Source organism: Trachypithecus francoisi, unplaced genomic scaffold (assembly GCF_009764315.1).
Source record: "Trachypithecus francoisi isolate TF-2019V2 unplaced genomic scaffold, Tfra_2.0 Lachesis_group16, whole genome shotgun sequence".
In the NCBI taxonomy this organism is placed as follows: Eukaryota; Metazoa; Chordata; class Mammalia; order Primates; family Cercopithecidae; genus Trachypithecus; species Trachypithecus francoisi.
Genome location: NW_022681461.1, coordinates 90,211,362 through 90,788,077, shown reverse-complemented (window position 1 = coordinate 90,788,077; position 576,716 = coordinate 90,211,362). Strand labels below are relative to the sequence as shown.

Genomic DNA, 576,716 nt, shown 5'->3' with positions numbered 1-576,716 from the left:
TACTGAGGAGTTGAGTAAGCCCATCTTGTAGCAATAAAACTCGAGAACGATATCATACCCCATTGGAGAGGTGATGGGTCAGAACAACTCACTCAGGACAACTGTACTATTTGCTCCCAAGGGCAGGGGGGCTTGTTTCAGTCATTTCTGCAGCCTGGATTAGAGAACATCCTTTGTGGTTATTAAAATTTTTCAATTCTTGACCCAGCTTGGATTGGGGCCCTAGGTTTCTGGCTCATGTTATAGCCATGGGTAGAGTCCAGAACTCCTATAAACTGCACCTGCTGATGGTTAAATTCATGTTTACTGACCACTTACTGTGACTATATGTGAGGAACAATGAAGGATATAAAGATCACTGATAGTCCCTGACCTCAGCAAGCTGCCATTTAGTATGGGGCTGAGGGAGCCTTTCATTTACTCATTCATATACCTATTCAGTCATCGACTCTACTAACAGTGATTCCACTAATTTTGACCGGTGTTTCAGGTGCCATTCTAGCTACAGAACAAAGTCTCGGGCTTCAGGGAGCATATGTTATAATAGGAAGATACAGGCATTAATAAAAACTTTTAATAGTAATGAATATTTTACCATAAAATGCAATAAGCACTGTTGAAAAAGAGTTTAGAGTGCTGTGAACACAAGAAATCAAGGGGAAGAGACTTTTTCAGTGGGAGGCAGCCAAGAAAATCTTCTCTGGGCAAGTAACCTTTGAGTTGAGACCCAAAAGATAAAATTAAGAATTGCCCAGTCTGGAAATGGGATGGAGGTAGAGAGAGCAAGTCAGGCAAAAGAAACAATACATTTAATACAAGACAGACTATATGATAAGTCACAAAGAGGGGCAGATAACATGCCTGTCCTAGGAGGCCCAGAACAAATTGTCTTATTGTGAGGGGAGTGAGGAAGGTTGCTTATAAGAGGTAGGGCTTGGGACAGGCCTAGAAGCACAGGAGGGACTCTCATAGGTGGGTGTTCCAGAGGAAGGAGGAGGAACAGCACAAGCAAAGACCCAGAGGTAGGAAAGAGAGGATGAGGAATCCAGGGCAGACTGTGAAGAGTCTAGACTGCCAGGCTAAGGAGTCTGGACTTTTCCCCATGGGTAGTAGGGAGTAATTGGAGACTTTTAAACAGGAGAGTGATGTGATCAGAGCACTTGAATGAAAGAGACTCCTTCATCCCTCCTGGAAACAGTCTTGTGCATAAACCAAAAACATCTCAGAGCCTCTGGCCACCCTTGAGTCCAAAGAGGACTTCCAGTGGTCTAGAAATTTCCTCTGCCACAGGAAGAAACACTAAGACCTTGAGAAGACAGTACAGGAGAGGCAGGAAGGGACACAGGAGCCTGTTACTGGGGACTTCTTCCCCAGTGATGAAAGAATGTGTGTGTGAGCTCTGTACCCAAAGTGGCTCAGAGGAGTGGCTCAGAGGAGGGGGCTCAGAGGAGGGGCCAACTATTGTGTAAAATAGGCGAACAGAAGGAAAGGCCTTGTATTCATTTTGGAGCTCTTTCATGTTCAAGGGGGAAAAAAAAATCCCAAATCAATCTAAAAAATAGAATAAAGAGAATTAATTCACCTATGGCCCTGGGTACCTCCAGGGGATGGCACTGGCTTCAGACATGGCTGAATCCAGGGCCTAAACCAAGTGATCAGGTTTCTCTTTCTCTCTCCGTTTCTTGGGTTTGCTTCCATTTGTATATTGACCTCATTATTTGTCATTGCTATTGAGCTTCCTCAATGCAGGTAAAGGAAAGAGCCATTGAAAGCGCTAGGCTGGCATTGCAACAGAAAGAGGGAGTTCCTGTGTATATAAGTCCCAGGGAAGCACTCTGATTGGTCTTGATGGGTCACATGCCCATCTCTTGGACCAATCACTGTTGCCAGAGGGAAGAGGTACTATGAGTGGCCAGGCTTGTCCTGACACTGACTGGCAGTGCTAGTCAAATCACAGACAGTGAAGGAGAGCAGAGCGCCAGTGAAAGCAAATCATTGCTAACAAAAATAACCCAAGAGCCTTATGGTCCTTTTCTCAGGCTGTCCACTGTACAGAAAATGATCCATGGGAGAGTGTTTATAAATCAGAGTGTTCATCCCAGAAATCTGGAAGCCTAGGTCATTTCAAGAAATAATAATAATAAACATATAAAAATATATTTTAATGAGCTTTTGAAAACACTCATGGTCACTTATCTCAATATGACAAGATTAACTAAAGCTGAGGAATTCTGTTTTCAATGGAAATCTAATTGCTGCTCCATAGGGTTTTGACATCAGGGGGACAGTGGTTCTGCTAAGTTGTGGGAAGAGCCCTGGTGGGAAGTCGTGTGACCTGGGCTCTGGCTCAGGGCCTGCCTCTGGCTCACTCTATGATCTTGGGCAAATCCTTTCCTCTCTCTGAACCTCAGCTGACCTTTATTGTGAGAAGGGTGATGTCTGCAGGTAGACCTCATGGACTTTGACCCACTCCTATAGTACTGGCTCTCTCTTAGTTAAGTCTCTTTGTAGGAGATATTCATTGTCCCCACAAGCCCTGGATGCCCCTACAGGGAACAGGTGAGTTCTGCCCCCACCAGCTTTCTTCTGAGGACTGCTGGAGCACATGATATGGGCTAAGGTTAGGAATAAACTAAAATTCAGTGTTCCTGGAAGCTCCCAGCCCTGGCCCCACTGACAGGAGCCCATAAAAAGGGTGATTAGCAGCTATGATTTCTAAGAAGCAGATACATAGAGTCAGAGACCTGCGCTGGAAGGTCCTGAGTGGTTCCTGAGCCAAGACTCCCATCTTGTGCTAGAGGCTCCTCCCTAACTCCAGGAGAGTGCTTCTCTAGTTGCTGTTGTAAGCTGCCGCCCATGACACTGGGCTCACTTCCATCCTTGGACTCCTTGACAGTCCAATTTACCTTTACAACCTTTACATTTCCCTACAGGTCCCAGTGCAGAGAAGGGGATCCCAGGCAGAGGGGATACTGTATGCCAAGGCCCCAGTGTTAGGGGTGAAGGAGAGGAGAGAGAGATAGAGAGAGGTCAGAGGGAGCTAAAAGCTCAGTAGAAGAAGCAGGAAAAAAATAGGAAAGATCTCAAAGGCTGAAAAGGAGCCTGAATTCTGTGCCTCTGAAGGGAGTCAGGGGAGAAGCTTTGCCCCTTGGAAGGTCGCCCAGGTGAGGTATGGAGGAGAACTGTAAGCCTGAGGGAGATGAGAGATGTCTGTACTGGGGAGTTGATGGGGGATGGACAGGTGGGAAGGCTGAAAGGTGGCTGTGCTGCATTTAGTGACACATTAGATACAGGATATGCTCAAGTTGGAGGGTGGGGCTGCCGGTGCTGCTGGCTGGGATGGGGAGCCCAGGGAGGCTCTGGGAAGGAGCTATGTTCACTTGGGCACCTGGGACCATGGGACGTGCAGGGAGCCTCCTGGAGGTTTCAGGTAGTAGAGGTGGGAGGTTCAGACCAACCTTCCAGATTCATGCCAGCCCCAGCAGAGGCCTCAGCAATGTCTTACCGCCCTGGGCCTCTGAAAGAAAGAGTTTGCCCCACTCTAGTTGGTGTCACCATTTCTGAGCAGGCATCCTGTTTAAAACAGGGATTTCATGAGCATTTTGGGAGGCTGAGGCAGGTGGGTCACTTGAGCCCAAGAGTTTAAAGACCAGCCTGGGCAACATGGTGAAACCTCAACTCTATTAAAAAAAAAAAATTGGCCAGTTGTGGTGGCGTGTGCCGCCTACTCAGCTAGTCAGGGGTGGGGAGGCTGAGGCTGGAGGATTGCTTGAGCCCAGCAAGTCAAGGCTGCAGTGAGCCAAAATCGTGCCCCTGCACTCCAGCTTTGGTGGAGACAGAGCAAAATCTTATCAAAAAAGAAAGAAAGACAGAAAAGAAAAGAAAAAGAGAAAGAAAGAGAGAAAGAAAGAAAGAGAAAAAGAGAGAAAGAAAAGAAAGAAGAAAGAGAAAGAGAGAAAGGAAGGAAAGAAAGAAAGACAAATAAAAAGAAAGAAAGAGAAAGAAAATAAAGAAGAAAGAATAAAAGAAAGAAAGAAGAAGAAAGAAGAAGAAGAAGGAGGAGGAGGAGGAAGGGAGAAAGAAAGAGAAAGAAAGAAAGAGAAAGAAAATAAAGAAGAAAGAATAAAAGAAAGAAAGAAAAAGAGAAAGAAGAGAGAAAGAAAGAAGAAGAAAGAAGAAGAAGAAGGAGGAGGAGGAGGAAGGGAGAAAGAAAGAGAAGGAGAGAGGGAGGGAAGAAGGAACAAAAACCAACAAAAAACAAGGATTTCACTTCCATTCTGGATCTTCCTCTGGGAAGAGTCTGGATCATGGGGTCCTGGGAGGCAGTAAGGCCTGAGGAGTGTTGCCAACTGGGGACCTAGGCAGCCCAGAGTCGTCCCTGACTCCCTGGGGACAGAGAGATATGCTGTCAGTTCCCTTCCTCTGAGGCAGCTCCAGGCCAGCTTGGAGGGTGGGGGTTGGAGGCTGGAAAGGGAGGGTGGCTGAGGCGCTAGCTTCCCTTGTGCAGGCTGCCCAATGGGCAGGGCTGGCCAGCAGCACGGTCTGTGAGCGTCCATTCCTAGTTGACTAAACATTCCTGGTGGAACATTTCTCATGGGCAAAGGGCCACCTGAGAGAATATTAGCACTTACCTCTGCTTGGAAACAGAGACAAGCTCCTTGGGTCTGAATGAAAGGAAATCAGAGTTAAGGCCTTTTAAAGGGCTGCCAAGAGGGGGAAAAGAACAGATCTGAAGGCTGTAAAAGTGAGTTTACACTAAAAGAAAAAGGTATAAAATTTTCAGGCAAGCAAAACATTATTTTATTTGTGAATGAGAAAGTGTAATGTGGACCAGGTACGCTCACGCCTGTAATCCCAGCAGTTCGGGAGGCTGAGGCAGGAGGATTGCATGAGTCTGGGGAGTTCAAAGTCAGCCCGGGCAACACAAGATCTCCCTATCTCTACGAAGGGAGAAAAGGAGAGCAGGTAGGTCAGCATCCCACTTACCTTTAGGCTTGGGGCAGGGGAGGGACTGGGTTCCCCACCCTAGTCTAGGAGGCCCAGCCCAGGAGGCCCCGGGGGAGGGAGGCTGACCCACAGCTGGCAGGCCTGAGGCTCTCTGACCTTGGCCTTAGGCCGCCTCCTCCGGAAAATGGGACGAGAGGAGGCACCAGCAGGAATGGGGTAATGGGGGTGTTGCTGGCAGAGGGAGTAGGGGGGCCGGGCTGGTGACGGCATGGAGCAGGGATGAGGGAGCTGCTGGAAGTTGGTAATTAATAAATGAAATGCCCTGGGACTGCCGCCGAGCCGCCTCAGATGACATATCTGTCGCGGGCTCGGCAAACCATTAAATGACCATTTTCTGACAGAACGACTTCCCTGCCGCTGCGAGCTGCCAGGACTTGCCGGGACACATTTTCTCTGCTCGCCCTCTTTTCTCGTCCATTCCCCGCCTCGCCTCTGGCCCCTCCTGGACCGCCCCCTCCGGAGGCAACGACTCTGCCCCCGCTCCTGGGCCGCCTGTCCTGCGCGCCCCTCTCCGCCTCTCTCTCCTCACTCCGCCTCTGTGTGTGCTTCTGCCTCTCTGTCTCTGTGCGTCTCTGACTGTCTCTCCCCACTCCCTGTGTCTGCATATCTGGGCGTCTCTTCCTTCTGCCCTCCCAGTCTCTCGGTCTCTCTGTCTCAGTCTATCTCTGTGTGTCTCTGTCTCTCTCCTCCCGCTCCCACCCTGGTGCCTCTTCTCTCTTTCCTGGGCCTCTGACCCTCTCTTCTCCCAGGCTGCTCTCTCTCTCCCATCTCCTAGGCCCGAGCTCGCTCGCTCTCTCTCTCTCTCTTCCTGCTCTCCCCTCCCCCCTACCAGCCTCTCTGTGTCTGGCTCAGCCTCCCCCTCCCCGCGTCCCCCCTCCCCGGCTGCCTGACGGCTCCAGTTCATTTCTGCCTGTTTAATTGGGCCCCGGATGAGTTTGGTCGACAGGGCCATTCATCATGTGGCCGCGGCTGGCGGCGGAGCCCGGGGGAGCGGGGCTGACAGCTCCGCCAGGCTGGGATGCGGCCTGCGCCGGGAAGTTCACATATTTGGGCATTAGTGCAGCTATTAGTTTAACAAGCTTCGTTTATCCTTGTCACTACCACTTCAGCTTCCCATGTAATCATTTGAAATGTAGATTACAGCCAGACAAATGGGACAGCGCAGGACGCGCAGGGTGGAGGGAGTGACACGCAGCAGCTCGTTAGGGCCGCCTTCCCAGTCCCATCCCTTCCCAAGCAAGGCTTTGATTAGCTTAATATCCGCATGATTTCAGTGGGAAGCTCCTGTCACCTATACCGGTGGAGGTGCCTGGGGTGCGTCCAGGTGAGGGTTCAGGTCCTGCCAGGGTGGGGTCCAGTGGATCCAAAGGCCCCCCCAGCCCTGCAAGGAAACAGGTGGGTGCTCAGGGCCTGCCCCCAGAATCCCTTCTGAAGGGGTCTTCCTTCCAGGGCGAGGTGGCTCCAGCCCCTGGCTGTTTCCTTTCTCCTCTCCCTTATCCCAGTACGCTGCCTCTCTGTGTGACCTGAGCAAGATCTGGCCCTCTCTGGGTCTTGTGTCCCTGTCCAGAAAATGCGGGTTCAGATTCGCTGGTATAGGTTCACTTCCCCCATTCCACTAGCAAGCTCACCATACCTTAGTTCCTCTGAAGGAGTCACCTGCCTCCTACCGGATTTCTATTCCCCATGACCAGGGCTCTGTTACAAATATCAATCTGGCTGTGTCCAAAGGCGCTCTGGCCCTGAAGATAAAGACAGAACCCCTTAGTGGGGCTTGGGGTGGGGCAGGGAGGGCTGCGATCCCCCAGTGCCCCCTTCACAGCTTTCTCTCCCCGACCCCTCCTCTGTGAATGCACTTCAGCTCCCTGGTCCCTGGGGAAGGGGGGACAGCTATCAAACGCCCCCGCCCCCTACTCCTGATCTCGCTCACCTCTAGGGGTTTGTACATGCTGTTTCCTCTGCCAGAAACACCGCCGTCCCTGCGTCGCTCCCCAAACTCCTTTTCTCGGACATCTCTTTCCTGTCCTCTAGATTCTCAGTTTGGTTGTTTCTTCCTCTTGGCCCCTCCACCCAGCGCCTCTCCTCCTCTGCTGCTCAGAGCCCTGTGCCTCCCACAAGAGCATCTAACCCCTGACTGAAAACTCCGTGAGGGCAGGGCCTGCCTAGCATGGAAACCGGCCCCTGGAAGCTGGCCAACCAAGGCTTCTTAAAGGAATAGAGGAGGCACGCGCAACATCGTGCTGCAGAAGCCTCGGCTGCAGGGGCAGCCATGCATCAACATTTCTCACGGAGCATTTGCACGATGCCCCAGCTCCTGCTTCCATCCACGATAGGCACACAGCTCTGGGAGGATCAGGCTCCTCTGAGTCAGTGCCTCCCAGGAGAAAATGGTCGGCCCACTCAAAGAGTTTAAGGGAGGAGAGTTTAATGATGAGACAGCCTACAGTGGTGCAAGCTGGCAGGGCCCAGGAACCCACCGTGGGAGGGTGCAGCCCCAGTGGGGAGCCACAAACCACCCTGAGGCCTGAAGGACAAGGGGACGGAATGCTGTCACCAGAACCTGGAGGAAGACCGGGAGCCGTGGAAGAGGGGCTGCAAGAGGATGTAACTCCTGAAGGCAGCCACTGTCTGAACTGGGGTGAGGCAAGGAGGGAGTGGGGATAAATCCTCCGACCTCTCACTCTCCTCTCTCCAGTCTTCTGCTGTCTCCCATTGGCTGGATCCATCCCACCAGAAGCTAGAGGGCCAGGGAGTCGGGGTGAGGTGGTCCGCAGAGATCAGCCTCCTGAGATGCAGAGCAGGGCTGAGGAAAGTCCTGGAGCTGGTGGGGTTGGGGGCAGATGGAAAATACCTAGCACACCAGCCCCTCAGAGGGAGGCCATGACCTCTTCAGAAGAACCATGGAAAACATATCTCAGGACTAAGCGGAGATGTGTCTACAGAGGCCTCTGATGGTGTGGATGTGATCACCACTGCCTTTTGTATTCATCCCCTCACTGTCACATCTCCCTGCCCAACCCAGCTGGGCAAGAGCAGTCCTGCACTCCGAGCTGCTTTTTTCACCTCTCTCCCTGCTGAGGAGCTTGTCTCCATTTCCTTCCTGACACCTTCTGAATAATGACACCAAACCTTGAAACCAACGAGTCGTGAATCAAAGTGGCTTCTTGCTATCATAAAAGAGATGTTCTAAACCCCAAACATAAAGATCGTTTTATCTTTATTAATAGTTTAATGCATCTGAGAAAGCTATTTGACATTTTTTACACCTCCAACTCTTTCCTTCATGCATTGCTGGTCAGATTACACCAGGGTTCAGCCACTTAAATCCACTTAATAACTGACTAAATTCTACACTGAATTTACATTGAGCTACAAGCTGATTCTAGGATACAGATGAATTTTCTAGTGGAGAAAAAAAAAAAAAAACCACCCAACACTCTGACTCCAAAGTTGTAAATCTCTTCTAATAATGAAAAAGGAATTAGTCAATCTATTGGGATTGATGTCGTGTTTAACGGCACTTGGTGAGGAGGACTCTGCCGCACAGAGTGAAGGGATGGGCCTCAATGAATAATTGGGAGCGAGACATTTTCTTCACCTACATAAATAAAGCAGCACACATGGAAACACACATATGAAATTAATTGAAAACACATGGAATTTGGGGCATGGAGAACAAGTTGACCCTTCCCAACCGCTGGCAGGTCCTGCACACATGCGTGCATGACATTGTGAGGAGAAAGACTCGGTCATTGATGACATCTGAATTAGAATAACATCTAATTGGCTGATTTTTCTATTGTAGACACACACACATACACACACACACAAACACCCCCACCATCACATTACAGACATGTATCCAATACATAGCACTATATTTAACACGTCCATGTCTGCACACTGTAGCCCAGTGCCCCCTACACAAACATGTAATCCCACAGCCTGCACACACACATGCATGTATTCTTTCAACAAGAGAGGCACATACGTGGGCCCATATGATGCTCACACATACTTTCAAGCAAGACTTAGTGGGAAAAAGGGAAAAACATGTTCTCTGCCTCTCCCCAACTTCCCAGAAAGAAAAAAAAATCATAACTGTCAGAAATGTGATAGGACTGTCAAAGACATATGGAAGAAACCCAAACAAACCATGGAAGTTGTGAAACATAAATCCCAGTTCTATTTGTTCTACGACAGTGTATAAACCACACATTTTTCATCAAGATAGAAAATTAAAACCCTCGCCAGGCTCAGCATTGCTGGGGAAGTTGGATAGAAACCCTAGTGTCCTGGCAGAAGGAGAAGCAGCTGCTGGCTGGCCTGGGACGGAAAGATGCTTCTGAACCATGGACCAGACCGCAGAGTTTAGCTGCCTCCCTGTCTCTACATTTTAGTACTACTGTGACTGCGTCCACACACCTACGGCTGTGATTAGCCAAACATCCCATAGGCATATCCCCTATTTTGAAAGTCCCTTGATAAAGCATAGGTTCAGCTTCTGGGGAGCTCCTGAGCAACCTTAATGTCCACGTGGCTCCTGAACTGTGTCTTCTACTCCTCCAAGCCCATAGCCTGAAGTTCTTTTTTCCCCACGGAAACTCACCTGATTCACTTCAGACCTCCAAGTAGCCTGGCAGCTCCTCCAGAGCCTTACTGAATTCTGACGGGCCTAACTGCTTTCTCACAAGAAATTCTCCCTAATAACTACCAAATATTAATTAAAACCCGTTAATTCTAGTCCCTAGAGAATTAGATAATGCTTCTGTCTTCTATTCAGAGAACAGTCTATTTTCCCCTACTTTTGGCTTTTCTTTCCCTAAGCCAGTGTGTTAATCATGAGGAAATGTCCCAAGACTTCTTGAAAAATGCTGTTTTTAGTGGATTTCCTGGGGACTATCTCCAAAGCCATTTGAAGATTAAAGAATAACATCTTTTGGCTTATTCTCATTCAGACATCATTCTTCCTCAAAGAAGCCTCACGGGTCAGGCAGGCAGGCTTCTCTTTGCAGAAGCCACACTCCTTCCTCCAGAGTTTGGAACTTATGAACCTGCAAGTTACCATTTTTAATAGTTCCCCTTTGGAAACTTCTGTTGACAGGTGGTCTGCTGTATTTTACTTTCTGTCTAGCCTTTGGGTGGATGCTTATGTTCACTGAGACCTAACTCTTTGTCTCAGCAGAATAACGTGTCTGGGGGCTTCCAATGGCTTTTTGAGGGATGACAGTCACCACAGGGAAGGCCAGCTCCAAGGGGCCCTTGGTGTCTTTGATCTCTCGCCCGTGACTTTCAGGCTTCCTAATGATTGCTTGGTCCCTTGACTACCATTCATTTAGAAGCACACACTCATTGAGATTTTGAGATGGAAGGACTGGAAATCATGTGGTTCAAACTCATGTCTCCGGCTCCATTGCTCAGATGTAAAGACCGAGTCCTGGGTGAGGGCCTTCTTATATAGGTATGAGAGTAAACAGGCAATGTGATAACAGTTCTCTCTGGGGCTCGAGGCTGGTGGTCTTAGCTGGTCCCTTATGAATTTTTGAAGCACATCTGGGTCCTCTGTTATCTCCACACAAGTTCCTCCTTCTGCCATCTCCCTTTAATTCAACATTTATTCGATAACAATTGGTTGAATAAATGAAGGAATGTGTCTTTACTCTGACCAACTGGGCAATGGAGATAGAACAGAAACCGGTAATCACAATCCAATGTCCAGTCTCTCCTTTTCCTGGAATAGTAAAACTTGTAGCTGGACAAACAGGGCCACTCAGAATAGAGATCACCTTCCCCAGCCTTCCTTGCTGACAGATGTGACCTCGGGATTCGCTTCTGGTCCATGGCATACATGCAGAAGTGCCAGGTGCCAGCCTCCTGGAACCTTACTCGAGAGACAGCAGGTTCTCTTTCCTTTGTCCCCTCTGTCCTGCTGTCTGGAATCCTGATGCTGCCATCTTGGGCCTTGGGGCTGAGAGGCATAGCCACAGGAGGGCCACAGATGACTGAGCCTGGTCCCTATGGGCCTCCTCAGCCGAGTTGCTGTATCAGCCATGGATTGCTGGCCTCCAGACTCCGAATGTGAGACAAGATAATCTGTCTTGTCTTAGCCATTGCTGTTATGGATTTTTCAGTCGTTCATAGCTGATTTAATTCTGACTACTAGAGGCAGTAAAATAAATATTTAACATGGGTTTGAAAAAAAATACTATTCTTTCGAGCTTTGCCAAGAAAAAATTGGACTTCCTCAAAATGAAATTTGACAAAGAAACGAGACTCTGAGAATTTTAAATAAAGAGATATGTGTATATACACACATACCCACAATATATCTCTCTACATATATGCATATATAACATATGCATAAATTATCTCTGGAAGAATACACAGAGACTGGAGTCACGGGAAAGAGACCTGGGAGCCTCAGGGTTGGAGTGGAAGTGAGACCCACTGTCTACTTTTTTTGTTCTGTTTGAATTTTTTTTTTCTTTTTTTTTTGAGACACAGTCTCACACCGTCACCCAGGCTGGAGTGCAATGGTATGATCTTGGCTCACTGCAACCTCCACCTCCTGGGTTCAAGTGATTCTCCTGCATCAGCCTCCCGAGTAGCTGGGATTATAGGCGCCCACCACCACACCCAGCTATTTTTTTTTTTATTTTTAGTAGAGATGGGGTTTCACTACGTTGGCCAGGCTGGTCTCGAACTCCTGACTTTGTGATCTACCCGCCCTGGCCTCCCAAAGTGCTGGGATTACAGGCATGAGCCACCACACCCAGCCCATGTTTGAATTTTTTAACTGTGTGATCTTTTTTAAAAAACACCAAAACGAAAACCCACTGTACACATAGAGGCCCCCAGTCCAGTCTCTATCAAAAGAGACTTTCTGGTGTTGCCAAGTGGACATCCAGCTCTGGCTTGGGCTTCTCAGTGACGGAGTGCTCACCTCCTTCCCAGACAGCTTGATCTGAACCCATTTCCTCATCTGGGGAACATACAGATGCTCCTTGCAGGACTGTGGTGAGAGCACATCCACCTGCTCTGGAAAGGTGCTGGTTACCGGCGACACGCCCCTGTTCCTGTGTGGTCCATTAGAGTCTGTCATTCCCGCCAGACCCACAGTGTCTACCTCCTAAGATACTGCTCATAGACTCACAGATCTGCTGTACGGCTATGGATTTGCTCCCCCACCCCACCACATGGGGCACTCCCTGAGGGCAGGGACCATGCCTGTTCCTCTTTGTCCCTGGGGTCCCTGTGCCTAGCCGAGACCCTGGCACAGAGCAGAGATCCAGGAGTGTTTACTGGCCGAAAGAAGGAGAAGACAGCCGGCAATTCATTCTAAAATGCAGATGCTGACAGCAGTTCCAAGTCATTCCAGTTGATCCGTGATTTTTACTGGAATTTTAGTTTCTCCTGGATTTGACTTCCAGCCGCATCAGAGCTGCCGAGGTGAGACGCGGTAGAAGGGCCCTGGAGACTCTGCCTGGAGGTGACACCATCCAGTGCCTTTCTTGTGAAGGGTAAGAAAATGCCCTCCCATCTCCACCGAGCCTTCACTACTTGCTGCAGGGCCCGGTGCTGGGAGTTCGTGGGCTGAATGGGCAGCAGTGATTCTTGGGGGCCCCCCACCTAGGGCACACACGGCCTGGCTTCAAGTCTTGGCCACGGCTTACCAGCTGTGTGACCTGGGGTGAGATAGCTGGGCTTTTCAGCCTGAGTCTCTCCATCCATAAAAGTGAGGATCGTAATAATTGTCAGTACCTCATAGTGTTATTGTAAGGAGTAAGTGAGATCCTGCGTATGAAATCCATTTATAAAGGGGTCATAATTCTTTGGAGTGTATATGACATGAGTTAATTTCCACCCCCCTCCCCAGCTGTGCTACATGGCACTATCCTCCTTCTCGCGTTTCTGGTAGGGTGATGGCACCTTTATTGACTTCTTGGTCAGATTCCAGAACATTTGAATAACTTTCAGTTATTAGAACAGTTTCGTTTTGGTATTTAACATTCTGTCCTGTTCTTTTTGAAATTTCATCTCAAACATAATCCGAAGTCAGAGTTCTCTGCCATCACCCAGGGCCGACCGGCCCTTGCTGTGGCTCTGACAGCCTGTGGAGAAACTGCATTGGTTTTCTGCTGCTCCATAACAAGTTACTAGAAACCCAGTGGCTTAAGACAACATGCATTGATTATTTCAGTTTCTGTGGGGTAAGAGTTGGGATATGACTTATATGGGTCCTCTCCCTGGGATCTTGCAGGGCTGTCATCTTACTTGAGGCTGGGGTCCTCTTCCGCCTTCCCTGGGTGTTGACAGAACTTGGGTCCTTGCTGTTAGACAGCCAAAGCCCTCAACTCCTAGGGGCTGCCCGCCAATCCCTGCCATGGGGTCCTCTCCACAGCCGGACCCTCTGCTTCTTCAAGGCCAAAGGGAGGGCATCTGTGTCTCTGACTGCTGGACCTTCTTTTAAAGAGATCGCCTGATGAGGTCAGGCCCACTCAGGACTGTTTCCCTCTTGATTAGCTTAAACTCAGCTGACTGGGGGCTTCCATGGCATCTGCAGGATGTGTTGTCTTTATTCTCATTTGGTAATCCCATGTGCCTCCCTCTTTGGCCCCTGCAGGCAGGTCCTGGATGGTAGGAGATTTGGCTCTGTTCCTTCTCCCAACCCTCATCAAAGACCATCCACTGCGCAGCTTCCAGATGTTCCCGGTCCAGGAAGAGGCTTTTGGGGTGGGGTTCCTGCTAGGCAGGGGGAGGGTGGCTCTTATCAATGGCATCCTACAGCTCACAAGGCGCATGCATATCTTTACCCATTCTCCTTTCCCCTGTTTCAGGAAATGTAAGGGCAGGTCACTAAATTTGTTGGCCAAGCAGAGGAAGATGGTCAGCTTGCATCTTCCTCAAGCTAACCGTCTCTTCCTCTCTCAGTCTTTACGTGTGTGGTGATGGTGGTGGTGGGGTGAGTAGAAGGTGTTATTGAGTGGTCAAGTTCATTCTCTGAATTGTCAGCTCCCCACACTGCAGGAGGTGACTGGACCCAACTATTAGAGGCTCCACGAAATTTCAGTTTTTAGCTTTGGTCTTGGCTGTGCAATTCCGGGACAATGGGAAAAATTTCACTAAGCATCATTGCCCAGTAGATTGTTATAGTTGGTGCTCAGTAAATGCTCATTGGCATTCTTGCTCGCAACTCAACCCAAATAGTCCTATGTTTAGAAGCAAGGCAGAAGATCAGAGTAGACCAAGAACAGGACTGCTGATGGCAAGCCCCGGGACTCCCTTCAGTTCTTCCAGGCCAGGAATGTGCTTGTTCTCCAAGCCTGGGGTCAGCGTGAGTTCACGCAAGAGCAGGACAAAGGTGAGGAGCAGGGGGCTGAGCTGGGCCAGGCACATGCATGCCATTCTTTTCATCAGCTTATTTTGCCTTCCACTGCCCCAGAGTTGGTAGAAAGGAACTGAGCAAAGCTGGGGCTGAAATTCTTGAATTCATGAGCGTCATGAAAATACTGCTTGGCTAGCTGTCCCACAGACCCATGTCCTCTTCTTCCTCAGCACAGAACTAGACTGCATTTCTCAGCCTCCTTGCAGTTGGGTAGGGCCACAGGACTGGGTTCTGGACACTAGAATGTGAATGGAAATGATGTCTACCACTTCATCCCTGCCCATGAACACTACCCAGTGGCTGATCTCCATGCTCTCCTTTTTTGTAGGCCTGATGCAGACAAACAAGGTAAACGTGGAAGCCATAAGGTTGAAGACAGCAGAGTTAAAACAAGAAAGGAGGCTGGATCCCTGAGTCACTTTGTGGAAGGCTGCCTGCCTACCAGAAATGCTACATTTAACATGGGGTATGATTTATGTGGGTCCTCTCCCTGGGGTCTCACAAGGCTGACATGTGAGTGAGAAATGGATTTTTATTGTGTTAAGACATTGAAGTTATGGGATATGTTTCTTACATCAGTTGATATTGCCTTAACCAATACACAAGTTTGCACTGTGAATGAGAAAATGAGTCTGCATCCACATTGTCCATGCTTTAAGAGCTTCTAGGAGTTTTAGGAGTTTATTTGCCATGCTCTATAAAGTCTGCACAATGTTTTAATTCCACTTCACAGAAAGGTTTTCTTTCCAAACCCTCTTCAGGAGCCTTCCCTATTAAAAAAGCCCATTTATAGAAACTACTACTTAGCATTTTTGAAACTTGTTATCCTATTCAGCAGAGTCTAAGTCAGGAGGCTTTGAACTCGGACAATTACTGCTCTTGATTAACAACAAGAACTGATGAGTTGGCCTTTCCAGTGTGCTAAGCAAACTCAGCCAAGCAGAAAATATCACTGAAGGGGAAACAACGGGAAGTGATTTTCTTGGTTGCATTATGCGCCGTCGCGATATTTACACATGTTTGTGGATAATGTGGGAACCTCTGCTGCTTGCATGCCCTTCCAGATGACACCCCCGGGCTTGAAACGCCATGTTTCCTACCTGACCTGGGCTGTAAATGTCATCCTGTGACTGCAGGCAGCCAGCCCCAGGGAAAAACCACAGCACTGGGGGTGGTCAGGCCCCCTGTAGGATCCCCACTCCAACCCTTTCAAGTCCCAGCACCTCCAGGTACCCTGGGGCCAGCACCTAGGCCTAGAGATTTGTTTGTTTGTTTTAGAGATAGGGTCTTGCTATGTTGCCCTGGCTGATCTGAAACTCCTGGCCTCAAGCAATCCACTCACCTTAGCGTCCTGGATAGCTGGGATCACAGGCATGAGCCACCCTATCCAGCAGGGGTTAGACAGTAACAGCAGCCTTGGCCGCATATTGTAAGAGCTCAGTGGCCGGATAGAGGGGTATTCACTTCTTCTCACTCTTGCCAGCATTAGGTATTTTTAAAAAATATTTTTGTGAAGTCGAATTGTGTTTTCACTGTTGGATTGAACATTGTGTTCATTTACGAGTGTCCTGTGGATACCTTTACCCATGTCTCTATTGAGGGTGGTAGGATTTTTTACAAAATTGCACGCACATTTGTCATGTATTATTAAATGCATTATACCTTTTCATATTTCTTAGGTTTGTTTTTCCAGCTTCATCTTTGTATTTTGTTAAATGTTTTTGGATACATAAAACCAAAAAAAGCAAATGACAAGATTAAATATTTTAATCTTGTCCTTTGAGACTTTTCCATCTTTTTAAGCTTATAAAGTCATATTTCATATAGAAGTTTGAAATATATTCATCTATAACCCCAGTCATTTTATTTAAAACTTTTTAAAGAAACTTTGGCTCCACTAGGAATTTCTCTGGATGGAAGGTATGAGGTAAGGATCTTCCTGGGGGCCGCATTTGGGAGTTCAGATCTGCGAGGCAGAAGCCTCTGGCTTTGGACAAACAGGGGCAGATGTCTGTGGGTAGAGGTGACATAGCATGGGCAGAGGTAGGATTGATGGGTGAAGAGCAGATCCCAACTGGGATCGCTTTCGGGATCTGGGGGTCTCTTACTTCTCAGATGGCGTTATGGACTAAATTGTGTCACCCCCACATTTATATGTTGAAATCCTAACTCTCAGTATCTTAGAATGTGACTGTCTTTGGAGACTGGGTCTTTGAGAGGTAATGAAGTTAAAATGAGGTCTTTAGGGTGGGCCCTAATCCAGGGCGACTGATGCCTGTGTAAGAAGAGATTAGGCACAGGAACATCCAGAAGGAAGAGGGTGTGAGGACACAGAGGGAAGGCTGAGAAGTAACCACCCCTGCCTGACACCTTCATCTTGAACTTCTAGCCCCAGAATTTCGAGAAAATAAATTGTTGTTTCGGCCACCCAGTGTGTGTTCCTGTGCTATGCACCCTAACAGACTCACACAGGCGGGTTCTTTGCTAAATGTCCTCAGAGCTGGTCTGTAGTGGAGTTTGCAGAGGCCCCCATCACTATCTGCTGGGAAGACCGAGCAAGGAGAGCAACGCCAGCTTTTAAAAGTGATCTTCAAATTGTGTGTAATGCATGTGCACTAAAGAAAAATCAGGACATGTAGATAAATCAAATAAATCACTAAGATCACTTGGGGTGCTAATGGCCCCAGTGGTCTAAAGTCATAGCATCTGTGTCTGCTGCAGAGCGGGCCTCCCAGTGATAGCCTCCTCTTGCGGGGCTTTGCAGGCCAGGCGTCCCTCCCAGAGACAGCTATTGAGGCAGTGTGCTGAGGAGGCCACAGCAGTGCTCAGTCCACCAGAAGGGTCCCCTTCCCCATAGCACCACACAGCTGGCCAAGAGGCTCCGCAGCTATGGGATCTGCGGGGCTGGGAATCCATCTGCCCCCACCCCCATCTGAAACACACCCCCCTTGGCTGCCTCCTAAGGAAGACGGCAGCCTCTGCTCGCATTTGCCACCTCCTCTCCTTGAGCAACCCATCTGCTAGGAAATGACATGAGCCCAGGCTAGCCCTCACCTTTGATCCTGAACCCAGGCTACCCCTTACCTTTGATCTGGTGTCATCCACAGAAGGTAGGCTTGGGAAAAAGGCCACAGTGCCTGGTTAACTCAGAGGTAAATGGTTCAGTATCTCCTCCCAGCACACTCATTTTCCCACCTGTGGGGCTTTGTTCACACAGTTACCTGTGCCTGGAATGCCTTCCCTTCCTGCCCTCTCTAAAATTTCCTGTTGAAATTCTGCCCACCCTTCACAGCTCAGCTCAAAAGCCATCTCTTCCAGGAAGCCTTCTCTGACTACCCCTCCCACAACTGAATGGCACCCCTCCTGAGACCACACCTCCCCGCCTGCTCCAGCTGTAGGTGATACTGGCCATGTGATGCCTAGAATTAAAATACACACATCACCTGCCCCCAGACAGCAGGCTCCTGTTTGGTTCATTTCTGTATTCTACCCTCCTCCTGCACCCAGCACAGAGGAGGTTCTGACTAGAGTTTGACTTGGGGAAAATTTTGACTTCCTTACAGTGGAGAAGACATCCTGGCAAAACTCCCACTTGTCAATTGGAAAAACTTTCACACAATGCATAACACTTGTTTCTCATAACACCCTTGAGGTAAACGTTATCAGGTTTTTACCCATTACACAGATGAAGAAATCAAGGCTTCTAGAAGTTAAGAGACTGCTTACATCAGCAAACTGACCATCAAAACCTGGAGCTGAGACTCCCAGGCATGGCTTGTGGGAGGTTTGATCTTTCTGCCCTGCAGCAGTCTCACTCCCCCAGGGGTTTCTTCTGTCCCCAGCACCCAGAATGGGGCCTGGCTCCCGGGGGAGTTTGAGGACCACCTCCCAGGGCAGATCCCAGTCTTCTCTCTTGCTCCTCTTTCACTGTCCCTGAGTGCGGAAGGGCTGCCTGCGGCTGTCAGGGTTGGTACTTCCACCTCCATACCCGAAGGCCTGGCCCGCTGCCTCCATTCTGCTGTCATGTGGGGGCTGCACATGCCCTGCTTACTGCAGAGACTGGTGCCCTGTTTCTCGGGAGGGCAGGCCTGAGACTTCTGTCCCCAGAAAACCAGGGACAAGAGCCACAGTGTCAGGAAACCAAGCGCCTGCCCTGCCTCACCAGTTCATAGGTTTGGGGTCTGATTTCAGTTAAAAAACACGCCTACTTCTCTTTGAAGTTTGTGCTGTAAGTCAGGAGCATTGAGAAGGGAGGAGCCAGGCCAGCACTCTGCCATGGCTCACTCTCTCTCCCTCAGGAATCACCTTCGCCACCATCCATTGCAGAAATGAATGGAGGCCGTGCAGCTGCTTTATTAAATATGAATGAGCTGCTGTCCACGGCCCCCACGCGGTCACTCGCCCACTCCATCTCTGGCAATTACGGAGTTGCACACACTGTGCCAGCGGGCGCAGCGGTCCCTGCCTGCCCTTGCACACTGACATCGCCCGGCAGGGGCAGGGCTCAAGTCTGCAGCTGCCCTACCCCATGATGAAAAGCCACCTCTGGGCTCCTTTGCACCTGAAATGCTCAGTTCCAAAGGCTTAAGGACAGCACAGAAGGATTGTGGACTCTTGCTCTCTGAGGTCTGACTGGATATGGCCTGTGGCTTTGGATCCCAAAGGCGAGGTCTCCTGGTGTGAATGGCTTCTAAGTTCTGTCTGGATCCAGGCATTTTGGGTTCCAGGAGGCTCGACAGGATCAAAGTGAAAAGCACGTATGGGATGGGGGCGGTGGCTCATGCCTGTAATTCCAGCACTTTGTAGGTGCTGATGCAGGACGAAGGCTTAAGGTCAGGAGTTTGAAATCAGCCTGGGCAACATAGTGAGACCCTGTTTCTACAAAAAGTTTTTAAAAATTAGCTGATAATAGTGTTAGTTTGTAAGTAGGGAGAAAATTATTTAAAAAACTAGCTGGGCTTGCTGGTGAACGCCTGTAGTCCTAGCTACTTGAGAGGCTGAAGCAAGAGGGTGGCTTGAACCTGTGAGTTCAAGGTTGCAGTGAGCTATGATTGTGCCACTGGTAGCAGAGTCCTTGTTGGCCCTGTTCACCTCTGTGTCCCCAGTGCTGAGGACAGAACAGATGCTCAATCACTATGTGCTGAATGAATGAACGAGGTAGGAATTACTGACCATTTGGGAACTGAGGTTGACATTAAATAACAGTTAGGAGTCAAATCCAGAGTGGAGGCTCACCCATGACTCCACCTGCCAAACCTGGGGACATTCAAGGGTGGATTCAGTGCCTGCTGCCCCTGCCCAGAGCACAGCCCAATTCTGCAACACATCATTCTTCATGCATGGATTTGTTTTGACCCCGACTGAATCAGGACAGCCATCAAATGCCCCACAACCCCTTAGGGGACAGTCAAAGTTGTCAAAGATCATCCTCAAACTAGTAAAAACAAACAAGATCAAATTCTTTCTCTGAACTTAAAAAATTACTTTTATTTTAGGAACCAATAAAATTATGGCAAATATTTACAAATAATTATCTCACATAAAGGTTACATAAAATCAATTCTTCACAAGTAACAGCCACTCATGAAAAGACACACAGATATTGAAACTACGCCAATCTTATTGCATGTTTCTCCAACTAATCTAAAATAAAGGTGTTGCAGTCAACCATTTAACTTAAAAGGAAGCCACAAATCTCAGGTTTGACGAGAAAAAAAAGTAAAAAAACATGAAACCAAAGCCCCACCCCTGTTTTCTCCCAAGTCCCACCCCTAGCCCTGCCCTCCTCCCCAAAAAAGAAAAATATGTCCAACATCTTTGGCAAATTGGCACTGCTGTAATTACATTCAAATATCATTACACACAAAGCAACACACATCACTAAGAAAAAAACCACCAATATTTCAAGTCAGTTATTTTCTACTAGAAAAAAAGAATACAAAACATACACATTTTTTAAGAAGCATTTTTTTTTTCAATCCGTTGGAGACAGATCATCTCCCACTTTCAAAGGCAATTCAATTGTGGTTCTTGTTGGTTTTTTTTTTGTATTTTTTTTGTATTTTTTTTTTTTTTTTTTACAAGTAAGCGTCTATGCAGGCATCACAAACTTTGGCGGAGACAGTAGATATGTATTTCTTTGATGCTGAAAGGTCAGTCCCTAGGACAAAGTCAAATGTTTCAAAGAATAAAAAGCAAAATCCATGTGTTTTCCTGGCAAAGGTTTCCATTTGCAATGTAATCTGCATTTCTACAAATATGCAATGTCCAAGGCCACTAGAGGGTGAAAAACCAGGGCAGCGTCTTCCAGCAGGAGTCAGGGCAAACCCAGGGCCAAAACTCCATCCTCACCCCAACCTTGGAGTCCCAGTAGCTGGGGCTGAGAAGTGGGGCCCAGATAACACTAGGCCCTCACTGCCTGCCACCCTCTGCTGTGCTGGGGGCTTGGGGCCAGGGGATGGGCCTGCCTCTTCCTGAGCCCCAGGACAGGCTGCTGCCGGGTCTGCTCACCTTCTCTGACCAAAGTCGAGGAGAGCAGGCAAGAATTGGCACGGGGAGACTCAGTGCTGTTTGAGTTTTGAGTATGTCTGAGGTGTAGGGGAGTGTGTGTGTGTGTGTGTGTGTGTGTGTGTATTTACGTGCTCGTGCACATTATAGGGGGGAAGGCCAGATTCTGAGGCTCTAAACTTTTTGCAGTGTTTAAATGTTTAAAATAGACTCAAGATTTATTTATTTTCTTTTTAGCTTTATAGCAATTAATTGGCTATTGATTGGTTGGAATGTTCAACTCTCCATTTCCTCAAATACAATAAAATCGTTTCATTAAAATGTATTCATGCTTGAAAAGAAGGGCGCCATTAAATGGTTTCCTCTCTGTTCCACTCCAAGGGAAATGCACCATTTGTAAATCAAAAATCCATCATCCAAAATCACTTGTTCTTAATGATGTTTTTGGAGAAGATGAGGGACGTGGCCACAGGCATGGTGATTTTGGGGACACGAGCAACCAGCAGCCATAGCCACAGGATCGCGGGGCAGGGGGTGGGAGTCAAGGCAGGTGAGGCTGGTGTGGCCTCCTCCTGGCGTGACTTCCTCCTGCCAGGCCTCAGAGTTGGGGAGGGGTGCATGACTGCCAAGTCACCCCCACCCTGCTGTTTTACCTGCTTCCCTCCCTGGGCCCCGATCAGCCACCTGAAGCTGATGGGTGGATGGGTTTGTGCCTCTGTCTCTCCTGCCACAGGCCAAGTACCCTACCTGAGACGACTCCTTTGAGGCTTCTCTGATTGTCCATCAGTAGATATTAATAGGTAAGCAGATGCATTTTCTCCTTGTGTTGCTCAGGGGTCTAAGATGTGGGAAGAAGAATTTCTGGGCTTTCTGAATGGTGGCTGCATTTACCCGTCTTGGAGATGAGCTAAAGGGGACCCCTTGGATAGAAACTCTAGAATGGCAGTGACATGATTCTGAGGTCCCCTTCAATCCTGGGGTGCCCAAGAATGGAGCCTCAGTGCTGAGGAATTACCAGAAAAGGAAAGACAGACCGGTGCCTGCCTGCTCCTGGGCGGCAGCTCATTTCAGGGAAGCTGTTGCCTCATCAGGGGAGCAGGCAGGCAAAGGGCTCACGGCCTGGCCTCTGCGAGGCCCGTCGGGACCTGGCGCCACACGAGGTGCAGCAGAGCTGACAGTGGGGAAGTACACATCAGCACTGTGGTTCCCCCATGAATATGCAAGAGGGAACCCTGAGGTTTGGGGCAACAGGGGACAACAGGGGCAAGGGACTGAAGGGGCTGCTGGGAGGTGGGGCACGCTGTGGGCTAAGAGTCGTGGCCTAACTGTCCAACTTTCCAATAATGCATTTTATTACCTTTTAAGAAATGTACTTGCCTCGGATCTCTCCGAGGCCAAAAGAACGAAAGAAATAGCTTCCCCAGGAGAGCTGGTGTGTGGCTGGGAACCATCAGAGCAGCCTCTCAATGGGTGACAAGGCCAAGCCTGCAGAACTGGCCTCGTAGTGGGGCCACCGTGGAGCTGGTCTAGCTCGGCGCCCTGTGCTCCAACCACGCCTGCCTGGGCCTGGCTGGCCTGGCCAGGGGCAGAAGTTGGTTTCACCCTCCCAGGAAGCTGTATCTCAGACTCATTGTGTTCCTAGGGCTGTGTCAGGGTGCTTGGTTGGTTTTTAAGATTTGCTTCCCTGTCTTGGAGCTCAATCCTGGCTGAATGTCATGAGGAGGGGGTGGCTGGAGCCACTGGCTGCCAAGGCTGGACAGTCGTTCTGGGGTGTGACTTCTGGTGAATGGATTTCACCCCTCTGTGCCCTGTGGCCACATCTGAGTCTCTTCCCTGAACATGTGAAAGGCGCCCAAGCAGCACTGACCTCCCCTGAAAACTCAGCAGCTCCCCAATCCCGTCCCCAGTGCTTCTGACCTTCTACCTAATTCCACCTTCAAAGCGCAAGGTTTGCAAGAGCCCAAGATAAGGCCTGGGAGAGTGGCAGGCTCTGGGCGTGCCCGTTTCTGCCCCTGCCTTGCTGGACACCCTGAAGCGCATCTCTCACCTCTCTGGGCTCCCATTTCCTCCAAATCTGCAACAAAGGACAGGAGGTGAATAAGAAAGGGGGCAATTGACAGGCATTGGGGCTCACAGGCTGGTGGCCAGTGGGTCAAATTTGGCCCATTGACATTTTTCTTTAGGCCGACAGAACATTTTACAAGTTTTCATACTTGAATGCCACTCAGGGGGGCAGGCACTCTTCTGGGCATCTCAGGCACCACTGCACCATACTGTCTGGTGCCCTGCCCGAGTGGCAAGTTTACACCACCCAATTCACCCAGGAAGCAGTTCATTCAGGGGACTTGAGATTGTGATCTGTGTTTCCAGCGGCTGTGGACATTCTGGTGGCCCTGGCTTGGGCACTCCTGCATACTGTCACAGCCAGGCCTGGAGCCTGTTCCAAAGTGGGAAGGCAAAGAAAGGGAAGTGGGGGACAGCACATGACCCTGGCACCTGGACCCCTGCAGTCAGGGCTGGACCCATGTCAGGCCTGGTCAGGGATTATGGTGTGGCCTTGAATTGGCTCTGATACCTTCTGAGCCTCAGGGCCCTCTGGGGAACAGTCTGGATGAAACCTCAGAAGCGCTGTTGTGGATTTGGTCAAAGACTCCGCAGGTTTCAATGTTCATAGGAAACAAAGCCACCAACCTCCAGGCCCCTAGGTCAGGCCAGCCTCTGGGTCCCTGTTCTTTCTTGCCTTATTGGGAGTCTGGGGGATTTCTAGGGAATGGGGGTGGGGGAGTGTCTTTAAGCCATACACTCCTGTGACGGGAGCACAACTAGGTGGAGAGAGAATGGGGCCTGGAGATCTGAGAATTCACATTGCCTCTATCTTGCCATGTGAGCCCCAAATGTCAATTTCCCTGTCTATAAAGTGGGCATCATGCTCATTGCCCCACAGTGTGGTCAAGGATTGCAAAGCACCGTACCATGTCAGTTATGGAAGGGCTAGCCTCAACTAAGGTGCCTTGGGAGAGGGATGTTGGGTTTGATATACCATCAAATTTTTCTAGGTTGGAGCTAGACTAATGATATGAAAATTTTCATAAAACCCACAATGTCCTTTTCCAAAAGTCAGAGCGGGAACACAGGGCAGAAGGCCCATGGAGAAATGCCCCAGGCCTTCTGCCACGATGCTGGTGAGGCCCCGGACTTGTGTTTTTCCATTCAGAATTCTCTGGCATTTCCTCAACGGCTTGTGTCCTTTGGAGCCATCCTCACCAAGCTCCCGGGCAGCTCCGCCGGACTGCGAGGGCGTTGTGAAGTGGTGAGAGCGGGCGTGTGTGTGTGTGAGAACATCCGTGTGCATCCGTATGCGCTTGTGCTTCTGCCTGGCAGCCCAGGAATCCAGTGGTTGTCTCACAAATACAAAACCAATCTGAGGACCAGCAAAGCCTCAGGTGAGAGAGAAAACATATGGGGGGAGCACATTACAGGGCAAGAAGAGGAACAGGATGGGGAGAGGGGACCGCTGTGGGCCAGGTGGGCTTTGCCGAGGAAGGATGCTGCATGCCTCAGGCAGCTGGTTCAGGGGAGGCTGACCTCCTCCCAACAGCCTGGAACCACAAGGATGGCAGGATCCAAAGATGTGGGTACACATCATTCCAAGAGAAGGGTGACAGGGGGCAGAGGCTCAAGAAGCCTATACTGAAGACCCCTGACCCCACCACTTCCTGCTAAATGGAGGGAGGCAGGGAGAGAGGTGCCAGATAACATACCTTCTCCTACCTTACCTGACAGGTGGAGGCTGCAGCCAGCCCACCCTGGCTCCTGGAGGCGGGCTTTGGCCCCAGCTACCTCCCTTCTCTGCCCCGCAGGTTCTGGGTGAGGGCGGGGGTGGGTGTGCCTGCTGTGAGCTCGCTGGGCTCCATCCCTGGCCTAGGTGACCAGGCTTCCTTGGCAGTTCTTACAGATTGAGTGTCTAGGGCCTGGGGCCCAGAACCATCTCTCACTGCTCTTACTGACAAATCTCCTCAGGAATAGGAGATGTGGATAGACCAGGGTGACGGGGAACACCATGGATTGGGGGTCAGGAGCCCGAGTCCCAGCCTCACCCCTGCTAGTCACTGCTTGAGGACTCCACCTTGCTAAGCCTTAGTTTTCTCTTCTGTTCCACCACCCCGTGGGAGATTTAGGGAACAAAATACTTAGTGGAGGCCAGAGGAAGTCTGCTTTGTCTCCCTGCGTGGTCCTGGCCTTCCCCAAGCTGGGCCTCAGTTTCCCACAAGGGAAGTTAGGCTAGGTCTTTCTCCAGGCTCTTCTGATTCCCGCCCTCCAGGTGTTCTGGTTTCCCACTTGGTCCAAATATTAGTGGGCCTCAGGGGCCCACCCCCATCTGCTTGCTTGGAAGTGGAGGGCCTGCCCCAGATGAACCTGTCACAGCCCAGCTCCCTGGAGACAGGAGGGGAAGGAAAGAGCTGTAGGGTGGCCCTACAGGTGACCCTGCTGCACCGAGGCAGCCAACGCTCAAAGAGGTGCAGGGTTTTGTCTGGGGTTCCACAGCCAAGACACGTGGCCAGGACCAGGACAAGACCTGCCTGGCCTGCTGATCCCAAGTCCAGCCTCTCTGTGCTCAGGCTCTCTGCCATCCTGGTGACATGCAGATATGGGGGACACTGTCACCTAAGAAGACCAATCCCCCTCTTATCACTGTCATTCAGCCCAGGTTTGGACAAGGGCTCTACCTGGCTATTCTGAGTTGACAAGAGAGACTATGCAAGGAATTAAGGCCCCAGGTAAAGAGATGGTGGCACCTGGCATCCCCATGTCAAAAATCACTCCCAGGTCACACAGCAACTCCTCAGTGTTTTCCTGCCCCTCCTCCAGGAAGCCTTCCTCTGTCCCCCAGATCTTCCCGGCTGGCTTCCTCTGACCACAGCACAGTGAGTTCTCCAAGCTCCCTCTCCAAGTTCCTGTGGCCCTTGGCCATGGCCCTGACCATCGTGGCCCCTAAGATCAACAGGTGGGCATGCATTGTGCGAAATTAGCCATCTGCCCCAGCCCCAGCACCTCCATGCCCAGCTGCCTGCTAAGCTCCACGAAGGCGGGGAGGGTCTGCCCCGAAAGCATGCTCAGAAGTTCTGGCTGTAGGCTGTTTGTGATCTGGGTGTGGGGGAAAGTCCTCTGTGTTAATTATTGTCTACATCACCGAAACAGGCTTGCCCAGAATCTACTTGCTGGGGTCCTGGAGGGTGGGTGAAGTATCCGTGACAGGTGTCCAAAGTGACCTGAACCTGGGCATGCCTCAGAAAACACAGTTCCAGGGGCTGAGGGAGTAGGGAGAGCCTCAGGCCCCTCCTTGGCTGGGATCAGATGATCTCCTGCATCCCATCCAGCCCCCACATTCAAAGTCCACAATGTAATCAATACCTCGGATGACATTCTGCTTCAGAACAGTAGCTGAGGAATCTCCCAGACAGTTTTCTTTGAGTTCTTTGATCTGGAAAAGAGCTGCTCGTACTGTATCAGTCCCAGAGAAATGGAGGCAGGAAGCCAGGACATCTCCCCAAAGTGTGCTCCTCTTGGAGAGAGGCCTCGGGGGAGCCTGCAGCACAACCAGCCCAGTGAGACTCCTCGTGAAGATACTAAAGAAGGAGGGATGAGCAGGAGGCTGGGACCCAAGGGCGGCATCCTCAGTCTCGAGGACAGCTCTGAGCCTACCTGCCAGGGTCACCCGGGGCAGAGAGGATGCTCTGCCACAGGTCTAAGATGTCCGGCGACGCACCAAGAGTGCAAGATGCATCGTGGGTGGAGCAGTCTTCTCAGTCGGACCTTCTGGCCCACAGAAAAGCAAGAAGGTATTTACATGGGTGCTGCTGAAGCAACGAAAGCAAGCTCTTCTTCCCAGGCTGGGGTGGTTACGATGGATGGATAGAGAGCTGGGGGACTGGCAGGCTAGGCTGGGGCTGCGGTTATTTGCAGAACAATCTGTTTGTTTGCAGAGACCCAATGGCCATTGGGAGAAGCTCATAGATTGGCTTTTAGAAATGGACAAGCATCCAGAAGTCCAACAGCCCCACCATAGGGCCCCAGAGTCCCTGGAGGAAGAGGGGAGGAGGGGAACTTCAGGCAAGCGGGGGATGCTGGGGGACGGTCTCATGGGCTCATCTGGCTATCTTCAGGAGGGCTGGGCAGCTGTCACCCTCAATGATATGTGCCATCAGTGTTTGGTGCCCGCCCGGCTCCAAGGGTCAGTGACGGTCATAGGCAGTGGCGGCTGCAGGGGGGGCGGCTCCTCGGGCGGCAGCGCTATAATAGTAGGGGGACCCTGGAAGAGATGAGAGAGAGCACTGAGGTCAGATCTGGGGTCCCCTTTCCACCAGTCTCCTCCACTTCTGTCCTGTCTTCCCCTCACCCAGCCCAGGCCACCATCCTCTCTCACCAAGATCTCTGTCCCAGTCTGTTCCCCAAATGGCAAGTCCCACCTGGGCCACAATCTGCTCACAAGATTTCGAGGCTCCTCACCATCTAGTGCTGGGGTGGGGAGCCTGGGCCTGTGGGTCCAATCCTCCCAGCTGCCCATTTTAGTGAATAACATTTTACTGGAACACAGTCTGGCCTATGCATTTAGGCATTGCCCATTACTGCTTTACTGCTATTATGACAGAGTTGGGTAGTTGCAACAGAGACACTATGGCCTGCAAAGCCTAAGATATTTACTCTCTGGCTCTTTACAGAAATCATTTGCCAACCCCTGACCTAGAAGATAAAAACATGAAAAGCATTCCTTTTGTTTGGCCTGCAGGTACTCTATGATCTATCCCCAGCCAGCATCTCTGAACTCATTTCCCTCAGGGAAGGCCCCTCCTGCCCACACTCATATATCATGCTTAAGCTGGACGAAACTCCTTGCAGCTGTCTCGAATATACATAATGCGAACAGATGAGCACATCCTCTGTGCCTGGCCCTGCTAGGGCCTGTGCAGGTATTATCTCATTTAAACCTATGGGGTAGGCACAGTTTAGCTCATGCTAGCATACTCTCCCGCCTCTGGGCCTTTCTCCACAATGTACTTCCTGCCTGGAACTCTTGGCCTGCACCCTCACCCCCTTTTGCCGCCTGTTAAACTTCTATGCCTCTTTCAAATCTCAGAGCCCTGTCTCCTCCTCTGGGAAGCCTCCTGCCATGAGCTCACAATCCCCTGTAGTCTGTCCCTATGCTATGATTACTTCTTTCTGCACTTCCCCCATCCCTGGATGGAGGGCCCCCAAAAGGCAGAAGCTGGGTTCTGCTCTTCTTGGGAGTCTGTCCCCAGCTCCAGCCTGGAGCTGTATGTGGCACCTGCTTGGCTGGATTGGATGTGTAAACGAACCAACTTCACTGAGTGAGCAAACAATAGTGAAGACACCCCTTGCCCATTCATTCATTCACTCATTCATTCACCACTCACTTCCTGACCCTGCGGGGGGCAGGGCTGGGCAATAATGGGGCAAACACCAGCCTGACACAGGTTAATATTCAGAGTGGGAAGGGGATCCAGGGTCAGAAAGAAGCTCTGGAGAGTGCAAGATGGTTCTAGCAAGTTGGCTTTCTGGAGGAGGTGGGGCTTGGAGGACATGGAGACTCTGGGGAGCATGTGTGAGACAGGGTGGGGTGCAGGCCCCTTTTGTGACCTCAGGAAAGCAGAGTGAGGGCACTCGGGCAGACGCTGGGCTCCTCCCATTGCCTCCAGCTGCTTTCTTTGACTGCACCCTTTGGCCAAGGCCTCCAGAAGCCCTGCTCTGCTAAAGTTCCCTCTCAGGGATGAGGGGGACTGGGAGGGCCCAGGGCGACCAGCAGATTCTCAGAACCACAGAAGTTGAGCCTCTAGGCCAATGTCCTCCTTTTACAGGTGGGAGAACTAAGGTTCAACAAACCCGGGTCACATGCCAGAAGCCACAGACTCTCAGCACAGGGCCTGGCTGGGGGTTTGGGTTGTTAGCTCCAGTTTGAGGCTCTTTCCACTACAATATAATTCAAGGTCTACACATCTATACAGAAACAGGTTTATGCAAGTGGGCAGCGGCTAGGGACCCATCAGCCTGCCACAGACTGCACGCCTGCTGGGACATGACTGGCAAGCTTCTTCACTCGCCACGTGAGGTGGCTCATATTTATTCTGCACTCTCACCCAATTCCAAACCAAATCCTGGCACTTCTCCCAGAGGCAGGCTGTGCATCCCACATCCAAACGTCTGAAATCTGAAAGGTTCCAAAATCGGAAACTTTCTGAGCATTGACATGATGCTCAAGGGAAATGCTTGTTGGAGCATTTTGGATTTCAGATTTTTTTGATTTGGGAGCTCAGCTGGTACAATGCAAATATTTCAAAATCTGGAAAAATCTGACATGCTTCCGGTTCCAAGCATTTTGGATTAGGGAGAGTCAACCTGTACCGTAACTGGGGGCTGAGTCCTGGAGTCTGCCAGTCACATTCCACCACTTCTTGGCTAGCAGACCTTGAACAAGTGACTTCACCCCCGGGCCTCAGTTTTTTCATCTGTAAGAGGGGGCGACAAGGGGATAACTGCAAGGGCACCATGAGGTAAGGTTGTGAAGGAGCCGTGAGGATGGTTACTTTTCTACACAGCTTATATCCATTAACTCTTAGTTTCCCATCAGGTAGGAATGATTATTGTTCCCATTTTACCATTGAGGAGACTGAGGCACAGAGAGGTTTAGTGACTTGCCCAAGGTCATACAGCTAATATGTAATCAAGAGGGTGGGATTAGGGGTGACACTTTGGCATGCACCACTTCTCCTCCCCATTCAGCCCTAATGAGCCGATGTACTGCTCCCTGCCCATCCCCGCAGGGAGGCAGTATGGCAGTGGAGGAGCTAGTACCTTGCTGTGCTGTTCCAGATGGCAAAAACACCAGCCCCATGCCTAAGTATTCCCTGAGATGGGTTTTCTTCTGCCGCCTCTTCTGTCACCTCCCTGGCTGCAGTCCTGACTCAGAGACCCCTGTCAGCCTTCCTTTGTTCTCTCTTCTGTGGGATGGGGACAGCCACCCATGGAGTGTCTGCAGTGCCTGCCCTTCGTCCTGCCTGCAGGTGATTCCAGAGGAAGGCGGGCGTGAGTGCATGAGAGGGTATGCGTGCACGAGAGGGGCATGGCACAAAGGCAGGGCAATCACAGGGCTGCCCTACACACGGGCCCCAAAGGACAGGAAACGGAAGTAGAGTATTCTCCTTGGAGGATCCCTGGCTTGACCCTCCAAGTGCTCGACCCCGGCCACCTCTCACCCGGGAGTCTGACCCACTGCCTCCCAAAGCCAGGCTAGACCTCCAGCGGGCCTCCGCGTGAGCGCTTGCATTTACCGTGAAAAATGAAAACATCACCTCACAAAGCACTCTGTCTTCCTGGCGCCCATTAGACCTCCATCTAGAATAAACTTGTCCTTTCTTCTGTCATTTTTCCTCTCTAATTCACATTATCATCAATTTACTGCTTGACACAGTCATTCTCGGCTCTGCTTTCTCTCTAATCCCTTTATAGCGGCCACAGGCGCTCCTATTCTAATCCTACTTGACCTCGTCTGGCCTTTCTTCCTACCGGGACCAGGACCGCAGCCCCCTTGCCAGCCTGGGGCCCCAGTGGGATGCTGAGTCACAGCTGCCCTGGCTGAGGGACATTCTCCCGAGAAGTCAAAGCACCCCAGTCCTTCTGCTTCATCCCCTGGCATCGCTGATCCTCACCTTGGCCGTTCCTGGGAAGGCGGCTTCAGCCAGGCTGGCCGAGGTGTCGGCAGCACGTGCAAGGGTGTGTGCCAGTGGGAGTGGGGATGTGAGCGTATGTGTGTGCGTGTGTGTGTGCATGTGTGTGTATGAGTGTGTGAGCGTGTGTGTGCTTGTGTGTGTGCTTGTGCATGTGCGTGTGTGCGTGTGTGTGTGAGTGTATGTGGGTGTGCACATGTGAGTGCGTGCATGTGTGAGTGTATGAGTGTATGAGCCTGTCTGTGTGTGTGCGAGTGCAGTGTGAGTGTGTCTGTGTGTGCGTGTGTGTGCATGCATTAGTGTATGAGTGTGTGTGAGCGTGTGTCTGTGTGTGCATGGATGTGTGAGCATGTCTGTGTGTGTGTGTATGTGTGTGTCTGAGTGTGTATGTGTATGAGTGCGTCTGTGTGTGCATGTGTGCGCATATATGTGTGTGTGCATGAGCGTGTGCATGTGTCTGTGTATGAATGTGTGAGCATGTCGGTGCACGTGTGTGTGAGTGTATGAGTGTGTTTCTGAGTGTGTCTGTGGGTGTCTGTGTGCGTGTGTGTGCATATATGTGTGTGCATGAGTGTGTGTGTCTGTGTGTGTCACGTGGGTGTGTGTGCATGTGTGTGCATGTATGTGTGTGTGTGCATGAGTGTGTGTATGTGTGTGTCTGTGCATTGTGTGTGTGTGTGTGAGCATGTCTGTGTTGCGTGTGAATGTGTGTGTGAGTGTATGAGTGTGTGAGCATGTCTGTGTGTGTGCGTGTGTGTGTATGAGTGTGTGTGAGCATGTGTCTGAGTGTATGAATGTGTGAGCGTGGGTCTGTGTGCGTGTGTGTGTGTGCATGTGTATGAGTGTGTCAGCGTGTGTCTGTGTGCATATGTGTGTGAGCGTGTGCGTGCGTGTGTGTCTGTGTGTGTGTGCGTGTGTTTAGAGTCTCACCTGTTCCACAGCCCACCAATGTAGCAGGAGCACCAAGGGACTTCTGGACAGGTTTCCATGCCCTGGTGCCCTCCCCAGATGTCACGAATAATCCCTGTAGGTCTCCCTGCCCTGGGGCATTCTCTCACGCCATGCCAAAGACACTATGGGGCAGGGCAGCCAGGAGAGGTGAATGGGCCTGGAGCTATTTGCAAAGCTGTGGGTTGGGGAGCCAGCAATCTCACCCATCTTCAGGAAGCTGGGATCACTGCTTCCTCTGCCCTGCACATCTCAAGAAAGCATGTGTGCAGCTCCTGTTGGAATGAGGCTGCAGGGATGACTATCCTCAATTTACATCCGAGGCAACTGAGGCCCAGACCTGCCTAGGCTCATCCAGGTTATATAGAGTTGGGCAGCGCAGGGACCATTTCTCATGTTTGTTGCTGCCCAATATCCTGTGTGCTCTTCCCGTGTTTGTAGAGATTCTGCAGTAGGAGGCCTGCTTCTTTGAGCCAGAAGTCAGAACCCATCCTCCCAGCTTCCCTTGCTGCTAGGGCACAGGAGTGTTACATGGGCTCTGCCAATTAGACTTTCTTGTATATGACCTTGATTGAGAAGGGAGTCACTTGAAGCAGTGGGCTGGGGGACTCCATCTGTTGGGAGTGGCTGGCAAAGGCATCCAGCTTTGGCTGGGGGCAGGACAGAGCTTCTGGTGCCTAGTCCCGAGCACCTTGGGTAAATTTACAGCAGAGTGGAGCTGCAGGGTGGTGCCAGCTGGCAGCAGGGCTGCTGATGCTAGTGCAACACTGGTTGTGTGGTTGGTGGTGTCCCATGCCTACCTCTTTTTGGTCCTCCTGGAGATTCTAGAAGTCCCAAATATCCCTTAACTAATTCGTTTTCTACTTAAGCCAGTCAGAGTGGATTCTGTTGTTTGCAACTGAAAGTCTGACAGATACAGACAGTAACCTGCTTTCAAAGCTGGACCAGAGCCAGTCTCATCACTCACACACAGGTCTGAGTATTCAGGACTCAGGACTCCCAAGGCCTGTTTCTACAGAGGGGTGAGGACTCTTTTCCTGGCTTTGGTGTTGTTCAAACTGCGAATCAGCCAGGGAGAGTAGAGTACAACATCACACACTGGTTCCAGAAATAGGCTCTGGTGTCAGGGTGACCTGAATTTAAATCCTCCTCTGCCACCCGAACGCTGTGTGACCTCAGGTGAATTAGTTCACCTTTCTGAGCCTCATTGTCCTCTTCCGTATAATAGAGATAATCATATGTGCTCTGTAGGGTTGCTGAGGGGACGAAATCAGATAGCCCACGTGGAAAGAGTTTTGGGTGCCTGGTACAATTAGCAAGTACTTATGTAGATGAATGGAGTTTTGCTTCCTCTTCCTCCTCTCCACACTATCTCTGGGCCCCTTAAAGGTACCGAGCACTTCCCAGCACAGACACCCCTGCCTGAGGCTCCCACCCACAGCCTGTGAGCTCCCTGGGACAGAGTGTGCATCTTTTCCACAACAGGCACACAGCCCAAGCCTAACAATTGGAGCTGTGAACTAGATTTCACTCCAGCTTGAGTAGCAAAAGCCTCGGATGTGGTCTAGTCCCACCCTCCCCTCCCTATCCTCTCAGACTTACACAGTCAGGTCCAAACTCCCCAGCCTGGCCTTCACTCCACAGATTGCCCTACCTCCTACACCAAGCCTTTGCCACACGTGCCTGAGCTGTTTCTGCTAATTTATGTTTCCTGAATTCCCAGGCAAATAAATGACAGGCACTATCAACCTCTAGGACTCCTTGTATAAATGAGAAAAAGGTGTCCCTTTTGAGCAGGTACAGCCCCGTGCCAGGGCTCAGGGTTTTGTGCCATGCATGGGCTGGGGTTCAGCTCCCACTTGTCCCCTTGGGTAGTGCACAGTCATGAGTGGCAGCCCTGGGTCACCATGGCCTCCTTGGGGTCACCTCTCCATCAGAACGAACCCCTCCCACAGGCCAGTGTTCAGGTCTCCTGTGTGCCGTATCCCCTGAGGTCTCCCGGAGGACTGGGATCAGGGCTCTGCCTGAGGCAGATTTCCTGGGAAGGACTCCCACGTTTGGGCCTCAAGACTCATCTCCGTACCCCCACCCCTGCTTGAAGACACTGGTTCTGGGAGCTCACAGCCAGCTCATGCCTCCCGTTTCCTGAGACTGACGTCTGGGTCAACTCAAATAGTCCACTTAAGAAAAAAAATATTAGGTAAGTGGATATCTTGGTTCGATACTTAGAAATGATTTTGACCAAAACCAAAAAAGGAGTCTGAGAAGAGATCAATCTGCAGATTCTGCCCCTCTTGGAGACCACAGATAATAAGAAGCTAGGAGTCTTCTGCAAGGCTTGAAATCTCCTTCCCCAGGGACCTGCAGCACTAATGGGGATTGTTTCTTATTGAATCCCCAAGTCATCCATGACACATCAAAATCCTTTAGACAGCCAAAGGCCCCAAGTGCATGGAATGGTAGTAGCAAGAGAGAAGTGCTTTCCATACTGTGTGTCTGTCCTAATCATCAAATCACGTGTGGGAAGAAGTCAAGGCTGAGATTACATGGCCTTTTTCACAGACCTATGGCTTGGCAACTTGAGTTTGAAGACACCAGGTTATGGCTTTTCTGATGAAGCCCGTTTCTCAGTCCTAAAATAATTAAGGATCCAGGGAATTAAAAGGTTCTTCCTTAAGGACGCCTTGTTAAGTTGGACAGATAAACTTGGGTGGTCTCAGAGGGCCCTTCCATGTCTGACCTTTCACTGCTGTAAGTGGAAAATTCTTAGCTGACTGCTGGGGGAGGGTTCCATGTTGCTGCCTGCAGGCTGATTGGCCAGCTCCACCTCCCAGATGGTGAGTGACATCTTTGAGCCCATGCCTCTACTTCATGTCCCAGAACCTTTAGCTCCAACTGGCACTTATTAGCTGGTTTCATGTAAGCTCATTCCAACAAAACAGAAGGCTCCTCTTGGCCTTCTGAAGGCCAAGTTAGACTTGCATGGTCTTTGCAGTGGCCCAAATCTTGATGACGTTCACAGATAAGACTGCCACCAGTCACGGACAATCTGCCAATCCAAGGCTTGGGCAGAGGGTGGGCACCAGCTGAGCTCTAAATGGCATGCTTTGTCAGACCTCCAGCCACGGGCAACCAGGTTCCAACGGAGCCAGCTCTGGTGATGTCCATGCAGATATCACTAATCAGTCACTGGGCATCAGGGCCTTTATCAAGATAGTCTCCAGGCAACCACCACCAATCAATTCAAAGTTGGTATCTTTACTGACACTTATTTAGAGAGTTCTCACCTGAATATGTCATGATTCTTAAGAAATACAAGTTACTCACAGGTAGGCACTACTTTTCCTACCTTCTTCTTTCTCCTTCAATGCCCCTTTTTTCCTCTGTTTCCCTTCTGTGCCATTTTTCCTAACCCACCAAAACATCTGGGGGAGGGAGGTGGGCATGGGCAGGGCTACAGCAGTGTTTACTACCCTAAGGCCCCCACTATACTCCATGTGTCTGGGCAAGCTACCCACCCACCTCAGTGACCAGACCTCAGGATGTCGAGGGACCCAGGCCAATGAGGAGGCCTGGATGGGGTAGCCGATGGCCCAGGGGCCCCGCAGGGCCTCCGCCAGTACTCACCAAGCAGCCCCGGGTTGGGGAACCTCCAGGAGTCGTTGTACGAGGAATACTGAGGGTGGCTATAGGGACTCCCGGAAAACTCACTCCCTGTGTATGGTAAGTGGAGAGAGAAACAGGAAGCAAACGTCAAATCCAGTTCAGAAAAGGCTCTGGGTCCCAGCCAGCCCGGATACCAATGCCATTTGCCTCTTCTATGAACTTCAGGAACTTTTGTAACTAACAAAAGCAAGTTGGGTCCACATCCTTATGGAGTGGGCAGCTGTCACTGGCATTATCTGTATTTCCCCTTCCTTATCAGTGGGAGTGAACAGCAGACTCTCACATGTGTACCATGGAACTCCCATGTTGTTCCATGGCCCCATTGGCCAGATGTTCCTTGGGGCCATTGGCCCATTTTACATATGAGAAGGCTGATGCTCAGGTCGTCTCACAAAATGGTCTTGATATGCCTTGCTAACTTCAAGGCTGCAGACTGCTTGGTTCTCATTCCCGAGTGAAGCCAATCCAGGACCTCAGGATGGGCTCAGTTCTACCCCCCACCTGCTCCTGAGTGGCTCTGGACAGAGAACCCAAAGGTAACCTCAACCCTAGCCTGGCCCTCTGTGCTGTGAAGGCAGGGGTGCCTGTCCCTGGGGCCTCAGTCTTGTCAGGAAGATGAGACTTGGGTAGAGGGTGGGCACCAGCTGAGCCCTAACTGGCATGCTTTGTCAGACCTCCAGCCACGGGCAACCAGGTTCCAGAGGGCCTCCAGGCCCTCTGCCTGGAGGAGGCAGACAGAACTGTACTGAAACGACTGTGGTGAAATGAAACGACAAGCCAAAGGGCTAGGGGAGCACAGAAGAGGGAGTGGTTGGGGCCTTTTGGGCACTGGGGAGGGGCAGCTGTTGGCAGCTGTGGGCGTGCTTGGGCAGGAGCTGTGAGGTGTGCCAGGGTGTGAAGAGCATTGTGGGGCAGGTGGCACTTGAGCATGGTTCACTCTGGCCAGGTGCTCAGGGAGCAGTGAGGCCTGCCTCTGGCACTTCTCTGGACTCTGGGTGCCGGTTCCAGGAGAGCCTCTTTACTACTGGCTAGGTCACTAGGAGGAGAGCTCACAATTCTGTCCCTTACCACCTTGCTGCCTTGGTCTTATAGCCGGTAGGGCCTGTCTGTCCTTCCCCCATGGCTAGGGGCTCCCAGAGAGTAGACTTCAGCCTGAACTCATTACCAGGTGCCCAGTACCCGGCAGAGTGTATTCAGTAGAGGCCCTGGAACAGGGCATGGAAAGCTGGCTACTGCTGGGTACAGAGCATGGCAGCCCTTCCCTGCTGGATGTGACAGGACTTACATAGCCCCATAAGCCCACCTGCAGCCCAAGCCTGCCTCCACCATCCCCTACAAGGATGCTTGCAAAGGGCCGAAGGGTGAGAGATTCCGGAAGGGGCCAGCCAGAACCCGGGACCAAGAGCCAAGAACCTGCTCTCTCCCCTGCAACCCAAGCCTAGAGATGGGCCCCTGGGGCTCTGCCAGGTGGGGCAGGAATAATGAAGCAGGAATGAGGGTCCAGCCGTTCCCACTCCCTAGGTCTAGCTGGCTTCCCCTGCACCTCACAACCACAGGCAGAGTGTGTCCACACACACACGCTCGTGCTCCTCCTTGGGCCTCTCTGGGGGCCACTCCCAGCCTGACAGGTTGAGCCTTCCAATTCTCTGTTTTTTATGCCTCAGTGGTCAGGGTGTCAGGTTCCGGCATGCAGAGGGAAAGCCCGGTGACAGTGGGCCGCAGCCGCCTGGTCCCGGCATATCCATCAGCGCCACGCAGCCTCCTCCTCCTCAGGGGCCGGTGGGGGAGTAGAGAGACAGCGTAGCCTGGAGGACAGGGACAGCACCCTCCCCTTGGGGCTCTGGGCACCCGTGGAGCTGCCCTATCAGAGGCACTTCTTGACAGTGCCGAGCCCAGGGCATTGGGCTACTGTGGCAAAGGCCACCTCTGCATCTTTGTTTAGCGTCGCCTCTGCTGCCTGGCCCAGCTCCAAGGCCACTTCTTCCAGGAAGCCTCCCAGATCTCCAGCCCCACAAAGTGCAAGTCTCAGGTCCATCTGGCTGGAGTTAGTTCACTGTGGACATGTTATCCATCCCTAGATTGGCTTTGGCTCCTGCAAAGGGCCACAAACAGCTCCCAATTCCTTCACAGAATGTACCTAAGTCAGTGTCACCCATGATCCTTGACCGTGTCTCCACCTTCCTGGCCTTACAGTGGTGAGTGTAGAGGTCCTTGGATACCTCTTCCTCTGGGAAGCCCCTCTCCCACCCCTCCTCAGCCGGCCCCAGTCTCCCGTGTGGTTCTGCAGCACTGGCTTTGCCCTGATCTACAGAGGAGTCCGTTGTGCGTGGGCGTGCTTGGCCCTGCAGGTCCGTTGGATTCCTCTCTGCACCTGTGTGCCACCCTCACCCCAGCTTGATGCCCAGTCCACAGCAGACAATGGGTGTCTGAACAATCCCTGGTTGCTCACCAGCTTTCTGCAGCACGGGGAAGCCTTCCCTGATCACTGTTTTTAAAAGGGAAGCTCCTTCCACCCATCTCTCTTTCCTGCTTTTTTTTCCTCCATAGAGCTGATCACAATCCAGCCTGTCTTGTTTATCCTTCATCTTATTCTAATCTGCCTCTTCCACTAGGATGTAAGCTCCATGGGGGCAGGGAGTTTTGTCTGTTCACGTCTTGATCCCAACCTCTAGCATAGTGCCTGGCCTCTAGTAGGCAGGAATAATTATTTATTGAATGAATGAATGAATGAATGAAGACTTCTAGGTCAATCAGGCACATGCTTCCAGAGCAGACTCTCTAACTCAGGCGATGGCTCTCACTACTTCCGTTATTAGTACCCGTAGCCAGGGGTGTGTTGGATACCTGCTATGTGCCAGGATCCAAATAAATTTCTCCTATTCCATTGCCCACCACATCATACTGCCGCTTGGTGGGAGAAATGAGCCCACCAGGGACTGGCTTGCCTGGTGTGCTAAGAGTGGTAGTGTGGTGGGCATCCCCAACATGGGGCCCCTGCCCTGTGAGAGCAATACACTCTGGGTAAGGGGTGTTTGACCATGTACAGGTCATGAGACTGACCTAGAGGCTGGTTCAGCCACCTGCTAGGGACTCTGGGATGGTGTCTGATTATCTGAAGTGCCACATAGGAAGCTGTCTGAGTGTAGGGAGCCCTCACCCCATGAGATACGGAGAAGCCAGGTCCTCAGTCACCAGTCCAGAGAAGGCCTGGGAACACTTTCTGGGAGTAGAAGGGACCATGTGAACCGGGCCTTGAAGGGTGGGTAGGACTTTGATGGCAGAGAGAAGCAGGCATTCCAGGCACAAGCAAAGGTCTGGCAGTGGGGCTGGGCAGAACGTGGCCCCTGAATGGCCAGGTCTCCCGTGAGACCCCAGCAGAGGCAGCTGCAGGGCAGAGCAGGTGTGGGGCAGGAGTGTAATGCTTTTCTCCCATTAGGGCTGGGATCAGCCAAGGCTTCAGACTGGTGAGTGCCGGAATCTGGAGGACAGACTGGAGGAGGACACGCTGCAGTCAGGGGGCCCCTCCAGGTGGCTGCGGCCACGGTCTAAGCAAGCGGGACTGGACCTGAAAGATGACACAGCAGTGGCATCCTTAGGCACAAAATGATGTTCCTCATGTGCAGGAAGGACGTTCTCGGGGAAGGAAATGAGAGCCTCCAGAGGTGCAGCCAGCAGGCCCAGGACAAAGATCCCACAATGAACCCCTTTCAGATGACTGTGCCCAGCACAAGGGACACCATGGGCCCTTCACCTCCTCCTAACTGACCCACGCTTTTGGTGTCTCTCAAAAATACTAAAGTGGCTGAAGAATGTCCCGAGAAGCCTGAGCCTGAGATGATGGTGGGAAAGTGAGTCTCCACCTGGAAATGGGGCAGAAATCTTAAGGAGAACATAGGATTTTCCCACTAGGTGGCAAATGAGGGTTTGAATCAATTTTGTCCTGATTTCAAGGTGCCAGGTGATGCCGGCCAGCTGTTGGGATTATTGGAATCAGAGAAAGGCGTCGTGGGGCCAGAGGAGGCAACTGCATGAGCAAAGGCAGGGAGGAGGGGCGGGCAGATGGCCCACGATGGGATTCCAGGGCACCCGGGCTGATCCCCTTCTCCAGATGCTGCTGACAGAACTGAGAACAGAGGGCTGGTCCCCTTCTAGGCCATGCTCCAGGCCACACCCAAGGTGTGCTCTGCTCTTGCCCAGAGCTGCCCATGCTGGAGGAGAAGACAGAAAATGGCCCTTGAAGTCACACAGACCCAAGATCCAGTCCGGGCTCTTCCTCTGCCAAGCTGTGTGGCTCTGGGCACATGCATTCACCTGTTGAGTTTGTTTCTTCATCTATAAAACGGAGGGAAGGAAGATCCCTACTTCTTAGGGCTTATGGAGAAGATCAACTGACTTCAGGTTTGCAGATGCTCTTTGCAAACCCCTGTGTGGTGGGAACTAGGTACCTTCTCTCATTGATCGGAGAGAAAACAAACGTAGAAATTCTGCCCCCACCCAAGCCCTCTGATCCCAGCTCCTCCCCCTACCCCTTCACCCTTTGATCCTGAGCGGGTGAGAAGAGGAAACCCAGTGACAGAAAGAAATACAGAGCTGTGGAAGTGTCAGAACAGGAAAGGATTGGCGAGATCGACACACTCAACACACCCTTGTGTTGCAGATTGGGAAACTGAGTCTCAGAAAGGAGAAGGGACTTGGCAGAGGCCCAGCACATGCAGTCCCTCAGAGGATGGGAAGACAGGAGGGGTGGGCTGCGTGGGAACTGTCTGATGGTGGCCTTCGGAGAAAAAAAATGAAGGCGAGACTAGAAACAGAACGCTGGCAGTCAAGGAGCAGTTCCAAGGCCATGGCGCCTCATCCTCACAGTAATCCCGATGAGGAGGACACGGAGCAGAGGAGCCCAGGCTGGGGCAGAAGGAATGTGGCTTCCCACTGGGCAACTCAAGGCTGACAGTCACTCCCTGCATTCGCCTAACCCCGAGCAATGCACTTCTTCCTCCTTTCATGCAACAAATTCATCTTATGTTGAACCTCACCAACCTGTGCCATCACTTGTAGTCACAGACGATCAGGCCTGGGATGAACTTTAGAGATACGTTCCCTCAACCTTTCTATCCCCAGGGTCTTTTAGCCAGTCAGGAACAGAGCAGGGCCTGGGACCCTGGCTTGTATTCCCAGACCCCAGGGATCCCACCATCCCAAGGGACACCTTGTTGAGCTGGGCCAGCAGGAGAAAGGGAAATCTTCTCATCACACCCTTCTTCACCGCTGATGTATTTGAAATTTTCCAAACATACAGCAAAGTTGAAAGAATGTTATAGTGAATACCTATGTAGCCACCACCTAACTCTACCACCAATATTTTCTTATGCTTGCTTGTCATATAGATCCCCAACCCTCTAGCCTTTCCTTCATCTTAATGTGTATTTCATTTCCCAGTAAATGCAAACATCAGTACACTGTCCCCTAAGTACTTCAGCATGCATATAATTAACTGAAGTTCATTATTTGTTTACAAGTTTTTTCTTTGGATATAAAATTTACACATAATGAAACACACAAATCTTAAACGTGCTATTGCTGTGTTTTGACAAATGCATAGACCTGTGTGACCCAAACCCTTACCAAGATATATTAATAGAACGTTGTCATCAGCACAGAGAGAAAATTCTGTCAATACTGAAGAAGGGGGCCTATTGACCAACCGAACACCCAGCTCTCTAGGGATGTAACTGAGTCATCCCCCCATGAACACAGAGCTCTGAGGTCAGCACTGACAGCCCCAAACCCCGATGAGTGAAAGGGCCCCCAACCTGCAAATTCAAAGTTCCTCCAAAGCCATTACACAGAACAAAGCTAGAACGTCTTTCCTTAAAGATGCAGAGAGAAAGCAGAGCCTTAAGAAATTTCAGATAAATGGTGGGTTTCCCCAGAACAGTATTGTCTTCCAAATATAGAAGATGTGACTGTAAAAACCAATGCACTAACTAGAGAACACTGATTAAAATAAAAAGCTTAAAAAGGGGTTATGATAAGATGCACTTAACGCAGCTGTCCTGGAGATTCCAGAGGCAGAAGCACCACCAGATTCAGAGGTGTTTCCAGCTTCCCCTTCGCTCAGAGCTCAGAGATGGCAAGGAAGTCAAAGTTTCCTAAAATTCTCAGAAGTGACAGGTAAACGGGCTCAGTATAGCTCTTAATTAACCCAAAACGACACCTGCCAGATGATGGGGATTTGCAGAGCGCACTGGGGGCCGACCCCGTCTGCAGATGGTGGGCTCCCACCTCTGCTCCAGACCTTGGCCGGCTCCAATTAGCATACGGAAAGTCTTTCAAAGTGACTTCGCAGCCAAGTTCTGTTTCTGAAGGATTCAAACTGGGCTTTGAGAGAAAATCTTTGCAGAGGAGAAGGAAGAAGAAACAATTGAAAAGGACCATGAAGTTTCTTCAGCTCCTCTCCACGGCTTTGCAGAACTGCATGAAGTGCATGGTGGCTCAGGGATCAGCGGGTACCTGGGATGTTGCGAGACCAAACTGTTGACGACCAGAGTGAGCGTAGGCATCACAAGCAGCCTCAGCCAGGCTTTCATGATACACATGGATGGATACTCCCGATATACACGTACACATGCTTATAATGTATATGTGTATGTATACATAATAATATATGTAATATGTATAATATACAGATGTATGTATGTTGGATGTGTACACACACACTGGATTCTGCAGCTGTGTCAAAGCCTCTCAGAGTGACCTTGAACAAGTCATTTTTCACCAAGTCTCAGTTTTCTCATCTGTAAAAGTGGTGTGTTTGGAAGAAATTGAAATAAGTGACCTCCAAGGGCTTTCAGCTCTCAGAAGCTGTCTTCACTGCACCCACGCCGAGCCTCATCCCCTCGCAGGCCAAGGCTTCTCACCGTCCCTCTCTCCACAGCAAGACCTTCCTGGGCTCCCAACAGGGAGATGAAAACCCGAGCTCAGTAAAGGTCAGCCCTGTCAGCCCCGACAACCGCGCATCGATCCATCGCTGGGAAAAACCTCTCTCCCACCAGCTCAGGTCAGCCTCGAAGGCCTTCAGAAAAACAGAGGTAAGAGAAAAACCAAGAGAGAGGGTGCGCATGAGGGGCAGAATGCGCAATGTGTCTCACTTCTGGTTCTCTCGAGAGCCGCAGACCCCACAGCTGGACAGCCGGCTGGGTGAGCCCCAGGGAGCCTGGCGCGGAGGCCAGGGCTCTGCTACCTGCCAGCTGTGCAGTGGCCAAGTGGCCTTTCTGGGCCTCAGTGTGGTCCTCTGTAAAGAAGAGGCTGTGGTGTCCCCTTCCTGTTGTCTACAACTACAAAAACCCAAATCCAAGGATCCTTTAGGGAATTCAGTGGACACAAACTCCACTGCTGTGTTGTGGTGCCTCTGCCACAGGGCACATGTCCAACTCCACCAGCTGGCCATGTGTCACAGGCAAGAGCTGGGGGCCTCGGGACACATGGGGCCAGGAGGAAACAATTGATGGGCTCCTGGTGTTTGAAGGGGGCAAGTGTCAGTAGCCACAGGTCTTCCATCTACCTAGATCTGTTGTCTTTGCCTCCAAGGCTGACCTTTCTTTCTGCAACCTGCCTGGCCCCTGCAGGCATTTCCATTTGAGATTCCTGGCTATGCTATGGCACATTTTGAACAACTCTGGTCCAAGTTTAATCCACTCTGCTGCTGTGGTCTTATTCCAAAATTCTGTCCTGTCCTGCCCTCATCTAAGCAAACAGTGGGCGCATACAAATGACCCCCTGAAGCCTCACTAGGGTGCAAGACAACACCTGATTTGTGTGCACGCATGAGGGGGAGGGGGTACTGCAGTGCCCTGTCCTGGGAGTGCCCACGGGTAGCACTTTGTGAAGATCAACACCCAAGACGCCTCCTGGTGGCAGTCAAGGCCCTCCCACTGCCTGCATCCCCCACGCCACCCCCGCCCGCCACAAGCCATATTCCAGGCCAACTGCACCACCAGTTGTTCTGCACACTTACTCCACGGGGCCATCTCCATCTCTCACGCTATTTCCTTCATCTGAAACACCACCTTGCTTCCCTTCCCCATGTCCAATTCTCCTATTTGTCAAGACCCAGTTCAAATACCACCACCTCCAGGAAGCCTTTCTGGATTAATCATCCCAGCTGAGAGCATTCCCCCACTGGTCCCTGAGTCCCCAGCCCTGGGTCTATCACTGCCATGTCCCAGGGCACACAGATTCAGGGCTGTTTGTGAACCTATCTTGCTTCCCCTGCTGTTGGGTCTGGATCCTCCTCAACGGCAGGAACCAAGGCTGACCATCTGTGACTGACAGGTCCCTGCGGCCCCACCCCCAGCACAGGGCCTTGCCCACAACACCAATGCAGACCGAGTGAGCACTAAGTGTGCCCAGCAGATGTTCCCTGAGCCAGGCCCTTTCAGAGAACAGAAAAGGTCATGGAATCTTTGAAAGATTCTCTAGAATCTCTAGAAAGAATTAGTGAAACACCAGTCCTGATCTTTGCTAGAAACATGGGGACAGAGAGACAGAGAAAGGGAATAAGACACATAGAAAAGAGAAGTGGGCCGTGTTTGCTGCAGGAACCACTGTGCAGGTCCCATGTGTGAAAACGGACACCGGTGCTCTCCTGAGTGGCTTAGCACTCACCCGCAGGCCTCAGTAGACCTCCCCTGCCACATAATGACAGCACTCAGTTCGGCTCACTTCAAAAGAGCACAAAAGTACCAGCTAAAATAAAAAGACACAACTTTTTTAAAGGGAGAAGCAAAAAAAAGAGCAGGACCAGACTGAAGCTGGGTTGCAAAGATAGGAAGGCTCTAGGTTTTTTCCTTGGCACCTTTTCTCTGCATCCATCTGGCCACTGGCAGATGCTTGATCTGGAAACCTGAAGAGTTTCTTAGAATGTCCAGAATGTTGCCAGAAGTCCCCATCCCAGGGCCTAAGCACCCAGCCCCAGGTTCTGCAGAGTTGAGTGGGAATAACGTTGAATTGCATTCCCAGGAAAATCCAACTCACGTATTCGTGATAAGTGTCAAATAAACTCACTAGGTTCTTGTGTGTCCAGCCTCAACTGGGTTTGTACAGGCAGTCATACACACTTTCCATGGTTCTACTTGGAGCAACTTCAGAGTTGGAATGAATGATTTAAAAGGTAGGGCATAGTAGAAAGTAACATTTCTCCCCAAGTTTCTAAAGTTCTTCACTGTCCTCTTATGCTAAATCTGGGGAAAACTTACCTTATACTTTGATTTGGGGACTATGTTTTACTTTTAGACCCATATGCTGGTGATGCTCTGTATTTTGGTAAATCCATTTAATTCAGCATCCACTGTGGTCCTACTCCATTCAGAGCTCAGAGCTAGGCCCCCAGTAGGGAATACTCAGTAAAATGCGCCTAGGCTTCAGTCCTCAGGGAACTCTCTGCATTAAAGGGGATTCTTAGATCCAAAACTAGACATTCGGGTGCCAGCAAAAGGCAAGGTGGATTCAGAAGCAGAGTAGAAATGGAAATTCATTCTAGATAGGGTATCCAGGAAGGCTTCCTGTAAGAAGTGGCTGCAATAAGGGCTTCAGAGGACATTCAAATGTTGTCATTTAGTGGCATTCAGTACTAAAATCTGTCCCATCACCTGCCAGCTCAGGCTGCATTGCTGAGTCAAAGTGTACTGCCTCTGTCCCCAGGGAAGGGAGCTCACTTTCTTCCAAGCAAGAGGCCAGTAAGCAGGACACACGCGGTGCTGACATGGAATGGGCCACAAAGACACGACTGTCCTTGCTTTCAACTCCCCAACAAGGCAGCTGAGAATGTAGGACACTGGCCGATAAACCCAAGACTCCTGACAACTCTGAACCACGTCACAGTTTTTGTAAATAATTGTAGAAAAGGGGGTGCTGATTTTCTGCACAAGCATTGAGGGCAGCAGTGGCTGCCACTCTGTGCTGGTGCTGGGAGGTGGTGGAAAGCCCCTGGGTGTGCAGCCAGTCAGTCCCGGCCAAAGCCCAGCAGCCACTTAGCTGGGCAGCTTCCAAGTAGTCTCCTGAATCTCTGAGCCTGAGTTCCTAATTTGCATTATGGTAATTACAACACTCACAGGACTAAATATTGATGCATTTCAAAGTCCTTTGTGAATTAACAAGTATTATACAAATGTGAGGGGCTGTTTGATACTCAGCTCAATCCTTGGCACATAGCACATGCTTTGTGTGTCTGTTGCAAAAACGGATACATTGGTACTTTCTTTTTTTTTTTTTTTTTAGCAAAAATTATATTTTAGTATGTTTTTCTGATATTTCAACAAATGCCTAAAATTCTTGATTGTAAGGAAAGCCTCAAACTAAGAGTCTGAGTCCCTGATCTTCTGTCTCTACCTGTCCCTTCCGGGTTCACTTAGCCTCAGTTTCCCCAAATGGACAACGGCAGGGTGGGAAACAGACAAGATTGGTTTCCAGTCTTTCTGCCTCTAAGGAATAGTTTTCCTCCCCCCAGTTTCTGCCCAAATGACTCTTTGCCTGCTTAAATTATGAATCCAACCCCATACCTTTTAAAAATGTTCTGTGAGGCGTTTTGTGTGTGTGGGCAAATAGATAATTTCCACAAGGCTGACTGGAAAGCTAAAATCAGTCCCCAGCCTCTATTACAGGCTCCCAGCCTCCAAAAATGGCCCAGCCCCCTCCAGCTTGGAGACCCTCGAACCTCCTGGCATATTCCCAAGGCCTTCAGGAACTCCTTTGCTCAGCCCAAAGCTGACTTACTTTCCTGTGACCGAGACCTTGGCCTGTCCCTCAGAGCAGCCAGGGGTCTTCACCTCCCCTGGCTTGGCTGGGCTCAGCGCTGAGGCCTGAATGTCCCGCCGCTGACTAATGAGACGGAGGGTGAAGGTGTCATACCTTGCTGGGAAGTCGCAGTGCTAGTCCCGACCTGCGCTGCCTGCCATCAAATTTTAATGCTTCTGCTGACATATTTATGGAATACTTCACCAAGTGTTTGCAAGGAGACCAGACAAGATTTACCTCCACAATTACCACCACAACACTCGGGCTTCGCTGTGTGCTGAGAACTCAGCAGCACACAGGCCCCGATTTCCCCCGCACCCCGAGGAACTCGCTCCATTCTGCACATTTTTCCTGCCCCCAGCAAGCCAGACCTGGGGCTAGAGGAGGCGGAGATGAATCAGACACGGTCCCTGCCCACGGAGAGCCCACAGTCTGCGGGAGGGGCAGGCGCGCACATAAATTACTTGCAACCCTGGGAGGCTGGGGCCAGTGCGCTGGTACAAGTACGAGAGGCAGGCCGGGCTGAAGTAGGGAAGGGAGAGTTATTTCTTCTAACAGAGTCAGGGTCAAGGAAGAAGCCAAAGACCCGGGCTGGGCCTCCCAGCTGCTTCGGCTCTCCTGGTCACTCCTCCGGCTGGAAAAGCTCCCAGGGCCTCTCCCTTCCTCCCCCTGCCAGCCTCAGGGTCTCAGTGACCCCTCTCCTTCCGTGTCTACACCCTACATTCATTCCTTTGGGGTTCTCTCTCTCGAGGCCGACTGAGAGTGGGATGTGCCCCCAACCCCTTCCCCGGCTCCTCACCCTTCCTCACTGTGTCCACAAATTCCTTTAAGTTTTACTGCTCTCCCACAGCAAAGCTGCCCTGAGGGGAGGTGGAGGCGGGCAGGAATAATGCAGTGACCCGGGCCAGTGGCTGTCAAGCCTTGCTACACATTAAGAATCATCTGGGGGCCAGGCACGGTGGCTCACACCCATAATCCCAGCACTTTGGGAGGCCGAGGCAGGCGGATCACGAGGTCAGGAGATCAAGACCATCCTGGTTAACACGGTGAAACCCCGCCTCTACTAAAAATACAAAAAAAAAAAAAAAAAAAAAAGCCAGGCGTGGTGGCGGGCACCTGTAGGCCTAGCTACTCGGGAGGCTGAGGCAGGAGAATGGTGTGAACCCGGGAGGCGCAGTTTGCAATGAGCTGAGATTGCACCAGTGCACTCCAGCCTGGGTGACAGAGTGAGACTCCGTCTCAAAAAAAAAAAAAAAAAAAAAAAGAATCATCTGGGGGCCCAGTGTATTGGCTCACACCTGTAATCCCAGCACTCTGGGAGGCTGAGGCGGGTGGATCACGAGGTCAGGAGTTCAAGACCAGCCTGACCAACATGATGAAACCGTATCTCTACTAAAAATACAAAAATTAGTCAGGCGTGGTGGCATGCGCCTGTAATTCCAGCTACTCAGGAAGTTGAGGGAGAAGAATCACTTGAACCTGGGAGGCAGAAGTTGCAGTGAGCTGAGATCGCACCACTGCACTCCAGCCTGGGTGACAGAGCAAGACTCTGTCTCAAAAAAGAAAAAAAAAAGAATCATCTGGGAAGCTTTAAAAATCCAGATGACCAGGCCACATCCCATACTAGTTCATAAAGAGCTTGGAATGAGGAGGGCAGATGGTAATATTTGTTGAAACTTCCAAGATGACGCCAATGTACAGCAAGTTTGAGAGGCAGGGGGCAGGCACTCGGTACTCAGTGTGCGACATGTTAGAAGACCAGCCTCCTGCATCCAACCTTAACTCTATAACCAGAATCTGCTCTGCGAGATGATCCCTGGTGATTTGGGTGCAATAAAGTTTGAGAAGCACTGATCCATATTAAAGAGTTTCCCTAGCATCCTCAGAGGCATGCTGGTGTCTAGTCCCCACGGCCTCTGAAATGGGGCCCCTAAGGAGACTGACTTCTAAGCAGGCAGCCACCATAAGCTAACCACTAAGAAGGGCTGCCTTCTGTGGGGGACTCCAGGCAGGCCACAGGGCAGCCACCACCATGACTCAGTGAGCCTGACAGGGCCATTCCAAGGAGGGAGCTGAATTAGGACGACCCTCACAGCTCCCAAGGCTGGACCAGGAGGCAGGAGCCCCATGCAGTCCTGTGCTGAGAAAGATCCATTTTTTTCTAGGAGATTTACGCTTTCATGTGTATCCCCTGTGACCAGCCTACACAGCTCTGCAGGGAGGAAGTCAGCAGGAGGGAAGGGGAGGGAAGAGGAGAGGAGGGGAGGGAAGAGGAGGGGAGAAAAAATATCTTGGCAGGCCAAGGAAAGAAAAGTGAAGAAACCACCTAAGAGGGCAAATGCAGGGCTCAGTGGGAGGGGTCCAGAGATGTCCTGAGGAGCCCCGGTGGCATCTGCCTTGATACCAGGCCCACTGCAGACAGTCGCAATTTCATCCATCCATTCATCTATCAGATATTGACTGAGGGCCCACTAGGTACCAGGCACTGAGGGTACAGCCCTGAACAAAGTAGACATCAGTCCCTGCCCTCATGGAGCTTATATTCCAGCGGTACAAACAAAACAGTAAACCAGACAAGTGAAAACAAAGCATCTGGCATGCTAGATAATGATGGATGCTAAAGAGAAAACATGAAGCAGGAGACAGAATAAGAAATGTTGGGAGGAGGTGGAATTTTAGATGGAATGACCGGAGATGACTCCACTGAAAAGGTGACTTTTGAAGAAAGAATGAAGGAAGCAAGAGTTCGCCATGTGAATATCTGTGGGAAGGGCCCTCCAAGCAGTAGGAACAGCAAGTGCAAAGGCTCTGAGGTAGGAGTGTGGGAGGTGTGTGGGTGGGACAGGCAGGAGGCCTGTGTGGCTGGAGAGAAACCAGGGTGGGGAGTGGGGAGAGGACACCAGGGAGGGAAGTGGGGAGGGGGAGACAGGTCAGGACTTTGGCCTCTACTCTGAGTGTGCACAGGAGGGACATGTCCTGACTCCGATTTTCACAGGCTTGCTGCAGCCGCGTTGTTGAGAAAAAAGGGTCATGGCCGGCAATGGGGAGACCAGGAAACAGGCTGTTGCAAGGATTTACTGTAAGACTGACCTTCCCACTGAGTGGACACCTCTGGCCCTTTCGGTCCTAATGCCACAAGACTGGGAAGGGTCAGACCATGTGGCTATGCAAGCAGAGGGTCAGCTGGCCAAAGCCAAGGGCAGATGTGTGGCGCCAGGTATGTGGGGGCAGCTGGTGGAGGGAAGGCACACTGGATTCTAGTCCTGGCTCTGCATGACCTTGGGCCAGCCCCTTCCTCTCGCTAAGCCTGTTACAAAAGCCATAAAAATGGGTTCCTAAGGGGTTGTGGTGAGGATTCTATGAGAGGATGTGAGTGGAAACTCTGGGTAAACTGAGGAGGGGTGTGGGTGCAGAGTCCTCTCTGGCCACACACCAGGAATGCAGGAGGACGATGCATCCCGATTCTCCACTAGGGGGAGCCTGGGCAATTCTCCCTCCCTCAGCAATGAACTTCCAAGACAGCAGTTCGACCTCCCTCATTTCAGAAGTCCCCAGCCCCGCGTTCTGGGGTGGGAATAGATGTGCCCCTGAGCAGTCTTCATGCTGCCTGAGATCCTGTGGTTGGCAGGACATGTTCTCTCCAAAAGATGTTCCACACAGCCCAACAGCAGCGATTTGAGAGGCTGGCACGTGGATCCATCATGCCATGACCCCCAATAAACAAACCAAAAAGAAGATGTAAAGGAAAAGCAACACAGGAAAGAGAAGCCACCCCTGGCTGGAGGCGTTTGGTCTGAAGCAGGCAGGTGGGCGGCTTTGGGTTCAGCCCTGCCCAGGTTTGTATGCCTGTTTCCTGTCTTGGCCCACAAGTTCTTTAAGGTGGCTCCTCACATGTTCACTAGGCATCTGCCCTGTGCCAGTCTGTATGCTGGCAGTGGGTAGTCCTGTGATGCAGCAGAAACTCAGGCTCATGAGCTTCCACCTACTCTTACGGTCTCTTTCACCTCTCCATTTATCTGAAGGTTAAAAAGGCCCAATAAGTGCCCTTAAAACAGACCAAGGGGGCAGGCAGGGCAGGCATGCAGGGAAGGGAGGGTTGTTCATTGCACCAGAGTCACCAGCTGACTGGACAAGTGTGGACTGAGGTCCAGCCTGCTCTACAGTCACCAAACCCTAAGTCCTGGTGTGGGGCTTCATCTGCTCAAGAGAAGGAAGGGAAAAGGTGCTGAGAAACAGCCTGGGGACAGCCCAGGGGAAACTTTACCACAAACCCTATTACATGACTTCTCCCTCCTGCGGTAGCTGCTTCACGCTGCTGTCATTGATCAGGAGAAGACCGTAAGGATAAGTACAATGGATCTTCAAAGACAGGCCCACCTGGGCCTACCTGGGTTCTTTTCTTTCAATCTGCATTTATTTTATTCTTTTATTTTTTAGAGACAGGGTCTCATTCTGTTGCCCAGGCTGGAGTGCAGTGGCACCAGCATAGCTCACTGCAGCCTCAAACTCCTGGTCTCACACGAGCCTCCCGCCTCGGCCTCCCCAAGCACTGGGATTACAGGTGTGAGCCACTGTGTCTGGCCTCAACCTACATTTATTTGGTGTCAGTGATGTGCCAGGTACTCTAAGAGGCACAAATCATCTGTCAGGTGATATCATCATGCCTTTCACCGATGCAGAAGCCGAGGCCCAGCACAGTTCAGGAACGTGCTCTAGGGCACATTGCCAGGCAGAGGCAGGCTCCAGCTCTCAGGCCCCTGCGTTTTCTCTTGTTAAAAGGGCTCTAGAACCAGTGAGTCTACTAGGCTCTATCCTGGTACTATCACTTGGGCAAGTTACTCTGTCCAAGCTGATGCTTCTGCTTCCTACTCTGTGAAATGGGATAACATCAATAGCAGCCTGGTGGGAGCATTGCAAAAAACAGGCAGGTCGGGGAATGAAAGGCAGTTAGTGCAGGACTGGCATATAGAAGTGCTCAGTAGGAGCTGGGTGCAGTGGCTCACGCCTCCAATCTTAGCACTTTGGGAGGCCAAGGTGGGCGGATCAGGAGGCCAGCAGTTCGAGACCAGCCTGGCCAACATGGTGAAACCCCGTCTCTACTAAAAATACAAAAATTAGCCGGGCATGGTGGCATGCACCTGTAGTCCCAGTTACTGGGGAGAGTGAGGCAGAAGCATCGCTTGAACCCACAAAGCAGAAGTTGCAGTGAGCTGAGATTGCACCACTATATTCCAGCCTGGGTATCAGAGTGAGACTCCGTCCACCTGCCTCCCCCCAGAAAATAAATAACAGTGCTCAGTAGGTGTCAGCTACTGCTACACAGGAGCCCTGGGAAAAAGACCATACAAATGCAGGCTGAGGTCCATAGAAAGGTGACTTCCCTCTAAGGCTGGTAAACCGGGCCGGGCGCGGTGGCTCAAGCCTGTAATCCCAGCACTTTGGGAGGCCGAGACGGGCGGATCACGAGGTCAGGAGATCGAGACCATCCTGGCTAACACGGTGAAACCCCGTCTCTACTAAAAATACAAAAACTAGCCGGGCGAGGTGGCGGGCGCCTGTAGTCCCAGCTACTCGGGAGGCTGAGGCAGGAGAATGGCGTGAACCTGGGAGACGGAGCTTGCAGTGAGCTGAGATCCGGCCACCGCACTCCAGTCCAGGCGACAGAGCAAGACTCCGCCTCAAAAAAAAAAAAAAAAAAAAAAAAAAAAAAAAAAAAAAAAAAGGCTGGTAAACCTATAGGCAGGACTACGGCCAGGGGTGCTGAGTTCTGGTTCATGCAGCTTCTCAACTTCCCTAATTCTCCACTAGAGCCAGAGGAGTTCCAGGAGTGGACCTGGACAGAGATGGTCCAGGTATGGGGCAGGGCGAGGAGGGATGTGTTATCAGGACTGGAAGACAAAGAGTGAGGAGCAGGGCAGGACTTGAACTTGATCCTTGTGGATGTGCAGGTGGGAGGATCCCTGTGCCCCAGCCGGACCCTGAGTCAGGGGACCCCAACTCCACCCTCACCTGCCCCCATCGGCCCAGGCCAGCTAAGGCTGATGGGCCTGAGCGTGGGCCAGCCTCCCCCACCAGCCCACCTGCCTGCCCGCCTCCTCCGGCCCGGCCGGCATGGTGGCAGGCCCTGCCTGTTCCCCTGGGAGCCTGCCGCCAGGCCTGATGGCGCTGACGGAGGGAGGGAGGCCGCCAAGCTGTCAGTCTGGAGGTGCCCCTCAGAGCCCCTCCTGGCTGGAGCTAGGAGGGTGGGCCGGCGCCGGAGCCGGGCTGTCAGGGCCTTCACAGAGACGAGGCCGGAGAGGCGCTGCCTGACAGCTCGCCCACCGAATTAGGACCATTTGCATGCTAATTTCCAGCGCTCTAACGGGCTGGCAGGCGGGCTGGGGTGTGGAGAGTGTACAGAGAGAGGCACCACGGCCTCCCCGCCCGCGATGGAACAATGCTTGACTGATCTAGCTGCGTTAACGAGCAAATTATGGTAATTTTGTTATTACAAATGCATAGAAATTTCCAAAGCAGGCAGTCATTCAGGGCAGCTCCCTGCTCCTCCCCACTCCTAAATACGGAGCCCCCTATTTGCACACACGGGCCAGGCACCCACTTCAGAGACCAAGATTTCCAGGTGCTTCCCTCAGTTCTCCCAGGGAGGCCCAGGGTGAGCCCTGCCAGAGCACCCATCAGGTCAGCAACCCTCAGCTCCTGAGTTCCCCACACTTGCCCTCTTGTCCCCCAGTAGTCTCTGCCTAGCCCCTGGGCTTAGCAACCCTGCAGAACCTCCACATGCAAGCTGGGTTCTTTCCATCTGAGCAGGTAGCATGGGCGATTCTCCTAGGTCCTGAGAAATTCATTCAGTCATTTCTGTGCCCATTCTTTGGACTAGGCCCAGCACCCAGGAGGGACTCAGGGATTGTCTGATGAATGAATAAGTGAATGAAGGAAGGGGGCGGGAAGGGAAGAGAGGAGGGAAGGTAGGGGGAGAGGCTGGGGAGAGAGAGAGAGAAGGAAGAAATGGAGGAAGACCAGAAAAGACCTGCAAATGAAGATAATCAAGACCCCACACAGCCAGCCCACTGGTGGTATAATTAATCCAGGACTTCAACAGAGGAGTTTATTTGCCAACTAGTAACCCCTCCCAGTATTTATAATTGTCCACTGTCAAAATCACAATTGGTCCCAGTTTTGCTGGTAGTCTTCTTTTGATTAAAAGTATGTTTTTGGAAGCCTGCTCTGGAAGGCATCCAGACAGGAGCTGTTTCCAAAAAAGTGAGCTCCCAGCTCCCAGCAGTGAAGCGTGGGTCGCTCCAGGAGCAGAGCTGGGCACAAAGGACGGCTCAGGGGTGCCACGCTGTGAAAAGCAAGTATGCTCATTCTCAGGCAGGTGGGGTGGGCCTGCGTCCACTCCTGCCCCACCGGGCACCACTGGCAGTCCTCCTGTTTTATGGCAGGGATTTCAGGTTGGGGCTGATGTTACTGAAAGGTCACGAAGCTGCCTCAAATGCATTTTGGAAGTCAGTGGGGAATAAATAATCAATTATGGAGGAAACCAGCAGCCAGGAAGGTCTGCTCCTGGTGGCTGAGGAAGCACGAGCGGGCTGGGCCTCACCAGGGAGCATTCGAGGGAAAGGCCTAAATAGAAGCCAAGACTTCAGAACCTCAGCTGGGGTCGTGGTCAGATTTTTCTATTTGTCTGATTTTCTAACTGGGTCACAACTTCCAGAGGGAAACTGAACCCAGGAACAGAAAGCAATCACTTCTTTGTGTCTGGCTACCTGACTCTGGGTGGGGGAGCTGCGGCCCCGGTGTGCCTGCATGTCTCAGACCAACCTCGGCCAGGCCTGGGGAGCCCACCATTGCCTGGATCCACTCAGGCACAGAAGCCTGAGACCCTGAGAGAAGATGTTTTTATAGCTGGCCAGGTCCCAGGACCTGGGAGAGGATCTGGGTTCAGGAAGAGCACAGTAAAAGTTGGGGTAAAGTGGGGGTATTGATTTGGGTTGCTGTAGAAGCCAAGGCATCCAGGAACTATCCTTTTTATATCAGTTCTGCACAAGGATAGGAGACAAAATTGCTTCTTTTTTATTGCTTCGGTGAGGAACTGAGGGGGGGTGGGGACAATAGGGCAGAAAGAGAGCCACCCGGCTCTCCCTCTGACTTGCCATGTGACTTTGAACAAGTCCTTTCCTCGCCCTCATCTGCACAGCCCTGGGTTGATTTCTAAGGTTGAGTCCAGCCCTGTCCATCAGTGATGGATGAAAAAGCAGCTATGGAACACACAACGGCCTCTCCAGTCCTCTCTGAGGTGGGGTTAGAACACATTCCACGCAGGCACAGCCCAATCTATGCGGGGCTAACAGCCTTCAAAGCTTCTCCTGCAGAGAAGATTTCTCCAAAGCCAAAGGCAAGGCCCTCAGCTAGGACCTCTGTTGAATCAGTGTCTTTGCTGCTGCCCGCAATGTCCAGCTCTACAGCCCACAAAAGGTCCTGAATGGGGTGGTGGGTGGGACATGGCTGGTCTCCTGCTTCCCAAGACTAGATTCCAATTTCTTTGCATTTATTTTTCCAAATGTGTCTGGCTCGTTCCTGGGGAGTTCTTCTCTTCCCAGGAACCCCATACCCACAGTGCCCATGGAAGAGCTTTCATTCACAAAACTCCCGTGCAGAGTTCTAAGGGCTATGTGAAACTGCTTCAACCCGACTCCTCGGTACACACCTGGTGTCCCCGCGTAGACCGGCTCGTGACACACCCTTCTTTTGCGTCACACCATGAAAGCAATTTCTGGGCTGTAACACAGTGTTTCTAAGAGTCACACTCCAAATTGGCAAAGTCCTTCCCTTGTCATTTAGACTGAACCACTTGCTAGCAAACCACTTAAGCCTCAGTTTTCACCTCTGTAAAAGGGGCTACCGTGAGGCTCCGCTGCAATTACACGCGAAAGGGGCTCGTGAATAGCAAAGCTCTGTCCAGATGGGGGTTCGTCTTCTTAACATCATTGTCAACAAGACCTCACGATGGCCACAGCGGTCAGAAACTCTGCCCTGGCAGGACAATGCCCAAGTCATTTTTGGCCTGGCCTTGCTCTTCAGGCGAAGGGTATTATGGTAACACAGTTGTCATTTCACATTTTTCTTTCCTCCCTCTTTTATCTCTCATTCTCTTTTCCACTCCTTCCCTCTTCCTTTCTCTCTTTCTTTCAACCCTGGATTTAAGTCTTCCTGTTTCGGGCCCTTTATTTGTGCCCGTTGCACATAGACTCCTTATAAAGAAAATTCATTTGTTCAGGGTCACCGCATGGTTTTTCATTAAAAACAAATTACCCGCATTCAGGGAGGACATCTGGGCTTCACGGGTCCCATTAATGACTATATTTCCAGCCTCCCCAGCCCGGTTGGGCTCCCCTCGCCTGTCACCCCGCGTTCCTGGCCCCGGGAGGACAATGAGAGTGACAGTCAAGTGAAAGGGAAAACATGAGGGATGAGGGCGAGAGGCGAGTCCCCCGAGAGGGGAAGGAGGGAAAAGTGAAAAAAATAAATAACTCAAACAGAGGGTAACAAGGGCTATTGTCTCAGCATCTTCCTGTGAGAAGCCAGAGCAAATATTGGAAGAAGGACTGGGGGCGTTTCAGTGGCGCTCAAGCCCTGTTTAATTACACAGTCGGACCCTAACTTGCCCTGGACTCTGGACCGGGCGAGACAGGGAGGGGCATGTGCTGTATTCAGATAAATGCCACCCACAGCTACTGAGCACCTACTGTAGGCAGCACCTACTGCAGTCAGGGCCAGGGTCTGAGAGGAATTTCAGGCAGCCCTGACCTCAGAAGCAGCCAGGAGATGGGCGCACGGGGTCTCTACGGCAGTGCCCTGGGGGTGCACACAGTGGGGAGATGAGGGACTGCGGTGGGGGGCTTCCTGTAAGAGACAGCCTTTAATTTGGGTCTAGGAGCATATGTCAAGCACAGACAGGTGAGAATGGGGAGGGGGAAAGGGATATACCAGAATTCCAAGGGTGAGCTCCCTAACGTTAATCCCAGCGGGAAGAGCTCTTCCTGGGCCATAAAAGAACTCGAGTGAGGAAGGCCACCCATGTCAGTGAGGGAGCACCTTCCCCGGCCCCAGAGCCCATAGATAGTCTCCATTTCCTCAGTCTCCATGGACACCAGGGGCTCAGAGACCCTAAGTTCCAGGCTCCAAGCCCAGCTGCTCCCTGACTGGCCGTATATCCCTGGCAATGTAACACCACCTCCCTGAACCGAGTCAGCTTGCCTCCAAGATGGATATGCATACTCCAACCTCACAACATGCTTTCAAATGGCAACTGGGGCTAACAGCTGTGTGTCCCTTGACAACTCTAAAGCACCATGCAGATTGGGGGTGGGGAAGCATGGGGCTTGTTGGTAGAATGAGCTTATGGGCATGGATGGTTTGGCCTCATTTGAGAACGCTCTCCTTTTGGAAGGTAGGAGCCAAGCTCCACTGGCTCTCACTACCCCGAGGGCTTCGGACACTGCCAGATGTTCTCTGGATAGGAGTATCCCAGGTAGAGTGACCCTGAGGGTTAGAGGCAGCGGTTGGTCCAGATGAAGACTGACAGCTGTCAGGGCCTTGGAGACAGGGGCTGCAGATCTCAGCAAGTCAAAGGGAGTCAAACTCTGACAGCCCCAGTAGATTAAAGCTGGGTTTCGGAAAGAGTGCAGTTAAGTACAGGAGCAAAGCACATCTCAGAACCTTTGTCTTCATCGTCCCTGCCCCGCCTGAAACACTCATCTTCTCCCTCCTCACTCCACCTCCCACTGGCTAACATATGTTTCTCTCTCAACAATAAACCTGAAAATTGTCTCTTCCTAGATTCCTCCCCTGCACTAAGGGCAGCACCGCGGGTGACTTGGAAAGCTTTAGCTGTGCCCCTATTCTTTGATGTGCTTTCTCAAGCTCAGCAAAACTCTCTGCAAAAGCACCTTCAGACATGCCTCCCACCCAGCCCTACTATACACAGATTCCAAGCCCCTCTATGTCTAACATCCCCAGTCTAGGCTTGATCCCCCTTTTCTGTGTTCCCAGAGTCCCTGGGCTTGCCTGTTACCACAACTGGCCCCCATAGTCCCTCACAAATTTGCCTGACAAGGGTCATGGCTTTTGATCTTGTATCCTTAGGCTAATGCCCGGCACATGTAGATGCTCAATACATGTTGGAAGGGAGAAGGAAAGGAAGGAAGTAATAGTGGATGGAAGGATGGATAAATAGATGGATGGATGGATAAGTAGATGGATGGATGGATGGATAAACGGATGGATGGATGGATGGATGGATAAACAGATGGATGGATGGATGGATAAACGGATGGATGGATGGATGGATGGATGGATGGATGGATGGACGGATGGATAAATGGATGGATGGATGGATGAATGAACAGATGGATGGATGGATAAATGGATGGATGGATGAACAGATGGATGGATGGATGGATGGATAAATGGATGGATGGATGGATAAATGGGTGGATGGATGGATAAATGGATGGATGGATGGATGGATAAATGGATGGATGGATGGATGGACGGATGGATAGATGAATGGATGGATAAATGGATGGATGGATGGATGGATGGATGGCCATTGCAACTTGATCAGCTCAAGGCCCCACAATTATTTATTATGTTCAATACATTTCAATAGGCTCTCTCCCAAGCCCTTTCTTCTAGGACACGGAGGCCCCTCTCCATTCTTCCCCATAGCACATCATGCATTAAATGCACTATAATAATGATACTTTTCACTCTAAAAACACAAAAAGCTTATTTTTATAATTTTACTTTTAAAATTATTTGGCCACAAGTAATCTAATTGATGATTAGCTACAAATTCTCAGCAATTGAGGCATAAACTTAGAAATTCTTTTAAAGCAACAAAATCTAATCTAAAAATGGTTTTTAAATGTAATGAAATTTTTGTAAGCCCTAAATTTAATAGTTAATGAAGTTAACAATAATGTTACAATTTGTAAACATTTAATATAACATTTATTAATGTCAGTTTTCTAGTTTCCTATTTTAATTTTAGAGGTAAAAGGAGCTTTGTTTGGGCCTCAGATTGTTGTAGATTCCTAAAAAGCTCCTGGGACTTTAGCCCAGGGCCTCTCCAGGGCCCTGCACTTTCATTTAGGATCCTGTGGTAAGTCTTGGCTGGGACACCAACCTCCTCTTCCAGGAGCTCAAGTCTGGTCGAGGTGGAGACGCACTCGTAAATAATGTGATAAAAAGTAAAAGAAAAGGGAAGGAGTGCGTTGGGACCCAAGCCTCAAAGGGGCAGATTGCTGCTGTCCAGTGGATGAAGGGGTTGGTCTGAGCCCTGGACACTCCTGCATAGGGTGCCCTCATGGCAGGGGCTACCTGGTCCAGGCTCCTCCTAGGACTTCAGCCTCTCCTTCCCATCCCACCTCCAGGTAAGCCAGGCCCAAGGTACTTTCTCCCTGTTTGCCCCCAACCAAGACTCAACCACAAAACAGAGGGAATTGCCACCTGCCCTTTTGGCAGGCCTTTTGGCAAGCAGTACTACTGGGAGGTGCCTGCAGCAGCGTGGCTTAAACCCCAGGCCCAGCGTCAGGTTGCTCTGCCACCTGCTGAGTGGCAGAGGCTGAGGATGGCTCTTGCTGCCACTCTGTGGGCCCTGTGCTGTCACTCTGTGGGCCCTGTGCGTTCCTGGGCTGCAGTCCTTGTCCAGTCCTTGGAGTTTATCTCCTGAATTTGTGTCCACTCTGTCTCTGGTCAGAATCTGACTTGGTCATCAGGAATTAGGATAAGAAGGCCTAAGGTTCAGCAAGGTCACTGTCCTCAGGATGCCCTCACTTTGGGCTGTGCACCTCCAGGTTCCTCTCTGCGTTAATGGGGGACCCCCAACCTCTCAGGGCTGGGAGAACCTTTAAGCCCTCCAGGCCGACCCTGACCCTGCCTCAGCCATCCAATGCTTAGCCCTTCCACAAATGCTTCAGTTTCTTCTAAAACAAATTCTGATAGCATTCCCCTTCATCTCCTAAAAAGCCATCACAGTCCAGTCATTTTGTTTGTTGTTCGTTTTTAAGAAACACCATTAGTAGAAAGACATCAGGAAGAAATTGTAAGTCAGGATCCCAAACACATGTTCTCACACACTCATGACCAGGTGGGTGCAGTTGGATCCGGGTCCTGCCAACTACCATCAGAAGGAGCTGGAAACAGGGGAAATCTAACAAGTAGATTCAGCCCAGAGCAGCACCAAAGCTGTCCTCGGCCGCTGGCTCTGAGCTCCCCCAGCACTGCACAGTTCCCAGGCGGGCCAGTGAGCACCCACTTTGGACAGAGCACTCTCCCAGCTGAGACTCTGCTTCTCAGCTGTCCTTGCAGTGGGTTCGTAGGAAATAAGAACGTTTCCCAGCACCTGTGAGCCTAGGATATTCTCTCTCCCCATCTCCATGCTCCCAAAAGGGACACTTTGCTTTCAAAGTTGGAACAAATTATGGTGATCTTTACTACCTCTCTCTCACCCTAAGATTGCACATTCCAGTCTGAGAGCCCTCCTTCCAGGTGCACAGGCCCCGAAAACCAGCCCTGCCCGGCCCCAGCAGTTTCTGGGCCTTCCCAATCGAGACATGGGAGCAGTGTGTAAGGTCAGCAAGTCCTCAGGCTCTTCTCCTTCAGTCCAGCCCTTGGAAGTGATTACCAGATTACACATGACAGCCCAGGGCCACTGCCTTATTATTCATAGCCCCAGATCCGAAGAGAACTTGGAAGCATTTGCTGCTCACTTAGAGCAGAGGTGGCAGGGCTCAGGGAGCCCTCCAGTTCGGTCAGGAGCTGACATTAGCAGGGATAAACATCACTGACTTAGAAACCTTGAATGGCAGGAGCAGAAAGACCCCTGGGGTGCATTCAGCCCAGCCTCCCCAGGCCCTGCCTCCTGCTTTAAGAGAGAGCAGGGAGTCCCAAGGTCATGTCCCAAGGTCATGCTGTGAGTATCTCGCAGCTAGAATCAGAATCTAAGTCTCCTAAATTCAAGTAGGACTTTCATGTCCCCAGAATCCTTTCCATCTCTGAGGCTTTTGTAATTCTTTTCTTCCCAAATGCAGGCAAGAGCTGAGAAAACCTACATGCAGGTATCAGTTTCTCCTCACTCCCAGCATCACTTCCGTGCAGGGTTCCTGGAGCTTTAGTCACAAAGACTGTCCAGATCACATCACTCTAGACCCCTCACCCCCCACTCTATGAGGGCACAGGCAGCCCTGGCTTTCAGACTCGCATCCACATCTGCCTGGGCAGAGCCTACCCTCTGCAAGGCTACCGGATGCTCAGCCTCATGCCCAGAGGTTTCTAGGCCTGAGGTGTGGGTGTGACTGGGACCCTTCTTCCCTTCCAGCTTATCTCCCACCAGCCCCACAAGGCTTTGGTCACTCCCAGCTCCCTCCCTGATGCCCATGCTCTCTGGTTCCCCGGGGCTTCTCACGTACTGGTCTCTTACCCAACAATATCCCTCCAGCTTCACAGATTGGCAAACTCACTCTTCAAGGTCCAGCTCAAATGACCTCCTCTGATAAGTCTTCCCTGATTTGTCCCACTCTACCTCATTGCCTCAGCAGACTCAGTAGCCCCCTCACCTGCATTTCCCGAACGCTTTATAGATTCCTAGGTCTTAGCTCTTAACATTAGCACATCGGAATTTTTTTATATCCATCTCTCCAACTAGACTGTGAGCTCCCTGAGGGCAGGGGCTGTGTCGGCAACTCCACCCCAGCCCAGAATTGGCACCCAGGGTCTCTTAAGAAATATTTGGAGAAAGAATGAATGAACAAGTGAATGGCCTCCTGCATTTCATCCTAGCTGTGTCTGGGATTCCCCAGGGTCAAGTCTATATTCCTGGTGTGGCAGAGTGACTGGAGGCCGCTAGAGGGCAGCAAAGAGTCAGGAATGAGCAACAGGTGTGCACCCCAGAGCCCAGGGTCAGGTTGGCAAAGGGGCGGCGTGCCCAGGCCAGAGAGCTACCAGGAGCCCCAGCAAGGAGCTTAGAAAGAAAGTCAGGGGTCGAGGGAAGTTAGTGTTAAGAACAAAGGCTGTTCGTTCCCTGAGCAAATGCTCCCTGAGCCTGATGCTTAGGTCACGGAGGTGCCTAGAGAGCACTGGTCCTCTCTCCATCTGATGCTCAAGTCCCCACTGCCAAGTTCTCACCAGTGTCCGCTGGACCCTCCCAAGTCTGTCTATTCCAATGTCTTCAGTACTAATCATAGGAAAGGTTCTTGATATAAGGCTGAAAAAGGTAGCCCTCTGAATCCTGTTCACCGGTCCTGGCCATGCCAAGGAACTGGGCAGTATATATTTTCCCCGCTTCACATGCTTAACCAGACCCAGAGAGTGGAAATGACATGTCAGATGACACAGTGTCCCTGGCTGAGCTGGGCCAGAATCTTGTCTGGTACTGCGTCCCCCACCCCTAAGACTGCACGCTTGGCACAGAGCAGGCCTGTAGGGCAGGCAAGACGCAGAATCAGGGGTGGTCTTGCCAGACCACAAAAGAAACCTTCTCCTCCCCACTCCAGAACGTCAATACCCTTCCTACCTCACACAGGTGGTGTCTCCGTAACTGCACAACCATCATTTCAAACAGCAGCAAGGCAGGCTCCGAGAGGTCACAGAGTCCTTCTGTGGTCACACTGCTAATAATGGTGAAGCCATATTCTTGCCAAAGCACCCTTAGCTTCTCTTGGGGCATCTGCACATCTCTGTCTGGAATGGCCCTCGCCCCATGCTCCCGGGGCTCATGTACCTGTCTGCAGAAGGCCTCACCTGCATGTCTGCTTGGCTTCCAAAAGTTGCCAAGCTCAGATCCTAACCTTGCTGGCCATCAGCCTCCACTCAGTGGGCTCCCCTCCCTGCCAATCCCACTTGTCTGGCCTGGGCTGGACTCTCACCCCTGGGAACCCATGCCAGCCACTAGGCTTAGCCTTCTGCCCTACCCCAAAGCCCCCACCCTCCTCTCCAGATAGCCAAGCACACACGGTTCCCAGTCCAGCTCCAGGGCCGCCTTTGCCAGAATGCCTTTCTCAGTTGCACCAACCACAGCTCCCTCTCTGTTTTCTCCAGACCCACTGCATTTAGAGACTGCCTGACTCCTACTTGGCAGTGCTCTCGTTTCTGACTGGATTCTTCTATGATTGACTCTCCCATTGATCCACGGGCTCCAGGGGGTATGAGCTCTGCTGGAGAGCTCTTGATTTGAGCTTTAGCATGCTGGCTAGGTGTCTTTGTTCACCGTCGTATCCAGCCCAGGCCTCCGTGTAAATAATAGTAGCAATAATAATGAACACTTATGTGCCACTCCATATGTGTCAGTCAGAATTCTAAGAGTTTTCATGTATATTACATCACTTAATGCTCATATTTATTATCGTTATCCCCATTTTATACACGAGGAGGAAACCAGGGCCCTGAGGAGTTACATAACTTGCCCCAAGTCACACAGCTAGTGAGAAGCAGGACTGTGACTCAGAACCAGACAGTCTGGCTCAGGTACGTGCTCTTAACCACCCAGCCTCCCACTGCTTCCCCATGTGGTGGCCGTTCTAACAGCACTACCACTCCCAGCCCTGGGTCAGCCCCAGCCTCCTTGGTTGCATCACCCCAGCCCCAGACTCAGGGCCACAGCAAACCTGGCAAAGCTCTCCTTGGCAGCTCCGCCAAAAGTTCTCCTTTTTAATTTCAGCTACTGTGTCCTGAGTGCAACTAGGTGCTAGGAACTGTGCCGGGAACTAAAGACGCAACTGTGAACAAAACAGACATAGCCTTGATTATTGTACAGATCTGATGTACCATAGAGACCTGAAGAGAAGCCAGAGAGGAACGAGTAAACCACACACTAAATGACGTCAGCTGGGTTTAGTGCCGCACGTGAAAAGAGCAGGAAGCTCTGGCAGAGGAATGATGTGGGGGGGTCCTCGTTCAGAGGGCGTATGGCAGGCAGAATTGTGGCCCCCCTGACTAAAAATATCCACATCGTAAGCCCCAGAATCCATGACTATGTCGGGTTACACGGCAGAGGGGAATTAGGTTGCAGATGAAATGAAATGCACTAATTAGCTGGCCTACACATGGGCAGATTATCCCAGATATCCAGATGGGTCCAAGGGAAGCACAGAGCTCTCTAAGCGAATGAGGAGAAAGGAGGGGCAGCCGAATAAAGACTCAGCCCAACGTCACCAGTTTTGACAAGGAAGGCAGGGGCCAAAAGCCAAGAAATGCAGGCAGCAACAACACGCTAGGACAAGAAAGCAAATCGTTCCCTCCTAGCACCTCCAGAAGAAACAAGCCCTGCAGACACCTTGACTTCAGCCCAGTGTGACCTACTTCCAGAATCAGAGAGTGAAAAGAGTCTGTTGTTTTAAGTCACTCATTTGTGGTCATTTGGCACAGCAGCAACAGGAAACTCAAATATATTTGGTCACTGGGGAAGGCCTCTCTATGGAGGGGAAGCCCAGATAGGTGAGAGGGGACCAGGCAAGCTGGGCAAAGAGCAGAGAGGGCCCCTTAAGCAGAGGAACTTGCAGATGCTGAGGCGGGAAGGAGCAGGTCCCTCTCACATCTCCTGTGGCGTCCAGTGGACCCTATGCCTTCCTGGCCCACATGGCTGGGTCCACCTCTCCTCTGGCCTCAGGCCCCCACTCCACACTGCACCCTCATCTACTTCTTTAAGAAAATAAAAGCCATCAGTTTAGTGAGTGCCTCAATTGAAAGGCATCTAGAAATGATGTCCACCAATCCATGGCAAGTGGAGTGCCCAGGACCACAGGGACTCCTAGTGCCTTTGTGCACATTGTTCTGGCAGGCCATGTGGGATGGGGCACCCATCGGTTCCTCAAAGATAGCAACCTTTTTTCTCAGACTCACTAAAGCCAAAGGGCAGTGAACTCCCTTTCCTTTTTCCTCTAGCCCAGAATTTGTAAAAATTTTAAATGCCATGTCAATACCTGTTGGGTTGCAAAATATCTTCAGGCAGGAATCAGCTGGTTACACCAATCAAGACACTATGAAATATTTGGTGCAAAACTTTCGGCATTTTCTGGGACATGGTGGAAATAAAATTTGAAAACTGTTTCCTTTCTAAGCTGATATAAGATGCGATATTTGCTTTCTTCAACGTAACTGCTCTGCAAATGGCAATGCAGAGTTTACAGAGCTGCAGTTTACTGAATCTGCAAACCCTAGAGAAGACCAAGAAACTATGTTTTGCAGACATGGGGATGCCCTGGAACCAGAAGGGGCAGACAACTCTGATGACAGAATTGGAAATCAAGCTGAACACGAGTTCAAGCTAACAAGCTGACATTTAGTAAGGAAAAATGTGACGTCCACTTTTTCAGGCTCTGAAGTGTGGCTGTGGAAGCATAGCCGGAGGCAAGCATGCCTTCCTCTGTGTGTCCTCCAAGCACATTTACAATAAAAGTCTTCACTTAGAAATGAAGTGGTGGCCAGGTGCAGTGGCTCATGCCTGTAATCCCAACACTTTGGGAAGCTGAGGCAGCAGGATCGTTTGAGCTCCGGAGCTGGAGACCAGCCTGCGCAATATGGTGAAACCTGTCTTTACAAAAAATACAAAAATTAGAGGGCGGGGTGGCAGGCGCCAGCAGTCCCAGCTACTCGGGAGGCTGAGGTGAGAGGATCACCTGAGCCCAAGAAGTCAAGTGAGCCAAGAAGTCACCTGAGCCCAAGAAGTACAGTGAGCCAAGATCATGCAACTGTGCTCCAGCTTGGGCGACGGCCGGATGGAGACTCTGCCTCGATTAAAAAAAAAAAATAAAAAAGAAAAGAAAAGAAAAGAAAAAGAAGTGAAAGTAGTGGCAGCTAAATGTTTTCTAAAGCCTACAGTGGGAAAAACACCCCAAAGATTTCAGGTTTCCCTCCATATTGCACCACCAGCCCACCAGAGGCCAGCAGGGAGTGAAACAGACCTTGTAGCGAAACAGATCATGGCAGCGTAGCAGCCTCAGAGAGACAAAAGCAAGAGAGACAGATGTCCCAGAGCCTTGTCCCACTTGTTTCTCCAAACATGCCAACAGGCCCTCGGGGTCAATGAAATGGCATCATCGCCTTTAGCACCATCACAATTCAATGAATGCCTTCAGGATTCAGAAGCCCAAGAGGTCATGAATCAGAATCTGAACAAACACTAAGCTGAAGTTCTCAAGCGGGTTGTGGTATATCCACATCCTATATATCCACGTCCTACTCCCTGGAGCCTGATAAAGGGAGGCTCCTTATATGTAACCTGTGAATGTGACTCCTGGTGAAAGGGAAAAAGGGGTCTTTGCAGATGTGATTGATTAAGGATCTTGCAATGGGGAGATCATCCCAGATCCTCCAGGTAGGACCAAAATGCATACGTATCCTTATAAGAGAGAAGAGGCAGATTCGACACACAGAGTAGAAACAACGTGAAGACGAAGCAGGGAAATACTGAAAGCACCTGCCATAGATCAATGCAGCTGCAGCCAGAGAATGCCAGGAACCACAAAGTCTGGAGGAGGAAGGAATCAGATCTTTCCCCAGGGCCTCCAGGGGGAGCACAGCCCTGCCAACACCTTTGGCCCAGTGATACTGACTTCAGACTCCTGTGCTCCAGAACTGTAAGAGAACACAGTTCCGTGGTTTGAAGCCACCAGGTTTGGAGGAGATTTGTTATAGTAGCCACAGGAAACTAACACACAGGTCCATATCATTTCCCCGGCCTCCCTTCCTTAGCCAACATTCACAAAGATAACGTGATATGTGTTAGGGGCCATGAAGGGTGCAGAGATTAATCAGGTCCCAGTGAGAGTGGCAGACATGGCGTAGGGGACCGTGCCTTGAACACGCTGGGTCATGTGATGAGGCAGAGCCAGGCACAGGCATCTTCCCCTAGAGGGGGCCATCTGGGAAAGCTTTTCCGAGCAGGGGAGGTCTGTACTCAGCCCTGAAGGGTGAAGCTGGATTCTGACAGGTCAAGGTGGGAAGCTGTCCAAGAATGATGAAGGAACTAATGGGTGACAGTCCAAGGTGTGCTGGGCACCAGAGAGTGGTCAGGGTCGGGGAGGCTGGGAGAGGAGGCCAGAAAGGCAAGTTGAGGCCAACCACGGTGAGGCCTGACAGGCAGCCCAGGGCCCCTACTTTGCCAAAAGGTGGACCCTCTTTGTTCTGTGAGACAGTGCTGGGGGTAGTGTCTGCAAAAATAATGTCCACAGGCCACCCAAGAAACAGATTTGGAGATTTTGTTGGAAACAAGAGTCCCAAAGACCTGACCCTGTTTGGCCGTGGAGAAACAGGAACTAAGGGCTGTGTGGCTGAGCTTGCAATCCCAGCCCTGATGCCAGGCCTGGCACTGAATCAATGCTGGGGGATGCATGAAAAGAGATAGCAAGAGGAGAAAGGCCAGGGCAAGAGGAGAAAGAGGAAAAGACGGGGGAAGAGGAGACAGAGAGATGCAGAAGGGAAGAATGGAGGGAGAGAGAGAAGGAAGAAGTCATGAGCTCCCAGGCAGCAGGCTCCTCTGCCAAAATGCTTGTTTTCCTCCCTCCACACTCGTGCACCTCCCTCTGTGCCCAAGGACAGAGTCCCATGGGGACCTGAGGCCACCCCTGTCCAGCTGCTGCCAGGCTTGGTGAAGCTGTGCCCCTGCTCGGGCCTGTGATTCCTGCTGCCCTGTTAGTGGGCAAGGAGTTGCCATCCATTCCCACTGGAGGCTCTGCCAGGCCTGCAGCCATTTGTGTCTTGAGCCTGGTAATTAGGGCTGGAGGAGTCCTGGGGGCCAGAGGGCAGGCTGTGTTTGGATACACTTGGCAAAGTTCAGCTGCTTCTCTGAACTCAGCCTCTTTGGGGTTTCCAGCGGGGAGCTGAGAGGACCGGCTGGGTGGCCTCAGCTTCACCACTGACATGCTTTCAGAACAGGTTCCAGGGCTGTCCCTGCCCCTCTGTCATCACAGAGAAGCTGGAGTTGACTGATTCAGAGAGCACATCCATGCAGCCCAGGGCAGAGGAAGAAGTGCCTCCCCAGGTGTGGGGAGTGCTGGGAGGGAGGTAGAAGGGGCCGAAGACTGGGATTCGAGTCCTCCGCCTGCAAGCTGCACAGCACCTGGAAATTCCCTGGCTTCTCTGGGGCTTCTCTAGCCCTTTTGGAAAACAGGATTACTCTCCTAACCCTGACCCCCTTGCAGGACTGTTGTGTCACAGCACTCAGGGGAAGTCCGTGTTATGAGGCACTACAGAAGCACAAAGGGCCATTCATGGACACAGCTTGGGATCCATCTCCCAAGGCTGCCTGGACTTGCTAAAGGTTGGAAAATGAGGAGCCGGTGGGGCGGGGCAAGGGGAAGGGTGGTGTGTGTCCCGCCACCTCTGTGACCTGCCACGGGTCCATCCTTGCAGCAGACCAAAGTTTTGCAGGCGGGAACCTGGCAGGCCTCCCTGCCAGGCAAGGCCCAGGACAAGAGTACACACGGAGGCCGTTTCCCATGTGTCTCATATTTAAAAGTCATCAATCAAGCTAGCAAACCGTTAAATGAAATATGCTCCATCCTCCTACCTTGTTAAATATATCTTTGAAACAACCTGGAAGGCCAGGATCGAATGTAGAATTCTGGACCTCCTTGGCGTTCTGTGCCAGGACATGGCTGTAGGGGGAGCCGGCCTGGCTAAGATCCATCCTACTGAGCTCCCCACCCCGGGATCCTCATCACCACGTGGGGCCTTGCACACGCATGAGTGGACACCCAGCCCTCACATCCAAGCTCCGTCCACACTCTCAACAGAGAGCCAGGTCTTGGACCCAGGGATGCACACATCAGTAACATGGGCTGGCTTTAGGAGGATGGCCCAGGGGAAGAGGCTTGGGCCTATTTGGGCAAGACTCCAGCGTGAGCTAGGAAGAGGGGTGTGGGCATGTCCATTTGGTCCTGCAGGCTCTCCCCAGTGCATGGGAGAGGGGGCACGGCTTCAGCAGGGTTAGAGTGGGGCCCTCTAAGGGGTGGCTCCCTTATTTATTTATTTATTTATTACATTATTATTTGATTTGATTTGATTTTTTTTTTGAGACAGGGTATCGCTCTGTCACCCAGGCTGGAGTGCAGTGACGTGATCTCAGCTCACTGTAACTTCTGCTTCCTGGGATCAAGCAATTCTCTTGCCTTAGCCTCCCGAGTAGCTGGGATTACAGGCACATGCCATCAAACCTGGCTAATTTTTGTATTTTGTTTATTTAGTAGAGACAGGGCTTTGCCATGTTGGCCAGGCCGGTCTCGAACTCCTGGCCTCAAGTGATCTGCCCGCCTCCGCCTCCTGTGATGCTGGGATTACAGGCGTGAGCCACTGTGCCTGGCCTATTCTGGCTTTTTTAAGTGCCCAGAGACAGTCAAGAGTGTGTGTTAGGAGGAGATAAGGCCCTTAGAGCCCCAGGCACTGAAACAAGCTGTGTGGTCCCCTGTAAATGACTCTACCTAAGAGACAGCATGGTGACCATAGTCAATAATAATGCATTGCATATTTCCAACCCCTAAAAGAGGTTTTTAATGGTTCTCACTACAAAGAAATGATAAATATTTGAGATGACAGGTATGTTAATTAGCTTGATTTGATCATTCCACAATGTATACACTGTCAAAACACCACACTGTACCCCATAGATACACTGAACTATTTGTCTATTAAAAATTAAATAAATAAAAATTTTTAGAAATAATTTTTAAAAGGAGACAATGCTAATTCATAGAAGATGTGTAACAACATCCAATGGAGGCCTGATTTTCCCCCTGATTTTTAAAAACATCTTTCAAGAAAGAATACTTTGGGTATTTCTGCTATGCTAATGCCCTTAACACCCAGACAGCCAGCACCACTTGTCCCCATACCACCCCACAATGTAAGGAGACATGGCAGCCTCCTCTCCAAATGTCTTAAAATGGACACATCACCAGCCTGGGGGGATCAGGTTCCAATGGCCACAGGGTGTTCAGCTTAGAATCAAGTGATAAACCCACCATCCAACATCCTGTCTGTACTGAACACATTATCCTCAACCCCAAGGAGTAAGGCCACTGCGAGCACTGCAGAGCCTTCTGCTTGTTCATGCCATGCCACATGATTGTGTGGGAGAGAGAGGGTGGGGGCCGGGAGGGAGGGAAGCTTGGGGAGAAGGCTCGCTCTGCACTGGCTGGGTGACCTGCAGCCAGCCCCTGCACCCTCTGTGTTCAGACTCTGTTTGTGGCCAAGGAGGGGCTGTTTGAGTGACAGTCAAATACCCTCCCCCCACCCCCGATGTCCTCCCTGGTGCTGCTGCTGGCTGGTCCAGGGCCCACTGCAGGCCCAGCTGCGGAGAGCGCAGACCTCTGCCTGATTTATTCAGGTCTGCTTCTCAGAAGCGTAGAGGTCACCCAGGGTGTTTGGGGGGATGCCCCCCCACCGAAACCCCGTCCGCTGCCTGCTGTGGAGACGCCGACAGTGCAAACTCACCAGGCACCATCCCTGTCAGCGTTGGCGCTGAGTAGCTGCCCTGTCCAGCGGGGGGAACGTGTGGAGGGTACCCGGGGAGGGTCGTGCTCGCCAAGTCACGGCCTGAGGAATCAAAGCAACAAATCACAGGGTGAGCATCTCCGCAGCCAGCCGCTCATGTCCACAGCTCCCTGGACACTTCTGCGCATTTGTCACGTTTGGACACTGAATGGCAATGTGCCCCCAGTTCCCCCGTCGCTCACACGCGCTCTCACACACACACACACACACGCATGCACACACATCTCCAGCCACCCTCGCTCCACTCAGCAACAACGGAGTCAGGGCTGTGGCCTGTTCCTGGGAAATTGGAACCCCCAGCTTGGGAAGGCTAGGCAACGCAGGTGACAGCACGCCCTGATGGAGTCAGGGCCCAGCCAGCTCTCCCTACTCTCTATTCCCCAAGAATGCCTGGGACCTCTCCATCTCCACACTGTTGCTTCTGCTATGTCCTCTGCACAAAGTCCCCCTTCCTCCAACTGCACACAGCCTGCCACCACGTGCTTTCAAAGACCAGCTCAAATGCCGCCCTCCTCCTCTCCTCAATAGCCCCCCTCAGTGAACAAGGGGTACATCTGCCTCAAACCCTATAGTCCCATATTTGGCCTAGTACTGAATTTTTCCTCCTTCGGCCTAGAGCTGTTTCTTCATTCAGTGAAGATGCAGGAAGCATCTCCTAGTGCCAAACACTGTTCTAGCGCTGGGACATGGAGGTTAAGGCCTCAGCCCTCAAGGTGTACACACTCCCATGGGTGAGTGTCCAGCTCTTTCAGGCTGCTGTGCTTCTGACTGTGAGTCCAGAGTGTCCACGTGTCTCTCAGCTGGGACACTGTCACCATTGCTGATTGGCTCCATCATGCAGAGGAAAATTCAATTGCATAGTTTTGATAGGTGTGCATGTTGGAGTAGAGGCCAGGACCACATAAGGGGGTGCTGCCAAATCTGTCTCCTGCAAGATGGGGGACATTATCTCAGAAGGAGGCTGCCTGGGGCAAGTGCTCACATCCTTCCTGGCTGCCTGGGATGGATAAGAGGATCCTGAGAGGGCAGGTGACTTGCCCAAGGATACTCGGCTGACCTAAGGCAAGGCTGGGACTGAGAGTCAGGCCCCCTGCCCCTGGGAGTGGATCCTTTCTTCAACGGTGGGTTGTTCTCAGGGTCATTTCTGAACCCCAACAGTTTCTGCTGCGTTACACATGCTTTAAAACCTTGATCCCTAGAGCAAAGGTTCAGAAGATCAGTGCCTCACCAAAGCACTCAAGAAGCCAGATAAAAATTAATAAAATGAACCCAGGGAAAGAAGAAGGAAGGAATCAACAAAATAAAAACAGAAAAGAATTAATTAGGGGCGGGCCGTGGCTCACACCTGTAATCTCAGCACTTTGAAAGGCTGAGGTCAGGAGTTCAAGACCAGCCTTGCTAATATATATATTTATAAATTAGACGTGATGGCACACGCCTGTAATCTCAGCTACTTGGGAGGCTGAGGCAGGAGAATCGCTTGAACCTAAGTGGTGGAGGTTGCAGTGAGCTGAGATGGCGCCACTGCACGTCATCCTGGGAGACAGAGCGAGACTCCATTCAAAAAAAGAAAAGAAAAGAATGAAATAGGAAACAGAAAAGCAGATGACAATACATCAGCCAATAATTGCTATTTGAAAGGAACAATAACATAGACAAGTCTACCAAGATTCAAAAAAAAGCACAGATAATCAAGATAAGGAATGAGGAGACATTACAACCAGAGATGATATTTAAAAACATAAAGAAACATGCTCCACATGAATGAATGTAGAAATCTCAACAAAAGGTACAATTTTCTAGGAAAATATGAATTGCTAAAAGTGATTCAAGAAGAGTCAGAGAATACCAACATCCCAATAATCTTAGAAGAAATAGAAAACGTTTAAAAAAAAAAAGTGCCTCATCCATTTAGCTTCTTGGGAAAGTTTCTGTTTGTTATTCTTTTTGGCAAGTTCTTTAAACCTTCAAGAGACACATACCTCTGTTATTAAACTGTTCTAGGATATAAAAAACTAAGGAAATCTTCCCAATTCATTTTTCCAAGCTAGCATAATCCTGATCTAAAAACTTAACAAAGTCAGCACAAAAAAAAATTAAAGACTAGTGTCACGATTTGTTAATATACATGTAAAAAGTCTACTATCATACTGATTGGGCGATATTACAGAAATAATAATATACCATGACCAAAAAAGGTTCATTCTATGTATTCAAGGATGGTTCAATATGAAAGCATTGTTCAGGACATCATATTAATGTATTAAAGGAGGAAAATCATATGATTATATAAAAGATGTGGAAAAGGCATTGGCTATAATTCAATATTAATTCCTTATGATACCTCTTAGTAAATAAGAATTGAAGTATACTTCCTTGTTCTTATATTGATACTAAATCTGAAGTTAATATCTTAAAAAATACTTAATTGGTGAGATACTTAGAGAATGTCAAGGAAACCTATTATCAATGTTATCACTGAAAATTGTTCTGAAAGTTTTAGCCAGTACAATACGATAAGACAGAGACATAAGAGGAATAAGCACTGGGGGTTAGGGGAAAACCCGAGATTATAATTAGCTGGGTAAATCTTAGGCTTGGGAAATCATAAGAAAATTGGTTCATCTCCTAGAACCAATGGAAGAATTTGGTGAAATAGCCAGGTAATGGACTGTGTCGACTCCAGCCTTGTGCAGGACTTGAGCAGCCATCATGCTGGGGGCTCATTCCATTCTCAGGTCCCCCTCTCCCAGCCCACCAGGATGGCAGTATGCGCTCAGAGGAGCTGGCACATGGCCACATACACTCTACACATCACTCTGCCTCTGAGTTCCCGTTACAGGGGAGCTCTTTTGCCTTGTCCATGGCTTCAGTTTTATGCAGGCAAAGTCGCTAGAACCAGAGGCTTCGCCTGTGGCTGCACTTACTCTCCTTGGACTAGTCATGAAAGCAAAGGGCCTGGGTTGTCGCTTGCAAGGAAGGCAGAGAAGCTGACAGCTTTCTGTGTCCTCTCAACCTCCTGAATTGCTCCAGTGTGCCAGGCACTGGTGTGGGCTGTTGAGCAGCATTATTCCACTGCAGCCTCATAGCTTACACAATTCCCAGCGTAAAGCTTATGACACTGTGTGGGGAGGAGTCAGGGAGGGTGCAGCTCACCACAGAAAGGAAGACAGCAGAGCACAGTGACAAAGCATGTCAAGTCTGCCCAGGCTCACATCCTTGATTTGCCATTTATTAGTTGTGTGACCTTGAGAGAGTCCCTTAATCATTCTGAGCCTCGGTTTCCTTATCTATAAAATGGGGAGGATAACAGCCAACACTTACAGAGAGTGAACTGTGAGTTAAGCACACACATCCTCACTTATTCCTCACAACAGCCCTGTCAGAGAGCTACTATATTCCCTGTTTTACTGAGGGGGAAACTGGGGCACAGAGAGTTTAAGTGACTTGCTCACAGTCACACAGCTAGAAGATTAAAAAGCAAGGTTTCAAACCCAGCCAGTCTGGCTTGCAAGCCTGCCCTCTCCACCCCTGCCCTGTGCCATCTCTGCAACCACACAGAAGCATGCCTTCTTCCTGAGGCTGTGGTAAGGAGGCAGAGGGAAGATGTGTGAGAAGCACACGGCACAGTGTGGAAGGTAATCCTTCACTCCACCCTCACCACCATCACCTTGAAAAAGAAATAGTAATTTAACACCAAAAAGTAGGAAGGACATATATTAAACTGGTTTTAAAACCAAATATATTCAGTTTTATGAAAACCGAAAGGAACCCTTTGCAGCTCTTCCTGCTAGAGCACAGTAGCCTCCTCTGACCCGTATGTTTAGGTTCAGCTGTGTGCCTTGCTCCGGCCAATGGGATGGGAGCACTTGGCAAGCAGAAGCTTGATGTGTGCTTGTGTGGCTGGGTGCCCTGCTCCCTTACTCTGAGAATATGTCCTGGCTAACCTGTAGGTCCAAGGAGGAGGGGACACATGTGGAGCAGAGATGGACCCAAACTGTGACTGGAACCCAGCCCAGCCTGGTGCAGCCAATCCCCAGCCAACCCCAAGTGCACCAGCAAGAATAAATGATTACTGTGTTAAGACCTGAGTTTGGGGAGCATTTGCTAAGCAGCAATGTGGTGGCAATTACCGATTGACACAAGATTGAGTAAGTGTCATCACTGTTCTCTACTTAAAAGCTCACTGCCTAGAACCTCTAAGAATACCTATCCAAATCGAGCCAGAGGCTGGTCTCCACGCCCGGTTGGGAAACCCACTCTTATGAATTCAAGCCTCAAATCTGCTCTGAGGCCCATCAGAACTCTCCTGGCACCAAGCTGAAGAGTCTGTGACCTTGGAGGGCACAGGCAGTTTCACCTTCTCAGTCCCTTCCCTAACATGTCTCAGGCATGTCGCCAGGGTTGGGGTTTACAACCTGTCAACACAAGGCAGCTAAGGAGACGCTACTGCCCCTTCTTAGCTCTAGTTCAAGCCTCTGGACTGGGATGGGAAACCAGATTTAATGCTTCTAAACATGCTATGATCTCAAAGCACACATTCCTTTCATTTTTTTTTCAACCAAGGAAGAAATTATTTGTATCGTTTGCAATGGCACTGAATGCTATTGATGGCCTATAATAAGTTTGCAAATAACTAACTAAAATGAATTGATTTGTGTTCCTAATATAATTCCTCCTATTAATGGCACGTAAGTACATCTTGTCTAACTCATGTGCAGCCTTCTCTTACCAGGAAGAATAACCAAGACTTGGCTTTGCTTATTATCAGCAAGGAGTCCAGGAAGAACTGCAAAACTCAAGACAAAGCCCACTCCTCCAGAAGAGACACATTTGGTTTGAAATAACTCACTCTTTGCAATCCTGAGAGGAAGGGGAAGAACAGGGACCTGCCCCTGTTGTACACACGAGGAAACTGAGGCTCAGGGATGAGGTTTGACTGACCCAAAGTCACAAAGTAAGCGGTAGAACAGGGACTTCAACTCAGATCTCATGATTTCTACTTAAATGCTATTCTTGCAGGATTATTAAAAATGTTTCCCCTCGTCGGGCTCGGTGGCTCAAGCCTGTAATCCCAGCACTTTGGGAGGCCGAGACGGGCGGATCACGAGGTCAGGAGATCGAGACCATCCTGGCTCACCCGGTGAAACCCCGTCTCTACTAAAAAATACAAAAAACCAGCCGGGCGAGGTGACGGAAGCCTGTAGTCCCAGCTACTCGGGAGGCTGAGGCAGGAGAATGGCGTAAACCCGGGAGGCGGAGCTTGCAGTGAGCCGAGATCCGGCCACTGCACTCCAGCCTGGGCGACAGAGTGAGACTCCGCCTCAAAAAAAAAAAAAGTTTCCCCTCGAGGGGACTAGCCCTCCCAGATGCTAAAACATTCTACAAAGTCTTTATAATTAATATTGTGATACCAGCACCTGAAGAAAAAACCAATGGAATAGAATGAAAATTAAAAAAAAAATAGGCTCAAAAGATCCAATCCATATTGGATTATGGACCCAATAATTCAATGCATAGATTATATGGAAATCTAGCATACGATGAAGGTAGAATCTCAAATCACTGGGGCAAATATGGACTTTTTATAAATGGTGTTAGGACAATTGGAGAGCCATCTGGGAAAAAAAGATCAAATAGATCAATTCTTCCCACCATATATAAGAATAAACTACAAATAGAACTGAGAAATAAATGTAAAAAAATAAAACTATACAAGTACTAGAAGAAAACACAGGTGAACTCCTCTCTAATGCAGGTGCAGAAAGACTTTCTAATTATGACTCGAAACCAGATGCACATACCACTACAAAAATTAACTCAAAAATAATCAAAGCCAGGCGCGGTGGCTCACGCCTGTAATCCTAGCACTTTGGGAGGCCAAGGCGGGCGGATCACGAGGTCAGGAGATCGAGACCATCCTGGCTAAAACGGTGAAACCCCATCTCTACTAAAAAATACAAAAAATTAGCCAGGCGTGGTGGCGGGCACCTGTAGTCCCAGCTGCTGGGGAGGCTGAGCCAGGAGAATGGCGTAAACCCAGGAGGCGGAGCTTGCAGTGAGCCGAGATCATGCCACTGCACTCCAGCCTGGGCGACAGAATGAGACTCCATCTCAAAAAAAAAAAAGGAAAAGAAAAAGAAAAAAAAATGAATCAAAGACCTAAATGTAGGAATTAAAAATACAAAATTCTTAGAAGGAAATATGGGCATAAATCTTCATGACCTTGGATTTGGCAATGGCTTATTGGATATGACACAAACAAAAAAATAGACACACTGGACTTCATCAAAATGAAAAGCTTTTGTGCTTCAAAAGATACTACCAAGAAAGTGAAAAGATGACCCATAGAATGGGAGAAAATATTTGCAAATCGTATGTCTGATAAAGGACTTGTATTTAGAATATATAAAGAACTCTTGCAGCTCAATAATAAAAAGACAAATAACCCAATTTTAAAATGAGCAAAGCATCTGAATAGTCATTTGTCTAAAGAAGAATAAAGGAAATGGCTAACAAGCACATGAAAAGATGTTCAACATCATTAGCTCTCAGGGAAATGCAAATCAAAGCCACAACGAAACACTACTTCATACCCACTGGGAAGGTTACAGTCAAAAAGACATATTGTCACAATCATTGGCAAAGATGGGGAAAATTGGAACCCTCAGACACTGCTGGTAGGAATGTGAAACAGTACAGCCGCTTTGGAAACGTCTGGCAGTTCTTAGACATAGAGTTACCATGTGACCCAGCAATTCCCACTCCTAGGTGTATACCCCAGAGAAATAAGAACATATGTCCACGTGAAAACTTGTACACAAATGCTCATGGCAGCATTATTCATGATAGCCAAAGAGTGGAAACAGCTCAACTATCCATCAATTGATGAATGCATAAAGAAAATGTAGTATGTCCATACAATGGAATATTTGGCAATAAAACAGAGTGAAATACCAATACATACTACAGTAGTAACATTCATAATGAACTTGAAATGACTATGCTACGTGAAAGAAGCCAGCCACAAAAGACTATGTATTGTATGAATATATCCATACAAATGTCCAAGATAGGCAAATCTACCAACAAAAAGTAGATTAGTGATTGCCTAGGGCTGGGGCTGGGAAATGCTCAATAGGCAAAGAAATAAAGGGAAGGTATAAAGTCTCAGGCTGCATCTGGGGAGAGGGCGGGCTGGGCAGAGGCAAGCTATGGCTGACACTAGTGGCGGACCTGGCCTCCAGAGGGCAGACCTGACCCCAGGGAGGAGACCTCCAGCCAGTTCTGCAGGCGGCAGGCTTAGGGGGCATGAAGCCACCCACATCTGCTCTCCCTTTCACACAGGCTCCCCTGTTGCCTCCAGAGCCAAATCTAGGCCCCTGAGCCTGGCAGGGAGAGGTGAAGTTTGAGTCACACAGTCCTGTCTTCAAATCTCAGCTCCACCACTTACAGGCTATGTGACCTCTGGCAGGTAATACAATGATCTGAGCCTTGGGCTTTCTTTGATAATTGGAAAAAGAGGGTATTTATTGGGAATGTAACAATGGTACTCTCTGTAATAGGATGAAAATATGTCTGCAAATTCTTTGTTACCCTTCTCAGGGAGAGGTGGGGTCTATGACCCTTTAAACTGAACCTGGGCCACCTTGGTGACTGGTCAACCCACAGACCTCCAGCCTCCTTGGAGGTTCCCACAAGCCAGGCCCTGGCCAGGCACTTCCATGTCTTACCTCATTCAATACAACAACCCCATAAGGTTGTGGTTATAACCCCCATTTTACAAATGGGGAAATGAAGGCTCCCAAGTAGTTGATGTGCCCAAGGTTGCACAGCTGATAATAACAATCATAACGGCTAATATTTTTGTAGAATTTACTGTACGCCAGACAAGGCTCTACACCAGGCAGTGTCCTAAACACTATTCACTGTGCTTCATAGATATTGATTCATTCCATCCTCAAAAACTCTGTAAGGTGAGCCCTATTGTTATCCCCATTTTACAGATGTGGAAACTAAAACACAGCGAGATTAAGCACCTGCCCAAGTTCCCACGGCTAGTCAGAAATGGATCCTTATCCAAACGGAGACGTTCTGGCACCAGATGCCTTCACATTCCCCCAGCATTGGCACCCATCCTTCTGCTTCTAGACTGCAAGTCCCCGGAGATCAAGAACTGCTCTCATCTCTCTTTCCCTTGCACTGGCCTGGCACACAGTAGGTGCTCAGAAAATGTTTGCCAAGATTAAATTAATCATGAGACATTGGTTCTGCTCTTCTGAAGGAACTATGCTTCCCGTCGCATCAGCATCTCAGAAGTCCTTCATTACAAACTCCACAAAATAACCAGGCCTGACTTATCAGTTTTTGCTTAGATGCAACTTTTTCTTTTACATAGAGCCCATTTCTAGGTAGGCTTTCTCTATGTACACTAATGGGGGGGAATGTGAATCCAATTAACTTCAAATTTAGCTCATAATGAACTTATCTCATTTTGCTACCAGCTCAGTTCTCATCATGTGGCAGTAATTAACCACTGGGGGTTGTCACTCCCAGACACATGACACAGAAATCCTCCCAGTCCTTCGCTTCAAATCCTTGCAGAATTCATTACCCTGACAGTGTGAAAACCCTTCACTTTGAATACCATAGGGCACCAACCAAACTCCCCCTCCATCTACCTGACTGTGTGTGAGAGTGAGAGAAAGAAGGAAGCAAGCCATTGAGCAGCCATTAATTATTGTGAACAAGATGGGAGGTGGGGGCAGGATCCTGGCGATGGCTTGATGGCCCGAGAGGGTCTGCCAGCCTTGACAGCCCTGGGGCAAGAGGTCCTGCCCAGAGGAGGGAGATCTTAGCACACAAGGCCCAAACTAGAAAAGAACACGGTGGAACTGGCTGCGAAAGGCAGAGCCCTTTGCTAACTGGCAACTCTATCTTCTGGGCACTTTTAAGGTCCAGGAAGCCTGCACACTCCAGGCAACATGGATTGCTGTGTGACCTCAGGTAAACTTCACTCCCTCTCTGAGCCTTGGTTTCTGGGCCTTAGTTATCTGAATACTCAAGCAGTGGGAACAGATGGCCTCTGAGGGTTTTTTCCACGGCAACATTCCATAAGTCGGTGGTATCATTTCACCTCCATGTTGATGGAAAAGAAGGTGGGTGTCAATTCCTACAGAGAAGGATATGGCAGCGCCTGCTCGTCGTGGCCTCCACACTCTTGCCCACAGCATCGGACTCCCTGGAGCCCCTGAATTAAACCCGAGTGAAAGGAGGCTAAGCATAAGGAACTTACAGAAGGAGATGAGCGTGGTCAGTTGGCAAATAAAACAAAATCTTCATTTTAGGCCAGGTGCAATGGCTTACACTTCTAATCCCAGAACTTTGGGAGGCCAAGGCAGGAGGATCACCCGAGGTCAGGAGTTTGAGACCAGCCTGTCCAACATGGCGAAACCCCGTCTCTACTAAAAATACAAAAATTAGCTGGGCATGATGGTGCATGCCTGTAGTCCCAGCTAGTCAGGAGGCTGAGGCAGGAGAATTGCTTGAACCCGGCAGGTGGAGGTTGTAGTGAGCCGAGATCACACCACAGAACTCCAGCCTGGGCGACAGAGCGAGACTTCATATCCAAAAAACAAAAAAACTTCATTTTATATATTTTTCACTTTATATTTGTACAAGAGTTATGCTTTTAACTTTTTCTAAAGTATATTTTGACACCTGTTGTAGGAAAAGGTGAACAATGCCAGAGACAATGACATGAGCTGAAGATTTTCAACAAACTCCAAAGCAGATGACAGTGAACAAGTGCCACCTTAGGGAGAGGGGGAGAAACAGCTCAATACCCAGGACTTGGGGCGGGGATTCATCCTGCTACACACACGCCGGTGCGTGTGTACATGTAGTGCATACGCCGCCAGGCCCGTTCATTTGAAATGTGTGACAGTTTGAACAGGGCTGCTCTGGAGTCTCCCTTTGTCCAGACCTGCCACGAGTGGAGGGTGTGCTGCTGACGGTAGATGCAGAGGGGGAATATTTCACCCGGAGGGGAGGGGCACGGGGAATGGTGATGTAACAGCCTACCTCTGCCTACAGACAATGGATGTGCTAATTGCAGATGAGCTGCATCCAGTCATTAAGCGGATCTGGCAGGCTCCTAACGACAGGTTTGTTAGCCATTAGTTTGGGTGGTGTTATTGACTTAGAAATAATAACCCTAAATTTCTTTTCCCAAAATTACCTAATCCCCACTTTTAACTAATTCTGACTGACCTCCCTCTAACTGCCCTGGCTAAAGATCTAATCTGGATTTATAGAGCCAGGAAGACAATCTGAGAATCCACTAACCAGGGAACTGTTTACTTTGCTAACCCTCCTCATTCCTTCCTCTGAACTGACCTCGTCCATCTCCCTGGAATCTCTGGAACTATCAGTCTCCAATACTGTGTTTCAATTTTGGAAGTGTGTTTGAGTTTCATCTGCCTGACATTTCAGAGCAGACACTGGGACTCAGTCTATATTTCCATGCACATGTATGACACGAGCCCCCTGGAACCAGCAACTGTTGATCCAACTTAATGAAATGACAAAGTCAGGGTTCTAATTAGGAAAGCAGCAAAGCAGCTCTACCACACGGATAGCTCTGGGCCTCCCTGCCAGGATGGGAACTGCTCCAGAGACGGCAGGAAGGCAGTATTTATGGTGCGAGAATTCCCAGGGCAAAGTGGGCTAGCTCATGACTTTATTCATTCATTCACTCATTCATGCATTATCTGACACTGAGTTCTAGACAGCATCCTGAGTGCTCTAGAGGATGCAAAGATGATAAGAGTAACAAAAACAACCACAACAATAGCAACTATCCTTTATACAGCTCTTAGCGCCAAGCACTGTTCTAAGTACTTTGTATATATTATCTCATTTAAGTACCACAGCCACTCCAGGAGATATCATCAAGCTTTACAATCCCGGCTCCGCTCCGCTCGGCTTATAAGAGGTGAGCTGGATGCAGGCTGAGGCTGACTTCAGAGCCAGTCACTCCTGCTTCACACACACGATTATTTCAATAGGTGAATCACAAAATACAAAATGCACCCTGTCCTGTGACCAGTCAGCTTCTAGGACTTCACCTATGGAAACACACAGAAAAATACACCAAGATATTTCATGGGAAGGAAGGAAGGCAGCAATCCTTATTGCTGGGATAAATAATTATGATACTTGCCTGTGGTGGAATATTTATTACACAGTTTTGAGAAACAGTGAGGTAGATTTGATTGTGGAAATTGTGGAGCGATCTCCAAGGTACACTACTAAGTGAATAGGCGAGTGCGGAAGAACACTGTACAGCATAATTCCATCTGTGCTAGTAAAAAGAGGATAAAATCTGGAGGTGGATCGAGGAATTAAACTGTTACTGAAAATATACAGAAGACACTGTTAACTTTGGGGAGAGGGGATTACAGATGGGAAGGCTTAGGTTGGGGGTGGGAGATTTATTTTTCATTTTCTATTTTTCTGTATGACTTGAATGTTTAACCACATGCGTGTATTACTTTTTATTCCAAATTAACTTTTCGATTTAAAATTAACGTTTTCTTAAAACTAGACACAGTCTGTGCACAAGGGGCTCACTCACACTCTAGCACTCTGGAAGAAGAGATAACAATGAACCAAGATGTGTGAAGCACGGTTGCCCCTGCCCCCACTGCAGCCGCTCTCGGGCCAGGGTGTCATGGCAGGAAATTCTTGCTTTCAAGGACAGCATCATGATGCCAGCAGCACCTTTTCCAAGTCACATATTCAGAGCTCATGGTCCCACCAGGCCTCTCCCAGGCTGGCATCCAGCCCTCCGTGGTGGCCGCCCTACCCATCTGAAATGCACCATCAACAACCCCAGCCCCTGCAATCCATCTATGAGTAGCCAAAAGTGGGCACAAAGCCTGACCCTAAGTCCTTCCTGGCACTAACTCTGGGAGGCTGGGAGGGACTTAGGGACAGGCTTTTTGCCCACTTTCATTTGCACATAGTTCCAACGAGCTCAGTGGCTTCGCTTCCCAGTCCCCAGCAAAATTAGGAGAGAGACTTCTAGGACCAGGAAACTGACATTAGGAAAGGTGACAGGTGGCACGTGGGCAGCAAGGACAGAGACAGGACAACAATATAATCAGACATAAGAAGCCCAAGCCACGATAGTCTGGGGTACTTGGCAGAAGGATGAGCCACCCGCTTACAGACGTGCAGGGCCTTTGCTATTGTATCAGACGAGGTTCAGTAATGCTGGTTCCCAAAGATGAACCTTTGTCATCAGAGGAAGGTGACAGTATGTCACTTCAACATGATAGTATGCACCTCTTATCCAAGAAACTGATAGGACAAACCAGTGTTTGACAAACCTATGTAATCATAATTAGCATGTGGAGAAAGCCCAACTGTCCATCTGTGTGCAGAGTGGCTCCCTGGAGAGCCCTTGCGCAGTGCACAGCAACAGAAAGACCTCCAGGAGGTTAGTTGCTGATCGAGACCCGCCATGCCCCTACTCCTGGATTTGGTACATGCCTATATCAAGCCATCTCCAAACTGGCTGGTGAACAGGGAAGACAAATCCAAAGATGCCTCATGCTTCAGAATCAGAGTCCCGGGGCTGGTCCGAAACTTGGCGGTCACCCCATGTTCTCCTGCCCGGAGCTGGCAGTATTCCCATCACATGTTCGCCCAGCACCTCTTGCCCACCCTGGGTAGGAGCTGCTAATTCAGAACATACCTGTCAAATCTAATGGTTGGGAAAATCTCCCTTCCTGGGAGATAGATTTTATGTAAACAAGATGATTGCTAAATGAAAAAATAGAATAAATACATGAATGCACAGAAAGGATAGAGTTCCCCAGAATGGCCTTCTGGATTTGGGGATGTTAAATCTTTGTAAAGGGGGCCGTGTGTGATGGTAGGCAGTGCGTGATGGGACAAGTCACAGGGCTGGTGGTCTCCACTCAGATCCTGGCTCCACACTCACTGGCCATGGGATCTCCAGCAAGTCATTTCGCCTCTCTGTGTGTCAGGTTTGCATTTATCAAATGAGGACAATCCTATCTTCCTCACAGTGCTGTCACCTGGATTAAATTAACAAATATAGGGAAGGCCCCTAGCACAGGGCCCGGCACAGGGTGAACACTCAATAAGGCCACCATTGTTAACCGTGCCTCCTTTGCTCCACAGCCACCCTCGGTCCATCCCCAGAGCAAAGCCAGATTGGGCTTTGAAAGTGCAGCTCTGTTCACATCGAGCTGCTGTCAGATATCATCGATGGCTCCCCACTGCTTACACACGCAGGTAAGAGCATGGGCTCTGAGGGCTCAAATCCCAGCTCTGCCACTTACCAGCTGTATAACCTTGGGCAGGTGACCCCGCCTTCCTTTCCTCATCTGTCTAAGGGAGGAGGAAGGAGAACCCCAACAGCCCTTCTCTGATGGAGTGGTGGCAAGGGCCAAGTGAGTGAGACAGCTCTGGGAACACACAGAGGCTGGTGCAAGAATGGTGGCCAGCACTGGGCTCTTTCTATGTGCCAGAAACTCTTCTAAATGCCTTACTTGCATCACCTCATTTAGTCAGCAGAACAATCCTATGAGGTAGAAATGATCACTATTATTATTGTCGTTGTTAAGAGGCTCAGCCTAGCAATGAAGGGCAAAAAGTCTGGAGCAGATTCTTTGGATTAAAATTACTAGTTGTTCTATAACCTTGGGCAAGATTACACCTCAGTGTTCTCATTTATAAAATGGAGATAATAATACCTCCTTAGACTGTTTAAAAGGATTCAAGACTCAATGCATGTAAAGCACTTAGGAAGCCGCCAGGCCCATGTAAGTGCTCCCAAATGTCAGTTATTACCTCCGATGCCTGTTACTGCCACCAATGTACAGAGGAGGCAACATAGGCTGAGAGAAGTGAAGTAACTTGTCCATGGTTGCACCAGCAGAAAATGAGACAGGTTGGGGGTTTCTAGGATTAGAAACCCTAGCAGTCTGTGCTCTTAGCCACCAAGTTCCACTGGGCAAATAGTCCTTCCTGGAGCTTGAATCTAGGATGTGTTTGCAATGAAGTCAGGCATGGTGGGAGGGACTACTGGACTTTTGAAGCTAAGGGGTAAGATCAGGGCTGGGTGACCAAGTGCAAAGCCCATGGAGGCATAGCCAGCCCTGGACTAGGAATCAGAAAGCCCCACACTTCCTCACTGTGCCCTCAGGCAGGCCCCCTCTCCTCTCTAAATGTCCTCACCTGTACCCCTGATGCCCAACCCCAGGCCACCCACCAGGGGAGATCAGCTCATGCTGCAGAGACAGGAGGAATCCACAGTTACTGGCTTCTCTGCCCTTTGTCCAGGTCTGGCTGACAGCTCATATTATTTTAAGAAAAAGTCAATAGGTAAGTATCCAAGCCTCTGATAGGCTTCTGATTTCTTGTAAAGGGACTGAGGCCCATCATGAATCCTCAACCATTGCTGTGGCTGGTCCAGGGGGCAACGGGATAGTCAATGTCACAGTGCCAGGCTTGGAACCAAGAAAGTCTAACCAGACAACGCTGATATTTTGCAACACCAGCTCCTACACCTCCAATTGTTTCCTCAAACCAAGCAGCAAGGAGGCCCATATGAGGCAGGCAGGCTGAGAAGGTGCACTGCTTGCCAAGGAAAACTAAGCCCATCCCACAGAGGCACCTCCCAGGGTGCACAGCAAATTAATGTGCTGCTGAGAACATGCATTAAATTGCGCTGCTGGGCTGGCGCTGCAGGCTACCGAAGTGCCAGCCCATCCCTCGCCAGCCCTCCCTTCCCTGAGAAGCAGATCAGGTGCCAGGGCTGGCTCAGGCTCTTGCTTGCAAGCCACTGCTGGTTCTGGGTCTCGGTTTCCCCTTTGTAAAACATGATTGATCGCCCCTGCCCTGACTTCCTCATGGGCAATCAGAGCCCAGAATGGATCACGGAAGTGAAAGAGCTTTGTACCGTGCAGGGGTAGGGATGCCACTAAATAGGGAACTCCACGTGGGGACAGGTACAAGAGCCAATCAGGCCTGGGCTCAATTTGTCCATAGACGGGGAAGCTCAGGCTCCAAGAGGTGAAGGGTCCTGCTCAAGCTCTCACATGTAGCAAAGAGCAGATCTGAGATTCGGTTCCCGCAGTCAGACTGCAGACCTTCTGGAGGAGGAGGCACTGAAACAGGGCCTCAGTGTGTAGGGTTCCTTCAGGAGGACCTAGAAGGAGATTCGGGTTGAGTTGGGGCAGGGTAGGCAGTGCAATGGGCCTCTGACTGCTGCCTCCTGTGAGCCTCGAGGGGCAGATGTCTGGACTCAGTCTAAGCTTCCTCGGGCCCAGGCAGCAGCTGTGGGTAAGGTGTGAGGGCTGTGGGCCCAGAGGTAGGAACCGAGAGCTGGACTGAGCAGAGGACATGCAACTATGAGCTGCCTTCACGCTGGCTCGAAAACTGCTGTGGACTCAGGGAGCACCAGAGCTTGAAGGATGCTAAAGGTCAACCAGTTTGGGGGAGGGGTAGATCTGTTCCCCTGAGCCTCCAGGAGAACCTCAGGGACCTCTGGAGCTCCCACTCTTTCAACCAGTGAACCTCACCTCTAGCTAGTTTACATCAAGCTTCCCAGGAAGATTCATCTGAATAAAGGTTTCTACACACACACACACACACACACACACAAGCAAGAAAAACACAAAACCTTAATAGTTGTTAAAAAAAAAAAATCACTAATTGCCTATTTGGCAGGTGAGAAGAAACTCCCGCAAGGGTAGGGTCTTGCCCAGAGGGCTGTGCACAGCCAGATCTGGGTCCTGGACCCAGCGTGGATCCCGATCCAGGTTTCCTTTCCCAGGTTTTCTCTGTTGCTTTCCTGCCCTTCCCTGTGTCTTCACAGAACACCTCTCAAGCTCAAGAAACTGATTCTCAATTTTCTTCCAGTAGTCCAGGGTGCTCACGTCCCTGATGAAGAGAATTACACTTTCTTTTGTGAGTAGATCTAAGAATGCCAGCATCTTCTTGGGCTCTGCAGACTTGGCCAGAGCCAGCCGTGTCTCTGGAGCCCAGGAGATGGAGCTGAGCTGTCCTTGAGCCTGCCGGTTAGGGGGAACACACACAGAAATCCAACTTCACAGAATTTGACACTAACTTTCTCCTTCTGTGCTACCAGCAAATGCCTGTGCCTCAATGAGTCTCACTTTACAAACCTGAAAATAGGAACAATGCCCGTTGCTCTGCCTCCCATGGTTTGTTCCTGGGTTTGGAAATGGAGGACGGAGAGAGGAAAGGAAAGAGAATGAGAAAGAGGAATAAGGCAGTCTTCTCTGGTTAAAACAAAAGAAAAGAAAGAAAATAGAAACATTCAAACATGCAATCCAACTTAGTATGAGCTTTAGTTTTAAAGTTCCACAGGCCAGTGCTTGCCAGCCCAGCCAATTGCATATTATTTATGCGGCCTCAGGCAGGTTAATTTCTGCTCCTCAGTTTTCTTGTCTACAAATTGGGGCTAGTGGCGCTATCTTCACAGGGTTGTCTGAGGTCTGAGCCACATCACCTGGAGAAGGAGGCGTGTGGGGTCTGCATTCACATGTGTAAAGGGTCTCTCTTCTTCTCTCTGGCCTCTGGGCCCCAGGACCCCAGCAACCCCTCCCATCACAGGCTCCTTCTGCCCCAGCCACCCCCACCAAATTGAAGCTCACTGGGCAGGAGGACTAGGAGAATTAAAACATGCAATCAAACAGCTTCTTGACGGGAAATGCTTTGGAAATTTTCGGCTCCATTTACTTCTCAATCTAATTTTGTCCTCGGATGCACATTATGCGCAAGATGGGATCTCATGTGGTTTGCCTGCTCTCCGCACACCAGCAGGAGGCACCCGGCATCTTGATTGCAGCTCCCGGCTCTCCTCGCCACATGAGGGGCATAATGAGGGCAACCAGCAGGCTGTGGGGGCGCCCCTGGGCAAGAAGGCCTGACCCGGACATCCTGGCACCTACTGGCCCAGCCTCTCCCACTAACACCCCTGGGGCAGGGTCTGGGGGTGTCATCCACAGCCAACTCCAGCCACACTGCAGACACCCATCGCCACTGCAGCCCAACTGAACCGCTGCCTGGCTCCAGCCACCTCTGATCCGTGGGACCCTGCACTCCTCGGCTCCCCATCACCTCTGGATCAAGTTCAGACCCCTCATGCCCTCTCCTCCTGCCTTTTCCCAAGCATCTCTGCTAGGGTGGTATAGGTTCCAGCATCCCCACCAGTACCACAGCCCTCAATGGCTTGCTCTCCCCCAACTCGCCTCCATGCCTTAGCAAATGTTGCCACAGTCTCCTGGCGGGCGCTGGGCAAACGCTACCAATGTCATCTCCTGTGAAAGATCCCCCAAATGTCCTGGTCCTGTCCCCCACAGTCCCATGTTCCCTCTTCAGTGCTTTCAGAGCCATGCTGCACACAGCTCCACAGCCCAGCATGTGTCAGACTGCTGGGACAGCTATCTAGTAGAAGACACTAGACCTAACCCTTCTGGTGCAGGGACTATGTCCTGCTCACCTCTGTTTCCCTGTGGTGCCCATCACCATGTTTGGCATAGAGCTGAAGCTAAACAAATGCCTAGGCTCATTCTTTCTTTCACTCAGAAAACATCTACCAGGCTACTCCTCTGAGTCCATCCTGCGCTCAGTGCTAGGGATTTTGTGCCCATAAGGACAGGAGGCTTTTTCTTTGAGCCCAATCGGTGTTAGTTTCCATCCTTTCCACTGAGAAAAGCCACCAGCCAAAGACCAGAAGCTACCCAAGGGCTAGCCAAAGGGAAATGCCTGCCAGCCAACCCCCAGGACTATAGGGTTGGGGCCAGGCCAGCAGGTCCTTGCTTCATTCTTCTCCCTTACTGTTTCCCCAGTCCAGGCATCCACTGCAACTCACTGAAGTCCTGAAGGACAGCCCCCACCCCATGGCCTCCTGGTCCAGCTCATTAGGTCCAGCTCCTCCTCTCCTCATCAGGGCTTTCTTGGAGCTTCAGGGCTCAACAGCCGCAAGCCCCATCCCAAATTCAGTGCAACCATCTCCTCCTTTCTTCAGGTGGTTTCTGGCCCATGTGCAGATGCCCTTGGGCTTTCATTTAATGCTGCCTCAAATCCTGTGGAAACGACAGGCTATGGGAGATAACCAGCTGGAAGAACGAGGCCCTCCTAACTACCAAAGCCAATGGATTCTTTCCAGCCTTATTACCTTGGATCTCTCTGCTCACTCTCTAAATCTTCAAACATTTTTGGCTTCCTGACATCACCGAACATCCTTCTTTTGTTTGGGGCATTTTCCACTTTAAGAGTTCCGGCTTCTTGAGGCCGAAGTCAGAGACGTGATTTCCCAGCCTCCCTTGTGGCGAGGGCGCAGGCATATTTCTGGGTCCCCCGAGTAGACATGTGTGTGAGTCTTTAATTCAGAAGCTGGCGACACAAAGAAGCAGGCACCACATGGAGTCCATCTGCTGAGGCCGAGGTCCTAGTGGTGACATCTGGTATCCAGCGAAGGTTGTGTGAGCCAAAGGGTCTGCGTCCACAGGCCACTGCATGGCCGCTCCACGGTGTAGTCCTGTAGCATGGGCCAGGCTTTATGCCCGGCAAGCCTCTAAGCCTGGTTCTGTGGCCCTCTTGGAGACCCTGAGCGTCCTAACATCCTTAGAAAATCCCTTTTCCGCTTAACCAGCCAGAGAGAATTCTGTTGTTTACAATGAAGTCCTGTGACTGCTACAGCCTCCAAGATGGAGCACATCTGTGGTAGGCGTGTCAATCACCATTCACTCCCCTACTCTGGGTTTCTCCATGGCATCCTCCTCCATGGCGTCCTCCTCCTCAGCCACCCTGGTTTCCCAGAGTCCCTCTCCAGCTCTGCTCCTCCCAATCGTCCTTGTCTAAAGCTCTCTAATGAGTGATCGCATCCTTCCACCACCTGTGTCCATGCCTCCAGCCCTGACCCCGCCTCCACTGCCCTCCGGACATTCCACCTGAGCGTCCCTGGGGTACCCCAAGGTCAAATATTCAAACCAGCTCTTCCAATGGTCTTCATCTCACCCACTGGCTCCATTATCTCCCAGGTCCCCCAAACTCCAACAAGTGGAGCCATCGTTGACGGCCTTCCACCTGTTCCCCAGAAGTGACTATTACCAGTTCCGCCCCTCAAAACGTTTCCTCCATCCCCCTTTCCATAGCCTGGGTCCAGGTCCTCAACCATTCTCTCCTGGGCTTTTATAGCCACCTGGAGCAGGTCATGTCTTCCAGCGAGTCTCATCCTCCTTACGTCCACCCTCTGTCAAGACCCCACAGAGATTCCCTTGGGGATTCGAGTCCCCTCACAGCCCTGCAGGGTCTGCCCCCATGTCTTTGGCAGCCTCAGGGACCTGGCCACTCCCTCATCTCCAGCTGCTTTCCTCACTTACCCTTTATCATGCTGTTCCTTCTGCCTGGAATGCTCTTCCTGGCCTGTTTCCCCAGGCTGGCTAATTCCTGCTCACTTCCGTGTGCTCAGGTGTCACCTCCCTCAGGAAGCCCTCCCACCCAGCCTTGGGAAGTGGCCCCCGTTGTGCACCTGTGACATCTGTCACATGCCTCTCCTTATTGTTTCACCTTTTAAAAACATTTACTGAGCACCTTTGATGAGCCAAGAACCTAGCTAAACCCATGTGGATGATTTCATTTGACCCTCAGAACAACCCAATGAGGAGAGTGTTAGTCTCACTTCCAGGTGAGAAAATGGAGTATTAGAAAATGTAAGTGGCCTTCCCAGGGTCAGCTGCTAAATGGTAGGGGGATCTGAGATTGGAGCCCAGGGCTGTCTGACCCCACGCCCTGAACGCCTAATGGTGATGCTCCGTTGCTTCACCCCAGGGAGCTCCTCTCATCAGCCCAGGTGGCATAACCCTGGCTAAGGCACATCACCTTGCTGAGCCTCAGTTTCCTCTTTTGTAAAACGAGGGTCAAGTCTTTCCCTGCTGCCCTCCCAAGATGGCAGGAGGATCTGAAAAATAACTGATATAAAATCACTTGGTAAACTGTAGAGAGCGGTGCACATGCAGGAAGGCATTAGCATACTTTGAGGGGTTTCTCTTACCAAACAATTTCCTTGCTCACATTGGAATCAAAGGCCTTCTATCTGCTCCTTCTTTCAGAGTAAGGGTAAGGGAGGGCTCCCCTCTCCTCCCGAGACCAGTGTCCCTGCGATTTTTAAATTCACTATCTAGCTGTCCCCATCCCCCCTCCCAAAACACAATTGTGATAGTCAAGCAAAGAAAGGCCAGAGAAAGGAGAAAATCCATAAAGGCTCGGCAAAGCGGTGGCCAGTGGAATTCTCCAGCTCCTGACCACCAGTTAGTGACGTCAGGATTTATAACTGTATTAAATGGTGTGACAGGCAGCCTTGATATATCAGTTCCCCCTTCTTCCCAAATCACAGACAATAAAAGCTTTGGCAGTGAAAGTCATTCATCATCATAAAGACCTGAGACATCCCAGTCATCAATTTCACTCACATCCTTAATACACTGGAGAGAGTGCAAGAGTTGAGCACCTCAAAAAGGGAGGAGGAAGAAAACACGAAGGAAGATTGAACAGGAATAATTACAAAGGTCAAAGAAGGGATTCATCCGGGAGGGTGCCGTGGGCAGAGCCTGTCCCTGCTGGAAGTGTGCTCAGGCCACAGAGAAACGAGGCCATTGATGGGCCCAGCCCTTAGAGAGGTCCTGTGGGCCCAGGTGGAGAGGAGCCAAAATGGGGCTGCAGGACCCAGGTAGAGAGTATTGGGGGGATGGGGAGCCACACCCTGGCTCCATGGCCTTAGGCTGGGTTCCACTAGGGCCTTTTACTCCATTGGCCTCATTAGCACAAGAGGGATTTTAAAATAATGAAGCCACAGGTATCTGTTAGAAATCTACCCCCACCCACGCTGGCACAGATGGCTATTTGTGCCAGCCATAGTTTTCTTTCGGGCAACACCTTCTGAGCAACGACAACATCCAGGGCTGATATTACTGGTTGTGAAAGACCCCATAAGGCTGCCAGTCCAGCTAGAAAAGAGTCACTGCCCAGAGCCCTAAGTGCAGCCTCTGGCCCCGCCCCTCCCCTTCCCCCAAATCCAGCCACCTGGATCATACCTGGATCACACCTGCTGGCCTGCCCCGGGGCCTGGGCTGAGGTTCCCCACCCCTCACCACTGGGACTTGGCATCTTTCCTCCTCTCAGGCAGGCCAGGCAACGGAGGATAAGAAAGCAGGAACCCCGTGGGGTGCGGGTGTGAAGAACTGAGGACTTCACGACTTGTTCCTGAAGAGAACCAGACCTAAATGGCGTGACCCTTACCCTGGCACGTGGCCTTCTCTCTCCAGACCAGGGAAGGAGGAAGAAAGTCTATTTAAGAAAAGCAGCTGGCTGGGCAGGGTGGCTCACATCTGTGGTCCTGGCTACCCAGGAGGCTGAGGTGGGAGCATCACTTGAGCCCAGGAATTTGAGACCAGCCTGGGCAACATAGTGAGACCCCATCTCTAAAATATTTGTTTTTAAGTAGTGACAATTATCTTTCTTATGCTTTTATTTTTTGCTGGAAAGCAAAAGAACAGAAGAAAGCTTTGGTCTAGGTGGGGAGTTCCTTGAAGCACAGGGCTCCCCACAATGGACAACACACAGCCTGGAGGCTGGGAGGCTGCACTGCAGGAGCTGAGAGCCCTGAGGCTGCTCAGACGTGTCCAGGTGGCCTGGCCCAGGCAGGAACATGTGAGAATACACAGCATGTTTCCCAAGAAAGAAGGAACAATCATACCTGCTGTGTCTGCCCATTCACTCACCAAACCTTCACCCAGGGCCTGCTGAGGCCTGCAGGCTGCATGAGGTCTGTCTGAGCAGGAGGCTAACCCAAGGGGATGCCAACTTTTCAGGGTTGAGTCAACCCACTGCCCTTCAACCAGATATCACCCAAGAAGCCCCATCAGTCCCAGCCCCCATACATGGCCTAAGATCTACCTATCAGTTCTGTTCTTCAGATAGGGGTCTGTCCAACTCAGACTTTCTCTGGCACCCTTCTAGGCTGTCATGACTCACCAGGCTTTAAGAGAACAGTGTGGCTCAGGGGTCAAGTGCGTGGTCTCTGGAGTCTGACTGCCTGCATTTGAAACCTGGCTACACCACTTACAAGCTGTGTGACCTTGAGCAAGTTTCTATGCGTCTCTGTACCTCAGTTATTACACCAGTAAAATGAAGATGAGAAGAGTGACTCCCACAAAGGGTTGTTATGCAGATTAGACAAGCTATTAATAAGTCAAGTGCTTAGAACAATGCATGGTGCAAAGGGAGTGGATGGGAGCATCAGCTATGACTCCTGCTGGTGACTCTTGGCTCATGGGAGTCTAGCTTGGGCCTGCCTCTCTGGCTGTTCAGGATTGAAACCAGCTCTGGGGGAAGAGCCCCCTAAACCCCTATCCTACATACCAACCCCCTAAATAGGCTGCTTGGCCACACTATCCTTAAGATGGGCATGTGACCCCATCCTGAATCTGGGTTCACAGAGGCATACAAAAGGAACCAATGGGTCTGAAAAGGCAAACACTTTTCTGGACAGGTTCATCCAGACAGGCAGCAGGTGCCCCTAAGCATTCATGCCAGAAACAGCCTTACCAAACATTTATAGATGATCTCAGGGTGGGAGTAGAAGTTCTATGGCCTCACAGATAATGAAAATAAAAGCTAATAGAGATACATTAGAGAGAGATTTTTTTTCCTGAGCTGTGAACATGGCCAAGAAAAAAAAAAAAAGAAAAAGGCAGCAGACCGGTAGAAGCTAATGCAGTTGGGAAGAAATAATAATTATGATAATATCTTGAATTCGAATGTGCCTTTATGCTAATCAAAGATGTGTATGTGAGTGTCTGAATCATGTCAATAACCTTGACAATGACCTAGAAGGGTGGAGTGCAGGGCAATTAGTAATGACCAATCATAATAGACAGTGCACTGGTTTATTAATTCATCCATCATCCATTCATCCATTCATTCATTCAATAAATACTTCCTGAGTACCTACTATATTCCAAGTTCCACACTAGGCTGTGCTGGAGAAGGCAGAGGCAATTCAGAATCTTGTAGACTAAGGAGAAATTTAGGCTGGACACAAAGAATTATAAATCAAGGCACAATGAGCTAACAGGCGTAATGGTGGGCTGATCAAGGGCAATATGACTTCTGACTGTAGGGTAATTGTGGAGGGCTTCCTGGAGGAGGCAGCACTTGGGGACTGCTCCAAGGAGACATGCACTGAAGGCACATGGGCAGGGACTGTCAGGCCTCCTGATTCTTACATCCCTCAGCAGTGTTGTGAGATCCTTTTACAGGCAAAGCCCTGGACCAGCTCATCTTTACCTTCCTGCCGGGCAGGCAGGACCCCTGGCACAGTCAAGGTGGCCAGCTCTCCATGAGCTCACAAGAGAGGACCCAGCCCCTTACAGCTTCTGGGCCATTACCACACATTTTCTTTCATGTGCGCTTCACTGTAGTCCTGCAAGGTAAGAATGAGCCAGGATTTATAATTCCCACTGGGCAGATGGGAAAACTGAGGTTCACAGAGGGGAAGGGAATTCTCAAAGTTACCAGGAGTTATGGGAGAGCTGGGATGAAGATCTGTGATCCTGACTCCAAGTCAGGCCCCCCTCTCCCTTTCACAGCAGACTGCCACCACCCCTGGGCAAATGACAGAAGCATCCGAAGTACAGGAACCAGCAAGACCAAAGGCTTGGAGTCAGGGAGTCGGCATGGCTGAGTTGAAAGAAGGCAAAAAGACGGGCCTGGATAAAGGGTTCCACTGGGCAGCTTCATAGATAGGCAGATAGAGGGCAGTGGATCAACCAGGCTGAGAAAGGAGAATAGGAGAGGAAAAAAAAAAAGTCCCATTCTGCAAGGACAAAGGCTGAGTTCCACATGGAGGAGAGAGCACTAGAATAGGAGTCAAGGGGTATGGGTTCCAGAGGTGTCTGACTTTGGGAGAACTTGAGTTCTCAGTGCTAAGCATCCCCATCTGTTCGATGACGGAGTTGTGTTTGGTGATCTCTAGGGTTTATCCCGCACCAATATTCCAGTCTCTCGACTCTGGGCACCTGGGGAGGGCACAGCTTGTCTCGGCATTGGGGCAGATGGAGAAGACAGAGTGAGAATCAGCCAGTGCTCACGGAGAGAGTGGAGAAAGAACAGGCAGAAATGGAACAAAAGAGCTGCCCAGTCTCTCACAGATGACGGGTCATCCGGGGGAACGATGGGATGCAGGGTGCTCAAGACGGCTTTTATATTTGGCCCTGGAGACGTGGTAGACAGAAGAATATCCTCCCCCCTGCCCAGGATGTCTACATCCTAATTCCCAGAACCTGTGACTATGTGACCTCACATGGCAAAAGGGATTTTGCAGATGTGATTAAATTAAGGTCTGTGCACTGTGGAAAGCATCTGGATCATCCATGTGGGCCCAATGTAACCACAAGGGTCCTTAGAAATGGGGGCAAGGGGGTCAGAGGCACAGAGAGAAGATGTGGCTGCAGAAGCAGAGGCCAAGGAGGAGAGAAGATGCTACTCTGCCAGCTTTGAAGATGGAGGAAGGGGCCATGAGCCAAGGAATTCATGTGTCCTCTAGAAGCTAGAAAAGGCAAGGAAATGAATTTTACTCCAGGGCGTCCAGAAGGAATGCAGCCCACCACTCTTTGATTTTAGGACTTCTGACCTCCAGAATTTTACAATAATACATTTGCATTGTTTTAGCCCCTGGGATTGGGGTAGTTTGTTACAGCAGCAACTGGAAACTGCAGGAGGTCAATAGAACATCCAAGACAGGCAGCCGTCAGGCCTACTCCACGCTGGACAGATACTCCCACAAGCTCTCCCACCATCCCCTCTGCAGGGGACCCCTAAGTCTGACTCTCTGACTCAGGTTGTTTTCCCCAGCTCCAGATTTTCAAAGCCACATGTAACAAGCCCAGGCAGGGCTTTTAGCGCTTTGCAAGTTATCCACTCACTTCATCTACATAGCGAGTTCTATCCCCATTTTATAGATGAGGAGACTGAGGTGTGCGCACATACACACACACACATGTTGAAAAACCGAGGTCACCAATTCATAAGTGGCAGAGCTGGGATTCAAAGCCAGGCAGTCTGATCCAGCATCTGTACCTAGGACTGCACGTTTGATCAGCTTCCCATTCCCTGGTGGACACTAGCCTCTCTGTGCTACCAGTGAGCGGGAAAGAGCTCTGCTTGAGGGGCTTGCTACGAAGGGAGGCAGGACCATAGAGGAGTTAGGAGAAAACCATACCGCCACTTACTAGCTGTGTGAACTCACGAGGTTTCTTTAACTGTTACTTGGACCAAAATAGTGCCTGTGTTTTAAAGAGTAAAAGATTAAATGAACCAAAATACGTAACAAATGCTTATTCTTAAACATTAGCTATCATTGTTATTATCTCCTGAGGCAGCCTATTCAGCTTTCAGAGAGTTCAAACTGCTCAGAAGTGCTTCTTCTCACTAAACTCAAGCTTTCTCCCCATGGCTTCCCCTTGTCCTCCTGGCAGCCCCCGTCCTCGCATAGCATGGGGGAGGCCACAGCCAGGCTCCAAGTCAGCTGTCTGTATGCCGACAACCCTGGGTCTCCTGTGGATGTCAGGGTGCCCTGCCCTCTGCCCTTCTTGGGCCTGTTCACCTCTGAAGCCCCGCGTATCAAATACTGAGAGAGATTCGCCCCCTGACCCTGAGGATTGGGGCTGGTCAGCCACACGGCTAGAGAAAAGTCCATGCTGGTTCATCCAGTTCACTAGACAGGGTAGAAGCTCTTTACCTACAGACAGCTAGAGTGTCCTTAAAACATGAATAACCTTAAAAAAATTAAACAACAATGCAGAGAGTTTGAACCCATTTATAGGAAATAAACTGTATGTGTACATACTGACATGTTTCTTTATGCACAGCAAAGGTTCTTGAAGAATACATACCAAATCGTCAACTCTGATGACATCTACAGAATGGATTAGTAATAGACTGAAGAGACGTGGGGACACATTGCTGTACATACTTCCGTGCCATTTGAATTTATTTTACAGTGAACATGTATTACTTTGCAATTAAAAAGGAATTATTCACTTTGTGAGGTCAAGGTGGGAGGATTGCTCGAACCCAGGAGTTTGAGACCAGCCTGGGCAACATGGCGAAATGCTGTTTCTACAAAAAAATACAAAAATTAGGCTGGGCGCGGTGGCTCAAGCCTGTAATCCCAGCACTTTGGGAGGCCAAGACGGGCGGATCACGAGGTCAGGAGATCGAGACCATCCTGGCTAACACGGTGAAACCCCGTCTCTACTAAAAAATACAAAAACAAAAAAAAAACTAGCCAGGCGAGGTGGCGGGCACCTGTTGTCCCAGCTACTCGGGAGGCTGAGGCAGGAGAATGGTGTAAACCCGGGAGTCGGAGCTTGCAGTGAGCTGAGATTGCGTCACTGCACTCCAGCCTGGGCAACAGAGCGAGACTCCGTCTCAAAAAAAAAAAAAAAAAAAACAACAAAAATTAGCCAGCATAGTGGTGTGCGCCTGTAGTCCCCACTACTTGAAAGACTGAGGTGGGAGGATCCCTTGAGGTTGGGAGGACGAGGGTGCAGTGAGCTGAGATCACACCGCTGCATTCCAGCCTGGGCCACAGGGTAAACCCTGTTTCCAAAAAAAAAAAGATTTGTTTTTTTTTAAGAGAATGGTGAGAGATTAAACCAAACCTCAGAGCAGAGAAGCCAAGGGTGGATGGTTTCCCTGGAGCAGCTTAGATGTTGCTTCCTCCATAAAACCTTCCCCAAACCCCACAAAGAGAAGCGACTGTTCCCTCCTTCACGCTGTCAAAAGCACTTGGCTTCTCCCACAGTATTTCCCTTTCTTCTTCATTTTTGTTTTGTTTTGCTTTGCTGTGTATCCCCATCAGACTGTGGGTTGGTTGAGGGCAGGAACTCTAAAACCCTCAGGACCTAGACTAGGCTGAGGTCTGATGTGAAGGAGGAGTTCAGTTTTAATGGAGAGATGAGTGAATGGGTGATGAATGGCAGAAACTCTGCAAATTGCCCAGGCGCTGTCCTTTGCACCTTTTCTCCTCCAGACAATGACAAGGCAGTGGGGATCTCTGACCACAAGAACAAGCTATGAAATCGCTATTTTAGGAAGACGGATCACAGCAGGGTGGGCTGGACGCTGGAGGCCCAGAGACCTGCTTGAAGGCTCTTTGGAAGGGTCGGCTCCCAAGCCACTCACAAGTATAAAAATCTATGAAAGCATTACCAGAATGGCTGTCCAGCTTCATGTTATTTTTTATTCTATAAAATATAAGGTCAGAAACAACTGGAGTACTTTCCTCTGAAATTATTTGTTTAATTGATGCTGCACTTTACACAAATATTAATTCATTTTATTCAACAAATATTTCTTGGGAACACTGAGCTAACCTAAAAGCAAATCATATTTTTCTTCTACATGCATTTTAATTACGAAGATGCTTGAGTTTCATTTCAGCTTTAAAATGATCAGACCTCTGGCATCTCTGAACCTCTGAGTAGCCTTCCAAAAACTAAGATTCCAAAATTCTAGGCTTCTAGGGATCCAAGAATCTATAATTGTGAGTCTATTTACCAGAGAAAAAACAAATACTTTAAATTTCAATAAAATTCACCCCCGAATCGTTCTGGAATGCAAATAGCCCTGTATCTCTGGAGAGAGTCCAATTTGGATATGGAATTTTCATGCTGCAGCCCCTGCTACTGCAAAGGGCCCACAACATGGAGTCTGGAGAGAGCGTGATGTCACTACACCGGGATGAAACGCTGGGTTGCCGCAAATTCTTGAGAACTTTGCACTCGCTGCTCCAGGCCCTTCCCAGTGGATGGTTTGCACACTGAGCTGATACTGGGGAAAGCCATCCCAAGCAGGCAGAATAGCCTGAGCAGAGGCCTGAGGTCAGGGACAGGGAAGGCTAGCTGGAGAGCCTGTGGGTTGCCCTTCCTGGCTTGAGAGAGGAGTTTCTATTGGGCAGGAATGAGGGTAAGAGGACACAGGAAGGATGGGGTGACGGGTTAGAACAGGGTTGAAAACCCAGTGCCCACAGGGGCCAGGAGGTAAGGTAAGTGGATTAAGCTGCCGGGTGGGGTCTAGGGTAAACAGGAGCCTGCTGCTTCAGCTCCAGGGGCAACCACTTCTCAAGTCTCCCCAAGTGTGGCTACATGGGAATGTCGACCCAAGGTGGCCAAGTCTTCCGCTTTTCCAAAAGAAGCTAGACATTTCAATTCTTGCTTTTTTACATATAGGGTCTCGATCCTTCACCCAGGTTGGAGTGCAGTGGCACGATCGTGGCTCACTGCAGCCTTGACCTCCTGGACTCAGGTGATCCTCCTGGCTCAGCCTCCCAAGTAGCTGGGACTATAGGTGCACACCACCACATCCGGCTAATGTTTGCAGCTTTTTGTAGAGAGGGGGTTTCACCATGTTACTCAGGCTGGTCTTGAACTCCTCAGCTCAAGCAGTCCACCCTCTTTATGTTAAATCTCCTGATTTTTAAGGCACTTTTAAATTTAACTTTTTGATAGCTGATATGTTAAGGTTCAAAAAATTAAAATGTAAATAGCACTCAGTAAAAAGTGCTCTCCCCATACCCTCTGCTTAAACATGGTTAAGTCCTGAGTACCTTTCCAGAGTTTCTTTAACTCTCACAAACACAAATATGCATTCCCATTGTCTCTTTTTTACGCAAAGGCAGGATGCTGTGTACACTATTCTTTACCTTGCTTTTTCATTTTTCATAAATAATGTATCTCCAAGACACATTATTTACATCCCCTGTGAAGATACAAAGAGCCTCCTCGTTCTTTCGCACTCCATTGTGTGGACGAGCTATTCTGTCTGTAACAAGACCCCCATGGATGGACATTGGGGTGTATTTCCTCTGGTTGTTAAAATGTTAGGTCTAATTTTTTTTAAGTTTAAAAAAACTCTATGCAAATCAAAGCATCTTTGGGCTGGACCTCGGGGGCACACACCAGGCTGAGGGACATGTTGGGCAGTGCCTGGTCTATGAGTTCAAAGCATAGATGTCCGCCTGGACTTTACAGATACCTCCGTTTCTGGCCTGACAGTGGGAAAGGAAATCACTTCAACTGAGAACAGCTCCGGGTAAGTACTGCTGGGAGAGACTTCGCCTTTGTGGCAGGGAAATCCTCAACACCAGAGGTGACCAAGTCCTGATGTGGAACTGACCCCGGGCTGTGTGAAGAATCAGGCTGCCTAACCTCTATGCTTTTCTCTAACTCCAAGAGCCCTTGAGGCCTGATTTATGGGCTGAGCCTAGCTGTCAGCACAGAAAGAACTGAGAAATCTGCCCCATCCTTTAGGGTATGCATGTCATTCATTCATTCATTCACTTGTACATGTAAAAGGCTGAAGCTGTGATTTCTGCCAGAATGCCTTTCCCCCAGCTCCCCACAAAGCTTCTCAACATTTAGATCTCAGATCAAACACCACCATTTTACAGAGACCCACCCCGCTGGGCACCACTCCCTGAGGCTCTCTATTCTCTCCCACTTATTTTCTTCAGAGCACACGCCATGGTAAAATTACATTGCAAATTTATTCCGTGTTTACTATAAATTGCCTGGCTCTGCCCCACAGGTCAGCCCAGTGAGGGCAGGGACTGTCCACCAGGGGCACATGGTACTCCCAGCCTGGCACAGAGCAAGAGTCCAGTGAGCTCTAAGTGTTGATATTATCTCCTTTCCTATGCACAAAACAGTTTTTTATTTTTTGAGATGGGGGGGTCTCCCTATGTTGCCCAGGCTAGTCTTGAACTCCTGGGCTCAAGTGATCCTCCCGCCTTGACCTATCAAAGTGCTGGGATTACAGGCATGAGCCACACGCCTGGCCCACAGAACAACTCTGAGAGCCAGCCTAGCATCTTCCATGGAATTCCGAGGACGGCTCCGTGGCCGACACTCAGTTGCAGGGTATCAAGCTGCACTGTAGCTCTTGTTGTAATTTTTCACAGCACCTTTTGGCAGCCTCGATACACAAGGCGTTTCTTGTATTTTTGCTTTATTATTCATAAAAAATGGGTCAAAGGAGGCACGCCCCATGGAAATATGGACAAATGGCTGTTCAGAGCTGCCTGGCACTCCGCCAGAGGGGAGTGTGACAGGGGAGGCAGAACATATTTCCTGAGGAGGAAAACCCCAAAGTCACTCAGCCCAGCGGAGGGTCTCCACCATGCAGCAGAAACCAGCCTGGGCTCCCCAGCCCCTGAGACGCCCCAGGTCTGGAGTCCGTGGGTTCACAGGCTGAAAGCAGCGCCATGCAGCGTTTACTGTTTCCCCAAAATCCCCAAACCCACAGTGGAGGTCCCTGCTTCTGATGATAGATGCCGGGACTCTAAACAAGTGGAAAAACTTCAGAGCTCTGCATCCCTGCCCCTCAATCAGACGTCCTGATGGCATCTCCAAGACTCCACCACCTTCTGTGAATTTCTGCGGGATCAGGACCCTTCTGAGAGCATCCCCATGTAGAGAGCTGTCACTGGGCATACGTCTCTTTGTCTTACGCCCCCAGGGCAGAGATAAGGGACTCTGGACAAGAGCCCATACACATAGTAATAACTACCATTTATGGGGTGTTTACCATGTGCCAAGCACTGTGCTAAGCGCTACGCAAGGACCACTCATATAATCCTTGCCAGAAGCTGTGAGAAAACTCTAGTGCTGTCCCATTTTACAGATGGGGAACTTGGGCCCAGAAGTTAGTAACTTGCCTGAGATTACCCAGCTAGAATGCAGTGAAGTGGGCCTCCAGCTCCGGCAATCTGGCTTCCCTGCTGACATTCTCAACTGCACACTAAAAGAGATGCCTCCAGGAAATTTGAACTGGGATTTTTTTAGTCCATTTAATCATATAATGTCAGCAGGCTATGGAAGCGAGGGCCCTCAGGGAGCTGTAACTGGGGCTCCAGCTCTCACTCACTGAATGTGGCCTTGAGCAGGTCACTTCCCTCTCTTGTCCTCAGTCTCCCCAGCTGTGAAGTGAGGAGTGGGACCACAGTATCCTCCCAGCCTGCCCGGGCATGGTCAGAACATCTGCTCTGAGGAAGGTTGGGACTCACCAACGCTGGATCCTGAACCCCTCCAAGCCTCCTTCTCCACAACTGCCCACATACACTCAGATGCCCCTTCGGTGGCTCTTCATCCCCCTCCTCCCACTGGCTCATTTTATCCTTGAAACAGTCAAGGGAGGCAAGGGCAGAATTACCACCTCTATTTCATAGATAGGAAAACGAGCTTGGAGAGAAGAGGATGATCAATGTGTCCAAAGATAGAACCAGTTAGGTGCAAAGTCCAGACAGAAACCTGTTCCTCTGACTCCTGTTCAGTGCTCTTTCCCTCAGCCCCTGGCTGTTGCTCAGATTAAAAGCCAGAAGAGGGTGGACTTTCTTGGGCTGCCAAGTTTTGGGTATTGAGGCTCCAAACATTGAACCTGAGGTATGCCGCAAATCAGAGCAGGTGGACTCAGGGACTTGGCAGCCATTCCGTCTGTCTTTGTGGGTATTTCCACTACTAAAAAGGGGCAGTGTCCAGTGGGAGCCTCAGTCCCCAGGGCCCAGATCACCTACCAGGCTAGTGTTTCCCAAACTTGTTGGCCCACAAGAGGCCTCTCTCTGTCTCCTCCTGACATGCCAGCTTACTGATGCAAAGAGATGGTCCGCAGGGAAAGAGGCCAGTGAGATACAGTCTGGCCCCATTCCTTTGTTCTCTCAGGCAACAGGTCAGGTGGACCCAGCTGGGGGCAAGTCTGCCAGGTCCTTCACCAGTAGAGAGGTGAGCAGAAGTGGGGAGCCTGGTGCCCTACCCGCCGTCCTCTCCGGCAGGTAAGCACAGTGGCTCCCCCATCAGCAGGCCTGTGGCCCAATGACACACCGGCAGATAATTAGTCCCAATCAGGACAGGCTCAAACTGCTGACAGTGCAGTAACAGGCTGGCCATGTCACCAGTTTGCAAATGGTGAGCAGTTTCAGAACTGTGGCCCTAGCTGGTAGAGCGGGTGTTTAACTTAATATTTAATGTGGCATATATATCCTTCTTGAATGAGATCTTCCCTGAGCAGCCCAGAGTGTGAGGGCTGAGATAGAGCAGCACAGAAGCCATCTGTCCCCCAGACCCCGGGTAGAGCCCTGGGGTGGGTTCACCATCCAGCTGGGCACCTACAGTGCTCTGGGCTTTGTGGGGAGGGGAAAAGGAGAGGTGGGGCCGGAAGGCTCTGACCGTCCCTTGAAGAGCTCTGCACTGCGTCAGCAATCCATTAACACAGGTGGAATTAGATAAATGCCACGTGGTGAAACAGAGCCCCCTGCCCCCCAGCAGCTCCTGGGGACATTCCTTCAAGGTGTTTAACAGTTCTCGATGGGGTCGGTAACTGCACCTACAAAGAGTGTTTTGAAAATCTGTGGGGGCGTCTCCCTGCCTGAGGGGTGTTACTGCCTTGCAGTGCAACAATCCCACACAGCAAAGAATTTTTCTTCATCCTTCACAACTCTCCTGTCCTGCCAAACATTCAGGTAGGTGAGAAATCTGTTTATAAGTATTTGAATCTGGAACTGAACTTCATTTACATATAAATGTGAACTTCCAATTTCCATGGTCTTAATATACCCTGAATTTTCTAGGAATGCAACTACCGTGTAAATGGAGCAAAGCCTGTGCTTTGTTTTACTTGGAACTTTGCCAAGGGTTCCTCACCTATTTGTAAAATCACACTGGCAGGATAAATCAGTATTAGTCCCTAGTCTATACCTGTGCGTAAGGCTATGTCTGGGGCTGTTGCATTCACTGTGATTCTGTGCACGGGGAAAGCCCTGGACACCTTCATTATGTCTTGCAGTTTAAACATACAGAGTATTTACATATCAAAGTACATATTATTTAATTATACATAACTTTGCTTTTATCTCATTTACCTCCTAGGGCATTGTTTTGATTTTATTTGAAATTAGATGTGAAGACAGACCTACATTCTTAGTGGACATAATTTCAGGAGAGTAAAGGGGCACTGTGAATATTTGCTATCCCAAGGGGATGCTGGGTGGATCTGGGTGGAGATCTCAACTGCAGTGCATCCCTACCACAGCACCATAATGCCCCCAAAAGCAGAGGAAAGGGCTCAAAGCTCTGCCACTGGATCTTCATATACAAGCATCTGATGTGTGTGTGCGCGCACACGTGCACGTGCATCTGTGTGTCCATCCTTTATATTTTCTCATACAAATGAAAAACTTTCATTGTTCATATAAATGAAATACTTAAATACTTAATATTTCTTGAAAGTATATCTTAGACACTTATTTACATCAGTACAGATAGGTCTATTTAATTCTTTTTAGTGGCTGCATAGTATTTTATTGTGTGAAAGAGCCATCATTTATTTAGCCAGCTCCTATTGATGGATGTTTCATTGTTTGCATTTATTTACCTTTATAAATAATTCTGTAAGGATTATACATAAATAGATATCATTGTGCATCTATGTGAATATACCTGTGACATAAATTCCTAAAAGTGCATATACAAGTTCTGAGTCAAGCAAGCTAACATGTGCATTTAAAACTTTGATAGATCCCATTCCAGTTCGTGTAGCTCTAAAAAAAAAAAAAGTGATTGATATTGCCAAGTTTCCCTCCGAAAGAGATTGCATCAATGTATGCTCTTATAATAGTGTTTCAAAATATATGTTTCTCATGCCATCTTCAACACTGAACTTTAATCTTTGTTAAGATGTTTTTAAGTGTCTCATGATTGTTTTAATTTTCAGTTTTAAAGTTATGAGTCAGGTGAACATGTTTTCATATACTGTTGGGCATCTGCATTTTTTCCCAATGAAAAGATGTTCAGGTTGAACAAAACTTTAAGAAAAAAAAAAATCAGTAGAAAAAAATGGGCAAAGGATTTTTTTCTTATTCATTTTTAAAGCTCTTTATATATTGAGGACATTAGCTTTTTGTCATCTGTGTTCTACACCTTTTTTTTTTTTTTCATTTTGTTCTTTGCCTTTTGGATGTTCTTCCATATGCACACAAAAGATTTAAATGTTTAATACTTAAATTTATTTGTCTTGTCTTTTGTATTTGGAATTTAGTTTAAAAAAGACTTTTCCCACTCTAAAATTATAAAAAATTTTCCAGGCCAGGCACAGTTGCTCACTTCTGTAATCCCAGAACTTTGGGAGGCCGAGGTGGGAGGATTGCTTGAGCCTAGGAGTTTGAGAACAGACTGGGAAACATAGAAAAACCCTGTCCCTACAAAAAAATTAAAAATTAGCCGGGCACAGTGGTGCACGCCTATAGTCCCTGCTACTCAGGAGGCTGAGGTAGGAGAATTGCTTGGGTCCAGGAGGTCAAGACCAGTGAGCCATGATTGCACCACTGCACTCCAACCTGGGTGACAGAGTGAGACCCTGTCTCAAAAAAAAAAGAAGATGATCAAACCAGTCACAACATTCCCTTTAACAAAAGCCTAATCCAGAGTAAGGCATTAACTCTCTTTAATTCTAGGAAGGCTGGGAGAGGTAAGGAAGCTGTGGAAGGAAAGTTAGAAGCTAGCAGAGATTGGTTCATGAGTTTTATGGAAAGAAGCCATCTCCATAACATGAAAGTGCAAGGTGAAGCAGCAAGTGCTGATGTAGAGGCTAAGATCGAACTAAGATCATTGATGGAGGTGACTACACTAAGCAACAGATTTTCAATATAAACCAAACAGTCTTATACTGAAAAAAATGCCATCTAGGACTTTCATAACTAGAGAGGAGAAGTCAATGCCTGGCTTCAAGAGCTTCAAAGAACAGTCTGACTCTCTTGTTAGTGGCTAATAGAGCTGGCGACTTTAAGTTAAAGCTGGTGCTCCTTTACCATTCCAAAAATTCTTGAGTCCTTGAGAATTATGCTAAATCTACTCTCCCTGTGATCTATAAATGGAAAAATAAAGCCTGGATAACAGCACTTCTGTTTATAGCGTGGTTTACTGAATATTTTAAGCCTACCATTGAGACCTACTGCTCAGAAAAAAACATTCCTTTCAAAATATTACTGCTCGTTGACACTGCTCCTGGTCACCCAAGAGTTCTGCTGGTGATGTACAAGGAGATGGATGTTGTTTTCACACCTGCTAACACAACATCCATTCCATGGCCCATGGATCAAGGAGTAATTTCAACTTTCAAGTTCTCTTATTTAAGAAAGACATTTTGTGAGGCTATATCTGCCATAGAGAGTGATTCTTCTGATGGATCTGGGCAAAGAACATTAAAAACATTCTGGAAAGATTCACTATTCTAGATGCCATTAAGAACATTTGTGATTCAGCTGGGCACGGTGGCTCACGCCTGTAATCCCAGCACTTTGGGAGGCTGAGGCAGGTGGATCACGAGGTCAGGAGTTCAAGATCAGCCTGGTCAAGATGGTGAAACCTTGTCTCTAACAAAAATACAAAAATTAGCCGGGTGTGGTGGTGGGTGCCTGTAATCCCAGCTACTTGGGAGGCTGAGGCAGAGAATTGCTTGAACCTGGGAGGCGGAGGTTGCAGTGAGCCCAGTTCATGCCACTGCACTCAAGCCTGGGTGACACAGCGAGACTCTGTCTAAAAAAAAAAAAAAGAATATTCATGATGCAAGGGAAAAGGTAAAAATATCCACATTATGGGAGTTGGGAAGAGGTTGATTTCAGCCCTCATGGATGACTTTGAGGGCTGAAAATGACTCACTTCAGTGGAGGAAGTAACTGCAGATATGGTGGAAACAGCGAGAGAACAAGAATTAGAAGTGGAGCCTGAAGATATACTGAATTGCTGCCATCTCATGATGAAACTTTAGTGAATAAGGAATTGCTTCTTATGGATAAGCAAAGAAAGTGGTTTCTTAAGATGAAATCTACTCCTGGTAAAGATACTGTGAACATTGTTGAAATGCCAACAAAGGATTTACAATATTCCATAAACTTAGTTGGTAGGGCAGTGGCAGGGTTTGAGAGAGCTGATTCCAGTTTTGAAAGAAATTCTATGGTGGATAAAATGCTATCAAACAGCATCCCCTGCTGCAGAAAAGTCTTTCACGAAAAGAAGAGTCAACTGATGTAGCAAACTTCATCGTTGTCTATTTTAAGAAATTGCCACAGCCACCCCAATCTTCAGCAACCACCATCCTGATCAGTCATCAGCCACCAACATCGAGGCAAGACCCTCCACCAGCAAAAAGACGACTCACTGAAGGCTTAGATGATTATGAGCAATTTTTAGCAATAACTATTTTTAAATTAAGGTATGTGTCTTTTAAAAAGACATAATGCACACTTACTAGACTACAGTACTGATTGAGTATCCCTTATCCAAAATGCGTGGGACCAGAACTGTTTCAGATTTTGGATCGTTTTGGATTTTGGAATATTTGCTTTATATTTACCAGTTCTACTCCTAATCTGAACATCCAAAATTTGAAATGCCTCAGTGAGCATTTCCTGTGAGCATCATGTCATACTCAAAAAGTTTCAGATATTGGAGCATTTCAGATGCTCAACCTGTATAGCATAGACATATCTTTTTTTTTTTTTTTTGAGATGGAGTTTGGCTCTTATTGCCCAGGCTGGAGTGCTATGGCACAATCTTGGCTCACTGCAACTTCCACATCCCAGGTTCAAGCAATTCTCCTGCCTCAGCCTCCCAAGTAGCTGGGATTACAGGCATGCACCACCACGCCCAACTAATTTTGTATTTTTAGTAGCAACGGGGTTTCACCATGTTGGCCAGACTGGTCTCGAACTCCTGACCTCAGGTGATCTGCCCACCTCGGCCCCCCAAAGTGCTGGGATTACAGACGTGAGCCACTGTGCCCAGCCGGACATAGCTTTTATATGCACTAGGAAACCAAAAAATGTGTGTGACTCACTTTACTGAGATATTTGCTTTATTGCAGTGTTCTGGAACCAAACCCACAATGTCTCCAAGGTAACCCTATAACATCTTCTTGTGATCTGCCTGCCCAATCTTCTATAAACTTGGATCCCAGTAACAAACCCTCCTTTCTGCAGAACAGTCTCCTCTTGGATCTCATTTGATCCTTACCTGGACACTGAGAGACCAGGACCCTTTTACAGGTGGAGAAACGGAGGCTCAGAGATGTGTCCAGAGTTAGACAGCAAGGCAGTGACCGTGCTGGATGAGCCCCAGCTGATCTGTGTGGCAGCGTGGCCAGCAGCTCGGGCCCTGGCATTTAACTGCAACTCCACTGCTCACCAGCTGTGATCTCAACAAGCCACTCAACTGCCCCAAGCCTCAGTTTGTCTATTTGTGAAATGGACCTGATCATAATGGTCCCACCTCCCAGGGTTCCTCTGAAGGTAAAGTGAGTTCACTTAGCACAATGCCTGCTTCTCAGTAAGTGCTCAGTGAAGTGCCAGTTGCTATTATTGTTCACTAATCCAGGCTTCTTTGCACTCTGCCATGCCCACCTCTATAATTACTTGTAGTTCCTTGAAAAAAAGGAAACAGGGCCCAGGATTTGGGAGCCAGAGGGCTAGCTCTAACTCCCCCTTGCCCCTTATGTTGGGCAAGCCACTGCCCCTCCCTGAGACTTGGTTTCTGCATCTGTGAAAGGGGAGTGCCTTCAGAGGTCTTGTCATGGATTCTTGTGACACCAGGAGAGGGGACCTCCACGGACACCTGTGGGGTCAGCAAAGGCTCACTCCAGCTGGGGCTCCCCAGCTCCCTGCCCCTCACTAACATCTCCCACCTCAGGCCTGGGTGCATTCCAAGCTCTTGGCCCACCTCCGGTGGATGGGGGACAAAGTCGCTCTTGCCACCTGACTGGCCCTCACGTGGTGCTCAGAGCTGCAAATAGGGCCCCGCTCTTCTGCCTGAGCCTCAGTGCTGACCCGTCAGCCCAGGTCTCGGAGCTGGGCCCTCCTTGTCTTGCTGCTTTGGCCTAAGTGACACCCTCCACTGTTCTAACCCGAGTCTAACCCAGCTTCCCTGATGCACCCACAGTTCACCTGCATGTCTACGAGTCCCATGTCACTGTCACTATTCACTGTGCCCTGCCTATCAGCCCACATGGGCATCCTGCTACCTCAAACTGGACCCACGGCTCTGGCCCAAGTGTGGCCCGCCAGCCCCTTGTCTATTTGTGCAGTATCTGAGAGGGCCTCCTGCCTGTCCGGTTAGACAACCAAGAGCTGGCAGCTGAGTCTGTCCATATGGAGTCGGCTCCACATTATCCCAGCACAGCTGGGCCAGGGGTCTGCCCCTCCTGGCCCACGCATCCAGCCCTTCTGCAGCAGCAAGCCAGCAAGCCCCATGGTGACCTGCCACAGGGAGAGGGTTCTGAGAAGAATCCTAACAGCTGCATGTGTTGGATGCTTACCGTGTACCAGATGAGAGTCCAAGCACCTTCCACATACAAACCCATTAACCCTCACAACAGCCCCCTGGGACAGGTGCTAGCACTAGTCCCGCTGTGCAGCTTAAAGTCATGGCTCACCCAAGACTGCACAGTTAGTAAATGGCACGATCAAACACCACAGTGCACCTCCAGGACCCACACTCCCAATCTCTACAAAGACAGCTAAACAGTCTGGTCCTGGGACTTCCAGAGGATGGCTGCTTTGCATCCACCAAGCACCTTCTAACCTACGCTGCCTGCCCTTCTTGACTCAGTTTCTGCCTGCCAACAGCAATCTGCAAAGAATCCCGTTCCTCCTTGAGGCTGGTGCCCACCAGGGTGGCCTTTCTCATGAAAGCGATAAACCTTAGGCCTCTGAACACTCAGCCCCACCCATGGGGGCCCCTCTGGCAGGAGGTGTCCTGCCTCCCACCCCAAGTCCCCTCCAGCCCACAGTCCATTTGGCATTTGTTCTCCCTGGCTTTGTTGGAACCATATCCAGCCATGTCTCATCACAGCTGCAACCCTGGCCCTAGCATCTGACCTGTTCCCAGACCTTATAACCTCGTTAAAACAAAATTGGCCAATCACATCCAAACACACCAAGAAGCCACTCTTCCCACCATACACTCCTCTCTCTCTCTTCCTCCCTCACTCATCCCCCACGCCCCAGGTGCCCTCACCTGTCACAATGGGGTAGGACTGCGGGCCTGGCACACTGCTCCCGATGTCAGCAGGCGTGGGGCTGGCCAGATTGGCCTTCATGTCGTCCAGCCCACCAGCCAGCGAGGCCATGGCTGAATACTCTGTGGTCTGAAAGAAGAAACAGAGATGTCTCAGCACCAAGACTCCACAGTATCTTAGTCAAATGCCAACTCCACGTTCTGAGCTCAGCCACCAAGCCAGATTAGTCCATGCCTGTGCCAAGGCCCACAGGGGCTCATGTACACCTCCAATGTTGAAAAGGCAGAGTCAGCTTGGTGGAACAAGACAGTTGTCCAGAATCAACAATCTTCCCAGGAGAGGAGGTGGGCAGGACTCAGTGCAACTTCACAAGAATCCAAACTTTGCTCCCTCTGGCCTTCATATTGCCCTCTCCCAGCTCCAGTCGGCCAGAGACCCCACACTCCTTAGTGCAGGGATAGAGGGTCCATAACCAAAAGCAAGGCAGAAATAACTGTCTTCTTGCCAAGAGAATGGAAAGAATGGTTTCTGATTTCTGTGCTCTTAAACCACAAAGGTAGAATCACAGAAACAAGAGTTAAGAGGAATCTGGGAGATCATCCAGTCCAAATCCTCATTTCACAGATGAATAAACTGAGGCTCAAGGTGAGGAGGGCTTCACCCACCATCAACAGGGAAGAATACCAGTTGGGGTGGGTCACCATGAATTCCCACCCTAATCCAATATGTCAAACCAACTGAGCCACCATTTGGCAAGTGTTTTTGAATTCTGGAAGCAGGTAAACACCTGTATGCTGAAAACTACGGGGTGCACATATCTAATTTAGCAAGCCACAGCAACCATGTGTATTTAGCCCATGAATCATGCTCCTTTCTTTAAGCCATTTCACGAAATCAGAGTTTGCAATGAGTCATTTCCTTGTCATCCAAGCCATTGTCAGAATGGTCTCCAGAGAAGGCAGCAAAGGCACCAACCTGGATCTTTCAACTGAAGGATAGACTAAATTATAAGCACGAGTGACAAGTCTCTTCCTCCCACCCCACCCCAGGGCCTATTTTCAGGTAAAGAAAATATATGTGACTGGGTGCAGTGGCTCATGCATGTAATCCCAACATTTTGGGAGGCCAAAGCAGGTGGATTGTTTGAGCCCAGGAGTTCAAGACCACCATGGGAAACATGGCGAAACCCTGTCTCCACAAAAAATACAAAAATTAGCCAGGTGTAGTGGCTTTCACCTATAGTCCCAGCTACTCGGGAAGCTGAGTCAGGAAGACTGACTGAACCCAGGAGATCAAGGCTGCAGTGAGCCCTGATCATGCCACTGTACTCCAGCTTGGGTGACGGAGCAAGACTCTGTCAAAAAAAGAAAGAAAGAGAAGGAAGGAAGGAAGGAGGGAAGGAAGGAAGGACGGAAGAAAGGAAAGAAGGAAGGAAGGAAGGAAGGAAGGAAGGAAGGAAGGAAGGAAGGGAATTTGCAAACATTTAAGCCAACAAATTTTTTGTCCATGTGAAGATTTGATGTGGGGAGTTTTCCTCCAGGACTCTGGCATTGCTGATGAAGGACACATCCATGTTGGTCCAGGGTTATGTCCTTGTCAGGCAGGGACACGGAAGCAAGCAGTCTTCTGGAAGGAGCTGCAGGCACCCTGAGCAAAATGACGAGGACTGAGCCACTGGGAGGGAAACCAAAGGAGCCACCGGGCACGCGGCAGGCAGAAGGGGCTCAGACCCAGGCACATTCCTGGTGTCTTTCCCTTCAAATCAGAGATTACTTCCTGGGCAGCTAAAGTTTCATCTAGGGGTGATGGCAGCAGGGAGTTGAGGAGGTGCCTCAGGCCCAGGCTCTAGATGATTCGTGCTGAGGACAGCATGTCCAGAGTTCCCCAGGGCTCTTCGATCCTCATCCATCAAAGGCTGGTTCTGAAACATGTAGAGAAGAGCACAGGCCCAAAGCAAGCCCAGGTCCTTCTAAGGGAGAACAAGGCAGGGGGACAGGCTTACCAGGCATCAGGAATCACTATAGAGCTACAGTAATTAAGACAGGGTGGTATTGGCACGGGGTAGATAAATAGACCAATGAAACAGAATCCAGTCCAGACCCTGATCCGTGCACATATGGAACCGTGATATATGAAGGAGATGGTGTACAAATCAGCAGGAAAGGATGGACTTTTTAATAAACAGAGCAGGGGTAACTGGTTATCCATTCAGAAACGGGGGGAAAAAAGAAATTGGATCTTTACACCAGACACAAAAATCAATTCCAGGTGGATTAGAGACCTAAATGTGGAAGGCAAAGGCATCTAACGTGGTCAGCTCTAGGTCCAGCCAAAAATCCTTGGGAAGAAGTCTGCCCTTCGTGGAAGGAGGAGTGCCTTTTCTGGCCTGGGATGCTCACACAGGGTTCCTGCTCACTGTGGGGATAGTGGTGGGACCCAGTCATCCTGCTGCCCTGTCTCAGTGCCTCCTCCTCCAAGAAGTCTTTCCTGACCACCATTCCGCAGGAGTGTGAGTCCCACCCTCATTCTGCTTGCCCCGCCAAGTGGTGCCAGAACAGTAACAACTGCAATTGCATCAAAATCTCACACTCATTGAGTGTTCACTCTGTACCAGGAGCTTTAGCTGTACTATCCCATTTAATCCTCACAGTCACCCCTTGAAGCAGGCTCTATGACATCCCCATTTTACAGATGAAGAAACTGAGGATTTTATGATACAGCAGGAATGACTTGCCTAAGTTCATACAGCTTCTAGGTGCCCAAACCAGGATTCAAACCTGGGTCCCTCTGACTCCAAAACCTTGACAATGACCATAATGATTTTTATACTGTGAGTACCTGATCCATTAAAACACAGTGAAATCAACTTGCTGGTCCCAACATTTTTATAAATGAAATTGAAAAAAAAAATCAAAGAGTCTCCCACATAGAAAGGATAAGTCCTGTTTTGTGAATCTTTGTTTCCCATGTCAGTGGGTATGTGTGTATGAGGTAGAGATTAAGATGTATTTCTTGCTATAGGTCACAGCCAGCAAAGTTTGGAAAATACGGCCTTCATTCCGTGCAGCATGAGCTATTGGAAAAACGTTGCTGTCTAGACTTCTTCTTCTGTAGAATGAGACTTGGTCACGGCATTAGCCTCCTAATTTTCTGAGAATGAAGTGGGCATGAATTTAGAATTCCACTCACCAGAATCAACTCCTTCAGCTCATTGCTGTGTGCAAAGACGGCAGGTCAAAATGTCTCTGACAAGGGTCTTTTCCTAGATGGCATCTTCTAGAGTTTCTGGGTCCCCAGGGATAGGTCCCAGTTCCTCCCTCCTCTCTGTGTTCCCGAATACCCTAGTGAAGGCCTGAGCATAGTGGGCATGCATTCATTCAACCTTTACTGAGCTCTGTTTTGTGCAATATGATGTGTGAAGACCAGACACACTCTTTAACCCTCACCCACAAACCCCAAGAAATTCCATCCAAGAGGGACAAAAGCACAGAGTCATTAATGTATATGGGGTGTGAAGTGGTCAGGAAGGGTTTCTTGATGCAGGCTGTATTTAACCTGGGGCTGAACAATCCCTAACTCTCAAGACTGAGAACAGCCGAAGGCAGGCTCAGAGGTAATAGGACAGGAGTGTCCCAGAAACAGGCACATGCAATGTTAGAGGGTGTGCAAGTGTAAAGGGGAAAGATGGAATGGTAGACTCGCTGGAACTCGATTGTGAAGGGCTTGCACAATGAATGGTGAACCAAGGAAGGAGTGCTCTTCCTAAGGCCAGGCAGCACCCCAGCCAAGAGTTAGCATCCCTGCGCGCCCCCCCCAGCCCACCCTAGGGCTTGGCCCATTCCTAGACCTCAGCCTCTTCTCTTTGACATGGGCTGGGCTGCTGGGTCTGCAAGGGAAAGCCTTTATTTCCCCCAAGAAAGCAGAGCCAACCTGGGTTTAAGAGAACCGCAAAAAGGGTGGTCAACAGGGATATATCCTGCCTCTTAACATACTTAATTTCCAGATGGAAGAGGTTTGTTTTGCTATTTGATTTTTGTTTTAGTCAACAAATTCAGTATCAAACAAAGCTCATCCAGCCACTTCAAATGTTGGGTTTGGATCATCTTTTTAAGACAAGAAATCTTCAACTTATGTTATGCATGCAGTGGGAGGTCCGAAAATCCAGGCGTCCAACCACCATTGGCTACCAGAAAGCAAAGCAAATCTTCCTATAAGCCAGGCCCTGGGGGACGGCGGGACACTCAGAAAGGAGTCCTTAGCTGCACTTCACCATCTGTGCCTTTCCTTTTCTTTTTTTTTTGAGACAAAGTCTTGCTCTGTCACCCAGGCTGGTCTGCAGTGGCACGATCTTGGCTCACTGCAACCTCCGAAGCCTGGGTTCAAGCCATTCTCCTGTCTCAGCCTCCCAAGTCGCTGGGATTACAGGTGCTCACCACCACACCCGGTTAATTTTTTGTATTTTTAGTAGAGACAGGGTTTTGCCATGTTGGCCAGGCTGGTCTTGAACTTCTGGCCTCAAGTAATCCGCCTGCCTCAGCCTCCCAAAGTGCTGGGATTATAGGCATGAGCCACTGCGCCCAGCCATCTGTGCCTTTCACCATCACCACCTTGCAGGGCTTGCCCAGAGCCCAGCCTCTCTTCTTTGACGGACGGGATTCCCTCAGTTCCTACTCTGCTCCCACATGAGCCAGGGGAAGCTGTCATTTAGTTTTGGTGTTTAATTGTTTCCTAAGTCCATCACTTAGGTGATGTGGTGTCTGTGATTTTTAAAGGCAACTGCATTCTCCCCAATCTCTTGGGTTCCCTGGAACATTGCTACACCACAGTTCCTCACCCATTGCAGACACTGTCCTACCTCCACCTGGAGGGCCCATCTCACTTTGTCACTTAGATAACTCTTACATTATCCACAAGACCCAGTTCACATGTCACCTCCTTGGTGAAGCCATTCCTGAGCTCCACACTCCTGCAAAGAAACAGTCTCTCCCTTGTCTATGCTTCCATACTTGGTGGCTTTCTGTACAGACCTCCATTATCACAATGTAGAGTGGCTGTTTGTCTATCTCCTCCAGGTTGCCTTGAGGGTGTGGAACATGGAATATCCCTAGTGCCCCCTAAGTGCTTGTTGAATGAATGAATGAATGAATAAATGAATAATGGTCCAGTAGCATGTTATGAGCTACAACATTCAAAAATTAACTGGGAAGTGTTTGAATAAGAGCACTAAGTGATACGCTAACATCCCCTGCCCTCCTTCCACCTCTACTCCACATCAAGTCAGGTCACCAGAAAGCCACATCCCTGCCCAACATGTTAAAGCTCCTGCGTGGTGCTTTTTCACCAGTCTCTGATGGAATATCAGGCATTCAACACTTTTATGAGGCAAAAAAGAAAACAGCCATAAAAGAAAATTGTTTAAAACCTCTGGAGACACTGCCCACTAGAATATTCAAATTCCTTGTCAATCCCTCCTACAGTTCAGCACCAGTAAAGTTTTCCACTGGTGAGTCATGAATCTGCCTCTGACTAACAACAAGAACATTGGAAACCACTGCATATCTCTTTTTGCTTTGACTGCCAGGAAACTCGGTCAAATTCAGTGTTCAACCACCAAAGCCACTTCATTGCTGGCTCCTGGTACAATGATCTTCCCCTTTTTTCTACGTAATTTCTGAGCTTTTTTTCCCAAACTTAACTTAGATACACATAATGGCTTATTTTGCAGGCCACCTCAAGTTCTTTGTAAAAGTGAAGGCTGGGAAAGCTGAACTGACAGAAAAAGAACGATAGGAAGGAAGGAAGGAAGGAAGGAAGGAAGGAAGGAAGGAAGGAAGGAAGGAAGGAAGGAGAATGAGAGAGAGAAAGATAAAGAAAGAGAAGAGGAAAGGCATTCCTGGTGCCTCTTTGCCTGGTAACAATGGCATTCTACTTCCATTTCTCATAGTTTTTTGGAAGCCAAAGGCTGAGTGGTGGGGTGCAGAGGTATGCACACAGTCACAGATGTGTAAGTGTGTTGGTGCACCTACATACTTGGGTACATTGCCACCCCCCAACCCCAGCCCCTGAGAATCACAGGCAACTGCTGTGTTCTACATTTCCTACTTTTCTGAGCCCTTGGGGTTCTTTCTTAGGATGTCATTTTAGGCTTCTTCTCCCTCTTCATCAGGGCCCCCGGTGCTGTCCTTGACTATGACCCCGGAACAGAAATGAACTGAAGTCAGCAATTCACAGTTTCCTACTGCAATGCAACCAATTGGAATAAAACTTCCTCTGCCTGCTGCCACAGAATCTTTTTCTTTTTGAGACAAAGTCTCGCTCTGTTGCTCAGGCTGGAGTGAAATGGTGCAATCTCTGCTCACTACAACTTCCACCTCCCTGGTTCAAGTGATTCTCCTGTCTCAACCTCCTGAGTAGCTGGGATCACAGGCACCCGCCACCACACCTAGCTAATTTTTGTATTTTGAGTAGAGACGGGGTTTCACCATGTTGGTCAGGTTGGTCTTGAACTTCTGACTTCAGGTGATCCACTCGCCTCAACCTCCCAAAGTGCTGGGATTTACAGGCATGAGACACCACGCCCAGCCACCACAGACTCTTATAAGACCTCAAGGTCAAGACCACCAGCCCAAGGTGTGTGGACCATCCTCACAGACACCATGCTCCAGATGATGGAACAGCTTGTCCTCTCAAACATCAGAACTATAATAGAAGGACAGTCAGGGTCATCTTTCCCAACATAGAAAAACTGAGGTACAGGGATAGGGATGGACATCCTTAGTTGATTTTTTTTTTTTTTTTGAGACAAGGTCTTGCTCTCTCACCCAGGCTGGAGTGCAGTGTCACAATCATGGCTCACTGCTGCCTCAACCTCCCAGGCCCAAGCGATTCTCCCACCTCAGCCTCCCGAGTAAATGGGACGAGAGGCACAGCAGCTAATTATTTAATTTTTTGTAGAGATGGGGTTTCACCATGTTGCTCAGGCTGGTCTTGAACTCCTGAGTTCAAGTGATCCACCCACCTCAACCTCCCAAAGTGCTGGGATTACAGGTATGAGCCACTGCACCTGGCCCTTAGTTCATTTTTAACTGCATCGTTGATAACCTTTGACCCAGTGGTGGAAAAAAGACTGAACTAGGAGTGATAACACAAGGTTCTTGTCCCAGCTCTGCCCCTTTCTCACTTGTGTGGCTGTAGGTGAGCTGGGCCAGTTCTGTGAACCTCACTTTCACCATGAGTAAAATGAAATTTTAATTCTAGTCCCTAGCTGCCTGCCTACCTTGACAATCATGAGAATCTGAGGGATAAGGACAGGGACAGCACTTTGGAAACTAAGCAATATGAGAGGTTCAGGAATTCTAGCAGGGACTCAAGGAGGCACATGCCCCAGGAGAGCGTGCACTGGGCATCACGTGGGTCCCTAGGAAATTACCTGGAAAAGGACTGCCCGGGGCTGCACCAAGTATTGTCTCATCAGCATGGGGCACCACTGCCATAGCATGGAGGAGAAAAGAAACACAGACACGTGAGAAGGAGGGCAGCGCGAAGGGGGGCAGCGCATGGGGCAAGGCTGCAGGGCTGGTCACCTCAGATGGCCACCTGGGGCCAGGAGGCCTCCCCGTCACCTGCTGGGCTCCTGTAGCCTCACTGCCAGGCCACAGGTGTCCCTTGGGAGCTGGGCCAGAGCCAGGCCAACCACTCCCATTCTGAAGGACCAGACACCTGCCCACCTCTACATCTACCCGGAGGGAGGACAGAAGCTGGAGTGGGTGAGACGTGTCTCCGGGGCCTGGCTCCAGGGACTGAAGCCAAGCAGGCAGAGGGGTCTCCAAGCCCCTCCTTTCACTGGCCTCTGCTTCCCCACCTGTCTGAGGACTTTCACTGGAGGATTTCTAAGTCTTCTTCCACTGCTGATGCTCTTTGCCTCTATCACTGGCCACATGACAAAGTCTAGAGTCCCTCTTCAACAAATGAATGGCACATCAAGAACAGAGAGATGATGAACCTATAGGTTAAAGGAGGCTTAGAGACAAATCAATAAGTCACAATGTGGACCCTGATTCAAACAAACTGTAAAATAAATAATTAAAAAAAAAAAAATGGCCAGCCACGGTGGCTCACAACTTTAATTACAGCACTTTGGGAGGCTGAGGCAGGCAGATCACCTGAGGTCAGGAGTTCGAGATCAGCCTGGCCAACACAGTGAAACCCCGTCTCTACTGTAAATTAAAAAATTAGCTGGCCGTAGTGGCGTGTGCCTGTAATCCCAGCTACTCGGGAGGCTGAGGCAGGAGAACTGCTTGAACCCGGGAGGCGAAGGCTGTGCTGAGCCGAGATCGAGCCACTGCATTCTAGCCTGGGCAACAGAGTGAGACTCTGTCTCAAAAAAAAAAATAAATAAAAATCATAACATATAATGAAACAATTGGAAATGTGAGCACCAATTGGGTATTTGATGACATGAAAGGGTGTGCTAACTTTGTGGATGTGAAAATGGTGTGGTTATGCTTTTTAAAAGGTCTTGTCTGGCTAGGTACTGTGATTCACACCAGTAATTCAAGCATTTTGGGAGGCTGAGGCAGGAGGATTGCTTGAGGCCAGGAGTTTGAGACCAGCCTGGGCAACATAACAAGACCCCATCTCCACAAAAAAATTAAAAATTAGCTGAGCATAGTGGCATGCACCTGTAGTCCCAGCTATTTTGGAGAATGAGGCAGGAGGATCACTTGAGCCCAGGAGGTTGAGGCTACAGTGAGCCTTGATCACACCACTGCACTCCAGTCTGGGCGACCTTGTCTCAAATAAATAAATTAATAAAAGATCGTGTCTTTTAAAGATTCTTTCTAGAATATTTACAGGTGAAGTGACATAATGTCTGAAGTTTGTTGAAAAATAAAGTGCATTTAATAAAATGTGGTATATCTACACAATGGAATACTATTCAACAGTGAAAAGGAGTGGAATGCTGATACATGTTACAACATAGATGAACCTCAAAAGCATTATGCCAGGTGAAAAAGTCCAGACATAAAGGATAGTCCATAGAAATGCTAGAAGTGGCAAATCTACAGGTGCAGAGCACAGATCCATGATTGGCTGGAGAAGGGGGTGGGATCAGGGATTAACTTTAGACCAGCATGAGGGATCTTTCTGGAGTGATGAAACTATTCTAAAACCAAACTGTGGCGATAGTGGCATAACTCCTTATATCTACTAAAAACTATTGACTCATGCACTTACAATGAGTGAATTTTATGATATAAAAATTATATTTCAATAAAGCCATTAAAAGACAAGTGGAGTGTGTGGGGTGAAGGATGTCAGTGCAACAACTGTCATGAGTTGAATCTCGGGGAGGGGTGCTTGGAGGCTGATTAAATTATTCCAAGTCTACTTTGAAAGTCTCCATAATTATGGCTTGGCATGGTGGCTCACACCTGTAATTCCAGCACTTTGGGAGGCTGAGGTAGGTGGAGTACCTGAGGTCAGGAGTTCGAGACCAGCCTGACCAATATGGTGAAACCCCACCTCTACTAAAAATACAAAAATTAGTCAGGCTGTGGTAGTGGGCATCTGTAATCCCAGTTACTCAGGAGGCTGAAGTGGGAGAATTGCTTGAACCCCGGAGGCGGAGCTTGCAGTGAGCCAAGATCGCACCACTGCACTCCAGTCTGGGTGACAGAGGGAGACCCCGTCCCAAAAAAAAACAAAGAAAGAAGAAGAAGAAGAAAAAAAAGGAAGTCTCCACAGTTAAAATAAATAAAGTAAAACAACACATATTTGACTCATGGCACCGCCTGTCACCACTCATCAGCCATCTGACAAATACCTGTGGAATAATGAGAGAACACAAGAGGCCAAGGACAGCCAGGAGCTTGCTCTCTCGCCTCCTCTTCCTGGCGCCCTGCCCTGCTCCTTGAAGGCCATCATCCCTGCATCACACCAAAGTTCCAAACACAAGAAGTCTAAGTCCTCTTGACTGCCTAGCACTTTCCAGTTTGCAAAGTCCTTGCAGGTCCGTGGTGCCCCGGGAGTCCTGGGATGTGGACAGATGCAGAACTAGAGCACAGAGAGGGGAGCCCTGCTGCCGACCCCGTTTGCAGCACTGGTCCCCTATCCAGAAGCAGAGTTAGAGTTGGAGGGGCCTTCACTGCCACCCCTGAAGGTACAGCTCAGACACTCCTCCGTGAAGGGCCCTGGCCACACACCCACAATCCTCCCCAGCTGGGGAAAGAGTGCTGAATCTGCAAGGAGGAATTCCCTACATTCTTTAAATCTAGATACACAAAACTCCACCTGGTGAAGTGTATGTTAAGCAGTAGTTCTGCCTTGATTACAATAGATCTGATGGGCTGGCAGGGGACCTGGAGACCTGGCTCTGCCCTGGACTCCCATGCAACCGGGACCAGACCCTCCCCTTGCCAGGCCTCAGTGACTTCATCTGTCATGAAGGAGATGGACCAAATCCATTGGGGCCCTTCTGGTTCACTAAAGTCTGTGCCCACCAAGATGGGGTCCTCACTCTGTGGAATGGGGTTCTCCTTGATATGACCCCAGGAAGGGCTTCGGTTCCCTCTGTGGGATGGTGAAGACGTTGCCCGTTTGACCCCAGGGGACAATCCAGAGGCCTGACAGCCACCAGGGGAGGCAGCGTGGCTGAGGAATTCCACCAGGCCTGGGGCCAGGAGGACAGACTTCAAGCCTGACACGGCCAACTCTGTGCTGTGTGAAACTAGGCCGGGCACCTCTCACTCTTGGCACCTTTTCTCATTTGTAAGGGGGATATGTGACCTACCTCACAAGTTGTGAGGAAACCCAGAGGGGAGATGGGAATAAAACCCTGGAGGGCAGGCCTTTTGCGTTTCAGTTTTTGAGTCCCCAGTGCCAGACTCATAAATAAATACTTTGAAAATGTCTACTGAAAAAGCAACAGGATGAATCCTTGCAGTGGTAGAAATAATCTGTATCTTGACTCAATGTCAGTAAGTGTCAATTTATTGTACTATAGTTTTACAAGATGTTATTGTGGAGGGAAACTCAGTAACAGGTGTATAGGAGCCCTCTGTATTATTTCTAACAACTGCATATGAATCTACAATTATCTCAAAATGAAATGTTTAATTGAATGATGCTTGCAAAAGTACTCCACAATCTACAAAGTGCTACCATTAATACTAACTAGGGGGAAGGACTACAAAGGATGTTGAAGGGCCTTCCTCTTCCAGGAAGCCCTCACTGATTTCCCCTTCTCTGTGTTCCTAAAACAGCTGAGTGTGCTTCTTTCTGCCACAGCACTTATTATTCTGCATTATACATTTAACTGTTTAGGGACGTCATCCCCCAGCTAGAGTGTGAGCTTCATAAGGATGAGACTGTGTCTCCCTCATCTTTGTGGCAGCAGCTTCTGGCCCAGTGCCCAGCTCTGAATAGATGTGACATAAATGCCTGTGGAACCAAATGAACTGGGACAGGTACCATGACCTAGCTCTTCCAACAGTGCCAGAGGTGCTTCCCAGGGTCACTGAGAGGATGAGTGATGTCAAGGTGCTTTTATTCATCAGAGGTTGCCACGGACATGGGCCAAACACGCTCTTTAGTCATTTGTTTCTTCAGAACTGTGCTCATGGCCTGGGTCAAAATGGTTTGCAGCAGGCCAGGCACGGTGGCTCACGCCTGTAATCCCAGACCTTTGGGAGGCCGAGGTGGGCAGATCACCTGAGGTTGTGAGTTTGAGACCAGCCTCACTAACATGGAGAAACCCATGTCTACTAAAAATACAAAATTAGCCAGACGTGGTGGCACATGCCTATAATCCCAGCTACTCGGGAGGCTGAGGCAGGAGAATCGCTTGAACCCGGGAGGCGGAGGTTGTGGTGAGCGGAGATTGCGCCATTGCACTCCAGCCTGGGCAACAAGAGCGAAACTCCATCTCCAAAAAAAAGAAAAAGAAAAAAACAAAAAAAAGATTTGCAGCAGAATTGAGGGGCTTCCAAGAAGAGATCTATAAAGTTTAAGTGACTCATCTCCCCCTGTTCTGTTTACAGCCTTCCAGGCACCCCTCAGGCACACACCCAGACAAGTTCCCAAGTGGTGGTGGGTACCAGCAGGGGAAGTCCAGAGAGGCCACCAAAGTCAGACATTGTAACTTCTGTCTGAGAGCAACTTTTCAGCAATGACTAATCAGAAGGCCCTTTTCTTCCCCTGTCCTCTTACAGAATTTTAGTAAGTCCCAAATCTCAGGGCCTAATGGAACTCAGGAGTGCTGTAGGCTTATCTTTACGTGGCACTTGAAATCCACCAAATGGGTATCTCCAGTGATGGGAACTCACTACTTTCCGAGGCAGCCACACAACTCCGGTGTGAGAAAGTGCTAAATGCTGGTCTCCCTACATTAGTCCTAGGTGTGCTCGCTGGAACTCCAGTTCCAACAGAGGTCCTACAGGTGCCAGTGCCCTCCATGCCTGGATCCAGCACGGGGCCCCAGGGCCGCCACTCCTTCACCGGACATGCTGTCAGACTGGGGTGTATGACGCTTGCTTCTGCTTTCCTGGTAGCCTAAAACCTGACTGATTCATACTGTTCTCACAGTCAAGTCAGGGCTCACTCTAAGTTCATTAGAAATGGAAAGTGATTAGGTATTTTCTCCTTCCCTTGCAAATAACCAGTGTGCTATTTGCAAGCTTACAGGTCTTCCCAAATACATGGACAGAAAGGTTATCCTGACAAGGCTTACAGCACAAAGCTTCACTTCTGGAGAATGAGAATGGGACCCAGTGGCCCAGGACCCAGTAGTCAAAGCCTCCTAAACAAGAAGATCCCAGTAGTGCTGACTCCTGTGGGGAAGGGGGATGGGGACTCCCTGTCTGGGGAACCTCTGCACCTGCCACAGCTCTGCCTGGCTGGGTCATGAGCAGCTCCAGAGCCTGATGTGGACAAAGGGAAGGAAAGTTCCAGGGACAAAGCTCCATCTCCAGGTGGCCAAGTTCCACAGGCTTCTTCCAGGCAGTCCATGATGGGGCCCAGCTGCCCTTCCCACTACATGGCTAGCAATGGGAAGGGAGGCCATTACCTCCAAGGGAGTACAGGACTCTTGGCCACAAAGGGGTCTGAATGAGGGGTACAAAGGGAGGATCCCCATCTTCAAGTACCTGGAATGGGAGGAGAGGGAGCACCCCAAGATCCTCATAGTTCACATTCTTTGGCATGACTTCTCAGCTACAAGGAAGACAGAGGTTATGTTGGGGCATAAAGAAATGAAAAGAGAAAACTTCCCTCTGCACAGCCAGATCAATAGGGTGGCAGGGTGGGGACAGGGAGGTGAGCCTGGATGCCCCTCTCCACCACCACCACCTCTGGCCATGTGGGAACCTGCATGCACACACACACATGCACACACGCACACACACATGCACACACACACTCCTCAGTCCAAAGGTCACCTCTCTGCCCCTCCACTCTCTGTCAGAAGGAACTTCCTAACACGTGATGCTCTGCAAAGCCATACCAGCCAGCCTCAGGAGGGAGTGCCCTCTTGGTCACCAAGGATTCCTAAAGCCAAGCAGAAACTGTGCAAAGGAACTACCAGAAAGGGAAGGCTGTGAAGGCCAGGCCTCTCATGGTGAATTCAGACTCCCTGGTTTGCCATTCAGAAGGCTCTACCAGCTCTCCCTAGACCCTCACGCACCTTTACTAAGAGGCTGAATAACTTGCATTGACTGGATGCTTACTGTGTACCAGGTACTGTTCTAGGTGTTATAATGTATTATTAATAATTCATTTAATCCTTGCAACAACCTTACAGGGTAAGTATTACTACCCTCCCTTTACAGATGATGAAAATGAGACACAGGGTGCCAAAATAATGTGTCCAATTCACCCCCCAGCAGTGCGACTCCAAAGTCCAAGCTCTGAAACACCACTCTAAACCCCCTCTGCCACTGTTACTAATCCCGTCAAGTTGCAGATGAGAACACTGAGGTTGAGAGAAGTTGAATAAGTTGTAGAGTGGGGGTTTAAACTCAGTTTCTGTCTGACTCCAAAGCCTGCGTTCTTTACGCTGATTGTAAACTGCTCCAGGATGCACCGGAGCCCTGACGGGGACACCACCTGCTAGGCCAGGCTCATCTTCCTGTGTTTGGTGACCTCTTTAGACAACCCACCTGACTCTGCACATTTGACATGGCCGTGTTTTCCCTGCTGGGCGCCCTCTCCCTTTCTCTCCTCCAGTTCTTGTCTATCTGCCCCTTCAAATCCTGGCTGAAGAATGACCTCCTACGGAAAAGGTTTCCAGATAGGTTTAGCCGCAGATTTCCTTAACTTTATCCTTTATTCTCCTTGTTTAGACAGAAAGCTCCTACACTGTCAACTCAGAGGACAGTGGTGCTCCCGTTTAATGCCAACATTAGCAATTCATCTTAACATTAGTGCAAAACAATAGAGAAATAAACAGTAACATGTGGCACTGTTAGCGCCATTAAGGAAAAACCAAGCATCTGACTGTTTGCTTAGTTTAAGCCCTCTCTGTTCTTTACTGAAGGTGATATTCTGGCTTCTAGAAAGATCAGAAACTAAAGGAAGGAGACACTAGACTTAGGATTTGGCTATGATGCATAAGCCCAAATTTTAGCTAATGTTAACAATCTAGACAAAACTAGCACAGTGACGATGGTGTTTCTGCTTATATGCCTTTTTATCAGGGTTAACGTTACTTAAGAGCCTCTGCTTTTAATTAAGGAAATATATTTGCATTTTGCGGTTATGTGTTAATTCCATGAATCTTGCATTTCATACCTAGAAACAAAGCATATAATTATTTTTTGTGCTAATACTATAATTTACTTAGACAAGCAAGCCATTTGCCTTGAGGCTAGACATGTAAACAAACACATGTCTAAAGGCTTGGTCTGAGTTGGATTTTTTAATAATTTCTTCTTCCTCACACACACACATACATTAATTTAAACTCCTGATTTTATTTCCTTCACCTCTTTCCCACAAAGCAAACCTCAAATAACATAAAACTGCTGGCTAGAAATAGGCTTCACACAAACAAACAAGAGCTTTCAAGCCAAAAGCAACTGAGATGTTCACATCTCCCCATCCAATCGTCTCCACCTCCTCTGCCTGGTCCAACAAAACAGCCTCTCTTTGCCCAATTGCCCTGGAAAACCCTGGAATATCTCATTTTTATTTCCAGGAAAGGAAGAGGTTTTATCCCCAAATAAAAGTTCAGTAATAACAGTAGGCTGGGAAAACCCAGGCAGGATCCTTCCTGCCACCCTCTGTCAAGCTCACAAAGAGAAAAATCGCACCATCCGACATGGTTGGGAGAGTTTAATCCAAAGCAGTGCTAATTAATATCCCCAGCTTTCCAGAAGCCAGTGCCACATACAGCTGCGAGGGCAACAAGGCTGTTCTCCCTTCAATTTTATGGGAAGAACATTTTCATTACAAAGCCTCCTCCCAGACCCTCCTCTCTCTGCCAGATTAGCCTTGAGAAGGAAGCGAATGATCCATATATCAGAACTCCTTCTCTCCCCATTAATTTTATTATTTATATCCCATTTTAAAAGTTTATTGGTGCAACTCCCTATGCACCTGGCCAGGGCCTTTCTGACAAGCAGTGGCCCATTCCTGAGTCCCCTTCTCAGCGGGAGTGTGTACATTCTGTCACCAGAAAGGGCCAACTTTTTAAAATTTGCCCTGGAGAAAAAGCTCCAATGGTAGTTGCCCCAGCACCCTTTCTTTCTTAAAATAAGTATGGAAGGTTCCAAACTGGCCCTTTCGTGAAATATGTGTGGATTTTACTGCTCATTATGTGCTGTGGGTGATCCTCAGAGACCCTTAAAGCCCTGGGGTATGCCCTACGTGTCCCCATCCCCAGTCAAGCATCCTTAGCCATTTGGGCAGGGCTGACCCATTTTTAACCCAAACCACCAGACCCCGGGTAGGCCTGCCGAGACCACGTGTCTTGCCATTTTGTTCTGAAACCCCACGTGCTCAAGGCTGTCTCTTTCCAGCCTCCTAAAGGGACCCCAAATCCAATCTAAATGTCTTGAATTTACCTGTTTGTCTTTTATACATATAAATAGCTGCATTTCCATTCCCTCTTTGTTTCTCATTTTCATTTGGTTCTAATATCTGCATGTAAATGTCGGAAAATAGCATCTGTAATTGGAGATTATGAAGTATGGCCAGCTCCTGACAGGCTGCTAAGGAAGATGGATTATCCTCATTTTTCTGTAAATTTTGTCAATTTTGGAATTCATAAGCTATCAACACTGATCAAAATGGGACTTCACAGCTGTGTCAAAAAAAAAAGAGAGGGAGAGAGAGAAAGAGCAAGAGAGAGAGAGAGAGAGTGAGAGAGCGCTCACGGGCGGGTGCATGCTGGCGTCGTGTGGGCGCAGCAGATTGGATGCCCAGCGTCATCGTGGCCACCCTCCTCCTGTCACCCTCCCCTCCAAGCGAGCCCTCACTGGAACTCGGGCTGGGGCTGCCTAGTCCCCTGGCTAAATCAAATAGCTAAATCACAGGGCTGGAAGGCTGCAAATCTTGCAAGGCACCCACTCCAGCCAGGGCTTAATTTATTGCCCGGCGCTGCCTTCCTTATTTATCCTGAGGAGTGAGGCTCCCCTGCTCAGCCTCGGAGATGTTCTACTCCTTCCAGACCATCACGGCCCACTTGAGGCAATTGCGTTGGTCTCTCTCTCTCAATTTTCCCATTACTGGGAGTAAGTACTGTTGGGACTCTGTAATGGCCCGACTGCAGCCCATATCAATAACAGATGAGGTTTAATCGTCCAACACAAAAATTATTTAGGCGCAGTAAGGACATTCAATGTCATTTGCATAATGGCATTTCTATCGCACGCACCTAACCCGTCTTGCATAAACAAGGCCTTGGGACCATAAATAATAATAAATCATGACGTCTGCACGCCTCTTGCGGTAATAGGAGCCACTCTTTGTGGAAATTATTTCAGCAGGAAATGGGCACTGTAATTTTAAAGACATGTGGCGCGCTGAGGCACGGCAAATCACGTGCCTGTGCACACGACCCCCAGGAGCAGCCCTGGGACCTGCCCTGAGCCCACGACCACATCCCCAGGGCGCCTGGAGGAGGAGGTCAGGTCTCCAGGGGAAAACAGGCCCTCTAGAAGTGGACACCAGGATGTGCTGCTGCCCCAGGAACAGCAAGCAGGAGAAGGCAGGGCTCTCAGCGCACAGCACTGGGGAGAATCAAATTTGGGTCTGGAGAGGGACCCAGGCCTCAGGGTCAGAAACTATCTCTGTCCAGGGGACTAGAAGCTCCACAAGAGCAGTGATTTTCATCTGCTTCGTTCTCTGCTGAATCTCCAGGTACCTAGAGCAGCGCCTGGCACCCAGCAGGTACTCGGAAAATATCCTCAAGAAATGCAATGAGAGGAGAAGATTCTGGGCTCAGGTAGAGAGTGGATAATTACAGCCCTGAAAACAGGTTAAGTGGGATAGACAGAGGCCCAGGCACAAGGGGGAATGAAGGCAGGAACTGGCCCAGAAGTGCTGGAACTGCTGCTGGTGAGCAACAGAGTGAAAATGCCCAGTAAACGCTAAACCATATAGGAAGGCAGCTGTAGGGTAAGAGAAAGCACAGATTAGGGTACAAGGGCGTGACCTGCACAGCGGCTAAACCAGCAGGCTCAGGAAGCAAACACAGCTGGGTTAGAACCCCAGCACCACCCATCACAGACCACCGGCCTCGCCCCTTTGTACCTCAGCTGCCTACCTGTGGAACACACCTCATAATAGTTTTTCCCTTACAGAGTTGCTCCGAGAATTAAATGAGATAATGTGTGCCAAGTGACCAGCACTTGACAGAGCTTTGCTATCTACTCTTTTTACTACCGCTATTATTCCTCAGGAAGCGGCAGAAGTGAGTCCAAATACAAGCTTTGCCTCTTACTAGCTGTGTGATTTGAGAACGTCTGTCTTGAGGGGTACCCTATGCACCCGTGCATCACCCAGTGTGCCTGGTGTGAGTCCCCTGTCCTGGCTCCAGCTCATGCCCTGGAGGCCAAGCATAACCATTTAAAATGAGAGATAGGAAAGAACAGAAAACAGATTGGAGCCACCACCTGTGAGATACTAGGAGCCAGTCGGGTAGGCACTGGGGAGGATCTGGAGACCTCAGACTCCCCTTCTCTGCCTGGGATCCCTCCTTGGCCTGCACCCACATCAAGGCAATGCCCTTGAGGAGGCAAACTTGGTGGACCCACAAGTCAAGGTGATTCTGGCCATGTCACAGAGAATGGGAAGAAAAGAATATGAAGTGGTGGAGGTGGGGATGGGGCTGGGACTGAGATGGAGAAATGGTTACACCTGGCCTCCAGGACATGAGACACGTGCCAGGCTCGCTGGATGATGCAGGAGTGCACAGGGTACCTCCCAAGACAGACCCTTTCCAATCACACAGCTAGTAAGAAAAAGAGCTTGTACTTGAACTCACTTCTGCTTCCTGAAGAATAATAGCCGTAGTAAAAATAATAATAGCAACGCTCCATCAAGTGCTAGTCACTTTGCACATGTTATCTCATTATCTCATTTAATACCCTGGCAGTGTGCCCAGGCAGCTGATGGCTGAAACATGAACTCGTGTGCCCAACTTCGTGTCCCGGAGCCTGACCCTCTCCTCGGCTCAGGGAAAGGACCCAGGCCTCCTAGGTCAGGCCCATAGCTCTAGGTAGCATCTGAGTTGAAAGGGATTTGTGGTATCCCCATTCCCATCCCCTCAATTTTCAGATGGAAGCTGATGGGGAAAGACTTGCTCAGGAGGACACTGTTATAAGACAGGAGGCCTCAAATCAGAGCCCAGGTCTCAGGAAAAGCAACACTTAGAGTTGGGAAGAGCAAAGAAATTATGTTTCCCTGGCTTATACTTGTTTCACAGGCAAAATGGGAATCATAGCATCTGCCTGCCTTCATATCACAGAAGCGTTCATAGCGATCAAACAAGGCTACAGATGTGAAAGTAGTCAGGTAATTTCACAGCACCTTTTACACACAGAGTCCCTCTCCATGTGCTAGATGGGCTTGAGGGGGACCCAGGGGTGGGACGTCTGCAAGTCCCTGCTCTGTTGGAAGAGTCATGCTCAGCTGCTGACATAGCTTTCATATTGGGCTTCGTTCTGCTTCTACCAGAGGGGTGTGGTTCTCATTTTTCTTCCTTTTTGCAGATGCAGAAACTGAGGCACAAAGAGATGAAGTGAGTTTCCAACGATCATGCAATTAATAAAATTTTAACCTAGATTATGCAGCTACAAGTGATGATGTTGGAAGCAAGCTTTTAGCAGAGGAGTTGCTAGAGGTTGTGGAGCCCAGCTTTTTCCTGCAAGAGAGTGAGCCCAGGAGGAGCAGTGATATGAAAGGGCAGGGCTTGGTGGCCGGGCAATGGCCTTCAGCACAGTTGACGCTACCCTACACGGCTGCAAGTGCCTCTGCCTTTAACTATGGAGCGTAACACCCACTGACCCTTGTATTCCAGGTCTCCTTCTCTGCCCCCAGCCCTCAGTTTCCCCACCCAGGGCCTGCTAGGTCCTTGTGCTTACCCTCCTCCAATGCAGGCCCACCCTAGCGCTGCCAAATCCATATATTCTCCATCTCAGTCCCACCACCACCCACCTCCACCGCTTCACATTCTTTTCTTCCCATTCCCTGTGACATGACCAGAATCACCTTGACTTATGTGTTCACCAAGTTTGCCTCCCCAGGCACATTGCCTTGAGGTGGGTGCAGGCCAAGGGGGGAGCCCAGGCAAAGAAGGGGAGTCTGAGGTCCCCAAATCTCATTAGTGCCTACCTGGCTGGCTCTTAACATCCCATAGGTGGTGGCTCCAATCTGTTTCCCATTCTTTCCTATTCCTCTTTTCAAATGGCTACACTTGGCCTCCAGGACATGAGACTGGAGTTTTACATACCCCACGTTACTTTCGAAAATCGGAACTTCACGGTACAATAAAGCTGATCTTACTTGCTAACTTCAGTTCTCCTAAAGATATTGCTGAGGATTTGCAGATTAGTTCAACATACACACACACACACACACACACACACACACACACACAGCGCTACATCTTTGCAAACTGCTTAATACCAGAAAAGAAGGCCTAAGGATCATTGTGTAAGAATTTTGGGTAAATTAATGTTACAAGAGAATTTTCATAATAAAATCAGAAAAGACACATGGAAGACTTTGAGAAGAATAGGCATAGGTTCCAAAGAACCTACACCTATTAGCCGTTGTTATATTCATTAATTGTATTAGTTCACTCATTTTTTCATACCTCACTACTTTCCAGAAAAGATGTAAGCAGCTCACAAGGATGCAAAAAATATATGGAGGGAAGAAAGGACAGAAAAAGGGAGAACATAAAATGGACCCAATAATAAGTGACTAGAGCTGGGCTCAGTGGCTCACACCTGTAATCTCAGGGATTTGGGAGGCTGAGGCAGGAGGATCACTGGAGGCCAGGAGTTCGAGACCAGCCTGGACAACATAGCAAGACCACATCCCTACAAAAATAAAAAAATTAGCCAGGTACACTGGTGCACACCTGTAGTCGCACCTACTGAGAAGGCTGAGGCAGGAGGATTGCTTGTGCTCTGGAGTTCAAGGTTACAATGAACTATGATTGCACCACTGCACTCCAGCCTGGGTGACAAAAAGAGACTCTGTCTCGAAAATATAAAAGTTGATTAAAAAGTAATAATAATTGGACCCAACAACAAACACATAGGACATGCTCATGTCAACATGTGCCACATGACATAGGAACCTTATTGAAACCTCTAACAGCCCTATAAGGCAAGTACTCATTATCTCCATTTTATAGATGAAGAAACTGTGACTTAGCAAGGCCAAGTAATCTGCCCAAACGGTGTAACTGGTAGGTGATGGAGCCGGGACGGCACCCAGACAGCCTGGCCCTAGTGCCTACTCTCAACCACCATGCTCTTCACACCCTCAAAGCCGGGAGATGAGGCTGGAGGCTTTTAAACTCACTCCAGGAAGGACTGCATGTGGCCCTCCTCACTGCCAGCTGGGGAAGGGAAGCTGGTTCACGACCTCACAGAGTCCATGAGATGCAGACCGCCCATTACTCAGAGGGTCTCCGACTAACTCTCAAACCAGGCGGAATTTCTCCCCAAGACCCCTAAAGAGCAAGCTGAGAAAGCGCCCAATGCGCTTCAGATCCCAGGGTGGTTTCCAAACGTGATTTCTTAGGGTGTCCCCAAATGGCTTTAGTATAAGTAACTCTAAGGGGACCATACTGGTGGGTCAGTTACCCAATTGAATGGCTTTATCCGGGAATGATTTTAAAATAAATGAAAGGCACATAAATTAAATGTTCTCCAGGCATTTTTATTTCTAACTGGGGACAGGAGAAATGCTGCTCTGTGCCCATAGTTAAACACAGACCGAGCTGGGAGTGGCACTGACCACCCTCATGTGAAAACTCAGTGACCTGACAGGAACCCAGGCCTGAAGCCACACAGAGTGAGCCTTGCAACTACCCACAGACAGGGACAGGAATCCCCTCCGAAGACTGCTTTAAGAAGAATCACAGATCTCCAGCGCACAGATCTACAGATGACAGAGATGCCAAAGTTCCTCTCTCTATAACACAGTCACAAGGGCTATGAACTGGAAGATATTTGGGACAGGTACAGCCACATTCCTGTCTTTATGGTAAAAAACAGAACTCCCTTTGGACAACTGTCTTTTTAAAAATTTTTTGTTTGTTTGTTTGAGACAGGCTCTCACTTTCTCACCCAGGAGAAGGGCTGGAGTACAGTGGCACAATCATGACTCAGTGCAGCCTCCACTTCCTGGACTCAATCAGTCCTCCTGCCTCAGCCTCCCTAGTAGCCGAGACTACAGGCATGCACCACCATACCCAGCTAATTTTTCAATTTTTTGTAGGGATGAGGTCTTACTATGTTACCCAGGCTGTCTCAAACTCCTGGGTTCAAGTGATCTTTCCACGTTGGCCTCCCAAAGCGCTGGGATAACAGCTGTAAGCCACTGCACCCGTACCTTCCAAGATGAAATCTATGCCAAGATAACCAAATCAAGTAACCTATCAAAGGGCATTGCTATTTATAAATCTGTTTAACACAAGAAGCAGATCCTAAAAATAGTAACTATTATTTTAGAATGCTTGATCCACAGCCATTGTTTCTAGCAAACTGGATCAGCCGGTCCAATTGTTTGGACCACTCTTTGAATGAAATAGAGAAGCTGCTCTTCAAATCCCAGCAGCACAACTTAACAGCTGCAGGCCTTGGAAAAGTTACTCAACTATTGTGTTCTTCAGTTTCCTTTTCTGTAAAATTAAAATAAAGTCTCCACCTCACAGGGATGTTGAGAGAACTTGAGTTAATACAGGCAAAATGCCCAGATCAGTGCCTGGCACATTATTTGCACTGTATTGTTACAAAGCAGCATGGTCAGGGACTAGAAAGTGTTCAGCTTTGAATTCTCTACACCAAGATGCACACATAGACCTCCCCCTAAAGGAATAGCATGCAGGAAACTCTGCAGTGCTCCATCAGGAAGCGACCCCCTGAGGAGTGCTCCATCAGGATGTAGTGCTCCATAGGAAGTGACTCCTGAGGAGTGCTCCATCAGGATGCAGTGCTCCATCAGGAAGTGACTCCCTGAGGCTCGCAGAGGGGCCATGGCCCACCTGCCCCTGAGCTTCACGAACTCTGCAATGCCAAGCAGTGCTGCCTCGAGCATTTCCGTGTGTTTCTCCCAGTGCACAGATGGACAGCTTGAATTTTTAAATCAGAGAACTCTTCATGGGAACCAGCCAGAGATCTAGAGAAACCCAAGCAGTTGACCTCAGTGTGTAGTACTGGAAAATAAGATTCCCCAGAACCAGCCAAAACCTGGGCCACATCCATCAGGTTGAAACATCTGGAGATTTTGACTTCAAATCTGCCTATGAGGGGATCTAATGGCCAATTTCAGTTGTCCTGTAAGATTTTCCTGTAGCTAAGCTTCTCCAAAGCAACGAGAGATTCGTCTCTCAAGGCCGTGTGTGAACATGTCTGAGTTGTTTTGCCCATAGCATAGATGCAGCTTTCTGACTACCAGTAATGGAAGGGAAAACTACATGCTAGAGATAGGTTACAGTCACCGGGCCCCTTTGCAGTTTAAGTCCATTTTGAGTTACTTAAAATCCACAGGTGAGCTAGCTGGGAAGCATCCCCAGGAGACACTGGAGGCAACTTCTTTGCCAACCACCAGCAGGCAGGGCCCAACCAAATTGGAAAGCCCCATGGCCACTTCCTGCTCCTTAGCTCCTAACCCCCAAGCCACAGTGTAAAATGATAACTCAATCATGCCCAGGGCCAAAACAGGAGGGAAGTGGTTACTTTTTCCAAATCCCAAAAACCCATTCTGAACAGGATCAGAAGCCCGGAAAAAGGATAACAGCAAGAGAATGAGTAGTGCTGCCCCCAGGGCACATATATCATAGGATTTCTCCAGATTTATTCCATGTGCTATAATTTGACATCCAGATTCTATTCACGAATGAATTTGTTCAGAGGAACCCATATAAATGAATATGCCTATTCCTAAAATGGTGTCCCATAGGGAAGCAACGTTCCCCTTCCCAGCAACTCCAGAGGCAGCGCCTTCAGGCCCACCACTGATCTTCATCCTCCAACACCCAAAGTGACAAGCCCTGATGTTTAAGAGACACGAAAAATTACACTGTGGCTCCAAACCTACCATAAATGTCCTGTCAGGCTAATGCAATGTAAAAATTTTAAACCTTGCTTTGGATCAAGTGCCATTTCCTCAGTTTCCTCAAATTTTATGTATTCATTTGTTTATTTATTTTTCATTTTTTTAAAGTCAGGGTCTCACTCTGTCACCCAGGTTGGAGTCTAGTGGCACGATCATGGCTCACTACTGCCTTGAACTCCTGGGTTCAAGTGATCCTCCCACCTCATCCTCCCAAGTGGCTATCACACCTGGTTAACTTTTAGTTTTTTTGTAGAGACAGGGTCTCGCTATGTTTCCTAGGCTAGTCTCAAATGACCTCAAGTGAAGGTATTTAAGGATACGCACTGTCCAGATATTACATTACTCTATTACATATTATATCATGTTTCATTATATTATATTTGTGCGTACATGTGTATGTGAACATATACATATATTTTTTAATAGAATTTCCAAAACCATCACCCATATCCCCACCACACCTCACAATTTGGCCACCTGAAACTACTCTCCCTTTCCCAGACTGAACACATATACATATGCCTCCATGCTTTTGTTCTTTCTCTTCTTCCTGTTTCCACTTCCCTACCTGGCACCCTCTTCTTTACCCACTCTCTGTGCACCCCACCCCTATTGCCCCTTGTGAAAGGCAGAGCCTTTCTATATCATTGAGACATTCCCTGAGAATGTAAATGATAATAAATAACATTCTTTGAATGTCTCCCATGTGCCAGGTGCTGTCCAAGACTTTGGAGACACACGGGAGCCTCACACCAGCTCTGTGCCAGCATACTGGCATGGCCACCCTCCTCTTGTGAATGGAGAAACCGAGGCTAAGTGAGGGGAAGCAAACTGTCCCAATCACACAGCCAGCAGTTATGCATGTTGCAGTTATGCATGCCAGGTTCCAGGACTAGGGGTTCCAGAGCCCTGGCTTTTACCGCCTTGTCATGTGGCCGGCACAGGTGCAGCCCGACCATAAGTGGGAGTGGCAAGTGTCCCTGAGAACAAGGTTACCAAGGTTGGCAGTCCATCCCTTCCTTCGAGAAGGACGTGACACATTCTGTTAGGCAGTTTCCTTAGAAGTATCACAGTCTGGGTTAAATACCTCCTCCCTCCTTTTGAGGCAGATTTAGGAGAACAGAGAACTCGTCCTCTGTTGCACCAAAAAGGAAATATTAAATTGTTTGTTTGTAGGGGAAAATCCTTGCAGTACAACCCAGAATTAATAATTTAGTACAAAGATTTCTTAGCTCCTCAGGCAGAAGCTCTAAAAGTGATACAAATTGTTATTTTGATTGCTTTAATGGAATATTTCCCTGGAAGCCTGGGCTTATTTGCCTGTGTAATCTGTAGCCAAGCAAACAGTAAAAACAGAGAAAGCCTGGGGAAGAAAAAGTTCCCAGCAACTCCCCAGCGCAAATGCTGCATCACTGCAGGTCAGATAAGGCCTTCTGGTCTGTGTCTCATCCCTCCCACCAAGACCATTCTTAGCCACTCTGTCTCCCTGCGCAAACTCCCTCCTGCCTCCTCTCCAACTCCTTTCCTGCCCGACCCAGCCCTCCCCACCTGAGCTTTCCTGATCCCTTTCCCACCGTGACCCTGACTCTCTGCCCTGCAGAACCTCTGATGTGGCAGAACGCTCCCTAATAATAATAACAATGATAATAAAGGAACATTTGGAGTACCTACTATGGGCTGAACCCTCTGCCAAACCTCTTTATGTGCATCTCGTTTAATCAGTATAACCATCTACAACACAAGTTGCTGTTGTTGTTGTTTTGAGACGCAGTCTCACTCTGTCGCCTAGGCTGAAGTGCAGTGGCGCAATCTCGGCTCACTGCAAACTACGCCTCCGCCTCCCGGGTTCATGCCATTCTCCTGCCTCAGCCTCCCGAGTAGCTGGGACTACAGGCGCCCGCCACCACGCCTGGCTAATTTTTTGTATTTTCAGTAGCGACGGGGTTTCACCGTGTTAGCCAGGATGGTCTCGATCTCCTGACCTCGTGATCCGCCTGTTCGGCCTCCCAAAGCACTGGGATTACAGGCATGAGCCACCGTGCCCGGCCAACACAAGTATTGTTATTATCCCCATGTTACGTATGAGAAAACTGAGGATAAAGCAGTGGTAAAGCCAAGTAGGTTGGAAATAATAACTTTGTACACAAAGGAAGAAAAGCTCATGTTTGTTTGAGATGTGATGGTAACCAGTGTTCTCAAAGCTAGGAATAAAGGAAAAATCACATAGACTCTAGAGGTAAGCCTACGTTCACTTTTATTACCACAATCTCCCAAGAGATTACGTGAGCTCAAAACTAACATAATAGGTTGCAAAGTCACAAGCAGGTGCTTCTGAAGCTTGTGCTCTTAACCACGACACTCTACTACTTTCAGCAGTCTTCCAGGCATGGGTCCCTGATGCACTCCCCAGTAGAAAGCACACCTCTGTCCTCTGCCCGGGCCTCTCTGGGCCAGGCATGGGGTCTGCACAATTCCATGCCATTGCTCACCACACCATCCTACCACAGCATCTCCTCAGAATTCCACATTATCTGCCCAAGCCAATCCTCTCATACTGTGAGTGAAATGCAGCCATTCCTCCTGGCAGATTCCCCCTTCCTCGGGACCTCCCACCACTATCTTCACCTACCCTCAACATCCATAAGCAACACCTCTTTGACTCCACTGGCCTTAGCCTCCATTCTGCAGCTCCAGCCCCATGGATGGCCATAGATAGGACCTTAACCTGAAATTTAGAACTCGTCTAAGTCCCTAAACTCCTTCTGAAATCTTGTTTGTCATCATATTACTTTCATGCTCTCATCCTGATGAGTCGGCTCTTGCCAGGAACCCTTGAACTACTATAACCAATAGGTAGATAAAGTTATCTGTCCTCCTGGTGAGCCTGAAATGAAAACATCACCAATTCTGTTGCCCTGACCCAAGAATGGTCTGTACCTTCTTAAAAGCATTGACACTGAGCTGTACTATGTGATGGTCTTCAATAAAGTCATCCCATTTGTTTTCATAGCCAAGACATCGGGAAAGAATCAACAAATTCATCTTTTCTCCAAAATAAAAGAGAGGAAATGCAACTACACACATCACAGGATGCCAAAACTCAGAGCTGGAAGGGACCCTAGTGGCTACCTCTTCCAAGGCCCAATCTGACACTTGAAACCCCTCTTCAGTCTTCCTCCCAAGTGGCCTCACTGCCCACAGCAGACATTCTCAGTGACAGAAGATTCACAGCCCAATCCGCATTTAGGCAGCTCGCTGCTTGGAAGGCTTCCTTCAACTGAGACGAGAGCTGCCTCTCTCCAATTTCCACCTAAATCCTGGGTCTGCCCCTTGGAACTACAAAGAAGTCTGCTTCTGTTCCTTCTCCACAGGAGCCCTTTTAGATCAGATCACATTCTTGTGTATCCGCTGAGTTTTCTTTTCTTTTTCTTTTTTTGAGATGGAGTCTTGCCCTATTGTCCAGGCTGGAGTGCAATGCCGTAATCTCGGCTCACTGCAACCTCTGCCTTTCAGGTTCAAGCCATTCTCCTGCCTCAGCCTCCCAAGTAGCGGGATTACAGGCATGTGCCACCATGCCTGGCTGATGTTTTGTATCTTTAGTAGAAATGGGGTTTCACCATGTTGGCCAGGCTGGTCTCGAACTCCTGACCTTGTGATTTGCCCACTTTGGTCTCCCAAAATGCTGGGATTACAGGCGTGAGCCATTGCACCCGGCTATGAGTTTTCTTTTCTATAGGCCAGCCAGTTCCACTTCCTCTACAAGTTCCTTATAAGACATATTTGGGGGTAGGGAAGTAGGGTGGTAGGGTGGTATAAGTAAGGGGCAGGATAAATGGGCATTCATGGAAGTATTCCTTCCATGTGTTCAAAAAGCAAATGTATTCTCTAACTGTTGTCCTTTCATATGTCTATTTTATTAAACTTGTTAATTATGTTGTGCATATCTTCCAAATATCCTTGCCAATGTTTTGTCAGCTTTATTTATTCATTAACAAGAGGGGCATTTTAGTCTCCCCAAAATATCATGGGATTTGTTCATTTGTTCATTGACTTTTTTTGCTTTAAATATTTGAAGACTCTGTTGCTAAGTGCATACAGGTTCAGGAGTGTTATATTTTCCTGTAAATTGTTCTTGTTATCATTAAGCAATAATCCTCTTTGTCTTTGAGCATACTTTGGGCCTTAAAGTCTATATCATCTGATAATGAGATTAATCTATCACATTTTATTTGGTTAGTATTGCCTGGTCCGTATTTTCCTGTCTCAGTCCTTGCAACCTTTCAGTACCATTTTGTTTTAGGTTAATTACTAAAAACACCACATTTCTGGCTCTTGGTTATTTTACATGTCTTCTATTTATCTTGCAAATCCAATCTATTTATCGAGACTACTCAAATATTTTTATTTATTTCTATCCTCTATTGTGTAATTTTATATTTTTAATTTACCTTTTTTCTCCCTTACCTTCTATTGGATCCACTAAGTATTCTAAATATTTCTTTTTGCTTCTTCTGGTTTGCACTTTATGCATTCTATTACCATAATGGTTACCCTTTAATTGTTATCTTTAATTTGCTCACCTGCATCCTTGACCTAACCCAGCCTAAAGTTTATCAACATATCTATCTTCCTCCTATGAAATGCAAAAATCTTAGAATGTTTTAACTTAGATCAGCGTCTTCCCAATCTTAAATATTATTATTGCCTTTTTTTCTACTTTGCTTAAAACCTCCGAAACTATTAATTATTTTTACAGGTGATATTATTTATTGGACAAACCTATTTAGATTATTGTTCATTTATCTATGTATTTGGTTACCATCACTTCTTAAATCCCATTCTCTCCTTTTGTATTTCATATCATTCTTGTAGGCAACATATGGATGAGTCCTTCTGTTTTTCAAATATGCTCTGACAATCTCCCTTTATTTTTTGAGACAGAGTCTTGCTCTGTCAGCCAGGCTGGAGCACAATGGCAAGATCTCAGCTCACTGCAACCTCCGCCTCCCGAATTCAAGTAATTCTCCTGTCTCGGCCTCCCAAGTAGCTGGGATTACAGGTGCACGCCACCACACCTGGCTAATTTTTTGTATTTTAGTAGAGACAGGGTTTCAATCTTTTCAATGGTATAGTTAGACCATTCACATTCAAAGTGATTATTGATATAATTGGATTCATATCTACTATGTTTGTAACTTTTCTACTTGTTGAACTTGTTCTTTGTTTCTTTACCTCCCCTCTTTGTCCTTCTCTGGTTTCAACTGAACGTGTCATACAATTCCATTTTATCTCTTCTGTTAGCATTTCAACTATATTTCTTTATTTTCAGTATTAGTACTTTCCCTAGAGTCTGCAATATACGTTTATATCTAATCTAAGTTCACCTTCAAATGATACTATTCCTCTTCAATCGTGTACCTTCTGATAGAATATTCTCAGTTCCTCAATCCTGTCCCTTAGGACATTGCTGCCATTCATTTCACTTATCTGTATGTAATAAATCACTCCATACATTGTTATTACTTTACACAAACAGTTACCTTTTAGATCAATTAGGAATAGAAAAATCAAAGGTCTAATTTTACCTTCATTAATTCTTTCTCCAACTCCCTTCTTTCCTTTATGTAGATCTGAGTTTCTGAACTACATTATTTTCCTTCCTCTGGAGAACTTCTTTCAACATTTCTTCTAGGCCAGGTCTGCTGGTGATGAATTTTCTCCATTTTTGTTTAACTGAGAAAGTCTTTATTTTGTCCTTTACTTTTGAAGTAGAATTCCCCATGACATAAAATTCTAGGTTGGTGAACTTTTTCTTTCAACACTTGTGATACGTCCCTCCACTCTGTTCTTGTATGCATGGTTTCTGACAAGAAATCCACTATAATTTTTATTCTTGTTTCCTCATAAGTAAGGTGATTTTTACCTCTGGCTTCTTTCAAGATTTTCTCTTTGTCTTTTATATTCTGACATTTGAATATTATATGCCTAATGTAGATATTTTGTTGTTCTCTGAGTTTTCTGCATTTGTGGTTAGCATCTGTTACTAATTTTTAAAAATTCCCAGCAATTGTTATTTCAAATATTTCTTCTTCTTCCTTCTCTCTTCTCCTTCCGGCAATCTAATTATAAATATATTATGCCTCTTAAAATTACCCCATAATTCTTAGATGTTCTGTTCTGGTTTTCTGGTTTGGTTTTGTTTTTTCATTCTTTTTTCTCTTTGCTTTTCAGTGTGAGAAAGTTTCTATTGTTATATCTTCAAGCTCCCTAGTTCTTGGTTTGGCTGTGTCCAGTCTAGTGATGAGCCCATCAAAGAAAGTCCTTATTTCTGTTACTGTGTTTTTTATTTTTCTTTTGATTCTTTCTTAGAGTTTCCATTTCTCTGCTTACATTACTCATCGGTTCAGGTATGTTGTTTACTTTTTCCATTACAGTCCTTAACATATTAATTATAGTCATTTTAAATTCCCTAACTTGGCCGGGCACAGTAGCTCACACCTGTAATCCCAGCACTTTGGGAGGCCAACGCAGGCTGATTACCTGGGCTCAGGAGTTCAAGACCAGCCTGGGCAACATAGTGAAACCTGGTCTCTACAAAAAATACAAAAATTAGCCAGATGTGGTGGTGCTGCCTGCAGTCCCAGCTACTTGGGGGGCTGAGAGGGAAGAATCACTTAAGCCTGAGAGGTTGAAGTTACAGTGAGCTGAGATCGTGCCACTGTACTCCAGCTTAGGTGACAGAGCAAGACCCCGTCTCAAAAAAAAAAAAAAAAAAATTACCTGTCTAATAATTCCAAAGTCTGAGTCTGGTTCTCATGCTTACTTTGTCTCTTCTTACTTTTTTTTTCTTGCCTAATATTTTGTTGAAAGTTGCACATGATACATGAAGTAATTGGACATATTAAGGTTTCATGTTAATCTGGCAGATCTCAGCTGTAACTCTGTACTCTTATGACTTTCCAGATTTGGGAGTAGCTGTTTGCTCTGTGACCTCAGTTCTCAGATAAGCCAAGAAAACGTGTTGATTTTCCTTTTGTTCAGCTTTACTTCTTATTGTAAAGATCAGAGTGATGGTGTCAAAACTTCACTTGTCAGAGCTGAAACTGCAATTCTCTCATATCTTTCTTATTGAAGTATGTGATTTAGCAATTCAGCAAGAGTCTGTGAGTGGTAAACTCTCCCTGCCATTATCTGAAAATGTCTTTATTTGCCTTCACTATTAAATGATCATTTATCTGAGTACGAGGTAATTATTACTATCTCTTAACACTCGAAGATATTTTCTGTTGTCTTCTGACTTTTAACAATGCTAAAAAAAAGTGCCCTGTCAGTCTAAAAGTTATACTGTCTCTCTGGTTGCTTTCATAATTTTCTCTTTGTCTTTGATGTTCTTCAGTTTCATTGAAGTGTTGCTTAGATGTCTGTTTGTTTTTATTTAACTTGCTTGGGATTTAGCATGCTTCCTCAATCTAATGATACATGTCTTGCAACAGTTTTGTTTCATAAAGTCTTAGCTATTATTTCTTCAAATATTGCCTCTTTTCTCTGTTTTTATTTTTCCATACCAACTATTAGGTGTATGTTGGACTTTCACATGATATTTTGGTTTATCTCTTACCTTTTTCTTTCATATTTCCCAACTCTTTAGCTTTCTATGCTGTGTTCCTGAGAATTTCCTCAGCTCTGTCTCCTCCCAAATCACTAATTTTCTATTCAGCTATGTCTTATCTGGTATTTAATCCATCAGTTGAACTTTTAATTAATTCTGACCATCATAGTTTTTATTTCTAGAAAATTTATTTGATTCTCTTTCTAGTCTGTTTCTTCTTTTTTCATGGCATTTTATTCTTTTATAATGGTTTCTAGCCTTTTTCATCTCTTTAATCATTTTCTAATCTCTTTCAAATTGTGTTATCTTGGGTTCTTGGAATACTCATTTTCCTGATTATGTCTCCTAACTTTCCCTCATTTTCTTGGGTGGGTTGACATTTTTAAATTGTGAGCTTATTTAGTAGTTATTATTTATTCTGTAGGCATGTTGTACATACTAAATTGTGGAAGGATCCAGATGAAATTTTTTTATATGCATCTGCGAGGCATCTCAAGGATTTCACTAATACGCTTCCAGTTTTTATGTTATTTCTATTCTTGAATTTTTTAGAAAGTTTTGTTTTTCTCTGAGTCCCATGTAGAATCAAGTTTCCCTACTGCCTTCTTCAGCCTGTAGGTAAAACTTATATCGTGCCCATTTCATGGAAAGTGCAGCCCTTGCCGGTTTCTAGTTTGTTGCAGGAGCTTTGGTTCCCACTCCCATATATCACACAATTCTAGGGCTACATCTTTTGTCTCAACATCAGCATCAAAACCCCAGCCCCTGTTCACTAGAGCCTATATTGAGAACGCATATCCTGGGCCACCAGGACATTAACTCATGCACTTAAAGTTCTGGTTTTAAGCTGCCTTTTAAGTTCCAACCGCTGAGGAGTTCCCTCTTTTTCTTTCCAAAAAAAAAAAAAATATATATATATATATATATATATAAAAATGCTTTATTGTTTTATTTGATCCAATTGTTTGCAATAGGAGAGCCTACAATAGCTCAGACTTTGTTATAAGAACCAGAAATCTATGTTCTTTTTTAAAAAATAATTCACAAAACAATAAATGTTTATTTTTATTGTTTTTTAAGAGTTTTGTAAGTAGCCGACTTCCTTAAGTCAAACTTCCGACACACCCTCAAAACAAACACGGTGTGAGACCAGAATTATCTGTTCTTTTGTCCTTTTTTTTTTTTTTGAATTGCAAATATTGGATAGCCTTGTTTGAGGGGAAATATCTCTACTCAAAAGTCAATTCTCACACAGTACCTTTGGCTGCATCAATTGCTGTTACTTTATGCCACATAACACAGCACAGGTGGTCCATGTCACTGACATGCCATGTCTATAAAAATTTCTTGGATGAATGAATGAATAAATGAATGAAAGAACATCCCAGCAAGGGGCAGGCAGCTCTTTGACAATTCACTTGTAATCTTTAAATCCCACAAACACAGAATTTGCCTGTCATCAAAAAGAGTGGAACAGACAGAAGGAAAAACTGTAAACAAGTCAAAATAAAAATAAGTGATGGATTTCCCATTTGTCTTATTACTCACAGAATGTTAGAGCTGGAATGGATCTCAAGGATGACCCAGGGCAATCTCACACCCCAAATGCAAAAACCATGACCCAGAGTGACTAGCCCAGGAGCCATCACTAAAACCCAGAACCCCACGCTTTTCACTATGGCAGCTTGCCCAGGATTCCCTCAAACATCCCCCACCATTACAAAGCAGGAACGATTTTTATTGGGGAGCCGTCCTTGTGCTTGGTCCACAGGAAGACAGACTACCCAGCTGTTTAGAAAATATTTCACAAGCTACTTAGAAACAAATGGGCATCCCCAGGCAATACTCTTGGCAGCAAAGCAAGTGAAGAAGGCTGAGGTCCCGTAGAGTCCATGTAATTTTCATCCTTGGGTCACTTTGAGATGATGACAATAGAATAAATAGATTAAGGGAGAGTATGGCTGATCTAGAGGTACCCGGCACTTCTAGAGATCTAGGGAGCAACAATTCCAGAATAATCCTTGTGACTATCTCATTCTGAAGGCAAAAGAGCATACAAGTTAAATCTTAAGCAGTTCAGGGTTCAGGAAGGTATTTCTACCTCCTCTCCTCCTGCTGGGAACAACTGGGATGAGAAGCTCTGTCCCCTGCCTCCACCCTCTTATAGCTCCCTGCCATGGGAGGAGTCACTTATCTCAGTGGTCAGAGCCCAGGACATGCAGTGAGCTGTGCTTCCTGGTGGGTGGCATCACTGTGCCTTGTGGCTCAGAAGCCTTTCTCTGGAACTTCAAGCTTCTACATGCTTCAGGCTTCCCATAGGAAGGCCCAGTTAAGTCCCATCTCTTAGTTCCATCTTCCCCACCTGCAACTGGGTGGGTAAGCCAGGGAGGGTCTGCTCTACAGGGCAGTCAGATTGGGAAATAATGTACCAGAAGCTTCACTTAGGTCTCCTCTAAGGGGTGCTTAATTTAAAGCTAAGTGGTGCTGCCCAACTCAGGTTTTCAGAGCCCCTATAAATGGTTGGTAAGGTATGGTGTGAGTATTCAGGTACTTGTTCAGTACTCAAATCAGTATCTTGTCCATTTTCTCTAGGCTGGCAACCCTACAGAGGAAGAGTAAGAAAGAAGATTCAAAGCTCCAACCAAACCCCAACTCTTCCTATCCACAAAAGCAGAGCCTTACAAATAGTGTGCCAAGATATCAAACCCTCTCAGCCTTTGGATGACCAGGGGACATGTGGGGAAGCTAAAGCCTGTAGGCTAGTTGTCTCTGGCCACGAGCATCCTGTTTATCCCAGTGTGTGATGCAAATTCTATGTGTACTATGGTAATTGGGAAGTCCTGAAAAAAAGCACATCCAGCCTACCATCTTCTTCTTTAATCTCTAAAACATATGACTTCTCCCTCCTTCAAGTCCCCAAGTCCCTGCCTACCAAGCCCCCACCAGAGAAGTCAATGCAAACTACGAAATTCTTATTCTCATCAAGAGTTGAGCTGATGCAGTTGATGGTGACCACTGGAGGCACCTTCCTATAGACTGCACCTTTTCCACCTAAGGAGGACATTTTCCCAGGGGTACCCTTTGGGAGGCAGGAGGTCTCAAAGCCCCAAAACGTATCTTCCCCGAGCATCAAGTTGGAAAATCTAAGAAGAGCTACCCGAGAGGGTCTGGGATTTTTCTTAGTTAAGCTGGGCTATCAGAAAGGCTGCTTTCTTGAGCCGCATGGACACAGTAGCCCTGCCCCTGTAGAAATGCACTGATTAGCATGTGGGCGTCATACTTATCCATAAGACAAGCTCTATATAACCTACTGCAGGGCCTCTAAATGTACTACTGAGGACCGTGATCATTGCCTCACTGGTCTACCCACTGAAAGCCCATGTGAAAATTTCCTTCCACTCTAAATGTCAAAAAAAAAACCAAAAAAACCAAAAACAACCATGGCTTCCATTGAGGAATTGGACTCTTCTTCACTGGCGGACAATGAAAAGAACACAACTGATTGCATTTCCCATTTTGCTTTGACCATCAGGAAGCTCAGAATCAAATTCAAGCTAACTCTAGGAACTATGGGGGGCCTGGCTGGAGATTTGGAGGGTTGGTGGAGGGAAGTGGGAGGAGGTGGGGGGTCAGAAGGGAAAGGAGAGAAGTCGTGCATGACGGGGCCACATTTCCTGGGCAATACTACAGACTGGAGAGAAGCCAGCCCCAGGCAACCATCTTCAGGGGTACAGCAATATCACTTATACCCTAACAACAGCCTCCTGGTCCCCCAGCCCTCCAAGTCTCTTCACAGCTGCAAGAATAATCTTCCACTCTGTGTTGGATTGGATCCTGATATTCCCTGATCTAAAATCTCACAGAGGCCTCTCTTTGCTTTCAAGATAATACAATCCAAGGCCCTGGCCCCGGCACACAAGTTCCCTCGCATGTGGGGGGACTTCCACGTCCCCTCCCACCTCACTAACTCACCACATACCACTTTCTGCCACTGTGCTAACCAGCCTACCCCTCCCCCATGGGACCTGGCCCTGAACTCCCGGGCAGAGGAGGCCAGATACCGTCTTGAGGCAGCAAGCCTGACAGCAGCCACCAGTATCCTGGCCCTGGCATCTTCACCAGAACCCCAGCCCTGCTCCAGGCACTAGAGAAGCTGGAATCATCCAATGGCCTCCCAAGACCCTGCAGCCCCCACCCCTTTGCTGCTCAGGGCCATGGCTCCTGTGATGCAGACTGACCCTCTCTGTCCACCCTAGTGAGAATTCCTGGGGGGAACTGCCCTCCAGTGCCCCTCCTGGTGCTTCAGTGTAAAAGATCTTCTCTACCCCTTCCCCTCTTCCCACCAGACCCTTCTCATTCTTCTTATCTTAGAATCATTCTTTCAGGTTGGAAAGGTGTTGGCATTTAGATAATTAAGCCCTTTGGATTCTGAAACTTCTAAAACCACATATGTGAAAATGGATAGATTCTACTTGCATGCCTCCAGCAACGGGAAGCTCACTACTTAACAAGGAGGCCCATTCCACTGTCAGAAAGCTTGGGCTATTACTAAGTTCTTTTAGCCTATCTTCTTCCTTGCTCACAACCTCAAGCCTTCTCTTCATCAGACCAAATGGCTCAAATTTCTCCAGTCATGCTTCCTAGGTAAGAATTTTCAGTTGGCTCTTCTGCACAAACTACTTTGTCTGCAAAGAAGGAGCCTAGCCCTGAGCACAGCCCTGTGAGGAGAGAGGCAGGGTGAGAGGAACAGAACCAGCTCAGAGGAGAATGGGACAGTCACCACCCTAGACTTCTGTTTATGCTTCCTGAGACCACACTGGTTCATGTGGCAGGGCTGGCACCTCCTAACTCATGCTCAGCTCCTTGCATGAGCAAATTGAACCCCCAGGTTGCATCTTCAGGAAACTATCCATCTCTAAGAGTCAGTGGGTAGCCTGTGCTGCAACTGGGGGTATCCCAGTGGCCGGGGCTCTGGAGCCAAGGACCTGGCTTATGATCTTGGCCCCACATTTACTGTGTGCCCTTAGCTAAGTCACCATACTCATCTCACCAAGCCTCAGCTGTTCTATCTACACAATGGGGATGATGGGAGTTGTGACTTGGTAATGAGGTGGGGTAAGTGACGATCTTCTCAGAACAGAGCCACGCACATCGTAAGCAATGAATACACAGTAGCTACAGCAATTACTACAGCAATCAATAAAACCCAGTGCATTTATGAGCTCAGATAAGAGACAAGTTGGTGCAGGCCGAATTGGTGCAGGGTCAGTGAAGGCCTCACAGGGCAGGCAGGACTCCTCCAGGGCCTGGACGGGGTAGGTTTCAGAAACAGGCTGAAAGAAGGTTCCAGGCAGGGAAACAGTGAGCAGCAGCTTAGAGTGTGAGCCACAAAATTAAGAAAGTAATAACTGTAGTACCTGTCACCAAACGTGCTCAGAGCCTCACCTGGGATTCACACGTTCATGCACATACACACGCACACACATGCGCACGCCAGTCCTGGGAGAGCCAGGGCCATGAGCAGCAGCCCCCTTGGACACAGGAGCAGCCTAGCCTGTGTGGGCAGTGAAGGGTCAGGCCTGGCCACAGCCCAAGCGTCTTGTGAGGAAGCAGAGGGACATGGGGATGGTGAAAGGGTGTGATGGGGATGAAGGTCTGGGGTTGGGGTTTCAAGTGGTGGGAAACCATGAGAGACTTTTATGGGAGGTAGGCTTCAAGAAGAAAGAGATCCAATGGTAGTCGTAGAAACAGGACGAGAGGCAAGAGGTCCCAGTGAAGATTGCTTCCAAGGTGAGCAGAATAATCCGGGCCACAGATCCCGGGCTCTGGGACACACTGCCCTCAAAGCAGTCACACCTCACCTCTGCGTTCCAGCCCTCTGCAGTTGGGGTTCCCTCCTGTTCCTCCACCCCACTGTACCTGACTTCCTTTCACTGCCCCCCATTTCAACTATCCAGGCCCCCTTGCAGCTCTCTGCCCACACCTGCATTCCTCCCTTTGCACAGTCCTTTGCCTGTGCTGCTCCTTCGGCCTAGAATGCTTTCTCCAGCCAGCCATCTGCTACCGCCACAGGGCTGCTTTCTGCCCTTCCCTCAAGGCACCTCCTCCAGGAAGCCTTCCCCTTTCTCAGCCTGGCCCACCTGTCTCCCCACCCCCTCCTCACCTTCTCCCCTCCTCATGGTGGGACACAGATCCACAATGAAGGAAAATGAGCTCCCTGAAGAAAAAAAGCACGTCCTCTTTCTCCCCCGGGTACCCAGCCGTTTTTCTGCCTCATGGTCGAGGTTCAGGCCATTCCTGATGACCAAGCTCAATCATGCTCAGAAGCACAAACCAGCCCCTTCCCAGGAACAGGATGCCCACAGGAGAAGGCAATGCTAGAATTCTGTTTGGCCTACCAGCCTGGAGAAGTGCCACCACTGAGAGGGCAAAGCAGCTGATGACAGCAGGAGGCATTTCTGGTGGCTATCTCTGTTAGACAAGGGACAGACCTTCTCCTGGTTTAACCCCCTGTGACCTTTGAACTTCCTGGGAGGTCAGCAGCACGTCCCCTTCCCCAGCTGTCTCTCTGTCTCTGGCCCAATGGGAGGGAGGGCCCTGGCCCGTTCCATTTTGCACCCGTATTGATCTGTTGGCAGCAATGGGCTGGATAATTAGCCAGGAATTAGGGTTTCTATTACAGCCAGGAGGCTGCTCCAGCTGATTTATCACCTGAATAATTTACTGTGATTGAAAGGAAATTAAAATGAACTCCATTTGACAACTGTGAGCTTTTATGGGCTTTAGTGAAGGCTCAAAAGCCAGATTAATAGCCTGGTGTTGGTTAATAGTCTGCCGAGAGTAAATACGGCAGGCTGTGCTCCACGGCCTTCCTGTGGCGGCCAGAGGAGGGACCCGCTGCCACCAGGAGCGCTGCGCTGACGACAACGTCAATGGGAGTTTTACTGAAACAGATTCCACTGCTGGAAACATACACACACACACGCACGCACATACACGCGTGCGCACACACACACTCACCACCAGGAGCTTTATTTTCTTCTCTTCCTCCAACATGATTTTTACTCACTCCACGTGTACGGAAAACAGAATTGCTTTTTCAAAAACCATTTTGAAAAGGAAGTGTTTCACTGCTCCAGGAGTGGTCAACATTAACCCCTTCCACCCACAGCAAAGGGTTTACTACGTTTCTCTATAAAAGCCAGCAGCCTGGGCCCACCCACCCAGGTAGATCCTGGCGGGAAAAGCTGCAAGGTGGGGCAGGCTCCAAGCTAACAGCAGTAACTGTCAGGACTCCTGCCTGGCCCCAATGAGGAATGTTCTTCCCATGGGGGACAGGGTGGGAGGATCTGGGAGGATGTGGCCTCTCCAAACCTATGGCAAATTCTGAGAGTTCTGGAACAACAGGCAGACTCTGACCGCAATAGGCCAGGTCTGGAAATCAACCAGCCAGAAAACTGGCCCCTGGAATCGTCCTGGACCTGGAGGCCCATGGAACCATCTTGCAGGAGATGAAGACAGAAGACCCTGAGATGAGATTAGCTCTGCGGTTCAACAATCTCAGAAACTCCCTGAGTAAACAATCTGAAAAAAAATGTTCCAATCTGTATAATGGGGCTCCCAAATCGTGCCCAGCCTGTTTGGCAGGCATTTGCCTTGGGGGTCCAATGAGAGGATGGATGTGAAGTGAATGCTATGGTGTATAGGTGAGGAGGACCACTGTTGTCATGTTCGGTTTCAGTTGTTGCTGCTGCTCTTCTTGTCGTCATCAAAATCATGATTACTCCTACCATAGATATGGAAACTGAGGTCCAGAAAAATAGTGACTTGCTCAGCAGGGCAGAGCCAGGACTCAAATCAAGCTTCCTGACCCCAAGGTCAATAAGTGCTCTTTCTTCCCCACCAAGCTGCTCAACGAAAGTGACAGCAAGGCCCCCATCCAGGGCACTAGGCCACAGAGACACAAACTGAGACAGCTCGATCTGCTCGAAAATGGAAGAGAAAACCAGCCTCCGCGGCCAGCACCTGAGGCCCCCTTCCTGTCACCACTGCCACGCCACGCTGGGGCTCACAGGCAAGGCCTGTGGAACAGTCACCTCTCAGAGAGCTAGCATGAGGGGCCCAAGGAATCTTTACCCTTGACGCACATCCCTTCCCAGCCTGCGGCCCCTTGCTCAGGCGTCATTTGTCCTAAGTGATTGGGAATCGGGCACAAGGGTATGTCATTCATAGTCCAGTGCCTGTGTGTGTGTGCAGGGCAGCCCCGCCGCCTCACCTTCCATCTCTCCTCATTAAGACACATTACAGGGAGGTGAAGCAGATTAACCAGAAAACACTGGGTCAGTCATTATCCCGCCACACAGTTCGCCTGCAGTCACCGCCTCAGAGCGCACAGTCAGAGACAGGCCTGCAGGCGTGCCCGCTCATTCTGAAGGACACTGAAGATGCTGAGTCCTCACAGAGTTTGTAATCAGGTCTCCTCCCTATCAGACCCCATCTCTCCATGAGCCTATGGGACCTGTCCTTCAAGCCTCCCATCCAACACTGCCCCCTCAGTGCCATTGTCCATAATGCTCCCAACCCAGGTAACATCCCCCCTCTCTGGCTGACACCTCATCAGGACCCTCTGAACAGTTTCTCTTGTCCTGTGGGTTCTGAGTCCACAGCACGCTGCCCTTGTGAGACTGGGCAGAGCTGATGAGCACCTGGCACTGTGCCTGGCTCTCAGCCCACGTTCAGGGAAGAAGTTAGAGGAGAGGCACGTGAGCAGGTGAGTGAGTGAATCCATGGGTGGCTTCCAGACCACTCAGGGATGAGGCCCTGCAGGCTACATGGTCTTCCTGCGCACTGTGAGCTAAAGGAGCTATGGTGCAGATTCTGAGTCTCCATGACAGTCATGTGAAACACAGAGGGAGTCTCGTACCGAGTGTCTGCATTAATTAGGGGTTCTTAGAAACATTTGTGCTGCAGAAGCCAGGTGGAGTGCAGAGGCCTGGATCCCTTCTCTTCCCCACTCACTTGCTGGGTGACCTCAGACATGCCCTGTCCTCTCTCTGGGCCTCTAAAAAAACAAGAGGATTGAAATCTTGCCTCTGTGGTTCCTGTTACCCCTAAAATTACATGATCTCATCAGCCATTAGAAAATAAACTTTCTGGCCGGGCACGGTGGCTCATGCCTGTAATCCCAGCACTTTGGGAGGCCAAAGTGGGTGGATCACCTGAGGTCCGGAGTTCAAGACCAGCCTGGCCAACATGGTGAAACCCCGTCTCTACTAAAAACACAAAAAAATTAGCCGGGCATGGTGTCAGCCACCTGTAACCCCACCTGTAACCCCAGGAGGCTGAGGCAGGAGAATCACTTGAACCCAGGAGGTGGAGGTTGTAATGAACTGGGATGGCACCACTGCACTCCAGCCTGGGCAACAACAGCGAAACTCCATCTCAAAAAAAAAAAAAGAAGAAGATAAACTTTCTTCCACATTCTGGAGGGAAGGACAGGCCTCATCCAGGAAGGTTCCCTGATCGAGTCCCCTCTCACTCTCTTCCCGTGTGGGAGAAAATGTGCCTTCTGCCCTCTCTCAGAAGGGCTCTGAGCAGAGCGGGGAGGGTGCTTGTGATGGAAACAGACTCTCCTCCCTGAAGCCCAGGATCTAGAGTGTGTGGGGGCGGCTATGCCCAGCACCATAACCATGTCCTACCCAGCAGAGGCATCACTCAACTTGTAGGAGAAAGACTAAAATCCTCCCCCCAGTCTACAAGACCAGGCCCACCTCCCCAGCATCACCCCCGCCCGTCCCTGAGCCACAGCCACGCCCGCTCTCTCCGTTCCTCATTCCTGCCACCTCCCTCTCAACTCAGGGCCTTTGCACTTGCTGTCCCCTCTGCCAGACACTTTCCCTCCACCCTCACACCCCTTCTCCTTGCTCCACCCAAACCCTTCAGGCTCAGCATAAATGCCTTTCCCCCAGGAGGCCACTGTGGCTCAGCCTTTCCTTTAGGCTCTCAGAGAACCTCAGACACCTCCTCCTCAGCACCAAGCACACCTGTAACCCATGACCCTTCAGGAAATTATTTTATCGGGATTCTTCTGCAAGTCTGTAAGCTCCCTGAGGGGAGGTCCAAGCCCATCTTGTTCACTGATGTGACCTGGTGCATGGCTCCATGGCTTGTACAAAGTAGACACTCATCATATTTGTTAGGTGAATGCATGTCTTGCAGGACGGCCTTAGGCAAGTTGCTCTGCTTCTCTGGACCTCAGTTTTACCCTCTGAAAACAAAGTGGCTAGAAGATCTGCAAGAGCTCTCACAGAAACTGCTCAGACACAGACAGACTGTCATAGACAGGTGGCCCCAGAGGCCCTGCTCATCCCTCACCACCCATGGTTCTCTCCAGCACCTCGCCTCTCCATGGGAGCTGTGCAGGGAGCCTACACTATTTGGAATGACTTTTTGGAGAAAATTCAGAAGCATCCTCTAATTAGCATTTAGTGGAAGCTCGGTGCCGCCAGTTCTCACCACTAGTACCAGCGAGGAAAGTGCTAGGGAAAGTTATTGTCTGTAGGGTCTCTCTGATTGGCCCACCAGGTGGGAGCTCTTGGCAGTTCAGAGCCATGTCTAGCCTGCAAGGTTACCTGTCAAGCCCCTGGCGCACACTGGGTGTCAGGAAATAGTCTTATGAATTGAATCTGGTACTTCAGGGACGTTAGTTAGGCCTCAGGAGCCTCTCACTGGGCCGAGCCTTGTGATCCCATCTCTATAGTCACAGGTAGTGACTACTCCGCCCAGGGTATAGCAGACAGCTAGTCAGCAGGGCTGGCCCTCCTGTTTTCTCCCTCTCTTGTAAATAACCCAGGTGGGAGTTTGTGCAATGAGACATTTCTTTATCTCCAGACTTTTGGATTCAGTCACTAAAACCATGACAGGGCAACCTGGTGAGAGGGCAGACAGTGGGATACCCGCCTGCCCCGTCATTCCATTGTTCACGGCCAGTGAGTCCCCAGGCCACGTGCTGGTTACATATTTCCACCATCACCCTGACTGACAAGATAATGACCCAAGACCACCTTACGTGTCCTGGAAGATCATCACACCCTTCTGTCCAAAGAGTCCTTAGAAAGGACACGAGAGCAGCCAGAGAAGTCACCCACCCCCCAGCTGGCCAGTGACTGGAGCCCCAGACAAGCCCTCCCGACCTCGTGGGATATAGTGACTGCCCAAGTTTGGCCAAGAACACTGAAGAGACCTCTCTGAGAAGAACCTGGTGTGCCCTCACCCACACCCCCCTGCCAGATGACTCTGCCTTCAGGAAAGTGGCTGGGCCGGTGTGGCAGTGGCAGGTGTGGCGGGCATGCATCACGGGGCGTACCTGTTCAGGCTTGATGGGCTCTGTGGTGGTGAAGATGTCTGAGTAGTGCTGCCTCTCAAACACGCGGTCCAGCACCTCCAGCTGCTGCTGTGTGAACAAGTCTCCCCGCATCTGCTTCCGGAGGAAATCTCTGCCTGGAAGTGAGTGGCCGTTCGGCACCGGAGACTCCTGAATACCTTTGATGAGCAGGAGAGAGGAAGGGTGAATGGAGGTTATACACGTTGCTAAAGAAAGACAGGTCAGACCATAAGACTACCAAGAGGACCTAACCCCAACTCCCTCCCGACCAGAGAAGACACCAGCAGGGGCTCAGGTAAGGCACCACCTTGCCCAAGGTCACCTGCTTGGTAAATGCAGGGCCAGCCTCCTGCAGCCATGTGCCAGGGACTGTGCAAAGTCCTTTTGACATGCATCATCTCATCTAATCCTCATGATGACCCTCAAAGTAGGTTATTCTCCCCACTTTGCAGATGAGAAGATGGAGACCTAGAGAGATTTATTGGTTTGCCTGAGGATTTGAGCTTGGGTTGACTTGCAGGCCTAGTCATCAGGTGCTCCTGCCCCTCCTGTCCTAAAGACACTCCTGGGAGCTACAGTTTTTCCCAGAGTTGGGATCCTTACCCTGGACATTTGCTACCACATCATGTGATCGGTCAGTGAAACACTGTGCTAGGAAGACTATAGGAAAACGGGACTCTCATACAATTCTGGTGGAAGTGGTAACAACACCTGTGCTAGACAAGGCGACAGATCTATCAAAACCATAAATGCACATTCCCTTCAATAGAGCGATTGCACTTCTGGGAATTTATTTTACAGCTCAACTTACACATGTGAGAAGTGATGTATGTACAAGGTTCTTGTAGCAAAAGACTGGAAACAACCCGAGAGTTTATTTGGGGGCGGGGGTTGGTGAACGCAGCCAGGCATACTTGCATAATGGAAAACTGTGCAGCAGCAGAAAGGAATGAGGCTTCCTTCTGTGAATTGATATGAAAAGATCTTCAAGATACATTGTTATGTTAAAAAATAAAAAACAAGGTACAGCACAGCATGTATAATGTACAACCTTTTGTGTAAAAAGGAAAAAAATAAGACTATGTGCAATGTAGATCTCTCCAAAGGATATATGAGAGACATTTACAGTAGTTGCTCATTCAGGGAGGTAGGAAGTGAGTGAATGGAGGTGAGGGGGAGAGACTTTTCACGGCATGTTTTTCTTTGGTTTGGTTTGGTTTCAGAAGTTTAAATGTACTGCCTATTACAAAATGTAAATTAAGTAAGTATAAGATTAAATTCCCTCTGTGTTCTGTATTGTTAGCTATTCACACTGTAACAGTCTCTGGTGATGATGCTTACATGTCAAAAAAAATATTATGAATTATCAATAAAGAAACAAATGCAATGAAATATCTTCTGTTGAGTCTCAAGCTTGAACTGTTCAAAATAAAATCAAGCACAGAGGGCAAATGTTTCCAGCGAGCACATGGCCTCGGGGGTACATCATTCCCCAGGGCTCTCTGGGACCACATTGCTCACACAAGGCTGACCAGAGGCTTTTCGAAACCCAGGCCCAGAGGTGAGGCATCTGGGACATCTTCCTGCAGTCAGGAAGCCCTGGGGAAAACCAGCATGGGTCTGCTCTCATGCTAAAAGGTGCCCTTACTCAAGGCCTTGTCTGACCCCCGCCCCCACCAGCACACTCCTGCCCTAGACTGGACTTCATCCGTCATGGCCAGCTCCCATTCATGTGAGGAATGAGGCCAGACTAAGGAGCATGAAGCAATGGGATGTGGTGTCACCAAGACTCAGCCAAAAGTCAGTGCTTCCTCAACTGTACTTATCTGGAGACAACTGCAATGCAGGGCTGACATTTGAACAAAGATAGCAGCTTTGCGTTTTGGCCTTTCCGATCCCCTGTAGAAGCCAACAGGCTCAGAGGACCCAGCATCCTCTATAGGAAGGGCCTTCAGAGGCAGCTCATGAGCCCTCTGAGAAAATGGATTCCCCACTAATTTTGACCCAAGAGGATACTGTAGGCTGGGCCACAGCCTGAGTCACCAGATGTTCCCACATGTGGGCCAAGGCAGAAGTTGGTCTCTCTGACCAACGTTCCCCAGCCTGAAGCCTAGGCCCCTCCTCTAGCAGCCCGTGACCCTGGCCTTCCACAAGACAGGTGCCTGCTCCTGCCCAGAGGACATCATCCTCAGAGACCCTTCTCCCATCATGGCCCATCCCCACGGGGACCATTCCCACAAGGTCACCAAGACTAGCAGGTATGGGAGCTCATGGCCCAGTCTGTCTGCCCTGCAGTGTTCTTCCATTGGTCAGCACCCACCAAATGATCCTTTTCTCAAAGGTTCTCTGCACACACATGCACACGCACACGCACACCAGGAAAGACGGCTCAGTTTTTCCTACTCAGCTGTGGCTCTGCCCAGTCATCCTGGTCCCAGTCACTCCTGCGAAAGCATGATGTTGGCCTTGGTCCCCAGTGCACCCCTAAGTTCCTCCCTGTCAGAAGGGGCACGTCACTTTCAAAAAGCTTCTCCCTCCACCAGCTTCGGTTATACTTCCCAGCCCGGACCCTGCCAGCCAGGCCCAAAACTCTTAGTGAAGCCTCCTTCCTGTCAGTCATCTCCTAACGACTCCTGCCGAGGCCTGGCTCTATCCCAGCAGGGCAGTGCCCAGCTTCTCCGGCCCACCCAGGCTGCTCCATCAGACCCCCTCAACTCTGCCCCTCTAGGGGGCCTCTCCCAGCCAGCCAGGCCATCCTCCCAGAAACATCCTCAGGCTTGATCCCTCTCCCATGGGACTCATGGGCCAGGCTCTTTCCACAGCTCAGAGCCCAAAGCTCAGAGATCCATTCTGATCCACTGAGGGCCCCTGCGGGCAAGGTCACTGTCTGGTCAACCAGTAGAGCCCAGCACAGAGTAAAGGCTCAGGGCACACAGGCCCTCAAGTGTACACACAGCGGGTGTTAGGAGACCCTCCCCCGAGGACACCACACAGACTCTGAGCACAGGCAGCCTTGCTGGACCCACGCCCCTCTCTGCAGAGTCTCCCCAGAAGCGAACTGGCTGTATCCTGCTCTGTTTCTCTGAGAGTCAGCCACAGCCCCTGTCAACTGAGTCTGTAAGCATATCCAGGCTGCCAGGCACAGTGGCTCATGCCTGTAATTCCAGCACCTGGGAGGCTGAGGCACGTAGACTTTCCTGGAAGGGCTGTGAGCTGGGCAGAGCCCACCTCTCTGGGCATTCACCCTGTCCCATGATTGCCCTCACCACTCTTGCACCACCAGCACCTCGCTTGCTTTCTTTACTAGGGAAATAAAGGCAATAGTGTCTGTCATTTCCTTAACAAGGCTTCGGACACTCCAAAACACATAATCAGTTATTCATTGGTTTAACAAATATTGACAAAATATTTACTCTGTATCAGGTAATATTTTTTAAGTAAATACATTTTAAAAATAAACAAAAACAGGGGATACAGTGATGACCAAGACAAACCTCTCTCTCTACAATCTAGAGAGGGCAGCCTGCTTTAGTCAAGTAATCACACGAATAAACATAGGATTACAAACAACTGTGACTGATGCTAGCGTGAAAAGAGAGCATAAAAATATATCTATGTGACCAGGTGTAATGGGGAGGGGAGTGGCCTCCTGTGGGAGGAGTCAGGGAAGTCTCCAAGAGGAATTGCATGGAACAGTGAGGAGTGACCAGGGAAAGGGGGTGGGGCAGAGAGGGTGCCAGACCAAGGAGACAAAGGGCCCGTACAAAGGCCCTGAGAGAAGGGGGTGAAAGGAACAGAGGGAGAGAGGGAAAAGGCCCCAGGAGAATCTGGAGAGGCTGGGAGGGATCGAGCCAGACAACCCCAGAGGCCAGAGAGAGGATCTGAGCCTTGCTGCAGGAGTCTTGAGGAGCTACGGGAAGTGCTGGGGAAACATGTGCCCTCCACATTTCTCAGTCCCAGGGCCCAAATCGCTCGTTCCTTTAGGTCAGGGCATGCTTTCTAAACTCAGCTCCCAAGCCTCCTCTTTTGGTAGAAACTAGGGGTTGGCGGAAGTAGGAGCTTGCATTTGTGGGTGTTTGAAGGTGATACGCTGATTGGCCTGTTAAGCCGCAGGTGATCCACTGTGCCCGTATGGAATGGAAACTATCTCCCACGGACACAGGCATTGTTTTTCAGACAGACACAGCCAGAAGGCACACATGTCTCCTCCTCCAGGATTCCTTCCTTCATGCTCCAGCCAGTCCTCCAGCTCCTGTTCTTAGGGCTCTGACCACTTTCTCCCTTATCTTAGAAACCACGCCCCCTGGACCCTTCACTCCCACACTGTGCTATGAGCTACCTTCGGGGGAAAGGTGGGAGGTAATTCAACTCTCTCTCCTCCAAAGCGAATATCTGTGGAATAAATGAACGAATTGGTACTACCTGTGACTAGTGTGACATGCACCATCACTCTGCATGTCTGGTCTGAAAATGTCAGGATCCCTCCATCTGACCTCACTCATTCATCATTCTTCCCTCCACCAAGCTTAGTGAGTGCTAATGCCAGGGACACAGTGATGGGCAAAAGCTGACCCAGCCATCGTCCTCATGGAGTTATGTCCAGAGGAGGTGGCAAACAGTAATTTAAAATAATTGGACCAGTAAAGGTGCAAGTATCAACCAAGGTAAGTACTCTGAAGGAAAAAGCGCATGGTCCTAAGAGGTCAGGGACCCTCTGTCCTGCCTCTGGTGTGGCACACAGTGGGTCCTCAGTGAGAATGAACCAACAAACAGATTATACGCTCAGAGACAGCTGCAAAAATGAATACCCCAAATCAGCCCCTGCACAAGGGCAGGTCTGAACCTCCAGGCCTCCGGTGTAAGCTTCCGTAGCATTTCTCATCTGCACCGTGAAGATGCTGTCTGACTTAATTGGAGAATGTGGTCTTGGAGGCAGGCTACAGAAATGCTCAGACCCATTTTATTCCAGGGAGAAAAGTCTGAACTCACAATGTGAATGGTATGCTTAAATATATGGACAGACATGGGCAAAAGTACAAAGGTATACAGGGGGCATGGTATCTTTAAATCTTTTTTTTCTACTCCAAATCAAATAATATGTAATAGACCCAGTGCTGGGTTTAGTCAACCATGGCTCGTAGAATTAACATTCTGGAAGCTAGCTTCAGGGGAGCAAGGGGCAGGAAGCCCCGTCTCTGGGAGCAAAGAAATGCTGGCTTTAAATTTCAGGTTAAACCAATGTTATTCACAACCCAGCTTTGAAGCTAAAAGCTTTACACAATCGGGTCTGGTCACGCAAAAAGGGAGGAAGCAAAATAGCCTCAGATTCCCATCTGTCAAGAGAAAGCTGTCTCTTGTGTGTCTTAAAAGATCATAAACCCATTGCATTTTCTTCAGAGCACAGCAGATTCAGGGGTTTTGCATTTTTCTTGGAGGGTTCTGGTTTGTTTCTTTAAAAATTATCATGCACCTTATGTCCGTAGACACTCACTGGGAGGAAAAATATAAAAACAAACACGAATCTCTGAAATCCCTTCTAGCATCATGGCTTTGGGGATGTAACCCCATCTGGGGGCTGAAGAGCCCCAGGAAAGGAGGCTAGAGCCACCAGGTCAGCCTCCAGCCTTTCTCAGAGTCCAGTTCCTCTGCAGAACCCAGGCCTAGGCCAGAACCCTTATACAGCTTCCTTCATCCTCACAGCTACTCCTTAGCATGGCAGGGCAGTAGCAGGGCCCAGTGGGAAAAGGGTTGGGAGCCAGCAGCCCTGGCTTCTAGTCCCAGCTCTGCCCTTACTTGCTGTGTGGGCCCAGGCAAGTTCCTCTCCCTCTGAGCCTCAGAGGCACCAATAGTAAGCTAAGGTAGCTGAGTTGATCATTTCTAACCCCTTTCTCCACCAAAATCCACCTGGATTTTGTCTGCTAAGTAGTATTAAATGACCATTGACTTATTTTCCCATTTTGGTTGTTGTGCAGTCTTTATAGGGGACTCCCTGGCTGTAATCCATCCCACCCTAAGAGACTGCCTGAGCCAACCGAGAGGATCCCATTCTCTTGAATGAGCACTCATGTGACGAGAGGCCTGTTGGTTGGGGGCAGTGGGAGTGCTGGGGGAAAGTCAGAGACAGGAATAACTCTCCTTTTTCTTCACAGGGATATATTTACTCTTAAACTGTTTGAAACTATGAAAATAGACTGGGCACGGTGGCTCATGCCTGTAATCCCAGCACTCTGGGAGGCCGAGGCAGGCGAATCACTTGAGGTCAGGAGTTCGAGACCAGCCTGGCCAACATGGTGAAACCCCTGCTCTACTAAAAATACAAAAATTAGCCGGGTGTGGTAGTGGGCGCCCCTAATCTCAGCTACTCAGGAGGCTGAGGCATGAGAATCTCTTGAACCCAGGAGACGGAGTTTGCAGGGAGCCAAGATTGCACCATTGCACTCCAGCCTGGGCAATAGAGCAAGATTCAGTCTCAAAAAAAAGGAAAGAAAGAAAGAAAAGAAAAGAAGAAACTGTGAGAATAACTCCCAGATCCCATCCTGTTTTATGCACTACAACACCCCCACCTTACCCCAGGGTCCAGGGCTGTCTCTAGATGAGCCCAGTTTGCTGCTTGTAACCACAGGCCTCTGGCACTGCCTGTACTCCTAGACTTGCCTCCCTTGTGAGGATGCGGGACAGAGCAGGTCCTGACGGGTCATCTGCCACAGTACAGAGCTGGGGTGACTGGCAAGATGAACTGATGTGACTTGGGGCATTTTTCCAGTTGGGGTCAAGTGAGCCCAAAGAGCTTGGAGCTGGCATCTTCAGGTGGCTGCAATGGCTAATTCTCAAAACAACCTATAAAGCAGAGATCCACCAAATTCAGACCATGCTAATTTGTAACTTTAAATAATTATTTCAGGCTGAGAGCAGTGGTTCCTGCCTATAATCCCAGCACTTTGGGAGGCCAAGGTGGGAGGATCATTTGAGGCCAGGAGTTCAAGACCAGCCTTGGCAACATGTTGAGATCCCCATCGCTACAAAAAAATAAAAATAAAAAGTGGCTGGGTGTGGTGGCTCATACCTGTAATCCCAGAACTTTGGGAGGCCAAGGTGGGCAGATCACCTGAGGTCAAGAGTTCAAGACCAGCCTGGCCAACATGGTGAAACCCTGTCTCTACTAAAAATACAAAAATTAGCCATGTGTGGTGGTGCACACCTGCAGCTACTCGGGAGGCTGAAGCAAGAGAATCACTTGAACCCAGGAGGCAGAGGTTTTGGTGAGCCAGGATCATGCCATTGCACTGCAGCCTGGGCAACACAGTAAGACTCTGTCTCAAAAATAACAATAATAATAAAATTAAGAAGTTAGCCAGGGTGTAGTGGTGCAGGCCTGTAGTCCCAGCTACTTGAGAGGCTGAGGCAAGAGGATTGCTAGATCCCAGGAGTTCAAGGCTTCAGTGAGCTATAGTGGCACCACTGCACGTTAGCCTGTGTAACAGAACAAGACTCTGTCTCTTAAAAAAAAAACAAATAATTTTTTAAAAGGGATAGGAAGCCAGGGGATTTGTTCTGGGACTATGTTAGCAAAACTCCTTGTGCAAGATTGGGAGAGCATCGTCTGTCCCTAGCAAAGAACGAAGTGGGGCTGACAGAGATAACAGGGTTGCAAAGCTCCCCACACCCCCTGTTCTCACCCCGGAGAGAGCGCTGTTCAGTGCCAGGCACTGAGCCATGTTATTTGTGCATTCTTCAGTTTCTTTGACCCTCAGAACATCTCTATGAAGTATGTATTCTTATTCCATTTTACAGATGAGAAAACTGAGGCTCAGAGAGCTTGAGTCACTGAGGTCACTCAGCTCAAAGTGGCAATGCTGGGATTTGTACCTAGGTCTCTTATCTGCAGATCCAGCACTCGGGACACCTCCCTTTATTCTTCCTGTCAGCTGCTAAGACGAAAGCCCTCAGTCCCCTCATCTGTAAACTGAAAGTAACAGTATGCAGGACAACTCGTGGGGCTTTTGTGAGGATTAAATGAGATAATCTTCATGACACTTTAACATGGCGCCTGGCACAGAGTTGAGTGTCCAAATAATGCTAGCTGCTGTCACCCTCATTTTCATCAAGAAAACCCTTTCAAGGCTCCCTGGGGACAAAGCCTGAGCCCCTGAGGCCTCGACGACCTGCCCCCTAGTCAGGGTCACCCCCCACTTCACCCCACAAAGCCACCCCAGCAGGCCGTTTGTCAGCCCTCACGTGTCCCTTCACCACTGCTCCCCAGTGCCCCCAGACATTCTGCACCCTCTGCTGGCATCCGTTCCCTCCTGCCCAGCAAGACTCAGTCTAAAAACTGCCTCCTCTCTGAAGCCTGCCTCCAAATCCAAAGGCTGAATTCACCACCCTTTCTTCTGGGTCTCCTCAGCATGTTCCACAGGCCACCACTATGGCCTGGATTTTACTCTTCACAAACCATCCTGTGAATTCAGTCCTCCTGGAATCTCCACTTTACAGTTAAGGAAGCTGGCACAGAGAGATGACGTAATTTGCCCAAGATAACACAGTAGAGCACTCGCACAGCTCCTACATGTGCTAAAGTGAAGTTGAGCACTGTGGCAGACCCGCTACAGAACACTGGGGAAGCCTGGGCACTCCGAACTCATGTGGGCCCAGGTTCAAATCCCAGCACTCTCTCACAAGCCCATGATATTTGAACAACTTCTTTAACTGCTCTAATCCTCAATTTTCTTATCTGTAGAATGGAATAATAATAGTGTCTGGAGTTGATGAGAGAATTTAATGAGAATACATGTAAAATACTTAGCATAACTCAGTAGTATGCGCTCAATAAACATGAGCTGTTTCTAGACTTAGTATTTTTTTCCCTGCTAAAGTATGAGCTGAGGGCAGCGCCCCTGTCTCATTTACCTCAAGCATAGGAGATGCTAATCAATGTTTGTTGACTGAATGATTAAGCTAGAACGGCTTGTATGGCTCAGAAGTCAGCACTATGACAGTCGCTGGTATCGTCGGAGAACTCAGGAGTGACCTCTATTATATCAGTGATCTCAGAGGAGGAAAAAGTGAAACAACTAAGAGTTTATGTCCCACCTACTTCTAAGACAGATTTGAGGCTGTTCATAAAATTTTGAACTAGAGTGGATGATAAACTACTAAAACTCAGTTGAGCTCTAAGCAACCTGGCAGCATATACCAAAAGGAAAATGCAGCAAGTCATATATTGCTCCGAGTCCAACAACAACAACAAAACGCTGTTCACAGACTCAAGCTCAAACTCATTACAGAGCTTCGATTGTCTGCATCGTGCTGCTTGGGGTGCTTAGAGTGACCTGGAGATGACTAACAACAGGGAGGGGGGTCCTGGAGGAGGGACAATAAGAGCCAGGACTGGGAAACAAGGTGCCAAGGTAAGAGATGGGATTCTAGGTACAGGTAATCAGGTTAAGTTGGCAAATGCTTCTAGGACATCTACTATGAGCCAGGCCCCATGCTGGGGATGAGGGTGGCTGGGCTGGAAATGTCCCTTGGTAGCCCGGAACAAAAATCAATGTTCTGAGTCATTTTCTAAATCCTGTCTTAAACTGGGGCTGCAGACTGAGAAAAATCAAAGTGGCATGGAGAAAGATTCCATTGAAACTACCATTATTCAGCCATTAGTTTCACTCAATCTTTCTTCTCGGAGAAGGAAAACGCGAAATTGTAAAATTGCCAAATACGTTCAGGTTTGACCAGAGTGAATCTGATTGCGCCGGGTGTTACCCAATGAGTCATAGGCTGTCAGTGTGAGAAAGGCCCCAAGGGCTGGTGATTCCACATTCGAGGATGGCAAAGGGGAGGCCAGACGGCAAAGGGATCTGTCAGGGGCCAGACAGCAGATTCAAGGTAAGCTTGGACATGAGGCTTCTGACTCCTGCCTCAAGCATCCTGGATCCGTTGATCCCTGAGCAACATACAGGTATCTGGCCCTGGGCTTCCCACCAGAGCTACAGAGAGCTTCAAGTCTTAGCCCCCGTCTCCTAGTGGAGGACGAAGACAAGTGAGTAATTGCAATACAGTACAATAAGTGCTAGGAGCCTAAGAAGCAGACACAGCCCTAGGAGCCTAATGGAAGTGGCCAGACCCTATTCAGAGCTCACTCTGTGAGACACTGTTCTAAGCACCTTCCCTATTGGATCCTCACAAAAACCCTAAGATGTCAAGTCTGTTATTGCTTCCTCCCATTTTATAGATGAGGAAATTGAGGCAGGGGGTTAAACAACTTGCCTAGTCACAGGATCTAAAGATTGGGGGGTAGGGGGAAGGAAGGAAAAAAAAAGAGTAACTTGCCCAAGATCACACAGCTAAGAAGTGGAGAAGCTAGGGTCCAAACTCAAGCAGTCTGGTTCCAGAGTCTGCTCCACACTCACTCACTCCACTTAATCCAGACTAAGGGCAAGTGTAGCCCAAGAACAGCCCCCTGGAAAAGATGTAGCCTGAGTCTTTTTTTGTTTGTTTTTTGGGGTTTTTTTTTTGGGGATGGAGTCTCACCCTGTTGTCCAGTCTGGATGTGCAATGGCACCATCTTGGCTCACTGCAACTCTGCCTCCCAGATTCAAGCAATTCTCCTGCCTCAGCCTCCCAAGTAGCTGGGACTACAAGTATGCACTACCACACCTGACTAATTTTTTGCATTTTAAGTAAAGACCGGGTTTCACCATGATGGTCAGACTTGCCTCCCAAAGTGCTGGGATTACAGGCATGAACCACTGCGTCCAGGCTTACCCTGAGTCTTAAGGACGGAGTTAGCCAAAGAAATGCCCAGGGAAGAGGAACTGCATTCCAACCAGAGGGAACAGCATCTGCGACAGCCTGGAGGCACAGAAAGCATGGTGCAGGGGAACGGCTATAATTCAGCATGATTAGAATTCAGGAGTTGCAGGAGGGGAAAGGGGGCGAAGTGTGAGAGGCTCTTTCCTCTCTGTCGAGCTGTTCAGCATCACTATCCGTTGTCCAGAACCTAATATACACTCTGATATACAAACAGTGCAAATACATTATTGAAGTTTTCATGGTATTGGTATGAAGAGATGGGATTTCTTTGTGCTAAAATGAATCAAGACGACCTCAAACAAGAGGCAGAAAGGAAGTAATACCTGATGCATTGCCACAGGGCAAGTCTGTTCTCTCTAATCCACACTGTCCAAGTCCATTACCTCGTACAGTAGTCCCTAATTACCCCGCCTTACAGAGGGATATGCACACTAATTAGAAAGGATGTTAACCGCCATAGTGAAAATATTCTGAAGGAAATGAAATATTACTGGGAGCAAAAGGGTGATTTGTTTCTGTGAATTGTGCTTTTAAATGAGATCAAAGAATGCAAAAGGCTTCGTTTTAATTATACCTGGAAGGACTGCTGCATACATCCCGTTTATGGCCTTCATGCACACAGCAGTCTGTCTCCCATCCCCCACTGCACAGAAATAAATAAATAAATAAAAGGGCTTAAAAATCATATTTACTCTGATATCTTTGCATTACCCCCATTTGAGCTTTTAAATTACCGTCTGTATTTTTTTTCCCAAGGACGATATAACTAAAAAGAAGGTTCGTATTTGAAGTGTATCTATCTGATCATTGCACAAATGTTTTCAGGAGAAATCACTATATTTCTCCAAGATGGGTATGGGTTTTGTCATAGATCAAAGTGAGAGAGAGGAAAAAAAAAAGATAAATCATCAGAGATCCAAAAATACTTTTCATTTGGAGAAGATATCAGACCATTTCGACGGGGCTGATGGAGTCCCTGTTCTGTCTCCATTACCCGCAGCAGGCAGCCCCAGCCAGGAGCCAACTACCAAGATTATATTCCCCATAAGATGGTCCCCGATATCTCTCTCTATATATATGATCTTCAACCTCTATTGATTGACCAATTTCACAAGCAAAGACTGGTGAAATGAAGCTGAAATGAACATCATGCTTTAACTCATTGAACCTATCAGGCCTGAGTTAATCTCACTGTCCACTGTCTCTGATAGAATTCAATTGATCAATCATGTTTCGGTGATAGTACCATTTCACTGGCTTATTGCTTCTTCATTTCAGAGCTTGACCTGTTAGATGTACTCGGACTGGCTTGACTCCTCTTGGACACACAGAGATCAGCCTCTGTCTGCCAATGTGTGTCATCTCCTGTCCCAGTTGAAAAGAACTCAAGAGGCTTTTGTGTATGTCTGTGGTGTGTTTTTCCACCAAATACACACACAGGAATGGTGGATTTAAGAGGGCGTGGAACTGAACAAGCACAACTTATAAGAAGGGCTCTTCATTATTCAGAGAAGCACCATTATTTCCCTCTCCTGTAGTTAAACTGACTTGTTTGGGCTCTGTACCCTATATGGGCATATTCTTGTATTACACTGGCAAGTGTGCATGCCTAGACATCTGAAAAAGATAACAGCAACAAAATAATAACAATCGCACCCCTCAAATACATATTCCTGTGGAACATGAAACATTCATCAGCTTATCTGATTCTCATGATAATCTCAGGAGATGGGCAGGAGATTACGATTCCATTTTGCAGATGAGAAAATGGGCTCAGAGAGGGAACGTGGCCTGCCCAGGGTCACACAGCAGAGTGATCAGGCCAGGTGAGACTGAGAGCCCTGGTGTCTCAACTCCTCAGTGCCTTGTACCCCAATGAGGCCAATCTCCAGGCAATTTCAGAATTACTGAGCCATTTTGGACAAATCGCTTTGTCCCCAGCTCACTGGATGAAAGAAACATCCCCAAAATTCATATCAGAGAATTCTGGAGCTTGGAGTGGATTCCAAGCCTGTCGGCAGCTCCTTGTGCAACTTGGAAACTGAGGCTCAGAAGGCAATAAACTGTTGCCCCAAATCACCAAGATACTCAGCAGACTAACAGAGACTTGAACTTGGGTCCCAGGTCCTCAGCTCAAGACTTTTTCCACTTTCTCTCAATGCCTCCCTAATTTATGTCAAAACAATGAGCTCCTATCAACAGAGAGGACTTCATTCTCTACTGTCAACATGGCCCAGTGCACTGCTATGGTTCCTTCGTGGCATTTAATTTAATTTTCCCAACTCCAAGCCAAGACTATGCTTAGGGAAATCAGGAAAGCGGCTTGCCCTGGTGGCTGCCTGAGGGAGGTGGCTCTTGGAGGCACAAGGCTGAGCCCAGCATGAGAGTCTCTGGAGGAGGCCAGGGCAATGACAGTTTGCAAATAAGCTTTGCATCTGCTCAGAGCTGGCAGAGTCTGCAAACACACTAATGGACTTTCCTCTGCCTGCGGGGAGTTGGGGAGAAGCCATAAATAAAGCAGGTGCCTCTGGGGGGAGCCATTGCCGAAGCCAGAGACCAGGCTGGGGATTAGGAGCTGGTTGAGGGTTGGGGGAGGGGCTTTGGACCACCCACTGCACTGCACTGCACTGCCTCCCAGACAAAATGACAACCCATCTACCAGCAACCCCAATCCCCACATCCCAGATTCCCCAGTCTCTGTTCCAGTCAGTCCCTTGTCTGATGATATCAATACATTCACAATTCCAGACACAGAAGGGTTAGGGGAGGAGGGTCATACGGTCTAATCTGGCCACAGTGTAGAGACCCTGTTGGAGGGAGATGAGACTGAGGTCCAGGGTCGAGTGGAAGCCCTCAGCCAGGACAGAGCTAACGGTCGGAATGGCTACCCAGAGAAGGGGGTAGGTTTGGGAGGTGATTAGGAGGGAAGGTATGCTGGAGTGAGTGACTCACTGGAGGAAGGGGAAGAAATGTGCCTCTGAAGTTCCATGTTGGAGGTTCTAGGCTGCCGTCTACTCCCACTCTGAGCAAAACCCACAGCCCCTCACAGCTTACCAGGCCTTACTGGTACCAATCTGGGTACCCACCCTGCAATCCCACCTTTCTGACCTCGTTTCCTCCCACTCTTTCCTCGCTTATTCTGCTCCCGCCACACTCGCCTCCTTAGGGTTCCACAGTCATGCCAAGCTCACTTGGCCTTGAGGTCTTTGCACTTGCTGTTTCCTCTCTCTGGAAACTTCCTCCCCTAGATATTTGCCTGGCCCACTCTTCCCTCCATTTAGGCCTCTGCTCAAACGTCAGCTCATCATTAGGACCACCCTCCAAAAACAGCAAAGGCTCCCGCTCAGCCCTGCTTCATTCCCTGTCTCCTCACCTAGCTTTGTTTTCCTCCAGAGCATTGAACAGCATGCTGCTTATTTTCCTTATTTAGTTATTGTCTTTCCTCCTTAGAATGTCACTCACGTGGGCAAACATTTTTGTCTGTCTTGTTCATTGCTGTGTTCCCAGCAACTAGGACAACCCCTAGCACACATAGCAGGAGCACGATAAATACTTATAGAGTGAATTTCACTGAAACTGGCAAAAAAAAAAAAATAAACAGGTACAAAGGAGAAGGGAGACAGCTGCTCCCATGTGACCTCCTGCTGGGAAATAGTGGCCACACCCTCCCAGGGGATATCTGATGCTCCCCTTCCATGCCTGGCCTAAGGGAAAACAAAGGGGACCCTGAGGAAAACCCGTAAGGGAAAACAATGGGGTCTCCCAGGCCTTACCTACCTCTGAGACCACAGTGCCCAATACCACATCAATTTTATTTTTAAAAAAAATTAAAAGTAAAATTAAAAAATAAAAAGAACAAGATGGGTACAGAGAGGGGTACCTGGCTAAGGTGAATCCCTTGGCTCCAGCATACATCGATCTGTTGCTGGTGCTCTAGTCCCAAGCCCTGCCAGGGAACCCAGTCTCAGTCTTGACACAGAGTGGGAGCCCACTCTGTGTCAAGGAGAGAAGGCCTGGAGATGGACTTGCAGTCCAAGCTTGTGAAAGTATCTTCAGAGAGCCCTCAACCGCAGGCATCCAGTAAATGGGTGAAGGACACCCCAGGGAAGAGGCTCTGCCTTGTAAATGTTTAAGTGACAAAAGTGGTGGAGCACAGAGAGTGAACTCTGGCTCTGCCGCTTGCCAGCTGTGTGTTCTTACACTTCTCTCAACACATCTGTGCAATGGGGTCAATAAATTGTGCCAGGCCTACAGCACTGGTCAGAGCAAGTGAGAGTGCTATCTACACAGCGAGCACCTCCTGAGAGTCAGTAAGGACTGAGAGTGAGGACAGGAAAACAGAAGCCATTTGCTAAATTAAAAAGAACAAGGGCTGGGCTCTGTGACTGCCCCCGTAATCCCAGCACTTTGGGAGGCTGAGGCAGACGGATCACCTGAGGTCAGGAGTTTGAGAACAGCCTGCCCAACATGGCAAGACCCCGCCTCTAGTAAAAATACAAAAATTAGCTAGGTGTGGTAGTGTGCACCTGTAGGCCCAGCTAGTGGGTGGCTGAGGCAGGAGACTCGCTTGAACCCAGGAAGCGGAGGTTGCAGTGAGCCAAGATCATGCCACTGCACTCCAGCCTGGGCAACAGACTGAGATTTTGTCTCAAAAAAAAAATTGAAAGTAAAATTAAAAAAATAAAAAGAACAAGATGTGTACAGAGGGGAGTACCTGGCTAAGGTGAATCCCTTGGTTCCAGTATACATTGATCTGTTGCTGGTGCTCTGGCCCCAATCCCTGCCAGGGAACCCAGTCTAAGCCCTCAGGAAGTCCATTCTCTGTCAAGGAGAGAAGGCCTGGAGATGGACTTACAGTCCTAGCCTGTGAAAGTATCCTAAGAGAGCCCTCAACCGCAAGCAATGAGAGTCTAGAGACAGAGAGAACCTGTCCAGTACAGGAGGATGGGGGGGTCAGGGAAGGCTTCCTGGAAGGATAAGGTGGCATCTGAGCCAAGATTCGGATTTGGAGGCACGAAGGAGGAGGCAAGGTGCATCCCAGACAAGGATAAGATGTAGGTGGGGCTATGCTCACTGACTGAGGCCCCTGGGAGCTTGGCACCCATCAAGTGGGGTCACATAGCTTTCACAGCTCCAAATCTAAATCAGGCTATGCTTCTGTGTCTCTGGGTCAGGTCTTGCACACAATGAGTGCACAATACATGCAGATTTTGCTTTTTAACAGACTCCACAGAACTTCCCAAAAGAAAGACACCCTAGAGAGAAACCCATTCATTCAGTGGTTGTCCATAAGCGTGATCAGATCAGAGGAGATTTGGAAAATCTATGAATTATTACTAATATTGTTATGGAGGAGAAGTTATGGCATTAATGGATGGGGCCAGGGATGCTACCCAGCACAGTCCAGCACAGTAAATACTTGGCCTGCATCTCACACATCTATGGAATGATCCCTCACACACTAAAGTTGGTGAAAACGCTTTATAAATATGTGAGTCATGAACGTAACTCTGTGTTACTGATATACACAGAGACTTGGTGTTTTCATTTACACTCACTTTTTCAAGGATACAACCACCATATACATTGAGGGAAGATTATGCTTTGCTTTGGTTGGAATTTTATCAGAACATGTTCATAATTTCAGAAAATCAGTTTGCTGATGGCAACACCGCCAGAGATATTTATGTTGCCAAAAAACACAGCTGTCCACATTTGTAGCTGCTGCATTCATGGAGATTCTACGCCTAAGTGCAAGCAACTAACTACTTTATTATGTCTTCTGGTGTAGTCATGTCTGAGCATTTACATAATGAAAATATATCATTTTATTATGATTTTACTTTTCTTTCCCCTTTCTGTTACAATTGGGGCATTAAATCTATTTTTTAAATTATGTGTATCTGTGGATTTCCTCTAAATTTCATTTTAGGACAGCAAAGGAAGCACTACAAAATATTTGTTTTAAAGAGGAAACATTGGGTTGATATGAATTTTTTCCACCACATTCAGCTAATTTTTTGTATTTTTTGTAGAGATGGGATTTCACCATGTCACCCAGGTTGGTCTTGAACTCCTCAGCTCAAGGGATCCGCCCCTCTCAGCCTCCCAAAGTGCTAGGATTACAGGCATGAACCACCTCGCCCAGCTGGGGTTACACGATTTAAAATCACTATATATGATTCCAAGGTGCCTCCAGTTCCACCCTTCGAGATTATCTCATATTAGGGACTATCTTCCTAATTTGTCTTGCTAAAAAAGGGATATCTCTAGAGAGAAAGAGTTCTCCAGACCCCTTTTGAGGGACAGAAAGACAGATACCAAAAACAACTGTGAAATAAATGTACTTCCTTGATCATGAATAGCAAAACTTGTTCCTAAAAGACAAGACCTGGATTCCCTCTGCCGTTTTTAGAAAACCATTTCCCAAATACAAGATTCCAGCTAGGACTGAGCCAAGAAGAGTCCCAGGTTCCTACAGCAGCTTCTCTTCCCTGCTGGAGCCTTCTCTCAGCTGTCTGTACCTAGGTCAAGAGGGAAAGGCCAGGGAGAGAAAAATCACCTTGAAAAATCAATGCTGCTGCTGCCCTGAAAACATGCAGAATGCGCACTGGAGCTCCAAGAGCAAGGCAGGTGGGACTAAGACTGGGGTGAGGTGTAGGGCAAGGGAGGGGTGTTACGGGGGTTATATGCTGCCTCTGCCAACTAGTAGAGTGGTTATATGCACAGGCTCTGAAAACAGAGTGCCTGAGTTTGAATCCCAGCCTTGTGACTTACTGGCTCTGTGGCCCTGGACTGGTTATTGAACCTCTCTCTCTCTCTCTTTTTTTTTTTTTTTTAATGGAGTTTTGCTCTTGTCACCCAGGTTGGAGTGCCGTGGCACAATCTTGGCTCACTGCAACCTCCGCCTCCCAGGTTCAAGCGACTCTCCTGCCTCAGCCTCCTGAGTAGCTGGGATTATAGGTGCGCACCACCACGCCAGGGTAATCTTTTGTATTTTTAGTAGAGACTAGGTTTTACCATGTTGGCCAGGCTGTTCTCGAACTCCTGACCTCAGGTGATCTGTCCACCTCAGCCTCCCAAAGTGCTGGGATTACAGGCGTGAGCCACTGCACCCGGCCTCATTTTTTCCAACAGCCAAAGGAAAACAGTATTAGTATGTACACACTCACCACACTCGCCTATCAAACAGGGAGTGCTTCGCTCTCACCAATCAGCCTTGTACAGCTGAGGGTGGAGGGCAATTTTTTTCCCAGTGGTCACACTTTAAGGCCAAAGAGAGCTGGGCTGGGAGCAGACACCTGGGTCCCTCTTCCCTGTAGACAACTCACACTCAACTGGTCCTCAGAGGCCATCATCTCCAACTCCCCCATTTTATAGATAAGGATACTGAGATTCAGAAAGGGGAAGAAAATGGACAAAGCTCACACAGCAAACTATGTTAGATTCCCAGCCTAGACCCATTCCACTGTATCATGATGCCTCTCAAACACGCTGGGCATCAGTTTGTCCATCTGCAAATAGGGGGTGGGGTGATGATTGTCACAGGGTGGTACCAGGGATCGCTGAGTGCCATGACAAAGGGAAAAGCCCTCAGCAAGCACTTATTATACATTTGCCAACTCTGAGCACATAGCGGGTGCCTGCCACACACTCATCACACGGGTTACATGATTTCTCCCTGACCAGGGCCTATTTGGATGAAAGGTTGGTTCTCAGTTGTTTGATGAGTGAGTGAGTGAGGGAATGCCAGCATGCCTGAAAACAGAACTGGAAAAGGGAACTCTGGCCTCTGTAACCAGAGGGAAAGCAAGAGATTCTGCAAAGAAGAGAGAAGTCCATTCCCTCACTTACTACTTTCATGTGTGTGCCAGGCCCTATGCTGGGCACTGAGGGCGTCTGGGATGAATAGGAGACGATTTCTGCCCTTGGAACTCAAGGTCGGAAGCGGGAGGCAGGAGAAGGCTGTGGGGCCTCAGAGCCAGCCATCTCCATGTGGCAGCCTTCTGTGTGGGGCAAGAAGAGTTTTCTGAGGCGGGCGCCTGGCCACAGAGCATGGGGATACACACAGGGGACAGAGATGGAAGAAGGCCTTCTCTCCAGGGCGCAAAGCGCACGTGGCAGGGTCAAAATCCAGTCCCGAACTTCCCAAGCCACTGCAGGTCACTGGAAAAAGAGATGCCTTTGTGTTTGTGCCTTTTTCTAATTTTCCACCGGTGCAAGACACAAAAAGTTTATGTCAGGGCATCATCCAGCAAGATCAGAACCCACTCAGGCTCGGGGACAGAGGGAAGAAAGGGTGGCAGTCGCACCCAGGAGGACCGGCCTGTCCAACATCAAGGAATGATCAAGAACTCCAATCCTGGTTCCACGCTGCGCGTCCCCCATTCGAACTGGCCTCGCCCCTCCAGGCCGGGTCCCGACGCCAGCTCCGTCCGGCCCCCGCCCGGCGCCCTCGCCCCGGCGAGCATCATCTGCTCCGCTGCCCAGCTCCCGGCTGCCGCCGCGCCCGCGCCCCCCGGGGCCCCGGAAAGCTGGCATCCGTTGTTACCATAACAAACTCAATTGTTCTCAGCGGGGCCCCGGCAAATAAAGTCATTCATTACGGGCCTCTCCCGGCTGCCGCGGGCCGCGCGGCAATCAGCGGGCCGAGCCACGCGCCAGCGCCGGGACCTGCAGGGCTCGCCGCCGCCTCCACGCTGCGCCCCGGGCCCCGCCGCGGCCGCGCCGGCGGGGGCAGCGCCGGCCGCCGATTAGTTTTATCTCGGAACGTCAATTGACTTAGACTGATTGGCTTCCTGCCGCCAATGTCAATTAAATTGCAAATGCTTGGCGGAGGCCGGCGCGAGCGGGCGGCCTCCTTCCCGGGGGCGCCGCGCGCTGCCTTCTCTTTGCGCCACGTTCTGCAGCAGCTGAATTCATTTCTCTTTCCACGTCGCGCAGGAAATCAGGTGCCATCCTGGAAGGCGTCTGCCCTCCGTCCCCGGCCCTGGGGGCTCCTCCGTCGGAGCCCGAGCCCCGAGGACCCCCGGCCGGTGGGCGGGAGCGAGGCCCACGGGGCTCTCGGACCGCGGGGCCGAGGAGGAAGGGACCGGCCTCCCCGCAGGGACCTCAGCCTCTCTGCCGAGCTGTATTCGCACGGTGGCACCGCGGATCCCTGGATATCCCTCAAAGATCTTGGGATATGACTCGTGCGACCTTGAGCGACTCGCTTCCTGCTCCTCTCATGCCTGGCTTTCTTCACCGGCCACGAATAGGCTCGAAGGAGATAGTGGCTGGGGTCCCATCCAGCCCACGCCCAGTGCCTGGGTGTCCAGAGGGAGGAAGGCCTGGCAGCATCACCAACGTCCACCTGGTGTTGACTCTGTGCTGAGCCACGGATGAGCATGGTCTAATCTTCCCCCGCAACCCTCGGAAGCAGATACTGTTAACTATCCCTCTTCTACAGAGAAGCGAAGTGGGGTGCAGGCCACAGAGTGGCCAGTTGGGTTTCAGACGCCTGGGGCTGCATGGCTATATGCTGTACTCAGGGAAAGGCGCTGTGAAGGAATAAGAAAGGGAAACGGACCTGGACCTGGGCACCTCCTACTGCCAAGAACTGTACCAGGTGTTTTATCTCTGTTACGAAATTCTCACAGTAATTGTATGACCTAAGTATATAGTCCCCATTTTACAGATGGGGAAACTGACCCTTGGAGATGTTCAGCAATGTGTCCCTTGCCACAGAGTGGGTATGTGAGATGAACTACAATGATACTCTCATAGGCAATAGAGCTTTACAGCTTACCAAGCACTTTCTCATGCACTGCTTCTCGCTGAATTTCCACAAGAATTTGAAGAAGGCGTCCTGCTCTCTCTGTTGCCAGTAGGAAAATCGAGGCCCAGCATGGGTGGTTCAAGATCACCAGCAAGGGAGTGCCAAGCCAGGAGGCCTTTGAAGGCCTTGAATGAGATGGCTCAGGCACAGGCTCTGCTCATTCCCTCTCCCCATTCTTTGGGGAGCTAGGAAGGAGTCATACTCTGGAGTCTGCTGGAAGATGCTTGGGGCCAAGGGGAAAAGCAGGAAAGGGGGCTCCCCTGAAAGAAGGCATTTGCTGGAGAGACCATAAATTAGGCCCCCAAACAGTTGTTTTTCACCCATTGTCTCTGCCTCTCTTCCCGCCTGCCTGCCTGCCTCCTTAAGGTGGTCTCCTGAGAGGGAGGTACGCAGCTTCTTAACTGATAAAATGTGCCAGCAGTTAAAAGATACAAACCTGACCAATCGTCCTTTTCAGAAAAGAGATGTTCACGGAACAAAAGTACTATTCAGAAGTGCTGGATGGCGTTTGTGTCTGAGACAGAAAGGAAACGAACAGCGAGAAGATGAAGAAGGAGGGGGGGAGCGGCAGGGAGCGGGGGAGGAGAAAGGATCAGGAGCTGGAAGGGTTGTCCATGCTCAGTGCATCCTATCCTAGGCTCCGGAAGGGCAGGACCCGACTCAGACCACACCGCAAGGCCACGGCTGAGTCAGGATGAGAAACCCCGGCTTCTCCAGTGTTGTGTCAGGCTCACCTTACTTCTGACAGCTGCCCTCAGCTACAACTTGAATTATGTGTGTTTCTGAAACATGGAGCTGAAATTCTGCCAGCATGAATTCCAGTTGGTATTTCTTTCCTTTTCTTCTGACCCTAAACTGAACAATCCTATCATGAAACTTAGCAATATAAATAAAATGACCATTAAAAAAGAAAGAAAGCCTGTAATCCCAGCATTTTGAGAGGCTGAGGCAGGAGGATCGCTTGAGCCCAAGAGTTCAAGATCAGCCTAGGCAACAAAGCTAGATCTTGTCGTGACAAAAAAATTTTTAAAACATAGCCGGGTGTGGTGGTGCATGCCTGCAGTCCCAGCTACACAGGAGGCTGGAGTGCAAGGATCACTTGAGCCCACGAGGCCAAGGCTGCAGTAAGCTGTGTTTACACCACTGCACTCCAGCCTGGGCAACAGAGTGAGAACCTGTCTCAAAAAAAAAAAAAAAAAAAAGAGAGAGAAAACAAAAGATCTGGGAATTTAGAATATTCTCAACAAGATCTTTTTGAGGAATCTAGATTCAGAGTAAAAATACTTTGCTCTGATAATAGAAAAAATGAAATAATCGGTAATATTTTTGAAACTTGTCATGTGTCATTGCTGATCAAAATATTATAGGCAACATTTTCTAATTACCAGAAAAGGCAGGAATAACCATCCCCCTTCGACAGGTGAGGAAATCAAAGCCCAAAGAAGCTAAAGCCCTTTGCTGTCAAAGCTCACACTGCTAGTAAAAGGAAAGGTGGGGCTTAAACCCCAGTCTACCCACTGCGCCACCTGCTGTGGCTTAAAACCCACATGTGACCAGCCAACTGCACTTGAAGGTGACCAACTTGCAGGTGTGACAGGGAAGTGTGCACAACAGTGTTAGGAAAGCTTCGGGAATGGCGTACCCCTGAGTGATGCAACAGACTCTGAGCCAAGGTCCCCCTGAGCTCAGCCAGACAGGTTGATGGGGGGATAGGCAGAATTGCAAAAAAGTAGAATCAGAGCCCCATGTTGGAGACAGCTGAGGACATTCCCCTGGAGGACACAGCCTCGTACTGATGTCATCCTGTCGTGATACCCTCTGTGAGAGGCAGACTGGGATGGCCAGTAAGTACCCAGGTGCTGGTCCCAACACTGCCACTGTTGAGCTTTGTGACCTTGGGAAATTGTCTCTCTCTCTGTATCTCTATAAAATGGGGATAATAAGAGTATCCACCTGGTACAGTGGTTGTGAGTATTACGTGAGTTAATAATTTAAAATCTACATAGTCAGCACTCAGTAAATATTAGCCAATATAATTATCCCATATTGCAGTTCCTCTTTGGGGCTGTGATCTATACACATCTGGAGCACACGCTTAGGTATGGCAGGCAGAAAGAGGACCACAGGCACCAGCATCCGTATGTGTGCATGTGTGTATTTAGATCCTGAGAGAGCTCCCTCCCCATCTAGAATGGCTGTCACAAGATCCTGGAGGATGGAGACTCTGGGGTCAGTCAGGACTTGGGGGATGTTTGATGTGCAAGGCCCTGTGTTCTGCTCAGCAGCCTCCACTCATTCCCCAGATGAGCCCATGGCTTCTGTGACATCCATGGCCCCCATTCAGTACATATTTGCTGTTGTGAACCAGGCCCTGTGCTGGGCACTAAGGTGACATTGGTGACTGCTCCAGACACAGTTCCTGCCTTCATGGAGCTCACAGTCTTGCTCGGAAAACAGGCAAGTGACAAATGTGATATTTTGATGAACAGGCAGGTTCTGTGTGCTGGTGGGGAGTTAGGTTGGAGGGGAGCATCTAAGAAGTCCTCACTTAGGAAGTGACACAAGCTAGATCCTGAAGTTTGGGATATCAGCCAGGTAAATGGTAGGGTGAGAGAGGAAGACAGTTTTTCAAGCAGTGGGAAGAGAATAATAAAAGGCACTCTTTATTGAGCACTTATTATTTGTGGGGTCATCCTGAGCACTTCACATGCATTATCTCATTCAATTCATATAACAGTCCAATCACAAGCACAATTGGGAAACTGAGGCTCAGAGATTAGTCCAAGGTCCCAGGAGTAGTCATTATTGAGTCAGCACTAGAACCCTGGTTGTCTGACTCCTAGGTTGCAAACAGGACACAGCATTGGTGTTTAAGGAATGGAAAGAGGTTTGGTATGACTAGAGCAGTTGTGAAAAGAGGAGAGTGGAGAGGGCCTGGCAGCCTTGTTAAGAAGTTTGCATGGCTTTTAAGAACAATGGGCAGATTTGAAGGTTAAAACCCCTCAGGCAAGTCATTGATCAGAACTTTATTTCAGCTGCTATGTGGAGGGCAGACTATTATTTGGACAAGTCAATGACATTGGAGATGGGGACCAGCCAGCAGGCTACAGCAATAGCCCAAATGACAGAAGAGAGAGAGTGCTTGGAACAAGGCAGTAGCAATGGGGATGGAGAGAAATGAGCAGATTCAATGGATATTTAGCACAGTGATGTAGTGACCTTGAGCAAACACTTACCATAAGGCAGGCCTTTTTCTGTGGTCACATGTAGAGGCACAAACTTTCTAAGCAGTGAAGGTGGTGGAGCCCCTGCTTCTGGCTAATTTAAATTCCAGAGAAGGCTGGGTGCAGTGGCTCACGCCTGTAATCCCAGCACTTTGGGAAGCCAAGACAGGTGGATTGCTTGAGCTCATGGGTTTGAGACCAGCCTGGACAACATGGTGAAACATCATCTCTACAAAAAATACAAAAATTAACCAGGCATGGTGGTTCGTGCCTGTAGTCCCAGCTACTCCGAGGCTGAGCTGGGAGGATGGCTTGAGCCTGGAGGCAGAGGTTGCACGGGCAGCAGAGCCAGACCTTGTCTCAAAAAAAAAAAAAAAAATTCCAGCAAAAATTATAAAATCACAACACTCTCCTTTTCCTAAAGCACCAAAAAGATTTCAAAAGCATTTTTCCATCTTCTATTTTATATAAGTCTATGAGGGATATGTGACTATAATCTCCACAGATGTGAGAAGTGACCTGCCAAAGGTCACGTGGCTGACAGAGAAAGATCTAGAATCTAACTCCAGCTCTAGTGCTCTCTGGTACACCACAGAGTGTCAGAACCCAAAAGACCCTCAAAAATCATCTGCTCCAATTTCCACATTTCAATATGAGGAAAACAAGGCTCAGAGAGAAGTGACTTGGCCAAGATCACACAGCAAATAAAGGCTTAGAGTAGAACCAAGGACTTCACTCCCAGAAAGGTTTATATCAAGACATTTGGACCATGGAGGTGAGAAAGGACCAGATTAATCTCCAGTAGCAATGGTCCAGCCTCCCCCTCCCTGACCGAATGCTGCCAAAGAAGTGACACTTCAGCGAATGGTCAGCCCACCTGGGCACTGCCACCTCCAACCCAGTTACAAGCATACTAAGCTCACGAATGGCCGGCACACACTGCCCTGCTACTCTACCCCTCTTGTCCCTAATCCTGGACAGCAACTAAGCTGTCCTGGGTCGATGTTGCCACCTGGTGGCTGGTGCTGGGAAGTGTCTGACCCCCTCCTCACTTTCATCCTCCACTGTGCAGTCCCTCAAGAGGCTATGCCTTTCTCTCTGCCTATTTCCTCTCATAGATCAGTTAATGTTGCTACAAGCAATTTGTTTCTCACACATACCTTCTCTCACACCTTTTATCCTTCTTCCTCTCTCAATTTTTCTCAAATTACCTTAAGACATTCTCTTGTTCTCCCTCTCACCCATTTTACTCTATCACTGGGATAAAATGCCCCAAGGAAGGACTAATACAAATGTTAATTTGTACTAATAAAAATGAAAACTGGAAATTTCAAAGTGAAATTTAAACACATGCAGGCACACACACACCTCGCCCCCACCCCCCAACCCTCCCCTCCCACACACACACACGAGTCACCCAGAAACATTCGAGAAACACCCAGAAACCCCTGTGGAATCAGAACAAAAATCTCCCCTTGCTCAACCGTCTTTTACACCTGCTCTTCCTCAAATGCCAGGAGTCAAGATAAATACCAAAATCATTTCCTTATTTTATTTTGTTTCATTCCCAATCAATAGCATTGCTAGGTTTTTTCTCCATCAAAAATATGCCCTAGATAGGGTCTCCAGGAGGCTGCAGGCCAGTACAGAGCTAAGCTAGATGGGGAGACAAGGCAGGGTTCTGAAACATCCACTCACCAGGCTCTTGGGTGGCAGAAGCTGGCTGCTGCTGGCACAGAAGGAAGCCTTCTGGAGGGAAATTAGACCTCAAGCCCTATCGACAGTCTGCTGGGAAGGGGAGAAGGCTCGGTAGCTATGTCTTTCTGTGGGAGCTCAACCTGGGATAGAAGCAAGAAGCACTACATATCCCAATTGGCTAGTGGAGGATTTCCAAAGCCCAGTGTGTCTTGTCACTCCCTCCTCAGCTCAAAGACCTGCCATGGCTCCTACTGTCTTCAGGAGCTAAGAATGGGAGAAACGACTGATGACACCTTTCTTTTAACTGAAACCTCTTAACTGTTCTCCTTATCTATATGAGTGATAAGTAGGCAAGTTCAGACTGCAGCAGCCTGAAGTAGAAATTTTCTTTTTTTTTTTTTTTTTTTTTGAGGCAGAGTCTCGCTCTGTCGCCCGGACTGGAGTGCAGTGGCCAGATCTCAGCTCACTGCAAGCTCCGCCTCCCGGGTTTACGCCATTCTCCTGCCTCAGCCTCCCGAGTAGCTGGGACTACAGGCGCCCGCCACCTCGCCCAGCTAGTTTTTTTGTATTTTTAGTAGAGACGGGGTTTCACCGTGTTAGCCAGGATGGTCTCGATCTCCTGACCTCGTGATCCACCCGTCTCAGCCTCCCAAAGTGCTGGGATTATAGGCTTGAGCCACCGCGCCCGGCCCTGAAGTAGAAATTTTCAAAGTGTAGTCCAGGGAGCCCTGCCAGGGTTGGAAGAAGGGGTCTCCAAGATGCTTTCAGGTGATCTGTGAGGGCAAAGTTATTGTAATTTTTAAATTTTATTTTAAATTCTGGGATACATGTGCAGAATGTGCAGGTTTGTTACATAGGTATACATGTGCCATAGTGGTTTGCTGCACCTGTTATTTTCATATTAATGCCAAGGTGTGATTTGCCTTCTTCACTCTCATTCTCTCATGAGTCTACGGTGGAGGTTTTCAGAAGCTGTAAGATGTGTTCCATCACAACAGAGCAAATACAGAAGCAGCTATGAGAGTCCAGCTGTTTTCTATTAAGTCAGACGCTGGCGAGACCTGCAGAACTGTAAGCCAATGCCATTCATACGAAATTTGGGGTTTGGAAGATTTGGTTCTTTCTTATTTCAAAAATATTTTTTATGTTACTTGTTTGTTACTGTTATTTTTAATGAATAAATATTTTAAACTTTCATCCATTTTAATTAACCCTCATAAACTAAAGCTCCTTGAAGTCCTTGATAATTTTTAAGAGTTTAAAGGGACCTAGGACCAAACATTTGAGAACTGCTGCTCTAAAATAATGCCAAGAGGACTTGAGATGGAACCAGGAGAAACTCAGAATTTTGGTGCCAGAAAAAACCTCAGCAATTCCTTGATCTCCATTTTAGATGGAAAAACTGACACTGAGACAGAGAAAGGGACAGGAAGAAGGGACACAGCAGGGTAAGGGGTTTGAAGCCTTGTAAAGTCTCTGAACCACAGACTGTGTGGCCAGGGATTAAACCATATTCCCAAGCCAGAGAGAAAGGACTGTGGGATTCTCTTCCCCATGGGGCAGCAGGGCATGCAGGGTGGAGAAAGCCAAGGCCATTTCACCTCAAGTTTCAGACTGTCTTGGCAGGGGACTGCTCACAGCAGATGAGACTGTATCCTCCTCCTCCATCGGCCCCACCAGTCTTGTACTGGTTGGCCTCAAACTGACTCCCTGAACTGAGATCCCAACATGGCAGCACCCTACCCTCTCCCAAACCCCCAGGACTCTCCTGAACACCCGTACACCGCCCCATGGGAAAAGGAACTGGGGGTGAGAGGAGGGGGAGGGGCTGGGGCAAACCAGGTGTGCAAACAGAGAGGGTGGGGGTTCAGTGGCGTTGGCTCTCACGGGGACTCTCGCTCACTGAATCAAAGTGAAACTTGGGGACCCAGGAGTGAGGAGGAACCGAAACCTGAGCCCCCACCCGTGGGACAGGCCCTGGGCACTAGAGAAAGGCCCCAGGAGCCCCTCCAATTGGCCACCTGGCCTCAGATGCCCTGTGTTACCACAGAGGCCTCCAGCAGTTGTCTATCTGAGTCTCAACTGAGGTGCCCATGGCTATAAGATCAGGACAGAGATCACAGGGGAGAGTGGCCAGCCAGGCAGGGAGATGGAAACCAGGTCCTCACCATCTCTGCCACTAACTGCCCCCTGCATACCCTTGGGCCAAGCCTGCACCCTCTGTGCCTGGACTACCCTACCTACAGGGTATAGAGTACATGACCTGCCAAGGAGTGTGGCTGCTTGGCCCCCGCCCTAAATTCTTGCCTCCGCTACCCTACCCACCTCTGGCCTGTAAGCCTGACTACCCACTTCCCTGACCACACAAATACACACACACGCACTTGGCCCCACCAGCCAGTTCCAGGACCTGCCTCCTGTTAGCTTCAGCTGCCACAGGCAGACTGAGCCAAACTGGTTTCTTCAGAGTTCATGCTAAGACTCCAGAAGCTCAAAGACCTTCCGGCCGAGAAAAATAGAGCACAAGTGCCGAGAGCAAGTAGAGTGGGGAGCGCGTGAGAACTCAGGCCCAGCAGCCCCAGATGACTGTTGCCTTGTGGGCTGTCAGGCTGCCAGCTGCCCCAGTGTTGCCAGATCTGATTTTTCTTCCCAAAAGAAGCCAGGCATCCATCCATACATGAAATTTCCTGATTTTGCAATGTTGGTAACTAATTCAAAATCATCATCCATACAGGGCAAGCCAAGGAAAGCACGGCTGCCAGGCTGCCAATTTCCCCCCTGGGTTCTACGTGATGCCCCCACCATGACCACAGCAGAACCTTGGTACTGACTCCTGCCTGGACAAAAAGAGAACTCAGGAAACAACCCACCCCTCTACATGAGGGGACATCCAGGGGACAGCTCACAGAGGGCCAGGGAGGGGACCTGTCCTTGGAAAGCCCCAGCAGAGGCCAAGACAAAATTGTGGTAACCTCCTTCCCGCCCCCAAAGCCACTCTGGGAAAAGGAGATGGAGAGCCTGCCTGGTCACCCATACTCCACACTGGACCCTAAAGAATCCTTGGGTCTCAGCCAGCTGTGAAGGACCAATGACCCAACACTGGAAATCCCCACAGGGGAGTGGGCTGGTTCCGGAGAGCCAGGCCAGGTCCAGGCTCAAGGACAGCATTCCAGATGGCAGCCCTGAGTGGGCAATGGCCTGGAGACAGGAAGCTGAGCCAACACACAGGGACTGGAGGCACAGAAGGAATGAGCAGGGGGAAAGGGAGGCCCGCGAGGGAAGGGCAGGGATTCTCTCAAGAACTGAGGTCAGTGCGGGGGGACGTGTGGGCAGTACCCCGTGGGGAGAGAAGACTGATGGGGCCGGCTGTCAACAGTGGGGATGGCGGTCCGCCCTGTGAGAAGGGAGGAAAGGAGGGAGAGCATAACTGAATTTGTCACATCGAAAGGCAAGGGATGCCAAGGATTTTCCATAGAGCCATCCTCTCCCTCTAGGTTTTCTGGGTTTTACTATGTGATCTGGGCAGACCGCCTCTCTTCTCTGAGCCTGTTTTCCCATGTGAATGACGGAGTGGGGCGTCTCAGGTGCTCTCCAAGGCCCTTTCAGCTCCCATGGGGGAGTCTCGAGGTCCAGGCTGGTGGCCCCAAAAACCCCTCAGAGGCCTAGCCCTCTCAGGCCCAGAGTGCTGCCCTCTGCCCCCACCCTGGGGGCCTCCACCCCTCTGTGCTCCCTGTGCCTCTCTTCAGGGAAAACTGGGGCCTGACCCTTTTCTTCTGTCATGAAGCAGGCGGGGAGACTCAGCGTCCTGAAGGCAAAGGAGGAAAGTGAGTGTGGCCCTTCGTTCTGTAGCTGACACCTGGGGGCACTGTTGTTCAGCCTGGATGCCCCGGGCTCCTGGCTGCAGGCAATCGGCTTCTTCAGTACTGTGGAATCGCCCCATGGCTCCACAGCTCCAAACAGGAAGGTGGTGGTGGGCGAACCAGCCAGTTCCAGCTGCCAACAGGACCGTGGCTGAAGTCTGCTGTCCTCTGCCATGACGGGCCTCACGTCCTCAAACACAGGCCTCTCAGTGGCCAATGACTATAGCCAGGCCCTGGGGCCACGCCCTTGGCAGCTGTCACTTCACTTCATTTTATTCTCACAGTAACCCACAAGGCTTGCATCAACTCTATTCGCCAGATAACAAAATGGAGGCGCAGAGAGATTAAGTAACTTGCTACAAGAAGTCCTCAAACCATTTCATCCCTGCCCATGAGCCTGTGCCCTTGACTCAACACCTTATTTGGGTCTCTCCAGGGATCAGAGATCTGTGAACTCTCAATCCCACAGGGGCTGCCTATTACTCCTGACTCGGGAATCCTGAGCTTTTCCACACACCTATCCCTTCTGGGAGCTCTGAGAGGGCTCTCCCCACTTCCTGCTTCCATTTTCTGTCCTGATCCCGGGAGCGGCAGACAGCATCTATGCATCCAGGGAAGGTAAAGGGTCCTAGGAGAGAAAAGACCAGGGCCTGCCTGTGTCAGAGGGCCCAGGGGCCCAGCACGGTCTGTGAGCTTCTGAAACCCCTTCCCTCTGGCCATAGCTCCCGTGGAGGTCTGCTAGGCAGGGCTGAGGGGGCATTCAGCCTGAAAGAGATAGGGGAAGAGGGGATTTGGGGAGAGAGAGAGATAGCAAGAGAGAATACAAGAAGACAGAAAGGAAATTGAACGAGTGAATGAGTGTGAGAGAGAAAAGGAGAGGGAGAGAGAGAGTAGGAGAGAGTGTGTGTGTGTGAGAGAGAGAATATGTACGAAAAGGAAAGCTAGTGAGAGCTAGACCAGTAGACAGAAACAGACACAGAGGAAGGTTCAATAAATAGGAAATAAACAAAGCCAAATAATACAGAATGAGATGCACCCCCAAAGACATGGAGAGAGACACAAAAACAGAGAGGAAATAGGCATCCCCAAAAAGGAAGTCATAATGGGAGCACCTGGCTAAATGCCCTCCAACAAACTTCCTATGAGAGTCTCATCAGATTTGGCATCTTCTGGAAAGGACAGGCCATCTCTGGACTCTTGCTGCCCTTCTTGTGCCCTCCTCAGAAGGCTGGAAACTCCCTTGCAATGTACACCTACTGCCCAAAAAGAAAACTCTGGCCCCCACAGTCCACACTGGCTGGACGGGTCAGCTTTCTGAACTGGTGAAAGGGATTTGCACTCCGCTGACCTCAGTGTGTTCAGGGCCTTTCAGACCCAGGGCCCTGTGGGTTATTGTGAGGGGGACAGGGAGGGGACCTAAGCGGGGAGAGCGGCGGAAGGAGGTCTCACCAGAGATCAAAGGCCCAGGAAGGAACCGAGGGTCTGAGGCTGCCCTTTCACCCATGGCCGCTATTCACAATCCTGCCTGCTTTGCCAAGTCTCTCCCTGCCACCACCTCCTCTGGGCCTTCCGGAGAGGGAGGTGCCGACTCAGCCTCCATTCCCCTCACCCAGCAGGATTCCTGAGCCATGTCACAGTTTCCTCCACGAAAGCTCTCAGTTCAGACCAACCAAGAGACAAAGCGACATCTCATAACTGGGCGGCACCCCAGCCTGACCCTCGGAGCCATCCTACAGGCCTCCCGGGCATCCCTGTGAACTGGGGCTATGCCAAGAGGCTGAGCTGGGAATAGAAATGATTTGTGGCCCCTGCCCTGTCAAGTCCACATGAGTGGCAGCCTCAGGGTCAGGCAGCAGAAGGGAAAGACAAGTGGGTAGATGCACTCGCAGACACAGTACTGGCACAGAAGCACTGGCCACCCAGGTTGGAACAGGTCTGCCTCAAAAGTCACAGAAGCTGAACCAGAATGTCCTCCTTGACTCTTCTGCTCCTCATTTGTCCAGCCCCTGCTCACACCTCTGATGATGGAGAGCTCACTATCTTTCTAAGATAAAGCTTCCATTCTTGGCCCAGCCTGGCTGCTTCTGAAAGCTGTATGTTGCATTCAGCCATAATCTGCCTCCTGCAGCTTCCTTTAACCAGCCCCAGCTCTTCCTCCAGAGGCCACAGAGATCTTACCTGTTGCTGCAGAACAGTTCAACTGAGACTTGGACATAGTGGCCGTATCCCCGAGTCTGGTCTTGGAGGCAGACATCCTAGGAAGAACTCTAGAATCTCTATACTGAAAGGGCCTTTGCCAATCCACCAACCTAACAATATTCTAGTTTGTGTGTCTTTTTTGCTCCAGAGCTCTACTCAGAGCTTTCTATGGAAGCTGAAAATGCCAAACAAAAGCATCCTTGACTGAGGAAACTAGCGGTCCCTCCACTTACCCTCTTTGCTAATTGTGAACTCTCTAAAGGAATGTGACATCCACTCTACCAAGGAGCACTTACTGAGCACCTACTATGTGCCAAGCACTTGTATTAGAGCTATGTTGTCCAACACAGCAGCCACTAGTCCTATGTAGCAACTGCGCACTTGAAATGTAGCCAGTACGGCCGGGCGCGGTGGCTCAAGCCTGTAATCCCAGCACTTTGGGAGGCCGAGGCGGGCGGATCACGAGGTCAGGAGATCGAGACCATCCTGGCTAACACGGTGAAACCCCGTCTCTACTAAAAAATACAAAAAACTAGCCGGGCGAGGTGGCGGGCGCCTGTAGTCCCAGCTACTGGGGAGGCTGAGGCAGGAGAATGGCGTGAACCCAGGAGGCGGAGCTTGCAGTGAGCTGAGATCCGGCCACTGCATTCCAGCCTGGGCATCAGAACGAGACTCCGTCTCAAAAAAAAAAAAAAAAAAAAAAAAGAAATGTAGCCAGTACAATCGAGGAACTGAATTTTTTATTTGATTTGATTTTAATTTTAATTTTAAAGTAGAAGCAGTATATTTTTCCCACTAAACACAGCTTTATTGTTTTGGTAGGACTACATCTAACTTTAACTGTCAAACGTTTAGCATCCAAACTGAGATGTACTACATGTGTAAAATACACACCAGATTTCAAAAACTGGGCAGCAAAAATAAGAGAAAATATAGCATCAAATTTTTTATATTGATGACATGTTGAAATGGTATTTGGGGTATACTGGATTAAATAAAATATATTATTAAAATTAACTCCACTTGTTTCTTTTTATTCTTTTTAATGTAGTTACTACATCATTTAAAATTACACATGTGGCTTGCATTCTCCTTCTGTTGGATAGTGCGGGGCTAGTCACTTTCACGCTACTTTTTTATCTGAAACACTCAGCAGAGTAAATGTTTCTTGAGTATCTAAGACGCATAGCTCAAAACTATCTCCCTAAATGCTTCCAGACTAAATGTTTCGAAACCTCTGACCACGTTTAAGCCACCCACCTCTCTCTACCTCTCTCCCTTTCCAAATCCTGCTGTGCTGGTCCTCTCCCTGCACGTGCTCACCAGAGTCCCAGACTTGGCACAATCTCTCTTGCTTTTGATTGGAATGCCCTCTCCTCCCTCTATCCAGCTCTCAAATGCCCCCTCCTATGAGGAGCCCCCCAGATCCTTTTGGTCAAAACTGGCCTTCCCTGCCTTATTCTTTCCCCTGGTGTCACCTCACCCGCTGCCCTACTCATCAGAGGAATTTGAGCTTGTCAGTCATGATCACCAGCTCACCCTCTGTGTTTGGATCCTATCACCCATTCACCTCTGCTGAGATCTGGGCAGGAAGGTGGCCTCAGGAAATGCCTTCAGGGCAAAACTCAAGTCTAAGCTGGGGATGACTGTGAACCAGGCAGCAGAGTAAGCAACTCCACCTTGCAAAGACTCAGTCACCTCATCTGAAAAATGGGCAAGGACCCTCAGCTGTCTTCCTCTTAGCTCACCATTGCCTCTCTTACCCCATGATTCTTCTCTCAGGCTGCTGATGGTACCACTCTGGAGGCCAGTACCCCACAAATCCATGGTTTGCAGCCTCCGTGGGCCAGCCGGCCAGTGTGCTGCTTATGTTCTCTGCTCTCCTCCAACCTCTGGCCTTCAGGTCTCACTTCTGTCTCCGCATCCAACCTGCTAATCCTGCCCTTCTGACTGAAACTCTTTCCTACAGCAGCCCCAGCTCTGCCCAGCCCCAGGCTGCTCCGCCTCCAAAGGGCATCTCTGAAAAGGCTGAGGGGCAACAGGTAGCTGGAAAATACCAGGGAACTGAGGCCTTAGGGGCACTCAAGCTCCTCCCGACTCCCCAGTCCATACCAGCTGTACGGCTGTGTAGCCTCCATCACCTCCCCTAGTAAAATGGAAGTGACAGTCTCTGACTCTTTACCTCCCTCTAGAGCCACTACAGGGATCCAGAAAGATAGAGAGAAAGGATAGGAAAGATCAGAAGGGGGCACTTATGCAATACTCCGACAGACACTTCCCTGGTGTGAGCCCGGCCATTGCTGCCCACCCCTGGGATCAAACGTGCACACACTCAGTGGTGTGGGGCAGGAGTGAGGCGGAGGCTCTGGTTGCTTTGGTTTGTCCCCCACTCTTTCCACTCCTATAAGCTTCCAGGACCATCAGGTCATTCTCCCTTCTACCACAGACCACCGACTGGACTATCCCCAAGTCTTCGTGAGGATCAGGACTCGACCATATATATCAGAACTGGAAAGATTTCAAAGATCATCCAGGCCGGGAACAGTGGCTCATGCCTGTAATCCCAACACTTTGGGAGACCTAGGCAGGCAGATCACTTGCGGTCAGGAGTTCAAGACCAGCCCGGTCAACATAGCAAAACCCCATGTCTATTTATTAAGAAAAAAATTTCAATTAAAAAATAAAAAAGATCATCCAATACCACATCTGATTCTTGATACTCTGTATGGCAGCCTGACAAGTGGCCACTTAGTCTCTGCTTACATATCCCCAGAGACAGGGCACTCATTACCTCCCAAGGCATCTCCTTTTATCCCTAGGCCACTCTCATATGTGCAACTTGGTTCTTTTTAAACTGAGGTGAAATCACCTCTGCATCCTGGATGAAGAGGGATCTGATACAGCATCTGGGAACACCTTGAGGCTCTAGGGATATTTTGGCACTAAGAAAAGCAGAATAAGCAAGACTGGATTGCTGCCTTCAAGTATTTGGAGGCATGGAAAGAGGAAGGAATGAGATCTCATTGCATGGCCTTAAAGTTAAAGTGTGTGGCCGATGCAGAGGTGATTTCACCTCAGTTTAAAAAGAACCAAGTTGCACATATGAGAGTGCCAAAATATTTCTAGAGCCTCAAGGTGTTCCCAGATGTTATATCAGATCCCTCTTCATCCAGGACACAATCCCATTTGTCACTGTCCGTCTTAAAGGTCAATACCCCCAAATGGGCCGCAGTCCTCCTCTGGGAATGATCTGAGTAGTACAGAGTAGTCAAGACCAACACCACCCACATTCTGAAGATGCTATACCTTGTAAAGGAGCTTGAGGGGCAAAACCATGACTGCTGGTCAGACTGCAAGCCAATATAGCACTCCGAAAACAAAGTAAAATAATGCCTCCGGGCCAGAACCTGTCTGTTTGGTGATAAACATCAAACTATATTTTTTCTTTCCCCAAAAATCTCCGCCTGGATCCCTCAGCCTCCGGGGGAGTCTCACACAATCTGTCCCTCCACTGTGAACAAATATATCCAGGCCCCAGCTTAGGCACATCTGCTGTGAGTCCAGGTGACAATGGGAGAAAAGATGACACCATCAACCTCATAAACCAACAGAGATGGCAGGCCCACTGCCTCCTGCAGCAACACAGCACCGCAGCCTACTGAGTTAAAGACTTCTGACATCTGCTCAGGAGCGGCAGGAGCAGAAGAGAGAGGCCAGGCAGGTTCCAAAAGCCGTGAATCATCCCCACACACCCCCACGGTTCCAAACCGAGGCCACCGGCTCTGCTTCTGCACTGCTGGCAACACGCAGGCTACAGGCCAATCCACAGCTGGGCCGACTCAATTTTCTAGTTACAGATCTTAAGTACTTAGGCATGTGCTCACGAGAACACACATCCCTTACACGGAGCTGAGAAAGGGAATTGTGCCGAGGAACAGAATAATTGAATCAAGATTTCTGTCACGCTGCTCTCAGGCCCTAGACCACAGCCCTGGTTTTTTTTTTTTTTTTTTTTTTCCTTTTCCTGACTAAGGTTTTACAGACTCCCAGGGGGTCTTTTCTTCTCTCAAACCCATTAATGTCAGCCAGTACTGGCAGCCCATTCAGGGGAAAGGAGCCCGGTTAACGTGTCCTGCGTCCAGGACGGAGGTGGCTGGCTCTGGGGACCCAGGCACCACATGGCCCAGCCCATGGAGGGCCTGAGAAAAACCAACCAGGAAGATTGTCATCTTTGTAATCCCTCCCAACACCCCCGCACTCCTTCCTTCCAGACCCAAGGGCAAGGATGAGATGATTATTAATTTCCTCAGCACCACCCCGCAATACCATCACCAGGGCTGAAGGCCTTCTCTGCTGAGACGTGTGCAGGGCCTTTCAGAGAACCCACCCCTCCGCCCACCCAACGTGTGCCCCTCTCACGGCTTTGCCCAGCCACCTCTCTCTGGTCCAAAGCTTCTCCCCAAAGTGGACTTGGGTGTGGAGTCCAGCACACCCTGCCCTTCGGGGGGCATATCTGCACGCACACAGGGTCTTCTTAAAGGCCAAAGCTCAGGCCACAAGGGCTCTGCCAGGCCCACTGCTTCTATCCAAGGGGTGACCAGGGGGAAGGCCAGCAAGAATGCCACAGTCACCCTGCTGCCTGTCTGTCCTTGCAGAGGGCTCAGCCCTTTCCCGTGTTCACGAAAAGGACAGAGCGCGGGCAGAGGGACTCACTCCTCTGCAGGTAAGGGGGGTGCTCACGGGCACCTCTGCTGCCACCCGCGACCGAGCATCCGAAACGGACCCCATGGGGCGCATCCCCGACGGAGCTGCGCGGGCCTCTCTTACCTTCGTCTCTCTTGCGCTTGTTGGTGTCGGCGCTGGGGGACGTGATGCCCAGGATGCCGCTGATGGAGTACGAAGAGCCGGCCGAATCCGTGCTCACCGAAGACACCTGCGTCACAGAGCCCGTGGACACTGCGCGGGGAAAGATGGGCTGTCAGGGCCGCAGAGGGCTGAGGGCCGCGGGCAGGCTGTCACCGCACGCGGAGCTGGGGACGGCTGGGAGGGAGCGAGTGCAGAGAGGCAGGAGGCGCGGAGGACACTCGCCCTTCGGAGGCGGCCACACCGGGGCCACCAGCGCGGGCCTCGGATGGGCCATGTGCTCCAGTTCTCAGCGCTGGGGGGAGGAAGGGGAGGGGTGGGCACTGGGGAGGACTGACCCCTGCAGAAAGGAACACCGGGACACGGGGACAGGAAGGGCAGTCGCTCAAATTCCAGCCTTTCCATGGATACAGAAAGCAGGGGATGGAGAGGAGAAAGAGGGGAGCCGGGGCCCACCAACAGCCAGTGCTAAAACAAAACAAAACAAAAACAAAAAACAAACAAAAAACCTGGAATACTCATTAGGCATTTCCCCACCTGCCTGCACACCCAACCTTGTGTGCAAACACAACTACCTGAGCGCAAACTCACGCGCTCAGCTAACAAACTCCAAACCACAGAGTGCCCCTTCTTTCTCCCTGCCTTTTCTCCTTCCAGTTTCCCTGGATTTGATTTTTAATATTAATTATGACAATAAGGATAACGAACATTTTCTGAGAACTTACTCTATGCCAGGCATTGAGGCATTATCTCATTTAATTCTGAGAAAAATAATAGAAGCTAGGAAATGTGATGATCCTATTGGAAAGGTAAAACTCAGAGAAGACAAGTGGCCCAACCAGGATCACACAGCTAACAAGAGGCAGAGTACCTGGTGCCAGGGCTCATGCCTGTAATCCCAGCACTTTGGAAGGCAGACGTGGGAGGATCACTTGAGCTCAGGAGTTCAAGACCAGCCTGGCCAACACAGCAAGACCCACCAAAAAACTTTTTAAAAAATTAGCCAGGTGTGGTGGCACAAACCTATAGTCCCAGCAACTCAGGAGGCTGAGGCAGGAGGATCACTTGAGCCTAGGAAGTCGAGGTTGTAGTGAGCTATGATTGTGCCACTGCACTCCAGCCAGGGCAGCAGAGCAAGATCCTGTCTCAAAAGTAAAAATAAAATATAAAAGACACAGAGTGGCGATTTGAACCCAGAGACTAAAGCCTTAATCCCTATAACTAATCTGCTTCTCACTAATAAATAATGAAGAGCAATAATATACTTCACATGAATGCAGTACTTTTCATTTGATGATTGCAACAGCCCAGAGTGCTATTATTTATCCCCATTTATCAAATGAGGAAACTGAGGCTCCACAGGGAAAGTGATTCAGTTATCTAGCTAATAAACAGCGACACCAGAACTTAGCCTTGGGTTTGCTTACTTAAAGTCTACATCTTGCCTGCCCAGAGACAGGGGCAGTGGTTGGTGACTTACTGTGACTGAGGCTAGGTCTCAAAGTTCCTAAGAATAAGAATTGGATGGGAGGCAGGGGGCAACTTTTGTGCAAGTTTCACATTAACTTCTGGCTCCAGAATCCTAGGGAGAAATCAGTCCATCAGCAGGGGCCTCTCCAGCTGTACAGCTGAATTGCCATTTCTGGGCTGTGGGAATTCTTTCTTGGTTCATTAAAACCTACAGACCAATCTCAAACACACTTCCTTGGGCTATAACCAGCTGGAAGCAGGTGGAGCCACCTTTGACTTTTCAGAGTAGGAAATCACTAGAAATGGCGGTGACTGCCTGAGAAGCCCTTCATGGCTTCCCTTTGGAGCAGATCCAGCTCCTGGCTCCTACAAACCTAAAGGGAGCCATGCCTTTCTTCTCACATTTCAGTTTGATCTTACATCTTCCTTAAGAGACACAGAAGCAGAAATTGTTAACTTCTCTTTTTCTTCACCAGAAGAGCTCCTTAAAATAGATTTATGCAAATCCCACAACCTTTTCTGTATTAACATGTAAAAAACAGAGGAAGAAAGAAGATCCCAAGTCACCTGGTACTTTAAACAACAACCACCATATATAACCGAGGCTCACCCTGTTGCTGGCAGAGTCCATGACATTCGTTTTCGTGTTTTGTGATTGCTCTAGGCTCAAAAGACCCAGATTCCACTTCTGGCTCCGCCACTTACTGGCAACATGACCTAGGGCTAGTTATTTCATCTCTCTAAGTTTCAGTTTCATCACTTCTCAATAAGTTTGTGAACTCTAAGGGGCTATAGGTATGCGAGATGTAGTTTAATTTAAAAATTTCTGGAACAGAACAAAACATGCTGCTGACCTACAGTAGAATTATTCCTCTAAACCAAATGAAAGAATATTAGCAGTTATACCTATCTGATTTTCAGTGCTATGTGACCTGAAATCATTGGTCAGCTACAAGCGAAATCTCAGCCACAAATATTCCCCCAGAAAGCCTTCCTTCACCCTCTTCACACTAGCCCAACAGAGCTGGTGGTTCCTTCCCTTCTGCCCCCACGGCACCCATCCCTTCTTCTTGAGCTTCATCTCTGTTTTGCAAACTTCTCTTCATTATATTTCCCCTTTACCTTGAGAATGGGGATCGTGTCTTCCCTTTCTTATAGGCTTGGCCTCTGATGCCAAGGTCTGCACCGCAGGGACTTAGCAGACACTTTCTGAAGGGATTACTAAATGAGGAATTATTTCATGGCAGGGACGAAATCTGTCTTACCTTTATCCAAAGAGCCAACCATGGAGGATCAGAGGCCTCAGCGAGCACCTGGTTAATGTCCCTCCATCAACAAATGAGGAAACTGAGGCTCAGGGAGGTGAGAGGACTTTTACATTTTACTGGGTGAGTTAATGACAGAGTTGGAACCAGAGGCCAGGCCTCTGCCCATTCCCCATCACCGTGTGAGTTCAAGTTTTCAGTTAAAGAAGGAGTAACAAAAGTGTGAAAATGTTATACAATCTGAGGTGTGATTCTACAGGATTGACTGTGGCAACCAGAAGTGTCAGAGACTTGCTGAATCATTGCCCACTTTCTTATATAGTACAATAACTTTTCCCCCGGCTAACCAGTGGTGTATCTTGTATCCCAAGTGGAGAAACAATACACCTTAAATAGACACGTGTCATTTCACAATCTTTGAAGGGAAGACAAAGGACATTTCTGAACTCTTGAGCACTAAGAAGCATGACTCCTCTGTTGGGTCACGGCCACTCCCACCTGTGAGCACCGGAAACCCCACTGGCAGCCCTTGACAGTTCACAGAGTTCATGAGATCGAAGCAAGAGAGAGAGAAAGTAAGTTTGGGAACTTTTGCCACATCTTCACTCAAGACTGCAAGTGCACAAAGAATTGTAGAAGGGCTGGTTGATAGAAGAAAAAAACACATTCAAAACTACTTACTGACTAATGATGCAGAAAATGTTATGAATAAGTATCCCTTTCTTGATTTATTACTTTAATTATCTGACATTCTATAGACCCCCATTAGTGGATTTTTTTTTTTTTTGGCTTAGATTTCAATTTTCTGTCTCATGGTGAAAGCTATTTATCATAATAATCAGTAAAATTCAAAACCTTTTAGCAGTATTTATAAAATTCATTTACCAGGTTCAGCCCTTGGAGAATGACAAAGAAGGCGCATTAGTACGTGTGCTGAAGTGTTTTATGCAGAATTATCTGTCCATAAGAATGATTAAAAGTTCTTTAGAATATTTGGAGCCCATTAGATTTTTAAATTTTTTTTTTAAAGTTCCTCTTACCTATGCTGTGACTGGAAGCTGGGACTGGTTGATTGGGTGGCTGCTGTACTTTTGTCCGGATGATCCTGTGGGCAGTTGGAAAAAAAATGGCTATTTACCATCAGGAAGGAGAAGAGACCTCAACCAGCTATGCACAGACAACCAGAAAACTCATACCCAAACTGGCCATGGATCGAGCTGAGGCAGAGGGACAGAGGTGGAGGGAGATTTATAAACCCAGGCTGGGAATCAGGAGGGTGGAAGGTTTATGGACTAGTCCCAACATTGCTTCTGTTTTCCTGGGTGTCTTTGTATAATTTGCACCCCATCTCTGGGCTTCAAGTGCCTCTTCTGAGGAAAGAGGACGATGTGTTAACATTACAAGTAAGCATCCCTATCTCGAGTATAGCTCTAGCTCCATAAGAGACTCATTGACTTTAGGGAGTCCTTCTCTTCCCTAGACCTCAGCCTCCCATCTGTGGAATGAAGGAACTGAACTAGGTAACCTCCCTGTCCTCTGGCAGTGCTCATGTGCTGTTTTCTCTGCCCTAGAGAACACATAAGGAGGGATAACGCCCCTTCCCCTAGGAAGTTGCCAAGGGAGGGATGTATGTGTTGTTCTGATACTAGGGAGGGTCAAAGTGCTGCCAGGAGACATCTGATTTGGCTTTCTTAAGAGGAAGCCTACCTTGCACCAGACCTCATGGAAAGGATCCACAGGGCTGGAGCCAGTGATATCCTGGCCTGTCTTTTCAGAGACCTTGCTCACCTTCTAATAGAAACTCCACTGTGACCTTGACCAAGTCCATTCCATTGTGGACCTCGACACAATGACGGAGTTGAAACAGACCACTCTGCTTATTTTAAGTAATCAAATCATTTTCAGAAAAGAAAAAAGATCTTATGGAAAAGCCCCATACATAAAAGAGATAATAGCTGTACTGCCTTCCCTTGGCCACCTGACCGCTCTAACATTCTTCTGCAGAACCTTAGGCTCTGGGGAGTCTGTCGACTTCCAGCAAGGACAACGCATGCGCAAGACCGCAAGCCCGGAGCATCTGAGAGCAGCAGAACAGGGCCACATAAAAATCTCCTTGGGATCTACCAGAAAACTCCTTCCTTGGCATTTGGGAGAAGAGTGGGTCATAATAAAATGTCCAGTTTCTTTGGAAAAGTTCTATTCCAGTCTCAAACTATTACCTTTTGAAAGGACATTTATTAGAGTTTTTCCTCATTATAAAAGTAATATGTGTTCATTGTAGACTCTTTGAACAGCATGGGAAAGTATAAAGGAGACATCTAAAAAACATATTTTGGTATATTTCCTTTACACCAACATTCCTGGGCATATTTAGAAATATCCATTTTTCTCTTAACAAAATCAGAATTTGCCATGTATACAGTTTTTTGTTGTTGTTGTTTGTTTTGAGACAGAGTCTTGCTCTGTTGCCCAGGCTGGGGTGCAGTGGTGCGATCTCAGTTCACTGCAACCTCCACCTCCTGGGTTCGAGTGATTCCCCTGCCTCAGCTTCCCAAGTAGCTGGGATTACAGGCACGCGCCACCATGCCCAGCTATTTTTTTTTTTTTTTTTTTTTTGGAGACAGAGTCTCTCTCTGTTGCCCAGGCTGGAGTGCAGTGGCATAATCTTGGCTCACTGAAACCTCCGCCTCTCAGGTTCAAGTGATTCTCCTGCCTCAGCCTCCAGAGTAGCTGGAACTACAAGCGCGTGCCACCGCCTAATTTTTGTATTTTTAGTATTTTTAGTAGAGAAGGGGTTTCACCATGTTAGCCAGGCTGGTCTTGAACTCCTGACCTCAAATGGTCCGTCCACCTTGGCCTCCCAAAGTGCTGGGATAACAGGCGTGAGCAACCGCGCCCAGCCTCCATGTATACAGTTTTGCATCTTGCTCTTTTCTTTTTTTTTTTTTTGAGACGAGGTCTTGCTCTGTCGCCCGGGCTGGAGTGCAGTGGACGGATCTCAGCTCACTGCAAGCTCCGTCTCCCGGGTTCACACCATTCTCCTGCCTCAGCCTCCCGAGTAGCTGAGACTATAGGCGCCTGCCACCTTGCCTGGCTAGTTTTTTGTATTTGTTAGTAGAGATGGGGTTTCACCGTGTTGGCCAGGATGGTCTCGATCTCCTGACCTCGTGATCCGCCCATCTCGGCCTCCCAAAGTGCTGGGATTACAGGCTTGAGCCACCGCACCCGGCAAACATCTTGCTCTTTTCAGGCAACATTCTATCAGAAGCTTTTCCATATTCCAGACCATTAATATCTGAAAATTTATTCTGAGAATGCACTGGGTCTCCAGCTTGTATAAATGAAGAAGAAGGACAGAAGTAGCAGGTGGGTGCCTGCCCTTAAACTCAATGGGAAGTAGCCTCTGCCCTCTCCGATCTTACAGCTTGGTGCTGGGCACCAAGGGCACTCTGTGTCCTCAGCTGATAGCCCAGGAATGGACTTTTCTGTTCACCCTATAGTCTCACCACACACACAGGCCATCTGGAGCCTGGCTACTTGAGCTTAGCAAGGAGCCTCTTGCCCTTTTCTAATCAGTCAGCTTAAGTGTTCCCTCAAATACATTCAGATTGTTTGTTTGTTTTCCCTAATATTCAAACCACTTATTTTAACTAAGCAAACTCGAAGCATATTGGATAAACTTCTGGGAGTGAGGTTGTCTTTTCAGTCACCTGGAAGTAAACTGGCATCTGATCTAATGTTTATATTTTTGTGTATGTCACTGTCTCTGTGTGTATGTGTCTACAGAGATATTGCTAGATATGTCAATATATGGATATACCAGACAAAAATACAGTTACATATAAATATATGGCAAAAAAAAAAAAAGCCACTGTAATTCAGCTTAAAATCCTTACTTTTCAAATCATTGCCTGGCTATTAAATTTGTATGTAAACAAAGCAAAGAAAATTATGTTTTCTTCATTTTCTTTTAAAATGTTATAAATACGACTGGAAAGCACTATCAATTGTTATAGGTCATTAAGAGGCAGCAGTAGCATAGTTTACAGGCTCTGGAACTAGAGATCACTAGAGTTTGAATTCCAGTCCTCTTGCAATTTACCGGCTATGTGATCTTAGGTAAATTACTCAGCCTCTCTGTACCTCAGTCTCTTCATCTGCAAATGGGACTAAGAATCATTCCTATCTCATAGAGTTACTATTAGGATTAAATCAATTAATTACTTAAAACAGTGGCTGCTACATACTAGGTGCTCCATAAATGTAAGATGTTATTTTCAGTGGTGTCTTTGTAAAGATTAATGACTAGCTGCAGTCCTAAAATGTTCATATTTTTCACATTTGCTTTAAAAAGCACAAGGTGAGGGCAGTGGGGGAGTGAAGATGCTCAATGGGTACAAAAAAAATAGAAAGAATGAATAAGACCTAGTATTTGATAACACAAGAGGAGACTATAGTTAGCAATAATTTAACTGTACATTTAAAAATAACTAAAAGAGTGTAATTGGGTTGTTTGTAACACAAAGAATAAATGTTTGAAGGGATGCATACCCCATTTTTCATGGTGGGATTATTACTCATTGCATACCTGTACCAAAATATCTCATGTACCCATAAATATATGTGTATATATACCTACTATGCACCCATAAAAATTAATAATAATAATAAAAAAGCACAAGTGGTCCCCTTGGAAGCTGGGGAGGGGAAGGTAACCATTCTCACACTTTGTTTTAAGGCTGCAGCCGGGCTGTTCTTTATAAAGGGGGATCTCGGAGTTACAGGGAAGCCTCTGAAGCCGCCCCCAGGGGTGAGAGATTTTGCCCATCTGCCTTTAGCAGTCACCTAGTGAAAACAAAGAGCACCAGTTTCCACTGAGAAGAAACTGTAGTGGGAAGAACAAGACTGTAATTGAATCATAGCAACTCTAAACAAATTTAAAATTTAAAAAATGACAAGCTGTCAAGACTCATCCAATGAGAGCACACTCAGGACCTTTCCTAAGCCAGAGATGGTTGGGCTGAGTTGGCGGTCACACCAAACTGCACATCCTTTACCTGCTGAGCGTGAGCAGGACCATGGCTGCCGTACTGTAGAGCACACTAGACGGTCCAAGAGAGGAGGGAGCTCAGCATCAAACTCTTCCTATGGATGAGGAAACTAAAGGCCAAGATGTTCAAATGACTTGCCCAGAGTTGCACAACAGCGAGTCAGCCCAGACTCCCAGCTCCCATGCCCCAGCATTTTACTTTAAGCCACATTCAAAGGAAGCTCGGTCCCTCTGCTAAATACTTCCTATGTGAGGCATAAAGGTTATTTGGATTTCAAACCCACTTAGAATTTGAAGTTTAAAACTCTGAGGGACTTTGTGGCATTTAAGGATCCCATGGAAACATCACTCTTCCTTCTTTGAAAGGCTAGGCTTCTCACCATCATCCCACGCCCCCCGCCCCACCGCCAGTCCTCACAATATTACAGTGAAAGAGAAAATCATGGTGCCTTGAAAAAGGAAACATGAAAATAAGGCTGAAGAAACACCCACATCTATGGCACTGATCAAATTGCCATCAATGCAGTAAGAAGCTGAGAATCCAAAATCCAGGGGTCCAACTGTTGCAAGCTGTGAGGGGCCCCACAGGTGGCACCCAGGCCTGTGACAGTTGTGGAGAAGAAAGAGGACACAGATAGAAGTCGATGTGAGTGGATCGCTTGAGTCTAGCAGTTCGAGACCACCCCGGACAACATGATGAAACCCCATCTCTACAAAAAATGCAAAAAATTAGCCAGGCATGGTGGTGGCACCTGTAGTTCTAGCTACTTGGGAAGCTGAGGTGGGAAGATCACCCGAGCCTGGGAGATCAAGTCTGCAGTGAGCCATGATTGCGCCTCTGCACTCCAGCCTGGGCAACAGAGTGAGACCCTGTCTCAAAAAAAAAAACAAATAAAGAAAGAGGAAATGGATAAACAACCTCAGAAGGCCTGCCACCAAAATTAGAATTAAGAGCAGAACTAACAAAACATCTTCCCCAGGGCCACCTCCAGCCTGGGACAAGTTTTGCTTACAGTATATTTGTTTTTATTTGAATTAGTTGCTAATATTTTTAAGTCGGGAGATTTTTCATAAATATCTGATTTCTAGCTTCTCTTGAAAAATCAGAACACCCAATAATACTGGCCCCACGTTCTCACATGACCCAACCAGTTGGTACTAAACAGAGCTGCTCCTCTAAACTGGGAGTGCCACTTGTAGTCCCCACCCCTTGGCCATGGTGCTGGCATAGAAGAAGGAAGACCCCATTCCACCCACCATTTGGGTCAGCTTCAGGATGGCCACCTCCAGTGGACACTCAGGCTGGATTCCAGCGATCCCTGCAGGTTGTGCAGCCTCCCAGCACATGTTTGTCCATAAGAAGTCAAATGAACAAGGTGATCTATGTCCCAGAAAATCCCCCACCAGCCTAACAGAACTAGTTCAGTGATGCTCAACCTCTTGTCAATCATGGTTTCCTAGGTTGGTGCCCTGGAAGACAACAGGAAGGCACATACTCCTAGGGGTGAACCATGGAGACGCCCCTGTGGCTATGAGAATAGCCACAAATCCAGCCATCACTTCCTCCGCAGCTGTTTGAAATCAGGAAGAGTGAAAAGTTGCCTCCAAGGGAGGCAGGGGCTTGGAGAGCTGTGGACCCTCTTACACAGGTCATTTGCAAGGCAGGCATTTAGAAGTTGCATTCATCTGAATGCAGTGGGAGCTTTGCCTTCATCTGAAAAATAAAACTGTATGCTGGGATGGCTCTGGCTTTGGGGGGTTGGAGGTAGGGAAGGCAGCCACATGAGATTGTCCTACACTTAGTGAGCTGTCACTGAGGAGAGCAGGAAGGAGCCAGAGAATACTCCCAAAAAGAAGCCCCCAGTGGGGAGCACTGGAGAGGGCTAAGGATGAGAGAGGGCAGGCAGCCAGGCGGCAGAACGGGCAGCCTGCGAGGATCTGAAATGGAGAAGAAAATACTTGTCCTCCCCCTTGTCTCTCGTCTCACAGATCCTCAGTTCTGTCACTCGCAGGGTCCTACAGGACAGTGGTGGAAAGAAACTAGCCCTCCTCTTATCATCAGGAAACCTGGGTTCTACCCCCATGTCTATCTCCAAGTCACTGTTCTCTGCACTTTCCACCTTGGCCTCTGTTGCTACACCTGCCACAGGATAGAATCAAGCCTTAAGGACTATAGGAGACCACAGACGTGAAAGCACCTTAGCAGCACGGCCTGCCTGGCTATGGCTTTGAACAGGACACCCAGGACACCCCTGAGGCTAGCTATGGTCCTGCAGCCAGCAGTTAGGACCTCCCCACAGCACAGGTCCAGGCAGAAAGCATCAGCGGGTCAGTGATCTCTCTTGACCACATATCCCATGCCCCTTTGCAGCTCTATTTGTAACCACTGCTCTATTTGCCTCATACATTTCTTTCACATCACTTCATTTTTGACTTAAAGTTATTGTATAAGGCAATTATAGTTCCCTACTGTAAGTGGGTAGGTGGGAGTGTTGAGGGGGTGTTCACAAAGTTCACAAACTCACTGGTTTGGCATGTTACTTACATTTTTCTAAAATACATTAAAATAAATGTATTACAAAACAATGTGCATCCTTGCATCTTTGCATTATAGAGGATGTAAACCGATGCTCTGTAAATAAGTTATGCTCATCCTTCAAGGCCTCCATTAAAAAAAAATACATAGATTAAGCTAGGTGCAGTGGCTCACACCTGTAATTCCAGCACTTGGGAGGCTGAGGTAGGAGGATTGCTTGAGCCCAGGAGTTTGATACCAGCCTGGGCAACACCATCTCTAAAAAAAAAAAATTAATTTAAATATAAAGATTTCATATACAGAAATATACATACATACATCTACACAAGCCCCAGCTTCTGCCTTCTCTTGAAGAATGCAAAAAATCTGGCAAACACTGGATCCATGTTCCTAGCATCATTTGGCTGGAGCAAAGAAGCAGTGCTCCTTTAATAGAACTTGTGCTGTCTAGCTTGCCAGGGACCCAACCTCTCCCCATCATGTTATGCCTGGCCTGCTTCCCTCATTACCTTATCTGCCTGGCCCCATGTAAGGCATTAGATTTTGTGACCCCCATGGACTACCTAAGGTTATCTTGCAAACCGCCGATTATATGTGTATTCTATGTTGGGAAACCTGTGGGTCCCCAAAGTCTGACCAGGAGTTTGGCTGATGTTCCTCTGCAGAGCAGGCCAGTTGCCTGTCATGTTGTTTTGTGTCGTGGAAATCCCGCAAAGAGCCAGAAGTATGGGGCTCATAAAACACACTGGAGCCTCTTATAATCCAGAAAAAAGAACAGGGGTTATCCCCTCTTCCCCAAAACCTACCATCGTCATTGTTACCTCCTCAGTAAGTTTGTCCAGGTGCATCAGGCTTCTAAGTGCATGTCAGAACCCCACCCTGGACAAAGAGCCCCTCTAGAACAGACCAAGAAACTGTGTGCCTGATTTTCCTCTATTTTCCCTGCACCGTGCATGATGTCAGGGCCTCTGTAAAAGTTTGCCAAGAGAAGAAAAACAGGCTAACCATTTACAAAATAGCAGGACTCAAAATGTGAACACATGCACTCCCACGGCAATCTGTGCATTTGAGTCATCACAGAAGGATCCACTATCAGGACAAGAGGTTCTCATTCTAGTCTGACCGACCACCTCTTTCTGCCAGGAGTGAGGGTCCTCTATGCCCATACAAGTTCTGCACTGATGATGGTAGGGTGTGATTTGGAGAAATGGAAACTATCCAAGTTTCCAGGCTGCTGCCTTCTCTCTTCTCTGCAGAGTTTAGAGAACCATCATTTCTGTTCATCTCTGAACTTCATTCCTAACTCTGTGGGTTTAAATGGAGTTGAGATTGCATCATCCACAACAGAAAACTTTCTTCCATACGTTTATTTTTAAAGCTCTGAGAGCACCCTTCCATGTGTCTTGGATCAGACTGGAAAGGAAAGGGAGCTGTGTGGCTCCCAGGAAGATCTTGTGCATGACACCCAGGGTGTTTCTCTGGTTCTTTCTCTCCATGTGTAAGATTCCGTGTGTGAGTTGGGGACAGGACAACTCCATTGCTCCAGAGCATCTTAGCATCCTGGACAACACCCCTGGAGTTGAAGATGCACATCAGAACCACTGGGGTTCTGGACTCTTGGAGAACAGAAGAGCCTTGTCAAGGTCCCACTTCGAGTCTGTGGCAAAGCTGGAAAAAGGAGCCAAGTCTCCCAACTCCAAGTCAGAGCTATGTTCCCCTCACTCACTGGCTCAAGCTCTGCCCAAACTGGAGGCAGGATTTTCTTCCTGGGAACCTTTGAGATGGGCCAGTGCTAAGACCTTGAGCCTAGGTTTACAGGGACAGCGACATTTGTGAAGGCCTAGTCAGGACAATTCACTGTGAAGTGTTCCACACATATAGATGGGTGGTAAAGGGAAGGATAGAAATAACTCTGGGCTCAGAAGAACCTCGAGCAGCCAGAGTGTTGGCATGCTCCCCTCTCCCTGGGCCTAGGACTCCTACTCACTTTGGAAAGAAGAAGAGAAGGGTAACAGAGACCCAGTGGGCCCCATTAGCATCTCTCCTGTTCAGTAATCCCTAAGGGGCCTTGGTGAAAAGAGAGACCAGATCTTCAGGAAAGGCATATGCAGAGCCTCCAGAACGCCCTGCCATTCCCCCAAATCCCCAGCCCCCACAGGCATGAGCCCCTCACCTGTTGATGGAACTGACGCTAGGCACGGTGTCATTGTCACACACCCGCTCTGCCAGCAGCCGGTCCCTGATCTCCCAGGCAAACATGGTGGGATTTTGGCGTTTATACTCAGCGATTTTTTCCACCACTTTGGGTGTGGCGACCTTTGGTTTGGATCCTCCAATTACCCCAGGCTTGATGCTTCCTGTCTCATAATACCTAGGACCCAAAGAGAGAGACGCTTAGCCATGAGGAACCAGTAAAGTGGATGTTGGCAACAAAATAATGGGCTACTTGGTCCAGGAAATGTCCGGATCTGCACGTTCCAATACAGGAGCCACCAGCCAGATGAGGCTTTTGAACATTTGAAATATGGCTAGTCTGAATCAAGATGTGCTGTAAATATAAAACACATACCGAATTTTTAAAACTTAGTACCAAAAAAAGTAAACTATGTCAATAATTTTCATAGTATGTTGAATGTTTGATATTAAGTTATATGTTGAAATAACCATTTTTATATGCTGAGTTAAATAAAATATATAATTAAAATATAATACCTTTTTTGTTTTTTTTTACTTTTCTTAATGTGCTACTAGAAAATTTTAAATTGCGTATACAGCTCTCATAGTATTTCTTTTTTTTTTTTTTTTTGACATGGAGTTTCGCTCTTGTTGCCCAGGCTGGAGTGCAATGGCATGATCTCAGCTCACTGGCAACCTCCGCCTCCTGGGTTCAAGCGATTCTCCTGCCTCAGCCTCCCAAGTAGCTGGGATTACAGGCATGCGCCACCACGCCCAGCTAATTTTGTATTTTTAGTAGAGATGGGGTTTTGCCATGTTAGTCAGGCTGGTCTCGAACTCCTGACCTCAGGTGATCCGCCTGCCTCGGCCTCCCAAAGTGCTGAGATTACAGGTGTGAGCCTCCGCACCCGGCCAGTCTCTCATTGTATTTCTTTTGGACAGCACTGGCTAAGCATTAACAAAATTCTTTCACATTGATCTACCATTTTATAGTTTACAGAAAACTTTTGAGTCAGTTTTCCCGTTTTATCTCCCACAGTTCTAAAGTACATAAATTGCTTTGAATTAATGAATGAGTGAATGAACAAATAAATGAAAAGGTCCTGACCTACAGGTATAAAGCAGAGATTCATCAAGGTTAAACAGTTTTCCTAGGATCACACAAGACCAAATGGGCAAGCCAGGGCTGTGGCCCAGCCTCTTGAACTAAAATTTCCCCAATAAGGTACCTTACACCTTTGATTTGCCAGCTCTTCCAAGCCCTAGCACAATCTCCAGCATTGTATGAAACTGTTCCCTGAAATGCAACTTATTTTTCTGTAAGAGAAAAATAATAATCTTGGTGTAAAATTAAAAGGAATGTTGAATTGCAGAATTATCTGAAAATACGTGTGGTAAATCAAAACCCAAGCAATCGGAAAAACCAACCACAAGTCACAGCAACTCTTCCAGGGACCTCCCCTGAGGTAAATGGCTGTTTCTAAGGACATTTCCATGCTATCAGCACTTGCTCATTAAGGAAAATAGGATGTCAGGATTTTACAGTAAAACCGAGACCAAGAAGAAGAGTGCCATGAAAGATCATTTCAGGCGGAAAAAAAAAAAAAATGACATGATTCCTTTTCTGAATCTGAGCCATCCCTGGATGTCTCTCTCAATATTTACAGAAGAATTCTTGATTTCCTTTTCCAAGAAAATTAACTTGCAGTTGAATCTTTTTTAAAAAAACATTTTTTAAATGACTAGTAATTTTTAAACCTCACAAGAGTTGATGATAGGCAAGGGAATGAGGTGATTCTGAGATGGGTAGAAAATGTTACCCAGGATGCCTGGTCACATTTATAGAGATGCTGAAATTCTCAGCCTGGGTAAGTTTAGGTAAGGCCAAGTTAGCGAATATCCTAAAAGAGATGAAATAATTTGGAAGCAGTGATGTGATAGTGAAATGTCTATTTTTCATTGAAAAGAGTGAGTCATTCACAAATTTTGACCATAAGGCAAAAACTCAACCTATCTTCCCTCTTTCTAAACAATTGCTTTCAGCAATTTCTCTGTAATTGCCAAAAAGTTATTACTCACAAACAACTTTTTAACAATATCCAAAAAAAGCCAGAAGTCTAGAAAAGCACCCTAAATCAAGGCATACAGCAATCTCTGCAGCTTTCAATTCTCCTATCAATTTTATAATGTAAAGTCAATTTTTACTATAACACAACTAATTATAATTCAGCCACAGCACCCTGTAGTTTACAGAGCTCTTCCTCAAATTATCTTGATCCTCACACTAACCCTGCAAGGCCACAGGGATTTATAGAAGGAAAAATAAATGATCAGAAGACTAAGTGACTTGCCTAACTCCCTTCTATAGTTAGGGACAGCCCCAGCTTTCAAACCTGACTCTAAATTCAGTGCTCTTCCTGCTAGAGCAAGCTGCTGCTTTGCTTATAAAATTTTAAATAATAATAATAATAATGATCCCTTGCAATTGCCGAGAACTTTACTATTTACCAGGCCAGGCATTTTCACATGCATTTTTCATTCATTCACTCACTCAATAGTCACCGAGTATCTGTTAGGACAGGCAGAATCTCAGGGAAGGGGTTACGGACATTTAGACAACCCTGTCCTGGATACTCAAAATATGTTAGTTGAATGGGACTGCAACATTCACATAGCAAATCTGAGAGGGTGGCAGGCTGAAGGCCCCCCAGCCCAGCCCCAACTTACATGGCTGGTGGGCGGCAGCACACAGGGCTACCTGCCCATCCCACCTGAGCAGTGCCAACTGTGGAAGGCTGCGGCCTTGACATGAGAGATCTCCGTCGTCCTTTTGACTGACACATGGGCCAGGCACTTGGAAGGCAACCCTGACACCCCCGAAACCCCACCTCGAAACTGTGTCAAATGAGGATTCAGATTTAATAACTATCCTTTCATCTCAGCAAAACAGCCGTGCAGCCCCTTGGCTTACAGACAAAAGACGAACGGCAGTCACCAACACACAATGTCCTTCGGTGCAAACAGCATTAGTTTAGCAGTCAAGAGGTGTAGGTGGCTCTGACGCTAACTCTCTGTGTGATCTTAGCCAACTCACTTAGCCTCTCTAGGCCTCAATTTTCCCATTTATATAATAGGAGAAGAATGTTTGCCCTGTTTGCTTTGTGAGGCTGTTTTGAAGATAGAAATACAGACGGTTGAGAACAAGCTTTGCAAAACATAAAATAAAGAGCACGTGCGGTGGATTAAAATCCCTAGTGTTTCTTATTACTGTGTAACATACCACCCAATTCCAATGACCTGAACCTCTCAACCAGGCTCCAGTGAAAAAAGACAGCAGCCAGGCCCTGGGTGGATTTAACTTGGCCTCAGATGCCACTGCGCTGCGCCTCTCAAGCCCCTCCGAAGGCTTGAGCTCTGTAGACTGAATGCCCACACTCCTGGCAAACCGCCCACCTTCCTGAGATGACAGGGGTCCCTGTGTGCCCCGGGGACTTTGCCTGCCTTGCCACACACTCTGAAAACCATAGCCACCACACATCGCACTCTTCCTACAATCTGTCACCTCTCGTGTGCCCATCAAATTCATCGGTGACCAAAAAAAAAAAAAAAATCTGTGGATTGAACAGCCCCAGTTCAGAAATTCCCAGTTACACTGTTTTAGAGCTGAACTTGTTTCTTAAAAGGCAGTTCTAATTAGAGTGACATTTTGTCCACTGTGGTTCTTAGTTATGAAAATAATGAGCTATGAAATTCCAATTTATTGTTGACAACTTAAACGGCCAGGCACCGGAGCGGCGCGTAACTTCCGAGTGCCACTCTACCTAGTGACAAATCTATTCCAGCTGTGGGAGGCTGCTGGCTGGGTTTGGAAGGGTCCCTGTCCCCCTTAGTCTCCATGGGAGATTTAGAGGCTCCACAGCACCAGAACATGAGCACCCCGTGTTTGGATGTCCCCTCTGAAAAAGGCTCAGTATCTTGCCCTGAGATTTCAAACAGCGAGCAAAATGTCGGCTCAGCAAAGATGCCTCAGCAAAAACAAAGGAAAGGCCTTCTTTCTCTCTCCCTCTCTCTCTCGGTACAATGAAGAGGCTCCACAAAAAGATATCTAGGAGCCTTTTGGCTCTAGAAGTCTGATGCTGAGATAGTCTAAAATATTGTGCTCTCTCTCTCTTTCTCCTGTCTTGTCATTTATCTATCTCTTTCTATTTCTCTGCCTTTTAAAAATCACTCTCTTTTCTCTTTGTCTTCTTTTTCTCTTTTTCTTTTCTCTATCTCTCTGTCTTCCACTTTTCTTCTCTTGCTCCCATCCGCCTGCCTAAAACAACCATCTAACAAGAAAACCGTGCTAATGTCCTGCAATCGCCCCCTAACTCTGGGATTCATTTGCTTTCTGAGTGCTAAACAGGAGTGAAGCCCACAGCCCCCACAGCTCAGTTAACCTGCACTGGGCTGAAGGATGAGGAATGAACCCTGGGATCAAGGTCCCCAAAGGAGCTGCCAGACCCCTGGTCCTAAAACTTCTTCCCTTGGCCTCAAGCAAGCAGCCTCCCCAAGGTTATTAGAAGCTGTTGCTCCTTCCATCTGAGAGAATTTCTTGAATTCCAGCAGATGAAAGGGAAGGAGCCAGCAGAAAGTCACAATGTCACTGACATACTTCAAAATATTTATTTCCTATTCAGGCGTCTGCGCTCAAACCATAATGCAAGTTACAGGACAAAGGTTGTTTTCTGACACGGGGAAAGAAATAGTGAGAAAGCACTGAACAGCTAAACCCAAGAAAGCTCCTGCCTGCCAGGGCAGATCTAAAACACGATCACATGCCCAGAAACAAACCTGTGGCTTTGTTTCGGGGGTATGGTGAGACCCACATGGTCTAGGGGTCCTTTAGGTGTCATCACAACCCAGGTACTGCCTGACTAGACAAACCTGTGTCAGTCAATTTGCCTCTCTAGGTTTGTTTTCTCATCTTAAAATGTGCTTCATTGGATCATGCAGAGGCCACTGAGAAAATAAACGGGAGTGCTAAAAGGCTGCATGGCCCTATGGGAGAAGCCTCATTGTTACTATTTTGTTTGCAGCAAATCACCGCGTCAAGTGGCAACTTTCAAATGTCACATTTGAAAGTTGGTGTTTGGGTTTTTTTTTTCCTTCTCTCTAATTTAACATATATTTTGGATGCTTGTCACTACAATGGAAATAAAAACATAGAGAAGGAAAATACTGCAGCCCAACATAACAAGGCTGATAATAACCCAAAACTGAAAATAATGGCTGACTTTTAAAAGTGGAATATGCTTTCAAAAACATTAAAATGAAACATTGAACTCTGGTTATGTGATATTAAGGATTTTCCAACCAGTCCTACTCAGGGACCCGGCCTCGCCTAGGATGTATAAGGGAAATTCCCAAGAACGTCTTTCTCTTGAGTTCTTTAGAACAATTCACCAGGCTTTCAGAAAACATGTCATCCCTCCTGACTAAGTCACCCTATTCCACATGTCACTAGAGACAGGGGTTTCCCAGGGCTACTTGGAATTGGGGCTTTGCAAACTCTAAAGCGCTCTGCGTGTGAAACAAAATACCGCCATGATTCTCACTATGATACTGTCATATTGGACAGCTGCTGGGTCCTGTGTCAGGTCTTTATTCGAAAGATCAAGGGAAGCCTTGAGCTCCTGCCTTTACCTGCCAAGAATTTTGCTGACACAACCATGGCTGACCCGAAGCTGCCTGGAGATGTCGCAGGGCCTGACACCTTGATGAGCAAGTTCCACTATCCTCTGGCGGACTACATCCGGGAGTGGCCGTCCATTCACAAAAACCCCCCCAAGCTGATTCACTCCTCCATGTCCTGAAACAGATCAGAAACAAAAGGAAAGGGAAAGGGTGGTTAGAACCAGTCACATAGGAGAAGCACCGCTGTGAGGACCCAGAGCCCCTCTGATCACAAATGGCCGGCAGGCTGGATGTCTTGCGCCTGGAGTCCAATCGTGCAAACGACACGAAGTCCCCAGATTGCATTTTAAAATTAATCTTAGCCTTTGTCCATCTGCAGCCAGTCTGTTGAGCTATTAACAGCAAACATCCCCATACTATTATTAGCATTTTCCCCATAATTTTTCTAAACAATGAAATGTGTGAAGACTTCAATGTAAACGAAATGGGCACAACTTACTATGTGATGCTGAGGTCTAAGGAAGATCCTGGGGAGAAAATATGCTTTAAAATACATCACATTTAAAGAGGAAAAAAATAAAACTCGTTTCCTTTTAACAAATGTCTTTAAAAGTGAAAAGAACAACTCCAATAAACATATATCTCAGGGAAAATTTTTAAATCAGCAATCTAATTAAAGGGCTAAGGAATTTTTAAAAATTTAACAGCATCTGCAGAGTACTGAGGAAAAAATCAACCATTGCCTTGTTTAAAACCCTCCCCTTAAGAAGGTGAGGCTGACATGCAGACTTGACCACTGTGCTTTCTCAAAGCACACAAAAGAAATGGGTCATAGCATCTTCTACACATAGCACATTCCACTCCACGGCATGGGGATTTGTTATAAAGGAGTTTCCCTAGAATTTTTACAATGTTTTGCAGTTGACAAACAGCTTTATTATGGTGCAGGGAAAATAAAGAAACCTACAAAGGCCTCTGAGTCCCAGATTTTACAAGGGCCCTGGCATAGATTTTAAGTAAAAGGAGTCTAAGAAAGTGCCTCCTCCACCCTTCTCTTACATCAAGGTCCAACTGGAAGGACCCAAGGACCCAAGTAAATGAAGAACCAAACCAGTAAACACAGAGTGATCCAATGCAGCAACATCATTGACTTTACAGCTGTTAATTAGTCACTCACTGACGTTGCTGAAGACTGGAGCCCAAAGCCAAGTCAAAGCATTTATTGATGCTCCTGGCAGCTCAGAGGCAAAGGAAGGAGAAACTCCCTGAACCGAGACTGGGCTAGAACTGGACAGTTCAAGGGAAAGACCTCAAAGGTCTCACACACATATATACACTCCAACTCTAAAACATGAAATATCCACCTCATCTCAGTTATTTCTTCCCAGTACTCAACTACTACCCAGGTTCATGAACCACATCTGAAATAAAGGGAGCAAAAACCCCCGTAATATAACGTATTTCCTAAAAACTGTCCAAGCAATCCACTCAAGTTTCCCATGAATATTTCCCAAAAATGTCCAGGCTCAGGCTTATTTCAAGGAAAAACACAATTTTATAGATAACTGAAGTACTTAGTTCCAGTTCTAAGCTGGATTTCTGATTTTCAAAATGATCTTTATTCAGTTTTGATTGTTCTAAAACACTCCAGATATAAGAAAAAGGAAAACCATTCCAAATAGGATTTTGCAGTTAGAAACATAATTGCATAGTTTTTCTAAAACAGAAAGACTGTAGCCACCCTGGTCAAGAGCCTTCAGAAGGCTTTGTTCTGGGGCTGGGAACACCTGTTTACAAAGGTTGTACAGATCTTTCAAGAGCAGGCTGGATTTAAGTAAAAGAAAATGAATTCAAAATTGGTATAAGCTCATTTGGGAAAACAAAGGGCAGGCAAAGGAAGCTTAAACACCCAGCACACTTTTGATATGGCCTGGGAGTCCAGTTATTATGGTCCATCTGCAATAGTCTGTTCTCTATGTCACTGACAATTGAGACTTTCTGCCCAAAACACAGTGGCAACCTTCAGAGGACTTAAATTCCAAAAGCTGTCCTGCAGGACATTTGTAAGCACTGCAGGCTGTTTTGTATCATGGGAAAAACCCTAATGGTCTCCTAGAGCCTGGTCTCTCAAGGTGAAAGCAGGTCCCAAACCCTCTACCCTTGACCACACAGGCTGAGCTAGTAATGCTCTTTCACAATTTCATCTATAGGTCCACAGCTGACACCGGACTTGGTATGACCTGGGAGCCTCTTACCTTCCTCAACTTCCTTGAAAGTTCTCCAAGCCCCTTTGGCCTTCTCCACCATCACAATCCCACCCAATGGAGCTCTTAGAGGGTGGTGGTGAGAAGGTTTACAACTATGGCGTGAGGAAGGCCACTTACTCTGGAACTGGTCAGAAGTGAAGTCCAAAGTCTCAATGAGGCAAGGCAGGATGGGGAACAAAAAGAGGAAAAAAGAGGTGTGTTGAGAGAAGTGCAAAGAGTGGGAACCGAATGAGATAGACAAGCAGGAGAGACAGAGCCTGGAAAGGAAGCAGCAGGTTAGGCAGGCAGAGGAGAGGGAAAAGGAATAGAGAAGCCACAATAGGCCAAGAAAAGAAAGATGAAGGTGGCACACAGCGAGAGGCAACAAGAAGAGAAACTGGAGGAAGCCCAGGAAGGGGCTTCTGGAGGAGAGGGGACTTCTCTAGACAGAGAAGTCTGAAGACTTCTTTGTTTTCTGGTCTTGGACATCCCAAGTCCCAGTCTGTACTTCCTATGGACTCTAATTAAGTAAGGACTCATCCCGTGAAGCGGGGACTGACACAGAGACAGAGGCAAACAAATCAGGTGAAGACCAGGAAACAGACCCACAGATAAAAGAAAAAGACAGGCCACAGGACAGGGCAGACTGGGCAGTGTTTGGAGGGGAGTGAGGAGAGAAAGACTGAATTGCAGAGGCTCCTGAGGCCTTTGTGACTCTGGTCTGGAAAGGGCTGGCCTCCATAGATGCTCCTCAGGCCCTGATAAGGACATGCTACCCACCACAGGCCCTCCCAATATCACCAAAGACCATGGCTGAGCATACGATTTTGGGGAAAGGGTCTTTGCTGACTCAGCCACAGAGTGAGCTCCAGGGCCCCCATAGGATCATTAAAATTTTTCCTAGATGCACCAGAAAGAATGAAGGGGTACACAGACAGGCAAACAGGGGCACAGGGAAAGGGCAGGGAAGAAGTCTCCCTAATGGACTCTCCAATGTACAGATAGGTACTGACACATGTGGAAAGTCAGGCAGTAGACACAGATACGGTTAGACTAGACAGAGAGAGAGCTTTGCATGTGTGTATACCCATTGCCCTCTCTCTGGAATCTGAGTCCCTCCCTCTCCTCTTCTGTGAACCCTCTGAAGCCTCATTTTTATGCCTTTGTCAGATGGTCAGGGAGACCCAAGAACCAGCTCCAGCTTTGCCAATGTGAACTTCCTGAGTCAGTCCTTTTGTCTCTCTGACCTCAATATCATATTCTGTAAAATGGGTGAAGCTGAAGGTTTAGGCCACCCTCAGGTAGGACACTGGCTATAAGTGTTTTATAACTGGTAAAGATACCTAGGGAAACAGCTCAGGAAGAGAGCAGGAGGTTACTGTGCTGATGAAAATGATGAGCCTGGAATAGTGGGTAGGGACTCCTCCAAACTCAGAAGGCCATTTCCTGGAAGCCCCTGCCCCTCTCCAAAGAAGCTATCTGGCTCTGAAGCAGTGGTGGGGGGAAGCAGTGGTGGGGGACGGAGGGAGGGAGAGGTAACAGGAAGAAGAAACTGACAGGGCCAGGAGGAAGGTGAGGAGGTGGGACCTGATCTGATCCTCTACTACCTCAGCCACCTTCCAGGATCTACTGCGCCCCCCACTCCCCATTGCTAGCAAGTTGGGGCCGCAGAGCAGGCCTACATTGTGCAAGAAAACAGCTTTGGGCCTCAGAACCGAGAGTGCTTCCAGAGAAGCCAAGGTCTTGCACCAGCTCTGGAAGCTAGGCTGGCTGGGGCCCAGCCCCCACTGTGCTGCCAGGGAGACTGAAAATGGGAGGGAGCACTTCCCACAGAGGGGGCAGATTGATGGCCAGGACAAGGAGGCACAGACATTAGTGGTTGGCTAACCCGCACCTGAAAGGAGCTGCCTTCTCCACGCTGATGCTTAGCCGAGAGACCACCAGGTCTGATGCTATTTCCCCAAGAGCTAGGGCACAACCTCAGGGCCACGGAGCTCTGGGCAGAAGGACACAGTGAGGGCCTATGGATTTCCACCGGTGAGCAGAGAAGCGCAGGGGCTGGTGCTCCCCATCTGTCCCCATAGTTGCTCCTTGGCTGAGCCAAGGGCTTGCCCACCTCTCAGAGCATTTCCCCAACTGGTTTGTTTTCGGCTTCCATTGCGAGATCAGAGCCTCCCCAGAGCCAGGCTGGAGTTCGAGCCGGAAAAGGCTGTGGAGGGCACTGGGGTCACCACAGACTGGAAACCAGTTGGGCACAGGCCCCAAACCTTGAGGAATCGTTTGGACTGGAACCAGAATGGGCAGTTCCTCTGCACAGAGCTCCCCACCGCTTTGGGGGAGCACTTCAGACTCAGAAAATTGACACAAAGAGAAACTGAGCTGCCCGCAGCCAGCCCTGGCTGCGTAGACAAGCTTTCCCCTGCTTGCCAGACCACTCAGCACTCCGTGGCAGACACGAACATGCTCGCCACGGGAAGCTCGCCTTCTCTCCAGCCGGGTCTCCGCTGCCTTTGTTAAACAGGGGACCTGCGACTAGGAAAGCTGGATCCCAGGCTTTGGCGCGGGAGGTGGGGGGATTGGCGCGGGGTGGGGGGACCAGGCACAGGGAGGGCTTCTAGCCCGGGAGCAACTCCCTGACCTGCAGCCCGCAGAGACCCCGAGCGGCACCCGAGCGGAGGCTGCCAAAGCCTGGCACCTTCCTCCAGCCTGGCTCTGCAGCAAACAGAAAGGAAACGCGATTCGTTCCACCTGGAATTTCCTTGAAATCTCCGAATCTAATCCGGCGTTAACTCACCGTGAGAGGAGCGCTCATCTCACAGGAGGCTGTGCTAATGGGTGAATTGGCAGGATCCCTGCAAGCCAGGAAGCCAGGCCGGCCTTGCCCTCGCCCGAAATGACCCTTCCCGTCTCCTACACACGCTGCATCTTTCAGAGGTGGGGGTGTCTGCGTGGTGAATAATTGGCTTCCTCTTTCTTTCTTTTTGCTTTCTTATCCTCCTTTTTAAAGGGGAGAAGCCATGAGAAAAGACGTCCTGCAGAGAAGGACCTAATGGGGTCTTTAAGGGTCTCTGTATGAACTGGCCAGCTCCTAAGCAGAAGCTGAACTCAGAAACCGCTACTTCGTTGATTTTTCAAAGCCCCCTTCTCAACTCCAGGACACCTTTGGAGCCCTAGCCCCAGTGTCCTCGCTTAGCTCTCAACCTCTTCCTCCACACATACAGACACGGGTCAGGGCCCCACTTTCCCTCCAAGCTCCAGTCTGGATCAGCCCCGTGGCTGAAAAAGGCGCCATCGGAGTAGGGGTGTGGGGCGCTGTCTGAGACTCGGACTGACCTCTCCCTACAACTTACTGCCCTCCAACTGGCCTGGCCCGGAGCCCTCTACGGGTCCAAGCCAGGGTTCTCCGAAAGAGCTGAAATGTCGCCGCCGGAGCCTTGAAAGGCTGCAGCTGGCTGCTCATGCTACGCGTTGCCGGAGGCGGGATTCCCGGACCAGGTGCTCCAGCCCCGGCGGCCAAGCGCGTTGTTTCAGGTCCCCTGCCTGGGATCCCTGCACTTTGCAAAGTTGGCTGCGCGGCTGCAGAGGTCCAAGATCCTCCTGGCCTTAGTACCTGACCCACGGTCCGGCACCCCCAACCCGGTCCCGGCGGGAGAGTGAGAGAAGCGAGCTCGCCGCCTACTTACTATGCATGGATGCAAACGGGTCGTGCTTACAGTGTATTTCCATCGGGGCGCTCCAGACTGCAGGCCGGCCCACGCCGCCGCCTCCCGGCGCCAAGGGGCTGCCCAGGGCGGATAGGTAGCCGCGCCACCAGGCCAGGCACTGTGCGAGCTGGGCTCAGAAAACACTGCTGGAGCTTCGGGGTCTCTCTTAGAGCCTCCCTGCTGGAGACCGCCGGGAGCTGCGCGGAGAGGCGGGAAACGGTGCTAGCGCAGCCCAGCTAGGAGCGGGTGCCCAACTCCGGCTGGCTTCCCTCCCTGGCTGGCTCAAGCGGCGGCTCCGGGCCCAGCCCGGGGTAGCTGCGGCCAAGGCGCCCGCGGCTTCGGGGGCATAGCGTAGGGGCCCGCCTCTGGGACAGCCAGCAGTCCCCGGCTCCGGGTAGGAGTAGCTCTGAGGAGGCCGCCGGAACACTCGGCCCTTGACTTCACTCAGCGGGCAGCGAGACCCGGGGGCTGCCAGGCTGGTTCCGCGGCCTCGATGCCTCTGGGGTCCTTCCTCGACCCCTCGGTCTCCGCCAGATCCTTTCTTTCTCTGCTTCTCCGAGTCTCTGGGGCTGACTTTCCCCTCAGCCTCTCTCCAACTGGCTCTCCGACGTCTCGGACGAAGTTGCAAAGAACTTCCTCTACAGCAGCGCGGGGTTCTTGCGGGTTTGGAGATGCTTCCGCCCCTGACGCTGGGGCCGCGACTCCGGAGTCCCCGGGAGCGTGCAGCCCTCCAACCCTGAAACCCGCTGCCTTCAAAGTTCCCGCGGCCCCCGCTGCTCGCCCATCGCTGGGACCAGGAACGGGGACACCAGCGACGGACTCTTCCGCGCCGGGGTGTCTACCTCGTGCCTACCAACTCTTCGCACCCCGCTGCCCTCCCTCGTGGGTCTGGTTCCACTGTCTTTCCGCTGCCTCTTCCGGGACGGCCGCCGTACCTGCCCCAAGCGTGGAGTGAGGAACAGAGGAGAGAGCAGAGGGTCCCCGCCACCAAGGCCGCCGGGGCTGCCGGGGCTGAGACGGAGCCGCAGCCGGCTCTGACTGCCTGCGTTGCCGCCGCCGCCGCCGCCGGCGCTAGCCCTCCGCCTGCTCGGCGCTCACAGTGCGCCACCGCGCCGCCCCGGAGCCGCTTTCAGGACCCGCTGCGTGTGGACAGCGCCGCCCGGGGCTCAGCTCCCTCCGGGCGGGGGCGGGGCGGGAGCTAATCTGCCAATCACGCTCCACCAAGCCAATCAGAGTGGCGGCAGCCGGCCCTGGCCCGAAACACCGCCCCATTGGCTAAGCAGCCCACGGGCTCCGCCTGATTAGCGGATACCTGGGCAATGGGAGAGAATGGGGGGCGGGGTCCAGGCGGCGGCGCCACGTTCATTGACAAACGCGCTGGACTAAGGCCTAGTGGATCGCGGCTGTGGGGAGGGGGAAGGGGGCCCACGCATTGCATGGAGAGCCATGCTGCGGGTCCCACGCGGGCTCGACCTCCCCACCGCGACGTTGGGATCCTGGGACGCTCTCAGGGCTTAAGAGCAGCTGAGTGAAGGGTGAGAATGGGGGAAGTCTCCAGGAAAAAAAAAAAAAAAAATCTATGTTGGAGGAAGACAAGGAGCGCAGTAGAGATCCAGCACCATCAGGCTCGTGATGGAATCGGAGTGTGTGCATCGGAGTGTGTGCATATCTGCCAGTTCTGACCTCACTTTCCTCATCTGTAAAATGGGCAGAGTGGGGTTAACTAGATTTTAATGAAGGCTCCTTCCACGGAAATATTTCCTAATTTTATTTCCTAATTTTATCAGGTACCTACTAAACCACCACTGGCTCCTCTTCGTCCACCCTCCACCCCCACTCCACCTGCAGGGCCCTCAATGCTGCGTTACCCAAAGGCAGAGACGTTGGGGGAAGGGCGAGAATATCTCACACTCTTTTAAAGTTAGTAACCGGGGCGCACCAGTGCGCATCTGGATGGAGGGGCTAAGGCTTTGGGCCAGGTTGCCCAAGCAGAGTGGCTGGCCCTCTTTCCTGCCTCAGATCAAGAACTGCCAGACGCTTTGGGAGCTGGTGTTGCGCTTCTGTCCACTGGAGTAATTCCCCACCCAGCTCAAAGTTTCTTGAGAACCGAATGAGCCAAGTCGCGTCCAGGGCTAATAAGGGCCCCTGAAGCGGGCGGGTGTGCGGGCGCATTCTATCTGCAAGGGTCAAGCAAAGTGGCCAGGCGCCCTACAGTAGGGCAGCTTCCAGTTGACGGGAAAACCCGACCTTCCCTCTACAGAGGAAGTTCCTGTCCCTATGTAGACAAAATGGATGGATTTGTAGCAGAACTCTCTTGCTACAGAAAGGATCTTTGACTAGAGAGTCCGTTTCTTGGTGGGGTTTAAGGCTCTGAGACAACAGTCAAAGAAACTGGACCTTGAAAAGGAAGCATGTGATAGTCATTCTTCACCCAGGAAGCTATAGTTAGTTCTGTGAGTCATCTGGGCCCTGGCACAAGAAATACGCTGAGGATTCCCTTGCCCCCAGCAACCCACAGGAGTGGTCTGAAGACTCACTTTGTATTTCAGGAGTGATGTTCCGCTAATATTAAACATAAATCCACCAAAACAAGGGCTTTGAGATGCCTGCTCCAGGACTGGGCTTGTAAGGAAGATAGAGTACGGGGTGATCATGGGAGTATTCCTAGGTTATCCTCTTGTTTTATTCTCTGCTTTGGTTTGCCTTCCTCTGCCTTCTCTCTACTCACGCTCTACTTCTCAAACTCCTGCACTGGGTCGACCCTTGGGCCCACCTTCTGTCCCTGTTCCACACCCAGCTGTCCCTGACCAGTAGACAAGTTTCCGGCGCTGACACCCGTCCCCACCCCCCACCAGGGCACAGCTGCGGAAAACGGCCCCAGGCGGGCCTCTGGGGACCCAGGAGGCTGCAGTGCGCGCTGGGGTGGAGTGGCGGCGTTATCTCTTCTTTGTCTGGAACCCTGCCTGTCCGGATCTTCCCCTTTCACCCCAGGCCTTGGAGCAGGAAGGTCGCAACAGCACAGAGGGACAGGGATGGAATAGAGTTCCCGCACTGGCTTCACCCGATGGCGCCCAGTGGGTCGGAAATGACCAGAATTCAGATCCTCGGCTCAGACTCAACATGGCGGCTTGCACACCTACTGGAGAGGCGGGAGTGCGAGACGCCCTGAGGGATGCAGCCAGTGACACCCCCACCCCCAGCCTCTCTTGTTGAGCTCAGGCCTACAAACCCAGGTTCTTTAGAATCTTAGCGCTAAAAGGGTCCCGAGGCTATGCTTTCTCCATTTCACAGGTGCGGAACCCGAGGCCCAGAGGCAGAATACGACTTGTCCAAAGTCACACAGCAAGTCCGGGGTAGAAGAAAGGCTGCGGGCTGGAAACTTTTCTCAAAAGGGCCTCTCCAGAGCCGCTCTCGGGATAGTGAGGGAGGGGCGATGCTGCCAAATCGAAGAACTCGGCTGGAATATGCCCGCACACGCAGGTTTTCCTTCGGATACCCGTGAGACTTGTATAGAAGCCCCAGGGCATTGCCCGAGCAGGAGTAGCGCCGATTCCCTGTTTCACACAGTAGGTGTTCAGCTTCAGGACAGTGTTCTGCTGCGTGGCACACACAGGACCCACCTTACCTGTGCACCCAGAGCAGCCCCCTCCCGCACCTCGCGGCGTTCTTGGGGAAAGGAGTTTCCCCCTGGGTGGGGATGATTCATCACTGCCCAAGCGGGCCGCCTCTGGAAAGTTCCAACCTCAAAAGGCGCGACCAGACCTGATACCGTGATCACCTAGCCCAGCCTTACAGGTCACCAAACGACAGCCCAGAGAGGTTACGTGACTAGCTCGAAGCTGCACAGCAAGTCCACGGTGGAGCCGGGCTACTGCGTCTCAGTCTTGTCTCTGAACGCCCACGAGCCGCAGCCTTGGTCCAGGAGAACACGACTAGCGCGGAGCTGGTCTCACTGCGGCTCTCAACGTAGTCGGGCCTCTCTGTGATCTACAGTGATGCGCTTTCTTTCTCCCAGTAGCAGAGCTTTGGGCCGGGCCCTGTGCTAGGCGCTGGGGACAGGAGACCGCGAAAGGAAACTATCCAGGACGAAACTCATTTATGTAAACCGAATTGCCTTTGAAAGTTTTAGGACTGAAAGACAGCCCATTGAGAATAATGTTTGAGAAGCCAGAGACCTCGCTTCACTGGGGACACACCCCCTCCCGGCTTTCCCTTCCTCGCCTCCCAGCGCACTGCATTACCGCCGCTTCAGGATGTGGGGGCTGCTAACAGTACTCTATTAGCCTGACATCGACTCCCTCAACCCAAGTCCAGCCCATTTCCCTGTTCTTGCTTCTGACAAAGTCAGGCCCAGTAGGGCTCAGACTGGTTGCTCAGTTCTGGAAAGATCAGGGATGCTGCCAGCATGGCTGTCTCAACCCATTGAGTTCTCTCTAAACTTCATTTTTAAAATATAAAAAAATTAAGTATCAGAGGGAACGAAATTGACCTGAAATTATACAGAAAGTCAAGGCACGGCAGATTCCTGCATGATTCCTGCCCCTGGATCAGGAGTCTGCTCTACTTGACTTGGCTCTGTTTTCAGGAGTTCTTGAAGAGGAAGGAGAAAAAATGAGAATTTAACCAGGTTTTTCAAGAGCCATGTAAAACCGCCTTAGTGGGGGTGTGTTATCATTACCAGCATGTTCTGCAGGCCAGGGGCGCTGGGACTAACTCTTTCTCCCAAATACTTGAGACCGGCAGCCCCTTCTAAAGTCTCTGCTTCCCAGTTTATTTAATACAGAGAACAAACCCTGAGATGTGACTTCTTAGGCTCTGTGAGATGAAGCTTCATGGATAGGGGTTTGTTACTATCTATCACTCCATCCCAGGCTCATTCCAGAACTGTGAGACTTGATGCCAATGGCCAGTGGGAAAGTATTCAACCCATCCAGATCTGCCTGGGCCTAAGGACTCAAGGGCTCCCATGGCAAGGAGAGACTACTACTTGCCCGATAGTAGTTTTTCTCCAAGGGAGTCCATGGAGAGAGGGGGGAATCTGTCTCTTCTCCCAGCAGGAACAGGAGGTCTAAGGGCAGAGAGGTCACCTTCCATTCCTATTCCTTCCATTATTCATGCTTTATGATCTCCTATAAGTTCCTGCCCCTCTCTGAACCTCTGTTTTCTTTCCCTACAGCAAGGAAGACATTAGAGGAGAAGGTCCTTAAGTGGCTCCCTGCTTAGTGTTGACCTGACCTTATCATGGGCTTAGAGCCAGAATGACACACTCCCTCCCCATTGGGCAGATAGGGAAACTGAGGTTGGGGTAAGAAATGGAATATGGTTCTGAAGGAAGAAAAAGGAAGTCTATTGGACCATGAAATACCTAGAAGTTGGGAGAAGGAAGAAGCTCTCATAGGAGCCAGACCTGGACACCCCTTTGAGCACCAGCGTGGACAGCTTTTCAGCTTCCCTCTCTTCTCCAGCCCTGACCCAGGCTGGAGTGGACAGGTGGAAGTGCAGTCTCACTTGAACTGTCGCCCTTTTCCAGGCAGGCAGCTCTTCCCCAACCCAACAGTGAGGAGGGGGTGTGGCTCGCTAGATTTTAAGCCCTGGCCAGCCTAGGGCTCCCCTATCTCACCCCACCCCAAGCCCCACCCAGTCCAACTGTGCTGAGGAATGAAATGCTTTATTGATTAAACGATTATTCAGGCGATTGAACTAATCAAAGAGCCCATCGACCGTCATGAATTACATTCTTCTAGACAGCTTGTCGGGAGAGCCAGCCCGAGGACTGCAGAGACCCTCTCCACAACACTCACACATCCCCGGCTCATTCCCAACAAATACACAACGCACGCTTCCAGGCTCAGATCTCTCTGAAAGCCCATCTGCTGAGAAACCCACTGCCAGGAAGAAGGGCCTTCTGAGAATTGAGGATGGAGCAGAGGGGTTTCCAGGGACCTTTTCCTGAGCCCTCATCCTGGAAACACTCTTCTGCCTCAGATCTCTGCCCTTACTTCTCTTCAGCTAGATTTTGGAAACACAGTTATGCCCCAGGAGTTGTCCTGGGCTTGGGGTCTAAGTTTATCCTTTTTACTCTTAGGCTTGTATTTGAGGCTAGAGTAGAGGTGGGGGTTCTCAGAGGGCACAGGGATGGGGGAAGGACTTCTTGCCAGGGCCAGGAGTGTGTTTGTGTGGGAGTTTCACAGTGGTCTAGTGAGTGAAAGAGGGCCCCCAAACCTGACTCAGGCCTAGGGCAGATGGAGGCCTACTGTCTCTGATATCTCCTCTCAGACATAAACACATCCTGCTACTTACTTCTCAGGCCTGTGGGAGGCACATGGGGACCTATGCCAGAGAGGCCTCTGTGCACACAGGCACCAGAGCTGAATGCCCAGACTATGCACATGCACCCACCCACTGTGCTCCACTGGAGCGGCACCCACAGGATAAAACCTGAGGACACAGTGTGTTTATGTGTGTGTGTGTACACAAATACACACGCCAGTGTCAGAGGCTTATCTAGGTGAAAGTGAAGGGAGGCTGGGGGTCCCTAGAAATGTCACAACTAACCCCACAGGTGTCCGCTCTCACCTTCAAGGTTGTGCCTACCACAGGAGACTTGTTTGTAGAAATGGTAGCCTCAACAGTGCCCACTGCACACCAAGAGGCACATGCCCCGAATTCACACCTTCATTCCTGGTTCTGTCTCCCAATAGAATGGAAACTGGGCCTTACTATGCACATGCTAAACACCACGGGTCTCCATAGGCCCCAGACTCACATCTAGGAGTTTGCCTGGAGACACAATGTGAACATTGGCATTTATGCATTGGACAGCTGTTGACATCCAAAAACGGAAAGGTCAGTGTAGCCACCTGTTTCTCACTTCCAAAATCACTTGGGATATAACAGGTGAACGCAGACCATTAAAATAGTGGATGTACACTCAGATATTTCCCAATTACATAAAAAACACTCATAGTAGCCACACATTTTGGATACCTAGAAGAATATACACACAAATACTAACTTATAAACACACACGAATACCTCACAGGTATAAAGATACACACACACACAGGCAAACAAACTTTTGGACACAAACTCATATATCTTTTAAAAATACATATACAGGGACACACAAACTTATTGTCAGTCAGGCACACACTGAGCCCCTTATATAAACACACAGGCCCTAACTTGCAGACCCCCGGAAGGACACCAGCATAAACATTCAGAAACAGAAAAACACAAACAAACTCACAGATACTTGGACTGATGCAGAAGTGTGTGAACAGACAGGTGAAAAAACATAACAAACAGGCCGCAGTTAGACAGACAGTCTCTACGAAAATGCGGGCACCCCCTCCTCCTCCAGGGTCACCCTGCGTGGGGACCAGGGCCTGGCTGTGTCCCGGAGTTTGCACGTCTGGAGCCCGCATCGCGGTCCTACCTGTCCTGTTGGTCCGAGGAGTCGGATAATTTTTCTCTAAATCCATTTTGATTTTTCAGGACTTGATGGAATGGACAGGGAAAAAAGTTTCCACTTTTTTGTGCCTTTTTTTTTCTTTTTTTTTCTTTTTGGTGTCAGGGGCCGCTCACAGGTCGGAATAATTCAAGCCTTCCGCTCCCCCGCGGAGCTGGGGTAGCTGATCACTGAGCTGAAACTAAACGTTTTAGGTGGAAAAAAAGCGTCCGAAGGCACCGTGAAATGATTAAGGAACTAAAGAGCTTCTCGCCATGTGAGATCATGTCCTGTTCTCGCCAACATCACAAGATGTCCCCAGACACGCCGCGCCCCCAGCGCGCCGCCCCGTACAGCCGGCCCGGAGCGAGGAAAGGGTAGGCGCTGCGCTGCCTGGCCTGCTCAGCGCGCCAGACGTGGCGGACCGGGCCGGGCCAGAGTAGAACGGGAAGCCGGGAGAGCAGCAGTGCTGCTGCCGCGCCGCCCTAGACTTTTATAGGGGTTGGGGGGGAGGGAAGGAAGGCTTCAGACTGCGCCGGGCGCTAGCCAGCGCACCTACGGGAAGGGGCAGACCGAAGCCGAGCCCGGGAGCCCGGGTCTCGCAGCCTCACCCTCTATTAAGTTCTTCGCTTGGGAGTCGCGGCCCTCTGCGCTGTGCGCGGGGCCTGTGACATCTCCATGTGCAAATCCCGATGCTTAGACGGGCGCAGGCCGGGTTTTTGTTTTTAAAGAAATTAACTGCTCGGCCACGCAGGTGCTTTTGAAAGGGGTTGCAAAGGCTGGCAGTGTTGCCAGGCACAGAGGGGACGCTCCGGTTTACTCAGATTCACCCCTAGGGCGGCGCCCGACCCCAGGGTTCCCAGCCATCCAACCCCCACCCCAATTTGCTGGGGCCCTGTCTATTGCTGGGCCCCTGACCCTAGGGCAGCGCCAGATCCCTAAAGCCCCCAGGTCCCATCCAGTCTCCTGGTCCCAGAACCCCTCCCCACATCAAGTTCCATTCTGGCCCAGAGCATGGAGGTTAAGCTGTGAAATGTTGGAGATGAAATTCGGGCTTCCGCTTTGGAGCACCCGGGCAGAGCAGAACACCTCAGTAGCTCCTGGAGATTGGCGAGAGTTCCAGACGCCTTACCCCGGCCCATAAATGGAAGCGCATTGCCCCGGAGCCCTGAGAGGTTGTGGAGTCCCAGAGCCCCAGGACTTGATTCCAGAGAGGAAATCAGATCCAGAGAGACCGGGCAGAGGTGTGGCATGGCCAGCCCTCTCTCTTCGGCCCAGGCTCAAGCCTCCCCTCCCTGTGCCCCTCCCCAGTCTCGAGTTAGTTCAGCTGCTGGACCTGGCCACTGGAAGCCTGTGGGGCCCTGCAGCGGGGTGGTCGCAGGGGAAAGGTTCTCCAGGGCGGGGGAACGCTCCGTAGGAGGACTCTTGGCCCGCCGGACAATGGCAGTTTTGGAGAGTGAATCGTCCTCAGCAAGAGTGTTGTTTGTTTTTTGGAGGGGGTGGTCACGAGGCTGGGTCGCAACCTAGGGGGAAGAGCCTAGAGCTCGAGGAAAGGGGGGCCCCCGGCGGCAACTGGACATCACATATCCACTGAGCAGATTTCGCCACAATCGGAAATGTGGCTGTGGATTCCCGGGCGGCCCCCCCACCAAGTGGTCTGCGCAGTCCCCCAGCGCCGCCTCCTCTCTGCAGCCTGCCGGCCCGTGTCCCTACTCCGCAATTTGATTTTTGGCCATCTCCGAGCGCTCGACTCATTCCCTCCGCAGCCTAGCCCCAGCCCACGCCGGGAGGCAGCGCCTGGGAGGTGCGGCCTGTCCGCGCCCGGAGATCAAAAGCCCTCCTGGAATTGACATCTCACCCCGGGCTGGGGGCGGGGGTGTTGGTGTTTTGTTGTTGTTGTTGTTTCCATGTAGAGGGTTTGTTTTGTTTTTGTTTGTTTTCTGTGAGTTTTCATTTATCCATGAGAGATTCTTTTGTTTCGGGTGTTTTGCGTGTTGTTTTTTCGTGGGATTGATTTTAGCGGGTTTTGCTCTGTAAGTCCTGGTCTTTGGGGTGAGTTTTGATTTTGTGTGATTTTGTCCTTTGTCTTTGCAGGCTGTCTTTTTGTGTGTCGTTTGTAAGGCTTTTCCTTCTCCGCGGTGTTTAGATGTGTTTTGATTTGGTGTGAGTGGGTGTCGTTTGTGTGTGTGTTGCCTTAGGGAATTTCGTGTTGTGTGTGTTTTGTTTCCCTCGATTTGGATTTTATTTTTTTGAGCTGTACGTTTTGGTAGGGGCTGGGGTTATGTTTTCATGTGTTGGCTTTAGTTTTTGTGTTTGTGAGATGCTTTGGTGAGAGTTTGCATGTGTATTTTGGCTTTTGTGGGGCTTTGGGATTAGGGAGGGGACATCAGCCACTACTCCGTTCCTGCCCATACCCATGAAGGGCAGAGGATCAGGCCAAGCATCACGAATCGTGGGTTCGCCGCGCTCCGCCGCATCGCGCTCTGGACGCTGGAGACCAGAGGCAAACAAATGTGGTTCCCGAGGGGGCGCCCGCTGGTCGTCAAAACCTCGCGGGCCCGAAGGCGCCGGTGCTGGGTCAGAATCAGAGCCCCCCTCGCGGGGTACCGAGGCCCAGCCGCCGTCCCCTTGCCCACCCCGTCCCCTGTGAATCGGTCTCCCCTTGCGCCTGGACAGCGTGCTTCGGCCCGTCCGGACTCCCGCAGCGTTGGCCCAAGGGGCGGGTCCCCGCAGCGGAGCAGGTGACGAACCACTTCGGAGGACACGGAATGGACGCTGCGGCCCTAGAGATACGGGACAAGGGGCCGTAACGCGGGGAGTCTAGGCTCAGATGGGCGTCGGGATCCCGGGAAAATCCCCCATCTCCCTTGACCGAAGCCCTAGAATCCCAGAAACCCAACTCCGCGCAGCTTTCGGTTCGGAGAGCCGGCCCTGGTTTAAAAGCACAGATACATGTGCCCACACCCGAACACACGCAGACACCGACAGAGAGCCAGACAGCGAGCGGGCGCCTCCGTAGCAGTGGCCTGTGGGGCGGAACCGGCGCTGGCGCCGCCTCAAGGGGAAACCGAACTGTAGTGACCGGAAATGTTCCGAGGACGGAATAAGCCATTCCTTCTGTCCACGTTGCTAGGACTTCTCCAGCTCAGCACACCTTGCTTTGTTTAATGTTACACGAGGGACAAGAGGAGAGGCAAATTTAGAAGCAGAGACACATGCTGGCTCAATCGGCGAGGAAATACAAGCAGAGTCTATACAGAAAGAAATATGGAACTGGGAGACTAGACAGTGGGGAAGGCAGATTGGAGGTCCCGGAAGGGGGCTGGTGCGGAGGCTCCTCCAGGCCCCTGCTCGCTCTGGCATTCTGTGAGAAGGAGAAAGCAGAAACCGAAAACAGAGAGTGACAGGAAAAGAAAAGAGACGCAGAAGGGGTTGGCCTAGGCACGCTGCGAGCTTCCCTCCAGCTAAGACGCTGAGGGCAAGGGAGGGGGAGGCCGATGTTGCCAGGCGAGGGGCCAAGGTCGGGCTCTTTAACTCAGCCAGGAAACATCGTGGGGGGCTCCAGGGCTCGTGGAGCCCGAACTGGAGCTCAGTTCCGGCCCGGTGCCCCTCTTCCCTAAACGCCTAGCCCGGAATCTAGCAAAGGCTGGGCCATCGCCGTCCGCCGCTGGGCCTCCCTCTGTGCGAGTCCTGGGAGAAGCCGCAGGGAACGACTCTGGCACTGGGGCTCGGCTCCGGAGCTCGCGCAGAGCGTGAGTGGGAGCCGACATCCACGCAGGAGGCAAAGAAGAGGCCCCGCCCTAAAGCTAAGGGCCCAGTTCTTCGAGAGCCTGTGGCCGGAGCTGGACTCACAGGATTCGGGGTCCGTACAGCGCGCACGTGGCACCGCATCTTCGGCAGGCGGCGCCCCTAATGCCCAGCCCCGCCCTGCTTCGTTTGCCCGGCCTGAACGGTGTCAGCATTGAGGGTGGACGCCGAGTCGCGGAGAGTTGGTCCCTTGCGGTATAAACTTGGGGCTTGCCTAGGGGCGGTGCCGGGATGGATGGGGGCGCCTCTCCAACTGCAACTTCCTCAGCGCAAAGCGCAAAAAGCGCACATCGCGGGTCAGCAGCCGCCTCGGGGTTTCAGGCGGCGCCCGCGGCGGAAAGGAGCTGAGGATTGGTTTAGGTCAAAACACCCATTTCAGCTGGCAGTGGGGTCCTCTGCGCATACAGGGCTTCGAGCTCCGGGTGCTGGCTCGCTGGGGCACCATGTGCCAGCGACTCGCCACCTGGAAATACTTGTGTTGCGCTAGAATACGCGATGGGTCTGTGTTCGGGTAACCTGGGGCTCATGGTGGGTTGTTGCTGTTGTTGTTTTACTTTACCGCTTTTCTTGCTTTCATTAGAAATGTTACTGAGAGAAGCCTCAAAGAGCGCAGACCTGGGTCGTTTGGATGGGTTCATTTCAACTCAAATCCAGTAATTCAATTCAGTTCCACGACTGGTTTCCAGCGCACAGGTACACATGGCAGACGTCAAGTGTATGCCGTATGCATATGCACAGAGACGTTATTTGAAGGCAACTCTTGGAGAATTTTGAGATAAAATTCACTCTCCTGGAGTTACATTCGCAATATATGAATATGGAAAACAGGCAATCAGTTGTATTTAAAATTTGCCAACACGTCCCAGCAATCCACTCTCACCTAAGAATCCAAAATAGGGCATTGAAAAGATTTACTGGCATTCTGGTTGTTTAACATTGAAAACAAGTGTAAATCAGTTCATTTCTCTTTATATTTCTTTTCAAATTTAACAATACCATAATAAGTGTAAGTAATAAAACCATATTTTGCTAAAGAAAGTTTGCACATAGGATGTTTTATTTCTATCAGTACTTATACGATGTTCTGTTAGCTCTCCTCACCCCCTTTTCTTCTATTTTACCGTGTGATGTGAGCTTTAAATATTCATGCGTCGGCCCAGACTTGCATTTATTTAATGTGTTATAAACTAATAACATTTTAATGTGATATAATTTGATTCCATGAAGTATTGGAACATAAAAGAGCCTACTTCACAAGCGATTTTGAGTGAGGGTGAGCGCACAAGCTAAAGGATTCTTTTAGTTTTGGACGCAGATCAGAGTGTTAAACGGAAGTGAGGCGCGCCTTTAAGTAGGCCCTTTAATATTCTCGCTTACTTCATTCTCCATTTTTCTGTAGTAACTTCAGAGCTGTGGGAGAGGATCACCCCAGGATTGGGGTGCTTTCCCTGGAGCCTGCCATGTGAACCTGCAAATCGCCAAGTGAATACCTCAGCCTCAGGGCAGGTTGTGGGCTGATTTCTATTTTTTCTTTTGGGAGGAAAGTCTTTTGGGAAGGTCAGAGGACTACAGGATATGAAGTCTGGATTTGAGAATGTGCCGGAAATAAAATTGTGCTCTAAAAATCTTTCAGATTTGCTGCTGATTCGCTATCTTTAGCAACCCAGCCCAGAGTAAGATGGAAAAGATGAGCCACGCTTGGGCCAAAGCACCTTTGAGATGAGCCCTGAAGCCAGTCTCAGTGTTTAGCCATCACCAGAGACACTTCCAAAGCCTTAACTTTTCCCTCACTTTGTACTGGGGGTGGGAGCCTTCTGGCACTGAATGCAAATCTACCAAAAAAAAAAAAAATCCTCTACACAAAGAAAAATTAAAAATATCCCCTAATTTATTTTCAGTTGGATGAAAACCATTTGAAATATCTAATATGAGGAGCTTATGAACATAGAATCAGAAAGTCATTTTCCCCCAAATCATGAAAATATTTCTAATGGGAAATCATGACATTGTATCCTCATTATAAACACATGGTGTGGACATATCACATAAGGAAACTCTGGCAATCTTTTACCTAAGAATCCAAAATGAGACATTGAAAACATTTGCAGTCTGAGGACAAAATATTCATACTAAATACATACCAAAATAATCATGCTAAATTATTCATACTGAAATGCTGCTATCCTTTCAACTAAAACAATTTTTAGAACAAGTATTGGTAATTTTCTGGACAGATCTTTATAAATCCTCCCAGCAAAACATTTAAGAAATATGTACTCAGATTTTATTTTTATAGGATATATGTGTGTATATGTATATATATTTTATGTATGTACATATTTACATACATATGCGTGTGTGTGCGTGTGTGTGTGTGTGTAAAGTTCTCTACCATAGGCAGGCTGAGAGTTCCAAGATGGGCTTTTCCTTGTTAGGTACAAATTCTTATAAACAAGGTATGAGATAGAAACAGTTTAGTTAATTTTTTCCTAATTTGGTACAGCAGTTGGTGTCTCATTTCTCATGCAGTTTGCATGTAGACTCATGTACCCCATGAAGTGACAAAAGAGAATCGGGGATGGAAACCTGCCGGTGTCTGCAGGCGGCGCCTCAAAGCGCTCTTTTGGACACACGTTCTTAGTGGTGGGGAGTTTGCTGTCTCTAAACCAGGCCTGACCTTTTGTCTTTTGACCTCTGATGCATGAAATTAGGTAGCAAAAGAAAATGTGAAGAAAAGGATACAAAAACATGGAAAAACAACCCTCCTTGACAATAGTCATTGTATCAGATCATAGCGGAGCTGCCCTACACAGCCCAAAGTGCTTCTTTATAAAGGCTGCGGGTCTTCCTGGCCACTGGGTTCCTGTTCTCCTTTGTGGGCAATCTGCATTTGTTGGGGGAGGGATTAAGCACTCTTTCTAATTAAGCACAGAGCTGGGTTTTGTCTTGGCTCCTTTCACCAAAGCCCGTTTAGTGAGCATTTGGCTCCTCCATTTCCTCTGAGGTCTTCTGTGCAGGCTGGGTGGCTGGGTGTACCACCTGGGGCAGCTTCCAAGACCCAGAGGAAAACTCTGCCCCTTCTGGCCACCCAGGCTGAAGCTGAATCTCAGCTAGCATGGAGGGGAGAGGGTGGCAAGAGGCAGGTCATGCTCCTTGGTCCTGAAGGACCACATACCCCAAGCGAATAACCCTCCACTCTTTCTCCAGACCCAGTCAGAAAGCCTGAGGCGCTGGAGTTCCCTGACTGCTTGGTCTAACAAGTCAGCTCAGTACCCTCCCCTGTCATGAGAGCCAGGGAGGCGGGCAAGAATGTTTGCAGAGATGCCTTCCGCAAGCCTTACACAACATCCTTTGATCCTCGAAGCCACCCTGGGAAGGGGTGCACAGCCCTGGGTTAGGAGCCACAGTACAATGCCACTTGAGCTCCAGGAACTGTCCAGAAGGGAAACAGGCCTCAACTTAGATGGTAAGAGAGTGAGGGTGTGTGTAAGCAAAGAGAGATCTGGGAGAACTGTGCAAGGTACTGAAGCCAGACTCTGGAAAGGGGGAGGCTGGAGGGGACATCTCTAGAGGGTGACCTGAGATGAGCGTTGAAGGGTAAGTAGGACTTTGCTAGATAAATAAGGAACAGATGGCATAATTAAGATCTGCACTTTGCAGAAGAGGCTACTGGATATCAACATACAAGCAAAATGCTAAGAAAAGAGCTGCCCAAGGGTTTGGGAGCAATGTAGGAATGACAAATGCTTCTGAGGGAAGGAATTCACAGAGGTCTGAGGAATGCGACAAAGGAAGGAAGATGGCTAGGGTGGGCAGGCCCCTGCCATACCACATGAAGATTGTCAGAGCAGCAGCTAAAACATATTCTCCCCTTACTATACGGAGTAAATGGACCCACAGGCCAAAGGGAAGAGGTAAGAGAAAGGCCCTAGGACCAAAGGAGAGAAACATAGGGAAGGTTACTCTCCATCAGTTTTTTGGGATTTTTATTTTTAACCTTCTCCCCTGGGAAGTTTACACAAAGTTCCCTCACAAACCTCAGTCTGGAAAAACAAACCAACCACCCTCAGCCTGGAATGCTCCTCATGAACCTTACCAAATCCTCTCAGGCTGTAAAGATCCCCCCAGAGCCACAGCTGGTGGCCACCATTCTCTGCTCAGGCCACATAGCCCTGAGCTCACCCTTCCTATTACCTTATGGGTTGGAGATGAAGTGTCTGTGTCCAGTTCTCACTACTCCTCCTAGTTTCCTGGCTCTCATGGGCAGGACTTATCCTCTGGGCACCAGCTCTTCTGGCAGTAAGTCATTCTGTTACCTTATAACAGTAGCTTCTGCACTTCAGTGTGAGAAGAATCACATGCAGATCCCTGGGCCCCAGCCCCAGAGAGCTTGGTGTAGTGCTATGGGACGGAGCTTGGAACCTGAATGTCTAGTAACTTCCCCAGGTGAGTCGGATGCAGGAAGTACCTGGACCATCCATTGAGAAACAATGGCTTAAAAGCTTTTTCAGAGCAAGAACTAAGCCACTGTGATTCACTGACCCCTGCCCCACTCAGCAGGTCTACACCTGTCTAAACACCCTGAACTAGAACTTGTGAGGCTGGCAACATCCAGATCCCCAAAGTACCAGCAGCCATATAGACAAACTATTCCTGATTTGCCCCAAAAGGACCAAAAAACCATCTGACAAAAAACCATCCATTACCAAAGGGTAATGGATGTGTCCCCTTCCTCTCATTTTAATTCAATTCTATTCAGCAAAGACAGCCTTGTGCTTAGTCCTGGAGGGAGAGGAGAGCCTCCTGCCTCAAGTTGCTAGAAGTCACACTGAAGAAATAAGCCTTTAATCCACGGAAGAACTTGATCTGGCTTTTTTTTTTTTTTTTTTGAGACAGTCTTTTTCTGTCGCCCAGGCTGGAGTGCAGTGGCACAATCTCAGCTCACTGAAACCTCCGACTCCCAGGTTCAAGTGATTCTCATGCATCAGCCTCCCAAGTAACTGGGATTACAGGCGCATGCCACCACACTTGGCTAATTTTTGTATTTTTAGTAGAGACAGGGTTTTGCCATGTTGGCCAAGCTGGTCTCTAACTCCTGGCCTCAAGTAACCTGCCCACCTTGGCCTCCCAAACTGCTGGGATTATAGGTGTGACCCACTGCACCTGGCCCAGGTTTTTACTTATATACAATTAGGAAAACAAAAGTGGAGTCCTCCCTTCCTGCTAAGGAAATCTATGAAGATTTCTTAAAGGAGGCAGCATTTGATCTGGGTCTGGAAGAGTGAGTTGGAAAAGAAGGGGAGAAGGATGCTACAGACCAACAGTTCAATATGATGAGCAATGGCTTGGAGGGAGAAAATGCTTGGCTTATTTAGGAACTGGCAAGGCAGGAGAATACAGGGAATTCCCTGGTGATGAAGCTGAGACCAGTTGAGGAAACAGAGTCCTCAAGGAGCTATACTAAGAACTGCATTAATCTTCTTTTTTTTTTTTTGAGACAAAGTCTCACTCTGTCACCCAGGCTGGAGTGCAGTGGTCCCACCATGGCTTACTGCAGCCTTTATCTCCCATGCTCAAGTAATCACCCGGCCTCAGCTTCCTGAATACCTGGGACTATAGGCATGCACCACCACGCCCAGCTGATGTTTGTATTTTTTTGTAGAGACAGGGTTTCACCAGGTTGTCCAGGCTGGTCTCGAACTCCTGGGCTCAAGCCATCCACCTGCCTTGGCTTCCCAAGGTGCTGGGATTACAAGCATGAGCCACTACGCCCAGATTAGAGCAATCTTAAGTTCTGATCCACTTACAAACCCCAGCGTTTGCTACTCCCAGGTAACACTCATGGGAACATCCAAACTTCCTTTGGAGATTTGCAAGACTGTCTTGCTGGCACCCCCTGGAAGAGCAGGAGTCACTATGCCTGCTTTTGTGTCTACACTGTGCCTAGAGTTATTCCACTAGTGAGCATATCAGACTCCCCCTGGGTGCCACACTTATGCGAATGCCTTTATCACACTGTCATGGCTCCTTGTCCTCTTCCCTCCCTCTCATGAAAGCAGTGAGACAGTGTCTGATCCCACTCTGCAACCCCAAAACAGCACAGGACTTGCACATAAAAATGCTCATTTGAGAGTCTGATGAATGAATAAATGCGGTGAAAGTAAAATCCTCCCTGCACTGGTCCTCTGCGGCCCATGACTCTAGCTCTCACTTCACCACATCCTAGAAGCATGACATCACCTCTGTGTCCCTTGGTTTGCTAACCTATAAAATGGGGAGAATAAGTGCCACCCACTCAACCTATTTCTCATGGCAGTTGTGAGGACCAAATGATATAACAGCTGGGATTTGTTTCACAAAGTATTGTTAGGATGGGTTTGGATTCCCCAGTGCTGCTTACAGAAAATCCGTTTTTTTGTTTGTTTGTTTGTTTGTTTTGAGACGGAGTCTCACTCTGTCACCTAGGCTGGAGTGCAATGGTGTGATCTTGGCTCACTGCAACCTCGGCCTCCCGGGTTCAAGCGATTCTTTTGCCTCAGCCTCCCAAGTAGCTGGGATTACAGGTGCCTGCCAGCATGTCTGGCTAATTTTTGTATTTTTAGTAGAGATGGGGTTTTACCTTGGTGGCCAGGTTGGTCTCGAACCCCTGACCTTGTGATCCACCTCCCCCAGCCTCCCAAAGTGCTGGGATTACAGGCGTGAGCCACCGTGCCCGCAGAAAACCTCTTTTGGTAAGCTAAATGCATTTCTCCTTTGGTAGAGGAGCCAATGGCCCAGCATTTGACAGGCGGTATGAATGCAGGTTTATATAGGAAGAGGCCGACAGTACTCATGGGTTGAAAAATTGTGTTTCTTTTTAAAATATCCTTTTCCAGCACTGAAGGAGAGAAAGCAAAGAACAAAAAATTCAACTCAAGCACATCTGAGAGCCATAAGGTTAACAGCTGTCATGATACTGCTGCTAAAATTCTGAAAAGACAATGTCGGATCTAGACTTGCTGGGATAAAACACAGGTAGGCAGAGCTGAAAGGGGGAAAAAAACCCTCAGACCCTAAAGGAAAAATGAAAAGACAATATTGCAGTCAATAGTGCATTAATGAGGTGAACTCTAGCCTATATATACACACACACATACACACACAGAGACACATACCCTATAAATTGCAGAATTTCACTCTGTAGAAAAGAAGGCTCAGAAAGATGAATCCTAAGTGTTCAGTCTGATTCTCCACCAACCGGCACCCTCAGGAGTCTTCCAGAGGGCACTCTCCTGAGAGAGAAACTAGAATAGGCCAGAGTATTTAAGATGGTGCAACCAGTAGTTTATTATTTAATGTACGGGCAGGGCACAGTGGCTAACTCCTGTAATCCCAGCAGTTGGGAAGCTGAGGTGGGTGGATCACTTGAGTTTGAGATCAGGCTGGGTAACACGGCAAAACCCTGTCTCTAGAAAAAATTACAAAAATTAGCCAGGGGTGGTGATGCATGCCTGTAGCCCCAGCTACTCAGGTGGCTAAGGTGGGAGGATCACTTGGGCCTGCGAGGTTGAGGCTGCAGTGAGCTGGATGGCACCACTGCACTACAGCCTCAGTGACAGAGTGAGACATTGTCTCAAAAAAAAAAAATTAATGTACAAATGTGTCCCAACTTACAATGGGGTTGCATCCTGATAAACCCACCGTAAACTGACGATACCTTAAATCACAAATGTTGTTAATACACCTACTGAACACCATAGCTTAGCCTAGCCTACCTTAAACATACTCAGCATACTTACATTAGCCTACAGTAGGGCAAAATCGTCTGGCCACACAACACACTGCAGAGCATCAATAGTTTAGCCTCATGATCACGGGGCTGACTGAAAGCTGAGGCTCACTGCTGCTGTCCAGCATTGAGAGAGTGTCTCACTGCATATTCTGGTATGATACCCAGGGAAAAGAGCAAAATTCAGAATTTAGCATGATTTCTACTCAATACATACTGCTTTCACACCATTGTAAAGTGGAAAAGTCCTAAGTAAAACCATTGTAAATTTGGGATCATCTATATTGCTAATTAAGTGATAATCAATTGGTAAATAGTTCATTAGTAGCATAGGGACTTGGGGTAGTGGGCCTCATTTAAGTGTATGAACTGTATCCAGGCTGGCCTCTCTACAGCATCCAAGCGAACAGTGGTCCATTCTAAGGTTGAATACCTCCAGGGACAGTGAGCTCACGAACCCTTTGCCTTCTAGGCAGTCCTTTCCCTCACTGAGCACAAATTAGCTTCCATACAGCTTCTTGCCACTGGTCTAAGTTCTGCTCTTTGGGAGTCATCACCCTTAGGAAAGAACAAACAAGGTGGTACAGCAAAGGATCCTGTGAAAAAACCTGCTCTGAAATTCCAGAGAAAGAGATCTGCTCAGACAGATCTTTTCACGGGAACCCTCAATGTGCCACCTTGAGGGGCATTACAACATCTCCTCTATGTCTTTGGAATAATCCCAGCTGGAAGGGTTGGGTGGTTTTGGAATGTTAACTAGAGGAAACACATTCAGGAGTAAAGCAAGGGTAGGATTATGGAGCTGACAGCCTAATCTTACAGAAAATTTCTGCAACCCATTCCCATGGCTATGTCCCATTGAGCTACACATTCGCATATAATCTATTTTTAAAAGGACATTGCCTGCCAGGCACAGTGGCTCATGCCTGTAATCCCAGTACTTTGGGAGGCTGAGATGGGCAGATCATTTGAGGTCAGGAGTTCGAGACCAGCCTGTCCAACATGGTGAAATCCCGTCTCTACTAAAAATACAAAAATTAGCCAGGCATGCTGGCAGGCACCTGTAATCCCAGCTACTTGGGAGGCTGAGGCAGGAGAATAGCTTGAACCCGGGAGGCAGAGGTTGCTGTGAACCGAGATCATACCACTGCACTCCAGCTTGGGTGACAGAGTGAGACTCTGTCTCAAAAATAAATAAATAAATAAATAAATAAATAAAATAAAAGGACATTGCCCTCTCTTCCTCGGTGCTGCCTATGGAGGTGGCAGCCACTTCCTACTCGCATCATGGCCGCCCTTAGACTCCTCATGAAGCCCAAGATTTTCTTTTCTTTTTTTTTTTTATTATTATACTTTAAGTTCTAGGGTACATGTGCATAACGTGCATAACGTGCAGGTTTGTTACATATGTATACTTGTGCCATGTTGGTGTGCTGCACCCATCAACTCGTCAGCACCCATCAACTTGTCCTTTACATCAGGTATAACTCCCAATGCAATGCCTCCCCCCTCCCCCCTCCCGAGTCCAAGTGATCTCATTGTTCAGTTCCCACCTATGAGTGAGAACATGCGGTGTTTGGTTTTCTGTTCTTGAGATAGTTTGCTGAGAATGATGGTTTCCAGCTGCATCCATGTCCCTACAAAGGACACAAACTCATCCTTTTTATGGCTGCATAGTATTCCATGGTCTATATGTGCCACATTTTCTTAATCCAGTCTGTCACTGATGGACATTTGGGTTGATTCCAAGTCTTTGCTATTGTGAATAGTGCCGCAATGAACATATGTGTTCATGTGTCTTTATAGCAGCATAATTTATAATCCTTTGAGTATATACCAAGTAACGGGATGGCTGGGTCATATGGTACTTCTAGTTCTAGATCCTTGAGTAATCGCCATACTGTTTTCCATGATGGTTGAACTAGCTTACAATCCCACCAAGAGTGTAAAAGTGCTCCTATTTCTCCACATCCTCTCCAGCACCTGTCGTTTCCTGACTTTTTAATGATTGCCCTTCTAACTGGTGTGAGATGGTATCTCATTGTGGTTTTGGTTTGCATTTCTCTGATGGACAGTGATGATGAGCATTTTTTCATGTGTCTGTTGGCTGTATGTACGTCTTCTTTTGAGGAATGTCTATTCATATCTCTTGCCCACTTTTTGATGGGGTTGTTTTTTTCTTGTAAATTTGTTTGAGTTCTTTGTAGGTTCTAGATATTAGCCCTTTGTCAGATGAGTAGATTGCAAAAATTTTCTCCCATTCTGTAGGTTGCCCGTTCACTCTGGTGGTAGTTTCTTTTGCTGTGCAGAAGCTCTTTAGTTTAATTAGATACCATTTGTCAATTTTGGCTTTTGTTGCCGTTGTTTTTGGTGTTTTAGACATGAAGTCCTGGCCCATGCCTATGTCCTGAATGGTATTACCTAGGTTTTCTTCTAGGGTTTTTATGGTATTAGGTCTAACATTTAAGTCTCTAATCCATCTTGAATTAATTTTCGTATAAGGAGTAAGGAAAGGATCCAGTTTCAGCTTTCTACTTATGGCTAGCCAATTTTCCCAGCACCACTTATTAAATAGGGAATCCTTTCCCCATTTCTTGTTTTTCTCAGGTTTGTCAAAGATCAGATGAAGCCCAAGATTTTCAAACAGGAACAAGACATTCATCTGGCAGCAGTCAGACTGGTATGTCAAAATTAAGTGTAACTGGTAGACACCTAGAGGTATTGACAACCAGATGTATTGACAACAGGATTCATAGAAGGTTCAAGAGCCAGTTCTTGATGTCCAACATTGGTTATGGGAGCAACAAAAAAATAACGCACATGCTGCCCAGTAGCTTACAGAAGTTCCTGGTCCACAACATCAAGGAGCTGGAAGTGCTGCTGAAGTGCAACAAATCGTACTGTGCTGAGATCGCTTACAATGTTTCCTCCAAGAACCATAAAGTTGGCTGGGTGCGGTGGCTCAAGCCTGTAATCCCAGTACTTTGGGAGGCTGAGACGGGCAGATCACGAGGTCAGGAGATCGAGACCATCCTGGCCAATACGGTGAAACCCCGTCTCTACTAAAAAATACAAAAAACTAGCCGGGCGAGGTGGCGGGCGCCTGTAGTCCCAGCTACTTGGGAGGCTGAGGCAGGAGAATGGCGTAAAACCGGGGGGCGGAGCTTGCAGTGAGCTGAGATCTGGCCACTGCACTCCAGCCTGGGCGACAGAGCGACACTCTGTCTCAAAAAAAAAAAAAAAAAAAAAAAAAAAGAACCATAAAGTCATTGTGGAAAGAGCAGCCCAGCTGGCCATCAGAGTCACCAGTCACAATGTAAGGCTGTGCAGCAAAGAAATAAATAGACTGCCCATATGCCCATTTTATTTCTGTTTAAGTAAAAACTGCAAAAAAAAAAAAAAAAGGAAAACAAAAAGAAAAGGACATTGCTACAAGAACCACCATGAAATCATAGGCCCATATGCTAAAACAGCCCTGGGAGACAGTTGAGTCCACCCCTTCTCCCATTTTGCAGATGGAGACACTAAGGCCCAGAGAAGGAAATAGAATTGCCACAGGTTCTACAGTGAGTTCATGGGAAGGGCAAGACTAATGAGAAAACGGACATCTCTTGGACACTCACTGGGCACTGTGCTTTGCATACATGATCATATTCCATCCTCAAAACAAACCTGTGCAGCCAGTTTTGTTAGTGCTCCAGATTCACAGATGAAACCTCAACTCTGAGACTCAGACACTGGGAGTTGCCCAGGATCACACAGTTAGGAGACGGCAGAGCTGGAATTTGAAAGCCAGTCTGATTTTCCACACAAATCGTTTGACCACTAACACTTTAGGGTTGCCTAAAACCCAGGCCCCATCTCCTCACTCCCCTAAGTTCACTCTATCCCTGTAGTCCTCCATTATGTTACATTGACTCCTAAAGAAAAAAGATCCAAATGGACACCGCTCTGGAGGATTTGCAAAGCACTTCTGTGTCTTCCTGCACATCATCTCAGGAGATCCTGATCCCAGACCCAGGTGGTAGCCTGGGCAGAAATAGCATGCTCATTTCACAAAGCAAGAACTGTTGGATTTCCTTCAATCTAATGATTTCACCACCATCTGTGCGATAGCCGAGCGAAGTCAACAGGTTGAGAAACTCCTGTGGTAGGAAGGGAGACCCATGACCTGCCAATAGGGAAGAACAGACATATGGCACTTGGCCAGGGAAACTTAATCCAGAAGAAAAAAGTGTATTTTCTCTCCTTATATGTTTCAAATAGAATAATGAGATAATCCTGGATTTTAAAAACTCAACTCTGGTGTTTATATTTTAATTTATTCTCAGAAGGGTAGGAGGGTCTAGAGGAAATGCAAAATGTGAGTCTTATTTTATGATTTGCTATGGTAAGCCACATTTAATCCCTTTCTTCAGTGAAAGGATTTATGAAGGATACAACACAGTGTACCTATCTGTTGCCTTATTGTATTTTTTCCCAGATTTTTATTTAGTTTATAATGTTACAACAATAAGGGAAATTAAAAGGAAAGAAAATTATCCATAATCCTACCAGTGTAACAAATGAACTGTTCAGTGTTCTTCTTACTTCAGGCAAAATTTACATAGGTGATTTATGAGTGTAGTTACAGCTTCGTATTCATTCAGCTTTCTCACTTGACAGTTTATCATTATAATGCCACAGGTCTTCATAATTATCATTTTAAAATAAATGTTTTAATAAGTATTTTAATGGCTGTTTAATACTCTTTTGAGTGGATATATCATTCCCTAGTATTATATATTTAGAAGGACTGCAATTTTTCACTATCACAGATAATCCCAAAGTGCATGTCTTCATACATATCACGTTCTCCTATTTTTGTCATTTCTGTAAAATCCCCAGATCTCGATTTGCTGGGTCAAAGGGCCTGAATGCTTGCATGGCTCTTGATATATATGGGCAAATCGCTTTGCCAAAGGTTTTTTATACTTTTACTTTGTCTCTAGTAATGGATGGGTAGGATAGTCTCATACTATGCTCTTGCCACAACCAAGGGAAATCTACCAATAAATGAAATGTAACTTGATAAGCAATGTTTTTACTTCATTTTTACAAATGGCTTGACAAGCCTGTCGCAGGCTCTCGATTCTCGTTTCTGTTGCTGTCACAAATGAAGTGCCTATGCCAAGAATTTGGGAAAGCGCAAAAGCAATTATTATACCCATTTTATAGCTGAGGAAACTGAGTCTCAGGGATTTGCCCAATAGGCTGGACAGTGAGTAAGTGGAAATGCTGAGACTTTGGTAATATCATCAGCTATTGTGAACCAAAGATGATGCATTGGTTTCTTATAACCTCCTGGAATGTCTTCTGGGGTTTGTTTTGTTTTTAATCCCCCAGGTTTTCGGAGAAGCTGGGAAAATGTGTTCACATTGGGTATGTTTGTAACTTCTCTTTAACAAGTATCATCGACCTCTGCCAGCCTCCAATTGCTACTTACAGCATGTGCTTAGTTTGGAGGAGACTTTTGATATATATTTTTTGCCGGAGAATCTGACCTTCAAAGCTGGAAGGAATAGAATCTCATACCACTGGCTTATTTTGGAGATGGAGAAACTGAGGCCCAAAGAAGAGAAAGGACTTGCCCAGGTTCATTCACAGAGCTGGCAGCAGACTTAGGATCTACGCTCTGGTTTAAAAATGTTAGCTAGAGCACATCAGTGGGTCACTTGTGTTTTGTGAGATATTCATAAGTAAATACAGTTTCTTTTTTTCTCACTCCTGTGGCCCAGGCAAGAGTGCAGGTGCACAATCATGTCTCATTGCAGCCTCAACCTCCCAGGCTCAAGTGATTCTCCTGCCTCTTTTTTTTTTTTTTTTTTTTTTAATTTTCTGTAGAAATGGGTTTTCACTGTTATCCAGGCTGGTCTGAAACTCCTAGGCTCAAGCAATCCTCTTGCCTCAGCCTCCCAAAGTGTTGGGATTTCAGGCATGAGCCACTGCACCTGGCCCATAAGTGAATATTTTTTAAAAGCAGTGAGAACTATCTGAGAAACACTAGATACCTTATGTTTCTTTTGGAGCTCCCTGGTGAAATAAGTCTGGGTAACACTAAGCTAATGTGAAACAGATTTATTTATTAAAGGACTTCCCAAAGTGTAATATCCCAAATGACATTTGTTTATTTTTATTTGTTTTATTTTGTTTTGGTGGGGGTTTTTTTGTGTGTGTTTTGGTTGTTGTTGTTTTATGTTGAGCAAATATTTTCTTTTTACTAGATTTTACTTCTAAATTATAATTTGCTCTTTTCTTGGACTAGGGAGTACATACATATAGCTCAAATTTAAAAGGTACAGAGGGAACCTGAGGGAAAGTCTCCTCCTACCTCTGCCCCTCAACCACCCAGTATACCTCCCTGGTAACCTTGTAATTAGTGTCACCGTATTCTTGCAGAGTTATGTGTCCGCTTAACAATATATATTGGTGATTGTTCCACCCTGGTACTTTAAGGGCTTCCTTGTTCTTCTTCATATATTTTTCCTGCAGTGGGGTATTCTGATCAATACGCATGTAAATCTCCAATTGGAATATAGTCTCTACCCTCGGGGAGCATACAGTTTCCTGCAAAAATGAGGTGTGTTCATTATGACTGCTGAAAGAAGGGAGTAGGTGCACTGGGAAGAGATAGAAAGTGTGGTAGGCAAGCAAAGGAAAGAGGTCACTCTCAGTTGAGTTTGGATATTGGATGGGAGCTGGGACCTAAGAAACTGCCTGTTGCAGGTGAGTCTCTGGCTGATGGACAGTGACAAACTGTCCTTTGTTTTAAAACAAAGAAGGCCAGCATGTGTATAGATCTGGCCAACATGAACATTTAGCTGCTGAACACAAACGCTTGATTTTTATTAGCTATATTTGTTGCCCATATATTGGAACAGATCTTAAAGTGGAAGTCAGATGTGTATTATCACATATCATTTGGAGTAATGAGTGTATTTTCCTAATCTTTCCAACACCAACCTAACAACTCATCTCCAAAAGCATGCATACTAATTAATTTGTTTTCCATATAGTAATAAGATTAACAACCTCGCATTTACATGGGGTACTGAGTCATGCTCAAATAAAACAAGTTCTAATGAGAAAAATTGAATGTGGCAGCAAATCATGTCCCACCCGGCAATCCAGGTTTATGTGTGTTTGTCTGTCTTTGCTACACGTATTTTTGTCAGGATCTCACTGTAAACAAGATGATTTCTTTCATGTTGGTTAAGTCTAGGTAAATTTGTTTAATGAACAACAAAGTCATTGTAAACATTGCACAAATCTGAGTGCCTGGCAGCATGGCTGGGAATCTTTTAAGCTGCTTCAAAAAATGAAACATGTTCACCAAAAAAAAATATTGAGAGAAAACACTATTAATATGTCAAGGCTCTTAGACATGCAGCCTGGCTCAATTCCATTCTGAACAATAGAAGAATTCGTGATGGAATGACATGTGATCTTGCACAGTCACTCTACCTCGCTTTACCTGGGCCTCAGTTTCTTCCTCTGTCAACTGGATAGAATCCACCTGCTAATCATCAGTATCAGCTGGAAGTGGAGGGTAGGAAGTGGGAGCTTTAAAATATACACCTGGCCAACCTGGCCTACAAATTCCAGTTCTATCAGACCCCAAAACCCTAATCTCTGGGGGCTGGGATCCCAGGATCTACATTTTTAAAAACAAAATATTTCATGTGATTTGATGATCAGGCAGGTTTGGGACCCTCTGGACTAGACAGATTACCACTAAGATCTTTTCCAGATTTCATGACCATCAAAACTGATGATTCTAAAAACTCATCTTGGAAAATACTGTTGTGTGTCTGGGCAGAAGAAGAACACTGGTAAGGGAAGCAGGAATCTGGATTCGAGTCCTAGAGCTCCCCTCAAGCTATCCAGGGGACACTGGAAAAGCCATGCCAGGCACAGTAGCATTTTGGGAGGCCGAGGCAGGTGGATCACCTGGGGTCAGAAGTTCAAGACCAGCCTGGCCAACATGGTGAAACCTCATCTATACTATAATACAAAAATTAGTCTGACATAATGACAGGTGCCTATAATCCCAGGTACTCGGGAGGCTGAGATGGGAGAATCACTTAAACCCGGGAGACGGTGGTTGCAGTGAGCCGAGATCGCACCACTGCACTCTAGTCTGGGTGGCTGAGCAAGACTCTCGTCTCAAAAACAGAAAAGCCATTTCACTTTGGACCTAGTCTCTTTATCCACAAAATAAAGGCACTGGAGCAGGCAGTGTCAGGGCTCTTCCTCTCACATTCTGCAGCCTAATTCTGATTCCTTTGGGATTCATTGTTTGCACATAAACCACCCCTAGGTGACTGAATACAGATACTGGTCAGGGAGGCTGGCTGGGTTCATCTGCAGTAGCCTACCCATTCTTCCTGAGGCCCAGGGAGTCTCTTCTGCCTTGTACCCTTGGTGGGTCGCATCCCTCCAGCTCTTTCAGAGGCGCTGAGGGTGTGTTCCGGCCCAGAGCCAGGCACCTCTTCAACCCTCACTTCTTTCCTCCATTTAGGACTCAACTCATTCTAGCTTTTCCTGTTCCTCCAAGACAAGATCTATGAAAGATCTGCCTATACCTTATCCCCCAGAGATCCTCTACATAGTGAATTCCCAGCTAGAGATCCCCTACGTAGTAAATCCCCAAAAGTATCTGAGAAATTAGAATGATTGAGTGAATGAATGTCATAGGACAGTCCTTCCAGCTGGGTTTTTTTTTTTTTTTTTTTTGACGGAGTCTCACTCTGCTGTCCAGGCTAGAGTGCAACGGCATGATCTCGGCTCACTGCAACCTCCGCCTCCCGGGTTCAAGTGATTCTCCTGCCTCAACCTCCCGAGTAGCTGGGATTACAGGCACCCACGACAACGCCTGGCTAATTTTTGTATTTTTAGTAGAGATGGGGTTTCACCATGTTGGTCAGGATGGTCTCCAACTCCTGACCTTGTGATCCGCCCGCCTCGGCCTCCCAAAGTGCTGGGATTACAGGCGTGAGCCTGGCTTCTAGCTTTAACATTCAATGCCTCTATCTCTCTCTGTCCTCAGAGGGTTCATCCTCAGTGAGGTGAAAGAGGACAAAGTCTTGTCAGGTCTACATACCACACAGGACCATGCAAAGAGTGGGCCGCTTCAGCCAAACGTCGAGCCTGTCAGTTTTACTAACTTCATATAAATGGGATTATACTGGATGTATTCTCTGTGTCTTGCTTTCTTCACCCAACGTTATATTCTATATCCTTACTAGGATGGGGATTATCAGGGATCACCTTTAATTATTAAACTATATACATATGCTTTATGCATTTTCAGTATCTGCACTATACTTCACAATAAAAGAAGAAGAATTCAGGAAACCCAAGACAATTACCATTTGTTTTCAACAGACAACCCAGAACGAGTGTTCTCTTTTAGTCTTAAAAAAAGTGGCTGGGTGTCATGGCTCACATCTGTAATCCCAGAACCTTGGGAGGCGGAGGCAGGAGGATCACTTGAGACCAAGAATTCAAGACTAGCCTGGGCAACATGGCAAATCCTCATCTCTACAAAAAATAAAAAATTAGCTGGGCAAGGTAATGCCTGTAGTCCCAGTTACTCGGGAGACTGAGGCAGGATGATCGCCTGGCTGCAGTAAACCAAGATCACATCACTGCACTCCAGAGTTAGAGCCTGTCTCAAAAAAAAGAAAAAAGTGACTTGGAACCTGCAAGATCTTTACAAAAGGCAAGAACCTTTGGGAAGTTTTTCACGTGGGAACTTTACCTCAGAGCTTGCCTTTTTTCACTCTTTGGTGAGTATTCAGTCAACAGAAGCATTACCCTCACTATATGGGTCACACATCACATGGGGCTGTGCCTCGCCTACCAAGTGGCCTGACCTGTCTGAACTTGTTTCTTCATATGGATAACAATGGTGTCACTGGCAGCACACTGGGGGGTGTGGAGGATGCCGACATAAATGAAGTACGAGGACACAACTTACCATACCCTATGACTGGGTCTAAATCTGCACATGTGGCAAGGTAACAGTGTGGAAAATGGGGGTTATAGGCTTTGTGTTGATAAACTTGAGAAAGAGTTAGGGGAAATCATTTTCCACTAACAGACCCAGTGCAGCAACACTTCAGTATTTACCTGCCTAGGCTGCCTCATGCATTGCTCTGTGGGGAATCAGGGTTTAATGAAGTAGGATAAACCACACACGCACATTAGTTAGCCTCAGCACAGGCAGGATTAACTTTACACTCCATTTGCAAGAGAAAAGCTCCTCTCCTAGAGTTTGTTATAAAAGGATTTAGAATCACAGAATGATAGAGCTGGAAGAGAGCCCCTAAGACATCATCATAATCCTACCCTGTCATTTTACAAAGGGTCAAACTGAAGTCCAGAGAGCAGAAGAGACCTGCCCAAGGTCACCTACTGAATTAGCACAGAGTTCAGGTTGGACCCCAGTCTCCAGATCCCCAGGCCTGGATCCTCTCCACTTTCTCCTGTACTGCTCAACCACTGCCTTGTAACAAAGGTAGGGTAGCATATTTCTCTTTCTGGCTTTGCTCTGTACCCCTTGATACTCACACCCTCCATATTCAGGTTTCATGGTGTATGAGCAAGGTTTGTGTGTACCCAACTGAGCCGGCCTCCCTCATGTCAGTGTAGCTTTGCACTTGCTGTTTCCTTTATCTTCACTGGTCTTCCCAGACTACTCTTTCCAGGGAGACTCTATTCACTGTTGCCTTCCCCAGGAATTCTCTGAACCATGCCCTCTTCCATCTGTCTAGACTTTGAGCTCCTCTACAGTAGGGACTACATCTTCTTTGTCTTTGTATCTCACTGCCTAGCAGGGGAATAGCATGTGGAAGACACAGAGTAAACATTTGTTGAATGAACAAATGACCAGATGAAATAATAAATAATTAAACATACAAACGAATGAATGAAGTGAAAGGCAGGTAGGAGGCAGCATGGGTCTCAAGCAACCTAGAGCTCTTAACAAATTGCTAGTTTAGCTCAAGTCCTTCCTTGTGGAGCTCTGGCCTGTTGTAGATGTTTTCCATGACTACCATGGTCCATGACCTGCCTCCTTGGGATGGTCTGGACTCTGACCACATATCACTGAGCTGAATCTACCATAGCCCTGGGCTTTCATCTCAGGCCCCAAATAGACTGGCAATGAGCCATCATTTCTGTCCTTGCCACCATCTTCAACCAGTTTTCCCAGGGCTGCCTGCACTGAGGGATACACCTAGGAAATTTCCACATGAGACGTGAAGCCTATCTTTTCAGGTGACAGCGCTCCTCAGGGTGGAGTGCCAACACAGATTCCCCATGCGCATCTCAATTCTAGCAACTTGATTAAGGAAGGCACCTTCAGATGTCCCTTGTTTATATAGACTCCTGAGAGGGAAAGTTAGGAGTGTGTATAAGTACCAATACACATGTATATGACTGGGATAGGCATTGAAGTAGAAGTCAGGAGACTTGGGGTTCAGCCCCAACTTTGTCAGCATGGCAAAATGGTTAAGCATGTGGATTCCGGAATTGTACTGCTGGGTTAGAATCCCAGCTCTAGCACTTACTGGCTGTTCAGCCTTGGGGAGGTTACCTAACCATGGTGTGCTTCATTTCCCCACCTGTAGAATGGAGACAATGATATTCTCTGCCTCATGGAGCTGGTGTGAAGAATACATGACGTAGGCTGGGCTCCATGGCTCACACCTGTAATCCCAGTGCTTTGAGAGGCCAAGACGAGAGGATCGTTTGAACCCAGGAGTTTGAGACTACAGTGAGCTATGATCATGCCACTGCACTCCAGTCTGGGTGACAGAGTGAGACCCAGTCTCTGGAGGAAAAAAAAAAAGAATATGTGAGGTAATACATGTAATGTGTTTAGAATGGCGCCAGGCACATAAGTGTTAAACAAATGTTAGGAATTATTATTTTCTCAGACCCTTAGTTCATGTTATTCCTTCTGCCTGGGATGTTCTAACCTCTGGCTTTCTGCATGCCTAGCTCCTTCTTCAAGTCTCCACTTAATGTCATCTCTTCAGGGAGACCTTCCTTGACCTTGTCTAGAATACATTTTCCCCCTCATCTCTGCATCACTGAATACATGGAGAATGGACCAGGGTGTCTCTAAATCCCTTCTGCTTTTTACCTTGTGTGTTTTCTACAATGTTATTTTTTAGGCATACTGTTCCTCCCATAAGCCTAGGCTATTCATTTATGTCATTAACACAGAGTAACAAACCTGTAAACTGCAGGCATACCTGATTTGGAACAAGCTGAGGAATCTGGCACCATCGAGTAGGCCATTGATTGTATTTCCAGTTTGCATCTGGTCCTTCTTGTTACATCTTTACTTCTGTTCCAGGTGTATCATTGCCAAAAGTGGTCAGAGACTTAAAAGTTTACTTTTTCCTTTTGGCAGCATCAGTAAACTGGATTATTAAAGTTTTGTCTTCCCTCTTTGAAACTCCCAAAAGAAAAGATTTCACAAGAACAAATCTTGGCATAGAAAGAAAATGAGACAAAGAATGTAATCATAATAGTAGTGAATGGTTTTCAGACTGACATCTGTACATTAAGAATATGTAAAAATACCAATTTCATGCTCTGACAACTTATTCTGCATCAGGGGTGGGGTAATGCCTTGGGAATGCCAAATGTCAAAGCATTACATAATGTCAGCTATTCATGTGCTTCTTTGATGAGCTATCATTGGGAATGGGAATTTCTTTTTTTTTTTTTTTTTTTTGAGACGGAGTCTCGCTCTGTAGCCCGGGCTGGAGTACAGTGGCCGGATCTCAGCTCACTGCAAGCTCCGCCTCCCGGGTTTACGCCATTCTCCTGCCTCAGCCTCCTGAGTAGCTGGGACTACAGGCGCCCGCCACCTCGCCGGCTAGTTTTTTGTATTTTTTAGTAGAGGCGGGGTTTCACCGTGTTCGCCAGGATGGTCTCGATCTCCTGACCTCGTGATCTGCCCGCCTTGGCCTCCCAAAGTGCTGGGATTACAGGCTTGAGCTACCGCGCCTGGCCGGGAATGGGAATTTCTTAAGGGAGAGATGTCTTAAAAAGTGGAGGGGAGAGGGAAAGCATAAGAAAAGGAAAGAAAGGAAGGAAAGAAGGGACAAAGGAAGAGAGATGCTGTCAAAATCATAATAGTAATTGTGTAAAGAAAAGTTAATGTGTGTGTGTGTGTGTATATACATATATATTTTTTCGTTGCTGTTGTTGTTGTTGTTGTTGAGACAGAGTCTCCCTCTGTCACCCAGGCTAGTGTGTAGTGGCTCAGTCCCAGCCCACTGCAACCTCCAATTCCTGGGTTCAAGTGATTCTTGGGCCTCAGTCTCTGAGTAGCTGGAATTACAGGCACGTGCCACCAAACCCAGTTAATTTTTGTATTTTAGTAGACACGGTTTCACCATGTTGGCCAGGCTGGTCTTGAACTCCTGACCTCATGTGATCCACCTGCTTTGGCCTCCCAAAGGGAGATTACAGGTGTGAGCCACCATGCCCGGCCTACATATTTTTATTTTATTTATTTTTATTTTTTTTGAGATGGAGTCTCTCTCTGTCGCCCAGGCTGCAGTGCAGTGGCACAATCTTGGCTCACAGCAAGCTCTGCCTCCCGGGTCCACGCCATTCTCCTGCCTCAGCCTCCCGAGTAGCTGGGACTACAGGCACCCACCACTACACCTGGCTAGTTTTTTTTTTTTTTTTTTTTTTTTTGTATTTTTAGTGGAGACGGTGTTTCACCGTGTTATCCAGGATGGTCCCGATCCCCTGACCTCGTGATCCACCCGCCTTGGCCTCCCAAAGTGCTGGGATTACAGGCATGAGCCACCATGCCCAGCCTATATATTTTTAAACAGTACATACAATCCCAAATCTAAGCTACCATATGTAGGGTTTACTTATCTCTGTTTTGATTTTCCACAATTAGAGCATGCATGTTTAATTTCTTTTCTTTCATAGGTGTAACTATGCTATTTTTTTGCCTGAATTTTTGTAACATCCACAGAAATCCAAGTGAAAAATGTTTCCATCATCCTATTGCTCCAAGTAATCAAACTTGCTGATTTTTTTCTGTTCTGTTCTAGTTGTTGTCCAAATACATAATATCCCACAGTGGCTATTATAAGCAAAAATTCACATGCCTTCTAAAATTGTATCATTGGAATTTCCCCACATTATTATATGGATTTGATAATGACCACTTTAATTACTTAAGAATATTCTGAAGTATACTTACTCGTACTACAATTTACTTACCCATTCTCATGTTATTGTACTTTAGGGTACCTCCCCACTTTTTAGTTATAGGTAGTACCTATTGAACGTCTTTTGTGTTCAACATACTTTTAATGCATTCAACAAACTTTTTTTTTTCTTGAGAGGGGTTTGTCTCACTTTGTCACTCAGTCTGGAGTACAGGTGATAAGATCCCAGCTCACTGCAACCTCAGCCTCCCAGGCTGAAGCAATCTTCCCACCTTAGCCTCCTGAGTAGCTGGTACTACACGCATGTGCCACCATGCCTGGTTATATATATATATTTTTTATTAGATATAATAAATATATATAATATATTTTTTATTATATATAATAAATATATATTATATATTTTTTATTAGATATAATAAATATATATATATATATTTTTTATTAGATATAATAAATATATATATTATATATATATATATAATATATATATTTTGTATTTTTGGTAGAGACAGGGTTTCGCCATGTTGCCCAGGCTGGTCTTGAACTCCTGAACTCAGGCAATCCTCCCACCTTGGCATCCCAAAGTGCTGGGGTTACAGGCGTGAACTACCACTCCTGGCCCGCATTGAAGAAACTTCTATATGACATGGACTGTGTTCGACAGTAGCGATTATCTGGAAGGATCCTGCTTCAGGGTCTAGGGATGGAGATGGACAAATGGGCACACAACTGCAATTCAGAGCTCCAGTGCCTTGCTTCCCAAAGTGCGGTTCATCGACAAGAAGCATTAGCATCACCTGGAAGCTTCTTAGAATGGAAACTCTCAGGCCTTGCCCTAGACCTAGACCTACTGAATGAGAATCTGAATTTTAACAAGATCCCCAGATGATTCATGTGTACATGAAAAGCTTGAGAAACCTGCCAATTCCAGGGTTTCTCTACGTCGATGGGGCACTTGATTGATAATCCTCAGTCTCTTCAGCCTCTTCTCTACTTTTCCATAGCCATAAGCATGCTCAGGTCTCTCTTACCTTAAAAAATCCAGTAAAAAATCTACAAACCTCCCTTGACCTGGGTCCCTCTCTAGTATGGGCTTCATAAGAAGACCTTCTGTGTGTTCCTCCATAACCGCATCTCCCACTGTCTCCTCAATCCAGAGCACTCTGGTTTCTGCTCCCCACTTCACTCAGACTGCTCTGCAGATGGGCTCTGGGACCCCCTAGCTCCCCACACATCCAGTGGCCTCTCTAGTTTTCATTTCCCTTTCTTTCCCAGTGTTATCTGACACCACAATCAATCCTGTCTCCCAAACTCTCTTCCCGAGGTCACCTGTCCCTCTCAGTTTTCTCCTATTTCTCTTACCATGCTATAGTGGTATCCGATCCTTCCCCCTCAATCCGTCAACTCCCTGGTCTGCCTCTTAAACCTTGAGGTTCAACCCCAGGGTGCTGTCCTTGGTTCTCTTCTCACTCTACACATTGCCCCTCAATAAGTTCATTCCTGCCTGAGATTGAAATGATCATCTCTCGGCTGAAGACTCCCCAATACACAACACATGTAGATGCAGAGCTCTCTCTTTCTGTGCCTTTCTTCTCTCTCCAGTTGCCCACCAGGCTTTAGCACCTAGATGTCCCAGCACTTCAAAGTCAATGAGTTCAAAAGTGGTCCCCTTAAACATCTACTCTTTCTCTGGTTTCTCTGTCTCAATAAATGGTTACACCAGCCAACCAGTGATTCTCCCCTCCTCCCCTACCCCCAACAAGTCACTATATACTGTTGATTCTCTCTCTGTTTCATCTCTTAGATCTATACCCCACGTCATTCTCCTGGTTTAGTTCTCGTCACCTCTCTCCAGGATGACTGCCACAGTTGCTCAATCAGTCTCCTTGCCTCTGCTCCCACCCTCATCACCCCATCTTTCTCCAATCTAAAGTGATGGTATTATTTATAATATGAAAATATGATCCTTTGCTTTTTTTGAGACAGGGTGTGTCACTCTGTTGCCAAGGCTGGAGTGTAGGTGACACAATCACGGCCCACTGCAGTCTCAATCTCCCTGGACTCAGGCGATCCTCCCATCCCAGCCTCCCAAGTAGCTGGGACTCCAGGCATGCACACCCCCATGCCCAGCTAATTTTTGGGTTTTTTTTGTAGAGACAGGGTTTCAACATTCTGCTAGGCTGGTCTTGAACTCCTGGGCTCAAGCAATCTGCCCACCTTGGCCTCCCAAAGTGCTAGGATTATAGGCATGAGTCATCGTGCCTGGCCTTGAAAATATGATCTTAACATATCCCTGTGACTACTGTTAAACCTTTCCAAGGATGTCCAGACATATTCAATCAAAACCTCAGAGAGGTAGGATGAAGACGGGATTTTTGCTGTTCCATTCTCCCTCAAGTGCAAATTACTGGCCAACAAATAACATCCTTGGGCCAGGTGCAGTGGCTCATGCTTGTAATCCCAGCACTTTGGGAGGCCAAGGCAGGAGGATCAGTTGAGCCCAGGAGTTCAAGACCAGCCTGGGCAACATAGTGAGACTCTGTCTCTATTTTAAATAATAATAATAATAAAGAAAGAAAAAAAAGACAAATAACATCACTGGCCCTGCACTTCAGGCACTATAGAACCAGCAGAGTTCTTGGGAATTAAAAGAATACTCCCTTCCGAGGTGGAGGTTGCAGTGAGCCGAGATCATACCACTGTACTCCAGCCTGGTGACAGAGCTAGATTCTGTCTCAAAAACAAAACAAAAACAAAAACAAAACTCCCTTCCTACTGCAAGGTCTGTGATAGACTTTAGAACAGCACAGCACCCTGCAGACAGAGGCTACTAAAGTAGGGGAGCTCTTAAAAACTAACACATTGTCTCTGCCGGCCCAGATATGGCCAAAAGATTCTACTACTTTCCCTTTCTTGGAGCATGTGTCTCCAGGCCACATACACCCCATGCAGTGGTGTGCTAATAACTGTCTCTCTTGGGGAGAATGTCCAGATGTAAAGCAGCTGCTGATTTTCATAGTATATAAATATCCCCACAATGGTTGGTTTCAAGTTACCACCATGATGGTGTTGAACACTTTGTTGGGAAGAGATGCACAGCAGCACATCATTATATAACATCTCCACCATACAGGTAAAATAGAGGTAACCTACCTTAAGAGCTAAGACAACAGTACAATAATTAGGGCTGGGTGTGCTGGCTCATGCCTGGGATCCTAGCACTTTGGGAGGCTGAGGCAGAAGGATCGCTTGAGCCCAGGCACTTGAGACCAGCATGGCAAACATAGGAAGACCCATCTCTACAAAATGTTAAAAAATAAAGTAGCAAGCATGGTGGTGAACATCTATAGTCCCACTTTCTCAGGAAGTTGAGCCGAGAGGTTCACTTGAGCCCAGGAGTTTGAGTTTACAGAGAGCTATGACTATGCCACTGCACTGTAGCCTTGGCAACAGAGCAAGACTGTGTCAAAAAAAAAAAAAAAACTAGAATTAGGAAGTGATGAATTTTGAATATTTATTATCATTTGAAAAATATAATTTCTTTCTTTTTTTTTTTTTTTTTTTTTGAGACAGGGTCTCACTCTGTTGCCCAGACTGGAGTGCAGTGGTGTGATCTTGGCTTACCACAACCTCTGCCTCCAGGTACAAGCGATTCTCCTGCCTCAGCCTCCTGAGTAGCTGGGATTACAGGCAGGCACCACTACTGCCCAGCTAATTTTTGTATTTTTAGTAGAGACAGGGTTTCACCATGTTGTCCAGGCTGGTCTCGAACTCCTGACCTCAAATGATCCACTCGCCTTGGCCTCCCAAAGTGCTGGGATTACAGGCATGAGCCACTGCACCCAGCCTGAAAAATATAATTTATTGAATTATAAGTTTATATAATGTAATTTATAAGAATGACTGGGCTTAACAACCAGCTTGCAAAATTCCTTAAAATTTGACAATCAGCTGTCATGAGCCAGTCTGCGTTAGCTCAGGAACAATGCTGCCTCTATCCCACCATAACTGTGTTACCCCTCGCCTGGTCTCAGGCAATAGTCTCCTAACTGGCCTCTCACGTCTAGACTCAACTTCCCTAGACTAGCCACTAGAAAAGGTGTAAAAAAACATGTAATTGACCACTTTACTCTTCTTAAAATCTTTCATGGGTCTTGATTGTCCTGAGGATAAAATCCAGTTCCTTATACCTGGACTTTGTGACCAGACCCAAACCTTCCTCTATAGCTTCCCAGTATGTCTATTCTTTCCTGGTGTTTTCCTCTCTCCCTCCATTCCCCAACATGCTGTGTTCCAGTCAGGCCAGCTCACTTGCAGTTTCACAAACACACAAGGCTGAGTCATGCCTCTATGTTGTGGCTCTGGCAGAGCCTCCTGGCTGGTGTGCTTCAGCCTAATTCCAGTTTCCATACAGAGAACACTCATTCTTATGTCAAGATTCAGAGAATCACTTGTGCAAACTTTTCTCATTCTCTTAGTTACATATGAACTCCTACTCTTGTGTTGCCATGAGCTCCACAATACTTTTATCTCTGAAGCTGTGAGTACCTTATTTCACATTTCTTTTTCTTTTTTTGTTAGTAGAGATGGGGTCTTGCCATGTTGCCCAGACTGGTCTTGAACTCATGGCCTCAAGCAATCTTCCTGCCTTGGTCTCCCAAAGTGTTGGGATTACAGGCATGAGTCACTGTGTCTGGTTGCATTTATTTATATATCTGTTTTTTTCTATTGGATTATAAACACTCAGTATAGGACTGGAGGAGATATCTACAGAGCAGGAGCTCAAGTAAGTATCTGTTAAATGACTAAACGAATGAGGGCCAAGGAAGCTCTAAAGTTGATGTCTCAAGGGCCTGGATACAAAGACAGTGTGGTGAAGACCTGGGGGACGGATCAGTCCTGTTCTTGCTCTTGCTTAATCAAAAAAGGCATGTCTTCCTGCTGAGAAAGAGGAACTTAGCATTGGAAGGGAATTTGAAGGTTCTGTAGCTCTCACGAAGAGTCAGTTTCTAATTCTAACACATACTACAACATGGATTAACCTTTTTTATTTTTTTCAGACAGGGTCTTGCAAGTTGGTACCCTAAACTTGGGTCACCACTACACCCGGCTAATTTTTATATTATCAGTAGAGACGGGGTTTCGACATGTTGGTCAGGCTGGTCTCAAACTCCTGACCTCAAGTGATCCACCCGCCTCGGCCTCCCAAAATGCTAGGATTACAGGTGTGAGCCACCATGTCCAGCCTATTTTACCACAATTTTTTAAAAAGGAGAATCACTCTGTCTCAAAAGAAAAAATAAAAAAAGGAGAATCAGTCCCTAGATCTGAGGACCTGAGTTTAGGGGATCAGAGGAGGAGGGTGGGGGTGAAAATAGAGCAGTGATGGGACTTCTCTTACGAATGGCCTCCCTTTTCCCCTCCCTCCCTTTTCCCCTCCAATACTGGCTGGGCCATGTACTATGTTGGGGGCAAATGCATGTCCTTGTGTGCACTCAGAGATGAATAAAACAGAGCACCTGCCCTGGAGGAGTCAGAGCTACAGATAAGTCAGGGAGGAAGTATGCAAGCCAATTTCACAGGTGGAATGATAAGGAAAATTATACATCATGACCCGAAATCTTCCCATTCTCCTCCTTTCCCCTCTGACACCAGTTTATGATTCTGAGTCTCCATAAAAGGAAACCGCACAATATTCCTGGAATCAAGGTTAGATAAGAAGATTTAATAGCATTAGGAGAAACATTAGGAGAAACAATCTGGGAGACCCAGATGTTTAAAGCTCCAATTATGGAGCTTTAAATGGAGGCTTTATATTTCACACTTGGAATTAAGGTTACTAAATCCTCTAGATGTTTTCAAATAAGCCAAACTATCGCACAGATAACAGGAGAGTAATTGTAAATCGACTGAGAGGGACCTTGAGCATAAGCAATCAGGGAGCAGTTTAAATAAGTCCTCATTTTACAGATGAGGAAACTGAAGTGCACAGAGATAAAGTGGCTTGAAAGTTCACACAGGAAAATTATGTCATAACTGGCACAATAATCCTGTCCTTTGACTTTTAGTTGAGGGCCCTTGATTCTTCTGCTCACCTGTTGCTTTGCTTCAATAAAATGTTGTAAAGTTTCCTTTATAAGTAGGATTTTCTCTTCTAATACTGGACTGACTCAGAGAGGGAGAAGCAAGTCCTTGCAAATGATAAATATATACTGCTATGGGTTGAACTGTGTTACCCCAAATGATATGGTGAAGTACTAAACCCTAATATCTCAGAATGTGACCTTATTTGGCCAGGCACAGTGGCTCACACCTGTAATCCCAGCATGTTGGGAGGCCCAGGTAGGTGGATCACCTGAACTCAGGAGTTGGAGACCAGCCTGGGCAACATGGTGAAACTCTGTCTCTACTAAAAACAAAAAAATTTAGCTTTAGCTGCTCTGGAGGATGAGGCACACGAATTACTTGAACCCAGGAGGTGGAGGTTGCAGGGAGCTGAGATTGTACCAGTGCACTCCAGCCTGAGTGACAGAGCAAGACTCTGTCTCAAAAAAAAAAAAAAAGAATGTGACCTCATTTGGAAACCAGCGTCATTGGAGATATCAGTTAAGATATGATGGGTTCTTAATTCAGTATGACTGATGGCCTTACAGGAAGAAGAAGGAGACACACAGGGAGAAGATGTAGCCATGTGATGACAGAGGCAGAGGTTGGAGTGATGCATGTACAAACCAAGGATTGCCAAGAACCTGCAGAAGCCAGGAAGAGGCAAGGAGGAGTTCTTCCCTAAAACCATCAGACAGCATGGACCTGCCAACATCTTGATCTCGGACTTCTAGCCTCCAAAACTGTGAGAAAAGAAATTCCTGCTGTTTTAAGTCACCCCATTTTTTCATAATTTGTTGTGGCAACCCTAGGAAATGAATACAGTACATTAATGTTGTCAGCATGTGAGTTTCCTTGGACCAAAAGAGGTGGGTTCCATTAGGCCTTGGGGTAGAGGCAGTTATGAAGCAAAAGTTGGGCTGGGCTCGGATATTTGGTAGTATTAGCCCCAAAGTTCAAGCAGCCAGCATGTCCTTATCAGGGTTTATCCCAGGATACTGACAATGGATGATGAGCACAATCAGAAGCAAAGGTGGAAGAAACATTTGTCTTCCCATTTGAAGAAGCTGTAGTTCCAGATCTTCAATTCAGCATCTCTGATTTGGATACGAAGTTTTACGTTTTATGCAAGTTGCATCTCTCAGGTACACACTGCTGACATGAAAAGCAGTGAGTTCTCTTCCTTGTTCCCACCAAACTCCTCCTACCCCATACCCAGTCACAGACTTATATATGATCCAAAGCCAGAAAAGATTATAAGGTGGTTGTTAAAACCTCACTCACTTTGGAGTCTTGCTGGACCACTGCAGGCTGACGGCAGTCCAGAGAGATGTGCCCATTTACTCGGTGTTAAGTCTTTGAATTAGAGTCTCTGCAGGAAACAGGTGTACATTCTAAATGAGGAATTGAGTAAAGTTTCATGAAGGGATGGTTTACAGAGGGGTGGGCAGGGCTAGGGAAGACAACAAGGTATGGTACCCTAGGGCTAGCCATTGCAGGGAGCATTCACCTTTTAGTTAGACCTAAAAGGGCAAGGGAGGGAGTGGCTATATGAAGAAAGCCACCTGACAGGAGCTGTGGTCTTTTGTAGAGGAACACAATCAACTCATTGAGATGCAGCAGAGAGGGAACCACCTCACTAACAGCGTGACCTCATTCCCCTCCTGCCCTCCTAAATTTAGCCCATGCTGCCTATTGTCCAACCCCAACCAAAGACCGAAAGACAAGGAAGCTCTTCATATTTAATGCTGATAGACTGAAAGCTTTCCCCCTAAGAGCAGAAACAATATAAGGATGCCTGCTTTCGGCCGGGCGCGGTGGCTCAAGCCTGTAATCCCAGCACTTTGGGAGGCCGAGACGGGCGGATCACGAGGTCAGGAGATCGAGACCATCCTGGCTAACACGGTGAAACCTCGTCTCTACTAAAAGAATACAAAAAAACTAGCCGGGCGAGGTAGCGGGCGCCTGTAGTCCCAGCTACTCGGGAGGCTGAGGCAGGAGAATAGCGTAAACCCGGGAGGCGGAGCTTGCAGTGAGCTGAGATCCGGCCATTGCACTCCAGCCTGGGTGGCAGAGCGAGACTCCGTCTCAAAAAAAAAAAAAAAAAGAAAAAAAAAAAAAAAAGGATGCCTGCTTTCATCACTGCTACTCCACATGGTACTGGGAGTCCTAGCCAGAGCAGTTTGGGAAGAAAAAGTAAAACACTCTCATCATTTGGAATCACAATAGTCATCCAAATTGGAAAGGAAGAAATACTTACAGTTGCAGAAGACAGGATTCTACATATAGAAAATCCCAAGGAATACACAAAAGATCTATCAGATCTAGTAAGTGAATTTAGCAAAGTTACAGGGTACAAGATGAACTCACAAAAACCAGTGGTGTATGTATACATCATCAAAAAGCGATCCTAAAAAAAAAAAATTCCAGAATAATAAAATACAAATCTTAGGAATAAATTTAACCAAGGAGGAAAGACTTGTACACTGAAAGTTATAAAACTGCTGAATAAAATTTAAAAAGACCTAATTTAATGTAATGAAATTCCGTTGTTATACATCAGAAAACTTATGGCAATACTCCTAAAATGATCTATGGATTCAATGCAATCCCTATCAAAACTCCAATGGCCATTTTGCAAAAATGGAAGGATTGATCCTGAAATTTATAGGAAATTGCATGGGGCCCCAAATAGCCAAAACAATGTTGAAAAACAGAAACAAAGTTGGAGAACTCCCACTTTCTGATTTCTCTCTCTCTCTCTCTCTCTTTCTTTCTTTCTCTTCCTTCCTTCCTTCCTTCCTTTCTTTCTTCTTTCTCACTCTCTCTCTTTCTTCCTTCCTTCCTTTTTCTTTTTCTTTCTTTCCTTCCTTCCTTCCTTCCTTCCTCCCTTCTTTCTTTCTCTTTCTCTCTCTCTCTCTTTCCCTTCCTTCCTTCCTTTTCCTTCTTTTTCCTTCTCTCTCTCTCTCCCCCCACCCCCCCATGGAGTCTTGCTCTGTCACCCAGGCTGGAGTGCAGTGGCGTGATCTCAGCTCACTGCAACCTCTGCCTCCTGGGTTCAAGCAATTCTCCTGCCTCAGGCTCCTGAGTAGCTGGGACTACAGGCACACATTGCCACTCCTGGCTAATTTTTTGTATTTTAGTAGAGACAAGGTTTACTACAAAACTACAGTAATCAAAGCAGTGTGATACCATCATAAGGATGGACATATAGACCAACAGAATAAAGTTGAGAGTCCAGAAATTAACCCAAACACCTATGGTCACGTGATTTTCAACAAGCATGCCAAGACCATCCAATGGGGAAAAAGACAGTCTCTTCACAACAGTGCTGGGAGAACTGGAAAACTACATGCAAAAGAATGAAGTTGGACCCCTACCTCACTCCATATACAAAGAGTAACTCGAAATGGATCAGTGACCTAAATATAAGAGCTAAAAGTATAAAACTATTAGAAGGAAACATAGGGGTAAATCTTCACGAGTTTGGATTTGGCAATGGATACTTAAACGACACCAAAGCACAAGCAACAAAAGGAAAAATAGATCAATTAGATTTCACAAAAATTAAAACTTTTGCAAATCAAAGGATATTATCAATAAAGTGAAAAGGCAACCTACAGAATGGGAGGAAATATTTACAAATCATATCTCATAAGGGTTTAGTATCCAGAATATATAAAGAATGCTTACAATTCAAAACAAAAATATAAACAATTTGAAAATGGGTAGTGAGGCCAGGCATGGTGGCTTATGCCTGTAATCCCAGCACTTTGGGATGCCAAGGTGGGTGGATCACCTGAGGCCAGGAGTTCAAGACCAGCCTAGCCAACATGGTGACACCCCATCTCTACTGAAAATACAAAACTTAGCCAGGCATGGTGGCGCATGCTTGTGATCCCAGCTACTGGGGAGGCTGAGGCAGGAGAATCACTTAAACCAGGAAGATGGAGGTTGCAGTGAGCCGAGATCATGCCACTGCACTCTGGCCTGGACGACAGAGTCAGATGCTGTCCCCTGCCACCCTGCCCCCAGAAAAAGAATGAAGTATTGATACATGCTACAACTTGGATGAACCTCAAACATTTTTGTTATGTAAAAGGAACCAGACACAAAAAGTTACATATTGTATGATTCCTTATACATGACATACCTTGAATAGGCAAATCCAAGACAGAAAGCAGATTCGTGGTTGTCAGAAAATGAGGAAGGGGAGATGGGGAGTTATTACTTAAAGCATATGGAGTATTCTTCTGGGGGTGATGAAAAAGTTTTGAATCCAGAGAGAAGTGGTGGTGGTTGTATTAGGTTGTGCAAAAGTAACTGCGATTTTTGTCAAAACTTTTAGTTACTTTTAATGGCAATTACTTTGCGCCAACCTAACACAACATTGTGAATGCACTAAATGCTGCCGAACTGTACACTTTTAAATGATTAATGGGGCAGGGCTTGGTGGTTCCTGCCTGTAATCCCAGCGCTTTGGGAAGCTGAGGCAGGGGAGATCACTTGAGGCCAGAAGTTCAAGACTAGTGTGGGCAACCTAGCAAGACCTAGTCTCTACAGAAAATTTAAAAATTAGTTGGGGGCGGTGGGGTATGCCTGTAGTCCCAGCTACTCGACAGGCTGAGGTAGGAGGACTGCTTGAGCCTAGGAGTTCAGGGTTACAGTGAGCTATGATTTTGCAGCTGCACTCCAGTCTAGGCAATGGACAAGACCCTGTCTCTTTAAAAAAAAAAAAAAAAAAAATAGCCGGGCGCGGTGGCTTATGCCTGTAAGCCCAGCACTTTGGGAGGCTGAGGCAGGCGGATCACAAGGCCAAGAGATCTAGACCATCCTGGCCAAAATGGTGAAATCCATCTCTACTGAAAATACAAAAATTAGCTGGGTGTGGTGGCAGGTGCCTGTAGTACCAATTACTCAGGAGACTGAGGCATGAGAATCACTAGAACCTGGGAGGTGGAGGTTCCAGTGAGCCGAGATTGCACCACTGCACTCCAGCCTGGGCTGGTGACAGAGGGAGACTCCGTCTCAAAAAAAGAAAAAGAAAAAAAGAAAGAAATACAGAACTATATTCTGTCTATGTGACATACACTTTATGTAAAGACAAGTTGAAAGTAAAAGGATAAAAAACAATGTACTATGCAAATAGTTACAAAGACTGCAGATACTATACAATATCAGATAAAGCAGATGTCAAGAAGAAACTATTACAAAGATAAAGAGGGACTTTTCTTAATAAATGATTCATCCATGTAAGTGTATATTTTTAATAACAACTTCAAAATAGCTGAAGCAAAAATGGTCTCAAATAAATTAAGAAACATGTAGGTTTTCCATTATGGTTGTGCCACATGCTATTTAATCTATTCCTGATTGATGGGCATTTAATTTGTTTCTGATTTTTTTTTACTATTGCCACAATGAATATATTTGTGCGTGTGTACATATATCTATATCTATATCTATCTATACTTATGTAGTAGTGTCTACTTAGGAAAGATTCCTAGAATGGATTTGCTGGGTCAAAGGTCATTATGTCATTTTATTAACATTTTATCAAAATCATATTTTAGTTTGATTCAGTACAGCCAAATTCTTCTTCTAAAAGACTTCATCAATTTACCCTCCTACCAACAGTGTATGAGTATACATTTCTTTTGTTGTTGTTCTAACACTGTTTTCCCATTGCTCCTTGGATAGAAATGAAATTTCTTTGCATGCATTCAAAGCCCCAGTCTGGCCCCTCCTTATGTCGCCAGGCCCTCTAGTGCTCCTACTCCCCTCTACTCTCGTCTCCAGCTCCAGTGACATTTCAGTCTCTATTGATTTGCTCCAGGACCTTTGCACCTGCTATTTCCTCTGCCTGAAATACGTTACCCTTCATGCTTCTTTCAGTTTATTCCTACTTATCCTTCAGATCTCATGTCCTGACTTTGTAGAAGCCTTCTCTAACTTTCCTGAATAGGTCCATATCTCCATTATAGTTTCTCACAGAGCCTCTCATATACAGCATTTATCTAAGATACAGTTTTGCATTGGTTTTATTTATTTGTTTAAATAATTTTTGTAGAGACATGGTCCCTATGTTAACGAGGCTAGTCTCAATCTCTTGGCCTCAAGCAATCCTCCTGCCTCAGCCTCCCACAAGTGAGCCACCATGCCTGGCCTGCACTGGTTTTCTTTCCTTCTTTATTTTTGAGATAGGGTCTCACTCTGTTGCCCAGGCTGGAGTGCAGTGGCATGATCATGGCTTACTGCAGCCTGGACTTCCTGGGCTCAGGTGATTCTCCTGCCTCAGCCTCCCAAGTAGATGGAATACAAGTACCCGCGAGCAGGCCCAGCTAATGTTTTGTATTTTTTGGTAAAGATGGGGATTTGCCATATTGCCCAAGCTAGTCTCAAATTTCTGGGCTCAAGGGATCCTCCTGCCTCGGCCTCCCAAATTGCTGGGATTACAGGCATGAGCCACCCTGCCTGCTCGTTCACTAATAGAGCTTTCTTACCAGTCTGGAGCTTTCTTTAGCTAATATTCAGATGGGTAGATTCTCTCTGTGCCAAGAAACCAACATAGATGATAATAAAAACTCTCTCACTATTTCCACACAGCTGATCATAGGCACAGAAAAGAGAAAGTTCCAGGGGGTAAGTTCTGAGAGCAACAGCATAGCACAATGAGAAAAAAGCCATTCTCTGGAGAGAGACTTCAAACATTCTGAAGAAACTGTGTGGAAGTTCCAGGATTTTAACAGATCTGTCCATAACAAGCAAGAACAGGGATTGCTAGAGCCATGCAACTAGAGTTGTTGAAGACTGTACAGGAAACAGGAAGTTTGAGGTATTGGGGATAGGGAGACAGAACCTCCTGCAATTAATAGGTCTGATATAAGAAATACACCACCCACATGCAGACTGGTCAGTCAACCGCAGAAGAATATCAGATCCTGAAGGGAGGCAGAGGAAGAGGACATCACAGAGACAGTCCTTTTAAAGCCCCATATTGCTAATGGTTTCACCATTGAGTAAGAAACAATGGATAATAATGGTTGAAACACAAAGCATCACGTCTATAATTCATCATATATAATTGTGCTTGGAAGTTGACTGCAGTAAACTGTGGCTCACATGACAGAATGATCTTAATTATTTTCAATTAGTTTCTTTTGTGGTTAATCTAAAGTCCTGAGTAAAATAATTCATGGTAGCATTGCCACAAAGACATGTGGAAACTGAGAACTGTAGGCATAATTCTGGGGTCCAGGATGGGCAGCTGAAGAGAGCAGCCCCTCTATAGATGACACCTAAATAAGCCCTCTTTGAGCATGTGTGATCCTTCATGTCTGATAATCTGTGGATCCAGGGCTCATGGACATTTAAAAGAAAGGCATGCCTTTTTAGGCAGCTTCTCAGCATGTTACTGATGACATGCTTCAAGATTTCTTGTACAGAATCTGATGAGTCTTAAATAAATTAGAATCCCAACAGTTTTGTTAGTCAGTATTCATTATATAGTCACTTAGAGCTAAGCCTTGAGGAATAAAATTCCAACTAATAAGAATAATAAAAAACGGGAATGGTGCCCTTGAAATACTAGTTTTTTATCCCTAGGATTTTATTGTAATTAGAATATTATGTATATAATTTATTATATATATTTAAATTTCATAATTTCATAAGGTAAGGCAGTCTCCAAGAAAAATTAAACGCCATCTATATGAATGTCCAAATTTTCAAGAACGATTTCATAGCCTGGTTGAAAATTGCGTGCTCTCCATCACCTTGCAATTTGAAGAACTGCAAAATCATGAATAATACAAAAGGATGTTAAACTTTTCAACAAATCCAGATGGGTACCAATGTCATTGACAATCCCTGAGAATCACCTTGATTGCTGCTTCAGACCTAGGAGCTTGAATTGAATATCACTTACCAGTTGGAATCTATTGGCTTAAGTGATGACAGTTTCTACAATAACATTGGTATTGTTTACTTTTAAAATTGTACAGACACTAAGTTTGTATTTTTATCAAATAAAAAACGTCCAAACTTTAACATTCAGTCATTTCCCTTGCTAGCCTTCTATTTCTTCTCCCTTATCATTTAGACTTTGGTGCAATAGAATGATGGATTGGGAACTAGAGGCCAGTTTCAACACCAACCTTTGCTGGGACCTTGCAAATCTCTTCTTCATTTTGCATCTCAGTTGTCCCTTCTGCAAAATGAGAGAGTTGGACTAGATGTCCCTTTCAGCCATGATTCTAGGGTTTCCATTGTTCCACACAGTCACTGGATGAAGAGACATCACCAATGGAAAGACTGAGCCGCCATGAGAACTCATGTTATGTCTTGCAAGACTTAAGACTGGGTATAATGGAGGCCTAAAGTCTTTACTTCCAATCTTAGGTAGCAGGGAAATATGTCCATTTGTGGGTTATGCTGCTCATCATCCCTCTACTCCCTGTCTACCCACACCATGCTATGTCCTGGATATTCAGAGTCAGGGCTTGTCAACACAGAAGACTCGCACACTTGTGTGATGCTTTTGCTGATCCTGTTTCTTTGACAGAAGATTCCCCCTGCTTCTCTACCTAGCAAACTCTCACTCATTCTTTTCATTTTGTCTTTTAATTTTATATTTTGACATAATTTCACATTTGGAGAAAAAATGCAAAATCACTACAAAGAATTCTCATATACCTTTTACTCAGATCCCCAAAATGTTAACTTTTTACCACACTCCTCTCTCTCTCTCCCTCTAGCTCCCAGAATTTTTTCTTCTGAGCCACTTAAGCATCAGTTTCAGACATGATGCCCCTTTACTCCAGGTACTTCAGTGTGCTCAACCTGAAAAATAAAACCAAGGCGGTCCCCTACATAACCATAATGTAAATATAAAAATCAGGGAAATAACGTTAATGCAGTATTGTCCTCTAACCTAAATCTGGATGTTGCCAATTGTTCCTTTAATGTGGTACAGTTCCTCAGTCTTTCTTTCCTTTTCCTGACACTGACAGTTTTGAAGAGATAAGTACAGCATTTTCAGAGTGTACCTCAATTAGTCTTAGATAGGTCCCTCATTGTTATATTCAAGTTAAGCACTTTTGATGTGAATGCCACAGAAGTAATGTGCTATTTTTCTCAATGAATCACATCTTACTTTTTAAAGTGAAAGTCATTCTTCAATCTCCTCCATTCCTACTCCCCTCCTGAGAGGTAAATAATCACTGTTAATGATTGGTATTCATCTAGTATTTTGTCTATGCACTTATATACACACATATCTATATACAGGCACACTTGTATCCTTTAAAAACATAACAAAAATGAGAACACTATATACATACTGCTCTGGAATTTACCTTTTTTCACTTAAGTGTACGTCTTTGGGAATCTTTCCATGTCAGTGCATGCAGATTTCCTTTATTCTTTTAAAAGTGGCTATGTATACACACACACACACACACACACACACATACACACACACACACACACACACACACATAAATATTTATTTTGGTCCCCCTAGAGACTGCATCTGGCCATGTTGCCCAGGCTTGTCTCAAACTCCTGGGCTCAGGAAATCTGCCCTCCTCAGCCTCCCAAAGTGTTAGGATTATAGGCGTAAGTCACCATGCCCAGCCAAAAGTGGCATAATATTTTTTAATAGTATAAATGTGTTCTTGTTTAGTTTGTTCCCTACTAATGAATATTTGCATTTTTTTCTATCACAATGTTTGTACATAAATTTAAGAACATACCTCATTTATGATTGTGATAGATGCTATCAAATAGCTCTCCTAATACACTTTTCCAGTTTGTATTCTCATCTACTGTGCATGAGATAATTTGCGTTTTTCTGACTGTTGGTGATGTGGAGCACCTATTCATGGCCTTTGGGTTTCCTGTTCTGTGAATTGCCTGTTAGTGGTCTTTGCTGTGAGAATGCTGAATTGTCGGTCTTTTTCTGACTACTTATTTCTCCAGGCCTCACTCAACTCTGTTCCTCTGCAGAGGCTTCTCCATTTCCCCTAATCAGCCACCACCCCCTCCTCTGCTGTCCCACAACACTGTTCACACCGTGCCCAGGCCTTCATTTACCAACCATTCCATACAGAATCTACTTATTCCAAGTGTCCACTGTGAGCCCTCTCTGTGCTTGGCCTTGGCCTAGGTGCTGGGTGGAAAGACATGAGCCAGTCATCATAGACTCCATGCTAAAGTTCAGTTTTGAAATGCAGCTTTGAGCATAGAAAAGAGCATGAGTTTTAGATCTAGACATAACTTGAGTTGAATTCCAGCTTCACCACTTCCCAGCTGTATAATTCAGAGCAAGTCACTTGATCATTCCAAGTCTCCATTTCCATACTAGTGAGGTGGGGCTAATCCCTCCCTTAGAGAGTCACTTGAAGCTGGACAAGAGACAGTATATCTGAAGTGGTTAGCAAGGGCCCATTTACACAGTAGGCTTGCAGTGAATGAATGGTAGTTGAAAGGCAGCTGTTAAGAGGTCAAAATCAGTTAGTTCTCAGAGGTTCTAGGAGCCATTAATAAACTGGAAAATAAAAAGGAAGGAGGTAGCTCCTCTGTTTGCAATGCAAAGGATATGGATGAGTGCCGCTTGCTCAGATCCTGCTACAGAATATCCTTTACCTTTCCTGCTCTCTGCAGCAGATTTCTGCTTTGTCCTGGCCCCTGTCCCAATTCAGCTGTGCACTGTTGATGTACTACTGCCACTGCTGTGGGAAGAACAGGTGCTTCCCTTCTCAAATAAATGTTGGTCTAGGCCGGGCACGGTGGCTCACGCCTGTAATCCCAGCACTTTGGGAGGCTGAGGCAGGCGGATCACGAGGTTAGGAGCTCAAGACCATCCTGGCTAACATGGTGAAACCCTGTCTCTACTAAAAATACAAAAAATAATCCGGGCATTTGTGGCGGCCGCCTGTAGTCCCAGCTACTCGGGAGGCTGAGGCAGGAGAATGGCGTGAACCTGGGAGGCGGAGCTTGCAGTGAGCCGAGATCCTGCCACTGCACTCCAGCCTGGGTGACAGAGCGAGACTTCGTCGCAAAAAAAAAAATCCACAAAGTGTTGTTGAAATTTAAAATATTATAATAGATGTATGGGAGTAATCCTGGCAATATATTTTTAAATTTTTAAAAAGTTGACATTTATTTTACATAATACATATTACCAAAACAAACAATGAGTAATCTGTGATGTGCTTCTATGCCTGTTTACTTTTCTGGAAAGTGGTTCTCCAATTTTACCTTTTTTTTTTTGAGACGGAGTCTCGCTCTGCCGCCCAGGCTGGAGTGCAGTGGCCGGGTCTCAGCTCACTGCAAGCTCCGCCTCCCAGGTTTACGCCATTCTCCTGCCTCAGCCTCCCGAGTAGCTGGGACTACAGGCGCCTGCCACGTCGCCCGGCTAGTTTTTTGTATTTTTTTTTAGTAGAGACAGGGTTTCACCATGTTAGCCAGGATGGTCTCGATCTCCTGACCTCGTGATCCGCCCGTCTCGGCCTCCCAAAGTGCTGGGATTACAGGCTTGAGCCACCGCGCCCGGCCAATTTTACCTTTTCATAGTACCTTGTCCTTCTCCTTCCCAGCACTTACCCTATAATGTTAATGAAATGTTCTAATTCTTTTCTGGCCAAACTCCTAGACTATAACTGTTTTCCTAGCTAGACTCCTATCTCTATGAAATCAGTGACTTAAAAATTTACAACTTTTCTGCACTTTCTAACACCGTCTTTTAACAGATAGATGTTCAGTAAACGTTGGTCAAAACAAAATCACACTTGTCTTGAGGAGAATTGAAATAGGCCAATTAATTGGCAGTGTTTCATTATGAGAGGAGAAAAATATTTCAGAGCAGTCTAAGTTACGTTAAAGGTATGCAAAAATAATTTTTTTTTTTTTTAATTAAAGATATGGGATCTCTCATCCAGGCTGGAGTGCAGTGGTGTGATCACAGCTCACTATGACCTTGAACTTTCAGGCTCAAGCAATCTTCTTACCTTGGCCTCCTTAGTAGCTAGGAATACAGTTGTGTGCCACCACACCTGGCTAATTTTTACTATTTAAAATTTCTTATTTATTTTTATAAAAAGTTCTTTTAAAATTATTTTTATATAATTTTTTAATTAAAAAGGATCTTATTTTAAATATAGATGGGGTCTCCTTATGCTGCCCAGGCTGGTCTCCAACTCCTGAGCTCAAGCGATCCACCTGCTTCAGCCTCCCAAAGTGATGGGATTACAGCCATGAGGCACCGTCCTTGAGCTTTAAACATTTTTGTTCAGACGGTCTCATTCTGGAGTGCAGTAGCGCGATTTCGGCTCACTGCAGCCTCGACCTCCGCAACTCAAACCTCAGCCAGGTACAGCTGGGGCTGCAGGCGTGGGCAACCACGCCCGGTTTTTTTTTTTTTTTTTTTTTGAGACGGAGTTTCTTGCTGCCCAACGTGGAGTGCAATGGCGCATTCAAGGCTCACTGCAACCTCCGCCTCCCGGGTTCAAGCGATTCTCCTGTCTTAACCTCACGACTGGCTAGGATTACAGGCATGCGCCATCATGCCCGGCTAATTTTGTATTTTTACTAGAGACGGGGTTTCTTGCCATGTTGGTCAGGCTGGTCTCGAACTCCTGACCTTAGGTGATCCACCCGCCTCGGCCTCCCAAAGTGCTGGGATTACAGGTGTGAGCCACCGCGCCCAGCCGCCCAGTTAATTTTTTAAATTTTTTGTAGAGACAGCCTCATGCTATATTGCCCCGGCTGGTTTCGAATTCTCTGCCTTTAGCGATCCTTTCACTTTGGGCTCCCAAAAAGGTGACAGCTACCCCATCAGCCAGGCAGGCATTCAAAATTTATCAGACCCAGACAGACCTGAGTATGAGACTTCAGTTAGCACCATCCCATGCAGGTGGTGGTGAGGGGGGATGGGGGTGGGGTGTGTGTGTGTGGCAATTGTTTGAAGGCATTTTTTTCTTTTCTTCCCTGTACCTGCATCACCTTTTATCTTCGTGTTCCTAGAATTTGTGATAGAAAGAACAATGTGTAGCCAATGGATAGCTTATGTTATTTTAGTGTAAATTCTTGGTATACAGTTTAGCAAAAACCTCTTCTTTTTTCCTTTAAAAATTCACCTTTGGCCGGGCGCGATGGCTCATACCTCTAATCCCAGCACTTTGGGAGGTCGAGGCGGGCGCATCACCTGAAGTCAGCAGTTTGAGACCAGCCTGGCCAACATGTTAAAACCCCGTCTCTACTAAAAATACAAAAATTAGCTGGGCGTGGTGGCAGGGGCCTGTAATCCCAGCTACTTAGGAGGCTGGGGCAGGAGAATGGCTTAAATCCGGGAGGTGGAGGTTGCAGTGAGCTGAGACCGTGCCATTGCACTCCAGCCTGGGCAACAACCGCGATACTCCGTCTCAAAAAAAAAAAAGAAAGAAAGAAAACTTCACTCGTAGCCGCTACAAGGAAGTGTAATGGCTCACGCCTGTAATCCCAATGCTTTGGGAGACAGAGGTGGGAGGATCTATACCTTCAAGCCTCGAGCTTCACAAGACAAAGAACTCACTGGAAACTGCTGCTTATCGGATGACATACTGAGGGCAACTTGAATTGATGCTCCCAGGTTGCATTCCTGAGACTTGGCCCAAATAAATTCTCTATATTACCTTTGCCTCAGATTTTCCCTTAGGTTGACAGTTATTTCTAAAGTTGTACAAATGGGTTTACCTTGAGCATTAAAATAAGGTGTGAGAAGGGCAACTGAAACCAGAGGCTCCCATCACAGCCTAGTAGCCTTCGGAGGCTTCCAAAGGATCAGCATTAACTCCAATATTTAGCAGTAGTGCAGGTCTTTAAGATTCATAAAGTGTTAAATCTGCTGCCTGGAATTCCAGAGAGTTGGAGGCGCTGTGTTCAGCCTAAAGGTAAAAGCGATCAGCCTAAGATCAGGAGCGCAAGGGAGAAGTTTGAAGCCATGCGCTCTCAAGTAGGCGTTTCCCCCTGCCCAGGTCTGCGGGCCAAGCAGCCAGCCACGCCGGCCCTCGTCATGCACGCGATAAGCTAGGCTCCCATGCCACGTGGCACTGGGAAGGCGTCCACCGAGCGTCAGGGAGAAGGAGGCGGAGCCCGACCTCAATCTCGCCCGTGTCCTCATGGGAGTTGTAGTTTTCCTCGCGGGGGTAGCGGGCACGAACTCCCCGGCTTTTGTCCGTAAATAGCATCTCCTTCGTAGGAGTCATTCAAATAATAGATGCAGCCTAGGTAGCTTCAAGAGAATATGGGAAGGGGAAGGGGCAAAGCAAGGAAGGCAAGCCTAATAATTATGGGCGGGGCAGAGAAAGCGTTCGCACTCAGTATGCGCACATCAGGCCCGGAGGGTGGGCGGGGACGGAAAGGCGACGACTAGAGCGGTGTTGTCTCCGGAAGTGCCTTCCCTCCGGTCTGCGCGGACGCGGCCTCCTTACCTCATTTGTCCTCGCCCCTCCCCGTCCCTCTACGCGTTTGGTTCCCGGTTGGTGCTTCCTGTTCGCAGCCGCGGCAGTGAGTATGTTTGTGACGGACCCCCCAGCCGCCCGCGGCCCGGGACCCCTACCTATCCTCCGTCTCGCCCGCTGGGCTGTGGAACTAGCGCGTGCCCCCTCGCCGGCCTCGACGTCTCCCGTCCGTCCCTCACTCGTGGCCGGGCGCAGCTCCTGGTCCCTCAGCTGCGCGCCGCCTCACGCGGCCGGGCTGCTGGACTCGGAGGTCCGCGTCTCCCTGGCCCTCCAAGGGCTAAGGCCGTGATTCTGGAGCGGCTGGGCGTCCAGGGCCTCGGTGGGGGTGGCGTGTCTGCCCTTTTTATCTCTCCGCAAGACCCCCAGTCTTGTAGGGAAGCCAGTCAGTGAAGCGCAGAGGTTCCGGCGCGCCGAGAGGGAGTCCAGTCTTTGAGGACCGAGTAGTCCCGGGCCACCTCCCACCTCTGCTGTCAGAAGCAGCAGCTGCAGCCGTGGACTCCAAGATTTCGGGAGCTGTGTCCCTTTCCTCATGTAAAACAAGTAGACTTGGACTGTGTTTACTAAGGCGCCCTTTATCCCTCCCATCCTGTGAGCGGACAGTTGCCTTCAACTTTTGGGAAGAGCTGCCGGTTCGGTGGAAAAGCTGTGGCTGGGAATCAGAAGGCCTGTGTTCTAGCCGTGGCTCCCCCACGAACTCGCTGGCGACTCCAGAAAGCTCTTATTGAGGCTGAATTTAAGATTATTTCAGATTACACTGTTGAATTAGGGGCTCCATTAGGGCCTTTTTCGCTCAGTAAGTTTATCTGAGCCCGTTTCTCTAACTATAAAACGAGAGTCAGTTTGATGACTTTTCAGGTCCCGTCAGAAGCTCTTGACTTTGTGGTTTTCTTTTTCTTTTTAAAATTTTATCTAGGACTGTTAGAGAAGTGACTTCGTGTTTTGAATAGTTAGGCTGTCACATACAAAGACTTTTAAATGGATTGTGTGTGTATTTAGGAAAGCATTATGCTTTGGAGACAGTTTAGCATTGCTGCTTTCAAGGGAATCTGAGGATGGGGAATAAACTCAGGAAGGATCGCAAGTGAGGATTATATTAATATGTTAGATATCAGGGTAAGAGACTGCATGACCGAAGGAAAAGGGCTAAGGGAAAGGTGAAGGAAATGTTTCCGGATAGGATTAATTCTCATAAAAATCATGTCTGTATCCCAAGAAGAGCTGGGACTTATGTGACTCAATTTAGCTTATTTTTTTCCTCCCGAAATACTGTGCTCTGTCTTTTGTGACCTTTGTTTCACACACTTGGATTCTCCACCCCATTCAAATTTGATTCAGAGTGGCCGTCGCATTTGAAAAATGGACATTTTAACCCCTTAGTTGTGTTTCACCTCTCACTGTGAGGACAGCTTATTAAGACTAAGAAAGAAATTTTACGTTGAAAGTATATTCATCACATTCCAATGAAATTTGGACTGAAAATGAGGCTGTGGTTTTGATTTAAATCGGCCCGAGAGGGATGCCTCTGTCATCAAGAAGGAACATCTAGGAAGGCTAAAGGTGCTTTGGAAGTAAGTAAGAGCAAAAGGTCAGAATGACCAGCAGGTAGACTGTGAGAGCAGAAGGATTGATTAAAGATTGTATGAAGTGGGGCCGGGCGCGGTGGTTCACGCCTGTAAATCCCAGCACTTTAGGACCCTGAGGCGGGCGGATCACCTGAGGTCAGGAGTTCCAGACCATCCTGACCAAAATCGAGAAACCCCGTCTCTACTAAAAATACAAAAATTAGCCGGGCATGGTGGCACACGCCTGTAATCCCAGTTACTTGGGAGGCTGAGGCAGGAGAATCGCTTGAACCCGAGAGGCAGAGGTTGCGGTGAGCCGAGATCGCGCCATTGTACTCCAGCCTGGGCAACAAGAGCGAAACTCCGTCCCCCCAAAAAAGTAAATTCTGAAAGCTTAAATAAGCCTTAAGATACCTAGTTTAAAACAATTCGGTCAATGAACACTGCTCCCTCTTTTGAATGGGAAGAGTCTTTGCAGTTATTCTATAACTTTTATATTTGTTAAGCTATTTTAATTCTTAGATAAGTTTCATTTCCATTTCCATTATATTTTAGGATCTTATATAAGAAACATTTTTTCTGGTCATCGGATTGATAAAGTCTTTGAGTACTAACTTGGGAGATTCTTGGATGATAAACTGACAAATGTGTGTTTTCCTTCCAACTAAAATGTCTCATTCATAGTTTTTAAACTCTGCTGGGAGGTAAAATGGATATTTGTGAGGTAAACTTAGGTGTTAGAACCAATGCAAATATTGGAATGAAGGAAGACTTTTTTTTTATTTGAAATTACTTATTTGAAAATTGTATTTAAAAATGTTAGTGAACAGTTGGCTGAGAATCACAGAAATGTGAATCACTTCTAGCTGTGTTCTTAACGGGCTGCATAACCTTGGATAGGCCTCCTATCTCTTTGTACTTTAGTTTCCTGTGGGTAGATTGAGGAGTCTGTATGAGATAATCTGATTTTGTTATCTAGTTAGAATACTTAGGAGTCACGTACAGGGATCAAAAAGTTGAGAAAGCCTTCTGAGTCAAGGGTTTGTGTGTGTGTATGTAAAAAACATATATTGTCCTCTGAGAATACTTTTTTAAACAAGTAAATTAAATTCATTTGAACGTAATTAAAGAGGTAACATAAACCAAAACAGCCTCAGGCAGACCTTAACCCTGGCATACATAAGCTACCTAAATAAGAGAGCACGTTATGCCCAGCACAATTTTCAAGTACAGATGGTACAGAATCCTCTTAAAGGCCATAGGGGCTAAATTGTTAAATTCATTTTTCTACATTTCAGGGAAAGAGATAAATCCTTCGACCCAAGGAATTCAGTTTTTATTATGGTTCTGTAGTTTATTTTTGGCATACATTCACAGGTGTGCCTATGGCTCTATTCTTAATCCCTTTCCTTTGGGATGGCTCCAAGAGTAGTACACATTTGTAACTCTGTAATTTAGCTTTTTAATTTTTTCCGTGCTGCACTGGAATTATGTTTTATCTTAAGTCCACACTGGATCCTCAGGATGGATCCAGTGAGGATTTTGAAAGAAGCATAATTCCTTTGACTTCTTTTAGAATTAATTTACCTATTAAATAAAAAGGAAAGGATTCATCTTTTATTTGAATTCCTCTGAGGCTAACAATTCAATATAAACTGATAAATGCTATGAGCATTATTCAGACAGCCACGTTCAATTTGTGTGATAATAACAGCATAGCCACCTGAAGGACAGTACCACAAGGGCACAGGCATGTGATACCCTGTAGAAGAAAAGCATTACAGGTGGGTTTATTTATTTCTGGAAAACAAACAAAAAACTCCAGCAAGAATGTAGTACCTTTTTGGCCCTTGTCCATTTGGTTTTTGGGATTAAGGTGGTTCTATTACCAGAACTACCATCACAACACCTTGACATTTTGGGCAGAAATTTGAGTGGCTAAGAAGACAACTATTTTTAATTTTATGTGTATAGCTACAAGTGGAAAAAAGAATAAATTGGCATTGTTATTGCTGTCTGAGCTGTCCTTGATTTTTGGACACACACTTATTTTTCAAGAGCTCTCTTTTTAATCAGTAGTCCATCACTACCTAATGGAAACATCTACTGTGTAGATACAAGAATTTCTAAGACTTTGGAATAGTTGAAAGACAGCAGAGAAATTTATCGTATCATAATTTCTGTATTTTAAGCACATACTAGATTTATGAGGGCTGAAGAACAAATGCCTGGTGTTATATTTCATTTATGAATTCAATAGATACTTATAGATGGCCCCCAAAATACCAGTTACTCTGCTTGGCTTTGGTGATTCATTGTTTAGCAGAGTGTATATAGTTCCTGCCCCTCCTGGGGTTTGTGATCTGTGCTTCTGGGAGATTTACATTGAATATATAATTAGAAATGTGATGAGTGTTGTGAAATGTGAAGTGCTATGGAAGCCTATAAAAGGGGCATTTAATTTAATCTGGTGGGAAGTGATTTTGAGCCGAGTTTAAAAGATGAAGGCTGAGAAGGATTTAATATGCTCATAGTACTAAGTAAAGTGTTTCACTTTATGCATTTATTCCCAAAGTTGGGAGTTTTCTCTCAATTTTAGGTCTTTATTACGTTTGTATTTTATACTCATTTTTATAACTAGCACAGGAGTAAACAAGTTTAGCAGTTTGGTTTTTTTTTTTTTTTTTTTTTTTTTTTAAATGGGGCCTTGCTCTGTCACCCAAGCTGGAGTGCAGTGGTGTGAACATAGCTTACTGTCAACTTTGAACACTTAGGTTCAAGCTATCCTCCCTCAGCCTCCCAAGGTGGGAGGTACAGGTGAGTACTCATCCACTTCTGACATTGTCCCTGTGTTCTCATTCAACCAATTCTGTTGATACTGCCTGTTGACTATAAGATTTGCTTACCCAGGAGTTAGACAGCAAGTATGGGGAATGCCTGGCACACAGAATATATGGAATTAGTGTTAGGATTTTAGTAACTTCACAGTTGGAAAGAGAGGAAAATATGAAGAGCTATTCATATAGGGTAGATTATAGGAGAGAATGCAAGTTTTGAAAGCTACATCATCAAGGATTAAAATTTTGCTGCTAGCTTTGTCTTTATGATTATGTGGTCTTGTAGTCTTAATGCTTATTCCTTCAAAAAGTTTATTCTTTTCATTTTCCTCCCTTTGTGCCTAATGCTCAGTCTCTTGCACTAGTTTCTGAAGTGGTCTTCTTTTATATCTGCCCTATATGCTGCTGTTAAAACTGGTATTGAAATGCTCTTTTATTCATGGTACCTTATTGCTCCAAAATTTTTAATGGCATCCTGCTTCCCCAGGAAACAATGGCATTGAATGTAGATCATACTTGAAGCCCCTGGGATTGGCAATTTTTTTTTTAAGAAACCAGATAGAAAATATTTTAAGTTTCTAAGTCATATGATACCTTAACTACTCAACTCTGCCCTTGTGGGAAAGCAGCCTTAGATAGTACCTATAGAAATGGGGGTGGCTGTTCTCAATAAAACCCTACTTACAAAAACAGGTGGCTGGCTCAGACTGTAGTTTGCTAACCCTGAGAACTTGACAGCAAAAATAAGAGATAAATAGTAGTTAGAACATACAGCAGATCAAATAATTTTTTTCCCATATAGGTAAGATCTAATAATGTTTTTAGGTAGAAAGGAAGAAACTTGTGACTAAACCTGTTTGATGTTTTTGGTTGGGGGGCAGGTTAGAGATAGGATCAGGTATACATGTTGTTGAATTATTTCTCAAAGGGAAGAGAGAGAACAGTAATTGGAAAATCATCAAATATTTATAGAGGTAGAGGAGAAAGAATAAATTCAGATGCACTGAGGTAGATGAGAGTACCTATGAGGATTTGTTTGATTTCCTTAGGAAAATGAAAGCAGAAGTAGGAGAGGGCAGAGGATAATTGGAAGCTTAGAATGGGGAAAGGATGTTTAAGTGCTGTGGGGAATACTTCCAGGCAGTGGTTACCAGTATTTTGAAGATGACAACTTGTTTAACCTCGAAACAATTTGTGGACCACCCCATGATTGTAGTTACATTTTTAGTATTCATCAATGGAGAATATGCATATTAGAAAAAAGCTACTACTCAGTTCTCTCTTAGATGACTTTTTATTTTATTAACCACAACATTGACTGCACATTTGAAAAATGTTAATACATGTATGTGAGAGATAGTCTTTATGTAATGCATTGCCCTGGGTACCCACTGAGATAACTAATTTAACAGCTTCCCAGGAGGCTGAAAGCTTGTAAGTTAGAAATCATTGCATTCTAATGAATCAACAATGAGAGAATAAAGGATTGCTTAGAAGTAGTACTCTGTCAAAATTAAAATGAACTTATAATGAACACTTTGAAGGATTCTGTAACTTTTTATCCAGTAGTACTTGGCAGCTTTGAGCAAGATGACAGAAGCAAAATGATCTAGGGTTAGGCATAACATTATATAGAAGGCCAGAATAAACATTTAGCTTATTCTTTCTCTAAATTACCTTTTCCTGAGATCACACCCTGTTTCATTAATCACTTTTCTATGGTGATCAAATTGGCATCTCCTTTTCTTTTCTTTTTTTTTTGAGACGGAGTCTTGCTCTGTCGCCCAGGCTGGAGTACAGTGGCCTGATCTCAGCTCACTGCAAGCTCCGCCTCCCAGGTTTACGCCATTCTCCTGCCTCAGCGTCCCAAGTAGCTGGGACTACAGGCACCCGCCACCTCGCCCGGCTAGTTTTTTGTATTTTTTAGTAGAGACGGGGTTTCACCGTGTTAGCCAGGATAGTCTCGATCTCCTGACCTCGTGATCCACCCGTCTCGGCCTCCCAAAGTGCTGGGATTACAGGCTTGAGCCACTGCGCCCGGCTGGCATCTCCTTTTCTTAACCATTTTGTTGATTTCATGTTCCCCTTTTACACCTTACTGATTATTTCCATTTGGGTATCTTACTGTTTCACATTTAACCTACTGAAAAGAAAGCTTCTTATCTTTCCTTTGAAATGAGCTCTCTGCTGATTTCTGCTTGGAGTAGAGAATCTACAGAGATGCTGAAGTTGATGGGAGAATGTGGATAGATTGGGAAAAACATGAATTAGGTGTGGGATTCATTGAAGAAGTTGAACAGTGTCATGACTGGTAAATGATGGTGATGAGAAAGTAGAGAAAACTTACTGTTTGCTCCTACCATTTGTTTTTTTAATTTTAGCCAAATAAAATCAAATTTCGCATTTTTGAAAATTAACTTGACTTTTGTATACTCTTACAGATATTCAAATATATGTTCTCTATTTTATTTCCTTAATCCAATAATGTTATAATCCTATTTCTTTCTAATTAATAAGCAATATATTCAGTACCGATGCCCATTTAAGTGTGCTGTTACTCTCTAATCATTATTATTCCTTTCACAAATAGATCTGGGCATAGGAACCAATCAGAAACAACCACTTCAGCAACCAAGACCATTGTTCACCATGGAGGAACCCATGGATACGTATCTGCGATACCATTCACTGGGCAGCAGTCTTTTGAGCCAAGGGGCAAATTTGGACAGTATCCATCCGATGCAGATGAACCACATTCAGGCATTGGGGAGGTGGAGGACACAGAACAGCTAAATCAATGTTTGATCCAACACTTCCATCTCATTAAGACAAGTTTGACTTTTCTTTGCTTTTTATTTCATGGAATACATGATTATCTCTTAACTGTTGGAGTTTCCAAGGAGTCATACCTTGTGACTTCATTTGGTGGAAAGAACAAAACTAAAATGCTGTATGGCCAAAGCCACAAAGGGAAGGATCTGCGATTTACATCCTTGCAGCTACTATCTGTACTGTACTGTTGTGATCTACTGATTGGCATTGGCATAGTAGTAGGGGTCAAGTGACAGAATCCGTGCCAACAGTTTCCAGGTTCAGAAGCAATTCAGGATCCTAATGGTAGCTCTCCAGCAACCAACACGTGGTGATTGTGCCAACTTGTTGCTCAGTTATAATGCAGGGCCAGTGATTGATTGGCTTAAGTCAAGACCCTGGTTGAGATCATTTGTCTTTGGTCTAATAGAATTTGAGTCTAGTAGAATTTGAGTCTCCAGGGAAAGAGCTACTTGACCAAATTAAACTAGTAGCAGGTAGAGCGCAAATGACAGCATATTATACCATCAAGATGTTCTTAGAGCAGTGTATGAATGGATCTGTTGTATTGCCATCAGTTGTGACTGATACTGTTGTATTCAAGGAGAAAGAGAAACTTGTTTAGAAAGCACTTTGAAAGTTTTTTGAGTACGGGGGTGCCCTGCGTCACCCCATTATGGTTGAACTTTGTCCTTCAAAATTACCAAACTTGGCAGCAGTGGCAAATTATTGGGCTAAAAGACTTAATCAGACATATTCTGGGTTCAAGGCTCCTAATATAATAACTGGTGCGGACATTATACTTCCACTCATTCAGATGGTTGCATCCCGCCAGGCATCCAGTAGAACAGAGACTGAGAATATGGACACTTGAACATTAAACATTCTGAAGAATTTTGGAATGACAGGTTACAAGTGAACATAATCAGTTCCCCATATTAAAAAAAAAAAAAGATTTGGGGATAGATTGGGCTCACATAATAATCTTTAGAGAGATTTTTTCATTTTTGTGAAAGTACAGAAATTCTCAACTGCTTATGAAATGCTGATTGTTAAACAGCATCCATAGCTATTTTGTGTTGTTTCCCTGACCCCACCCTGAAAAAAAAAAAGTATGGCACATTGAAAACAGCAGTATGATGTAAGAGAAGAGATCACAAACTCCTTGAGGGTGGGTCTTTTCCATACTCATAAACCTACTTATGATATTCGGAGTAATTTGTTGACACTTATATTAATATTCCCTCCTATCCCATTAATTGCCAAATCATCAAACATTTATTGAGCATCTACTCTGTGTAGGGTGTAAGCAGTACTGGGGACTTACAGTGATAAAAGACATAGTTTTAGCCGTAAGTGATACACTGTTTCACTGAAGAGATAGAATATAAGAAGCCAAGTAATTTATGGAATTCCCTTCTTTATTTTTTATTTTTTTCTTTTGGCAGTGGAGTCTTGCTTTTTAAATAGAGCAAAGCTAGTCTGGAACTCCTGGGCTCATGTGGTCCTCCCGCCTTAGCCTTCAGAGTAGCTGGGACTACATGTGTGAACACAGCTTGGAAATCTCTTAACCATGGGAGTCAAGTCTCAAAATTCTGGTGATACAAGTGGTTGAAACTTAAAACTTTATTTAAAAAATAGGATTTGTGAATTTTAGATAGTTCATAAGTCTGCGAAAGAGTGTATAAATACATATTTTACATTTACTATTATTTGTAGTAAATTTTAGTATAGCACTATCTCTTTATCTGTGGAAACTTCAGACTCTCCACGATTACTTTAATTTCAGTGAGACATTAAATATAAGTGGGCTTACACATTTGTTTTGCTTATCTGACAAATAATATACAACTCGGAGGCGTTTTTTTCCTTTCTATTCTTCATCTAAATGTTCAACACTTTTCTGATTTTGTGATCTGAAGTTGTTGGTTAGCTTCCTTAGGCTCCATTGAGACCGTATATACGTGACACTTAACAGTCTAGCCTTCCTTGGTACATATAGATATATAATGGTGGCTTTGCCTGTAGTAAATTCATGCCAAAACATAGACTTTCAGTGCCTATTACATATGACTTTCAGCTCTTTCTACTGAGGGATGTAGGAGTTTATTTCTAAGGTCTGAGCCTCTTTTCCTGTACTTCCTTTACTCTTTCCTCCGCCTTCTTTATAAAAACTATGGATGTTCTATCATTTGTTTTCCTTTTTGATTCCCTTTCTTTTATTATCCCCAGTAGCAGTGACTTGTAATTCTCATATGTTAGAAAGGCAGATCTCCTGATTGAAGAAAAGATCCGCCCAAGGAAGTCAGCATGTTTAATAATTTTTGAGGGGGATCTCAAATTTGGGAAGGATTGTTATATAAGACAACCAAATGATGACATGAGACAATAAATGCTATAGGAATTATGGAGGAAAAATCAGCTATTTATTTTATTGGTTAAGGAAGAGATATTTTTGGTTGTAGAAGTAATTACTAACTCTTCTACATTTTTTATTGTGGAAATCAAAAATATATATACGAAAATAAAATGTTATATAATTGACTTCAGTGTCCCATAAGCCAGCTTCAGCAGTTACCAAATTCTGACCAATCTTTAAACACATGCACACGTGTCCCTCAGTATCTGTGAGGTGTTGGTTCTAGGACCACACTCATGGATACCAGCATCTATGGATGCTCAAGTCCCTGATACAAAATGGTGGAATATTTGCATATAACCTGTGTACATCCCGTATTATTTAAATCATCTCTAGATCACTTATAATATGTAAAACAATGTAAATGCCATGTAAATAACTGTATTATTTAAGGAATAATGACAAGAAAAATGTTCATGTTCAGTACGGCTGCAATTTTTTGTGTGTGTGGAATATTTTCATTTCAAGGTCAGTTAAACCCATTGACATAGAAGGCTGACTGCGTGTGTGTGTATGTGTGTGTATTCACATACACACACACACATCTACATATATTTCTGAAAGGTAAATATTCTTTTTTAAAAAAAATTATATCATTATCACAGCTAAACAAATTACCAATAATTCTTTTATCCTCATATACCCAGTGTTCAGATTTTCTAGATTGGCTCCTACTTTTTTTTACAGATTATTTGAATCTGAATCAATTCATATACTGTAATGTTTGATAACTTAAGTGTCCTTTAATCTATAGGTTCTCTTTTATCTCTTCTTCATTAAATTCCTTGTAATTTATTGTACTAAATAGATTGTCTTCTAGAATTTCCTGTAGTCTGAATTATGTAGTATTGTTTGACATGTTCCAGTGTCCTCTTATTTTCTGTGAGTTGGTAGTTAGGTCTAGAAGCTTGGTTAAATTCAGATTTTCTTTCTGTTAGATCGTCAACTTGATAACAGTTTCATTTGTTTCATTTTGCTTTTGATATGTTGTTTTTTAGAATTACCTCCTAAAATTTTGATTTAATTTTATAATCATGTAAAATGCTTATAAAGTTCCAAATTCAGATTAGCAGAACACAATAAAATCTATTCAGAGAAGGCAAACCTTCTGTCCGGTCTCCATCCTGTTCCTGCCCTTCTCCTTATGGGTAACCATTAAGAGAAAATTGGTGATTGGTCCTTACATTTAAATATATATATATATATATAAGCAAAAAACTATATATCTTTGTACCCTCTTTCCCTCTTTCTTAAATTTATTTATTTATTTGTTTGTTTTAGACAACGTTTCGCTCTTATTGCCCAGGCTGGAGTGCAATGGCACAACCTTGGCTCACCGCAACCTCCGCCTCCCAGGTTCAAGCAGTCCTCCTGCCTCATCCTCCTGAGTAGCTGGGATTACAGGTGCCGGTCACCATGCCTGGCGAATTTTTAGTAGAGACTGGGTTTCACAGTGTTGGCCAGGCTGGTCTCGAACTCCTGACCTCAGGTGATCCACACACCTCGGGCTGGGATTACAGGCTTGAGCCACTGTGCCCGGCCCCCTCTTTCCCTCTTCCTTTTTTTCTTTTTTTTTTCCGAGACAGAGTTTCGCTTTTGTTGCCCGGTCTGGAGTGCAATGGCGTGATCTTGGCTCACTGAAACCTTCACCTCCCAGGTTCAAGCAATTCTTCTGCCTCAGCCTCCTGAGTAGCTGGGATTACAGGCATGCGCCACTATGCCCGGCTAATTTTGTATGTTTAATAGAGATGGGGTTTTCCCATGTTGGTCAGGCTGGTCTCAAACTCCCAACCTCAGGTGATCCACCTGCCTCGGCCTCCCAAAGTGCTGGGATTACAGACGTGAGCCACTGTGCCCAGCTTCCCTCTTTCTTAATAAGTGGTGGAATACTATCTACTCTTTTAAAATGGTTGATGAATAGTACACTTGTGACAACCTTTTTTTTTCTTCTTTTTTTTGAGACAGAATCTCTCTGTGTCACCCAGGCTAGAGTGCCGTGGTGCAATCTCGGCTCACTGCAATCTCTGCCTCCCAAGTTCAGGCAATTCTCCTGCCTCAGCCTTCTGAGTAGTTGGGATTACAGGCATGCGCCACCATGCCCAGCTAATTTTTGTAGTTTTAGTAGAGACAGGGTTTCACCATGTTGGCCAGGCTGGTCTCAAACTCTTCATCTCGTGTTCCGCCCACCTCAGCCTTCCAAAGTGCTGGGATTACAGGCGTGAGCCACCGCGCCTGGCCCACTTGTGATAGTCTTAAAATGTATTTTAAACAAATAAAAAGTCTAATTCCACTTTCAGAAGCATGCTTTCTTCTTGTTCCTGGTCATAATGTTTCTTTCTCATTTAATATTTTTGTAAGATTTAGGTTTAGCAAAAAATTATTAGGCTTAGGATTTTTTTTGAGACGAGGTCTCACTGTCTTGTCCAGGCTGGATTACAGTGGCATGATCTCGGCTCACTGCAACCTCCGTCTCACCGGTTCAAGCGATTCTCCTGCCTTAGCCTCCCAAGTAGCTGGGATTACAGACATGTGCCATCACGCCCGGCTAATTTTTATATTTTTAGTAATTTTTAGTAGAGTCGGGGTTTCACCATGTTGGCCAGGCTGGGCTCGAACTCCTGACCTCAAGTGGTCCTCCTGCCTTGGCCTTCCAAAGTGCTGGGATTACAGGCGTGAGCCACCGTGCCTGGCCAGGCTCAGGATTTTAAAAGAATATTTGTTTTGAAAAAGGAAGGATATGACTTTTTTTTTTTTTTTTTTTTTTTTTGAGACGGAGTCTCGCTCTGTCGCCCAGGCTGGAGTGCAGTGGCCGGATCTCAGCTCACTGCAAGCTCCGCCTCCCGGGTTTACGCCATTCTCCTGCCTCAGCCTCCCGAGTAGCTGGGACTACAGGCGCCCGCCACCTCGCCCGGCTAGTTTTTTGTATTTTTTAGTAGAGACGGGGTTTCACCGGGTTAGCCAGGATGGTCTCGATCTCCTGACCTTGTGATCTGCCCGTCTAGGCCTCCCAAAGTGCTGGGATTACAGGCTTGAGCCACCGCGCCTGGCAGGATATGACATTTTTAAGAGTTGAAGATGCCATATTCCTAGTTTGTGAGTCTTACAGTATGTTAACGTAGAACTCCTTCAATATGTATAATTTGGAACATAGCCCCTTTAGTTTGTCAGCATTTGGCACATAGGGGATACCTAACAGATCATGGGTAAATTTAGTTAGAATTCTGCTTTTTTGTATAGATTAGAGCTCTTTACATAGTATTATTTGAAGTGAAATAATGGTTTGATTAAGGTAAATGGCTTTTGAAATTGAAATAAAATTATGGCTTCAACAACTTAGGGCAGTAACTCTTTTGTTTTATGTCAAATCCCTTTTCTCCCAAAAACATGTACATAAAAGTTTTAGATATAATTTCACAGGATGGAGAACTCATCTAGAGGCAGTTGATGAATTCCTGAAATTTATTAGGCAGTCAACCAGGACTTGATAACTAATTAAAATTTGAGTAGAGTGGGTTACCTATTTGAATTTCAGATTTTCAAATATATGATATTTTATTTGATCTGGGTCTTCACATACGCAGTTTTTTTTTTTTCCCTCCTGTGTGAGTTAATTTCCAACTTGCCTGGCTGACACCTACTCATCCCTCAAATACAGTTTAAAAGGTCACTTCTGAATGAGGTGTAATGGTCATAGGTTCTCAATTAGTGGTTGTTATTGGGTCTGTTAGGACTCTGCAGTAGTTAGCTTTGACTTTGGGTAACTTAATTACTTTATTGGTGAAAAAAATACATTTTTTTCATTAAAGTTATAGAGCTAAAATGAGAGAATGAGTAGATTTAACATAATAGGCAAATATTTTGATAAAAGTCTTCATAACTACATGATAAGTTCATGATCATTGTGGCAAACATGGGCTTATACCTTCCACTCTGTTTTTTTCTGTTTTTTTGTTTGTTTGTTTTCTTTTGAGACAAGGTCTCTCCTCTGTTACCCAGGCTGGAGAGCAATGGTGCAATCGTGGCTCACTGCAGCTTTGACCCCAGGTGCAAGCAGTCCTCCCAGATAGCTGGAACTGTAGACATGTGCCACCATACCCAGTTAATTTTTGTATTTTTTGTAGAGATGGATTTTGCCTTTAGGATATTGCTACAACCACCACTGTGAAACCACAGGCCCATATGCTAAAACAGCCCTGGGAGACAGTTGAGTCCACCCCTTCTCCCATTTTGCAGATGGAGACACTAAGGCCCAGAGAAGGAAAAAGAATTGCCACAGGTTCTACAGTGAGTTCATGGGAAGGGCAAGACTAATGAGAAAACGGACATCTCTTGGACACTCACTGGGCACTGTGCTTTGCATACATGATCATATTCCATCCTCAAAACCTGTGCAGCCAGTTTTGTTAGTGCTCCAGATTCACAGATGAAGCCTCAACTCTGAGACTCAGACACTGGGAGTTGCCCAGGATCACACAGTTAGGAGACGGCAGAGCTGGAATTTGAAAGCCAGTCTGATTTTCCACACAAATCGTTTGACCACTAACACTTTAGGGTTGCCTAAAACCCAGGCCCCATCTCCTCACTCCCCTAAGTCCACTCTATCCCTGTAGTCCTCCATTATGTTACATTGACTCCTAAAGAAAAAAGATCCAAATGGACACCGCTCTGGAGGATTTGCAAAGCACTTCTGTGTCTTCCTGCACATCATCTCAGGAGATCCTGATCCCAGACCCAGGTGGTAGCCTGGGCAGAAATAGCATGCTCATTTCACAAAGCAAGAACTGTTGGATTTCCTTCAATCTAATGATTTCACCACCATCTGTGCGATAGCCGAGCGAAGTCAACAGGTTGAGAAACTCCTGTGGTAGGAAGGGAGACCCATGACCTGCCAATAGGGAAGAACAGACATATGGCACTTGGCCAGGGAAACTTAATCCAGAAGAAAAAAGTGTATTTTCTCTCCTTATATATTTCAAATAGAATAATGAGATAATCCTGGATTTTATTTTTTTTTTTAATTAATTATTTATTTTGAGACGGACTCTAGCTCTATTGCCCAGGCTGGAGTGCAGTGTTGCAGTCTCAGCTCACTGCAACCTCTGCCTCCCGTGGTCAAATGATTTTCCTGCCTCAGTCTCCCAAGTAGCTGGGACTATAGGCGCCCACCAACATGCCTGGCTAAGTTTCGTATTTTCAGTAGAGATGGGGTTTTGCTATGCGGCCAGGCTGAGATAATCCTAATTTTAAAAACTCAGCTCTGGTGTTTATATTTTAATTTACTCTCAGAGAGGTAGGAGGGTGTAGAGGAAATGCAAAATGTGAGTCTTATTTTATGATTTGCTATGGTAAGCCACATTTAATCGCTTTCTTCAGTGAAAGGATTTACGAAGGATACAACACAGTGTACCTATCTGTTGCCTTATTGTATTTTTTCCCAGATTTTTATTTACTTTGTAATGCTACAACAATAAGGGAAATTAAAACGGAAGAAAATTATCCATAATCCTACCAGTGTAACAAATGAACTGTTCGGTGCTCCTCTTACTTCAGGCAAAATTTACGTAGGTGATTTATGAGTGTAGTTACAGCTTCGTATTCATTCAGCTTTCTCACTTGACAGTTTATCATGATAATGCCACAGGTCTTCATAATTATCATTTAAAAATAAATTTTTTTTTTTTTTTTTTTTTTTTTTGAGGCGGAGTCTCGCTCTGTCGCCCAGACTGGAGTGCGGTGGCGCAATCTCGGCTCACTGCAAGCTCCGCCTCCCGGGTTCACGCCATTCTCCTGCCTCAGCCTCCCAAGTAGCTGGGACTACAGGCGCCCGCCACCTCGCCCGGCTAGTTTTTTTTGTATTTTTAGTAGAGACGGGGTTTCACCATGTTAGTCAGGATGGTCTCGATCTCCTGACCTCGTGATCCGCCCGTCTCGGCCTCCCAAAGTGCTGGGATTACAGGCTTGAGCCACCGCGCCCGGCCTAAAAATAAATGTTTTAATAATTATTTTAATGGCTGTTTAATACTCTTTTGAGTGGATATATCATTCCCTAGTATTATATATTTAGAAGGACTGCAATTTTTCACTATCACAGATAATCCCAAAGTGCATGTCTTCATACATATCACGTTCTCCTATTTTTGTCATTTCTGTAAAATCCCCAGATCTAGATTTGCTGGGTCAAAGGGCCTGAATGCTTGCATGGCTCTTGATATATACGGGCAAATCGCTTTGCCAAAGGCTTTTTATACATTTACTTTGCCTGTAGTAATGGATGAGTAGGATAGTCTCATACCATGCTCTTGCCACAACCAAGGGAAATCAGCAACAAATGTAACTTAATAAGCAACATTTTTACTTCATTTTTACAAATGGCTTGACAAGCCTGTGGCAGGCTCTTGATTCTCTTATCTCTGTTGCTGTCATAAATTAAGTGCCTATACCAAGAATCTGGGAAAGAGGCAAAGCAATTATTATACCCATTTTATAGCTGAGGAAACTCAGTTTCAACTCAGGGTTTTGCCCAACAGGCTGGACGGTGAGTAAGTGGAAATGCTGAGACTTTGGTAATATCATCAGCTGTTGTGAACCAAAGATGATGCATTGGTTTCTTATAACCTCCTGGAATGTCTTCTGGGTTTTGAAGCTTGGAAAGCATGTTCACATCAGGTACATTTGTAACTTATTTTCAACAGGCCTCATAGACCTTTCAGCCTCCAATTGCTATTCAAAGCATGTGCTTACTTTGGAGGAGACTTTTGATATATTTTGTTTGCCAGAGAATCTGTGACTTTCAGAGCTGCATGGAACGTCAGAGATAATCTCATTCTACTGGGAGAATGGAGATGGAGAAACAGGCCCAAAGAAGAGCAAGGATTTTCCCGGGTTCATTCATGGAGCTGACAGCAGAGTTAGGATCTACATTCTGGTTTAAAATGGTGCCTAGGCTGGGTGCCATGACTCACACCTGTAATCCCAGCAATTTGGGAGGCCAAAGCAGGTGGATTTGCTTGAGCTCAGGAGCCGAGACAAGCCTGGGCAAAATGGTGAAACCCTGTCTCTATAAAAAAACACAAAAATTAGCATGGTATGATGGTGTGCACCTGTAGTCCCAGTTACTTGGGGGCTGAGTTAGGAGAATAACTGGAGCCCAGGAGGTTGAGGCTGCCATGAACCATGTTTGCAACATTGCACTCCATCCTGGGTGACAGACCCTGTCTTGAAAACAAATAAATAAATAATGAAAAAAAAACTACTTTAAAAATGTTGCCTAGAGTATATAAGTGGGCAACTTGTATATTGTGAGATATTAAAACATGAATATTTTTTCTTTTCTTTTCTTTTTTTTTTTTTTTTGAGATGGGGTCTCACTCTGTCGCCCAGGCTGGAGTGCAGTGGCACCATCTTGGCTTACTGCAACCTCCTCTCCCAGGCTCAAGCGATCCTCCCATCTCAGACTCCTGAGTAGCTGGGACTACAGGAAAACGGCACCAAGTCCAGCTAATGTTTTGCATTTTGGTAGCAATGGGGTTGCACCATGTAGTCCAGGCTGGTCTTGAACTGCTTGCCTAGGCTCTGTTCTCGGCTCCTGAGCTCAAGCAATCCGTTTGCCTTAGCCTCCCAGAGTGCTGGGATTATAGGCATGAGCCACTGTGCCTGACCCTTAAGTGAACAGTTTTTAAAAGAATGAGAACCATTTGAGAAACACTGGATACCTTATGTTTCTTTTGGAGATCCCTGATGAAATAGTCTGGGTAACAATATGTTAATGTGAAACAGATTTTTTTAAATTAAAGGATTTTCTATAGTCTGATACCCCAAATGACAATTTTTTATTATTTAGTTTTAGTGTTTTGTGGGTATTTGGTTGGTTTTGTTTGTTTTTACTTTGAGGAAATATATCCTTTTTATTAGATTTTACTTTTAGTGTGTGTTGTTTATTTATTTACTTATTTTTTACTTGGTAATCAGTGTCACCGTATGCTTGCCGAGGTATGTGTACACTTAACAATATATCTTGGTGATTTTTCCACACTGGTACTTTAAGGGCTTCCTTGTTGTTCTTTGTATATTTTTCCTGCAGCAGGGTATTCTGATCAACATGTATTTGACACTCTAATTGGAATATAGTCTCCACCCTCAGGGAGTTTACAGTCTTCTGGAAAAATGAGGTGTGTTCATTATGACTGCTGAAAGAAGGGAGCAGGTTAACTGGGAAGAGATACAAAGTTTGGCTGGAAACAGAGGCTCATGCCTGTAATTTCAACACTTTGAGAAGCCGAGGTGGGTGCATCACTTGAATTCAGGACCAGCCTGGGCAACATGGTGAATCCTCGTCTCTACAAAAATACAAAAATTAGCCATGCATGGTGGTGCATGCCTTTAATTGCAGCTACTCCAGTGGCTGAAGTATGAGGATCTCCTGAACCTGGGAAGCGGAGGTTGCAGTGAGCCAAGATCACACGACTGCACTCCAATCTGGGGTGACAGAGCAAGACTGTCTCAAAATTAAAAAAAAAAAAGAGAGAGAGAGAAATAAAGTGTAGTAGGCAAGAAGAGAAAAGAAATCATCTCAGCTGGTTTTGGATATTGGATGTGAGCTCAGACCTGAGAACTGAGAAGCTGCCTGTTGCAGGTGAGTCTGGATGATGGACAATGACAAGCAGTTATTCATGTGTGAATCTGGCCAACATGAACATTTAGCTGCTGAACACAAAAGCTTGATTTTTATTAGCTATATTTGTTGCCCATATATTGGAACAGATCTCCAAGTGGAAGTCAGATGTGTTATCAGATATCATTTGGAGTAATGAGTGTATTTTCCCAATCTTTCCAACACCAATCTAACAACTCATCTCCAAAAGCATGCATACTAATTAATTTGTTTTCCATATAGTAATAAGATTAACAACCTTGCATTTACATGGGGTACTGAGTCATGCTCAAATAAAACAAGTTCTAGTGAGAAAAATTGAATGTGCCAGCAAACCATGTCCCACCCGGCAATCCAGGTTTATGTGTGTTTGTCTATCTTTGCTACACATATTTTTGTCAGGGTTTCACTGTAAACAAGATGATTTCTTTCATGTTCCTTAGGTAAATTTGTTTAATGAACCACAAACTCACTGTAAATATTGCACAGATCTGAGTGCCTTGCAGTGTGGCTGGGAATCTTTTAAGCTGCTTCAAAAAATGAAATGTGTTCACCTAAAGAACCATATTGGGAGAAAACACTCTTAACATATCAAGGCTCTTAGATATGCAGGCTGGCTTAATTCTATCCTGGACAATAGAAGAATTTGTGGTAGAATGACATGTGACCTTGTCCAGTCACTCTACCTCGCCTAATCTGGGCCTCAGTTTCTTCCTCTCAACTGGACAGAGTCGGCTAGGTCTGTGACCGTCCTACCTGCTAATCATCAGAATCAGCTGGGGCTGGAGGGTGGCAAGTGAGAGCTTTAAAAAATACACCTGGGGCCCGGGTGCGGTAGCTTACCCCTGTAATCCCAGCACTTTGGGAGGCTGAGGCAGGTGGATCACGAGGTCTGGAGTTTGATACCTGCCTGGCCAGTATAGTGAAACCTCGTCCCTACTAAAAATACAGAAATTAGCTGGGCACGGTAGCACACTGTAATTCCAGTTACTCAGGGGCAAAAGAATTGCTTGAGCCCAGGAGGCAGTGGTTGCAGTGAGCCGAGATCACACCACTGCATTCCTGCCTGGGCGACAGCGAGATTCTGTCTCAAAAAAAAATGCACACAAAATACATGGCCAACCTGTCCTACTAAATTCCATTCCTACTAGACCCCAAAACTCCAATCTCTGAGGGTTGGGGGTCCCAGAGTTCATATTTTTAAAAATAAATTTTTCATGTGATTTGATGATCAGGCAGGTTTGGGACCCTCTGGACTAGACATTACCACTAAGATCTTTTCCAGATTTCATGACCATCAAAACTGATGATTCTAAAAACTCATCTTGGAAAATACTGTTGCATGTCTGGGCGGAAGAAGAACACTGGTAAGGGAAGCAGGAACCTGGATTCGAGTCCTAGGGCTCCCCTCAAGCTATCCAGGGGACACTGGAAAAGGACTTCACTCTGGACCTTAGTGTCTTCATCCACAAAGTAAAGGCACTAGAGCAGGCAGTGTCAGGGCCCTTTCTCTCACATTCTGCAGCCTAATTCTGATTCCTTTGGGATTCATTGTTTGCACATAAAGCACCCTTACGTGACTGAATACAGAGACTGGTCAGGGAGGCTGGCTGGGTTCATCTGCGGTAGCCTATCCATTCTTCCTGAGGCCCAAGGAGTCTCTTCTGCCTTGTACCTTTGGTGGGTCCCACCCCTCCAGCTCTTTCAGAGGGGCTGAGGGTGTGTTCCTGCCCAGAGCCAGGCACCTCCTCAACCCTCACTTCTTTCCTCCATTTAGGACTCAACTCATTCTAGCTTTTCCTGTTCCTCCAAGACAAGATCTATGAAAGATCCCCTGATACCTTATCCCCCACATTCCCAGCCCAGAGATCCCCTACATAGTAAATCCCCAAAAGTATCTGAGAAATGAATGAATGGTTGAGTGAATGATTGTCATATGAGCTTCCTTCCAGCTGTAACAATCAATGCCTCTGTCTCTCTCTGTCCTCAGAGGGTTCATCTTCAGTGAGGTGAAAGAGGACAAAGTCTTGTCAGGTCTACTTACCGCATAGGACCGTGCAAAGAGTGGGCCACTTCTGCAAAACGTTGAGCCTGTTAGTTTTACTAACTTCATATGAATGGCATTATACGGGATGTATTCTCTGTGTCATGCTGCCTTCTTTTTTTCTTTTTTTTTAATTTCCAGACACAGTTTCACTCTGTTCTCTAGGCTAGAGTGCAGTAGTGCGACCTTGGCTCACTAGAACCTCCGCCTCCCGGGTTCAAGCGATTCTCATGCCTCAGCCTCCTGAGTTGCTGGAATTACAGGTGCATGCCACCATGGCCAGCTAATTTTTCTATTTTTAGTACATACCAGGTTTCACCATTTGGCCAGACTGGTCTCGAACTCCTGCCTCAAGTGATCTGCAGACCTTGGCCTCCCAAAGTGCTGGGATTACAGGTGTGAGCCACTGTGCCTGGCCTGTGTCTTGCTTCTTTCAACCAACATTACATTCTATATACTTGCTAGGATGGGGGTTATTAGCATTCACTTTTATTTTATTTTATTTTTTTTTTTGAGGCGGAGTCTCGCTCTGTCGCCCGGACTGGAGTGCAGTGGCCAGATCTCAGCTCACTGCAAGCTCCGCCTCCCGGGTTTATGCCATTCTCCTGCCTCAGCCTCCTGAGTAGCTGGGACTACAGGCGCCCGCCACCTCGCCCGGCTAGTTTTTGTATTTTTAGTAGAGACGGGGTTTCACCGTGTTAGCCAGGATGGTCTCGATCTCCTGACCTCGTGATCCGCCCGTCTCGGCCTCCCAAAGTGCTGGGATTACAGGCTTGAGCCACCACGCCCGGCAGCATTCACTTTTAATTACTCATTAAAGTATATACATATACTTTATGCATTTTCAGTATCTGCACTATACTTCACAATAAAAGAAGAATTGAGGGAGTCCAAGACAATTACTGTTTGTTTTCAAGAGACAACCTGGAATGAGTGTTCTCTTTTAGCCACTTGTAGAAAAAGTGGCTGTGGTGGTGGTTCACGTCTGTAGTCCCAGCACTTTGTGAGGATGAGGCAGGAGAGTCACCGGAGCCCAGGTGTTTCAGACCGGCCTGGCCAACACCATAAAACCCTGTCTCTACAAAAAATATAAAAATTGGCTGGGCATGCTGATGAGCACCTGTAGTTCCAGCTACTTTGGAGGCTGAGGCAGGATGATCACCTTACCCTGGGAGGTTGAGGCTTCAGTAAGTTGAGATTGTACCACTGCACTCCAGCGTAGGCCACATAGTGAGACCATGTCTCAAAAAAAAAAAAAAAAGTGACTTGGAACCTGCAAGATCTTTACAAATGGCAAGAACCTTGGGGAAGTTTTTCACATGAGAACTTTACCTCAGAGCTTGTTTTTTTTTCACTCCTTGGTGAGTATTCAGTCAACAGAAGCATTACCTTCACTATATGGGTCACACATCACATAAGGCTGTGCCTCACATACCAAGTGGCCTGACCTGTCTGAACTTCAGTTTCTTCATATGGATAACAATGATGTTGCTGGCAGCACGGTGGGGGGTGTGGAGGATGCCCACAAAAATAAGGCACGAGGATCCGACTTGCCATACCCTGTGACTGGGTCTAAATCTGCACATGTGGCAAGGTAACAGTGTGGAAAATGGGGGTTATAGGCTTTGTGTTGATAAACTTGAGAAAGAGTTGGGGGAAATCATTTTCCACTAACAGACCCAGTGCAGCAACACTTCAGTATTTACCTGCCTAGGCTGCCTCATGCATTGCTCTGTGGGGAGTCGGGGTTTAATGAAGTAGGATAAACCACACACACACATTAGTTAGCCTCAGCACAGGCAGGATTAACTTTACACTCCATTTGCAAGAGAAAAGCTCCTCTCCTAGAGTTTGTTATAAAAGGATTTAGAATCACAGAATGATAGAGCTGGAAGAGAGCCCCTAAGACATCATCATAATCCTACCCTGTCATTTTACAAAGGGTCAAACTGAAGTCCAGAGAGCAGAAGAGACCTGCCCAAGGTCACCTACTGAATTAGCACAGAGCTCAGGTTGGACCCCAGTCTCCAGATCCCCAGGCCTGGATCCTCTCCACTTTCTCCTGTATTGCTCAACCACTGCCTTGTAACAAAGGTAGAGTAGCATATTTCTCTTTCTGGCTTTGCTCTGTACCCCTTGATACTCACACCCTCCATATTCAGGTTTCATGGGGTATGAGCAAGGTTTGCATGTACCCAACTGAGCCAGCCTCCCTCATGTCAGTGTAGCTTTGCACTTGCTGTTTCCTTTATCTTCACTGGTCTTCCCAGACTACTCTTTCCAGAGACACTCTATTCAGTATTGCCTTCCTCAGGAATTCTTCTCTGAACCATGCCCTCTTCCATCTCTCTAGACTTTGAGCTCCTTTAGAGTAGGGACTACATCTTTGTATCTCACTGCCTAGCAGAGGAATGGCATGTGGCAGACACAGGGTAAACATTTATTGAATGAATAAATGGCCAGATAAAATAATAATTAAATGCGCAAATGAATGAATGAAGTGAAAGGCAGGTAGGAGGCAGCATGGATCTCAAACAACCTGGAGTGCTTAACAACTTGCCAATTTAGCTCAAGTCCTTCCTTGTGGAGCTCTGGCCTGTTGTAGATGTTTTCCATGACTACCATGGTCCATGACCTGCCTCCTTGGGATGACCTGGACTCTGACCACATATCACTGGGCTGAATCTACCATAGCCCTGGGCTTTCATCTCAGGCCCCAAATAGACTGGCAATGAGCCATCATTTCTGTCCTTGCCACCATCTTCAACCAGTTTTCCCAGGGCTGCCTGCACTGAGGGATACACCTAGGAAATTTCCACATGAGACGTGAAGCCTATCTTTTCAGGTGACAGCGCTCCTCAGGGTGGAGTGCCAACACAGATTCCCCATGCGCATCTCAATTCTAGCAACTTGATTAAGGAAGGCACCTTCAGATGTCCCTTGTTTATATAGACTCCTGAGAGGGAAAGTTAGGAGTGTGTATAAGTACCAATACACATGTATATGACTGGGATAGGCATTGAAGTAGAAGTCAGGAGACTTGGGGTTCAGCCCCAACTTTGTCAGCATGGCAAAATGGTTAAGCATGTGGATTCTGGAATTGTACTGCTGGGTTAGAATCCCAGCTCTAGCACTTACTGGCTGTTCAGCCTTGGGGAGGTTACCTAACCGTAGTGTGCTTCATTTCCCCACCTGTAGAATGGAGACAATAATATTCTCTGCCTCACGGAGCTGTTGTGAAGAATACATGAGGTAGGCTGGGCTCCATGGCTCACACCTGTAATCCCAGTGCTTTGAGAGGCCAAGACTAGAGGATCGTTTGAACCCAGGAGTTTGAGACTACAGTGAGCTATGATCATGCCACTGCACTCCAGTCTGGGTGACAGAGTGAGACCCAGTCTCTGGGGGAAAAAAAAAAAGAATATGTGAGGTAATAATGTAATGTGTTTAGAATAGCACCAGGCACATAGTAAGTGTTAAATGTTAGGAATTATTATTTTCTCAGACCCTTAGTTCATGTTATTCCTTCTGCCTGGGATGTTCTAACCTCTGGCTTTCTGCATGCCTAGCTCCTTCTCCTTCAAGTCTCCACTTAATGTCATCTCTTCAGGGAGACCTTCCTTGACCTTGTCTAGAATATATTCTCCCCCTCACCCCTGCATCACTGAATACATGGAGAATGGACCAGGGTGTCTCTAAATCTCTTCTGCTGCTTACCTTGTGTGTTTTCTACAATGTTATTTTTTAGGCATACTGTTCCTCCCATAAGCCTAGACTATTCATTTATGTCATTAACACAGAGTAACAAACCTGTAAACTGCAGGCATACCTGATTTGGAACAAGCTGAGGAATCTGGCACCATCGAGTAGGCCATTGATTGTATTTCCAGTTTGCATCTGGTCCTTCTTGTTACATCTTTACTTCTGTTCCAGGTGTATCATTGCCAAAAGTGGTCAGAGACTTAAAAGTTTACTTTTTCCTTTTGGCAGCATCAGTAAACTGGATTATTAAAGTTTTGTCTTCCCTCTTTGAAACTCCCAAAAGAAAAGAAATTACAAGAAGAAATCTTGGCATAGAAAGAAAATGAGACAAAGAATGTAATCATAATAGTAGTGAATGGTTTTCATACTGACATCTGTACATTAAGATTATGTAAAAAATACCAATTTTATGCTCTGACAACTTATTCTGAATCGGGGTGGGGTAATATCTTGGGAATGCCAAATGTGAAAGCATTACATAATGTCAGCTATTCATGTGCTTCTTTGATGAGATATCACTGGGAATGGGAATCCCTAAAGGGAGAGTGGTCTTAACATTGGGAGGGGAGAGGGAAAACATAAGAAAAGGAAGGAAACGACTGGGTTTGGTGGCTCACGCCTGTAATCCCAGCACTTTGGGAGGCCAAGGTGGGCGGACCATCTGAGGTCAAGAGTTCAAGACCAGCCTGGCCAACATGGTGAAACCCCCGTCTCCACTAAAAAATACAAAAAAAAAATTAGCTGGGCGTGGTGGTGGGTGCCTCTAATCCCCACTACTCAAGAGGCAGAGGCAGGAGAATCGCTTGAACCTGGGTGGCGGAGGCTGCGGTGAGCCAAGAACGCACCATTACTCTCCAGCCTGGGCAACAAGAGCAAAAATTCCATCTCAGAAAAAAAAGAAAGAAAGAAAGAGGGACAAAGGAAGAGAGAAGATGTTAGATCATAATGATGAAAGAGTGGTTGTATAAAGAAAAGTTAATGCATATATTTTTAAACAATACATATAATCCCAAATCTAAGCCAACCATATCTAGGGGTTACTTATCTCTGTTTCGATTTTCCACAATTACCACCATGATGGCGTTGAACATCATGTTGGGAAGATATGCGCAGCAGCACACTATTATATCATGTTTCCTCCATACAGATCAAATGGAGGTAAATTGCCTTAAGAACTAAGACAATAGTATAACAATTAAGAGCTGGGTGTGCTGGTTGATGCTTGTAATCCCAGCACTTTGGGAGGCTGAGGCAGGAGGACTGCTTGAGCCCAGGAGTGCAAGACTGCCTGGGCAACATAGGGAAAGCCATCTCTACAAAAAATTTAAAATAGCAAGCCTGGTGGTGCACACCTGTAGTTCTCCTCGCTCAGGAAGCTGAGGTGGGAAGATACTTCAGCCCCAGAGTTTGAATTTAAAGTGAGCTATGATTGTGCCACTACACTCCAGCCTGGGCAACAGAGCTAAAAAACAAATAAGAAAACAAACAAAAACCCAAAAAACACAATTAGGAAGTGATGAAACAAATATTTCTTTAATTGTGTGATTCTTCAGCCTCAGCCTCCCAAGTAGCTGGGACTACAGGTGCGTGCCACCACGCTTAGCTAATTGTAAGTTCATATAATTTAATTTTTAAGAATGAGTGAGTTTAACAGTCAGCTTGGAGAATTCCTTAAAATTTGACAATCAGCTGTCATGAGCCAGCTGAGGCACAATGCTGCCCCTATCCCACCATAACTGTGTTACTCCTCACCTGGTCTAGGCAATAGTCTCCTAAGTGGCCTCTCACTTCTAGTCTCACCTTCCCCACACTAGCCACTAGAAAGGGTGTATAAAATATGTAATTGACCACATTACTCTTCTTAAAATCTTCCATGGGTCTTGATTGTCCTGAGGATAAAATCCAGTTCCTTATCTACCATACCTGGACTTTGGGACCAGACCCAAACCTTCCTCTGTAGCTTCCCAGTCAGTCTGTTCTTTCACGGTGTTTTCCTCTCTCCCTCCATTCCCCAACATGCTGTGCTCCAGTCAGGCCAGCTCACTTGCAGTTTCACAAACACACAAGGCTGAGTCATGCCTCTATGCCGTGGCTCTGGCAGAGCCTCCTGGCTGGTGTGCTTCAGCCTGAGACTGGTTTCTGCACAGAGAACACTCACTCTTATGTCAAGATTCAGAGTCACTCATGCAAACTTTTCTGATTCTCTTAATTACATTTAAACAACAACCTCCTCCTCCCCCTCCCCCTCCTTGTCCTCTAGGCAGTGTCTCAGTCTGTCACCCATGCTGGAGTGCAGTGGCATGATCTCAGCTCACTGCAATCTCAGCCTCAACCTCCCCGGCTCAAATGATCCTCCCATCTCAGCTTCCCATGTAGTTGGGACTACAGGTGTGAGCCATCACACCAGGCTAATTTTTGTATTTTTTGTAGAGATCAGGTTTTGCCATGTTGGCCAGGGTGGTCTCAAACTGCTGGGCTCAAGCAATCTGCCTGCCTCAGCCTCCCAAAGTGCTGGGATTACAAGCCTGGACCACCGTGCCCGGCTTAAACCTCCACTCTTGTGTTGCTATGAATCCATAATACTTTCAGGTATTACCTGGGTGTAATACCACACCAGGGTGACACACCAGGTATGGTGGTGTGGGCCTGTAGTCCCAACTATTCAGGAGGCTGAGGTGGGAGGATTGCTTGATCCGGGGAAGTGGAGGTTATAGTGAGCTGAGATCGCACCACTGCACTCCAGCCTGTGCAACGAAACCAGACCTCAGCTCAAAAATTAATTAAATAAATAAATAAATAAAAGGGACAAATATTTTGTGATTCCACTTGTATGACATACCTAGAATAGTCATTCTTAGAGACAGAAAGTAGAATGGTGGTGGCCAGGGGCTAGGGAGAGGGGAATGGGAAGTTATTGCTTAATGGGTACAGAGTTTCAATTTGGGAACATGAAAAAAGTTCTGCAGATGGATGGTAGTGATGGTTGCACAACAATGTGAATGTATTCAATGTCACTCAACTATATGCTTAAAAATAATTAAATTGGTGAATTTTTATGTTTACGTATATTTTACCACAATTCTTTTTTTCTTTGAGACGGAGTTTCACTCTTGCTGCTCATGCTGGAGTGCAATGGCATGATTTCGGCTCAACGGAACCTCTGCCTTCTGGGTTCAAGCGATTCTCCTGCCTCAGCCTCCTGAGTAGTTGGGATTATAGGTGCCCACCATCATACCTGGCTAATTTTTTGTATTTTTTAGTAGAGACGGGGTTACACCATGTTGACCAAGCTGGTCTTGAACTCCTGACCTCAGGTGGTCTGCCCACCTCAACCTCCCAGAATGCTGGGATTACAGGTGTGAGCCACTACGCCTGGCCTACCACAGTTTTTTAAAATGGAGCATCAGTTCATGGATCTGAGAATCTTGAGTTTAGGGGATCGGAGGAGGACGGTGGGGTGAAAATAGAGCAGTGATGAAACTTCTCTGGTAAATGACCTCTCTGCCTTCCTCCCTCCCTTTTTGCCTGCCACACAGGCTGAGCCAGGTCCTATTTTGGGGGCAAATGCATGTCCTTGTGTGCACTCAGAGATGAATAAGACAGAGCACCTCTCCTGGAGGAGTCAGTGCTACAGATAAGTCAGGGAGGAAGTATGGGAGCCAATTTCACAGGTGGAATAATAAGGGAGGTCATACATCATGTCTCTAAATCTTCCCATTATTCTCCTTCCCCTCTGACCCCCATGCATGCTTCTGAGTCTCCTTGAGAGGAAAACCCATTTCTGGAGTCAAGACTAGATGAGAAGATTTAATAGCATTAGGAGAAACATCTGGGTCCAATTATGAAGGTTTAAATGGAGCCTTTACATTTCATACTTGGAATTAAGGCTAGTGAATCCTCCAGATGTTTTCAAATAAACCAAACTATCACAGAGACAGCAGAAGAGTAATTGGAAATGGACTGAGAGAGACCTTGAGCATAAGCAGTCTGAGGTAACAGTTTAAGCAAGCTCACAATATCCCTTGCAGAAAATCTATTAGCAATAGATGTGTATGTCAAAGAATCTTAGAATTTGGGAGCTTAACAGGACCTGCCTTCGCAGTTGCTAAGTCCGTTTCCTCATTTTACAGTTGAGGAAACTGAAGTGCACAGAGATTAAGTGGTGTGAAACTTCACACAGGAAAATTATGTTCTACCTGGCACTATAGTCCTGTGCTTTGACTTTTAGTTGAGTGAGGGCTCTTGATTTTCTGCTCACCTATTGCTTTCCTTCAATAAAATGTTCTAACCTTATATTTTATTATTATTATTTTTTTGAGACAGAGTCTCACTCTTATCGCCCAGACTGGGGTGCAGTGGCATGATCTCAGCTCACTGCAACCTCTGCCGCCCAGGTTCAAGCCATTCTCCTGCCTCTGCCTCCTGAGTAGCTGGGATTACAGGTGCCTGCCACCACGCCCTGCTAATTTTTGTAGTTTTAGTATGGACGGGGTTTCACCATCTTGGCCAGGCTGGTCTTGAACTCCTGACCTTGTGATCCACATGCCTCGGCCTCCCAAAGTGCTGGGATGATAGGTGTGAGCCACTGCGCCGGGCCTCTAACCTTGTATTTTATAAATAGGATTTTCTCTTCTAGTAGTGGAATGAGTCAGAGAGGGGGAAGCAAGTCCTTGCAAATGATAAATATATATTGCTATGGGTTGAATTGTGTCCCTCCAAGGGAATGTTGAAGTCCTTATGCTAATATCTCAATATGACCCTATTTGGAAACAGGGTCATTGCAGATATCAGTTAAGATATGATGGGTTCTTTTTTCTATTTGTTTGATACAGAGTCTTGCTCTGTTGCCCAGGCTGGAGTGCAGTGGCTCGATCTTGGCTCACTGCAACCTCTGTCTCCTAGGTTCAAGTGATTCTTCTGCCTCAGCCTCCCAAGTAGCTGGGACCACAGGCGCGTGCCACCACGCTCAGCTAATTTTTGTATTTTTAATAGAGATGGGGTTTCACCATATTGGCCAGGCTGGTCTCAAACTCCTGACCTCAGGTGATCCATATGTCTCTGCCTCCCAAAGTGCTAAGATTACAGGTGTGAGCCACCATGCCCAGCCTGATGGGTTCTGGATTCAATATGACTGGTGGCCTCATGGGAGGAAGAATGAGACACACAGGGAGAAGATGTAGCCATGTGATGACAGAGGCAGAGGTTGGAGTGATGCATCTACAAACCAAGGATTGCCAAGAACCTGCAGAAGCCAGGAAGAGGCAGGGAAGGGTTCTTTCCTAAAGCCATCAGAGAGCATGAACCTGCCAACATCTTGATCTCAGACTTCTAGCCTCCAAAATTGTGAGAAAAGAAATTCTTGCTGTTTCAAGTCATTCCACTTTTTGGTAATTTGTTGTGGCAGCCCTAGGAAATGAATACAGTACATAAATGTTGCCAGCATGTGAGTTTCCTTGGGCCAAAAGAGGTGGGTTCCATCAGGCCTTGGGGTAGAGGCAGTTATGAAGCAAAAGTTGGGCTGGGCTGGAATATTTGGTAGTATTAAGCCCCAAAGTTCAAGCAGCCAGCATGTCCTTATCAGAGTCTAATCTGGGATACTGACAATGGATGATGAACAGAATCAGAAGCAAAGGTGGAGGAAATATTTGTCTTCCCATTTGAAGAAGTTGCAGTTCCAAATCTTCGATTCAGCAATTCTGATTGGGATATAGAATTTTATGGTTTATGCAAGTTGCATCTCTCAGGTACACATCGCTGACATGAAGAGCAGCAAGTTATCTTCGTTGTTCTCACCAAACTCCTCCTACCCCATACGCAGTCACAGACTTATATATGTTCAAAAGCCAGAAAAGACTGTAAGGTGGTTGTTAAAACCTCACTCACTTTGGAATCTTGCTGGACCACTGCAGGCTAACGGCAGTCCAGAGAGATGTGCCCATTTACTCGGTGTTAAGTCTTTGAATTAGAGTCTCTGCAGGAAACAGGTGTACATTCTAAATGAGGAATTGAGAAAGTTTCATGAAGGGACAGTTTACAGAGGGGTGGGCAGGACTCAGGGAAGACAACAAGGTATGTTGCCTAGGGCTAGCCATTGCAGGGAGCATTCACCTTTTAGTTAGACCTAAAAGGGCAAGGAAGGGAGGGAGTGGCTATATGAAGAAGGCCACCTGACAGGAGCTGTGGTCTTTTGTAGAGGAACACAATCAACTCGTGGAGATGCAGCGAGAGGGAACCACCTCACTAACAGCATGACTTCATTCCCCTCCTGTCCTCCTAAATTTAGCCCATGCTGCCTATTGTCCAATCCCAACCAAAGACCGAAAGACAAGGAAGTTCTTCATACTTAATGGTGACAGACTGAAAGCTTTCCCCCTAAGAGCAGAAACAATATAAGGATGCCTGCTTTCATCACTGCTACTCCACATGGTACCAGGAGTCCTAGCCAGAGCAGTTTGGGAAGAAAAAGTAAAACACTCTCATCATTTGGAATCACAATAGTCAATCAACTAAATTGGAAGGGAAGAAATGAATATTTACAGTTGCAGAAGACAGGATTCTACATATAGAAAATCCCAGGGAATACACAAAATATTAGATCTAGTAAATTGATTTAGCAAATTTCTAGGGTACAAGATCAATACACAAAAACCAGTTGTGTTTCTGTACATCACCAAGGAACAATTCCCCCCTCCAAAAAATTCCATTTATAATAGCATCCAGAAGAATCAAATACAATTCTTATGAATTGTGTTCTGATTGGGATATAGAGTTTTATGGTTTATGCAAGTTGCATCTCTCAGGTATGCATTTGATCAGAGCATTCACCAAGGAAGGTGAAGGACTTGCACACTGAAAAGTATAAAACTACTGAATAAAATTTAAAAAGACCCAACTTAATATGAAATTCCATGGTTATGTATCAGAAAACTTAATATTGTTAAGATGGCAGTACTCCCAGAATGACCTACAGATTCAATGCAATCCCTATAAAAATTTTAATGGCCATTTTTGCGTAAATGGAAAGGTTGATCCTCAAATTCACACAGAATTGCATGAGGCCCAAAACAGCCAAAACAATATTGAAAAAGAGAAATAAAGTACTACAAGCCTACAATAATCAAAACAGTGTGGTGCTGTCATAAGGATAGACATGTATATCAACAGAATAGAGTTGAGAGTCCAGAAATAAACCCAAACACCTATGATGAGTTGATTTATCAACAAGGGTGCCAAGAACATTCAATGGGGAAGAAACTGTGTCTTCAGAAAATGGTGCTGGAATTGGAAAATGACATGCAAAAGAATAAAGTTGGTCCCCTACCTCACTCCATATACAAAGATTAACTCAAATGGATCAATTACCTATATATAAGAGCCAAAAGTATAAAACTATTAGAAGAAAGCAGGGGTAAATATTTATGAGCTTGGACTTGGCAATGGATTCTTAGAACTACCTCTAAAGCACAAGCAACAAAAGAAAAATAGATCAATTATATTTCACAAAAATTAAAACCTTTGCAAATCAAAGGATATTATCAATAAAGTGAAAAGCAACCTACAGAATGGGAGAAAATATTTACAAATCATATCTCATAAGGGTTTAGTATTCAGAATATATAAAAAATGCTCAGCCAGGTGCAGTGGCTTACTCCTGTAATCCCAGCACTTTGGGAGGCTGAGGCAGGCTCATCACTTGAGTCCAGGAGTTGGAGATCAGCGTGGGCAACATGGCAAAACCCTGTCTTTACAAAAAATATAAAAATTAGCTGAACATGGTGGTTCACACCTGAAGTCTCACCTACTCAGGAGGCTGAGGTAGGAGGATTGATTGAGCCCCAGAGGCAGAGGTTGCAGGGAGCCGAGATCACACTACTACACTCCAGCTTGGGTGACAGAGCAAGACCCTGTCTCAAAAAAAAAAAAAAATTGTGACTTGACAACAAAAATACAAACAATTCAATTTAAAAATTGATAGTGGATTTGAATAGTTCTCCAGAGAAGATGTATAAATAGCCTACATTCACATAGAAATGTTTGACTTTATTGGTCATTAAAGAAATTTAAGTCAAAATCACAATGAAATGCCGTTTCACACCCAGTAGGATTACTATAACTTAAAAAATTGAAAATGGTAAGTGTTGGTAGGTATGTGAAGAAATAGGAATCCTGGTACATTACAGTTTGGAATGTAAAGTCATGCAGCCACTGTGGAAAACAGCTTGGTGGTTCCTCCAAAAGTAAAACTGGATTACCTTAATGACCCAATAATTCTAGGTATATCAATAGCAATGAAAACATATGTTCACATAGAAACTTGTCTATGAATGTTTGTAGTAGCATTACTCATAACAACCCAAAGGTGGAAACAATCCAAATGCCTGTCAGCAGATGAATGGATAAACAAACAGTGGTATATACATATAATGGAATACTATTCAGCCATTAAAAAGAGTGAAATGGCCGACTGAGGTAGCTCACGCCTGTAATACCACCAGTTTGGGAGTCTGAGGTAGGCAGATCGCTTGAGCCCAAGAATTTGAGACCAGCTTGGGAAGCATGGCAAAAGCCTATCTCTACAAAAAATACGAAAATTAGCTGGACATGGTGGCATGTCTATAATCCTAGGTAGTTGGGAGGCTGAGGTGGGAGGATTAATTGAATCTGGGAATTCAAGGCTGCAGTGAGCCATGATTGGATCACTACACTCCAACCTCAGCAACAGATATTGTCTCAAAAAAAAAAAAAAGAAGAATGAAGTACTGATATGTGCTACAATGGATGAACCTCAAAAATTTTTATGTTATGTGAAAGTAGCCAGACATAGAAGGTTACATACCTATGATTTCTTTTCTTTTCTTTTGGAGATGGAGACTCACTCTGTCGCCCAGGCTGGAGTGCAGTGGCGTGATCTTGGCTCACTGCAACCTCTGCCTCCCAGGTTCAAGCGATTCTCATTATTCCTATCATTATTTTCATTATTTCTTCTCATTATTTCCTATCATACATGATAATAAATAGGAATAAAACCTCTTTTATTGTTCCCCCACAGCTGAGCATAGGCACATAATAGAGAAAGTTCCAGCGGGTGAGTTCTGAGAGCAACAGCATAGCACAATGAGAAAAAAGCCATTCTCTGGAGAGAGACATCAAACATTCTGAAGAAACGGTGGCAGTTGCAGGATTTTAACAGATCTGTCCATAGCAAGCAAGAACAAGGATTGCTGGAACCATGCAACTAGAGTTGTTGAAGACTGTACAGGAAACAGGAAGTTTGAGGTATTGGGGATAGGGAGACAGAACCTCCTGCAATTAATAGGTCTGATATAAGAAATACACCACCCACATGCAGACTGGTCAGTCAACCGCAGAAGAATATCAGATCCTGAAGGGAGGCAGAGGAAGAGGACATCACAGAGACAGTCCTTTTAAAGCCCCATATTGCTAATGGTTTCACCAATTGAGTAAGAAACAATGGATAATAATGGTTGAAACACAAAGCATCACGTCTATAATTCATCATATATAATTGTGCTTGGAAGTTGACTGCAGTAAACTGTGGCTCACATGACAGAATGATCTTAATTATTTTCAATTAGTTTCTTTTGTGGTTAATCTAAAGTCCTGAGTAAAATAATTCATGGTAGCATTGCCACAAAGACATGTGGAAACTGAGAACTGTAGGCATAATTCTGGGGTCCAGGATGGGCAGCTGAAGAGAGCAGCCCCTCTATAGATGACACCTAAATAAGCCCTCTTTGAGCATGTGTGATCCTTCATGTCTGATAATCTGTGGATCCAGGGCTCATGGACATTTAAAAGAAAGGCATGCCTTTTTAGGCAGCTTCTCAGCATGTTACTGATGACATGCTTCAAGATTTCTTGTACAGAATCTGATGAGTCTTAAATAAATTAGAATCCCAACAGTTTTGTTAGTCAGTATTCATTATATAGTCACTTAGAGCTAAGCCTTGAGGAATAAAATTCCAACTAATAAGAATAATAAAAAACGGGAATGGTGCCCTTGAAATACTAGTTTTTTATCCCTAGGATTTTATTGTAATTAGAATATTATGTATATAATTTATTATATATATATTTAAATTTCATTACTTCAAAAGGAAAGGCAGTCTCCAAGAAAAATTAAATGCCATCTATATGAATGTCCAAATTTTCAAGAACGATTTCATAGCCTGGTTGAAAATTGTGTACTCTCTCCATCACCTTGCAATAGGAAGAACTGCAAAATCATGAATAATACAAAAGGATGTTAAACTTTTCAACAAATCCAGATGGGTACCAATGTCATTGACAATTCCTGAGAATTACCTTGATTGCTGCTTCAGACCTAGGAGCCTGAATTGAATATCACTTACCAGTTGGAACCTATTGGCTTAAGTGATGACAGTTTCTACCATTGGTATCTATATTGTTTACTTTTAAAATTGTACAGACATTAAGTTTGTATTTTTGTCAAATAAAAAATGTCCAAACTTTAACATTCAGTCATTTCCCTTGCTAGCCTTCTATTTCTTCTCCCTTATCATGTAGATTTTGGTGCAATAGAATGATGGATTGGGAACTAGAGGCCAGTTTTAACACTAACCTTTGTTGGGACCTTGCAAATCTCTTCCTCATTTTGCATCTTAGTTGTCCCTTCTGCAAAATGAGAGAGTTGGACTAGATGTCCCTTTCAGCCATGATTCTAGGGTTTCCATTGTTTCACACAGTCACTGGATGAAGAGACATCACCAATGGAAAGACTGAGCCGCCATGAGAACTCATGTTATGTCTTGCAAGACTTGAGACTGGGTATAATGGAGGCCTAAAGTCTTTACTTCCAATCTTAGTAGCAGGGAAATATGTCCATTTGTGGGTTATGCTGCTCATCATCCCTCTACTCCCTGTCTACCCACACCATGCTATGTCCTGGATATTCAGAGTCAGGGCTTGTCAACACAGAAGACTCGCACACTTGTGTGATGCTTTTGCTGATCCTGTTCCTTTGACAGAAGATCCCCCTGCTTCTCTACCTAGCAAACTCTCACTCATTCTTTTCATTTTGTCTTTTAATTTTATATTTTGACATAATTTCACATTTGGAGAAAAAATGCAAAATCAGTACAAAGAATCCTCATGTACCTTTTACACAGATCCCCAAAATGTTAACTTTTTATCACACTCCTCTCTCTCTCCCTCTAGCTCCCAGAATTTTTCTTCTGAGCCACTTAAGCATCAGTTTCAGACATGATGCCCCTTTACTCCAGGTACTTCAGTGTGCTCAACCTGAAAAATAAAACCAAGGCGGTCCCCTACATAACCATAATGTAAATATAAAAATCAGGGAAATAACGTTAATGCAGTATTGTCCTCTAACCTAAATCTGGATGTTGGATGTTGCCAGTTGTTCCTTTAATGTGGTACAGTAACTCATTGTTTCTTTGCATTTCCTGACACTGATAGTTTTGAAAAGTCCATTATTTTGTAGAATGTCCCCCAATTTGTTGTTGATAGTTTTCTCATGTTTATATTCAAGTTATGTAGTTTTGATGGGAATACCATAGAAGTTACATGCTGTTTTTCCTCAATGAATCATGTCTCACCTTTTTTTTGTTTAGATGAAAGTCCTTCAATCTCTTACTCCCACTTCCCTCCTAAGATGTGAATAACCACCGTTACCAATTGGCATTCGTGCAGTATTTTGTCTATGTATCTATGTACACAGATATCTACATACAGACACACATGTACCCTTTAAAAACATAAAAATGGGTTGGGTTCAGTGCCCCCTGTTCAGTAGTTTGGGTGGTCGAGGTGGGTGGATCACTTGAGGCCAGGAGTTCAAGACCAGCCTGGCCAACATGGTAAAACCCTGTCTTTACTAAAAATACAAAAATTAGCTGAGCGTGGTGGCAGGTGCTGGTAGTACCTGCTACCTGGGAACCTGAGGCAGGAGAATCACTTGAGTGGGGGAGGTGGAGGTTGCAGTGAGCTGAGATCATGCCATTGCACTCCAGCCTGGGCAGCAGAGCGAGACTGTCACAAAAAAAAATAAAAAAAGATTTCACAATACACCTACTGCTCTGCAATTTACCTTTTTTCATTTACTGTATGTCTTTGTGAATCTTTCTATATCTTTTTGTTGAAGCTGGGTCTACAGGCGTGTGCCACCATGCCCGGCTAATTTTTGTATTTTTAGTAGAGATGGGGATTTTGCCATGTCGGCCAGGCTGGTCTCCACCTACTGGGCTCAAGTGATCCTCCCACCTCAGCCTCCCAAATAGCTGGGACTACTGATGCACGTCACCATTCCCAGCTAATTTTTGTATTTTTGTTCAGATGGGGTTTCGCCATGTTACCCAGGCTGGTCTGGAACTTCTGGGCTCAAGCAGTCTGCCTTCCTTAGCCTACCAAAGTGCTAGTATTATAGGTGTGAGCCACTGTGCCAGGCCAAAAGTGGCATTTTAAAAAAAAATAGTTTAAGTATGTCCTTGTTTAGGTCGTTCCCTACTAATGAATATTTGTTTCCATTTTTTTCTATCACAATGTTTGTACATAAATTTAAGAACATACCTCATTTATGATTGTGATAGATGCTATCAAATAGCTCTCCTAACACACTTTTCCAGTTTGTATTCTCATCTACTGTGCATGAGATAATTTGCGTTTTTCTGACTGTTGGTGATGTGGAGCACCTATTCATGGCCTTTGGGTTTCCTGTTCTGTGAATTGCCTGTTAGTGGTCTTTGCTGTGAGAATGCTGAATTGTCGGTCTTTTTCTGACTACTTATTTCTCCAGGCCTCACTCTGTTCCTCTGCAGAGGCTTCTCCATTTCCCCTAATCAGCCACCACCCCCTCCTCTGCTGTCCCACAACACTGTTCACACCGTGCCCAGGCCTTCATTTACCAACCATTCCATACAGAATCTACTTATTCCAAGTGTCCACTGTGAGCCCTCTCTGTGCTTGGCCTTGGCCTAGGTGCTGGGTGGAAAGACATGAGCCAGTCATCATAGACTCCATGCTAAAGTTCAGTTTTGAAATGCAGCTTTGAGCATAGAAAAGAGCATGAGTTTTAGATCTAGACATAACTTGAGTTGAATTCCAGCTTCACCACTTCCCAGCTGTATAATTCAGAGCAAGTCACTTGATCATTCCAAGTCTCCATTTCCATACTAGTGAGGTGGGGCTAATCCCTCCCTTAGAGAGTCACTTGAAGCTGGACAAGAGACAGTATATCTGAAGTGGTTAGCAAGGGCCCATTTACACAGTAGGCTTGCAGTGAATGAATGGTAGTTGAAAGGCAGCTGTTAAGAGGTCAAAATCAGTTAGTTCTCAGAGGTTCTAGGAGCCATTAATAAACTGGAAAATAAAAAGGAAGGAGGTAGCTCCTCTGTTTGCAATGCAAAGGATATGGATGAGTGCCGCTTGCTCAGATCCTGCTACAGAATATCCTTTACCTTTCCTGCTCTCTGCAGCAGATTTCTGCTTTGTCCTGGCCCCTGTCCCAATTCAGCTGTGCACTGTTGATGTACTACTGCCACTGCTGTGGGAAGAACAGGTGCTTCCCTTCTCAAATAAATGTTGGTCTAGGCCGGGCACGGTGGCTCACGCCTGTAATCCCAGCACTTTGGGAGGCTGAGGCAGGCGGATCACGAGGTTAGGAGCTCAAGACCATCCTGGCTAACATGGTGAAACCCTGTCTCTACTAAAAATACAAAAAATAATCCGGGCATTTGTGGCGGCCGCCTGTAGTCCCAGCTACTCGGGAGGCTGAGGCAGGAGAATGGCGTGAACCTGGGAGGCGGAGCTTGCAGTGAGCCGAGATCCTGCCACTGCACTCCAGCCTGGGTGACAGAGCGAGACTTCGTCGCAAAAAAAAAAATCCACAAAGTGTTGTTGAAATTTAAAATATTATAATAGATGTATGGAGTAATCCTGGCAATATATTTTTAAATTTTTAAAAAGTTGACATTTATTTTACATAATACATATTACCAAAACAAACAATGAGTAATCTGTGATGTGCTTCTATGCCTGTTTACTTTTCTGGAAAGTGGTTCTCCAATTTTACCTTTTTTTTTTTTGAGACGGAGTCTCGCTCTGCCGCCCAGGCTGGAGTGCAGTGGCCGGGTCTCAGCTCACTGCAAGCTCCGCCTCCCAGGTTTACGCCATTCTCCTGCCTCAGCCTCCCGAGTAGCTGGGACTACAGGCGCCTGCCACGTCGCCCGGCTAGTTTTTTGTATTTTTTTTTTAGTAGAGACAGGGTTTCACCATGTTAGCCAGGATGGTCTCGATCTCCTGACCTCGTGATCCGCCCGTCTCGGCCTCCCAAAGTGCTGGGATTACAGGCTTGAGCCACCGCGCCCGGCCAATTTTACCTTTTCATAGTACCTTGTCCTTCTCCTTCCCAGCACTTACCCTATAATGTTAATGAAATGTTCTAATTCTTTTCTGGCCAAACTCCTAGACTATAACTGTTTTCCTAGCTAGACTCCTATCTCTATGAAATCAGTGACTTAAAAATTTACAACTTTTCTGCACTTTCTAACACCGTCTTTTAACAGATAGATGTTCAGTAAACGTTGGTCAAAACAAAATCACACTTGTCTTGAGGAGAATTGAAATAGGCCAATTAATTGGCAGTGTTTCATTATGAGAGGAGAAAAATATTTCAGAGCAGTCTAAGTTACGTTAAAGGTATGCAAAAATAATTTTTTTTTTTTTTAATTAAAGATATGGGATCTCTCATCCAGGCTGGAGTGCAGTGGTGTGATCACAGCTCACTATGACCTTGAACTTTCAGGCTCAAGCAATCTTCTTACCTTGGCCTCCTTAGTAGCTAGGAATACAGTTGTGTGCCACCACACCTGGCTAATTTTTACTATTTAAAATTTCTTATTTATTTTTATAAAAAGTTCTTTTAAAATTATTTTTATATAATTTTTTAATTAAAAAGGATCTTATTTTAAATATAGATGGGGTCTCCTTATGCTGCCCAGGCTGGTCTCCAACTCCTGAGCTCAAGCGATCCACCTGCTTCAGCCTCCCAAAGTGATGGGATTACAGCCATGAGGCACCGTCCTTGAGCTTTAAACATTTTTGTTCAGACGGTCTCATTCTGGAGTGCAGTAGCGCGATTTCGGCTCACTGCAGCCTCGACCTCCGCAACTCAAACCTCAGCCAGGTACAGCTGGGGCTGCAGGCGTGGGCAACCACGCCCGGTTTTTTTTTTTTTTTTTTTTTGAGACGGAGTTTCTTGCTGCCCAACGTGGAGTGCAATGGCGCATTCAAGGCTCACTGCAACCTCCGCCTCCCGGGTTCAAGCGATTCTCCTGTCTTAACCTCACGACTGGCTAGGATTACAGGCATGCGCCATCATGCCCGGCTAATTTTGTATTTTTACTAGAGACGGGGTTTCTTGCCATGTTGGTCAGGCTGGTCTCGAACTCCTGACCTTAGGTGATCCACCCGCCTCGGCCTCCCAAAGTGCTGGGATTACAGGTGTGAGCCACCGCGCCCAGCCGCCCAGTTAATTTTTTAAATTTTTTGTAGAGACAGCCTCATGCTATATTGCCCCGGCTGGTTTCGAATTCTCTGCCTTTAGCGATCCTTTCACTTTGGGCTCCCAAAAAGGTGACAGCTACCCCATCAGCCAGGCAGGCATTCAAAATTTATCAGACCCAGACAGACCTGAGTATGAGACTTCAGTTAGCACCATCCCATGCAGGTGGTGGTGAGGGGGGATGGGGGTGGGGTGTGTGTGTGTGGCAATTGTTTGAAGGCATTTTTTTCTTTTCTTCCCTGTACCTGCATCACCTTTTATCTTCGTGTTCCTAGAATTTGTGATAGAAAGAACAATGTGTAGCCAATGGATAGCTTATGTTATTTTAGTGTAAATTCTTGGTATACAGTTTAGCAAAAACCTCTTCTTTTTTCCTTTAAAAATTCACCTTTGGCCGGGCGCGATGGCTCATACCTCTAATCCCAGCACTTTGGGAGGTCGAGGCGGGCGCATCACCTGAAGTCAGCAGTTTGAGACCAGCCTGGCCAACATGTTAAAACCCCGTCTCTACTAAAAATACAAAAATTAGCTGGGCGTGGTGGCAGGGGCCTGTAATCCCAGCTACTTAGGAGGCTGGGGCAGGAGAATGGCTTAAATCCGGGAGGTGGAGGTTGCAGTGAGCTGAGACCGTGCCATTGCACTCCAGCCTGGGCAACAACCGCGATACTCCGTCTCAAAAAAAAAAAAGAAAGAAAGAAAACTTCACTCGTAGCCGCTACAAGGAAGTGTAATGGCTCACGCCTGTAATCCCAATGCTTTGGGAGACAGAGGTGGGAGGATCTATACCTTCAAGCCTCGAGCTTCACAAGACAAAGAACTCACTGGAAACTGCTGCTTATCGGATGACATACTGAGGGCAACTTGAATTGATGATCCCAGGTTTCACTCATCAAACTTGGCCCAAATAAATTCTCCCCTTATATTAACTTTGCCTCAGTTTTTCCTTTAGGTCGACAGTTACTTCTAAAGTTCTACATATGGATTTATCTTGTATTAAAATAAGGTATGAGAAGGGCAAATGAAGCCAGAGGCTCCCATCACAATTTTGCCACCTTCAGAGACTTCCAAAGGGTCACCATTAACTCCAATATTTAGGAGTGCAGCTCTTCAGGATTCACAAAGTGTTAAATCTGTTGCCTAGAATTCCAGAGAGTTGGAGGCGCTGTGTTCAGCCTAAAGGTAAAAGCGATCAGCCCAAGATCATGAGCGCAAGGGAGAAGTTTGAAGCCATGCGCTCTCAAGTAGGCGTTTCCCCCTGCCCAGGTCTGCGGGCCAAGCAGCCAGCCACGCCGGCCCTCGTCATGCACGCGATAAGCTAGGCTCCCATGCCACGTGGCACTGGGAAGGCGTCCACCTAGCGCCAGGGAGAAGGAGGCGGAGCCCGGCCTCAATCACGCCCGGGTCCTCATGGGACTTGTAGTTTTCCTTGCGGGCATAGACGGGCACGAACTCCTCGGCTTTTGTCCGGTAAATAGCATCTTTTCCGTACTAGTCATTCAAATAATAGACGCAGCCTAGGTAACTTCAAGAGAAGATGGGAAGGGGAAGGGGCAAAGCAAGGAAGGCAAACCTAAAGATTATAGGCGGGGCAGAGAAAGCGTTCGCACTCAGTACGCATGCGCACACCAGGCACGGCAGGTGGGCGGACACAGAAAGGCGACGCCGAGAGCGGCGTTGTCCCGGAAATGCCTTCCCTCCTCCCGGGTCTGCGCGGATGCGGCCTCCTTACCTCATTTGTCCTCGCCCCTCTCCGTCCCTCTACGCGTTTTGGTTCCCAGCTGGTGCTTCCTGTTTGCAACCGCGGCAGTGAGTATGTCTGTGACTGACCCCGAACCACTCGCGGCCTGGGACGCCTGCCTACCCTACGTCTCGCCCGCCGGGCTGTGGAACTAGCGCGTGCCCCTCGCCGGCCTCGACGTCTCCCGTCCGCCCCTCACTTGTGGCCGGGCGCAGCTCCTGGTTCCTCAGCTGCGCGCCCACCCACGCGGCCGGGCTGCGGGTCTGGGGGTCCGCGTTTCCCTGGCCCTCCAAGGGCTAAGGCCGTGATTCTAGAGCGGCTGGGCGTCTGGGGCCTCGGTGGGGGTGGCGTGTGTGCCCTTTTTATCTCTCCGCAAGACCCCCAGTCTTGTAGGGAAGCCAGTCAGTGAAGCGCAGAGGTTCCGGCGCGCCGAGAGGGAGTCCAGTCTTTGAGGACCGAGTAGTCCCGGGCCACCTCCCACCTCTGCTGTCAGAAGCAGCAGCTGCAGCCGTGGACTCCAAGATTTCGGGAGCTGTGTCCCTTTCCTCATGTAAAACAAGTAGACTTGGACTGTGTTTACTAAGGCGCCCTTTATCCCTCCCATCCTGTGAGCGGACAGTTGCCTTCAACTTTTGGGAAGAGCTGCCGGTTCGGTGGAAAAGCTGTGGCTGGGAATCAGAAGGCCTGTGTTCTAGCCGTGGCTCCCCCACGAACTCGCTGGCGACTCCAGAAAGCTCTTATTGAGGCTGAATTTAAGATTATTTCAGATTACACTGTTGAATTAGGGGCTCCATTAGGGCCTTTTTCGCTCAGTAAGTTTATCTGAGCCCGTTTCTCTAACTATAAAACGAGAGTCAGTTTGATGACTTTTCAGGTCCCGTCAGAAGCTCTTGACTTTGTGGTTTTATTTTTTCTTTTTAAAATTTTATCTAGGACTGTTAGAGAAGTGACTTCGTGTTTTGAATAGTTAGGCTGTCACATAGACTTTTAAATGGATTGTGTGTGTATTTAGGAAAGCATTATGCTTTGGAGACAGTTTAGCATTGCTGCTTTCAAGGGAATCTGAGGATGGGGAATAAACTCAGGAAGGATCGCAAGTGAGGATTATATTAATATGTTAGATATCAGGGTAAGAGACTGCATGACCGAAGGAAAAGGGCTAAGGGAAAGGTGAAGGAAATGTTTCCGGATAGGATTAATTCTCATAAAAATCATGTCTATATCCCAAGAAGAGCTGGGACTTATGTGACTCAATTTAGCTTATTTTTTTCCTCCCGAAATACTGTGCTCTGTCTTTTGTGACCTTTGTTTCACACATTTGGATTCTCCACCCCATTCAAATTTGATTCAGAGTGGCCGTCGCATTTAAAAAATGGACAGACATTTTAACCGGTTAGTCAATTGTGTTTCAACTGTCCTGTTGGGGCAGCTCACTAATAGTAAGAAAGGAATTTTACGTTGAAAGTAAAGTGTATTCATCACATTCCAATGAAAATTGGACTGAAAATGAGGCTGTGGATTTGATTTAAATCGACCCGAGATGGATGCCTCTGTCATCAAGAAGGAACTAGATCTAGGGAGCTAAAGGTGCTTTGGAAGTAAATAAGAGCAAAAGATCAGAATGACCAGTAGGTAGACTGTGAGAGCGGAAGGATTGATTAAAGACTGCATTAAGTAAATGCTGAAAGCTTAAATAAGCCTTAAGTTGTCTAGTTTAAAACCAGTCAATGAATACTGCTCCCTCTTTTGAATGGTAATAGCCTTTGCAGTTATTCTATAACTGTTTTATATTTGTTAAGGTATTTTAATTCTTAGGTAGGTTTCATTTCCATGATATTTTAGGATCTTATATAGGAAACATCTTTTCTGGTCATGGGATTGATCGTCTTTGAGTACCAACTTGGGAGATTCTTGAGTGGCAAACTGACAAATGTGTGTTTTCCTTCTACCTAAAATGTCTCGTTTAGTTTTTAAATTCTGCTGGGACTTAAAATGGATAGTTGTGAGGTAAATTTAGGTGTTAGAACCAATGCAGATATTGCAATGAAGGAAGGTTTTTTTTTTTTCCCAAAAAGTCTTAATTTGAAGTTAACTTATTTGAAAATTTTATTTTGGGCCATGTGCGGTGGCTCACGCCTGTAATCCAGGCACTTTGGGAGGCCGGGGTGGGGGAGGGGGGGATCACGAGGTCAGGAGTTCGAGACCTGCCTGGCCAACATGGTGAAACCCGTCTCTGCTAAGAATACAAAAATTACCCAGGCGTAGTGGCGTGTGCCTGTAATCCCAGCTACTTTGGAGGTAGAGGCAGGAGAATTTCTTGAACCCAGGAGGAGGTTGCAGTAAGCCAAGATTGTGCCACTGCCTTCCTGCCTGGGGAACAGAACAGGACTCCGTCTTGAGGGGAAAAAAAAATTATTTAAAAATTGTAGTGAACAATTGACTGAGAATCACAGAAATGTGAATCACTTCTAGCTGTGTTCTTAACCAGCTGCATAACCTTGAATTAGGCCTTCTATCTCTTTGTACTTCGGATTCCTGATGGGAAGATTGAGGAGTCTGTATGAGATAATCTGATTTTGTTATCTAGTTAGTATACTTGGGAGTCACGTACAGGGATCAAAAAGCTGAGAAAGCCTTCTGAGTCAAGGGGGTGTGTGAGTGTATGTAAAAAAACATACATTGTCCTCTGAGACACTTTTTAAAAGGGTAAATTAAATTCATTTGAACGTAATTAAAGCAGTAACATAAACCAAAACAGCCTCAGGCAGACCTTAACCCTGGCATACATAAGCTACCTAAATAAGAGAGCACGTTATGCCCAGCACAATTTTCAAGTACAGATGGTACAGAATCCTCTTAAAGGCCATAGGAGCTAAATTGTTAGACTCATTTTTCTGCATTTCAGGGAAAGAGATAAATCCTTCGACCCAAGGAATTCAGTTTTTATTATGGTTCTGTAGTTTATTTTTGGCATACATTCACAGGTGTGCCTATGGCTCTATTCTTAATCCCTTTCCTTTGGGATGGCTCCAAGAGTAGTACACATTTGTAACTCTGTAATTTAGCTTTTTAATTTTTTCCGTGCTGCACTGGAATTATGTTTTATCTTAAGTCCACACTGGATCCTCAGGATGGATCCAGTGAGGATTTTGAAAGAAGCATAATTCCTTTGACTTCTTTTAGAATTAATTTACCTATTAAATAAAAAGGAAAGGATTCATCTTTTATTTGAATTCCTCTGAGGCTAACAATTCAATATAAACTGATAAATGCTATGAGCATTATTCAGACAGCCACGTTCAATTTGTGTGATAATAACAGCATAGCCACCTGAAGGACAGTACCACAAGGGCACAGGCATGTGATACCCTGTAGAAGAAAAGCATTACAGGTGGGTTTATTTATTTCTGGAAAACAAACAACTCCAGTAGGAATGTAGTGCCTTTTTGGCTCTTGTCCATTTGGTTTTTGGGATTAAGGTGGTTCTATTACCAGAACTACCATCACAACACCCTGGTATTTTGGGGCAGAAATTTGGGACATTAAGAAAACAACTATTTTAAATTGTATGTGTATAGCTGTTAGTGGAAGAAAGAATAAATTGGCATCATTATTGCTCTCTAGGCTGTCCCTGATTTTGGACACACACTTATTTTTCCAGGGCTCTCATTTTAATCAGTAGTCCATCATTACCTAATAGAAACATCTACTGTATAGAGTTTTGGTTGCTGATGCTAGAATTTAAGACTTTGGAGTAGTTGAAAGACAACAGAGAAATTCATCTCATAATTTTTGTATTTTAAGCACATACGAGATTTATCAGGGCTGAAGAACAAATGCCCAATGGTGTAGTTCATTTATTCATATATGAATTCAACAAACGTTTGTAGCTGACCCCGAAAATACCAGTTACCCTGCTTGGCTTTGGTGATTCATTGTTTAGCAGAGTGCATATAGTTCCTGCCCTCCTGGGGTTTGTGATCTGTGTTCCTTGGAAATTTATGTTGAATAAGTAATTAGAAATGTGATGAGTGTTTTGACATGTAAAGTGCTTATGGATGCCCATAAAAGGGGCTCTTAATTTAGCCTGGTTGCAGGTGATTTTGAGCCAAGTTTAAAAGATGAAGTCTGAGGAGAATTTAATATGCTCACAGTAGAAAGTAAAGTGTTTCACTTTACGCATTTATTCCCAAAGTTGGGAGTTTTGTCTCAATATTGGGTCATTATTAAGTTTGTATTTATATGTTATAAATATACATTATAAAAATATACATTTTTGTAACTAGTACAGAGTTTTTAGACAGAGTCTGGCTCTGTTGCCCAGGGTGAAGTGCAGTGGCATGATCTCGACTCACTGCAGCCTGTGCCTCCCAGGTTCAAGCTATTCTTGTGCCTCCGCCTCCTGAGTAGCTGGGATTATAGGCGCACACCACCACACCCAGCTAATTTCTGTATTTTTAGCAGAGATGTGGTTTCACCATGTTGGCTAGGCTGGTCACGAATTCCTGACCTCAAGTCATCCACCTGCCTTGGCCTCCCAAAGTCTTGGGATTACAGGTGTGAGCCACTGCACTGGCCCACTCTTGTTTTATTTTTGAGTTGGGTTCTAGCTTTGTCACCTAGGCTGGAGTACAATGGCGTGACCATAGCTCACTGTAACTTTGAACTCCTGAGCTCGGGCGGTTCTCCCACCTCAACCTCCTGAGTAGCTGGGACTACAGGTTTGCACTGCCACGCCTGGCTAAGTTTTTAGTTTTAATTTTTATGGAGAAGGAGTCTTACTGTGTTGCCTAGGCTGTTCTCAAACTTCTGACCTCAATGTGATCCTCCTTCCTTGGCCTCCCAAAGTGTTGGGATTACAGGCATGAGCCACTGCCAGCTTAGGCATTTTTATTTATTCTTTTGGCCAACAATCAGAAGGCTATGAGATTAATTTGTTAATTAAGAAATATACATTTACACCGAAACAGTAAACAAAATTGTTTCCTGTTAGGGATTTTAGTCATAATCGAAGTAATATTCCTGTGTATGCTTGAAAATATGAGCTGTAGAACCAGCACCAAGGAAAAGATGAAGAATGGATAGGCTAGTGAGAGCTACTTTAAGTTTTGTTTTAACATTTTGGAAAGCAAGGGTTTTGTGTCCGTTTTAACATTTTGGAAAGCAAGGGTTTTGTGTTCTGCAATAGATCTCAACTTGTTTTTCATTTACAATATACCTGTGAAATCTTACATATCATGTGCTGCATGATAGCATTTTGATTAAAGACAGACCGTGTGACTGTAGTCCCATAGGATTTGTATACTGTTTTTGCTGAATCTTTTATATGCTTAGATACACAAATACCATTGTGTTACAGTTATTTATAGTATTTGGTACAGTAACATGCTGTACTGGTTTGTATCCTAGGAGCAATAGACCATACCATATAGCCTAGTTGTGTAGTTGGCTATGCCATCTAGGTTTGTGAAAACCATCCTATGAAGTTTGCACGATGAAATCACCGAACAAAGCATTTCTTAGAGTGTTGACTGTGTTTACATCAATAACTGTAACTCAATTTGTCAGTAGTAATTCTCGTTAGGGAGTGGTGGGACTTAAAGGAGTGGGTCCTAATAGGACTTAGAAATCCTTGGAAAAAAGGTATTTTAATATGTCTGAGAATAGTGATGGCCTTCATATTAACAGTTGTCACTAACAGGTGATATTGTTCCTTAAACTCTCATGATCTGAACTTTTAAAATATATTCTGTGTACAACTTTCTCTTTTGCAGCTTCAAGGTTACTGACTTTTTATGATGTTTGGTGGCTATGAGACTATAGAAGCATACGAAGATGATCTTTATCGAGATGAGTCATCTAGTGAACTGAGTGTTGATAGTGAGGTGGAATTTCAACTCTATAGCCAAATTCATTATGCCCAAGATGTTGATGATGTCATCAGGAAGGAAGAACATGAAAAAAAGAACTCTGGGAATTCGGAATCTTCGAGTAGTAAACCAAATCAGAAGAAACTAATCGTCCTTTCAGATAATGAGGTCATCCAACTGTCAGATGAGTCAGAGGTCATCACTTTGTCTGATGAAGACAGTATTTATAGATGTAAAGGAAGGAATGTTAGAGTTCAAGCACAAGAAAATGCCTTTGGTCCTTCTGCTTCCCTTCAGTCTAATGAGCTGGTTGATAAGAAATGCAAGAGTGATATTGAGAAGCCTAAACATGAAGAGAGATCAGATGTAATCCGTGAGGTCATGATTATAGAGGTCAGTTCAAGTGAAGAGGAAGAAAGCACCATTTCAGAAGGCGATAATGTGGAAAGCTGGATGCTACTGGGATGTGAAGTAGATGATAAAGATGATGATATCCTCCTCAACCTTGTGGGATGTGAAAACTCTGTTACTGAAGGTTAGTATCATATTGGCCATTTTGAAAGTAGTATCATCTTTCATAAGGAGGACCGCTTTTCCTAGAGAAAAGACCGATAGGGTCTGCTCCATTTAATTCCTCACTTTTTGGTCTTGTCTTTTGGCTTGTTTCTCATGTAACTCTCTTACCAGTGGCTACTCTAATGGTGGTCTGTCTGAATATCAGAAAGAGTGTGTCAGAATACCAAAGACACTCTGCTTCTGGTGTAAGCAGATTCATAGCTGCTTCTTCCTGTTTGACTAGAGCCAGTTCTGGACCTGAAATCTTACCTTACCCCCCTCTGCTTGGTACCACAGGTGAGTACTCCATCCACCTCTGACATTAGCCCCATGCACTCATTCAGCCAACTCTGTTGGGACTGTCTCTTCATATGGGATTTGCTTACCCAGGAGTTAGATGGCAAGCATAGGGAATGTCTGGCACACAGAATATATGGAATTAGTGTTAGGATTAGGATTTTAGGTACTCCACAGTCAGAAAGACAGGAAAATATGAAGATCTGAAGTCTAGGGCAGATTATAGGAGAGAATGCAAATTTTGAGAGCTACGTCATCAAGGATTAAAATTTTGGTGTTAGTTTTGTCTCTGTGACTTGAAGTCATCTAGTCTTAATGCTTGTGCCTTCAAGAAGTTCCTTCTTTTCATTTCCCTCCCTTTATGGCTAATGCTCAGTCTCTTGCACTAGTTTCCAAAGTAGTCTTCTTTTATATCTACCCTGTACACTGTTGTTAAAACTGGCATTGAAATTTTACTCATAGTACTTTATTGCTGCCCCCAAATTTTTAATGGCTTCCCCAGAAATGATGACATTGAATGTAAATTGTGCTTGGAGCCCCTGGGATTGGCAAATGTCTTTTTAAGAAGCCAGATAGAAAATATTTTAGGATTCCAAGCCACATGATCATCTTAAGTACTCAACTTGGCCCTTGTGGGAAAGCAGCCTTAAATAATACCTGTAGAAATGGGGGTGGCTGTTCTCAATAATACCCTATATACAAAAACAGATGGCTGGCTCAGACTGTAGTTTGCAAACCCTGAGAACTTGACAGCAAAACGAAAAGAGAGAATAGTAGTTAGGACATAGAACAGAATCACAAAGTTTTTTCCATATAGGTGAGCTCTGATAATGTTTTTAGGTAGAAAGAAAGAAACTTGAGAAGAAGGAGAGACTAAACCTGTTTGATGGATTTGGTTGGGGGCCAGGTTAAAGATAGGATCAGGTGTATGTGTTGTTGAATTATTCCTAAAAAGGAAGAGAGACACTAGTAATTGCTAAATCATCAAATATTTATAAAGGTAGAGGAGAAAGAATAAATTAAGATGGATTGAGGTAGATGAGAGAACATATGAGGATGTGTTTGATTTTCTTGGGAAAATGAAAGCAAAAGTAAGACAGGGTGGGGGATAATTGGAAGCTTAGAATGTGGAAAGGATGTTTAAGTGCTGTGGGGAATACTTTCAGGCAGTGGTTACCAGTATTTTGAAGATGGCAACCTGTTTAACTTCGAAACAATTTGTGGACCACACATGGTTGTAGTTATGATTTTAGTATTCAATTGAGAAAATGCATATTAGAAAGAAGCTACTACTGTTAGATGACTTTGTATTTTATTAACCACAACATTGATATGTGAGAAATAGTGTTTATAATGCATTGCTCTAGGTACCCATTAAGGTAACTAATTCTACAGTTTCCCAGGAGGCTGAAGGCTGTTAAATTGGAAATCATTGCACTCTAGTGAATCAACAATAAGAGAATAAAGGATTGCTTAGAAGTAGTGTTCAGTCAAAATTAAAATATGAACTTGTAATGAACTCACTTTGAGGGATTCCATAACTTTATCCGGTAATACTTGTCAGCTTGGAGCAAGATGACAGAAACAAAATGATCTTGGGTTAGGCGTAACACTATAGAAGGCCAAAATAAGCATTTAGTTTATTCTTTCTCTAAATTATCTTTTTCCTGAGATCATACCTAGTTTCATTAATCACTTCTGTATTTATGGTCATCAAATTGTCGTCTCCTTAACCATTTTGTTGATTTCAGTTTCTCCGTGTACACCTACTGAGTATTTCCGTTTGGGTATCTTACTGTTTCACATTTAACATACTGAGTCGAAAGCTTGATAAGCTGAAAAAAAGTTTATTATCTTTCCTTTGAAACAACGCCCTGCTGCTTTCTATTTGTACTAGAGAATCTACAGACATGCTGCAGTTGATGGCACAATGTGGGTAGGTTGGGAAAAACATGAATTAGGTGCTGGATTTGGAGAAGAAATCAAACTGTGCTATGTTTGGTAAATGATAGTGATGAGAAAGTAGAGAGAACCTCGGATTTGTGTTTTTGTTTTAGCCAAGTAGAATTAAATTCTGCATTTTTGAAAATTAATTTACTTGACTCTTACAAACTGTTACAAATACTGTCATATATATTCTCTATTTTATTTCCTTGATCTACTAATGCTGTAATCCTATTACTTTCCAATTAATAAACAATGTATTTAGTACTGATGCCCATTTAAGAGTGTTGTTACTCTGTAATCACTACCCCTTTCATAAAAGTATCTGGGGATAGATCAGTTCGTATAATCTTTTTTTTTTTTTTTTGGAGGCGGAGTCTCGCTCTGTCGCCCGGACTGGAGTGCAGTGGCCGGATCTCAGCTCACTGCAAGCTCCGCCTCCCGGGTTCACACCATTCTCCTGCCTCAGCCTCCCGAGTAGCTGGGACCACAGGCGCCTGCCACCTCGCCCGGCTAGTTTTTGTATTTTTAGTAGAGACGGGGTTTCACCGTGCCAGCCAGGACGGTCTCGATCTCCTGACCTCGTGATCCGCCCGTCTCGGCCTCCCAAAATGCTGGGATTACAGGTTTGAGCCACCGCGCCCGGCCCGTATAATCTTTAGAGAGAAGATTTTTTTCATTTCTGTTAAAGTGTAGATGGCCGGGCACGGTGGCTCAAGCCTGTAATCCCAGCACTTTGGGAGGCCGAGACGGGCAGATCACGAGGTCAGGAGATCGAGACCGTCCTGGCTGGCACGGTGAAACCCCGTCTCTACTAAAAATACAAAAAATTAGCCAGGCGAGGTGGCGGGCCCCTGTGGTCCCAGCTACTCGGGAGGCTGAGGCAGGAGAATGGTGTGAACCCGGGAGGCAGAGCTTGCAGTGAGCTGAGATCCGGCCACTGCACTCCAGCCTGGGCGACAGAGCGAGACTCGGTCTCAAAAAAAAAAAAAAAGTGTAGAGAAAATCTCAAGTACTTTAGAAATGCCTGTTGTTAAACAGCATCCATAACTATTTTGTGTTCTGTTTCCTTGACCTCACTCTGAAGAAAAAACCAAAGTATCTCCCAGAATTACGGCATAGACAACTGCAGTATGACATAAAAGAAAAGATTACAGGCTCCTTGAGGGTGGGTCTTTTCCATACTCATAAACCTACTTATAATAATATTTAGAGTAATGTCTTGACACATATATTACCTGCTTTCTCATTTATTGCTAAATCATTGAACATTTATTGAACATCTCTATGTAGGGTATAAGTAATGCTGAAGTAGTACTGGTGACTTACAGTGGTAAAAGACTTAAGTTTTAGGCTGAGTGCAGTGGCTCAGGCCTGTAATCCCAACACAGAGGCTGAGGCGGGTGGATCACCTGAGGTCAGGAGTTTGAGACCAGCCTGGCCAACATGGCGAAACCCCATCTCTACTAAAAATAAAAAAAATTAGCTGGGAGCGATGGCAGGCGCCTGTAATCCCAGCTACTTGGGAGGCTAAGGCAGGAGAATTGCTTGAACCTGGGAGGTGGAAGTTGCAGTGAACTGAGATTGCACCATTGCACTCCAGCCTGGGCGATGGAGTGAGACTCTGTCTCAAATAAAAGACATAAGTTTTAGCCTTGAATGACATAGTGTTTAGCTAAAGAGACAGAATATAAGAAGCCAAGTAATTTACGGAATTCTCTTCTTACTTTTTTCTTTTTTAGCAGAGAGGTCTTGTAGTCTGGAACTCCTGGGCTCATGTGGTCCTCCCACCTTAGCCTTCAGAGTAGCTGGGACTACAGGTGTGAACACAGCTTGGAAATCTCTTTTTATTTTTGAGATGGAGTCTCGCTCTGTCGCCCAGGCTGGAATGCAATGGCGCAATCTCTGCTCACTGCAAGCTCTGCCTCCTGGGTTCCCGCCATTCTCCTGCCTCAGCCTCCTGAGTATCTGGGACTACAGGTGCCCGCCACCACTCCCAGCTAATTTTTTGTATTTTTTTAGTAGAGACAGGGTTTCACCGTGTTAGCCAGGATGGTTTCCATCTCCTGACCTCGTGATCAGGAGATGACAGCCTGTCTTGGCCTCCCAAAGTGTTGGGATTTCAAGGGTGAGCTACCGCGCCCGGCCGGAAATCTCTTAACTATGGGAGTTAAGTCTCAAAATTCTAGTGATACAAGTGGTTGAAACTTAAAACTTTGTTTAGAAAATAGGATTAGTGAATTTGAGATAGTTCATAAGTCTGTGAAAGACTATATAAATACATATTTTACATTTACTGTTACTAAATTTGCAGTAAATTTGAGTACAGCACTATCTCTATCTGTGAAAACTTCAGACTCTCCCCTATTACTTTAATTTCAGTGAGACATTATTATATTTAAAAAAATACAGGCCGGGCACGGTGGCTCAAGCCTGTAATCCCAGCCCTTTGGGAGGCTGAGGTGGGTGGATCACTTGAGGTCAGGAGTTCGAGACCAGCCTGGCCAACATGGTGAAACCCTGTCTGTACTAAAAATGCAAAATTAGTCTGGCATTGTAGTGAGTGCCTGTAATCCCAGCTACACGGGAGGCTGAGGAAGGAGAATTGCTTCAACCTGGGAGGCGGAGGTTGCAGTGAGCTGAGATCATGCAACTGCACTCAAGCCTGGGCGACAGAGTGAGACTCTGTCTCAAAAGAAAAGAAAAATAATAATAATGGGCTTACACATTGGTTTTGCTCTACTGATAGATAATACACAACTCAGAGGCATGTATTTTTTTCCTTTCTATTCTTCCTCTAAATCTTCAACACTTTTCTGATTTTGTGATTTGAGGTTGTTGATTAGTTTCCTGAGGCTCCATTGAGACCATATATACGTGACACTTAACAGTCTAGCCTCCCTCAGTACATATAGATACATGATGGTGGTTTTGCCAGTAGTTAATTCATGTCAAAACATAGGCTTTCAGTGCCTATTACATATGACTTTCAGCTCTCTCTACTGAGGGATGTGGGAGTTTATTTCTAAGGTCTGAGCCTCTTTTCCTTTACTCCTTTACTCTTTCCTAAGTCTTCTTTATAAAAACTGCATCTTCTATCGTTTGTTTTCCTTCTTAGTTCCCGCCCTTTACTTTTTTTTTATTATCCCCAGCAAGAGTGACTTGTAATTCTCATATATTAGAAAGACAGATCTCCTGGTGGAAGAAAAGATCCACCCAAGGAAGTCAGCATATTTAGTAATTTGTGAGGGGGATCTCAAGTTTGGAAAGGATTGTTATGTAAGACAACAAAATGATGACATATGACAATAATGACAGAATAGCTACTTATTTTCCTGGTTAGGGAAGGGATATTATTAGTTCTAGGAGTAACTGCTAGCTCTTTCTTGTACATTTTTTATTGTGGAAATATAAAAATATACAAAAATGTTATAATTCAGTGTCCCATAAACTAGCTTCAACAGTTACCAATTTATGACTAATCTTTCCTGTCTATAACTCTGTGCCCCTGTGTTATTTTGAAGCTAATCAGACATCATTTCATTCATATGTGTGTGTGTGTATACATCATGTGTGCACATGTGTGTGCATGTATACACATTTGTTCCTCAGTGTCTGTGGGGGATTGGTTCTAGAACTTCTCATGGATGCCAAAATCTATGGATGCTCAAGTCCCTGATATAAAATTGTGGAATATTTACATATGACCTATGTACATCCTCGCGTATACTTTAAGTCTGGGGTGATCTTTTGGCTTCTGTGGGCCACATTGGAAGAAGAATTGTCTTGGGCCACACATAAAAAACACTAATACTGACAGTAGCTGATGAGCTAAAAAAAAAAAAAAATTACCGGCTGGACACGATGGCTCACACCTGTAATCCCAGCACTTTCGGAGGCCGAGATGGACAGATCACGAGGGTAGGAGTTCGAAACCAGCCTGACCAACATGGTGAAACCCTGTCTCTTCTAAAAATACAAAAATTAGCCCAGTGTGGTGGTGCACGCCTGTAATCCTAGCCTCAGAGGCTGAGGCAGGAGAATGGCGTGAACTTGGGAGGCGGAGGTTGCAGTGAGCTGAGATCATGCCACTGCACTCCAGCCTGGGCGACAGAGCGAGAGAGACTCTGTCTCAAAAAAAAATTAACAAAACAATCTCATATTTTAAGAAAGTTTACGAATTTGTGTTGGGCCACATTCAAAGCCTTCGTGGCTGTGAGTTGGACAAGCTTGCTTTAAGTCATCTCTGGATTACTTAACATACCCAATACAGTGTAAATACCATGTAAATAACTGTTATATTGTATTTAAGGGGTAATAATGAGAAGAAAAATGTACACGTTAAGTAGAGTTGCAATTTTTTTGGTCTGGAATATTTTCTTTTTTGTTTTTTTTTTTTGAGACACAGTCTTGCTCTGTCACCCATGGTGGATTGCAGTGCCACAGTCTTGGCTTACTGCAATCTCTGCCACCTGGGTTCAAGCAATTCTTCCACCTCAGCTTCCTGAATAGCTGCTAATGCAGGTACCTGCTACCACACTTGGCTAATTTTTGTATTTTTATTTTTTATTTTTGAAAACTTGTATAATTTTAAAATCTTTATTTTTTTTATGAGATGGAGTCTCGCTATGTCACCCAGCCTGGAGTGTGGTGGCGTTATCTTGGCTCACTGCAACCTCCGCCTCCCAGGTTCAAGTTATTCTCCCACTTCAGCCTCCCAAGTAGCTGGGATTACAGGCGTGCGCCACCACGCCCAGCTAATTTTTGTATTTTTAGTAGAAACGGGGTTTCACCATGTTGGCCAGGCTGGTCTTGAACTCCTGACCTCAGGTGATCTGCCTGCCTCGACCTCCCAAAGTGCTGGAATTACAGGCATGAGCCATCATGCCTGGCCAGTTTTTGTATTTTTAGTAGAGTTGGGGTTTCACCATGTTGGCTAGACTGGTCTTGAACTCCTGGCCTCAAGTGATCCACCGGCCTTGACCTCCCAAAGTGGTGGGATTACTGGTGTGAGCCGGCATACCCAACTGAAACGTTCTGTCTGTCTGTCTGTCTATCTATTTATCTATCTATCTGTATTTAATCATATTATCATAGCTAAACAAATTCCCGGTAATTCTTTCATCATCACATACCCAGCCAGTGTTTAGATTTCCTACACTGGCTCCTGATTTTTTTTTCTTACAGATTATTTGAATTCAATCCAATCCAGGTACTATAATTGGTTGATAAACTTAAGTGTCCTTTAATGTATAGATTCCCTCTAATCTCTTCCTTTTTTAAATTTCTTGTAATTTGCTGTAATACCTAGATTCTTAGTCTTCTAGAATTTCCAGTGGTCTGAATTTTGTAGTATGGCTTAACATGTTCTACTGTCCTCTGTCTTTCCTGTGAATTGGTAGTTAGATCTAGAAGCTTGATTAAATTCAGATTTTCTCTCTGTTGTGTCATCAGTATGTTATACAGGTTCATTTGTTTCACTTTGCTTTTGACACGTTATTTTTTAGAATTATCTTTTAAAAGTTTAGTTTTCTTTTATAATCATGTAAAATGTTTATAAGTTTCCAGATTCAAATCAGTAAAACATGATAAAATCTATTCAGAGAAGGCAAACCTTCTGTCCAGTCTCCATCCTGTTCCTGCCCTTCCCCTTATGAGTATTTTATTAAGAGAAAATTGTTGGTTTGTCCTTACATGTATATATATTTGTACACTCTTGCCCTCTTTTTTTGTTTGTTTGTTTGTGTTTGTTTGTTTGTTTGTTTTTTGAGATGGAGTTTCGCTCCTGTTGCCCATGCTGGAGTACAATGGTGCAATCTCGGCTCACCACAACTTCCGCCTCCCAGGTTTGAGCGATTCTCCTGCCTCAGCCTCCCAAGTAGCTGGGATTACAGGCATGCGCCACCATGCCTGGCTAATTTTTGTATTTTTAGTAAAGACGGGGGTTTCCCCATGCTAGTCAGGCTGGTCTCAAACTCCCGACCTCAGGTGATCTGCCCACCTCAGCCTCCCAAAGTGCTAGGATTACAGGCATGAGCCACCACGCCCGGCCCTCTTTCTTAATAAATAGTGGCATACTATCTACTCTTTTCTCTAACCTTATTTTTTTCTCTTAGCTATATGTATATCCTGGGGATCAATCCATAGTACTGTGTAAAGATATTTAATATTTCTTATTTCTAGGACTATGGACTATTTTTGTATCTTCCTCACTAATCTGAGCTGGGCACATTAGGCATGTAATAAATACTTTTTGAAATAAAATTAGTTAATGAGTAATGCACTTGTTACAGTCTTATAATATATTTTAAATGAATAATAGTCTAATTCCACTTTCAGAAGCATGCTTTGTTCTTATTCCTGGTTATAATTTTTTTTATCATTTGGTAATTTTGAAATATTTAGGTTTAGCAAAAAACCAATTGTCTCAGGTTTTAAAAAACGAATGCCTTCTGCAAAAGGAAGAATGTGGTATTTTTAAGAGTTGAAGAAGTCATATTAGTTCCTGGTTTATGACTGTTATGGTGTAGAATTTGTGTTAATGCAGAGCTCCTTCAGTATGTATAATTTGGCACACAGCCTCTTTTGTTTGTCAGCATTTGGCACATTGAGGATACCTAAAAATCGTAGGTAAATTTATTTATTTATTTATTTATTTATTTATTTATTTATTTTCCCTTAGGTAAATTTACTTGCATTCTGCCTTTGTGTATAGAGAAGAGCTCTTTACATTAGTATTATTTAAAGTGAAATAATTGCTTGATTAAGGTAAATGGCTTTTGAAATTGAAGTGAAATTATGGCCTCAACACTTATGGCAGAAAGTGTTTTAACTATTTTGTGTTAAATCCCTTTTTCTCCCAAAGCTATACACACAGAAGTTTTAGATATAATTTCAAAGGTTGAAGAACTCATCTAGAGGCCATTGTTGAATTCCTGGCATTTATTAGGCACTCAACCAAGACTGGATATCTAATTAAAATTTGAATAGAGTGGGTTACCTATTTGAATTTTAGGTTTTCTTATATATCATTTCATTTCATCTGGGTCTTTACATATGTGTTTTTTTGTTTGTTTTTGTTTTTCTGGGTGGATTAGTTTCTACCTTGCCTGTCTCATATATCTACTTATCTCTCAGTTCTCAGTTTAAAAGGTCACTTCTGAATGAGGTGTAATGGTCATAGGTTCTCAATTAATGGTTGTTATTGGGTCTGTGACAGCTGTGCAGTTGGGTAGCTTTGACTTTGGGTAACTTAATTTCTTTATTGGTAAAAAATACATTTTATTTTATTAAAGTCATAAAGAAAAATGAGATATTGGGTAGGCTTAATGTCATAGGAAAATATTTTGATAAAAGTCTTCATAGTTACATGATAGGTTCATGATCATTGTGGCAAACATGGGCTTATAGCATCCACGTTTTTGTTGTTGGGTTTTGTTTTGTTTTTTTTTTCCCCAGACAGGGTGTCTCTCTCCCACCCCACCCCTGCCCCACCCGCAATCTCTCTCTCTCTGTCTCGCTCTCATCCAGGCAGGAGTATAGTATTGGAGTCATGGCTCACTGTAGCCTTGACCTCCCAGGCTGAGGTGATCTTCCTACCTCAACCTCCCAGGTAGCTGAGACTACAGATGTGGGCCACCATGCCCTGCTAATTTTTTGTATGGCGTTAGATGGAGTTTCACCATGTTGCCCATGTTCACCATGTTGCTCATGTTGCTGGTCTCGAACTCTGCTCAAGCGAGTTGCCCACCTCAGCCTCCCAAAGTGCTGGGATTTACAGGTGTGAGCCACCGCCCCTGGCCCCACTTGATTTTTTTGTTTTGTGTTGTTTTGTTTTGTAGAGACAGTGTCTCACCATGTTGCCTACACTTGTCTTGAACTCCTGAGCTCAAGCTCCCACCTTGGCCTCCCAAAGTGTTGTGCTTACAGGCATGAGCCACCGAGCCTGGCCCCAAGTTGCTTTTGAACAACATGTGTCTAGTATGGTATTATCCTTAAAGAAATTTAATTTGGTGACATTTTATGATCTGCTAGTTTCTGACATTAAACTTAATTCTGAAATCTTAAAATCTTTCCAAATAGTACTTACTGGGTGCTTACAATGTACAAGCCACTGTACCATTAAGGTATTGGGATTCAAAAATTGCCGTGTACTTTTTGCCTTTAGAAATCCTAAAATGCATGACAGTATGGAAAGTTCACTGTAAAACCAGAGTTAAATGCATTTCTACAAATATGTAAGATGCTCCAGCAGAATACATAATTGTTCCAGGTGAATGTAGTAGATTTTTAAAAAAGATTAAAAAGTAGATAGGCACAGTACAAGACTGAATTGAAAAGGAATTTGAGTTTTGAAAAATGGTTAGGACTTGAAGTTCAGGTTAAATGCAGCTAAAAATAGAAGGTGAAGCCCTTAGTAGAAACAAGACTGACTGTATGTGCCATTCATGTTTATATGTGGCTGGATATGATGAAATGTTTTAATAGTATATCTTTTTAGAAGCCACCTCTGCCTAAACAAGAAAGAATTATTTATGTTCTGTGTATGTTCAGAACACTGTTGGAAGATTTCTTATTCATAATTTTATTTCATTGCTTTCTGCCTGTTTTTTGTGTACATATTTCCTTTTTTTCTTTTAAATATAATTGGACCAGAGGTTAGTCAAAGGACCTGACCAACTGTTTAAAGTGTATTTTGTGCAGGGCTCTTCAAAGTAGAGCAGGTCTTAAGATACAACTTTTGCTCCTCATAGTTATGTTCTTCCTTAGAATCTTTTAACATAGGAAAGGATCATTATTTTGTTAGTTTGGAAACAATACATTAAACTTTGCCTTCAGTAACTTCTCAGATCATTAAGGTGGTGTTTTTTCCCCTTCTTTTGTATTCATTGTCTTAATTTCAATAGTTTCTTGAGACATTTTATACCCTAACAGGTCGTAAGAGTGTATTGCCATGTGACATACCTCTCATTAATGTATAGTTTAATTTCTGCCTTATGATTGAAAAATGGCCACATACTAGAATTCCAGTCACCACGAGCATCAAGGAACTCCCTCTCTGATGTTTTCAGCTTTTGTAAGCCTGTACTGCACAATTCCTAAAGCTGCTTTTGAACTGTGTCTTTAGTTGTAGCATGTTACCTTACGCTTAACTATTGTTAGGGCATTTTAAAATTTAATTTCTAATTAGCATAATGACTTGAGCTGTGTTATTCATTTTTCCATGGTGACGTTGTCATAGGGAGAGAAGAAATAAAAATGTTCAGTTTCAACTTTACTTGTGAATGGAGTGAAGTTTGAAGAAAGCTTTTTATGGCCATTGTTCAGCAGAATGAAAATCTCATTAGAAACCGCAGAAATCCCATGCAGCTTTGGGTTGGATTATAATAACATTTTGGAATATTGATATTGTATGTCACTAATTTCTGTGATTTCACTGTACATCAGCAACATAGGGATGCAGTCTTCCAAAGTTAATTTATGACTTTTAATCTAAATCTAAATCATTTACAGTTTTCAACAATGTTAAGTACCCAGGGAAAGAATTAAATTTGACTTTAAAAAAATACATTTCTGCTTTTTTTTACATGAAAATACATACTGCTTTGATTTTCATGTAAGATATACTAAATTTGCTGGAAACTGCTTAAAAAGAAATACCATGATAGCTATTTATTGAACTAATGACTTAGTTTAGTTGCCATTAAAATGTTACTCACCTTATCTACAGGTTTGTATTTTTTTTTTTTTTTTTTTAGAATGGAGAAGCATAAAATTAGATGGGCAACATTTTCTTCCTTGTCAGAAGAGCTTGAATCCTGATGTCTTTTTAAGTGAAGAGTGTTTATATATAACTTTCTCGTAGCTTTTGTTTGTTATAAAAATAATCTATTGCATATAGTGATCACTTACCTAAGAAGATAAGTATGATTTATATATACAGTATATTTTTATGGTCAGAAAGTAAATTTGATGTGAGCTACATATGATTAGACAGTAAAACTTTTTTCCAAAGAACTATAGAATGGAGAACATTTAATCATTATTTCCCCTTCTTAGAGTAGAGGCTATTCAGATAATTCATATTCTGTAAGTAGGAGATCCTGTATTTAAGACTTTACTAAATTTAATTTCAAAGTAATTTATTAATCTCTTATAAATGCTTCCTTGGTGGTTAAGACTTATTAATGAAGCAAAAGTATTGACTTAATGGAAGTTTTCAGCCTTACATTTTAAATCTCTTTGTTATTATTTATCTTTGTTTTGTTATAAATTAAAGATATTGGCATGGTTAAGCTTTTGGCATTTTGAGTTACGTGCCAGATTTTTGTTGATTCTGCAAATAGTTAAATAAATATTTTAATTGGGCATCCACCATGTATTATGTCACATTTTCTTTTTAAATCATATGCTTAAGAATACCTAAAGGAATAGATTTGACTTGCTTTTTAGTTTGAATCTTGATCTGACAGCATTGGTTCTGGATGGAGATGTAATTCTAGAGATAAAAATTATTTCTGTGGTATAGATCTGGATTCCAAATGTAATGTAATAATTATTTTAAAGTGGATCTTGTCTGCTAAATATATAGCTTTTATTTCTGTAACAAATTCTTAACCAACTTTTGTCAGTTTTGAAAATTAGTTTATTGTGGACTTGAGAGCATCTGTTCTTAATCTCGTGTTTTGCAAACACATTTTAAGGGAAGACAGCATAAATCTGTGAAAATCATTTGTACTTCCCCTCCCTTGCTTTTGCTTAAATATATAATTATAACCGCCTCAGTGTGAAAGAATGGATGTTAAGTAGCTTAAGAGGTATTTATTAAGGGAAAATATTTTTACTGGCAGTTCCCTTAAGTCATATTTGTTTTGTAACTAAATAGTGCTTGCAACAGAAATATCTATGATAGGGAGGGAAAGCTCCAACTCTTGAAAACTTTTCAATACTTTTTCCATATTAGTAGTTAATGAGAATTTCTAAAGATAGGAAATAGACTGGTTATGACTGTTAATATGATATTGCTAATGTAATACAAATTACGCTTTAAAAAGCCAGGTGAGGAATTCAGGATATAGAAGAACATGACATACGTATATGTTTAACTAAAGAAAGGAGATTTTCTTTAAAGAGAAGATGTGCAACCACAATCAGTCCTGTAAGTTAGTCCTTAATCCTGTGCTAGCCAGTTTTTAGTATTAAATGGTCTGATTTAACATAAATGAACTTTCGTCAGTGGTTTTATTTAGAAATAGCATTACTTCCTACTTTTAAGGAGGATTTTAATTGCTAATAAAAATTCATTGTTCTAATAAGAATTTGAAAGACATCCTTACTCCCATATAATTATTTTGCTCTTCATTCAACACCTCAGCCCTTTTGGTTTGCTTAAAAAGTGATATAAATTTTGTGGGAGAATAAATATAACTTAAATATTGCTGTAAATGTGTTGTATAATCATATTTTGGTCTGGTATTACTGGTTCTTATGTGTATGAAATACTTCCTTAAAGGTTCAAAATACTCAATTTAAAAGTTTCTGGATAGGTGAGGGGTAGAGATCCATCAGGTACTTACTTGGTTGTGAAATATTTGTATTCTTTATACCATGACATTTTAAAGTTGTATTAATCCCTTTATTTTTCTGTTTGAGATGATTCCGTTTGGGAAGTTTTCTTTATTATCAGATTTAACAGAAGAAATGTAAGTGGTTGTACCACAGGTCATCTAATTTTCAAACCATGTTGGTTAAACTGACTTTGGTGTATAATTCTTTACCGGATAGTCAGAGAAGTTCAAGTCGATTGTGATTGAACTCTGATTATGCCACCAGTTAGGTTAACATCAGCAGTGAAGGGCCTTCATTTCGTTAAATTTTTAAATTCCATTAAGATTATTTAAACATAGAAGGAGATAGGTTTGTGAAGCAAATTTCTAAAGCAGTATTAAGCAAACATAATCTTCGTCTTCTTTTAGATATATCACATACATGTGTATTTTGATTAAAAGGAAAAAATTTAATCCTTATAGTATAATGCACACTTATTTCTTATTTTTAGAAATTGTTAAAACTAATAAAATTTGTTTGGAAATCTCAAAAGATCTTTAGTAGTATACCTGCAACCTCAGCAGTCCCTTTTTATCCATACAGATTTCTCTGCCTATTGTGGCCGTTTGCTCTAATTTAAATTTCCCATGGCTTTCGGTTGCAGACTTGGTTTTCTGCAAGAGTGCCCATGCTTACATGGTCATATATTCTTGGTGACTTTTCCACTTTTTCCTTTTTGTTATTTTGTTGATTGCTAAAGGAAAAGGGGATTTTTTTTTTAATTTGTTTCTTTGTTTTGATCTTTCTTCCTTAGCCCATCTATTTGTGTGTTGTTTTGTTTTGCAGATTGGAAAGAATTATTGTGTGGTACTTAGATCCATGGGGACTAGCAGGGGAAAACTAATTCTGTTCTTGGTTTTGTTTTCTTAATAACAGAAGCAATTTAATTTTTGAGCCATTGAGAAGCTCAAAAGATATGTTAGTGTTATGCATGAAATTGATGGGAAATTATTAATCCTGAAAATTTCTATTCATGGTCACTTTACTGTTGGAATAAAAATGTTATTTTATAGTGTAGCCAAGTTAATACTAGAAATACTAATTAACAGTAAGTGGTACTGTTATAAATCTTTAATTTAAATATTATTGTATATTAAAAAGTTGTTTACAAGAAATCAGTTGTAATTTGATAATGTGATTTCTCTTACATTCAATTTTGTGGTCCACAATGTGTATATATTCAGATAAGCGTATGAACATGCGTTTGATTGTGGACACATTTTTACTTTGACCAGATTTTAAGAGTTTGCTTTTTCTTGGCAAAACTTGCATATTTTCAAATGTGAGGAATTTTGTTTTATGAAGTAGCTTTGTACTGCTGAATTTAAGTCCTTAAAGTGCTATGGCAATTTAGTTACTGTTAGAAGTCAAAAGTAGAGGTCTGTATTCCCAGCATCTCCCCAAAATATTTTTTTGTTAATAGTCACAGGCTTTAAAATATCAAATTATTGTGATCAAAGTTACTTCTGTTTTACAGTTGGTTTTGTGAGGCTGGTATCATACAGTAACATTTAACTGAATTTTGTATTTGCTAAATTAACATAAAATAATAAAGAGATCCTTTTCACCATTTAAAAAATTCTAATAATTTCCTAATCTATCAGGAAAAATGATGTTATGGTATACTGTTAATAGACTAAAAAAACTTTGTAATGTTGATAAAAAGGGAAAAGAGTAATTTTGATAATTTGTAATTTTAGATTTTTTTCCTTTGATTGATTGTACCTCATGGTTGTGAGGTGTCTAAAATGCTCCTTTTGGAGATCTGTTAAGTACTTTGGGAACTGGGGTAAGGGCAAGCCTTCTTTCTGTGTCTGTTAATTACAGGTTTTTTCTTGTGGATGTAGTGCTTTTAAAATATGAAACCGATGTATAGAATTTATAATTACCAAGAAATAAATAGCATCATTGAATTTTGTTTTATTTTTGCTATTATTTTCTACTGTGCTCACGTTTTGATTTCTATCAAATGACTTCTCAAAAAGCAATTTCTTTTAAATCAGTGAGTTTCAAACTAAGAAAATGTATCCTGATAGTCTAATTAGCTGTTGTTTGTCCATGCCATTTAAAATAATCTTTTGAATTTCTAGTCTTTGATTATAGTATAGAGGCTTCATGAGTTTGTACAACTATTCCCCCTTTTAAAGTGTTTTAAAAGGTGTATTGTAATTTTATAATTGATATTCATATGTAGTTATTGAGAAACATGAATCACCTAAAATATATTTCTAGTATTCAGCACATCAAATCAAGGTATAACCTGTGATATAAAAAGTGGTCCAACACAAGTATACAGCTTTAAAAATAACAAGGAATTAATTCTGTTAGCATGTTTTACTAGCAAATGTTCGTGGAAAATGTTATTAATTCTTAAAGCTCAGTGCCTGGGATTTATTGTGTGTGGCCTTACTAGGAGAACACTGTAGAGCCGAACTTGAAATTTATTAGGGAAAGAACAAACTGGTGAAGTGCTTTTATGCTGTTAAAAAACTTCACAGATAATTGTCAGACAACCTTTTTTTTTTTTTTTTTTAAAGGTCATGATTGCTTGATGCCTTTTCCAGTCTTTATTTGAAACTGTTGTTTTGTAGGATTTCTTTTTTGTTCACCCTCTCTCTTTTTTCTTTTGGCAGTGGGTGGAAGATTCTTTTAAAACTGAATGGCTAAACATGTATGGTAACTATTAATCGAAATACTTTTATTCATGATATTTTTTAGGCCAAAAAATGCTGTGAAGGTAAGCCAATAATGGTAAAATTACATTGTGTTGTGTGGAAACTGTTTTAGCCTTAGCGTTTTCTGTTCAGAAAAGTAGCCTTTGAATTAGAGTTTTAAATTGGGATTTGTTTGTGAAATATTTTGTAATTCTCATATTGCTGATTGCCTTTATGTCTTGGTGTTCTAGTAGATAGTTAGTAGTTCCTGAAAAAGAATATTCTGTGTATGAGAGAAAATAGGAGGTGAGAGCAGAATGAGAATTGGGAAAGAAAAATCCCCTACCCAAAATGCTGCCACCTAACAGGTGGAAATATCTATGCCATTATAGATTTTCAAAACATAGAGTGCTTGAACTCTTTTTTTCTAAAAGATTACTTCAGATTTGACAGATTTCACAACATTTTGTTATGGTAAATATTAAAATTTTAACTCTTATTTTTAATCTTAAATTTAAGCCCTTACAAATTAAGAAAAGAGTGCCCCGAGGCTAATTGCTAATGTTCAATTAAGTTATGTGTTCAGTGAAGTAATTTTTTGATTGATATTTTGATTTTATTAATATGTAAACTAAAAATTATAAAAGGCTTGTGAGTACAGAAATTATGTGAAGTTAATTTTGATATTTTGCAGCAGAGACAGTTTATAATTAAAATATCCTTGGTGTGTAATAATTTTATTTCTTGTAAGATCATCTGTTGGCTTTCAGTATTCAGAAAATTTAGACTTTTTAATTTTAAATGTTGACGTAAATTAACTGGAGCCATACTTTCTTTAAATTGGAAGAACTTAAGGGAAATACATTAAATATGCTATTGATTGGCTTACTTACATTTTCAGTGATTAGACTATGAAATAAGAGTAAGGCCTAGCATTTTATTTTATTTAAGAAAATATACTTAATTTAAAAGTACTGATACAAGAATGAGAGAAATCTGGTCAAATATAGTAAATCTGTATCCATAATTATTTTCAATCACTAGTTAGAGAGGAAAGTGTGAATTGCTAGTGTCTTCTTTGTTGAAAATCATAAGTTGTATTTTGAAAAGGGATGAAAGGGAACAATAACTGCTTTCAGGCAGATTTATATCATCTTGACATATGTTATTTGTGGGTTCATGTCACAAAAGCTTGCAAAACTTCACAAAATAGTTAAACGTATTTTAGTAAGCTTGCTGAAAACTCTTTTTTGATAAATCTAGAAAAATTTGTAGATGATATTTTTCTTTTTTAAAGTTTAGTGATCCATCTTGGTACTTTGTCTCAATTTCAGTCTTGTTGATTTAGATAATATTCTTATTGTTTCACAAATTTCCTTTCAGTAATGTGTCACTGCTTTGATACGTTCTCACCTTTCTAGTTATATATGATCCATGACATTTTATCATCCAGGTGTTACTATTTTATTGTTCTTTCTTCTACTTTTGTTGTAAGGTCCAGACTTCAAGTCTAAAGTAAGAGCTAGTGTATATTACAGTGTATATGACCATTTCTAATTTGACCTGTTACTGTAAAGAAGGCTAACAAGTGTGTATGCCTAGCCCACCCCTTCTGGAGCAGTTGAAAACAGGCCTCAGAAGACTCAAAGGAATTCTTTTAACTCCTAGCAGGGCCACGGGGTCAATGTCAGATTTAGTCATGCTGTTATTTTAGCCCAGTGGTCCAGAGAGATGACTGAAAAGTGAGTCTTTTATTTCTTTTTTTGTGTGGTTATTAACAGGATTAAATGTAAGCCATTGTGTACTTAGTACCAATTAGTTTCTCATCTGAGAGGTTCATTATGATTTTTTGTCAGCCTTCGGCTTGTAATATTTGTTTCTTTGTTTGATTAGCTAAGGGGTTGAATGGGCTAAAGGAAAGTTTTACAGCAGTACTTTTAGATTCATTAAGAATTTTAATAGTCAACTATTCAAATATGTAGACCTTGATTAAAAAAGGGACCACGTTGAAAATTGGCAAAGTTAAGTAAATTGTTTAAAATTATCCTTTTCCTGTTGTATTTTTTTAATCTGAAAAAGACTGTCTTTATTATATCAAATAATACTTTTATGTTTCTAGAAGTCTACTTCAGATTGTTGTACATACCTCTTAAGATTGTATTTAGTTTGCTGTGAATATGTAATTATCATTCAGGAGGGGCATATACTAAAAAGCTCCAAAATTAAAAAACCTTCTCAGTTTCTAGGATAGAAACATAGATTGAGCTATTAAAAGCAGAACATAAGAGTTCTAGGATAAAGATAGTTGTCAGGTGTAAACAAGCCTTAATTGAAAAGGAGGCAGCCTAAAAGTTGATTCTTTATGCTATTATAAATAAGTAAAAATGCAAACTTGTCTGAGTTCAGAAAACAGGAGCATACCCAACTTTTAAAATCACTCATTAGATTGGTAGTTGCTTTAGATCCTTAACTTTAAAAAATTCTTATTAAAATAAGCGTTCAATTGAGTAATATTCCTCATTTAATAGATTGAGATGCCTCAGTTAAATTTTGAACAAAAATTGTTCCTATAAATTGAATTGGAGATGCTGATCTGTTAAAAGCAAGGAATATAACCCAAAATTAAAATAGGAATTATTTTGCTAGTAGATAATTATCTTGGACAGGTCTTATATCTTGTTGTTGAAGTGTGTAGAACACACATTTTCAATGAATATACCTGTAGGCTGATTCAGACTTGGTATTTTATTTACTTTAAACGTTAGAAATGATAAATGCTAATTTAAGCAAGCACGATTACTATTTTAACTTATTTTTCGAGAGTTGCTTCATTTATCTCAAGACTTTTTGGTGTACCTTATTTACCTTATTTAGATTGTATCATTGTATTAAGTCCTTTGCTTACTGCCATAGTTTTTTGGTACCTAGAATAATTTATTATGGAATTGAATATTAAAAATTTGATGATCCCAATAGTTATGAAACTTACAGATTTTGTATATAGGCTTTTTTCCTCCTTTGGTTTCAGGCATAATGAATGGATGGCCCTTGCTTTCTGGTAATATTTGTGTATCTAATTTTCTGAGGAAACACTTTTCTACAAAGTCTGCATGTTTGATTGTTTTACATTTTTCTTTCATTATAATTTGGAATTAGATCCTCCAAATGAAAACGGCTGTCTTGACCATATGGTAAATTAGACCTGCTTTTTATTGTCTAATAAGTAAGCCTCCCTTTACTTATCCCACCCCCTTTTTACAAGCTAAAAACGTGTGGTAGTTGTTTAGTTAGAACATTTTCAAGTAACAGGAAGTAATTCAGTGGTAACTTCCTCATGTGGTTTGCTGTTTATCAAAAAGAAAAATAGTTTCTTTTGAGAGAAGAATGCAGTTTTTGCTACACAAAATTTTCTCAAGCTCTTTGGAAAATAAGAGAGAAGTCTTTAATGTGCTTGTCACATGATGACAGATTTAAAAATTTTGTTTCTCTTTTCATTACTTGTTACTTGACTTCAGTGGAAGCTGAAAGAAGTAAATGTTAAGTTGAAAATCTGCCTCAGTGTCAGATGCTCATATAATTTAAATAATTTAAAATTTGTGGGTACTTATATTGATTGACCTTATATTTTAAAAACAGGGAATAACATCAACTATTTGTATCTTCTCTGCTAACTTAATGTTGAATTAGTTAACTTTAGATATCTAATAAGAGTAGGTCCAGAAATTAACATTTGAGTAACAGTAGGAAATATAGGTGAAGACCAGGCTATCCCAAAGATAATTCATTAAGACTTCTGTTTTTATAGCATCTTTCATGTGATAGTAACTGTTGTAAACAATTGAATTATATATATCAATTTGATAAATAATTGCAATATTAAAAAGTTAGCCCTGATAATTGCTACCCAAACACCTCCAAATTATGCTACTTCAAAACCAGCTGAAGGGAAGTTTGGGAATATAAAGTAATACAGTTTCATTTTAAGACCAGTAGAGTAATAGACATTGTAATGTAATGGAAAAACGTTTTGTCCCATAAAAACTACTTTTATTTAATGCTTTGTTTTTTTGTCTAACCAGGTAGGACCTAGCAAATACAGAAAGAAAGAGAGAGAGAAAGAAAGCAAGCAAGCTGTTTTGAAAGTGTCTAATATTGGCTGATGTAGAGCTATAGGTGGTAGTATCTTATTTATTCCATAAAATTGAAAATAAGAGTGGGGGGAAAAAAACAAATCCCAAGAAGATAAATGGAAGTTAAGTGAAGAGTGAATAGAATAAAAATAGAGATCTAATATTTCGGTCAGTCTGTTAGTTAAATTTTATATTCAAAGTTTTAACATTTTGGGCTTTTAAATTTTCTGCAGTGCGCATGACTTTCTTTCATAAAAGACATGTCAATCATATTAGGAATAAAAGTAATAGCTCATATAGTGCTTTTTATTAGCATCTAAGAAAACACTGGTATTTGAGTAAATTGTAACTTAGAATTGATTTTTTAATAAGTTTTTAATACAGACCAAACATTTGTGGCTTTTGAATGAAAAAATACTTATCAGCTAATTTTTATTAGCATTGCACTTTTTAAAAATCTACATTATAACATATTGGAGGTTGATTAAATGGGAGTTTTTGCCTCCGTTTTATAAAGATGCTCTGTAAGAGCACTGAAGATAATGATGTTTATTCCTGTATTTTTTTGCTGACTTTTACCTGGTATCCTGTCAGTAATTCTTTTTTCATATTGAGGAAGAGAAAAGAAGCTATACTTGCCTCTGTCAGTATATTGGTTGTTTTAAGTTTATAGGTGTATTGTAGGCATTGAATTGAAAGATTTGTAAACTTTTGGTTTTCTGTGATACTGTTTGGGAACAAAGACATAGATAATCAGAGACAGCAAATAATAGCCAAATATATATATTTGATATGTATTCATTTAGCCAACAATAACTAGGGCCTATTGTGAATCACTGTGCAAGATGTGCTGGTACGTACAAAGATGAATCAGGTATAGACCCTGACCCCACAGATCCTATGGCTTAATAGAAGAGGTAAGAGGTGAGTGGCATAATAGAGTCATGGGGTGCAGGAGAGGAAAGATACTGCTTTCATGAGGGGTAGAGGTGTGAGTCAGGGGAGATAGGGTATGTCATATGTTTAGAGGAACAACAGACTTTTTAAATTCTATTTTGAATTAGGTCGGTTTTTCTTAGCCTAAGTTCCTCATTCTCCTAGGGTCCATTTGGAGGGAAAGGTTTTTTAGTTCTTAAATTATTTCTTAAATTTGTATTTTTATTTTGATGTTAAAAAGCTGTTGTACCTGTTATAAAGGTAACACTTTGCAGTGATAACTCATAAATGAAAGACATTTATTGTAGGATGAGACTTCAGTTTCTTAAGTTAGTGTTTCTCATTGGGATTTTTGGACAGATATGATGTTCAAGAGAACTTTTTTTTTTAAAGGGGTTTATATATTTCCTAAGTTTGAGAAAAAAGGCTTAGGCTTATTTCATATTAGTTTGTACTATCTAAACCACATTCTAATTGGTGGCAGAAAGTAGGTGGCCTAGATATTTAAGTAGCAAAGGGATCCATTTGGGGATTAAATTTTTTTCAGGAGGTAAGGCAATTCAGCAAGGTAGCTGAGAGTTCACTCTAAGTTACCACGATTTAGGAGTTAAGTTGGTGGCAGTGCTGCTGAATGGGCACAGCTTGTTTGATTTTAAACGGTAATGAACTGTGAGTTTATTAAATAGAGGGTAAAAGTTCTAAATACATTCTGAACATAAACTAGACCTGTTAAAGTGGTTTCTGTTATAACCTACTCTATAGTGTCCTATACAGTAGTCAAAGCCTTTGTGTGATTGATTACTTTTGGAGTCCCAATGTTAATTTCTGCTTCTAGTTTTGTAATAGTTTAATTTCATTAAAGTTAATTAAACATAGATTATCTTGTACAGTATAGAATTTTGTTCCATAAATTGGGAGAAACTCGTAAGGAATAAAGAAGTACTCTTTAATTTATAGTTCAGTGTTTCCAAAGAAATTTGGGTTTCACATTGGGTGAATTCATCATGATAGATTTAAGAATATCTGTATCAAATATCCCAAACATTGTACAGTTTTGGGGTGACATCATTGAATAATTTCCTTGATTTTTTTCCCCTTTCTCATTTTTTTTTTAACAGAAAAAAATACTCCCCTGTCCCCAACAAACAAAACTGATCAAAGTAGGAATTAGATCATGGCTTTCAATTCCTTACACATTTTTTGAAGTCTCTCCAGGCTTTTAAGATGAGGAATTCCTAGAAACTACTATTCTTACTGGGGAAAAAGACTATTTTGATTACAGAGAGAAAATTAGGGGGACATTTTCTCACATTATACATAGAATAGAATGATTTTGGTTCATCTGTAGATTCTTATAGGGTTTCACATGTAATATATGCTACTTTAGGATAATATTTTATTACTGTTTGAGGTTTTTAATAGTTCATGTGTCAGCTTGCCTTTATATAAAAGTCTATGGAAGTTGCTTTGACAGACTTTAAATAAAAATGGGAAACACATAAATGCAGTGTTGCTATGTTCTCTTTTGTTTTGAGCAATTACAAACATTTCTCATAATTTCCTGTGTACAGAAATTCCCTGAAAAATCAAGACCCTGCTAAAAGAGTCAAACTCTGAAAGAAGTCCCAAAGATACATCACTGCTTGACGCAAACGTTTTTAAGAAGTCACTGATTATAATGAACACAGCCTTTAATGGCAGTTTTTCCTCTCCTTTTCACAAGAATGTGACAGAGTGTCATTAAGGTTTTAGAAATGAATGCTCCTAAGGGAAGGAGGATCACTAGGACTACAATGATGCTCAGTATGTGGCCTTGGGATTCTCAGTTGGGCTCTTTTTAGGTTTTTAATCAGGTTGGAGAAGGGAGTTAGGAACGGAATAGGAACAGACAAGAGCTTTAGGACACCTGTACACTGCAATATTTTACTTTCTCATTGATCTTCTAGATGTTGAATCTGTAAGGTTTAATATAGAAAGGCAAACAAGGTTCTAAATATTTTGAGGGCCAGTGAACAAAATCAGCTCTAACTATATATATGTGGAAACATAATTTTCGCATTTAACTTAAACTGCTTAGAGATATTAAATCTGAAATTTCATTTAAATAGTAATTCCAGTTCTGCTCTAAGGATATTGTTTTAACCCATTGTTCTTTTCTGTGGTGACAGTAATTGCCCTTGATGTATTCTGCAGGTCAATTAGATTGTATCACAGAAGAGGGCACATAATAAATGTGAGACAGAAACAGCTATGTCTCAGTACAGGAACAGAAAAGCATATTTTTGCATCACACATTAAAATAACACCCAAAAGGCATTGCATCACATATAAATGTAAATATTTTCTAGTGGAGTGTAGCATGGAAAGAGGGGTTTAGCCAAAATGTCCTCTTAAGTTTTTTAATGATAACAAATACTATAAAGCTCATATTTAATGAGTAATACGTCTATAAGGTTTGCTTTATGAGTTTTTGAAATTACAGAATATTGTAATAAATAATGTAAAATATTACAAAATATGCTGTGCTTGAGAAGTTATTTTTCCAGTTTAGAAAGTTACAGTTTTTCTGAGAAAGTGTTTTCTGTGAATCCCTGTAGCTTTGGAATTTGTAGAGATATGACTTATCTATTTCTATTTTTTTTTTTTTTTTTTTGAGATGGAGTCTTGCTCTGTTGCCCAGGCTGGAGTGCAGTGGCGCCATCTCGGCTCACTGCAAGCTCCACCTTCGGGGTTCACGCCATTCTCCTGCCTCAGCCTCCCTAGTAGCTGGGACTACAGGCGCCCGCCATAATTTTTTTGTATTTTTAGCAGAGACGTGGTTTCACCGTGTTAGCCAGGATAATCTCGATCTCCTGACCTCGTGGTTCACCAACCTCGTCCTCCCAAAGTGCTGGGATTACAGGCGTGAGCCACCGCACCTGGCCGACTTATCTGTTTCTTTTTTCCATTTGAGGTCAGAAAGAAATTGCTAGAATCCTTCAAGTCTGTCTCAGTGAGAGTAAACCTTTTCTCTATATAAAATGATAATTCTGTATCCTTCATTTTACTTTGAGTTTTTTAAACATTAAAGCTGACATCGGAAAGGGTAGCTTTTATTTTACTTTTTGACTTAGCTACTTAGGTTGTATGAATAATTATAAAATCATCTTCGTATGTTAAGTCTTTAACAAATTCTTTTTCTGGCTGGGCATGGTGGCTCACGCCTGTAATTCCAGCACTTTGGGAGGCCGAGGCGAGGCTGAGGCAGGTGGATCACCTGAGGTCAGGAGTTCGAAACCAGCCTGGCAAACAGGGTGAAACCCTGATTCTACTAAAAATACAGAAATTAGCCGGGCGTGGTGGTGCATGCCTGTAATCCCAGCTACTCGGGAGGCTGGGGCAGGAGAATCACTTGAACCTGGAAGGCGGAGGTTGCAGTGAGCTGAGATTGTGCCACTACACTCCAGCTTGGGCAGCAGAGTGAGACTCCATCTCAAAAAAAAAAAAAATCTTTTTTCTTCGACTCTGAGATGATGTTGAGGCTTTTTTGAGCTCGAAATGTAAACTTAGATCCTGTGGGTTCTTAGTAGACTTGCTGGTAGCTCATTGCTACATTAGCAGTTCTTTATTTTGGCATTGTATTTCCTCACACAAAGTAAAAAGTCTCATGAATCTTCCTCCTTTTTAAAAAATGAATTGAGGCCAACAGTTTTCTATTTTTATTTTTTTTATTTTTTATTTTTTTTGAGGTGGAGTCTCGCTCTGTCGCCCGGACTGGAGTGCAGTGGCCAGATCTCAGCTCACTGCAAGCTCTGCCTCCCGGGTTTACGCCATTCTCCTGCCTCAGCCTCCCGAGTAGCTGGGACTACAGGCGCCCGCCACCTCGCCCAGCTAGTTTTTGTATTTTTAGTAGAGACGGGGTTTCACTGTGTTAGCCAGGATGGTCTCGATCTCCTGACCTCGTGATCCGCCCGTCTCGGCCTCCCAAAGTGCTGGGATTACAGGCTTGAGCCACCGCGCCCGGCCGAGGCCAACAGTTTTCTAATCTGATCTGGCAACCTGGGCTTCAGTTAGGGCAGACTAACAGTAATAGTAGTATGTAGTAGAAAGAGATTGAAAGAATTTCTCTCCCTAGAGTATTCCAAAGAAAGGTTTCCAAATAGCTATAGATTAAATAACCTGCTTTGAATTATGTAGGAAAATAAACCTGAACTTCCCCCTTTCTTCATTTGTGTTTTGTTTGCTGCTTTTTTTTTAATTTTAGAAAAATTGGTTTACAGAAAAATTGCAAAGATAGTACAGGGAGTTGTCATGTGCCCTGTATTCAGTTTTTCCCATTAGTAACATCTCATATTAATTGGGTACATTTGTCAAAATTAATGCATCAATATTAATAACTTATTAACTAAAGTCTGTACATTATTCACATTTCTTTAGTTTTTACCTAATGTTCTTTTTCTTTTCTAGGATCCTGCTCAGGACACCACATTACACTTAGTTGTCATATCTCCATAGGCTTCTCTTGGCTATGGCAGTTTCTCAGACTTTCCTTGTTTTTGATGACCATGTCAGTTTTGAGAAATGTTAGGTACTTTATGGAATGTCCCCAAATTGGGATTTGTTTGATGTTTTTATTATCATTAGACTGAATTTATGAGTTTTGGGAGGAAGACAGAAATAAAGTGCCATTCTTATCACATCAAGTATAAAATGCTATCAGCATGATTTGTCATTGATGGTGTTAGCCTTGATTACCTTGCTGAGGTAGTGTTTGTCTGGTTTCTCTACTGTGAAGGTATTCTTTTTTTCCCCCTTTTTCCCACACAGTATTCTTTGGAAGGCAGTCACTCTACACAGCCCATACTTAAGGAAGAGAGTGTTACGCTCCACCTTCTTGAAGGTGAAATATCTATAAAAATTATTTGGAATTCTTCCTGTGGGTGATTTGTCTTCTTGCCTGTTCATTCTTATTTGTATCAACTTGTGGATGTTTACTTTACATTTTGAGTTATAATTTAATAGTACTTTATTGTGTTGCTTAAATTATTCTAGCTTTGACCTTTGGGAGTGCTTTCAGTTGGCTCCTGTGTTTCTTTGATATACTCCTATCTTTTTTCCTTAATTTTATTTTTTAAAATTTATTTTTATTTACTATTGTTATTTATTTATTTATTTTGAGATGGAGTCTTGCTCTTTTGCCCAGGCTGGAGTGCACTGATGTGATCCTGGCTCACTGCAACCTCCACCTCCCAGGTTCAAGTGATTCTCCTGCCTCAGCCTCCTGGCTGGGATCACAGGTGCCCACCACCATGCCTGGCTAATTTTGGTATTTTTAGTAGACACAGGGTTTCACCATGTTGGCCAGGCTGGTCTTGAACTCCTGACCTCAGGTGATCCATCCGCCTCGGCCTCCCAAAGTGCTGGGATTACAGGTGTGAGTCACCGCACCCTGCCTGTTGTTATTATTTGTGGTTATTTTTTAGGGTCAGGGTCGCACTCTGTTTCCAAGGCTGGTCTCGAACCCCTAAGCTCAAGTGATCCTCCTGCCTCATCTTCCCAAAATGCTGAGATTCAGGTATGAGCCACTGCACCTGACCTTTGTTGCTTTATTTTTTTAAAACATCGGGTAGTGGAGAAATACTTAATATTGCTCATCAGTGTTTCTTTTCTGTTTTAAAGCACTTTGTTACTTCCTGGCACTACACGATGCCATGGCTTATCTTGTTTATTTCTTTCCCCAGACCTAGAATCAGCTATTTCTGGAAGGAGTCCTGGTTTCTTTAATTGGAGAATGATATTAGAAACCAAAATCTGGGTGCTCAGTGTTTGTCTTAATACAGCTTGACTCAATGGATTGAGTCAAATCATAGATAATTTTTGTTTGCTTTTGGAGACAAGGTCTTGCTCTGTCATCCAGGCTAGAGTGCAGTGGTGCAGTCATGGTTGATTGCAGCCTCAACCTTCAAGTTCTAAGTGATCCTCACACGTCAGCCTCCCAAGTAGATGAGACCACAGGCATGCACCACATGCCCAACTAATTTTTGATTTTTTGTAGAGATGAGGTCTCACTATGTTGCCCAGGCTGGTCTTGAACTCCTGGCCTCACGTGTCCTCCTGCCTCAGCCTCCCAAAGTAGCTGGAATTACAGAATGAGCCACTGCACCTGGCTCTTTGGGGATCTTGATTACTCTTGAGAGTGGAGGGGTGTCAACTCTTCTTTCCTTCTTTATTCCCTGTAATGGAAATAATAGTGCTTACCTTGGGGTTTGTGAGTATGAAATGAAATAGTGCATGTGATGAACTTACCACCATCTTGCATTGACTGTATTATTGCTAACCCATTTTGAGAGATGAACTGTTTGAATATCAAGGTGTCATGTAGGCAAGAATATTGTATAAATATAAGCTTGTTTAGAATTCTGCCTCCATGGGAAAATCTGCCTCCATTTCCCCAACGCTGGGATTGCAGGTGTGAGCCACTGTACCTGGTCATTAATTAGAGAGTCCTCATATCAGTTTTATTGTTTAAAAGTGAAAGTGAATGATGATGATATTTAGTAAAATGACTTTAATGCATTTTGATTTCTGTTTAACTTCTTCAGATTTTTATTAAAGTATGGAGAATTTAGAATTTTTAGAAAATCAGTGCAATATGTTTGGCTTTTGGAAAACATGAAATTTACGTAATTTGAAGACAAAAATCCCATTGCGTTTAATACTCTGTTTCCACATTTGTGGGTGTTCTAGCTACATTGGTTATTGGAAGATATTTAAAGATGGCGGGCCGGGTGCAGTGGCTCACACCTGTAATCCCAGCACTTTGGGAGGCCAAGGTGGGCGGATCATGAGGTCGGGAGATTGAGACCATCCTGGCTAACATAGTGAAACCCCATCTCTACTAAAAATACAAATAAAGTAGCTGGGTGTGGTGGTGGGCGCCTGTAGTCCCAGCTACTCAGGAGGCTGAGGCAGGAGAATGGTGTGAACCCTGGAGGCAGAGGTTGCAGTGAGCCACCACTGCACTCCAGCCTGGGTGACAGAGCAAGACTGTCTCCAAAAAAAAAAAAAAAAGATGGCAATTAAGATGACATTTAAATAATTTGCTTAGCAATAACCAAGTCAACCAAATTGATATTATTAATATGTAGTAGTTGTGCTTTTAATATTAGATTTGATAGTAGTATTTTATTATTAAATGTATTCTAGTAAATGGTTTTGAATTTGAATTCTTCCTTTAAAATAATTCTTTCATATAAATATTTTTACATTTAAGTTCAGTGATTAGATATCTCATGCTATTGATTAAGAACATTCAGTCTTTGTAAACTGGCTATTGGTGTTCTGAGAAGTTGAATCCAACAGAGTTCTTTAATTTTAAAAGTTTCTTGTTCTCAGATAATAGCCTTGTAAATATCTCCAAATTTCAGAGTCCTATTCATCTTACTACCTAAAATACACTAAGCCTTTGTTCTCTTCCTTAAGTAGTACAGATATCTTATCTGATAATGGTTAAAGGGTGTGAGTACAAGGAACATTCTGTTTTGGCCCTCTCTGTTTTGCATTGTAGATGTCTCATCAGTTCATAAATATTTATTGAGTGTTTTTCTTTTAAGCACTAGATAAACCTACAATGATAAATAAGACTAGAGTTCCTGACCTGTCAAGAATATCACCACCTGGCCTACCATCCATCTGTAGCAGTAGCGTTCCTATGTTTACACTCTCCTTTTTGGCAGTTTGGCCATGTTAGTTCATGTGTGTTAGCTGTTATTTTTTATTTTTGCTTTTGCTAAAAATCTCAGTAAGCTAAACATTGGGATCAGATAGGTTTCATTCTTAGATTTCTTGATAGATTTCTTCGGTTTAAGCTATGATTTGAGTTTGTTTCCTTTGTTCGTTAGTAAAGCCACATTTTTGTGAACATTTATTTGAATTAAATTTCTGTTTTCTTTTGATTTAAGCCATTTTCATGAATTTTCTCCAGATACATGAATTGACATTAGATATCACATTTCTTTTTTAATGGCCATTGTGATTTAATATGTTGCAATTAAAAGATTGTTTTGGGGCCGGCGCGGTGGCTCAAGCCTGTAATCCCAGCACTTTGGGAGGCTGAGATGGGTGGATCACGAGGTCAGGAGATCGAGACCATCCTGGCTAACATGGTGAAACCCCGTCTCTACTAAAAAAATGCAAAAAACTAGCCAGGCGAGGTGGCAGGCGCCTGTAGTCCCAGCCACTCGGGAGGCTGAGGCAGGAGAATGGTGTAAACCCGGGAGGCGGAGCTTGCAGTGAGCTGAGGTCTGGCCACTGCACTCCACTCCAGCCTAGGCAACAGAGCGAGATTCTCGTCTCAAAAAAAAAAAAAAAAGAAAAAGGTTTTAGCTGTTTTTCAACTTGTCTCATGATGTATCTGTAAGTTCCCAAAGGGAGAGATCACATTTTATCTTTCCTTGTAAGCCCCACAGTATATATTAGAGTGCCTTGTATATGGCGGTTGTCAGTAGATGCTTGACTGGATTCTCTGAATGGAGTAAAACAATTTTTAGATTCTTTTCATAGCAGAATAGATAGCCCAAATGGCTATAAAAAAGGTTAAAATTCCTTGTATAAATATTTTTGACTTTTGGCTGAAACTACTAAATTCCTTATAAAATAAATCATCGTTAAAACCCACATTTATGTTATACGCCAAACTCTTTGTTATTCTGGTAACTGTAAGTTTGTGAGCTTTTCAGATGGTTAATGGGAATGTTCAGATAGATACAACTTTGTCATCTATTGTCTCTGCGTTTGTTAAAATAGTAATGCTGTCACTTTCTTCAGCCTCTTAAGTTAGTTGATATTTATTTACCCTTGTTACCAATGTTCTTTTGTTGAAACATTCATTCTTTCAATATTAACACCTTATTGTAGCTAGGTATTTTAATAAATAAATTAACTTCCTGATGCAAGGAGTTGGTAGCATAGTACAGTGTAATGTTTCACAAAGTGTAGCCTGTTGATCCTATAAGGTCAAAACTATTTTCATCATAATAAGATGTGGTTTTCTGTTATCATTGTTTGGGTGTTTGCACTGATAATGCAGAAGCAAACACCCAAACAATGAAAACAGAAAACCGCACGATGGGTAAAACTGCTGATGCCTCAGCATGAATCAGTGCTGTGACACCAGTCTGTACTTATAGTCATTGTATTCTTCACCATCACAAAATTAGCTGAAAAAAAAAAAAAAGACGGCTGGGTGCTGTGGCTCAGACCTGTAGTGCCAGCACATGGGAAGATAAGGAGGGAGGATGACTTGAGCCCAGGCGTTTGAAACTAGCCTGGGCAACATAATGAGATCATGTGTCTAAAAAAAGAAAATTATCCAGGTATCCAGGTATGGTGCTCACCTGTAGTTCCAGCTACTTAGGAAGCTGAGGCAGGCAGATCCCTTGAGCCCAGGAGGTCAAGACTATAGTGAACCATGATTGTGCCACTGCACTGCAGCCTGGTTGACAGAGTGAGACCTTGTCTCAAAAAAAAAGTTAACCTACAGAATGAGAGAAAATATTTATAACCGACATATCTGATAGGGAACTAATATCTAAAATGTATAAGGAACTCATAATACATATCTGTAGTAAAACCAAGTAACCCAATTAAAAAATGGGGTAATGGACCTGAACAGACATTTTCCCAAAGAAGGCATACAAATGGCTAACAGATATATGAAAAGTTGCTCAATATCACTCTTCAGGGAAAAATGCAAGTCAAAACCACAATGAGATATCAACTCACACCTGTTAGGATGGCTGTTATCAAAAAGCAAAATGATAATAAATAGTGGTGAAGATGTGGAGATTGGGAACCTGTGTACACTGTTGGTGGGACTGCACATTGCTGTATCTGTTATGTGAAACAGTATGGAGGTTCCTCAGAAAACTAAAACTAGAACTACCGTCTGATCCAGCAGTTCTGCTTCTGCCTGTGTATTCAAAGGAAATGAAACTACTGTCTTGAAGAGATATTTGCACTCCCATGTTACATTAGAGTATATACAGCATATATCTGGTAAGGATGTACTTCAACAGGTTGAAGCAGAAATGAATGGGTGAACTTGAGAGTGGCCTGCCACTCCTGATTATTTAATATCCTGTAGCATCAGTATGTTTTATAAAACAAATTGAGATCATTGGTCATTTTTAGTCAGTGGGTTATGTAGAGATTTGTTAAGAGAGCGTTTATTGTGACAGTTTGAGTCTGTACAACATCCTTGGTTAGAAACCAATTAAAACGCCACAAGGAATGGATACATATGTAGTTACTTCTTCCCTTTGTAGATCCCAGATGTTTAAGGGTATTATATAGACCCAAGGAAATTGTTTGGTTTTAAGCACTTAACCCCACGTTAAACAAGGACTGTGGGCAGACAGACTTGATGAGTGAAGCAAAAGGAGGAAAAGCAAAAGTCAGAAATGGATTTTGATTATGGGTAGTGATCAAGGAATGGACGACGTGGGAACAGTGTGTAAGGAGTATCTGGAGGGAACATGAAGGGGAGTAATTGTGTCAGACAAGTTTGAGAGAGTCATTTATATGACATTTCCCCCTTGAGATTTTCCCTTTTATCTTGAATTTTGTATTACTGAAGATAATAAATGCATATATGTAGTTAATGTGGATTTTTTCTCTGGTGGATTGACTTTTTTTTTTAACAAAGGTATGTGTATTATATATAAAATTAATGTGGTAACCTTTTCATCTTATTCTTAGAATCCATCAGTAGAAGAATTATTTTGTACACTATGTGTGAAAGATCAAAGAATATGGGGCAGCCACCAGTTATTTACAACCTGGTTTGCAAGTGGCATAAAAAAAATTAGTTTGCTGAATAAAATTAAACTTATTTTTCTTTCTGTAGCGTATTAATTGTATTATAGTATGCCACAGCCACTTCAGTGCAATCCTCCTAGTCTTGGAACAGCAGCCAATTCCAGGAATTAAGAGAATTAGGTTACTTTGCCTAGTGGCACAAAAAATACCCAAGGTATTAAATCATTGGCTTGTCTGTTTGGGGCACAATCAGAAATAAAGTTTAGAGATAAAAGTTGATTTGCATGCTGTTCACATTTGTTCATACTTTAACAGGTATGTTTTTCTATTTCTCTCTGATTTATATAATCCTTTTGAAACAGATTTTCAGTTGCTGTTAGGTCCAGAGGAACAGAGTGTTAATAAAATTTTAGGATAAAGACTAAATTCAGAATTCAACTACAGTAACTTGATGCTACTGGCTATGACAACATTTTAATCTATCTTTAGAATATTTAAGCAAATATTAAAATATGTGGTTACCTAACATGACTATATATTATAATATAAATGTTATATTACCCTGTAACATTTTAAATGGTTTATGAATCTATTATATAAAGTAATATAAGAAGCCAGTTTAGTAGTGGTAGAAATGTTAATTTTATTGTAACTTTAGTATTTCAAAACAAAGATGTTATTTTTGAACTCAGAGTGGTAGAAGCAGAGAGGAGGTGACAAACTGAGAACCTTTTGATTTTGTTGGGATGGAACTTGGTCTGCTGTTATAGCTGACATTATCACTGTGTCTCAGTGATTTTTGAGATTTTGGGGAAATTGTTTTAATGTTTCACTCCCAAGCACCGAAGATACTCCAGAAATCTTTGCCTTTGTGTTCCTATAGCCTTTACTCTTCCATTTTGAAGCTACAAGAGTGTAGGATATTTTCGGCTTTCTAGAATATCTGTAGAACCTCTGTGTTCCCCCAGGATTAAGGAGGAGAAGAATAAGCAGATTAAGGAGGAGAAGAAGAAGCAGAAAGACATCAGAAAAACTAATCACTCATTAGGTTCTCTGGCAAGTGAAAAATGGAATAAAGATAAAGAATGTAGTGGTTAACCAGGAGTAACCTGTTTATAACATAGACTAGGCTCAAAACTTAAACTTGAAACTTAACATAAAAAATTCAACTATTTTTGTAAACAGTAGAATTTAAAGAGATTCCCTTAAACATTAAACATTAGGACCTTCTATGGTGTCACCTTATACAAACTACCACTGTGTTACCTCTTTTTGACTCTTAAGGCTGCCAGATGCCCTACTTGAAGGATCCTGTTGGAACCTGTGGAAATAATACTTATAAGAACGTTGCAGCTAAGCTGGTCTGGGTGCAGTGGTGTTTACAACTAATGGATCACAACTAGTCACGGATTTCTTTGTTCCATCTCCACTCCCACTTCTTCAGTTGACTAGCCTTAAAAAGGCTCATGCCTGTAGTCCCAGCACTTTGGGAGGCTGAGACAGGAGGATCACTTGAGCCCAGGAGTTTGAGATCAGCCCAGGCAACATAGCGAGACTTCATCTCTACTAAAAATAAAATAAAATAAATTAGCCAGGCGTGGTGGGATATACCTGTATTCCCAGCTACTTGGGAGGCTGAGGCAGGAGAGTCGCTTGAGTAATGGGGCTTGAGGCTACAGTGAGCTAGGATTGCACCACGGCACTCAAGCCTGGGCAACAGAACAAGACTGACCCTGTCTCAAAAATAATAATGTTGCAGCTAGAAGGTCCTAAAGGATTATGTGGGCCAGAATACCCCAAATCCAGTTGTATGTCAAATTTAACGTGAGCTGGGGGCAGTGACTAACACCTATAATCCCAGCACTTTGGGAGGCTCAGGTGGGTGGATTACCTGAGGTCAGGAATTCAAGACCAGCCCAGCCAATGTGTTGAATCCCCATCTTTCCTCAAAATACCAAAAATAGCCAGGCGTGGTGACTGGTGCCGATAATCCCAGCTACTCGGGAGGCTGAGGCAGGAGAATTGCTTGAACTTGGGAGGCAGAGGTTGCAGCGAGCGAGATCGTTCCATTGCACTCCATCCTGGGCAACAAGAGCGAAACTCCATCTCAGAAAAAAAAAACAAAAAAAACAAAAACTGTATGTTCTTCATCTCTGCCAATAAACTAGAATGTATGCCGGTGGGGTTCAATAATTTTTTTTTTTTTTTTTTTTTTAAATAGACGGAGTCTTGGCTCTGTTGCCCAGACTGGAGTGCAGTGGCATGATCTCAGCTCCCTGCACCCTCCACCTCCCAGGCTCAAGCAGTTTTGTCATCTCAGCCTCCCGAGTAGCTGGGATTATAGGCACGGGCCACCATACCTGGCTAATTTTTGTATTTTTAGTGGAGACAGGGTTTCATTATGTTGGCCAGGCTGGTCTCGAACTCCTAACCTTAAGTGATCCACCTGCCTCGCCTCCCAAAGTGCTGGGATTACAGGCATGAACCACCATGCCTGGCCAAGGAATCTATATCTTAACAAATCTCAGTGTTAAAATATAAGTGGGGGCCGGGCGCCGTGGCTCACGCCTGTAATCCCAGCACTTTGGGAGGCTGAGGTGGGCAGATCTTGAGGTCAGGAGTTCGAGAGCATCCTGGCTAACGGTGAAACCCCGTCTCTACTGAAAATACAGAAAAATTAGCTGGTCATGGTGGCGGGCGCCTGTAATCCCAGCTACTCGGGAGACTGAGCAGGAGAATGGCATAAACCTGCGAGGTGGAGCTTGCAGTGAGCCGAGATCGCACCACAGCACTCCAGCCTGGGTGACATAGCGAGACTCCGTCTCAAAAAAAAAAAAAAAAAAAAGTGGCACAGATCGATTTTAAATCACTGCTTCAAGGCCATGCTCTCACTTTCTACATTAATAATCTCAGGCCCAAATAAGATAAGTGATATGTCAACGTATGTTCATTTTGGTCTTCTTTACATGGCAGCTACAATGTATGGAATATTATAAGCTCAGATCATCATAGCTAAAGAACTCCTTTAGTTGGTGGACCATGCACAAATGCCCATCAAGAGCTAGCAGTTCTGCATTTGACTCTTGAAGACCCTGGTATGGCAGACAACACTTTTTGAGCTATAACAGCTGGACGTTAAATCTATGACAGGAGGTAGAGGCGGCCAGATTACTTGCGCTGAGGAGTTTGAGACCAGCCGAGGCAACATGGTGAGACCTCATCTCTACTAAAAAAGGAGGATAATCCAACTATCTATATGCTTTTAATGAGCATGGTCAGATACTTTGGAAAGTTGTGGAGATAACTTTAGAAACTAGATCTGAATAAAAACCTGTGTGTAAATGATCATATAGATGGCTATTAGCGAAGTGGTACTTTTTTAAACAACTTTATAGTTGACATACTGTAGTATATACTACATATATACATATATGTATATACTACATATAATACATGGAATTATACATAATATACTGTGGTATGTAAACTATAGTATATTTGACACATTTAAAATGTACAATTTCATACAATTTAAGATATGTACATAGGAAGCCATCATCACAATCAAGAGAGTGAACATAACCTAAATCTCTAGAAGTCCCTCGTGTTCCTTTGTAATCTTGTCTCCTGTCCCTTCATACCCTCCATCCTCAGGGAACCATTGCATTCTGTCATGAGAGATTAGTTTTGCATCTTCTAAAATTTTACGTAAGTGGAATCATACAGTAGGGACTCTTCGGGAGTGGAGGAGAGCTGGCTTATTTCAGTCAGCATAATTGAGATTCATCCATAAAGTAGCAAGTATCAATACTTTTTATTATATATTGATTGTGGTTATCCCACAGTTTATCCATTCACTTGTTGATGGACATTTGCATTCCAGTTTTTAGAAATTACAAAGCTGCATTTTAGTACAACTCTTGGTATGGATAGATACTTTCTTCTTGAGTAAATACCTCAGAGTGGAATGGCTGAATCATAGTGGATATGTGTGTTTATCTTTCGAAGGAAACAGCAGTTCCAGGCCAGGTGCAATGGCTCACACCTGTAATCCCAACAATTGGGAGGCCAAGGTGGTTGGATCACCTGAGGTCAGGACTTCAAGACCAGCCTGGCCAACATGGCAAAACTAAAAAATACAGGCTGGGCACTGTGACTCATGCCTGTAATCCCAGCAGTTTGGGAGGCTTGAGACGGGCAGATCACGAGGTCAAGAGATTGAGACCATCCTGGCCAACATGGTGAAACCCTGTCTCTACTAAAAATACAAAAATTAGCCAGGTGTGATGACGCACGCCTGCAGTCCCAGCTACTCGAGAGCCTGAGGCAGGAGAATCATTTGAACCCTGGAGGCGGAGGTTGCAGTGAGCTGAGATTGCATCACTGCAGTTCAGCCTTGCAACAGAGCAAGACTCCGTCTCAAAAAAAAAAACAACAAAAAAAAAGTAGCCTGGTGTGGTGGCACGTACCTGTAATCCCAGCTACTTGGGAGGCTGAGGCACAAGAATTGCTTGAACCCAGATCATGCCACTGCACTCCATCCTGGGTGACAGCAAGACTCCATCTCAAAAAATAAAATAACAGTTTTCTGAAGTGTTTTTGCCTTTTTATGTTTGTACTCATACTGCAGCAGATGAGATTTTCAGTTCTTCGAAATCCTTGCTAATGCTATGAACAGTCTTGATAATTTTGTCATTCTAATATTTGTGAAGTGGGTGCACATTGTGATTAAGGACTAATGATGTTGAGCATCTTTTCATGTGTTTATTTGCAAACTATCCAGTCTTTGTCTTGGCTTTGTATTCACTTAATAGTGTCTTTTGAAGAGCAAAAGTTGTTAATTTTGAATCTCCGTGTGTCAGTTTGTTCTTTAATGGATCATGCTTTTGGGGTTGAATCTCAAAAATCTTTGCCTAACTAAAGGCCATAGATAATTTCTGTACGTTCTCTTGTAGAAATCTTAACAGTATTAGGCTTAATATTTAGGTTTTTGCTTCATTTTGAGTTAATTTTTATATGATGTGAGGTGTAAATCAGAGTCCTTTTTTTTTTTGCATGTGGATATTTAACTTCTAGCACCATTTGTTGAACAATTATCCTTTCTCTATTGAATAATGCAGTTTTGTTGAAAATCAATTGTCTGTTGTATTCTATTTATCTATTTGTCTTTCATGATCCCTATACTCTATTGATTCAGTAGCTTTATAATTAGTATTGAAATTAGATAGTGTTCTCCAAGTTTTTTCTTTTCAAAATTGTTTTGGTTATTTTAAGTCCTTTGCATTTCTTTTTCTTTCTTTTTTTGAAACAAGGTCTTCTGGCTGGGCCCGGTGGCTCATGCCTGTAATCCCAACACTTTTGGGAGGCCGAAGTGGGCAGATCACTTGAAGTCAGGAGTTCAAGACCAGCCTGGCCAACATGGTGAAACCCCATCTCTCTACTAAAAATACAAAAATTAACCAGGCATGATATTGTGTGCCTGTAATCCCAGGTCCTTGGGAGGCTGAGGCACAAGAGTCACTTGAACCCAGGAGGCGGAAGTTGCGGTGAGCCAAGATCACACCACTACACTCCAGCCTGGGTGACAGTGAGACTCTGTCTTAGTCAGTCAGTCAGTCAGATAGATAGAGAGACAGACAGATGGAGTGAGACTCTGTCATAGACAGATAGATAGAGTGAGACTCTGTCATAGATAGATAGATAGACAGACTAGATAGACTCTGTCTCGGAAGGAAGGCAGGGAGGGAAAGGAGAGAAAGAAAAGAAAAGAGAGAAAGAGAAGAGAACGAAGAAAAGAAACAGGGTCTCCCTCTGTTGCCCAGGTCGGAGTGCTTTGGCATGATCATGGCTTACTGCAGCCTTGACCTCCTGGGCTGGCTTGATTCTCGTTACCTCAGTCTCTTGTGTAGGTCAAACTATAGGCATTCACCGTCGCACCTAAGTTTTTTTAGGTATTTATTCACCCTGTGGTCTAGGCTGGTCTAAAACTCCTGGGTTCAAGAGATAGACTTGTGCCTTGGTCTTCCATAGTGTTGACATTACAGTTATGAGCCACTGTACCCAGATGCATTTCTGTATAGATTTTAAGTGTAGCCAGTTTCTTCCAGAAAATGTGGTGGGGGATTAATTGGGATTGTGTTCAATCTATATATCCATTGAGAATTGACATATTAAAAATATTTAGTATTTGAAATCATGAACATGGTATAACTCTCTATTTAGGTCTTCTTTTATTTCTATCAACAATATAACTTTAGTTTATAAGTCTTCTGTCAAGGCCAGGTGCAATGGCTTACGCCTGTTATCCCAGCACTTTGGGAGGCCGAGGCGGGCCGATCACGAGGTCAGGAGATCGAGACCATCCTGGCTAACATGGTGAAACCCTGCCTCTACTAAAAATAGAAAAAATTAGCTGGGCTTGGTGGCGGGTGCCTATAGTCCAGCTACTCGGGAGGCTGAGGCAGGAGAATGGTGTGAACCCGGGAGGTGCAGCTTGCAGTGAGCTAAGATTGTGCCACTGCACTCCAGTCTGGGCGACAGAGCGAGACTCCATCTCAAGAAGAAAAAAAAAAAAAAAATCTTCGGTCAAATTTATCCCTAAGTGTTTTATTACATTTTCTGATATTACTGGTATATATTGATCTTGATTCCTATAACTTTGCTGAAATCACTTGTTAGTTCCAGAACTTTTTTTTTTTCTGGTAGATTCTTTTGGATTTTCTAAGTTGTTGAACTTATCACCTGAGAATAAAAAAGGCAGTTTTACTTCTTTCCAATGCAGATGACTTTTTTGTTTTTTTTTCTTGCCATATTGGATGGAAGGGAACCATAAGTATAGGGTGGGAGTGAACATCCTTGTCTTGTTCCTGTTTTTGAAGGAATGTATACAGTCTTTCATTATTATGTAAATTTTAGCTGTAGGTTTTTTGTAGATAGCCTTTATTGATTTGAGGAAATTTTCTTTGGTTTGCTGTTTTTATCAGGAGTAGATGTTGGATTTTGTCAAATGCTTTTTGTGTGTCTGATCGAGATAATCACACAATTTTAGTATAGTGCATTACATGATTTGAATTTTCAAATATTAAAGTGGTCTTGTATTTCTGGGTTATATCACACTTTGATCATGCAATACTTTTTTTTTTTAACCCTTTTCACATTTAGAAAAAAAAGCTGCAGCTTGCTGCCAGGTCTCATTTAATTTCACATAAACACGCTCTGAGGCTGAAGCAAATCTGATTTTCAGTGTGAAAATAAAATATAAAAACTGTTCTTGAAGTTATTTCTAACACAGAACTAACATCAGAATCACCTGACACATCAGAATCATCTGACTCATCAGAATCATCTATTTTGGAAAATTCAGATTCATCAAATGCGTCTTTGGCCAACAGTTTGAGAACAATGTTAACATCACCTTTAGGAATGTTATGTGGGAGAGTTTATAATTACAAATTTAATTTTTTAAATAGACATAGCTAATCAGGTTATCAGTTTCTTCAGAAAACTTTAGTGGTTCATGTTTTTGGAGGACTTAAGAAAAATCTAAATTGCAGATTTTATTGGCACAAAGCTGTTTATAATATTCCCTCAGTTATAATATGTGTAGAATCTCGGCCGGGTGGGGTGACTCATGCCTGTAATCCCAACACTTTGGGAGGCCAAGGCGGGCGGATCACGAGGTCAGGAGTTCGAGACCAACCTGGCCAGCATGGTGAAACCCCGTCTCTACTAAAAATACAAAAAATTAGCCAGGCATGGTGGTGCGTGCCTGTAGTTCCAGGGTACTTGGGAGGCTCAGGCAGGAGAATTGCTTGAACCCGGCAGGCAGAGGTTGCAGTGAGCCTAGGTCACGCCACTACACTCCAGCCTGGGTGAGAGAGCAAGACTCCGTCTCAAAAACTAATAATAGTGTGTGTAGAATCTCTAGTGATACAACTTTTCTCATTTTCTCATTTTTTTTCCTGGTATGTCTGGCTTGAGATTAGTAAATTTTAATGACTTTTGGAACCAACTTTTGGTTTCACTAATTTTTCTCTATTTTTTTTTTTTTTAATTTTTAACTTTTTAAAAATTACATTCTTTTTAATGTTTGTAGTGGATTTTATTTGCTCTTGTTTTTCTGTTTTCTTAAGGTGGAAGCTCGGGTTGTTGATTTGAGATAATTCTTTTAGTGCTATCAATTTCCCATTAAGTATTGCTTTAGGGCATCCCATAAATTTTGCTTGTTGTGTCTTTATTTTCTCTTTGTTCAAGATACATTCTGATTTCCTTTGTGATTTCTCCTTTGACCCATGGGTTATTTAGAAGTGTGTTATTTAATTTCTGTACATAATTTGGGATTCTCAAGGGATCTTTCTGTGGTTAATTTCTAATTTAATGTATTGTGTTCTAATAAAATGCTTTGTAAAACTTGAATCCTTTTAAGTTTGTTGAAACATATTTTATAGCCCAGAATATGGCTCTCTTGATAAATATCCTCAACAAGAGTGTCATTTAAAGGTCAGATTTTGGAAAATTTCAAAAAGTTTCTTTCAATTTTTTGTCCCTCTTCCCTTTGGAGTCTGGAATTATATGTATATTAGGCTGCTTGAAGTTGTCCCACATATCAGTGTTGCTTTTTATGGGTTATTTTTTATTTTTTCTCTCTGTGTTTTATTATAGATAGTTCCTTATTGCTGTGTCTTCAAGGTCGTCTTTTCTTCTGTAGTGTCTATTCTGTCCAAAGTGTTTTTAATACCAGATATTGTAGCTTTCCTTTTTCTTTTTCTTTTTTTTCCTTTTAGAGACAGGATCTTGCTTTGTTGTCCAGGCTGGTCTTGAACTCCTGGCCTCAGCTTCCCAATGTGCTGGGATTACAGGCATGAGCCACCATGCCTGGCCAAATATTGTAACTTTCATCTCTAAAGTTTTATTTTGGTCTTTCTAATATCTTCCATGTCTGTACTATTTGAATGTAAGAAATATAGTTGTAACAATGGTTTTAATGTTCTTGTCTCCTAATTTTAACATCTTTTTCAAGTCTGGGTTAGTATTGATTGATTTTTCTCCTTATGAGTCATATTTTCCTGCTTTTTTGCATGCCTTGGAATCTTTGATTAGAAGCCAGACATTAATTTTAACTTGTTTTGTGTTGGTTATTTTTATATTCCTACTAATATTCTTGACTTTTGTTCTAGGATAAAATTAAATTACCAAGAAACAACTTAATCCTTTTGGGCCTTGCTTTTAAGATTTGCTAGGTGGAAACAAGAATGTTTGGGGCTAACTAATCCCTACTACTGAGACACAACCCTTCTTACTGCTGTATGCAACATCATGTAAATTGATGAGATTTTGCAGTCTCACTGGTGGAAATAGGCACTATTCCCATCCCTGTGTGAGTGCCTGGTACTGTTCTCTGTAATCCTTTTGGATGATTCTTTCCCCAGCCTCACATGTTTTCTTTACACATTTTGAACACTCTGCCGAATATTCAGAAATATTCTCCTTTGGAGATCTGTGGGAGTATTTCTCTATGTAGTATTCTCTCCTTTATTACTAGATCATTCAAATTTATTTGTCTTAGTGTCCCTGGGTTCTCATCCCTTTCCGCCAAACTCCAGGTGAAGAGTTTAAACTCCAGGTGATGAGTTGTCAAGAGTCTACCTGGGTTCTTGCTCTCTGTTCTGGGGCCTGGAAAATCTGAAGGCAGTAAACTTAGAGCGGTGCTAGAATTCACCTAGGTGTCTTTCATGAATTATTGTCCTGTTTCTTGATGTCTCATATCTTAAATGCTGTTTCATATGTTTTGTCTATTTTTTGTCTATTTTTTGGTGGTTTCAGGTGGGATGGGAAATCTGATCCCTGTTAATTTATCTGAGTTGGAAGTGGAAGTCTGGTACTCACTCTTGATTTGTGTGTAATAATTTGAGGCTTAACTTAATGCTTTAGAGCACATTAGACTGTTTCACCTATCCCTCTTAAAGGTTTATGTATTTATATGTCAAAAAGGTTAGTTTTAAAAACAAAGGATAGTTTTAAAACTGCTTATTGGGAAGATGAGAATTCACTTTACATTTACGATATCATATTTTGGCATATTCAGTATGTCCCTCCATAATGCCTAGTAAAATTAAATTACGTAAACAAAGTACCCAGGCCAGGCATGGTGGCGCATGCCTGTAATCCCAGTGCTTTGAGAGCTGAGGCCGGAGGACTGCTTGAGCCCAGGAGTTCAAGACTAGCCCTAGCAACATAACGAGACCCCATCTCTACAAAAACAAAGTACCCAGTACATACTTGAGGAGTAGATAAATTAATAATTTAATTTTAGAAGTTCCAGGAGCCTTCCTACATCCTGAGACATTCTAATTCTCTGCAGTTTGTGTAGCAATTCTTTGAACTGTTGAACAATCTCCTGACAAATTGTTATTGATATTGTGTTAAGCAATAATCTTAATCTTCCCAGTAAATGAACTGGAATGCCCAATTTTAAGTTTCTCTATTTATCAAGAAACAAAATACAGTTGTCATAGTCAGGATACTGCCTATGGTACACTTTATAATTTCTGTGTCTACTAGGATATAATCTTTCTTACCTCTTTTGAGATTTGATGTCAGTTCAAGGGAAGCAATCCATTGATGTCAGGAAGGCAGCTGTTTGTTGACTAAAATTCTGGTACTCTGGCATAAGCTCTTTCTAAAAATCCACAAATATGTTGTTAATAGAATGGGACCATACTTTTCACTTGGGGGCCTACCCGCTAGAGGTGAGATGTCATCCTTGAGATGTTTGGAAGACTTTGTGAGATTTTTTTTCTTTTGCCAACTAGACGTGTGCCAACTTCTCTGACCTAAATTTAGCTCCAGTGGGAATTTCACTATGGATACTTTATCTTAAGTCTAATTCCCCTGGTAACCCAACATTGCTGGTTTTATAATTTAATAGTCTTCAGAAATTCTCTAAGATAAATTTGCTATTTTCTTTATTATCTTTTAATTTACTTTTATAACATGGGGTTTTTATTGTGTGTGTATACTGGCATTCCTTTGGACACAAAATAGACTATAAAGAATATTTCTAAATTCTGAATGCAGTTTCTCGTTGATTTTAAGTATTGCTATGTACATTTTGAAAATTTTTTGGCTGGGCGTGGTGACTCATGCCTGCAGTCCCAGCATATTTTGAGGCCAAAGCAGGTGGTTTGCTTGAGCCCAGAAGTTCGAGACCAGCCTGGGTAACATGGTGAAACCATGTGTCTACAAAAAATACAAGAGATAGGGCTTGGTGGCATGCATCTGTAGTCCCAGCTACTCAGGAGGCTGAGGCTGGAGGATCACTTGAGCCCAGGAGGTTGAGATTGCAATGAGCTATGACTGTGCCACCGCAATCCTTGGCTGCAAAGTGAGATCCTATCTCTTAAAAAAAAAAAAAAAAAAAAAAAGGAAAGGAAAAAGAAAGAAAAGAAAAGAAAAAAAGAGAGAAAAAGAATTTAAAAATCTACCCTAACCATTTTATATTTAAAACAAGCTTGTTCTTTTCAGTGTCTTTACTTTTAAAATAGTTGAACTGATTTTTCTGGGAATCTTTCTCAAATACAATCTTAAACAGAATATATGGATGTGTTCTGGTATCTTAGAGTTATTCTAATATTAATTATTTGGTGCCATAGACATATTGTAGTTCTCAGAGGCTATTGATATGTATGAGAAATTTTTCTTAATTGAAATTTTCCAAAGATTCCTGCACTCAGAGTTTTCTGAATTCTGTTTGTAAGCTACCTAAGAGTAGCAAATAGGTTTCATTCTCACATACCAATTCCAATCTGTCGAAACAGTGTTGAGGAGAGTTCTGAGAGCTTTTGGACTCAGGAAGTATAACTAAGATAGGATCAGCCAAAATGGTCTGTCTGTTTGGGAAAAGGGGATAGAGTGATGGGCCTGATACGCATTTTTGTTCTCTAGCGTTGGTAAGAGGAATTTGGGTATAATTTGTGTACATTATGAAAACATGCCAATGAAACCAAATGGTCTGAGTTCAGATGCATTTAATTCCTACGGTATCTTTTTCTTGGATCTCATTGATGTATTTCTACTCTACTCATTGACATATATTTCTTTTCTAAGTCTACTCTAATGACACAATTCCTGCTCTAATCCACAATCCACTTGGACATTCTAGCTGTTCTCATTGTCCCAACGTTTTAAAACAACTTCAGTAATAGCACCTTTCTTAACCGCTGGGGTGATAAAATGATACTACTTCCAATGACTGTTTGCTCTTTCAGGAGTTTGAGGCCTTATGTAGAGGGTAACACACAGCCATTAAAGTATAGATCAAAAGCGCAAAAGGTTTAAGTTCATCTGTAGAAAAACCAGGGAATTCTTTTCTCCTGTTCTAGAGAAAAAAAGCTCACAGATTGCAGGACTGTAGTTAACTAGTATTTATACTTATCCTGGGTTGAAGCAATTGTAATAGTGTGATTGGCAGTAGGTTTATAAAATACGCTTTTGTAGTTTTGTATGATTTTTAGATTTTACTTGGGGTAAAATTGGAAGCAACACCTTAAAAAGAACTTTGTGGGAAGAAACGTGTACGATTGAGTTTTCCTGTTAAGTTCTTTTACTTATTTGCTCTTTCATTGGCCCTTGTATATGTAGTTGTTAGAAGTGGGGTGAAGGTAAATTGTTGTGTAGTGGAGAGAACCAAGGTGGCAGAATTCCAGCTGTAACGTTGTTTCTTGCTGCTGAGTTGTTAGCATGTTTGTGAATGCTGTTTTCATATTCTGTCAGTTTCAGTAATAGACAAAACGGTGAAATTAGTGAAAATCTACTGGCATCTTCTTTTTTTTTTGGTTAAGATACAGGCGGGAGTGTAGTGGTGTGATCATAGCTCATAGCTCACTGCAGCCTCAAATTCCTGGGCTTGAGGAATCCTCCTCCCTCAGCCTCCTGAGTAGCTGGGGCTACAGGTGCATGCCACCATGCACAGCTAATTTTAAAAAGTTTTTTTTTAGAGGTGTTGTCTTGTCATCTTGCTCAGGCTGGTCTCTAACTCCTAGACTCAGGCAATCCTGCCTCAGCCTCCCATATTTGGCATCTTCTTGAACCTCTCTTTGGGGACTTTTCTTCCCTGAGGACGCCATTCAGTGCTTCAATCATAGTTTTTAGAGGACCTTGAGTTCTACAAACTAGTTACTAATAAAACTCCAAGACCTTAGCTTATAATGACTTAACATGGTTACCTTTTCCAATATTGCTTATATTTGAGTAACAGGAATGAATGTTTTTCAGGTGGAAAAAATTATTTTGGTAGATGTATTCTTCTGTTATTTCTTAAATCTTATCAATAAGTAGCAGTTTATTCTATTTGTGGGTGATCTTGACCTGGTTGATTTTTTTTTTTTAATCAAATTCATTAAATAGAATTTTTGTACACTTGGTTTAATAAATGAGACGAGTTTTTATGGGACCTGTGTCTCTTAAAGTTCTAATTTACTTTCTTTAGCTACCAAAATCTCATTTTAAAAACAAAGTGAAGATTAGAGGCAAAATTCATAAGGGTTTGTTTGCAAATTACATGTTATTTCATTTAGGTTCTTTATGCACACCTTGACTAAGTTTTAAAATTTGCAGGTTCAACAGCTAGGAAAATCTGTTAAAATTGTAAATATTATCTTTCGTTACTCTAAAATTATCTTAAAATAGTCTTAAAATAGTTTTTAGCATCTTTTCTTTGATACCTTCACTTTTGATAATTTTCTGAACGTTGTCAGATATTTTGACATTACAGACTGACTTTTACACATTCACTTTCCCCCACTGTCTTACGCATTAATAGAAGGGAATGTCATCTGGTATATGAGTGTGCAAAATAATATTTATGGACCATTAATGAATAAGTTATTTTTAAAGGCATTTCTTCTTCAAAATTTGAATATACACTGTCTTGTAGTGGTTCGTAAAGTACTTCCAGCATTGGTATTTTAATTTTAGCAACAGTTTTTGTGTGAGCAACGACATGAGTGAGCAATATGAGCATTGCTTTACGGACTTGATTGAGCAATGTGGGCATTCCAATAGAGACTTCAGTGAGCAGTGTGGGTGTTCCAATTGTGACTTGAGTGAGCAACGTGGACATTCCTATAGGGGCTTGATTGAGCAATGTGGACATTCTAATAGGGACTTGAGTGAACAACATGGGCATTGCAATAGGGACTTGAGTGAGCAGTGTGGGCATTAAATAGGGACTTGAGTGAGCAATATGGGCATTCCAGTTGTGACTTGAGTGAGCAATGTGGGCATTCCAGTTGTGACTTGAGTGAGCAACGTGGGCATTCCAGTAGGGACTTGAGCGAGCAATGTGGGCATTCCAATAGGGACTTGAGTGAGCAACGTGGGCATTCCAATTGTGACTTGAGTGATCAATGTGGGCATTTCAATAGGGACTTGAGTGAGCCATGTGGGCATTGCAGTAGGGACTTGAGTGAGCAATGTGAGCATTTCAATAAGGACTTGAGTGAGCAGTGTGGGCATACCAACAGGAACTTGAGCAAGCAACATGGGCATTGCAGTAGGGACTTGAGTGAGCAAAGTGGGCATTGTAATAGGGACTTGAGGACTTCAGTTAGCAATGTGGGCATTCCAGTAGTGTAACAGATACTCTTTTGGTTGGTGTCTCATTGTTCATTTTCAAGATTAAACATTTTTTCTGAGTTCCTTCTCTTTCAACCTCTTATGACCCTGCAGACTGATTATGAAAGTTTACATTAACCAGAATAAGAAAATGTACTTGGAGACTACTGTAGTTACTGTTGATACAGCATTTTATCTTCTACATACTATAAAACTGTTATATGGGTATATAATACAGAACAGACCAAAACAGGGAAAACATTCTTTTCCAAAGGACTCACCATAGAATTCCTGTTAACAGAGGTCTCTAATGGTATGTTTTGAAATTTAATACCTATAAAACTTCAATTAGATTCTGCATTTCAGAAGCAAGTCTATTGTATAGAGCCAGATACAACCGTATATTTTTAGAGCATGTTTGATTTTTTGGGGGGGAGATCATTAAAGAATATTTACATTCTAATTGGATTTAAAACTTTTCTTTGATCTTTTATGTGTTTGATTTGTAATGTTATAATTGGTATCAGATTCTTCTGATTAACAGCAACTGACCTGAATCCACTATAAACTTGTGGGAGAAACTTACAATTGGCCCTTGTTATTACTTAATAAACCTATTATTTTTCTCATTAATTTTCTAATGACCATCATGTTTACTCTTCTAGACAGAAACTGTATGGTTTATTGTGTAATGGGAATAAACATGATTTGTGGAATTGTACCTCCTTCGTATACTCACTGTATTTCTTGTGAAAGCCATAACATCTCAAAGCATAGTTTCTTCAATTTTACAATGTAGAAAATTACTTTGTAGAATTATTACAAAAATTAGATGAGTTAGGCTGGGTGTGGTGGCTCACGTCTGTAATCCCAGCAGTTTGGGAGGCTGAGGTGGGCAGATCAGTTTAGGTCAGGAGTTCGAGACCAGCCTGGCTGATACGGTGAAACCTCGTCTCTGAAAAATATAAAAAATTTGCTGGGCATGGTGGCACGCACCTGTAATCCCAGCTCCTTGGGAGGCTGAGGCACGAGAATCGCTTGAACCCGGGAGGTGGAGGTTGCAGTGAACTGAGATCACGCCACTGCACTCCAGCCTCTAGCCTGGGTGACAGAGCAAGACCCTGTCTCAAAAAAGAAAAAACAGAAACTGCTAAAGTTCCACAGTAGCTGTATTATTTTACGTTCCCATCAATACCGTGTGAGTGCAAAGTATGTGCTTTTTAAAAAAGGAAATAACATGAATGTCCAGGAAAAATGGAGTAATAGTTGATTGTACAGCTGTATCTTGGAAGACTGTGTGAGTCATCAGAAATGTTATATAGTGTTTTCATTAAGTAGAAAAGCAGAATCTAAAACACTATTATCTCAATAAATGCATAGAAAATAGGAGTTGTTCATAATGGATAATTTGAATAAGAATGTTATAATATGACAAGTTTATGTTGAAGGATATTTATATTTAACTTCTTATGTCATTCCTAGTAGCTGATGGTACCTAAGTAGGAAAGGAGGGAGAGGGAATATTCTTCCCTAATTCTTGTTTGTGGCACTATTTAAGGGTTTGGAGTATTCACTGTCTAAGAAAATAAATTGCTAAGTGTCTTATTGTGTGCTAGGTGCTTTATGGGAAAGTTACTCTAACAGCTTTAAGAATATTTGATCCTGGCTGGGCATGGTGGCACACGTCTGTAATCCCAGCACTTTGGGAGGCCGAGGCAGGCGGATCACTTGAGTCCAGGAGTTTGAGGCCAGTCTGACCAGCATGGTGATACCTCTCCTCCAAACCCCTCCCCGCAAACCCCAGTCCAGCTCTACTAAAAATACAAAAAATTAGCTGGGTGTGGTGGTGCTTGCCTGTAATCCCATCTACTCGGGAGGCTGAGGCACAAGAATCGTTTTAACCCCAAGGAGGCTGAGGCTGCAGTGAGTCAAGATCATGCTACTGTACTCCAGCCTGGAAAACAGAGTGAGACTGTCTCAAAAAAAATTTTTCTCCCATTTTATGGCCCATTGCCTCATTCCCCACAAAATGATTTTGTCTCTTTTATTATGGCAGAATTGTCTGTCTTACAGACCGTATGATCTGACCAGCCTTTCTCTCACATACTAGTATTTAAGATTAAATAAATTGAAATAATTTCTTTGTTTTGTTTAAATACTCTTGTACAGGCTATTTTTTGTATTTTATCAAAAGTGTAAAAGGTTGAAAGGTTGAACAACAGGAAATTAATGTAATGGTTAAATATGGCAATTTCATATGTTTCTGAAAAATGTTTCTTTAGCCTCATTTGTTAAATACACTTTTATTAAGGTAGCCTAGGAGCTCAGCCACCCTGTAGATTGTTGCTTCAGTACAGAAATGAGTCCCAGATTTAAAAGAACATCTAATCGCTGTTTGTGGTGTTTTTGAGATGGAGTCTCGTTCTGTTGCCCAGTCTGGAGTATAGTGGCGCGATCTTGGCTCACTGCAAGCTCCACCGCCTCCCAGGTTCACGCCATTCTCCTGCCTCAGCCTCCCGAGAAGCTGGGACTACAGGCGCCTGCCACCACGCTCAGCTAATTTTTTTGTATTTTTAGTAGAGATGGGGTTTCACCGTGTTCACCAAGATGGTCTCAATCTCCTGACCTCGTGATCCGCCCACCTCAGCCTCCCAAAGTGCTGGGATTACAGGCATGTTGTGGTGTTTTAATATCCAGATTTTGTGATCTTCGTGTTGGAATCAATAAATAATATATGTCAATATATTTTGGTATATATTAATATGTAATTATATTTTAATATATGTAATATACATCATATATTAAACTATATGCATAACTTAAATATATACATTTAATATATATTTTAAAAATCAGCAATGCTTCTAAATGTCAGTGACTGCCCTCAGCTTCTGACAACGCTTAATCTACCAGTGTTTAAACAGCGTTGCAGTGTTCCTGCTGCTTAAATCATATAGGATTCATTTTAGCCAAAGCTAAATTAGGGAAATAACTGAAGATATATCAGAAATGGAAACCCCAAAGAGTATAGCATAGCTATGAATGCTGTAAATGAGAAGACAGACCAGCCTTTACTGTAGCAGTCAATATAGGGAGATAAGGTCTTAGTGTGTTTGTTTGTTTGTTTGTTTTTCTTTAAGCTACTAATGCCTCTGGAAATATGAGTAAAATGGGGCCAGGACAACAGTATTTTTATAAGCTCCCTCTTATGATTCTAATGGTCAGCCAAAGTTGAGAGCTTCTTTTTGTACTGACTTTAAAAGCAAGGATCTAGGCCTGGTGCGGTGGCTCACGCCTGTAATCCCAGCACTTTGGGAGGCCAAGGCCAGTGGATCATGAGGTCAGGAGTTCGAGACCAGCCTGGCCAACATAGTGAAACCCCGTTTCTACTGAAAATATAAAAATTAGCTGGGTGTGGTGGCATGCACCTGTAGTCCCAGCTACTTGGGAGGCTGAGACAGGAGAATCGCTTGAACCTGGGAGGTGGAGGTTGCAGTGAGCCGAGACCACGCCAGTGTACTCCAGCCTGGGTGACAGAGTGAGACTCTGTCTCAATAAATAAATAAATAAAATTAAAAAATAAAAGTGAGGAGCTAGGTCAGAAATAGCTACAGACTCAGAGTAATCACTGTAAGTAGTGACACAAAGACTAATCTTTGTGCAGTGTGGAAAGTACAGCTGGATTGTTTCTTTCATTTCTCCTGCCCCATTGAGCCATACTTACAGAGAGCAGCTGTGAAAAACCATCATCTTCAACAATGAAGAATAGTAATATATCATAATTGAGATTATGAAGTTCAGAAAGGGGTAAATGCAGTTTTGGGGAGGGCTGAGACTAAGAGAGAACACAGTAAGACAGGCAATTAATACTGACATGAAAGATAAGTCACATTGGTAGGACATACCCTTGATATGATTTAATGAGAATGGCAGTTTACGTAAACTCTGTGGTTTTCTTTTCCCAAAACCCATAACCACAGCCTAACCTCGAGAAAGACATCAAACAAATCCCAATTTGGGACATTCTGTAGAATACCTAACCCAATATTCCTTAAAAACAATGAAAGTCAGAGATACTGTCATAGCCAAGAGGAGGCTTGGGAGACATGACAACTAAGTGTAATGTGGTATCCTGGATAGAATTCTAGAACAGAAAAAAAACTAAAGACATTGTGTATGAACTTCAGTTAATAAGGTATCAATATTGTTTCATTAATTTTGACAAATTTACCATACTAATGTAAAATGTCACTATTATAGGGGAAAGTGGCTGTGGTGCATATGAGAACTCTTTGTACTATCTTCACAATTTTTCTGTAAACCTAAAAATTCTAACCCTAAACCTAGCTGGTAATAGTGCCTTGGTAATTAAAACACCATGCTGATGAGTATATGATTTCTAGCTAGTTTTATGAATGAACCCCACGATAGAATTTGGATATGTCAGTCAAAATTTATCACTCTTAATGGAAAATCAAGGTAGGTTCACTTCATTATTAAGAATACAACAGTAACATTATTTGCCTTTGTAACTTAAAGCACATCCCAGAGTTACATACTGTTTGTACCCCTGCCTCCCCTCTCAAACCCATTGCTTCCCCACTTTCTGCCCCCTACCCCCCCGCCAAAAAAAAAAAAAACTCTATCAAAAAGGGGAAAAGGAAAGAAAAAAGAGGAAGGTAAAAAAGAAGGAAAGAAGGTTAAAGGGAAAGTAGAAAGAGAGGAAAGGAAGGAAGAATAGAAAGAAGAAAACTCACAGTGGTTGGCAAATAAACCTCTATATTTCAAAGGTTATTGTGAGGATAAAACTCTTAACAGTTATGATATAAAAGATTTAATGCGGTGTTGGTACATGTTGTTTGAATAATTCACAGTCAATATAATGAGCAGTGAAACGAAGTTCAGGTGTTGTAGCAAATATATTTTGAGTTTACAGATATTAAACAGTGAAAGTAAATTTTGGGTTTCTGTTAAGAGACACGTAAAATAGCCATTAGAGTTTTGTGGATATGTCAAGTAAATTTTGAAGGCATTTTAGAAATGTCAGCTTGCTAACTCTAGGTGACTAAAATAGAATAAGCTTTTTATAAATAAGGTAGATGGAGAAATTTTTGGATATGAAATTAATGATCTTTATGATGACTGATAGTTATTTTATTTTGCAAATCAGCATAATGTTTACTCTGTCTCTTCTTGTTAAAGTGTTTTATTTACCTTTCTTGTGTTTGTCTATTCTTGATGTTATGTGGTCATTATTTCTTTGCCTCTGTCATGATGTACTGTTTGCATCTTTTCCTTAGTATCTTGATCTTCAGAATAACCAGGCATGCTATTTACATGAAGCAGATAAGCATAATCCGTGTAAATTTTCATTGAGTCACTGAGAGGTGGTGTGTTTTTTCCCCTTTTCTTTAAAATGATTTATTTATTTATTTATTTTTGCTGGCAGCTTTAATAATGTTTTCATAAAATATGATCGATTTATAAGTCTGTTTTACATGCCTTTCCCTTTTTGTCTTAGTGCTTTGCTTCTAAGTTGCAGATGCAGTGGGTGAACAATACCCTGTGTGGTGTGACAGGTAAATTTCCCAATTTACCTGCCGTAATAGTGTGCTGTGTAATGCCATTCAATCGTCTCTGAATTTTACTTGCCTGATTAGTTAAGTGAAGCAGATTTTCAATTTAAATGTAACTTCATCTGCTTGATTAAAAATGTAACAGAACATTATCTGCTGCAAATAAATTTCAGTGGAAGAGATGATTTTTGCCTGTTTAAAAATAACATCTGTTTATGTTGGCTGGAAGCAGACGATTAATACCGCTCTAATTTCGAGGTTTACCAGTCCAGCTCACCTGTCTCTTTGCATGGATAGTTGAAATTGATGGCTGTCGAGTATAAACATTTACCTGTTGATGTTTAGTTGATGGATTTCTTTTTTAAGGATAATACAGAATCCCATCATTGGGCATTCATTTATTTGCTGCTCATCAAGATGATTGACAGTTTTGCCAACAACATGGAAAAAGGATCTTCCTTCATGATGCATATGAGAAAAATTTTACCCCTCAATGATGAGTGCCCTACAGAAAAACATATTCATGTAGATTCTTTTTCATAGTTGGTATTTATTTGAATTTTGAGTCTAGAGTCCATGAGTATAAATATAAGTCAAGTGCGTAGTAAATTAGGGTAGTACTCCCCTGCTAGCATTTTTCACCAAGTGATGATATGTATAGGCCATAAGGACAAGGAGAAAGACAGGAAAAACTAAAATGGTTTTTTTTTTCCCCTGCACTTAGCATAGTGTTAGGCATGTAGTAGACTACTCAATAAATATTTATTGAATTTGAATTAAAAATTAGGTGCAGAGTATATTTGATATTCTATAAATGTAATAGACTAGATGTCATTGGTTTAAATATGTAGCTGAAAATTAGAGCAAAAAGAAATTACAGAATGCTGATTGGTCTGTTTATGTTTTTTTAGTGAAAACTTTTAGGAGCTTTTTAAAAGTAGATTTTTAAACACAGAATTCTCCTGTAAACATCCTCTAGGGGGAAAAAAGACATTGCACACTATTAATTTTCCTATTTGGTAAGTAAAACTGGGTTGAAAAAAATAGATTCAGAAAATTCTAATGTTAATAGTACGGTGGTACAATTTGGTAGTTTTAAAAGTATATGTAGTATATAGTAAAACTATTTGTTTTCTGAAAATTGCTGTAGTTTCACAATCTGAAAAAAACGTTGTCTTTTTGAATGCTGTATTTACTTTGGTAGAATATTTTGAACATGCCACTTATTTGTAGAGGAATAATTTTGCATTCTTTTGATAACATTTTTGTTGTCCTTTGTTATAAAGCAAACATAAATTTTGACTTGTCTGTTACTGAATTGATAAATTGCAAACTCTTATTTTAGTTGTAACGGGTTTTGGCCACATTGTGTATGATTTGAGTTGAAACTATTTCAGGCAGGTATTTGAGGAGATTTGCTTTTTATCAAAATGCTTCAAATCACAAATCAACAAAATTAATCAATTTTTGTTCTCAGATATATAGGATACTTTATTCTAAGTGAGACTATATAAGATATTTAATCTCTAATTTGTAGATTTGGTCATTTTGGATGATATGATTGTTCTATTTATAAAACATAAATATTTGGAGATTGTTTTCCAATACATCAGGTTATTCCTTGATATTTAGCAGAAGTTTTTGCCATAGCACTTTATGAAAACAGCTCAAACTGTTAAAATACATTTTTGGTATAAGTATATTTGGTATGTTCTATGCTTTAATTATTAATTTGTAATTTTATTGTAGCAAATTACTTCGTATAGTTTTTTTTTTAAAGCAGATCAGCTCAATATAAGAAACTTAGAATATTGTTTTGTAGCTTTCTTTGTTATTTCCTTGTCCTTCCTTTTTATTGATAGTTTGCAAGGGTAGATGAGATTTTTTTTTCTTCAGTTTCACTTGTCCAGAAACTCAGAAGAGCAACCTTTACCTGAAGGAGAAGTTACTATTACTTCAAATTGTTTCATCACTTAGTTTGACTTCAGAGATTTTTGTTCTGTGATTTGCACTGACTTCAAAACTTTGTGCATGTATTTCAAAAGCGGGTGAGAACATTCATAGCAGCATTATTCATAATAACCAAGACTTGGAAATAGTCACTATATCCGTCAGTTGATAAATTGACATACAAAATGTGGTATATTCTTACAATGGAATATTATTCAGTCATAAAAAGGAATGAAGTACAGATTCATGCTTTAACATACATGAGCTTTGAAAACATGTTAGTGAAGGAAATGAGACACAAAAGGCTACATATTCTGTGATTCCATTTATGTGAAATGTCCAAATAGGCAAAGCCATACAGACAGGAAGTAGATTAGTAGCTGACAGGAGCTGGGAGAAGGTGGGAATGGAAAGGGACTCTAATGGATATGGGATATATGGAAGATCTTCTGAATCATGGTTGCACAACTTTGTGAATGTACTAGAAAATACTTGGACATTTCAAAAAGGTGATTTTTCTTTATTTTTATAAATTTTTTTAAAAAAATTTGAGATGGGGTCTTGCTGTGTCACCCAGGCTGGTTTTAAACTTCTGGGCTCAAGCAATCCTCCCACTTCAGCTTCCCAAAGTGCTGGGATTCAGGCATGAGCTATTGTGCCCAGCCCAAAAAGGTGATTTTTTATGGTATGTGAATTATATCAATGTTTAAAAAAAGGGAATTGAAATATATAAATTGTTGGTGTATAGAGATATTATTACTAGATGAGTGATTTCATTTATTATTAATCTGATGCTGTGAGGACTGAAAATGTTGACAGGGAAATAGGCTGCAAGTTTGAGGCTGGCCTTTTAATGAGTTTTTAAAAAATTATAAAATTACAGTTGTCAGTCTTGTCTTAAAATCTTAAGAATAGCATCTCAGTTTTTGTTGATAAGGCACAGTTATCTATTAGCATTATTTTTGCTTATATTTTTTACGTATCTTTTAATGATCTACAGTTGTAGTATTTTTTTTTTTTTTTTTTTGAGACATAGTCTTGCTCTGTTGGTGTAGTTTTGCTAGGTTGGGTGTAGTTTTGCTCTGTCACCTAGGTGGTCTTGGCTCACTCCAGCCTCCGCCTCCCAGGTTCAAGCCATTCTCTTGCCTCAGCCTCTTGAGTAGCTGAGATTACAGGCTCGCGCCACCACACCCGGCTAATTTTTGTATTTTTAGTAGTTACGGGGTTTCACCATGTTGGTCAGGCTGGTCTCGAGCTCCTGACCTTAAGTGATCCGCCCACCTCAGCCTCCCAAAGTGCTGGAATTACAGGCATGAGCCACCACGCCTGGCCTATTTGTAGTAATTTCAAAGATGGAACATAAGACAGCCTTGTGGAAAATCAGTCTATCTTGAAATTGTGTTGTTATTTTTTGAGGTTTCAACATATTCATTTTAGTATGAGAGAATGACAGCCTTTAAGGTACATGATAGATATTTTGTTAAATAGTAGCAACATCCTTCTGTGAGCCCAGTGTTGGGTACATGTTTGCAATCCCAGCTACTCAGCAGGCTGAGGCAGGAAAGTCCCTGGAAGCCAGGAGCTCAAGGCTGTAGTGTGTTTGTGCTATGATGATTGCACATGTGAGTAGCCGCCGCACTTCAGCCTGGGCACCGTAGTGAGACCCCCAACTCTAAGCATGGTCAGGGGAGAGAAAGAAAGAGAAAAGAAATCCTTCAGGAAATACTTAGGAAGATAGAAATAATTATATTAAAATCAATGTAAACATTTATGAAATGTAAATATATTCTATCAAAAATTATGTTGATTAAAAGTTTTCTTGGCACTTTTAGATTAAAAACCATAAATCAGTAGTAACTTATGCAATGTTCATGTGCTTGAGATTAGGCATCTCTTTATTTAATACATACCAGTACATTGTATACCATTTGAAGCTATGTGAACTCTTATTTTGTGACTCAGAGGAGAGAGAATAGGTACTTGAATATAAAATATTAGTTTACCTTTCAAAATCAATCCAGTGTGAAATATTGGTTGCCTGAGAGGTCAGTCATACTGAATTGTGTGCTTTATTATTTGAAATGCTATTTGTTTTCAGCCTGGTGCAGAAATCCTTTTCCTTCAGTTTTATTTTAGAACTGCTGTGTGAGTACATTACTTTTTAGGTTTTGGGCCTCATGGAAATTCTTAGCAACTTGTTTTCACAGCCCTTTCTTTGATGTTCATTTGAACCATAAGCATTGTTGATATTCAGAGTATTTTGACCTACAAACATAAAAATTTTATATGGTTCAAACTAACAGTTAATTTGCATCAGTTTACCAGGCATGGATGAGTACAGTTGCAATGCTAATAGCAAATATTTTACTTATTTTACTTTCCTGAACACTTTACATGTTTTAACTGTTTTCGTCCTCACATCAACAACCCCATTGAATTTTATCTGTCATTTATAGATGAAGAAACAGGTGTAAAGAGATAAAGTAATATGCCCAAGTAAGTGGGAAACTCAGGATTTGAACCCAACTCGTCTTGCTCCAGAGTCTACATGCTGTGCAACAATGCTATGCTGCCCTCTACTCTTGATCTAGTCCCCTCTTGCCCTCCGGTAGTTTTGTAAATTCAAGCATAGCTCCTTCCGTGGCCTTGAGCCCCTCCTTTCCCTGCACAGTAGAGAGGAGTTGGACTTTTATTGGTTTGTGTTTATATTGTAATTATGTGTTTTTCCAGATGTGTCTTCTAGCTACATTAATAGATACTCAAAGAAGTCTTTCAGCAGTATCTATTATGCTGACATTCACACTTGTTTGTGTTATTTTGTACATTTGGAAGCCTTCTATAGTTAAGTATTAGTTGAGCTAATATTGAGTGTTTTTGTGTCATACTTAGTTATGCAGCAATGTAATATGTGTACGTTGTTAACTGAATCGATAAATCTAGGAATCAGCTTGGTCTGTATCATCTGATGATTCAGGGGCTGGTTTGGATCATTGATAAAGTAAGTTGTTCACTGTTTTACTTACTCCTTAGTGGCAGTTTTCTAGATTCCCATTATTGGCTTGCATCAAAAAAAGAAGCATTTAAAAAATTATGCCAGAGCTGGGAGAGCAAGAGGTGCTCTATTTTTTATTGATAGGGCCTGGCAGGGTCCTATCCCTGCTCTCCTGATCTCTTATCCTGAATCTCCTGACACCTCTATTTCTGGAATTCTTCTCTTTTATACTTGGTATCAGTAAGGAAATACATGGTACGAATACCCTGAGAGAGATCTCTAGCTTTATTGGTGATCTGACTATCTTTTAGCTGATCAAAAGCTATTTTATTACCTAAGTTTTAACCTTTCTCTGGTGATTTGTTGTTGTTATTGTTAAAGTTCAGGCTGCATGTGGGATTGGTTTGTCCAGGCATACTTCTTAGGGAGTAGTCACTTGCATGACTGTTTTTGGGATAACATCTTTGAGTATTTGGAGAGGTCTGTTGTAACTTCTGAAAGGCATTGTTTTTACATATGAATGTTCTAAAATTCATTCTAAATGGTCATGAAAATAAAAGGATTCACATTTTAGAATGGCAGTAGTCCCTGAGAACTGTCTTTCAGATTTCCTGTGGGTTTCTAGGAATGTTAGTGTAACTTAGTTTTCCACCTACCTGATTTGTATATGTGCCTATTAGAGAGAACTTGCTGAGATCTTTTTTTTTTTCTTAACATGTTGTCCCCTTGACCTGTACTTCAAAACTAAACATATTGCTTTATTTGCTTACACTTCAGGAGGCAATTGGCAGACACCAGGCCAACAGTTTCTAGAGGTCATGGGTGCCATTTACAAGTAGTCAGTCATGGTTTTTTATTGTATTTTAAAGTCTGCAAAAGATCTCTTGCTATGTTAGGTACACATAGGTGATCACCCACTATCCCTTAGGAGTTGTGAGAATCTGCCATCATTTGGACAGTCATTTAGGCAGTCCTCCTTCTGGATGTTCCATTTGATCTGGTGTTAAATGATAAGGTGAATATCGGGTCACAATTTAGAGCCTTTAAATAAATAAGATGATGTATTATTTTGCATATAAATGTACATTGTTCTTGTTTCCTACTTAAAGGAATGTATTAGTTTCTGAGGGCTGCTGTAACAAATTACCATAAACTCAGTGGCTTAAAACAGCAGAAATTTATTCTCTCAGAGTTCTGGCGGCCAGAAGTCTGTTGGCAAGCTTGGTTCCTTGTAGAGCTCTGAGGGAGGCCTGTCTATGCCTCTTTTCTGGTGTCTGCTGTGGCTGGTAATCCTTGGCATTCCTTGACTTGTGATTGCATCACTCCAGTCTTTGCCTCTGTCTTCAGGTGGCTTTGGTCTCAAATTTTTTTCTTCTTTTTCTTCTACGGACACCTGTCATTGGTTTCAGGGTTCACTCTAAATTCAGGATAATCTCACCTCAAGATCCTTAATTATATCTAGAAGGACCCTACTTCCAAATAAGGTCACATTCACAAGTTCTTGGGGTCAGTAATTGGATATATTTTTGTGGGAGGGGACACTATTTAATGCACTATCAGGAATATAAAATGCATGCATGTTCATTCATGCATTTTATTTATTTATTTTTTACAATTTCAGCCAATTTGCTAAACATCTCACGTTATACAGTAAATACGTTATACTTTTTTTCTGGGACATAATATTTTGGAGATTGTATTATTTCCTATCTCATTATTCAGTAAACATGAACTCTTTCACACTGGGATTTTGTGGGGTTGGGGTGTGTGGGAAATCTGTTTTATTAAACTTAGTTTGCTATAATTTTTTTCAGATTATTAAAAACATGTTCTAAACATGAGTGTATGATTATATTTAGTTTAATATTATTTATTTTTAGTTCCTTTTACTTTCTATCCCACCATTTGTGGATAGCATGTAAATAAATCTTGAAATTTGGGGCAGGAGAAATGTTAAGAGGTTAATCCACTTCTAAGGCTACATCATTTTCAGAGTAACTGATGCCAAGGATGAGCAGAATATATTTTATTTAATAGCTATAAGAGATGGATTTTCATAAACTTTTATCCAAAGTAACAAGATTCTCACATTCAGTGTAAAGGGTGTTATGAAAATGTAAAGTTCATTAATATGCTGTATATTTTATCCCCTTGAATGTAATTTAGAGATTATATACTGTAATAGGATTTATGACATTATACTGTTTAATCTTTAGGGTGTTACAAACACATCAAGGACAGTTGGCAGTAACTGAAGTTTGCTTGCATTTTAAGAATGCATTAGTATTGCTGAGTATCATACACTTTCCTAAAAATAAAAAAAATTACACTCAGAATATTTATAGATTCAAATTTTTTTTTTTCCTGCAGGCCAAAAATAAAATCTTTATGAACTAACAAGATGAATTAAAGATGGAATGATTCATTTCTATGGTTAGGTTTTAATTAATACATGGGGGATGATTTTGGCACTTTTTCAAAGGATTTGTTTCTGTGTGCCTGAATTTGCACCTACTCTGTAACCTAACTGGGATTTATAAAATGAAACAATCTCTTCTAATTTGGCACTTGATAGGAGCTTTGACTTTAAAAGGCAAGTGTATTTTTCTGTCAGGAATATCGTGTCATTCTAAAATAAGACAAGTAAAAACAATGGACTGATGAAACTTCTTCACTGCTTTTTCTTTATGTATAACAAATACACTGATATTTTACTGGCGTAAAATGTGTAGTTTAGTTGTGTCTTTAAATTATTGCTCAGTGTATTTTGTTTATTTTAAGCCATTATTATTTCCTTTATGTTGGATTTGGATAGTTTAGATTGTAAGCTTCTAAAGGGCAAAGAATACAACTTTTCAACTATGGTCTCGACCAGCAATCTCAAACCTTTTTGGCACCAAGGACCAGTTTCATGGAAGAAAATTTTTCCACGGACAGGGGTCGGGGGATAGTTTCAGGATGAAACTGTTCCACCTCAGATCATCAGACATTAGATTCTCTTAAGGAGCATGCAACCTAGATCCCTTGCATGTGCAGTTCACAATAGGGTTCCTGCTCCTATGAGAATCTAATGCAATTGCTGATTTGACAGAAGGCGGAGCTCAGGTGCTAATTCTCACTCGCCTGCCCGCTGCTTACCTCCTGCTGTGCGGCCCGGTTCCTAACAGGCCACGAACTGGTACTGATTGTTCCCCAGAGTCTGGGGACCCCTTGTCTTGACAGTATCATGCACAGGTAGATACTTTTAAGCTGTTTGATATTATTGTTTCCACTTCGGGAGATGGGAAGATAAATGGAATAAAATGAGCAAAGTGGCAATGCTATTAAAGATCTATGGATATCTGATTTCTCACAGAATTACCCTTCATTAAAAGATGCAAATGGCAGTTTTATGAAGCCTTTTTGCCCTATTTTGTGTTGGGTGTTCTGTACAGATTCACTTTTTTTTTTTTTTTTTAAATATTTGATACAGGGTTGGTTGAATCCACTGTTGTGGAACTCATGGATATGAAGGCCTGACTGTGCTGGGTTAAAAGGTATTTTCTATTAGAACTTAAAAATATTATCCTACTTCCTTTTGTCCTCTGTGGTTTCCAATGACAAATTCTCAGTTACTCAAATTTTGTTGCCTTTATGAGTAATGCAAGTGAAACTTAAGAATTTGAAAATTTGAGTTTTCAGCCATTATTTACTCAAATACTTTTTCTTTTTCCACTATACTCTTCTTCCCTTCTAGAACTTGAGGAAATGAATATTAGACCTCTTGATACTATTGGCCCGTAAGTCCTTGATGTTTTTTTATTTTTATTTTTTATTTTTTGTTTTAAGAGACAGGGTCTCACTCTGTCTCCCAGCGTGAATTGCAGTAGTGTGATCACAACTCACTGCTGCCCCAAAATTCCTGGCTCAAGCAAGCCTCCTGCCTCCACCTTCAGAATAGCTGGAACTACAGATGTATGCCGTCATGCCTGGCTAATTTTTTAAATCTTATTTTTTGTAGTGCCAGGATCTCTCTATGTTGCCCCAGTCTGGTCTCAAACTCCTGGGCTCAAGTGATCCTCCCACCTCAGCCTCCCAAAGTGCTGGGATTAGGTGTGAGCCACCATGCCCAGCCCCTGAGGTTGGCCTCCTCTCTTCTCCTCTCCTGTCCTCTCCTGTCCTTTCCTCCCCCACCTCCTCTCCCCTCCCCTCCCATCCTGCACTACCTCCCCCTCCCCTCTCCCCTCCCCTCTCTCCCCTCTCCCCTGCCCTCCCTTTCTCCTCTCTCCCCTTCCATCTCCCCTCTCCCCTCCCCTCTCAACTCCCCTCTCCCTTCCCCCTCCCCCTCCCCCTCCCCTCTCCCCTCCCTTCCCCTTCCTCTCCCCTGCCTTTCCATCTCCCTTCTCCCCCTCCCCTCCCCTCTCCCCTCCCCTCTCCCCTGCCCTTCCCTCTCCCTTATCTCCTCTCCCTTTCCTCCGTTTCCCCCTCCCCCTCCCCCTCCCCTCTCCCCTGCCCTCCCTTTCTCCTCTCTCCCCTTCCATCTCCCTTCTCCCCTCTCCCCTCCCTTCCCCCTCCCCTCCCTTCCCCCTCCCCCTCCCCCTCCCCTGTCCCCTCTCCCCTGCCCTCCCTCTTCCTTATCTCCTCTCCCCCTCCTCTCTTCCCTCTCCCCTCCCTTCCCCTTCCTCTCCCCTGCCCTTCCATCTCCCTTCTCCCCTCTCCCCTCCCCTATCCCCTCTCCTCTCCCCTGCCCTTCCCTCTCCCTTATCTCCTCTCTTGCTCCTCTCTTCCCTCTCCCCTCCCCTTCTCTTTCCCCTCTCCTCTCCCCCATCTCCTCCACCCTCCCCTCTTCCCTCCCCTCTCCCCTCCCCTCCCCTCTCTCTTCCCCTCCCATCTCCCTTCCCCCTCTCCCCTCCCCTCTCCTGTCTTCATTTTTTTTTCCAGTCTCTCAGATTTAATATTTTCTACAAATCTGTCAGCTCTCTAGCCTGTCTAATGAGATTTTCATTTTGGTTATTATATTTTTCAGTTCCTAAATTTTCCATTTGTTTCTTCTTTATATCTTCTGTTTTTTGAGGTGACTTTCCATCTTTCTGTTCATCCAAGAGTGTTTGCCCTTGTTGGGACATTTTTGTAATAGTGGCTTTAAAGTCTTGGTCAGATAAATCCATCATCTGCATTATTTCAGTGTTGGCATCTGTTGTTTTTTTCTCTTTGAGGTTTTCCTAATTCTTCATGTGTCAAATTATTTTGGGCTGTATCCTGGACAATTTAAGTATCATATTTTGAGACCCTTTGTCTTGGTTTAATGCTGTGATAAATGTTGAATTTTCCCCCCCCAGACTGAGTTTTGCGCTGCCCAGGTTGGAGTACAACAACATGGTCTCGGCTCACTGCAACCTCTGCCTCCTGGGTTCAAGCGATTCTCCTGCCTCAGCCTCCCAAGTAGCTGGGATTACAGGTGCACACCACCACACTCAGCTAATTTTTTCTATTTTTAGTAAAGACGTGGCTTCACCATCTTGACCAGGCTGGTCTCGAACTCCCGACCTCAGGTGATCTGCCTGCCTTGGCCTCCCAAAGTGCTGGGATTACAAACGTGAGCCACCACACCCGGCTGATTTTTTTTTTTTTTTTAATAGGCAATTTGGTTGGGTTCATTCAGGTTGCAAGTTCTACACAAACTTCTGTAGGTTGTAGTTCCAATGCCAGTCTCCTTTACCAAACCTTTGCAGTCTTACTCAGAACTGTCCAGTATGTGTGCCAAACATTGGACTGTCTGGGAACTGAGTAGTTGTCTGCTCCATAGTTTAGTTCTCAGTGTCTGTGGTATGTTATTTTAGGATCAACCCCAGGCAGGCACAGTTTGGAGGGGTGAGTCCAAACTTTATGGGGCCACTTTCCTGTGCTTCTCCCTCTTCGTAATCTCGCTGGTACTTTTTGGTTGCCTAATCCTCCCCTTTTATACTTCCAGCTACAGAGCTGGAGCTTTATTTAGTTACTCTCTTCTGCTGCACATTTCTTGCAGCTGTGCCCATACTGGGGCCAAGTAGTAAGAAGACAGAGAAAAAAATAAGCAACAAGAATTCTTGCTACCCTCTTGATGATGAAGATTTGCTCCCTCAGAGTTTTAGACTTCTGAGACCCCACTGCTGCTGCTGTCAGTGCTTCCACCACCATCTTGATTGCTCAGGGACTGGGTACAGAGGATGTTGAAAAGAATAAAAAAAAAATACCTAGGGAATTTTATTCATTGAAAAGAGTAAAAAAAAATACCTAGGGAATTTTCTTCATTCTGTCTAAGTATTAGGAGACTCTGTTCCTGCTCCTCAAGCTAGAACTAGAGGGCTTCTCCTGGAGTTCTCTTTGTCTATCCCTGAGTGCCTGCTTCCAGATTTCAGTTGCTTTGAGTCTAGGCCAGAAGATACTAAAGGGGGAAAAATAGTAAACCATCTGTCTGATATTAATGTGAATTCTCATCTTTTTCCCCAGTCTGCCTTAACTAGCTGCTTTATGGTTTTCTGGATTCAGTGGACAAGACAAGGTAGTGTGTGCTTACTCCATCTTACTTGGAATTGGAACTCCTGATATATTTTGAAATAAAAAAAAAAGTTAAAACGTAAGAAACAATTGTACCTCTAATGTATGAGTTTCCCCATATTCTTTGATTTTATGCTTCATGTTTAAGAATACATGCATTAGACTGGGCGCACTGGCTCATGCCTGTAATCCCAGCACTTTGGGAGGCCGAGGTGGGTGGATCGCCTGATGTCAGGAGTTCGAGACCAGTCTGACCAACTTGGAAAGACCCTGTCTCTACTAAAAAAAAATACCAAATTAGCCGGGCGTGGTGGTGCTTGCCTGTAGCCCCAGCTACTTGGGAGGCTGAGGTGGGAGAATTGCTTGAACCTGGGAGGTGGAGGTTGCGGTGACCCGAGATTCGCCATTGCACTCCAGCCTGAGCATCAAGAGCAAAATTCCGTCTCAACAACAACAAAAAGAATACATGCATTAGAACCCACACAAGGAAACTGCGCCATTTCAGGGTACATCTTTTATGGGTACATCTAAATGTGCAAATTTAGGAAAACATTTTGGGCGCTTGAAGCCATTGAAACTTTTGCTGCCTCAGAGAGGCAGGATAATTAAATTTTTGCCTATGGAAAAAGTAATTTTGCCTTAGTTTTATGTCTTTTCTAATTTATCATAAGATTCTAGGCCAAAGATCTAATAACTATTTTCTAGCAAGTTTCTTTTTGTTTGTTGTACTTATTTGAAGTGCATTAGGTTTCTCTTCTTTTTAATCACCAGTATATTGTTTTGAAAGTATATTGAACATTTTTTGTCATATTTTTTCTCCTTTCTCTTTTATATTTCTTACCTTTTTGTCCTTTGTGTTTTTTACACTGTATTTCTTTATTTTAGATTCTTCACCCCTACTCTCCGTGTCCCCTACTCCCACCCCACTAAAATGGTGGATAGGATCTATGTAGGGGTGCTGCTCTGAGAGTTTGAACTCTGATTGAGAGACTAATCCCCACCCCCAAAGGCTGTCTGCATCAGCTGTCCCCCTGGCTAATTAGAATTCCAAAGGGCATTAATAACCATTTAAATTAATCCGATTATACCTGCAGTTGCTAAAGGTAAGGTTCAGGCTGTTTAACCCTCTGTTAATGAACACAAACATGAATCAAAACTGGGTAGGAATTTTACACTTTATTTTCATTTTTGCCCAAAGGAAGAAAACCATTTCACCTGCTCTTTGTAGCAGTCTAGTTTACAACAATGCAAGGAAGCCTTGCCATTAATTCAGCCTTCATTAAAAGACGGAATCTAAATTGCTCCATCTTGTGAAAATGCATTTGCATTGTTTGTGAAAGTCCTTTGGGGCAGAGCTGTAGAAAACTGCCTAACAGCAAATAATCCTTCAGTTAAATGCAGAAGTGTGATAAAGAGCTAAAAATTCTCTTTCTAGCAACTAATGTTGCAATGATAATTTGACAATAGTGGTCTCCCAAGGGACATTAAACAGGTGGAAAAAGAGCTACCATTTCACAACTTTAGTTAAAAAGGAGTGGAAATTGAATGACCAGTATTAAGAGTCAAAAGAAAGTCTAGAGGGTTATGTAGTCCAGTTTCTGTCATATAGGAATTCTTTCTCCAACATAGTTTACATGGTCACCTATTTTCTTTGTAAACATCTCAGTAACAGCAAGTATTAACAAGACAGCCCGTCTCATAATCAGATAACTTGTTATTGTCAGAGAATCCAGATCTGAAATTAATAACTGTTGCTTTTCTTTCATTTTACCCCTTGAGCCATATTGAATTACTTCAGTATAGCTCATTGCCCTCATTCCTATTCCCTGACCTCTCCATATTTTCTTCTTTAGATCAGGTGTGTGTCACAGGAGATTTTTGAAATGTGGAAATATATGGGAGAATAAAATGTTCAGTAAACATGGTTATAAGCACTTTTCATACATGGTTGAAGTTGAAAAATTTTAAAGCAAGAAAAGGACCAGAAGAAATACCTTTCCATGTAACTGGCTATTTCTTGAAGAGTTATTCTTTTTGCTGTTAATGTGTGCGTCACGTGTGGAAAAGTCTAGATTAAAGAACTAAGTCAGAAAAATTGGTTTGAGAAAAAGACATCTACTGGAATCTGTACGGCAGTCCTCCAACAAAGATATCTATTAGTCGATAGATGTCATCCCCAACACCTGTCTAAAATGACTCATGTCTTTTCCTGATTACCACTTATAGATTTTTCCCTTTTAAAAAAAACTTTACACAAAATGTAAACTTCATACATTGGGATTATTCTTTAGTCTGGATCTTTTCTTTGAATGAAATAAGCTTTGGGATGCTTATTTAGGTGTTCAATGGAACAGTGTGGAGAACAGTAATTGTGTTTGGGCTAAAGAATTAATCCATTTAGTCATGGGAAGCACTACTTAGCTTTTCCATAGCAGCTGAATTGTGGTGCGACTTTGGGGCTATTTTAGGATTTTAACCTCAAATAGAAATGAAAGTTTATTTGTATTGATGAGCATATGCTTTTGAATAATGAAACACTGACTTGATTTCAGTGAAAGTGAAATTGTTTTTCAATTCAGTTATTTTATGTTTGAACATGAATTGGAAGCTGTATCTTTGTATTGCTGAAATTTTAAAAAATCAATAACTTTAACATTTTAACAGAGAAAGTGTTTTAATAAGCAATTATTAGGGTGGCTTCAGAAGGATATTGTAGCTTTAAAAATTTCTGATGGTTATTAGTACACTTTTGTACTGTGTAAATCAGACATTGTAATGAAATTATTTTTATTAACTAAAATTCTCCTACAATAGGAAATTTTACTGCGTTTTGACATCTAGCAGGCCAAAGAAAGATGTTCAGAAAGTCTTATTTCTGTCTCAGACCAATAATTATCCCACATTTTGTGTAAAACATTCTTTAAAATTGTTAGTTTAAATGATCGCACAAAAGGAACTTTTCCAAGGGATGTAAGTTGCCTGCCACTGTACTATAGTCTGCAAGATTTTACAGCTTGGAGAAAAATCTAGTAGCCTTTAAAAAAAAATTATGTTAGTAATAGCCTGTTTATGTTGTTGGATTTTCTGTTGTTTCATATACAGTTTTATATGAACTACCAATTAATGCAGTTTATATGCAGTTTCTATCCTCAGCTAGGAATGAGGTGGTGATCCTGCCCTGCTCTTACTACAAAAGCTGGGCATGTATCTACCAAGGAAAAATGTGTCTGCCTTCAGGAATTTCTTTCTCCCTCTTTCCTAATTACTGCAAATCCATCAGTCACCTGAAATCTCATCTCCTCCATGAAGCTTGTCCTGTGTGACCCTTGTAACCTAATATCCTCATCTTTAAAATTACGATTTGAATGCCTAGTCCCTTTCCCTCTTACAGTGTTTTTATTATGATTTTCAGGCTCATACTCAAACTCAGACATTGCTAATGTTCTTTGAACTCCTCTCTGGCACTTAACTTGCCTATCCCACACAATTAAGCAGTCTGACCAATTTTCTACTTAGGGTGAAGTTTTCATGCAAACATGGGTACGTTGAAGACAGACTCTAAAAAATTGGGTACCTGCTATGTAAGGATAGTGGCCTTTATATTAGAGAATATTTCTCTTTTTGAGTTAGCATTTTTAATAGAAAATTAGATAATGGTTAAAACTCAAATTGGAGTACTTGATTCCACTGTGATTTAGGAGATGATACAGAGATCCTGTAAGAGACTTTAAAGCTTACTTACATATAGTAAGTAGTAGGTCAACGTAGAGTTAAGTAGCAACAGCCTTGCAACTCAAGAGCAAGACTTTTAGATAATATAGGTAGAGAATCAAGCAGGATGAAACAGTGGATTTAGTTTAGGGAATGGAATTATTTGGAGTAATGGTACTGGGAAAACATGTCTGAATAGGTAATAGAGAGTGTGTGGGGTTAATACAGACTCTAGTGGCCCTTGGAGGATTGGGGTAGAGCTTGGTGTTGCACAGATACTGTGCCTTAAGCTTAAGTGATGTATTGATGATTTTCATGGAGCATTTATTCTTTTTAAAGGGAAGATTTATTTGTGTGTTGTCTTGGTTAACTTCAGGAAGGCTTCTGTGTGAAATTATGCTGGAATTCGTTTTAAGGATGTAAATCCTATAAATCCACAGCTTGGGTAACAAATTGAATCTCTAACAAATAGAAGGAATTTAAGAGAAAAATCCTGTTTATCGAAGAATAGCTGATGTTACAAACAGTTATTATTATATATACAAATTCTCTGTCCAAAGGATGTCTTTGCATGTTGTTGAAATCATTGTCACTGCCTACTTTCAGCTGGGTATAGCAGAACAAGAAGTCAGGTTTCTTGGATTCTCTCTTTTTTTTTTTTGAGATGGGGTCTCACTCTGTTGCCCAGGCTAGAGTGCAGTGGTGTGATCTCGGCTCACTGCAACCTCCACCTCCCGGGTTCAAGCTTCTCATGCCTCAGCCTCCCCACCAGCACACCTGGCTAATTTTTGTATTTTCAGTGAAGACGGGGTTTTACCATGTTAGCAAGGCTGGTCTGGAACTCCTGACCTCAGGAGATCCGCCCTCCTCAGCCTCCCAGAGTGCTGGGATTACAGACATGAGCCACCGTGTGCAGTCAGATTCTCATATTTTTTATAACAGCAGATCCCTTATAAGTGCATCCCTTTGCACACCTAAATATCTAGATCATATTGTTGATAAGTTTATTCAACAAATAACTGTTAGTTAGCCATTTCGGACGTTGCAGAAGAAACTGCAAAATAAAGTTTTTTTTGTTTATTCTCTTCTCATCTCCTTTAGATATATGAAAAATATCACTCATAAGCAATGTTTGTGATGTGGTCATGCAGACCGATGTGTTTTGCATCTAATGTAGCAGTTTAATGAGTAGGAAGATGACTATCCTGGGGTAAATATGAAATGTGGCATAGAAAAGGAAATAATTGCTTGTGAATCCTGGAGAATCTGGTAAAGGGAGAATTTGAATATGTCGAGGAAAGGAAAAGCATTGTAAACCAGAAGAATAGATAGGGAGAACAGTTTGAGTAAATTGTTTTGGGAGGCATATTTAACGTAGTGAAGACTTAATGTGGTAGTGATTTAATGCGAATTAGTTGGAAGAGACACTGCCTACAAAACTCGTAATTTAGTCCAAATTCTGAGGAGTAACTTATACTAGGTTGGTAATGGTACTACTGCAAGTAAATAAAATATTGCCAAAATAGTTTTGAAATTACAGTCATCAGGATTTAATGACTTGATAAAAATGTTAATGGAGAGAAGAGAGATTGTGAGTTTGTGTGATTTTTAAAATAATTCAACCACTGATAGCAATAGAGAAGGTGAAAGGAAGGGCCCAGTCCACTTTAGTGTTAGATGTGTAGAGTTTGAATTTCCTGTATTTGATTTTGGTGACGGAATTATGAGGGTACTTCAAAAAATAAGACTAGAATGTTTGTGTCAGGCCCAGATATATAAATATATATAAATATTTGGACATGGAAAGAAAATCCCAGGCATCAAATAATGCACCAGTTTTATGATTTTGACACACTCAAACCTCTGCCTTTTGTTTCTCTGCGTCACTCTGTCCAGTACAATAGGCTTGCTATGTATTTTGAATGAACAATGAAAGAGTGAACTGTTCTTCTTTACAAAGCTGTTTATTATAGTGATACTTTATAGATGCAGCCACTTTGCCAGATCTCTGATGGAACTAACAATAATTTTATCTAGTTAATTTTAATAATAAGTCCTTTGTCACAGGTTGTTCAAATGAACAAATACAACTTATGATTTTTATGGCAGGTAAAGAATATTTGAAATGGAAGGAGACATGATGCAGAGAAAAAGGCATTATTTTAGTGGTGCAGCGATTTTGGGACTTATTGTAGTAGAAACTATTCTTTATATAGAATATTTTGTTTGATTTTTCTATTTTGTTTTTCTTTGCTATCTAGCTTTGTTTCATAGTGACCATTTTTAGCACCATAAAAGTTAATGTAGTAATCAGATTTAGTAGATTATTATTTAAAGCTGAGCACTCAAAATTAACTTTTTGCCCCGTGTTCATTTTTGAATTTCCTGTTTTTTATATAAATATTTGATTTAAAAAGCTTTCTGTTTAATAAAATTTAGTGTTACGATTATTTTAATGTCAATTGAGGACATTTGAAAAACTCTCCCAAAATATCTAGGATATTGTTTTAATCTGTAGCCTTCTAAGTAGAAATTTTAAAAATTGGGAGATACACTTTTTTGTGTGAAGGATAAAGCTTGTATTAATGACAACATTAGGTATTTGGTAGTATTTTAATCATTATTAAAATTATTATTAAAAATTATGTTATAATTGTAACATTAAACATTTGAGTATGTGTTGAGTTCATCATTTAAATACATAGTGCTGTTTTAAGTTATTTATGTGTTATGAAGAAAAGGTTACTATGTTTTATTTTTATAAGGTGGAAAAAACAATCCAGAATGATAATCAAAGCCAAGGTAGAGGAACTTGTTAAACACTTTAAAATTAGACTTCCCCCCACCCCCAACCTCTAGTATGATACTTTGAAGGCAGCTGCTACAGATAAACTCTGGAGCCCCAGATGGTGGTTGCCTAATCCTCATGAGAATTCATGTCCTGGAAGCAGCTCTTATCTCTCCAGACCTGACATTGTCTGTGAGCTTTTGCTAAGGAGGGAATAATATAAACATGCTATGCATGAGTTTCACTTCTTGAATATGTCAAAGACACAGGAAGTTATAACAAAGTATAAAAAGAACCGAGTTCACATTTATTGAAAATGTTATTTAAAGCACTTGATGCTAGCTTGTGATGAGTGATGGGGTGCAGTCTGGAAGGAAAGGCACAGTGAACTTTTTTTTCATTTTGGAAACGAAAACGCCAGTCTCAGTGTTATGCTTTCAGGGATGTAGATTTGTCATTAAGTGTGCAGTACCCAGAATAATTAAGTTATTTGATCTGATGTAAGAATGTAAAACAATCCGTCCTGTAAATGAATGTCCTGGCTTTTATTTCCTATGCAGGAGTCCTCTCTGTTTTGAAAGTCAAAACAGCAGTTGCACTATTCTGGATTTGATGTTTTGTTAAAAAAATAAAAAGTTCCCAAAATCTGATTTGTGAGATCTGGGCCAGTGACAGTTATAAATGGTTGTCTCTTTGGCATAGCAGCCAAATGTTCTGAAGTGAAATTGTGGATACTTTTATCTACTTCAGGTAGTGTCTCATTTAATATATGAGCAGGGATGTTGGCACTGTCATCATGAATAATTGTTAAATCACCCAACACTTGATGTTATGACTCTCTATAAGGAAAAAGGGGGATTTTCCATCTTACCAGATGATACAATTTGTAATCAAATGGGAAACTGTAGTGATCCTCAGAACAATGCCTAAGCCTGTCTTTCAAATCTGATACCTCTTTCTCTAAATAACCTGTTTTCCAACCATTCTGGCCCTCTTACTTGTCCTAGAATCTGTGGTGCCCTGTTATGTTTTCATACCTTTTTTCATTTTATTTCATCATTCTGCAGAGCCCTTCCTCAAAAAAGCTTCTATTCATCCTATGAGACCCAGCTAAAATATCACTTGTTCTGTGGAGTCTTTCTCAGACTGAATCATTTTATTTTATTTTCTCCCAGAATGTTATAACCAGAGTAATCTTTGTAAACTACAGATTTGATCATGCCTCAAAAAAAAAAGTTTTAATGGTAATTACATTTCATATCAAACTCTGTATATTAGCCTAGTGGTCTCTGTCTTCACTTGTCCAGCCGATCACATCTTCTCTTTGTCACAGAACAACTTGCTGTTATCCCTTCCTCTGAGCCTACTTTGTGGTCCCTTTTGCCCTGGAGTGCTCACATGTCTGTCCATTTTAGTCTTCCTCATTTTTAAAGATCTAGAGTCTATGAGGAATTAAGATAATACAAAGTGGAAAGTGTTAGGTGCCAAAAGAGAAAGAATTCAGTTGGCATACTTATGGAAGGCATAAGTGTGTTGTGTTTGCCTTCTCTATTCAAGTGGGAGGTCCTAATGATAGAGCTTGCTCCCTCAAACTTGTATATATTCTGCACTGTCTAGTACAGTATCTTAGGAGGAGATAAATTTGAAAGATTAGTAAGAAAGAACTGAGTAAAACCTGGGCTTTGTTAGATAGGATAGGTGGTAGAGTGAAGGAAGAGGCATCAAAGACTCATGTTCAATACTTTTTTTGCATTGAATTAATTGATGATTGACCCTTGGTGTGTTTGTCATATTTTCCTTGCTCTTTGAAATTCTTTTGCCTAATGTGTGCTAAAATAGTCTGGAACAGACTGCTTACCACCTGTATCTTTTAGCCATCTACCCTCTGAGCTCCTTTTCTATTGCTTCTTATTTTTGTCACATTTGCCATACCCTCCTCCCCACCTGTATTCTCTTTTTTGGGTTCTGTTTCCCATAGTACTTTAAATGGCCAATGAAAACGTGCCCCAGATGATACTATTTTTCATCATGCTCTCTTGCCACTTTGTTTTCCTGTTTAAAAGAACAAACAGCAAAAGAAAAAGACACAAGCCGCTAGTTTGTAGCCTAGCTGGCTCTGATTTCTCTAATTCTTGTCTTTGCTGTTCTGTCATTCTTGGTTTCTACTGTTTCTTTTTCTTTTTTCTTTTCTTTCGTCTTTCTTTCTGTCTTTCTGTCTTTCTTTCTTTCTGTCTTTCTTTCTTTCTTTCTTTCTTTCTTTTTTTCTTGAGACAGAGCTTCACTCTTATTGCCCAGGCTGGAGTACAATGGTGTGATCTCGGCTCACTGCAACCTTAGCCTCCTGGGTTCAAGCGATTCTCCTGCCTCAGCCTCCCGAGTATCTGGGATTACAGGCGTACACCACCAAGCCCAGTTAATTTTTTGTAATTTTACTAGAGATGGGGTTTCACTATGTTGGCCAGGCTGGTCTCAAACTCATGACTTCAGATGATCCACCCGCCTCGGCCTCCCAAAGTGCTGGGATTGCAGGTGTGAACCACTGCGAGCCCGGCCCTACTGTTTCTTTTTCTTACTGCACTCTGCCCCCATTTCTGCCTTCCCATTTGTGCGCCACCATTATTAAATGCTTTATATTCTCTCTCGACTGGATTATATATTCTTTTATTCTTCCTATTCTTAATCCTTTGTGTTTTCTCTGTTACTTTGTTTTTCTAATTTCCTCTCTCTTCGTTATCTTTTTCTGTTTTCTTCTCCATGTTCACTTCCTTTTTTATTATCTTTCAACGCTCCTCCTTTTTTCACTCTTCACTGTGTATCATTAAAAAATAAAAACAAAACATAAAGCTCCTAGCTGTACTCAGGCCTCATTTTGTGCTTAATTTCCATATTTCCCATTGCTTTAATTAGAGCTGACACCAAGTTTTCCCCTTATTTATGCCGTTTCATTGTTTTCCTCATATTCCTTACCCATAACAAATTTTAAAAAGCTATAATCCCAGCTGTTCTCCATCACCATCATGTCCGACTCCATGTGCTTTCTTCTTCCGTTTTTCTTCCAGTGATTTTAAAGTCCTAAAACGGGGAAAGTATGGCTGATGTGCAACTGTGAGTCCTGCAATACTGGCTTTTCTACCTCTTAGAAGACTTGGTGGTGAGGGTAGAAGCAGGAGCCAATTCATAAAAAGAGAATGAAGAATCAGTTAAGAAATTTGAGGGTGTCTGTAGCTGTCTGTAAATTATGCTTTGTGGAAAATACAGTTGGAAATGTAATTGAGGAACAGGAGTAGACCAGAAGTATGAACCATTGAGAGGCTCTCTGCTTAAAGATGCTTATCTTTTCTTCCCTTTCCCTGTGACTCATACCTACTGTTCATTAGAAATGCATGTGTTTTAATCGGTCATTTTTAAAATGAAAATGTTCTGTAATATTAAGTCTTCATCACACTTTGTGTGAATTAATCTTAATCAGATTGTGAATAGGAATTTTAATTTTGAGTGCGAGGTAAGGACAGTGGAGGGAGAACACAAATGGGCAGAAGCTCTCCTGTGTAGCAGGGGCTATGGGAGACAAGGGTATCATTGCATTCTCTTGTAACTTGTTTTGAATTCATTGAATTTTTTAAATGAAGAAGATATTAGTGAGAATCTAGTTTAATTAATTTATTTTATAGGTTAAAAAACGATCCAGAGAGATTTACTTGTTCAGGTCTTACAGCTTGTTAGTGATTGAAAAGGGCCAGTTCTATCCATTGTCTTTTTAATGCCATATTATTTTTGTATTACAGTGGCTTCCTAGCCATCCCTTGACTTGAAGCGGGAAGAAAAAGATCAAAGAGAAAAAGAGACAAAAAGTAATATGTATATGTGCCCTTCCACCTTCTCATTCTTTTCTTCCTTTATTGTCAGCATATTATAATATTCTAGTTTTCCATATCTGAAGAACAGATCCTGCTTGTATGGCTAAGGAGCTGTTTTATTGCAAGTATTAGAAAACAAAAATATTAGAGCTTTATTAAGGAGGAAAGTAATAATATATTTTAAAGACTTTCTGTGCTATTTTATTTATGTTCATCAGAAACACAAGATCACTTTTTGTGTAGAAAATCTGAATGGGTGGGAGGGAAGCAAAATCTGACTGGAGAATCCAGTGGTCCAGAGTTACTTTAAGAAGTGAATACGTTTAAATCAGCAGGGCCCAATGACATGCATCATAGGGCACTTAAAGATGTGGCAGATATCATTGCAGAGGCACTAGCAAATTACCATGCAGAGGATGTGAAAAGGGTAGAGTAATGGTAGGGCTTCTAAGCCACCACTTTTGTGGATCTAGTGCTCTTTACCACCTCCCCGCAAAGCTATAGAAACAAAGAAGCTATACAAAACTCGCATTATCTGCATTGCACTGGCGTTTGAAAACACCATTTACCCAGCCATACCCCATTTCTCAACTTACACATCCTAAATATAAATCCATTGTGGGTTTTCAGAGCTTGTATAATGTCTGTGGAAAACAGTAGAAGTAGGGCTTCTGTTCATACAAGTGTTTCTTGAATCGCAGTTTTTAGAGTACATTTAGCATACTGCCTTATTTGATCCTCTAAGCAACTCAGAATGTCTGAGATAGCACAGTATGCAGTAAAAAAGTTTACATTCTTTGGATTTGGTTTGTATTTTTAATCGAGACCTTTTTATTTGTTTGTTTTTATTATGTACCTTGTCTGCTTCCACAAAAGGATTTGAGGTAGATTGGGATAACATGCATGTACAATAATAGGATAGCTGAAGATAAAGTCAAAGAGTAAACAATCAAGTGAAGTTACCTCTTCTAGGAACCTGAGGTAAAATGGTTATTGTATTTAGATATTAAATTTAGCTCTTAGCTTTGGCAGTTAAAACCAAGGGGAAGCGTAATGAATTGTTTAATTGTTTGTTTTATTAAAGAGAAGCACATTACTTTTAACCTTAAATCATGGCTATTTAAATACACATTGTATTATGTCTGTAAACTTTTTTGTTTGTTTTTAGAGGCAGGATCTTGCTCTGTTGTCCAGGTTGGAGCACAGTGGCATGGTCACAGCTTACTGTAACCTCCATAACCTCCACCTCTCGGGCTCAAGTGATCCTCCTGCCTCAGCCTCCCCAGTAGCTAGGACTAAGTTGTGAGCCACCATGCCCAGCTAATTTTTAAATTTTTTTGGTAGAGATGGGGTTTTACTATGTTGCCCAGGCTGATCTTGAACTCCTGAACTCAAGCAATCCTCCTGCCTTGGCCTTCCACAGTGCTGGGATTATAGGCATGAGCCATCACACCCGGCCCTTATAAACTACTTTAGAGTAGAGACCATATGGATCCACGTTTGTCTCCATCACAGTTTTTAGCACAAGTGAACAAATGGTTGAATGTGATTTATTTTTAGGAAAGTAACTTCTTTTGGCACTGGATTCTAAGAGAAAATTTGGCTTCTGAAATCTTATGAACAAAATACGGAGTGTTGTAAGTTATTGACAACTATTTTAGCCAAAGTTTTATAAAGGAAGCAAAACAGTTTTCTGTGTAGCCCTTCCTTGCTTTTGTTAAACCCACAGAAACTATGGGGGGCAAGTAGGAAGTGCAGGGTGGTATCTTGAACAAATCATGAGATTGTGAGTCGATGGACCCAAATCTAGTGCCATATCTGCTTTGGTTTCTGTGACATTGGGGAAGCTATATAACCTTACTGAACTTTACAGATTTCCTCATTTGTAAAATAGGGCTAATAATAATTTTCTCAAAGGAATTTTTGTTTGTTTAAATGAAGTAATCCAGGTACTCAACAGTTTCTTTCAAGAGCAAATATTTTTCTTTTTAAATTTGCTTTTATTTTTTTACTTTAAGTACCAGTATACATGTACAGAACATGCAGCTTTGTTACATAGGTATACGTGCACCATGGTGGTTTCCTGCACCTATCAACCCGTCATCTAGGTTTTAAGCCCTGCGTCCATTAGCTATTTGTCCTGATGCTCTCCCTCCCCTTGTCCCCCACCAACAGGCCCCAGTGTATGTTGTTCCCTTCCCTGTGTTTATTTGTTCTCATTGTTCAACTCCCACTTACGAGTGAGAACATGTGGTGTTTGGTTTTCTGTGTTCCTGTGTTAGTTTACTGAGGATGATGGCTTCCAGCTTCATCCATGTCCCTGCAGAGGACATGATTTCATTCCTTTTTGTGTCTGCATAGTATTCCATGGTGTGTATGTACCACATTTTCTTTATCCAGTCTATCATTAATGGACATTTGGGTTGGTTCCATGTCTTTGCTATTGTGAATAGTGCTGCAATAAACATATGTGTGCATGTATGTTTATAACAGAGTGATTTATATTCCGTTGGGTATATACCCAGTAATGGAATTGCTGGGTCAAATGGTATTTCTGGTTCTAGATCCTTGAGTAATTGCCATACTGTCTTCAACAATGGTTGAACTAATTTACGCTCCCATCAGCAGTATAAAAGCATTCGTATTTCTCCACAGCCTCACCAGCATCTGTTGTTTCTTGACTTTTTAATAATCGCCATTCTGACTGACATAAGATGATACCTCATTGTGGTTTTGATTTGCATTTCTCTGATGATCAGTGATGTTGACCTTATTTTCATGTTTGTCAGCTGCATAAATGTCTTCTTTTGATAAGTGTCTGTTCCTTTTCTTTGCCCACTTTTTGATGGGGTTGTTTGGTTTTTTCTTGGAAATTTGTTTAAGTTCCTTGTAAATTCTAGATATTAGACCTTTGTCAGATGGGTAGATTGCAAAAATTTTCTCCCATTCTGTAGATTGCCTGTTCTCTCTGATGATAGATTCTTTTGCTGTGCAGAAGCTGTTTAGTTTAACTAGATCCCATATGTCAATTTTAGCTTTTGTTGCAGTTGCTTTTGGCGATTTCATCATAAAATCTTTGCCCATGTCTATGTCTTGAATGGTATCATCTAGGTTTTCTTCTAGGGTTTTTATGGTTTTGTGTTTTACATTTAAGTTTTTAATCCATCTTAAGTTAATTTTTGTATAAGGTGTAAAGAAGGGGTCCAATTTCAGTTTTCTGTATGGATAGCCAGTTTTCCCAGCACCGTTTATTAAATAGAGAATCCTTTCCCCATTGCTTGTTTTTGTCAGGTTTGTTGAAGATGGTTGTAGATGTGTGGTCTTATTTCTGAGGTCATTATTCTGTTCCACTGGTCTGTATGTCTGTTTTGGTACCATACCATGCTGTTTTGGTTACTGTAGCCTTGTAGTATAGTTTGAAGTTAGGTGGCATGATGCCTCCAGGTTTGGTCTTTTTGCTTAGGATTGTCTTGGTTATATGGGTTCTTTTTTTTTTTTTTTGCTCCATATGAATTTTAAAGTAGTGTTTTTCTAAGATAAAACAATTTTCTGAACTGAGCATGGGCTTTTCAGTTAGGTTGACTTAGGATTTTGCTGTTTGACCATGGACAAAGCACTTAACATATCTGCTATGGTTTGAAGGTGTCCTCCAAAGGTCATGTGTTAGAAATTTGCTCCCCAATATGGAGGTGTTGGGAGGTGGGATCTTTAAGACATGTTTGGGTCATGAGGGCTCTGCCCTCATGAATGGATTAATGCAGTTATTGTGGGAGCAGGTTCATGACAACAGGAAAAGTTTAACCCTATCATGTGTGTGCTTTAGCACCTGCACAGTATGCACGTTAATCCTCTTGGGAAGAATCTTGCCCTTAACTTGTTTGTTTACAACAATGCCAACAGCATGCAGGTTAACATTGTAGACTCTTCCAGGCTTGCCATGGTAACATTTGTGAGGCATTCCTTTTTGAACAGTACCTATTCCCTTCATGTCTGTAGTATCACCTTTCTTGTAGCTTCAAAGGTATGTGGCCAAAAGAACAACTCTTTTCTAAAAAGCCTGGAGAACATATCAGGTTCCTCCCTTACTAGAAAATGAGTGTTCTACCTGAAAGACAATTGGTATACTTTAATACACTTTAAAGTGACTGCATAATATTTCACAGCTTAGATGTGTCATGGTTTATGTCATCTTCTCTCTGTTGATGGGTACTTCGTAAGCTCCACTTTTTTTTGAGACGGAGTCTCACTCAGTCACCCAGGCTGCAGTGCGGTGGCACAATCTCGGCTCACTGCAACCTCCGCCTCCCAGGTTTAAGCGATTCTCCTGCCTCAGCCTCCTGAGTAGCTGGGATTACAGGCACGTACGTGCCATCACATCTGGCAAATTTTTTGTATTTTTAGTAGAGACGGGATTTCACCATATTGGTCAGGCTGGTCTCAAACTCCTGACCTTGTGATCCACCTGCCTCAGCTTCCCAAAGTGTTGGCATTACAGGCGTGAGCCACCGCGCCCAGCGAGCACAACTTTTTTATTTGGTGAGGAAAGTTGAAATCATGCATTTGTACAATTGTGGATTTGTTGGGTTTTTTGTTGTTGTTGTTGTTGTTTTCTTTCAGCTTTGTCAGTTCCTAATGTATACATTTTGAAGCCCCATTCTTAGGGGTATTATGATATTTTGGTGAATTGATCCCTTAGTTATTAAATGTCTCTCTTTATTTCTGATAGTGTCATTTGTTCTGAAATCTGCTTTTTCCAGTATTCATATAGGCAGCTACTCTTGCTATCCTTCCTGCCATTTTTTAGTTCTTTTATTTTTAACAGATATACGTCTAAAAAGTAGGTTTTGTGTAGAAGGCATGTAGGAGGGTTCTTTCCCTGATTTCAAGTAGTTCCTTCCATCCCCACACAAGAGAATAGTACTAAGCCAGAAACTTGAAGAAACCAATCTTCAGCTTTCTTTCCCCTCCCTCCCTTCCCCTCCCCACTTTCCGCTCCCCTCCCCTTTTCCCTTCTCCCTCCCCCTACTCCTCACCACTTCTCTCTCATTCCTCTTCCCCTCCCACCTTCACCTTCACCTTTCGCTCTTTGTTTTGGCAGGGTCTCCCTCTGTTGCCCAGGCTGGAGTGTGGTGGCATGATCTTGGCTCAGCGCAACCTGCTGGACTCAAGTGATTCTCCCAACTCAGCCTTCCCAGTAGCTGGGACTACAAGCACATACCACCGCATCCGGCTAATTTTTGCATTTTTTGTAGAGATGGGTTTTGCCTATGTTGCCCAGGCTGGTCTCAAACTCCTAGGCTCAAGTGATCCACTTGCCTCAGCTTCCTAAAGTGTTGGGGTTACAGGTATGAGCCACCATGCCGGGCCTAGCTTTCTGTGTGGACAGTTTCTCTGTATTTTTCCCTGGAAATTCCAGTGACTTTGACCTGCATACATTCTGTAATCTGTCCTTGCCACTCAATTAAGATAGATGAGGTCTGGTTTGACTACCCACTCCCTTACAGGGTGGCCAGGAAACCTTCTCAATGTGATAAGATTCAACTTACCTATTTCCTTTCTCTCCAGGATCACTATTCTGCCATGTCTGTCCTGTGTCTAAAAGTGTTTCAGGCTGAGGCAGGGGGATCTCTTGAGGCTAGGAGTTTGATACCAGCCTAGGTAACATAGTGAAACTCTAGTCTCTCCAAGAAAAAAATAGTTGGTCATGGTGGTGCGCAACCATAGTCCCAGCTACTGGAGAGGCTGAGAGGGGAGGACTGCTTGAGCCCAGGAGTTTGAGGTGATCTATGATCTTACCACTGTACTCAAGCCTGGATGACAAAGCCGGACTCTGTCTCTCAATGAATGAATGAATATGGTTGTGTTTTCTTATTGTTTAGAGTTGAAGTATATGTGGTCCTTGTTACTCTATCATAACTGGAAGTGTAATTTTGCTTTCATTCTTTAATGATATATTTGGAGCATATAATCTCATTTGAAAGCTTTTTTTTTAGCACTTGCAATGTCTATTTCTATTGTGTTATGGCATTTATTATTTTTTATGATGTCAGTAGTCATTTATTTTGTTTTCTATATGTCAATGTGTCATTTTTCTCTGCCTTCTTTCAAGATTATTTCTGTATTTAAACTTCCTAGTAGTTTGTGATGTGCCTGGTTGTATATTTTTTATATTTTTCCTGGTTGGAGGTCAAACTTTTATTTATTTCTCCAGAGTGTGTGTGTTTTTTTGTTTTTTTGTTTTGTTTTGTTTTGGTTTGGTTTTGCCTCGTGTTCAAGACTAAAACTTTTTTCTTGCTTCATTTTTTCCTCCTGGTCATTCTTGTATTCCCATAATACATGTGGTAATCCATTGCTGTGTCCTACAGTTTAAAACAAACAAACAAACAAAAAAATCGATTTTCTGTTGGTCAGATTGGATAATTTCTACTGATCTATGTTCATGCCTACTAACTTTTCCTTCTGTCATATTCAATCTGCTATTTAGCCCATTCAGTGATTTTTAAAAATATTTCAGATACTGTATTCTATTTCTAAATTTTCCATTGCTTTAAAAAAATAATTTCTATTTCTCTGGTGTGATTTCCTATCTGTTTAATCATTGCCAGCATTTTTTCAAATTAATAAGTTTTATTTTTGATATTTATGTTCATCATTTTATCTCTTTTTATAACTGACGTTTAATGAATCGTTTTACGTTTTTGTTAAGTAAATTAGTACGCCCTCCTGTACTCTGGCCCTCCTTTCTGTGTTAGTGGTGTTCACATCAACTTTTTAAATGAATGATTTGGTGCTCCTGGTTTCTCCAGTGTATTTTTTGTTATGGCTTCTGCTTTTGTTTGTTTTCAGACAGGGTCTTACTCTGTCACCCAGGCTGGAATGCATGATCACAGAGCCTCAACCTCCCAGGCTCAGGTGATCCTCCCACCTCATCCTCCCGAGTAGCTGGGATTACAGGCATGTACCACCACACCTAGCTAATTTTTGTATTTTTAGTAGAGATGGCGTTTTGCCATGTTGCCCAGGCTGGTCTCGAACTCCTGAGCTCAAGTGATCCACCTGCCTCAGCCTCCCAAAGTGTTAGGATCACAGGCGTGAGCCACCACTCCCGGCCTGTTACAGCTTCTGAAACACAGTGTACTAGATTTCCTTCACCAGCCCTTTCTCACTTCTAGCTTTAATAGGCAGGAGTGCTGCTTCAGCAAAAAGAAGGGTGAGAGCAAATTTAGAAATGGCAGTGTTGAATGAGATGAAATGAGAATAGGTAATGTGTAACAGATCATACTGAGTGATGAGCATGGCCTGGCAGCATCTCTAGTAATCCTGAGCTGCTTTATGGTACTTATGTCCCACGTCCACACCAGTAGCAAAACCTGTCACTTTAAGCCTTTGAAATATACTTAGAATCAGAACCTAGTTACTTCTTACCCGTCTACTCTGCCATCACCTTGTTCCAATTCACCATTATCATAGTTTGAACTATTGCAGTGCTGTCCTAAGTTTTTGTTCTTCATTTTTCCACCAAGCAGCTCAAGAGATCCTTTTAACACATAAATCAGATAATGTCATTTCTTTGCACACAGCTCATTCATTTCATGGCAAAAAAGGCTATATATGATATTGTTCTTTATATTACTGATTTTATCTCCTAATACTATCACCTATCAATACTCTGCTTCAGCCACATTGCGTTTAAAAAATTTTTTAAAATAATTCATAACTTTGTTCTTTTCTCTTTTTACTTGGGCTGGCATAATAAAATACAACTGCAATTTTTTTTTTTTTTGAGATAAAGTCTTGCTCTGTTGCCCAGGCTGGAGTGCAGTGGTGCGACCTCAGCTCACTGCAAGCTCCACCTCCCAGATTCATGCCATTCTCCTGCCTTAGCCTCCTGAGTAGCTGGGACTACAGGCTCCCGCCACCACGCCCGGCTAATTTTTTGTATTTTTAGTAGAGATGGAGTTTCACCGTGTTAGCCAGGATGGTCTCTATCTCCTGACCTCGGGATCTGCCCACCTCAGCCTCCCAAAGTGCTGGGATTACAGGCGTGAGCCACCACACCTGGCCATTTTTTTTTAAAGTTCCAAGTATATTCCTGTCTTAGAGCTTTTGCACGTATCATGCCCTCGTTGTGTATGCTTTCCAGCCTCAACATTTACATGGCTGTCTTCCTCATTTTTTTCAGCCTTGCTCAAATATCATCAGAGAGAATTTCCCTGACCTTTATAAAATAGCATCTTTGTCTACCCATTTCATTTTCTGTCTCCCTTTTCTTAATGTTTTATATGCATATGTATGTATACACATGTGTATGTATGTATTTAATGGTTTCACTCTACCTGTTAAAGAATCCTTTTTGTTTCATTTCTGCATCCCCAGAGCCTAGAACAGTATTCAAATATTTCTTGAATGCATGACTGAATACACTGGATAAATATTTATGTTTATCAGGGAAAATAGTGGGCATATAACAGCATTAGGACTCTGGAGAAGTGTGGAGTAGTTAGGTAGGTGTGTGTTCTGGAGAGGAGAAGTTATTGGAGTGGGACATGTTGATGCTAAAGATTGTTTGGTGGGCAGATTACTTGGGCAGATAGTAATACATGAAGTCAGAAGACTTTCTGGATTATTGGTCTGTCTTTGAATCCACCAAGGACAGTTTTTTTTCTCTTCATTTGACCCCATGCTATATGATTAGCTTTGTTTCTTTTTCTGTTTCTTCTTCCTCTTTTTTTTTTTTTTTTTCCTTTCTTTTTTTCTTTTTTGGCTTTAGAGGGGGCAAGCTTTCTTTCACCCTTTTTTGGCTCTCTGGTTTATTGTCATAGCCAGTCCTTTCCTGCCGGCTTGTCTTCCCTCTAGTGGCTGGCCCCCATCTCTCTGGCTTCTTTTTTGTCAGGAAGGGTGTCGTATATGTGCACTTTATCCCTGCATGCTAAGAGAGGACTTGTCAAACTGACAGTTGGTGTGACTGCTGGCTGCCACTTGACATGGAGAATGACATCTGAAAGTCTGCATTTGCAGCTGTGGACCTTCAAGAGACTCATAGAAGAGGCTGTACTTTATCAATGATAAATAACCACATCTATGAACATTTAGTATTTATAATATTAAAATGTATCCTTTCACTGAACTATATTTAGCCCTCATACTGTTCATCCTATCTTATATTACTGATCTTTTTAATGTGATAATAAGATTATGTAGAAAACACCAAGATTTTTCAGTAGTGTATAATAATGCACAAAGTTTATTATTTCATTTGTTTGTTGTGTGCATTACATCATTCATTTCCCTCCCCTGTTTTGACATCTGCAATGGCTCCCTGATATCTACTAAATATAACTATTTAACCAGCATCTAAGGCAATTCATAATATACCCCAACCTACCTTTTAAAATCTTATTTCTTAGCTCCCTCACAGATTTTCTCTACCCTATTCCACTGGTTTCTAAACAGGTTTTTTTTTGGAGCCTCTTAGGCATTCCCTTGGAAAGGTAGGGGTCAAGTCACCAGATTCCTGTCCTCAACCTTTAGGCTTTAATCTCTTTTGCATGTTTTGGTTTCTTTAAAATAGGGTTCTGTAGCTAAAAGAGGTTTGAAAGTCACTCCATTTGTCTGGTCAGATGATTAGTCTGTATGTCTTTCAGTCTGTCTCTGCCTCTTTCTCCTGTACACATACTCTCTAGAGCCATATACTTAAACATTTTCTTGTGGCTTCACTTTTCTCTGTAGTTCCTTCTGCCAGGAATGCTAATGTCTCCAATTTATCATTCATATGGTGAGTTTTGCTGGTTAGCTGGAACACTGTGACAGTTTTAAACATTTTATTTTTATCTAAAGAATTTCCAGTAAGCTGGGAATTAAGTGTTTTGCATGATCAAAACGTTTAGGGATTAGTATGTTTTGTTACCTTATGACATTGTATGAACGATGGAGAAAGACAGAGTTTTACAAATGTTAGAAATATGCAGTCTTGAATTGGGTCGTAATTTTTTCAATGAAGGTGTGAAGTTTAAGTTCAGTGGGAGAGAGTGATTTAGCATACATATGGTTTTACTTGTAGGGTTTTTTGGTTTATTTGTTTTGGGGTTTTGTTTTTGGTTTTGTTTTTTTAATAATACAAACTGTATATGCAGCCAAGATAGATTACATTATACATATCATTTTTCTTCCATCTTTATCATCAAATACTGAGTTCTCTCACGGTGCTTTGATTCACACTAGAGATTTTTTTTATTTATAATGCAGATAGGTAGTATATTTTGTAATAATAGTTCTCATTTCTGGATACTTTTAAAGCTTCAGTTTTCATGTCTTAGTCATAGGATGTTAATGATGTGATATTATTTTATATTTAACATTTTTCACTGTAGAATGTTAATTGGAAATGTTGCTCAGCAGTCTGCAAAGGACTGTTGCTAGTGTAAAACATCCAGTGATTTTGCTTAGAAAATCTAAAATTGGGCCGGGCGTGGTGGCTTATGCCTGTAATCTCAGCACTTTGGGAGGCCAAGTCGGGTGGATCACGAGGTCAGGAGATCGAGACCATCCTGGCTAACATGGTGAAACCCGGTCTCTACTAAAAATACAAAAAATTAGCCGGACGTGGTGGCAGGCTCCTGTAGTCCCAGCTACTCGGGAGGCTGAGGCAGGAGAATGGCGTGAACCCGGGAGGCGGAGCTTGCAGTGAGCCTAGATCGCACCACTGCACTCCAGCCTGGGCGACAGAGCAAGACTCTTATCTCAAAAGAAAAGAAAAGAAAAGAAAATCTGTGACTAAATCACTGGGGATGATTTTACCCCCTAGGGTCATTTTGGTAATGTCTGGAGACATTTTTGATTGTTACGACCCAGTGGCAGTTGGGGAGGTTGGGGAGGCACTACTGGCATTCAGTGGGTAGAGGCCAGAGTTTTTGCTAAACATCTTGTCACTAAATAAATAATTTTGTGGCCCAAAATGTCAGTAGTACCAAGATTGAGAAACCCTGAGCCAATCTTCTACCATACCTAAAAAAAATTTTACTCAGAAATATTTTAATTTGTTTGTACAGACATACTGATTTAGTCAGCCATTATTCTAATGATGCCTTTAAAAAAATTTTTGGAGGGGAAAAATAAAGACTTTTTCTATTTTAGAAAAGAGCAGACCTTTTTAAAAATTGCTTTTCTTAAGGGTATAGTTGTGAAATAGCTTTCTTTCTTTTTCTTTTTCTCTTTTCTTTTGAGTTGGCCGTCTGAATCATTGAGATGTACTGAAAATTAGATCTTAGTAAATAATTCTGCCAACAGTGGAACTCTAAGGCTCTGATACCAGCTTAAGGCAGCCCAGCCTTACTTCAGAGTCCCCATCTAACAGATCGATCACCTTGTTGGATGAATTGCTTCGCCCTCAGGATTAAGAAAATGTTAATACTTTTCTTCCTCTTCTTGCTTCCTTGACCCCTGAACACAGTGTTAACAGCTTCTCTACCTGTACATCAACAATATATCAGTGTATATATACCTTCTGAATCCTCTTATACCTTTCTCCATGCTTGTCCAAAGAACACATGCACAGTAGTTTTGGGGTCATTGTTTTTTTTACAGACTTCTCTGAGACATACTTTTTTCACTTTTACTATATAACTTTCTCTGGTTGATAGAGGGCTTGACTTTTTAATAGCTGTAATTACATTCTATAGAATAGACAGAGTGGATGTTTCAGAATTTACTGAACTGTTCACTTAGATAATCAACCATTTTCTGTTTTTTAAAACCACTTTAAACAATATTGCAAATACATGTATACTTTTCTGCTGAATTTTTATTTACCAGTAAAATTGGCTTAGTAATGTTTAGTACCAAGAAGGGTTAATGAGGATAATCACAAATTATTTATTTGAGCTTCAACTTTTTTTGAAATTTGTCTTTGACCAACAGGTCCTTCCTCCACACAATTTTGAAGATAATGTGATTACTGCTCAGCCTGGCCTGGACAGTGTTATTTCCTTGTTTAAAGGGGGCAAGCAAATATTTTGAGCTAAAATGACAATATAACAGAAAACCTGTAGTTCCACAGGATGTATAAAGACAGACTTAGAAATGATATTGGTGAATATGTTATTTTAAGAAATATTAGTTAAAACTTCAAAAGCAGATCGTACAAGGCAACAACAGAACCCTTGTTAATTGCTTTATTGATACAAGGATCCTAATACTCTCTGAAAACTTTTAACAAGGTGTCAAATTCAGAATATACTTTTTACTGTTGGTAATGTCTATTTATCTGATGATTCATACTTAGTAAATGCATAAATACTGAGTAAATGTTTTAGATACATTGATCTGCAAGGCAGATGGTGTAAGAATAGCCTGAATGCATGAATTCTAATCCTACTTGTGCTGTTGTTGACTAGTACCAATATGCCAAGTTTTCACCTCTTTCCTTTCCTTATTGTAAAATTGATTGTTTCTAAAGTTTTTTGATTATAAAAAGTTCTGATTTATTATCTTGCACATTGTTTTAACGAAATGGATGATAAAATCATATACTTATTTAATAACATTGTCTGCATATTTCCATTTCCCTGACTCAGTGCAGAGTAAATCAACAACATTGAAAAGCTCGTTGGGAATCGGAGATGATAGATAGCTTTTCATAAGTTTTTAAGTCCTTAACCAATATTTGGTATGAGATTTGCTCAATGGGGTGTGTGTGTGTGTGGTGTGTGTGTGTGTTAGAATTCATCAGACAAGAAAATTAATTTCTATTTTAGATATTTTACAAAGAATCACTTATTCCTAGGATTGTTCCCCAAAAGACATCTGAAATCTTAATTTGCTTATCTATGTGACAAAGCTTTAAACCTAAGCTATCCAGTAGTTTAACATAAAATCTTACTGAAACACTCATTAACACATTTGAGTATACTATGTAAGTTCAGAATATAAATTACTGAGTACTGAGGCCATGCTGCATTAAGTTAATCTTTATGTTGTTAGATTATTCTTATGTTAAGGAAACATTATCCTAGATTCGGTTTTTCTAGATATATAGAAAGGAAAATAGTGGATGTTTTTATTATGTTGACTGAAGATGTGCATTGAAGCTATTATACTTAAGAAACATTTTTATGACAGTTTAGCTTTCTCAACTGCTTTCATTATGTTGTGTCTTTTAGAAGTCTATTCAGGGTATTTTTAATGTCTTCACTAACAATATGATTTTTGAGCTATGTTTCTGTCGTGTTGTTTCTCATCACGAGATGGATAGAATTAGTTATATAGTAACAATGCCTCTGTGCTCCCTTACCACCACAAAATTCTTATTTTAATTCTTATTTATTAGTTGAATTATTTATTACATTAATTTAATTCTTATTTTATTTTCTTTGATGTTTTATGAAGCAGAGTTTATTTTCATAATTGTGTCTCATAATTCTGTAGAATAATTGTTGGAGGAGTATGTTTAGTGAAAACAAATTAAAGGTGGAAAAGATACTATTCTTCCCTAGCATTAGTAATAATGAAGCTGAATTTCAAGTCATATACTTTTTTGTTATCTGGGTATTGAATATCAGTTTTTGTGAAACTAATATTGCAACCTATACGGTTGAAGAAAGAGATATTTCTGATGTAATCTTATAAATCAGGGTGTAGGAAAATAAAAACTTTATTTTGTAGATTAAAGCTCACCCTATGTTACATTAAATTTTAATAACATTGATATTCTGCTTGCTTTATGAAACCTTTTATTACAAACAGTTATGAATATGAACATCTCATTTGACTACTGATGAACAGAGGGAAAAATCTAAATTAAAACTTTAAATACCACTATTTAATTACCCAAATGGCTTTGACTGTGTTAAAGAGTGCCTGGGATTATTCTGTTTTTCAATTTGTTTTAATGCTTCCTTGGTAAAAGCTGATGGATTCCCAGGCCCATTGCTGTCACTGATGAACTATATAAAGATAAATGACATTATGGTAAATTCCACTTAATGACACATTTTTAATTTTCAGAACACAGACATTTTCAGGCTAGTGAATGAAGGCTAATTACCTCAAGATCAGAACAAAATAACTCCTCATTTCGAAAGATAATAGAAAAGAAATGTTGCAGATTAATGATGCTATTTATCTTTAAAGGAAAAAAATTTTATCTTTATCCAGATAGCATAGCTCCCTGAGGAGCACGGTTATAAAATGAATCTGAAGTCGCAACTTAATAGGTTATTAAAATTGTGAGTGCAGGCTCTCCTGCTTTAGTCTTTCCATAAATTTAAATTGAAGGTCTGCTTTATTCAAAAAGGAGCAGCTTGTTTATGAGGCCAGTGGGAGCAACATACGTTACTGACAAAAGATGCGCTTAACCTCATTCTAATATCTTGCTTCTTTATTTCTCTGAATGAATCTCACCTATTTGAAAAAGTATTTTGAAATTTTGTTACCACCCTTAATTGATACCTAAGTGGAAGGGCCATACTTAGACTTAAGATTAAAATAAAAATGAATGCTGTAAATAAAAGCTGTAAAGCCTTTACTGCACACATATAAATCAATTTGTAATTGATTTAATTGTGTGTGTATATTTTGTAACATTTTAATTTTGTTATATGAGAGGAAAATATCTTGGCCTATGGGGGTTTGATTTTGTGATCACAGTTGGAATTTATGTAGGAATTGTTCAATAAATCATTATTCACAGTTAAAGGATTAGCAATAATCCTTTTGCTACACTCCCACACAAGTAACAAAGTAGTGACTCAGAGAATATTACTTGATCATAGAGGCTTTAAACTGTTCCTGACATCCTAAACTCCTGTCTTTTGCTCTAGGTAATAGAACTGTTATTTCTTTACTAATGAGGTCATATAGCATTTTCTGTAATTTTCATTCTTGTCTCTTGGAAAGTATATGAATTGCCTGTATATGGTTCATATTTCTGAGCCACAGAAAAATGTTTGTGACCATGAAAGGAAATAATTGTTGCTTGCATCTGATAGAAATTTTATTATATTATTGTGAGACGTTATTTTATTTATACCTTTCCAATTTTATTTGCTGTAAATGGTTAGAAAACATATGTTTATATTGGCCATACATGGTGGCTCACGCCTGTAATCCCAGCACTTTGGGAGGCCGAGGTGGGCGGATCCCCTGAGGTCAGGTGTTCGAGACCAGCCTGACCAACATGGTGAAACCCCATCTCTACTAAAAATACAAAATTAGCCAGACATGATGGCACACACCTGTAACCCCAGCTACTTGGGAGGCTGAGGCAGGAGAATTGCTTGAACCCGGGAGGTGGAGGTTGCAGTGAGCCAAGATCGCACTATTGCACTCCAGCCTGGGCAACAAGAGAGAAACACCGTCTCAAAAATAAGTAGATAAAACATGTATCTTATGAGAGCATTATCTCATTGCCCATGGCATAATTTTGCCAAAAAATTTTCTGTAAAGACATTTCTTAGGCCGGGCGCGTTGGCTCAAGCCTGTAATCCCAGCACTTTGGGAGGCCGAGACGGGCGGATCACGAGGTCAGGAGATCGAGACCACCCTGGCTAACACGCTGAAACCCTGTCTCTACTAAAAAATACAAAAAACTAGCCAGGCAAGGTGGCGGGCACCTATAGTCCCAGCTACTCGGGAGGCTGAGGCAGGAGAATGGCGTGAACCCGGGAGGTGGAGCTTGCAGTGAGCTGAGATCCGGCCACTGCAGTCCAGCCTGGGCCATAGAGCAAGACTCCGTCTCAAAAAAAAAAAAAAAAGACATTTCTTAGAACAGCCAGAAATGGAAGTCTTTGTAATTTTAATTGTCGTATGCATTTGATTTTATGTTAACTGTTATGAAAGCACCTGATTTTTAAAATGTTCTTGTTTAAGTAGTTTTGACTCTGTAAGTTAAGGATAATTTCTAGTAATAATTATTAAATTTGAAATCAGATATTCATAGTTACTAAAAACTGTAGGAAAATACTATGAAATGCACTTTATCCTCTATCTCACTTTTCTCATTATTACTATTTAAAATGTCAATAATACACCTATCAGCCGGGCGCGGTGGCTCAAGCCTGTAATCCCAGCACTTTGGGAGGCCGAGTGGGCAGATCACGAGGTCAGGAGATCGAGACCATCCTGGCTAACATGCTGAAACCCCGTCTCTACTAAAAAATACAAAAAACTAGCCGGGCGAAGTGGCGGGCGCCTGTAGTCCCAGCTACTTCGGAGGCTGAGGCAGGAGAATGGCGTAAACCCGGGAGGCGGAGCTTGCAGTGAGCTGAGGTCCAGCCACTGCACTCCAGCCTGGGCGACAGAGCAAGACTCCGTCTCAAAAAAATAAAAATAAAAAAATACACCTATCAAGTTCCCTTTATTATTTATTTGCTACAGGTGTATCTATCTTACAGTGACTTCAGGAGAGAAGCTGATGAGAATTCTGAAGGTTGTGTTTTATAGTTAGAATCCTTCAGTGAAAACACAGATGAATATTTTCCTTAATACTAAAATAATTTGCTTATATCATTACCTTATTTTTAATTCTTATTGACAATATCCATTCTTTTTATTTTAAAAGAAATGTTTCCTGCATATGAAAGAAATTTCAGTAATTATTTGTATCCTCTAAATTCATTTTTAAATGTGGCAAGCAATATGTCTATAAGCCTATATGTTATTTCACAATAATTTTTGGAAATTTTCTGTTTTACTCTATGTAAGTCATGTAGAAATTATAAAAACTTTTAGGAACTCAAGCAGCCTTCAATCAGTGAAAGAACTGTTTAGCATGATAATACAAAAATAAGACCTATAGTATTTTGGCACCTTATAAAGCTCCTCTTCCCCCTCAAATTTGATTAAAATGGATACTTAGAATGTATGCAGTACATGTTTTCCACATGCTTATTATCCTTCAGCTGAAAAAAAAGCTCTTGTGATTATTGTTAGAATAATATACACTAAAATGTTGTAGAGCATTAATAATATTGCGTCCATGCTCTTGTCTAATTTTTCCCAATTACTGCTATTTAAATTTCCAACAGTATCTTCTACTTAATCTTCATATGTGAAGATGAGTTTATTTTAAAGACATTTATACACAACTTAAAGAAAATGTCAGGGATTGTCAGGGTTATATTTTAGAGGTCAGAGGTAATCCTACTCTTGATATAAAGATAAATCATTTTTTAAAATGTGCCAGTTTTCTTTTCAGTAACGATGATCTTGAATGAATATTCTGTTTGGAAATTCTCTGCTTATGGCCTATCAGTAGTTATTCCTTTGATATGTACTTTCAAAATTCTATTTTAAAGCATGTCATTAATTCTTTAGACTTAATCATCTTCTAGTTCTTTTTGTCAGACTCTGATATTATAATTTAGGGCCATTAAATTCCTAATTATGGTTTCATAACAAGGATCACAGCTATTTACTGTTTACCTCCTTGACAGTTCTGGAATTTTGTTTTGATTGTCAAGTAGCAGATGGATCTAAGTATAAAGATTCTTGAAAGGGCAAAAAAAAAAAAATCTTTGTGGATTTAAATCCTCAAATCCAACTACAATTAAATAATAAGGCCTTATCAGAAATTATGAAGCATAATAAAGTGCTTTGTCTTTCTACTTGATTCCTTACTGACTCCCCAAGTTAACTATTGTGGGTTCATGATTAGGGCATACAATCAGGAGTGAAGATCTAGGTTTTAATTGTAGCACTGGCTCTAGTTTTCATGATGTATATAAATTATTTCCCCCTTGTATTTATTTTCTTACCTATAAAATGTAGGGGTTTAAATGCATTCAAATTGTATCCTGGGGCCAGGCATGGTGGCTCACGCCTGTAATCCCCCAGCACTTTGGGAGGCCAAGGCAGGTGGTAACTTGAGGTCAGGAGTTTGAGACCAGCTTGGCCAACATGGTGAAACTCTGTCTCTACTAAAAATACAAAAATTAGCTGGGCACGGTGGCACGCACCTGTAGTCCCAGCTACTCAGGAGGCTGAGGCAGGAGAATTGCTTGAATGTGGGAGATAGAGGTTGCAGTGAGCCAAGATTGCGCCACTGCACTCCAGCCTAAGTGACAGAGCGAGGTTCCATCTCCAAAAATAAAAATAAAACAAATTGTATTGTGCAGGGCTTTAGGGATGGGAAAGAAAGTATGAGAGAGGGGAAAGTCTAGTGGGCCACTCTGTAACTCTGCAGTCTTTTTTTCTCCTTCCCTGCTTAATTAGAGCAACATTTTTGTTTGTTTGTTTTGTTTTGTTTTTGAGATTGGGATTCTCGCTTGAACCAGGGAGGCGGAGGTTGCAGTGAGCCAAGATTGTGCCACTGCTCTCCAGCCTGGTGACAGAGTAAGACTCCGTCCCAACCAAAAAAAAAAAAAAGATTGGGATTCTGCTTAAGGTTTGAGAAAAATGTTCTTCTTCAAAAATGAAAACTAAAAACAAACAGAAAACAAAAGTTTTTTAAAACCACTTCCAGAATGGGCCAGGAGTTGTCAAACTATGGCCCACAGGCCGCATCTGGCCCAACGCCCAATTTTTTGTAATGAATGTTTCTTTGGACAAAGCCACGCTCATTCATGTACATATTGTCCATTATGGAGCATAGTTAGTAGTTGTGACAGAGACTATATGACAAGCAGAGGTCAAAATATTTATATAGCACTTTACCAAAAAAGTTTGCTAACTCCTGCACTAGTTACTCACTAATTTTATACCTGAAAATTAATTCCTTGAGGTGGCTTAACTTCTGCTATATGCAGTTCTCCTTCTTAGACTGCACACTAATTCATGGCTAATACTTTTTGTTTTAATGCATTATTAAGAATTAATCTTCAGAAAACTATGTTTAACCATTTAGCCTTCTGTATTTCCTGGCCCTCTTTTAAGAATTATTTTGTGCTTATTATTTTTCCGAAGGGATATAAAAATAAATATTGAATAGGAAATGTTTCATAGCCCCTAGTCAGTGGGATTGGCAAAATTAATGCATCTGAAATGATTATAGTACATTTTAAGATATAATGTGGTATATTTAAAATCACGTGAGTCCAAAAGTTCAAATTGTGTAAGTCTAAAAGTAAGTTTAGTAGGAGTTCAGAGAAAATCAGTGTGGCTGAAACAGTCTATTTAGGTTTTCTTACTTTATTTTTTGATGAAATGTAACTTGAACTGGTCTCTGAAGACTAGGCAGAATTTGAATAGATATCAAGGAGGTCAGGATATTCCTTGGGTGAAGGGTGGTGAAGGTTATTGGGCCCATGGGAGAAGTGAAATGAGATGTGGTATTAATAAGGAAAGAAAGGGATGATTACCAGATGATAGAGCTTCATGTGGAAAATACTTGTAAATCATGTTATGTTTCTGAGTAAGGAAGTGATGAAACATATGTACAAGTAATCAGTGACACTTGTTAGACAGCTATTGTTCAGTACTATGCTCAGTGCTTCAGAAGCTATATAGGATATACATTATGATCATGTGTTTTCAGGGACCTTATATTCTGATTAGACTGTTAAGATTGGTGGTCAGTCATGATATGGAAGGGTATGGGCCAGGCATGGTGGCTCATGCCTGTAACCCCAGCACTTTGGGAGGCCGAGGCTGGCAGATTACTTGAGGTCAGGAGTTCTGGACCAGCCTGGCCAACATGGTGAAACCCTGTCTCTACCAAAAATATAAAAAATTAGCCAGGTGTGTCGTGGTGCATGTCTGTAATCCCAGCTACTTGGGAGGCTGAGGCAGGAGAATAACCTGAACCTGGGAGGCGAAAGTTGCAGTGAGCTGAGATTGTGCCACTGCACTTCAGCCTGGGTGACAGAATAAGACTCCGTCTCAGAAAGAAAAAAGGAAGGGCATCACACGATAGTGCCAAATATGAGTGATTGATTGATAGTACTATGGGAGTTTGAAGGAGGGAGAAATTACTGAGAGCTGTTGGAGTCATGAAAAATTTCTTGTAGGGCTAGCATTTTCGCTGGGCCTTGAGGGATAAGGAAGACTCATGTAGTATAATATAGGTATAGTATATTGTATAGGTAGAGAGAACGTTGTTGTGGGCGGGCAGAGATAATGAAGTGAGCAAAGGTATGGAGATAAAACATTGTTTTATATGAAGAACAATGAGAGAGGTCTGATTTGTTCAAAAATTTTTTTTAAAAGATACAGTGATAAAGCTCAAAAATAAGGAATTCTGGGTGCAATTTTGTGAAGACCGAATGCAAGTTGGCTAAGTTGGATTTCTTTGTTCTCTTGAACTTTTCCAAAATTTTTCCCCCCACAAATAGTAGAATTGTCTCTTCAAGCAGAATGTTGTTAAATAACCTCCATGTGTAAAAGAGACAAACGCAGAGTTGCCTCAATCAACTTGGGTTGAAGAATGTGGAGCTTACCAGGTTCCACCAGTGTAGCCACAGAGGCTCATCAGTAGCACCCTTATTGCCCTGAGGAACAGTTTGAAGAATTTTGCACTAAGCCTTAAGAAGCTTTAGAAGTTTTAGGGCAGGCCTAGAGAAATATTGACAACATGATTAATCCACTGGTGTGCAGGATAGAGTGGGAGGAAACATGGCATAAGAAGACGATTAGAGTATTAGAGATTTAAGGACCTGAGTAAGGATGGTGGTAGTAAGAATAGAAAAGGAGAAAGAAGAATGGCCTTTCAAAGGGGAAGATCCATAATGTAGCAGTTACTATAAATGACATCACCACGGTTAAATATTTGAATAAACAATGGCTACGGATAATCGTTTAGAACACTGGAAACAGAGCAAATATTAATAGCAAAGAATATTTAAGCAGGCAAGGAGAATATGTAGAGACAAAGTGTGAAACATTTTAAGGCAGGAATAGTCAATATTGAATTCCACAGAGACTATGGAATCTAATTTTGATTTGAGGCATTGGTTGGTGAGTGTACAGTTTCTAAAAATATGGAAATATGGTTTCTCTGAATTGAGCATGAGAGTGAGTAACTAGATTAAGATGAGTGAGAGTGGGCCGGGTGCGGTGGCTCAAACCTGTAATCCCAGCACTTTGGGAGGCCGAGATGGGTGGATCACGAGGTCAGGAGATCGAGACCATCCTGGCTAACACGGTGAAACCCCGTCTCTACTAAAAAAATACAAAAAAACTAGCCGGGCGAGGTGGCGGGCGCCTGTAGTCCCAGTTACTCGGGAGGCTGAGGCAGGAGAATGGTGTAAACCCGGGAGGCGGAGCTTGCAGTGAGCTGAGATCCGGCCACTGCACTCCAGCCTGGGCGACAGAGCAAGACTCCGTCTCAAAAAAAAAAAAGAAAGAAAGAAAGAAAAAATGAACGGGGATATTAAAGGAGAGTTGATCAGATGGAAGAGCATACATTTTAACTGGGTGAAGAGACATTATTAAGGTACCAGCTTTTCATAAAATAATCGATAACCTTGGGGGATTGTTTTATGGCTTGACAAAATGATCTTAATATTTGTCTGAAAAATTATTGGGAGATTGGTGTAGAAAATTAAAAAAAAAAAAAAGGCGGCGTGTCCTGCCAGATATTACATTTGATGATAAGCTTATAACAGTTAAGATAACATAGAACAGGCCAAGGAATAAACAGATAGACCAGAATAACAGAACGTGTGTGTATGTGTATATATGTGTTTTCAAGTATAAAGAAGAGTGTAGTACATTATACAGGTGAGATTTTTAATTTGGGGGAAGGATGGATTAGTTACTAAGTGATATTGAAGAAAAGTTACTTTTCTGCTTCATACTATACATCAAAATAAATTCTAGATAATTTAAAATTTGCTGTTAATATTAAATGAAACTATAAAGTACTAGAAGGAAATGTAAGTGAATGATTTTATATTTCAACAGGACTTCCTAAGTATGACATAAAAAGTTAGAAACCATAGTTACCAATGTGACAGGAATGTTCAAGAAACTGGTAGGATTTAACTACATCTGCATGAACACCTTTGAATATGAACAATCATTAAAAACAAAATTGAGAGGAAACTGCAAAAAACCCACAACTTATGTGATTAATAAAAGGGCTTTTAGTCTAATTGTATAAAATAGCCTTAATCTAATTACATAAAATAGTCTTAGAAACCAATAAAGAAATGCTCTAGTGGGGAATGTGAGCCAAGCATATGAACTAGTGGTTCCTAAAAGAAGGAACATAAGGAAAATGTTTACTGTCACTATTAATAAAAATCTAAGTGCCATTTAAATCTGTTAAGATGGCAGATCATAAAATGGGCATTGATATACATATATTTATATAGGTATGTATGTATGTATATGGCTATACGTTTTAATGACTTTCTTGCTGAAAGGCAATTGGGCCATAGTTACCAAAAGTCTTAAATGTGACTACTCTGGGCACACTGCCTATGAGGTAGCCCTGCTACACAAGGAAAAGTTTAAAAAAAAAAAGTCTTAAATGTAATAGATACTTGTATTTGAACGTTTATAGCAGGATTATTCACAATAGCCAAAAGTTGGAAACAACCCTGGTGTCTATTAAAAAATGCATAGAAAACCATAATGTGGTATCTACATACAAGTGAATGTTATTCAGCCATTAAATGTAATGAAAATTTGATACATGGTACAACATGGATGAACCTTGAAAACCTTGTGTTAAGTGCAGTAAGCCTGACAAAGGGACAAATTTTGTATGAGCTCACATAAATGAATTATCTTGAATAGGCAGATTAATAGGTAAAGAAATACTTGAAAGGTTACTGACGGTTGGGTGGGAGAAAGAAGTTGGGGGAGGTTACTTAAAGGGTAGTTTCTCCTTGGTGGTGATAAAAGTGTTTTGAAAATAGTGATAATGGGCCGGGCGCGGTGGCTCAAGGCTGTAATCACAGCACTTTGGGAGGCCGAGACGGGCGGATCACGAGGTCAGGAGATCGAGACCATCCTGGCTAACCCGGTGAAACCCCGTCTCTACTAAAAATACAAAAAATAGCCGGGCGAGGTGGCGGGCGCCTGTAGTCCCAGCTACTCGGAAGGCTGAGGCAGGAGAATGGCGTGAACCCAGGAGGCAGAGCTTGCAGTGAGCTGAGATCCGGCCACTGCACTCCAGCCTGGGCGACAGAGCGAGACTCCGTCTCAAAAAAAAAAAAAAAAGAAAATAGTGATAATGGTTGCACAACATTGTGAGTATAATTAATGATACTGAGTTGTACATTTTAAAATGGTTAAAATGGTAAATCTTACGTTTTATATATTTTACCACAGTAAAAGAGAAAAATGACAAAAAATAATGTCACGTTTCACTTAAAGGAATTTGTTCTAAGGAATAATAGAGTGTATGTAAGGTCTTTACTATAGAGTTTAACCCAGATGTTTAATAATAATGGATTCTTTGCTATGGTATAGTCGATAACCATTGACAGTGGTTGAACAAATATTTAATAGAATATTATGATTTAGTAAGTCAAAATGTAGGTAGTAAAACATCATGCACCCATTTTTCATTTAAAAAAATTTATGCATAAAAAAGACAATGTTCTATTATTAAAAATTGAAGTAGGCTTCTTTGGGTGATAGGATTACAGAGGTTTATCAAATGCTTGTATATACCCTGAAAACGTAAAACTTAAGTTCTGGTTCTTTTTTGTTTTTATTCTTTTAAGATAAAAGGAGGTTTTTTTCTTTAAAAATTAATAAAGGGGTTACAAACAATATATTAGTTTATTTTAAAGGAAAATCTTTTTATAATTGATTATACCACTTGCCAGAGTTTGAGATACTCTTAAGAATTCAGGTTAAACTTACAAAATCATTTTTAATACAGAAATCAATGAAAAATTATCCGAAGACATTAGTTCCATATACTGGTAATTGTTACCAAAAGCCTTAAAGTGTACAATTTTTTAAAATCAGTGTGGCAACTATCCCAGGAATTGGAAGTCTCTATTTCTTCCCCTCTCTAAGATTCAGGTTGTGTGTGTGTATGTGTGTATTTTAATTTTTAAGAACAAAGGAGTAATTTAGACTTTTTTTTTTTTTTTTTTTTTTTTTTTTTTTTTTGAGAGGAAGTCTTGCTCTGTAGCCCGGGCTGGAGTGCAGTGGCCAGATCTCAGCTCACTGCAAGCTCCACCTCCCGGGTTTCCGCCATTCTCCTGCTTCAGCCTCCCGAGTAGCTGGGACTACAGGCGCCCGCCACCTCGCCTGGCTAGTTTTTTGTATTTTTTCGTAGAGACAGGGTTTCACCATGTTAGCCAGGATGGTCTCGATCTCCTGACCTCGTGATCCGCCCGTCTCGGCCTCCCAAAGTGCTGAGATTACAGGCTTGAGCCACCGCGCCCGGCATAATTTAGACTTCTACTTCTAGCCATGACAGAGTCCCAGGGACTGAATTTACACTCCTGCTTCAAACTAGAAAACCAGTCTACAAAATATAATAATTGTTTATAGACATTGAATAATAACCAATATAAGACACTGATCTTAGAAGAGAAATAAAGTGACTTCTGTAGGTCTTCCCAACTTATTGCCTAGAGACAGTTTTGGTACAGGGAAGGCAGACATATTGAGATCTTGGGCAAGTGGCATCACACTACATTGAAGAGATAGATTTTGAAGTACAAGGAGGCCAAGGTGTCTAGAATTCGTGGATAAAATTACTAGAGAGTAGTGAGATGCATCAGGACAGAAGTGTGGAGATCCACAAATCTCCACAAAACTCAATGAACCGCTTGAGTTTCTGAGCGAATACTGATCTGTGCATGTGTGACAAGAAATTACCCAAGGATGGAGAAAGAATAACTGGAAAGCAGCAGGTGTAGTGATCCATGGAGCTCATTCGAAACATTTACACCTATACATTTCTCAACAAGTTTCACTGCATTCCATGTTTTGACAGTAAAGCTGAAGAACATTTAAGCCAGACCAATCAGGAATTAAGAGAAAGAATAATTCAATTCATCCCTGGATTATTATTGGATTATTTTATTCCTATTGTGAATAATTCTATAAACATTCAAGTACAAAACTGAAGACCAATCAGAAATAAAATGAAAGAAGACATAAATTACCATCATTTGTAATGAAAGGAGGAACATCACACAGATCCTAAATTTTATGGAAAATCAATAAATTCAACAACTTAGATGAAATGGACAAATTCCTTGAAAGTTAAAGTTAAGAAGAAATAGATAACCTGAATAGTCTTATTAAAGAAAGTGAATTGTTAGATTAAAAGCTTCCAGTAGAGAAACAACCAAGTCCAGATAGCATTAGTAGTATATTGCACTTTAAAAAAAGGAATAATACCAATTCTTTACAAACTCTTCCAGAATATAAAAGATGAGGTAACACTTCCAAACTAATTTTATAAGATTTGTATTACTATGACAAAAAACCCAGACAAGATACTACAAGAAAGCTACAGATCTATATCCTTCATGAATATAGGCACAAAAAATTATTAACAAAATATTAGGAAATGAATTCTGTAATATATTAAAAGATTAATATGTCATGACCAAGTGAAGTTCATTCTAAGAAGAAAGGTTGGTTTAACATGTGAAAATTAAACAACATTATTTACTGTATTAACAGAGTAACAGGAAAAAAATATTTTCCTCAATAGATGCAGATAAAGCATTTTACAAAGCTTATCACCTATTCATGATAGATTAAAACAATAAACAAAAGTCTTGCAAACTAGGAGTACAAGGGACTCTTTCTTAATCCAGTTCAAGGACACTTTTAAAAACCTGCAACTAATGACTGAATGCTTTCACTTTGAAACTGGGAAGAAGATAAGGCAGTCCCTTCTCAGATACATTTCTACATTGTACTGGAAGTCATACTGCCAGTGCAATAAGGCAATAAAAAGAAGCTGAAGGCATACGAAATGGAAAGAAAAATATTAAATCATCTTAGGTGCAGTTGACATAAAAATCTAGTTAGAAAATTGAAGAGAATCTCAAATAAGCTACAGGCACTAATAAGTTTAGCAAATTTTTTTGTAAGAAACAAGGTCAATATTCAGCAACTAATTACATTTCTGTATACTAGCAACAAACAATTGGAACTTGAATTTTTAAATATGCCATTTTCACAGTATCAAAAAATGTGACATATTAATAGTAATCACAGCAAAATGTATAACACTTTTACACTGAACACTATAAGGCAATGCAGAGAAAAAGAATCTAAATAAATGGAGAGTTATACCATGTTCATGGATGAGACATTATTTTTAAAGTTGCAATTTTTTCCAGATTTATCAGTTTTTCAGTGCAATATCAGTCAAGATTCCAGCAGACTTTAAAAAAAACTTAAGTTGAATTTTCTAAATTGATTATAAAATGTATTTGCAAATGCAAAAGGATCTAGAATACAATGATTAAAACAATAGGATAATATTGTAAAGATTAGTATATAGGTGTATGGGACAGAAAAATATCTAGTACATTTACATAAAGATACCAAACATTTCAGTTGGGAAAGGACAAGGTTTTCAGCAAATTGGTGCTGGACCATATATAGCCATATGCCAAAAATGAACCATATTTCTTCCATCACACAACATATAGTAATTAACTTGGGACATACTACAGATTTAAATATAAGAATTATGTGAAAGTTCTAAAAAAAAACAGGATATCGGCCAGGTGCGGTGACTTACACATGTAATCCCAGCACTTTGGGAGGCCGAGGGGAGCGGATCATGAGGTCAGGAGATCGGGACCATCCTGGCTAATAAGGTGAAACCCCGTCTCTACTAAAAATACAAAAATTAGCCAGGCTTGGTGGCGGGCACCTGTAGTCCCAGCTACTTGGGAGGATGAGGTAGGAGAATGGCATGAACCCTGGAGGCGGAGCTTGCAGTGAGCCAAGATGGCGCCACTGCACTCCAGCCTGGGCAACACAGCAAGACTCCATCTCAAAACAAAACAAAACAAAAAAACCCAGGATATCTGAATATCTTGGGCTATGTATTTTAATATTTGATACAAAAGGCACAAGATATAAAAAAATATAAAATTTGGACTTAATCAAAATTTAAAATATGTAGACTTCAAAGGATACTTTAATAAGCTAAAAATGCAAGCCACAGATTTGGAGAAAATATTTGTGAAGGATTTATGTCTAGAATATGCAAAGAACTCTTAAAACTCAATAATAGATGAACAATCCAAGTAAACATGGGCAAAAGATTTATAGATATACTAAAGGAGATACACAAATGGCAAATATAAACTAATGAAAATATCAAAATCATTAGTTATTAGGAAAATGAAACTTAAAACCACAATGAGATACTGTTCTTGTCCACTAGAATAGGTCATAGTTGAAAAGATCGACTATTTCAAATATATGGAGAATGCCAAGTGACAAGAACTTGTATACATTGATAGTCATAATGAAAAATTATACAGACTGGAAGAGTCTTTTCTAAATATATACCTTACCATCGGACCCAGGAGTTACACTCCCAGGTATTTACCCAAGAGAACTGAAAACGTCCACAAAGTGACTTGAAGCTATATGTTCCTACTAGCTGCATTTGTAATTGCATAAAAACTTGAAATAATCTGAATGTTCGTCACCTAGTAAACTGATAAGCAAATGTTGATTTATCAATTTAAAGAAACAGATTACTGATGCATTCCACAGCATGGAGGAGTCTCTAATTCCTTTTTCTTTCTATTTTTCTTTTCTTGTTTTGAGACAGTCTTGCTCTGTTGCCCAGGCTGAGTGCAGTGGGGCACAATCAGCTCACTGCAACCTCTGCCGCCCAGGTTCAAGAGATCTTGTGCCTCAGCCTCCTGAGTAACGGATTACAGGTGCACACCACCACGCCCAGCCAAATTTTTGGAATTTTAGTAGAGACAGGGTTTTGCCATGTTAGCCAGGCTAGTCTAAAATTCCTGGCCTCAAGTGATCCGCCTGCGTCGGCCTCTCAAAGTGCTGGAATTATGGGCATGAGCCACAGTGCCCGGCCTCTAATTCTTTATACTGAGTTATTGAAGCCAGACACAGTGGACTATGTACTATATTAATCTTTTCCTATGACTATTTTATAAAAGACAAAACTAATGACAAATCAGATCAGTGGTTACCAGGGTTAAATGGAAGAAATTTTATTGTGAAAAAGCTTGAAGGAACCCTTTGGAGGCATGAAAATGTTCTGTATCTTAATTGTGGTGGATATTACATTATAAAGTACTTTATGCATTTGATTTTTCAAAACTTACTGTAAATAAATTCTGTAAATTATAAAGGTATTTTGTTTTTGTTTTTGTTTTTTGAGACAGTGTCTCACTCTGTCACCTAGGCTGGAGTGCAGTGGCACAGTCATGGCTAACTGCAGTCTCGAACTCCTAGGCTCAAGCAGTTTTCCCACCTCAGCCTCCTGAGGCAAGCGACACCATGCCTAGCTAATTTATTTTTATTCTTGTTTCTATTTGTAGAGACAGCATTTCAGTTTTGCCCAGGCTGGTCTTAAACCCCTGGGCTCAAGTGATTCTCCTGCCTTGGCTTCCCAAAGTGCTGTGATTACAGGTGTGAGCCACTGTTTCTGGCCTGATTTTTAAAATCTGATCAGAAAATATATTCATATAAGAAAATATGAATTCTTATATGAATAAATTTTTATGTGAATATAAATATGAATGTTTATATGAATATATTCATATAATAAAATATATTTCTGCATACTTCTGCCCGATCACGATAGTTCATTTATAATATGTGAAAAAGAGAGAGCTTGGTTTTGTTTTGTTTTTTGTTTTTTCTTTTTAAAGACAGCGTCTCACTCTGTCGCCTGGGCTGAAGTGCAGTGACGGGATCTCAGCTCACTGCAACCTCCATCTCCCAGATTCAAGCAATTCTCCTGCCTCAGCCTCCCAAGTAGCTGGGACTATAGGTGCGTGCCACCACGCCCGGCTAATGTTTTGTATCTTAGTAGAGACAGGGTTTCACCGTGTTGCCCAGGCTGGTCTCAAACTCCTGAGCTCAGGCAATCTGCCTGCCTCGGCCTCTCAAAATGCTAGGATTACAGGCGTGAGCCATTGCACCCAGCATGTATTTTAATATTATATTGATAATTTAATATTACATTGATTACACAGCTTCTTTGTATAAATGGCTCAAAAAGCCAACAACAGGGGAGTGGTTAATTCAGGTACATTCAAACAATAAAATGCTATATAATAATTAAACATGATGGTTTTCCTATGAATAAAATGGGAAACTTTTTACAATATAGTCGTATGTCACTGACAGGGATATATTCCAAGAAATGTGTAATTAGGTGATTTTATCATTGCGTGAACATCATGGAGTGTACTTACACAAACCCAGATGGCATAGCCTCATGCCCACCTAGGCCATATGATATCCTATTGCTCCTAGGGTACGAACTTGTATGGCATGTTATTGTACTAAATACTGTAGGAATTTGTAACAGTGGTAAATATTTGTGTATCTAAACATAGAAAAAATGCAGTAAAAAATATGGCATAAAAGATAAAAGTGGTATACCTGTATAGAGCACTTACTATGAATGGAGCTTTTACAACCAGAAGTTGCTCTGGTCAGGCAGTGAGTGTTGAGTAAATGTGAAGGTCTAGGACATTACTGTAAGTTTTATAAGCACTGTACACTTAGGCTACACTAAATTTATTAACTTTTTAATTTAATAATAGATTAAACTATGCTAGTTATAACATTTTTATTGTATCAACTTTTTGTTGTTGTTGTTGTTGTTGTTGTTGTTGAGACGGAGTCTCGCTCTGTCGCCCAGGCTGGAGTGCAGTGGCCAGATCTCAGCTCACTGCAAGCTCCGCCTCCCGGGTTTACGCCATTCTCCTGCCTCAGCCTCCCGAGTAGCTGGGGACTACAGGCGCCCGCCACCTCGCCTGGCTAGTTTTTTGTATTTTTTTTTTTTAGTAGAGACGGGGTTTCACCGTGTTAGCCAGGATGGTCTCGATCTCCTGACCTCGTGATCCGCCCGTCTCGGCCTCCCAAAGTGCTAGGATTACAGGCTTGAGCCACCGCGCCCGGCCTGTATCAACTTTTTACTTTTTAAACTTTTTGATTCCTATAATACTCAGCATAAAATACTTTGTATAGCTACGCAAAAATAATTTCTTTATGTCCTTATTCTATAAGCTTTTTTCTAAAGATTTTTTTTTTTTTTGCTTTCTAATTTTATTTTATTTTTTTATTTTTATTTTTATTTTTTTATTTTTTATTTTTTATTTTTTATTATACTTTAAGTTCTAGGGTACATGTGCATAACGTTTATATCATGTATAACTCCCCAATGCAATCCCTCCCTCCTCCCCCCTCCCCATGATAGGCCCCAGTGTGTGATGTTCCCCTTCCCAAGTCCAAGTGATCTCATTGTTCAGTTCCCACCTATGAGTGAGAACATGCGGTGTTTGGTTTTCTCTTCTTGTGATAGTTTGCTAAGAATGATGGTTTCCAGCTGCATCCATGTCCCTACAAAGGACGCAAACTCATCCTTTTTTATGGCTGCATAGTATTCCATGGTGTATATGTGCCACATTTTCTTAATCCAGTCTGTCACAGATGGACATTTGGGTTGATTCCAAGTCTTTGCTATTGTGAATAGTGCCGCAATAAACATACGTGTGCATGTGTCTTTGTAGTAGAGTAATTTATAATCCTTTGGGTATATACCCAGTAGTGGGATGGCTGGGTCATATGGTACATCTAGTTCTAGATCCTTGAGGAATCGCCATACTGTTTTCCATAATGGTTGAACTAGTTTACAATCCCACCAGCAGTGTAAAAGTGTTCCTATTTCTCCACATCCTCTCCAACATCTATTGTTTCCTGACTTCTTAATGATTGCCATTCTAACTGGTGTGAGATGGTATCTCGTTGTGGTTTTGATTTGCATTTCTCTGATGACGAGTGATGACGAGCATTTTTTCATGTGTCTGTTGGCTGTATGGATGTCTTCTTTTGAGAAATGTCTGTTCATATCCTTTCCCCACTTTTTGATGGGGTTGTTTGTTTTTTTCTTGTATATTTGTTTGAGTTCTTTGTAGATTCTGGATATTAGCCCTTTGTCAGATGAGTAGGTTGCAAAAATTTTCTCCCATTCTGTAGGTTGCCTGTTCACTCTGATGGTAGTTTCTTTTGCTGTGCAAAAGCTCTTTAGTTTAATGAGATCCCATTTGTCAATTTTGGCTTTTGCTGCCATTGCTTTTGGTGTTTTAGACATGAAGTCCTTGCCCATGCCTATGTCCTGAATGGTACTACCTAGATTTTCTTCTAGGGTTTTTATGGTATTAGGTCTAACATTTAAGTCTCTAATCCATCTTGAATTAATTTTCGTATAAGGGGTAAGGAAAGGATCCAGTTTCAGCTTTCTACTTATGGCTAGCCAATTTTCCCAGCACCATTTATTAAATAGGGAATCCTTTCCCCATTTCTTGTTTTTGTCAGGTTTGTCAAAGATCAGATGGCTGTAGATGTGTGGTATTATTTCTGAGGACTCTGTTCTGTTCCACTGGTCTATTTCTCTGTTGTGGTACCAGTACCATGCTGTTTTGGTTACTGTAGCCTTGTAGTATAGTTTGAAGTCAGGTAGCGTGACGCCTCCAGCTTTGTCCTTTTGACCTAGGATTGTCTTGGCAATGCGGGCTCTTTTTTGGTTCCATATGAACTTTAAAGCAGTTTTTTCCAATTCTGTGAAGAAAGTCATTGGTAGCTTGATGGGGATGGCATTGAATCTATAAATAACCTTGGGCAGTATGGCCATTTTCACGATATTGATTCTTCCTATCCATGAGCATGGTATGTTCTTCCATTTGTTTGTGTCCTCTTTGATTTCACTGAGCAGTGGTTTGTAGTTCTCCTTGAAGAGGTCCTTTACATCCCTTGTAAGCTGGATTCCTAGGTATTTTATTCTCTTTGAAGCAATTGTGAATGGAAGTTCATTCCTGATTTGGCTCTCTGCTTGTCTGTTACTGGTGTATAAGAATGCTTGGGATTTTTGCACATTAATTTTGTATCCTGAGACTTTGCTGAAGTTGCTTATCAGCTTAAGGAGATTTTGGGCTGAGACGATGGGTTTTTCTAAATATACAATCATGTCATCTGCAAACAGGGACAATTTGACTTCTTCTTTTCCTAACTGGATACCCTTGATTTCTTTGTCTTGCCTGATTGCCCTAGCCAGAACTTCCAACACTATGTTGAATAGGAGTGGTGAGAGAGGGCATCCCTGTCTTGTGCCAGTTTTCAAAGGGAATTTTTCCAGTTTTTGCCCATTCAGTATGATATTAGCTGTGGGTTTGTCGTAAATAGCTCTTATTATTTTGAGGTACGTTCCATCAATACCGAATTTATTGAGCGTTTTTAGCATAAAGGGCTGTTGAATTTTGTCAAAAGCCTTTTCTGCATCTATTGAGATAATCATGTGGTTCTTGTCTTTGGTTCTGTTTATATGCTGGATTACGTTTATTGATTTGCGAATGTTGAACCAGCCTTGCATCCCAGGGATGAAGCCCACTTGATCATGGTGGATAAGCTTTTTGATGTGCTGCTGAATCCGGTTTGCCAGTATTTTATTGAGAATTTTTGCATCGATGTTCATCAGGGATATTTTTCTAAAGATTTTTAATGTAGTTGTTTTTTGTTTTTTGTTTTTGTTTTTGTTTTTGTTTTTTTGCTTTTTAAACGTTTTTGTTAAAACCTCAAGACACAGAAGCACACATTAGCCTAGCCCTAATAGGGCCTAGGATCCTAATAGGATCGTTAATATCGCTGTCTTCCACTTCCAAATCTTGTCCACTGGAAGGTCTTCAGGGACAAAAACACACACAGAACGGTCATCTCCTGTGGTAAAAATGACTTCTGGAATTCCTCTGAAGGACATGTTTTACTGTTAACATTTTTAAAAAGTAAGTAGAAGGAGTACACATTAAAATAACAATAAAAAGTATAGTAAATACATAAACCAGAAACAGTTGTTTATTATCAAGTATTATGTACTGTACATAATTGTATTGCTAGACTTTTAATGACTGGCAGTACAGTAGGTTTGTTTACACAAGCATTACCCCAAACCCATGAGTAATGCATCATTAAAACATACCAGGCCGGGCGCGGTGGCTCAAGCCTGTAATCCCAGCACTTTGGGAGGCCGAGACGGGCGGATCACGAGGTCAGGAGATCGAGGCCATCCTGGCTAACACTGTGAAACCCCGTCTCTACTAAAAAATACAAAAAAACTAGCCGGGCGAGTTGGCGGGCGCCTGTAGTCCCAGCTACTCGGAGGCTGAGGCAGGAGAATGGTGTGAACCCGGGAGGCGGAGCTTGCAATGAGCCGAGATCCGGCCACTGCACTCCAGCCTGGGCGACAGCACGAGACTGCATCTCAAAAAAAAAAAAAAAAAAAGCATACCAGTGACTACACCATCACTAGGTGATAGGAATTTTATGGAACAGCTGCCATATACTTGTTTTGTTATTGACATGGTATCTTGAATTGGGAAGAAAGGACATAACAGCAAGATCTCACTTTTGTTGGGAAAAAAATGGGATGGGGCATTATTTTATGAATGTATATATAGAAAAGATTTTAAATATTAAGTGTTTATTGGAGTTAGGTTGGTAGCAGCTTTTCTTTTTGTAAAATAATAAAATGTATTTTGAATTTTCTATTCAATATTTTTTCTCTCCATTAGAATATAAGCACCCCGGGAATAGGAATTTTTGTTTGTTTCTCCTCTGTTGCCACATTGCAGATCCTAGAACAGTATTTCATAAATATGTGTAGAATGAATGAATGATTTTTATATCTAGCTGGATGTCAAACTAGATTTTTTTCGTTGATTTGTTTTTGTTTTAATTACATAGTTGTGATTACTGGAACTTTACAGTTCTATGTGGTGGAATAAGTTCTCTTTGTTAGTCATATTTAAATTACTCTAGTTTTTTTACAGTACTTATAAACGTCCTTTTGGGTTTTTTTGTTTTGTTTGTTTGGTTGGTTTTTGAGACAGCCTCACTCAGACACCCAGGCTGGAGTTCAGTGGTGTGATCTCTCTCAGTTCACTGCAGCCTATCCCTCCAGGGTTCAAGCAATTCTCCTGTGTCAGCCTCCCTAGCAGTTGGAACTACAGGGTGTGCACCACCATGCCCCACTCATTTTTTGTATTTTTGGTAGAGACGGGGTTTTGCCATGTTGGCCAGGATGGTCTTGAACTCCTGACCTCAAGTGATCCACCCGCCTCAGCCTCCCAAAGTATTGGGATTACAGATGTGAGCCCCCATGCCTGGCCATAAACATCTTTGGGGGTTTAATTGGAATTGCACTAGTTACATATATTAATTTGGCATCTTTCAGTTAGGAGTTTAAGACGTTAGAATGAATTATTTAGATATTCCATATCTTTCAGTAAACTTCATGGCTTTTTAAATATCACCTGGCATATTACTTATTAAATATGTTTCTAGATGTTTTAATTTTATTGGTGTTGCTATTGAGATCTGGTATACTTTATGTTTTGTATTTCTTCCTGGTTAATAGGTAAGCTGTCATTTTGTATATTTTTTTTATTAAGCCACCGTCCTGAAAATTATACATAGTATTTAAAAAATTTATAACTCGACAATAACTTGATTAATGAAAATCAAACCTTTATACCTTAAAAGATACATAATTTTGTGGTGGAGGAGGTAGCTGTTTTTCTCCATTTTTTTTCTCCCTAGTTGTTGAAAGCTTCCTATCACAATGGTCAAGTATTTATCATTTAAAACTGAGCAGCCTCTCAATACTTTTGGGCACATTTCACCTACCCCAAGGCATTAGGCAGAAATGCTGAGGAAGCTGGAAGACTTAGTACTCTATTCTTTGGTCAGCAAGTGATTGTTGACCCATAGTTAATTAATAGAAGAAGGAAATAGTCTCAATGTTTTGGGTCTTTTATCAAATAGGTATTTATTCTTAGGATCTTTTCACTGTTACTCCCTTTCTGCTATTCTAAAATATAATCCTGGAGTCTCTTCTTTTTGTTTCTGGTTGTCACATTTCTGCAAACAGCAATGTATTGTGTTAATAGTTATTTCATTACAGACATTTCTGTGTTTTGGTTTACATGTGTTCTTGCCTTATTTTTCTTAAATTATTTGAAAGATAGGAATATGTTTTGTGCAGAATTGTGTTAATCAGATGTGTACTAAGAAGTTACTATGTACAGTGCAGCAGTGAAAGGGAACGATAATACTGAGCACTTATGTGCCAGTTCTGAACAGTATAGATGCGCAAACCAAGAATCTGAAAGAATAGGTATCTTGCCAAAATTGAAGAAGCTATGGAGTGTCCATTTGATTCTCAATTCTGTAGTCTTAAGTCCTGGCTACACATTAGAATCATCTGGAATATTTAACAAATCTCATGGTTTTATTGTACTCTCTCTCACCCTCACCTTTCATCTAGCCAGGAAATTGATTTCTACAGATAGAGCCTAAGCATCTAGGTGTGTGGGCGAGTCATATAATTTTTTAAAGCTGTTACATGATTCTAATTTGCTGCCTTAGTGAAGAACAGGAGTCAGCAAACTATGCCCCATAGGCCAAATCCAACCAGCCTCCTGTTTTTGTACTGCCTTGGAGCTAAGAAGGATTTTAACTTTTTTAAATGGCTGAGAAAGAAATAATGACATGAACATTCTATGAAATTCAAATTTCACTGTCCGTAAATCAAGTTTTGTTGCAACCAAAGCCTTTGGTGAATTTTTGTTGATGTGTCAAGAAATAATTGTTGAGCAACTTTTTCATTAACATACACATAAAGAAATACAGAAATATTTGGGCTCAGTCCCCTCAAATTGCAAATCATTTCTTCCCTTTCCATCTGTTCTTTCGATGAAAGTGTAAATATTTTTTTTTTATTGCTTTAACTCTTAATGTTGGAGAGGAGAAATTGCTAGGCCGAATTCAGTAATCATTTGAGCATGTAAGGTCCTAGGGGTTTGTGTCTTCATGTTTTATATTGACCAATATTAATTCACATGAGACAATATTCACAGGTTGGTGGTGTTGGCTTAGGGTTTAAAGTAACATCACCGTTCTATTTCATTTCCAAATCAAGCGTTAATGATTCCTATAGATAAGGTATCCCAAAGAAATACTTACTTTAAAAGTACAGATGCACCTTAACTAACAGTGAGGTTATATTTCTAAAAGCCCATTGCATGTAGAAAATATTTTAAGTCAAAAATTTACTTAATAAGCCATACCCACCAGACATTATAGCTTAGCCTAGCATATCTTAAGCTTGTTCTTATTTTTGTTTGTATTATTTTATTGTACTCTTAACTCTAAGGATAGGAATTAACCAAATGCTGGCATTTTCCTCAGCAAATTTTAGGCAAATGTGAACTACTTTCTCTTTTGGCTTTTGGACTTCCTGTTGGGTTTTGGGTATAATATGCTTATAAAGATCGATTTTTATTAATTCTGACTGGACTTCTTACTGAGAGCACTTCCTGAAAATGCCTATTTTCTTAATTGTATACCAGTGTTAAATAATGAGATTACAACTGTTTTTGAACAATTAGAGGTTCTGTTCTCTTTAAGAACTGATTCTGTAGTCTCTATCCATAAATCCGTCCTCATGTTGTTTAGTGGTAAGGACAAATAACCATTAAATAGACTGAAATATCCCCAGATCAGGCATTCATTCACCATCTTTTAGTATTGCAGTGGAGCCACAGGATTACTAGGAATGGCAGAGAATGGCACTACATGAAGGAATGACAGAAGACTGACAGGGTCAAGAGAAAACGATGCAAGGTTTTAGAAACCCAAACCAAAGGAAAGAAAGAAGAAAAAGAAAGTAAGGAAGTAAGAAATAGAGAGGTTTTTTTGGTGGTTGTTTTTATTTTGTTTTGAGATGGAGTCTCACTCTGTCGCCCAGGCTGGAGTGCAGTGGCACAATCTCGGCTCACTACAACCTCCACCTCTTGGGATCAAGCAGTTCTCCTGCTGCAGCCTCCTGAGTAGCTGGGACTACAGATGCCTGCCACCATGACCAGCTAATATTTGTATTTTTAGTAGAGACGGTGTTTCACTATGTTGGCCAGGGTTTCACTATGTTGGCCAGGCTTGAACTCCTGAACTCAGGTGATCCACCCGCCTTGGCCTCCCAGAGTGCTAGAATTACAAGGCATGAGCCACCACGTCCGACCAGGATAGGGATTTACAGACTCATTTAGGATTTATCTGTTCTCAGCATAGCTGGATCATTCTAAGTCTATTCTAGAGCTTCAAGCATTAACACTAACTCATCCCGTTTCTCAGATCTACTTTCCTCCGTGCTGATTGGCTTCATTCTTAGGCCTTCTGTAGTAACAGGAAAATGGCTTTGGACACTTTTGACTTCCATGTTCTTAACACCTGTATCTCAGACAGAGATAGTATCTTTTTGATAATTCTGGTTAAAGCACAAGAAGTTCTTTTATTGGTTCAGCTTGGGTTATTCCTGGTCCAATCAGTGGGGTCTAATGCTTGGATTGGAGGGGTATGAATGGTGTACCCACCTCCCTAATGGGGATGCAGTGAAGTGTAGGGTAACTGTCCCTTATCACCATCCATACCCTATGAATAGATTTTCTGATAAGAAACACAGAAGAAAGGAAATGGATGCTAAAGAGAATAAATAGTGAACTGTTAAAAGACCAAAACCTAGTACTTGTGTCATCTAATACAGAATCCTATATACATTGTACACTTCATTTTTTTTTAGAAAAATTAAAATAATTTTAAATAGTATTTGTGAAAGCTTCAGAGATTCTTCCAGGCCTTATGTATTTGTCCTTTCAGCTTTTCATTATAACTTTATGAAAATATTTTAGCCAATCGTTTAACAATTTATTGAATGTCTGCTATGTTGTTTTACCTGCAGTGTCGTTGAATCTTTTCACAAGTTGATAATTTAAAAAATAACTTTCTAAGTTTTATTTTTATTTGAATATGTACAATATATTCAGTTCATATTTGTGGGGTACAGTATGATGTTTCAATACACGTATACACCGTATAATGATCAAATCAGGGTAATAGTATATCCGTCACCTCAAACATGTATCATTTCTTTGTGGCAAGCACATTCAAAATCCTCTTTTCTGGTTATTGTGAAAAATATACAATGTAGTATTATTGTTAATTGTAATCCCTGTACTGTGCAACAGAAAACTAGAACTTATTCCTTTTATCCATCCGTTCTTTTATACCTAGTGACTAACCTCTCCCCATCCAGTGTTTGGCCAGTCTCTGGTAACCACTATGCTACCCTGTACATCTATGAGAGCTGCTTTTTTAAACTCAGCAAATAGGAGAAATCATGTGGTATTTGTCTTTCTGTGTCTGGCTTATTTCATTTAACATAATGTCCTCCAGGCTTATCCATGTCGCCAAAAAGGACAGAAGGACAGGATTTTCTTTTCTTTTCTTCCTTCCTTCCTTCCTTCCTTCCTTCCTTCCTTCCTTCCTTCCTTCCTTTCTTTCTTTCTTCTTTCTTTCTCTCTCTCTTTCCTTTTTTTTTCTTTTCTTGCTTTTCTTTTCTTTTTCCTTTTTCCCCTTTCCCCTTTCACTTTTTCCCTTTCTCCTTTCCTTTCCTTTCCTTTTTCCAGACAAGTCTCACTCTGTCGCCAGGCTGGAGTGCAGTGACAACAATCTTGGTTCATTGCAACCTCCGACTTCCTGTTCAAGCAATTCTCCTGCCTCCGCATCCTGAGCAGCTGGGATTACAGGCACGCACCACCACGCCCAGCTAATTTTTGTGTTTTTAGTAGAGACAGGGTTTCACCATGTTGGCTAGGATGGTCTCCATCTCCTGACCTCGTGATCCACCCACCTCAGCCTCCCAAAGTACTGGGATTACAGGCGTGAGCCACCATGCCTGGCCCTTATTCTTTTTTTAATGGCTGAATAGTATTCATTGTGTATCTATATCACATTTGCTTTGTTCATCTGTTGGTGGGCAGTTAGGTTGATTCTGTACCTTGGCTAATGTGAGTAGTGCTACAGTAAACATGGGGGTGCAGATATCTCTGACATACTGATTTCATTTTCTCTGGATAAATAACTCAGTGGGATTGCTGGATCATATGGTAGTTCTACTTCTAGTTTTTTTGAAGAACCTCCACACTGTTTTCCGTAATGACTGTACTAATTTACATTCTCATCAGCATTGTATAAGGGTTCCCATTTCTCCACATCTCTGCCTGCAGTTTTTTTTTTGCCTTCATGATACTGGCTGTTCTTATAGGTGTGAGATGATACTTTATTGTGGGAAGATAACTTTATTGTATAGAATTAGATTTCTAGACAATTTACGAAAACCGATGAAGACCATGTTATATTTTAAAATATATTTTAACCAAGGCTCACGGGGTATTTCTCTACCTTTTTTTTTTTCTATCTGAAGTGCTATCAGATTTTTAATTCTTTTGCATAGCATTCAATAAACCTCATCTGGAAGACCCATACGCAGCACAGTGCAGGCAGCTCAGTTTTTCTGCCTTGGAAGGATGAAAGGCTAAGTTGAAAAATCATTTATCAGTTTCACTCCAGTTGTTACATTTTGGCTTTAGAAACATCCTTCATCTCCTGCATCTCATAATCTCCTGCCTTTGTGGTTGTGTCATAGATACATCACTCAAGTGCTTTCAATTTGAACTTCTTCAAGAGGTGTGCCTATGTCTCAGAAGTTTCCCGTAGGGACTATTTTACAGTTATTATTTCAGTTCCTCCCACCCTAGCTTGTTGAAGAAAGTTCCCTAACCAAAGGCAATTCTAATTGCCTTTGAAACTAGTACTAGTCAAGCTGTACAGTAGTTTTATGAAGACTGAGCACTCAACCTGGAATTCCTTAAAAAGAAGACACAACAAGAAAGCCCAAGATACCCTTTTGCCCTTCAAAATGAACTGCCAGTGGCCCTGCTTTCATGCCTTGAGTGAACATATTCCATTAGAACAAGATTATACTTTTGGTTTCACTTAAGAATAACTCTTTGAGAAATGTGTTGTTTAGCAATATTCCTTTCAAATTCACAAGCCCTAATTGAAATTACTCTCTATGCTATCTTTGTAGCAAGACTCAAGGTTTCATAAATAGATAGTGATCCTCTTCTCATGTTTCAGGGTTCTGTCTTCATGCTCTGTTCTCCTTCCTTTCCTCCAACGTCTTTCCCCTTGACTATATCACTTAAAAAGCTATTATTTAAAATTAGTGGTGTTGCTTCTAATTTATGTATTTCCCCTCCTTAACCATACTGTAAACCTCTCAGAGTCAGGAACTGTATGTCTTGTATTTATTTTGTATTTTCACACAATGGTCACTTAGTTCAAATAATTCATAAACTTTTGGCATCTAGGTTAGAGTGGCACAAAATAAGTCATAGTTCTTGTCTTCAAAGTGCTTTTAACCTTTAGAAGAGATGTGACATGCAAGTTTAATATGCAAGAGTTATTAAAGAGAGCACAATCAGTTTCTCCTCAGGAAAACAGTGAGGGCAAATGGTATTAAGAGCCATGCCTTAGTAGCACTGGATTATTGGGATATTTTAATTTGTGTTTTTGCTGGATCACAGCATTATAAAGGAGACATTTAAAGGAAACACTAGTGATCGTAATCCCTTCTATGTATAATTCTTGGTAGTGGGCAAAACTTATTCCCATTGTTTTCATTTTTGTTTCATTACCCTTTCAATCAGCGGATCACATTTATTATGAACATATAACATTCTCACCTATTTAGCTTTCAGAGTTTTGTTTTGCTTTTCCTTATTGCCTTGATGATCAGAAAACAGAAATATCAGAGTCTTGACTTCTCTCTGCCAAGATCTTTTGTGTTGAGTTTAGCACTCTTGAAGAAAGGAGAGATTTGTTTATAGCTTCTGCTCTGACAAGTCAGTACTGATTCTATCCTGGCTAACCAGATTTACTGGTGACTTTCTTATAATACTATTGTAACATTACTTTTGCTTTCCTTCTCCACCTCATGCAAAGAGAAATGAAATAGGAACTTTTTGCTTGTTTGACGTATTCCTGATCTTTTTGTATGTTTCTCTGAGGTGATTTAGCTTTTTTGGACAGTACACCTGCTATGATATATAATAGTTTGCACTGTTTTGCTAAGTGATGTTTCTTCCTTTAGCAGAAGTATATTTTAACTGTTTGGTTTCTTTTTTCTTTGTGTTCCAATTGTTTTTAGGAGAACAGAAAACGGAAGAAGAAACCTTAGTAAATAAGTTTTTTTGTGTTACCAAGAAACTGTTTAATAATAAATGTTTCCCGATCCACTTGATGTCTACTTTTTTAAAAAATGGCCTTTATTGAAGGCAAAATTTGATTTTGATTTTGCTTAGATGAAATTGCATTATTTTGCTATTACTCGGGAGACGGTTTCTCACCTGGTTGATCATTTCAACTGTTTCTTTCTGTGCTTCAAATAATCAGAATCCCATTTGCCCCACTGCAGACTTGGCATGTTGAATAAATGTGACCGCAGCAATTAACATCACGATTGCAATGAAAATGTAAAAAGGAAATAGTTGCAAAGTTGTAGTAGGGAAAACAAAAACTGGAAAAGTGCTTTTTATAAACAATTATGAAATTATTTTCATTCTTCCTACATAGGATTGATAAGTAAACAAATTCTCTGGTTATTTTATTACATGTTGATTGTTTCTGCTATGTAGCTTAGAACTCTTTATAGTTGTGGTTAATTTTGTTTTTAAATTTTAAGAACAACACAATAAATTGGAGTCGTCAGTGTTCTGCATAGATTGAAAGAAATTTATTTTTAGAAAAAGCCAACGGACTTAACAATGGTCCCTTACTTACACATAAATTTTAGTATATTTTTTCCTAGCTAGTAGGTCATTGTATTATTATTGTGTGTTGCAGAAAGTATTTCACTTGAATTTGAAAATAATTATTAAATGGCTAGTGTTTCATTTTTTTTTAAAAGAACATTAAATATATAAAGCAAAAGCAGCCGTTCTTTTCATCCTAAGTGTTTACTGTTTTTCATTATTTCGTATTGATTTTCCTTTTTGTTGGTATTAGATTCTTATTACAATGCCTTTGCTCTTTGCTCTGTGATGTTGCTTTGTTGGCTTGTTCATCTACGTTGTAGACCTAGATGACCTTCATGTTCTAGTCCTTTGAGTTTTTTACTAGGCTGAACCAAAAGAAAGCAATTGGTTGCTAGTAAAAGAGCTGAACAAAGGCAAAGAGGGAGGGTTTTAAGCATGGGATACTGCCTTAGAAAACAGCAGATATATCTCAGCTCGGTCTATGAAAACCAGCTTCTATAGGGCTAGGCCACCGCACTGTCATTTTTTATTATTGGCCATCCCTTAGTCTCTGTACACTGTTGAAAAAGTGATGATTCATCACAGGATGGTTTGAAATAATTGACCTGTTCAAACCCTTTACAGTTGGGGAAGTTGGTTTTCTATATCATATACCCTAATGTCCATTACGGTTGTATATTTGGGACACAGTCTGCCTTTTAACTGCACTGTGCTTTACCTGTATGTTTAATTCAGGACGAGATTGGTTCCTAAAGCTTTTAAACAAAGACTTTTTCTTTTTGCTGTTTTTGTCTTTTAATATCAATATTGAATGAAAATGTGTGGGAATCATTCAGATATGTTCAGTAGACATTAAAATAAAAAGGAAAATGTTTGACAATTTCCCTGGGTAAGCTGCTGAGGCATTTATGTAGCAAAATGATATATTAAAAGCCAATTATTAGAATAATGATCAACCTAAAACCTGGTCTTTAATTTACACATCATTAGAAGGTTGTCTGTTATGGTTGAGGGTTTGGAACATTATACATTTGAGTTTGTGAATACTCCTCCTTATAAGTGACTCATTATGCGAAGAGAATACAGAAAAATCTTTAAAAACTTTACTTACCTTTCCCATGATTGGTGTTTGTTTTTTGTTCAGGTCCTGTTTTTCTCATAGTAAAATAACTCAGTATATATTTTTGGTTTTAAATTGTTCCAAATTTAATCTAGTTTCTAGGAATATTAAATTTATATTTATATGTTTTATGTGCCATTAAGTATTGTTAGATAATTTTTATAGAGATTAATAAAGAGTTGCCCAAATTCTAACCATGTTAATCTGATATTTAATTAGTTGCGTGTTAGAAGGCAGATAAATAAAATTTCACTTATACCTATTAATAATGGTTACTGGGTGAATTCTGGTAAGGTGTTATATAAAGACCAGAGAAAATAAAATATTGATGTTTAAAAAGTTTGTGGTTAAGAAATGTTTTATTTTTCTTGTTACTTAAGATTAAATCAAAAGATACTTTTTTTAACCCTCACTGAATGAACTCATTTAAATGGAGAAAATCTGACCACATTTCATCCTTCAACTCCTAAGATAAAGGAAAAGAAGCAGCAGGAGTAGCAAAGGTTGGGATAGAGATGGCATATTTTATGTCATTTCTTTCAAAAGGGATGCAATTAAACAAAATTTTTTTTTCTAGCTAAAAGGCCATGATTTTTTGTTTATTATTGTTAAGAAGCCACCCAACTACGATTAAAAACATTTAATATACAATAAAATATTGATGTAAAAGAAATAGCCAAGAGATAGATATGTGTTAATAATATGGATATGCTTTCAGATTTTTGATAATACTATTGAAATTTTATAAAGTATTGAATAAAATTTCACTTTTAAAAAGTAATTCAGCAATAATTTCTGAGATTTATCTAGGCTTCTTAACACACTTGGACCTCTCATTTAATCAAAGGATTGATATACATAATAAGTGTGCACATCACAATAAGGTGTCTGAGTCAAAGATGTTTTTCTTGTTTTTTATCTTGATGCTCATTTAAGAATTTTGCTTATAATATGCCAAACCTTTAGCTATTTAGATACGTCCCACTCATACCTAAAATTTTTTCTTAGAGCTGGGTATTTGGTATGGTATTGACCTGGGTAATGAGTATAACAAAATGTTGTAAATGAAAAGCTATTTCTCACTTAAACTATTGATTCTTCTACATCAGTGCTAGTAAAATTTATGTATTCTTAGTTCCAAGTAGTTGTATTTTATAATGCCATAGCAAAGCACGATTGGAAATGAGAAGTGCTGTCTCTTAGAAGTTCTCTCATATTTCAGCTAAAACATACTCAGCAAAAAAGATATGTAAATTAAAAGAAAATCCCCAATTTCCTATTCTGAGTAAAGCTTTGATTTTTGCTGATTCAGGAAGTAAGGTTGACATTGGAACTTCTCATTTCATCTGGAATAATCACTTTTTCCTTTTGAAAAGTCTTTCATTTTAGCAGCAATATCTTCTAAAACACTCCATTTTGCTTGGATGAACCTGTTTTTCTCTAGATAACACAGAAAATACAACTATCATAAACGGTAACCTGCTTTCTATAGTATAGCTTTCCTGAGTGCCCAGTGAGATACTAAAGTGCCAGGCTGTTCATTCTGGAGATTTCACTGATTTTCCTAGCTGCATCCCTATTCTAACCCCCCAAATAACCCCCAACAGAAGAATTTTATAACTTCCAAATTGACTACTGTAATAAAATGTTTAACCCCAGGATTAGATAAATAAGATGCTGACTACCTAATGAAGGTGGCTAATATCAATAGAACTCTCCCCTAAGTCAGTGGCTCATCAGCTTAGGATCATTCAGAATGTATAATTCCAGTTCTTCTTGAAACATTGCACTGTTTTTTTTCTGTTAAGATAGGTTTTGGTTTATCTTAGTGATGCTGATATTTTCTCAGATTTTCCATTAGCATTTTTTCTCCCATCTGAGTAATAATCTGAATAAATAATGAACTGGCTTTTGTTATAGGGGTCGGTGCATAGGACATCCAGTAGCATTCCAAATATTTGGCTGCCAAATAAGGAAATCATAACTGCTTATTTGTATTAAATTAGTATTAAATAAAATGATTAACATTTTAAAATGTTTTGGTATAATCTATATGCTATCCGTCAAAAACTAATGTCAAATTCTTTATTGTTTGACTTTCTGCCAAAAGATGTTCAAAGGAAATTGAGTTTTTCTTTAGCATCTAAGGTAAATGGAAATGTATGTGATGTTTAGCTTTGACTAGAGAGTTACAAATGGATCTATGGAGTTTTGGTTATATAATTTCTATGCTATATGTATGAGGGCACTTCCTTGCTTCCCATGATACTTGGGATGGTGCTGTCAGTGGAGCAAATGTATGCTTATGCAATCTTGTCCATAATATGTGTTTCTGTTGCTATTTGAACTGTTAATGCTGTGTAATACCAAGGACTTATATCAAAAATTTGCACTCTATGTAGATAGTGCTTTTGAACTTCTTTCTGATAGTACTTATTCCTGTATTAATACAATAAAGCCAAGCTGACAGGATGACATAGTGAAGCTCTTATTAAAAATGTGTTCTAATTGTTGCCGAGATACTAATGGAAATCTAGAGCTTGCTGCCTAAAGTTATTTTAAATTGTGTATTTTATATTTACATTTTACATTTACATGTTTTATCTATTAAGAATTGCTTTTAAATTAAAAGCTTTACATACGCTTAAACAAAAGTATGAAAGTATATTTGAACTTTGGGAAGCAGTTCACTGTATCAGCACACTGAATGGTTTTGTTTAAGGAAAGTCAGATTCATTGACAAGTTTGACCCTCACATCTGGAATTGCCATTAGAGAAAAGCAATCGTGGAAGCCATATATGTATACTTATCTATGACATAAGAAGCATATTTTTTTTCTTTTTTTTAAGCATACTTCTTTCATTTTAGAAAACCAAAATGCCCAGATTATTATGATTAACTTTTAAGTTTTTTGGCCAAAACATAGTTAAGAATTATGGCAGAAAATACAGAATTATTTCTGAGCAAAGTTTATGGCATCCAAATAATACAGCTTTTAAAGGAATTAATGGATAAACCATTTGAAATTTATATATATTTGTTTTATGTTGATGTCATAGGTCTACCGTGTAAAATTTAAACATGAAAACAGATTTTAAATGTTTAGGAAGGCCTTCTCTGGAAAATTCTAAACCTTTGTTTTAAAATTATATCTGTAGATATCTGGTCACTCTAATACTGTGAAATTATTTCAGCATTGAGTATTGCAGCTACAAGTGCTTTGGAAACTCTTTAGCTGTTCATTTTTGGCAAAATCTTACTTTTTGAAAAGAGCTTATTTTAGGGGCGATATCAATATTGCTTTCTCGGTTTTTCAAACTACCATTTTGTAATTTATTAGTAAATTGTAAATGCCACAGAAAGCACTGTGCAGTATTCAAGATCATTGCATTCAGGTTTAAAACTGAGTTTATATACACACATACTAAACACTTAGAAAGCCATGGAACAACTATTCAAACTGCACTGTGGACTATGCTAGAGGGGTTAGCATGCTTTCTTTGCAGACATGGTTGATTTGAATACAACAACAAAAAATTGTCCTAACTGCTAACTGAAACCCTTGAAAACACTTTTCAATCTGTAGATACAACTGTATCAGCAAAATGTTGATCAAAGTTCAAGTGGAAACATCAGCTAGTCTAGCTAGTCTTCTGGTGTTTTCATTGGTTAATTCACAAAGAGCATCGCACAGTGGATTTTTACGTAGTAGTAACAGTTTGCTGTAAAATTGTATGATCTGAGGATATGACCATAGAGTTTGTCTTCCGTGTCACCAAATTTTCTATCCTATGTATCTTGACTCTCATTTTATTCATTTTTCACTTCATTAAACAATAAGGATTTACCTTAAATTAAGCATTTTTTGGTATGTTTATTGTCTCCTGGTGGTCCTTTGTAATGCCATATGGTTGCTGCCCAGCTCGACTTACAAACTTACTCTTTTTGCTTCTCATACTGGCCATTTTGCAAGCCTGAGCTTCTTTGTGCTACAGGTCAAGTACTTATGGAGTAAAGTTAAGTAAATTTTTATTGTGCAGGAATGTCTTCATTTAAATAAATAAAAAAAAAAAAAATGCCCCAGCCCTTGTTTTTTAAATAGAAACATTTTTTATTTTAGAGCAGCTTGGATTTTCTACTGAATATACCATAGTATGGTGAGGGTTATATTTTGTTTTAGGCAGAATGGTTTTTGAAATAGCCCAATTAATTACATAAATGAATGTTAATTTATTTTATAAAACAGTTGATTTTAAAATAGCTTATTCATATGAGTTATTTAAAAGGCAACTAACTCTTAATGTTTTTAAATATGATTTGATTTATAATAAACTTCCTGGAGGTGAGGGAGGCCTTTAATCTTCATGTATTAAGAGGGGGTGAATGATAATGAATTATTTTTGCCAAGACAGTTTTTTCCTCTTAAAACCCAAGTAATCCTGCCATTTTCACATTTTTCCTTTTGTCCCAAAAAGAGATGGTAAATGTTTTGCACTGTGTGTTGGCTATGGCTGTGTCATGAGGGTTCTACCATGATTGATCAGTGAGTGCCACTGTGTATTTTTCATATATATTCACTGTGGAATAGAATCCAGTGTTGGATTTTTTTTTTTTTAAGTCAGTAGTGAGGAATGGTGGAAAGCATTTGTTCCACTGAATAATTTATAATAGCTAATTTCCCCATAAGAAGCCTACCAAAACATGATAGATATATCTCACTTGGAAGAAAAGTTGTCTATAAGGTGAATCAATCCTATTTTAATGTATCATATGAATACATAAACCCTTTTTTCTCACTGATTTCATGGGATCAAAGTGGAAATTATTCTTCTAGAAAATGAGTCAGTTTTTAAGACAAAAAATCAAATTTTTAGGAGAAAAGACTCATTTTCAAATACAGTAATATGTATGTCAGATTCTGAGTGCAAAGTAGATAAATATTTTAGATAGATTTAGATAAAATTTTATATTTGGCATAGTAACTTAATTTTTAAAACTTGAGTAACTTTAAAGATAAACTTTATTTTTTATTTTTATTTTTTGAACACAGTTATAGTCAGTGGTTTCAGATTTTCATCCTCTCTTTGAAATAAAGAATATGTAACTCTTCTTTAATGTTCAATATTCTAATACTTTAAAGAAGAAGCTATTTTTAAAAATTAAAAGACTGAAATAAAAGGAATTTACATTTAAACAGTTGAAATCGTAATTTTAAAATATACTAGCAAATTATTAGATAAGCAAATAATTTCTTAGAAGCCATATAACAGTAAGCTAAATTCAATCCGATAAACTATTGTTGGGCACCTACCTGTGCAGTGGACAGTGTTAAGCAGTAGAAATGTGGTATTGCCTAAGAGTAACTAGTCGTAGTCTAAGAGAGTCAGACACATAAATGGATACTTACAATACAAAGTGTAAGTGCCTTGATAGATGAAAATATACAACATCATGGGGACATCTAGGACTCTGAATTCACTTTTGGGAAGTCAGGTAAGACTTCTTTCCTCCAAGACTTCTTTCCTCCAGAAGTCTTACCTGATTTCCCAAAACTGAATTAGGACCTGAAGAATAATTAAAATTAAAATAAGCTAAACAGAGGAAGGCCTGGAAGAGAGGGAGTGTTGCAGGTTCAGAGAATAGCAGGTATATAGCCCAATTGCTATTGCTTCAGAGATTTATGTATAGTTTGGTATGGCTAGACTATGGGGTTTAAAGGTAATGGAGAATAGCGAGACATTAGTCTGGAGTGGTAAAATGAGACCGGATTATGAAGGGATTTATGAGAATGATCAGAAAATTAAAGAGTTTCTCAAAGAGATTTTTAGTAAGATAGTGACAGGATCATTTTAAAATTTGCAATTCAGTTTGGCAGAAGAGTGAATAGCAGCAGTTGGGCAGATGGGCAAGATCAAACTTAAAGAGACTGGTTCCTTTCTAAAATAGATGAGAAGTGATGGTACCATTCTTCTAGACAGTGAGTACTGGAAGAGAATCAAGTTTGAAAGTGGAAGAATATTAGTTTGTTTTCAACATTTGATTTGAAGTGCCTGTAGACGATCTAATTTGAGGTGTCCAGAAAGAAGCTGAATATATGAATATAGAGCCAAGCTCAAGAGAGAATGAAGCTAGATACACAGATTAGGAAGGTAATCATCATGAGAATGTTAACTGAACCCACACAAGTCCATAAGTGTCTTCAGGGCTCTCTATCTTTAGCATCAGCGTATGATAATGATTTTATTACCTAATTCATTATGTTTCAGATGTGAATGCATTGTGAAATATTTAATGTACTATACCAATATCGGATAGTATTAACTGTAATGAAGAGTGCATTTACTAAACACATTGCTATAAAACTGGTGTAGTAAACTCTGGGCCAGTGTGGACCATCATTTGGGGCAGGAAAAAAAGTCATATATTTTTTTCCCTTTTTGAAATTGACATATTAAAAGTTATATGTGTTTAACGTACAACATGATGTTTTGAAATATGTGCAGTTGGCTCTTGGTATCTACAGATTCAACAAACCATGGGTGGAAAATATAGTATTTGCAAGTCAGCTTTGTATCGATGGGCTCTACAGGACTGATTGCAGGAGCATCCATAGATTTTGGTAGCTGAGGCATCTTGGAACCTCTGGGTACTGTGGGAAGACTGTATATATTATGAAATGGCTAAATTGAGATAATTACCATATGTATTACCTCACATACCTATTTTTTGTGATGAGAACACTTAAAACCTCTCATCAATTTTTAAGAATACAGTATATTGTTGTTATTAACTATACTCACCATGTTGTACAACAGATATCTTTAACTTATTCTTCCTATCTAACTGAAATTTTGTTATCTTTGACAGACATCTCCCCAACCCCCTCTCCACCCAACTCCTGGTAACCACCACTTTACTCTCTACTTCTGTGAGTTCAAATTTTTTAGATAACATATATAAGTGGACGTAAATGTACTTTGTGGATTTTTATATTCTTTCACTTAGCCTTTCACACCTCACTTCACAGCTTTGTGAGGGAGAGGTAGGTATTTTTATTGCTGTTTTCCAGTTTTAAAATGTAGTGATATCAAGTAACTTTCCTAAAGTCTCTTATTGCTCACTAGTGACAAATTAAAACTTTGAAGAGGGACTTGGGTAGAGAGAGAAATGAGCAAAAAACCATTTCAGTGAGAGAGCAGTAACCTTACTGCATTTAAGTGTACTTAGATAGGAATTACACCATTTTTCAAATGTATTCAGTTTGTTTAAAACTTGAATACCCCATCTCTTACTCTATTCTAGGTGCCATGGTATCAGTTACCAGAATGTTGTACTGTTTCTGAAAATTATTTTCAGTATAGTAGTTAAGGACATTAAGGCTTCAAAGCCATTGGCCCAGTTTTGATAAGAAATGAAGTTGGAAGCTGGGTGCAGTGGCTCACACCTTTAATTTCAGCACTTTGGGAAGGGCCAAGGTAGGAGAATTGCATTAGCCCAGGAGTTTGAAACCAGCCCGGGCAACACAGGGAGACCCCATCTCTAGAAAAATAACTAATAAAAAAAATTTGCTGGGCATGGTGGCATGTGCTTGTAGTCCCAACTAAGTAGTTCTCTACTAAGCCCAGGAAGTCAAGGCTGCAGTGAGCCATGATTGCACCACTGCATTCTAGCCTGGAAGACAAAGTGAGACCTTGTCTCAAAAAAGTAAAAGTTAAAATAATAATAATAATAAAAAAGCTGGAAATCAAGGATATATATTCTTCATCTCTTCACTTGACACCAAGACAAGTCACAAACCTGAGTATTGCCTATTTATTCCTATTTATTAGAAAAAAAACAAAAAATGGTTGTTTCTCAACTCTTTTATCTAGGTATGAATGTGTTAAAAATTAATTTTAGTGTTATATATAAGCCAGTATAAATGACAGTAGAATATATTTGTGTAATGCTTTAATATTTACATACTTTGACATATTTTCTCAAACAACCCTTACAGTTCTCAGAGGAGATAGTCAGAACAGGTATTAACCTAATTTTATTTTTGAACAAACAGGTTCAGAAGGTAAAGTCAACTTGTTTCAGAGCTAGAACTTTTCCTATTCCACCCTGCTTCTAGATGTGCAATCTATTTAAAGATTAAAATAATTTAAAATTGGAAATTAAAATGTTATTGCAGTTATTTTAATTTCTTGCCTGGAGTGTTTCAGTAGTGGTTCCTGTAGTATCGGGGAAGTTAAAACAAATGTTCTTTTATACTCTTTTAGACTCTACAACTTCAGTTAATCCAGATTTTCTACCCAATAACATTGTTTGGGAGCCAGGGATCTCTGGGTACCCAACCCTTCTAAGTGCTTAGAAGCTCTTAGAATGTTCAGTGAAAGGCAGCGAAAAGGCCTGTTGTGGATATCTGCTGCATATAGCTAAAACCTGTTAGGTGCCTTCATGTGAATCCCTGAAGATACCATGATGAAACTGATAAACATGTCATAATTCAAGTAAAAGTTTATTATGAGTGCTAGATTATAGCAATATACTGAATACTTTTCTGATTTTACTACTTTGGCCATTGCTCATATATCTCTAGCTGAAATGCTTTGTCTCATGTCAGTCTGCCAGAACTAAATTCAACCAGCCTTCAAAGCCAGCCCAACTGATAACTTTTTTTGTAAAGCTTTTCCTACTTACTCTAACACATAATGATGTAAAATTCTTAGAACAGTCTGTCATATTCTCAATGCAGATGTCACATGTAACTTTGTTATTAATATTAGCCTCCCGAGTAGCTGGGACTACAGGTGCACGCCACCATGCCCAGCTAATTTTTGTATTTTTAGTAGAGATGGGGTTCACCATGTTGGCCAGGGTGGTCTCAGTCTCTTGACCTCTTGATCTGCCCGCCTCAGCCTCCCAAAGTGTTGGGATTGCAGGCGTGAGCCACCACACCCAGCCAGTACATAGATTTTCTAAAGTGTTCAACACTCTATCAGTTCAGATTCCACCATAATTTATATGATCAATCAAGCACTGCTTTGTTTCTCTGTAGCTCTCTTGGAATACAACATAGTCAGAGATATGTAGAGTGTGGGCCTTCTAGGTTTGCCAAATTTTGTGCTGAAGGAAAATGATGACTCCATCACTCTTCCTACCTAACTCCTAGAAAGGCAACATGGTATTGTGATAGAAACATGGGCTTTGAAGATAAGCAGTCAGATTCTGATTCCTATTCCTCAAATAGTCCAGCCTTGTAGAGATCACTTATCCTCATAGTTAGCAAGACTTCCTCATTTAAAAAATTCTTTCCTCATAAGGTTGTTGTGAAGAGTAAGTGAATTAAGTTCCGTGAAAGAATCTAACACAGTGTTTAGCACATGAATAGGTTCTCTATATATGTGGCCTCTCTCCTGGGATGATCACCTTGTTCCAGTTTGTCCAGGGTTTTCCTAGTTTTATCACAGAAAGTCTCATGTGTACTAGGAATCCATCAATGTCTCTTTTTTTGTTTGTTTGTTTGAGACGAAATTTTTGCTCTGTTGCCCAGGCTGGAGTGCAATGGTGCAATCTCGGTGCACTGCAACCTCTGCCTCCTGGGTTCAAGCAATTCTCCTGCCTCAGCCTCCCGAGTAGCTGGGATTACAGATGCCCGCCACCACACCCAGCTGATTTTTGTATTTCTAGTAGAGAGTTTCACCGTGTTGGCCAGGCTGATCTCAAACTCTTGACCTCAGGTGATCCATCTGCCTCTACCTCCTGAAGTGCTAGGATTACAGACGTGAGCCACCATGCCTGGCCTCTCTTCTCTCTGTTACTTGACTTTTCTTGGCTTATTGGCCATTCCTTGAATAAGGTACAGTCAAGTTTTACTTTAGAGTTTAGACTTTTAAGTAGCTCTGAAAAGAGTTCCTTAGTTTGTTGGTTTTTACTTATTTTTTTCATTAATGTTTCAAGGTATGTGATGAGGTTGCATTATTTAATTGCTTTGTTGATTGAGCCAGGCAGATCTTTCATTTATTAGCTGGCCTGATATCGGGGCAGGAAAGCTTATGAGTTACTTTGTAAAGTGGTGGTTTTATTAAAGGTGGTAATTTCAATCAGCCGACCTATTGGTGGGTTCTGACAAGCCTCTATCTACTTGGAAGTTTTAAAGTGTGTTCTTTTTATTAAAAGGGCTTCATCCTGTGAAACCAGTTTTTTCAAATTGAAGTTCTCTCAGTATAGGTATAATGAGTTACAAAAATGATTGTAGTATTTTGGAATTGTTTTCCACCTTTATATAAACTAAAATGTCAATGTGTTCAGTAAGCCAAGCAAACTTTCTAATGAAACAAGTATAATTATGATTTATTTATATTTTTATTTCATTTCTCATTTTTTTCAGCAATCTTTCCTGTCCTCAACTATGTTTCCTTTTTAATTAAAAAACATCAAGTAGAAAACAAATACCTGGTTTTTTTGTCAATGTCATGGTCTTATGTCAAGATCTTGAAAGGTATCTCTCCAAATTATTGTTCTGCTATAGTTATTTCTATCAAAGAAGTCCTCTTGTATAGCTATTTGTTGAATTGTGTACCTACTGAATTAGTCAAAGCTCTAGCTAAAACCATTTTTTTCTTTACCTCTCCCCTCCCCCAAAACTTGCTTTTGTTATGTATTGGCTTGCTAATCCTTGTGTTGAGCAGTATCAGACATCACCTTTCTTGGGGGCAGTTAGTCCACTCTTCCGCTTTCTTTGTCAGAGGGCTCCCTTAATAGGAGAAGTCAACAGGGAGGACAAAAAGGATTGAAAGTTGTATTTAATCAGGGTCAGAGAGGTGGTGTTCAGAGTGACGGGCCCACAGGCAGGCTGGCCTTTTATGCTTGCCGACGCAGATGGTCCCAGAGCATTCAGCTAAGTGAAGAGAAAGCTGCCCAGTGAAAGCTATTGTAGGGTAGCATCGTTACAGTTGAGAAAGGTTGCCAGGGGTAACTAGAGAGTATCACCAGTATCGTGTGATCACTAGGCTGTGCCATTGAAAATGTTAGACTGAGGATTGTATTGGGTCCCTTGGCATCCTGATGTTCGTATGTAAGCAGTATTAGCTTACATTAGTGTTTTTAATTTAGTTTTTTCTGTTTTCTTCCCTTTGTTCTTTCCCTGCCTTTTTAAATATATAAAACATAGACTTATTTTAATTCACAATTTTGTAAAACCTTCTGAAAACATACCATTACTTAACAATATATCTCTGATAGGCTTTATGATTTGGTATAAACTATACCAAATTTTTGTGGATAAATTGGATTTATGAAAATGAGTTGTAATATTTCTCATTTGAATAGCTCTAAGTTGATTTTCCATTGCTCTGAAACTGCCCTAGTATATCCCAAGATGGATAGGTTTTTTTTCTTGTGATTTTAAGTAACTTATTTTAAAATATGTTAGCATTTACCTGAAAACAGTAGATAGCATTGAGTGCAGAGTTGTGACCAAGAACTCCCAAATATTTATGAAATCTATCTTTAAGTTTTGCCTAAGGCAAAAGTAAAAATATGCATCCCAAATGAGTCAGAACCAAAATAGTATAACAATCATTGGTCTCAATTTAATATACTTAATATACTTTGAATATGATTTTGATATGCCAGTTTTGGAATTTTTTAATTTCATCCTTTCTCTTGTCCCCTGGATATTTTAAGAAATTACTTATAGTCACATACAAAATGTAAACACAGTAGTCTCCTGCCATCACTAGAGAAAAATGCATAGAGATTTCTATTCAATGTAAAAGTGAAATTTGAAGTGTAACTAACATTCAAGGTGAAATGATAATAACTTTGCAAATTATTGTATTAACTTAGATTACCAGTCAACCCAATTTAAGTCACCCTTAGGTCAACCAGAGCTGGTTTTGACTTACTACTACTTTCTCACCTGTTGGGATAACATTAAGTGAGGACAAACATAATACTATCCTGTAATACTAACACTGGTATTTGAGAGCTAATAATCTCCAATGGAATTATTTTGTGTTAAAGGTAACTTAGAAATTGGTTTGTTTCAAGTGGAGCCAGGCTTTAAAATGTCTTCTGATACCCCAACTTAATAGTTTTGACTCTAAATTAATTTCAGACCTTTATTGAAAAATCTCAAATTTATGTTAAAATGAGCTGTTTGTTTCCTTCCTTTCATTAAAATATAGCTGAGTCATTTTCATTTACAACTCATATTCCCATAAATAAGAGCATTTGTCACAAAAAATTAATGAATCTAGTAAAATTTAGAACTAAGATTCTAAAAGGTCTATAGTATGGCAAGAAAACATTTTTTTTTTTTTGGAAAATTGAACTTTTATTAAAAAATCCACACAATGTATTTCCTGAAGAACAACTGAAGAATAGTAATTTATCTTTTATCATCATAGTTTTTTTTTTTTTTTTAAGGAAAATCATAATATGATCATCTAAAAGACTTAGGGGGAAAAAATACTTCTGTATCACTTATGGTGAGGTTGACTTACCAGGATTTATAAATAAAGATTGTAGTGTCAATGCAAATTTTAATTACATCGCTTCTTTAATGAATCATGGTAAGTCTAAGACATTGAAGTTATAGCATTTTATGGTTCTTTATTATTTTAAATTTACCGATCCACTTTTTCTTCATCTGTTCAATCTGTTCACGTGATATAGATGTGACTGAAACACATGGTAAACCGAATGACCTTGAAGAAGAAAAGAACAAATTTAAATTTCCATTTCATGTATTTTCTTTTTTTTTTTTTTTTTTTTGAGACGGAGTCTCGCTCTGTCGCCCAGGCTGGAGTGCAGTGGCCGGATCTCAGCTCACTGCAAGCTCCGCCTCCCGGGTTCACGCCATTCTCCTGCCTCAGCCTCCCGAGTAGCTGGGACTACAGGTGCCCACCACCTCGCCCGGCTAGTTTTTTTGTATTTTTTAGTAGAGACGGGGTTTCACCGTGTTAGTCAGGATGGTCTCGATCTCCTGACCTCGTGATCCGCCCGTCTTTTCATTTAAATTGACCATGTGACAAACACACAGTGGGACCAGGGAGATTCACATAAAAAAAAATTTACATTAAACTTCAACAGAGACTTCCTATCACTTTTGTCTTTGAATCATTACAGGTAACATGAATATGAGAGGAAATGTTACATATCTAGTAGTTATCACGTGTCATCACAACAAAGATTAAAAAACAAAATTGTTTTTATGATTCACAGGTATAGATATGAATGTTACCTCCTTGATGCAACTTAAAGTTGACTCTTTAAAGATAATCCTTTTATACAATTAAACCATCCTATCAACATATATTTTTAAGTATATAAATTATTATATGTGCACTTATAATTTTATACTGGAAATCAGGAGCTAGTAAACTAATTTCAATTTTGTCAGTCATTTAAATTTTTCTACAACATGAACGAAAACCTTTTTCGATTCCATTATTATGTTAGTAATAGTAATATATGAGTGTTACTGGAACATTAATGATTGGAATATATAGCAAAACTCATTAATGATGGTGTCAGTTAAGGTCTATTCCTATATTTCAGGCATATGGCAGTTATGATGAGAAGGTACAACCAGAATAATTACAATTTATTTGTTATAGTGAATTCCATTTTATGAAGAACTAGCAAGCTTTTTAATCTGAACAATATTCATACCAACTAACATACTTAAGAGGTACTCAAATGCTTGCTGAATAAATTTAGTTTAAGATAATAATTTTGAAATTTGGCTGACATAAGAAAAATGGTAATCTTTAATGGGAAATTGCAGCCTTTGATGTTTATTTACTAAGAGTTGGGAACTTTTAAAATGCTGTTAACCCTTTATATTGATTTGAATCTTATCTGGGAAAATTGAGAAGGCTCATTGTTATTTTGAGGATCCCAGACTCCCACAAAAAAAAAAAAAGAAAGAAAAGATGAGAGTGGGATGATGATGACTAGAGAGCTCCAAGTGATAGAATCTAGGAAAGAACACTAAGAAAAGGAGTCAGAAGGTTTGGGTTTAAGCCCGCTAATATGTGTTTATTACTTACCTATAAAAAGATTACTTATCTTTAAAAAGATGATCTCTACTACTTTAAGAATTATTACATTCATGAAATTAGAGTAAGTGTGTGAAATACATACGAATTGAGTATTCCTTATCCAAAATGCTTGGGACCAGAAATGTTTTAGATTTTGGATTTTTTCAAATTTTGAGATATTTGTGTTATATGCTTAAAAGTTGAGCATAACATTTCCTTTCAGTGCCATGTTAATGCCCAAAAAGTTTCTTTTTTTTTTTTTTTTGGATTAGGGATACTCAACCTGTACTTGGAAAACTGTAACATATGGTATGCATGTAAATTGATGGCTCAAATAATCACTAATACTACTCACATTGCTGCCACTGCTGATGCCTTATAACTAGTATCAGAAGAGCCTCCTTGGATGTTTATACTGTAGTCTACCCTTATCTTTAAGGAATACATTCCAGCATTCCCAGTGGATGTCTAAAACTGCAGATAGTACTGAACCCTATATACATTGTTTTTTCCTATGCATACATACATCCCTATGATAAAGTTTAACTTATAAATTAGGCACAATAAGAGAACAACTAGAACAATTATAACAGCATACCATAATGTCAGTTAATGTGAATGTGGCACTGTACTTACCCTTCTTGTGTTGATGTGAAATTATGAGATGAAGTGAGGTGAATGATGTAGGCATTGTAAGCATTGTAATGTAGTATTAGGCTACTACTGACCTTGAACACAAGCATTGTGATACCTCAACAGTTAATCTGATAACCCAGATGGCTACTAGATGACTTACAGGTAGATCAGGTATATAGCATGAATACACTGGACAAAGGCATGATTCACATCCTAATGGGGACAGTGCAAGATTTCATCGTGCTACTCAGAATGGCTTGTAGTTTAAAACTTAGGAATTGTTTATTTCTGGAATTTTCATTTAATATTTTTGGACTACAGCTGACTATGGGGAACTGAAACTGTGGAAAGTGAACCCACCGATAATGGAAGGCTACTGTGTTTTAATATTTGCCAACATTGAGCATTTGAAATCAGCTACTTTGGCAGGAAAGATTATAAGTAATTGCATAGATATCAATGGATGAGCATGGTAGTGCTCTGTCAGCCCTTTGGGAGCCCATGAGTAACCTATCATTTGGTTTTAGCTCTTTGTCTTGATTCACTTTATCAAAATGGAACTACAGATGACTTGTGGTAGGTTCTAGAATGCAAGAAATGAAAAAATAAACGAATGAGCTTCTGCTGAGGGAATTGTCCTGAGGTCTTTGCAAAATCCTAAATTAATGATTATCAGTATAACAGGTTTTTCTTTATTTCTTTCCGTGTAACACACATTTTCTTCCAACAGATATTTTTAATTGACCTCTTCAGATCAACATTAGCAGGTGACATTTTAATAAGAATTCTACTTTTTACCTGATGAAACTAGAATAAAATGCCATTTCTGACTGGTTACTAGCTTTCAAACAGCAGCTTTGTAGAACCTGCCATTCAGATTCATGAGTCAGAAGAATTTATAAATTATGATAGGTCATGGATCTTTGTTTTTTCCCCAGATTGTCAAAAACACACACATCAAGTGTGGTGCAGCTTTATATACTCTTTTATATACTAGCCAACAGCCTACAATGGTAGTTCTCATCGTGTGGTCTATGTACCTCTGGGAGTCCCTAGTTCCTTTCAGTGTCCCTTTCTTCAAGGTCAAATCTATTTTCATAATAATACTAAGAAGTTATTTACCTTTTTCAGTGTGTTGACATTTGCACTGATGGTAAGGAGTAAGGAGTAAAACTGCTGGCTCCTTAGAATGAATGAAGGCAATTACATCAAACCTTACTAATAATATTCAATATGTTATTTCTGCATACCTGTAGTTTTTTTTAAAAACTAGTTAGTTTCACTTAGGAATGTTCTTGAAGCAATACAAATAATTTTATTAAGCCTCAATACTCTAGCACATGTCTTTGAATATTCTGTATGATGAAACAGGAAGTGTACTATACACCTAAAACTCGGTGAACCAGTATTTTCCACATGACCCATTCATTATGTTACAAAATTATGCATGAGTGAAAAATTTATTCACTGTCCAAGAGAGACCAATTTTAGATTTTACATTGTAACTAACTTTTAGGAAACTATCACCTGCTAATTTTGGCCTAGTGTGAAAGAACAGTTTCCACAGATATGGTAAAAAGCAATTGAATTACTATTTTATTTTTCAGCTGCATAACTGTGTAATACCAGATAATCTTCATACTATAGGGGAAAAAATTTTTTTTCAACCCTCATAGGTTCTTAATTGGATATGGACACCTATAACAAAAGACAGAAGTTTATTAACATGTATATTTTATATATACATGGGAGACACCCGTGGAATTAGTAGTTTTCAAGGTGGCTTTGAATAGAGCATTTTCAACAAAGAACAACAAGTTTTTAGATAATATAAGACTGAGGAAAAGGACTTTGAATCTGTAGCAGTAGTAAATTGTAGAAGGGCAAATCAGTATGGCGGGTAGAGGCTAGTTGGTGAAGCTTATTAATATATATTCCTTTCCAGGCTAAAATTGTCTTCAGTGGTTAACCTTTGTTCCTCCTAGTAGAGAGGTGGGCAGGATACCTTTTGTCTTTGCAAATCTATGGCTTGATTTAGGCAAGTGGAGGGCAGAGAGGTTTCTTGCATCTGGTCCTTCAAAACTACCTTCAGTAGAACAACCTTCCTATTTTGGTGTAGCATATTCTGGTTTCCCAGAACATACTTCAGTCAGAACAACATATCACAGCAGATTAAATACAGAGCCAGATATGACAACTCAACTATTTTCTGTTAAGTCAGATATGGAAAGACATTTGAGAAATACAAAACAATGCCACTCTTCTCATTTCTTCTTATTTTGGAAAATAGATTTTTCAAAGAAGTGTCATTTTTATTTATTTTTTATTTTTAAATTAGTGGAGAACTATTTAATTTTTTTTTTTTTTTTTTTTTTTTAGTTTTAATGTCTAAGAGTATGGGAGATACTAATAGTAACAGACCAAATAAACAAAGGCTCTTTGACGCTCTCAATTTTTAGGAATGTAAAGGGATCCTGAGACTTAAAAATTTGAGAACTGATAACCTCTCTCTCTCACTATGTGACTCGCCTACTGCCCCTTTGCCTTCTGCCATGATTCTAAGTTTCCTGAGCCCTCACTACAAGCTAAGCAGATGCTGGTGCCATGCTTCTTTTGTATATAGCCTGCTGAAGAGTGAACCAAATAAACCGTCTTTTCTTTATAAATTTCACAGCCTCAGGTATTTAAAGCAACACAAAGATTAAAACCTTATTAGGGCAAGGGGGTATAGCTGGTCCTAAAATTTTAAGATTAGGAACTATACTTTGTATTCTAGTTAGTAAGTATAAAAGCCCTGGATGAGAAATTGATCAGAGGAAAGCTTTATTGCAAATTAAAGGACTCAGGAGACTAGGTATCACTGGGCAATGGAGGATATCTCATCAGACCCCCTTTGAGCAGTTTGCTTTTATCATTACTTTGAGCACTATGTCTCAAAGTAATGAGATGAGCAGTATGTCTCTGTTCCTCAATTTCTCCAGATATAAAGTAGGACCATTTTTACATCAGCACCTCCTCTCCCTTTCTTACAGGGGTTTGACAAGGCTCAAATGAGTTGCTATAAAGAGAACATGTGAGATAGATAAGATATCTCCTCACAGTAGGTTTCCAGGATCCTGTCTAGGATGATCACAGTCAGCATGTGGTTAAGACACAGATTCAAGAGGCATATCAAAGGAGATCTGATAAGATTTAGTGACTGGATGAATAAACAGAATTAGTTAAAAATTATTCTAAGGGGCCAGATGCTGTGGCTCATGCCTGTAATCCTAGCTCTTTGGGAGGCTGAGGTGGGCAGATTACTTCAGGCTAGGAGTTCCAGAGCAGCCTGGGCAACATAGTGGGACCCGTCTCTACAAAAAATACAAAAATTGGCATGGCACACGCTTGTAGTCCCAGCTAGCTGCTTGGGAGGCTGAGGTGGGAGGATCTCTTGAGCCCGTGAGGTTGAGGCGACAGTGAGCCATGATTGTTTGTGTCCCTGTACTTTAGCCTGGGTGAGAGAGCAAGATCCTGTCTCTTAAAAAAAAAAAAAAGTTTGTTCTGAGGCTTGTCAATATTTTTGTAACAAATTGGAGGAATTGGAGAGAAAAACAAAAAATAGATGTTTAAAAACCCAGGTTTTTAAGATCCGGATTGTAGGACTGTAACACAGAAGTTAAAGAAAAGTGGCTAGAAAAATAGTTAAGGATACAACAGGTAGGGCGTGGATGTCTGTTTAAGGCTGGCTTTCAGGAAGCAGAGGAGCTTTGTAAGACAATAGCCAAGCATGGAAAAGAAACTTGGATTATTATAACATGTGGCAGAAAAAATGAAAAACAAAAAAGCAAAAAAAAACTTGGATTAGCCTCTCATGGTCGGGGCTGGTTACACAATTTGTGGGATACAGTGTGAATGAAAATGAAATGCAGGCCTTTGTTCAAAAAGCAAGGGGAAAAGTACAGTTAAGAGTACTAATGTTGCCGGGTGCGGTGGCTCACGCCTGTAATCCCAGCACTTTGGGAGGCCGAGACGGGCGGATCACGAGGTCAGGAGATCGAGACCATCCTGGCTAACATGGTGAAACCCCGTCTCTACTAAAAATACAAAAAATTAGCCGGGCGTGGTGGCGGGCGCCTGTAGTCCCAGCTACTCAGGAGACTGAGGCAGGAGAATGGCGTGAACCCCGGCGGGGGGTGGGGTCGGAGCTTGCAGTGAGCTGAGATCCGGCCACTGCACTCCAGCCTGGGCGACAGAGCGAGATCCGTCTCAAAAAAAAAAAAAAAAGAGTACTAATGTTTAAAGCTTTTTTCCTTTGGGAAGAAAAACATGGTAGAGTTAATAGCAATAAATAAGTAACAACACAAATTTAAAATTATGTTTGTGGGTATCATGATTTTATAAAAGATAATAAATAATACCTTATCACTGAAATCTTGATTAATCATGACTTTCTAGCTCTGTCTGCAAATTCATTTTAGTCATCAAAATTTATACTTCCATAAAGTTTCGTTTTTAATTTATATAATTGGAATTAATGTCAATTATGTTTGGCAAATGCAAGATTACAAATATTTTTGATAATTTTTGATTTTGAGGAGGGTCCTTGTACTGATGCCACTGTTAAGAACATTTTATAGGCTGTGACATTAGGATAAATTTCTGATAAATTATTTCAAAATCTAAATTTAGAACATCTAGAGCTAATTTTTAGGACAATTTTTCTAAAAGCTTTAACTCTTTACAAATCAGTTCTGTGTATAAATTTAATTCTAAGAGCAAATTTATACAGTGGTATTTAAATATTCTTTTTGCTATTTCTTGTAACTTGGAAGTTGTACAAGAAACCAAATGACTTCATGATTTGTATATAATTCAGAATATCTGTTTGTGCATCCTACATCATATCTTCAGGTACATGGAAACATTAAATTTAAAATAATCCTTCTCATTAACAGTTGGTTCTTCATTAAAACAGTTGGTTCTCATACGAAAATACTGTTCTTTTCAACCAAATGTGACAATCTTTATATTCAATTTCTCTTTCTAAAGCTATTGCTATTTGGTTTGCAATGTTGCAGTGGTTTATTTTTTTATTTTTTATTTTTTTTGAGATGGAGTCTTGCTCTGTCACCCAGGCTGGAGTGCAGTGGCCGGATCTCGGCTCACTGCAAGCTCCGCCTCCCGGGTTTACGCCGTTCTCCGGCCTCAGCCTCCCGAGTAGCTGGGACTACAGGCGCCCACCACCACGTCCAGCTAGTTTTTTGTATTTTTAGTAGAGACGGGGTTTCACCATGTTAGCCAGGATGGTCTGGATCTGCAGACCTCGTGATCCGCTGGTCTCAGCCTCCCAAGTGCTGGGATTACAGGCTTGAACCACCGTGCCTGGCCATTGCAGTGGTTTATAAAACTGGAGATTATAAATGCTTTGATGAATTCTGATTTATTTTTGGTGCCATGACTTGGATACTTTGCAATAATATGCTGACAAAGGTTTTACTCTCTGAGCACCAACACTTCCTGTCCTCGTCCTTAGGCTGGAGAGTTAATATTTGTGCATATGCTGTTAGGATAGGTTCCAGGAAGAGGGGTACTTTGGCTTTCCACTGTATATCCCCAGTGCTGAGCCACTCCTCTTTCTTGGGGCTGCTGCCATCATTGCCATTGCCAATCGGGGCTCAGTCCTGGCCACTGCCTTGAGTGCCCTGTGTTGCCCAGGTCTGTCCCAGGTATTTACATTTGGGCCCAGGCAGCCAGTCCAGGTGCTTAGTGCCTATGCTGACACTTGACTTGTTTCCTCTGTTGCATGCTCCATTGCCCCACCGGTCTTCATCTACAGAGTACAAGTTCAAAGTCATTAACAATTTCAAGATGGCGACAAAGGACAGTTCTACTAAGTAGAGACCCCTTCTGAGAGCAAGCCCATGTGTGACTGCACAAGTTACATACCTAGTAAGCTTACTCTGCCCATTTGTATTACCAAAGTACTAAGAGTACTAAACTGCCTTTAAATGGCTCTGTTCAGGACTTCCCTAAGATGAACCATTTGACCTTAATGAGACCTATATAGTTATTAGGGGCAGAGACATGGTAGTTTTCATGCAGGTGCTCAGTGAGTTTGTTTTAAAACATGCTACCTTCTTCTTAGTAAGACTTGATGCTCCTCTAGGAGCCTTATGAAAGCTGAACTCCCTGGCAGCCAAGACTGTAGTTGTTGAATATGACTGGGGTTCTAAGAGGAAGGCTTTTGAAATGGAGTTAAGACAAACTGCTCTATCAAAATACTCTTGTTGATTTAGTTTTCTGTGTTTTATTCTATATCTTTCTTTTAATTACCACTTGGATTTTTATTATTTCTGATCTCCATTTTTGTTGTTGTTGTTTGTTGTTGAAGGAAAGGGATCATAGATTATTATTTAGCTCTCACCACTGGCTGCTTGATAGGGCCTACTGTTTATCAATGCTGATAACCAGAGTTTTGGTGATTGTTGATATATGTCCCCCTTAATTAATTAATCTTGTACCTCTGTGAGAGACATTTTTAAAGAAGAAAATCAAGAAAAGTTTCTCATAGCCTCATTTGTCATTTTTTTCTTCTTTAAAACGTCAACAGATTTTTTTAGAGGAAGTTTCTCTAACTAAATGTCTTTTGTCCTCGGTAAAATGGACAAGAGTTGAAACAAGCAATATATAACACACAGACCCCAGATTGCACTCAGCCACTTCTTTGCTTCCCATAGTGTGCTTTCTATGCTGTAAAATGCTATCTTCAATGAACTAGAATTGGAGTTACTGTTTGATTCTCTTCTTATCCTCTTAACCTTGGCCAAAGATATTTACATTATCACTTCCTAACTGATGTGCCACATCCATTGCAAAAATAAGTTATGGTGAGCAAGATACTGATTCCTTGTGTTCTCAGGGTGGCCTGGCAGGAGCTTCTGGGTCAGTTGTCTCTGAAGGTGCCCTGCTCCATTTGCCCTAATGTGCTCTATAAACACCTTTCCTTGAGCACTATGAAATGAAAAAGGCTTGGAAGTACTGCCTTAAACTTCAAATGAAAAACTCACAAGGAAGTGAAATTCCAAAATTAAGCAATTACCTTTTAACCATTTATGTAATCAGTATTGTTTTTGTTCTTTTTCAGTTTTTTTCTCCTAATTTTCATCAAGGTAAACATCTAAGCAGCAAGTAATATACTGATGAAAATAAATTTTGAGAATTGTAGTCTAGTAACTTGTCTTCTGATTCTTGTGTTAATAGGAACCAGAGGTCTTAGTAAATGAGAACTATGACTCTGGGTGCTCAAATTGTTTTATCCCCACACTCATTGTGTGAAAGATTTCAGCCTATAAGGAAGAAATTATGTCAGTCTATAGAGTCTCCTCATTGTAGAAAAGTTCCCATTTTTGTACTCTTGATGATAACAAAGCAGCTCCATTGGATTGTGGTTGACAATAGCAATCTGTATGTTTTTGCTGGCAACATACAGATCATAAGTAGGACATATTTCAAAGTTACACATGATCCAAGAGAAAGTGTGCCGAATTTTGAACTTGGTTGGTACAAAAAGGTGGTTTTTTTTTTTTATTTTGGTAAATAGATTGGATAACTGAAAATTTAGATAAACTCTAAGAAAAGTAGTTATTTACAAAAAGTATACTGAAGTATAAAAAGATAGTAAACATAGTCATAATGACTATAGTTGGTAGCTATATATTCAGTTTATCTGAGGGGGCAGGAACTTTGGCATCATCTTATTTTATGAACTCTAATTTACTTATCAGTTTTTCTTACTAGTTACTTGTTGCAATAACTTATACTTTATATTATACTTTATGTGTGGTTTTGACTTTTTAATGGCAGTATCTTCTTTACTAGTTGACTGTGGAAAAATATATAAGTATAGTGTCCCCTTGTTGGCAAAGAAAGGGATTCGCATCTTCACAGTTTACTCACAGCTGCAGTGGTGAGCTGCCCTCTCCTGGTCATCTGTGCCTTCCAGAACTCCCAGTGGATACCAGGGAAAATCATACATTTTGCCAAATAAACGGATGTTTTAATCATCTTTGATCTTAACATTATCTTATTTTGTGACACTGTAGTATAAAGCTCCACTGTAGCCCCTTACTTTTCATCTCTTTAAAAGACATTGTTGACAGAAAAGATGAGTCATCTTTTTTCTCCCACGTTCTTGTAGGCATTCTATCCACCTGAGATTTTTGCCCCATTACTTCAGTCTTAATGGACAAATTTTGTGCCACCCTTGTTTACTAAATTCTTGAGATTTACTTAGAAGATGTTTCTTAGTTAGTCTGTTCACTTTGGGGAAAAGAGATTTTCAGAACTATCTTAAATAAGTGGATTGCCCAAGATGTTCTTTTCATAGAAGATTTTTTTTTTTACATACTTTCTTAAAGATGAGCATCAAATTTTCTCTACTGTTAATAATTCATGTTGTACATGAGTTTACTGATGATTCTTCTTAAAACCAGTGCTTATGTTTTTATTTTTTTAATTCTCTATTCTTCAAGTCCTATTTCTTATAAGCCCATCCTTATTTTAGACTCTAGACTTGGGGACCTATGGGATTTGCATCAATTATGGTGCTTAATAAAACTTTAATACCAGAATTTTAGAATCTTACTTTCTTGTTGAAAGTAGCAGTTTGTCCCAGCCTTTTCCTATTATTTACCAGGAGATCTTTCTATATACGCTCATATTTTGTATTTTTGAAATGGAAGGAATGAAAAAAAAAATTGTGGTTTTCATTGTATTTCCCATTTATATTTGTACCTTGCTACTAGTTGCTATTTCTATTAAGATTCCTAGGAAACTTTTTATAATATGTTGTTTCTAAAGTTCATATATATTTTGGTAACTCAGTATAACTCATTATTTACTAAGGAAGCATACTAATATTGCATATCCTCTTAAATATCCTACAGTTAAGAACAAAAGACTAGAAGACATCAGGCCTTTTCATTTATTAGTCATTTTCCCTTTTAGACAATTTTATGTAATTATTTTTCACGTGGCAAATTTCATTGTACACTACACACATTTGGGGAAGGGGTGCAAAGATTTGGATATATGGAAATTTCTTCTTGAGTTAGCTAGAATTACTTTTCCTTTTTCAAGTTAAGACAGAAAACCCAGCCAATCAATTCAGTTTTGATAGATTTTAAGACCCTAATCAATACTTTAAAATTACTTATGAAGCAAATTATTAAGAGTAACTTTTAAATGTAGAAAACATGAAAATAACATCCAAATTGTAGGAAGAAGTTATTTACAACAAGGTCAGGGCGTGTGTCACTTCTTCCTCCAACCAAGACCTTTCCTGAACTTGGTAGCCATGGATAAACGAGTGTCCAAGATTCTTTAATTTGATATATGCATTACATTTCTAAGATCTTAAACTGATAATATCTCTGCTTGTCTTTGGTGTTAAGATTGTTTAAACCTTTCAAGACCTGATTTTGAATCCTTGCTATCATTTACTAGTTGTGTGACAGACTTGCCCGCTTCTCCTTTATAATGTGGAGGTAATATTCCTACAATGGATGCTTGTGAAAATTAAACATTAATAAGAATATTAAATGCATTTTGTAAACCATTAAATGGCATACAAATGTAAATGATATTACTTATAAAGTAACATGCATTTAATTTTTTAAAAATATATGACATTCCCAAAATGGAAAAAGGTATTATAGTGTCTTTTAAACCAGACTTAATGGAATACTTGATTTTTCTTCTCATAATCAACCAGTTACATTAATGTATCAAACCTGTGTACTGACGAAGATCTTTTAAATAGTCTTTTTTTGTGGAGGGCAGAGAATTGTGCAACTTTTATGTATCCCACTGCATTTTTTATTGTGTATTGTATACACACCACAGCAGAGTTTAAACAGTTAAATATTTGTTCCCTCATTAAATTGTGACTTCTTAACTTAAGTCCAGATTGCAGAGGACTAGAAAAGTAGGCATTTAATATATGAGTCTTTATTTTACGAGTTTTCTTGATACATAATTGGTTTAGGATGTATTTCCTCATAAGTACAGAGCTAGCACCGTAAATTACAAGCAGTAACCAGATCTTTTTATATGCCTCACTTTATGTTGCTTAGGCAACCTTCTGTAGCTGTTTTCTCTGGCTCTCTAGCAGTTAAACCTGAACTCTCATCAGAGAAGTAAAAATTTCCTGTAAAATGAGATGTTAAAAGCTGTATGTTTGAAGTGTACGAGCAGGCCCTTCTAATGTTTAGGAGTTAGCTTGTGAAAAAACAAGCTTTGATCTATGTTTTCTTGCATTTCAGTCTGTATTTCTGACTTTATGTATGTGTGTGGCAGTGTAGGGTAGATGATAAATTTTGTAGCCTAGGAAACCTGTATCCCATCAGGAGAGAAAACAGATGTTCTTCCTCCTGGTTAAGAACTACATCTATCCATTTAGCAATTATGAATCTCTTCCCTAGATAATACTCTTGAGAAAGGAATCTTTCAGCAGACAGGATCAAGAAGCACATGACTTATTTTTTACATTATGGGAATGAATCCTTTTACATTTGCCCTCTCCTTTTTCGTGCTTTCAGTTTAAAATAAAAGTAAGTAGACATTCCAGTTTAAATCATGAGACTACCTTATAGGATGAAAGGTATTCTTTACTTCCTAGGATCCTAGGATTCCTAGTAAAGGGACTCTTCTTTACTTCCTAGGATCAGCGAATAGGAGACACTCTCAGAGATCACGAAAGAAAGTTTGTCATTCCTCCCATCCCCATTCCAGTTCAGCCAACTTGTTTCTAGCCATGTTTTTATTTAATGGTTTCTGGTTTTAGCTTGTTTTGATTGAAATTGTATTATCCAAGTCTTGTTTATGTTTCTCTGAAAGTGGCCAAATCCTATTTATTCTACTTAGGTAGTATTTCTATCTTTTTCTGTCCTCATGCTACCACAGTAGTTGAAACCCTTATCTTTTACCAAAACATAATCTGTCATCTCGTAGCTTCTCTGAGTTCCTTCCATGTTGCTGTTGGACTGATCTTCCTAAAATAGAGGTCTCATCATGGCTTTCCATTTTCCAAAGACCTTTTTTCAAAGGTATCCTATTGCCTGTAAAATTGAGGATAGTGTGTTTAGCCTAGAATTGACACCCCTCAGTGCTGGGCCTACTCTGTTTTTTCAGCCTGTATGCCATAGCACTCCTTCACATGAGCCAAACCGGATGATTCCGGCTTTGATACTTCACTACCTCTTTTCTCATCCTCAAATCAGTCTCTGTCTTTGGGATACCTATCTTCTCTTCCTTCATTCCCCTCTCTAAATCCCTGCATTTTGAATTCCTGCTTCTTCCTCAAGATCTTACCATAATGCCACTTCTACTTCTTCTTTAAGGTCAGACATAGAAAGAAAAGAGTAGGAACTGTATTTACTGTACCAATATGGTAAAAACCAAAACTTTAATTCCTTTTTTAAACTAAAATGATTTAACCTGCCTCATTTATATAGTTCACCCAAGAAAACAGAATGAACTTCCCAAATGCAAATGCTTAATATGTAAAGTTTAATTACCATATTTAAGAAGATTATGCACACCATGCCACTTAGGTATCAAGAAATGATGGTATGACCAAAATGGGCAAAGGAAGAACGAACTATTACAAACTATGAAACTCAGAGGAGCTCATAATACAACTGTAAATTTATTTTTTTTTTTAATTTAGGGATGTGTAAAGAGCTATAAAGTTCTTGACAGAAAGGATTTGATAAATCATCAGGGAAAGTAGTTAATGCTTTAGGGTAAAACATTTTAAAATAGAGCTTTAGAAATATATAAAAATAGAGCTTTACACTGCTGTTATTAATTTTTAATAGTCTCTTTATGATGCTAAACATGTTGGCACTAGACTCAGTGTTAAAAATGTCTACCAGCTTGGCATGGTGGCTCATGCTTGTAATCCCAGCACTTCGGGAGGCCAGGGTGGGAGGATCGCCTGAGCCCAGGAGTTTGAGACCAGCCTGGGCAATATAGCAAGATTCCGTCTCTACAAAAAATACAAAAATTAACTAGATGTAGGTGGTACACACCTGTAATCTTAGCTACTTGGGAGGCTAAGGTTGGAGGATAGCTTGAGCCAGGATGATCAAGCCTGCAGTGAGCAGTGATTGCACCACTGCACTCCAGCCTGGGCAGTAGAGCAAGACTGTCTCAGAAAACAAACAATGTCTAACAGTGATGTTGATGTTATACCAGTGTTAGTTGGAAGATAACCTGAGACTTTTCCCATACATATTGAATTTTTGGGAAATAAATTTAAATCTTTCTGTATAAATAGTCAAAAAAATGTTATGTTGAGAGATAGAGGTGTCCTACCTGGAATACAGTCCATGGGATATGCCTGTACAATTAATTTATCCATTCAGGCCCAGTTTCAAAGGCTTTGGAAGATGGGTTGCAAAGTTTATTAATCATTATAATTTCTTGGCTAAGATAATTAGTATAATATAAAAGGTATTTGATTATCTATTCTGATGACCTATTTTAATCCTTAGAGACAGAACTAAGGATTAAGGTGAGGTGAATCTTCTTAATTTACTAGTCAAAACAGTGTACTCAGCCCTAGAACAGAATTCTCTGTCACTTGTATTTAGCATTCCCTCTTGCTGAAAGTGTTCTTCTGTCTTTATATTTATGATTTCTATTAATGAAATTGCATCTCTGTCTCCCTTTTGGTGGTGGGGCAGGGGAGAACAGGGCCTTGCTCTGTCTCTTAGCCTGGAATGCAGTGACATGATCACAGCTCACTTCAGCCTCAATTTCAACCTCCCAAGCTCAAGTGATCCTCCCACCTGAGCCTCCTAGATAGCTGGGACTACCATGCATGGCTAATTTTTTCATTTTTTGTAGAGACAGGGTCACACCATGTTGCCCAGCCTGGTGGTGAACTCCTGGGCTCAAGGGATCCTCTCACCTTGACCTGAGATTACAGGTGTGAGCCATTGGGCCCTGCCTGCATCTTCTTAAAGTTGAAGATTTCCTCTGTGATCACATCAACCCAAGTTTGTCTTTCTCTAAGCCCTGTTAGCATTTCTTATAATGCCATTCGAGTACCATCACTAACTTGATTAGAAGTTCCTCAGAGCAGGGACTGTGTTTCAGATTTTTTGTTCCCCACAGTGCTTAACACAGAGCCTAATACAAAACAAATTCTGTGTGAATTTTTTGTGAAAGCCCTTGGTATCTCTAATGTGCTCTCAAAACCAACTACTATTATAAGATAATTAGATTTTACTCACTACCAGATTTCTCTACCTGGCCAATAAGGTATGCAGAAGTTCCAGACCTATCCGGTGTTTACTTGCAAAGAAACAGAAAGTAGTAAACTTCAAAAGTCATGAATGCACTCTTGAGCCCTGTCCTCACAGAAAAAAAAAAAAAATAAGGAAAATTTCTACTCTTTCCCAGGGGCTAATGCTGTTCTTAGCTGTGAAACTTTATTGTTATTAATTCCGGCATTTAATTCTGAATAGAGTACCATCACCTTCAGTACTCTATTCATTTGGTGTTTCAACAAATGTATTGAATACTACTGTATGCTAGGTTAGGGATAAGAAGTGACTCAGACTGCTTTAGGAAAAGATAAAACAGTGGTATGAGACTGTATATTCTAACATATTATGGAGGCCAAGGAAGGCTTTCATGGTGACGTTTAAGCTGAAATCCAAAAGAATTAACTAGTCAAAATGGTGAGACGAAGAGTGTTTTGATCCAAGGAAATAATATGTGCACCCCGTCTACTAGAAGAGATGAAGATTTGTTTGCTGTCCTGAAGGTAGGCCATTGTGGCTTGAAGTTAAGAGTTTGAGAGAGAGCAAGTAGGGCAAGAAGAGTCTGGAAGAGTAAGTAAATCTCAGAAATTTCAGGCATTGTAGGCCATGTTAAGGTTTTGGACATTATTTTTAGAGCAGTTGCTAATGAAGTATATGAAGCAGGGGTTATAGGATCAGATTTCCATTGTTACAAGATAGCTTCAGGAAAGAGAATGGTGAGAGGGCCTGTAGTACATGCAGAAATACCAGTTAAGAGGTTACTGGGAGGCTGAGGCAGGAGGATCACATGAGCTCAGGAGTTTAGTCTGGGCAATGTAGTGAGATCTCACCTCTACTAAAAATTTTTAAATTAACTGAGTGTTGCAGTGCATGCCTATAGTCCCAGCTACCAGGGAGGCTGAGGCAGGAGGATCGCTTGAGCCAGGGAGATCGAGACTGCAGTAAGCCATGATTGCACCACTGCATTCCAACCTGAGCAACAGAGTGAGACTCTGTCTCAAAAAAAAAAAAAAGAAGAAGAAGAAATTCTAGGCGTGATATGATATGTTGTTATCTTAGGTTACTGAGGTGACAGTGAAGAAAGATTATAACTGAATTATAATTTTTTTACAGTAAAATCAACAGAACTTGGTATGGAATTATTTATGATAGATGAGGAAGAGAAAGACAAAAACAACTCCTAGATTTCTGATTGTGCCCTGCATATACAAAGATAGGAAATACTCAGAAGGGATCAGTTTTAGGAAGATGCATTTGAGGCACCTGGGCAGTTGAGTTTGAGTGGTCAGGTCAAGAGTTTTATCTGTGAATCAAAAGCATAAATAGGCAAGCTAACTTAGGTTTTCGGTTATCTGAGGAAAATAGAGGGCTTTGTTGTTTTATTTGGTAGCCATTAACTACGTGTGTGTCTGGTCTGAATTGAGATGTGTTGTATTCTGAAGACTGAAAAAAGGCTGTAAAGCATGCTACTTAACAATATTTTACATTGATTACATGTTAAAATATTTTAGCTATATTGGGCTACATAAAATATACTATTAAAATTAATTTTACTTGTTTAACGTGACTACTAGACAATTTAAAATTACTGATATCACATTAATGGCTTGCATTACATTTCTGTTGGGCGGTGCTGGTATAGAAAAGCAAGCTTAGGATTGGGCCTTGAGATATCCCAATATTAAATGGATATTATCAGAGTCAAGTTCTTGGCATTTTCATGAGAAAAGACTCAGATACACTACATACACATAAAGTCTTAGCATTGAAAAAACCTCCTAGGAGGCTGGGCGCGGTGGCTCATGCCTGTAATCCCAGCACTTTGGGAGGCTGAGGCAGGTGGATCACCTGAGGTCAGGAGTTCGAAACCAGCCTGGCCAACATGGCAAAACCCCGTCTCTATCCCAGCTACTTGGGAGGCTGAGACAGGAGAATCGCTTGAACCTGGGAGGTGGAGGTTGCGGTGAGTGGAGATTGGGCCACTGCACTCCAGCCTGGGAAACGAGCGAAACTTTGTCTCAAAAAAAAAAGAAAAGAGCTCCTAGGGAATTTTAATGTTTCAAAATAATAACAATTTTTCTGTTCCCACAATCTCCCTTTAAAGAGGCCATCACTGAAAGTAGTTCCCAGAAATACAAAAAAAAAAAATATATATATATATATATATAGTAGTAGTAGAAGAGGATGAGCCATTAATTTCATTTCTGTTCATTCTGAAGAAACAGAGATGACTCTTTCTGTATGACTTGAATTCTTAAAAGAAACCCTTGATATATAGTGTCAATTATATGAACTCCACCTCAGGGTACCCAAAAACAGAATGTTTGGTTACCCATATGAGGGGGAATTTTTCCTTCAGAGAAGTATTGGTGCTAACAAATGAAAAAGGAATAGTTTGAACACCAGCATTTTGCAACCTAATGAAGTAATGGAGTTAAAGAATTATCGATGGCTGCTTATTTGACAAAAAGAGACACCTGACATTGTGCCACTTCAGAGAACACAGTGCTTACCTAGAAGTATTATTTCCAAATTTTAAAAATAATCTAATCTAGATACAATCAGGCTTCTAGATCCAACTACAAGTTTATAGAAATACAAGGACTATCTCATGAAAATACAGTCAGCAAAATCCAGAATGTGTTAAACTCTACAGGATATTACTTCTTTAACAAATAATTGCATGGAAAAGAGGGAGGTGGATTGAAGGGAAGAAATATGGAAGGGGAAAACTGTAGATTCAGGGACTTAGTTTATTACAATGGACCTTTTTGGGATCTTGTAAAGCATATATATTTATGAGATAACTATAGAAATTTGAACGCTGATGAACATCTGATTAGTTATTGTTGGTTTTTAAATATATGATATTGTATTATGGTTACATTTAAAAGAGTCCTTATTTATCATTTGTTTGTTTTTTGAGACATAGTCTTGCAGTGTTGCCCAGGCTAGAGTGCAGTGGCGCAATCTCGGCTCACTGCAACCTCCACTCTCCAGGTTCAAGCAATTCTCATGCCTCAGTCTCCTGAGTAGATGGGACTATGGGGATGCGCCAGCATGCCTGGCTAATTTTTGTATTTTTAGGAGAGTCAGGGTTTCACCCATGTTGGCCAGGCTGGTCTCAAACTCCTGACCTCAAGTAATTTGCCCATCTCAGCCTCCCAAATTGCAGGGATCATATGTGTGGGTCTCTGTGCCCAGCCCTTTTTTATCTTTTAGACATAGCATGCTGAAATTTTTGCAGATAAAATGTTTTGCTTAACAATAGTTCAGTAGAGGACAAGGGTAAGTGGGTAGGGATACAGATGAAATAAGATTGGCTGTGAATTAAGAATTGTTAAAGCTGAAACTTTGGGGGTTTATTATACTATTTTTTCAACTTTCATATGTTTGAAGTTTTCCAAAATAGTGAATGAGTAAGAACACACACAGACATTATACAGAGGGGAAGTGTCATTAATGATTTTATCTACTATACCTTTTTGTATCAGAAGATCTGGAGAAGAAACAGAAATATTAAAGTTTATTATTTATTTCGTAAATACCTGCTGGGCCTGGTGATTTGACCAGTAAACGGGATTTATCTTTTTGTTTAGCCACTAAATTGGCTTTTTAATCTTTTCTCATTCACTTTAACTTTCTCTTACCCTGTAAAGTGTGTTGAATTTAGTGTTTACTATTCCTATGAGTTGGGGAGTTGGTATAAAATACATACATAAAACGTGTAAGAAAAATTATAAATTGAACACCTATGTAACCATCACCCGGGTCAAGAAATAGGACCCTTTACATGTTTCAAAGCTGTGTGGTTAAAAAAAAAAAAAAAAAGGACCTGGACAGTACTGCTGACGCACATCCCCTCTCCACCTCTCCACCACATACTTCATTCCTCCCCTCTTCCATATATATATGAATATTCATCACCCTGACATTTATGGAAATCAATCACTTCTTTGCTTTTTATTTTTTCTCTTAACAGTATAGTTTGTCTTCCCTCTCGTGTTCTTCATACTTTTACTATATATTTATGTATGTATAATATTATTTTGCATGTGTGCAGACTTAAATAGCACTATTCTGTACATATTCTTCTAAACTTCTCTGTACTCTGCATCCCATAGGATTTCCTTTATGCTAATATGTGTAGCTGTAATTCATTCCTTTTTAAACTACTGTATAGTATTCTGTTGTATGATTGCATCACCATTGTATTCATTCTCTTACTGATGGACATTTAAATTTTTGGAAGTTTTTTGCAGTTACAAACAAAGCTGCTAAGGATATTCTTCTGCGTATCTCTTGGTGCATATATATGAGAGTTTCAGTAGAGCAGGAGTTGACAAACTGGCCCACAGGCCAACTGCCTCTGTTTTTATAAATAAAACTTTTAAACAGTTATGCCCATTTGTGTGTGTATTGTCTGTAGCTGTTTGCAGCCCATAATGGTAGAGTTGTGTAGTTGGCAACAGAGACATTATGATACACAAGCCTAAAATATTTACTATATAGCCCTTTAAGTGTCCTGACACCTACTCCTAGAGTATATAGCTTGGAGTAGAATTATTAGATATCCTCAGTAAGGGTAATCATCAACTGTACTGGACTTTGCAAAGTATCCTGCAGAAATTATTATATGAGTCCTTACCCACCTCCTGGTCAATATTTGGTGGTGTTAAAATTTTGTTTTGCAGTCATATCTCACTGTTTATTGCTATTTCTCTGATTACTAGTCAGGCTGAACACAGTTTCAAATGTTTATTGAATCTTGGATATTTTTCTGTTGATTGCCTGTTCATATTTTTTGCCCATATTCCCTATGTGTTGTCTTTTTTCTTAGAGGTATGTGGGAATTTTTTTATATGTTCCAGATATGAACCCTTTGTTGGTTATATGCATTACCAATATTTCCTCCCAACCTGTGGCTTGTTCTTTAAATTTTCTTAGTGATGTCTTCTAAAAAACCAGAACACTTTTTATTGGAAATAATTTCAAATTTTAAAAAGTTGCAAAAATTAAAATAGTACTCTTAACCCATTTTCTATTTAGAAGAAACAAGTGCAGCTCGCTGCCAGTGCATTTTCCTCAGGACAAATGAGAAAGTGACATACTTGTATAGCCTTTATCCTGAGTCACTTATTATTTACATTTTACTCCATTAGCTTTATAATCATTTGTGTGTTTGCTCGCTCTTCATGTATATGTATGTGTATATTTGAATATGCGTATACACACAATTCTGAACCATTTGAGATTACAGCACATATATTATGCATGGCTTTCATGAGTGTATAGTGATACAATTTTATGAAAATTACCATATCTAATTTCTTTTTTTTTTTTTTTTGAGATGGAGTCTTGCTCTGTCGCCCAGGCAGGAGCACAGTGGTGTGATCTTGGCCCACTGCAGCCTCTGCCTCCCAGGTTTAATTGATTCTTCTGCCTCAGCCTCCTAAGTAGCTGGAGTTACAGGTGTGTGCCACCATGCCCGGCTAATTTTTGTAATTTAGTAGAGATGGGGTTTCACTATGTTGGCCAGGCTGGTCTTGAACTCCTGACCTTAAGTGATTTGCCTGCCTCGGCCTCCCAAAGTGCTGGGATTACAGGTGTGAGCCACCATGCCCAGCCTCTAATTTCTTAATGGTTCCTCTTCTTGTTTAAAAGTTTTTAATGATAATGTAGTTATTTACTCAGTCTTTTCCTTTATGGTCTGTATCTTTTAAATTTTTCCCATATATGAGTTTTAAAAACGTATGCTGTATTTTCTCATACTATTGTTAAAATCTTGCTTTCCATATTTAGGAATGTAATCTACTTTGATTTTTTTTATTTTATATAGTGAGAGATGAATACCAGTTTTGTTTTATCCCATTGTCCCAGCACCATTTATTGAATAAATTGTTTCCTTTGTTTATAGTGACACCTATATGGTATACCAAGTTTATGCATGCAGGTCTTTGGGCTACACAATTGACTATTCATGTACCTGGATCACACTGTCTTAAAAATTACAGCTTTATACTAATTATTGATATCTGCCTGGCAAGTCTTTCCAGCATGTTATTCTCAAATTTAACATTTACTTTGATAAATAGTTACGTAGCAACAATTCATGTAATCATCACATACTCAAAATACAAGATATTACCAGCATAGTGAAACCCATGCTGTCAGGATGTTGCACCCTTGCAGTAACCTTCTCCTTCTCCCAACAGTTGGACCTTATCCTGACTTTTGTGGCAGTACTTCTTTGATTTTCTTTGTTGTTTTATCACTGATAACTTCTCCTAATCTATATTGTCTAGTTTTCCTTTTTTTTTTTTTTTTGAGCTTTATATTTATGGATGCATCCAGGAGATACAATTTTGTATGCATCTGGCTTCCTTAATAAAACATTAGAAAGCTGTGGTTTGTTTTTTAGTTTTTTAGTTGATGTGGGGTATTTTATTTTGTGACTATACCAGAGTTTATTCACTCTGCTCAAAGTGAGCATTTTGGCTATTGTTAACCAGTGTTTCTTTTAATATGCATGTTTTGAGTTAATTTCAGATAATATATGTAGGAGTAGAATTGTTTTTCCCTATGGTATGTTTATCTTCCACTTTAGTGTGGAATAGCAAACTCTTTATTCTTTTTTTTTTTTTTTTTTTTTTTTGAGACAGAGTTTCACTCTTGTCGCCCAGGCTGGAGTGCAATGGCGTGATCTCTGCTTGCTGCAACCTCCTTCTCCCAGGTTCAAGCGATTCTGCTGCCTCAGCCTCCTGAGTAGCTGAGATTACAGGTATACACCACTATGCCCGGCTAATTTTTTTTTTAAATTTTTAGTAGAGACAGAGTTTCAACATGTTGGCCAAAGCTGGTCTTGAACTCCAGACCTCAGGTGATCCACCTGCCTCAGCCTCCCAAAGTGCTGGGATTATAGGCATGAGCCACCATGCCCAGCCAACAAACTCTTTTTTTCAAAGTAGTTTTGTCATTTACATTATAACCAAGAATGTATGAGAGTTCCCATTGTCTGCATCCTTGAGAACACATGATATTGTTAGTGTTCTTAATTCTATTTTGGTAGGGGGATAGTAGTATTTTATTTTGGCTTTAATATGCATTTACCAGATGACTAAATGAAGTCAAATACCTTTCATGTGTTTATTGATCACTTAGATATCCTCTTTTGTAAATGACCTATTTAAGTCATGCTGGAGTTTCTACTTATTTGGCTTAATAACTTGGAGGGGTTATTTGTGTATTCTAGACATGAGTTCTTTCTATGTTGGACAGATATCTCCTCCCACATTGTGGCTTGCCTTTTCACTTTCTTAATGGTGTTTTTTTGTTTTGTTTCTTGATGAACAGAAGTACTTTATTTCAGTGTAGTCAAAAGTTATCAAATTTGAATTCATGCTCATTCATTACTTACCTACTATGTGACCATGGCCAGCTTCGAGCTTCGGTTTACTTATCTGTAAATAGGTGGTAATAATATCCATGTCATTGGGTAATTGAGAAGATTAAATAAGATAAAGCACTTATTATAGAGCTTTTTACCTAGCAGTCCCTCAATAGATGTTAATTGCCTTCCTCATCATTTAGGGTGCTCATTTTCATACTGTCTTTTGGGAAATTGGGTAGTATTCATGAGCTATTTGCAAATGAATGTTTTGGAAATTAGAATCTTATATAATTATCCTAGGAATTTAGAAGATTGCCTAAAATAGTAAATCATAATTAATTTGCCCAGAGAACTAAAATGTAATATTTTCTCTGATGTAGAGGATTTATACTGAATATGAGATCCTTGTATAATAAAACTTATGACTGGAGTATCTTATCCAGGAAATGAGAAGAGATAATAAAAAATAATCTAACCCCTCTACATGCATCATATTTTAAACCAAGTGTAGATCTCTTTGCCTCCAATAAGAAAACAAGATTTATTAAATAGTGAAAAATTGCTAATCACTCCAGACCAAAGTAACTTCTCTCTCCTAGGGACATTTAGTGCCTATTGATGATTTTCATTTTCCCATATTTCATCATTCAACAATAATTTGTAGAACATCTCTTACTGTGCTTACTTTACTATGCACCAAGTAGAGACTCATTCTTTGTGTGAGTGGAGCTAAGAATGAAGAGTGGAAGATTTTGTAAAAAAAGATTATAATTACAACACCATGCCAAAAAGTTTCAGAGTTCTGCTACTGGTAATGGCAGAATTGTTCATAATGTACCAATTTTCCCACAGGTAATTCTACTCTGGACAAAGCATTATACTATAAATGTTTAGTACATAAAATCTAAGTGTTTATACACACACACATCAATTGAAAGCATACTTTAATACTTAAAAACATAAAGTAATCTGGCCAGACCGGGATGGCTCATGCCTATTATCCCAGCATTTGGGGCTGTTCATACAGGAAGATTGCTTGAGGCCAGGAGTCCAAGACCAGCCTGGGCAACATAGCAAGACCCCATCTCTAAAATAAAATAAATAAAATGAAATAATAAAATAAACTATCTGAAAGCACTGGAGACCAAACCAGAGTGGGCAGAAACTCATAGGAAGTCAACATTTAGAATAAAGAAAAAGCATTTGATGACTTTCTTATTTTTAGGATTTTATGCTTGAGGGCAGTTACTAATGGCTACACCATGGAGGTGATTAGAACTCAGAAATCCCAATTCTTACTGATTTGGGGAATCAGAAAATAGAGGTTTCTATAGCACCTGGAAAGTGAAGGGAAATTCTCAGAGAGAGATCCCAAGTTCTGCATATAAATGATTGTCAAATATTTGATCCTTGAACAAAACATCAACATTCTTCAGAGGAACATAACAGAATCCATAGCCTCTAAAAAGTATCATTTACAAGATTTAGAATACAATCCAGAATTACCAGACATAAATAAAAAGAAACTGGAAACTTTGATGTATACTCAAGAAAAGGCAGCCAAGGGACACTAACTCTGGGATGACCCAGATATAGCAATTAGAAAACAAAAAAAAAGAGAGTGTGTGTGTGTGTTTTGTTTTGTTTTGAGGTAGGAGTCTCACTCTGTCCCCCAGACTGGAGTGCAATGACCATTTATAGATGCAATCTTAACTCACTGCAGCCTCGAGCTCCCAGACTCTGGTGATCCTCTCACTTCAGCCTGCCAAGTAGCTCAGACTACATACAGGTGGGTGCCAACACAAATGACTGACAAGGATTTTAAAGCTGTTATTAATTATGACTATGCTCAGGGATACAAAATGGCATACAATAAAATAACAAGTATGAAACTTGCTGGAGAAATAAAACTATAAAAGAAGTAAATGGAAATTTTAGAACTGAAAAATGTAATATCTGAAATAAACATTCAGTGTATGAGCTTAATAACAGATTGAAAATATCAGTGAAATTGAAGATCTAAATCACCCAATCTGAAAAACAGAGAGAAAGAAAACTTTAAAAATAAATGCAAAAGAGTAGCCCCCTAGTGACTCATTGAGCAATATTAAGACCTAATATGTGTCATTTGAGTCCCAGAAGAAGAGAAGGAAACTGGGGCCAAAAATACATTTAAAAAGATAATTGGGAGAGAATTCCCCACATTTAGTGAAAGATATAATTGTACATATCGAAGAGATTCATATCCAAATTGATGAAAACTAATGATAACAATAAAAATCTTGTAAATAGTAACAGGAATAATAATAAAACTGAGAGTTGACTTGTTATTAGAAACAATGGAGGCCAAATGCAGTAGAACACCATCTTTAAAGTGCTTAGGGAAGGAGAACTTTGGGGAAAGCTGCGAATCAAGAATTCTACATCCAGCAGAACTATCCCTCAGGAATGAATGCCACTTGAAGATTATTTTAGATTTAAAAAGTGAGAAAGGACCAGATGCGGTAGCTCACACCTGTAATCCCAGCATTTGGGGAGGCCACGGCAGGTGGATCACTTGAAGCCAGGAGTTTGAGACCAGCCTGCCAGAAACCCTGTCTCTATTAAAAAATTAAAAGTGAGAAAGAATGTGTTGCCAGCTACCCTGCAGTAGTAGAAATGCCGAAGTAAATTATTTGGGATGAAGGGAAATGATATACCAACTCAAACTCCTGTTTTCAAAAAGGAATGAAGGGAAACCTTGTCTTTTTTTATCCTCTTAATTTGTTTAAAATGTATATGATGTTGAAAGCAAAAAAAAAAAAAGTAGGAGGGAGGGATTGCATTGGGGAGTTATACATGATATAAATGATGAATTGATGGGTGCTGACGAGTTGATGGGTGCAGCACACCAACATGGCATAAGTATACCTATGTAACAAACCTGCACGTTATGCATATGTACCCTAGAACTTAAAGTATAATTAAAAAAAAAAAAGTAATATTGGATGATTTATACATAGATGTAATACATATGGCAACTATATCAGGACTGGGATGGGCAGGTAAATAGAATCATGGGTTTATAAATTTCTTACATTTTTCATAAATTGTATGATATTAACTCTAAGTAGACTCTGAAAATGTAAAGGTATATTTCACTTCTTAGAATAGACGCTTTAAAAAAAGACAAACATAAGGACATAAACCTAAAATGCCAATAGAGGAATTATATTGGAATCTGAAAAATATTAAATTACTCCAAAGGAGGAAAGGAAGGACAGAGTAACAAAAAACAGTAATTGAAAGATCTAAATGTAGACATATTGATAATTACATCTGACCAGGTCCAGTGGCTCATGCATGTAATCCTAGCACTTTGGGAAGCCAAGGCAGGAGGATCGTTTAAGCCCAAAAGTTTGAGACAAGCCCGGGCACCATAGCAAGACCTTATCTCTATAAATTTAAAAAAAAAAAATTATATTAGAAAAACATAATTACATTAATTGTATATATACAGAACACTCCAATTAAAAGGCTAAAAATAAGTATATGAAAGCTGGAGTAGTCATATTAATATCAGATAAGTAGACTTTGAAACAAAGAATAGTAGTAACAGAGGTAAACAAGGATGTTTCCAGCCGGGTGTGGTGGCTCATGCCTGTAATCCCAGCACTTTGGGAGGCCGAGGTGGGCGGATCACGAGGTCAGGAGATCCAGGCCATCCTGGCGAACACGGTGAAACCCTGTCTCTACTAAAAATACAAAAAATTAGCCGGGCGGGGTGGCAGGCGCTGCTCAGGAGGCTGAGGCAGGAGAATGACGTGAACCCAGGAGGCAGAGCTTGCAGTGATACGAGATTCCACCACTGCACTCCAGCCCAGGCGACAGTGCGAGACTCCGTCTCAAAAAAAAAAAAAAAGGATGTTTCAGAAAGATAAAAGGATCAAGTCCACAACAAAGGTACTGGAATCAAACAGACCTTCAAAACAGATAAAAACAAAATTTGATAGGATTAAAGGATCTCCTCATCATAGAGAAGTCCACAAGCATAATTAGAAGTCTGAGTGCCTTTGTCAATAATTGACAAGTAGTAGATTAAAACTACCAGTAAGGACATAGAAGATCAGAGTAATACTGTAATACCACCCACCTTGACATAATTGGCATTTATAGAATACAAAATCCAATAATTACAGAATATGCATTCTTTTCCAGTATACATTAAACAAGATAGACCATATGGTGGACCATAAAATTAGCTTCAAAAGATTGAAATCTTAGAGTATGTTATTTGAATACAGTAGAATTAGAAATCAATAACAAAAAAATCTGGAAAGTTCTCTGATCACAATAGAATTAGAAATCAATAGAAAAAAAAAATCTGAAAAGTCCCCAAATATTTGGAAATTAAATAACATACTGCTAAATTAAAAATTCAGTAAAATTTTTTTGTTACTGCTTGATTAGCTAATTGTTACAGATGATTCTCTGATTTTCTCTCTCTCTCTCTCTCTCTCTCTCTCTCTCTCTCTCTCTCTCTTTCTTTCTTGAGACAGAGTCTTGCTTTGTCACCCAGATTGGAATGTAGAGGTGCAATCATGTCTCACCGTAGCCTTGGCCTTCCAGACTGAGGTCTTTTTTTATCCTCTTAATTTGTTTAAAATGTATATGATGTTGAAAGCAAAGATAAAGTAACATTGGGTGATTTCTGTGTAGATGTAATACATAAATACATATGGCAGCTATATCAGAAAGGACTGGGATGGGCAGGTAAATAAAATCATATGGTTACAAGTTTCTTACATTTTTCATAAATTGTCTGATATTAACTCTAAGTAGAGTTAATATCTGCTATAGCTAATATATACTCCCATGTATAGTTCCTAAGGTCCCTCCTGCTTCAGGTATACATCACCATGCCCAGCTAATTTTTAAATTATTTGTAGAGACAGGGTCTCCCTATATTGCCCAGGCTGGTCTCAAAACTCCTGGGCTTAAGTGATCCTCCTGCCTCGGCCTTCCACAGCACTGGGATTACAGGCATGAGCCACAACACCTGCCCTCTAATATCCTTCTATTAAAAAGAGAGAAAAATACACAAATAGATTGTGACATAGAGGTGAAATTCTTTCAGTTTTGTGTGTGTTTTCCTCTTGAATTTTTCTCCCATATTTAGGAAAAAATATGAATTATAAACTCTTTATGTGCAGCTTCTTTAAATATAGCATATATGAGTCTCCACTTCGTATATAGTGTCAAGCTGGTACACAAAACAGATTTTCAGAAAATAAACTGAGAAAATATTCCTCAAGTCTCTGTAAATACATCTTTTATCACATGTGATTGTACTGTATCACTCTCATTTTGAATCTCATTTTGAGAGATGTATTTACACTGTTTGGTATGGCATTTTGTATTACAGAAATGCTTTTCAGGACTAGCAGTTGCTAAGGAAAGGAAATGCTTAAGCTTGTCTGTAAACATTAACTTCAGCATGTACACATTTAGTAATGGCTTCACCACCTGTAACCAACCTACTTACCTGGCAGGTTTTATTTCGTTGGCTAAGGATGTTCTGAGAACTCTCATAAAACAGCTGAATTATGACCTCCTTTGGTTTTTACAGTATGCAAATACAGCTAAATATTCATTAATATTCTGCATTTAAATTCTTTTTTTTTTTTTTTTTTGAGACGGAGTCTGGCTCTGTCGCCCGGGCTGGAGTGCAGTGGCGCGACCTCGGCTCACTGGAAGCTCCACCTCCCGGGTTTACGCCATTCTCCTGCCTCAGCCTCCCAAGTAGCTGGGACTACAGGCGCCCGCCATCTCGCCCGGCTAGTTTTTTTTTGTATTTTTTAGTAGAGAGGGGGTTTCACCGTGTAGCCAGGATGGTCTCGATCTCCTGACCTCGTGATCCACCCGTCTCGGCCTCCCAAGACATGCACTTTATTCCTACTCCCGTGTATGGTTCCTAAGGTACCAGAGTTCAAACTTCCTTACAACTTTTAATTCTCTTCTGTCTTAAATCTTTTGAGAGCTGAGTAATAAGCTTTTCATTTTCTTCGGAATCAGCTCCAGTCTCAGGATTTTGAGGCCATGTCAGTAGACTAAGAATGTGCCCTCCATGTTTTCTATCAAAAATAAAATATTAACTTGTTTAATAGTTTCAGTTTTGCCAGATGAAAAGAGTTCTGGTGATGGTTGCAAAACAATTTGAATATACTTAATATGACTGAACGGTATGCTTAAGAATGGTAAAGATGGATAGTAAATATTATGTTTTCTGTATTTCACCATGATTTTTTAAAAGTTTAAACAAGGCCGGGCACGGTGGCTCACGCCTGTAATCCCAGCACTTTGGGAGGCTGAGGCGGGTGGATCGAGAGGCCAGGAGATCGAGACTATCCTGGCTAACAGGTGAAACCCCGTCTGTACTGAAAATACAAAAAATTAGCCAGGCATGGTGGCGGGCGCCTGTAGTCCCAGCTACTTGGGAGGCTGAGGCAGGAGAATGATGTGAACGCGGGAGGCGGAGCTTGCAGTGAGCCAAGATCATGCCACTGCACTGCAGCCTGGGCGACAGAGTGGGACTCCATCTCAAAAAAAAAAAAAAAAAAAATGTTTAAACAAGACAGGAGGATCACCTGAGTCCAGGAGTTCAAGACCAATCTGGGCAAAATGAGATCCCATCTTTACAAAAAAATTTAAAAATCACCAGGGTGTAACTGTGTGCTCCTGTGGTCCCAGCTACATGGAAGACTGAGGCAGGAGGATTGTTTGCCCCCAGGAGGTCGAAGCTTCAGTGAGCCATGTTTTTGCCACTGCATTCTAGCCTGGTTCTGGCTTTTTAAAAAATGGGGAGAGGGAGGATAAGAAAAGAGTCAAAGAGACCTTGAATCTTTTTTTTTTTTTTTAAATGAAAATGGCATTTGTTCCAGAGGCAGAGTAGCCTCCAAATTAGTGGAATGCCAGATGGAGATGTGGGGTGGGGTGGGGAGAAAGATGTTGAAGCACCTCAATCATGCTACTACTAACAGTTCCTCTTGGGTTGTGACTTAGGATGCTATTAAATTCGATTGTTTTCTTTTCCGTTGTTTTAATACCCATGCGTGCTCTTGATATTATATTGAGTTGGTGTAGTTGCTTGCAGTCAATAGATAAGAATAGTAATGGGATAATATGTATGAAAGATATTGACAGCACAATTCTTTTTTCTTTCATGGAGTTCAGAAATAATTTGGGAGAAACAAAGATCGGTAGTCAGTGTCTATCCAGCACATCCTAAAATTTATGTTCATCATTGTAGAAAAATATATATCAATCAAAGTTACCATAGTTTCAGGAGAAAACAAATTTTAAATTAAATTTTCTGTATTTTTGCTCCATACCCCAAGATTTTACATATCTACATTTAACTATAGCCTCTTCAAGTATTCCTATTGTTTGAAAACAGAAAACTTTAAAATGGAAAAGTAGGCTTCTCCTTTTGTCCTTCCTTACTTGAATTTTCTGTTTTGAAAAGAATAATAGGGGAGAATTTAACAGGGTTCTAATTTATTTGACCCCTATTTTTCCTGTTTTCCTATTATGACTTTAATAATATACTTTTATTTGAAAATATTCCTAAGAGTCACTTTTTTGGGGAGAAGAATTAGTATACAGTTCTGTTAATAGGCACCTCAGATCATAGTAGTAATGGTGATATAAGAAAAAAATTCTGACTCTTGTAAAATTATCAGAAGGGAAATTTTCAAGTTTATTAAAACAGAAAGTACAGTTGGTTTGGTTTAGTCATCAAAATAAACTCTGACTAACTAGATTCCCAAGTTCTATATTGTGCTTGAATTTTCCATTGGAAGTGAAACATTCCACTGCCCTTTTTACTGTTTAAGTTAAGCTGCAGTGAACACTAAGAGAATGGCCCTGTGGCTGAGCTGCTTATTTTTTTTTTTTTAATCTATTCATTTTATACTTTCAGACAGATTTTTCCCTGGGGTGAAACAAAGGTTAACTGAAATTTCCTCTGTTGTGTACCTGAACGAATCAGCAGTTCGAGAAGGAAATCCCATTGATGGGCCAAGAGAGTGACAGGCTCTATTTAAAGAATTCCCCCGACTGTGTGGTAGACCAGCCATGCCATGAATTTAACTGTTCCTGTGGTCCCCCTACTTGTACCCACCAAAAAAGAGAGAGAGAGAGAGAGAAAGCGACTTTGTTCTGCAAACGTTGGCCTAAGCTTTGAAAACCATGAGCCATTGAGTTTTGTGAATTCAAGTTAGACAGTAACAGAGGCCAAGACTGTAAGCGAACAATATCTGAAAAGGAAGTACACAAAAACAGGTAGAAACTGTTTAACTGTTTTATTTCTCTGTGTATATACATATTTATGTGTGTTTATACACACAAAAAATATACTTTTTTTGCATTTTATGTAGCTAGTCCTAATTACATTTGATCAATGGTGTGTGTTAAATTTTTTTAAATATGTAACAAATATGAAGATTTTTCTTGTTTTTATAGCTTTTTTGCTCCTTAAAAGTATTCTGGTTTTTATCAGGACATATTATATGTATTGGAAACGAAAGTCAACACAGTGTGAGTTTAAATGGTTAAAAAAAAAACAAAACTGATTTTTATATTACCTCTTCAGGAGCTTCTGCTAGGGTCAGCTCATGTATTTTGTATTTTTTCTGTATAAGAGAAACTGCTTTAAATATGAAAAGATGGTATCGTAAGTTGGATTAAACATCCGTAATTCATGTGTATTTAACCTCAGGACTTGTGAGCCTTGTTGAAAAATCCAGCTTTAAAGCTTCCCTGTAGGCCTCAATAGTGCATACTGCATAGGGATTATAAATAGCCATAGTCTGTTTCTGGAGTGTAGGTTAGTATGTATTCCCAGGAGGCATGAACTATTTACATTTCTAACAAATGTTTCACATATGTTGCTGATTCATATTTCTATGTACAAATTTAGGCTTTAATTTTTTAAATTTCCTTTTTATTAGAAGTTTTGTTATAAAAAGTTTAAGTGTTTCATTCTTTCTAGTATGGGTGGCTTAAGGAGATTGGTGGGGGAGCATTTCATTTATTTATATAGAGATTTTGATGTTTTGAAAGACAATAGAATTAATAGAGAATATTGTCCAGATATCCAGCGCTTGGATTTTTGTTTGAGAAGTTTGAGGAAGCAGATACCATTTGAATTGGTTTCTATAGAAAAATTTAACTTAGAGATCATGTAGGGCTATATTTATGTTCACAAATGAGAAATTGAAGCTGAAAGAAAGAGAAAATGTGTAATACATAATTACTCAATATGTCTTGGAAGAACCTAGGTTTTTATTCATACCTGGTGTTTCTTTATAAACTGCCCTTTTTTATCTTGAGATGGTATTTTTGAAATGATTTCTCTTTCTCATTTTCTTCTGCCATTTCCTGACATTTTCTTGTCTTTTGTTCTATTCTTCTTCCTCTCTTATTTTTCTATATTGGTCGTACTGTAAATAGGTTGTTAGCATCATAACTTAGGAGCAGGCTTTTGGGGAATGGGTCTAAGTATTCCAGTTGCCTATAATATGCTATATTGTTGTTTTGGAATGTAATTTTGTAAAAATCAAATTTATATTTATTCTGCTAGTTGATCAAGCTATAAATCAATCAATACTTATTAGTTGCTGCTTATATAAATAGAAGAGTTAACCAGTGTCTCAGACAGATGACAGTTGACTGTTAAAGATTTTTTTAAATTGGCATATGTTTAGGAAAATCACTTGTTTCTTCAAAATTTATTCATTAAGCAGTATTTGTTGAGCACCTACTATGTGACAAACACCACACAGGTGATAGAGATACAGTGGAGAGGAAGATGGAACTGGTTCCTCTCTCCTTACATCCTGGTATAATTATATAATAAAAGTTAACCACAAGTAGAAACTTGGGGCGTTATTTTTATAAAACCTCAGTCAAGTTTCTCTCTACATAGAAGACTAGTATAACTTCAGATACCATCATTCATATCCATATCAGAAAATAGTCCTATGTTAAAAGTAGAAAGATGCAATTTTAAACACAAGTTTTCACATTAGTAATTGTCATGTGCTACATGATAAAATGATATTGTTGAAATGAGTACCAGTAATTTTATTATTAGAGAAAGTGAGAACACTATTAATAAAATAATTTAGGGAGATTATATAGCATATTGGTTAAGAGCATGGTTTGGATGTAAACATGGGTTTGAACCCTCTAGTCTGCCACTGAGAAGATTTTTGGTATTAATTATTTAAATATTCATATTTTTATGAATTCATAAACCTCACCTGTTCTCATCTGTGAAATAAAATTGTAATACCTATCTTTATAAGATTGTTATGAGAGTTAAATTAGAAATATAGGTTGGGCGTAGTGGCTCATGCCTATAATTCCAGCACTTTGGGAGGCCAGGGTGGATCACTTGAAATCAGGAGCTTGAGAGCAGCCTGGGCAACATGGTGGAACCCCATCTCTACTAAAAATACAAAAATTAGCCAGGTGTGGTGGTGCATGCCTGAATTCTCAGCTACTCAGGAGGCTGAGGCACAAGAATTCTCTTGAGCCGGGGAGTCTTGAGGCTGCAGTGAGCCGAGATCACACCACTGTACTCCAGCCTAGGCAACAGAGTGAGACCCTGTCTCAAAAAAAAAAAAAGAAAAATACATAAATGTTTAACTTAGTACCTGGCACAGAATAAGCTCTTTATATGTATTAGCTATTTTTATGTCCTATATTCTTTTTTTATTAATTTAATCTTGATTTTTTCCCTCCGTCCCCCTCTCTCTCCCTCCCTCCCTTCTTCCCTCCCTCCTTCCCTCCCTCCTTCCCTCCCTCCTTCCCTTTCTCCCTTTCTCCCTTCCTCCTTTCCTCCCCTCCTCTCTCCCATTGTTCAAACATAGCCTCTGTCTTTCATCCAGGCTGAAGTGCAGTGGTGTAATTACTGCTCACTGCAACCTCTGCCTCCCGGGCTCTAGCAATCCTGCTGCCTCAGCCTCCCAAGTAGCTAGGACTACAAGCATGAGCCACCATGCCCAGCCATAATTTTCTTTCTCTAGAAAAGTCTGTTAGTGGGATGTGAAAAAGAACATTCTTTATGTATTGTACATATTTTCTTTGAGGTGTCATACATTAAAATTAATTCAAAAATTAGGATGAACATTTGTACAAAAGCACACAATCAACTAGGATGAGGTTTTTTTAAAGTTGTTTTCCTTTTAACATCAAGTTTTATGCAATAATTTCCAATCCCTCATGCCTTCTTGCTTCTTTCTGGCAATCTCAACTTTAAATCAGTAATACTTATTATAGGTACATTGGTATCTATAATAACAAAGCAACTTCGTTCTGCAAACGTTGGCCTAAGCTTTGAAAACCATGAGTCATTGAGTTTTGTGAATTCCAGTTAGACAGTAACAGAGGCCAAGATTCTTAAGCAAACAATATCTGAAAAGGAAGTACACAAAAACAGGTAGAAACTGTTTAACTGTTTTATTTCTCTGTGTATATACATATAATATGTGTTTATACACAAAAAAATACCTTTTTTGCATTTTATGTAGCTAGTCCTAATTACATTTGATCAATGGCATTTGTTAAATTTTTTTTAATATGTAACAAGTATGAAGGTTTTTCTTGTTTTTACAGCTTTTTTGCTCCTTAAAAGTATTCTGGTTTTTATCAGGACATATTATATGTATTGGAAATGAAAGTCAACACAGTGTGAGTTTAAATGGTTAAAAAAAAACTTTAACCATTTGTACTTAAAGACACTTCTGTCAATATTCTCTCTGGAGGCTGGGTGCAGTGGCTCATGCCTGTAATCCAGGCAGTTTGGGAGGCTGAGGTAGGTGGATTGCTTGAGCCCAAAAGTTTGAGACTAACCTGGGCATTATGGCAAAACCCCATATAACACAAAAATATAAAAAATTAGCCAAACATGGTGGTACACAGCTGCGGTCCCAACTATTTGGGAGGCTGAGGTGGGAGGATTGCTTGAGCCCAGGAGGTTGAGCCTGCACTGAGGCATGATTGCACCACTACACTCCAGCCTGGGTGACATTGTGAGACCTTGTCTCAAGAAAAAAAGTATGTATGTATATATTTTCTCTGGAGCTAAATTGAAACCCAAGTAGCTTTGGTGCTTTGTTATGCATCTAATATACAAATTCTTCCTTCTGTACCAAGTCATGTGTTGCCATAATAGAAAGTAGAACTTTTAAGGAGATAGGGTACCACATTATGGTGAATGAATATTTCTTTTGTGATCAGAATGATCAAACATGTGTCTACTTACTGCCCCTGATTCTCTCCTTCAGTTCTCTTTTTAGTCCAGCCAGGTTTTTGCATCACCATTCCACCCAAACTTCTCTTAACAGGATCACCAGTGACTTTCCTAATAAATCCAAGGGTCAGTTCTCAGTCTTTTTCTTACCTGCGCTATTGGTGGCATTTACTATAATTGATAACACTTCTTCTTTGATAAGTACATTGTCTTTAGTTGGTTTATGGGGCACTGACCTGTTCCCCCACCAAGTTTCCTCTCACCTCACTGATTACTCCTAAATTCTTGCTCATGTTCTATCCTTTTGCTACACTCAAACCCTTGGTACTCTCGCTCAGTCCTATTCTGAATACCGTCTCCATGCCACAATTGACAAATTTATATTTCCAGTTCAGATCTGTCTCTGAAACTTAAGACTCATAATCTAGTATCAAATAGCATATTCCACATCTTCATTTGAATATTCTAATCCTATTGCTAATCCAACCTGTCCAAACTAAATTCATCTTTCCCTCAAAACATGTTCCTCTGCATTTTTTAGTTGCAGTAATTATCATTTTTGTTGCTGAGGCCAAAAACCTGGTAGTCATCTTTTACTGTGTTCTTCTTTTACTTTTTTTTGTTTTTGTTTTTGTTTGAGATGGAATCTTGCTCTGTCGCCCAGGCTAGAGTGCAGTGGTGCCATCTCGGGTCTCTGCAACCTCTGCCTCTCAGGTTCAAGCAATTCTCCTGCGTCAGCCTCCCAAATGTCTGGGATTACAGGCGCCTACCACCACATCCGGCTAATTTTTTGTATTTTTAGTAGAGACAGTGTTTCACCATGTTAGCCAGGCTGGTCTCGAACTCCTGACCTTGTGATCCGTCCGCCTCAGCCTCCCAAAGTGCTGGGATTACAGGCATGAGCCACCGCACCTGGCCTCTTTTACCCTAATATCCAGTTCTTCAACAAATCTTATTAGCTTTACCTCCAGATTATATTCAGAATTCCTTTACTTCTCAGCACACCCAGTACTCCACCCTGGTCAGAGGTACTATCCTTTTTGGACTGAATTACTGCAGTAACATTCTTTTTTTTTTTGAGGCGGCATCTCGCTGTGTCGCCCAGGCTGGAGTGCAGTGGCCGGATCTCAGCTCACTGCAAGCTCCGCCCCCCCCCCCCCCGGTTCACGCCATTCTCCTGCCTCAGCCTCCCGAGTAGCTGGGACTACAGGCGCCCGCCACCTCGCCCGGCTAGTTTTTTGTATTTTTTAGTAGAGACGGGATTTCACTGTATTAGCCAGGATGGTCTCGATCTCCTGACCTCGTGATCCGCCCGTCTCGGCCTCCCAAAGTGCTGGGATTACAGGCTTGAGGCACCGCGCCCGGCCTGCAGTAACATTCTAACTGACCTCCTTGCTTCTATACTTGACCCTCCTGTCTATTTTTCCTTCTCAGTGTAGTGATTCTTTGAGTTATAAGTCAAATCATATTACTCTTATGACTTTTTGTTTCACTCAGAGTAACAGTCAAAATCCTTATAATGGCCTACAAAGCCCTTCATAAACCAATACCTCTGTAATCTTATCTTCACATTCCCTTCATTTTCTGCACTCTAGCCATACTGGTCTCTCGCCCGTTCCTTAAACACATCAGGAATATTTTTGCCTTAAAAATGTAGCTTTGGCTCTGCCTACTGTCTAGAATGCTCTTACCACAGAAGTACATGACTGATTCTTCCATCTCCTTTCAGTTGTTGCTAAAATGTCAATGAAGGATATTCTATCTACCCTATGTAAAGTTGTAACCCATACCCAATTTCCATTACCCTGCTCTACTTTTTCTTTTTTCCAAAGCTCTTATGCCTTTCTAACATACATCATTTACATATTTAATATGTTTGGTTTTTAATTGTTTCACTTTCCCACTAGACTGTAAGTTCTATCAAGGAAAGCAATGTCTATTTTTTTCATTGATATATATATCCCAAGCATCTAGAATAGTGCTTGCAACATAGTAACTGAGTATTTGTTGAATAATAAACAAATGGTAAATATTGGGAATAATTGTAATGTTTAGTTTAACCCTGAATATACCATCAGGTTTACTGGACCCAATTTTAGTTTGAGATTTTTTTTTATTTTGACGTTTCTAACTATTTGTAAGAATTGAGGCCATGTGCAGTGGCTCATGCTTGTAATCCCAGCACTTTTGGAGACCAAGGCAGGTGAATCACTTAAGCCCAGGAGTTCGAGAACAGCCTGGGCAACATGGCAAATCCCCATCTGTACAAAAAATACAAAAGTTAGCTGAGTGTGGTGGCGCATCACAGTAGTACCAGCTACTTGGAGGGCTGAGATGGGAGGATCATTTGCACCCAGGAGGCGGACAGAGGTTGCAGTGAGCTGAAATAGGGCTGTTGTACTCCAGCCAGGGCGACAGAGTAAGATTCTGTCTCTTTAAAAAAAAAAAAAAAAAAAGGGCCGGGCGCGGTGGCTCAAGCCTGTAATCCCAGCACTTTGGGAGGCCGAGACGGGCGGATCACGAGGTCAGGAGATCGAGACCATCCTGGCTAACACGGTGAAACCCCGTCTCTACTAAAAAAAAAAAAAAAAAATTGATAGGACATACTTCTATTCTTTCTTAAGGTCTTCCAAAGACTAGAGAAGAGTTTTATTTTTCTTCATACATTGGACCCTTTTATAAATCTAATAAGATACCTCATGGCCTCCTGCCATACCTTGGAAAACTATACTGTTTCATCGTCCTAGGAATAATTTTGTCATTACTTATTCATTATTCCCAGCTGTGCTGAAAAAGACTAAATTTTTTTTAAACATAGAAACCCATTAAAAAGAAAAAACATTTTTAAATGGGTTTTATTTGTGCTTGTCATTTTACAGATAAATATACATGTGGTATATTTTCTTTTTGCCTTTCAGGGAGGGTTGGAGGTGGGGAACAGGCATCCATATTCGATATATTTAAAGGAAGAAAAAACAACTTCCATAATCTTGTTACATTTACTGTTTCTGTTGATAAATTTTCCCATTTCTGTTCTTGTTTCTTAGTATGATTTGAGGGTCATTTTAACTTTCTGAATAAATGTTTTGTAAGCCAGGTGGTTCATTGACTGCACGTTTGAAGCAGAGGTAATGGGAGGTGAGGCCTTCTCTCTCTATAGACAAAGGCCTTAATATGACTAATAACTTAGCAAAAGCTCTGTATAACCCTCTGCTAAGCACCTGTATTTATTTCCTCTTTCTTCTTCCTCCTCTACCTCTAAAAAAAGAAATCTCCATTTCTTTTACACACATGTTAAAAATAAAAAATTGTTTCTGGCAAATTTAATATGATTTAAAATAAGGTGAACATTTTGATGCTTTACTTGCAAATTCTGCTATTAAAATGTGTTTTATTTAAACTGTTGCCACTTATACAGTGAAAAATTTTAATGACTAAAACAGTTTTGTGACCACTGTTATAATTGAAAAGTATAAATTTGAGAAAACCAAGACAGAAAAAGGGAGCAGTTTCAGAAGAATGCAAGTGAATAAAGTGGCATAGCCCTCAGGGGATTTGAATGTGGCATTGTGTGTATTTCAAAAGTTTCCGTTGAAAACAGATGCTGCTGATGAAGTTGGGAATAGTAACTTCATCTGTGGCTGTTTCAGTTGCTTATTAGAAGTGAGAAAGATCCCAAGGGGTTATCTCGTGTAGTGGAGTTAGGCTCAGGAAAGGATATGACATAAATATCTGGCAGCTTTGTGTGATCTTTTTAAATCCATAAACACTGGTTAGGTACAAGCATGATTATCTATAAACGTGCAATTATCTTATTTCATGTGGATTCTATTTCTACCACAGTGTTATTTCAGTAATGGCAGGGTTATTTTTTAAAGTTCATTTTAATTCTTAAGAACTGGTTATTACAGAAATTGTAGGTTTTTTCCCTAAACAAAGAGAACTGTCTTACTGAATTTTTATTATATAATGACAGTTCATTAAATTATTTACTGGCTTATGTGCCCCAATTCAGATCAGTACTTATTCATACAGTTGTCCATATGAATGTTTCCTTTTTTGCTTTTTCTTTTCAATTTTATTTTCTGATGTTATTCACAGTATGCAAGATATTATGCTGATAACTGGATAGATAAAATAGATATGGTCTCAGTCCATAGAGCACTTTAATATAGAGAGGGAATTAAAATATTTATTGACATAGCCCTTAATACAGAGTTTAAAAGTGCCCAGGATCCTTGAAAATACAGATGAGATGCTTTCAGACTATGACTGAAGGAGAGTATATTTCTACTACTAGAGGCAGTTCAAAGCAGATAGAAATGTTATTAATTCATTCAGTAAATATGAATACCTATGGTAACTAAGCAATCATGCTTTGATGTTTGGAAGATACAAAGATAGAAATTACACAGTTAAAGTCCAGATGTTACAAAGTTGTGAGTGATCATCACTGCTTTTGAAGGGGTACCAGATAAGACTTCAGTGGAGGTGAGTAGGGACTTGAAGGCCATATCCCAATTCCAAGGGATGAATTGGGGGTGAATTCAGGTGTTCCAGAGAATAAACGTATAGGCATAGCTGCAGAGAACAACAGGAAACTGGGGAAATTATTAGGTTTAGCTGGAACATTGGGACCAGGAAAATGAAGCAAGAGAAACAGGTAAGGGCCAAATCATGAAAGGCACATTGTATAATATACAAAGGAATTTTATGTGTATCCTGTAGGCAGCAAGGGACCATTCAGGGCAGAATGTATTCACATTTCTGTTTTAGAAATTACTTCAGTAGCAGTGGAATGAAAAGCAGTGTGTGATAATAGAGATAGTCAGAAGATATTTTAATAATCTGGGTAAGATATTAAGTGACCCTGGGCTAAAATCGTGGCATTGAGGCTATTTTGGATACCCTATTGATAGTATTTGATATGAAAAGTGAGAGAGAACCTGAGCTGAGCTTTCTGGTTTGGGAAACAGACTGTGGTGCAAGTCATTGAGATTGAAGAGATACAAGGAAGGAAAGTACGGGTTTTGTTTGTATATTTTTAAGGAAGAGAAAATAATTCCATTTTAGTGATTATGAGTTTGTTGAAATACCTGTGAGACAGCCAAGAAAAGACGTGACTAGAGAAGCAAATTTGGTAGTTCTCACTATAGGCATATATGACATAATCTGGGAGAAAAATTATAGAAGAAAATGGGTAAAGAATGGAGTATACCAAGTAACTAGTGAAGAGGAAACCATAAAGGGGGACAAGAGATAGGAAAGCATTTTGTTCTATCAGCCAAGAGAATTTTAAGTGCCTCCTAGAGGTCAAGTGAGAAAACTGCTGAATATTTTCTATTTATTTTAGGTTGGTGCAAAAGTAGTTGTGATTTTTGCCATTACTTTCAAAGGGAAAAACCACAATTACTTTTGCACCAACCTAAATACATTGATTTTGAGGAGCTGAGCCTTAAAAGATATTCAGAGTTCGCAATTATGAAAATTGTCCTGGGTTGGTTGGAAAATTGGGCAAAAAGGGAGACAGTGTTGGAGATCAAGGGAATGCCATGAGCAAAAGTACAGAACTGGAAAAGCACATTACAGACATGACCTTTTGTTTTAAAATATTACAAATGTAAAAAAGATGTATAAAAAGGAAGTGTGGACAATAATTTTTATGCTATTACTTTTATGGTATAATTGCCCAAATTACTTAACCTCAGGTTAACTGGTGGGAGTTATTTACAACCTTTTCTACTTTTCCTTTTTTCTTTTTCTTTTTCTTAACATTTCACTGTGTTTTAGAGCATTGAAAGAATGCCATCTCAGATCAGGGAGAGTTTTGGTTTTATGATGCAAGTACAGGAATAGATATTGAGAAAATCCAAGGTTTTGGTTCCTTAAGGATTACAGGTATATACCAGCTGTTGTTTCTTTTTTTCCCAATCTCTAACCATGAGCTCACAGTCTATAATGTATAGACACACAGATTATTTGGGAATAGAACAGTTGCTAACAGACCTACATACTTAGTTTTATTTATTTCTTTATTTATTGCGAAGGTTGTCATGCTCTGTCATCCAGGCTGCTGGCATGCAGTGATGGCAGTGGCACCATGTTGGCTTACTGCAGCCTCAACCTCCAGGGCTCAAGCCATCCTCCCACCTCAGCCTCCAGATTAGCTGGGACTATAGGCAGGCACCACCATACCTGGCTAGTTTTTGTGGGTTTTTGTTGTTGTTGTTGTTATTTTTGGAGAGATGAGGTCTCATTATGTTACCTGAGCTGGGCTCAAACAATCCTCCCACCTTGGCCTCCCAAAGTATTGGAATTGCAGGCATCAGCCACTGCATCTGGCCCACACTTATTTTAGAAGCTATCTTACATATGGGAGACGGTTTTAGTGATGTAGTCATCATAAGTTAATTTCTCACAGGCAGAATTCAGTATTGCTTTTTAAATAGCTCATTTTCCCAAAGAGTATATGCTTCTTGTCCTTTTTAAAAGCTTGATGTTAATTAAATTAGCCTTCTATTGTTAAAAATTCAATTATCATGGTTATTTAGCACAGTAATGCTTTTTAGGTAGCATTAGATAGCACATACTATTCTACTGTATGGTAAATTCTTTGAGGGCAAGCACCATGTCTAAGACATCTTTCTGTCTCCAAAATGTCTTTTACATGAGAGAGATTCAGTAAATATTTATTGAAAATTAACTTGACACTGTTAAATGGAAACTTTTCACTCTTTAAGGTACATTCTTAAATCACCATTAGTGGCAAATTCACCACTGATTTGTGGAATATTGTTGTTCATTATATGCTGAATCATACCTACCTTTTGGTGAAATATAATAATGAGTTTTACCATTTTAGATGTAACAAATTAGGATATCTGGAAAATGTAAGGCCTCTATGGCTTCCTTATAGGAAGGAGCTATATGGAAATTAGGCTGAGGAAATGATTCTTAGTCTCTGGCACCTGCGTTGTAGATAACCAGCTAGATATGCTGAACTGAGCCCTCTGTCTCAATAATCTTTGGTGATCTTTGGAAATACATTTTCCTAGCTACTACCTTCTGTCAGATTGTCCCTAAAGGTCATGATAACCAGCTCTGTAATTATCTGTAACTACTCTCTTAGTAAAGGAATGATGATCTTCAGCTCTTCTAACACAGCCAAATGTAAGCAGAATAAGTATAACTAAAGCATGGGGTGAACTAGCTTCTATCTTTCAGAAATCTAGCCCATATTCTTCCCCATAACATTTGAAATGTGAATGCAGTCATATCAGTAAATAGCTAAATTACCACTGCATCTCCCACAAAATACAAGTTGCCCTTTTTTGCCCTATGTTGGAAAGCACACACATAAAAAAGTGAACATTAGTATCAGCATAATGGACAGGGTTGCTCTGAAGACTAAATGTATATTTAAAGCAATTTATAGACTCTGGATCACCATGCACATATAAAGATGTTTCTCATAATTAACATGCAGTAATTGTATGTATGTGTAATAAAGATAGCAGAATAGTTCCACAGATGGGGGGAAAGTGTAAAAAAATAAGACTGTAGGTTATGGATCCACCCCCATGACCTAGTCACCTCTGACCAGGCCCAACCTCCAACTTTGGGGATTACAATTCAATATGAGATTCGGCCGGGACATATTCACACTGTATCAATATCATCACCAGATGAATAGCTAAACAAATTGTTATATCCATACAATGAAATACTGCTTGGTAATAAAAAAAATGAACAAATTGCTAATACCCAATAACAGGGATGAATCTCAAAAATATTCAGGAGGAAATAAGACAGACACAAAATAGTACATAATGTATAATTTCATTTATGTGAGGTCCTGGAACGGGCAAAATGAATCTATCCTGAGAGAAGGCAAATCAGTGGTTGCCTTAGGTGGGGGATTGTCTGCACATGTGCACAAAGTAGCATTTTGGGATGTTGGAAATGTTCTACGTTTGATTTTCATAGTGACCACCCAGGTGTATACATTTGTCAAATTGAATCCTACTGTAATTTTACATAGGTACATTTTATTACGTGTAAATTGCACTTCATTCGTTTCTTTTTTTTTTTTTTTTTTTTTTAATTTTTTTTTTTTGAGATGGAGTCTCGCTCTGTCGCCCAGGCTGGAGTGCAGTGGCCAAATCTCAGCTCACTGCAAGCTCCGTCTCCTGGGTTTACGCCATTCTCCTGCCTCAGCCTCCCGAGTAGCTGGGACTACAGGCGCCCGCCACCTCACCCGGCTAGTTTTTTGTATTTTTTTAGTAGAGACGGGGTTTCACCATGTTAGCCAGGATGGTCTCGATCTCCTGACCTCGTGATCCGCCCGCCTCGGCCTCCCAAAGTGCTGGGATTACAGGCTTGAGCCACCGCGCCCGGCCTTTTTTTTTTTTTTTTGAGACGGAGTCTCGCTCTGTCGCCCAGGCTGGAGTGCAGTGGCCGGATCTCAGCTCACTGCAAGCTCCGCCTCCCGGGTTTACGCCATTCTCCTGCCTCAGCCTCCCGAGTAGCTGGGACTACAGGCGCCCGCCACCTCGCCCGGCTAGTTTTTTGTATTTTTTTAGTAGAGACGGGGTTTCACCGTGTTAGCCAGGATGGTCTCGATCTCCTGACCTCGTGATCCGCCCGTCTCGGCCTCCCAAAGTGCTGGGATTACAGGCTTGAGCCACCGCGCCCGGCCCATTAGTTTCTTTTACAGCTCTGCCTTCTGTAACTTTTTTCCTTCTCTCCCTAAAATTGAGATATTATCCATTCTTCTAAATTTACCATAACATTTGTTTGGCCTTCTCTTACTCCTTCTTTCTCCTTTCATTTGTCACCTTGTACTTTACTAAGGCTATAAGCTTTTTTCATCTTTCTTTACTCTCTAGCACCTTGCTCATTATAGATTTTCCAACAGATGTTTGTTAAAGAGTTGATTTCATACGAAGAAAGAATTATCAGCTACTGCTTTGATCACAGCTCTGAAATTTGAATAGAATCATAATCCCAGTTATCAACAAGAACAACCCTATAAAGCAGCTATGAGTTGATGACAGACATTCTTAGGACAGTCTTAATTTTACACTTTAGGGCAGTCCCATTTAACATTCTATGGCATTGGGTGGTGGACACATGGAAGATGAGTGTTCCTGGGCCCCATGGAAAGTCCTCTTTAAGGCGAATTACCTTGTGCGAGTTGCAAAGGTCTGGAAGATTTAATTTAGGTAAATTACACTACGTGACAATGTATATGATTCCAGTAATGAGAGAAAATTAGAATCAGAAATTTAGTACTAGAAGGTGCCACCATGGATGCCATTTATTCTAACCCATTGTCATACAGACCCACAAATCTTAAGTATCCTGCCCAACACCACACAGCAAATTAGCCGCAGAGTTAACTCTAGAAGCCAGTTTTCTATCAAGTACCATACCCAGAATTTAACAAGTTGAAGAATTTGCTGTTTGTGGAAGTTCTGAGGAGTTGCCCTGGACAAAGCTTTCCTTGGGGTGAGATTTTGAGTTTAGACACAAACGGAATAGGTAAAGATTAAGGGCAGGAAGCTGCTGTCATTACTGGGTTCAAATCAAAACTGGAACCTTGGAGCCATGGCAGGGACAAGAATTGCCTTATGTGTTCCTGGTGATGTCTTTGCTTCATATACCACTTGAAAAATACTGCTTTTATCTATTGTTGAAACTTAATTTGTATACTTGTTGATGAATTTTCTATAGTAAGAATATGAATATGATATAACTTTTTGAGGAGTTGTTAGTACAGTTAACCCTTGAACAACATGGGTTTGAACTGCATAGGTCTGCCTATAAGCAACTTTTTCTCAACCAAAAATGGATTGAAAATACAGTTTTCATAGGCTGTGAAACCCACATATACAGAGGGCCAACTTTTTATATGTGCAGGTTCCACAGGACTGACGGGAACTCAAGTGTGCAAGGATTTGATTCTACCAGCATAGTCTTGGAACCAATCCCTCATATATTCTGAGGGACAATGGTATATAAGAATATTATTGAATTCCACAGAAATGTTAAAGCAATCTGAATGGAGTCAATCTTCCTCTCTCAAACCTTCCTTTTTCACTGTTTTCTGTTTACATGTAAATTTGGAGAGTGGTAACAGTTGCCATTTTGCATTTCATTGGTCTTATATTTCATTTTTTAAGAACAATTTTAAGTCAGTCTTATAGTTAACATAATTTCAAGTGGTCATTTTGAATTTTAATGATGAAAGACATTGAGATACAAAAAGCAGCTCTGAAAATTATAGCAAAGCATACTCCATACATGGATCCTTTGAATGAAAGAATAATAGCGTGGATGGTTGATGAAGGAATAGAAGCTGCTGCTATTTAATGTATTCTCCACTCTCAGTACATGGATACAGCCTCCAAATTTTACAAACAAAATAATCATCAGCACAGCATCTCTGCATACCTATGGATTGGTCTTTTTCTAAAGCAGCCTCATGGTTTTCTTAGAAAAGTTTTTTATTTAAAAATATGTCTCTAGACACTTACTCCTGGTAAGCCTGGGAAAATGTAGATTACTTCGTGTCTCTTCAAAAGCCTTTCAAAGAAACAAGTCAAGCTTGATTTGTGTTTTTGAGATAGAGGAAAGTAGTAAGGTAGGAGGACAGAGGAAATCTTAGCTTTAAAGGGAGAAAAAGATCTTTCAGTCCTTTTGTCAACACTTTAGCTTCTGCATTAGTCATAGGTCCCTTCCCCCTTGGCCATGGGTGGACCAAAGGAATAGCAGCCATTTGCACGTTTGTGAAAGGACAGTGGAAAGAAAAGAAAACAGCTGACTCAAAAATATGTGGGGGATTATTTCCCCCACAAGGTCAGTCAGTGGTTTCTGGATATTTGGCCTCCTTTTTTTTCCCTTTATTTTGCTGTTTTTGATGTTATAAAATACAGTGCTAAGAACCTAACCCTATTAGTGAGATATTATCCAGAGTCTAATTTTTTTACTGTTATAATGAAAGTCACTTAGAATGCAAAGCTAGTGGACACAGTTAATACTCACATTTGGTCAAAAAACTTTTCCTCTACTAAACTGAGTTCAAATTGGGGGCCTACAAGTTAACTGATACTGGACAGGTTAACTGGAGAAAAGACAAGGTTTATTCACACTTTCTGGAGCACTCAATATCAGTAACTCTAAAGAAGAGTTTAGAGGGTTATAGAAGTAAGGGGTTATGCCTCTTGCTGTGGCACACCACAGATGCCAGCACTTTGGAAGGCTGAAGGGGTTGGATCGCTTGAGCTCAGGAGTTCAAGACCAGCCTCAGTGACATGGTAAAACCCTGTCTCTACCGAAAAAATTACAAAAATTAGCCTAGCATGGTGGCACGTTCCTGTAGTCCCAGCTACTCAGGAGGCTGAGGCGGGAGGATTGCTTAAGCCTGGGAGGCAGAGGTTGCAGTGAGTCAAGATGGTACCACTGTACTCCAGTCTTGGTGACAGAGCAAGACCCTGTCTCCATAAAAAAAAAACAAAACCAGAAGTAAGGGGCTATATACCAACTTAACAAAAGGGGTAGTTTAGGGAGTCAAAGGACAGAAGGATCTCATTTACACAATTTTTTTGTTATGTCTCAGTGCCCAGTGTCAGTCATCTCCCTCCTGTGGGTCTTCCTGGAGGTATGGGAGAGTTGTAACAACTGCCTCAGTAAAGCTCTGCTTTAGTCAGATAAAATAAGTTAAGATTTCATTCTGCATCTGCTGTTGGATTTTTGGGCCCTTCACTGATTTTTTTTTTTCTTTTTTTTTTTTTTTGGTATTTGTATATAGTCTGATGCTTTTCAATGTATTTTCACATACCTTATTTTATTCTCATAGGACTTTTTAGGCAGACAGGGCAAATACTATTATCCCATTTCACAGGTCAGAAAACTGAGACTCAGAGAGGTTAAGTATTTGTCCAGTGCCACATAACTAATAACAAAGCCAAAATAAGAATTTCAGGTATTCAACATTTCTCACTATACTTTTGGGGTCCAGTTTGAGTACTCATAAATTGTGTAATCTATTGTCAATCTATAAGTCCTTTAAAAGTGCCATGATTGAGTAATATTTTATTTGTTTTGTAGGAGAAGATGGTATAAACTGGTTCATCAGTGACAAAGACATTGAGGTAAAATCAAATTATTTTTAAAATTCAGAATAATAATTTCCTTTGCCTCATAGTTTATTATGATAACTTTTGGAACATTAATAAATTTAAGTGGCTTATAAGAACACATTTGATTTTAGCATATGAGTGATTTAACTCTTCAGAAACTTGGTTCAGCCTTGAGTTTTGTAAGTGAGTTAATAGCTGTAATCATCCGGTCCCCTTTCCCTTTCTGTTTCTTCTCTCCTGTGGTGAGTCCTCTCAGCCCATATGGCCTGGTACCACTAAAAAGATCAACACCGGAAATAACTGCTTGTTCAGTGTAAGGAAATGGTTAGTCTATTTTTAGGATGTGGCAGGTGTTTTTCTTTGTCAATTATTAGCCTTAATTGTGGCAGATGCTACAAAAAGAGAAAAATTTTATAACTTGGTTTTGGGAGATAGCTAGATTGTATTGTGGTCCACTTAGCCAGTTCAGCTAAATAACAAATAAAAGATGAAAACTTTTTTAAAGGTGGAATTCTACCAAACAAGCTAAAGCATGGTTGGGATTTACAGTTCCTCTTTAGATACTCCATATGATATGCATTGTTGGTATTCTCTTACAAGATCCTAGATTTAGATTAGAATATGGGACAGTTAGAATTGGGTCACTCTGTAGGCAGAATGGATCTTAAAAGGACTCCAGTGGAAAGAAATTATCTCATTCCTTTATAGAAATTATCACCCAGTCTTATAGGCAGTAACCCTGTGCTGTTCAAAAGAAGGGATATATTTGGTAGCTGTACTAACTTCACAAAAGACAAAGTCATAAAAACACCATTCCCTAACTCAAATTTAAGCAGGCCTCTCATTCAGAAAAGCATGGTGTACATTCAGTTATAGAAATCAGCAGTGGCTGGCCGGGCATGGTGGCTTACGCCTGTAATCCCAACACTTTGGGAGGCTGAGGTGGGTGGATCACCTGAGGTCAGGAGTTCAAAACCAGACTGGGGCAACAGGGTGAAACTCCATCTCTACTGAAAATACAAAAATTAGCCAGGTGTGGTGGTGGGTGCCTGTAGTCCCAGCTACTCGGGAGGCTGAGGCAGGAGAATCGCTTGAACCCGGGGAGGCGGAGGTTGCAGTAAGTCAAGATTGCGCCACTTCAGTCCAGCCTGGTCAAAAGAATGAAACTGTCTCAAAAAAAAAAAGAAAGAAAAGAAGTCAGCAGTGGCTTTGACTGAATGCTGCCACAATGTCTAAGTGATGCATGTCAGTACCCCTGCTAGATCTGAAACATAAGTAGAGAAAGGTTAAAAAAAAAAAAAAAAAAATCACATGGAGAAGTATAAAAGACTCAGCAGGCGGGAGGGGCAGACAAAAAGCAGTAGAGTTACCTTTATGGCACCTCCTTTTATGGTTTTCTACCTCTTTTTTTTTTTTTTTGAGATGGAATTTCACTCTTGTTGCCCAGGCTGGAGTGCAATGGCACAATCTCGGCTCACCACATCCTCCGCCTCCCAGGCACAAGTGATTCTCCTGCCTCAGCCTCCCAAGTAGCTAGGATTACAGGCTTGCGCCACCAAGCCCGGCTAGTTTTGTATCTTTAGTAGAGATGGGGTTTCTCCATGTTGGTCAGGCTGGTCTCGAACTCCCGACCGCAGGTGATCCGCCCGCCTTGACCTCCCAAAGTGCTGGGATTACAGGCGTGAGCCACCACGCCCGACCTCTGCCTCTTTTTAAGAGAACGAGAGAGATCGTGAAGTTCCCCTGTGGCTAGGTTCTAAGTTGAACAGATGTAACTAATAATTCTCTTTATCAAGGTAATGGAACTGACTTGAAGCTTGATGTATCTTTATTCATTTATAGTTGTCTTTAACAAGAGTAGTAGATGGCTTTTATTTAGCAGTGAAACAATTTTTTTAATTCTTGATTTTTTTTTTTCTGCTTAGGCCCAGATAGCTAATAACCGAACACCTGGAAGATGGACCCAGCGATACTATTCAGCCAACAAAAACATTATCTGTAGAAATTGTGACAAACGTGGCCATTTATCAAAGAACTGCCCCTTACCACGAGTACGTGAAATATGCCTTGCTTCTTTCCACATTTGTAAACTCAAAATCTCAAGGGTGAGGCCGGGCACAGTGGCTCACGCCTGTAATCCCAGCACTTTGGGAGGCCAAAGCGGGTGGATCATGAGTTCAGGAGATCAAGACCATCCTGGCTAACATGGTGAAACCCCATCTCTACTAAAAATATATAAAAAATTAGCCGGGCGTGATGGCGGGTGCCTGTAGTCCCAGCTACTTGGGAGACTGAGACAGGAGAATGGCGTGAACCCGGGAGATGGACCTTGCAGTGAGCAGAGATCGCACCACTGCACTCCAGCCTGGGTGACAAAGCAAGATTCTGTCTCAAAAAAAAAAAATCTCAAGGGTGAAACCCTATAACCTTAGAATTCAAATCTTTTTATAGGATGTGTGTTAAATTTCATGTAGCTTACAGCCTAGTGTAGGATAAATAATAATAAATTTGGAGTCAGAAAAATGTGGAATCAATTTTAACTTCTCATTACTAGTTGGGCAAATCATGTAACCCTCTATGCTTCTCGTTTTCTTGTCTATAAAATGAAGAGATTGAATCAGATGATTCCTGAGACCCCTTTCACTTCCAAACCTTCTACTTCATAAGACAGCTTATTTCACTGTGAGATAATTTTTATTGTTAGAAATTATAATTTGGGGCATTTGTAAATGTTTATTAATGTAAGTTGTGTTAAGCAGGTAATCAACCTTTGGAACAACACAGAACTGAAGATCTTAGACATTTCCTCACCAGATAATTAGCTCTTAACAAACATTTCTTCCGTTCCTCCTACCTCTTCCAAATGACTGTTTTTCAAATAGTTCAGACAGCTCTCATGTTCCTTTTTTGTTTTTGCTTCTCCAGGCAAAACAGCTTCTGTATCTGTTCCTCCTGTGACTTAGCTTCTAGATATGCTCCTCATTCTACTTTCCCTCTTACATACCTTTCATTTTGTCAATATTCCTATAATAAGAGGCGTAAGGAATAAATGCCAGCTGCCAGTATGTACAGACTAAGCCTTTTGGGCAAACAGTATACATACAGTGTTTTGGACATTGTGTTTGATTTAACAATTGTGCTCAAGATTCTACCTTCATTGGGATCTCAAATTAGAAATAATTTTTTATGGGATTATATTGAAAAAGAAATACTAATCTACCTTTTGAGACTGAAGAGATTTTAATGATTTTTTTGCCACATAGAAAGTTCGTCGCTGCTTCCTATGCTCCAGGAGCGGACACCTCCTGTATTCCTGTCCAGCCCCGCTTTGTGAATACTGTCCTGTGCCTAAGATGTTGGACCACTCATGTCTTTTCAGACATTCCTGGGATAAACAATGTGACCGATGTCATATGCTCGGCCACTATACAGATGTGAGTATACTGCATATAACTAATTTGTCAGGCTTTGGAGGGAGTGTGCAAGTTTGTAATTAATGTGCAAGTTTATAGCTATCAGTCAGCATACCTAAAAGAATGTTTACTCTGTGCTGTATAGATTGATAGTCATGTCCCTTTTGTCACTGAACATGTATATAAAGCAGTGCTCTAAATATCAGTGTAAGGAGCCTACTGAATCAGGAGAGAGCATTAAGAGATAGCATTAACAAATATTTTAAGCCGATTCTAGCCCTTTTTCTTTATGTGCTTGCTAAATAAAGGCTGAATTTAAAGAGGTAATAAATAACATGTAAAATGTGTGTATTTATTCATATTTATTTATTTATTTATTAAGATGTAATCTCACTCTGTCACCCAGGCTGGAGTGCGGTGGTACAATCTTGGCTCATTGCAACCTCTGCCTCCCAGGTTCCAGCGATCCTCCTACCTCAGCCTCCCAAGTAGCTGGGACTACAGGCGCATGCCAACACGCCTGGCTAATTTTTGTATTCTTAGTAGAGACAGGGTTTTCACCATGTTGGCCAGGCTAGTCTTGAACTCTCAACCTCAGGTGATCCGCCCATCTCAGCCTCCCAAAGTGCTGGGATTGCAGGCGTGAGCCATCGCACCTGGCCTATTTATGCATATTTAAATGAAAATGTATGCACAATTAGCAGTTATATAGAAATGTTTATAGGAAGCCTATTCTGATCTTCTTTTTTTATTTTTATTTTACTTATTTATTTATTTATTGTTTTGTGATGGAGTCTCACTCTTTGGCCCAGGCTGTGGAGTGCAGTGGCGTGATCTCAGCTCACTGCAACCTCCAACTCCTGAGTTCAAGCGATTCTCCTGCCTCAGCCTCCCGAGTAGCTGGGATTACAGGCACAGGCCACCATGACTGGCTATTTTTGTATTTTCAGTAGAGACGGGGTTTCACCACGTTGGCCAGGATGGTCTCGATCTCCTGACCTCGTGACAGACCCACCTCGGCCTCCCAAAGTGCTGGGATTACAGGCCTGAGCCACTGCGCCCAGCCTTTTTTTTTTTTTTTTTTTCAGACAGGGTCTCACTCTGTCACCCTGGCTGGAGTGCAGTGGCATGATCTTGGCTCACTGCAACCTCTGCCTCCCAGGTTCAAGTGATTCTCCTGCCTCAGCCTCCCAAGTAGCTGGGATTACAGGCACCTGCCACCATGCCCGGCTAATTTTTGTATTTTTAATAGACGGCAGGGTTTCACATGGTCAGGCTGGTCTCGAACTCCTGACCTCAGGTGATCCACCCACCTCAGCCTCCCAAAGTGTTGAGATTACAGGCGTGAGCTATTGCACCTGGCCTGATTCTTCTTATTAATGATTTTGCTGTTCTAATAGTCTAAGGAAAGAAGGACAAGGCAGCCATTACTTTAAATTGCAGCATATTAAAAATGCTGTTTTGGACACCATTTGCATTGTATTGTTGTAAATGTATATGAAGTTCAGTCACAATTTCAAAGACCAGAGGGCTATTGAAATAAGTAAATCAGCTTTGATGTGGAATATGTGGCTTTCTACATTCAGTTTACCCTAACTCCTAATGAGTGTCTCATTAAGAGTATTTCATTTTAGATCTTAATTGCATTTCTTACGACATAGTAACATATGTTTATTTTATATTAACAGCTAATCAGTACAAAGTCATTTTTCATCCTCATACCTAAGTGGCAATTCTAATTCATTTAAGGCATATCTATGAAAAGGGTATATCTCATTCTGTTTTTTAAAGCATTACTTGTCTGTTTTTAAAATAATAAAAGTACTTTAATATGTACTTCCCCAAAGTCATGATACGAAAGCAGAAACATTTTTCTAATTTTATTTATATTGAAATATACCTATAGTCTTTTTTTTACAGCCCTTTTTAATGCATGTCTGAAATACACCTATAATCTTTTGCTCAGTAAATTAGTATGGCTTTCTGTTGAAATGAATTTCAGATTAAAAGAGATTAGAGTGTGACTGTTTGGTATATATATGTATTTCTCATGTAAATAATGTGACAATTATTTATTGTAATTCCACCAGCAAATTTATACTTAAATTGTTACCCATTTTTTAAACAAACAGTGGTGCATTTAATAATGTTTTGTCAAGTCATATTTTATCAATGGAATTGTGAAATTAAAAGACATGTACACTTATGTCTGGGTAAGTACTGTCAAATTGCTCTTCTAAAAGATTGTACCAACGTATCTACCTACCAGCAATGTTAAGAGAAATGAGCACTGCACTCATCAACATTAAGTATTATCAGTCTTTAAAATTTTTGGTTAATCAGACCAAAAAATGATATTTTATTGTTTTAATTTGTATTTCTTTGGTTATTAATAAAGTGGTATATGGTTAATTAATTTGAATACTCTATTCTCAAGGCTATATAGAGAGATAGAAGTTGTCATTTCATTCCAAAGTACTTTAATCTTATTTTTCAGTGTTTACCAAGGCTTAAAAATGATAAATCCTGAATTGTCCTAGCATTATGTTGTTGTCTGCATTAAGTTGTCAATTATAATTTTCTTGGCAAGATTTTCTAGTTTGGCAGTTATCTTTAATAGCATCTGGTTTTTTTTACTGTTTTCTTCCAAAGAGCTCTGACAAATACGGTCTTATTTGCCTGTGGTAAAGAAGGGAGTAAGACATTATCATAGGCAATTTTTTAAAAATAAAAAACGGTACTACAGAACAGTTAAAAATTTCTTGTAAAAGGTTATATAATCATCTGTGAGTGTTAATTACATAGACCATTCCTCTTGACTTAATTTTGGCCCCTAATATATGTTAAATTATTATCTAAAATGAGAATTAATAATCGCAATGAATGTAAGTTTTTTTAAATAGGGTTAAAATCGTGGTATGCTCCTGTAATGTCAGCTACTCGGGAGGCTAAGTTAAGGCAGGAGGATCGCTTGATCCCAGGAGTTTAAAACCTGGTGGCTCACACTTGTAATCTTAGCACTTTGGGAGGCCGAGCCAGGTGGATCACGAGGTCAAGAGATCGAGACCATCCTGGCCAACATGGTGTGAAACCCTGTCTTTACTAAAAATACAAAAATTAGCTGGGCGCGGTGGTACACACCTGTAGTCCCAGCTACTTGGGAGGCTGAAGCAGGAGAATCACTTCAACCCGGGAGGCAGAGGTTGCAGTGAGCTGAGATCATACTACTGCACTCTAGCCTGGCAACAGAGTAAGACTCTGTCTAAAACAAACAAACAAACAACAACAAAAAAAACCAGTCTGGGCAACATAGTGAGAGCCCATCTCAAAAAATAAAATAAAATAGGGTTAGGCTGTGACCAGCTTCAGATAAGGCAGTACTCGTTTTCCCAAATCTACCAGTATCGACTATTTTTGTTGTAATTACATGGTGAAGGTTCTGGACGCTGGTCTTTGTAGCCTACTTACCTGGTATAGGATTCCCTCGCAGCCCAGTCAAGCCTGGGCTCTACTGACTCCTTGTGGCAAGGCTCATAGTCCTTCCACCACCCCAGAAACTTCATGAGAATTCACGTGGAAGCCGAGTCATTCTGGCCTCTAAAGCATGTACAGTTTGAACTGTACATACTTTAGGTCTGTCTTGAAACCTGGGCCTCCACAGAAAATTTGTTTCCTCTGCAACCCTATCATATGCTTGCTGCTCATCTTCCATGATCCTGAATTAAGAGATGATATCAGCCTCTTTCTCACATGCTATGGCTGCTTTTAAGTCATTACTCAACCCTATTTATATAGATATCTTTGGCTTATTTAAGGCTTATACCGTCTGGCAATACTATCCTCTACCTTTCTTTGTCATTTTCATCTTCCCACCTACTGGACTTTCTGCTCATTCACGGAGGATTTCTGAAACCCTGAATAACTATAGATGTTCTAACTTTTTATAAATTGACAATATCGAGAAACTTCCAAGGCTGGGTGCGGTGGCTCATGCCTGTTACCCAGCACTTTGGGAGGCCGAGGTAGGCAGATCACTTGAGGCCACAAGTTTGAGGCCAGCCTGGCCAACATGGCAAAACCCCGTCCCTACTAAAAATACAAAAGTTAGCTGAGTGTGGTAGTGCACACCTGTAATTCCAGCTACTGGGAAGGCTGAGGCATGAGAATTGCTAGAACCCAGGATGCAGAAGTTTCAGTGAACTGAGATCGCACCACTGCACTCCAGCCTGGGCAACAGAGTGAGACAGTTTCCAAAAAAACGAAAGGAAAGAAACTTGCCCTTTTACTTTATATATTCCCATAGTCACACACCTAAACCTCTGTTTGGCCAGATTACCAGATACATGTATGCAAAGAGAATTTGTAGTGAAAATTGTTGAGTCATATTCAAATCCTTTCTGTAATGAAAAGCTCTCTCCTAAAATCTGTTGGAAATTCCTCATTGATTAACTACTTCTGTAAAAGTATTTGGTTGAAATCGCAGAGTTTTATGAGGTGAAGGATAAAAAGATGGCTCAAGGCCTACCAAAGTCAACCTGCATCATTAGTCCCTTTCAGAAGAAAGAACCTGGAGTGTGGAAAGAATCCTGTTTCTGAATCTGCTATAGTTTCTCTCCTCACTTGCCAACAATTTTTAAATATACAGAGAATTTTTAAATGTCTGTACACATTTAGCTTGCACACAGAGTCTGTGAGCTATCTCTGACATTTCCAAGATAACGACAGCCATACATAATTGTGCGTTTACTGTGCTGGAGGAGTGCTTCATTCACCACTATGTCCTTAGCATATAGTAGGTGTTCAGTAGATTTAATCCTCACAAGCAGGATATGAAGTGTAAGTACTATTTATTACTCCTATTTTACAAACTAAAAACTGAGACACTACAAGGTTAATAAGTTTTGCCCAAGGTCTAAAAGCTAAAATGATGCTGTACTTTATGAATATTTGTGGAGAAAGCTTACATATTGGCAATCTAGGAATCATCAGTTTATCTCCTGCTCAGAGGATCTCTCAACTTTCTTTCTTAAATATGCAGATATTATAGCTCTAATAAGCAACTTTAATATAACACTCATGACATTGGGGCAACATAGTGAGACTTCCACTCTTTACCAAAAAAGATTTAAAAATTAGGCAGACAGGGTGGCACATAGCTGTAGTCCCAGCTACTTGGAAGGCTGAGGTGGGAGGATTGCTTGAGCCCAGGAGGTCAAGGCTGCAGTGAGCTATGATCACATCACTGCACACCAGCCTGGGTGACAGAGTAAGATTCTCTCTTTAAAAAAAAAATTTTTTTTTAATCAATATATTATAAAACACATGAAAAAAATATTTTCCAAACAAAAATAAATTTTACCTTAGGTTTTCAGCACTTTAAAAAACCCCTGGGGATCAAGAAAGCAGTATAGCATGTTGATTTTCAGACACACAGCCAATTCTGTGATACCATAGAGCTTTACTGCTCACAAGAGACCATTGCAGCTTCACTAATCTTTATTAATTTTTCAGATTGCCACCCTTTTTTATTGAAGCATGAGTGAGTTAGTGTCAGATATAATCAAAATCCAAACCTCCTAAATTTTCTCCCTTTATTCAGCAATTTTTTTTCTCAAATTCCCTGCTCAGTGTTTTTAACTTTTAAAGTCTGATTTTTTAATACAGTGGGAGAAAATAATTCATAGAACATATTTCATTTTATTCCTTTATTTATTTTTATTTTTATGTTTATTTTTGAAACAGAGTCTCATTCTGCCACCTAGGCTGGAGTGCAGAGGTGTGATCTCAGCTCACTGCAACCTCTGCCTCCCAGATTCGAGCAATTCTCCTGCCTCAGCCTCCCAAGTAGCTGAGATTACAGGCATGAGCCACCGCACCCAGCTAATTTTTGGAATTTTTAGTAGAGGTGGGTTTTCACCATGTTGGCCAGGCTGATGCCAAACTCCTGACCTCAGGTGATCCGCCCGCCTTGGCCTCCCAAAGTGCTGGGGTTACAGGCGTGAGCTATCCATCACACCTGGCCTTTTTACTTTTTTGATGCTAGAAAAATGCTCCCATATCAGCCATATACTACAGTATTTTTCACAGTGCAAAAGTTTAAGGAGAACTCAGTATAAACTGTGTAGTCTTTAACATACACGTGAGTGCTCAATGATGTTTCTTCAATAAATACATATGTAAAATTGAAAACTAATGTCTTTTATTTAAATTTTTATTAAACTTGGAGATTTCCAACAGGAAATTTAAAGCATCTAGTACAAATCATTTCATACCTGTTGAATCTAGAATGGACAGTTACTAGAGCATTATTTTTGTAAAGGTAGTTATTTAAGAAACAGGTATTTATTTTATTTTTAGTCTGTTCCAAGGAGCACTGAGTGTAGTATTCATACAATTTCCTCCCCTTATCCTTTCCACAGTCTTACTCAGATATGACTGGCCAGAAATAAGAATGGCTGAAACATATTATTGAGCTGAATAACTAAGCCAAGATTTGAATTTAAAGACTTGCTTAATTCAAATATTTTGTGTAATGGCAGTTCTACCTTTATTCAAAAACATCTCCAGTGTTCTACCACCCAAATAAACTTTCTACATTTGTTCATTTAGCAAAAATTTGCTGGTTGCCTCTTACATGCCAGACAGTATTCCAAGTACTAGGGGAAAAAAAGATGAATAAGACATGATCCCTGCCCTTGAGGAACTCAGAGTATAATAGGAAAGGTGGGTGTGTTAAGAACAGTGTAGGCCGGGTGCGGTGGCTCAAGCCTGTAATCCCAGCACTTTGGGAGGCCAAGACGGGCGGATCACAAGGTCAGGAGATCGAGACCATCCTGGCTAACCTGGTGAAACTCCGTCTCTACTAAAAATACAAAAAACTAGCCCGGCGAGGTGGCGGGCGCCTATAGTTCCAGCTACTCGGGAGGCTGAGGCAGGAGAATGGCGTGAACCCGAAAGGCGGAGCTTGCAGTGAGCTGAGATCTGGCCACTGCACTCCAGTTTGGGCGACAGAGCGAGACTCCGTCTCAAAAAAAAAAAAAAAAAAGAACAGTGTAAAGTGCAATGTGAAAGTACATCAGGGTGGTGATAAATGAAAGAGTCTTAGAAGACTCTAAACTTAGTGACTTGCAGATAATGTATACCTAGAAAGTGTGACATAGACCTAAGAAGGGAGCCAAGTGAGTGTATCTTTTTATTTTGAGATAATTATAGATTCACGTGCAGTTTTAAGAAATAATATAGAGGACTGGGCGCAGTGACTCATTCCAGTAACCACAACCCAGCCCTTTGGGAGGCCAAATCAGAAGGATTGCCTGAGACCAGGAGTTTGAGAACAGCCTAAGCAATATAGTGAGACCCTATATCTACAAAAAAAAACATTTTTTTAAAGAAATGATAAAATTAAGATTCAGGTAGCAAATAATCATGAACAAACTAATTTCCCTGCTAAACTTACCTGAAGTTAAAAGAAACCACTGATATATTCAGATCTACTTAATGAAAATGAGAATGCCTAAATAAGAATAAATAATTAAAAATTAAAACGCCCCCTCCCCAACAAAGTAACTTGGATGTATAAAATCACAATGGGAGGAAGGAATGAAGGGGATAATTTTGAAAATAAAAACTCATCTCTGAAAAAACTAAAACGCTAGAATTATATTATTGTGATAGATTGATATGTACCTTCAGATAAATATGTAGTTCTGCTGACAGTGTGCATTACACTACCTTTGGAAATAAAGAGGAAAATGAGACTTTGGTTAGATATATGTACTTTGTTCCACCCACTTTTCTCAACATTTTAATGTTATTTATAGGTAATATTGGAGCAAGAGGGCAGGCTGCAATTGATTGACTGTCTTACACAATTGTTGTATAGGCTTACCAAATGTTTATTTAACTGAGAGATCAGACTACTTCAAGAAAGTTAAGTAGATTTCTATACTTGAAGGTCTCCTATGCTCTTGATGTACACAAAACTCATGATAATGTTAGTGAAAATTGCATATGTGTTCATTGTTCAGGGAGTAAATCCCCAAATCAGGAATTAATAATTTATTGGAACTGTTACCAAGCCACCTAATAAATGAATATCTGAAATTTTCCTGGTTGCAAATGTATGTGGCCTTATGTAAATAATTATGGTCTACATTTTAAACTTGAAGGCATATGATACAGTTTGGCTCCATGTCCCCACTTGAATCTCAAGTTGAATTGTAATTCCCAATGTTGAGGGAGGGACCTGGTGGGAGGTGATTGGATCATGGGGGCAGATTTCTCCCATGCTGTTCTTGCAACAGTAAAAGTTCTCATGAGATTTGATGGTTTAAAAGTGTATGGCACCCTGCCCCTCATTTGCTCTCTTTCTCTCCTGCCAACGTGAAGAAGGTGCTTGCTTCCCCTTCAACTTCCACCATGATTGTATAAGTTTCCTGAGGCCTCCTCAGTCATGCTTCCTGTTAAGCCTGTGGAACTTGAGTCAGTTAAACCTCTTTTCTTCATAAATTACCCCAGTGTTAGGTAATTCTTTATAGTAATGTGAAAAGGTACTAATACAGTGTATAACTTAGTACATTTAAAGTTTGAAGGAGAAACCAGTTCTTATTTTGAATTGTACTAAATGGTTTCCTTTCTAGTCATTTCTGAGTAACCTGAAAATTCCTCCAATCTTTTCAACTCTCCCTATAGTACATACCTCCTTGTCTAGTATTAGTCACTTTCAGTGGACTCAGCAGCTTACTAACAAGCTTATCTTGTCTTTATAGAAAATGTAAGAGTAAATGTGTAGAAAATAGAGATAATTCTCATTCTTCAGACCCTTACCTTTCATCAAAGGAAGAGAAAGATTGTCTCCTTCTAGCCTGTCTTTATAAACTTTATAAGCTCTCAACATTAAAGGATAAATAAACTTCAGTTTTTCTCTGAGAATCTTACAGCACTGAGAAATGGACTGACTTACTCTTCAGTCCAATCACATTTGGGAAGACACAAGTCTCTGATATGTAAATGTAAAGCAGAAGGCCACTAAGAATTTGTTAAATTTAAAAACTTATATGCCATACCTTTTTAAAACTAAATCTAGGTATAAAAGTCCATGTAGACTTGAATTTTACTATTAAATCCACTAATATGAACAAATTCTGGGACATAATTATCTGAGTTATGAATTGAGAGTGAAAATAAGATCCTCGTTAACAACCCTAAGGCTAAAAAATTCACTAAATCTTACAGAATAAGGTCAGTGCTGCTGACCTTTATAGATCCCTGGATGTAGTGGGAGTTGCCTATAGTCCCAGTACGTGGGAGGATGAGGCAGGAAGATCACTTGAGCAAAGGAGTTCAAGTCCAACCTGGGCAACATAGCAAGACCCGATCTCTTAAAAAAAAAAAAAAAAAAAGTATACATTCCAGACAGCTTTCTGATTTGGTTTTGAAAGTTTCTGTCAAATTACACAGCAGTGAAGCAATATGCACAACTGGGAAAGCTTTTTAACCTCTAAAACTATTTAAAGACTTACTTATAGAGATCTGTTTGCCAGCATACTAATCAATTCTATGTTTAATCTTGTTGTACTAATCAATTCTATGTATGATCTTGTACTAATCCTATGTATGATCTGGTCGAACCCAATAAGCAGTTATTCATCTTGAAAAACAGCTGTTTTCTTCAGTTGTCTACTAGTTAAAATAATTAGGCATGCCATCTAAAAGGTGCACACAGTTCATCTTGAAAACTTACAAATGCCTGTAGAATGATTATATTTCAGTTAAAAAAAAATGAGCTCTGTATAATCTACATGTATATGCTTGTGTGTGTATATATATACATATATAAACAATGATAAATGGGATAAAATAATACATACCAGGCTCTTAACATTGATTTTCCTCATCAGACTGGGAATAGGTTAGAAAAGAGGGCTGGGGCCGGGCGCGGTGGCTCAAGCCTGTAATCCCAGCACTTTGGGAGGCCGAGACGGGCGGATCACGAGGTCAGGAGATCAAGACCATCCTGGCTAACACGGTGAAACCCCGTCTCTACTAAAAAATACAAAAAAAAAACTAGCCGGGCAACGTGGCGGCGCCTGTAGTCCCAGCTACCCGGGAGGCCGAGGCAGGAGAATGGCGTGAACCCGGGAGGCGGAGCTTGCAGTGAGCTGAGATCCGGCTACAGCACTCCAGCCCGGGTGACAGAGTGAGACTCTGTCTCAAAAAAAAAAGAAAAGAAAAGAGGGCTGAAAAACGCAATTAGTTTTGCCTTTATTCGTATTTTTATTGTATTGTTTCATTTGTTTTAAAAAGAGAGTTAAAAGATAATTATGCAGGATTTCAGTTTAATAGTAAGCATGATCTTCATTTGTTGTAAGGCATTCTACTAATCATTCGCTTGATAAAAAAAAAGCAATACTAAACTACTTTCAGAAGTTCAAGAAACTCAAGCAAATTATATAATAAATATTATGAGCTAATTGGCCTTTTATAGAACATAAAAATAATTCTCTCTGTAATCATGGAAGACATGGTTCAATTTTTAAATTATTTCATCCAGTGTTATTCTAAATTTTTACTTTTTTTAGCCCATTATATTTTAGACAGAAACCAGTTCTAATGTAGCAGGAAAAAATTCTGAAGTAAGCTACAGGGTCTCAAAGCCTTCTCTCTCACCCTCTCATCACCCTTGCTACCCACTGCTACTGGTTTAGGGATGCTTATTTGAGACAGAGTATCACTCTTTTGCCAGACTGGAGTGCAGTGGCGCTGGAGTGCAGTGGTGCGATCTCAGCTCACTGCAACTTCCGCCTCCTGGGTTCAAGCGATTCTCCTGCCTCAGCCTCCCAAGTACCTGGGACTACAGGCACGCACTACCACACTCAGCTGCTTTTTGTATTTTTAGTACAGATGGGGTTTCGCCGTGTTGTCCACCCTGGTCTCAAACTCCTAACCTCAAGTGATCTGCCTGCCTCAGCCTCCCAGAGTGCTGGGATTACAGGCATAAGCCAATGTGTCCAGCCAAGAACTTTATTCTTATAAGAATCTGGCACAATGGAAGGGTCTTTTAATGGTATAAATAACAATGTCCAGTGATTTAAAACAGCTCTTCACAGGTCTTTGTAATTGCAACTCTTTCCCTGTTCTTAACAATCCAAAACTTGATCGTCTCACAACTTTTCCATAAATGAGTTGATCAGAGACCTATATAGTGCTTGGCAAATACCACCTGAGCTGCCAATACTGGCTGGATTTCACATACGCCTCTTTTTTTTTTTTTTTTTTTTTTTTAATAAGCCAATAGAAAAAAATTGCAGGCATATATAAAAAATTGGTAGATCCAAAAAAAAAGTTTGCAGTGGGCCCTGTGTGGTGGCTCACACCTGTAATCCCAGCACTTTGGGAGACCAAGGCAGGCAGATCACTTAAGGTCAGGAGTTCAAGACCTGCCTGGCCAACATGTTGAAACCCTGTCTCTACTAAAAATACAAAAATTAGCCAGGCGTGGTGGCGCACACCTATAATCCCTGCTACTTGGGAGGCTGAGGTGGGAGAATCTGAAGTGGGAGAATCACAAGTCAGAGAATCACTTGAACTTGGGAGGTGGAGGTTGCGGTGAACCAAAATCACATCCCTGCACTCCAACCTCGGCGACAGAGCAAGACTCTGTCTCAAAAAAAAAAAAGAAAAGTTTGGAGTGAAATATTCTAAAATATTTCTCTTGTTATGTCAGAAATCATAGATGTTTTATTATTTTCTGCTTTTTATTTCTATTAATCTCTATTTGCTAGTTTTATATTAGTCCTTCTAATAGACGTATACTATCTATCTTATTGTAGTTTTAGTTTGCATTTTCTAATGGCTAATAATGTTGAATATCCTTTCATGTATGCACTTATCATCCTTCTTTCTTCTTTGGTGAAATATTAACATCCCTTCCTAATTTTTAATGAGAGTGTTAATTTTCTTCTTATTGGCTGTTGATAGTTCTGTCTGTATTTTGGGTATAAGTCTTCAGTTGGGTATGTGATTTCAGAATATTTTTTTCCAGTCTATAGTTTGTCTTCGTATTTTCTTGACAGTTCTCAGGCAAAGCAGAAATTTTTAAATTTAATGAAGTCTAACTTATAAATTTGAACTCTTTACCCAATCCCAGATCACAAAGTTTTTTATTTTTGTTTTTTGAGACAGGGTCTCATTCTGTCCTGCAGGCTGGAGTGTAGTGGTGCAATCTCGGCTCACTGCAACCTCCACGTCCCAGGCTCAAGTGATCCTACCATCTCAGCCTCCTAGTTGTTGCGACGATAGGCACGTGCCACCATGCTCGTCTGACTTTTCTATTTTTTATAGAAATGAGGTTTTGTTTTGTTGCCCAGGCTGGTCTTGAACTCCTGGACTCAAGTGATCTGCCCACCTTGGCCTCAAGTGCTAGTATTACAGGCATGAGCCACCATGGCCAGCCAGAAGATTTTCTCCTGTGTATTCTTTCAGATGTTTCTACTTTTATATTTAGATCTGTTATCTATTTTGAGTTAAACTTTGTATAATATGAGGTTTAGATCAAGGTTCATTTTTTTTTCTTTGTGTATGGTTGACCAGTTGTTCTAACACCGTTTGTCGAAAAGACTTTCCATTCTGAACTGAATTGATTTTGCATCTTTGTCAAAGGTCAATTGGCCATATTTACATGGATTGATTCCTGGGCTCTATTTTGTTGCACTGATGTATGTATATGTCCTATTTGCTAAGGCCATATGGTCTTGATTGCTATAGTTTTATAGTAAGTCTTAAAATAAGTAGTGAGATTTCTTAAACTTTTGTTTTTGTCCTGTTTTTGAGACCCCAAGTGTCACTCTATTGCCCAGGCTAGAGTGCAGTGGCACCGTGTTGGCTCACTGCAACCTCCGTCTCCTGGGTTCAAGCAATTCTCCTATCTCAGCCTCCCAAGTAGCTGGGATTACAGGCGCCCACCGCCATGCTCGGTTTATTTTTATATTTTTAGTAGAGATGGGGTTTCACCATGTTGGCCAGGCTAGTCTCGAACTCCTGACCTCAGGTGATCTGCCAACCTTGGCCTCCCAAAGTGCTGGAATTACAGGTGTGAGCCACCACACCTGGCCAACTTTGGTTATTTTTTACAAAATAACTTTTGCTGTTCTAATTCCTTTCCCCCTTCATATAAATTCTAGAATCACCTTGTCTATACTTATAATAATTTCTGATAGGATTTTTATTACAGTTGTGTTCAGTCTATAGACTACTGTAGGGATAGTTGACTCCACTGTATTGAGTCTTCCAATCCATGAACATGGTATGTCTCTTTGTTTATTTAGAACTCCTTTAGCTTCCATTATCAGATTTTTGTAGTTTTAACTATACACGTTCTCTACATAGTTAGATTTATGTGTATTTAAGTTATAAGTATTTTGCCTTTCTTGGAATTATAGGAAAAAAGTATTGTCTTACTACAGCATCAGACCTAAGGATGATTATTTGTGTATCTGACATATGCTGGATACTATCAACATCTTGGGAGAAGAGGAAAAGGAAATTTCCCCAAGAGCATTCCATGAGATTTAGAACTGAATAACAGGGCATTGATTGTAAGTAGAAGGAGTTTAATGTAGTTGACTAAGGTGAATTAGGATTGGTTTTGGTGGTTTTAAACAATTTGCTCTATTAAGTATTTGGTATTTATGATGGACTTTGTATAATTGGGTTTTTTTTTTTTTTTTTTTTTTGAGACAGAGTTTTGCTCTTTTCGCCAGGCTGGAGTGCAGTGGCGTAATCTCGGCTGAATGCAACCTCCATCTCCTGGGTTCAAGCGATTCTCCTGCCTCAGCCTCCCAAGTAGCTGGGAGTACAGGTGCTTGCCACCACATCCGCCTAATTTTTGTATTTTTAGTAGAAACGGGGTTTCATGTGTTAGCCCGGATTGCCTCGATCTCCTGACCTCGTGATCTGCCTACCTTGGCCTCCCAAAGTGCTGGGATTACAGGCATGAGCCACCAGGCCCAGCCACCTTTTTTTCTTTTTCTTTTTAAGTAGAGGTGGGGTCTCGCTGTTAGCCACACTGGTCTCAAACTCTTGGCCTGAAGTGATCCTCCCACATCAGTCTCCCAAAGTGCTGGGATTACAGAAATGAGCCACTGTTCCTGGCCTATAATTGGTTTATAAGTAAAGTTCTAAATTTTCACTTTGAAATTATTTTACCAGGCTGGGTGCCATGGCTTATGCCTGTAATTTCAGCCTTTGGGAGGCCAAGGTGAAAAGATCACTTGGGGCCAGGAGTTTGAGACCAGCCTAGGGACCATAGTGAGACTCCATCTCTACAAAAAATGAAAAATTAGCCACGCACTGTGGTCCATGCCTGTAGTCGTAACTACTCTGGAGGCTGAGGTCAGAGAATCCTGCTTGAGCCCAGGAGATCAGGGCTGCAGTCAGCTATGATTCCACCACTGCATTCTAGCCTGGGCAACAGAGTAAGATCCTGTTTCTAAATAAATAAATAAGAATAAAATAAAATAAAGTGAAACTAATTTGCCTGTAGTTTACCTCTTTTGAGTCTAGTTTAAAACTTATGGTTTCTGCTAGTGTACTTAAACAGTATAGTATAGAACCTTTGCAGACTTAGTTTATAATTTTCTCAGGATGTCAGCGCTCAGATTTCATTATTCCAATACCAAAGGGACAATGAAATCACTCATGGCAGTTGTAATGGAGGAATGTCATCAACATAGGTTTTTATTTTTGTTTTTTAGGGGATTTTTTTGTTTTTTAAGAAATGGGATATCTGAGTGAGCTGAAAGTTATGAAGACAGGAACTCAGAAAGAGTTAAGGTACTAGAAAGCAGGAAGTAAGACCTCTTCCATCCATCGTGCACATGGACTATGTATCCACTACCAAACCAGTTAGATGGATTCCCAGAATTATAGGGATCTACCTCTACATGTTATTCTCCCTGGTGTCCACTTACCCAGCCCATAGGTCTGGTTTGAAGGTAATAAATTATCTCACTTGGTTGTTAACGGTCAGTTGCAGATCGAACTCCTTGTTCTACTCCTTTCCCCTTTCTCACTACTGCACTTGACTAATCTTAAAACCTCCCCAAAAGAGGAGGAAAGGCCAGTAAGGAAGCTGGGGCCGTTATTGTTTAAGCATAGAAAAAAGGAATCCATGAGTTTGAGTTAAAGAAAGTTGTCTGAACTTTCAGAATAGTGTACTTTTCTTTTTCATCAACGACCAAGGTATTTTAAGATTTTTGTATTGCAGAATTTTAATATAAAATGTAACATCAGGATTATCTGATCCAGTATTTTTTCTGTTTTTTTTAACAACTAAAAACATTGAGTAGACTTCAGCTGGATGTAAAAATAAGTACATTGCACGTAGTAGATGCTTATTGATGTTTCTGAATTTTCTTAAGAAGGTGGCCACAAGCAGCTGTATTCTAATAAAATCTATATTTTATTCATTTTGTTCATTTTTTTATTTTTTCCTCTATTATGTCTTCATCAACAGCTCACTTAAACTGTGAGTTTCTTCTAGGTTTGGGCACATCCAAGAGTTGACCTTGATGCAGTAGATTCATTTATTTCAGCTACTTTATTGATGCCAGTATTTCCATTATTTATTTCTGCATCAGCAGTATGGGGAGTGCCAAATTGATGTTGTCATAACAATAATTAATACAATGGAGCACTTGCTCTATGTCAGGCATTGCTCTAAAGACTTTATACTTATCAACCCGTTAAATATCACAACAGTCCTTTGAGGAGGTACAGTTAGCCCTATTTTATCTGTGACAAAACTGAGACACAGAGATATATAACTTGCCCAAAATAGTAAATAGCTGGATTAGAATCGAGCCATTTTTGCTCTGGATTTTCTGATTTTAGCTGCTACATTATCATGCTACATTTTACTAGCTCTTACATTGTTTTACTTTACATTACCGTAGGTCATCAGTCAGCAGATTTACTACAAATATTAGCAACTATTTGTGAAATTAACCTTGAAATGTAATCTTCTAATAAACTTTGTGCCTTCATAACTGTATTTAAGTTAGGAGGAGAATATCAAAGAGAAAAATCTTTGAACCAAAAATTAAGCTTGTCAGTTTCTCTGATTACAGAGGATTAAAAGTATAGGGATTGATTAAAATTTGACCTTGGCAGAAAGATGATTTTATGAAGTCTGGTTCATCTTGGAGGCAGCTTAAAGTTAAAGACCAACGCATGGCTTTCCATACTGATTGGTTTAAAAAAATTATGTAGATTTTATACACATTGCCATCCTGTATGTTTGTAGCTCCTCTTTATCAAGAATGGCAAATTTTCATGCAGAATAGAAGTATAATAAGCATTATTAAAACAGTAACTTTAAACTTGAATCTTAATTGTATATTTCTGTGATTTCAGACCTCAGGGCAGTCTTTATGTGGAATTTTGATTGATGGCAAATGCTGGGATGTTCTTTTCAAATTTTTCCTTCTAGGAGAAATTATATTTCACGTATACTCAAAGTATATGTACAATAGGATGCATAAATATGTTGTGTAGCTGAGGAACAGTGTATATGCCAGTGATTACAAAAGTATCGGAACAATCAGATGACTTGGTAGCTGTAAGTCTATCAAGAGCCTGCTCTTAAGGCTTCAGAGTAGGGGCGTTCTTTTTAATGACGGCACCTAAACTTATATTTGTGTGCATATGGAACAGTTAAGATAGTGGTTGAGTCCAGAGACTGGAATGCTTTTCTTGCCATGTGTTTTCATTCAACAAATTTTAAACTAAATTATTCGCTTTATTCTTTATTTATGTTATTCACCATCAATGAATATTGCTTGTTTTATTAAATCTTTTGTTTTGCTGTAGTGACTTGAGGGGGCCAATTCCTAACAACAGAGGCTTTGACAAAGCACCAGAGGATTCTGTTAAAAAGTTGTGTTTCGTAATTGTAGTTGTCGTGTCAGAGCCTAACTGACTTGGAGCTGAAGGATTTTTGTGAGATGAGTAGCTGTGCCAGCAGGGACCCAAGTCTCCTGGGCTGGCCGCGCTCTCATTAAGATTTGCCGCTAGCAGTGGCGGTGTTCAGCATGTATGTGACGTGCATTCTGTTATTGTATGCTTGGCTTGTCAGCCTGCAGCTTTCTGACACTCACTTATGTCACTCTTTATTCAGAGAGGAAGAAGCTTTTGATAATTTGACAAGACAAGCTCTTAAACGATCTAGGTCATGGCCTTCACTGTCTGTGATTGTGAACATATTTCCTGAAAGCCCTGTCACTCATCACAGCTACATTTTCTCCCGGGGAGCCACAGGCCTGTCCTGGTCTCTTGTCAGCTCATACATTTTGGTTATTCATATACCAAATACAGTACTGGGGTTTTTTTCTTCCCTTTTGCAAATGCTAGCATGTTAGTAAGGCTAATCCTTTCTCCTGTGCTGTGTTCCCAGCAGGGCTGCGTTCAAGGGCTCTCTCTAGTACAAGGCAGACAACTGGCCAAGGGGAGCTGAGGAGGAGGAAAGGCCGCTTAGTGGTGTTTTTGTGTTTGTTCATTGTTGTGGAAATATGAGAACTGGTGGCAAGGGCCTTGTCTATTGAGCACTTGAGTCTTGGTCTGCTGTCAGGGGCTGTTTAAGATTGAGTGTTTTATTTTCTTTGATGTTCACATTTGAGAATAGGGAAGTGGGAATTAAACAACAGATGCACTAAGCCGTTGTTCTCGTAAAACAATAATTAGCACCTGATAAAATTCAATATGGGTCAAAATGCACAGTATAAACTCTCAGTTCATCTGGTGTGGCAAACTATGTTGATTCATCTTTGAATTTTATGAATAATAACACTCAGTTGTTTATGTATGGTTTATTATATAAAATACAATAGACGGGTAAACTAGTTGGGCAGAAGTTGGCAAACAATGTAGCACATTGCTAAAACAGATGTACAAGTACACTTCGTATGTTTTCAGTTGTGTGATTTGAGGAGGCCCTTTGGGTTGCCATCCCTTTAAGTGCCAGTAAGCTGAGATCACCAGGGTAACCAATAAATGCAATTGTATTTTCATAGTTTGTTGAATTTACATCTTAGATGAGTTCCATAGCCAACTAATAATTCATTTTAAATATTTTTTAACTAGACCAAAGTTAGTGGTAATAGTAAGCTTCTTGCTTAAGAAATTACTTTATTTTATGCAGTAGGTGTATAATTTTCCATGCAGTAGATATATGCATTTGGGTGCTGTGGCATTCTATTTGATAAGAAGAAAAATACATGCAATGACTAAGGAATGGTAAAAAGAAGTTGAAGCCATAACAAGCAAAAATAAAAATTAAGGTTTTAAAAATTCATTGATGATACATAGTGACAAATAAAGGTGTGTGCCTTATATTGGCACCTAGTTTGAAATGAAAAATACTTGTTTACTTTTTAACCTCAAATATAAATAGGTATTACAAAAAATAGCAAAATGAAACTATGCATGAGAATGTTGAGTAAAAATACTTATGAGATAGTCAAGCAGGAGTTTTTTAAAATTATAATACTATTGTCTAATAAATGAAAAGGAGTTTCATGTCTCTCACTACTAATTTTCTATATCAGGCATCATCTTCATGTACAGAGCAATCAGATGATTGTTCAAAAACCAAGTAATTCTTTCTTTTATTACTAAATTGCTGCAACACAAGAAAAGGTCACATGGTAGAGTGGCATTCTGCCAGTGTATGACAACTCAGTGATTGCGATTTTTCAACCGTATTATTCTGAGGACACTGTGGTAATCAAGAACTATCCATAACTAATGTATAAATAACTGCTTGCTTATTTCTACAATAATCCAACTCAAATTATATGTACACAGCAAAAAGCTTATGATAGAAGGTAGGAAATGAATATTTAAGGATATATTGTACATTAGATCTTTGTGTGCATACATGTTTATAAAACTAGGTATTTTTTGTATATATTCTTAAGAACCTTTGTAACCTAAAGTTTGTGGCTACATTTGGTACTAACATGATCTTTTGTCTTGTGAATCAACCTTTTACTTTTTTAAAATAGTTGTCTTTTCATCAGCGTTGTTCATCCAGAAATGACTGGGTATAATAAGTGGGTTTTTGTTTTTTTTTTTGTAAGACACTTTAGTTTCAAGGAATTTGACATTAAAACTGGAAAGCTGAACACTAAACAGTCTTTGCTATAGAAAGCTGTATAGACTGCTTCCTATAGGAGCAGTCTACACAACTGTCGATAGGAAATTACACAGGAAAGTTAATCTTAAAATGCATAAAGAATAAAATTTTTCAGCATAGATATGTTTCAGCATTAGAAACATATCTACTTTTTTGTCTAATCACTTATGGTGGTATAATCAGTAGAGGTATTGGCATTCAAATGTTGTTTCCTAAATTCTTGTCATACCCATGGTATTTTCAGATTGTATGAATTACCTTTGTTAGTCTTATCAATACTTTGAAAAATAAATGAAAGAGGAATGACAAATCAAGTAAGGAGTTGTTTCATAGTAGATGTCAAAAATTACAAAGATTTCAGAAAGTCTTACTCTAGGCATCCATCTATAAACAAAAGCTATAAATTTCCGTTCACTTTTAGAATCACGATTTCCTTTGCTTGGTGTTTTAATTTATTCAAATCATTTATATAGTTAGAAACAACATACTCTTTGCTCCTGAGAAGATGGTAAACTGATCAACTATACATAAGCAGCTTGGTTAGAAAAAGTGTCCTTAACAAGGTCATAATTTAGGTGTAAGAAGATTTATATATGTATTCGTAAGAAAATACATTCTTATCACTGTTTTTGTTGTTGCTGCTATTGTTTATATTTGCTTGTTTGGTTGGTTCTTTTGTTGTTACCTATTCTGGTTTCAGTAAGTATATCTTTTACAGGATTATTGAGGTTTTGGGGTTTTTTTTAAGTTGTTTTCACTACAGATGTGGATATGGAAAGATTCAACATTTTGGATTTTAGTTTCTTGCTGTCGTTTTTGTTCTTGTTGTTTTTAATTCTCTTTCTTATAGAGTATTAAAAGTTAGCACCAAGTGATTCGGTAAAAGATGCCAACAACTGTCACAAATATATAATAACAGTGAAGTCTTCTTAAAGCAGTTACTATTAAATTGTTTTCCATCTTACTACCAAACTTCAAAATGTTGTTTTAAAAGGTGTACTTGGTGAGTTTTGTTATTTTGACCACTGCTGTTCATTTATCAGTTTAACTGAGTTATGGCTCTTTATCACATCTTAGTGCCCAAAACTTCTAACCTGAAAAGAAAAAGAGAGAGAAAACTTTGTTACTGGCTTTCTGACAATGGCAGGGAGTGTGTTAAACCAGTGTAAAATTCAATTAAACTGTCTAGCCAGGTTTTTGAAGCTGAAATGCAGACCCTTTCTGTTAAGCTTCTTATTTTCCTGTGACCGACACCGGTGGATGCTGGGTTATGCCAAAACCAACAGGCTGTAAAGTACCTTGTTTCATGCTCCCAGCTGATCAATATTTTTATTTTCCAGGCTTGCACAGAAATCTGGAGGCAGTATCACCTAACGGTGAGTAGAAACACCTTTTTTATTTTCCCCAAGACCTAGCCTATTTATCCTTCTCTGAACTGCTGACCATAAAATATAGACAAGCATCTTCTGCTGGAAGATAATAAACATCTGAAGAGTTTTTGTACTGAGAAAGCAATAATATACTTTTTCTCTTTTCCACTGCCCCCTACCCTATCTTCCTGTTCTTAAAAGAATTTGATTTTTTTATTACTCACATCATTTAATGATTACATCATGGTATCTCTTAGTCTTCCAGACTATATTCATTAAACTAAAGGGAAAAAGTATACTGGGAGCCTTAAAGAATAATAATCCAGTGTCTTTAAATGTTGTATTATCCACAGTCCATAAGCATTCAGTCCACAGTACCTTCAATTGCCTTTACTGAAACAGTTACTCATCTTTTTCAATGAACCTAGAAAAAGCTTAGTATATATTTCATATAGAATAATTCAACTGTCATATCCTTAAGCCCTTCTTGACTTATTCAAAATGTATAAATATCTGCTTAATACCATTCAAATTATTCAATTCCTGGTTTCCTTTTATTATGATTTTAGGCTAAGTAGAAGCAGAAAATATAGTTTGCTAGAGAATCTAATTGACTAGTGCTCAATATTATGAATTTAGCTTACTTTTAATGTTGTTCAGCTTAAATCATTTCAATAATTCACCATAGCCTTACTACTCACTTCTTTTACTGTATTAAATATGTTATGCAAAGCAACAGATCATTATTCTTTTAGTTATTACAGTTATATAACAATATATATTAATTAAAAGTTGTTAAACATTGTTTCTTAAGGTTTAGCATATTTCAAAATTTTGTTTACACAAAGACAGCTTGTAAAAATACAAAGGGCAAAGTTCTTTCAAAACATGACTTTCTTCTTATCATTCTCCTTAGAGAAATAAAAGTAAACCAACAAGTAGACTCAAACTACCTGTCTGTCTGTCACAGGCCCAAGAGGCCATAAATTATATAAGGTGGTTTGTTTTCACACTTTGTGATTACCATTTAATTTATTTAAAGATTTTCAGTAGAAAGCTGTAACTCCTCAACTACTCCTCAAATCTCAAATTAGGATTTGTTAAAAACATGTTATACCCAAAAATATATACATACCCATGTATGTTACACATATATGTTACAGATGTAATTCATCTGAATACATTAAGTTTGTGCTTATATAGCAGTTTTTTATCATAACATAGTGATATCCTTACAGCCTAAACTTAATTAGAATCTAATTATATGTGTTACACTTTTCGAGATCACAGAGCTACTCTTTGTAACTGTATAAAGTAATATCCTTATAGATTTGACATTGCATTTATTTCAGCTTTTCCCTTAATTTAAACAATTCCAATCTTGAAATGTAGGAAGTATGATTTTAAAGCTGCTCTTTTGATTATTTGCACCTGTGTTCTTTTATATACCTGTAGTTAAAGGGTAAAAATTTGTTTCAATATAACAAATATTTGATGGTTTGCTTAATATTTTAGCTGTTCAGAAACATAAATTTTAAAAAGAATCATTAGGAAAAAATAAATGAAAACAAAATAAATTTACTTTTTAAGGAATTACAATATATTCTATTTATAGGTATAACAAATTCAGTTTGAAAACTTTGTTCCAATCTGGAATCCTGGTTAATTTTTAAAAAATAATATTGAAGTTGCCATCACAGTTTATAAATTATCAAGTTGAAATTAATAATGAGTTTACTATGGAAGTATAAATATAAAACTAACGTGTTTATGAAGTTGTGCATATATCATTGTCTCTAAAATAAAATGGTTAAGTATTTAAATTATCAGTGTATGGACAATATCCAAATGTATGCAATGAAGGAATATTCAACCTTGAATAAAAGCAAGATGCATGGTGATTTTAGTCATCTTCAGCTCTTTTACTAGGCGATGGACTGCCATCTATTGACTCCTAGTAGCCCTCACACATGAATGTTGAGTCAGTCAGCGCAATGACCAAGTAATGAAGCCTTGGTTAGAATTGTTACTACTTATTCATTTAAACCAGGCTGCTTAAAACTCTGGAGCTTTCTGCACTTAAGCATTGATTAATTACTTTTTCTAACCAAAATTGTCATATTTCTTATCCCAAATGATGGGAAAGGTGATTAGTATCCAGTTTGGAAATGTTTATATTTGGGAGCTTTACAGTTGCTTTTATCTCCCTCCCAACTCGAAGGTCATTTATAGAGCAACTTAAATTTTAACAGTAAATTAATGTTCACCCAGGAATCATTTTCTTTAAAAATCAAAAAAGTCTGTAGGTTAAACAGAATATTGTTTCTCAAACACATAAGAAATGTGGTGTAGTTGATTGTTACTAGTGGACTTCTGAAATATTCCAAATAAAAACATCCTTAAAACACTTTCAGAACTAAGAAGAAAGTTATAGAAGTGTTCGCTATTTTCAACAATTTCAAGGAAAATAAAATGAAATATCTTCAACAACCTATATATGAATATAATACCTTTTTAATCAGCTAGACTCGACTACATTAATAAAAGCTAAAGATCGTCATTCTAAAGGGCGCATGCTAATAAAACTAAAAAGACTACATACACACAAACATCCATATTCTAACAACCATCTGATGACACCATCTTTTTATGTTTTAATGATCCTAAAATTATATAATTTAATGTCTTTATCAATTTGGAGACCATAAAAAAAAATACTGTTTTTATTTAACAATTACATAATTTCCTCAAGTAGTTAATATTTTTACCTCCTTCAAAAATGTTTAGAATGTTTTTAAATGTTTAATAATACAACTTCTTGTATTTTCATTTCTGCTACATTTTCAGATTTTTGTAAAGGCTGACTTTTAATGTTCTTTCTCATCTTTCAAATAACTAATTCTAGATAAAAATTTTCCCTCTTTAACTATTCAAGAAAAAATGTCCCTTCCCCCACCCCCTGTCATTTCTACTCTCATTTATATTAAAAATCCTGGGCCAATATGGCCACCAACAGAGTTTTACAACCAACAGAATTTTTAACTAGTAGAGGCTATGATTTGACATGAGTTGGACATTTGGTTAATCTTGTTTTTAATCTACTTACTTTAAAAAGTAACCAGGAGTTTGCTATTTGAGGGCTGTATATGTTAAGAACTGAAAAGCACAATGCATCTTTTATGTTTAATTTTGCATTTGATTTCTTTGTGTGCATTGTTAAAATGTATTTCAACCCTACTGCCTTTTATTTCAACTGAAGATTTAAGCAGGAAGCAAATGTAACTGCTTTAGAAGAATTAAGCCTTGTTTTTTTATATATAATATTTTGAATGTCTAGAATTTGCACTTCAAAAAATAGAATATTTTTTATCTGGGAAATGGAGAAGAGTAGAGAAGTGAGTGTGCTTGCCTTCCTTTCTGGCCTAGTAAGGGCTTACGGCCACAGTTTGTCAGAGTATATCTTATAAACCATAAGTAACAATATTACATTTCATTTTGCCACTTAGTTTTCTGTCCTTACCTGGAAATACCCATTTAGAAATGTATTTTTTTTGTTTTCACAGTTTGGAGTTTTATACTGAGTGAGAATGTTATTCTCTAAAGCATTCTATGCCATACTACATAGTGGGTACCCCTAAATGTCAACAGATTTGGATTTAACTCTAGAACTATGTTTTACAGTCCAGAAGGAAGGAATAAGAGGGTGGTTTTGGTTCTGAGACTATATCTCTGCAAAAGCCTTTATCCTGAGATTGTGATGTAAGATAGGATAGATAATTTTCTAATTGCCTAATGCTGATATGGAATGCTTTTCTTTTAAAATAACTTAAAATGTGAAATGAAGAGATTCAAAAAGTCAGCCAGAATCTTTTCTTTTCCTGGTTAATTGGATATATGTTCGGATTCCTAAATATCTTTCTGAGAGGTCCTTGGCTACATAAGCAGATCTGTAAAAGCCATAATAACTCCATCCACACAGTAGATATCAAGTGATAGGTCTGTTTTTCTCTGTGTGCGCTTTGGTGTGTTTAAGATAATAGAACTAGTTACATATTGTTGTCTTATAAAATGCTAAATAACCCCAAAATTAGATTTTGGAGTTATCTAAGCACCATTTTTACTGGTACCATTTTTGAGGCCTAACACATAGCTTTTCATAAGCTAATACATTATAAGTTCATTTTGGAAGCTTTTGTTTTGGTAGTTCAACTCACTTTGCCCACTTCCTCAAGAACCAGAAATACTCTTGTGTAAATTATAGTTTTTTTTCCTCTGTATCAGGTATTGCTGTTTTAATGTTTTGATTGACCAGGTGTTGCTATTGAGACATTACATCTCTGTCAAATTGTCAGAGGTTTAGTTTTCATTTAAAATGCCCTTAGTACTAAATACTACTGAGGTGAACGTGATAGTGCTCTGATCATTCAGAAGGCACATGACTCTTTTGTAGTGCTTCAGGGCCATCTTTCCATTATAGTACTACAAAATAAATCAGACTGGTTTATCTTTTGAGTTTCTTAGTGTCTGAATAACAAGATTTTTTTTTTTTTTTGAATAAGCATCGATGACTTGTAATAGTCCGTCTCTGATAACAGAGATAGAATATACATTTGGAGAATGACTAAAATTTTTAAAGATATTTCAAATGCAAAATTTATATGAATAGTTTTATGTTATTTAAATACTTGTCTTGTTCTTAAATAATTTGCTGTTAAAATTATCCTAATAATTTTTACTTCAATCTTCTCATATTTTAAGTTTAGTAGGAATGATAAATTACTACATTTATACAGTAAGTCAACTGATTTTTTTTTTTAATCTTTATTTCACTGGCATGTGGAACACATTTTGCCAGAACTTACCATTGGAAAAATGCAATTTCAAAGCAAATGAAACTTGGAATTATCAATCTCAATAAATGAGATTCTTTTAAAAATAAATACAATTTGCTAAATCATCAAAAAGCGATTTTCTAAAGCTACTGTAAAGGAAAGAGGGAAAAATGAACTTTGTGAATTATAAATGCATATGTTATTTTCTTCTTTACAAAGAAATACTGAAGTGTTCACTCCTTCAATTCTGGTTTGAAGTTACTTGATTTTCAGTATTTTAATGCAAATACTAATTTGGTTTAAATGGGAAATCAATATGGCATATTTTGCATAGTTTTTTCCTTGCATTAATATATTTAGATAATATCAAGTACTTTATGATGGTAATCCTAATGTAGATTTAAGTGTTTCAGATAATGAAGCAATGAGAAGTATGCAGCCTTCACACAATTTAAGAAAGATTTATCACAAATGTTTTGGCATAGAAGCAGCCGTGCTTTTGCCATCTTCTAAATATCTTTAATGACCTACTTAGTAGTCATCATGAATTTGGCTCATATTTTTAGATATTAGATGTTCAATAATCAAATAATTGAATCTGAAGTTCTACTATCAATAGTGACTTCCTTTCTTTATTTGACGGAAAAAGTCCCTGTGCTTTTTAATCCTGCCCCTAGTGGCTAGGGGCGAAGACCAGTATGTTTAGGACTTAAATATTTCTCATATGGACTTAAAGTTGTACTTCTGTTTTAAAAATGTAAAGAAGTACTTGTTGTGGTCATCAGTTTTCTTATCTGTTAACAAATGTTTATCCTGAGGATGACAAATGGTCACGTTTGGACTTTTTTTTTTATTACCCTTTCCTCTCTTCACCATGTGTGTTCGGCATTACTTAAAAAGGAATTATAGTTAGTCATTATAGGGGCAGTTTATTCTTGATTATTAAATACTGTGGTAATTAAATTTCATTTCTAAGTGCTTCTTATTTTAACATATATAACACACTTCAAAAATCCTTTTTAAAACCCAAAGTATTCATATAATCTCAAAGATTATTTCTTTCTTTAAAAAAATTAATGGAACACTTTATGAATTTGCGTGTCATCCTTGCTCAGGGGCAAAGCTACGTTTCTTTTTACTTGTAACTCTGCACTTTGAAAGAGTGACCCTATTACAACAAAAATGAATATAAATATAAACAAATAATTTTAGATTTTCCAAAATTAATAGTTTATCATTGTACAGTAACTATATAATAAATTATAGTTTTAAAATCTTAAGTGTTGAGTGATGCCAATTCTTTGTCATCACTTTATGTATATGTTACGTACACATAAAGAGTGTAGAAGTATTATGTAGATAACTTTAGCATATTCAAGTGATTATTTCGCATATGTGCTTTGAACAGGTGTTTCATGCCATTTATTAATTATATTCCAAGTGATCATACTTGCCATAGTCTTTTTCTGGACATTTCAGTGCAACAGTAAATGTAGATAAAATATACTAGACCAATGATATTTGTATTAGACATTCATTTTGGTAGTCATGCATGTGAGTAACATGGTAGATTACCGTAATTCCTAAAGGTCTTAAGTATTTAGGAATCAATTAGTTACAATCATGATCAACCATAACCTTTAAGGTTTGGATCAATCATTTGAATAATCTGCAGGAAAAGACTCCTAAAAAGATTCCTTGACTTGTTAACATGAACAGTCTCTCTGAAATAGTGTTATATTTTATGTTATGATGTAAGCTGTGGTGATAAACTTAAGTGTAAGGTTTCAAAAGCACAGTCTTTTCAGTGACTAAAAGTTAATGAATTATTGTTAAAAATCAGTCAGATTTTAGACTTAAAATTTATTAGTCATTTGATCCCTATATATCAGAAATTCAAGGGAGTTATGTGGGGTTTTTTTGGTACATTTATAAGTATTTTCTTCCAGCTATTTTGAGGTTGGTGCAATGGTCCTCCAAGACCAACAACTCTGGTGTTTAAGAAATACTGAAAACAAATGAAGAAATATGTTACCTCTTTAGAAAGCATTTAACAAAAAAAAGTTTAATATCTTTGGGATTAAATTAGAATTTCACCTTAATTGGTACACCAGTACATAGATAGCTCACATTTCAAAACAAGAATTATTTAAAGTGAGTGTTTAGAAATTTGTATTAGCTTTGTAAAAGCAATGCACATGTGTGTGTATCAACTGGTAGTAAAGCTACTAGATAATTTTCATTCATTTTTCAATAATCATGTAGAACTGAATCAATTGGATAAATTATAAGATCATCTTTACAATTTTGTAATGCGTCCATTTTACATAAATATGTTCCTTTACATTGATTTGTGGATTACCTCACATTCTTACTCAGTTAGGAGAACTAAGTTTTGGGTTGTGTCTTAACTTTATTTATACAATATCAATTTTGTTTTCTTGGATCTCTCACATTTCCTTTGTTTACAGTTGTACATTTCCTCCCTGTTTTTACCAAAGTCCTTAGAAAACTGTGCTATACAATTGGGCCAGAAGGGCAGGCAAATTTCTGAAGAAATTACTATGTAGCATTTTTTTTAATCATAGTAGAGAAAAGAATGCCAGCTTTGGGACTGGACTGTGGTTCAGAGTCTGAGTCTTTCCTCATATACTAAATGTGCAAACATAGTTAAAATATTTAACTTCTAAAATCCTCAGTTTCTTCATCTGAAAAATGGGGATAATGCCTTGTAGGATTTTTGTAAGTATATGATGAGATGATAAATGTAAAGTACAATACCTGACAGATAGAGCATGTTAAATACTATGCAAGCTGTACTATGGCAAACCCAAAGGCATCTTAGACCTGTAGAGGTGGCCTCTGGACTGACGTCCCAAACTCAGATTATTATAATGCCTTCTGCCCAACCTTAGGAGATTCCTAAGGACCTCTTTACTCTGTCTCCTAAGAATGTTTCCTTCTTATATTTATTGAAGTGAATCTTTTGTTGACAAAATTGTTTACCTCAGTTTTCATTTTCTAATTATTTATACTTGTCTTATTCTTTTCCATTTAGGCTACTTCCTTTCCTAATGAAAATGACTATATAAAATATGTATCATAAAAATGCAATATCACTTTGAAAATATATATTAATAAATGTGTGATTCTTAAGTGATAACTTCAGTGCCATCTGAATATAGTTCTCTATCATAAGCAAATAAATTATATAAATATTTGCTCTCTATACAAATTATGAGAATAATATGAAATTGAAAAATTTACCCACACATAAACATACCCCAATTAGAATACTTTCTGCTAGGGGTAGAGGGCTTATGTTAATCAGATAAGAAATGAAACAAAATAGCCTATCAATTTTTTGCACTTCAGGTAAAACTACTTTATGCCTTCACATGATTAATACCAAAAGCCAGCCTGATTTCCTAGCAAAATGTAGTGATATAAGAGCTGGGTCAGTTCTGCAGACTTCCAACTGTATTCTCAGATAGGTCCAGTGAAAAAGGCAACTCAAACTTAAGCACTTTATCAGTACATGCAATTTGTATTCTTTCAAAGAGCATTCCTATTTCATGTTTGTTCCTTGTTTTAAGACAAGCAGAGGCTAAGATGGAACATATTGTAAAAGCAAAAGAACATTACTTCCCCCTTCTAACAGGTCCTTGCAGCTGTGGAATTCCCTGCCTTTGTGACCGATGGTTAAGAGTATTACAGTGGAATAAGCAGAGTTGGGATGGCAGGTGGTGGGAGGGCCATATATTGTAAGTCATGTGGAGTTATGGTAAAAATGAAAATCTTGGGGTTTATTTGGATCCCCCGTGTATTAGCTAATAAACATAATAGAGCTATGGTTCTATTATTCTATAATTTTTTGTTGAGGTTCATGTACAATCACATGGAAAATATAGAAGCAGATTTGAATATGTTAAGCATTTCGTATGGTTGGAAGACGTATATTAGTGTGATTCCTGTGCTTTATAGTCTAATCCAATAAACATTCAGATAAAATGTCCATGGATTTACACATTTATGTGTTCTTTTCTGTCCCTTCACCCTACATCCTGTCTCCATGCCTTCATCCCTCCATCCTGCATCAAAGCTTGTGGTCCTTCTCCATCCACGTACTAAACGGTTTCTTTGTAAACCAGGCCATTTGTCCATCATTGTTTGGGGTCCAAACAGTGGTAAGATACCCTGTCACTGATCCCGCATGCTATGAATGGCAGCTCCTCTCCGGACAATTGGCGGAGGGACCGAGAAATATTCCTGAGAGGATTATTTAACCTTTCAATTTAGAGGGCACAAAGCCTGGCTGATTAATGAACTTTCTGATGGGTGCCGATAAGCGGATCTATTTCTTTATTTCCCCTAAAAGTGATTCCTTCTTCTGTCCATATTACTATAATCTTAAACATAAAATGTGGCAAATAGATTAAAAAACAGCACTGAAGAGTTTATCTGGCTGGCAAACTGAAGGAGCTAAATTAAAATTGGTAATGACAGCAGTGGCTCAGCCTCATATATGGTTTTTAAATGCACTGTGTATTTTGAAGAGACTTATTCTCCAGCTCGCCTGGTAATGACTGCTTTTGGTGCACAGTCTGGGGCTGGCTTCTGTTATCCCCACCCCATCCTACCCCCCCACCCCCCCCAAAAAAATGAGTTGTGTTATCTGGATGGCTGCAGACACATACGCATCCCCCTTTCTCACTGCATGGGCAGACAAGGTCGATAGCATTACAAGGTATTTGTGGCAGTGCTTGTTTCAGTTTTCAGAGCTGCCAGTTTCCAGGCGGATTTGAATTACAAAAGAAGAAGCTGGCATGAAAATTGAAAGGTTTTATCGGCTGGTCTGAAGCCTCATAGCACATTGCTTATTTATGCAGTCCATTTGCACCAGGAAATATAAAAAGGAAATACATTTTTAAAATAAGGCCATAAAGACTCAGATATGTTTAAGATGGCAAATAAAATATAGATACCTATAATATCTTTCCAGGAAACGATTTTCACTTAATGTTGCACATTACTTCAGAAGAGCATTTATGTTGCTGTCATAAATTTGTGCGTTTGTGTCACTATGTAGGTAGTCTCTGGGGATTAAGAAGGAAGCCTTTGCTAACTTACTTTAAAATTAAAATAGACGGAGGGATAGCTCTGCACTTTGAGAGCTACATTGGAAATATTTAAATAGGGTGGTATATTAAACTTAAACTAACATTTTTGCATTCCATGTAAAATTAGCTATGGCCCAATGAATAAATGCTACTACCTTTAGAGAAAATTGGGATGCTTTTTAAGCCACGAAGATTTGGAGCATTCAGGAAGTGAATTACTCTGATCTTTACTGTGTTGCATATGTTCATTGTTCTCTGCTTACTGAGGTTTTCTTTTTGTTGGTGGGGTTGTTTTGACAGGGGGAGTGTCCCATTTACAAAAAGAAAGGTTATAAATTAAAAGGCTTAATAGCTCATTTTTATAAAACTCATGCTTCTTTTTAGTCTTCAAATATATTATATTTTAGATTTTGCATAGTGGTTAATGTGAAGATATAACCCTTTCACTATTGGAAGTTATACCAACAATTTATATCTATTTACATTACTTTAATGTAGTTTCGATTTACTGAAAAAGATATAATTATGTAATTCCTTACACTCTTGACTACATAAAATGAAGACATAAGTATACAAACATAAAAGTAGTTCAAGGCCTTGAATGATTGATCATCTGCAACCTTTCAACCCATTGGTTTATAAAATTTCAGTGTATCCGAAAGAGAAGTAGGGAGGAAGTTACAGAGATACAGGAAATATCAAATAACTAAAGCAACACACTTTATTCTGCAGTTCAAATGAACACTCTTTAAGAATCTTTTTTCCAGTAAGGCAAATTACTCTCAGGTAAACCATGAGAGATGCATTTTTTTTACTATTTTTATTTTCACTATTTTCACCAGTGTCTGGTACCTTTCCCATGTTTTCATGACCTGGACTAATTACTTCATGTAGTTGTTTTGGTTTTTTTTGTTTTTTTGTTTTTTTTAGCAGAGAAAATATCAAAAGCATACATGTCTGCTGCATGCTAATGATGGGCTGTACATTTTTTCATGAATTTTCATAAGGATTTTTTCTACGTAGCATGTGTGGCTTAATGATGTAATCACCCGATAGACTAGAAAATGCTCCAAAGGAGGCGTTCCAGTCTGTTGTGTACATAATACATGTTTCAAAAATCTGCCTAATTAAGGAATTACCCAATGGATTGAGAGTCTGTTGGGTACATGACATAGTTTTTTAACACATAAAAATATTATGTATATATGATATACATGGTACTTTTAATGCCATTTTTAACATGTGAGGAAAATTAGTAGCAATGTCCACTAGAATACAGGGAATTCTGTTTTTTCACTAAGAAAAAATAAAAGCTTTAAAAACTTCATAGAGGAAGCACTATTTAAAAATAATTCTAAAGCCATTAGCTTGGAGAAAATTCCTCCTAGTATTCTTGAAAGGGAAGTTAATACTGTGAATATTTGCCAGAACAGTATACAAATGGAAGACTTTGTCCAAAACCACAGTTGAAGTAGGCCTAGAGTTCAGGTCCCAGATGTGAGGATCCACCTCAGAAAAACACCTTAAAGGGAAGAAAGGGAACAGTTTTTGGCTTTTTTGTAATACAGCATCATCTTTGTTGTCTCACAGCCTCCGCTTTGGTTCAGTTCATTATAAAACAGTGTGCCTAACTTTTAGGTTTCTTTATTTGATTCTTTTAGGCCCCAGATATTCCAGACCCACTCCTACCCCTTGGATATATACTAATTACAATTCTATTGGTGTTCATATTTTAAACAATCCCAAAGGAAAGGGAAAGTATACATTCTTCTTTCCCTGACTACTCTTTATAAAATGAAATAAAAATTTAGAAAAGTATGTCTGATTTCTAGAGTAGCTAGTAGAAAGCAATATCTTGGCTGGGTGCGTTGGCTTACGCCTGTGATCCCAGTGCTTTGGGAGGCCAAGATGGGTGTATCACTTGAGGTCAGGAGTTCGAGACCAACCTGGCCAACATGATGAAACCCCATCTCTATTAAAAATACAAAAATTAGCCAGGCGTGGTGGCGGATGCCTATATAGTCCCAGCTACTCAGGAGGCTGAGGCAGGAGAATCGCTTGAACCCAGGAGATGGAGGTTGCAGTAAGCCAAGATCACACCACTGCACTCCAACCCTAGGTGACAGAGTAAGACTCTGTCTCAAAAAAAGAAAAGAAAAGAAAAGCAATATCTTGAAATAGAAAGGTATATTTTAAATTTAAACTTTTGTTCTGCTAAAATTCCAAAATGATGCTATTACATCACCTCAACTAATAGACTTTGAATATGATGACAAGCTTTTGATTTGGGGTAACATTTTCTTGAGAAGTCCTGTTTGATTACTTGGGTTCGGTTTTTTAGATACATGACTATTGGGATAAAGCTTGTCCTATTAGTGAGTTTATAGAAAGAATAAATTGATTTGGAAATATGAGAGAATAAGGTTGTTCTCAAACATGAAAATCATATTGATTGAAGAGATGCTTATGCACATGTGATTTAGTCAGTAAGATTGGAGCCAGGCTCTACTTTTCTCAGTGTTACATTTGGTTATGAATGCATTTACCTCAGGTATTTAATATATTTGCTTTTTAATATATGTTCATATAGCAAACTGGATTAATAAATAGAAACACATAGTGTAGTCTTTAAGCATATGTGTGATTATAAAAATAAATCCATTTTGCATTCACAGAATAGAAAATACCCTTTAATTAGTGAAATTGATTACATATCCTATATAGTAATGAGCTTCAGCTAGATGCAAGCCCTCATTGGATCAAAGTCAGTTTAGATAAGGGCAGCTGAAGGTCACAGAGGGAGATGCCCAGCAGGTTCATTTGCATAAAAAATTACTGTTAGAAATAGGACACTGAGGCAGCTCTAGCTCTTGGCCTTTGTCATGGAGATTCCTAGTAGTGAAGGGAGTAGGCCAGTGTCCCAGATAATGATTAACTGTTTTAATGGCATTCATTCATTCATTCCACACTACCTACTCATGCAGAAAAAAGGGTTATGTAAAATGACATTAGAAGAAAATCATTTGTAATCGTTGCATCGGGCTGCACTTTGAGGAGACATTAGGAGTAAATCCGTGGCGTGGTAGGCTTATGCTTTATCTTCTGATATTTACTGAGTTTACTGGTGCATGAAAAGCTTTCAGCAAGAATAGCAGATGGGATGGACCTTTCATAGGTAATGCTATCTACCAGGTTATTACTTCTATATATTGATAGTAAAGTAATCTCCAAGATATCACCCTACAAATATAGATTATTTAAATGTCTGTAACAAAAAATAAAAAGAAGAAGTACAAAAGACCTGCTTTTATAAGTAGTTAATTTGGTATCCATTGGGTCAAAGTCTTCAGATAAATTTTTTGACCTAAAAAAGTTCACAAAAACTACATTCATTGCCTTGCATTTAACTTTTTGTCAGCAGTACAGGCATGTATGACAGAACCCTGAACTTAGAGCTAATCAGTTGACACATTCTGCTTTAAATTGGACCTTTACTGTTAATTAAAAATAAAGACATGCTCCAAGGCATAAGTATTGAGTCACAAATTTCTAATTCTAACACTTTAAATAGCTTAGAGATTTTTGTTAGATCATAGTATGAAAACTTGTCCACTGGAAACCACTATTGAGTTTTCAGTACTGTATTCTAATACAGAAATGTTCTCTAATTAGGTAAGATCTAGGCTGATTTCATTCCTATTAAGCCCTAGTACATGATAGTTTATTAAAATGAGAGTATGTAGATAGCATTTGTCATGTCATTTACTAATTAATTATTGTGAAACAGTTTAGAATTTCATAGCACAATATACTGTTGCTATTTTTATTAGTAATAATGGAAGTTTTTAACTATGACATTATTCAGATGAATGAACATCCACATGTTTACATTTCTTTCAGGGATTAAATTTGAGATTCCTTTAAAATAAGAAGTATCAACATGAAACATGCTTTCAAAATCTCGATTAAGAAGGATCTCTTTGTTCCTGGTACTATAAGACTGAGTTCCTATTCACTTTGCATTGCTAATTCTTTCCTGATTTTGTCAGAGTATATACCACATTCTCAGTGTGAAGAAGGGGAGACAATAAGGAAGCTGTATTATTAATTTATTCAAGCTTTTAAATATATTTAAGCATGATTTTATAGGTTTTCCCTTAATGACATAAAAAATTAATAGTTTCCCAAAGTATGCAAATTTTTATTAACAGTAGCTAAATTGTATTGGTTGCTTACTATAGGCCATGTGCTTTACTTATGCATTACCTCATTATTCATTCATTAATATTTACTGAACTACTCCTATATGCCTGGCCCTATTCCAGGAGCTGAAGTACAGCAGTGAACAAAACCAGACAAAAATCCCTGCCCTCACAGAACTTACTTTCTCCTAGCCTGGGGGTAGGGTTGGGAGTGGATAGGTAGTAAAATATATAGTATGTCAGATATGATAAGTGCCATGGAGAGTTTTGGTTGGTTGGTTGGTTGGTTAGTTGGTTGGTTGGTTGGTTGGTTGGTTGGTCTTTTTAAAATAAAATGGCAGTGCAGCAGGATAGGGAGTACAGATTGGAGGGAGCTAGCCATTTTAAATAGGGTGGTCAGGAGGGCCTTACTGAGAAGATGACATTTGAGCCAAGGCTTGAAGGAAGTGAAGGAGAGCACCATGTTAAATCCGGAAGAAGAGTGATCCAGGCAGATCAAGTAGCTGGTGCAAAGCACTGAGGTGGAAGTTTGTCTGGAGTATTCAGAGAACAGTGAAAAGGCTAGCATGACAGGCTTGCTGTGAGGGAAAGTAGTAGGAGATGAGGTTAGAGAGGTGGGAAGATGAAAATTACAGGCCATTGTAAAGTTTTTGGCTTTTACTCTGAGATGAGAAACTTATTAGAGAGTTTTGAGCTGAAAAGTGATATGTTCTGATTTGCACGCTATAAGGATCATCTTATATTTAGAGTAGGCTGTAGAGGGCAGGGATAGAAGCAAAGAGACCAATTATGATATTCTTGTAATCACACAAACGAGAGTTGAGTAATTGGACCAGGACATTACTGGTAGAGTGGAAAGAGGTGAATGTATTTGCAGAGCCAACAAGCTTTGCTGATGGGCTGGGTATGAGATATAAGCAAGAGACGAGTTAAGGTTGTTCATTTTTGGCCTAAGCAAGTGGAAGGATAAAGTTGCCGATGAGATGGGAAAGATTTTTGGGAGGAACATATTTGGAGTGGGGGAAGAACAGAATTTGATTTTAACTAACTAAATTTGAGGTGCTGGTTAGACTTTCTAGTAGAGATACTTGAGTGTAGAGTTAACAGAGATCAAGGCTGAAGATAGAATTTTAGAATGGCAAGGGTAAAGGTTAATGTAAATCTATACTGTTAGATGACAGCAGATTAAACAGAGAAGAAAAGCAGTCTAAGGACTGAGCCCTGGGGCACTGCAGTGTAGTTGGACAGAGAGATGGATAGAAATCAACAAAGGAGACTGCAGAAGAAATAGCCGATGAAGTGGAAGAAAACTAGGAGAGCATGTTGTCTGGGAAGCTGAATGAAGAGTCTGTATCAAGAGGAAGTGGTCACCTGGTCAGGTTTTACTGATAGGTTGTTATGTAAGATGAGTAAGTTTCATTTATGCCTCACAGCAGTGTTAATGAGGGAGCACTCTTACTATTATTATCCCCGTTTTACAGATGAGTAAAATGAAGGAACGACCATGTAAATAACTTGACTAAGGTCACATAGCTAGTAAATAGTGGAGCCCACTTTAGAACATAATCCCAAAATGCATTGGATAACTAAATTTTATCAGAGCATCTGGGTCTTAGGAAGAGTTTGCCAATTTTGCCCTTGATTGCCCCCAGTCCTTAAAATCCTTTTCTTCATGCTTTTTCTTTGAATAAGCCAAATATATATCTTTGTATTATGTGTGTGTGCATATATAGTACATACGCGTATCCATACAATTGTATATGCCTGTACTGTCTTTGTGAACACAAGAATCTGGTAATAGTAGTTGCCGTTGAGGAAAGGGGAACTGAGTGAGAACAGAAGTGAGAGACGGACTTCTTACCCTATCTCTTAGTGTCTTTTGAATTGTATGCTGTGTGCATGTTATTGGTTGTAAAATATTTAATTCTTTAAAATCTAAATAACTCATTTAGGATTCATTCTATAGCAGCAAGACATATTATTTGTTCTTTCAGGCTGTGGCCTAACAGCATGTTAGAAGAAATTGTACTGATGCAGTTTTTTAGTAGAAAATATGTATTTGATGCACACTTAATTCCATTGTGTAGGCCTCAGCCTCCCTAGTGCTTTCATCTTTTAAAATCTTTACTATATTTGCTCTTCCGTCTATTATCTCCGTATTCCTCACGGTGTCTATTACAATGTGTTGTACAAAGTAGGAACTCAGTAACCTTTGAATTAAAAATTCCTACTAAGGGATAATACATGAGAACTACCTGTTATTTCCTCAAATTTAGGCAATAAAATAAATTCGGAAAAATTCCACGAAACTTTTTCTCATGTCCTCAATTAGTAGCAGAGATTTTCAGTGTTTGTATCTACTTTTGCCACCTTTATTGGTGCATAACTTATTTCCACTCTCTGTTGAAGTCTTTAATAGCTACTCATTCACCACCTATTTGTTTATTGAACACTTCCTATGTTCTAGGTCAGGGGTCAGCAAACTTTTTCTATAAAGAGCCAGGTAGTAAATACTTTAGCCTGGCAGGCCATACGGTCTCTGTTATAATTCTATCCTTATAGCATGAAATCAACCATAGAAAATTTGTAAACTAATGTGTGTGCCTGTGTTCCAATAAATATTTATAGACACTGCAATTTGAATTTCACATAATTTTCATGTGTTGTAAACTATTCTGTGGTGATTATGATTTTAGCCATTAAAAAATGTAAAACCAGCTGGACACAGTGGTTCACTTCTATAATCCTAGTGCTTTTGGAGGCCAATGCAGGAGGATTGCTTGAGCCCAGGAGTTCAAGACCAGCCTCAGCAGCATAGCAAGACCCCCATCTCCTAAAAAAATTAAATTAAAAGATAAGTTATGTCTTATGTTTGCACAAACATAAATAGAAAAATTTGTGAACATAGACCTTTTCAGAGAGCATTTATTATTTGGAGAGAGATGACCCTTTTTATCATCACAATCCCTGCTGACAGCTGCCAACTAGTTATTGATAGCCTACCATTAGCTTCAGACCCATCATGGGCATCCCATGCCACTTAAAACAAATCTGATGTTCTTCATCCTGATTTATAAAGCCCTAAGTGATCTAGTCCCTCCCTGTCCTCTAGAACCTCCTCTTTCACTCTTCCTTCACCTACTCCACTTCCAAATTTACAAGTATTTTTTTTCAAATCCTCAAATATGGTAAGTTTGTTCCTACCTTAGGGCTTTGTACTACTCGTTCCCCATGCCTTACGCCAAGAGTGGTGTTTCCCCAGGCATCACATGCCTGGCTTTTCTTGTTATAAGAAAGGACCATCCTGGTTGAGGCTTCCCCCAAAAAGTCAATCTAAGTCACCACTAGTGATTCTCATTCACATAACTATTTTAATTGTTTGCATACTATTTTTCGCTAATATTTTTTATGTTTGTGTATTATTGACTCTGTTTATCTTTCACCACTAGAGAAGTGAGCAATGATTTTTATCTTGCTCACTTCTCAGTTACCTAATTTTAGAACAATGTCTGGCATGTATTAGGCACTCAATAATGATTTTTTGAACAAATTAATGAAGAAGTGCATGCATACACTCATGCCATGGGCCCAGCACTCTGGTAAATCTCACTGATGGAGGCATCCTTTGACTTGTATTCTGCTCTACTTGTCCCCTTCCCTTCTTGGATACACAGCCTCATTTCTTGGAAAAGTCATCTATGTTCTGTTCTTCAGCAGCTTTCTACTTAAAATAAATCCATTATAATCTGGCTTGTACCTCTACCCCTCAAAAGAAACTACTCACAATAGTTTCTCCATTTGCCAACAACTTCCTATTTGCTAAGTCCAGTGGATATCATAGTCTTCATCTTGTATAACCCATCAGTAGCTTTTAATGGTTTCTTCCTTGAAACATCCATTCTACCTTCACATCTATGACACCATCTCTCTTGTTTTTATTTCTCTTATGCCATGTATACTTGTGGCTGCAATTTGATGTCACATCAAATAATATAGCTATCTTTGTGGGTGGAAAATCATTTCTGCTTAATAATTTCATGTCTTCACAGTGTTCTATGTGAAGAAGTTTGTGAACCACTGCAATAAGTGATACACGGCTTATATGCCTACCTGTTAAAACTCTGTTTAGGCCGGGCGCGGTGGCTTACGCCTCTAATCCCAGCATTTTGGGAGGCTGAAGTAGGTGGATCACTTGAGGTCAGAAGCTCAAGACCAGCCTGGCCAGCATGGCAAAAACCCATCTCTACTAAAAATAACAAAAATTAGCCAGGTGTGCTGGCATGTGCCTGTAATCCCAGCTACTCTGAAGGCTGGGGCAGGAGGATCACTTGAACCCAGGAGGGTGAGGTTGCAGTAAGCTGAGATCGTGCCACTGTGCTGCAGCCTGAGTGACAGAGCATGACTCCATCTCAAAAAAAAAAACAACTCTGTTTAATGACTTTTAGCTAGTCTTAATTTATGAACCCCATTTTTAATTGCAGAATATAAAACCCTTGTTATTTTTATTATATCCCAGTTGATAATACCTGAGGTTGTAAATTCCATTTTGTGTAGCTTTCATTTATTATTTTCAGTAGAAAAGATTGTTGAGGTTGTTGTTTTGCTGCAGTTTTTCATTTTAGGGAATAAGAGCTGAAAGTAAAGTTGTTTGAAGTAGTTTTTTTTTGTTTTGGTTTGGTTTGGTTTGGGTTTGGGTTTTGTTTTTGTTTTTTGCAATGGAGTTTCGCTCTTGTTGTGCAGGCTAGAGTGCAATGGCACAATCTCGGCTCACTGCAACCTCCGCCTCCCGGGTTCAAGCGATTCTTCTGCCTCAGCCTCCCGAGTAGCTGGGATTACAGGCATGCGCCACCACGCCCGGCTAATTTTTTTTTTATTTTTAGTAGAGATGGAGTTTCTCCATGTTGGTCAGGCTGGTCTCAAACTCCCGACCTCAGATGATCCACCCACCTCGGCCTCCCAAAGTGCTGGGATTATAGGCATGAGCCACCGTGCCCGACCTGAAGAATATTTTTATAACCTATTTATTATTTTCCTATATCAAGGAAATAAAACCTTTACAAACCACCTGTTTGCAACATTAAAAACAAAATTAGGGGGCCTGGGCACGTTGGCTTACGCCTATAATCCCAGTACTTTGGGATGCCAAGGCAAGCAATTCACTTGAGCCTAGGAGTTTGAGACCAGCCTAGGCAACATGGCAAAACCCCATCTCTACTAAAAATACAAAAATTAGCTGAGCGTGGTGGCATGCACCTATGGTCCCAGCTACTCAGGAGGCTGAAACCCAAGGATTGCTCAAGCCCAGGAGGTGGAGTTGCAGTGAGCTGAGATTGTGCCGCTGCACTCCAGGCTAAGCGACAGAGCAAGGCGCTGTCTCAAAAAACAAAATTAGGGCTGGCCGTAGTGGCTCATGCCTGCAGTCTCAGCACTTTAGGAGGCCAAGGTGAAAGGATCCCTTGACCCCAGGAGTTCCAGACCAGCCTGGGCAACACAGCGAGACCCTGTCTCTACCAAAAATTTTTTTTTAAATAATATAAAAATTAAAGTAGCCAGGCGTAGTGGTGCACCCCTGTGGTCTCAGCTACCTGGGAGGCTGAACTGGGAGAATCGCTTGAGCCTGGGAGTTCGAGGCTGCAGTGAGCCATGATTGTGCCTCTGTACTCCAGCTTGGGCAACAGAGTCCAAAAAAAAAAAAAAAATCAGTTGGCAGACTAGCACTCTTTGTTAAGGACTCTCAATAAACAACATAAGAAATAAAGTGATCCACATTTAAGCCGATCCTTAACTTTTCTTCCAGTCTCCCCAAAGCGTGGGAGTGTGCAGGGATTAGGTTTTTCTTCTCCTGTTTACAGCCACCACCTCCTCAGAGGTCTGTGTGCATCATCTCCTTTCCTCCTCTGGTTTCAACTTCTCCATCTCCACTGTCCTTCCCAGATGTTCAAGTCTTTCCCATTCTATAAACAGACTCTACCAAATCCCCTTCCTGGGTACTGCTTCATCTTATTCTGCCCCTTGATGCTTCTCAATACATAACTTCTCTCTCCTAAAACTTCCATTCAATTTTTTAAAACATTTTTTATTCTGAAATAATAGGTTGGTGCAAAGGAGGTTCTTGCTATTAACTGGCAGAAACCACAATTACATTGTACAATCTAATATACATACTAAAAAGTATGTAAAATAAATTAGTTATGTAGTATACACACAAGTTAACTATTGCCATGTTGAAGTAACAGAAAATTGCAGCTATGCCAAAATCCTGTGTGCTATTTCTGCTCACTGGAAGTAACCTGGATTTAAAGAAAAGAAAAAATTCTGGGTTAAGTTCACAGATCCTGGCTTTTATGAGTAATGATTTCTTTGCTCTTTTTATCATTTTACCACCTTTGTATGCATCACTTTACTATTCATCCTGCTGCCTTGTACTCTTTCTAGAATATCTCAGAATTTTCACAGGTTATCTGTGAGCAGTTGCCACCCTGAATGGGTGTTTCTCAGTCCTAATCTCACTAGGCGTCTCTGCTGTATTTGACATTGTAGATCAGTTCATCCGTCTTGAAACAACTCTCTAAGGTCTGTTACTATATTCTCCTATGTCTCTGCATCCTTTAACCTTCCCTTCTGTGTCCCATTTCACAGGCTCCTCTGCCCGCCCCTTAAGCATTGATGTCTTCAGGTTCCTTCCTCAGCCCACAGCCACTCTTACACTGTCCATGGTAATCCTGTCCACTCTAGTGATTTCAGCCTTCACTCTTCTGCTGATTACTTTCACATCTACTCTCCAGCTCAGACTCTTCTGTCTCTACATAGAAACTGCCTCCTGGAGATCCCCACCTGGATACTCCATATCCAAGACTGTCTTCATCAACTTTCCCTCTAAACTTGCTCCTCTGTCTTTTTCTTTTTCTGAATCAGTCATTGTTCACCCAAGTTCAAAATATGGAGGCATCCTGATTTTTCCTTTCCCTCGTTCCCCACATCTTTTCAATGACCAAGTGACACCAGTTTCCTCCCTCCCTCCCTCCCTCCCTCCTTCCTTCCCTCCCTCCCTCCCTCCTTCCCTCCCTCCCTCCCTCCCTCCCTCCTTCCCTCCCTCCTTCCTTCCTTCCTTCCTGACATGGAATTCTTGCTTTGTCGCTCAGGCTGGAGTGCATTGGTGCGATCTTGGCTCATTGCAACCTCCGACTCCCAAGTTCAAGTGATTCTCCTGCCTCAGTCTCTGGAGTAGCTAGGACTACAGGTGCACACCACTATGTCCAGCTAATTTTTGTATTTTTAGTAGAGACGGGGTTTCACCATGCTGGCCAGTCTGGTCTTGAACTCCTGACCTCGTGATCCGCCTACCTCAGCCTCCCAAAGTGCTGGGATTACAGGTGTGAGCCACTGTGCCTAGCCCAAACTACAACTCTAACTGTCCTAACTTCGACACTTAAAACTGGGTAAAGCTCCTGCTCCTTTACTTGACTTACAAGGCCCTCCATTCTTGTGCCCTGCTTTCTCCAGCTTTGTCTTCCATTTACACCTGGCTATGTATGTCATATTTTGGCAGCATGTATGCTCTTTTTTAGTTCTATGTCATTGTTCGTCTGCTCCCTCTGCCTAAGATTCTCCATTTGATTTACACCTCATTTGAGAGTAAATTTTAGTTTTACACCTTCAGGGAAACTTTCTCTGACTCCTCTTCAACCGCATCCGCTGGTGGGGGAGTCCCCCCTCACCACTCCGTTAATGCCCTGTACATACTACTGTCACTGTATTGACGTTGTTTTGTAATTATGTATATGCCTCTCATGTTCTACTGGCCCATTATACTGTGTTGAATACTGAACACAGTACTTGACACAATGCCGAATGGAATGAGGAGGGAGGGAGAGGAAAGCGCACATTGACATTAAGAGTAAAATAATTGTTCTTACCATGTTATATACTTTAATATATAGAATTGCCTGAATACAGGTCTCCATACCAAATTCTAAGAAACTTCTAAGGAATCCCTTACCTATAACGTCTTTTGGAAAGAATGAGGTTTTAATTTTCTTCTAACATCAACAAACCCTCACAAATATTCATGTTGCAGACCAAACCTGGACCACCCAAAAAACCGAAGACCCCTTCAAGACCATCAGCCTTAGCATATTGCTATCACTGCGCGCAAAAAGGCCATTATGGACACGTAAGTTTGAATGACATTTGGGCATAAAGCATTCTGTTGTCAGGGAGTGTTTTCTGAAAGATGAACTCAAAAAGAATGTAACTCTAACTACTTACTTTTTAATAAACATTAAAGTAAGACTTAATATATTTTCAACTGCCGGGCGCGGTGGCTCAAGCCTGTAATCCCAGCACTTTGGGAGGCCGAGACGGGCGGATCACAAGGTCAGGAGATCGAGACCATCCTGGCGAACACGGTGAAACCTCGTCTCTACTAAAAAATACAAAAAACTAGCCGGGCGAGATGGCGGGTGCCTGTAGTCCCAGCTACTCGGGAGGCTGAGGCAGGAGAATGGCATAAACCCAGGAGGCGGAGCTTGCAGTGAGCTGAGATCTGGCCACTGCACTCCAGCCTGGGCGACAGAGCGAGACTCCGTCTCAAAAAAAAAAAAAAAAAAAAAAATATATATATATATATATATATATATATATATATTTTCAACTGATTTACCCCTTTCCTCCCTGCTAGAGTAACAAGCTATCAGAGCATATTCCTCTAATTATCTTACATGTACATGAACAGGTTGAGATAAAACTAATAAAGCTGATAAAATCAATCAGACAAATATGATAGTCAACAGTATGATAGCAGTTCTCTTGATTTCTTATAAACACAATTGTTTTGACACAGCCATAGCACGATTTTAGATTTTCTTTTTTTCTTTTTCTTTTTTTTTGAGACAGAGTCTTGCTGTTTCCCAGGCTGGAGTGCAGTGGTGCAATCTCAGCTCACTGTCACCTCCTCCCGGGTTCAAGCCTCAGCCTCCCAGGTAGCTGGGATTACAGGCACCTGCTACCATGTCCAGCTAATTTTGTATTTTTAGTAGAGATGGGTTTTTACCATATTGGTCAGGCTGGTCTTGAACTCCTGACCTCAGGTGATCCACCTGCCTTGTCCTCCCAAAGTGCTGGGATTACAGGCATGAGCCACCACGCCCGGCTGATTTTAGATTTTCATTGTGTTTTTTTGTTGTTATTGTTGTTTGTTTTTTGGTTTTTTTTGAGACGGAGTTTTGCTCTTGTTGCCCAAGCTGGAGTGCAATGATGTGATCTCGGCTCACTGTAACTTCCACCTCTTAGGTTCAAGCAATTCTTCTGCCTCAGCCTCCCGAGTGGCTGGGATTATAGGTGTACGCCACCATGCCCAGCTAATTTTTGATATATTTTTTAGTAGAAATGAGGTCTCACCATGTTAGCCAAGCTGGTCTCGAACTCCGGGCCTCAGATGATCCACCCGCCTCGGCCTCCCAAAGTGTTGGGATTACAGGTGTGAGCCACCGTGCCTGGCCTGATTTTAGATTTTCTACTTAGTTCTCCAGTTTTCCCTGGTACAATGTTCAGTTAAATCTACATCCCATACATGTAAACCCTGGCATTCAGTGGTGAAAAAACAGATGCTGCATCATTGACTTGCCCACCTACCCCACAGATGCCCAGATTCCCTATCCAGCCAACCCAACTGAAAAGACCAAACTGTGTGTGTTCTAGATGCTGAAGCATCAAAGAAGAAGCTTCTCGTTGAGAGCTTGGCATGAGTCCACTAGGCAAATGCCACATTAAGTATGAAACAGCAGCAGCTCATTTCAGAGAAAGGATGTAATAAGAATAGGCTCAGAGCCCATACTTCTGGGAATCTTGAGGCAGTGGAGGAAAGGCAGTGACACAGAAAGTAGAAAATTCTTAGAAAGGGATGTATTATTGCCAGTCTCCAGGTAGGCTTCTAGTAGCCTAGAAACCAAGATAAACTAATATCAAACCAGATCTGGTATCAGGAAGCAGAAAGCGTGCAGAGTGTTGGGAGTCCCCAAAATGAGAAGTATGAGCAATAGGATGGGGTGGGTGGTATTGCAGGTTACCACTTGAATTCCAACTATGACACATCACTGATGTGGATCTTGGGAACTGGAGCCCTACATTGTAGGGCAACTGGAGAAGAAAAGTGCTGAACAGAATCCATAAACAGATAAATTTTATCTTCCATATTGGGGCAGCAGCAACTGTGGGGATGAGACATAGCTTATGAAAGCCAGGATGAGCTCTGAGCCTCAGTTCCAGTTTTGCTCTGCTACGGACTCAACCATGTGACGTAAACAACCCACTTTTTCTCTTTGGTCCCATTTCTTTATCTCCAAAGCGGAGAAGTTGTACAGGAAATCTCTCAGCACGAAGTAGAGAAGACTTTTTTTGAGACAGGGTTCAGAGTGCAGTGGGCATATCTCAGCTCACTGCAGCTTTGACCTCCCAGGCTCAAGTGATCCTCCCACCTCAGCCTCTCCAGTAGCTGGGATTACAGGCACACACCACTGTGCCCAGCTAATTTTGTTTATTTTTTGTAGAGACAAGGTCTCACTATGATGCCCAGGATGGTCTCAAATTCCTGACCTCAGAGCAGTCCTCCCTCCTTGGCCTCCCAAAGTGTTGAGATTACAGAAGTGAGCTACCATACCCAGCCGAGAAGACTTCTTTTACAGAATTATCATCTCTAGATCTTTTACTGCTCTGTCCATTCCTCATTACTAAACATTCAGATGTTGTCAATACCTTTAGGGAACATACTCACATAAGCTTTCCATTACCACACAAATCACATAGATGTACAATTTATGCTTGCTTACCTCTTTAAAGCAGAGGGGTATAATTTTAGCATTTATGTTTGTTCAATTAAAGAAAAACAATTATAGTTGGATGCTTACTAGTTCACTTCTGTTAAGGCAGATAGGAAATATATTAAAAGCATGTGGAATTTATCCCTAAAATCTAGATTTAGATAATTTTTAATTTGCAATAAAGCAAATGTGGCAGCCTCATGACTGCCATAGATGAGGAACTCTAGATTATTTACACTAATGAAGAAGATCATTGGTGTGGCTAATCCAGAATAGTAGATAAATTATATAGCCAACTATCAATTGTCTGTGCTAATGGAGGGGACCAGCGATGTGGATAATCAAAATATAATTTACATTTAGCTTTGGAAAACATTTGTAGTATGATATAGCTCTGTGTAGTCACATCAGTCTAGACCATACAAGACCTAAATGGGGAATTATGCAGGTGATTAAAGATGTTTGTGGACCTCCTCCCTTTCAATGTCCAGAAATCCAGCCCTACACATATTATTATTAAATGCATTCCTCATGTGAAAGACTAGATCTAAGGTGAATATGACATTGCCCTTCCCTAATTTCACTCATTCTCTAGCTGGGGGAAGCAAGGACAATAGTAGTCACTATACAAAGATTACTCCAGGAGAGTGTGAAAGGGGGAACAGGGACTGGGAGAGTTAAAGATTCTGCTGAAATGAGTATTAGTTGAGTGTATCAGGACCTCTGTTACCTTTGCATAATCACAATTTGCTTTTTTTTTTTTTTTTTTTGAGACAGAGTTTCGCCATTGTTGCCCAGGCTGGAGTGCAGTGGTGCAATGTTGGCTCACTGCAGCCTCCACCTCCAAGGTTCAAGCTATTCTCCTACTTCAACCTCCCAAGTAGCTGGGATTACAGGCATGTGCCACCACGCCTGGCTAATTTTTTTTTTTTTTTTTTTTTTGTATTTTTAGTAGAGATGGGGTTTCACCATGTTGTCCAGGCTGGTCTCGAACTCTTGACCTCAGGTGATCCACCCGCCTCCGCCTCCCAAAGTGCTGGGATTACAGGCGTAAGCCACCATGCCCAGCCAAAAGCATTTCTTTATATTACCATGTAAGTTTGCCATATAACCTCCAGGACTCCCCACAACAACAACAACAACAAAAACTAAATAATCTAGATGGTCACAACAGATAAATCTGAAGATAGCAGAAGGATGGAAATGATAAAGATTAGAACCAAACTTATTGAAATAGAAAAATGAACAGCATCAACAAAACCAAAAGCTGATTATTTGAAAACTCTTTTTTTCAAAACAACAGAAACTTCTGGAAAAACTACTAAAAGCAAAAGAAGGCCGGGCGCGGTGGCTCAAGCCTGTAATCCCAGCACTTTGGGAGGCCGAGACGGGCAGATCACGAGGTCAGGAGATCGAGACCATCCTGGCTAACACGGTGAAACCCCGTCTCTACTAAAAAATACAAAAAACTAGCCAGGTGAGGTGGTGGGCGCCTGTAGTCCCAGCTACTCGGGAGGCTGAGGCAGGAGAATGGCGTAAACCCGGGAGGCGGAGCTTGCAGTGAGCTGAGATCCGGCCACTGCACTCCAGCCCGGGCGACAGAGCGAGACTCCGTCTCAAAAAAAAAAAAAAAAAGAAAAGAAAAAGAAAAGGTACTAATAAACAATGAGTGGAAAGTGTAAGTAACTTAAGATACTATATAAATGTTTAAATTATAAAATAGTACTTCATAAAGTTAAATCTGAAAATGCAACTAACTCTAAAATATATATATAAATTTACCAAACTGACTCAAGGAGAACAAATCAACTGAACCAATACCATTAAAGAAATTGAATAAGGCCAGGCGCTATGGCTCACACCTGTAATCTTAGCACTTTGGGAGGCCAAGTTGGAAGGACCTCTTGAGGCAGCCAGTTTGAGACCAGCCTGGGTAAGATAATGTGAGACCTTGCCTCTATAAAAAACAAATAAAAATTATGAAGTCTGAAGCTTAAAACTTATATCATTGTTCACTGGAATATTCGTCAATAAGAGTATAAAAACACATGAGAATGGCCGACTTCAACTTGATGATGGTGGTAACTTCTGGAAAGGGAAGGAGATGAGCGCAAAATGGGAAGGACTTACACAGAGGATTTCAGTTATATCAGTAATACTTTATTCTTGGGGGAAAAACAAGGCAACTAAGGTAAAATGTTATGGTTTTATATGAGGATGAATATAGGTTTTTAATTATTTTTTATACTTAAGTGTGTGTTTGGAGTGATTTATAATTTTTTAACTACAAATTTTTTTTTTTTTTTTGAGACGGAGTCTTGTTCTGTCGCCCAGGCTGGAGTGCAGTGGCCGGATCTCAGCTCACTGCAAACTCCACCTCCCGGGTTCACGCCGTTCTCCTGCCTCAGCCTCCGGAGTAGCTGGGACTACAGGCGCCCGCCACCTCGCCCAGCTAGTTTTTTGTATTTTTAGTAGAGACGGGGTTTCACCGTGTTAGCCAGGATGGTCTCGATCTCCTGACCTCGTGATCCGCCTGTCTCGGCCTCCCAAAGTGCTGGGATTACAGGCTTGAGCCACCGCGCCCGGCCCCTTTTAACTACAAATTAAGTACCTAAATGTTTGGCTGCTAGCTTGGTTAGTTCAGACTTGGCTCAATTTTATGTGGATTTTTCACTTACTCTTTAAAATATATTCTAATTGTTTTTCATTACTTAGCTAAGAAACAACATTTTAAAGTAACTTTTAGGCAAGATGGCAGAGGCAGAAAGGGGAAAGTTCCAAAAGAAAAGATTTCAGACATGCTGAATGGATATGTATCACAGATCATGATAAACAAAAGCCTGCTATGTGGTGAGTGATTCAGGCCAAAGACTGGATTTGGGAAATACTAGCTGTATGGAGGCCAGAGTCATGAGAGTAGGAAGCTGTCCTGGGAAAATGAGTAAGAGTAGGGATTTCAACTTGGGTGGGGGAAGCAAGAAGAGAAACTTCTTTTGAGGTGTCTCACAATGACCTAGGAACAGTTTTAAACTAGGCATAACCTACCACCAACCTACCCCCCAGCATAAGAATCACTACCCCTATAAGCAGTGAATGTTGAGTTAAAATAAGCTTCCTTTTGGAAGTGATGGACAAGCAAAGGAGTTATACTAACATGAGGCCAAATAACATAAACCCACCAACAGAGGGGCAAGGCTGCTACCTCAGACTGTGAAAGGAGTTAGGCAGAGAAGGCTGAAAAAAGATATGAAGGGTTTCATAGGTAAAGAAGTAAGGGAAGAAAACTCAAGCTTGAAAGAATATCATAACACAGTGCGATTTAGGGCTGGGTGACCCTCCCAGCACCCCAGCAAGGACCATGTCCTACAGCTACCACATGAGGTACCAGTGATATGGGGTTCATTCTAATTAACATGCTACAGACTCTTGCAAAAAAGGTTTTTGAACAGTGTGACCATGTGACATCATAATTTTAAATACAATTTGTAGGAATGTCCAGAAAGAGAAGTGTATGACCCGTCTCCAGTATCTCCATTCATCTGCTACTATGATGACAAATACGAAATTCAGGAGAGAGAGAAGAGACTGAAACAAAAAATAAAAGGTATGTTGCTAGACTTCTTGTTAGATCATGTTTGCAGTAATTTCTAAATTTCTGTGTTTGTACTGTCTTTGCCTGCTTTGGGGGTCGTTGGTTAGCATAGAAAGTATTTTAAATAATTACCAAAGAAACTGGAACTTTCTTGATCTCCAGAAACCAAGCACCCACTTCAGAAATAATCCCATGTTGCAGTCTCATCACAATAAACTTTTTTTACAGTGATCACTTTAGGAAATGTCCAGAAAATATTGCTATCCATCTGTGTAGGCAGTTTTTAAAGGCTCCTTTGAGATTTTTTTCTGTTTGACAAGTAATTTTTTTTTTCCATTTGTATTTCTCCAGTATTTTTTATGGAAGGAAAGGCTTTCCTGCTAACTTGTTCCTGGAGCTTCCCTGAAGAAGTCATTTCTTATAGGCCACCGCTGCAAGCAGAGCTCCAAGTTCACAACCACCTCTATGGTTTCTGTATTTACTGTTTCACACATGGTTCTTTATCACCAAATTAATATCTTATCATTTAAGTTTTCTCTACCTCTGTTATTTCTTGTTACTCCAAGGTGGTTTTCCAAGTTACCTTTCTTGCTTTAAAAACAAAACAGTTTTGTATTTTTTAGTTTGTTCTATACCTTATTTTCTGACTCTTTTGGCCTTTTTCTTTTTTGGACTCTTAGTTCAAGACTTTTCCAAAATGAAGGTACTAATTCTGAGGAAAGTAGAGGAATTACTCTCCCAGCTCCTGCATATTTTACATATTTAATATAAAATGTATGTCATCTACAGCTATCCCTGGATATTGGTTCCAGGAACCTCCTCATTTACCAAAATCTACACATACTTATGTCCCGTAGTTGACTCTGCAGAACCTGAGTATAGGAAAAAGTAGCCATTCATATACACAAGTTTCTAATCTGTGGAATGGTGTATTTTCAGTCCTCATTTGGTTGAAAAAATCCACATTTAAGTGGACCCATATAGTTCAAACTCATTGTGCAAGGGTCAACTGTACATAGAAGTTATAGTAGTTGTAGATTATGATTAGGCAACCAAATTAGAAAGGGATTAAAAAGAATTGCATGAAAATGTCATCTCTAGATTAAAGGATTATGTGTGCTTTCTGTTTTTTATGTTCTTTATACTTTTCTGTTTTTTCTAAGTTTTCTATAATGAGCAGTTATGACTTTTATAATCAGAGAAAAACAATTTTGTTTTTTTGTTTTAGCTAGTCGTATTGACATCTGTAGCCTGAATCCGCTTTGAGGTGTTCACTATGATCCACTGAAATTTTTATAATAAAAGTCTATGCTAAAAGTTTTTATTGGCCACTTTTTTAATCTTTAAAGATTCTGTTGACTTGCTAGTTTTCATCTCTCACTGTAACCTCATCTCCCACCTACCCATATCAGAATCACTACCCTCAGAGACACATATTAAGTGTGTCAAGCTCTGACAAAACGTAACATCAGCTTTATCACTAAAACCTCTAAGATATCTGCACACACATGCACTCGCACACAGTCCTCAAAGCCAGTGATCTCTACCCTAGAGGAATAATCCCTTGGGCAGTTTGACATCCACCTAAAATACTGTGGCCAGGCCTTATCTTCAGAGGGTAATTGAAATGTCATATATGAGACCATCAAAAGGCCGTTTTATAAATCTTACTTTGCCTTATTTTCTTTTTTTTTTTTTTTTTTTTTTTTGAGACGGAGTCTCGCTCTGTCTCCTGGACTGGAGTGCAGTGGCCGGATCTCAGCTCACTGCAAGCTCCGCCTCCCGGGTTTAAGCCATTCTCCTGCCTCAGCTTCCCAAGTAGCTGGGAATACAGGCGCCCGCCACCTCGCCCGGCTAGATTTTTGTATTTTTTAGTAGAGACGGGGTTTCACCGTGTTAGCCAGGATGGTCTCGATCTCCTGACCTCGTGATCCACCCGTCTCGGCCTCCCAAAGTGCTGGGATTACAGGCTTGAGCCACCGCACCCGGCCACTTTGCCTTATTTTCAAAGGCTGAGTCTTCATCATTGGGGAAACTTGTATTGGTCAGACATGACTTTTCTTCACAAAGCCATGACAATTACTGTTCTTACTGGTCCTTGTCTCCATTGCTTTACCTTATTAAACTGTTGAAAAGGATAATTAACTATCATTGGATTTGTGAATGTGTTTCATTTTTAGCAATCAGAAATTTAGAACTACAACTATTTAATTTTTAGCGAGTGATGTCATATTGTTGACATGTTTAAATGTCTTAACTTCCCTGTCTGTTATTTACACTTAGGAAAGCTCAGCATGAACTGTTTAGCTGCTGAATATGCAAAAATACTTTTATATTTTTCAGTACTCAAGAAAAATGGGGTTATCCCAGAGCCATCCAAGCTACCTTATCTAAAAGCAGCAAATGAGAACCCCCACCATGATATAAGGAAGGGCCGTGCCTCATGGAAAAGCAACAGGTGGCCTCAAGAAAATAAAGAAACACAAAAAGAGATGAAGAACAAGAATAGAAACTGGGAGAAGCACAGGAGGGCTGACAGACATCGTGAAGTGGATGAGGATTTTCCCAGGGGTCCCAAACCCTACTCTTCTACTGGCAGTTTTAAAACCCAGAAGCCTTCTAAGCTCTTTCACCGTTCATCGCATTACCATATGTCAAGAGAAGACAAGTCTCCCAAGGAGGGCAAGAGGGGCAAGCAGAAGAAAAAGGAGAGGTGCTTGGAAGATGATGACAATGATAACTTATTTCTTATTAAGCAGAGGAAAAAAAAGTCTTAAGCTGTCAGGCAGCCTCTGATGTGGCTTTTCATTGTTCATTTGGCCTTTGTGTCTATAACCTTCTGGCATTGTGTTTATTATCTATGATTAAATAAAGTGAGTTTTTGGTTTTGTTTTTTTAATTTCAGCCATTCCTAGAGTTACTGAACATCCATGGAGATCTCAATTCTCTGTGTCCAACAGGATATTAGGTAAGAAAGTACAAAGATAAACCTGGACTTATCCTATTCCAATATGTCATCTTTACTCAGAATCCTAGGAATAGGTAGAAGAATTCATCTTTTTAAGAAAGCTTTTTAAAAATACTTTGGAAAAAAAAAAACTGCATCAAAGGTAATTCATCCTCAACATGAGTATGAAATTAAATCCTTGCAGGAAGAGAAATTGACTCTAAGAAAAAGTCATCAACATTTTTCAACTTTTTTTTTTTTTTTACATTGGAAAGGACAATAACTATAAATCTATATCCAGATTTTCTTGCTGCTGAAGCTGTTGTCAGAATCTTCCTTTGGACTAAACATCACTAGCTGACTATAAAAACAAAAGTGTCATCATTGAAGCCCTGAAGAGGCAGGGAATTGAGCTTCAGCAAAATACAGATAAAGAATCTATCCAACATAAACGTCAGAAGACAAATTTCCTAAACAAGTGAAAGAGACATCAAAAATTTTAACATAATCACAATGAAATCATTTTTTACCACTTTTATGGCGGTGTTTCAAACGGACTGTCACTCAGATCTATAGAGATGAATATTACTCAAAAAATTGTTTTGTTCTCTTGCATTTTTTGGAACTACCACAAAGGTATACAGATTTTTTTGTACTTGTGGATCTTTTGTACTTCTCATAGCCTAATGTCAGAATAAGAAAAATAAAATATCTGAAAGAGAGTAAATACCTGTGTTTATTATGTAAAAAGACAATGAGAGTTTGAGTGACAAAGAGCATAGTTATGTTTGTTTTGTTTGTTTATTTGTTTGTTGTACAGACAAGGTCTCACTGTGTTGTCCAGACTGGTCTCCCGAGCTCAAGTGATCCTCTTTCCTTGGCCTCCCAAAGTGCTGGGATTACAGGCATGAGCCATCACTCCCCGCCTCGGCATAGTTGTGTTGGGCAGGTGGATAAAGTTATAAAATCCCTATAGACTGGAGTCAAAAATGCCATTTTTGCCCAAGTGCAAGCTCTCTGCCAGAATAAAATGGTATGAAATCAATTAAATAGGACAGTTTTATAATGTCAGGTTCTTAAATTTGTATTTTACTCTTTGGGAAGTATGCAGATTCCTGTATTTCTGGCAGAATCATCTCTCATCTTTCTGAGAGGAAGGAAGAATTCTGTCCTTTCAAATCAGCGTTAGTGCAAATTGTACAATCAGAGAGTTTAGTCTACCACTTTCCTTGTTGCTGCATAGATTTCAGCTAACTTTGTTGGTGCATAGCTTCCTAATAGCTAGAGTTGTTTTCACCCTAAAGTAAGCAACCAGGGTTTTTTAACAACTTGCTCACAGTGGCAGCCATAAAAAAAGGTTTTATAAAAGTGGAAAACCTTGAGATAATTGGCATTATTCTCCAGTAGGACTTGAGGCAAAGTTAGCTTATTACTCATATGGTATAACAAGTGCCCCTTCTGATCCAAAGGCGTCTCAGGGCAGAAATAGGATTACTATTTTAGGTTCTTTCATACATAGCAGATTGTTTGGAGAAGGAGAGAAAGGAAGCACTTTTTTTTTTTTTTTTTTCTGTTTGTCTCTGCACATTGTCTTATTTTTTCCCAAAACTTATAGACAAACATTTTGTTCTAGGGTATAATTTACCCATTGGGTCCATGCACTTACATGCAGATAGGAAAGGATGCCGAGCTACTTCAACTGTGGGCATGATGGTGTAGTCTTCATTTCCTGGTAAGAGAAGAACAGAAACATGGAGGAGCCTCTGCTTCATTTCCTCTCCATTTCCCTTGCCCCCAACTCTTACACCAAATGTTCAGTTAAGGTGAGTCAGCCAGTCAGTTTATTAACATATAGACTCTTCATACAATAATGGGAGGTTTAAAATATGTATAGATTCAACCATTAATCAAATAAGACTTTACATGGATAAGTACAAGAGAAGAAAAGCAAATGTCCAAAACAGTAAAGATCTGTATAGTTGGTAGGATTGAGAAGATTCTAAACATCTTACCTCTGGCCCAACTTTGACTTGAAGCAGCTTGAGTGGCTTCTATCTTGGGTTCTACCTTGGTTTGTGTTTGGTGTTCTCAGAGTAGAGCAGGGAAACCAGTCTCCCATTTTCTTCATGGAAAGTCTTGCTTTCATGGACTTTGCTGTTTGCAGTACTTATTAGTAGCTCTTTATTTTTCTGTTATACAAAGATTATGTAATCATTTTAAGGGGGGAAAATGTTAAAGACAAATCATATGTGATTCTTTCACTCAAAAATGTAGTTAAAATTATTAGTGTCTATTTCTTCAGACTTTTTTCTATACCTATATATACATTGTTTTGTAACCTGTTTTTTCACTTACATTGGGAACAAATACATGTCTGCATTTTTGCATGAATTTCTTTTTTTTTTTTTTTTTTTTTTGAGGCAGAGTCTCGCTCTGTCGCCCGGACTGGAGTGCAGTGGCCGGATCTCAGCTCACTGCAAGCTCCGCCTCCCGGGTTTACGCCATTCTCCTGCCTCAGCCTCCCGAGTAGCTGGGACTACAGGCGCCCGCCACCTCGCCCGGCTAGTTTTTTTTGTGTTTTTAGTAGAGACGGGGTTTCACCGTGTTAGTCAGGATGGTCTCGATCTCCTGACCTCGTGATCCGCCCGTCTCGGCCTCCCAAAGTGCTGGGATTACAGGCTTGAGCCACTGCGCCCGGCCATGAATTTCTATTTTATGGCTGTGCCATGATGTAATCAGCTCCCTGTTGAAGATTTTGTTTCTAATTTTTATTATTTTTGAAAAATTCTTCTACATAATATCTTCTCCATTTATTCAATTGTGGTAAAATGGAATTTAGGATCAGAGAGCTTACATATATTTCATGAAAGTTTTAATACATGATGCCAAATTATATTCCCAAGTCAGATTCTTCCCCAATCATTTATATGTCCCTGGCAGTTTATGAGTATTCATCTCCCCCTTCCCACAATCACATGGAATATTGCCATTCCCTTTTCTCTTTGCCACTCTGATGGGCAGCAAAGAAACATTATTCATTAGTGCTGCAGTGAAAAGATTGGTGTGGATATGTTTGTGTAAGGAGATTAGCAATATAGGGAAAATCTCTTTTTAAAAGATGTGAAGAGAAGCTTCTCATAGAAAACAACTGAAAATTATTTTGCCAACAAAACATTACATACAAAATAAGGGAGGCTTTCATTTATTTATAGCCATCCTGATCGCCTGGTCTTATCATGCTTTGCTTTCACAACAAAAGGAGGATGCTGCTGGCATCTAGTGAGTAGAAGCCAGAGATGTTGCTAAATATCCTCCAATGCATAGACTAGCTTCCCACAATTAATCTGGCCCAAAATGTCAATAGTGCTGGGGTTGAGAAACCCTAGTTGAAACCCCAACCTGTTTCTCAAAAGGAATTCTGTTCACTCGGGAGAGAGTTCATGTTGCATTCCCACATCTAACAGGATGTGCCCTTGTCTTACAAAGCTTTGCATTTCATCATATTGCCGGTGTTTGTGAGAGATTGGTTGGACATGGCCATTCATGTGAAATAAGGAACACTGGTTCCATGGCATGAAGGTCTACAGTCTGGACCACTTTGTGGAGGATCCGGGCCACTGGAGACTCAGCCAACTGAGGGAAATTAATAGTTTAGGAATCGTGGAAACAAATGCTAGAGTGCCAGGCTATGGCATGAGCCCTGGCAAGATAAACTGTGAACTGAACTGTGGTGTGAGAACAAAAGGATTCAGCTAGTGAGAGGAGGAAAGAGTTGGAGACTAATCTGATGGTACATTTAATTGGGTCAGAATGTCATTAGGCTGTAGGAGCCCTCACCAGGATCCAAATCCAACATAGGCCCTTAGATCTTACAGTTGGACTTTGCATTTCAAAGAAGCACCAATATTTTGGTGATTTATTACACAGTGCCATGCAGTGAATCACAGGATGAAGCTGACTGGTATGTGATTTGAGCCAAAAGTTTTTCTGTTCATTTAATATATGTTACTTTTTTGTTTGTTTGTTTGAGATGGAGTCTCACTCTGTCACCCAGGCTGGAGTGCAATGGCATGGTCTCAGCTCACTGCAACTTCCACCTCCCAGGTTCAAGCAGTTCTTCTGCCTCAGCCTCCCAAGTAACTGGGACTACAGGTGCGTGCCACCACGCCCAGCCAATTTTTGTATTTTTAGTAGAGATGGGCGTTTCACTATATTGGCCAGGCTGGTCTCGAACTCCTGACCTCGTGATCCGCCCACCTCGGCCTCCCAAAGTGCTGGGGATTACAGGTGTGAGCCACCGCGTGCCTAGCCTAAGTTACTTCTTAAAATGATTTCCTGGGAAATTATTCCACAAAAACCCAGTAAAGGAGTGGGGAGGAGTGAGACAGGGAAAAGAAGAGAAGGAAGCCACGCTGGATGCTTATCAAGTCACTTCCCATAAAGAGGAACTTTCAAACTCACAGGGAATGCTAGAAAGAGTGTAGGCCACACCTCAGAGTTGCCCTAGCAAGGGGCAATGGAGCTGTAGTGTGTGTATCTTTTTTTTTTTTTTTTTAGTTAGTCATTGTTTAAGCCAGGTAAATTGGGTTTAGGCAGCCCCCTGACAGAGGGATGGAGATATGAATGAAACACCAGTGTCATTTGCTAAAGCCATAATCTCAGAGCAGTTCTTCCTACAAAAAGGTACTTGGGGCTGAGCACAGTGGCTCACGCCTGTAATCCCAACATTTTGGGAGGCTGAAGCAGGAGAATACTTGAGCTGAAGAGTTGGACACCAACCTGGCAACACAGCAAGATCTCATCGCTACTAAAAGTAAAAAAAAAAAAAAAAAAAAAAGATTGGCCAGGCATGGTGGCTCATCCCTGTAATTCCAACATTTTGGGAGGCCAAGATGGGAAGATTTGCTTTAGTCCAGGAGTTTGAGACTAGCCTGTGCAAATTAGTGAGATCTTGTCTCTCCAAAAACTAAAATTAGCCGGTGTGGTGGCACACGCCTGTGGTCCCAGCTCCTGAGTAGCCGTATTCTTTCTTGAATACTACCTGACGCAAAGAAAGTCCGTAGCCTGTGTTTGCTGTGGAGAAATCTCAAGCCTCAAGAGCTAACAAGAGACAAACATAAAAACCAGTATTTTGTCTTAGAGGTGAGGAGTGCAGTGAGAGATATGGGTATGATGGTAACACCAAAGAAGCATGATTGGTCCTGCTAAAGAGAGAGGGGAGACTGGGCAGGACCTCCCGAAGGGTCATTATAACAGGAGAAAAGTGTTGTAGCTTAACAAAAGGGGAAGAGCCCCTCTAGGAGAGTGAACTATGTGTTTGAGGCGTGGAGCTGTGAAACGGCAAGGATGCACTCTGTATTCGTTTTTGGAGCTACTCTCCCAAAATACCACGAAGTGGTGGCCTGAAACAACAGAAATTTGCTCTCTTACAGTTCTGGAGGCCAGAAGTTCAAAATCAAGGTGTCAGCAGAGTTGTTTTCTTCTTGATGTACTGAGATAATTCCTTCCATGCCTCTCCTACCTTTTGGTGGGCCTGGGCAATCTTTGGCTTGTATAACTCCAGTCTCTGCCTCTGTCTTCACATAGGGTTCTCTTCTGTGTCTCCCTGTGTCTTGGCTTTCTGGCCCACACTAAAATTATCTAGGGCAATTTTTTCCCAAGATCCTTAATTACTCTCTAAAGACCAAATTCCCAAATAAGATCACATTCACAGGTGCCAGGGATTAAGATTTGGACGTATCTTTTGGAGGAACATTATTCAACCCACTCCCACCCCAAGAACTATAAGAATTGCTTTGCCTAGTTGCACTTTTGTTTTTATTCCAAGCTTTTATTGGGGGATGCGGTCTTCCATATGTTCTTTTTTTTTTCTCTGTTCGACTTTCCATTCTGATTTATACCTTCCTCAAGACTTTTTTAACTTAGTGATAATTTCTTATCTTACGTATATCTTTATACTTCAGTTTGTGAAATGTGTGTTGGGTAAAAGCATGAACCGGAAAGCACCTATCAGATTTAGTGACAGACCTTTGCCAGAGGAGTCCCAGGATAGCAGTGAGCCAAGAAACTAGATTGCAGTGCATTGAGGAGGGAATGAGCAACTACGAAGAGGAGGGTGTGTCTGTCTCTTTAAACCCTTGCCTGTGACAGGCTGACAGTACAGAACACTGGCTGGAGTGAAGCTGACATTGACAGGAAGCTGCTGAAAGAGAGAGGGACGCTGGAGAACTAAAGAAAACTCAACTTAGGCACTCACATCAAGGAAGTGGGAAGGGATGGATCCAGAGGGACAAGTCAGTGGAGACAGGTGAGCAGGCTGAGGAGATGGTATCGTCCACCTTGATGGAGAAGCTTTTTCAAAGAACAATGGAATAGGTGTGTGGGGCATAGGGAGACATGGAAGGACCCCCAAAGGGAATAGAAAAGGAGAGCCTCTTGGCCACTAGGATGGTGTTAGGGAGCCAGGGGAGGTTGGAGCCTCTCTGGAAGTGCCCTGTGGCTGCCCAAGTGAGGGGAGACAATAAGTATGCATGTAAAGAAAAGATTTTCTGTGGGAAAACCAGGATCATGTCCTTCCTGCCCAGAGTTACGTGCTTCAAGGAGTTCAGTCCTGCACGCACTAGTGAATAATCCTTATAAATGTCCACATATGCCTCCCAAGTATAGCTCAGTCTTATATAGAACAGTGTACTAGTCTTACATAGAACAGTGTTACTAATCAGATACTCTCATAAGGAATCATGCCATTTTGAGAGGGCCTGAAGCTCTGACAACTTGAGACCTCCTGTCTGGGCCGTAGCTTTCTCATTATAAAGTTGGAAGTGGTAGGATTAACTTAGATGGATTCTCATTACCTCCCAACTCTGGTATTCTGTGATTCTAATGGTAGTTGGTAGCCCTTGGCATCACTCAAGAATAATCCTTGATGGCCAGTGTGCAGCACTGCCTCCCTGTGGGCACCCCTCAGTCTAACAGTCACACAGCAAGTCCCCAGCCTCCCCAGCTCTGCCACATTGTGTCCAGGTAAGCAAGATGAGCCCTTGCTGTAAGCGTCACCCTGGTTGCCTTCTCATGACCCAGCCTCTGAGAATCTCCTTGCTCTGTGCATAGCCCTCTTCACCCATCTCTCTAACTCTTCGTGTTGGGCTCAGCCCTTCTTCTGGTAGTCTTCTGATTCCTTGTGGCCCCATGAGCCACTGTCTCCCCAACCAGTCACGTAGATGTGGCTTGTGCACAGTCTAGAGACTTTATATAAGCAGGCCATGATGGTTGGTTGTGATCATTTTTAGGTATCATGTTCTTGATAATGAACATATCCCTCGATTTGATACTATTTTGATGGGAAAATCAGTTTTATCCCCTCACCGTCCCTTTGTGAGCATGCACCTAGCCTTAAGTGCTTAGAAATGGCTGTTCTGGCCAGGCGCAGTGGCTCAGGCCTGTAATCCCAACGCTTTGGGAGGCCAAGGCAGGAGGATCACTTGAGCCCAGGAGTTCAAGACCAGCCTGGGCAACACAGACCTTGTCTCTATAAAAAAAAAAAAAAAAAAAAAAAAATTAGAAATAAGAAATAAGGCCAGGCACAGTGGCTCATGCCTATGATCCCAACACTGGGAGGCTGACATGGGAGGATTGCTTGAGCTCAAGAATTTGAGACCAGCCTGGGCAACATGGTGAGACCCCATTGCTACAAAAAAATTTAAAAATTAGCCAGGTGTGGTGGTGCACACCTGTATTCCCAACTACTTGGGAGGACGAGATGGGAGGATTGCCTGAGCCCCTGCAGTGAGCTGTGATTGCACCACTGCACTCCAGCCTGGGTGACAGTGAGACCTGGTCTCAAAAAAACAAAACAAAACTATTCTGTGGCAACCTCCTGGAGACTAGTCTGTTTTTAGCTTCCACACCATTAATAGTTTAATCTCTTAAGTCACAAGTAAGGGAAGGGAGTCACATAAGACAGCAAAAGCCCACGGTTCCCAGCAAAAGCCAGAGGCAAATGAGAACCCACGAAGAACCCAGAGATCACACCACAACCTGTGTGCTGGTCAGGGTGACCCATGCTGGATCTCCACAGGACCTGGGGCCTTTCAGCTAACTCAGTAAACATTTGATGAGCATCTGACCTGAGCCAGGTCCTGTGCTGACATCTAGGACTTCCTACCCTTAAGGAGCTCTGGCTTTTTCTCTAGTGGGTGAGACAGATGGAAACCCTTTCAGTTCCACTACAGATACTTATGGAATACTGTTATGTGCCAGGCACTGCCTGAACTCAAGGTACAGTGGTGAATTAGGTGTTATCTATGCCCTCCTGGGGCTTCTAAGCCTTCGAAGAAGATAGACACTGTACAGGTGAGTTAAGTGCTCCAAAGAGTATGGCTCCTGGTGTGTAAGGGCTCAGATATCTGTTGATAGAAAGGATAAAGGCCATGTCATCTTTATTCTTTCTCACAGGGCCCAGCATGGGGCCAAACACAGTTAGGTTTAAGTAAATGGATTCAACTCGCTGGTCCCCAGCACTGTCCTCTGAATGATGTTACCGAAATGGGGACAACCAAAACTATCTGGACAACTTAGTCAACTGGACTGGGAGACTGCACTTCCAAATGGAAAAGTTTGCAGTGGCTCCTTTGGAAAGGTGGCTTCAAGGGTGAAGAGGAGGGAAGTGAATGTGGGGCTCACATTATAGGCTTTGGGGGTTTCAGAGCTTGCTGGTGTTTCTTGCCTTTATGCTCTGTCAACTCTCAGGCAGATGAAACAAGATGTAAGCTTTCTAAATTATCAATAGAGGGCCTGTCATTCAAATGGAAGATAAGAGCAAAGAAAATAGAAGTCCACCAAAATAATGCCAGAGAAAAACAACCCTGGTCTTTCAAAAAACCATAGATACACTTTCTTAGAGAAGTTTAGACCAGGTACAGTGGCTCACACCTGTTATCCCAGCACTTTGGGAGGCCAAGGCAGGTGGAACACTTGAGCCCAGGAGTTTCAGACCATCCTGGCCAACATGTCTCTACAAAAAAAAAAAAAAAAAAAATCGTAGTGGCACACACCTGTAGTCTTAGCCACTCAGGCTGAGGCAGGAGGATCGTTTGAGCTCGGGAGGCAGAGGTTGCAGTGAGCCAGGATCGTGCCACTAACTGCAGCCTGGGTACCAGAGTAAAAACCTGTCTCAAAAAAAAAAAAAAAGAGGTTTAGTCCAGGAGGCCTAGTTGTGTTTTGAATCAAAATTCACTGCTTTAGAAAGAAACTGCATGGGTTTCAGTGTTGTCATCTGTCATAATCTCTCAGACTTGTTTCCTACCCTCAGAGAGCTTCCATTTTAAGACAGGAAAGAGAAGCCCTGAAACAGATGAGTGTAACTTAAGTTACAAAGAGGCCTTCATGTGGGGCTATGTGTGTGGAGAGAGGTCACTGCTAGTGTCACTGGTGTTGAAGACCCAGGAAAACTTCACAGAGGAGATGGCATTGGAATTGGCTCTTGAAGCATGAAGAAGACTTTAATAATTAGGATAAGAGGAAATGCGTCTCAGGAGGAATACAAGTACAGGCAACAGCCTGAATGTAGGATAACATAGGACACTTAAGTAAGAAGGTCTAGTATAATTTTCCTTGACTCTAGTTCACATGAGGGTAATAGAGGGAGGTAAATGAACAAGATCACTGAAGGCTCCGAATTTCAAGCTAAAGAGTGTGGTTTCATTTTCCTCATCTATAAAATGAAGACAATATCTCTGTCTCTTGCAAGAATTAAAGTGAGGCCAGGCACAGTGCATAGCCCTCTTCACCCATCTCTCCAGCTCTTGGGGTTGGGCTCAGCCCTTCTTCTGGTAGTCTTCTGATTCCAGATAATGGCTATGATTCCGGCACTTTGGGATGCTAAGGTGGGAGAATCACCTGAGCCAGGAGTTTGAGACTAGCCTGGCAACATGGCAAGACCCCAATCTCTACAAAAATTCTAAGACTTAGCTGGGATTGCTGGCTTGCACCTGTGGTCCTAGCTGCTTAGGAGGCTGAGGTGGGAGGATCACTTGAGCCCAGGAGAACAAGGCTGTAGTGAGCTGTGATTACACCACTGTGCTCCAGCCTGGGCAACAGAATGAGACCATCTCAAAAAAAAAAAAAAAAAAGTTCTACCTTAGATGTGTGTGTGTGTGTGTGTATATATATGATATGTATATATATATGTATATATATGTGATATGTATACATTAGTCATTAACTACTTGCATAATGTTTTGTAAAAAGCAGCTGACACAATGCCAGTGGTGGCAGCAGAGAACCATCAAGGATTTTGACTAGGGGAGATGAGTCACTTGCATGGAGATGTGTTTTAGATTAACACAGCACTGCACGAATTAGCACTTTTGTAATAGTCCTCATAAATTGCTTTTCTTTCCAAGGAATTAAAAGATATGAACAGACATGGTAGGTGGTTACATCAGTCAGGGTTCTCTCCAGAAACAGAACTAATAGTAAGGATTTATTCAAACTTTCCCAGTTGTGTAGGCTGGCCAGTCTAAGATCTGTAGGGCAGGCTAGCAGGCTGGCAGCTCAGGCAGGATTTCTGTCTGCTAGTCTTAAGGCAGAATTCCTTCTTTGGGAAACTTCAGCTTTTGCCCCTAAGGCCTTCATCTGATTGAATGAGGCCCACCCAGATTCTCAAGTCAGTCTCCTTTATTTCAAGTCAACCGATAAATTACATCTACAAAATATCTTCCCAGCATCATCTAGACTGTCATTTGACCAAACAACTGGGCATCATAGCCTAGCCAAGTTGACATATAGAATTGGACATCACAATGATCTTTATCTTGAATATGGAAATTGAGACACAGACTGGCAAACTGACACAGAGGCTGACCAAATTGGAATTCCTAGAACCTGGTACCAGGCCTACCAGGTAACTCTTGTGCCTTATAGTTTTATATTATCTATTCCTACTTTTTACATAAAATTTACCATAGACATAACCAGACTGAATATCCATGGGTAGATTGTGCCAAATGCTGATGCAAACCACTCTGTTTTGGGGAGGAAAGAGAGGACCAACATCAGGTCAGACCCACAGGTAGAGACACAGACTTTGGCTTGGTGCGAAGAAACACTTCCAGACTGGAGTTTCCACCAGTGGGACAGGCTGTCTGGGACACACACAGCTCTTGGTCCCCGGAGGTGAGCAACAAAAAGCTGAGCCACTTAACATGGTGCTGTGAAGGAGATCCAAACATCCGGCCAGCATGGACCAGGGGCTGAGAAGAGCCTCCCTCCGAGCCTGTATGAATTCTGATAACCCCAGATACTAGAAATGTCCCTCACAATTAACTGCATCCTTCAGAAAAGTCCTTGCTCCTCTCTCCATCCCTACCCCACCACCAGGAAGCCTGCAGAGATTGGAGCAGAATGGGGAACCTCCCTGAGAGAGAAGCCATCTGCAGGCTCCACTCACTCTTCCTCCACCAGCGCCCTCTTGCCTGGCAGCCTCCCCTGGTTAATCTTTCTGGGAGGAGAGCTTGTCAAAGTCACCTCCACCTCAGCCTCCTTTCACAACCCTGCCTCATCTTCCACACCGAGTCTCAGGGGGCCTGCAGGACCCACCATCATCCTGGAGAAGTCATGGGTCACCAGCCACCTGTCTCCTCTGCCTGCACCCAACTAACCATCGCTTCCTGCTGATTTGCATTGACAACCTTCCTGCACTTGGCTGCTCAGGGGAGTTTTCTGGTTTTATCTCCCTGACTAACTTAGGCCTCCCGGGTCACTCTGGATTTCCCATTGCAGTCCTGGCTATGGAAGCCTGCCTATATGCTCCAGGGGGTTCTTGTCTTTTTACGAGCCCTCCCTTCCCATCAGCAAGCCAGGCTGTGCACACAGCAACATCTTGCAAAAGAGTCTCGGCCATGGCAGGATTTTTGAAATTCTGGTGGGTGTTAGAGCTGCAAAGGGCCAAAGGACTGTCTAGTCCACTCTAGCCCACCCGACTTCACCTCCTCTCCTCCTCACTTCACAGATGGGAAATTGAGGCAAGAACTGAGAAAAGACTTGCTGTGGTCATACATCAAGTCAGAATAATGGCCAGACTTAGACCTTGGTGCCCCCTCAACCCTCTCACCCTCTCTGTCACACTTTGTCAACAGAAAACGATTTGCAAACTTCAAGTTAGGAGGGAGAGAAAAATGTATTTAAATATTGAGCTTCAATAGCCTTATTCCTTCCAGGCATCTTCTGCAGCTATTTGCAAGACTCTCTGGGCATAGCATGAGCTGGGCTGTGGCATGGGAGTGAGGGGCTGGACTGAGAAGAGGCCTCCCTCCTGGGCCAGGAAGCCGACTCCCATCCCCTCCTTTAGTGTGGTGGACTGAGCACCTCTGAAATAACACCTCCCACAGAGTTATGAGGGACCAGGGAGCAGATGAACTCTGAGATGTTAGGAACCAGACCTGAGGACAGGAGAAAACTGGGAAGGGAGCGGGGAGCAGTAGCAGAGCAAATAGAAAAGATGCCTGAAGGAAGCAAGTTCCCAGGCTGCCAGGGGCCAAGCCCCCAGCACGTGCTATAGATTATCTTGGGGTTCCCAGGAGAAAGAAACTCTCAAGATCAGAAAGTCACTATTGTCTTGGAGGACTTTAAGAGATAATCAAGTCTAGAATGCTCTTGGTACTTATGGGGAAACTGAGGCCTGGAGAGAGTCTCACATCCCATACTGAGTTGGGGACAGAGCCAGGACTGGTGCCCAGGCCCGACCCCAGTGTGAGACCCTTTCCACAAGGTGGGGAACCAGGGCGTGGGAGCAGGATTTGGAGGAGACCTGAAGGCGGGGACATCTATGGTTGGGTGTTGAACTTTTTGGAGCCCTAGAGGCCAGTGAGGCAGAAACACCACAGAGGAAAGCTGGGGTTTCTCTGTGACAACAGACTCTTGCGGTGCTATGCAGAAACTGGTGTGGTTGTGATGAGGAAAGAAAGGCTGTGAAAGTGAAATTTCCAATTTGTGAGAGGAGGAAACTGCAAATGTGTTCTCCATCCCATGCAAATTATCTGTGGCCTTTTGTCCTGCACCTGCAGCGGCTCACAACATACACAACACTAGAGATCAGATGGGGCTCAGGGTCCTTCAGAGTCTGAACCGCATCTTCCAGCTCCAAACAGCAGGAGCACAGGGGCAGAGAAAGTCTCCCTCCAGCTGTGGGGGTGTCCTGAGATGCCTGAGCTGCACCTATAGGATGTCTGCCCTCCCAAGGGCCTACTGGAAATGCCCTCCTTCTATTATTTCCCCAAACCCCATCAGAAATTCCACGGGGAAACTCCCTTCCACGGGGAAACTCCCTTCCCTTCTGCTGCAGGGATCATCACTGTGTCTCTCAGCTCTGCCCCCCAGCCTCTGAGTACCATCTTATCCTAGCCCTTAGCTACTGGCTTGTAATTGTCTCTTTACATTCTCAGCCTCCCACAGAAGCCTGGGAGCTCCTTGAGGGCAGGATCTGATTCATCTCTGTATCCCAAAAGCCCAGCGTTTTGCTTGGCACCCATTAGAGGCCAGGAAGGGCAAACCTGTCAAATCCCGGGGGAGATGTTGCTTATCAGTCCTGAACACCAATCCCTTGGAGACTCAGGCTTCTCAACGTGGGTAGGCCCTGCCTGTCAGCCAGGACCTGCTCTGCCAAAGGGGTGCTCCAGAAATGTGTGACTCAGTTCAGCTGGAGGCTCCTGGCCCCTCAGAGGTTTGGTGCCAGCCCTCTGGTGTGTGATTTCTGAGACACCAAGGCTTACTTCCTCATGACGCCCACATGCTGCCTCAGCTTCACTCCTGAGACAGTTCAGGCAGGAAGCACAGAACTCCTCTCAGTTCTCTACTCACACTCAATAGTCACACTCATACACATGCAAGTATGTACACGTGCACATTGCACACTTGCACCACCCATGCTGCCACATACACATTAACACATGCACATGCTTGCTCACACTTGCACACACAAATACACTCTCATCAAATGTTTTATGGGATTCAGGAGTTTCAGTGAAGATTTAGGGGCTACAAGGACAGGTTACATGACACTGGGTATAGCTTCCCACTGTCCTTGCAGCTCCGCCTACCCACTCTCTCTGTCTTCTCCCCCTCAATTCCCTCCATTGTTCCAGCACTGCCCCACCTCAGTCCCAAACTCTCATCCCTCTGTTTTATAGAGCCATTCTACTGTCTGCTCTGGAGGTGGGGACTGTCCATACCTGTGCCTGCAGATCCCGAACAAGGGAGTGTTTCCCAAACAGGCATTTGAATCACTTGTTTCTCCATCTTGCTTAATATCATTATGAACAAATGAATGACTGTAACAGAAGAATGTCTTGTCATAGCTCTCCATTTCCCACTCAAAGCTAACACAATTCTGGCCAGACATAATGGCTAATGACTGTAATCCCAGCACTGTGGAAGGCTGAGGTGGAAAGATTGTTTGAGCCCAGAAGTTCAAGACCAGCCTGGGCAACATAGTAAAACCCCCATCTCAATTTTTTTAAATGAAACAAAAAAAGGAATAAACTAACACAATTTAGTGACAAATCACGTGTTTTAGGGCCTACTCAATGCCTGGCACTGTGCCAGACACTGCAGATACAGACAGTAGCTCCCCCAGGAAAGCACCACAGTGCCTAATAGCAAAAACACACACATAAAGAAACAGTAGGCTGGGCACAGTGGTTCACGTCTGTAATCCCAGCACTTTGAGAGGCCAAGGCAGGAGGATCACTTGAGCCCAGGAGTTGGAGACCAGCCCGGGCAACATAGACCCCATCTATTAGAAAACAAAAAAAGAAAGCCAGGCATGGTGGCTCATACCTGTAGTCCCAGCTGCTCAAGAGGCTGAGGTGGGAGGATCTCTTGAGCCTGGAAGGTCGAGGCTGCAGTGAGCCATACTCAATGCCACTGCACTCCAGCCTGAGTGACAGAGCAAGACCTTGTCTCAGAAAACAAAACAAATAGTGACATGTGAAGGACTTGACTGAGGCCATCCTGGAGGCAGAGAAACAGCTTTTCTGCTGTGATATGAAGGACAGTCAACTTTCCATGTGAGCAAGATTGGGAAGGTCATCTCAGGCAGGATGAGCAGCGTGTGCAGGGACACAGGAGTGCCTCACCTATTTTTGAACTTCATATAAATGGAATCATCTAATGGGTACTCTTGTCTCTGACTTCCTTAGCTCAGTGAGTCTGTAAGATTCACCCATGGGAAGAATATTCTAAAGCTTTGTTTCAAACATTGAGAATTGGGGCACTAACTTGGAGGAGCCCAAATTCAACACAATAGTTTCTTAATCACCCCACCACAGAAGCAGGGCTCTCATGAAAATTAGCTTTTATCCTCTTCTTGTAAAAGCTTCCACAGAACCTAAGCCTCAGGGAGCACAATGTATAGCAAGCTCCCCCGCCGCCCCCACTGAGCAGCAAGAGTCTCACTCTAGTCCACAACTTAAGACATTCTATTAAACCCAGGGTGGATTTTCTATGCCCAGTGGTTTTCCATTTTGTCTTTTAATTTTTACTTTAAGGACTTAATTTTAACAAAAGAGCCAAATTACCACCAAGCTTTAAAATGAACTTGTTTAAAGGAGTTAAAAACAGGCTTTGGAATATGAAGCTTTAATGAATGTTGGAAGATGGTAATTAAACAGCCCCTGTGCCCTGTCTCATGCTTTACAAAAGGCAAAAGGAACAGAGAGATCAAAGACCAGAGGTGTTCACTTCGGAATCACTGGAACCACCTGATGAGATTTTTTTTTTTTTTTTTTTTTTTGAGACAGATTCTGTCTCTGTCACTCAGGTTAGAATACAGTAGCGTGATCTCAGCTCACTGCAAGCTCCGCCTCCCAGGTTCATGCCATTCTCCTGCCTCAGCCTCCCAAGTAGCTGGGACTACAGGTGCACGCCACCACGCCTGGCTCATTTTTTGTATTTTTATTGGAGATGGGGTTTCACCGTGTTAGCCAGGATGGTCTCGATCTCCTGACCTCATGATCTGCCTGCCTCGACCTCCCATAGTGCTGCGATTACAGGCCTGAGCCACCTCGCCTGGCCCACCTGAGGAGATTTAAAGTCTCCCGTGCCCAGCCTGCACCCCCAGACCAATGGCGTCGGAATCTGTTGGGTGGGGACTCAGACACCACAATTATCTCTTAAGCACCCACGTGATTCCAATGTGCATCCAAGGTTAAGAATCTCTAGATTGATTGACAGTGAAGTGATGAGAAACTGATAAATGAACACAGGGGTGAAGCTGAAAGAGAGAGGTCTTCACACCAAAATACAGCTCAGCTTTAGAAGGAACCGAAAGGGCTGCACCCAAGCCTGGTGACACCAGGGGACATTTCCAACCTCTGAGGAAGGGGTTCTGTTATGGGCTAAATTATGTTCCCCCAAAATTCATATGTTGAAGTACTAAATCCCAGAACTTCAGAATGGGACTGTATTTGTAGCTGGCCCTATAGAGGGGTGATTAAGTTAAAGTGAGGTCACTATGGAGAGCCTCAGTCCAATCTGACAGGTGTTCTTAATACGTAAGAAGAGGAGACCGGAACACACAAAGAGACCCGGGGTGCACAGGGACCACATGAAGAGGCAGCAAGAGGGCAGCCACCTGCGAACCAAGGAGGAGACCTCAGCAGAACCCAACCCTGCTTTGGTCTTAGCCATCTGTGGATGATGTCACTCAGTCAGTGTTATTTTGGTGTGACAGCCCTTGCAAACCAATGCAACCTTCATTTCAGCACTTTGGTCTTATGTCTAAAGAGTCTTCTCACAAGGTTATTTCTTCAGCCACTTCTAGGACTCTTCCCTAACAACTAATGAGGATCCCCTTAAATACTGATCCACTAAGATATTCACAGAATATTCCTGATAATTATGGATAATGGAAATGTTTGACAATGGGAGAATGGAGAAGTAAATGATAGCAGTCAGTTCAATAGAGCATGAAGAAACCATTAAGTTATCAAGATATTTTTAGCCTCTTCCCTTGTCTTCTAATAAGTTTTTTTTTTTTTTTGGTGAGACAGAGTCTCACTCCCGTCATCCAGGCTGGAGTGCAGTGGTACAATCTCGGCTTACTGCAACCTCTGTCTTCTGGTTCAAGTGATTCTCGTGCCTCAGCTGGGATTACAGGCATGTGCCACCACACCCAGCTAATTTTTTTTTTTTTTTTTTAGTAAACAGGGTTTCACCATGTTGGCCAGGCTGGTCTTGAACCCCTGACCTCAAGTGATCCACCCACCTCGGCCTTCCAAAGTGCTGGGATTACAGGCATGAGCCACCGTGCCCGGCCGACTTAAAAAATATCAATAGAAGGCCTGGCATGGTGGCTCACACCTATAATCCCAGCACTTTGGGAGACTGAGGTGGGTGGATCACTTGAGATCAGGAGTTTGAGACCAGCCTGACCAACATGGTGAAACCTCATCTCTATTAAAAACACAAAAATTAGCCAGGCGTGGTAGCAGATGCCTGTAATCCCAGATACTCAGGAGGCTGAGTGGGAGAATCGCTTGAACCCAGGAGGTGGAGGTTTCAGTGAGCCGAGATCACACCACTGCACTCCAGCCTGGGCAACAGAATGAGACTTTGTCTAAAAAAAAAAAAAAAAAAAAGATTTTTAAAGTTGCACTTTCAGCATGATCTCTCACCTGTGCAAAAATGCATTGAAAATGCCCTTCAATAAGCGGATGGGTAAGTAAGTTGTGATGTATTCACAAAACAGAATCCCACGCCACCTGCAACAACATGGAGGAATCTCGCAAACATTGAGCTGCAGGGAAAAGAAGTCAGACACAAAAGATTCCATTTCCCTAAAATTCAAAACAGCCAAAACTAATCTGTGCTGTTAGTAGTCAAGATAGCAGTTCCCTTGGGGAGACCAGAACAGGGTACAAGGGAACCTTCTGGGGTGCTGAAAATGTTCTATATCTTCATCTAGGAGATCAAGACCCTCGTCCTGAGACCTCCTAACCCCATAACAGGACACTGAGTATGTGTCTACTTTGTTTTCCCCCAATGTCTAGGTTATCTATAGGTAGTCCCGCCTCCCCAACACATATGGGACAACCACAGAGAGTCTGTAGCCTCACAGTTTGTGCCTTGACCTACCCATCTGTATCCTAAACCCATACAAGCATGTATAAATATAGAAAAATGTATTGCGTGGTAACTGTACTTTATATAGGTTATTGTCAGTTTTAAGTGTTTTAAAATGCAGTGTAAAAGAGCTGGAAGTTAATATGTAGACAGATGGCCATGGCATTCAGCTGGGGCTGGTACAGGGTCTGTGGGACTGGTTAGGGGTGGGGCAGGCGGCTGAGTTCTGACTTGGGTTGGAAGAGTGGAATTTGGGCAGGCTTCCCCTAAGGAAGTGGCTCCTAGATGAAAACAGAATGAATGGAGGGGGGAAAGCATCTCAAACAGGCTTGTTCAAAGGCTATAGGCAGGCCAGTGGAGGAGTCATCCAGGCAGAGCACTGGTCTGGGTTGGAGCTTGGTTGTGGTGGGAGAGGAGATGGATAGGACAGAGACAGGGACACCCAACTGCAGATGAAGTTGTCTGATTCCAGGAATGATCCCAGCATGGCTGACCAAGGGTGGCCTGTGCTGTTGATGATCTCAAAGGTGGGTCAGGTAGCTATGCCAGCTTAGGGCACAAGGGAGAAAATAAGATGTACCACAGTCTAGATGATGTGGTTGAGGTCCAAAGTCACTATACATGAGAATATGGATGGGTAAACCAAGGCACAAGCTGGAGAGCTCAAGACTCTTTGGATCTGTGTGTGTGTGTGTGTGTGTGTGTGTGTGTGTGTGTAGGATAGAAGGTAAAATACACAGGCAGGTAGACACAGTGTACTGGGATAGGGTGAGGCGATATCAGGACAAGGTCATGAGTTGAGGCTGGGAACCTAGGGCAGCTTAGGAGTTCTTAGCTGATCTGGTTTCCCCTCGGGTTTTGTTTCATTTTGTTTTGTGAGTGCATGTGTTTAGAAATGGGGTCTTGAGGCTGGGCGCGGTGGCTCATGCCGGTAATCCCAGCACTTTGGGAGGCTGAGGCGGGTGGATCACCTGAGGTCAGGAGCTTGAGACCAGCCTGCCCAACATGGCAAAACCCCGTCTGTACTAAAAACACAAAAAATTAACCGGGCATGGTGGCAGGTGCCTGTAATCCCAGCTATTCTGGAGCCTGAGACAGGAGAGTTGCTTGAACCCAGGAGGCAGAGGTTGCAGTGAGCTGAGATCATGCCACTGCACTTCAGCCTGGGCGATAAGAGTGAAACTCTGTCTCAAAAAAATTAAAAAAGAAAGAAATGGGGTCTTGCGATGTTGCCCAGGCTGGCCTTGAGCTCCTGAGCTCAAGCAATCTTCCCACCTCAGCCTCCTGAGTAGCTGGGACTGGAGTGTGTTTTTTGCTTTTAAATAAGATCAGATTGGAAAGAATTCTTGGTGATTCTTTTCCTTATTTCATGATTTGTTTTGTAATGGCCTTTTCTTGCCCTCCCACCCTCACCCCATTTTACAAAGGGCAACACTGAGACCCAGAGAAGAGAAGAGAGTCATATGGGAGGGGAATGTAGCTACATCTCTGTAGACCAAGCATGGAAGGGTTTGAGGGTGTCTGCGGCTTAATCTGTGCCCGAGGCTGGGCTGTCAGGACCAGGACCTCATAAGGCACCTGCCCCCTGCCACTGGCCACCCGGGAGGCCCCTGAACCAGTTATTTTGGGAGTGCCATCCGAATAAGATGCAGAAATGTACCGTTGTGTTTACGAAGATCAGCAGTAGTTCCTTCTGAATCTTTTCAGGGTATTTTGGCTGGGTTTTTCTTAATTATCCAGATTAGCATTAGGTAAATTCCCACATGTAAAGGTGTCTCATCTTCTGAAACCAGTTGTCGTTTCAAGCCAACCACACGTGGAAGTGGGTGTGTGGCTGACTTGCCCCCTAGACAATGAATAGGCAGAGGACACTGAGGCCCAGCCAGCCCCATCCAGCCCCACCCTTCAGCCTATGAAGTCATTTCTCACAGCATAAACAGCGCAGGCTCTGCACATGCAACTCTTTCCTTAGTGTTCAAAAACAGCATGTGTTTCCATGATGAATCAGGACCCCAATGATTACTTCTCTCCCCACAATGTGGCTGGTTCCAGATGCTGCTGTGGGGCACGCTTGGGGCCACTGCGTGGGGCCTCTGAAGGAAGGCAGGAGAAAGGGATGTGCATGAGTCTGGGCACCACTGGCCCGTCCACCATCCAGGGAAGCTTTCCACGTAGAAGACGCGCCACCGAGGGCACGGCCGCCTCTCCCACCCGAGGCCTTCACTCTGCCCTGTCTTCCCCCCGGTACCCCTTTCTCCCGTCTCTGCCCAGCCAAATCCTGTCATGGTGAGAGGCTGGCTGCAGCGCCACCTCAGTGAAGCCTTGGGGGAAACCATGCCATCCCAGTGAGGGGCACAGTAAGGATGCCACAGTCACCCCATCCTCAGGGCACCTCACCCCAGCACTGGCACCGGCACTGTCCTCTGTGACCCCCAGCACTTCACACATTCGTGTGCTTTGCTTCAGAACAGCAAACACTAAAGTTGCAGAACTTTATTTAAAAATGAAAAGAAAACTGTGTGATTTATATAGACATGTATATGGATGTTTGGGAATGTGTGTGTGTATACATATATAGAGAGAGCGCATATAAATAAATTTATATATATATATATATGTGTGTATTTTTTTTTTGAGACAGTCTTTCTCTGTTACCCAGGCTGGAGTGCAGTGACGCGATCTTGGCTCACTGCAACCTCCATCTCCTGAGTTCAAGCAATTCTCCTGCCTCAGCCTCTTGAGTAGCTAGGATTACAGGTGTTGGCCACCACGCCTGGCTAATCTTTTGTATTTTTAGTAGAGGTGGGGTTTCACCATGTTGCCCAGGCTGGTTTCAAACTCCTGACCTCAAGCAGTCTGCTTGCCTCAGCCTCCCAAAGTGCTGGGATTACAGGCGTGAGCCACTGCACCCGGCCTATATTTACATATTCTATATTATATTATATAAATTTATAAATGTTTATATAAAGAAATATGTCTTTGCATATTCATAGGAAGAAATCTGGAAGAATACACACCAAACTGTTCCTCTTGCTTATCTCTGGCAAGTTAGTTTTGCTTTCATACAAAGTAGTGTTTGAATTTGTTACAGGAATGTATGAAGTTTTTAAGCTCTTAGCCAATATTTCTGAAGAAGAAAAGTGTCCTGGATATTCATCTGTCTTCTCTCTTGCTGGACAGAGTGAACCTGTGTCTGTCCTCTAGGCTGGGGCACAGAGAAGAGTGGCCAGATGTTTGCGAGATGAATTACAGAGAGTGCAAGGATGAGGCCCAACTGCCTCCAGTGAGGCCCAGGAGTGATGGCTTCTCACTGCTGCCCTGCAGTGCCTGGACTGGTGCTTAAGGAGTGCTCCCTAAAGGTTTATTGAATGAAGAAGGAAGGAAGGAGGGAGGGAGGGAGGGCAGGAGGGCAGGGAAAGAAGGAAGGGAGGAAGGAAGGGAGGGAGGAAAAGAGGGAGAGAAGGAAAGCATAAAGGGAGGCAGGGAAAGAGGGAGGGGGGAGAAAGAGAAGAAGAAAGGGAAGAAGGGGTATGAGTGATCATAAACCCTGAACTTGTGTGTCTGAATTAATGATTGTTTAATGTATAAATGTGGGAATCTAATGAAACACTGAAATAGAGGGTACCAACTGGATGGATCATGCAAATATTTTATTACTGGGTGTACAATTACTTTCATTAGAAAGTAACAGAACTGTATTCCAAAAGTATGAAAAATAGGCCGGGCACGGTAGCTCATGGCTGTAATCCCAGCACTTTGGGACACCGAGGCAGGTGGATCACCTAAGGTCAGGAGTTCGAGACCAGCCTGGCCAACATGGTGAAATCCCATCTCTACTAAAAATATGAAAAAAGTTAGCCAGGAGTGGTGGCAGGCATCTGTAGTCTCAGCCACTCGGGAGTCTGAGGCAGGAGAATTGCTTGAACCCGGGAGGCAGAGGTTGCAGTGAGCCGAGATGGCACCACTGTACTCCAGCCTGGGCAACAGAGCAAGACTCTGTCTCAAATTTAAAAAAAAAAAAGAAAAGAAAACTTCATCGTTACATCACTCTAACAAATCCCCTATTTGTATTTTCATGCATTTCCTTCCGAGTATGTAAATGTGAGCACATATATCCTCTCTGCATGTTACACAGGGGGCTGCTAACACCATTTTATATCATGCTTCTGTTGTAACTTCCTGTCATATCCTAAGCCTTTTCTCATCCCGTTATAAAGTCCCCAACCTCTTATAAGTGCTGTCAGCTACATTAAGAGGATGTATATAACTTATTTAACCAATTTTCTCTTTTTGTATTGAGGTAACCTCTCATTTTTTGTTATTATAGCATTTGTGATTTTTTAAACTACTAGCTTTTGCCTAATGCCTTCATAATTTTCCCTGGGTACCACTCAGAGATGCTTGGACACCTCAGGTTAGTGTCCCCAGAAGCAGCCTGAAAGTAGCTGGGCCACAAACTTTGTTACCAGGAGTTAAGCAGCTTTTGCCCCAGAGAGTAAATCAGTGCCCTGCTTCCTTTATTGAGAAAGTCTTGCTATGGAAAAAGTCAGTAGGACTAAATAGCCTGCTGAGTGACAGTAATGTACATCCCGGTGCGAGCTTATTCCTCTTCATGGACATCTAACCAAGAGTTTGCAGAGCAGCACAGGTCTGCCGGTGACATTTTGAGCAGCACTTGTCTACAGAGCTTCCGTAGGCACAACTGATTCACTGTGGAAGGTTTACACCTGGGTGGATTCATGGTTGGAGTTTGGAAGAGAATAAAGTACTTGCCATGAGCCTGGCACTGTACCATGGCCTTCCTGTGTTCAGTGCTCAAAGGGTGCCCCTCCCACAGCTGGGGCGTGCTGCTCTCATGTTCTTGAGCATTTGCCTCATGTCCTTCCCAGGTGCTCCGGCTCCTGTCCGGGCTGCAGATCTCCCGTGCATTGCCTTGTGTCAGTACGCACGGCCAGAGCTTCCCCTAGAAACAAGGAGAACCAGAGCCGCTCAATTAGAGGGGCCACCATGATAATTGTACTGTTTGCATCTTTCGTAGGCTCCTTAGGGTATTGCTAAAAAGAGTAATTTTACAATTGATTTTCAATTATTCTCAGAAAACAGGAATAAGACCCCTCCATGAAAGAAGGATTGTAAGGATTTTTAAGCTGAAATGGAATGTGCTCAGGTCTGCATTTTAGAAGGAGCAAACTAACTACTCTATGGAGAATAGATCAGAGAGTTTGAGACAAGAGGTGAGGACTCCAGTGGGGACGTCAGGACTGGAGGTCCCAGGAAGGTCAGTGGTGGCAGTAGTAGGTGTGAATTTTAGCACCAATTCTTCTACCTCCCTGCATCCACACTCTGGCTGTATGAGACTTTGGGCTTGGTCTTGTGACTTACTTTGATCAATGGAATGGGGCAAACGAGTCTTGATATCAGGTCTGAGAGTTGACGGTAAGAGACCTCACGTATTTCTACTTTTCCTCTCATGCATCTGCCATCACCATGAGAAGAACCTGTCCAGCTTGCCCGTGGACCCTAGGAGGATGAGGGATATGTACAGCAGAGATGCCCACCAGCTTGCCAACCCCTGAGTGAGCCCAGCCAAGGTCAGTAGAGCCACAGGCCCTGAGAAGGAATGCCTGTGGTTGCAGACCACTGAGATCCTGGGGCTGTTTGTTATGCAGTATTGCTGGGGCAATGGGCAACTGATATAGTGGGCGTGGAAAGAAATTAACAAAGCCAAGAAATACTTAAGAAAGCAAATGGAGTTGGTGGCCAGTCGAATGAGTGGGTGAGACTGAGAAAACCTCAGAGAACTTGGTTTGGCTCAGGTACCTGGGTGGTTGAAGGACACCGTGCCTGTGGTAAAGGACACAGAGGAGGAGACGTGGCCGCCCACATTAGACCTACATTAAGAGCACTCTCTCCTTCCCCCTACCCTTTCTTCTTTTTTCTGGAGGAGGCCAGGGCCTGTGTCTGTTGAGATAAGCTCCGCAGGGACAGAACCACTGTGTGGGATTATAGGCACCCCTGCCACAGTCAGCCACCCCCACGGCCTCCGGCTCTGTCAGAGCTTCTCCTCCAGTACAGACTCATTAGAGCAACCCCTGATGTGGACAAGGGGGTGAGCCAGACTTCCCCGCCACAGGGGCCAACTCAAGAAAGGCCCCCAGATTTCCCAGGGCCTCCTGCAGAAAACACAGCCTGCATCTCGTTACTTTCATTTGCTTAAAATACCTGCCTTTGCAGCAGTGAAACCACCCAAAATACTCACTTCTTTATTTCCAGCTAGATAAGTTGAACTCAATTTGCATTGGATAATTATTTTCAATTAAGTGATAACAATCCTGTTTGGTGCAAAAATAATCTTGTCCAAAGGCCAAACAGTTTATCCCATCCAAGAAACAGGAGGCAGTGATAGGAGGAGGCCTATTAGCATGCTTGCCATGAGGATGGAGGGGCCAATCCCCACCCCTGGAAGGATGCCCCAGCCAAGTCGTTCGTGGGGGACCTCTGACACTGTGGGCCGGGTGGGACCATTGACCTGGTTTGCCTTTTGACAGCCCCTGAGCCGTGCAGCCACTCTTTCTTCTTTCTGGACAAAGAAGGAGGAACCTCCTGACAGCTGCAAGGTAGTGGAAAAGGCAGCTGGTCAGAGAAGGGCCCAAGACAGAGGCCGGGACCCGAGTTCTGGGCCAGCTGTGTGTCCCTGGACAAGTTATCCCTCTCTGGGCCTCAGTGTCCCCTCTGTGTGGAGAGCAGTCGGGTTAGATGTGGACAGTTCCAGCTCAGATGTGATTCTGTCCTGGTCATCCAGAGCTACCTAAGTCTGAAGCCAGGTTTTCTGTAGGGAAAAGCCCTACTTCCTGTGTGATGTGTGCGTTGTCGGGGCAGGGATTCTCCTCCACCAGGAAGAGGGAGCAGGCGCTGAGTTCTGGAGCCTCACAGGGGCCCTGCCACTCTCCTGGTCTTATGGCAATGTCACATTCTCTGCAGGCAGCTGGAGTTCCTTACTTTCCTCCACAACCTTCCCTACTGTTGCACATCTGGGCAAACACCCTCCCCACCAATCAAGCTGCCGTGAACATCTTGTTCAAGGCTGCTGGTGTATTCGAGAGCAGACCCTGTCTCAAAAACACAAAAAAGAGAAAAACAACCTGCCTGCCAATCTTTCTATTGTTATTTACAGTGAAAAACATGAGGATCGAGGTGGTCCAAACAAATAACTCTTGTGAATTTTTGCAGCCAATACTTCAAATATTTGATACTTGAGTACCCTGTGCTGTGTGCTCTCTGTGTATTCACTGATGTGCAGTCCTCCCCCAGCACGAGAACTAAAACTCTTGTCACTTATAGACAAGAAAACCGAGGCTCAGAGAGGCTAAATAATTTGCTCAAGTCACACAGAGTGGAATTCTGACTTTTTGTTGGTTTCAATTGACTTCCACACTGCATTTTTTCCTTCCTTCCTTCCTTCCTTCCTTCCTTCTTTCCTTCTTTCCTTCCTTCCTTCCTTCTTTCCTTCCTTCCTTCCTTCCTTCCTTCTTTCCTTCCTTCCTTCCTTCCTTCCTTCCTTCCTACTTTCCTTCCTTCCTTCCTTCCTTCTTTCCTTCCTTCCTTCCTTCCTCCCCCCTCCCTCCCTCCTTCCCTCCCTCCCTTGTTTACTTCTTTCCATTTTTTTGGTCTTGACCTCCTGGCCTCAAGCGATCCTCACCTGGGCCTCCCACAGTGCTGGGATAACAGGTGTAAGCCACCATGCCCTGTTGTTCTGCATTCTTTTCTCTACTCAATGATGGCAGCGGCCCTTATACTTCTCTGGCACACACTGTACCCTCAGCCAAGCCGAACTGAGAAGCTGGACAGGAGGAGGGAAAGAAGAAACCATCTGAGCTGCCATATCTCTTAAGTACAGTTTTCTGTATTCAAATTAGGCGACACAATCTCCATGAATAACATTACAGTTCCCAAAGGATCACACCCAATTTAAATGTATAAGAGGCCATTAACGGGCAGGGCTAGCTATTAGAATTTAGCTCCAGTGTCATTGTGGTGTGGTTCTGCTATTAGGCGGGCACAATGGGGATAATAGAAGCACGAGGCACACTCGCCCCTGGTCTCCAAGGCTCTGGGTCCTCAGACTGGCTGAGTGCTGGGGACCAGGGTCACCCAAGAAGCCCTGACTGGCCCTCTTGAGGGTTAGCAGAGCTTCTCTCTGTCCAAGACAGGTCAGGCCCTCTTCCCTGGTCCCCCAGCTCCACCGCCACTCAGAGGAGTGACCTAAGCTGCAGGTGAGGCTCCCGAGCCCCTGACAGGGATGTTTATGGAAGAGGATTGGGATCAGCACCTGGGCAAGGTGGGTAGAGGCAGGAGCAGACAAATGAGAAAGGCTAGCTGCCATGCGGGCTGAACAACAACGGGGCCAACCTCAGGGGGACCCCTGGAAGCCAGAATGTCCTTTCAAAAGTTCTGAATGTGGGCTGGGTGTGGTGGCTGATGCCTGTAATAATCCCAATACTTTGGGAGGCCAAGGCAGGTGGAATCACTTGAGGTCAGGAGTTCGAGACCAGCCTGGCCAACATGGTGAAACCCTGCCTCTACCAAAAAATACGAAAATTAGCCGGGCATGGTGGCATGCACCTGTAATCCCAGCTACTGGGGAGGCTGAGGTGGGAGAATCACTTGAACCGGGAGGCAGAGGTTGTAGTGAGCCAAGATCGCACCACTACACTCCAGCCTGGGCAACAGGGCAAGGCCTTGTCTCAAAAAAAAAAAAAAACAAAAAGAAAGTTCTGAATGTGGAGTTTCATGCAGAGATGGCCAGGCCTTTGTACCCCCATGCAGATCAGTGGCTGGATGTGGGCTGCCCTGGGAAGGGTATGACCTCGGGCTGGGTGAATCTCTGCAGCTGAGGCTGTCCTGCAGGGCTAGTCACTTAAGGCCATATGCTGACTGCCTGCCCAGCTGCTGGGCAGCACATCCTTCTTGGAAGGGGACCTGGGCAGGCGGCAATGACTTTTGCCCACCAGGGCTGTGGCCTTGTCAGTCCTTGGGATAGCATAGACCATGCCTCAGTGGCTTCTCAGGGGAGAAAGAGACCATCTACTTGAATCATTTAGCTCAGGGCACAGCACACAAATAAGAGCTCAAAAAATGTCAACCACTCTTGTTATCCCCATCCTGACCCAAATCACAGGATGACCCTCTCCACTCTTCTCCCTCATCCTTGCACCCCTCCCTAGCGTCCAGCAGGTGTCCAAGCCTCACTTGCACTCCTCCACTAATGGACAGGCCACTACGTCCCAAGGCAGCCCAAGTCACTGTTGAAGAGCTTTTTTTTTTTTTTTTTCCTACTATGGTAAAATGTATATAACCTACATTTTACCACTTTAATCATTTTTAAGTGTAGAGTTCAGTGGCATTAAGCACATTCACATTGTTGTACAACTATCAGCACCATCCATTTCCGGAACTTTTTTCCCAGACTGATACTGTTTACCCATTAAACAATATTCCCTCATTCCTCCTCTCCCCTGAACCCCTGGCAACCACCACTCCCATTTCTGTCTCTATGAATTGGACTGCTATCAGCATCTCATATGAGTAGAATCGTTTTTTTTCTTTAAATTGTGTCTGGCTTATTTCACTTAGCATAATGTCCTCAAGTTTCATCCCTGTGACAGCATATGTCTGGATTCCCATCTTTCTTTAAGGCCGAATAATATTCCATTGCTTGTATACACCACATTTTGCTTATCCATTTATCTGGCCGTGGATGGATACTTGGGTGGCTTCCACCTTGTGGCTATTATGAGTGATGCTGCTGTGAACACTGGTGTACAAGTGCCTATGTAAAACCTGCTTTCAGCAGGGCGTGGTGGCTCATGCCTGTAATCCCAGCACTCTGGGAGGCTGAGGTGGGCGGATCACTAGAGGTCAGGAGTTTGAGACCAGCCTGGCCAACATGGTGAAACCCTATCTCTACTAAAAATACAAAAATTAGCCGGGCATGGTGGCATGCTCCTGTAATCCCAGCTACTCGAGAGGCTAAGGCAGGAGAGTCACTTGAACCTGGGAGACGGAGACTGCAGGGAGCCAAGGTCATCATGCCACTGCATGCCAGCCTGGGCGACAGAGTGAGACTCTGTATATAAATAAATAAATAAACCCTGCTTTCATTTTTTCTTTTTTTTGATAAGGTCTCGCACTGTCACCCAGGTTGGAGAAGGTGTGATCATAGCTCACTGCAGCCTCGATCTCCTGGGCTCAAGCAATCTTCCCACCTCAGCTTCCTGACTAGCTGGGACTACAGGTGGGCACCACTACACCCAGCTAATCTTTTTATTTCTTGTAGAGACAAGCTATGTTGCCCAGGCTTGTCTCGAACTCCTGGCTTTAAGTGATTCTCCCACCTCAGCCTCCCAAAAATGTTGGGATTACAGGAATGAGCCATGCCAGCCACTGCTTTCAATAATTTTGGGTATGCAGAAGTGGAGCCACTGGATCATATGGTAGTTCTACATTGAATTTTTTGAGGAACTGCCATCTGGTTTCCCACAGTGGCTGCACCATGTTTGTTGAGCAGCTCTGAGAGAAAACGTGCTCTTCCATCATGCTGCATTCCCATGACTTCCTCACTGGCCCTCGGCTTTGCCCCAGGGACAGCCCTGCTGAGTCTTTTTTTGTTTTGTTTTGTTTTGTTTTGTTTTGTTTTGTTTTTGAGACAAGGTCTAACTCTGTTGCCCAGGCTGGAGTGCAGTGGTGCGATCACAGCTCACAGCAGCCTCAAACGCCTAGGCTCAAGCAATCCTCCCACCTCAGCCTCCTGAGTAGCTGAGACCACAGCTGAGTGCAACCACACCCAGCTATGGTTTTTTTTGTAGAGATGGGGTCTCACTATGTTGTTCCTGCTGGTCTTGAACTCCTGCACTCAGGCAATCTGAACACTTTGGCCTCCCAAAATTCTGGGATTACAGGTGTGAGCCCCATGCCCTACCTCTGTTGAGTCTTGATGCCAACACAGGAGCCCCACTGAGCCCTCTGCTCTGGGCAGGTTCGCCCACTCCAGTGCCCCGTGCCCCACTCTCACTGCCCACTTCACAAAAGTGCAGTGGCGTTTTCTCTTGAGGAACCCCACCGGGGGGAGCAGTAAAGGGGTCTCAGAGTCAGGAACAAGCTCACCTGGCACTTGGAAGGAAACCCAGGCCCCTGCCCACACTCCTCTCCAGCGGGGCCCTCCCCTGCCACCTCTTCCCACTTCCCCCAGCCTTCCTGCTCCTCTCCTCTCCTCAGGGCATCACCCCACCAACAGGAGAAAGTAATCTGTGACCAGGAGTACTCTCCTCAGAAACTCTGAAGGCACTTGACACGCTTGCAGAAGTGACACAGATTTAAAGTTGTCACTTTGCTCAGTTTACCAGATCAGACCAAAAGTTGCTTTGATATTCAAAAATCTTTAAAAGTGTCTAACTTCAATTCTTTTTTTTGTTGGTTTTTGTTTGTGTTTTTGAGTCTCACTCTGCTGCCCAGGAGTACAGTGGTGGGATCTCAGCTCACTGCAGCCTCTGCCTTTCTCCTGCCTCAGCCTCCCGAGTAGCTGGGATTACAGGTGCACACCACCACACCCAGCTAATTTTTGTATTTTTAGTAGAGACAGGGTTTCACTGTGTTGGCCAGGCTAGTCTCGAACTCCTGACCTCAATGATCCTCCTGCCTCAGCCTCCCAAAGTGCTGGGATTACAGGTGTGAGCCACCGTGCCCAGCCCTAACTCAGTTCTTAAAGGGATTAAGACTGTGTCTCTTCACCATTTCTGAAGGCTCCTGATTTTACTGTCCTGAGACGTTTCTACCTTTATTAAATCCTCCCCATGGGATGGTGGTGGTGGGAGGAAGGACATCACAACTAACAACAAAGAAAATAAGACGCCCAGGTGTGGTGGCTCACACCTATAATCCCAGCACTTTGGGAGGCCAAGGTGGGTGGATCATGAAGTCAAGAGTTCAAGACCAGCCTGGCCAACATGGTGAAACTCTATCTCTACTAAAAATACAAAAATTCGCCGGGCGTGGTGGCGCATGCCTGTAGTCCCAGCTGCTTAGGAGGCTGAGAGAGGAGAATCACTTGAACCCCGGAGGCAGAGGTTGCAGTGAGCCGAGATCAG

General features: G+C 43.1%; 3 protein-coding genes and 2 long non-coding RNA genes across 13 annotated transcripts in view; 2 read left to right on the top strand and 3 right to left on the bottom strand.

The window, feature by feature from the left end:
- Nucleotides 1–20,340: 20,340 nt before the first annotated feature.
- On the bottom strand, nt 20,341–221,080 carry PAX5 (paired box 5). Of its 5 annotated transcripts, none has more exons than XM_033238078.1 (10): nt 219,596–221,080; nt 206,217–206,382; nt 200,530–200,727; nt 191,811–191,875; nt 188,000–188,128; nt 151,551–151,726; nt 108,780–108,909; nt 69,532–69,633; nt 35,212–35,298; nt 20,341–27,206 (listed from the first exon to the last, which is right to left on the bottom strand). In XM_033238078.1, the coding sequence occupies exons 1-10, from the start codon at nt 219,639–219,641 to the stop codon at nt 27,130–27,132; spliced, it is 1,176 nt and encodes a 391-aa protein (XP_033093969.1). In that variant the 5' UTR covers nt 219,642–221,080; the 3' UTR covers nt 20,341–27,129. The 5 variants fall into 5 exon arrangements, with proteins under 5 accessions (XP_033093969.1, XP_033093970.1, XP_033093972.1 ...); XM_033238079.1 differs by lacking the exon at nt 219,596–221,080 and adding an exon at nt 212,137–213,308; XM_033238081.1 differs by lacking the exon at nt 219,596–221,080 and adding an exon at nt 212,167–213,307.
- Nucleotides 221,081–265,529: 44,449 nt separating this feature from the next.
- On the top strand, nt 265,530–276,782 carry LOC117099274 (endogenous Bornavirus-like nucleoprotein 1). The gene is made up of 3 exons (XM_033238719.1): nt 265,530–265,541; nt 265,924–266,099; nt 273,039–276,782. Exons 1-3 carry the CDS (start codon nt 265,530–265,532, stop codon nt 273,511–273,513), a joined length of 663 nt encoding a protein of 220 aa, XP_033094610.1. The 3' UTR covers nt 273,514–276,782.
- Nucleotides 265,947–547,172, top strand: ZCCHC7 (zinc finger CCHC-type containing 7). 5 transcript variants are annotated; one of them, XM_033238075.1, is made up of 11 exons: nt 266,006–266,095; nt 267,385–267,411; nt 308,813–308,826; nt 313,209–313,839; nt 490,937–490,980; nt 492,894–493,019; nt 494,232–494,402; nt 514,914–514,949; nt 537,175–537,270; nt 543,404–543,518; nt 545,850–547,172. In XM_033238075.1, exons 4-11 carry the CDS (start codon nt 313,230–313,232, stop codon nt 546,281–546,283), a joined length of 1,632 nt encoding a protein of 543 aa, XP_033093966.1. In that variant the 5' UTR covers nt 266,006–266,095; nt 267,385–267,411; nt 308,813–308,826; nt 313,209–313,229; the 3' UTR covers nt 546,284–547,172. The 5 variants fall into 5 exon arrangements, with proteins under 5 accessions (XP_033093964.1, XP_033093966.1, XP_033093967.1 ...); XM_033238073.1 differs by lacking the exons at nt 267,385–267,411; nt 308,813–308,826 and having other exon boundaries at nt 265,947–266,095; XM_033238076.1 differs by lacking the exons at nt 266,006–266,095; nt 267,385–267,411; nt 308,813–308,826 and adding an exon at nt 307,351–307,502.
- On the bottom strand, nt 374,318–389,971 carry LOC117098982. The gene is made up of 3 exons (XR_004443671.1): nt 389,961–389,971; nt 382,957–382,966; nt 374,318–374,463 (listed from the first exon to the last, which is right to left on the bottom strand). It is a non-coding gene; the product is annotated as an uncharacterized LOC117098982 (long non-coding RNA).
- Nucleotides 547,173–568,574: 21,402 nt separating the features above from the next.
- Nucleotides 568,575–576,716, bottom strand: part of LOC117098979 — a 16,798-nt gene continuing 8,656 nt past the window's right edge. Inside the window, exon 3 of the long non-coding RNA XR_004443670.1 lies at nt 568,575–569,536. This is a non-coding gene — a long non-coding RNA (uncharacterized LOC117098979). The remainder of the gene's footprint in view (nt 569,537–576,716) is intronic.

Excerpts from the sequence above, each read along its gene's own strand:
- PAX5 (XM_033238078.1), bottom strand. The coding sequence starts at position 219,641 with ATGGATTTAGAGAAAAATTATCCGACTCCTCGGACCAACAGGACAG. Across the intron at positions 206,383-219,595 it reads TCCTCGGACCAACAGGACAG|GACATGGAGGAGTGAATCAG; the intron begins GTAGGACCGCGA and ends GATCTGTTTCAG. Across the intron at positions 27,207-35,211 it reads CCCCAACCCGGGGCTGCTTG|GGTCCCCCTACTATTATAGC; the intron begins GTGAGTACTGGC and ends CATCTCTTCCAG.
- LOC117099274 (XM_033238719.1), top strand. Across the intron at positions 266,100-273,038 it reads GTTCGCAGCCGCGGCAGTGA|ATCTGGGCATAGGAACCAAT; the intron begins GTATGTTTGTGA and ends TTTCACAAATAG.
- ZCCHC7 (XM_033238073.1), top strand. The coding sequence starts at position 313,230 with ATGATGTTTGGTGGCTATGAGACTATAGAAGCATACGAAGATGATCTT. Across the intron at positions 313,840-490,936 it reads TGAAAACTCTGTTACTGAAG|GAGAAGATGGTATAAACTGG; the intron begins GTTAGTATCATA and ends TTTGTTTTGTAG. Across the intron at positions 490,981-492,893 it reads TCAGTGACAAAGACATTGAG|GCCCAGATAGCTAATAACCG; the intron begins GTAAAATCAAAT and ends TTTTCTGCTTAG.